Below are 576,716 nucleotides of genomic sequence, written 5' to 3' on the forward strand. Positions count from 1 at the left end.
AATATAAACCAATTACTTGACTGGGGAAAAAATGTGATCTGTATTGTACTTCAGAGGCAGTTTTAGTAATCTTTTTATTATATTTTAAAAGATATCTATATCTTTTATTTTTTAAAAATTAAAAAAGACTTTATTTATTTGAGACAGAAAGCATATGCACATATGGGGCAGGGGAGACAGAGGGAGAGGGAGCGGACTCCTCGGTAAGCACAGGGCCCGATGCAGGGCTCTATCCCAAGACCCAGAGAGCATGACCTGAAACAAGCTGAAGGAAGATAATTCACCAACTAAGCCACTCAGGTGCCCCTCAGTAATCTTTTTAATATGTGATGTTAGTCTCATACACTAACCTTAGAACTTAAAATCGTTTCCACCCCAATAAGATTCAGTCAACTCCACTGTCTCCACAGTTCATTATGATGCCTTTTCATTGTTTTGTCTAGAGTGTTATATTTAAGTATTCTCTTTGGTCTGTGTTAAGTAATTATAAACAAAAATATTCCTAATAATATCCAATCATAAAACCTAACACTGATATAATGTTCAATTCACCTGGAATTTATTAGGCATCTATATGTGCAGCTTTGCAGAATTCACATGGTTGAAAAAGAAGAGGCAGTGCAGTAGGTGACAGGATTCAGGTTCTAATACCAACTTTCTCAATGTTTGGCCACTTTGTGATTTGAGGACAAGTCCCTTTGCTCTAGGCCTTTGACTTCCTAGACATCTGAATTTTAATGATTCTTGGTATATGACAAGGTCTTTGCTCTCAAGTTTAAAAAGCATTCCAGATGAGGGGTGGCTGAGTGGCTCAGTCAGTTAAGCGTCAGATTCTTGGTTTTGGCTTAGGTCATGATCTTAGGGTCATGAGTTGGAACTCCAAGTGGGTCTCTGCATCCAGTGGGGAGTCTGCTTGGGATCCTTTCCCTCTGCCTTTGCTCCTCCCCTTCTCTCTTTCTCTCTCAAAAAAAAACCACACACACACACACACACCTCTAAAAAAAAGGCATTCATGACAATATAATTGCTAGAGTAAAAATAAGACCCAAAACAAGGTACATATTAGGAAGAAGGAAGAAATTGGCTATATAAGGTCCTGATATCTGATGAACAAGCTCTGTATTTAATATACAATAATGTATATACAATTCCAATGACATTTTAAGTGCAGATAAAATGTGGTTTTATAAAATACATTGCTTTCTTACCTTCTTTTCATACTTAATAGTTTCCTTAATGTCCTTAAACTCGGCCATAATGTCTCCAATTTTCTTCTGTAACACAATGAACTTCCATTGTGGGTATGGTGGTTGGCACTACACTATGGTGGCTCAAAACTGCTGAGCTTTCTTATTACTAAATCTAGTTTTTGTGCTTTCGGGGGCCTCATTTCATGCCAACAGATTGTCCCGTCTTGGTAAGTGGGCTTGGAAACCTGATACTGTTCCTGTAAAGTTTCATGTTAAACACCAATACACAGAAGTGAAACAACCAGTTGTTCCCAAGGGAATTATATTGCATGAAAAAAAATCTCAATGGTTACATTGTATAGTTCACATATACTATGTCCTTGAAATGACAAAATTACAATGATATGGAGAACAGGTTAGTAGTTGCTAGGGGTTGGGGAGTGAAGTGGCTGTGACTGTAGAAGGATAGCAGGAGGGATCCTTAAGATTGTTCTGTATAGTGCCAGGTGGCGGTCACATGAATCTAAACATGGTAAGATTGCCGAGAACTAAATACACAAGGGAGTGCATGTAAAACTGGTGAATCTGAGGAGTAAATCATATCAATGTCAATTTCCTTGGATTTGATATTGAACAGTACGCATCAATGTTACTACTGGGAGAAACTAGGGGAAGAGTATTACGGGATCACGGTATTTAGGCCACTCTGCAATTATCTCAAAAACTTAAAAAAAATCAATACATAGGATTTGAAGAACATTCTTAGTGCTGTAAACACACGGCCTTTGTGATATATTTTGGGTGCTCGAAGAATTTATACTTTGTTCTAAAAAGAAGAAATCTCAAATAGCTGGATTCTAGATACATGAGACAGTGCTTGTGTTCTAGCTTCCTAACAGAAGTGTACCTGTTTAAGGGCAAGTCTTTTATTCACGGTATTTTGCTCAAGGCTTAAAAATTTTTTTTTAAATTTTATTATTTTTTTATTTTTTAAAGATTTTATTTATTTTTTCATGAAATACACAGAGAGGGAGAGAGAGGCAGACACAGGCAGAGGGAGAAGCAGGCTGCACGCAGGGAGCCCGATGTGGGACTCGATCCCGGGTCTCCAGTATCATGCCCTGGGCGGAAGGCAGACACTAAACCGCTGAGCCACCCAGAGAGCCCCCCAATTTTTTTTTTAATATTTGAAAAACGATTTTAAAATGATAATTGGCCAGAAAACCCTTTGTGGGGAAGGTGCTGCTTGGGGGGCATGATGGAACCTTATATGTGCAAACCCGAAGATGCTATGGCTGATAGCAGCTGGAACTATTAGGGTTTTTTTGGAGATACGTAAAATCCTTTAAAACAGTGACTGTCGAACTTCCATTCTGCATAAAAAACACTAATCTCTTGGGATCTTGAAAAGGACCATTAGGGGCAGCCCGGGTGGCTCAGCGGTCTCGCGCCGCCTTCAGTCCAGGGCGTGATCCTGGAGACCCGGGATCGAGTCCCGCGTCGGGCTCCCTGCATGGAGCCTGCTTCTGCATTTCTCTTTCTCCCTCTCTCTCTGTCTCTCATGAATAAATAAATAAAATCTTAAAAAAAAAAAAAAAGGACCATTAGGAAACAATCAGTTCGACTTTGACATCAGCCCAAGTGCGGAGGCAGAGATTGAGACCACGGGGTGACTCCCTCAAACAGCAGTCGCTCTCCCCATCTCTTAGGGGGTGAGCTAGAAAAGCGCTGGACAACACAGGCCTTAGAAACTGGGCTTGCCCTCTCTCCAAGCGCTCCCCCCACCCCCGCCCCCCCGGGGGTTGTAGTTGCTGGAAGAGGAAACCTTTTTTCTAAGCAGCATTCAAAAGACCGCAGCGCTTAGCTCAGAGCCTGGCTTGCAGGACTAGCCCGGGGAAGCTTGCGCAAGCGCGGGGCGGAGGAGGCTTGTCCTCTCCGCGCTGCCGTAGCGGCGAGGTGGCGCGTCCCCTCACCCCCACCCCCGCCCCCACCCCCTTCCACGTCAGCCGAGGACTGTGCGGAGCCGCGGCTGCTGCCGCCGCGGGCCGGAGCCGGTGTGGACGGTCCCAGCGTCGCCGTAGCTGCGGCTCCTTGGAGCCAGGTGATGAGCCGAAGGCCCCCAGGCCCGGGGGGCGTGCTGGGCCGGGCCGCGTCGGAGGAGCGGGCTGTCCTCCGGGAAGATGCGGAAGGGGAGTGACTAGGCCGCTGGCGCCCGGGCCCGGCGGGGTGGAGCGGGGGGCTGGGAAGCCCGGGCCGGGGGCCCCTCCCGGGCCTCTGATGCCCCCGGGCCGGCACCCGGGGCGTCCACCCATCCACGTAAGGGCAGGTAGGAAGGTGCACGGCGTCTCCGCGGGGGCACCTCTGAGGAAAGATCTTTGTTCTGTCAGATGGTTGGCTGGGAGGCTGGCCAGCGCGTCTTTTTTTATTTTATTTTACTTTATTTTATTTTATTTTATTTTTGTTTTATTTTTATTTTATTTAAATTTATTTATTTATTTATTTATTTATAGCCTGTCTTTTATTATATTCGGCATTACTTTTATGGGACACAATAGAAATTGGCCCTGCCCTTCGGATACTTTAAAACTCCTTAGCCAGACTGAGTGAACTTTAGACCGTCAAGATCACGGTAGTTAACCGGTCGTGTGTGTGTGTTTTAAATGTATTTATTCATGAGAGACACAGAGACAGGCAGAGGGAGAAGCAGGCTCCACGCAGGGCGCCCGACGTGGGACTCGATCCCGGGTCACCAGGGTCACGCCCCAGGCCGGAGGCAGGCGCCAAGCCGCTGGGCCACCCAGGGATCCCCGTGTTTTTGTTTTTTTTACTTGTAATGATAATCCTCGTATTTTCCTTTTCCTAGATTTACCTGCATCTGTCATCCTTCAGTCTCTCGCATCGAGGTTCGCTTACATCCGGAAACCATGACGGCCGCCGAGAACGTGTGCTATACGTTAATTAACGTGCCCATGGATTCAGAACCACCGTCTGAAATTAGCTTAAAAAATGACCTAGGTAAAGTCTGATAATATTTTGAAAATTAAGTGGAGGGAAAAAAAATGAGAATAAGGAGCTCATTTCCATTCCAAGTTTTCTTTGTATTTAGAAATACTTAATTTTTTTTTAAAGGTTTTATTTATTTATTCATAGAGATGCAGAGAGAGAGAGAGAGGCAGAGACACAAGCAGAGGGAGAAGCAAGCTCCATGCAGGGAGCCTGACGTGGGACTCGATCCAGGGTCTCCAGATCACGGCCTGGGCTGTGCCACCGGGGCTGCCCAGAAATACTTATTTTTTGTGTAACTACTTTGTTTTCTAGGATCTTTTCCTCAGAACTTTGATCTTATGACAAATGAAGACTTGTTACATTTAGACTTGCAGTGTTGATTTTTTTTTTTTTTTTTTTTTTTTTTTGGAAACAAAACGTCTCAGTTTAGTTTACTAAAGCTAAATAAATAGTTGTTAGACATTCCTCAAAGTAACACAATGGCTTGTGTAGTTTAATATATGTTTAAGTGTAGCTGACAGTTTTCTGTAGGTAACAGGTTGAGAATGGGTGTTTGAACGTCTCAGTTCCTTTGTGCATTTAACTTCATGTTACTTAGCTCATAAAACCAAAAAAACTATGTTCTTTGGGTTTGCCACCTAATTGAACTAATGAAGTCAACCTCGGAATATACATGTGTTTTCCAGAACAGTTTAAACCTTTCAAGCATTGAGGTTTCAAAAGCTTCAAGCTTTTTAAAAGCATTGATACAAAAAGAAAACAGATATATTTCTGGACTTTTTTTATTTGGTTATTTGACAGAGAGCATAAGTAGACAGAGTGGCAGGGAGAGGGAGAAGTACACTCCTCGCTGAGCAGAGAGCCCAATGCGGGCCTTGATCCCAGGACTCTGGGATCAGCACCCAAGCCAAAAGCAGACACTTTTAAGTAAGTGACTAAGCCACTCATGCACCCCACTATTTTTGGATTTCATTTTATTTATTTATTTATTTTAAGAATTTATTTATTCATTCATGAGAAACAGAGAGAGAGGCAGAGACACAGGCAGAGGGAGAAGCAGGCTCCATGCAGGGAGCCCGACGCGGGATTTGATCCCAGGACTCCAGTACCACGTCCTGGGCCAAAGGCAGGGGCTAAACTGCTGAGCCACCCAGGGATTCCCTATTTCTGGATTTTAAAAGTGTATACTCTGTCTTTTTTAAAGTGATTCTGTCAAAAGCATTTTTCAAAGTAATGCACGTTCCAAAAAAAATGATTCTTGTTTCATTGGAGTACTAAAAATAAGTTAAACTGGTTGGTAACTACTGTTTAAAACAGAATAAAATGAAAATTATGCTTCCCATCTTGAAAATATTTTTTAGAAGATAGTTTGCAATTTGAAAGACCCTATTTTACTTGCCTATTCCCACCCCTTAATCAGCAGTAACGGAATACCTCCTGATTACAGGCTACTTAATATTATGTTTCTGTTGAGATCCATTTTTATTATTTATTTATTTTTTTTTTTTTTTATAAGATTTTATTTATTTATTCATGAGAGACACACACACACACACACACAGAGAGAGAGAGAGAGAGAGAGGCAGAGACACAGGCAGAGGAAGAAGCAGGCTCCATGCAGGGAGCCTGATGTGGGACTCGATCCTGGGCCTCTAGGATCACGCCTTGGCCTGAAGGCGGGCACTAAACCTCTAAGCCACCCAGGGATTCCCCGAGATCCATTTTTAAAGAAGAAAAAAAATCCTCCTTTATGGCATTTAAACCCATACCCCCTTATATACAAAAGCCATATATAGTACTTTTTTTCCCCATATTTATGTAAGATAGTAGAATGAAATGTACACTAATGAATAAACTTTCATTATTATTTTTTTCTTATGATTTGAAAGTTTTTGGTGTGCCTGGCTGGCTCAGTGGATAGAGCATCTCAGGATCTTGAGTTTAAGCCCCATGTTGGGTATAAAGCTTACTTAAAAAAAGTTTTCACTTTTAGATCCCAAAATACTTAAGGTAACCCCTGTGACAATAAAGAACAAAACCTGTCCATTGTAATAATACCTTTTCTTTAAATTGTGGCTGCCTTAGCTATCCTCCCCCTCTAAGAAATAAATAAGTAGTCTCAATTTTTTTTTTAAGATTTTATTTATTTATTCATGAGAGACACACACAACAGAGAGAGAGGCAGAGACACAGGCAGAGGGAGAAAAGCAGGCTCCACTCAGGGAGCCCGACGCGGGACCCAATCCCAGGTCTCCGGGGTCACGCCCTGGGCTGAAGGTGATGCTAAACCACTGAGCCACCTGGGCTGCCCACAAATCTCAAATTTCATGTGTATTTTTTTACTGTATCTCAAAAGAGTTGAGATGAGAAAAAAATTAGAAGTAGTGTCCAATTTAAGTAACATTTTTTAGTTTGGTGAAATACTGAGTTATTTTACTTAAACTTTTAGCCACTGGACATGAGTTCTGATAAATATACATTAACCAGAGTAGGAAGTACTTGATATATTTTGGTGAACTGAATTAATATTTGACATTTTCCATATTTTTGTAATGTTCATGGAGGAAAAGAAGTTTTGAAAATTTTGAAGATGTAGGAAAAAGCATTTTTCACCTTATTTTGAATTGTTGGAATAAATGGAAATTGAAGTTAAGAGGGCTTGGATTATAAATGATTCAGATTTTTTACAAGTTTTCTATGAATTTTTAACATTTAGTTACAAGTGGAGCTATATCCTGCTAAACTCTTAGAATTTGCTAATTTTTTTTTAAAGATTTTATTTGTTCATAATAGTCACACAGAGAGAGAGAGAGGCAGAGACACAGGCAGAGGGAGAAGCAGGCTCCATGCAGGGACCCCGACGTGGGATTTGATCCTGGGTCTCCAGGATGGTGCCCTGGGCCAAAGGCAGGCGCCAAACCGCTGCGCCACCCAGGGATCTCAGAATTTGCTAATTTGGAAAAAGTAGTCAAATGCTGGAATAAAAAAAGATATCAGCATTATAGTGATACAGTTTTATGCTTTTTGGACTTTGTGTCCCTTATGCTATCGAACAGATTAGGAAAAAAAAACACAATTTTTTTATATTCAGAAAGGAAGCTCAGGACAAAGATAAAATCTCTTTAGGCTCAGCAAATAACAACTTTAGCCACTAAAACTTTCCCCAATTTGTCTTATAGTTATTGCTATTAGCTACTGTCACCTTTCCTGAGGCTTTGTTTTTATATCTTCTTAGAGTTAAAAACTGAAGGTTTGCACAGATTGATAACTTCATCATTTTATGGTTGTTTGTTTCTTGATTTGATATGGCAATACCAATTTTTTTTTCATATGTGGCAGGAGATACATAATCCTTGAAACAGGGAGAGATGCATGAGAAGGTGTTACGTTTTAAACAAATATGTTGACCCTTGTGGCATAAATTGGGCAAGAACCCTTACTGTATTCTCTGTTGAACACAAATTGAGAACCTGAGGATATTCTCTATTCTGCAACATGTAAAAATATCATGTCAAGCTACTAATAGATAAATAGCCTTCGGGGGCTAGAAAGAAATTCTGATTTAGCTATTATAATTCTTCCAAAGCTTAAATCCTTTCTGTAACTCTACCAGCTGGTTGTTCACAGTCTCTTATCTCTGGCAACAACAAGGAACTCTGATTTGATGGCCACTTAGCCCTAATGGTTGGAAATGTATTCCTAGTTCTGTTCTTTTGTTCATGATAACCCTAAGATTTTTTTTTAAAGATTTTATTTATTTATTCATGAGAGACACACAGAGAAAGGCAGAGACACAGGCAGAGGGAGAAGCAGGCTCCCTGTGGAGAACCTGACGTGGGACTTGATCCCAGACCGCAGGATCACACCCTTTCCCAAGGCAGACACTCAAACACTGAGCCACCCGGGTGTCCCTAACCCTAAGATTATTAAAAACTTCGTCATTCCTCTTTGTCCTCCCCTCTCCTAGATACTTGTTTATTTCTGTGATGTAAGCCATTGTAGTGGTGTGCTTGCCTTTGAATGTTCCTGCCTTTAAATTTTGGATACAAAATGTTTTTTACCATAAATTCTTCAGTATGCAGTGATAGAGATGAGATTAGAGATTGTTTTGCATAAAATAGTTTATGGTGTAAATTGCTTTAAGCTTAGTAACAAAAAGCTAGTATCATGAGTGTGTCATCCTTAATTCTAAATAATGGTTACTCATCTAGTACATTTTATTTTCTTCCATTTTTTAGGCGATTTCTTAAAAAAGAATCTGAAGTTTTGTAGTCTGTAGAAACATCATGAGATTTTGGAATTAATGTATTAGTCCCTAGCCTTTTTGAGTTCGAAGATCTAATGTTTAAAAAAAAAAAAAATCCCTGATCCTTCTCTTGCCCTCATAATAGTGGTTATCACTTTGATTAATGAAATGCACAACTAAATAAAAGCTACATTGAATTCAGAAGCATTCACTCTAACAGCATCTATTTACACTTTGAAAAACAGTTACAGGGGCACTGGGTGGCTTAGTGGTTGAGCATCTGCCTTTGGCTCAGGTCATGATCCTGGGGTCCTGGGACCGAGTCCTGCATCAGGCTCCCTGCAGGGAGCTTGCTTCTCCTTCTGCCTATGTCTCCTTCTCTCTCTCTGTGTTTCACATGAATAAACAAAATCTTTAAAAAAGGGCAGCCTGGGTGGCTCAGCGGTTTAGTGCCACCTTTAGCCCAGGGCATGATCCTGGAGACCCAGGATTGAGTCCCATGTCAGGCTCCCTGCATGGAGCCTGATTCTCCCTCTGCCTGTGTCTCTGCCTCTCTTCCTCTGTGTGTCTCTCATGAATAAATAAATAAAATCTTAAAAAAAAAAACTTAAAAAAAGTTATATATTTGTTTGAGACATGCGTTATTTGCTATATCTATAGATGTGGTGGCTTCTGCATTGATTCCTTGGGTTAGGGACCAGAGATCTCATCCAGTTTCTTTATATTCTGTATTAAGTATCATGAGGTTCAGAGAGATAAATGCCTTCTGTAAAGTCATTCAGCTTGTTTGTGGCAGCTAGGTCGAAAACTATTATGACTTTGTTTAGTGCCTTTATTAACATTACTGCGGATACAGTGAGAAAATGTTTTATTCTGTTAATTGTAAAATTTTCTGATGAATTTTCCTTTGAAAAAAAAATTTTTTTTTAAATCAGAAAAAGGAGATGTGAAGTCAAAGACTGAAGCTTTGAAGAAAGTGATCATTATGATTCTGAATGGTGAAAAGCTTCCTGGACTTCTGATGACCATCATTCGTTTTGTGCTACCTCTTCAGGATCATACCATCAAAAAATTACTTCTGGTATTTTGGGAAATTGTTCCTAAAACAACTCCAGATGGGAGACTTTTACATGAAATGATCCTTGTATGTGATGCATACAGAAAGGTAAACTAAACCATGGTTATTTCTGAATATTGCCTTGATTTTAATTGTAAAATTGGTGGAATGGGAGTTCTCTTGATTTTTAAAATTAAATCTTGGGTAAGGTCTAAGTTATCAATAATTGGAACTGCAGTTGTAAAGAGTTATTGTAAAAAGTTTCATTGTTACTTTTTTGGATATTTTCAATACATTTTTATGTTACTAATAAAAAAACACATAGAATATGAGACATTGATGTGATAGGTGAAAATTGATTTGACAGGAATATGAAGGAAATTGTCAGATAATCTAGATTTTTTTCCTTGAACCTACTTATTTTATCCATAGGAAATTTTGCTCTTAAAAATTGTGTGTTGTTTCATAAAAGGCTATAACTCAACATTTCATATTTAACTTTTATCAGGATCTTCAGCATCCTAATGAATTTATTCGAGGATCTACTCTTCGTTTTCTTTGCAAATTGAAAGAAGCAGAATTGCTAGAACCTTTAATGCCAGCTATCCGTGCTTGTTTGGAGCACCGACATAGCTACGTTAGAAGAAATGCTGTTTTGGCCATCTATACAATCTATAGGTAAATGAAGGTACTCTTGTGGCTTACTTTTGTGAGGATTGTTTAGTCTAGAGGTTCCATAGCATTTCCTTACAGATTAAAAGTAGATAACTTTTTCTTTGGCCTTAACAATATTTTTTTTCTTATTATCATTATGTTGTCAACATTGAAAAGATCTGGCAATACTGAGTCCTAGTTTCTGCATAACAACAATATGCTGAAATTGACAGTAGCTCCCTTAAAAGTTGTACACTTTCCAGTTTACAGTGTCTATCATTGTAGTACTTTAGCCCACTTAATTCATTTGTTGACTTGCTTAGCCTCTGTAGGTTTTGAGTTTTTGACCCTGCTTTTGAATTCTCTTTATGTGGAATGTGGGTCTTAACCTTTTTACTCTTAGAAGCCTTAAGTAGGGAGCTTTTTATTTTTTTATTTATTTTTTTATTTTTTTAAAGATTTTATTTATTTATTCATGAGAGACACAGAGAGAGAGGCAGAGACACAGGCAGAGAGAGAGGCGGGCTCCATGCAGGGAGCCCGACGTGGGACTCAATCCCGGGTCTCCAGAACCACATCCTGGGCTGAAGGCAGCGCTAAACCACTGAGCCACCTGGGCTGCCCAGGAGGGAGCTTTTTAATGAGAAAGGTTATAGTTCTCAACTGATTCCTGTTCTTGGAAAGCTGAAGTTTCTGGACTTTAAAAATGATTCAAAGAATCAGATAAGGCTATAATGCTTGGTTTTTATAATCACTAGTGTTAATCCATTTAAAGATTTTATATATTTGTTCATGAGAGACACAGAAAAAGAGTGAGGCAGAGACAAAGGCAGAGGGAGAAGCAGGCTCCGTGCAGGGAACCTGATGCGGGACTCGATCCCGAGTCTCCAGGATCATACCCTGGGCCGAAGGCAGGCACTAAACCACTGAGCCACCCAGGGGTCCCGGTGTTAATCCATTTAAATGTAGGATGTAATTTTTATAAATGTCTTCGTACTTTAAGAGTTGATTGTTACATAATTTCACGGTTCTCTTCACAGTTCTCTTATTGCTATATTAGATTTTGTTAACTGTTAGGGCAGTGATATTCTGGTTAATAATGTTGAGTTCCTTAAAAGTTACCATATAGACTACACAAATTTCAGAACTTAAGCTAGACTGCATACACAGGAATTACAACATTTATTAGACAATGGGAAATTTGAACACTGTAGATGATATTAAGGAATGTTAAGTTTTTAAAGGTTTGATAATGGCATTACGATTTGTTTTAAAAAGAAAGAATCTGGGATGCCTGCAGGGGCTCCGCGGTTGGGTGCCTCCCAGGTCGTGATCCCGGGATCCGGGATCGAGTTCCGCATAGGCTCCTTGCGAGGAGTCTGCTTCTCCCTCTGCCTGTGTTTTTGCCTTTCTCTCTTTGTCTGTATCCCTCATGAATAAGTAAATAAATCTTTAAAAAAATAAAAAATAAAAAAGAATCCTTAATTATAGTATGTCAGTATATTTACAGAAGAAGTAGTAAGTGGTCTGGTATTTGTTTCAAAATAATATTGAAGGAGAAGAAGTGTGCAGGGGTATAGGTGAAACAAAAATGGCCATGAATTAACAATTGTTGAAGCTAGATGATGGTTTTTAAGCTGGTTTTCATTATTTTGTGTACAGCAGGTACTTTAAAATTTCCTGAATAGGAAGTAAGTTAACAAGTAAGTGAATAAGTAAATATAATGCATAATTAATAAAATTCAAGGGACTCCTTTTTTTCCTGATAATTCTTTTTTTTTTTTTTTTAAGATTTTATTTATTCATGAGAGACAGAGAAAGAGAGAGAGAGAGAAAGGCAGAGACACAGGCAGAGGGAGAAGCAGGCTCCACGCAGGGAGCCCGATGTGGGGCTTGATCCAGGGTCCCCAGGATCACGCCCCAGGCCGAAGGCAGGCGCCCAACCGCTGAGCCACCCAGGGATTCCCCTTTTTCCTGATAATTATTAATGAACAATCTTTCAGTACCTTGAGATTGTCATTATGTGCATTTTATTCCTAAAGTATATGAAAGACAATTATTAGAGATATTCAGTTGAAAGCATGTGGAAAAAGTCAGCTTTTTCTTTATTAAACTAGAAAACATATAATTGATAATAGATAAAGATGTAAGTCTAATTTCTATCCACAGTTCTAATTGACTTAAGGTTACAAAATGCAAAACAATTAACAATGTTATAAAGCTTGTTAAAGATAAATTTTAGTAGTGTTCAAGGAGTTACTAAAATAACAAAGCAAGTTTTATTAAATACGAATATTACCTGTTTTATTTCAAGGAATTTTGAACATCTTATACCTGATGCTCCTGAACTCATACATGATTTTCTGGTGAATGAGAAGGATGCAAGTTGCAAAAGGAATGCATTTATGATGCTAATTCATGCAGATCAGGTAAAGTAGTTTTTTATATGACTGTATTCAAATGAGAATTAAAAGTACATAGGCCTAATCAAGTTTTATTTAGTCCATGATTTTGCTTATACTTACAAGTGTTTGTATATTTTTTTTTTTAGATTTTTGAACTTAATTTGTATAAAATAGTTTTTTCTTAACCCTTCTTCAGACAATTGCTTATGTATATACTTTATTTTTAGTAAACATCTGAGAAATAGTTAATAATGGCCACTTGACAGTTTTTCCAGATTGAAATTATTATGGCTATATTTTGTGGCACTCTATTTTGGGGTTTGAGCCTGATTATCCTTCTGTTGGTATAGGTCTAAAATTGTTTAGTAGAGAAAAATAGTAGCATTATATAGGGTTCACCCTGAGCTGTGTCTGTGAAAGAAGCATAGTCTTCAGTGTAGGTGTGTATCCTTACTAGACTCTTCAGATTTCATAAGTCAGTGTCAACTCTACATCCAGCTCTTGTTGGTGCTTAAAATGTATGGATCAACTGGTGGGTTAGCAGTGAATCTGCATACTTTGGTGGCATATTATCCTGAAATTTTTGCTATCCAATATTCTCAAAATGTGGGAAATAATATGCATGAAGACTGAAAGATATGGAATCTATCCATTTTTCTGAAATTTAGATGCTGTCATTTTGTGTGTGTGAACAAGATGATAAGAAAGCTGCTTATTTGGGCCAGAATGTTTTGTTCTCTTGCACAATTGGTATTATTGACCTATATATTTAATACTATGCTGTTTACCCACATGGGGGGCATAATCAGAAAAAGGTCAATAAAATTTCCTGATACTTTTTCTGTAGAGATATTGTTGAGATCATAGTTTTTTTATATCATAGCATTCAGTATGTGAGAATCGTTGAGATTTTTCTTTTAGGTCTTAGAAGTAGGAGTAACCATGCTCCTAAATAGCTGGTTTATTTTGGTTGTATGGGTTCCCTGAATCATGTAACACAGTGTTTTTCCCTTCAGTTTAGCTGCTAGAAAATTCATACCCCAGATTTGTGGCCCATTTGTAGAATATGTAATTGACTTTCTTTCTTACATGTATATGTTAACCTTCTTTTTTTCCTTCATTTGATTTTTCTTTGCCCTCATTTCCACATTCATTTTATATTCAATTGTGTATGTTTTTTTAAGGTTGCACTGATTAAGTCCTTTTGTTGAATGAGGTGGAATTTGATAAATATATTTTTATTTTCTTAGGATCGAGCTTTGGATTACCTAAGTACTTGCATTGATCAGGTTCACACATTTGGAGACATTCTTCAGTTGGTTATTGTTGAACTAATTTATAAGGTAAGACTAATCTATAATGGATAAAATATACCTTAAGAGTTGTCTCTTTCGGGAATGCTGCTTAATTGTTGGGGTAATATGTTTTAGTAATAGAAATATGTGTGTATATTTTTAAAGATTTAATTAATTAATTAATTAATTAATTTATGAGAGAGAACACAAGCAGGGAGGGGCAGAGGGAGAGGAAGAAGCAGATTCCCTGCTGAGGAAGGAGCCTGACATGGGGCTTAGTCCCTGGACTCCAGGATCATGACCTGAGCTGAAGACAGATGCTTAACCAGCTGAGCCACCCAGGCGCCCCAGTAGAAGAAATATTTTGTAGCATAGTCTATGAATGTCTTTTAAAAATTTTTTCATTTGATTTATTGTTTTCCAAACACTTCCTATTTTTCTAAACCTCTATAAAGAAGTCTATTAAAAACTCATGCTTTGACCTAATACAGCAGTAGAGAAATAATCCTGCACTATTTAGTAACTGAATTGATTATGAATCAGGCTTTGGAATAAAATTTAAGATTTGAGTACGTACCAGACTACTTTGGAAATCTATAAAGAAATCAGAAAACTTTTAAATACTTTCTTTGTTCCTTGTTTGTAAAAGAGAATAGACTTAAAAATGTCAAAATGACATTGTTGGCCATTGACCAATAGGAAATCTAAAACTAGATAAGAGATTTGGATTTTAAAATGGAGTGTTTTATTGGCAACATTTAAATTTGTTACATCCTTTGAAAGGATTGATTGCATCTTAATTTTCTGATAAAAGATAAAATAACATCCAATTTTGCTATTGATAACCATGGGAGACCAACAAAAATATACATCAGGACTGACTTTACTAAATAGAAGAATATTGACAAAAAAAAAAAAAAAAAAAAAGACGAAGAATATTGACAAAGTACCACAGCAGACACTGCTGATTACAGCTGTCTTTGATTTTGAGAGATAAGGGCCCTTTTCAACATAGGGTACCAGTCATTTGGATTTGGCATTCAAGATGAAACTAGAACTGTAAATATATAGTTCCTTTTAATTCATTGTATGGTTTAGAGATGCTGCTGAGGCTCTCAAAAATAGGGATTCTCTGCTATTCAGAGACTTCTGTGTCTAGCAGAGTCCAGTTATTCGCAAGAGCGAATAGCTTTTGAGTCATGCCTGAATAAGAGAGATTTGACTATATATATTAGAGGAAAATCTGACATAAAAACCAATTTCAGGAAAAAAATAAGGAATGTTTGCTTCATAGGTAAAGATATTAAAATATTTTTTGGATAGCATAGAATATTTTAGTTGTTTCCAAAGTACTGAATATGGTTCCAGATAAATAAGTAGTAGTACTTGAAAAAGGGGTTATCTTTCTTGCTTTTAGAATGGGTATTTTCCTTTTTTGGGGGGGGAAGGCGATATTTTCCTTTTATTAGCCATTGAGATTGATAGCTATCATGTTTCCTTTTTTGACATGATATCCAGAATAAAAATTTAGGACCAATTTTTTTTTTTAAGATTTTATGTATTTATTCATGAGAGACACAGAAAGAGAGGCAAAGACCCAGGCAGTGGGAGGAGAAGCAGGCCATTCAAGGAGCCTGTTGTGGGACTCGATCCTGGAAATCCAGGATCATGCCCTGAGCCAAAGGCAGACACTCAACCGTTGAGCCACCCAGGCGTCCCTAGGACCAAATTTAATATCCTATCACAATATCCATATTAATGCACTTGGTTAATGAGTTATCCTTGATTTTGTTTCTTTACATTTTCTTATTCTATTTCATTTGTATATAGTCTGCATTCTTTTATTATAAGCCATTAGAAAATCTTTTGTCAAATAATATTAATTATGATTGAATGAATAAATGAGTGAGTAGCTGTAACAGCTGTCTGAAGTAAAACCTGTTTCTTCTTGAAATTACCAGTCACAGTGTCTAATGTCATGTTGGCTGACATCTTCAGATGCCTTATAACATTATTCTTCACTTTCAAATTAAGAAAACTAGTATCCCAAAAGCTGACATCTATAAAAAAATCTGTTTGAAAGCAAGTGTCCCTGAAATCCATTGAAACCTAGATGTTTTCTTCTCCAGGTCTGTCATGCTAATCCATCAGAAAGGGCTCGTTTCATTCGCTGCATCTATAACTTATTACAGTCGTCTAGCCCTGCCGTAAAATATGAAGCTGCCGGAACATTAGTGACACTCTCTAGTGCGCCTACTGCAATCAAGGTACTGCTTATTTCATTTAGTTCATTCAGTTAGATGATAAATATGCTATCTTAGCACTTGTGACTTATTTTTTTATTTTATATTTTGTTCTCTTTTTAAAAAAAATTCATTTATTTGCTTGAGACAGATAGAATGTGGTGGACAGGAGAGGCAGAAGGAGAGAGAGTGAGAATCTCAAACAGGCTCTTCCAGAAGTGTGGAGCCCAATGTAGGGCTCAGTCCCAGGGCCCCGAGATCATAACCTGAGCCAAAACCAAGAGTCAGACACTTAGCTGTCTGAACTACCTGGGTGCCCCAGCACTTATGATTTAGTGACATTGCAGTTTACTATGTGATTACATGGCATTACGTGGCACAGAAATAACAATTTATAAATTTTGTGATATTGGATTCTTTACATAGTCCAATCTTTTTTCTTCCTTCCTGCTTTCATACATATACATGGGAAGAGAGACCGAGAGACAATACTAACATTTCTAGTTTCTAGAGAATGATACTGATATATTTTTTTAAGATTTTATTTATTTATTCATGAGAGACACAGAGAGAAAGAGAGGCAGAGACATAGGCAGAGGGAGAAGCAGGCTCCACGCAAGAAGCCCGACGCAGGACTCGATTCTGTGTCTCCAGGATCACGCCCCAGGCCAAAGGCAGGTGCCAAACCGCTGAGCCACCAAGGGATCCCCCTGATACTGATATTTTAAGATCTCTCCCCATACTTTAATTATATTAGAACCCAGATCTGGGAAAATGAACTTTGGATCCTACATGATGGATCCTAAAAAAGATTATAGTGCATATTTTCAATACTGGGATACTGCTTTCTTTTCTATAATTTACTGTATCAACTGCATGAGGAACCCCTAATATATTCAGAGAATGAATAGTTTTATAAAGCCAACTTGTAGGAGACTTGATTGCTTTACCTGCCAATACTTAGAAAAAATTGTTTTACCTTTTTTATTTTGAAATAATTTTAGGCTTACAGAACAGCAAAACAGTAAAAGTTGTAAAAATAGGACAACGTTCTCATCACCCTTCCCCAGCTTCCTGTCATGTTTGTGTCTTACATAGCAATTGTATAATTGTCAAAATTAAGAAATTACCACTGGAACAATATGAATATTGTTAAGTAAACTATAGACTTTATTTGAATTCCACCAATTTCGTCACTGATCTCCTTTTTTTGTACCAGAATTCCATCCAGGATCCCACGTTACATTTAGTTGTCATGTGTTAGTGTCCTCTAATCTGTGACACTTCCCCAGGCCTTTGCTTGTTTTTAATGACCTTATACTTTTGAGGAATTCTAGGTCAGTTTGCTTGTAAAATTTGAATTTGAATTTGTCTGATGTTTTCTCACAATTAGATTGAGGTTATACATTTTGGGGAAGAATATTGTGGAAGTGCTGAACCTTTCTCAATGTGTTATATCAAGGAGTACATGATGTTGGGATACTTTAGTGATGTTAACCTTGATCAGTTGGTTAAGGTGGTACTTGCTGGGTTTCTCCACTGTTGAGTTATTATTTATTTATTGTTGAGTTATTACTTTTGTAATTAGTAAATAACATGGGAAGATTTTTTTTTTTTAAGATTTTATTTATTTATCCATGAGAGACACAGGCAGAGAGAGAAACAGGCTCCCTGCAGGGAGCCTGTTGTGGGACTCCATCCCGGGACCCCAGGATCACACCCTGGGCCAAAGGCAGGCGCTAAACCACTGAGCCACCCAGGGATCCCAGGAAGATACTTTGAAACTGCAAATATCCTATTTTTCCTCAAACTTAAACCAACTAAATGTAACATTTCTGTACAGCAATTATTAATGTGATATTCTAATGGTGACTTTCTGTTTCCCTCATTCTACATTTATTAACTGGAGTACTGCAAGGAAGAGTTGTCCCCTTTTCTGCCCACTCTCCCTCCTTTTCTTTCTTCGTATGAGTATGGCTACTTTCTTCTATGTGTTATAATCATTATCATTACTTCTTTTATCGATCATATTATTCCAGTTTTGGTCATTGGGAGCTCTTTCATGTTTGCTGCTTTGTATTCTGCTTTTAATGAGTCAGGGTCATCTTTATAGTCTTGATTTTTTCTCTGCTGTAATTCAGGTGTGTTAGACTATGCACCAAACCAAACTAAAAAAGATCCTCAATAGCTATATTTTTGGGGATACTCTGCTTTTTTCTGCCTTGTTTCTTAGTTTCAGTCCTTATTTTTTGACTGTTAGTATTTCTGCCTACAGCAGCCCCTTTTCTTCCTTCTAATATGTGATGCTTCTTAACTTTTTTAATCTTGAAAATAATGAGATTTGTTAGAATTTAGGGAATAGAGGGACACATTCCTTTGGGAAACTTTTAGAGCAGGAGTAGTGTATGTATTTTGCTTCTTTGGGGGCTTTCTTTTTTTTTCTTATATGCAGATTCTGTGTTTAAGATGGATGATGTTCTTAAAGTGTGTTTTTTTCATATAGGCTGCTGCTCAGTGTTACATTGATTTAATTATTAAGGAGAGTGACAACAACGTCAAGCTCATAGTTCTGGATCGATTGATAGAATTAAAAGAGCATCCTGCTCATGAACGAGTACTACAGGTAAATACTAGCTGAAAGAAAGAAATCCTGAGTAAAATCCTTTTCAAATTGAGGTAATGCTCAAGCCTTGCTATCTTGGTTAACCTAAATTCTTGGGGATTGGGCAGTTTAAATTTTGGTCAACTAAGGTGTACCATTAAATGATATTAAATGTGTAATACTATTTTGGGGTATTGTCTTTGCCATAAAAAAATTTCTGATGTGAATTAATATTTTATCTTACATCTTTTCTATTTGCACTACATTTGATAGTCTCAGCAATAGAGATATATTAATTGGAATTTGAATATAATTTATAGTTTTTGAAAAATAATTTTTCAAATTATTGAAAGGATAAAAGGATAGAGGATAAAAGATATTGAATTCTATAGAATTATCAGCATACCTATGTAATCCATGAGAATAATGATTGTTATAAAGCCCCATGACAGCTAAATTCAATGCTGTTCTGGACTAGAGCAACACCAAAAAATATGCTCTACAGGACATTATTAGGACACTTGGAGAAATGTGATTTATAGACTGTATATTAGTTAATATTGTTACCACTGTTCTCTCAATTTGATAATTTTATTGTTATATAAGAGTCTATCCTTATTCTTGGGAGATGTACACTAAAATATTCAGGTGTAGAGGGAGTTTGATAAAGTATATGGTGTATGCAGCAAAATATTAACTAGTGAGCATAAGTGAAAGTTATACAGGAATTAATTTTTCAAACTGTTTTATCAGCTAAATTTTTTAATTTTTTAATTTATATATATCTTTTTAAAGATTTATTTATTTATTCATGAGAGACAGGCAGAGACATAGGCAGAGGGAGAAGTAGGTTCCCTGCAGGGAGTCCGATGTGGGACTCGATCCCAGACCCCAGGATCGCGCTCTAAGTGAAAAGCAGATGCTCAAATGCTGAGCCACCCAGGCGCCCCGCTAAATTTTTTTTACTATTAATTAAAAACAAAGTTTTTAAAAAGATTTTATTTATTTATTCATGAGAGACTCAGAGAGAGATATAGAGGCAGGGACACAGGCAGAGGGAGAAGTAGGTTCCCTGCAGGGAGTCCGATGTGGGACTCGATCCCAGACCCCAGGATCGCGCTCTAAGTGAAAAGCAGATGCTCAAATGCTGAGCCACCCAGGCGCCCCGCTAAATTTTTTTTACTATTAATTAAAAACAAAGTTTTTAAAAAGATTTTATTTATTTATTCATGAGAGACTCAGAGAGAGAGATAGAGGCAGAGACACAGGCAGGGAGAGCAGGCTCCATGCAGGGAGCCTGACATGGGACTCGATCCGGGGTCTCCAGGATCAGGCTCTGGGCTGAAGGCAGTGCTAAACCGCTGAGCCACCCAGACTGCCCTAAATTTTTTTCAAATAAAGTTTTAAAGAAGTAAGATCATTTGTAAATGAGTTTTGTTATATTTTAAAATCTTTATCTGCCAGAGTGGTTCTTTTTTAAAGTATGTGCCATTAAAACATTACATTTCCTTGCAGAGTAATAATAACATTAGCGCACTTAATGAAATTAATAGTTTCTTTTCTTTTCCTTTTTTTTAATATTTTATTTATTCATGAGAGACAGAGAGAGAGAGGCAGACACACAGGCAGAGGGAGAAGCAAGCTCCATGCAGGGAGCCTGATGTGGGACTTGATCCTGAGACTTCAGGATTATGCCCTGAGCCAAAGGCAGGCACTAAACCGCTGAGCCACCTAGGGATCCCCAAATTAATAGTTTCTTAATGTTATCCAATACCAACACCAAAGTCAGATTTTCCCAGATGTCCCTGACATGTCCTCTTTGTTTGGCTTGTCCATTTCATGACATGGTCTTATTGACGAGACCAGACCAATTGTCCTATAAGATGCCCTTCCTTACAGATTACTTTCTGGTAGTGTTGTTTAGTTTCTTTCACTGATTTCTGAATTTTCTATAAACTGTAAGTTTGATCTAAAGCTTGATAGAGTCACAGTAACAGTTGTAATTTGAATGCATCATATGTGATATTACATACTTCATTGCATTACACCAAGATACCCAAAATACCTGGTTCTTCCAGCACTGGTGATTTTATTATTGATGAAAGAATTAAGGTGATGATGATGGTCAGAACCCTCCATCCTGTGGTTAAGACATTTTCCTCTTAATATTGTTGTTAATTCTGGATTTTTCATTCTTTCTTAGGATCTTGTTATGGACATCTTGAGAGTATTGAGCACACCAGACTTAGAAGTACGCAAGAAAACTTTGCAGTTAGCACTGGATCTCGTCTCTTCTAGGAATGTTGAAGAGGTAAAACAAAACTCTGACAGCACTGTTGTAAGCTACCAGGACAAACATGGTATAATTCCAATTTATTTTTACTTTGTTCTCTAGCTGGTTATTGTTCTGAAGAAGGAAGTGATTAAAACAAATAATGTGTCTGAGCATGAAGATACTGACAAATATAGACAGCTCCTTGTGAGAACATTGCATTCCTGTTCTGTCCGATTTCCAGATATGGCTGCAAATGTTATTCCTGTGGTATGTAATTCTGATGACTTTAATTTTGAAATTCTCTAAAAGAATAGAAAGTTTTAGTTATTTAGCAGTTAAACTGTCTAGTAGAATCACTAAATCTTGTGGTCGAAAGGGATCTTTATTTCACTCTTAAGCTCAGAAAGATAAGGACTCTGACTTCTTTCTACATCTTCAAAGAAGCAAACACACAAACACATAATAACAAAAATACCTCCACGTATTATTATAACTGATGTTTGTTACAATTACCTATGGTAGAATTATGCGATGTTGCAACTGTATTTCTTTCAATAGTTTTACCTCTTTATTTTTATTATTATTTTTTTTTAGTTTTACCTCTTTAAAGTTGAAGGATTTAGTTACAGGAAAAATATATGTACCTAGAATCATTGACTTCTGTCACTGTCAAATAAATGAAATATGTTACTATTATTAGAAATTTTGTTGTTGAACTTAATATTTTCTCTGAAATGATTTTTAGTTATAATTTCGGAGTATCCAGTTAACTTATTTTGAGTCATGTATTTTTTTTTTTTTAAAGATTTTATTTATTTATTCATGAGAGACAGAGAGAGAGAGAGAGAGGGAGGGAGAGGGAGAGGCAGAGACACAGGCAGGGGGAGAAGCAGGCTCCATGCAGGGAGTCCCGGGTCTCCAGGATCAGGCCCTGGGCCAAAGGTGGCGCTAAACCGCTGAGCCACCCAGGCTGCCCCTTGAGTTGTGTATTTCCAGCTTTGGGTTTTTTTGTTTTGTTTTGTTTTGTTTCAAAGATTTTATTTATTCATGAGAGACACATAGAAGCAGACACAGCAGAGGAGAAGCAGGCTCCCTGTGGGGACCCTGATGAGGGACTTGATCTCAGCCAAAGACAGACACTCAACCAGTGAGCCACCCAGGTGCCCCTCCAGCTTTTGTTTTATTAGTGACTTTTTTTGTAGTAAAGTTGGCTATCCAAAACCCAGAAAAGACATTGTGACTTTGTTTATATAACAGAGCTTGTGTCTTATATTTTGTTATATGCTTTAAAATTATTACATTCTGGGGGCAGCCCCAGTGGCCCAGTGGTTTAGCACCACCTTTGGCTTAGGGCGTGATCCTGGAGGCCCGAGATTGAGACCCATGTCGGGGGCTCCCTGCATGGAGCCTGCTTCTCCCTCTCCCTGTGTCTCTGCCTCTCTCTCTCTCTCTTTGTGTGTGTCTCTCATGAATAAATAAATAAAATCTTAAAAAAAAAATTACTTTCTTTGTGAATTTGTTTACTTAAAACTTAGTTTTCTTTCTGAAAATAATAGTTATGGATGCTTGGGTGGTTCAGTCAGTTAAGCGTTCAACTCTTCATTTTGTCTCAGGTTGTGAGATTGAGTGGACTCAGGGCTCAGTGTGGAGTCTGCTTGAGATTCTCTTTCTCCCTCTTCATCTCCCCCCCTCCCACATTCACATGCCTGTGCACTCTTGCTCTCTCTCAAATAAATAAATCTTTTTAAAAAACTTATATAACTTACCCTATTTTCCTCTTTTCCCCCCTTTCAGTTAATGGAATTTCTCAGTGACAATAATGAAGCAGCAGCTGCTGATGTCCTGGAGTTTGTTCGTGAAGCCATTCAGCGCTTTGATAACCTGAGAATGCTTATTGTTGAGAAGATGCTTGAAGTCTTTCATGCTATTAAATCTGTCAAGTAGGTCTAAAATCTGTTTAAATGTAGGGTCAAGCATTGTACTACAGTCTATTTTTAAAGGATCAGTTGATAGAAAATGTAAAGGAGAAGAAATGAATCAAGACACTAAAGCCAAAATAAGGATTACAATAAACATCACCTCACCCTCACCCTTGGTAAATCCATAATCTATGGGTGAAAATTTATTTTTTTATATGTGATTTAGCTAAGTTTCTTTATCCTTATTTCTTCTAAAACAGGGTGAATCCTAAAATGACTGATGAACATATTTTTAAAGTATATCACTTTTTGGATATCATTATTTTTGTCCCCCGTTAGCATTTACTAAAATGAGGGATTGAAAATGCAGCCTAAATCTGACATTGTGCATTCCCTTAAATAGCCTTTGCTAATGAGAAAGGACTATTGCATCCAAATTTTGCTTCATTTAAAGCATCTGATGGATACAGTATAATAGACTTGCATCATATCTGCCTGGATAGAAAAGAAAGGACCACTGTAAATTGTTTTTATGATATAAAGTATTGATATTTATAGAAGTGAAAAAGATTTGCTTCCTTCGTGAGAAAAAAAATCATACCAAAGTTTTGTCTTTAATGGCCATCATTTTAGAGCTTTAGTTTCTAAAATATTTTCTAAATCAATTTAATAAAAATCTTAAGGCAAAATAACTGAAGACTATTCAGTTTAACATTTTTAACTAGAGAGTTGTTGCTTTCTTAATGTTTTTTGGAGTTTTTAAATTACTGATCCTTTGCATTCCCTCCTTGTCCATTTTTCTGTTCAGCATCTTGTCTTTTCTTTCCAGTGACTACAAATAAAAGTGAATTACTTTTTTACACCAAAGTAACACATTTTTTATAGTAATAAGTGATAAAATATACCTTAACTTTGTCCTAAATGGAGGGTAACACCTTTCTGGGAGATGTTTTGGTATTTTTTTAAAATTTTATTTATTTATTCATGAGAGACACAGAGAGAGAGAGAGAGGCCCAGAGAGACAGGCAGAGGGAGAAGCAGGCTCCATGCAGGGAGCCCGACATGGGACTCAATCCCTGGGCTGATGGCGGTGCTAAACCGCTGAGCCACTCGGGGTGCCTGTATTTTATTTTTACTGATGAGTTTACCAATTTTAAAGTGTTCCTGATAATAATAATAATGGGTGAGAATACTTATTTTCCTTTGAATCCTTGTGATTTCTGGAGAGTTATATTCTTTCTTAAGATTTCATCCATAGTCCCTGGTTACTGCAGAATCTTATTTTCTTGTTTGAACCTAAATTCACAGAGAAAGATCTCTGCCTGCAGATTTGTTGGCAGTGTTTCAGAACTTGTATTCTTCCCTTAGGATTTACCGAGGAGCATTATGGATCCTGGGAGAATATTGTAGTACCAAGGAAGACATTCAGAGTGTGATGACTGAGGTCCGCAGGTCTCTTGGGGAGGTATGTTTTATTTTAATAAATGTTACTGTATGTGGTGGTTTTTACTTTAGTAAATCAGACTTTTAGGTGGTAGTTTGTTTTCATGTTTTTATTTAGTAGTGTTGGAGTTAAAAACACTGAAAAATGTGTTTTAATTACCCAGATAATTAAAGCTTAGAAACTGTGGGAAGTTAGGGGCATCCCTTTCCCCCTGCATTCAGCCATAACACCCATTCTTTCAGGTAAGATTTTATTGGAACAAAAGGTTATATATCTAAAAAAGTGAAAAAGACTTGTAAAACTCTGTGTTAGCCTATATATTCTGAAAGGAGAATGTTACAGGAACCGTGTTAACATTAGACTATTTTTGTACTAAAACTGGCAGTGTGTCCTCGTCCAGACAACCATATGGTTGAATAGGAAGAACAGTGCTTGTCAGGAGACCTGGGCTGCAGGCTTCCTCTGCCAGTAATTAACTCTGGGACCTTGGATATCAATTTCTTAACCTGATGAGACTTCATGTTTTTCACTTAGGAAATAAAGGAATTGACAGATAATGATTGAAGACTCTTAGAGCTCTTATGTTAGATGATTGGAATTGAGAAATAAATACAAAGTAGCCATGTGGTTGATGAGGTTATTCTGTACACATAAGTCGGATTTTAGAAAACATTCAGTACACATTTCGAGTAGGTTGCTGTTTTGGTTAGTATTTCAGAGGAAGGGCTAGAGAAGGAGGAGTAAGGCTTAGTGAGGATCTACTTTGTCTTGGTCACTGTCCCAAGCATTTTCCTTTTTTAAAAAAATTTTCCTATTAAGTAACTTGTATGGATAGATTTAAGATTCCCATTTAAGAGATAAAGAAACTGAGTAGCTTAATTGACTTGCCCAGAACTATTCAATAAGTAACTGGCATCCAACTTGCCCCTATTCTTTTCACTACATCGTCCTGGGAAGGAAAGAAAATTGAATGCAGAGTTGCAAAAGTCCTATTGGGGGATTGCTTTTTCCATAGAAATGATTGAATATTTAAATATGATTTTGCTTGCTGTTGATATTATTACCAAATTGATATTCCCAATTGATTTTTAGATCCCAATCGTAGAGTCAGAAATAAAGAAAGAAGCTGGCGAATTAAAACCTGAGGAGGAAATAACTGTGGGGCCAGTCCAGAAGTTGGTAACTGAGATGGGCACCTACGCAACTCAGAGTGCCCTTAGTAGTTCTAGACCCACGAAGAAAGAGGAAGAAAGGTAATCTGCAGTACCTGGGACCTACCATCTATACTTTTTAAATTACTACTTCTGAGTATAGATTAGTCAAATGATTTTTTTTTTCTCTTAATAGTTTACTTTCTTGGGCCAAAATGGATCTTTGCCATTTAAGATACTTGAAAGGAAGATGTTAATTTCTTTTTCCCAGGAATTGTGTTGATGGTTTTTATCATCTGCTTCTTAAAACTGTTTTCATTGAGATAACTGTTCCGTTTAAAATTATTTTACTCACATAGAAAATGCTAAGTGAAGTGTGAGTAAAATTATTTTACTCACATAGAAAATGCCCTGGGTGGTTCAGTCGGGATCGAGAGGCATGTTGGTCTCTCCAGTCAGTGGGGAGACTCCCCTTCCCCCTGTTTATTGCATGCTCACTCTGTCAAATAAAATCTTTAATAAAAAGACTTAAAGAGGATGCAAAGTGAAGGTAACTGTAAATTTTATTGTCTGTATTAGTGCTTGGGAAACATATTTTGAGGATTTTCCACTTCTGATTGATGGAATAAAATTTTGATATTTTCTGTCTAATTTTCTCTGATTGTATAATGAATGTGATAATAATGCCTAAAATTTTAATGGTTGCTTACTATATGCTAGGCATTATACAAAGTAGTTTGTTTCCTGTAGTCTTAACAACTTGTTGAGATACACAGTGTATTATTATCCCCATTTAACAGAAGAGGAATTTGAAGCTTAGGAAAGGTTTGTAATTTACCCATAGGGACACAATAAATAGATAAGCTGGAATTTGAATGTAGCTCATTGGATCCAGTACATACACTTGTAATTCATTTTCTCTTTCCATATGCACTTGGCTCTAGCTCTTTTGAACTTAAGTGAATTAAGTAAAACCACATATATTTTTCTTCTTCCATTCTAAAAGCTAAAGAGGAAACTAATGGAGATCCTCTTCACTGAAGGGTGGTGCTAAGAGTGCTAAATAGGCATACTTGAATCATTTATGCAAAAGTTGTGTGATGCTTTAGAAATGATTGGGTTTCATTTTCCTTGATTGTTTTGCAGACCTCCCCTGAGAGGCTTCCTTCTGGATGGAGATTTCTTTGTTGCTGCTTCCCTTGCCACAACTCTAACCAAGATTGCCTTGCGCTACGTCGCTTTGGTTCAGGAGAAGAAAAAACAAAATGTAAGTTCATTTATCCTTCATTTACCCAGCAAATACAGAGTGCCTACCATATGCATTTGACAGTGAAGGACCTGAAGTTCCTGTCATTAATGAGCTTATGATAATCAAGAAAATGGCCATGGTAATACAAAGTTCTTATAAAATTGACAAAGTAATACAAAAAATGGTACCTTGTGATTAGTCCAGTGGAAGAGATGTAAGGGTTTATGAAGTCAGTCGGTTTTTTGGCTAGGATCAGTCAAGGCCCAGTCAAGGCCCATTTCACTTGAGCATAATGTCTTCAAAGTTCATCCATTTCTTTCTTTTTTTCAAGCTGTATAATATGCTGGTTTTGTTTATACATTCATCTGCTGTAAATAGTTAATAATCTTTTAAAGAATTTTTTAATGAGAAAAAAAAGTCTTAATATTTACCCACATATTTTCATTCCTTTGTGTAAATTCAAATTTCCGTGCAATATTTTCTTTCTGCTTAAAGAACTTGATCATTCTTATCATTTGTGTCTGTTGGTGATGAATTCTCTCAGCTTTCATTTGCCTGGAAAAAAAAATCTTTGCCGTCATTTAAAACAAATCTCTCGGGATGCCAGGGTGGCTCAGTGGTTGAGTGTCTGCCTGCCTTTGGCTCAGGTCGGGATCCCAGGGTCCTGGGATCGAATCCTGCATCAGGCTCCCCATGGGGAGTCTGCTTCTCCCCCTGCCTATGTCTCTTGCCTCTCTGTGTCTCTCATGAATAAATAAATAAAATCTTTTAAAAATAAATAAATAAAACAAATCTCTCAGTGGTAGAATTGTGAATGTGTTTGTTTTATTTTTCATTTCTTTTTAATATTTTTTAAATGAGTGATATAAAAACTAATGAGGAAAAAGTCACTCATGGTTAGAGGGCTGAAGTACAGATCTTATTAGTATTGTAGTGGAGATAGAAACATCAAAAGATAGAATTACATTACCAAATAATGATAACAAAAGTTCTTCCTTCTTCCGGAAAGATTTTAATACAGCTTTTCTCCGTGAATTACTTTTCTCCCCAGTATTGATCATTCTGTGTTTTATGACACTTTCGCTCCACATTGTAACAAACATTTTTCCATGTTCCTCTAAGCTTTTCCTAATCCTAATATTTAATACCTGTGTAATAGTCCATTAGATTTTATTTATGCTCCCATATAGTTAGACATTTTAATTTTAGATTTGGAATTTCCAAAGGATCTTTTTTATTACATGCATGAAAAGAGCCATAGATGAGATATAGAAGGCCAAGTAAAATACAAGGTGTATTATTTCTTTTTTACCTCTGTTTTGATTTATGGGCAATAATTTACTTTGTAACTCTTCTGTGGGGTGTTTATTTAGGTTTTTGTTACAGAATAATTGTCTATTCTTCAAATTTTGCCTTTTAAAAATCTCCGGAAGTTTGTCTCTGAGTCTACTTTGATGTCCTTTCATGGAATGAATGATCAGTTCTGCAAATTGAGAGACCATTTGAGCATTTGCTATTAAGAGAGCCAGATTTCTAGTAACTGGTTCACAAAGTTTGCCATAGGTAGTACAAGGCAGGAAGAAGTTTGGTTGTTTATTACCTCCCCGACTCTCCTTCACTTAACGCCTTTCCTAGCATTCTCATTTCTCTGAATAGATTTTAGTTTCTCTCTGATTTTATGTACCTCTTGGCTAAAGATTTTGCTTTAACTGTCCTTACAGTGCAGGTCTGTTGGCAAATCATTTTCTTGGTTTTTGTTGTCTGAAATAGCCTTTATTTTTTCCTTCATTTTTGAAAGATACCTTTGTGAATATAGAATTTTATTGACAGGTGTGGTTTTTTGTTTTTGCTGTTTTTAGTTCTATAAAGATATTACTCCATTGTCTTCTGGCTTGCAGTTTAGTATAAAGTTGTGTAGCTCCAGTATCTTCTGACTTTCTGATGAGAGGCCTGCTGTCATCCCTCTGCCTCTCTGTGGAATGTGTCCTGTTTCCTCTGGCTGGTTTTAGATTTTTCTCCCTATCATAGATTTTAGTAATTTGATTAGGGTTTGCTTTGCTGTGGTTCTCTTCATCTTTCCTTTGTTTGTGGTTCATTGAGCTTCTTGGATATGTAGGCTTAGTTTTCTTTGAATTTGGGAACTTTTTGGCCACCATTTTTGTCGCTTTTTTTTTTTTTTTCCCTGTCCCTTCCCCTTTCTTCTTTTGGAGACCATAACCAGACTCAGGGTTATTACATTCATTCTTCTGTTGGTTTGTTTCCAGGCCTCTAGGAGTCTTTTATGCATGTGTGCAGATCAGTACTTAGCCAAAGAACAAGTTGGCAAGATCATAGAGCCATGTGTCAGGATAATTGTACTTGGCACTAAAAAAGAAAATTGGAGTCACTTGAAATTGAAAACCTTGAATAGCAGGCTAGGTAGTATGGACTTCAACATGAAGGCTGTAGGAAGTCACTGAAAATACTCGCAGGTACAGTAAAGTGATTAGTGCACAATAAGGAGTAAAAGAACAGCAGCAGGAGATCACACTTTACACCTCTAATAATGGAGCCACCTGACATTAGGTGCCTCCTAATGCAATACAATAAGAAATGGAAAATGTTACCTATCTAGTATTCTCACCAAAAGTGGGTGACATTCTACAAAGCAACGGGCTTATTAGCCTTTTTTAAAAAAAGTCATTGTGATGGAAAACAATACAAAAAGCCAGGGGGGCTGGTTTAGGTTAACAGGGACTTAAAGACTCTAATGGCCAAATAAAATGCACGAAGCTGATCCTGGATTAAAAAAACAGTAAAAACACTTGGTGACCTTAGGAAAATTTATTTTAAGTGTAATGTAGATATATTTTGGGATTCTATTTCTCAGGTGCAAGAATGATATTGTGGTTCTGTAGCAAACTGTCCTGATTCTTAAGAGACATAATGCTAAAGTACTTAAGGAGTGAAGAACCTTACTTTCATATGGTTAGCCCCAAAAGTAGGTGGACTTGTACAGGTAGAATAAGAAAGCAGATGTGGCTAATGTGAGCAACTGGTAAAGTGTATCATTCTTTTCACTTTTCCATAGTTGGAATTTTAAAGAAGATAGCATTGGCATGTGAAGGGATTAGAGCTGGGGAAACTGTTAACAAGCCATTGCTGTCTTTCAGTTGGAAGTTAATGAAGGCAGTAGAGGGTGGCAGCTCTAAAGATAGGGAGGGAAAGGGTGCATCAGATCTATGGAGATAAAATCTAAAGCGTAAATTTATTTTGGTGAAATGAAAATTAGGTTTATTTCTTGGATATTGAGTTATGTAATAAAGTGACATTACTGAATTGGAGAACCATGACAGTAAATAATCCATTTCTCTACTTTTCTAGTCTTTTGTTGCTGAGGCTATGTTGCTTATGGCCACTATCCTTCATTTGGGAAAATCCTCTCTTCCAAAGAAGCCAATTACGGATGACGATGTAGATCGAATTTCTCTGTGCCTCAAGGTCTTGTCTGAATGTTCACCTTTAATGAATGACATTTTCAATAAGGAATGCAGGCAGTCCCTTTCTCACATGTTGTCTGCTAAACTCGAAGAAGAGAAATTATCCCAGAAGGTAAGATATATGTGGGCAAGTCATAAAAGTGCTTCATGGGTTATTATTTCTTTTAATTTTGTTGATTTTTTAGTCCTGTGTGAGGGCTGTCCCCATTGTAGGCCTACAGAAAGCTGTCGTTCTTTCCATAATAAAGAGAGACGTGTGTATTGTTTTCTCAACACAGAAAGAATCTGAAAAGAGGAATGTGACAGTACAACCTGATGACCCCATTTCCTTTATGCAACTAACTGCGAAGAATGAAATGAACTGCAAGGAAGATCAGTTTCAGCTGAGCCTGCTAGCAGCAATGGGCAACACGCAGAGGAAAGAGGCAGCAGATCCCCTAGCATCTAAACTTAATAAGGTAACAAAATGTCAAATACACTGGTAAATTATTTAAATGGACCACTTATAGTAATAATCAGGAAGTGGCTAGTCCCACTGTTTTTTTTAAAAGAAAAAATAACTTGTTATATAGCTTCAGTTTTTGTCAAGTCACTAATTGGTAGGTTCATGAAGCATGAACTAAAACTCAGATACTGGGGGAACTGGGTGGCTTAGTCAGGTAAATGTCTGACTTCAGCTCAGGTCATGATCTCGGGGTCCTAGGATCGGGTTCCATGTTGGGCTCCCCACTCAGCAGGGAGCCTGCTTCTCCCTCTGCCCCTTCCTCTGCTTGTGCTCTGTCTCTCCAGTGAATAAAGAAAATTAAAAAAAAAAAAAAAAGTGATGAGATGCCTGGGTGGCTCAGTGGTTGAGTGTCTGCCTTCAGCTCAGGGTGTGATCCTGGGTCTGGGGATCGAGTCCCGCATTAGGTTCCCTGCAAGGAGTCTGCTTCTCTATGTCTTTGCCTCTTGCTGTCTCTCATGAATAAATAGAAATTTTTTAAAAAACAAAATTAGGAAAAATAAAAATGAAAAAATAGCTCAGATGCTGATAAAGTATTTTACTATATACATGAGTACTATAAGTCTAGTAAATGGTTTTGTAACTTGTTCCAGTTGTGTGTGTTGAATCTTTTTTAAAAATATTTTATTTATTTATTTGACAGAGAGAGCACAAGCAGGGCGGGGGGGGGGGGGGGGGCAATGCAGGCAGAGGGATAGGGAGAAGCAGGCTCCTGGCTGAGGAGGGAGCCTGATGTGGCTGGCGCTCGATCCCAGGACCCTGGAATCATGACCTGAGCCAAAGGCTGATGCTTAACTGACTGAATCACTCAAGCACCCTGTGTATGTTGAATCGTAGACTAACACATAAACTGGGAGATCCTTAAAGATTAACTAAAGCTTTAAAATTTTATTTATTTTTTAAGCTGGCTCCATGCCCAACGTGAAGCTCAGTGCAGGGCTTGACCTCATGACCCTGAGATTAAGGCCCAAGCTGACATTAAGCGTTGGATACTTAAAAGCCACCCAAACACCTGAAGATTAACTAAAACTTTCCAAGGGCAGGGGTCTGGCCTGGTCGCTATGAATGTGATTGCTACAGGTACCTTATATTAGCAGAATCATACAGTATTTGCCCGTTTGTGACTGGCTTATTTCACTTAAAATAATGTCTTCAAGGTTTATCCATGTTGTAGTGTGTGTCAGAATTTCTTTTTTAAGGCTGAGCAATATGCCATTTTGAATATATACCACATATTGCTTATCCATTTATCTGTCGATAAACACTTGGGTTGATTTGGCTATTGTGAATAATGCTTTTATGACCATGGGTGCACAAATATCTCTTTTAGGCACTACTTTCATTTCTTTTGGGTTATACTTAGAGATGTAACTGCTGGATCACAAATCTCTTATCAGATGTATGATTGGCAAATATTTTCTCCCAAGGTTGACTTTTCACTCTGTTTAATAACATTCTTTATGCACAAAAGTTTTCCCTTTTGATATAATCCAGCTTTACCTATTTTTTTCTTTTGTTGTCTGTGTTTTTGATGACATTATTATGTAAAAAGTGCTCTACTTGGGCTGTTTTGTTTTTAAATTTGGGGAGCATATAAAATTTATCTTTGTGGAATTACAAGCATTTCTTGCTATATAATCTATTTAGTTCCTTTGTTTAGGTAGCAGGGATTACCATGTGATTTGGATTTTATATAGTTCCCAAGTTCTGGAGAACAGCTATCGAGTTTAGATACTGAGGGATTTAACTGAAAGTATATCCAAATTACACAGTTCCTAAATTGAGATAATGTCTAACATGTTTGCTCAACATATTTAACATTTTTTTTTCCCATTGAGCTATAAACTCTAGTACCTGTTCTTTTTTTTAAATTTAATTTTATTTAAATTCAATTAACATAAAGCGTATTACTGGTTTCAGAGGTAGAATTCAGCGATTCATCAGTTGCATTTAACACCTAATGCTCATTACATCAAGTGTCCTCCTTAATGCTCATCACCCAGTTAACCCATCCTCTCACTCACCTCCCCCTCTTCCAGCAACCCTCAGTTGGTTTCCTATAGTTAAGAATCTCTTATGGCTTGTCTCCCTCTCTGATTTTGTCTTTATTATCCCTCTCTTCTTCTATGATCCTCTGTTTTGTTTCTTAAATTCCACATATGAGTGAAATCTTTCTCTGACTTACTTTGCTTAGCATAATGCCGTGTAGTTCCATCCACATCATTGCAAATGGTAAGATTTATTTATTTTTTGATGGTTGAGTAATATTCCATTGTGTATATATACCACATTTTCTTTATTCATCCATCTGTCGGTGGAGTACTTGTTATTTCTGATGTCTCATTTTCAATTATCACATCTATATTCCAAAACAATTTTATTATATCAGTTTCAAAATTACTTGTCTAATATAAGCACATCTGTTAATTACCTAACAGACTTAGTCATTTGACTAGGATATGTTTGGTTAAATTGTCTTGGTCCCTTGATTTTCTCTTTATTTTTGTTTGACAGGTCACTCAGTTGACAGGTTTCTCAGATCCTGTATATGCAGAAGCTTATGTTCATGTCAACCAGTATGATATTGTCCTGGATGTACTTGTTGTAAACCAAACCAGTGATACTTTGCAGAACTGCACATTAGAGTTAGCTACTCTGGGTAAGGAAATTACCATAAAGGAAAACTATTGTTACATAGTAAGTCTTTATGACAGATTATTAAGGGAAATGTACAAGTTTTAGTGTAAGAAATCTTAGTATAGAATTTTTTTAAAAATATTTATTTATTCATGAGAGATATACACAGAGAGAGAGAGAGAGAGAGAGAGAGAGAGGCAGAGACACAGGCAGAGGGAGAAGCAGACTCCATGCAGAGAGCCCGACATGGGACTTGATCCCTGGTCTCCAGGATCACACCCTGGGCTGAAGGTGGCGCTAAACCGCTGAGCCATTGGGGCTGCCCAGTTTAAGAATTTTTAATCAAGGCTTAGTTTTACATTTAGTCTCCTTCAGCTCCAATCTTCTGAACCTCTGTGACACTGACTCTCTTAGGTTTATGCTCTTGGTACATCCAGATGGATTTATTCAGTAAGCTCAACCTAACAAATATCAATTCTTCTAGATATAAATAAGAACTGTTTAAGTTATAGATTTACCTCATGGCTCACTTAAATTTTTAATTGTCTTAAAACAGAACTAGGTATTTTCTGAGTCTATAACTGATACCTACCATTTGTGGCCAAAGTAATATATTATTATAGTTAGCAACTTGAGATGTGCTTTTCTTCTTAATAAAAACACGTGAATCATACTGTCTTTGACCACTTCTACATAAGGCTTTGAAGTTGGAAAAAATAAATTGTATACAGAAACAGTGCAGGGCCTCTTGGAAATTCTGTGTGGCTTAAGCAAGAGTTAAAGGACTTTAAGATATCAAGGGAAAAGATACTTCTGCCCTTTCTTCCTCACCATAACGTGATGCCTATATAAAGAACTATGTTTCTAAGAATTTATGAGCCTTCGTGTGGACTGTTTTATCTCTCTTGGTAATGGAGTCTATAGTTTGACTCAAGATTTTTGAGACGTTTATACTCAATCATTGAAATAAAATGATAAGCCCAAAGTATATACACACATTAAATATAGAATTATTTTGAGGAACTTGTTACTTTTTCAAAGAAAATATGTACATTGATGTGAATAATAAGGTGTTAAATGATTTATTTTGTCCTCAAAATATTTGAATCATAACCCTTTTCTTGTTCCTTATTTCACTGCATACATTTTAAGCTCTTATTTTTTGGGAGATAAGATTTATGATTTGAGATGAATATATGTGATTTAATATGTATATTTAACCATATCTAAATGTTTTTTCAGGGGATCTGAAACTTGTGGAAAAGCCATCTCCTTTGACTCTTGCTCCTCATGATTTTGCAAATATTAAAGCTAATGTTAAAGTAGCATCAACAGAAAATGGAATAATTTTTGGTAATATAGGTAAGGAATTGTTTTATAGCATATGATGTTTGAATATTTTTATTAAAGAATTTCTGTAATGAGTAGTTGTATGACATTTCTTGAGGACAGGACCTGAATCCATTTATTCATTTACTCATTCATCCCTTATGGGGCACCTGCTGTTATACTACGTGTTGTACTTTGTTCATGGATGTACAGAAATGAACCATGGAAAGACTGTCCTCAAGAAACTGCCAAACAAAAGAAGGAGATAGAGTAAATATATAAGTACAATGCAATGTGATAGATGCTAGTTTATATGTTATGTGCTTTGGGAACATAGAAGAAAAATGCTAAGCCCACTTAGAAGGCTTTATAGAGGAGTAGGATATGTTATCAAAGGATAACTTTTGAACTGAGTCTAAAATTGCAGAGGCAGTGGTTGCCAGGGCACATAGGACTGTGTATCCAGGGGCATTCAGTCAGTCAGTAAGCATTTTTTTAAGCAAGGTCTGTGGCACTGTTAGGGCTGCCATGGTGAGGGCAAAAGACCTCCCCTCAGGTAATTTGTGGTCAAGTAAGGGAAAACAGATAAGTAGGATAGATATGTATAACACATAATGGTAAGTTCTAGGAAAGAAGCTTGTGCTAGGTAAAGTGGGAGTCTGTGTAGAAATTTGGTCATTTTTCTCAAAGTGGTGGGGGAGTGGGAGGTGGGAAGGTTAGGAAAGGCTTTGTGGAGCAGCTAATGCTCACATGGCATTTTGAACAATTAGGAAGTGTTCTACATATAGGCAAGGATTCCACTGGAACAAATTAAGAGAGAGAAAGAGAGAGTGCATGCAAGCCAGGTAAGGGTGAGGGGAGGCAAAGGGAGAGAGAGAAAATCTTAAGCAGGCTCCATGCTCAGCATAGAGCCCTATGTGGGACTTAGTCTCAAGACCCTAAGATCATAACCTGAGCTGAAATCGAGAGACGCTTAACCAACTGAACCACTCAGGCACCCCCGTGATTAAGCATTTCTGTGACAGCACAGATTGGAAGAGGCAGGAAGGGTAAACTAGTAGACTATTGTAGTAGCACAGGTGAGAGATGATAGAGCTCAAACCAGTGCAGTAGTGGTTGGGTTGGAGAGAAGGGCTGAATATTATCAATATTAAGGAAATAGGATACCCAGGACATGGACTGAAGAGGAAGTGGCTAGAGTAATGGTCAGATTTTTTTATTGGGTTTATTGGATTGATATTTATGGCAATCACCAAAAAAGGAAATATATGAGAGAAGAACAAATTTGAGAGAGGTACTAAGGTAAATCTTGAGCAGATCGAGTATTAAAGTATTGAAAGATGTCTAAGGGCAATTTGATGTGGGTGTGGAACTTGAACAGAAAGTCTAAACTAGAGATAAATACTTATTTGAAAGCCATAGAAATGGAAGAAATCACTCAGGGTATAAAGAGTGAGAAGAGGGGAGATCTTAAAACTGAATCTAAGAGAACAGCAAAACTTAAAACTTAAAACTGAATCTAAGAGAAAGCTTGGTTGGCCAAGAAGAATCCTATAAAGGTACCTGAAATTTGGTACAGAAGAAGTAAGGAAAAATCTTCCAAAGAATTTGGAGCTGTGAAAGGTCAAGAAACATGAAGTCTAATAGAAAAGTCCTTTGAATTTGGTAATCAGTGATATTAAATATTGCTTGTGGTATATCTTGGGCATTGATGGTGAGTTGAAGACTTGGAGGTGGAGAAATAAAAACAGTGTAGACTGCTCTGAGTATAGAATTTTGGTTTTGATAAGAATGAGAAAGGGCAATAAATGAAGTCAGAGGAGGAGGGAGAGTTTTTTTTTTTTTTTTTTTTTTTAAGGTGAGAGAGTCATTAAAGGGAATGTTTATAGACTAAGGGAAGAGCCAGTAGAGAAAACAAAGCTAAAGACATAGAGTGAGGGAGGTAATGAGATTGGTGGAGTGATGTCCTGAACCAGAACAGGAATCACAGATGGCAGGAATCTGCGAGAGAAGAGACAGCACTTCCCTGATACACAGGGTAAGGAAATGCGTGTGAATTCAGAGAGAGAGAAATTTGTTTTTAGATGTGGGACTAAAAATTAAAGGAACTTATTCTCGGTGACCTCTGTTTTCTCTGAAAGTAGATGCAGTGGAGGAATGTAAAGAGAAGAGGCTAGGAGGAAGAAAGGTAGGCTCCAATCAGATGACAACTTTCTGCTGTGAATGAGGCAGTCATAGAAGTAAATAATCTTGTAATCATTAAGTACTGTGGCTCCTCAATATTCAGTATTCATATTTGTTAAGTACCTTCTAGGGAGCACTACGACTTACATATCCCCATGGAGGGCCTCACACTGCAACTGCTATGTATGTACTGACTGAGTTTGAATCCTGGCCCTACCACTTAATCAGTTCTGTGGCCTTAAGCAACTTACTTCTTTTTGTTTTGTTTCCTCATCCATAAGATGGAAAATGATAATACTATAACATAGAATTGAAGGAGTATTAAATAGGTAATATTTGTAAAGCATTTAAAATAAGAGCCCAGGATATAAGCATTATATAAATAGTTGCTAATCTTATAATTATTATCTATAAATATTAAAACTTTTTTAAAGATTTTATTTATTTATTCATGAGAGACACAGTGAGAGATGCATAGATATAGGCAGAGGGAGAAGCAGGCTCCCTGCAAGGAGCCTGATACGGGACTCAATCCTGGATCCCAGGATCACACCCTGAGACAAAGGCAGATGCTCAACCACTGAGCCACCCAGGTGTCCCATATTAAAACTTCTTTTTAAAGATTTTATTTATTTGTTTGTTTATTCATCCATCCATCCATCCATCCATCCATCCATCCATCCATCCATCCATCCATTCATTCATTCATGAGAGATACAGAGAGAGCAAGAGAGAGGCAGAGACACAGGCAGAGGGAGAAGCAGGCTCCATGCAGGGAGCCTGACATGGAACTCGATCCCGGGTCCCCAGGATCACGCCCCGGGCTGAAGGCAGCACTAAACCGCTGAGCCACCTGAGCTGTCCTCAAAACTTTATAAAATAAAATTGCCTCTGATGTTTTAGGACCTTTTTTTTTTAAAAAAAAAAAAAAAAGATTGTATTTATTCATGAGAGACGAGAGAGGCAGAGACATAGGCAGAAGGAGAAACAGGCTCCCTGTGGGGAGCCTGATGAGAGACTTGATCCCAGTACCCCAGGATCATACCCTGAGCCAAAGGCAGACATTCAACCACTGGGCCACTCAGGTGTCCCCTCAGGACCTTTTTTGTGTGTATTTTGCAGTTTATGATGTCTCTGGAGCAGCAAGTGACAGAAATTGTGTAGTCCTCAGTGATATTCACATCGACATCATGGACTATATCCAGCCTGCCACTTGCACTGATGCTGAATTCCGTCAGATGTGGGCTGAATTCGAATGGGAAAACAAAGTGAGTCCTTGGGAGATTTCCTTCAGCTTCTTATCTTACTTTTTTGGCTAGTGTTGAGGGATTATCTGATAAAATTAGTCCCACTAAAAAGTCTCAGATGTGAGAAGCAGCTTCTCGGTATCTATTCTTGCAAGTTAGCCTTAACCATGCAAGTTAATTATGTGAGTAGTATGGTAAGTTGTTTTAAACTGATTAGAGTAACAGTTGTATAATTTTTTTTTTTAAGATTTTATTTATTTATTCATGAGAGACCCAGAGACAGGGAGGCAGAGACATAGGCAGAGGGAGAAGCAGGATCCCTGTAGGGAAGCCTGATGTGGGATTCAATCCCGGATCCCAGGATCATGTCCTGAGCCAAAGGCAGGGGCTAAACCGCTGAGCTACCCAGGTGTCCTTGTATGATTAATCTGATAGATCCAGACATTAAAGACAATATACCATCCCTTGTATGTATGAATAATAACTTACCATTGAATCCAGTGTCCAGAGAGGTTTTGCAAAATCAGTGTCCTTGATTTTTGTTAGAAATATTTTCTATGCAGCATGGTGATCTTTTATGAAGTGATCTATGTATGAAAGTTCTGATACCAACTTGCAGCTTGCTGGATTTTGCAGAAGATGTCATTTGCTTCTTTGTTGCCCACCCTCCCCACTAAATACTTGGAAGGAGGTTCCATATGACATATAAGTCTGTTTTCTCAACTCTAAGATCAGAAAACCAGAACTTTCTCCTTGTAAGGATTATGATCTCTTTGACTTTTTTCTCCCTCTATACAGGTGACGGTTAACACAAATATAATCGATTTAAATGACTACTTACAACATATATTAAAGTCAACCAACATGAAATGCCTCACTCCAGAGAAGGTAAGATTTGATTGAGAACTTCTTAAATCTGATAGAGAGTAGTATGGCAGGTTCCTGGCTTTCTTATATTCCCTTTGTGTGTTTTTGTTACTGTTCTGTGTGAGAAAAGCAGTGTCATTCTAGACTCGCTATTATGAGACGTTATCCCATACCTACCTCTTTCACATACCAGCCTGCTTGCTCCTAGTGCAGGGAACCAATTGAATAGTCATTCGTTTTTCTTTTCAGTCTTCCTTTCAGCTAAAGAAAGGCTCATTCCAAAATAGATTTTGATACTGGATTAAAAAATGTCCATGACCTCTTCTCTTGGCTCTGATTATGGGTCAGAATATATCTGTTCAGATACAGGATTTTCTACTAAGTTCTGTATATATGAAAAAAAAAAAAAAGACTAGAAAAAAGAAAAATGAAGCTGAGACTCTAAAGAATTTTTTTCTTTGTAGAATTCCTGCTAATGCTAATTTTATCAGTGAAATTCTGCCAGACAAATGGGTTTTAATTCATATATTAGTTTATTCAACAGATAGTCTAACAAACACACAAACATCATATGCCCAGTACTCTCTGAGCTACTGGATATACAGTAATGAACAAAATAAAAATTGTCTCTCCTTTATGGAGCTTAAGGTCTGGTGCAAACAACTCTGTAAATAAACAGGGAATGTATAAATACAAACTGAAATAAGTGCTATTTCTTTAAAGTCATTTTTATTGGGGTATAATATAGACACAGTAATATTCACACCTTTTGTACATACGATTCTCTGAGTTTTGACATGTATGTAGTCATATAACCACCATCATATGGTAAGTCTTTATTTTAAAGGATAATTTACCTATGCTGGTGGGTCTTGCTTATGTGTGGTTCTCTAGAGAAGTACTGAATATATCATAAATTTCTTCTAGGCTCTTTCTGGTTACTGTGGCTTTATGGCAGCCAACCTGTATGCTCGTTCCATATTTGGAGAAGATGCACTTGCAAATGTCAGCATTGAGAAGCCAATTCAACAGGGACCAGAGGCCCCTGTTACTGGCCACATAAGAATTCGTGCAAAGAGTCAGGTAATGGTTGGGTTTTGTTTGTTTGTTTGTTTTTGAGATCATCTCTGAACTGAACAAAAATTTGAATTCTTCATTATTTCTATGTGTAGTATTCTCTGTCATACTAGTGTTGTATGTGTTAGATGCATATATATAATAATAATAATCTCTGAACAGAAATAGAACTTTTGCTTAATTAAAATGGCCCACTTTTTGGGCCTGTCATTCTGGATTATTTGCTTAAAACAATATTGATTCCCATAGGCTGTGAAATGATTCTCTAAAGTTTTTTGAATGAAATCCAAGCTCAAATCTATTGACTATTTGTAAATCTAGCACTAAAAGTATTTAACAAAGTAAAGTTTTAGTGAGTCTGTTTTGTACATCCTTGGTTTCTTTATTGATGTGGTGCCATTGAATGGGGGCTTGGTTAAGATAGAATAACCTACTGGTTTTATGTAGTTTTAACAATGATAAACATTTGCATTTTTCCTTACAGGGAATGGCCTTAAGTCTTGGAGATAAAATCAACTTGTCTCAGAAGAAAACTAGTATATAAGAATAAATAAAAAGTCCTTGCAGCTTTACAGTAAAATTTAGGTATGGGCTTAATGGACTCCAACATCTTTTGTACTCTTTCATGCTTTATGTTCTATAGAATCTGAATTCATGCTGAATGCATTCCAGCCAATAATTTATAGCCTTTCCCTTAAATCAAGATTGACTTTAAAATTATAGTTTGTCTTTTGTCTTAACAGTTCTGAATGCTGTCCTCAAAGTATATAATGTTTCTCACATGTACCAAGACCATTTTCACAGTACAATAAACAGATCTATTCCTAAATCTTTTGTTATTTTATAAATAAATATAATTACCTAATTTTAGTTATGTAGCAATGGATTTCTTACAGTTTGGTTATAGGTTTCTACTATAAATTTAAATCACTCTGAGTTGTACATATACAAACTTTGTTAAAGAATTTACAAATTCAGTGATACAAATTGAGACAGACCTTGACTTACTTGATTGATTTTTACTTGTTTACTATTTCGACATCAGTATCTCTAAAAATGACTTACTGTGTTCCTAGGGCTTTTCTCTGGAATTGAGCTCTAGGAGGAAGTATCAAATAACTTGAGACAACAGATCCATCTTCAGTTTAAAAGAGTATTATGAGCCCTGACTTAAATAAACATACTCTTCTTAATGATCCTGAATCATAATGAAGAGTAATAAACCAAAGTAGATCTTTCAGTCATTCACATTTAGCTCGGAGTCTTATTTTGTTTGTGGAATTATATTTGCTGCACCCAGTTACTGAGACTGCCCTGGGAGGATTCAGCTCGAGGGAATTCAGAAAGCTGTGTTGTGCCTATGTCTCCTCTGAACCTTCCTCATCCCTCCCTTTTTCTTCCTTTACACCAGGGCTTGGGCACATTTGCCTCTTGATAGGATTCCACGTGGCTTTCTGTACTGAGTTCCCTAGAGCCTAATTGTGCTGTCCTTTTGGTCCTTGCCTTCCTTAGGGATGATGGAGGTAGTCTGATCTTTTAGCTAAATCTGAACATTGAACTATTACGCTTTGTATTTGAGCTAGGCTTCAGGCTACAGTCAGGATGTGTCCACAGATTAGGTCTGTGAAACAGTGAAAGCAGCATCTCTTATTTCGGCACTTGAGAGTGAAATGATTTGTTTGGAGCATAAAGGAGATTGATACCTTGTATGATGTCATAAACTTTGAAGCCACTTGCTTTTTTAATCAGAAAGAGCCAGAGGATTACAAGACATTTGAGATTCCCTGGTGCTGAGGTCTCAAAGCCAAGTCATTGGCTACCGATGGGGAAGATACTAGGAATGCAAGAAAGGGGGCAGTTTGATAAACATTAAGTCAAATGCTGCAGATTTATGATGAGAGCAGAGGAACTGATGAAACTTTAGATCATTTCCCAAACTGTTCCATTGAACATTAGCTTCTTTGATGTCATTAGATATTCTGGGAAAAAAAGGATTCCATAGTCAAGTAAGTAAGCTCTATACTGTTCTGTACTGGAGATTCACCATGTACATTAGCATACTAGAATTTCTGAGAGGTCCTTCAGGAATAAAGAAGCAGATTAGTTTGGTTTAACCCAGTATCTTAACCTTACTTGACCAGGGTATCCATTTTCATAGAATACCTTTACATGATACCATGAGACAGAAAAAGTGACTTAGCATGTGAAAGATTTGGCTTTATATTCATAAGCAACCAGTATTGTATTTAAAATCTCAAGGAAGTATACATCTACATTTAGAATATCTCTCTGGGGATCCCTGGGTGGCGCAGCGGTTTGGCGCCTGCCTTTGGCCCAGGGCGCGATCCTGGAGACCCGGGATCGAATCCCACGTCAGGCTCCCGGCTCATGGAGCCTGCTTCTCCCTCTGCCTGTGTCTCTGCCTCTCTCTCTCTCTCTCTCTGTGACTATCATAAATAAATAAAAATTAAAAAAAAAAAATAGAATATCTCTCTGGACACTCTCAGAAAATTGCCTGCCTAACATACTCCAGCTCTTGTTGGTAGGATTAGCTCACATTGCCATTTTCTGAAATTCATAAGTAAGGAGAACAGAGAGAAAGAAGTTAACACAGATGTCAGATACCTATATTACATTAAGCTATTTACTTCATTAGCATTTTTTAGCTTTGTGCAATTAATGAAAACTGAATTGGATAACTTACTGCTCTTTTATTTAGGATATAATATGTACATTTAAAGGTTGTGGTTGCTCATATTAGAAGATACCATAATTAGGACCATGGTGTGTGGTAAGGCATAAACATAATATCTGAGACCAAATGAGGCCTTAAAACTATAAAGGTACTGAATGAAACCTGTAAATCCTAAAAGAGAATTAAACAGCCCTTATATTTTGCTGTCATGACACTAGAGGGAGCCCTCAGCGCTCCCTTAGAACTCAGAGCTCAGGAATTCCTGTCACTTTCATTTTGGAATTAGAAGTGATTGGAGTTCAAAGTTGTTTTTATAGAAGGAAAAACAAGGTAATTTTCTGTCAGCAAGGAGACTGATATTAGTGCTATTCCACTAGGTATGAGAAACTTTTCTACATGATGTAAATAACATAGGTGACAAAATTCATAGTATCTAAAGAGATAACCACAAATTTTTAGAAACTAGTATCAGAAGTGAAATAACTTTGCTCTGTATTCAGTAAAGTAAATAGTTTCACTGGTGACTTTTTTCCTTCCACATTGGTAAATGTTCTTAGCTAATAATTTATAGCCTTTCCCTTAAGTCAAGATTTAGTTTAAAATTACACTTTGGTTTTTTTAGCAATTCTAAATTCTGTCCTCAAAGTAGGGTCAGGCCTGTCAACTGTGTGCCTTAACTACCCTCACCTATACTCTCAGCACACCATTCATGTTACCTGTCCTCACCGCTGAGCTCTGCTCTCCACCTCCAAACTCTCAGGAGCCTAAAGATGTAACCAGGTAAGTATAGTATAGTTGAGTTTAGTTTAGTTCAGTTTAGAATCAGAAAAATGTGGAATCCTGTATTCTATTTCCTTGCTGGGTAGCCTTAGTGATAAATAGCTAATGGTTTATTGGGTGCTTATATGTGCTGGGCATAATAGTGATTTTCATGATATCCATAATCCTCCCAGCAACTCTGAGGAAATACTGTTAATATCATCATTTACAGATTACAGTCTTAGGAGAGAGTAAGTTACTACTAGTAAAGGCCTAATAGGAAGAGTTGGCCCTGTATATACTGTATAGAGGCAGGATGTCAGTAAGTCCCTGCAGCTAGGCACACATGGCCACCACCGCCTACTCTCTGTGTGCCTCAGTTTCCACACTTGTAAGGTGCTTATACTGTCTATGTCACAGATTGATGGAGGATGAAGTTATATAATATACTGATTGTGAATATCTGGCACATAGCAGACGCTCATCAGTAAGTGTTGATTCCATTTCTTTCCCCAGTCCCCTTCCTTCCTTACACGCAGAGATGGAAACCTGCTCTCACTCTCTTCATACGCCCTTCTCCAAATTTAGGTCCTCATTCTATACTGTGCCTGAATGGTTTTGTTTTTTAACACCCTAACTTAAAAAGAATCCTCATTTCTCAAGAATTCTTTCATTGAGATATCATTGGCCCTCAACTTTTTAACGTTTGTCGTGTCAATTTTTTAATTAGCCCTTGGCACTAGAGCTAATCAGCTGTTGTTATCACACCTCATGTGACTGTCACATCCATGTACCTCGTATGATAAATGGGCTGTGATGAACAAGCTGGTTTTATTTGCTTTCAGAATGACAATCAAATAACTAGTTCTTTAGAAATTGAGCACAGAGATATGTGCAGCCAGGTTATAGTAACAACATGACATTTAGAGTCACTCACTGATCAATTCACTTCTGGCAATCTGACAATTTCTCTTTATTTTCTCCACATCACTGTGGCGGAACCTCTGATTAAAAAGTCAGTTCTGCAGTGACAAAAGAATTCAAGTGGGATCTGTGCCTTTTATCTGGGGTTCTGTGTATGATTGTGGGATTCTGAGAAATCAACTCTGTATGTCTCTGAATAATTGTAAAACCAACAAGGTTTACCAGTGGAATGCAGCATGATGGGCTGAGATAGTCCTGAATGAGTGTTCTTAAACCTAATCTTGATTCTCTGTAATTTTCTGAAAGTAGATAAATCTGCGTGGGCATATCTCCTTATCAGTAAAAATGAAATAATTCAGTTAGCTGACCCAGGGTTCCCACTGAAAAAATTCATACTAAAAAGCTACCTCTTCAACAAATTTTATAATCAGCTGGGATATCTCCTGGATATTACCCACAGGCAACTTAAAATTAGCATTGTAAAATGAACTTATCTTGCCCCTCAAATTTGTTCCTCTGCTGTATTCTTTAGTCACTTATGCTCGAAACCCAGTGGTCATTTTACCTCATCCCTCACCCTCTATATCTCATCAGGTACCAAGTCCCATGTTCTTCCTTCCTTAGTATTTTTCTCATCTTTTTTCTCACTCATTGCCACTACCATTGCCCCGTTTTAGACTCTTGTCCTCTTTAGCTTAACCTGTTGCTGTGACCTAACCATAAATTTTACACATAATTCTAAAATTAAAGCCTACCTTTTCATCTTGACCACATACAATAGTAGCCATATAGTTCCTTGGCCTACTCGGACTCTTCCCTGGTAATACTGTTTTGAGAGTTCTACTTGAAAAAAAAAAAAAAGTCCAAAGATTTTAATAGTAGTATTTTTAATAATGAAAATGGAAAACAATTGGGACACCCCAAAATGAGCATTAATGAGCAAATGGTGTAAATTTATATACAGTGTATATCAGAATACCCACTAGATAGTAGATGCTTAATAAATTCTTACTGAGTGAGCAAATGAATGAGGCATGTAGCTATAAAGATAACAGGGTGTGGATTAAATCACACCATTGACATGTGTCTATGAAATAATATTAGGTGGGGAAAAAAAAGAGACTGCTCTGTAAGAATGTTTCCTGCCTTCTGATGAATCAGGATATATTTTAGATGTACTGCTTGTCTCTCAAGCGAGTAGAAAATCAAAATGACATCTTTCCTATCACTATTACATCTTGAAAATACAGTCTGTCTACCCCCTCAGGACGCTGGGTGTGGCTGAGCTATTTCATTGGCCGGAGTCCCTGAGTCCAGCTCTTGCAGATTTTTAGATCTATGATCTCGATCTCTTGGGCTTCTGAGTGGCTGAAAGCTCAGCTTCTCCTGGGCCCACCCAGAGAGCTGGCATCTCCCTAAGTAAGCGCTGCATTCTCTTCTAAGAGGGTGGGGACCCAATCACCGGACAGGACTTCACCAGCCAGGACAGGGGAAGACGCCTCTCCGGCTCAAGGGGTCTGGGAAAGTTACTGAACTCTGCCAAGCTATGTAAACCATTCCTGAAAGCCCAACAATATTAAAAAGGGAATTTAATTAATCATCATCAAAATTCTCTCTCTGAAGTTATTTAAGGTCAGGCTTTTTTTTTTTTCAATGACCCCGTGCTTTGAGTAAAGGTATGACGGTTACTCATGCTTTGAGTGAAGGTATGACTGTTAAGAATATGGTTTTCAAACTGCCTCTATGAGTACACTAGGATTCCACAAGCTAGGCCAGTGTGTCCCCACAGCTAAAATCAAATAATGGTGGTCTTTTTCTTAGGTCCAAGGAAAGTCGGTAGAAAGAATTTTGTCAATGGTACTTTTTTTTTCTCCATAAATGTTTTTAACACATTAATACCTGCTACCAAATTTAAAACGTAATAAAGAAGCATTATGGGATTATTTGGCTAGCTGAATGTTCTTGGTCTAATAGCTTGTCTTTGTGGCATGTGTTCCCCTGGTGGCTTTATATCGCATACATATATTTTCTGCTAGTAAGCTGCTCCTTGCTCATCAAACTGAATTAAATGCGTCACTAAGATGGGGTCAGTGAAGGGTAACTTGATTTCTAGGTGCCCCACCACTGGCATAGGTGTCTGTGTAAAACATAAAATCCAGATGTTCTTATGTAATTCATATAGATCATATGCTCATAGGAACCATTTACCTTAATGAAAATAAGATAATGAAGTACAGATCCGTGTCAGGTAGTCCCTGGCTTATGCCTTCAGTGTAATGACCTCTGGAAAAGCCCTAGAAGAGTGTGCCCTGGTTTTTAGCACCCAGCCTATAAGAATTTTTTCCTTATACCTTAACCTAAGGCACAAGATGGGGACTTTCTAGGACCCTTGCATTCCAACTGGTAGTACCTGCTGTTTGTTTAGTGCCATGGTATGTCCTTACGTTACTACAGTTAAGATACACTTTGGCGAGTATTTTAGTGACAACACATGAATCCTAACCAGAACACTGGTTTTAGTAAATCTTACATTAGGAAAATATACCAGCTGCTGAGTACTAGAAGAAACTCAGGCATAGTTTCACAAAGAGGTGACACTGGAACTCAGCCTCGAGAAGCAGAAATTTACCTGCTGACTGTCAGACGAGGGTAGGAGAGAAGGGATGGCCTTCCAGCCACAGAGCAGTTTGGGTGAAGTCACAGGGGGTGTGGCACAGGAGCTGGGCTTACTTAGCAAAGAATATGTTGGAGGCGATGGTGGACGGTGGACGAGGGTCAGGTCATGAAGGACAGGCCAAGGCCTTTGAATGTCATCTTAAAGGGGTGAAGAATCGCTAAGGATTTTAAGCAGATGAGCGAAACAATCCGATTTGCATTTAGTGAAACCTCTGGCCGCAGTGGGGAGAATAGATTGCTGTGGGGGAACAGTTAGGAACGCGTCGTAGGAGTCAGTTATTTTCACAGAAGGTGATGTGGAGGCGGGACCTGGCCAGGGCAGGGAGTGGAGACCAGGGAGAAGCCTTTGAAACACACCCTTAACAGGCGCCCCTCAGGGCAGAGGGTCCTCCGGTAAGTGGGCAGGGTTGCCAAGTCTGCTTTTCCTCATGTATAAAATGGGAACAGTTACCCTTCCCCTTGCCGTCTTAAGAGGTGACTAAAATGGCATGAAACATAATCTATACTTAATAATATTGTTATAATGATTTCATCCACAGAACAAATACCATGAGGCTGAATGATACGAAATTGCCTCTTTTACAGCCAAAACAAAACAAAAGTCAAATATCAGAAATTTCTTATGATTCAACCTAATAGTTTGTGACCTTTTTCCTGTTACTTCCTGCCTCCTTTTTGGCTGCATCATTGCCGCCCCCCTTTTTAAGATGAGCAATACATCTCATCAAGGGAATTTCCAGGAATTTTGGGGAGGCAAGAGTATAAGTACAGGCTTCGGAGTCAAACCTGGAATCAGATTTTTCTCTGTAATTGACTAACAGTGATCTTGGACTAGCCCAACTTTTTTAGCCTTATTTTATTTTTCCCAGTGGGAAAATAGAAATAATGCCTACCTTGCAGTGCAGTGTTATTAAGTGAGAGAAGAAGTCATGCCTTGTGAGTGTGTGGCGTGAAAAAAGTGTTGAATAAAAGTTAGTCTCACCCGCCCACCCCCCAGCCCCTTCTAAGTTTTCCTACTTGTTCAAAGAAAGCTTGGCATAGAACCCTAGTTATCTGCTTTCTTGTGTCCCAGAAAAGCTGAGTTAATAGCTACATACCAGGGATTTTGGTGCGTCAGAAATGTTCAGCTGTCATAATAACTTCAAGCCAAAACCTTTTCAACTAGTGACCATTGAAAGTATCAACCATGATTCCGTGGAATTTCATTAGTGCACAATTCGTGTCAAGTTTTTCCGGAATGCCACAAGCCTCATCACTTTCCACATCATTCAGGAAGTTACTCATTTAGCCCTTCCAATAAAATCATATGTACAGACTGTGTCATGTTCCCCTGGCAGTGTCATAGTGTCATCACCTTTATTTTTTTTAATGTAATAACTACTTTCTCAAAAAAAAAAAAAAAAAAGCTTCAGTAGTATTCATTTCCAGTTGAGTGTCTGCCTTCAGCCCAGGGTATGATCCTGGAGTCCCGGAATCGAGTCCCATGTCAGGCTCCCTGCATGGAGCCTGCTTCTCCCTCTGCCTGTGTCTCTGCCTCTCTCTCTCTCTGTCACTCATGAATAAATAAATTTAAAAAATGTTTTGACCTTCAGCTTCCCTGAGGGTTGGATTTTATAGATAGCCACTGCCTTGGACCTTCCTTTAAACCGATGTGTGCCCTCCAGAAGTATTCTGTGCCTGTTCTTCTAACCTCATCGCTATTGCATGGAACCTGGCCACCTCACCCTACTCCTTGCATTTGCCCCTGACTGAAATCAAGTCGGAGGCCTTGGTTCTCTGGTAAATACAGCCTTGTTTCACTTAAAATTTAATCACGACTAAATAGTGTCTGCTCATGCAGATAGAAAATGCCAAATTTTAAAGTTATCCACAAACCACCCAAAGATAAATATCAGTAAATATTGGTTGTCATTTTGGTACAGATCATTTCAGATATGGATTCATTTATATATACATATTTTAAAATCAGAATATCACATGACCTTCTAATGATATAAATGATGTAAAATTGATGACATAAATTTCTACATCAAGTCTGCTTCCGTGTTACTTTATCACGCTGATGATATGCCACAACTGATTCTACCCATTAGTTTTGAAGACTAATAAAAATAACAATTATGACAACCACAGCAGTTAATGCACGTTAAGAACACTATTTTACATCCTTTCTGAAGTAAAGAATAGTTAAGTGATTTGCTGAACGCCACACGGATAATGAGTAACGGCGCTGAAGCAGAAATGACATTTGCTACACGTATACTCTGGGCTAGGCCTAGTGCTGATCTCAACGTGGAGGTGACTTCTGGTATTTCCTTCAACCTCACAGGTCAGAGCCCCATAGCCCTTCGGTGACCATAATGGGAGAAAGGCATCTGGATGTCCACACCCACCAAGACTGTACATAATATGTACAGAAATCAGGATGCTGTTAGGAAGGGAGATGCGGGTGCTGCACAGCCTGAGGTGACAGTCTTTATTCTCTTGCCTCAGGTTACGGTCCAGCCTCATGTTTTGCTGCCCCTCCGGGATGGCTCCCCTCACCCCTCATCTCTTACCTTCTCTGAGGTTCATCTGTAAAATGGGTATACCATGGTTTTTATTATAGTTGGCTATTAACTAGGAATAAGGCCCAGCCCTGGGCGGCCCAGTTTCCATGGGGTGGGTCCCCACCAATGCCCTTTAAAAAAGTGAGAAGGGAACCGTCAGTGCTTGAAAACTAGGGGGTTGAGGGAGAAAAGAACCATATGGAATCAGGTTTTCCCTTACTATTACTGAAGGCAATAGTGAGGGGGAAAGGAGATGGGGTGGGTGTGGGGGATCCTCCAACAACCTCATTCAGATGTGACACAATTATGGGGCATGTGACAAGTAATGATTCCTTTAAAGCCCTGCTGGTTTCCTGGGAAAGCTGCTCACAGGTTGACCCACTGAGCTCCCATATAAAGCAGGGCAGTCAGCCACTAACAGGCATCATCAGACGGTTGGGGAAAGACTAGGAGGCCGAGACTGAAGCATGATGCCCTCTATCTAGGGTATCTGAGCTGTGCATTTGCACCCTGACAGTAAGTTGTTGACAGCAAGCAAAGAGACTAAGCAAGTGTTGTTCCCATGGCAGCCTGGCCCTTTCATAGAAGCAAAGAGAATAAGCTACTGTGTGGGACCAAAGAGGCTTGTTTTCCTTTTGTCCAAAGAGCACTGGGGAGGTGGCACACAATTGCATGTCCATGGCCCTGGGTTCTATCTGGTTGGGTCTCCACCACTCACTTCCTGGGAGGGGACTATCTCCCCTCTTCTTGGGCTTCATCTTCAAGGCCCAGCTCACTTGCACTTCCATTACAAAGCTTGCTCAGGCTCTCCCTAATTGTTCTTTTTTGTGTTCTCACACAACACTCTCTATTCCACTGTGATACCACAGAGCACAGCTTAGCAATGTTGCCATGTCAGTCTCCTCCGTTACACTATGACCTTCAAAGTTAGGGACTGTGACTGATTCATCTTACTGTCCCTTCGCCCAGCTCAGTACTGATGTAGGGTTAGGACTGAGTAAGATTTCGTGAATAAATGGGACCTGTAAAACGGAGATAGCATTTGCCTGCCTTTGTCCCAGAACTGTTCTAAATCGGGAGTCAAGAGTTAACAACTTTTGTCCAAATGCTACCATTCACTCACTGTGCAGTAGTGACAATAACAATTCACGTGTGGACAATACTTTCGAGCTAATGATGCAGTTCTGCATCTATTATCTATTTGGTCCTCACACTGAGCCAGTTATGACTTTATCATTTCACAGATGGGGGAAACCAAGCTCAGAGAGGTGAAGTAACTGGTAAAGGTTGCTCAGCAAATAAGGGAAGGGGCCAGAAATGGAACTCTGACCTCTGACCCAGAGCATAGCTTCTCTGTATTACATGTTGTTACTTCCACTGCTAGACCACCTTTGATCCATTATAAAACAAGCAAACAGAAACCTCTCCGTTATAAACTTTGAGTTCATGGCAGATTACTCCCTTCACCTCTTGCTTAATGGAAACGTGGCTGTCCCTTAAGGCCACGTCTCCCCTACATTCTCTTCCAGTCCCTTGACTAGAAGCTGCCCACTCTCATATTCCATGAGGGCCTCCCTTGGCAGTCCTGTCATTCCCTGTCCATGCTGACCTACTACTACTCGTCTGCCACGTGCAAATTTACTTCCCCCTTTGAGGCTTGTGCCATCCAACTCAACCCATCAGACCCTTGTCCCAGGGCCTTGACTCTTGAATGAGTGACCCAAGAATAGAAGGAATGATGGGCGGGCCCGTCCTGGAGGCACATGCCACCTTCCACACTATCTCTGCAGTGCTTGTTGTTTGATCACCTCGGTCCCTAAAGTCTTCTCCCTTCCAAGTCCTGCCCTCACTCAGGTGACCTCACTATGTGAAGCTGTTTACCATTCTGTTCTCTTTGTTTCTTAATGTTGGCAGCAACAATAACCACTTCCTCACAGCCACGGTTATGCCTTGGACCTTCTCAGGACCTGAAACCACTCCACTTGAGAGATCTTGAGGTCTGGCGCACTGCATCTTTGACATCATCCCTTGGCTCTCAGCCTTCTCACGCTTTCACTCCACCATGTCCAACCTGGACACCCTGGTTAGCACCAGGCCTTTGGCCTCACTGTTTTCTTCTAAGTCCATCACTCCCCTTACTCTTTCTCTTCCTTCTCTGTTCGCCTAGACCTTTAGGGCAGCATGAAAACCAACATTATCTTCTTTCTGCCACACCCATTCTGAAAAGTTTAAACTTTGAATCAGATCAGTCTCTGCCTTCTCCACCCCTACACTTGGGCGGCTGAACACAACTGTGCAGACTGGCTCTAAAGCGATTCTGTGGTCATCCTTGACTAGGCTCTCCTAGTAGTGCAGTCTGCGTCATCTCTTCCCAGTAAGTTCAAAATAATTGACTAGTGAAACTGATTAATCCCTTCATTCATTTGATAAATATTTACCAGCCGTTATATGCCAGGCGATGTGCCACATGTCTACCTTATGATAGACAAAAACAGTCCATGAACACAGTGCCTGCCTTCGTAGAATTACAGTCGAGCAGAGGAAAGAAACCTTGTCCACTGTGTACAGTGTACAAACATGTAATCACAGTTGGGAAGAGTGCTGCAAAGGGATTAATCCCAAGTATTGTAACAGCACACGATAGGAAGAACTACTACCCTAGTTGGATGGGTCAGAGAGAGCCTCCCTGAGAAACTGACTCTTAATTTCAGGCCTGAAGGAAGGGTTCAGATAAGCTAAGTGAGAGGAGTTCAAGTGGTGGAAGGAGGGCTTTTGAGATGAAGGGAAGAGTATATGTAAATGTCCTGGCTCAGGAGAGAGAAAGGAAATGAAAGGGGGCCCTATGACGGTGTATGGAGGGCACTGGGGGCAAAGTTGGAGAAGTCAACATGAGCCAGATCTTTGGGACATTTTAAGGATTTTGAGCCAGTTTTATGCAGAGGATGGCATCATCTGATTTGTTCCATATTTTAGAAAGGGTCAACCCATTCCATTTGTAGTACACTGGAAAGGTTGAATAAGTAACCAGATAGGAAGCTGTTGTCATTGTCCATTCAGTGACTGATGGGTTTGTGGAGGTAGACTTGAGAACCTTCTTCAAACTCCAAAAGGCCTATAACTTCTGGTCCCTCCCACCACCACCACCACTACTACTACCATGTTTGGCAATTGACTTGCTTCCTACTTCTTAGGAAACTAAAAATATCAGGTGTGAACGTCCTCAATTTCCTGCCTCTACACCCACACATTTACCTAAGTTCACTTCCTTCCCACCCACCTCAGAGAAGGAGGGTCCTATCTCCTTTCTGAGGCCCATCCTTCCCTCTTCCACCTTCTCTAGGACCAATACCATGCTCCATTGCTTATGCACTCCTTGTCCTATAAACAAACTCAATTCTCTTCCACTTAGATAAACAAAAATTAAAATCCACTCACTTCCTATCACCCCAGATACTACTTCATCTCTCTCTTTCCCTTTATAACAATTTGTACATAGCCTACTCTCTCACTGTCAGAGACAGTAGTGCTCACCAGAGAGGCCATGGATTCCACACGCTTCCCAGCTCCTTTGAAGTTGGACAGGCCTGGTAAATAGCATCTCACTTTGGACCAAAGCTCAGAATAGCTGGCTCTTCCCATGAGCTCTTCAATGGCCGAGGTAATTGTGAAGGGGGTTTTGTCTTCCAAAATTACAACTTCAAGATTGATGCAGCCCCAATCACTCTAAGCTACTTGGTGACTGTATACAGCAGTCCCCCCAACACATAGAGTATAAGAAAGAAACAACTTTTTGCTTTGTTAAGTCACCGAAGTTTGGGGGATGGTTCATTACTACAGCCTAGGCTAGCCTAACTAACACATGTACTAGCTGTACTTCCTCACCTCTGTGAACTTTTTAAAAAAGAATTACATTATTTTTGACATACATTTTAGTCTTCAGATTCCTCTCTGTTGACATTTTACTCAGGCAAATGCCACTACAATTCTTTTATTGCTAAATCACCTAATTTGATTTCCTTGTGTCTTACGACCTAGATGATACTTTTTTTTTCTCACTCTATCAAAGTGCAATCGAATGGCTTTTATCAAGTCAAACCTGATTTAAAAGACTTTTGTGACTTCCAGAATCAAAACTTATTAAACCGACATTTGAGATCCTCAATGATTTAGCCACAGTTTAGCTTCTCCTGTTCTCCTTTACGCAGCTTACACATTACTCAGTGCAGCCTTTGATGAGCTCCTCCTCCTTTTTGACCTTCACCATGCTGTTCCCTGCACCTGTCATATGCTTCAATCCTGGTTTCTCCTGTCAAGTAATTTAGACACGTGTGTAAAAATGCTTGCACAAGGATTGCTTATTAATAGCAAAATATTGGAAATGACCTAAATGTCCATTTCTAGGTGATGACTTAAACAGATTTTGGTAAGTTCATGCAATATATACCATGAAAACAATAATGATGATGTGCAGTCCTTGAAATGGTTCCCAATATGTTAAGTATAGAGAGCAGTGAGGTATACATTACCTCATATTTGTTAAAATACATAGAAAATGTCTGGAGGAATATACATCAAAATGTTAATGGTCACAAATAAAAAAAAAAGATAAACTGATTTCATCAAAACTTAAAACTTTTGTACTTCAAAGGTCACCATCAGGAAATTGAGAAGACAGCCCACAGAATGTTAGGAAACTTACAGATCATACATCTGATAAGGTACTTCTATCCGGAATATATACAGAACTCTTACAACCCAATAACTAAAAAGACAAATTACCCAGTTAAGAAACGGGCAAAGGATCTAAATAGACATTTCTCCAAAAAAGGCCAATCAGCACATGAAAAGATGTCCAACATCATTAGACATCAAGGAAATGCAAAACAAAACCACAATGAGATACCACTTCACACCCTAGGATATCTATGATCAAAAAGACAGATTAAATAACAAGTGTTAAGGATGTGGAGAAACTGGAGTCATCATACGCTGCTGGTGAGGATGTAAAATGGTGCTGCTGGTTTGGAAAATAGTCTGGAAGGTCCTCAAAAAGTATCACCAGATGACCTAGTGATTCCCCTCCAAGGTATAGAAGTTCAAGAGAAATGAAAACACATCCACACAAAAAACTTGTACACGAGTATTCACAGCAACATTATTCATAATAGCTAGAGTGGAAACAAGCTAAATGTGCATCGACACGGACAAGCAAAATATGGCATACGCACGCAGTGGAATATTATTCTGCGATGAAAAGAAATAAAGTCCTGATAAATGATATGACTTGGATGAACCTTGACAGCATTATGCTAACTGAAAGAAATCAGTCACCAAACACCAGATTGCATGATTCCATTTCCATGAAAGGTCCCGAGTAGGTAAATCTATCGAATCAGAAAGTAGATTCATGCTTGCCTCAGGCTGAGGGCGGAGGGGATTGAGAGGAAACAGAAATTGACTGCTAATGGGTACAAGGTTTCTTTTAGAGTGATGAAAATGTTCTAAAATTGATTGTGATGATGATTGTCCAGCACTGAGCATACTGAAAAACCATGAAGTTATATACTTGAAATGGGTGACTTATATGGCATGTGAATTATATCTTAATAAACTTGTTCTAATTTAAAATCATTAATGATATTGTTTTTATAAGGCTTGGAAAGGGGTAGCAGCATCAGTAGGGACAGGAGGGAGATGGTTTATAAGCAATTGATGCACAACTCTGGCTTAAGCAAAAGAAAATGTTTGTGTGTGAGGAAGTTTTTGGAAGGATACTGGGGTAGTTCATAAACTCCAATGAATTATGGAATAACCAAAACTTGGTAGCAAAGTAAGATGGCAGCCCTGGGAAGTTTGGTAGGAGGAACTCATAGTGCTTCTCTCTAGAATGCTGCTGTTAGTATGACTCAGCTCTGGTGACTCCTAGCCTCAGGAGTCTCTATTCCAAGTTCCAAACTCCTGAGAGAGTATTTATTGTCTCAGTGCGGGTTAGGTGTCCTACCCTTGCATCAGCTCGCTCTGGGTGAGGGAAGCAGGATCAAATAGCAAGGACCTGATTGCAGGAGGCCTCTGCTTGTGTATCCAACTCACTGGTACAGTAAAAGGAACAGCTGTGAGTGGAGCAGATAAACAAACACAAGAAGTGATTTCTGCAATTACGTTTTTAAAAAGCAAGGTCCAGAACAGTGTGTATGATATGACTCATTTTCATCTTAAAAATTTATGTCACGTACAAATGAAAACAGCGGCCAAGTAGGTGACCCATGAATGATGCAAGCATGTGTAAGACCATAGAGCATGCTGGGGACTGTGGTAAACTAGAGAGAGGGTCCCGCATTTAAAGCAAGCACATGCAACTCCATTCCAGTTGGTTTGTCCTTCAGGAATGCAAGTCCACTGTTGCTAGATCTTTGGATTTCCCAGGCAAAGCCAAACATTTCATTTTTATGTTAAATTTTCTGAGTTCAACAACCCTCTGGGAGCCAAACAAAAATCTCTATGGCTGGCTCTGTGTGTTTGCAGGCTTCCGGTTTACAACTTCTGATGTACATATTTTTATATAAATAGTGCTTAGACAGACCTGAATTTCAACTGGCTGTGTGATCTTGGATACGTTATTTTCCCTCAATTATGTAAACTGGGGGCAATAGTCCAAACCCTCAGAGTTGCATCCATGAATTAACATAAATAAAGTGTTCAAGTGCTTTCAGTTAAAGATGGTGGGCAGAAAGCACACATTTAAGCCTGCCCCCCCCCCTAAAAAAAAAACCCCTGTTAAAACCACAGTAAAAGGATTTAAAGAAGCAGGAATTCACCAGGCTAAGGGAGAAAGGAGAGGAGACAGGAGAAATAACATCTTGGAACCTGGAAGGCAGATAGACACATGACTGGAATCTGACTTGGCAAATCTAAGAAACTAAATCTTACACTTGAAGAGGGAAAAGCAGAGAACCAACCTGATCTATACTGTGGAACCATCAAAGGGAGGTGGAACCTACTTTTAGGAAAATCTAGTGAACACTGTTTAAGAAACAGATTCTTACAGTCTCCTCCATATTTTATTCCCCTGAGTGACTGACTACTCCGTCTCTACTCCAGCAGAAGACTGAAAGGTTATTCTCTAGAAAGAATAAAAAAGAGACGGGTGCCTGGGTGGCTCAGGCAGTTACTGAGTCAGTGTCTGACCCTTGATATTAGCTCTGATCCGCATCTCAGAGTAGTGAGTTCAAGCCCTGCTTTGGGCTCCACACTGGACGTGGATCCTACTTAAAGAAATTAAAATTAAAAATTAAAAAAAAATAGAAAAAGAGAGAGTCCCTTTATTAAGGGATGCATGGGTCATCTGTGGATTAATAAAGATATGCCTAGTGAAGGCTGACCACCGAGACCTCCCAGCTCCGTTCCCCTTCCTGGATCCTAGCAGCCGAGGCATCTATCCTCCAGACATTATTAAAACATTTTCTGGACGATCTAATCAGCCAAATGGGAAATATATAAAACACATGGATGTTGGGGGGGGTTCTCTGACAAATGGCCAGAGATCTTCCCACAGTGAAGTTCCAAATCAACAGACTTCGCCTGCATGCTCAATGCTTCCAATCAATGTTTAGTGTCCCTTCTTCAACAGAGCAAACAAAGATTAACAAACTGAGTAAAATTTCTGTCAAGAAAGATAAGACCAAACAAACAAGCAGATAAAAGTAATTTGGAGGAAAGAAAGATAATGCAGGAAAAGGGAGATTTCTAAATCACTATCATTAGTATGCTTAGAGACAAGATGTTTCCTCCCGCACTGAGGGGGGCACTTGATGGGACGAGCACTGGGTGTTATTCTATGTGTTGGCAAATTGAACACCAATAAAAAATAAATTTATTTAAAAAAAGATCTTTTCTCGCTATCATTATTTTTTATTTTATTTATTTGAGAGAGAGAGAGAGAGAGAACAGGAGTGGGGAGAGGGGCAGAGGGACAAACAGACTGGGGCTGAGCAAGGAGCCCGACTCGGGGCTAGATCCCAGGACCATGTGATCATGACCTGAGCCCAAGGTGGATGCTTAACCAACTGAGCCACCTAGGTGCTCCTTTCCTTGCTATTTTTAAATAAAAAACACATGCAGAGTCAAAACAGAGCTTGTAGAAGCTTGTAGATCCTGGAGACCCGGGATCGAATCCCACATCGGGCTCCTGGTGCATGGAGCCTGCTTCTCCCTCTGCCTGTGTCTCTGCCTCTCTCTCTCTCTGTGACTATCATAAATAAAAAAATAAAAAATAAAGAAATTAAAAAAAAAACATATTTATAGTCTCTGTTTTGTTTCCTTGTCTTCTAATTCTAGCGTCTGTGCTATTAGGAGTCTGTTTCTATGGATTGATTTATCTTCCCATTATGGGTCTTCTGCTTCTTTGCATGTCTGGTAAGTTTGATTTGATGCCAAACATTGTGAACTTTACATGGTTGAGCACTGGACATTTTCATTCCTTAATTATTTGGAGCTTTGTTCTAAGATTCAGTCAACTTACTTGGAAAGAGCTTGACCCTTTTGAGGTTTCTGTGGGAGCCGAGTCTAGCTTAGGGGTAATTTGGCTCCATTATGGGGCAATATCCTTTTGGATATGGTACTCTCCCCATGCCCAACGCGTTATGAGGTTCCTTCACTCTGGTTGTTGGGAGTATAAACCATTTCCAACCTTGTGTGTGCCCCAAGAATGGTTCTTGCTTCTTTCAAGTGCTCCTTCCCCAGCCTCAAGCAGTTTCTTCAAAAGCATACAAGTATCAGTACTCCGTTGAAGCCTTCAGGAGAACTTTCTGCGGATCTCCAGAGCTCTCTCGGTGCAACTCTGTCCTGTCTGGTACTCTGCCCTGTGAATTCTAGCCATCTTGACGTCCCTGAACAACCAGCTCTGCTTAGGTTGCCTCTCCACGCACTGCAGCCTGGAAAGTCTCTCCAGGCAGTAATGGGGTACAGTATTTGGACCCACCTTATTTTTTCTCCCACTTTTAGGGATCAATGTCCTGCACTGCCCATTGTCCAAGGTCTGAAAACAGTTATTTCATGTATTTTGCCTGGTTTTATAAATTGTTTTAGACAAGAGGTTAAAACCAGTGTCTGCTATTCCAGTTTGGCTGGAAGTGGAATGCCCCTATCCCAATAACTCCCACCTTTTCCCCAGATATTCTCTCTCATTGTTCAAGTTTAGGTTGGTCTGGGACTATTTAGATGATGACTATAAAAAAGAGTGTAAAAGACACCCGTAATTCCCCTCGAGTAATAACTCTGGTTAGTGTTTCGTGTATTTCCTCTCTCCTTCTAGTCTTCTATCTTTTAGTTTTGCATGGTTTTTACATCTGTCTTCAACTTCACCTTTTCTAGACTTTGACATAATAACCACTCCCTCATTTGAGAAATTTTGTTTGCTGTTAGCTTCCAGGAGATCCCTCTTTCCTGGTATCGTTTCTTTTATTATTTTTTAAATTAAGCTCTTAATTTTAATTCCATTATAGTTAACATACAGTGTAACATTAGTTTCAGGTATGTGATATAGTGATTCAACGCCTCCATACGACACCCAGTCACAGCAAGTGCCCTCCTTAATCCCTATCACCTGTTTCACCCATCCCCCTCACCCACCTTCCTCCAGGCAACCATCAGTTTGTTCTCTATAGTTAAGAATCTGTTTCTTGGTTTGTCTCTGTCTCTGTCTGTCTGTCTGTCAGACATTTGCTCATTTGTTTTGCTTCTTAAATTCCATGAATGAGTGAGATTATATGGTATTTGTCTTTCTCTGATGTATTTTGCTTAGCATTATTGTTCCTAGCTCCGTCCATTTGTTGCTGCAAATGGCAAAATTTCATTCTTTAAAAAAAAAAAAAGCGCAGCCCGGGTGGCTCAGCGGTTTAGTGCCACCATTCAGCCCAGGGCCTGATCCTGGAGACCGAGGATCGAGTCCCACGTCGGGCTCCCTGCATGGAGCCTGCTTCTCCCTCTGCCTGTGTCTCTGCCTCTCTCTCTGTGTCTCTCATGAATAATAAGGAACTGAATAATATTACACCATATATTTACATAGATCTAATATACATATCATGTACATATGCATACCATCCTGGTGTCACTTTCGTCCTTCCAAACCCTACGAATCCTCCCTCAGTCTCCCTCACTTCTTCCTCTTCCTTCCTGTATCCTTAAATGTTTACTGCTTTCTTGCTTCTCTTCTCACTCATATCTACATTCTCCCTGCATGATCTTATCTATTACCCATGATTTGAGTTATCATTCACCTGCTTAGAACTCACAAATTCATATTTCTAAATCTCTTTTCCCAGTACTCTGGACCTAAATAGCCAATTGCCTAATGCACATCTCTAGTTAGAGGCCTCACAATGTGTCCCAAACAGAACAGAACTCATTATCTTCCCCAACAACCTAAAGTGTACGTTGGTTCCATCACAGTGAATGACACTAACATCCACCTTTCTTCCCAAGCTAGAAAGATGGAAGCCATGCTCAACTACTCCTTCTTTTTCCTACTTAACCCCTGTACATTTAATGCACCTAATTCTTATCTACTTTATCTCCTAAATATCACTTTTCTTCAAACCAATGCTCTGGTTTTCCCACATTCCTGTCGTTCACACCTTCATTATCTGTCACCCAAAGGATTGCAACAGTTTCTTTATCTGGTCTCTGGGTAAGTGCTGGATGCACTGTGGTCTTTAAGACACCAATGAGGTCGTGCCACTCTCTTGTTTAAAAAGTTTTAATTGTTCTCCATCACTTACAAGATAAAATCCAAAACCTTTGGCTTAGTATGTACAAGGCTTTCAGACACCCTCTGCCCCCAGATACCCTCTTCATCCCTACCTCCTGCTTCTCCCAAATGTATTCCTCCCCAAATGCAGCATCCTTCTGCCTTTTTACATTCTCTCCTTTCTGCCTAGAAAGCCCTTCTTCATTTCCCCTGTTTGACAAGTAGCTTCTCATATTTCAAGATATGGCTTAAGTGTCTACTTCTTCAGGGACTCTTTCCCTGGAAGCCCTCAAGAACTGCGTCCCCTCATTCCTCCCATGCCCTAGATGCTCCTTCACTCGATCATGACTGCGCTTGTCATGGTGGCCTGTGATTACATATTTTCCTTTATTTCTCCTACTGGACTGTCCACTCTTCACAAACAGTGGCCACCTTATTCCGCTATGTACTTATTATCTCTCTAACAAAGCCTCAGTACAGTAGAACTCTGTAAGTGCTCAATAAGTGTTTGTATCATATTTGATTTCCTAACTGAGGTCTCTAATGGACTTTGGAGAGCTCCTTGAGTTCTGTGATATTTTGTGGAAAATTGTGTGTTTTGAGGGCATTTTCCTGGAAAGAGGGTTCATTCTAGTCACCAGATTTTCAGAGGGGGCCTGGATTCACAAAAGTTAAGTACTGCTACTTAGGGAGAATGTATAGCTAGGAAGTTGTTTTTTAGAAATGTGAAACTCAGTCAGAACTTACACTTTGCCCTGGAAATGGGGTACTTGCAGCTGCTGCTGCTGTCATTTGGTCCTGGGATGAGGACAGAGATGGAAAGAAGGATGTGTAGCATCTCTGGACCACAGGTGGGACCAGTCAGATGACTGGATTCTCAAAGCTCAGGACCCCCTTCTCCCCACACTTCCCTATCTTTCTCTCTTTTTTAAAAAGGATTTATTTATTCATTTTACAGAGAGAGCATGAGTGAGAGGGGCAGAGGGAGGTGGAAAGAGAAACTTAAGCAGACTCCACCCTGAGCAGGGAGCGGGATGCCAGACTTCATTTCACCACCCTGAGATCACAACCTGAGTTGAGACCAAGAGTCAGATGCTCAACCAACTGCACCCACCAGGTGCCCCCCGGTCTTTCTCTTTTATGCTCCTGATTTTGCAGCCCAGAATGAATGCAAACTTGAAATTCAAACACGCCCACACATATACACACACAGCCGTCTGCATGCACAGAAATGCACACGCACACACACAGCTGGACAGGCACAAAGACACGCATCTGCAGGCGCACAGGTAAAGAGGTGCGCACAAAGCGTCCTCCTGCGGGGAGCGAGCGGACCCACTGCAGGGCGGGCACGCAGCCCAGCTCCTCTCTGCGGCTGAATCCTGCTGAGCGCGCCAGGCCGTCAGCGCTGATCAAATCGGAACAGAATTTTGGCAAAGCAGATGACTTGTGAGCTTGGCATTTGTGGGCCGGAGAGGTGGAGACCTGCAGGGGGAGGAAGGAGGAGTGGAAGGAGGGGAGGAGGGGAAAATCGCTTCCTGCCGCACCGAGTCAGTGGACAATCTCCGAGAGGCGGCCTGGGGCCCGGGATGCGGACGCCAAGTAAGAGAACCTGATCCAAAGTCCAGCTCTGGCGTTTCCTAGCCGTGACTTTGAACACGTTGGTTGGCCTCTTTGAGTCTTGGCTTCTCCTATAAAATTGACCTAATGTAATCATCGAACACATGGGGCTGATAACAGCATCCTCTAAGACACGGATTAGATTAGCCCGGTGTCCTGGCCCTCGGTGAGGGGTGGCTGTGACAGTCGCAGGACGTGGGAGCTTAAAGAGAACACTAGATCAGCAAGCCCAGCCCCATCAGTCCTCTTATTTATGTATTAGATTTATTTATTTATTCGTGAGAGAGAGAGGTGGCGGGGCAGAGACACAGGCAGAGGGACAAACAGGCTCCATGCAGGGAGCCCGACGTGGGAGTTGATCCCAGGACCCCAGGATCACGCCCTGGACCGAAGGCAGAGGCTCAACCGCAGAGCCACCCAGGGATCCCTTACGAAGCAAATCTAATTTAACCCTCACAACAACCCTATAAAGTGAATATTATTACTATCCCTATTCTACAGCCGAAGAAACTGAGGCACCGAAAGATTAGGTAAGTTCCCCCTGTAAGACGTTGACTGGGGCAGCCCGGGTGGCTCAGCGGTTTAGCAGTGATCCTGGAGACCCGGAATCGAGTCCCATGTCGGGCTCCTTGCATGGAGCCTGTGTCTCTGACCGCCCCCCCCCCCCCCCCCAATCTGTGTCTCTCATGAATAAATAAAATCTTAAAAAAAAAAAAAAGACGTTGTCTGTAAGTCACACTGTTATCTCATGTACCGCTAAGAGACCCAGGAAATTAAACCATGTTACAATGCTGAGATGCTCTGATGCAGGGATGCTTAAAATAAGGGGGTGAGTGTAGGGAAAATACATCGCAGAACCAGTGAAATACAGTAGTGGTGCCTTAGCTGGAACGTGACCTCTGAAGGTCTGTCTGCCTCCGGGGCCTGCAGTTCACATTCACTGAGCACTCCATGGAACAGACGTCGGGCTAAATTCTTTTTAAAAACTTATCACTGGGGCAGCCCTGGTGGCGCAGCGGTTTGGCACCGCCTGCAGTCAGTCTGGGGTGTGATCCTGGAGACCAGGGATCGAGTCCCACGTCGGGCTCCCTGCATGGGGGCTTGCTTCTCCCTCTGCCTGTGTCTCTGCCTCTCTCTGTGTGTCTGTGAATAAATAATATCTTTTAAAAAATAAAAATAAAAAATAAAAAACTTATCACTGAAGTCTAGTTGACATACAATGTTATATTAGTTCAGATGTACAGCACAGTGAGCTGACAACTTACAGTATTACTCAGTGTTCATTCACCCCGATAAGTGTAGTCACTGTCCGTCCCCGTACAACGTTAGGACAGTATTATTGACCGTGATCTCTATGCTGCACATTTCATCTCCATGCCGTGCAGTGTATTGCCCCATTCAGACCTCAGCTCAGTCACTGTCCTATGAAGGAGGCACTGTTCTCCACTTTAATTTCTAGGTCAGGAAACTCTCATTCTGAGAAGTTATGTAATTTGTTCAAGGTAGCATCGTAATTCATGAATCTGAGATTCAAAACCGGGCCTGACTCCAGAGACCTTGCTTTTAACTATTTAAAAAAATAGATTTTATTTATTTATCCATGAGACACACACACACAGAGAGAGAGAGAGAGAGAGAGAGGCAGAGACACAGGCAGAGGGAGGAGGAGAAGCGGGCTCCATGCAGGAGCCCGATGTGGGACTTGATCATGACCTGAGCCAAAAAGTAGAGGCTCAACCACTGAGCCACCCAGGCGTTCCTTGCTCTTAACCATTATGCAAGTCAGATACCTTCTCTCTGATAGAAGTATCTAGATACCCTCGATGGCTACTTCCAGGGTTTCCTCCAAAGGTCTCCTCAGGCTGGTTCTGGGGCTGAGCCACAGCTCTTGTTCTGGTGATTCCCAACCCTAGAACTGATCTTGCTGTGGATGGCTGGTCAGTGGCTGGGGGCAAGGCACTGTCCTGGACTAGAGGTCTCCCTGTGACATCTGTCTCTGGGTGAGATGACCTCCCAGCAGGCACTTGCATTGGGCCTCAGCTACCCTATTGGTAACACGGAGAGAATGATCCTACTCCTGGTACCTGCTAAAGTTAGTATATTCTTCTTTGAGATTATGAATGGAAGAAATCTGCATAGAGAGTTAGTGTGCTAGTAGATTGTCTATGGATCTAGCCCCCAACCAAAGTTCCAGCCTTGGTTCTCAAATGTTTCCACCAAACTAGGAAAATCTCCAAAGGATCGTCATCTCCCTGCCTTTGCTCACGACTTTCCATGGACCTGAAAGGTCTTCTCATCTTCACCTATCATAGTCCTACCTATCCATCAAGGCCCAATTCATAGGCTTCCTTCTAGGAGATATCCCTGGACACCTATCCTTGATGTGACCCATTTCTCCTACCTAATCTTTGACTATAACTTCTTAAGACATGCATCATTCATAGCCTTGCCATATAATTACTAACATAGAGGACATTTCCTCTATGGAGGACTTGTGTTGGTTTTTGCCTGCCCAACATCCTACCCTTCTTTTGGTAAAAGCAACTTGATTTTCTTCTGGTGAACCACCTTCCCTCCCTTGTAGTCCATATGATGTGGGTGGTGTTGACCTCACTTCCCAAATCCAGAGGTAGGAATGTGCCTTAGGTCTTTTCAATCAGAGTCACTGTGAATCGATTCCGAGAGGGACTGGTGATTCAATACAACCATTGAGAATTATCCCTAAGCTTCTCCTGGAACCATTGGAGTAAGAAACTCTATTTTTGCTATGATCAGATGTAAATTTGGAGTTGTGAAGGAAGAAGAATTCCTGAGGATGAAGCCAACCAAGACTGGATTATGGAGAGAGATCTAATCTTTGTTGGGAGCCCTGGGGTCTAGACTTAGTTATTCCTAAAGGGAGAAGTAATCTGACTAGGACAAATAAATTCTGCCCCATGCACATTTTTTTTTCCTCTTAAACTAGTTTGAGTTGGGTTTCACATCCCTGACTTATTTATGGACTCAAGAGAACAAGGCCCAATCTTTTTTAGCTTAACATCTCTTTGAGATCCAGGATACTCCCTACTAAGATACAGGGTCCTCAGGAAAGGGGGTGTTGATGATTTATGCTTGGGTGTTCAATTCATTAAATCATCTTGAGCATCTACAATGAGCTAAGCACCAAGATCACATAAATTAATTAGACATTGTTCTTTTCAAAGAGTTCGGAGCTTACTAAAAGAAGAGCTATGGGGGAACCTGGGTGGTTCAGTGGTTGAGCCTCTGCCTTTGGCTTAGGTCATGATCCCGGGGTCCTAGATCGAGCCCTGCATCGGGCTCCCTGCATGGAGCCTGCTTCTCCCTCTGCCTATGTCTCTGTCTCTCTCTGTGTCTGTCATGAATGAATAAATAAAATCTTTAAAATTTTTCTTTTGGAAAAAAAAAAAGAAGAGCTATGAAAACAAACACATTATAATATAACCCAGGCTACAATATAAATCTGAACAAGTTTTTGTGGGATCTAGGACGTGGGAGGTCTGGGGAGATATGATCTGAGAAGGCTTCTCAGAGGAGGTGACATCAGAGTCAAAGTCTTAAAGAACAAACAGAAGTTCCTAAGCAGAGAAGTGGGGGTGGGTAGAAGGTATTGTTGGCATAGAGTATTGCAGGAAGAGAAAAAGATTATATATATTTACAAAATTCATAAAAGTAACCCCATCTCCTCTTCCTCGGGCTTCTTCCCACACTCTTCCCTCTATTTCTCTGCCTCACGTATTGACAGAAAAATCATAGAGATTAGAAGCACAGCCTGTGAGCTCTGAAGGATTTGGATTCTCTCACGTACTACCCATTTGACCTTGAGCAAAGTCACTCACATCTTAGAAAATAAGGACAGTAGTTTTATTTGCCTCATAAGGTTGTTGAAGACATTAAATGAAATTATGGATTTAAGGGGTGGGCCTGGGCCAAGGTAGTGCTGAAGAAGTGTTAGCTGCAGGGCGCCTGGGCAGCTCAGTTGCTTGAGCATCTGCCTTCGGCTCAGGTCATGATCTCAGGGTTCTGGGATTGAGCCCCACGTCGGGCTCCCTGCTGAGTAGGGAGCCCGCTTCTCCCTCTTCCTCTGCGTGTGCCCTGTGTGTGTCAAATAAATAAATGTTAAAAAAAAAGAAATGTTAGCTGCTATTATTTTTATTGTCCCAGTTAAGAACCTTTAAGCCCCAAGGAACAGAAAACCTATCTCACCCTGGCACGAACAGTGAGGAGATTCTTCATGGCCTATAATGGGGGTCCTGAAGTAGAGTAGGCTCCGGGCATGGAATAATCGGGGCTCTGACTCCATTTCTCTGCAGTTCCCTCAGCTCAGCCCTCCTCTTTGTATTGGCTCTGTCTGCAGGCTGGCTCTCCTCATTGTCTAGAGATGGCTGTGCCACAAGGCCCAAGCAACTGTGACAACATGCTTCCTTGTTCGTGTCCATCATGACAGGGTTTGAGAAAAAAAAAAAAAAAAAAAAAAAAACAACCCTGGCCCGGACAGAACTGTGAATCCCTTCTGTTTAGGCCACCTTAGGCCATGTGTCTGCTCCTGGGCCGATGACAGGGACCGGGCATTTCCTGCATTCACTGCCTTAGGCCTCGCTTCCTGAAGTGGCGGGTCCCTGGGAAGTGAGGTTGGCCTGCCAGGAACGCTCCGACTGCTTGGGATCTATCTCTGGAGTCAGACAGCGGTGGAGTCCAGCCTTGTCCTGGTCACATGGCTGTGTCACAGCAAGAGGGCAAGGGTCCTGGCAGACACGGGGAGGCCTACGTGGGTGTTGGCTGGTCAGCCAGAGCAGCCTCCATGATGGTAGCTGTGAAGTTTTTTTGTAGGCCGGTTCGCGTGGGTCTTGCTGGTTCAGGCCTTGGCTCAAATGGCTCCTCACCAGTGAGGCTGTCCTTGGCCGTGAGACTAGTTACATAAAACCGTGCACACACTCCTCCCCTCTCCTCCACTCCTCTCCCCTGCACTTCCTACCTCCCTTACCCTGCGTTAGTTTTACCTAAATCACTTATCACCACCCGGTATGTCATGTACTTTGGGTTTGATGCGTTCATTGCGTCTCTTCCTCTAGAAAAAAATTCTTTTTTAAAAAAAGATGTTTATTTACTTATGAGAGAGAGAGCATGAGCGAGAGAGTGAGAGAGAGCACGAACAGGGCGGAGGGGCAGAAGGAGAAGCAGACTCCCTGCTGAGCCCGGAGCCTGACCCGGGGCTCGATCCCAGGACCCCGGGATCATGACCTCAGCTGAAGGCAGACATGGTGCCCCTAGGAAACAAATCCTATGAGGGTTTGGCTTGTTCAATACTGTAGTCCTAGTACAGCAGGAGTCTGGCTCATAGTGGGCACACCGTGACTGTTTGTTGAATGAATAAGTGATTCTGGCCAGACCAGACTCCTCTTAACTTTCTCAGAGGTTGCCACCTGTTAGGACGCCCAGGAATGGTCACAGCTTCCACAGAGCCCCCCACCTTCTCCCCTGCTCTCTCTCCATCTATACTCCGCCCCGCACCCCCACCCCCCATCTGTCCTCCTGGCCCTCTAACATCCAACTGCAGAGCGGGCTGGTGCTTGTCATTTTGCTTTCTTTCTACATAGGATTGATTATACATCTTTCCCATTTCCCTCTTCATGCTAACAGTTCCCTCTTCCCTACGTGCACAATATTAAATCTATTGTGCCCAAATAAAACTAGAAAACTTGAGTGGCTCTTCCGTCTTGCAAAGATATAAGACATGGCATTTCTTTTTTTTTTTTTTTTTTTTAAAGATTTATTTATTTATTTTTATTTATGATAGACACAGAGAGAGAGAGAAAGAGGCAGAGACACAGGAGGAGGGAGAAGCAGGCTCCATGTCGGGAGCCCGACGTGGGACTCGATCCCGGGACTCCAGGATCGCACCCTGGGCCAAAGGCAGGCGCCAAACCGCTGAGCCACCCAGGGATCCCAAGACATGGCATTTCTTTCTTTCTTTCTTTTTTTTTTTTTTGAGAACTACATTTATGTTTTTAGACGTGTTTGAGAAATGCATACGGAGCTTCTGTAGGTTGTTCAGAGTCTACCATTCCACGGCATCCTAAATTTTTACCCTTTGAAGTCTCCTTTGATATGAATATTTTAAATATTTTAAGGGAAAAGAAATCTTTGTTTCCCCCCATACCTTCCCCACCTTAACAAACATCTGCCTCTAATGAGGGACATGTAATAGGGCATTCTTGGCTCCCCCAAGAAAAGAAAATTTTCTTTTTTTTTTTTTTTGAAAAGAAAATTTTTTGATTCTAGGGCTGGACAAAAGAGTAATAGTAAAGGTAACGATAAATATGTATTTGCTCAGAAGTTTTGTGAACCATGCCAATTGTTCTTGACTATAAAATGAATATGTGAGGGGCACCTGGGGGGCTCAGTCAGTTAGGCATCTGCCTTCAGCTCAGGTCATGATCTCAGGGTCCTGGGATTGAGCCCCACATCAGGCTCCTTGCTCAGCAGGGAGCCAGCTTCTCCCTCTGCCCCTCCCCCTGCTCGTGCTCTTTCTCGCTCGCTCGCTCACTTTCTCTCTCACATAAATAAAGAAAATCTTTTAAAAAATTAATATGTGCTCATAAAAATAGGACTTGCTTAAAGTACAAAGTGAAAGTCTCTCCGCCTTCTCTCATCTTACTCCTGGAGGTAGCGTCTGCTCATGAATTAGGGTCTATTCTCCAGACTTCTTTCTTCTCATGCACAATTTCAGAATTTCAGGTCCCCCTCTGCCACAAGCTGTGGTCGGGAAGCTGTCCGGGCAGGGATTCCATCTTCTAGCCATCCCTGTGTCCAGGTGTGGCCCTAGATGTAGTTTCTGCAGTGGAATGTGAGCAGACACGTGGACTCACTCCGGGGCCATGGCTTCCAGGGCGAGTGTGAGTCTTCCACACCCTGTTCTCTGGCTGCCTCTTGGAGCCCCAGGGACGGCAGAGCCACCAAGTGAAGGGACCCTGGGTCTTAGAATCACTGAGGAGGGAAAGGGCCACCTGCCAAACAACCTTCAATTGCTATGAGTGGGGAATCAACCAACTTCTGTCATGTGTGAGTCTTGACACATTCGGGGGATCATTTGTTGCAGCAGCTGGCAGGACCCTAACTAACCTTGCGTATACAAACGTGAGCTATTTTGTGTTACATTATATTCACCTACAGAAGTTTTAAAAAAAAAATCATGGGATCACATGGTACACCATGATGGTCTTTGACTTTCACAGCTCAAAGAGGTTATCTAAGAGACAGGGCCAAGAAGTGGAAAAGCCAGAACTAGAATCTGGGGCTGATGGCCTCAAAGCCTGTGTTCTTCTCAGGACCCTCATGCCAGATATTAACTGGTCTGAACCTACCTTTTTGATGATGCTAACATGGGAGAAGGTGTTATTCGAGAAGTTTCTTTGATGACTCACAACAGCTGCATTCCCCTCTGAGGTGGTGGGTGGGTAACCCAGGTAAGCTCTGCCCACCCAAGAGCCTGTGGCTTCCTGCTGGCCTCAGTTCAAGGGTTTCTCAGAGAAGGAGCCTTCAAAATGGTCCTAGTTCTCAGAAGACATGGTTTGATTTGACAAGCACAGGCGACAAAGACTGGCCCAAGGGACTGGGGTATGAGGGCGTGGTGAACAGCAGCGGAGATGAGAAGAGCTAGAGCCGAAAGCCTTCAGCCTAACGTGTTCACCCCCCCCCCCAGGCACCCAGAGCTTACAATTAGTAAGCGTATGTCCCCAGAGGGGGCTCCTTCCTCCAGGTCACAGACACCCCCAGACAGGGACTGCAGAGGACCAGATGGCCTCAGCGCTCATACTCTTCCAGGAAACTCAACAGTTCTAAGAAGCCCCTATTTCCTGCTGCACATCCAGAGCCTGGGTGGGGAAAGTCACCCCTCGCTCACCGCGCCCTCCACCCCAGTCCTTACCCTGGGGAATGCCTCGGCGTGCACAGCTGCTCACAGAAGCCCCATGAGCGGCAGATGGGGTGGGGAGGGAGGCGCTGCTGCTTCTCTGACTCTGGGATCCCCCACTTCTCTGGGGCACCATCCACACCCCTTTCTCCAGGCTGAGCAGACATCTATCACCTCCTGAGCTAAAGACAAGTCCCAAGGTGAACCAAAGCAACTGATAAATCAAAGATATTATCATTGTGGCTGTGAAATTTAATAAACCAACGTCTCCCCGTGTGGGAGCCACATAGCCTTGGTGGGACACAAAATGATTTTAAGGTTTCCACATAAACACCACCACTAAATGATATTCAATTATTCCTGTTTTCACTCCTCTTGATAACATCAAAAATGTCTTTGTCAGTGCAATCAATCTTTAACACCTCCGTCATGCCAGTAAAACCCAGCAGGAAAAAAGAGAGAGAGGAGAAGAGAGAGAGAGAGAGGAAGCACAATTAATGTTAGAACGAAAAATGGGTTCATGACAACTGGTACCAGCAGATACTAAAAAGACCAGCAACAAATATTTTCTAACTAATGTAATTGTTTTCAAAAAGATATCCTTTACAAAAGCAACCACAATTGTACGCATCTAGAAACAAATCTAACCAAAGGTGTGTGTCTGGTCTTTATCAAGAAGACTGTAAAACTTTAGTGAAAAGCATAAAACAAGACCTCAACAATGAAGAGATAGAGCATAGACGGGAAGACGGCTCCGTATTATAAAGGTGTCAGTTCTCCCAAATTATTCTAGAAATGTATGTAATCCCAATAAATATGCTAACAGCGTGTATGTGTGTGTGTGTGTGCACATGTGAAATTTTTCTAGCTGGTTCTACTGTGTAGTGGGAGGAGCAGAAGGGGCTGCCATTGTACATAAGGTGCTCAGGAAAGGTCTTTCTGAGAGATCACTGGGAGGAGTGAAGGTTCTGGGCAGGTGGGGCCGAGGCTCTGGGGCAGCAGGTGGCTTGGGATATTGGAAGAACATGAGGGGCCCAGTGTGGCTGGAGCGGACTAGCTGAGTGGCTGAAATGAGGCCAGAGAAGTATCCAGGGGCTAGATTATGTGGGCCTTGTAGGCTGTGGTAAGAGCTTTGGGATTGACTGTGAGATGGGACGCCGGGAGGTTTTGGAGCAACGAGTGACCCAATCTGAGTAAACACTTTTAAAGCTTTAAAAGGGCTGGAAATATTGAGTAAACACGTTTTCAGATGGTATGGAAGTGCGGTAAGAACCCTGAAGGGGGCGCATGAATGGGAGTTTGGAAAGTCCGCCTTAGTTGTGCCTCAGGTCACAAACTTGGCCTGATTCTGCTCCGTGTAAACAGAATGGGGGGAAAAAAATCTAAGTTCTTGGAGCCGACACTGACAAACATGCCAAAGGGCCATAGGGCCGGGCCAGGCCCACGTCTTTCCTGCTCTTATGGCTCGGGGCTAATGCCTTTGGGGCTGTCCCCCGTGGCTGGGCCCAATTACAGCCTCCCAGGGAGCAGATCTGAAAAACAGTAACTGTGCAGCTCTGGAAAAACATCACTGACTTCCAGACTAATGAGGCTTCAAGAAGCCTAAAGGTGAAAGGGACTCCAGAGAGGGAAGTAAAAATAATAAATTATAATACAAGTAGCATGTCCCTAAGGGAACTTCTTATCTTCTCCAAGCAATGGTTCCTTCTCGGGCCTTCCCTAGTCCTGTAAATGGCCACACCATTATTCAGTCAGTCAGTCGACACTTGTTAAATAAGCACGTGTGGTCAGGGCCGGATTCCCCGTGAGGAGCAAAAGAGGCATAGCCTCCCCCCTCCTGGAGTTTATAGTCTAAAGTGGGAGGAAAGATCATAGAAAATAAAGCTGTTACAAACTGTTCAGTGCTGCGAAGGATACAAAGAGGGTGATGTGGGAGAGCAAGGGTGCTAGAGGCAGCAGGTGGGTCAAATCTGGCCTCCTGCCTTTCCTTGGTAAATAAAGTTTTCTTGACTCACCCCGCCATGGTCATTTGTGCACACACTGGCTGCAAGGGCAGGCTTGAGGAGCTACAACACAGACCACATGGCTTTCAAATATTTACTGTCTGGCCCTTTACAGAAAAAGTTTACCTGCCCCTGTGATGAGGATAATGGAGGAGCCCCTCTCCTACTCATGTCCAGTAGAACATTCCACAAGGTAGAATGTTCTAGGTCTACGCTCTCCAATATAGCAGCCACTAACCCACTAACCACGTGTGGTGACTGAGCACTTGAAACGTGGCTAGTAACTGAGGAACTTAAATCTCACCATGCTCGATTCCTCTACCTATTTATTAAATAGGCTCCGCCCTCAACGTGGGGCTTAGACCCACAACCCTGAGATCAAGAGTCCCATGCTGTATCCACCGAGTCAGTCAGGTGCCCACCCCCTTTTTATTCCTCATTCAATTTTAATAATTGGAAATTTAAATTTGAACAGCCACATGTGGCTAGTGGCTACTCTGTTGGACAGCATAGTTCTGTACAATGGCTCAGGTCAGAGACGTAAAGCTCTTCCTTGCATCCTCATTTCTTCCTTTTTTGTTGTTGTTGTTTTTTTTTTTAAGATTTTATTTATTTATTTGTTCATGAGACACACACACACACACACACACACACACACACACAGAGAGGCAGAGACACAGGCAGAGGGAGAAGCAGGCTCCATGCAGGGAGCCCGACGCGGGACTCGATCCCAGGACCCCAGGATCACACCCTGGGCGGAAGGCAGCACTAACCCGCTGAGCCACCCAAACTACCCTCCTCATTTCTTCCTCACGCTTCTCCCGAATATCTCTTGAAGTCCCAATAAGGCAACAAAACCCCCAAATCAAAACGCACGTTCACCGTAATTGCAGTTTGTACACGAGTGTATACAAGGATACGCAGAAGTATATTTTCAATACTTGAAAGCTGCTGCTATAATTTTTATTAAATGGGGGTGCATGGTGGATGATTTTATTTTGCTCTTTTTTTTATTTTATTTTGCTCTTTCAACATTGTCACTAGCACTGTTGAATCTTGATAGTTATTAAATCTGAGATTAGTCTGTGCTTGGTTCCTTTGGTTGTCAGGGACAAAGAATCATCACTGTATCTCGAGTAGTGTGTCTAATGTGTGTGCGAGAGAGAAATGAAAAAGGAGACAAGCTTCTCATTGAATCTAAGGAGAGGACCCCCATTGTAGCGTGGCTGGCCCCTAAAGTCTGGGAGGGTGCTCTGGATCTAGACAGGTTCCAGGGACCTTAACTACAGGGTTTCCCTAGCCCTTCGCTGCCCTGGTCCTGACCGTGACTCAGTTGCTCGACACGTCTGCCTGTCTGCTCCGCTTTCTCAATATTGTCCTCACTCCTGGTTTCTGATTCCTCATAATTCCTGTTTCTTACAACTGTTTTCCTGCTCATCACGCTTGCCCTCGAATGTCTGTTCCTGCTTCTAAATGTCTCATTCTCTCAGCATTTCTCTGTTTAAATTTCCAAGTGAAGAAACATGCCTTATCCCAGCTCCTCTTTCCGCGCCACTCAGTGTCATAGGTCACGGGCTGGCCTGTGCATTGGTCTCCCCTCTGGTTCCAGCCTTCTGCCTCCACCTGTCCAGTCCACTGTAGCCATAAGGGAGGTAGTAGGGTCATTCGGTGTGAGCAGGACAACCCCGGGTTGCAGGGACTGTGGGCTCCCTGACACGACTGTGGGCTCCTCCCCCCGCATTGCCTGCACTGGCTGCGACCACCTCCAGTTACCCGAATCTGTGACCCTGTGATCGTTCCACGAGGCTTTGACTCCCAAAGGGCTGGTGCTGTGACCTGAGCTGACTCTGGGCACAGCCAGAAGTTGCCAGATGGTGGCTTGCTTGGGGCAAACCCACAACCCTCCCCCGCAACTCAGACTTCCCCTATCCCTTCCCCAAGTTAGAAACGCTTCAGCAGGGGAGGGTAAGGCCAACGCTTCCCACACGTGGGGCTTAGAGCCCTGGAGAAGCCTCCTGTCCCTTGGGAGGAACCCTGCTGCGGAGGCCGCTGGAGAATTTCTGATTTTCTGCTTTGGGCCTTTAGTAGTTCAGGGATGATGCGGTCAGAGCCCGGAGGGATCCGTGAGCAGTTCCCCCCTACCAGCATTGGCTTGGGCTCCGAAGCCTGGGCCACCTCTGACTCAGAGCTGAGTTAAGGAATTAAATCTGCGGCCTCCCAAATTTGGCAGGGACCGAGATGGGCGGTGGTGGCGCACGCCCTAGGCAGGCAGAGTGGGCTTCCTTGGGCCAGATGGGGGGGCGGGGGGCCTGGAAGATTTCCATTCCTAGCACGCCTTCCCCAGCTGCTCTGAGCACCAAAAATAAGCCAGCAGACGCTTCCCCTTACCTTTGGAAGCCTTGGTCCCAAATTAAGATGCAGCTCTCTACACCTCTCAAGACTGTCTTCAAACTTGACCTCCATCCCACAGGCTTTTTTTTTTTTTTTAAAGATTTTATTTATTTATTCATTCATGAGAGACACAGAGTGAGTGAGAGGCCGAGACACACGCAGAGGGAGAAGGAGGCTCCATGCAGGGAGCTGATGTGGGATTCGATCCCAGGTCTCCAGGATCACACCCTGGGCCGAAGGCAGGCACTAAACCGCTGAGCCACCCAGAGATCCCCAACCCACAGGTTTTTAATCATAGACGGAGCTTCACTTCTTGTCCTCTTAATCTGGTTTGGAGAGGGAGACAGCAGGAGCCTGAGGGGGTCTGTGTGTGTGTGTGCGTGTGTGTGTGTGTGTGTATTGGAAGTAGATGTGGGGGGTGGAATTAAAAGAAGAACCGTGTTCACCATTGGGGTGGGGGTTCCCCCAAGATGCAGACTATCCCAAGGCTGGACCCCTGGTAAGGACCTGGGTCTAATCTGCCCATGCCACCCACTCTCTCCAACAAGTTGCTGGATCTCTCTGGGCCTCAGTTTCCTCATCTGTAAAATGAAGAGGTTGAGTAAGTCTGTCAGGGCCTTTCCAGTTCTGCATCGCTGGACCTCAACCGAATGCCTTCTGGAGGAGAGCCCATGAGAGGAGGAAATGCCCACTGGACTCTCTCCTGTTAGGCTATGAAATAGTAAGAGCCACAGCAGCAGCCCATGCTCAGGAAGTTGGGGGTAGGGAAGGTCTTATGGTTGAGTTCAGACTGCTCCAGCCTCCCACTGGCACTTTCGTGAACTCCAGTCCAACTGGAAAAATGTATCCCTTCTTCCAGAAAATTGCCAGTGGCTGTACAAACCTACAACGTCTACACTGTGAAGGGCACTCCAAGGTTGTGCAAAGCACATCCTGCACATTTCTTGAGCAGTGCCTCCCCATGCCACCACACACTCTGGGAGGGGAGGAGTGTGGGCTCGGGAGGCACTGGGTGCCATAAAGACTGTTTGATAGAGCAGGGGTGCGCCAACTGCTAGGCCCCATCCTGGTGGGGCGATCCTGATTCAGTGGGTCAGGACGCATTTTTATAAGTTCCCAGGTGATGCTGATGCTGCTCGCCTGGGTGCCACACATTGAGGACCCCTGCTATAGAGTATTAGAGAAGAAAGGAGTCTCAGAGGGATGCCCCACCCCACCCCCATCACCATCTTCCTTTCTTACAGATTAGGAAACTGAAGGAAAGTGAGTTGTCAACATGGTAGACCTGTGACTGGATTTCTTATCCAGTCCTCTTTCTGCTCCATCACCTTGCTGTTCCCTGGATGGTGATATTGATGGAAACCCAGCACCCTCCTCAGTCTTCCTAGAGATCTCTGAGGAGAAGTGAGGCCAAGTCAGGGCTCCCTGGAAGCAGGGGAAAGGATGGACAGGCCCCTGACAGGACCTGGGAAATTCTTTCTCACATGGAGGCTGCACCAGCAGGGGCAGAGCCCGGGCTCAGGGAGGGGCCTAGTAGGGCCATGGCAGCAGCTCCTCCACATCCGGCCAGGGGAAGGCCTCAGTAATGACAGCCAGTTCAGAAGCAACTGTGTGAGATTGTAGCTTCCTGCTCCAGCTCTACCAACCCTTGCTGAGCTGACCTCAGGGACGTTGGCATCAAGGTCCTACACCTTGTGTTCTGTCCCTGAATTCCAAGTCTAGTTTTTCTATGAGGTACTGATCCTGCTTCTGCTTAACACCTTGAGGGAGTAGAAAGTCATCCCTTCCCAGGCATCACTCTAACTTTAGAGAATCGGAGAATTTCTCTTTTTGAAGGAATACCTCCACTGATGCCCAAGGTCTTCCTGAGGACCAAGCACTTTGTCTTCCCAAGACCAGAGAGGCTCCCTCATGCCTATCAGCTCATTAGGTGATCAATCGATACCTGTTAAACCAGTGCAGTGGGGTAGGGATGGGGGCGAGGACAGAAGCAAAGCGACTAGAACACTGGCTTCACCAGCAGCGACTTATCAATGTACACCGTTCGGCCTCAACGTGGCCTCGCATGATCTGGCCACTCGCTACCTCTCCAGTCGCATCTAACACTTTTCCCAAACTCATAACTTTTGAACTTTGTATTTGTTTGTGTGACGGTCTGAATAGTGTCTGCCTCTTCCATCAGACTGGAAGACCTGTGAAGGCAGGGACAGCCTCTGATTGCTCACCGAAGTATCCCTAGCACTTAGCAATGTGCCTACTACATGATTTATGCTCAGTAAATATTGTGAAAGGAAGGGGGCGGGGGGGAGACTGCCTACTCTGTGGCAGCCCCTTGGCTCAGACATCGAGGGAAATACGCCAAGACAGTACCTAATTCCAGAAAAATATTGGGTGGATATTAGGGTAAAGGCCAAGGTGCTATCAAAAGGGCCCAAAATACAATGATTCAAAGAAAACAGAAGTTTATCTCTCAGGGCTCCTGGATGGCTCAGTTGGTTAAATGTCTGACTTTTGGTTTCAGCTCAGGTCATGATCTCAGGGTCCTGAGATCGAGCCCCATGTCAGGCTCAGCTTGGAATCTGATTGAGATTCCTTCTCCCTCCTTTTCCGTCCCCCACTGCTCCTCCCACCATTTGTGCACACACACACACACACACACACACACACACACTCTCTCTCTCTCTCTCTCTCTTTCAAATAAACAAACAAACCACCCACCCCAAAGTAAGCAAGGCAGGGAGGTAGAGACCTTCTGATCTACACAGTCATTAAGGGTCCTGGTTCCTTCCATCTTACTGGTTTGCCACCCTCAATGACATTGTTTTCTTTCTTTCTTTTTTTTTTTAAAGATTTTTATTTATCTATTCATGAGAGACACACAGAGAGAGAGAGAGGTGGAGACACAGGCAGAGGGAGAAGCAGGCTCCATGCAGAGAGCCTGATGTGGGACTCCATCCCGGGACTCCAGGATCACGCCCTGAGCTGAAGGCAGACGCTCAACTGCTGAGCCACCCGGGCGTCCCATTGACACTGTTTTCACTTGCATGGTCAAAGATGAGCCATGAGTGCCCCATGTGTGTTTCAGTTTGTGAGAAGGGAATAGAGTACAAGTCCAGAGCAAGTGATTTTTTTTTTTTTAGTGGGGCAAAGCTCCTTCCTTCACTTCCACTCACAATCCATCAGTGATAATTTAGTCACGAGGCCATATCTAGCTGCAGACTCGATGGCCATTTGCCCACCTTACCTTCTGTTACTGTAAAAGAAGGAGAAAATGGATTTGGGAGGAGACCTAGTAATCTTTGTCACAAGGGGGCTCATAATCATAAGTAACCATTCCTTGGGGGATATAGTTATAACCCAAATTGTTTAGCCCAAACCACTAAGTCTCATCAATTAACTGCCAGGAAAAAAAAAATGTGCCTTATCGATGCTCAGACTTATTCTTGAGAATGTTTCAGGGTGCTATTCCGTGTGTGTTCCAAGAATAGGCCTCTCCTCAATCGGGCAATGTATATCAAAATTACAAATGCTCATACCCTTTGACCCAGCAAGTGTATTTCTAGGAGTTTCTCCAATAGATCTATTTGCCCACATGGGGAATGAAATATGCTCTGATAATGGAGAAAAAAGATTAAATACAATATGATGTCCCCATACAATGGAACGCCATGTAGCTATTTTTAAAAAATGAGGAAACTCTTTACAAACTGCTATGCAACAAATTCCAAGGTATGTTGTTAGGGGAATAAAAAAGGTACAGAATAGTAAGTAGAGTGTGCCACCTCTCATATAGACTAGAATAAAAGGTATACAGGTATTATGTATGTTTATATTTGCTTCTGTATTCATAGGATATCCCTGGACGAATTCAAAAGAAACTAGTAAAAAAGGTGAGGAGGGGATTGGTTGACTGGATACCTGTGATATATGCTTTTTCATTTAGGACCATGCAAATACATTGCCCTATTAAAAGAGAAGGAAGGGGCATGTGGGTGGCTCAGTCCACTGAGTGTCCAACTCTTGATTTTGGCTCAGGTCATGATCTCAGACTCATGAAATTGAGCCCTGTGCTTCGCTCTGTGTGGTAGAGTCCGCTTGAGGTTCTCTCTCCCTTTTCCTCTGCCCCTCCTCCTGCTCATGTGCTCTCCCTCTCTCTATCTCTCAATAAATAAATAAAGTCTCACTAATAAATAATGGGAGCACCTGAGTGGCTCAGTTGGTTGAATATCCGATTCTTGATTTCTGCTCGGGTTATGGTCTCTGGGTGGTGGGATGGAGCCTCCCATCCGGCTCCCTGCTTGGTGCAGAGTCTGCTTGGGATTCTCTTTCTGCCCCTCCCCTAATTCACTCTCTCTCTAAATAAGTAAATAAATTTTTAAAAATCTTTTCTAAAAAAAAAAGGAAGGAAGGAGAAGAGGATAAGAAAGGAGAGAACAGAAGAGAGGGAGAAAAAAGGCAGGAAGACAGGGAAGAGGCAAGAAGAGAAAGGGAAGGAAGAGGAGTGGGCGAATTCTTGCCGTTGTGCGCTGGCCTTGTCTCTGCGCAGCCACTGTGGCCTCTGCTGTCTTGGCCTTGAGGCTGCTGCTCCCCAGGACCCAGCTGTCCTCTGCCAGCAATGACTGTTGATGGTCTTTGGGTTTGACACAAGGCACTGCTCCCCTCTTGGCTTCTCTGGCCCAAGAGAGAGACAAGACCACCCCTTCAGCACCTTGTACGCCAACAGACACCAGCTTATAAGGTTTAAAGAGAAGACACTGATGATTCCAGAATAACGAAAGGGAAGAAAACAAAGGATGGTAACTTCCTACAACGGCACAGACTCAGGTCCTTCCTCAGCATCCCCTGTGGTCCATCCTCATCCCTCCGTGTTCCAGGCCTGGCCTCACTGCCCAGGAGTCACTGTTCATCATCACCCGACGCTCTCCAGGAATGTCCCCACTGGGCCCCAGAGGGAGAGAAGGAAGACTTTCCCTTACCCCGACCTGTGGATTGGCTCACCGGAAATTATTTCCAGCCAAAAGACTGAACTCTTGTCAGGATGATTAACAATGGTAATATCCATCCCCTTCTGGAAGTATCCGCTGCATGCCCACAAGGGGGTATTTTGGCTTTATGGGTCCTCAAAAGACAATCACAAGAATTTGACTTGAATACATTTCCAATGTCTTGTCAGTGGGCTTTAGAAATCAAATTAGGGTTTGTAAGCTGGGAGAGCAATTGCCGACCCAGGGGTAATACGCCAAGCTAAGTCCAGTTTCAGCTGGTCTCTCTTCATGGGCTCAGAAATCCTGGGGTCTAGTCTTTCCCAGAATCAACTTATTACATAAAGAACAACAACAACCAGCACCAGATCTTAGATACAATATGAGAAATAGAAGAAACATAAGGGGGTGAGATCGTTACGGCTACTGCGCACTAATATAGCTCTGAGCTTCGCTGCTGCAAGAAAGAATGATGACGGATTGTGTGATCGTCCTTGTTTGGTGAGGGGACACTTGTCCATAGATAGACTTGTAATTCTGAGAAAATGCATCACAGATTCTTATAGAAAAGATAGTGAGCGAGAACACAAATAGCGTCTTCCGTGGCAGTGAAGCAAAAACATCCAGGGAAACACAAGCTGTGCCCAAGGGGCTGATTCCAGAACTCAGGGGAGGTGGGTAACAAGAAAGAGAGGAGAATCGTTTTGGGGGAGGAGTCCACATCAGAAGTGGGTAGTGGGGAGAGCCTGACCTCAGGGGTGCTGTCTGGCCCAGGCCAGCATATTTGAATCGCAGTGCGCCACGCAGAGAGTTCCAAGCTGTGTGAATCCACAGCACAGACTTTGTGGCCTCCAGCTTCCATTTCAGCAGAACCAGGATTTTGTTCTTCCATCCTCTTCTTCACCATGTACATTAGGGACAGTGGACTTTGCTCCCAGCTCCAAGGAGTAGGCCTGACCGGCTGCTTTAAAGGCTGTCTCTTCCCCTTGACCGTGTTCAGTCTAAGGGTGTGCATATGACCCAGTTCTGGCTGATGAGAGCTCAGAAGCGTGTTGGAGGAATCTGGCAAAACTCTCTTTGTTTCAAAGAAAGACTCACAGACATGTTTTCTCTTCTTCCTCTAGATTTTGTGCTATGCCTGGACCCTTCATCTTGCAGCTTGAGGGATGAGGTCGACATCAAAGAGAGCTGGAAAGAACCAGGATTCTTACGACATTGTTGAGTTGCTAAACAAACCTGAGAACATATCTTACCTCTAAACTTATTTTATTTTATTTTTTTAAAAAGATTTATTTATTTATTTTAGAGAGAGAGAGCATGTGGGGTCGGGGAGGGAGAGGCAGAGGGAGAAGGAAAGACTCGCAAGCAGACTCCCAGCCAAGCATGGAGCCTGACGTGGGGCACCTTCCCATGACCCTGACATGATGCCCTGAGCTGAAACTGAGAGTTGGCTGCTGAATTGACTGAGCCACCCAGGCGCAGCTCTAAACTAATTTTTAAAAAGATTTCTTTATTTATTTGAGAGAGAGAGAGCGAGAGAGAGCAAGAGAGAGCGAGCAGGGGTGAGGGGCAAAAGGGAGAGGGAGAAAGAGTCTTAAGCAGAGTCCATGCGGAGCCCTGTGCAGGACTAGATCTCATAGCCCTGAGATCTTGACGTGAGCTGAAACCAAGAGTGGGAGGCTCAACCAACTGTGCCACCCCAGCGGCCCCCTCCGAACTTATTTTAAAGCAAATTTCAGTTGGGAGTTCGGCCACTTGCAATCAAAAGCATATACTCCACAAATATATATCGGAATCCAACTATTTATCAGGTGAAGGGCAAACAGTTCTAAATGATAATACGTCTCTCTCATCTCTCCTTCCACAGACCTTATCTTAGAGTGGAGGAGGGCTGGACATCAGACAACTGATTTAAATGAATATTTACTCCTAATAGTGTAAATTGGTGCAAAGGAGAACGCGCACAGAGCAGATCTGATCCTCTCTGCACATACGCTGTCTCAGTCTCTCTCTTCACTGAGCTTTTCTTTCTTTCTTTCTTTCTTTCTTTCTTTCTTTCTTTCTTTCTTTCTTTCTTTCTTCTTTCTTTCTTTCTTTCTTTCTTTCTTTCTTTCTTTCTTTCTTTCTTCTTTTTTTTCTTTTACTTCAATTGTGCTTCCTGTAAGAAGGTAGTTTGCACTAGGTTCTAAGTTTGGCTTCTTGGTAAGGGCTTGTGGCATTCGTTTGATGACTAAAGGGATTTCCATAGACTTTCAATGTAAGACCAAAGCTGACGTGCTTCTGTAAACTTGTAAAGGCTAAACTGCATTCCTTCTTGGATGGAAGGAGTCCAATCTGTGGTTTGCCTCAGATGAGCAAATCCCATTCCACTAAACAGCAGCCCTGAAAGATTGCCAAAGAAATTCTGAAAAATGAGATAACTTAGGAGGGCTTGGGACAGTGCTCAGGGAATCATTCACAGTGGTGCAAGTATTGGATAAATTACAAGTAAGTGTTATATTAGTCATCAGTCAGCAGACTTTTGGTTATAAGATAGCAAAATCGAGGTCTTTTTCTTCTTTACTCAGAAATCAACCCACACAAAAATAAGACTAATAAATACAGAAAGTCCAAAAAAAAAAAAAAAAAAACTCCACCCCAAAACAAAAAAACAAACAAAAAAAGAGGCCCCTGAGGGACTCAGTCAGGTAAATGTCCGAATCTGGGTTTTGGCTCAGGTCATGATCTCAGGGTTGTGAGATTTAGCCCAGTGTCGGGCTCCACTGGGTGTGGAGCCTGCTTAAGATTCTCAGTGTCTCCCTCTCTGTGTGTCCCTCCCCACCACTCCCCTCTCCAAACAAAACAAAACAAAAAACAAACAAAACAGAAAGTCCATTTCTGTTGACACCATCTAAACTAGAGAGAGCCGCTGGGGAAATTGTCTTAAGGAAGTGGAGGAAGGTAACGCTGCTACCCTAGGTCCCTGGGGTGCCTTACTCACATTTCCTCAGCCCACCTCTGATTTCAACCATAGCTCAACCTTGCCTGTCCTGATAGCATCAAACTTCAAGGGTGTGACTTGCATCTTTTCTCTTTTTTGCCCTGGAGCCTCTCTCATATTGTGAAAGCTGCTTGGCTCATGTACAAGTGAAAGAATTATTTGGGGGGGGGGGGCAGTACTCAACCCAAAGGGAAGCAAACAGTAGACAGATAAGTGCTCCAGCGTCCAGTGCTTCAGACAGACCATTCGAGGAGGCAGGCTGGACACTTCTCCAGTTCCCATTGTCCACAGTGACAGTCTCAATAACGCACCCTTATAGGGCTTTTCCTTCTTCTCTTGACTTGTTTTTCTTTGCTTCCTTACTCCTGCTTCCTGGGATTGTTTCCTAGATAAACTACCCGCACCCCAGTTCTTCTCTCAGGCTTTACTTTCAGGAAAAACTAAACTAAGGCAAAAGATGTTTGTAGAGGGGGGGACTGAAAAGAGGCAAATCAGTTTTCCCTGCAGTTATCTGGCGCTAGATGTTCTGGAAGGCAGGGACAAGATCCACCAATGAACAAGTCAACTCTCTGCGTGTGGAGAAGCTACAGGGAAGCCTTCTATCAACAATTCCTGCCCATAGATAGATCCAAATCAGCATTTAAAGACTCCATTCTTCTCTGCTGCCAGAAGAATATTAATTTTTTAAAGTTGTGTTTATTTATTTATTTATTCATTCATTCATTTATTCATTTTTATTTATTTTAGAGAGAGAATATGTGTGCGAGCAGTGGGAGGGGCAGAAGGGGAAGGAAAAGGAGGGGGAAAAAAATCTCAATCAGACCCCACCCTGAGCCTGCCATGGGGCTCAATCTCAGGACGCTGAGATCATGACCTGAGCTGAAACCAAGAGTCGGACGCTTAAGCGACTGAGCCACCCAGGCACCACAGAATATTAATTTTTAAAAACAGTGTCAAACCTACAGAAAAGTTGCAAGCTTAACACCTATAGAGGTAATTCGAAACGGATGAGTTTTAATATACGTAATCTCTTACCCCTGAACTCTTTGAGGGTAAGACATCGACAACAGGGTCCATCACTTCAATGCGTATTTCCTTAGAACAAATATAGTCTCCTACTTAACCACGGTAGAGCCGTCAAAATCAGGAACTCAACATGGACACATGACAATCAACCAGTCTTCAGGCCCCTTCTAAGTTTCACCTGTTATCCCAACGAGATCTTTTACGGGAAAGCATGCCAGTTCAGAGCCACGCGTTGCATTTAGTTGTCCGGTCTCTTTGTCCTCCTTTAATCTGACACAGTTCTTCAGTCTTTCCTTGACATTCATGACCTTGACACATTTGAAGATTATAGTCTAGTTATTTTGTGGTTGGTCCTTCAATTTAGGTTTGTCTGAGATTCACGTTTTGCATCTTTGGCAGATACATCACAGGACTGATGTTGTGTTCTCACTGCATTCCATCAGGTATGTGGTTTTCATTTATCCTGCCACTAATGATGTTCACTTTGATCACTTGGTTAAGGTGGTTTCTTCCAGGCTTCTTCACTGAAAAATTACTCTTTCCTTTTGTAACTAGTATTTTTTTTACTATTGTGGTAAAAAAAAAAATGCTTTACATAAAATTTACTGTCTTAACCATTTTTTAAGGTTTTGCTTATTTATTTGAGAGAGAGAGAGCACAAGAGCAAGATTATAGGGGGAGAAGAGGGGCAGAGGGAAAAGAAGAAGCAGGTTCCCCGCTGAGCAGGGAGCCCAACGTGGGGCTCGATCCCAGGACCCTGGGATCATGACTTGAACTGAAGGCAGATACTTAACCAACGGAGCCACCCAGGTACTCCTGTCTTAACCATTTTTAAGTGTACAATACAGTAATGTTAACTTTTTGCATATTGTCATGCTGTTGATTGCTAGAGCTCTTTCATCTTGCAAAACTGAAACTATATCCATTGAGCAACAGCTTGTCTTTTTGTAGCTAATGGGTATTTTGTGGAAATGTGTTTTGAAACCACACAAATATACTGCTCTTCATCAAGCTTTCGATTTACTCTTTTATTTATGTCAGTATGCAATCATTGTTTCCTGCCTTATGTAGTGGATTGTACTCCATCATTATCATTATTTATTTTGAAGTATTCTAGATTTGCCCAGTGGGGGTCCTCTCAAGCTTGTTTCTATGTCTTTGTGATATGTCCCCATTGTTTTTTGACCATTTCCTAACATTCTGATAGAAAAAGATGTTTCAGGTTCATCTTGAACTTTCCCTGACTGAGCCCTGGAAGCAACCATTTCTCCATGAAGCTCTGGTTCCTTCGGTGGAGAATGGTTTTGAGAAACTCAGAACTGAGTATTAGGTATGCTCAGTGTGTTTGGGATATCACTGCTTCCAGACCCTAAGCATGGGCAGCTAGGGAATATATCTGTGCATATCCAGGTGTGAGTGTGTGTGAGTGTGGGTGTGCATGGTATATGTGTGATGCTCACATACAGACATTTGTGTGTATGTTATTTCTATATCTTCCATATATATTGAAATTTATGTTTTTATCAATACCTCAAGTTCTAATTGAACACTACATTCTGTTTTTCTCCCTTTCACTATATTTAACTATATTCCAACAGTGAGAAAACATATGAATATGTAGGGAATACACTCAATCAATATATTAAAATAAGGAAGTTACAAAAGAGTATGCACACTATGAGTTCCCCCTCCTTTTTTTTTTTTTTAAGATTTATTTATTTAATCATTAGAACAGAGAGAGAGAGAGAGGCAGAGACACACACAGGCAGAGAGAGAAGCAGGCTCCATGAAGGGAGCCCGACGTGGGACTTGATCCTGGGTCTCCAGGATCACACCCTGAGCTGACGGTGGCGCTAAACCGCTGGGCCACCCAAGCTGCCCGAGATCCCCCTTTTTAAAGTTAATAAAGTTAATCTGCATTGCAAAAAAGTCTGGAAGATTGCTAGCACTGGCTTTTTGTTTTGTTTTTCAGAGAAGTGGGCTTATAGGAGCTTTATACTTTCTATATTACATCTATATTTATTGTATTAAAATTAGCTTTGCCAAGAGCAGGAATTATTTTTTTAACAGGATGTCAGTGGCTCTTTTCCTACTGCTGTCCAGTCACACTAAAGCCTAGGGACAAAGAAAAAAAGACAAAACTAAATAACTCACTTTCTAAAGAGAATAAGCTATATTTGAGGGTGTACTCCCTTCCCTCAATCTTCTCCTGGGCTTAAAAGATTAACTCTTTTCAATTCAAATTGATGATAGACCCAAATGTGGGAGCTAACAGTATAAAACTCCGAGGAGTAAATCATGACCTTGGATAAGGTAATGCCTTCTTAGATACAACACCAAAGGCACAAGAAACCAAAGAAAAAATAGATCAATTGGACTTCATCAAAATTTAAAACTTCTGTGCTTCAAAGGACACCATCAAGAGAGTGAAAAGGCAACCCACAAAAAAAAAAAAAAAAAAAAAAAAGCATCTCATTGAATGGGAGAAAATATGTGCAAGTCATAAGAACTCTTACAAGTTCAATAATTAAAAGACAAATAACCCAATTTAAAAAGTGGGTGATACCATTTGCTTCGATGTGGGTGGAACTGGAGGGTATTATGCTGAGTGAAATAAGTCAATAGGAGAAGGACAAACATTATATGGTCTCATTCATTTGGAGAATACAAAAAATAGTGAAAGGGAATAAAGGGGATAGGAGAAAAATGAGTGAGAAATATCAGAGAGGGAGACAGAACATGAGAGACTCCTAACTCTGGGAAACGAACTAAGGGTGGTGGAAGGGGAAGTGGGCGGGGGGTGGGGGTGACTGGGTGACAGGCACTGAGGGGGGCACTTGAGGGGATGAGCACTGGGTGTTATTCTATATGTTGGCAAATTGAACACCAATAAAAAATAAATTTATAAATAAAAAATGGGTGATAGACTTGAATAAACATTTCACTAAAGAAGATACACAAATATCCCTTAAGCACATGAAAAAAAATGCTTCATATCACTAATCTTTAGGGAAAAATAGTTGATCTTTTTTTTTATAAGGGCCTACAAGTTGGCCCTACATGGGGGATTGGCCCTCTAGCACTTGTGTTGTTCAAGGGTTCACTATACGAACCAAAACCACAGCAAGATACCATTTCATGTCCACTAGGATGGCTATAATGGAAAAAATAATAACAGATGTTATCGAGAATATGGAGAAACTGGAAACTGGAACCCTCATATGCTGCTAGTAGGGATATAACATGTTATCACTGTTTGGGAAAGCAATCTAGCAGTTTCTCAAAAGGTTATACATACAGTTACCATATGACCCAGAAGTTCCAAGAGAAATGCAAAAGAATATCCACACAAAACCTTGCACTTGACTCTTCATGGCAGCATTATTCATAATAGCCAAAAAGTGGAAACAAAACTAAATGTCTTTCAAGTGACAAATAGATAAATAAAATGTGGTATATTATTTGGCAATAAAAAAGAATGAAGTACTGATACATTCTACAAAATAGATAAATCTCAAATGCGTTAGGATATCAATCAATCAATCAATCAATTAATCATCTCTCTATAGAAGAAGTCAACATAAACAGATGAACAAGAAAATATTTGTAACACAGAGTGCAAAGTTCTACCTCAGATATAAGCTCTGAAAATTCCAGAGCAGTCTGGAGCTGGAGAATCACTCAAGGTTCCATGGACTTGAAGATGTTTTGGGTGGGCTTGGGAGGATGAATAGGCATTAGCTAATTGATGAGGTTGGAGAAAGTCTTCCTGGTAAAGCAAACAGCATATGGTGTGCAAACATAAAAGTCGAATTCAAGGGGCGCCTGAGTGGCTCAGTTGGTTAAGTGACCCTTGATTTCAGTTCAAGTCATGATCTCAGGGTTGTGAGACTGAGTCCCGCATCAGGCTCCACATTGGGCTCTGCATTCAGCAGGGAGCCTCTGCCTCTCCCTCTGCCCTTCCCCTCACTCTAAAAAAAAAGAAGTCAAGAAATATTTACTAAGTGTCTCCTCTGTGTCTGATAGAGTGGTGGGCACCGGGATCCTGCTGTGAAAAAAAATATGCGTAAAGCTCTTGGGCCTGATGTCCACTGTGGACTAATTAGCCAATTATAAGGATGAGAAATAGGGTGATGGAGCAGTCACATGGCTTTTGCGAAGTAAACTCCTGAGACAAGGCAAATAGTTTCTACAGAGAAGTCAATACATCAGTATATGTCCCAGTGTGGCTGCAAAGGTAAGAGTTTTGTCTCAGGTTCTGATGGGATCTGTGCAGTCTTGACAGCTTTTCCTGGGCCTCCTCCAGGTTACACACCCCTCACCCTCCCAAGCAGTGTCCCATCCCCTTTGTTGCTAGTTAAAGTTGTGCCACTAGGGGCTGGACAGTGAGTGACTGGCCAGGGCAGATGCACTCTGAGTCTGAAGGCAGCAGGGAGGTCGGGGTGCAGCCCCCTGACGGTCTGGCCTGAGGACAATTGGGCTGGCCCCAAAAGAGGCAGAGAGGATATGGCAGATGGATGCCTAGTGCAAAAGGCTCCCTGCTAGGCAGCTCGACTCTGCCTCTGAGTTCTTTCCACGTAATTACCACCCCGAGGCAGGCACTAATAAGGTGATCTGAGAGGCAGGCAGTATTTTGCATAATTCCCAGGAGGCCAGTACTGAGGACCAGGACCGATTATTCCCTTGTGTCTTCCAAGAACAATAAGGCCTGTGGATGAGTGTCACTGAAGGAGCAGACACGGGGGGGACACGTGACCAACCGAGGGACCCTCTGGCGTGGTGCTGGGGGCGGAGAGAACTGAAGCTGTTGGAGCTGGGCTGCAAAATTGTCCTCTGTCTGGGTCAAACAGGCTAACTGTGGCATCTCTCTGGCTCTACGCTCCTCCCTTCAGCCTTCAAACTGCTCAAGCCTCATTCCACGTTTACAAAACCCTCCCTTACACACCTCAGTTGGCAGGTGAGCTCTCTACCCCCTCCCAAGTCAGACTTCTGGAAAGAGTTCGCATCTGCTGCATTCACGTCTCATCTCAATAGTTCTCACCAAAGTCGTTAAAGCAGAAACCAATCCCTTATCTTCCTCGCCCCTCTGGAGGACTTCATAGGCTTGGGATCCTCTTCCCTTGGCTTCAGTAGCACCAGCCTCTCTGGTTCTCTTTGGACCTCTCTGTTTTTTCAGAATCCAGCTTGGGTCACTGAATTCTCCTCTGTGGCCTATTCCTTAAACGCTGCTCACACCCAGGACCTGCGCTTGACACCCCTTCCCTTTGGCTCTGAGTGATGGCACCCATGCATCTGGTCTCACGGGTCCCTCACACACTGATGATGCCCAGCTCTCTATCACTTTTCTGAGCTTCCAGCCTCTTTATCATCTTGCTCCCCGGATTGACCAGGTCCCCCAACTCAATAGTTGTACAGTTGAGCTAACCACCCGTTCCCTCAGATTTGCTCCTGTGATGCTCTTGAGCTCAGCCAGTGGCAAGACTCTTTCATTCAGATGCAAAAATAAGACATCTAAGTAGTAGTCTATCCAATCCATCTTCGTGTCTAATGTCATTGGCAATTTGATGCCTCCATTGCCCTCCATCTGCCTCCCCAGCTCCCTAGCATCACTAACTTAGATCAGGCCTCAGCATCTCTTCTATGGCTTTGCAACAGTTTGCTAATGTGCTTCCCTGCCTCTCATCTTTCTCTCCCTGTATTCCATCCTCTGTAATTCTCTCCAAGTGATTCACTGAAACCGAAATCTATGACTCCATCACCCGGTTGAGAATCCTTTAATGTTTCCCATTTCCCTCAGGATAAAATCCAAATCCTTGACCCCAAATCCATGCTGAAGGGGCACCCGATAGGAAGTCTGCAGGAGGAGGGTTGGGAGAGCGGCTCCTCACAACTAAAAGGGATGCACAGGAACAAATGCTCCTCTTCTCTTTTGGAGATGAAATGTCTGCTTGTGACATCTGGAAATTCTTTGCTCATCTCTTAACCACAAGGACAGATATTGCAGACATGCTAAGGAAAGACTAGAAGACAGACAGCACTTGGATCCTGCTGAGCTCCCTAAGCCAGTGAATTAACCAGCCCTAGAATGGCATACTTTTAGATTTCCTGGAGCATGGGGTAACAAATGCCCTAATTATTTAAGCTACTTTACTTAGGTTTTCTGCTACTTGCAGTTGAAAGCATCCTAACTAACACATTTATAATATGTTCCCCTTTTTTTAAGATAGAGAAAATATCAAAGACTGTGTTAAAATGAAGTCTTCTAAAGAAGAAGGGGAAAAAGAGGAGGAGAAGGAGGAGGAGGAGGAGGAGAAAGAAGAAGTAGCCTATTACCCTCTTTGGAGGTATTAGGTCTGTATCTTTGTTTTGTTCACACAGTAATAGGTACCTTCCCCTGTTGTGGCACGTAGAACAGAAATTTTTAGGCTTCTTTGAACACATTACAGCCCAAGCATTAATGCGGCTGCGGACAGCCAAATGCATTCCCAAATTCAGTGTCTTACTTATGCAAACAAAAACTTCCCCACCCCTCAGAGCCATATCTAGCCTGCTTTAGCCCTGAGGTCAGTGTAAGGAATATAATAATAGCTAGTCAGCCACCCTGTGCAGAGCTGGGTGTCTCAGCTCATCGCTGCTGAAACATCTAGTTATGCTGGGCTTGTCGTCATGGAAACACAGCTGATGATGTGAGCATATGGCCTAGAGCCTCTGTCTCTTACATTCCCAGCGAGGGAGGGGGCTGGTACTTGAGAACGACGCAACAATGTCCTATATTATCTGCTGTGCCTGTTGAACGAAAGGGGAAGAATAGATTGCTGTGGAGAGAGCTGAATTGGGGGTGCTGTGAAGGATTCGAATTTAGAGAGCTCTGGTCCCTCTGAGAACTGACACCGAGTAAGGCTTGTGTACATAAATTGTGTGCAGATGGACCTGTGGAGGGTGGAGGAGTGGAGGGCAGGATGCAGGAGAACACATGTCATCGATACTTACTGTGTGGCAGACTCTGAATTACAGCTGGTCACAATAATAGGCATTTTTGGAACACATAGGAAGCGCACATCATAATCTCACGCAATCCATGTGATAGCCCCATGAAACGGATTCCGTTATTATCCCAATTCTTCAGATAAAGGAAACTCAGTGAATAGTTGCCCAAAGTCACCCAGTGAGGAAGTGGCTGAGCCCAGGCTCGAACCCAGGGTTGTCAATCTCCAAAATATCTGCATAAACCTATGCGACACAGTCTCTCTATTATGATTAGTACTTGGGATATCTTATTTTGTTCAAAAAGATGTATTGGTATTAGACTGCATCCCAAGCTTCTAAGATAGAGTACGGGGTGCTTGTCTGAAATATCATTACATAAAACGAGACTCTTTCGGCCTGTTAACTGCATTATTGCAGACCTCTCATGATGATTTGGTGAGGATGCTAAAATCATGAGGAGTCCTATGCTCAGGTAGGTGAAGCAATTTGCCCAAGGTCGCATGGCTGGTGGCAAAGAGGAAAGAGAAACTAATGGGTGGCATTCAGAGCCTGGGCTCTGCCCATTGCCTCCTCTGCTGTAGGGCCAGGTAGGCTGCCTCTCGCTGCCCACTGTGGCTGCTGCCACCATATGGGGTTCACTCCAAAGCCCACTCCTCTCTGACCGAGAGGCTCAGGCATTTCACTGCTTTCACAATTTCATAGTCAAACTTAGTCTATCCAGACCAAAACCACCAAGACAACCAGCATCACGACTAGAAAACCCGACGTGGCCAAAGTTGACCTAAAGGTCTTCTTCTGTAAAAGTTGCTCTTCCTCTCGTACCCCAGTCTTAGTAGACGGCATCATCATTTACTCTGTTGCTCATCCCAGTAACACAAGGGTCTTCCTAGACATTGCTCTCTCTTTCCCCTTTTCCTACTGAATCCATCAAGGAATCCTGATGGCTCTACTGGATTGGTCTAGTCTCCCCACTCCCCTAACCCACGCCATATCCATCTTTTATCTGATGACTGCAAGAGCTTCTTAGCACGCCTCCCTGACTCTACTCTGGCATCCTTTCAATCCAGTCTCCACTGCAGTGGACTCTTCCCCTTACTCTCGGGGTTAAGTGAGTTCCTATGACTCTTTGAAGAATGTCCAAAATCTTTCACATGACTTCTGTCACATTATCCTCTGTTTTGCTTCCTCATAGTATCCTCTACTTTTCCTTCACAGCACCTGTCACATTTATGAATTAATCGTTGCATTATTTATTTGTTTGATGTGTCGCTGCATCAGAGACCAGACCCTGCATTCCAGTCCTTTCTCCGCCCCTCACTGTCTGTGCTGCCTTGACAAATAAGCAAGATTATTGCTTTTGCGCCAGTCTCTTTGGTCTCTCTTTGTGTGTCTGTGTCCTCCGCTGCACTCTGAGTTCCTTTGGGAGGAAGGTGACTAGAAACCAAGTTAGCCTGACCTCGGAACCTAAATTTCTAATTCCTGTAGCAGGACAAGAATGAGGAGAATAATTGTGCGGATAAGAAAACTGAAGCCCAGAATGGTAAAGTGATTTGCCCAGTGTCACGCAGAGACAGGACAGGAACACTAGCCCCCTGGCTACTAATCCAGAGCTTCTTCCTGCAGCCACTGTCTGCCACGCAGCAACACCTGGCAGAGGCTAAGGCGACTTCCCACGTCTATCCTGAGTGGTGGCATTATGACTACTAGACGTCGCGGGGTCTCCACACCCCTCTTCTCATCCTGAATCTGCATTAGAGCTTAGCTCCAGATGAGCTCTGCGGGTTGTTCTCACTGATGGGAGGCAGCAGCGCTCATCTGCTTTGCAGGGGCCCTGGGAGGCCTCTGGGAGATGGGGACATATCCCTCTCTGGCCCTAGAAGACCTGTGTGGCTTTTGGGTTACCACCTTTCAGTCCTTGATACGACTTTCCTTGGGGCCCACGTGGGGCTCTGCTAGCTCAAGAGCACCCTAGGGCATATTATAAGCAGGCATCATGTCTGGTGGGTCCAACTGGGAAAGAGAGCTGCTCCAGGAGCCCACATGAAACCGCTTCCCTTCCTGGGACTGGCTCCGTGTCACTTGGAGGCCCTGGGCCACCCCCTCTGCAGGGCGCCTTTCTTCAGGGCGCAAACCAGAGGCCGCAGCCTATCAGAAGTTTGGAGCCCTGGAAATTCTTCCCCTCCACTGGCTATTTCTCTTGATCCTGTGCAATTTGTCCATAGCTTATTCACCACCTACTTGTTAAGATGAGGTCTAGAGGACTCCACATCCACACCTACTGCTCTGTACCAACCTCCGAGAGCATGGCTCTTCCTCTCCTGGGGCTCATGATCTAGGGAAAGAGACCAGGAAAGAATGCAAGGTTGTTCTGAGGAGTCACTCAAATTGCAACCATTTATCTCCTCTCAGAATCACACTTAGGCACATGAGTGGGACCTCGTGAGGAGGGCCTGACAGAGGGGTCAGCCAGGATGGCGGAGGGAGGGACAAATGGAGAGGCAGTGGGTAATGTGGAACCAAGGGCACTGGGCCAGAGGTCAGGAAGCCTCAGCCCATCTCTCTCCTGATGTGTGACCTTGGGAAGGTGGGCCTGTTGCTGGGCCTCACTCTCCTCAGCGTGGTCCCAGGTGCCGGCCGTGCTTATAACTGGGGTCTCAGTCATACCATGACCATGACGGGCTCTGTAAAGGCTCACCAAATAGTCAGAGCAGGGGCTCTCCCAGCAAGGTGTACCCAGCTGTCACATATTATGACGGCTACATACTCAGACACATCATGTTAGATGATCTTAGGCGGTCAGAGGATGAGCGTTTTCTATTTTCATGGTTATGTATTTTTTAATAAAGTACAGTATATTAGGGAAAATATATAGCAAGCACTTAAAGAAGGGGTATATTTCTTCCTTGGGGAATGATTTTGGTTAGACTCTTTTAAAGTATTAACTTAAAATATACGTGACACACAGAATCAGCAAAAGAGCTGAGGATGGCTTACAGAGGACCCATACCCAGCAATGTGGATTTAGAGAACATTCCATTTTCCCTGAAGACATGTAATCTTTTCCTCTGACTAATCTTCTTCTCCAATAATGAGAACAGTATATCTGATCATGGTTGGGTTTTTTTTTTTTTCCGCCTTCTCCATTGTGAAACTCAGATCTCAATTCAAAACCCAATCCCCAATCTCAGAAATTTAATCGATTTTCCATTGGCAAGCATGCGTCTGCTTTAGACGTGCTTTCCTTCCTACCCCCGTGCTATCATTTCTCCGTGGAGGCTTCCCCTGGAAACTGCTGCAAAGCGGTGAAGTGCATTTAATTTTAAGTAAGATTCCAAATTAAAGAACGAAACAGTGTCCATCTGATGAGTGGGGACTGCCATCAGCCTAGCCTTTCATAATCTACGAGGTAGTTTTCACGTGTCCTTTCTTGTGTCATTCTGATCTTCAGTAATAAGACTTCTAGCTACCTATTGGGGTAAATAAATATTAGTGTGATCCCCATGTCACAGTCGGGAAATTGGGCTGTAAGGCAGCACGAGGACCTGCTCGCCCTCTCGAGTTGGGAGCCAGAGCTCAGGCCTCTGACTCCTGTTTCCACTTTTCTGTGTTTTGTCTTTTTTTTTTTTTTTTAAAGATTTTATTTATTTATTCATGAGAGACAGAGAGAGAGAGAGGCAGAGACACAGGCAGAGGGAGAAGCAGGCTCCACGCAGGGAGCCCGATGTGGGACTTGATCCAGGACTCCAGGATTACGCCCTGGGCCGAAGGCAGGCGCCAAACTGCTGAGCCACCCGGGCTGCCCTGTAGGGCTTTTTTCATTTGTTCATTTGTTTTTTTCTTCCTAGTAGCAAATCACAGACCTTTTCTGTACCAACCAATGTTCTTCTATAATGTGATTTTTAATGGTTGTATGGGATCCCATTACATGAATATATCATAATTTATTTAATCAATACTCTGTTTAGCATTTAAGTGGTTTCCATTTTTTTCTCACTGCAACAATGCTTGTGTTGAGTACTCAAGAACATACATTTTCATGCATTATTTCTGATTATAGTCTTAAATTCTTGGAAACAGTACTGCAGGGTCAAACAGTATGCATGTGAGTAAGGCTTTACTCCAGCAGTCCTACAGTGGCTTTAAAACACTACTTTATTTAATGTAAAAACAACATTAGAGCAACAATAATGAATTCCTCAAAAGAACAGCCACAAACTTCTTTCTCTGACAAATCAATTGTTTTTATTTGCTTCTGTTCCTGGCCATATGCAAAGAGTATTTTTATGATTGTTTTTCTACCCATCCCAGGCCATTATCATCCCCAGGAATGCATACTCAACACAAGCTACAGGGTTTCATTGAAACCATTTAGCCAAAAGGGAAGAGGAAAGAGTTCCACTGAAATTCAGCAAAAGGGGGATCCCTGGGTGGTGCAGCGGTTTGGCGCCTGCCTTCGGCCCGGGGCGCGATCCTGGAGACCTGGGATCGAATCCCACGTCCACGTCGGGCTCCTGGTGCATGGAGCCTGCTTCTCCCTCTGCCTGTGTCTCTGCCTCTCTCTGTGTGTGACTATCATAAATAAAAAAAATTTTAAATTAAATTAAAAAAAAGAAATTCAGCAAAAGGCACTGGAGTCCAGCTAGGCCTGTCGGACTGGAGCCGGAGAGGTATTCTGGATGTAAGGCAGCTTTCCAGAACTCAGCAGGACTTCTTGATCTTTGCTCTAGCTCTGCTACTTGAGTTAGCTACTCTTTGTGGCTTTGCTTCTTTCTCTGTCTACCTCTTTCTCTCCATTCACCTGACCCACTTCCTCACACAGCTTACTATTTTCTGGTTCTTTATGACACACATGTTCACAATCTCTCATTCCCATCCTTGATGTCATGATCTATGTGTCCTTTAAGCTTCAGCTCCTGATGTGATTTACCTGATTCTCTTGGTATTCCCCAATTCAGATTCCAAAGGATGAGAAACCTGTTGGCCCAGTTCACTCCTGTTTAACTGCTTAGTTTTGCAGCAGAGCATCTCAGAGGATGTCGGCTACTCTGGATCTGTTGCCCATTCCTGACCCAGTCAGCTGTGGGGTGGGGAGGGGGTCATAGAGCCACATGGCAAAGAACGTGATTGTTTAAAACGTGATCATGGGCTCCATCCCACGATCCTGAGATCATGACCTGGTAAGCAGGCACTGTGGGTGATTCAGTTCCTTAAAAGGTGATAGTGGCTATTGTAGGTAGCTGGGCTTTTATGAACACTGTGATAAGATAGATAAAATTAAGTAGGGTGTTTTAATTATTATTTTAACATAAACATATAAAAACATCATACTTATCCAGGCTAAATAGGCATAATAGTTTAAACAGTGGATTGATTGTAATTTATTTATTTAATTTATTTAAGCAATCTCCTACAATTAGATATTGAAATTCATTTCTTAAAGTGTTAACCAATTTGGAAAATCCTATAATGAATAACTTATCAGTATATATTTTTACTTTTTAAAAATTTTTTTTCTCTTAGGGATGTATCAATTAGCAATGTTTTCCTTTTTTTTTTTTTCCCCAAAGATTTTATTTATTTATTCATGAGAGACACAGAGAGGCAGACTCCCTGCTGGGAGCCTGATGTGGGGACTCAATCCCAGGCCCCTGGGATCATGACCTGAGCCAAAGGCAGCCACTCAACCAAGGACCCAGAAAGCCAAAATACCCCCTTGTGGGCATGCAGGGGATACTTCCAGAAGGGGATGGATATTACCATGGTTATTACCACCACCTGTTTTCCTGTTTTTAAAAGATTTATTTATTCTTTTTCAGAGAGCAAGAGTGGTGGGGGGGGGGATGGGAGGAGCAGTGGGAGAGGGAGAGAGAATCTTGACCAGACTCTGTACTGAGCCCAATGCGGGGCTTGATCCCACGATCCTGAGATCATGACCTGAACCGAAACCAAGAGTCAGGTGCTTAACCAACTTTGCCATCCAGGTGCCCCTAGCAATGCTTTTTAACTGCAAAGAAAAGAAAGCTTCTCTGAAGTTCTTTAAAAGGGTTTTGTTTTGTTTTGTTTTGTTTTTAATGCAATGAGTCATTCAAAGGTGGATTTGGTTCTCTGGGCCTTTTTCTCATATTCATGTTCTCAAAATCAGTCCTGAAGCTCTGGTTATAATGTCAGCATTCAAGGTAGAAAAGAGAAAGAGATAATGTCATTCAGGTCCTCCTTTTTACTGTTATCATCCAGAGTCACCCCGAGTAGACACAGACTTACGTCTCTTTGGCCAGAATTGTGTTCGTGGTCACCCCTACCAGTCTGGGAGGCTACAAAAGCAAGCATCTTTCCAACCTCCTTATTTGGAAGCAGCATGGAAGAAAAGAGGTGGTAATGTGTACGGAACCAGGCTTTCTGGTGTTGTCACAGGGGCTTCTCAAAAGTGTAAAAGCTGTGAAAATCTTCCTTTGAATAAAATCTTGCCTGGAAGCACATTTGGAAAAGCTGATGCAAGTGCAGTTGCTTTGGCTAAAGTGACAATGAGGGTTTAGAGCTTTGCGTGGGCAGCACCTCCCCACTCAGTGGGAGGTGTTTCCTTCTTTCTCGCTGTCCAGCACCCATAGCATCTTGCAATTAGTACTCCAGGCTTCCATCTGGGGGACACCCCACATGTGTGTAAACTCGGGAGAGAGTTCCCATCTCCCCTTAGGAATCTGAAGACCCAGATTCTGCAACCCCACCTCCTGCTTCCTTGCAAACCCTGAAGCATGGGATTTAGGTTCAGTCAATCAGATATTCTTTTCTGTCTTTGAAGGACAAGCATGTGTCACTGTGGGGGGTGACCGGAGGTCATTTTCCTCTCAGCATCAGTGCCACATGCACCTGACTGTTCTTGCTCTGTGACCTGTGGTTCCAGCCGCCTAGCCCTCTGGAATTCTCATTTCCTGCTTGTTTTCAGAACCTGGTTGTAGAGCTTCCCGGAGACTCTGAGAGCCTCTGAGTTTGTTTCAGCCCATTGACTCTTGGCTTAAGGTGGGCAGGGTTGCGGCACCTGGGTAGCTCAGTGGTTGAGCGTCTGCCTTTGGCTCAGGTCGTGGTCCTGGGGTCCCGGGGTCCTGGGATCAAGTCCCTGCATTGGGCTCCCAGGAGGGACCCTGCTTCTCTGCCTGTGTCTCTACCTCTCTCTGTGTGTCTCTCAGGAATAAATAAATAAAATTAAAAGAAAAAAAAAAGATAGGCAGGATTAACCTCTCTTGCTTGTAGCCCCCAATCCTAGCCAATACATAGGCTCCCTAGCAGTCCCATGGATAGTTCTGTAGAACTTCTAAGGTTGCCAGGGGCATAGTTTAAAATCTGCTGCCTTAGGATAAATCCCTTGGACTGGAATTAAGGGACAAAGGTACAAAGAGTTTAAAGTTTCTTGATAATTATTGCCAAAGAGTGTTCTAAAAGTATTGTGAAAATTTACTGAACAACAAACCGGGTATTATCGTCGTCTTAACTTTTGCCAGTATGATGGCAGGGAAATGGTGTCCTATTAGTGTTTTAATTTGCATTTATTTGAGAATATGAAGCTCAACACTTTTTCCTTATGTTGATTTATGGTTATATTTCTATTTATGGAAGATGTCTGTTTATTCAAGCTTTAATTTTTCTGTTTACGATGTGAATTTCATATAATTTAGATATTCATTCTTTGAATCCTTACTGCAAACATTTTTCTTGGTCTATTTTTATCTTCCCCTTCTTACTTTTCTTTGTGCAAAAGCTTCACATTTTTATGTAGTAAAATCTGTTCATCTTTTCCTTTGTCATTTCTTCTTTTGCTTCAGTGCTTTAAAAGTTTTACTATTCCTCCAAAAATCTGATAGGGAATTCAATTTCCTGCCAGTTTTTCTGTGTTTTGGCTTTTATATATTTTATTCTTTCATCTGAGGGTTTTTTTTTTTTTTTTTTGAGTATTGTATGTACCTAAATTATTACATTGGCTTTTAGATTGATAGGCTTTTGTGAACAAGCCAAGCCTCTGGGTTTTTGTTTTGCTTTGTTTGGGGGTTTTAGTAATGCAAACAAAATTGTCCAGGGAGCAGGGGCTTGTTATTGAGAGAAGTGTGAGTAAAATGGAGAGAGAACTTCAGACAATTGAGATAGAAACAAAGAGACAGGGAAGCAATGAATCAGAGACAGAAAAGCTGGAACAGAGAGTGAAACAGAAACAAAGAGAAGTGAGGAATCAAAGGTCAAGAAGCCAAAGGAAGGAAACCAAGATTCAGTGTAGGAGAGGCCTTTGGATGTCTCGTGCCTGGAGATTGGATTGGTGACCACAGAGGCTGTGGGAGTGACCAGCAGAGGCTAAGATGACACCAAGGGGCGGCCGTAGAGATGCTCCCTCTGCCAAACAGCCCCATCCAGCGTTGGCCTGTCCATGGGCCTGGGGAGGCCTCTCATTTCATTTGGGGCACCCAATTTTCTCCTCATTCTCTAGTTGGCTCTGGGTCTGGGGATCTCAGGCATAGAGAAAAATATCTTTTCTCTCTGCAGTCTTCCTTTCTCTGGTCTCCTTTCTGGTCTGCCTTCATGGAAGCACTCAAGGAAGAGCCTGAAAACCATTCATCTACAATTTCCACCTGGGGGGGCTATATAATCCAAATATCTCAGCCTGGCTCTGAAGCCCCCTTATCCTATCTGAGGGGTTAAGTAACTGTGCCCAGTAATAAAGGGTAGGTCTGGATTCAAACCCTGGTCTCGTTGTTTTCCAAGTCCTGTAGTTCTTTACCATGCATCAAGACACTGGGCTTATCCTACCTCTCCACTAGAAATTACCTTCCCTAACATGCTTCTCTCTTTATCTCTGCTTATCCAGATGCCACCTTCCCATCACTGCCACCTTTTATGTCCTATAGCTCAGGCTTCATTTGGCATTGAGGCCTTACTTATAGTCCAACCTTCTGCTCTTACCTAAATATCATGGTATGTTTTTCTTGTCTCCCCATTATAACCTGAGATGGTGTGTTTTACCTTTGGACTTCCTGCATTACTCTACACTGAACTGCCCAATTGTTGGATCATTCACTCTATCACTCCAGGGAAGAAAAGGCAACCATTAAAGGGATGTGTTATGAAGCCAGATATTCCAGTGGGTGACTGGAGTTTATTCCCACCAAGAAATTATGAGATACGATCTGGATTTTCCTAAACAAAGGTGAGAGAACTGCATCTCCCCAGAGTCATTGGCTGAAGGCTGCTCTGGGAGCATGGGAGTGTGAGATAGGAGTAGGGGGTAGGTGCTAATTCCCTCAGCAGGACTGTTGGTGGCAAGAATGGACTTGCACAGTTTAGAAAAGTCCTTCAGGCAAAGAGATGAAATTCTTGAGGCGTTGGGTCCCTGAGTACCTTGAAAAGTCCTAGGGTACAGGTTGGACTCAATCAGCAATGAATGAAAATATCTGTTTCTGGGATGCCTGGGTGGCTCAGTGGTTGAACATCTGCCTTCGGTTCAGGTCGTGATCCCAGGGTCCTGGGATTGAGTCCCACATCAGGCTCCCCACAGGGAGCCTGCTTCTCCCTCTGCCTGTGTCTCTGCCTCTCTCTGTGTCTCTTATGAATAAATAAATAAAATATTTTAAAAAAGAAAATATCTGTTTCCCCTTTCACACCATAGTGTTATTAAATATTTGACCTTTCCAGTTGTGTAGGTGAAAAATCATACTAATAAAACAAAATAGTAACTGTGTCATTTTAACATTTATGTATATTATATAATTCACATTAACTTTTAAAATAATTTAAAACTCACCACCCATCTAATACTTCTTTAACTACAAAGAACTCTGACATGTTCCAGTAAATGATCACACCCTCATCTCACCCTCTAAGTAGGTATGACTGTTATTTTCATTTAAATAACACCAAAAGCATCAAGTAGAGGAGTGCCTGTGTGGCTCAGTGGGTTGGGTGTCTGCCTTCAGCTTGCCTCACGATCTCTCAGGATCCTGGGATCCCACCCTGCATCATGCTCCCTACTTAAAGTGGAGTCTGCTTCTCTCCCTCCCTCTGGCCCTCCCCCCAGCTCTTTGTGCTTGCATGTGCTCTCTCTCTCTCTCTCTCTCTCAGTAAAGAAGTAAAATCTTAAAAAAAAAAAAAAAAAAAAAAAAAAAAAAAAGCACCAAATAGAGAGCAAAGAGATTCAGTGACCTGCCCTAAACCTTTCAGGTTGTCAGTGGTGCGGAAGGGAGTTGACATCAGGTTTTCTTACTTCAAAACCCATGCTTTATTTATTGTACCTGTGTGTCCTTTGGACAAACTTTTATCTTTTGAATGGGAGAAAACAGACCAGCCACTTAACCTCTCAGTTTTTTGATCTATAAAACAAAGAGTAGTGAACATCTGTTGTTTGTGTCTCTCCAGCATCTTCTCTCTCGTCTTCTGAGAGCATCAAAACGATCAACTGGGAATTTGTTAGAAATGCCAATTCTTGGGCTTTCCCCATGTCTACTGAATCAGAAACTCCTGGGCTGGGCCGCAGCATCTGTGTTTTCACAAGTCCTCCAGGTGATTCTGATTCATGCTGAAGGTTGAGAAACAGTGGCTTGGGGAAAGAAATGGAGCCACCCTGCTAACCTCAGGGGAAACCTTGCTTAAGACAAGAGCCATGTAGAACAAGCCCAGCTGAGAGATACAGAGAGTGAAAAAGTACTAAAGAGACCATTGGAGTCTCTGAGTCTGGTCCAGCTTGAAGTTAGATCAACAGCTGTACCATTTAGTTACATGAACCAATAAGTTCTTCTTCTTCTTCTTCTTCTTTTTTTTAGATTTTATTTGAGAGACAAGAGGGAGAGAGAGAGATAGTGCATAAGCATGAGTGAGCATGCACACAGGAGAAGGGGGAGGGGCAGAGGGGGATGAGGACTCCCCTCAGAGCAGGGAGCCTAACACAAGACCAAGACCTGTAGACCATGACCCGAGCCCAAGGCAGACACTTCACTGACTGAGCCACCCAGGTGCCCAATAACTGCTTTTTAAAAACAAAAAGATTTTATTTATTTATTCATGAGAGACAGAGAGAGAGAGAGAGAGAGAGATAGCGAGGCAAAGACACAGGCAGAGGGAGAAGAAGCAGGCTCTATGCAGGGAGCCCGACGTGGGACTCGATCCCCAGTCTCCAGGATCATGCCTTGGGCTGAAGGCAGGCGCTCAACCACTGAGCCACCCAGGCCTCCCCCAATAAATGCTTTTTATTTCAGTTTGAGTTGGGTTTCTGTCACTGGCAACCAAACAAATCCTGTTAAGGGGAACATTTATTCCTCCTTAAGTTCCAAGTGGAGAGATTCTCTGCAAGCATTGGTTCTCAAAGTGTGGTACCAGGATAGGCAGCATCAGGTCACCATGGAGCTTTTTAAAAAACACAGTTTATCAGACTCTACGCTGGTACCTACCCAATAAGGGTCCTGGGGGTGGAGCCTGGCAATCTGTGTTGGAATAAGTCTTCTTGGTGATTTGGATGCCCACTAAAATTTGAAAATCATTAGAGTGAGACTCCTTAACGGACTCCTTCCCCACCTCTTATTCATCCTTCTCCATGAAGATGGTATGCACTATCAGAGGTCAGCGGGATAATCTGGGCATGCTCAATTTAACTCTTCCCTTTGTTCTCTTTGGCAGCCTGTCTGATTGAAGGGGGCCGTTATTCTGTGTTCCTGTATGTGCCACAAGTTGTACAGAGGCAGATCCCCAAAAGAGGAGCCCTGCAGTTTGTCCAGCCTTGTCTGTAACTCAGCAGTAAGTTTATTCTGGAAACAGTGTAGGCAAGCCCATTTGGCCTCGCATCTAAGCCATGTTCTCTGGTGTAGCTCTTATCAGTAATAAACCTGACATTTTTTATCTCCATCTGTTGGTTTTCTGTGTCCTATTTCTCACTTGGTTCAAAACCTGGGTGAGGAAGGGGGCTATTATTTATTGGGCCCTCTAATGCCCAACACTGAATGATATGGTGGGGGGGGGGGTGACTAGAGGATCTCTCAGGTGCCTTCCCTTCTTACATTTAGGGCATTGTATCTCAGGCTGTCTCTCCAGTGCTCCTGAGTGCCTGGTGAAGAAAACCTTGTTTGTTCTCACTAGACCACTGGTGTTGCACCTGCAGGAGACAGAAGTATCCTGTGGCTCATGGGGCACAGGAGGGAAGATTGCAATCACAAAGCATTTCCTTTCAGTTGTCTCCTCAAACAGTGCAAATTCTGTGGGGCAGGAATGGGGCCTAGAAACGACTGCATTTTGAAAAGCCTCCTAGGAGTTGTCTATCTTGCCTAATTGTCAGGTTCTACCAGCGGTCTAACCTCAATCCATCTGGCTGTGTTTGAATTTGTGTCCTGTTCTGGAGGCTAGGGTGGTCTTAGCTTATCATTCCAAAGGGAGGACTTCCATTTTCTCTCTTCCACACTCTTGGTTTTTCGTGAGTTCCTCACAAAGCTTTAAGACAGTCGTGGTCATGGTCCTGATAAGGGATGTGGATTACAGAGGGGCAGGCAGTATGAAGCTCTATAATCCAGGCCTGGGTGCTACAGAAAGCTTGATTTTTCAGGGCTCAGTCCCCCTATAGCTGCAGGCACGACTCTCTTCAGAAAGCTGCTGTATGAAAGGAAGGGACAAAGGGGACATCATAGTTCAACCTGAGTGATACAGGATGACATAAATATTTTCTATATGTTGAACCGGATTATTGTTCCTCCTGGAATAGTTAATTCTCCTAGATTATCTAACTAACACTAAATTTTCCATAGTTAGATTATATCTGTACAACCTTGGCTCCTGCTTTGCTCATATCATTAAAAATTGTTCATAAACAGGGTTGCTTGGGTGGCTCATTTGGTTGAGCATCTGACTCTTGGTTTTGGCTGAGGTCTGGATCTTGGGGTAGTGAGATCAAGTTTGGGATTCTCTCTCTTTCCCTCTGCTCCTCCTCCACGTTACACACTCTTTCTCATAAATAAATAAATAAATAAATAAATAAATAAATAAATAAAATCCTTAAAAATTTGTTAATAAGCATGACTTCATATTTTTTCTGACTTAAAAAAAGATTGGACTTCATTAAAATAAAAAAAAAATTGTGCATCAAAAGACACTATCAAGGAGTGAAAAGCCACAAAACACAAGACTACATTTGCAAATCACCTATCTAATAAGAGTTTGCTATTCAGAATATAAAAAAGAACTCCTACGATTCAACAATAAAAAGTCAAACAACTCACTTAAAAAATAGGCAAAGGACTTGAATAGACATTTATCCAAAGAAGATGTACAAATGGCAAATAAGCATATGAAAATATGCTCAACATCATTAGTCATTAGGAAAATGCAAATCAAAACTACAATGAATCGCAACTTCAACCCAGTGGGATGACCTGATTCAAAAATGGAAAATAAAAAGTGTTGATGAAGACATGGAAAAATTAGAAACCTCCCACATTGCTGATGGGAATTAAAATGGTGTAGCTGTTGTGTAAAGCAGTTTGGCAGTTCCTCAAAAGATTAAACATACAATTACCATTTGATCCAGCGATTTTAATCCTAGGCATATACCCAAAAGATTTGAAAACAAGAACTCAGATATTTGTGTATGAATGTTCATAGCAGTATCATTCACAATAGCCAAAAGATGGAAATAATCCAAATTTTCCTCAACAGATGAATGGATATACAAATTGTGGTATGTCTATACAATGGGATACTATTTAGCCAATAAAAGGAAGGAATCATGACTACATGCTGCAACATATAGGAACCTTGAAACATTATGCTAAACAAAATAAACCAGACACCAAAGGACAACTGTTATATGATTCCACTTACAGGAAATGTTTAGAATAGGAAAAATCATAGAGACAGGAAGTAGATTAGAGGTTACCAGGGGCTGGGGGTAGGAGAGAATGGGAATTGCCAAAAAGAAGAGAGAGAGAGAGAGAGAGGGAGAGAGAGAATGAAATGCAGGAAAATGAAAATTAGGAAATAAAACTCTCCTGTGATCTCACTACCTAGGATAACTGAATATCCTACTGACCTTTCTTTCTTTTCATCTATTCATAATGATTAAGTACAAAAGCTTTGGGCTACTTGTAGGTTCAAATATGCGTGCTGCCATTTACCAGCTATATGACATCTCTGTGCTTCAATATTTTTATAAAATACAAATAATAATAGAACCCACTTCAGATGGTTGAATTGTGGATTACATTGGATAATAGGTTTTAAGTGATTAGCACAAAGCCAGGCTCCTTTTAAGTGCTCAGTAAATGGTAGCTGATATGTCTATATTTTATATTTTCATATATACTGATTTGTATCCTATTCTTTCTCATTGTCCCATACAGCTACAAATTATTTTTAATGCCAAATAATATTCTTTTCTTCCCCCCAAAGATTTGTATTTATTTATTCATGAGAGACACAGAGAGAGAGGCAGAGACACAGGCAGAGGGAGAAACAGCCCGATGTGGGACTCGATCCCGGGACCCTGGGATCACGCCCTGAGCCACAGGCAGACAGACGCTCAACCTCTGAGCCACCCAGGCGCCCCCAAATAGTATTCTATTCATATTGTAGCATCATTTATTTAACTGAGTCTCTGCTGTTGAATATTTAAGTGGTTTTGATTTTTCAGTATGTAAAAGGGATGCAGTGGTAGACACTCTTGCTTGGTTCTTCCTGGCAGCTGTGGCTGAGAGGGGCATGACTTTGACCCTGCTCCATCTCCTAGGCTCTGGGGTTCCCAAGACAGGACGCTATGCTGAGTCAGGCCCTAAGCCGGGAGACAGAATCTGAGTTCCAGTCATGCTCGGCTCTATCTCTAGGCAGTGCTGGGGACTGCTCTTTTCCACCTGGGCCATTGCTTCCCCTACCTTTCAGATGAGAGCTTTCATAGGAGTGATCTCAGGGTGCTTTTCTGCTCTCTGATTCTCAGACGATCCTCCACTAAGCTACGGACTCCTCCGGCTCTGTTGTGGCCTTCCTCAGGGCTGCGTGTGCCCACGCTTCAGCGTGTTTCAGTTTCTATTCTTAGCAGTGTGATCTTTAAACAAGGAATAGATTTGTGCATCTGTCTCATCTCAGATGCATGCAGCTCCTGCTGGGCTGTTTCATTCTCTACCAGCCATTCATTCACATTAGAAGCAGTGGCCCATTAAGGAAATAAGTGGATGGTGCTCTTCCATCAACCATGGTAAGAACTGAACGCTCTCTGATCCGGGGTTTGGCCCTCTTTGGGTATCAGGCCTGGGCTGTGTCTGACTCAGCTATAGATGAGGTCATGGGGATCTTCGTTTCAGCAGTACCTCCTTCCCCACTCCACCCCTAGATCCTTTCTCTGGGTTGGGCCAGGGATGGTATTTGGGCAATGGTGGTTTTTAGAGATGGTGAGTCACCAGCATTCCAGATGAGAAGGTCATTGTTTGTTCTGAAATAGAGTGGACATGGATGACTCTCCTCTCCTCTAAGCATTTTCAGTTGTGGAGGTATCTCATGGTTACTTTGGATATTTAAATATACGACTTCCAAATCTTGGTCTGCAATCTTACTTATCAAGATGGGTTGGGGGTGGGTAAGCCCAGGTTCTTCATTTTAAGACAATACAGGTGATTCAGATGTGCAACCTAGTTGGAGGGCATTGGCAGATAGTAGTAGGATTTGCAAACACTTGAAGCTCACAGAGGCCAGGCAGGTAACATCAATTGGATGGGGTGCAATATGACTGCTGGTGAGTCTGAAGAATAGGAGCTTCCATACCCTTTCTCAAGGGTAGCCTGTACTTACCTGTACCCAGTTGTCATGTGATAACATTGACCTGGTGTTGCTAGATGTTTCATTTAACTTTTTTTAAAGATCTTATTTATTTATTCATGAGACACAAAGAGAGAGACAGAGTGAGAGAGAGAGAGAGAAAGAGAGAGAGAGAGAGAGAGAGGCAGAGACACAGGAAGAGGGAGAAGCAGGCTTCATGAAGGGAGCTTGATGTGGGACTTGATCCCCGGACTCCAGGATCATGCCCTGGGCTGAAGGCAGGCACCAAACCGCTGGGCCACCCAGGGATCCCCCATTTCATTTAATTTTATTGGGGAGAGTTAGAAATCCAGAATTGTTTGTGAAATACTCTATTTTACAATACTGATAACTCAATTAAATATTGGTAATTCAATTAAAAAATTGAATTATGTACCAGAACACATCTGCTGGCCAAATCAGGCCTTGAATCTGCCTGTTGAAGTTTCTTGACAACCCTTTAGCCAGACAGTCACTCAACTGAGGCCAAAATGATGCATTTAACAGTTCTCTTGACTGGTAGCATTACACCACCTCTGTGCTGTGAGGCTCTGCGGGGTTTGAGATAATACCCAGCTTGGCATGAGGTAAAGTGCTCTAAGCAGGGGAGTCAGAAGACTCCTGCTAACAACATGCTGGGTGACGCTGGGAAAGAAATTCTTTCCCTAGTCACAGGATTTCTTTCGGTAAGGTAAGGGGGATGATCTCTACCATTCCTTCCAAGTTTGTAGGTCATTCTTCTTGTAAAGATTTACATACCTATTTTATTCCAGCTACTTGAGGAGCAAATTTATCACATTAAGGTGAAAATTCATCTTTATTTGGCTCGAATGACAACTAGTTCTTTCTTTCCCATATTCTCCTATGCCATCAGTGATTTGTTTTTGTAGAGGTTTCTTTTTGTGTAGGCTTTTGGGGTATTTTCTAAGGGCAAGAAAACATTTTGGAATAGAAGTCTGGGTGGAGTTGAACCTATAAGCTTCTTGCTGAACACGTGACTTTGAGTCCAATAATATTCATAATAAAAAGGAAGAGAGTTGATACAGGGGACATCTTGAAGCAAAAAGATGTTTCCTTGATAGTTCAGATAAAATCCTGCAATTGAATCTTTTCTCCTCATAGTTTTATTAGGATTTAATTCATATACCATAACAGCCACTTTAAAAAGTGTATAATTCAATGGTTTTTAGTCTATTTACATAATTGTGCGACCATCATCACTGTCTAATCTCAGAATACTTTCTTATCTCCAGGATGAAACCCCATACCCATTATGGGTCACTCAGCATTTTCCCCTCAGTCCTGACAACCATTATTCCACTTTCTGCCTTTATTGATTTTCTTCCTTTGAACCTTTCATATAAATGGAATTATATAATATGTGACCTTTTGTAACTGGCTTCTTTCAGTTAGCATGATGTTTTTATGGTTCATCCATGTTGTAGTGTGTATCAGTTACCTCATCCATTTTTATTGCCAAATAAAATTCTGTTGTATGAATATATTACATTTTGTTTACCCACTCATCAGTTGATTGGATAATTGGCTATTTCTACTTTTTGGCTATAATGAACATGCTGCAATGAACTTGCATGGGTCTGTTTCTGAGCAGGGACCCTGATGCGGGACTCGACCCCAGGACCCTGAGATCATGACCTGAGCCGAAGGCAGATGCTTAACTAACTGAACCACTCAGGCACTGCCTCATTGTAGTTTTTATCCCACAATTGAATCTGTTCCTGATTGCCCTGACCTAGACCATATACCCACCCTCCAGCTAATTACTGTGGCCAGTGGAGGTTGATAATCCTAATAAGAGTGAACCCCTGGAGCTGGTGGTAGGTGCCATTCATAAACTAAAGGGGAAATCCGGAGATACTATTTGAAAGGTAGGAGAAATAGATGGGTGGGAGGCAATCGGCCCATGTTGTCTATAGGATGAGTTTGCTTGCTTGGTTTCAGGAATTGTCCTACACACAGGGATCGTAGTGGTACAGAATAGGAAGGAAAGAAAATCTTGGTCAGGATTCAGGCATAGAAGCAGCTCACAATAGGTGATTGAAATAGATTCTACTGAAAATGGGCTGGTACTTCAGAAGGCTAGGAGCATAAGGAGGACATTTTCGTCATCTTCTTGGTCCTGAAGGTTTATGGGAAATTTTAGGGCTAGGCAGACATTGAGAGACATTTGTGGGAAGACTAACTGGCTCTTTCTCAGCACTTCTTTGAGATGGGCTCCTCTTTCCTTTCTTTCTCCTTTTTCCCCCTTCTTTTCACATCGATGCTAATACCTGTCACTGAGGCCTTTCTGGATATTATTGCTGTGTAACAAATATTTTGCTCCCCCTCTCAAAAAATGGGGACTTAACACAACCATTTTGTTCCACACTAAAAAAGATCGAAAGCGTTTGGCGGCTAAATGCAATGCTTGACCCTGGGCTGGATTCTGTGCTAGGGGAGAAAAACATTATTGGATCAACTGACAAAATTGGAATATCAATGTAGATTAGATGAAAATATTCCTATCAATATTAAATTTACTAAAGTTGATAACTGTGCTACGGTTATATGAGATAATACCCCTATTCTTAGGGAACAAACACTGAACTACTTAGGGGCAAATGGCCATAATGTCTGTAACTTACCCTTAAATGGTTTAAAAAATTCATTTTTAGGGGATCCCTGGGTGGCACAGCGGTTTGGTGCCTGCCTTTGGCCCAGGGCGCGATCCTGGAGACCCGGGATTGAATCCCACGTTGGGCTCCCTGCATGGAGCCTGCTTCTCGCTCTGCCTCTCTCTCTCTCTCTCTCTCTCTCTCTCTCTCTCTCTGTGACTATCATGAATAAATAAATAAAATCTTTAAAAAAAAGTCATTTTTATATTTGGGTTACATATATATATAATCATAAACTTATACATGTATTATATATATGTATTTCATATATATATATATATATATATGAAAGAGAGAGAAATAGGGGAGAATGATAAAGGAAATGGGGTAAAATGCTCACAATAGTGGAATTTGGATAAAGGCGGTATATGGGTATACTTTATACTTTACAAATATTTCCAAATGAAGGATTGGGAGAAGCACAGCCAGTTTACTACTTTATTTTGCTCATGATTTTGTGGGTCAGGAAGGGCTGGCCTGGGCAGCTCTCGCTTGGGGTCTCTCAGGCAGCTGCAGTCAGATGCCAGCAGGGACTGCCATCATCTGAAGGCTCAACAGAGTTGGGTATCCAAGCCGTGTCCCATGGCTGGCAGTTGATGCTGGGGGTCTGCTGGGAGCTCAGTTGTACCTTTGCACTGCATGCTTACGTGTGGCCTCACTAGCATGGGGGCCTTGGGGGAGCCAAATTTCTTACTTTGTTCCTCCCAGAGTGAGAATCCCAGAGTGAGAATCTCCCAGCCGTGAGAGGCCGCACGGCTCTCTGACCTAGCCGTGGAAGTTACACCGCACCTCTCTGCATTCTATTGGTCCTAAGCGAGTCACTAGGTAGTGCCCAAGAACTTGCAGTCTTGTTCCAAAGCTGCCATAAATGCTTACTGCATGCCAGGCACTGCTCTCTGTGCTTTGTACGTATTCACTCATTTGATTCTTACTGAAAAATCAAAAACAAAACCAAAAACCACAACTCCTTAGGATAGGTAGTCCTACTGTCTTTAGAGAAAACTTGAGGCACAGAGGTTTGGTTCTCAACATCACACCATTAGTGGAAGAGCTAGGATTTGAATCCAGACAGTCTGGCCGCAGGGCCCATGGCTTTATCTATCACCCTCTACATAGAGCTGTGATTCCTGCTACATTTGGTTAAAATGCCATACACAGAAAATCACTTAAAAAAAAAAAAAGATTTATGTCTTTGAGAGAGAGAGAACTAGAGGGAGGGTTAGAGGGACAGGAAGAGAGAATGGCAAGCAGACTCCCTGCTGAGCATGCAGCCAAAGGCGGGGCTCCATCCCGGGACCCTGAGATCAGGGCCTGAGCAGAAACCAAGAGTTGGAGGCTTAACTGGCTTAAGCCAGGTGCCCCCATAATCCCTTTTCACTCACAATCACTGGCGTGCAAACTTCCCCAATACACTCAAAAGCACATGACATAATTCTTATCTTCTCAGCTTTGACTTTTGCACATGCAGTTTCCTTTCCCTGGAATACTTATAATTATTCACCTATCATTGACTTTATTATATTATGATTTATTCTATTATTAATTCTTCAGAACTTTTAGGAAGCCTTTCTTGACCACCCGACTCTGGGGTGAATGCTTCCGGGCTGCATGGCGCTTACTAGTTACAGCGTTTGTCATTCTGCCTTATCATTTTGTTGTCTGGCTGTCTCCCCGTTGGACGCTAAGCCCCCTGAGGGCAGGGACACCCTGTTGCTTAGGGAAGCGTCTCCAGCACGGAGTACACCCAGTGCCCTGTATGGAGTGGGGACATACTGACAAACCGACCTCACGACCACATATTTCTCGCACGTAAACACAGCCACTAGCACACTCTCTGGACACCTACAAAACACCTGTCCCATTCACTCTTGTCCATGCACTGTCCATCACTGTGACTTATTCCCCAGGCTCAGGCTCTGTCACGTTCCTCACACACCGTCAACACACACAACACTGTGACACAGCTCCGATCCTCAGTCACTGTCACACGCTGTTTTTCACACAATCACGGTCACCATCTGGAGTCTTCAAACAGGGTATTGACTCTCCTACAGAAGAGGAGTTAAGATGCCAACAGTTGTGTTTTTCACATACGCCTTCAGATACTGTATTTTTTCATCCACATAATCCTTGACAGTCCCTGACGTTACACAGTTACGGTTACACACTGTGTCCTACCCACTCCCACTGGACGCCGACTCGCCCCGCACATGCGCACACGCGCGCATCTGCACACATACGCACACACGTGCAGACACACACACGCGCACGCTCACACACACGCACACGCACCCACACACATGCACACGGGAGCACACGTGTGCGTGCACACACATGCACACCCTCCACACGCACACGGACACAGGAGCACACACACGCGCACCCTTCACACGCACACCGGCACACAGGAGCACACACACGCATGCGCACACACACGCATCCTCTATGCGCACAGACGTGCACACACACGGGTGCAGACGCGCTCATACACACATGCGGACACACACGCGCGTACTCACAGACACGCACACACGCGCATACACACGCACACAGGAGCACACACGCGCGCGCACACACATGCACATCCTCCACACGCACACGGACACACACGCACAGGAGCACACGCGCGCATGCGCACACACGCATCCTCTATGCACACACACACGCACACGCGTGCACACACACGCACACAGGAGCACACACACGTGCGCGCACACACACGTGCACACACACGCGCTCGCACACAAGCACACAGGAGCACACACACGCGCACCCTCCACACACACACACACACACGCGCGCGCGCGCACACACAGTCCAGGGATCCCAGGGGTCCGGGCGCGGGGGTCTGCGGCGCCCGAACCTCACTGCGGCGCTCACACCCGCTCCCCGCTCGCCCCGGCTCGGGGCCAGGGGCCAGGGGCGCGGGGGGCGGGCCCCGCCCGGGGGTCAGCGCCCCGCCCGCCCCTGCCGCTGCCCCGCCCCGCCCCGCCCGCCCCTGCGGCCCCGCCCCGCCCCCGCCGCCCCTGCGGCCCCGCCCCGCCCCGCCCCTCATGCATATGCAGCGGCGCCCCCGGCAGCCCGGCCCCCAGACGGCCATTTGTCGCGGCGCTGGAGGCCGCGTTCGGCAGGCGCTGCGGAGACGTGCGCACGAGCGCGCCCCGGCCGCCGCCGCCGCCGGCCCCCGGTCCTCCCGCCTCGCCGCGCCTCGGGCGGGACCCGGCCAGCCGGGGCGCCGCGCTGCCGCCCGGAGCGCCCCCCGCCCCCGGAGCCCGCCCGCCGCCGCCGCCGCCGCCGCCGCCCGCAGCCCGCAGCCCGCAGCCCCGGCCGCACGCGTCCCCGAGCCGGGCCTAGGGCGGGCGGCGCTCGGCGGGTGCCCATGGCCGCGGCCGGCTGGCGGGACGGCTCCGGCCAGGAGAAGTACCGGCTCGTGGTGGTCGGCGGAGGCGGCGTGGGCAAGTCGGCGCTCACCATCCAGTTCATCCAGGTGCCTGGCGCGGGCCTACCTGTGGCGGGGCGGGGCGGGGCGCGGGCGCGGGCGCGGGCGCGGCGGGGGGCGGCCCGGCTCTGCCCTCCTGCGCCCTGCTGCGCCCTCCTGCGCCCTCCTGCCCTCCTGTGCCCTCCTCTGCCCCCTGCCCCTGCCCGCGGCCGCCGGCGCGGCGCCCTGCTCGGCGTCCCGGGAGCCCCGGGCTTCTCAGGAATGTGTCCGGGAGGGCGGGGCCGGCAGGCTGCGGAGCGCGGACCCACCTTATCGCTCCGGGGAGGCCGTGCGGCCGCGTCGGGCTTGGTGCCCGGGCGGGGGTCGGGGCTCGGGGCTCGGGGCTCGGGGCTGGGGGGGGGGGTGGGGCGGGGGGCGCGGCCCCTCGGCCCCTCGGCCCCTCGGCCGGGCCCGCCGCCTGCAGGGTCGCGGCGGCCCCTCGGCTCGGTCCGGGTCCGCGCACGCGGGGCCGGGGCTGCCCGCTCGGAGCCGTGCGTGGGCTCCTCTTTGTGTGCGCGCGTGTCTGCAGCGCGAGCTCGTAGGTGTCGCGCCCGGGGGACGTGGGGGCTTGGAGGAAGTTGGGGACGTTCCCCGGGAGCGGGGAGACCCCCTTTCCCAGGAATTCCTGGTGCCTCCCTGCTTCTGGCTCGGCCCAGGTGAAGTTCGGGCTGCGCCGGGCCACGAGCGCCCGGGCCGTGCCCTCCGCCGGCCTCCAGCTCCCCACTCCCCCGCGCGCAGCTCGGCCGGTGGCTGCAGGCGAAAGTCAGGGTGCAGGGGTGGGGGTGGGGGTGGGGTGGGGTGGGGGTGGGGGGCGGCGGCAAAGAAAGGGGAGCTGGAGTTCTCTATTCTTAGGATTTGCTCTTGTTAAAGAGGTGTCAGTGGTCTTCTTCGGGGGGGGGTTTTAAGAAAATGAGAAACCCAGATGGTTCTCTCTGCTTTTGTCGACCTAAAAGGTGTGGCATATGCTGGAAGAGAACCAAGGGTATGAAGGACCCCCCCCCCCCCCCCCCAACCACCACCCGGTACAACAGGCAACAAAGATATTCTTAAGATGTCAAGAGGACCGTGAAGATGCTCTGGTGGAGAATTAATTCCCGGTTTCCGTCTCATCCATTTGTCCTCAGCGGCTTATTTCATTTCGCTCAAGGTTTGCAGTGACAGTCAGAGGCGAAACACTGTTCACAGAAGCGCGGCTGCCGGTTGTTACCTTTCGTGTTGACTGAATGAGCAGTAATCGCTGTGATGCTACTTCAAGGCGTTTAAGAACTGCTGTGGCCTTTGTGTCCAGGAAGAGATGATGCTTATGTCATGAGCACTTACAGCACGGTCGTTAAGTGGGTTAAAAAGAATCACACTGAGGAAGAGGGGGGATTGGTGTAAGTTTAGCAGGCCGCGGAATCAGGGATGTTGTCATGTTGCTATTTCCCCAGGGCCCAGAGAGACTTTAACTGATGGCAAAGCAAAAACAATTTATAGTTTAACCTTTATTAGGAGGCTGTAGTTGAGGGGCTGGCAGTGGCCGTGAGGAGTGAGAGGAGAATCCTGGGTTCTGCTGTTAGGACAGTTGTCACCTGAAAAGGTAAACTACACAGACGTAGGTCCTTTGTGGGGAGGGACCGTCTGAATGTATTTGAATCTGTTAAGGTATTAAGGTATCGGAAACTTTTTTTTTTTTTTTTTTTTTTTGCAAAATAGTTTTAGAGGCTGTTAAGATAATAACAGCAATTGCTGTTTTTAAAAATGATTCTCCAGAATTCATTTGTTAAAGAAACACCTCCTCTATGGAGAGTACCGTACTAGACGATATAAAAGAAGTAAAGGAAGCGTGAGTGGATGAGAAACACATGTATATGTATACACAGGAAAAGTGAGCTTTGAGTCTGTCTTGCTCTATCATTTATTGGTTGTGAGAACACTGCCAGGATATTCAGCTTCCTTGAAGCCTCAGTTTAATCATCAGTAAAATGGATAGGATCACACACACTGTAATCCTTTAAAGTATGGGAATGTTCTTGGCACTCTGTCACATAGTATGTACCCGGTTAATGATGGCTATGAGTAGAAGGGTCTATGTGTATAATTCTGTGACACATTTAAATACAGAGGGAGTTCGGAATTGGGGAAAAGTCAGTTTGGGAAGAATTGATAAAGTACTGCGTAGGCTTGGCCAGTGGGGAGAGAGAATGCATCTTATGTGAGTATGGGGGAGTTCTATGCTAGTTTGGAGAAAGAAGGCTGGCAAGGAGGGGAGCGAGAGAGGCAGAGGAGTTGGAGCCAGTAAAAGGGAGGAATAAGGGCTCTGATGCCTTTCTGGAGAGATTGGAGCCAGTCCACCTGGATGGAGTCTCAACTTTGCCACTTGCTGCACGTATAATCTTGGACAAATTACTTAACCTCTCGGTACCTCAATATTCCTCATCTGTAATCTGGGGAACTACAAAGTACCACATACCCTTGTGGTGAGAAGTAAATGAGTTAACCTGCGTCGAGGCGTAAAACAATGCCTAGTGCATAATAAGTCTACAGACAGTATTGTTGTTATATTAATCTTATATTATGGAGCTAAAGTGACTATCATCTACACTTAATCGAGCCACTATTTATTGTCTGACTCTTGGGAAATTAAAATTCATTCTGTGATTGTCTAGCATTAGTAACTGGAGGGAAAGGAGATGGCAGGAGGATGATAATCTTAAGTGGAAGTCAGTTCTCTTTGTAGATCAGGATGACACAAATTGGTTTTATTTACTTTTTAAGTCTTCTGAAATATGACACTTTTTAGTCTTCAGTATGTATTTTTCTATTCTATAATCTTGAGCAGAAAAAAATGTAAGTTGGGGGATGGAAAATTTAAAAACAACTTTGTCTTTTAGCCTTGCCTTTCTTTGACCTTAGGTACACTTGTGACCTATGCATATGAAGAACTGCAAGATAGGAAATTAAGGCAATAATTACTTGACACGCCTTCTCCTCTTTAAAAATGAATTTGGCAGATCATAAAATATATAAAAATGTAAAATATGTGGAATTAATGTTTCTGCTCATAGTTTTTTGAGAATGTTTTAAGTTTTGTTGGTAAATAGAATACCTAAATGATGAGTAAACCCTAGGTAGGAAATGATCTTAACATTGTACAAAATGGAGAGAGTATTGCATATCTGGATTCTAGGTCTCTCTACTCAGGTGATGCTGGGGAATCTCTTAATCTCCCTTAATCTTTTCAAAGCTTTAGTTTTTTTGTTTTTGTTTTTGTTTTTGTTTTTGTTTTTGTTTTTTTTTTGTCCATAAAATGTTGCGTTTGGGTGAACAAATCTGCACCTTTGAAATTCTAGGTTCTTTCTTATATAGTTAACTAGCTGTGTGTCTTCAGGCAAGTTTCTTGGGTTCTCCAAGCTTGAGTTTCCCTGTATGAAAAGGAAGACTAATAATAATAGCTAGCACCTTTAGGGTTTTTGGAATAAATACAGGAATGCATGCAAACCATTCAGCACAGTGCCTTCTGCAGAATAATTAATAATAATTGTTACCTGGTTTTATTTGCTGCTCTTATGTTACTTCTGTATCTTGTTCTTCCAAAACAAAACTTGTAATTTCTTCATTTTTCTTTGACATATAATCTGGTCTATTAAGTCTTTAATTTCTGGCACCGCGGTGCCCCCCCCCCCCCCCCCCCCAACTCAGATTCCCTTCTTCACATGGTGTGGTATTTAGGTGATGAATGTTGATCCTGTTTTGAGTTGGGGAAACTTCGTTTTATCAGTTGCAAGTTGATTTTATAAAATGATGAAGTAATTATTGGGGTTTTGGGTTAATGCTTTACCTGCTAACTCTCAAAAGAGAGCATACACATGTTTTACAGAATCAGAGGGAGGAATTTCCCATCTTCTAGTCTTTGTTTAGCATCCTGACTTTTTACCTGAGCAGTTTGTCAGATTTTGAGCTGTGTAGGGGTAGTTGATTGCTCACCTGTTGTTTTAGTCAATCTTACAACCTGTTAGTCTGGACCTGACTCAGACATTGCTTTTTACCCAGAAGTTTGTTTTTGTTTTTGTTTTTTTTTTTGCTGCTGAATGCTTTTTCATTGCCTTTTCCTGAGGCAGAGATCCTAGAAGAGATTCCAAGACTCCACATATTTATGATATAGTTAATTGATCCATGTGTGAAGGGCGGGAGTTTAGGTCCTGGAATTGCTGCTCTACTGCAAGGTCTTGAAGACCATCTCTGCCATGAGAAGTCACTTAAAATAACTCGTGTCTGAATTTCAAACTATAGACTTATCTTTTGTGTGCAAACTTACTGTTTTACATTTTCAGAGTAATTTACAAATGAGTTCTTAGTAGTGAAAAATAAGGCACCTCTCCCTATGGGGGTACTTATTAGAGATTGCCTCGTTTTGGTAAACACCTGAAATGGGTCTGCTAGCCAATTCCTGCATAGAAATGGTAGGCATGCAAGGAGGAAGATGGCCACTTTCTTCAGAGGAGAAGCAGAAGGAAATTCTAACCTAGGGTCTCTTAAACCTCATTCTAATGTGTGTGTGTCTCCTTTTTGAGATGGGGAAAGTTGCAGGAGTGTAGTGGGGACATTTCTGTTGAGTAGGTCAAGAATCCTGTTTTTCCCCTTGTTATAATATCATTAAAAGGCAAAGTAATGATGACAGGCAGCCACCTACTGGAATGAGATTCTTAATTTACCTGTGAGGCTGAAATGTGGGTCTCTCCCAAACTTTGACGTCGGCAATTTGGTTAGGAAATAAATTGGCAACTTTAAAAGGGTGAGGGGATGGGGTGGGAAAGGAGACTATTTATTTATTTTTATTTTTATTTTTTAATTAATTTTTATTGGTGTACAATTTACCAACATACAGAAAAACACCCAGTGCTCATCCCGTCAAGTGTCCACCTCAGTGCCTGTCACCCATTCCCCTCCAACACCTGCCCTCCTCCCCTTCCACCACCCCTAGTTCGTTTCCCCGAGTTAGGAGTCTTTATGTTCTGTAAAGGAGACTTTTTAAAAGCAGTATAGTTTTTAAATTTTTAATGATTCCTTTTTTTCTTTTTCTTTTTTTGAGGGGGCAGGGACAGAGTGAGAGGGAGAGAGAGAATCTCAAGTAGACTCCCCACTGAGCTCAGAGCCAGTCTCAGGGATTGATCTCACGACCCTGAGATTATGACCTAAGCCAAAATCAAGAACTGGATGCTAAACTGACTGAGCCACCCAGGCACCCCTAAAGATTCCTTTTTCAAAGTAAAATTGACCTCGTAAAATTGAAATAGATTTTGTGATGCCACATGAACCAACCTTCCTTTGTTCCTTCCAGGAAAAATAGAAGTGTCTTTAGAGTATTAGCTCTATTGTGCTTGCCTTACTGGAAAAGTAAGAATGAGTAAATGATTTTCACTCTGTTGGCAAACATTGTGGAGTTAATAGTGAATCTTCTTGCAAGGCCTTGATCTTGAATTACTTTGGGTGAAGCTGCTGAGTCTGTGTTTGGGTTTGAAACTTAGTTTAAAGTAATGTCCTTGGTAGGCCTTTGATTTATTTCTACTTTGCAAAAAGGAATGACACTCGGGCTTTTATAAAAAAGACCAAGATTTATATACTCACTTATTTTCTGTGTGGTTCTGAAAAAAAACCCAAATATAAGGTGTCTAAAATTATGTTTTTGGAGACAGAACAAGTTCCTGTTGCCTTATAAATTATATTTTCTTTTTAGTATTTTATAAAAGCAATGTGATTGTTTATTGGTTACATAGCATTATTAAATCATAGTTTAATTAAAACTGTTAGAGTCACAGAATTTTTTGTTTGGATATATTTAATATTGCCCACCAACTTGTCACCTCATATGTTGATGTTTTTTCTAGGAATAAGAGCATTGTTTACAAGTAAGTACATGTTCAGTACTGAAAGTATAGCTATAAATGTCAAAGTAACATCCAGTGTGCTTTTTAAAAAAACTTTACTCACATTTTCCAAATGCTAACATTTTACCATGTTTGTTTTATCCCTTCCCTTATCTATGCTGTTTTTTTTTTTAAATCATTTGAGTGTAAGTTGAAGACAATGACCCCTTATTTTTAAGTCCCTCTGTGTATATTTCCTAAACACAAGAGCATTTTCTTACATAAACATAGTCTATAACCAGAGACAGAAATTAACATTGATATATTACTAATATATACAGAGTTTTTTTTCAGATTTTGCTGGTGTCCCAATAATGTGCTTTATAGGAAGAGAAAAATCTCAGATTATGCCCTGCATTCCATTTCCACGTCTTCTTTATTTTGGAATAAAGTCTTTATGTTTAGTCTTTATGTTTTAGGACATTGACATTTTTTGAAGAGTGTAAGTTATTTGTAGATTTCCCTCAATTTGAGTTTGTTTCCTTATGGTTAAATTCAGGTTATGCATTTTGGGGGCGGGGATAACAGAAATAATGAGTTGTTCTTAGTGTACTATATCAGGAGACATAAAATAGACATAGATTTGAGTGGTGTGTTTATCTTCTGACTCAGTAATCCCAAATCTAAGAATTTATCCTGCAAATATACTTCCAACAGTATGAAAATCACAGGCTCAAGGCCATAGCAATGTTTGTAATTAAAAAAATTAGAAACAATTTACAGAAGAGGAGAGGGATTGAATAAAATATGATACATTTACCCAGTGGAGCATTATGTACCTTTTAAAAAATAAAGATCTCTATGAACTGATGTGAAGTGCTTTTTAGGATAAATTGTTAATGAAAAAGAGTACAAAAGTATCTATAATGTGCACTATACTACCTTTTGTGTAAGAAGGAAGGGGAAATAAGAAAATATGCATGTATTTTCAGCTCTGACTGGATAAATTGGAGATTAATGCGATTATTGGTTAGCCATAGTGAGTGGGTAGGAATGAGGGGGAAGGAGTAGAGGGAATGGGGTTGGTGACCTTTCTGAGGATACTTTCTGACTTTTGAACCATGTTTAATGTTTCACATATTCAGTCCATAAACAGCAGACACCAGTACCAATCAAGTGATGAAGAAAAAAACACCCTAAGGTGGAACACAAATAAATGAACTAAACCTTATTTCAAATGAGGAACATAACCACACTGAAGGGGGGAAAGAAAAAACTAACTTTTGAACTGAATGTTTGGACTATGTCCTCAGGATAGAGACAAAAAGAACTTGAAACAAACGTTGAACTCCAGTGAATAGGCTTTGTGTGTGTGTGTGTGTGTATTTGTGTGTGTCACAGAGGCATGGATTTTCAATTCTGAAATGATTTTCTATACTAGGATTAAGCAGATAAGTAAATACATTGTGGAAAATGGGAGCCAACTTTCTCACTGTTTGTTCTCACCATGGAAAGGGGGAAAATTAGCATCAGCTCTGATGCTTGATTGGAGTTGAGGATATTGGCATAAATTCGTGGTTTAAAAATTATAGATGCAGAAATTGATGCATGCGAATACATATATACACATCTGTGCATCTTTTTTCCAGCTCTGTCTGCTAAGAGTGCATAGTAACATTGACTCCCCCATAAGCAATGAAAAAAACTAGTGCCAGATCTTGATTTCTTTTTCTTTCTTTCTTTTTTTTTTTTTTTAAGATTTTATTTATTCATGAGAGACACACAGAGAGAGGCAGAGACAAAGGCAGAGGGAGAAGCAGGTTCCCTGCGGGGAGTCTTATGTGGGACTCGATCCCAGGACCTGGGAATCAGGACTTGAACCATGAATCACGACCTGAACCGGAAGCTCAACCACTGAGCCACGCTGGCATCCCTTGGATCTTGGTTTCTAAATACCATTCTTTATTAACAGGAACCTCAGAGAAATGACTGATCCCAGGGCTAGGGCAGGGAAATCTAGAAGATGAGCTTGGAGCATCGTGTAGTGCGTGAAAGTAAGGAAGTGCTCAAAAGACTAAATGATGGTGACGTGTCAGAGAGACACAACCAACGCAGAAGGACTCCCGTTGGCTAACTGGGACAGTATGACCAAATAATTATAGTATTTGGTTACTATTCATAAAGTAGGAATCCATGAATCCATAAGGATAAATAAATAAATGAAGAAGGGAGGGAAGTTCTTCCTTAAGGTAAAATTCTAACTAATAAACTTAGAGGAAGTGGTGGAATTAGGAAATCACTATTTGACAGTCATAACAATTGATTTGAGTCAGAATCATAAATAGATGTTAAAGCTAGTGGATTTGAGGGTAGCTGGATATTAACATAGTCTTGAAGTATCTGCCCATGAGATACTATTATCGAGGGGAAAATAGTAACCACTGCGGGGAAACCTGGCTGATAGCACCTTGACCAAGTGATCAAAACTAATGCTTCTGATACTGCTTTTGATAATGATAATAAGCAGTTTGTTTTACTCAGTTATGTCAACAAAATCTGGTTTTCTTAATCAATCTAGCTAGGCACTGAGTGAAATTAAGCTTAAAGAAACCAAGTTGAGGCAAAAAGGGGACCAACTCTGTTTCTGTTTGAGAAAATTTCTGCCACGTATTTTCTAGCCACGTATCTTTCAAGGGAAAAGTTGAAAAATTTAAGTCACTACTGATTTTGGCCATGAGATCATAGTGTAATGACCTCCTTTTGCACTAATCTTGTATTTTGAGATATATGAAATATATATATATATTTTTCTGTGTTCAGTGGTAGATTTGAGTGGTAGATTTTCTCTCTCTCCCTCTCTTTTTACAACTTAGATGTACCTTAAAATTATTCATGATCTTAGGGCACCTGGCTGGCTCACTTAGTTGGTTAAGCGTGGGGCTCCCTGCTCAGTGGAGAGTGTGCTTTTCCCTTTCCGTCTGTCCTTGTTCATGCTCTTTCTCTCTCTCTCTCTCTCTTACATAAATAAAATCTTTAAAATATTATTCATAGGGGCGCCTAGGTGGCTCAGTCGGTTAAGTGTCTGTCTTCGGCTGCAGTCATGATCGCAGGGTCCTGGGAATGAGCCCCATGTCGGGCTCCGCTTAGCGGGGAGTCGGCTGCCTCCTCTTCTGCCTCCTTCCTGGCTTGTGTGCACCCTCGCTCGCTCTCTTTTAAATAAATCTTTAAAAAAATTATTCATAATCTTAAACATATTTTAATTAGAACATCAGAATAATAGTGTTTTATTCCCAGTTATGGGAAATGGGGAATTTAGCAGTTTCGTTTGCTGTTTCTCCCCATCTCTTTCATAAATTTAGTGTCCATAAGGCAACCAAAAATGTGTATTGCAGTGTTTTTAAAAGATTGTTTTTTTGTCTTTTGCATTTTATTTGCTATTATAATAGTAAATAATGTATTAATCCCTTTCTTATGAAGGGTTATTGCTTTTATTCACCATTTGTATCATTCTAACTGGTTTCAGTGCTTACAAGTAGTCTTTATCAAGTTAGTTTTTATTTTGAATTATGACTTAGAGAGTTCTTTCAAGTGCTTTTTACTGAAAAGATACCTAAGATAATATTTACTTTTTCATGATAAATTTGGCTGGATGTAAAATTATTGGGCTCCAACATTTTTGTATTAAAACAATGGAGGTATATCTTTTATTTGGCTAGCTAGCCTCAAGTTTCCATTCTGCAGGAATAACTTATTTTTTACTTGCGTGCTTGTAGCCTTCTCTTGTCATTGGAAATGGAAACATTTATCAGGGTATGTGTAGAACTTTTTCCCTGGGAAAATGAAACCCTCTCCCGTCTGGGAAGGTTTTCTTCTCCATTTTTGTATTAATTTTCTCTGTCATTTATGAAATACTTATTATTTATGCATTGATTCTCTGAAATCATACCATATTGTGTTAATAGCAAAAGGATAAACAAAAAGATAGTCTCCATCTAGAAAATTTGTCAAATTTCCCTTCTGTATCACTGATGAAGTTTTCTGGATATGAAATCTAATTAATTACTGTCTCAAACAGATTTAATGCCCTTGATATCTTAGTCTGATATTAACCAGTGATAATGTTCTCTTGTTTTTCCTTAATGCCACAAGGCTATTTTCCAAAGTTTGCTACTGTTTAAGGAAACAACTCTTTCCAGGGGAGGAGTTTCTTCTTATGTGGTAGGATAGTTTTTTTTTTTTTTTTTTTTTTTAAGATTTAAAAATTTTATTTATTCATGAGAGACACAGAGAAGCAGAGACATTAGGCAGAGGGAGAAGCAGGCTCCCTATGGGGAGCCTGATCAGGACTGGATCCCAGGGCCCTGGGATCACGACCTGAGCCAAAGGCAGACACCCAACCACTGAGCCACCCAGGCACCCTGGTGTTGAATGTTTTTAAAAATGTTGATTTTAGCTGTTCCTAGTATTGGAGGTAAAGAACTGACCATCTTTTAGAATAACCATGGGGCAATTTGGATTTAAAAATTTTTTTTATTTGACAGAATAAGAGAGCACTAGCAGGGACATGGAGAGAGGGAGAAGCAGGCTCCCTATAGAGAGCAGGAGACGGGGATCATGACCTGAGCTGGAGGCAGGTGCTTAACTGACTGAGGCGCCCAGGTGCCCATCTTGGGGGCACTTTGAGTCCCAATCTTTTTTGATGTTGAAGGGCAGTTTGATACCAGGGAACTATAATTTTTGGAGTGTCAGCAAGATTTCAACAAATGTGAAATTCTATTAAACACACTAAGGCATTCAGCCAATTTTGAAGTTTTGGCTGAGGAGTATAATCTTGGAGAATTAGAAATGATTAAAAGGGATAGTTTTCAAATTTATTTACCCTTCAAGAGCCATGACAAAGCTGGGAAGGCAGTGAGTGTGTGTGTGTGTGTGTGTGTGTGTGTGTGTGTTTTGCTTAGGTGCCCCATGTGTGCACACACACACACATGCTGTAAAATGAAGATCAAGACAAAGGTTTTGGGATCCCTGGGTGGCGCAGCGGTTTGGCGCCTGCCTTTGGCCCAGGGCGCGATCCTGGAGACCCGGGATTGAATCCCACATCGGGCTCCCGGTGCATGGAGCCTGCTTCTCCCTCTGCCTGTGTCTCTGCCTCTCTCTCTCTCTGTCTGTGACTATCATAAAAAAAAAAAAAAAAAAAAGACAAAGGTTTTCTTGCTGTAAGTATAGAAATTGAAATGGCTTAGAAGCAAAATAAGTCCTTTCTTCAGTATATGTATGTGTGTGTGTGTATAATCTGAAATATGCTTATTTTATATTGTGTATAGATGTCTATGATTTCACACATAAACTTTTTTGTTGTGCTTCTTAAATTTTAAAATTCAAATTCAATTAACATATAATGTATGATTAGTTTCAGAGATAGTGATCAGTGATTCATCAGTCTTACATAATACAGTGCACATTATATCACGTGCCCTCCTTAATCTCCATCACCCAGTTATCCCATCCCTCCATCTCCCTCCCCTCTAGCAACTCTCAGTATTGTGCTTTTTTAAAAAATGAGATTAAGGGATCCCTGGGTGGCGCAGCGGTTTGGCGCCTGTCTTTGGCCCAGGGCGCGATCCTGGAGACCCGGGATCGAATCCCACATCAGGCTCCCGGCGCATGGAGCCTGCTTCTCCCTCTGCCTGTGTCTCTGCCTCTCTTTCTTTCTCTCTGTATGACTATCATAAATAAATAAAATAAAAAAAAAAAATGAGATTAATTGAAAAAAAAATAAAGAAAAAAAATGAGATTAATTGTCATCTATTTTTCACAATAGTACTTAGGTAATTTATATGTTATAATGTATATTTTTAATGGTATTTTAAAGAATTTTTGTGTGTGGTTTTCCAGAGTATTTACAGTATCCTTAATGATTTGTAGAAAGGCATTATAGCACTGATTTTTGCATTATTTCCTTTGATATGAAATCTTGTACTTTTTATTCTTAGATAATTTTTTTTTAAAGATTTTATTTATTCATGAGAGACACACACACACAGAGAGGCAGAGACACAGGCAGAGGGAGAGGGAGAAAGAAGGGTTCCATGCAGTGAGCCCAACGTGGGACTCGATCCCAGGTCTCCAGGATCAGGCCCTGGGCTGAAGGCGGCGCTAAACTGCTGAGCCATCCGGGCTGCCCAATTCTTAGGTAAATTTAATTGCATTTTGGATATCTCCTTTATTTTTAAGATACGTATTTGGGAAAGGATCAAGTGGATCCTTTTGTGGATTTCTAGCTTTGGGCTGTCATCAAAGAACATGATCTATAAATTCTCTGATTTGGAATATTCAGGATTTTTAATGGCCAAATGTATCATTAATTTTTGTAAATATTCCAAGAACACGAGAGAAGAGGGAGTATTCACTTGTAGCTTATAAGGTGCAAAGTTTTATTTAAATCTACTAAAATGGAATTTGTTCATTATATTATTCAAATCTTCTATATCCTCTCTTTTATCTATTAAATCTGTGAAACTGAAATACATTTATTAAATATCCCATGAAGACTGCGTTTTATTTTTTTCCTTGTATTTCTTAGTTTGATTATTTTGATGCTATGTCCTTTGGTTTATTGAATGTTAGGACTGATTCTTTGTATTTATTAGAATTCAATAGTATTGGGGTGCCAGGGTGACTCAGTTAACCCTCTGCCTTGGGTCAGGACCATGACCCCAGGGTCCGGCATCTGGCTCCCTGCTGAGTGGGGAGCCTGCTTCTCTTTCTCCCTCTGCCTGCTGCTCCCCCTGCTTGTAGTTTCTCTCTCTCTCTCTCTCTCTCTGGCAGATGAATGGATAAAATCTTTAAAAAAAATTCAGTAGTATCCTGTGTGGAGTTTAACCTTGATTTTGATTCCATGATATTATATTGCCATTTCTGTATGCATTTACTTCATTTATATTTCACATTTCTTCTTTGGTCATTTTCTGGTTAGCTTTTGTGAGGAGTACTTAATGTGATCAAATCTGAGAATCTTTGTCTTTTTAGGGAATTCAGGCCATTTACATTTATTGTGTAATTTGGTATGATTATGTATTTGGTTATGTATTTGTGAAGTAATCTAGATAAATTTGTTTTTATCCTTTTTATATTTTGTTTTAAATTTTTATTTACGTAGGCTTAAATTTGTTTTTATTGCTTTATTTCTCTTGCATTGAGAATATAAATGTAGATATTATTTTAAAAGTAGAGGTGGTTTCTGTGAAACTTACTCCTTGTGGTTGCTTTTGTCATAGTCCTATGTAATCTATGAAATCAAACACCACAGCTGCCATGTTTTTGTTTTTTAAAAAGATTTTCTAGACCTGGAACAATTCGTGCTGCTTATCTGAGAAAAGACAGCTTGAGGTAGTGCAGAGAATCCTTGTGAGTCAAGACATTTATTTAGATCTTGGTTTAGTCACTATATGACTGGCTTTGGACAAGATAACCATTCTGTGTCTGATTCACTTTGGCATCATTATTTGCAACCCTGTAAACACTAGAATGTTTAAACTAAAAGTGTTTTAGTAGAGGATTTTATAGATTTGGCATATTTTGCCTGAATGTCTGCCCCTTAGTTGTATTTGTTTATACATTTTATATTTTTACATTTTTTAATTTAAATTCAATTTGCCAACATATAGTATAATACCCAGTGCTCATCTCATCAAGTACCCTCTACATTTTATGTTTTATATTTTAAGAGTCATAGACCAGGGATTCGTTTGTTACATAGAAGTAATTATATAGCAAAATAATTAATATTTATTAATTGTTAGTATTAGATCTTGAACAGGATATAGTAAATAGTTGGGGGAAAAATGGGGGTCTTAAGAAAGATGAGTTGTATCTTTTATGTTCCATAGCCTCTAGTCACTGAAGAGGACAAAGAACTGAACTGTTTTTCATTTTGGATTTCAGAATTTCTCTGTAATTAAAATATTATCTATATGTAGCGTGTGCATATTTGAATTGAATCTTGAATTTTAGAAGTTAATAATAGCATTTAGTGTTAATGAAAATAGTCTTTGGAGAAGATAGTCCTATTTTAATTTCTTTGTGGAAATTCTGACTCAGGAAATGTAAAACAGCCTGACAGTGAAGTCTTAAAGATTTATTACTTTTGTCTTATTTCCTGGTGGGTTTTCTTTTAATACCTTGTTTTTGGTTAAATGATGACATGTGGTTGAGATTACAACAGTCAGCAATTTGTTGGCTGAAAGGAAAAGAATAGTAAGCAAGTAGTTGAGTCAAAATGCAAAGGAAGTTTTGTGATAGATACAACATTTTAGAAATCTTGTGGAGAAGATACATGACTATGAAATTTGTGATTTTTTTTTGTCCCTTTAGTCTCTGAAATTAAAGTGTGTCAATAATGTAGAGAAATTCTCCTGACATTTGTGTGCATGTGAGCAAGCATACACAGGTGTGTATCTTACTCAGACTGAGAAAAAGTGAATTTAAATTTGGAGAAGGGTTCATAGGTTTTTGGAATTTAAAAAATGGAGATAAAATATAAAACATTGGACTAGGTCTGTGATAATTTAATGACTTGCAGATGTTTAAATGAATGGTTTTAGTAGCTTGAGTACTACATGAATTTATTATTTTCATATATTGGCATGGAATTTCCTTGCCAAAACTTGGTTTGAATTAGCTACTTTTTAATTATCAAGTTACTTAATAATTTCTTATAATCACTGCAGTGCTATATGATCAAACACTTTTCATTTAGTTGAAAGTTAAGAATGGAGTAGGAATTGGTGAGATTGCATAGCAGTAATTCAAACTTCATCAAATGTTGAGTCTTGGGATTATTTTCTTACCATTATAAAGTTGATAGGTTCTGTAATTAGCAAGTGTCAAAATAGTATGGAAAATTTTGTTATAATGTTAGGTTGTGATTCTCAGTTTTTAACTTTACATTTAAAGACATTGATATTTTGTTTATTTTTTTTCCTTCCTTAATTGCAAATTCTGTATTTACTTAGATTTCTCTAGCAGTTTCAGGAAGGAGCCATTGGCTGAGCTGATTAGTCAAATGAAGTTGTCTGACATGGGTTACTTTAGTTTGTGGTTTTAGATGAACAGTACATGGTGCACAGCTGTTGCTCCAACAGCTTTGTTCCAGCTGTCTTACTGGCCTGTCACAAAATACCCCACATTCCTTTTTTTTTTTTAAATGGAACCCCTTGTAATATTCTATACTTTATTGCTTAAAATGGATCCTACTAATTACTTTAATGACTTCTTCACTTTTATGCCTATCCATAGCTATTTATTCAGGATGGTGCTAAAATGGATTATGAATAATAGATTTAATCTTTGTCATATTTATAATTTTTTGTTGTTAAAGTTGCAGTTGTGAAATATTTGTACAAGTTAAAGAGATAACATTGAAAAAAGGCACCAAATTTAAATAATCTCAGCAATTTGGATAATAATCATTGGTATTGGATAGTGAAACTGGCATCTTCTAATTCCTTATTTTAACCTTGAGTTTGTATTAATAAGTTTCAACAGAATTGTAAGATGAAGAGCACAATATAGTTTATAAAGCTTAGATAGTACTTATAAAGGTAGACTTTAGTTTGTGGTTTTTTGTTTTTTTAAAAGCTTATAGTTTTACATAATCTCTACATTAATGTGGGGCTCAAATTTACAACCCTGAGATCAAGAGTTGCATGCTCTTCCGACTGAGGCAGCCAGGTGCCCCTGGTTTGTGTTTTTGATAAAGTGGTTGGACTTCAGTTCATTTTACTATTTTAAATGGTAACTGAATTATAATAGTAATGGTTTCAAGTTTTGTTTCTTTCTTTTTTTTTTAAATAAGGAACAGGGACCTATGCAGAACATTTTGAATCAATAATGTCAAATGCATGTTGAACATATTCTTTGTGTTAGATGTCATGCTAAAAGCTTTACCAGCATTGCCTCATTTAATCTTTACAGCTTATCATTTCTTTTTTATAGCTATGGAAACTGAGGTTCAGAGGTTAAATATGTTGCTCAGTATCCCACAGTAATGGCTGAGATGACTTGAATCTCTTTTCTGATAAAGCACCCATAGGTGCTAAGGGCTACATTATACTACCTTGCCTGAGTAAAATACCTTTCATGTAATGAGCTAAATTGCCTTAATAATGAAATCTTTGAGTGTTTTTTTTTTTTTCCTCAGTGTTAAAAAAAAAAGGTTTGTGAAGCATTTTCCATTTAGTTGAAATTAGAGCTAGGATTGAATAACGAGTGAAGTTTTGTTTAAAGTATTGTCTTGCCTCCCTTTTTGCTCCCCTGCCTCCTTGTGACCGATGTCCCATTACTCCTGCACATGCCTCAGCTACTGCTCTCTCCAGACCTGGCAACTCCCAGACACCTGTGCATACCTATTTGAAATTCCTGCTCTTACACAGTATTATGTCTGAAGAATCACAGTCTGATCACACTTAGTCATAATCTGTGTGAAGTACACATCCATGACTCTTCTGAACCTCTATCCTTTACCAAGTATGCCCTTGTATCTGACTAATTCTTAGTCATATTTCTAGATGTGACTCAAGGTTCATCTCTAGGCCTTTCCCTAGGGAATATCCAGATTGGAATAGGTGCCCCCTCCCATAGTATCCTATGCATTTTTTTTGGTGAATGTTCTGAAAGTTATGGAAGTAATGAATGACCCATTAGTGTTTTTCCTGAAGAACAAAGAAGATCGTGAGGCATTAATATAACCTTAGTACAGTTACCAAAACCAGGAAATTGTAATACTGTTATCTAACATACATTATTTAAACTTAGTTGATCCAATAATGTCCATATAACAAAAGGAACATTTTTTTGGTCTAGGATCCAATCCAGGATTGCACATTGCACTTACTTTTCATGTCTTTTTAGTCTTAAAGTTATTTGTAAAATATTCCACAGTTTGTGTTGTCTGATGTTTTCTTTTAAGAATCATATTGTGTAGTTTTGACAGAAATATCACAAAGGAGAAGTCTTCCTCCAGTACCTCATATTAGGGAGGCACATGTCTGTTTTTCCCAATGCTGGTGTGGAATCTGACCACTTAATTAGCCACTGTTAGACTGTTCCCTTTGTGATTAATAAATATCTTGTGGATAGAGATACCAAGGCCAGGTTAATAACTTGTTACTTTTGAACCTTTGAGGTTATATCTCTAAGTGTCCCACTCTTGTCTTTTCTTCATTTCCTAGCTTGCTTCTTTGTCTTCCGTCTTGTACTTGCTGTCTCCAGTTTGCATTTTGTGACAGGGATTTTTTTTTTTAATACCCTCAAAGAATGCTTGATTTATAGTCACATTTTATTTAGGGGCAGAAGCCCCCAGTTATACTATATTTTCCTTATTCAGTGAAAGGATCTATATCTTGTTGGCCTTGGTTTCCTCATCTGTGAAATGGAGGTTCCGAAATAGATTTTATCGGGCAGCCCGGGTAGCTCAGCGGTTTAGCGCCGTCTTCAGCCCAGGGTGTGATCCTGGAGACCCGGGATCGAGTCCATGTCGGGCTCCCTTCATGGAGCCTGCTTTTCCCTCTCCCTGTGTCTCTGCCTCTCTCTCTCTCTCTCTCTCTCTCTCTTTTTCTCTGTGTCTCTCATGAATAAATAAATAAAATCTTAAAAAAAAAAAAGATTATATCTAGGGTCCTTTGAGATTCTCCAGTCCTTTGACAAATGACTTTATGAATTTTAAAAAAATTAGATTGTTTTATCTTGTTTGCCCTTTTTTCCCTAAGGTTTTTAAGAAGTTGTCTTCATACTTCTTTCTATACAATATACAATATCTAAATGTCTCATTGCTTTGGCTTACTTTGGTTTACTTTGATGGGGGCCATGGTATTCTTTGCACCTGCATTGATAATGCCTCTTCCCAAGGTGGAAGACCGAGTGTGGTATTCTATTTTGGTGAGTAGTGAACTCATTCCCACAGCATTCAATAAATAAATCCTGTCATTCCATGGAGTTTTCTAAATTGCTTAAAAAATAAGAGAAGAAGAAAAAAAAATAGAAGAAAAAAAAACCCGTTTGGTCCAATAGTGTTTATTATTTTAAACACATGATTTATGTGTAACTTCTTTTGGAGGGTTTATAGAGTTTCTAATTATTATAATTTCTAAGGAAGTGAGAATCTTGATTCATTGTGGAATTTGGAACAAATTAGTTGTAGAAGTTAATTTCATTTTAAATAGTCAAAGAGTTGTGTTATTTCAGCATTGTTAATACTTTTAAAGTTCTGTAGTAAAAGCATTACGTTACTTAATGAATTGTAAAAAATTGCTTAGCCACATTTTATCTTTTTAGAATAATTCCTAAGAGTTTTTATAATACTAAGAACTCACTCTTATGATGTTTTGCATTTGTATAATACTTTAGTTTTCAGAGAACTTTTATATACGTGGTTTCCTTTTAATACCAGCAACAACCCTTTATGACGACAAGGTGGTGATCATGGTCATTGTTATTTCCATCCTAGAGAAGAGGAGATAGAGATTGGGAAGAAGTGATTTGCCCAAGGTCCTTTAACAAGTAAGCAGCGAAGCTGGGAATGGTTTTCCCACCGCCTACAATACATCAGTCTTCTTACTATAGACTGAATATTGAATTGGAACAAGAATGCCAACACCTACTAGAGGGGAACTGAAAGGAGTGATAATTCTCATTTAATGGATGAAATTCTCTTACTTGTTACAAGTATGATTTTAGGGGGAACACTGAATTGGGGAGAGTGGGAGAGAGAAAGAGTAAATGAGGTTTCATCAGAAGCACACTTGAGTTTCTACTAAAACTGTCGATGAAGGCATTGTTGAAAGCTACTGTGGGGACAAAGATTTGTAATGCATCCTCTCTGTAAGTGCAGTTTAGAAAGGCTGAGGTATTTATTCACTCTGTGGGTATATCACTGCTATGTTAAATGCACGAGACTGACAAACAGCAGATTTAGGTTCTGTATTGATTACCCCTTGGGGTAGGGACGGGGAAGAGGGGGGCGGGCATATGATTGTCGAGGAACATATAAAGGTCTCGAGTTGTTGCTAATATTTTATTTTCTAAGTTGGGAGGTAGGTATACATATCCTTAATATTTTTTCTTCATAAAAAACATTTTCTGAGTTATAGTTAATGAAGAACAGTAATGTGCTCTGAATTGACTTAAATTATGTAGTCAAATGGAAACTTAGCTTCTCATTTGATGTTCAAGGTATCATGACTTGGTTGACAAGACACAAGTGTGTTCTTCAGGGGTTTTCCTTCAAGATGGGAAACTATTTTTTTTTCCCTGACTATTCAAACAGCAAATAAAAGTTGAGTATAATTCTTATTAGAATAAAATGTTCACATTTGAATTTGTGAACAAAACTGTTTCCTGTAGATTTGTGTGTATAAGTGTGTTGTGATTTGCTTCTAAAATTACCATACACTGTTTTTGAACATTTCTCCAAAGCACTGTCTCTGATTTCATGTTGGTGGTTACAGGAACTGATGATTAATTTTGCCTTAAATTTCCTGTATGAAGAAGTGATACTTTAACTTTTCCCATCACAAAATTCTTAATACTATTTGTAGATCTACAAAATAAATGCTCACATAATGTGGTTTTAGGTAGGTGTGACTAAGGATAAAAGAAAATCTGGAGTATCATATACTAGACCTGTGTTCTGTGCTGTACTTTTGACAGTTTTGGCTCATATATAAAATGGATAACTTTTAGACTGAGAACATGTTTCATGAAGAGTTGATAATTTTGGGAGGGGGGAAGAATTATTTTAAAAATGTGTTACCCTTTTGGTGGCCTTGTTGAATGAGAGGAACTTTATTTCCAAGTTTGGTAGATGATCATGGGGTGAGAAAAAAATGCTCTTCGTGGTTATGGCTAAAAAGTTTTGCCTTTATTTGGATACTTGTGCTTTTTGGAGAGGTGAGATGAGAGTGAGAGAAGGAATTCTGTTTTCCAGTGTGAAAGTATATCTTTCAGTATGTATACTTCAGTATGTATACATCTTTCAGTATGTATACTGAGATGTTGCTAATTCTCATAAAGAAATTGATTGAAAATGTCATTTAAGGGTACCTTTAGATTTATAGATTATAACGTGTGCTTAAGAGGAAGTGGGTGGGATGGGGTGGGTAAGAGGTGGAAGGCTGGGGAAGGTGGAATTAATGTTCTTGTTTCTGAGTTCAGAGGTTTGAATTATCTCCTTTTTTGGGAGATTACCTACAAATGAATTCATGGTGTGTGTTGGGGGTTTCTTGGTGGTTTTTGTTAAATTCCGAAAGCCATCTAAGGACTAGACTCCTATGGTATTGATTTTTGAGAACAAGAAAAAGTGTTTTGCTTGTGACATAATTTAATTTTACAAGTTTTCTTTCTCTGGTGCCTCCTCAAAAACAGAGCTGTTCTTCCCATTCCAGTGGCATGTGGAAGCTGTGGTCCGTTAAGACTTTTGAGATAGAATTTGGAAAATTTTCTACATGCAAGGCTTCCTTAATCCTTTTTTTTTTTTTTTTTTTTTTTTTTTTTGTACAAATGACTCTTTTGGCAACCTGTTGAAACCTATGGACTTATCAGAATACAGTTTTTTAAATATATAAAGTATGTAGGTTTTAATTACATTTAAATCCAGTTATTAAAATACTAAAAACAGAAGTCTTCTTTTTTGACTTGTGTTCAGTGTAAATGCTATTGTGCTGTATCTGCAGTAACTGTTAAATGAGACAGGTCTGTGATTTCTGTCGCTGACCGCCATAGGTACTGCTACAGTAGTTGATTGAAGGAAATACTGAATTTCAGTTAGAGGTTAGTGAAAAGAAAATTTTTTTCCCCCTCTATCCACAGTTTTGAATGATGATTTAATCCCAGGAACCCTTTTTACAATGTAATGAAAAAGTGTCAGGATTTGGAGCCAGATAACTATGAGATTGAGTCTCTTACTCACTACTTAGCTACTGTCAATGTAATTTCTCAACTCTGAACTTTAATTTCGCCATCACTATAATGGAAATGATAGTACTACCCGTGGGGTGTTAGCTTATTGTACCCAGAACACCCACAAAACCCCTAAAATCCCACAAGTATTATTACCATGTCCATCCTACTATCCTAGTCAACCGGCATTGTCATCTTACCAGTTTGAGTGAAGTATTAAAACCTTACTTTGGGCAGCCCCAGTGGCCCAGCGGTTTAGCACCGCCTTTGGCCCGGGGTCTGATCCTGGAGCCCCGGGATCGAGTCCTGCGTTGGGCTCCCTGCAGGGAGCCTGCTTCTCACTCTGCCTGTGTCTCTGCCTCTCTCTGTCATGAATAAATAAAATCTTAGGAAAAAAAAAACTTTACTTCCCTTTATGTTTCTCTGCTCTCTCCTGCTTAGAATAATTTTCAGTGTTTCCTCTACATACATATAGAACCATATTATAATTTTGCTTCAAATGTCAAGTGTACTCTAGAAAATTAAAGAGCAGGAAAATCTGTCATACTCGTCCATATTTTTGCTGTGTCCATCCTTCCTTCCTTCCTGAAGCTTCTTTTATTATTTCCTTCCTATTTAGAGAACCTCTTTGCCATTCTTTTAGAGGAAGCCTGCTCGTGACAGAGTCTCTATATTTGCTTTATCTTCCTTTCAGAAACAATTTTTTTTCTGGATATAGGATTCTGGGTTGATAATTCTTTTTCTTCGTCACCTGAAAGATTGTGTCACTTCTGGTCTCTATGGTTTCTTATGAGAAATCTGTAGTATTTCCCCCTATAGGTATGATGTTTTTCTCTTACTGCCTTTTTAAGACTTTTTCTTAAGGTTTTAGAAGTTTAGTTATGATGTATCTAGGTGTGGATTTCTTTGGGTTTTTTCCTTTTTTTGGGTTTGCTCAGCTGCTTGACTGTAGGTTTTTGTCTTGCCAAATTTGGGAAGTTTTCAGCTATTATTTCTTCAAGTATTTTCTCAGTCCCTCTCTGTCCTCTTCTGGTATTCTGATAATGTGAATTTTAGATCTTTTATTATAGGCCCTCAGAGTCTTGAGGCCTGTTAATTTTTTTTTTCCATTCTATTTTTCTCAGTTTTTCAGACTGGGCAGTTTCTATTCTTTAAGTCCATTGAATATCTCTTTTTTCCTTCCATTTTGCTATTTAGACCAACTTCTGAATTTTTTATTTTATTCTATTTTCTAGCATAATTTCCCATTTGTTTTTTTTTTAAGATTTTATTTATTTATTCATGAGACACACACACACACACACACACACACACACACACACACACACAGAGGCAGAGACACAGGCAGAGGGAGAAGCAGGCTCCATGCAAGGAGCCTGATGTGGGACTCGATCCCAGGTCTCCAGGATCACACCCTGAGCTGCAGGTGGCACTAAACCACTGCGCCACCGGGGCTGCCCCCCATTTGGTTTTTAAAAACATATTCACTGAGATTTGACCTCTTTTCTGAGACTTTTTTCATTTCTTTCAAACATGCTTAAATATTTTATCAAGACTGCTTTAATGTCTTCTTCAGATGATTGTAACATCTCTGTCATTTTGATGTTGGTATCTTTTGATTATTTTTATCCTTCTTTTTGAGATCTTTCTGGTTTTTGGATTTTCTAATTGAAACCATGTACATTTTCATGCTTTGTTCTGAGGCTTTGGATCTTACTCGGGCCATTTATTTTAGTTGACTTTTTTCATACTACTCTGGCAGGAGAAGGAAGGTGGAGGTGCTGCCTCATTGCTGCCAGGTGGAGATAGATGTCCACATTTCCCATGGAGCTGCCACTGAAGCCTGAGGTGGGGGGACACTCCATATTACTCTTGGATAGGGTGGAAGTCCAGGCTTCCCCTCAAAATCTTCTTCGACACTGTTAGGGGAGAGTTTATAACTGGCCATTAGGGATGAAAGCCTGGCTCCGTAGTTGGCCTTTTCTGACACTATCCCAATGGGATGTTTATAGCCTTGAGAGTGGAACTCTAGGCTCCCCACTGGGCCTTTGCTGGTAGGGTATGAGTGTGACCATAGTGGCTTTTTCTTTTTCTTTTTCTTTTTTCTTTTTGGAGGGTGAGAGAGAATGTGCACACACGTGAAGGGCAGAGAGGGCAGGGGGAGAGGGAAAGACTCTTAAGCAGGCTCTATGCCCAGTATGGAGCTCATTGTGGGGCTCAGTGTGGTGCTTGATCTCATGACCCTTTGATCATGATCTAAGCTGAAAGCAAGAGCTTAATGCTCAACCAACTGAGCCATCCAGACACCCCACATGGTGTGTGTTTTTTGTTTTTTAATTTATTTTTGTGGTGTTTTGAGTGGAGTAGGGTGGTTATTGTCGAAAAGCTTTCCATCTTTCTGGATTGCCCTTTTTATAGTCCCTTGGTCAGAAAGAGCATGCTTTTGTTGGAATTCTTTTTGTTTGCTCCTATTGGTATTTCTAGGTTGGAGGCTTTTTCAGATCCATTTCTGGCATTTTCAAGGTTAAAAAAAAACAAAACACAAGGGACTCACCACAGTTTTTTCCCTTGGTTTCCAAAGCATTAGCACTGTCTCCTCTTTGAGTCTTCTTATAATTGTTTTGTGTGTAATATTAAGTTTTACTTTTGCATAGCAGGAGGAATGGAGAAAGTATGTGTACTCTATCTTTCCAGAAGGAAAAGTCTTTTAAGGTTTTTTTTTTTTGATTATATTAAATAATGCTGTAATTAATATTTTCCTTCAATGTTTTTATTATGTTTTTTAAAATTTGTTTTTTTATGTTTTTTATGTTTTTTAAAATTTTAAAATTTGACCCTTGACTTTGGGTTATTAACAATGGATTAATGTTTTTGTACCTCTTGATGCCCATTGTGAATTATTATGCTGTTCAACTTGATATTTTTTAAAAAGATTTTATTTATTCATGAGAGACGAGAGAGAGAGGCAGAGACACAGGTTCCTCGCAGTGAGCCCGATGCGGGACTTGATCCCTGGACCCTGGGGATCATGCCCTGAGCCAAAGGCACACGTCTAACTGCTAAGCCACCCAGGCGTCCCCAACTTGATATCATAATGAGTTCAGCTCTATACCTATTGTGTTTGAGGTGAGGTACTTCAGGGGCAGCTATGTGAAGGCATGTATTATCCTTATTTATGACCAGAGGAGTAGTGTAGTAAAGAGATCTGGGCAGAGAAAGATTTGGGAATATAAAGTAATAAATAATTGAGGTAGCTTGTGTAGATGAGGCTTACCAATATGGAGGAGGTCATGGCTCAAGATAGAGCTCTGGAAGGCTGCCATTGAAAAGAGGACAGGAGGAAGAAAAGGAAGAGAATGATTGTGAATGCCTTGGAGAACTAGAGACAAAAACTGTGTTAGGTATTGCAGAAACCAAGAGGAGAGCTTCAAGAAATGTTGTGAGTGTTGAGCAGGGTCATGTCTTACATTGGTTAAGTAATCTAAGGGTGAAAATTCTAAGATTGCAATGAATAGGTCAGAAAGGGCAGTATTAATGGAATGATAGGAATAGAAGCCAGACTACATTGAATGGGAGGTCAAAAAAATTACTGATGGAGGAGAAAGAAGGAAGGTAAAAACTGGGGTGCATGTGTTTTAAAATTAAAATAATAATTCTTGTTTATAATGCCAAAGAAGAGCCAGTATGATAGGAAACACCAGAGAATGGTGATGGCAAGGACCTTTGAGAAAGTAGAAGATTGAATCTGGAGTACAAACTGAAGCATCAAAAGCTGAGCAGGATAGCGATATTTTTTTTTTCCTCCCTGGAGGGTGGAAAGGAAATACATACATACGCACACACACATATACACACATGCATGTATACATACACACACACACACACAAATATATATAAAATCCAGTCACATCCATATGTGATTATGGATGAAGGAGAGATTTTAGAAACAAGCAAAGTCTGATGGGAGTCTCAGCCAGAAATAGGCAAGAATAATCTAGATGTACATAAATGCTTTTAAAAAATTTTTTACCTGGGGATCCCTGGGTGGCTCAATAGTTCAGTGCCTGCCTTTGGCCCAGGGCGTGATCCTGGAGTCCCGGGATCAAATCCCGCATTGGGCTTCGGGCATGGAGCCTGCTTCTTCCTCTGCCTGTGTCTGCCTCTCTCTCTCTTTTCTCTCTCTCTCTCTCTCTCTGTCTATCATGAATAAGTAAAAATCTTAAAAAAATTTTTTTTTTACCTAAATGAGTAATTTCATAGGTTACATTACAGGTATATCAGAATTGAATATATTTTAAAAATGTGCTGACAATACAGTTCTTATATCTTAAAAGAAAAATGTCAGTAGGATGAACAATTAAACAAAATACTGTGTTTTATCTCTCATTGAGTAGCAAAAAAGATAGAAATAAAAGAAGAATATTTAAGTAAAATAAAATTCTTAAAAGAATTTTAAGTTATCAATTGACAAAAGTCAATAGAAGTGACCTATTATAGGTAAAGGTATGGGGATACGGATACTCTTTTACACTGCTCTTGAAATTATAAATCTAAAAGCTAAATTAAGCCTTCAGTTTCACAAACTTTGACCCAGTAGTTATTTTTCAAGGATTTTTCTCTGATCTGGGAATTTACTATATGGTACAAAGATTTATATACAAAATTTTATGACCATGTGACTTATGCTAAAATTTCAGAAATGGCTTATGTGATCAGTAATAAAAGATGGATTAAATAATGGCCCACGTTACTAAAATTAATTTTTAGGCACTTTGGTAAGGAAGAAATGTATCAGTAAGTAGGGGAGGAAAATAGATTATAAAAGCATATACAATACAACACAAGTTTAATTATGTATGCATAGAGAAAAAAGGACCCAAGAGTAAACATTCCTGGATGATTTTAATTAGTTTTGTTGTTTTTCTTTCCTGTGTCTGGATTTTCTTCACTGCACTTATATCCTAAAATAGGGAAAAAGAACTTCAAACTTCAGTGCTGCTGAATGTACTCTTAAGGGAATACAATTGATACAGCTTTCTTGAGTATAGTTTGTAGTTTATCAATAGCCTGTCCTTATCCTTTGACTTGATAAGCATACCTCCAGGGATTTTTACTAAGGAAATGAGTAAGAACCATAAAAATCATTTTACAAAGATTTATTATGACACGATTTATAATAGTGACATGCTGTAATTGTCCTAAATAGGCCAATGGTTAAAATACTGTTCATTCTTCTAGTGGATGTAAAGCAGATCAATGCAGCCTATGAAAAATGATTTTAAAAATCCATATGTTGAAACAGGAAGTTGCTGATACTATAATTTACACAAAGAAAAAATATTACATGGTATCTTGTCCTGATTTTCATCCTTAAAATAATAGAAAAAAACAATGGGAAGAAAGAGACCCAAATACTGAGTTATTTTCTTCTGTATACTGCTATAAGTGTTTTACAGTGGTCATTTTATATTTAAAAAATTGTAAATAAATAAATTGCTAATTGATAGGAAAAGCCTCTGTATGCCTTTTACTTCAGTTAGTTTTCCTGTTATGTGGTAAACACAGAATAGAGTAAAATCAAGATTTCTTTTATCACTTAAAGCTTAGAAAAACATTTCTCTCAAAATCTGGTACATATGTCTTTTTCTCTGATCAGATTTTCTTTGTTATATCTTTTATAAGGGATCTATGTCTTGATTTCTGCTTTGCTCCAGTGATAATATATGTGTGATTGTTTTGAGTTGAAATATTAGTGCAAATTTCATTAAAAATAAGATTTTTTTAACCTTATCATATACAGAGCAATACAAAAGTCTGTAAAAAAAAAAAAAAGGTCAGAGCTTCCTGTTATGCCCATCCATTGCATTCCTGCGTGCCTTCTCATTCTTTAGTTGTAACCATGTACAATAAAATGTAACTATATTCAGTGGATTAGGTGAGTGTTGACCAATTTGTATGTCAAAATTATGTGACCATTAGCACAAGCAAGATAGAGAATATTTCATCACCCCAAAAAGTCCCTTGTGTCCCTTCCCAATTAATAATCTCCAGAGGTACCCACTGTATTGATCACTATAGTTTAATTTTGCCTGTTTTGGATTTTATGTTGTGGAATTATACAGTATGTACTCCTTTGTGCCTGGGATGTTTTGGGATTCATCCATGATATTGCTTGTTTTGGTAGTTAATTCCTATTTGTTGCTTGGTCGAGTTCCATACTATGATACACTGCAATTTATTTGTCTGTTTACTTGTTGATGGAACATTTGGATTGTTACCAGTTTTTAGGAACTATGAATAAAGGCGAACTGAAGGGATGCCTGGGTGGCTCAGCGGTTGAGCACCTGCCTTTTGCTCAGGCCTGATCCTGGGTTCCTGGGATCCAGCCCCACATTGGACTCCTTGCATGGAGCCTGCTTCTCCTCCCTCTGCCTGTCTTTCTGTGTCTCTCATGAGCAAATAAATAAAATCTTTATTAAAAAAAATAAAGCCACACTGAATATCCATATATATGCTACCATGTTGATTTATGTTTTCATTTCTCTTGGATTATAAACCAACTTGTGGATTATTAGGTCATATTGTAAATGTGACCTGAGCTGAAGGCAGATGCTCAACTATTGAGCCACCCAGGCATCCCAGTTGTACCATTTTATAACCAAAGGTGTATGGAAGTTTCAGTTCTTTTGGGTCCTTACCAGCACTTGGTATTTTAGCTAGTTTAATGGATGTGAAGTAGTATCTCACTGTGGTTTTAATTTGCTTTATTCTGACATATGACAGTGAACATCTTTTTAGGTGCATATTGGCCATCTGTTTGTTCAAATCCTTTGTCTTCTTAAAAAATTGGGTTGCTTATGTTACTGAATTGCAGAGCTTCTTACATTTGGAACACGAGTCCTTTGCCAGCTATGTGTATTGTAAATGTTTTCTTCTTGCCTTTTTGTTTGTGTCTTCCTATTTATTATTTAACTTTTGTTGAGGTATAATTGAGATATTATTTTTTTAAAGATATTATTTATTCATTCATGAGAAACAGAGAGTTAGGTAGAGGCAGAGTGAGAGGCAGGCTCCCCATGGAGCAGGGAGAGCCTGATACAGGACTTGATCCTGGGACCCCAGGATCATGACCTGAGCTGAAAGCAGACACTTAGCTGACTGAGCCACCCAGGCATCCATAACTTTATATTAGTTTCAGGTGTACAGCATAATGATTCAGTTTTTGCATATACTGGGAAATGATCACCACAATAAGTCCAGCTAATACCTGTCTCCATACATACTTTTTCCCTTTCAATATTTACCTCTTGTTTCTATAGTTGTACTGCTTGGGCTAGAACTTTTAAACTTTTAAAATATCAAGATAGTTAAAATCAAAATGAATGCAGTATATGTCCTTGGTTTGCTACTGATTTTTTTTTCTCCTTATATCCTATAAAATACTTTACAAATTTTTTGAATAATTTATATTTAGTGTCCTATTAGTGTTTTTACTTAATGTTATTATTAGCAGTGTAATTTTATCACATTTGACTACATGCTATAGATATTTTTTCAACTTCTAGTGTTTCTGATAGTTTTTGCATTGACTGATACATTCTGTTGCCTAAGTAATACTGTTTCCATTATTGCATAATGGCATTTAAAAGTCTCCTATAGCTGTTGCCGAATAAATTTGACCATGTTTGATACGATGTTTTCATGTTTGCTTTCCTCTGTTGACTAAATTTGATGCTTTTTTTTTTTGCTCACCCTTTTGTTGTTACCCTTATAAGCACCACATTGTTAGATTTTATTTAAAAAGAAATCCTGTTGGGACGCCTGGGTGGCTCAGCGGTTGAGCGTCTGCCTTTGGCTCAGGATGTGATCCAGGATTGAGTCCCGCATGGGTCTCCTTGCAGGGAGCCTGCTTCTCCCTTGGCCTGTGTCTCTGCCTACCTCTCTCTCTCTCTCTCTCTCTCTTTCTCTGTCATGAATAAATAAGTAAAAATCTTAAAAATCCTGTTGAGCTGCTTTTTTTCTAATGAAACCACTTAATGTGATCATGATTAATAGTTGGCCTCTGTATTTTTCCCTCCTTGCTTTCTCATGTGTGACCTGTGTTTTAATCCTTTCATTTTACGGTGACTTACGGAGCAGCATTTCTTTTCATTACCTGTAGTGTGGGTGGGGAGTAAGTCAAGCTTTCATCTGTATTTTTTTCATCTCATGAGTTGTGGTTGTGGGCAAGAAGTACGTATGAATCTATGAAGAGCTGGTTGGAAAGACATTGAAAGTATGTATTTATATGTTTTCTTTTTCCTTAAAGCATTTAGAGATTTGTTAAGTAGGGGGAGAATTTCTGTTGTTTGGACTTTATTGCATGAATTCATATTGTCACAATTCTAGTAGCACTTTTACTGATGTCTTTAGAATGAAATCAAATGAAAATTGGTAAGATAATCAGTTATTCTCCGGGAGTAAAATTTTAATCTTCACAGCCTTCTGGGGTTTTTAGGGTGTGTGTGTGTGTGTAGGCAAACTACTGCAGACTTAGTTTGCTTAGTTTATGAGTGCAAATTAAAAGCCAACTATGCTAGTACTGATAAAAATGCTTTTGATGCTAATGTAATACTGCTTGCCTCTTTTAATGTTAGTAATGGCAAATTGTATTTGTTCTTTGAACACATAGGAAGGGCGTGAAACTGATTTTTCCTCTGTGGGACTACTTTCCCTGGTGGAATAAAAGTTAGATAGAATGAGCATTTTTTCCCTCTTAAACTCTGAAGAAGACAACTTCCTCTATTTTGCATTTTTGGGTGGTGGTTATAGCACTTGTTTTGAGGTTTGACCACCCTTTGTTCAGCTGTTTTTATTTTTACATATCATTTTGAGTACATTTAGTGGTATTTTAACTATAATAGCTTGTGTAATGAAATTCATGCATATTATATCTTAAAACTCTGCTGTTGTTTTGACTTAATTTGTATTAATTGGTTTAGGCTATTTCTGCTTCATCTGAGTTTTTTTTTTTTTTTTAAAAGATTTATTTATTTGAGAGAGAGCATGCATGAGAGAAAGCATGAACAGAGGGAAGAGGCAGAGGGAGAGGGAGAAGCAGGCTCTCTGTTGAGCAGGGAGCCCAGTGATGTGGGGCTCCATCCCAGGACCCTCGATCATGACTTGAGCAGAAGGCAGACACTTAACTGTCTGAGCTACCCAGGCACACCCTGAGTTGTTTTTTTCTTTAGCCAAGTAAATGCCTAGTTTCCACTGCTGAACTAAAAAGCCAAATCATTGATTTGCAATGTTTGCTTCTCTGCTGAACAGGTAAATTATTTAAGATATGACATAAATTTCAACTTATTGGTTGTTCATGACCACCCTCCCACCCCCAAACACCCCAGTAGAGGATGGACTTTTTTTAAAAATGAATTTTATGGGGATCCCTGGGTGGCGCAGCGGTTTGGCGCCTGCCTTTGGCCCAGGGCGCGATCCTGGAGACCCGGGATCGAATCCCACATCGGGCTCCCGGTGCATGGAGCCTGCTTCTCCCTCTGCCTGTGTCTCTGCCTCTCTCTCTCTCTCTGTGACTATCATAAATAAATAAAAATTAAAAAAAAATTAAAAAAAAATTAAAAAAAATAAAAATGAATTTTATATTTGCAATTTGCTTTCATTACTCTACTGCTAGACACTAAACAATATCTGGGTCACACACATTACAATGTTACAATGTTTTTTCAAATGCCAAGGATCCCATAGTAGTAGTTTGGTTTCTATAGGTGAATAGGACTGGTGGTCAGCCAAGAGTGTCCATTGAGCACTTTTGTGCCAAGGACTGAAGAGAAGGAACAGAAAAGACTGATGGAAAGAGCCCCACCTACCAGAGCAATAACGACTGCATGCTTTTTATGGAGCAATATGACAACTTACATTCGAAGTAATATACTAACAGGGAGGACTTGAGTGCTCAGAGGGTCACAAATTGAAATTTGGAGCTCAGTTGGAATCCGAAGTTCAGGTGAGGGCAGCTGTGAAAAACCACAAAGGAGAGGTACAAAAGGGGCAGTTTTCAGGGTCAGCCAGTGTGGTCTAAACACAGGAGAGGACAGACATTTTGCTCTTAATGGAAACTATGTCCTAAATTGAATTGGAACTCTTGATTTTGTTATGTGAACTGGAGTAAATGCTTCAGAGAACTTTTACATTCATTCATTCATTCATTTACCATTGTTTAGCTTTCAAAGGTCTTACTAAACAAATTTCAGAATCAATGAAACTGGATAATTAAAAATAAACAGACGTCATGTAAAATAGTTAACAATTGTGTATTTCCTGGCACAGAAACTCAGTATACAAAATGCTATAAATTATGTAATAGTGACGTTTTAGATGCCATATAACCTAATAGTTACTTGTAGATTTAAGCTGCCACTATGTCCTTTTGTGAATAAAGCATCAGGCATATGCCCTGGGATTTTCAGATTTGTACATATTCTGTCGAAGCCTTCACTGCTGTTTTTGGGTTCCATGCCATGGGGTAATAAGGTCACTTTTCAGTGTTATTCAAGGAGAGAAAACCAAATTACGCTGCAAAGGTTCTAGTATCTTAATGTTTTGCTGGATGCTTTTCTGTAATATTCCCAGACATAAAGTTTTAAATTTGAGTAAGTAGATTGAGAGAAGCCTAATGAATTCCATCCTCCCTCAAAATGGGATCAATTGCTGTTCTTTCTCCAATCCCTGCCCCACTCCATATTGCACAGTAGTATTTGATGAAAAAAATTATCCTTTTATAAACCAAATAAAAGATACAGTAGGGAAGAGACTCATACGACAGCAAACAAAAAATACTTTTATGCACTAAAATGAAGTCTAACATTTCTGTCAGAAAACTTAAAAATGCTACCATGGTTCACATAGAAGACTTGAAAGAATAGAAAAGCACACTGTATTCTTAGATTTGAAGATATAAGCTCTTAACTATGTCAATTCTAAATGCTAATCTACAAACTCAATGGCATTCTAAAAAAACTAAAAATTAAAAACTCCACCAGTTACTCTGTTGTTAAGTATTAGTATAAGTTCATTTTGTAGAAGAGTAAATTGAAGCTCAGAGAAATCAAGTAACCTCTCCAAGGTCACGAAGCTACGAAGTGGTTGAAGCAAGGCTTCACAACAAGGTGAGTTTGAGAGCTCAGACCTAAGAATAATATTTAGTAAGCACTTAAATCATTCAGCAATACTGTTCCAAGTAAAGCACTATATATATATTTTTCAATTAGAATAGCATTTAAATATATTTGGAAAATAAGAATCTATGAGACTTTGCTAGAGAGGTTCTAGAGATAATGCATGTGGTGTTTGAAGATTTATAGGTCCCTCCACCCAGTTTCACTTTCCTCATATCTACAAGCAGCTATTCAAAGCATCTTTTTTTTGGACTAGTTCATCTTTCCCCTTTATATGTCAGGTTTCATATATGTGGATTTTTTTGGGCCATCTATTCTATTCCATTAGTTTTTCTGCCTATTCCGTGTCAGTTCCATTCTATCTTAATTTTACAAATGGTTAGGATAAGCCTCGCTGCTGTGTTCATTCAATAAAAATGTCACTGAATGAATATTTGTGGCCAGTACTATATGTACTAGGAACTGGATATGTGCTGGCAAAACAGCATTGAACAAACCAAACAGTTCTCTCTTGTAAAGAATTTCTTGGGTGTTTTCCTGTTCATAAATTTTACAACCATCTTCTGGTCCTTCTGGTTCTGTCACCTTCAGTGCCAGATCCAAAAACCTTTTGGATTTAAAATTTAAAATTAAAAAAATTTTTTTAAAGATTTTATTTATTTACTTTAGAGATAGGGTGGGGGAAGGAACAGAGGAAGAGGGAAAAGCAGACTCCGTACTGAGCGCAGAGCCCGATAATGGGGCTCGATCCCACAACCCTGAGATCACGATCTGAGCCAAAACTAAGAATCAGATGCTTAGCCAGCCAAGGCACTCACATGCCGTATCTTTAAGTTGTGTCATAATAAGGAAAAGAGGAATTTTGATAATGCTTTTCAAATCATATGTATCTCCCGCTGTCTTTGGCCTTTATTTAAAGCTTTATAGTTTCCTTCCATAAAGGTCTAGAATATGTTTTATTATATTTATTCCTAGTTACCATTTATTTGCTCTTGGCTACTGTAAATGGTATCATCTATTTGACTAAAGTTTTGTAATAACTTGTATTCAGAAATGGCCTTTCTTGGGAGGGAGGCCTGAGGATTGTTATATAGATTTTTGTATCCAAATACCTTGTACAACTCTTGCCAATGATTATTCTGTATATTCTGTAGGATTTTTTGTATTGATGAACATATCAGCTAACAATTTGTTTTCAGTTCTTACTGTATTGTTTGGACCTCCAAATATAATGTTGAATAAACATGGTGATGGTGGACATTCTCTCTTATTCTTGATTTTAGAGTTTCACGGTTAAAATTGTTTCTGCAGGTTTTTAGTTCCCTTCTAGTTGCACTTGCTATGAGTTTTTAAGATGTGACATTTTCTCATGCTTTCCTGTATCTCTTGTGATCATGTTATTTTTCCACAATCTGCTCATATGGTGAATTATATTTGTAACTTTTTAAAAAAGCTTGTATATCCTTGTGTTCATGGATTCCTGGAATACTTTGGTCATAATGTATATTCTTGTTTTTGTATTTTTGGATTCTGTTTGCTGATATTTTATTTATGGGCTTTCGGGTTTTTTGCATCTATATTTTAGTGAAGTTGGCCTATGACTTTGATTTTCCTTAATGTCCTTGTCTGATTTTGATATCTGGATTATACTGGCCTCATGAGTTAGGGAGTGTTTCCTCCTTTCCTGTTCTCTGAAAGAATCTGTGTAATTCTGGAATTCCCTGCTCCCCGAAAGCCCAGTAGTACTGGCTCTTGTGACTTCTGGATCTGATTGTTTAGCAAGGCTTTTCTGTTTTTTAATTTTTTCTCTTATGTTGGTCCTAGGACTATTCAGGCATTCTAATTATGCTGTCGCCAGACAAGGCTGAGCTTAAATAAGAGGAGGGAGGACTTATTGATAAGAAAACACAGGAAAGGGAGAACTTCAGGAAGGAATCAGAATTTCAATTAGAGACTAAACTTTGGGCCAGATAAAAGTTGGGGGTGGCTTGGTGGGAAAGGAGCTAAATCTGAGACTTTGATGGTTAAGAAGGAGCCCTCCAACCAGGCTGACGTGGGTAGAGGTGGGCTAAAGTGGTCTTAGTGAATTGACGGCCCCCCATTCTCCCTGCTGTTTTTACGCTGGAGTGATCAAGCAGATGTGCACCAGCAGAAAACAAGACCTGCCAGAAATAACAAACAGATTTAGGTTCCACCCCTAGCCCTGCAAGGGGGTTATTTCGGCACTTTCTGATCATTCAGTTGTTTTGGCACTTTTTGATCATTCTTTAGAATGTAGGTGTAAAGAATAAAGGATGTCAGTGCCATCCTTGTACAGTTCCCTACCCCATCCCACCACCTTTCCACGAAGGGAAATGTGTTGAGAAAGTACATTTGCTCCTGGGAGTCCTATTAGTAGAAGAGGAGAGCCAGTATGGACACTCTCCAGAGGTTTAGAAATATTGACCTGCCTTTATTTCTTTACTACAATCAGTTTTCTCTTTTATTGTTAAGTTACTATGGAAATTAACTGGTATTTTCAGAGTTTTCCCATTTAAAAAAAAAAGATTTTATTTATTTATTTATTCATGAGAGAGGGGCAGAGACACAGGCAGTGGGAGAAGCAGACTCCATGCAGGGAGCCTGGTGTGGGACTCGATCCCCCGTCTCTAGGATCACACCCTGGGCTGAAGGCGGCGCTAAACTGCTGGGCCACCGGGGCTGCCCAGTTTTGCCATTTTTTATATGCTGTTTCTTTTCATAACTGCATATAGGGTCTTCAAAAATAAATTATATTACTTAGTATTTTTACTTTTGCCCATCCATGCTGTTTTATATAAACACAGTTTATGTAGTGCCTTTCAGAAAAATTCCATTTTTTCAGCTTTTGTCTTCTATTCTTAGCTAATGTTTTTACGTAAGTTTTTCTGAATGCAACAAAAAATGGATTAAGGCAAATCTCTGGGCCAACCTGAAGTTTAACTTTGGAGACTAAGTATTAATGAGTTTCTACAGAAAAAAATTTCAGTTGCTTTTGTTTATAGATTGAAATTAGTGAAATGAGCAAGTCAGTCAGTGAGAGTTGGTTAATGCAGTCCATTTACAATTTTTGACTTAATATCCAGTTTTAGTGTCCATTGACCTGACTTTAGGTAGAGAGCGTATGACTCTAGACAAGCATGCAGTCATTCTAGGTATATCGCTGCTTAAGAAAATGACTTTAAAAAATGTGTTAGAACATGGGAAAAAAAGATGTTGCTCTCTTGTGGTTTTACAGGGTGCCAGAGGTTTGGTTGCTTGTATGTTTCACTCAATTGCTTTCTGTTCAATGAGTAGGATCCCCACCATGCCTCACAACTTTGCAGACTCACTGCAGAGGAAATAGCAGGAGGTAAAATGACCTCAAATGAATGTGGCTTTTTTGTGGGATGAAGTGAGTAGACAGGGCTACAACTAAATAAACGAATTATGCAGGAAGACCTTTACTTAACTCATCTTTATATTCTTTTATTCTGTGACTCTCTCGCCCCTATTATTCCTTGTTCTTTAAACATTTGTACAATGATTAGTTTGTTGTAAATATGTAACGTGATTACAGTTGAGTTGTTTAGTATTTTTATAATCTTATTTCTGGTGAACTCTTTCTTTTCCTTTTTGGGCTGACAGCTTCCTTATTGTGAATGCCTCAAGGTAAGAGGTCTTAGACTCAATGTTGGTTGGATGGAACTAACTCGCTTTATCTTGTCATGTTGGATTCTCTTTATCCTGCAAGTTCCTGTTGTTTTGATTACATAATCATTTTGTACTTGGGAAAATAAAACTGATTATTTGTATTTCTCTACCATAAGTGTTGGGTAGCATGATGACCTTTTATCAGTTTAGTATTGGGTATGAGATGTTTTGATATAACAATTTAAAGGGGAAAGAGAGGGCAGCCAGGATGGCTCAGCGGTTTAGTGCGCCACCTTCAGCCCAGGGTGTGATCCTGGGGACCCGGGATCAAGTCCCACATCGGGCTCCCTGCATGGAGCCTGCTTCTCCCTCTGCCTATGTCTCTGCCTCTTTCTCTCTGTGTCTCTCATGAATAAATAAATCTTTAAAAAAAATAAAGGGGAAAGAGAAATCATAATGTACAGTAAATCTGTGAAGGTAGAAGGGAGTCTGGATAGTTTTAGATCTATGTTTATTGCAATGTCCGTCATACATACCTAGGAAACATTTCTTTGACCACTGGCTGGCTTATTACCAGTGTCAGGATTGACCGAGATGTGTGGGGACGGTTTGAGGTCTGGACATTTTACTCCATAAATATAGAGAAAATAGAGACGATACATTTATTTTGTTTTCCAAAGGTAGCTCTCAGTGTAATGTAGTGGTTTTGGGCACAGAATCGAGCCAGACTGCTTGGAATCAGTCTCCACCACTTATTGCCTGTGGCTTTGGGCAAGTTACTTAACCTCTTCTGTCTCCTCCTCCTCACCTGTAAGATAGAGGCGAATAATGATAGTGCTTACCTACTTCATGGACTTCTTGTGAGGTTTCAGTAAGCTAATGTATCTAAAGCACTTAGTGCCTGGCACATGTAAATATAAATTCTGTTCAGGCATTGCTGCCAATTCAATACATGTAATTCTGTGTGTACCTGACTTATGTGTCCCTGAAGGAGTTTGGAGTGTAAAACTTAATTTTTCTGTTAGTCAGATTTACAGTTATTTTTGAATAGCCTCAAAAGTGGGGATTGAAAGAATCAATAAGATATCTGTGTTTGGGTTGTCTTTACTGTACACCGTCTGTCTTCCTCAGGAAATATTTTTGTCTTAGCTGTTCCGTGACCTGGCCGAGTTAGGTTCTTTTGCAGTGACCACAGCAGGGAAGCATGTCCTGGGAGACTGGGATAGGTGGTTCCCCTGCCCTGGGTTAGATTTCCTGCTGTAAAGCAAAGGTTTTGCTTCTCTTAGAAGGGGCACCTAACTGAACAGATGTCGTCTCATCCCTGGGCACTCTAGTGTTAAAAAGAAGTGAATGTCCAAATAGGATTTATTAGGATAGTGATTCATTCATTCAACAAATATTTCTCTAGGGTTTATGTGCATGGCCTTAAGGAGTTTGCAAAGACAAGGTTTTCCTGTCCTAAAGTAGAGTGTTGGTCCTAACTGAAGGGAAAAACATGAAAATGATTGTTTTGTTCTTCCTGCTATCTCTGACAATGGCCTGCTTCTCTTTTAGAAATGTAGTTTATGATTGCTCTCTCTGTACACTTAAAAGTGTTGGTATATCAGATTTGTTTTGTAGAGGAAGCTTAAGAGGGAAAACTGATTAAGTTCTCTCATCTGGTTAAGATGGTTAGGATCTGGTTAAGTTTCTTTCTGATAAAACAACCATTTCTTTTTTTTTTTTTTAAATAATAAACTTATTTTTTATTGGTGTTCAATTTGCCCACATACAGAATAACACCCAGTGCTCATCCCGTCAAGTGCCCCCCTCAGTGCCCGTGACCCATTCACCCCCACCCCCCACCCCCCACCCTCCTCCCCTTCCACCACCCCTAGTTCGTTTCCCAGAGTTAGGAGTCTTTATGTAAAACGACCATTTCTTAGGAGTAAAAAATTACCTGTGAATTTTGTTTCCCAAATAATTTAGTGAAGTGTCAATATGAATTTATTCATGTTGGCTTTAAAACTTTTTGTTGATAAAGATATTCTGCATCTCTAACAGGTCTGTTTTACATTTGGTAAATAAATTTGTTCTTGGCAAGATGTATAAATTTTGAATTGTATTTTCCCATTTATTTAGAGGATTATGGGCCACAGCACTGCTCATGCTGACGCCCGGACCTTTGGAGATAGTAATATCAGATGGCAGTACATCTACACCTGTGCTTCTCCAGTATTTGAGGTTAAACTCACTGTAGCGTTTGTTATCCAGAAACTATGGTATCTTATCCATTCTGAGACATTAAAAAATTCTTTGTTTAATATCTTTGTAATTAGGATGCATCTTCCAATTGATGGCATCCTAGAGTCAACAGAAGATGGTATTTTTTCCTTGTCTTGCCTTCTATTTGACAACTAGTAGATGCCTTGAGGGCAAGGACTTACTCATTTGTGTTATCCTCCAATGTGTGATTTGCGTTTAGAACCCTACTTTTGCTGAATTGCAGTGTAACAGTTTTTAGGATCATCTCAGTAAGTGTTAATTGAAATGAGAGTTTCTTTAGGACACTTTTGCAGGAGGATGCATTTAAGAGGAGGGCCTGGTAAATGCTGATAAGTTAAATGTGACTTCAATTTCCCCTCCTTTATACCCATTTGGTCTTCCTCTTGTGGTTCTCTTGTTCATATTGATGCAAACCAGAGACAAAGTATTACATAGACTTTACCAGAATTATTTGCTTTTAGCAGATGCTAGTGAAGTGTTTAAGAATGTTACGTTCTTATTTATGATATGCTATTATTTTGTGAGCATCCTTTGGATATTGCACTATGCTGTAGTCACTTTTCATTATGTAAATGAGGAAATGGGGAATCAGTGTGTTTAGGGACATGTTTATTTTAGTCCATAGTGATGGAAGAAAGGCCAAAACTTCCTGCACAAAGCTGCTTTAGAAGCATCTTCTGAATTACTTTTTTTTTTTTTTTGGTTATTTTTATTGGTTTCAAATTAACTTATTTATAATAGCTCTGTGATTATGAGACCTTGGCTTTTCACATCCTTATCATGATAAATCAGATGTTTGTTTGAAAGGTAAAGTAGGTCTAGACACCCTTTATCTTGCCCCCAAGTACTTTAATTATCAGTCTTGCAAAATCTAGATGGAATCTTAGTGCTAAAAGAAACTGAGTACTGAGTGGCTCTAGTTGTTTTCTATAAGTTAAGCTTTACATGGATAAGGTCCTTATCTGGGACCTTAATCAGTATTTTACTGGAAATGACTGCCATGTAAATTTTTAAAATAGATTTTATTTAAGAAAATTTTTAGATTTATAGAAAAATTGAGAGGATAGAACAGTTTCCATATACCCAGCATCGAGTTTCCCTGTTAATAACCTTGGACATCGTGCGGAATATTTGTTATAATTAATGAAGCAATATTGATGATACTTTGTTATTAACTGAAGTTCATACTTTAGTCAGGAGTCCATAGTTTTTACCTGTATCTGTTTTCTGTTCTGAGATTCAGTCAGGATACCACATTACATTTAGTTGTCATGTTTCCTTGGGCTCCTCTTTGCTGACTTCCTTTGTTTTTGATGACCTTGACCATCTTGAGGAGAACTTACGAAGTATTTGTAACTGCCCCTCTATTGGAATTTGTCTGATGCTTTTCTCATGACTAAACTGGGGTTACGGGTTTTTAGAAGGAAGACAGAAGTGAAAAGTGCCATGTTCATCACATCACATCACATCACATCACATCACATCACATCACATCATATCAAGGGTATACACTATCAACATAATTCTTACTGTTGATGTTGATCATGGTCACCTGGCTGAGATATTGTGTGTGATTTCTCTACTATAAAGCCATGTTCCATACTGTATTCTTTGGAAGGAAGTCGTTGTGGGCAGTCCACAGTGACGGAATGGAGATGCTGTGTAATTTTGTGTAAACATATCTAAATGGCAGAACAGTTTAAAATTGTACCTGGAGTTAGTGAAGTTTTTGTTTTCAACAAAAACACCACTTGTTAGCATGCATTCAGAGATTTGATTTGGCAAAAATTTTCACCCTCAGTGTTGCAATCTTTGCTATTGTGTGGCAGCTTAGATGTTCCTCTTTACTACTTTTTGTGCCATCTATTTGATTCTTATTTTTGAGAAAATAAAATGAAAGCGAAATGTGGGAGATCAGTATCCAAAAACTCTTAAATAAAATTTGTTAGTATTTTGATCATCATCTATTGCTTTTTCTCTCTTAAAAATATTATTTCTAAAATTGAGGACTTGGTTGATATGTAAATTATGATTAGAGACCAGAACAGTTTAGGACCCAAAATGATGAAGGGAAAGCACCTTGTCGGAAACCCCCATGACAATAGCCTCTCCTTGTAGTTCCCATTTGTGTGTTTCAATTATAAGGCTTATGTTAAAATTAGATCAGAATTTCCATTGTACACTCTCAATTTCATAGTTGTGTAACTGCCATATAAACTTGATTGTAAACAAAGGCCTGTAATGCTGGGCCTTATTTGAGCAATAAAGGTGAGAAATTGTGGTGAGGACCAGATTTGATTTTAAAGGTGAGTATTAAATTTTTTTTCTTATGATTTCCCAAATTTTTTACAGCTGGGATATATTATTTTATAATAAAAAACTAAAGTAAAATAATATTTTGTTATGCTCTTGAGACTTTATTATTACATGTAATTATATATAGTTCTTTTTGATAATTTTGATAATTATACTTCTTTTAGACTATTTTCCCCAAACTATTAAGAACTTAGAACTATTTAAATCCATATACCTTCCTTCACTTTTTATTTTGTTGACTGAATCTTTCTAGTTCAGAGAATGAAAACTGTTCCTGAAAGGAACAGTGTGTCTATGTATATCTCTTTGTAATAAATTGTGGTGTTGGTACTGTGAATGCAGCTCAGTTTTAATAGTTTCGTAAATAGAAAAAATATTTTGTTTTGTCCTCCACTCTTCTTGGGCTTACGAACTACATACAAAAAATTATTAGTAAGAAGGGGGAATTCAAATTTTATAGGTGAATGTGTTAGATTCCTGGGTCTGCTATAACAAATTACCATAAATGTTGTAGCTTTAAACAACAGAAATGTATTCTCTTGCAGTTCTGGGGCCAGAACCTTGAAGTCAGGTTGTGGACAGAGTTGGTTTCCTCTGGAGGTTCTGAGGGAGGATCCCCTTCCATGCCTTTCTCCCAGCTTCTGATGATTGTTGGCAGTCCTTGGTGTTCCTTGGCTTGTGGACACATCACTCCAGTCTGTCTTCATCTTCATGTGGCCTTCTGCTCTGGGTCTTGTCTGTGTTTGTGTGTCTCAAATCTTCCCCTCTTTTCTTTTAGGAACACACAGCCATTTGATTTAAGTCCAGGATGATCTCATCTGGAGATCTATAACTTAATTGTATCTTCAAAGACCCTAATTCCAAGTAAGACCAAATTCACAAGTATGAGCGTATTAGGAGTTAGGCATCTTTCTGGGTGCCACAAGTCAGTCAGCCTACTACAGTGAGTAAAACCTTTTCTCGAATTTGCTAATGAGCATTGTAAAAGTACTTTTACTAAAGGGAAGAATAGTATCTGACCTATGTACATACAAATGTGATTCAAAATTTAGTTGCATGTTTATTTTCTCTTCGTGTGGTTTGCAATTGATGTGGCATTCTTGTACTATAAAATTAGGCTGTGTGCGTATAGGCAAGCTATAATTTGGGACTTTAAATGGTGTGAGCAAAGTCTTAAATTCTACGAACACATGACATTTAGCTCTTGACTTTTAAAATATACATATTTGAGTATTTTTGTAAGACGAATGTTTATATGCTTCCTTTTGATATGAATCATGTTTTCTCCACTTAAAAGAGTTTAAATTTGTCCAGTGATCTAGTCTAATTTAAATTTGTGTGCCACAAGGAGGGATTTCATAGAAACCAGGAATTGCTGGGTGGATAAATGGGGCTGAATAGTTAGAAGTAAGAAGGGTAGGTAGTCTTTGGTGTGAATAGACAGAGCCACTTTCTGAGAAGTGCTGGCCCAACCTTCTGGCATGTGGTTAGGAGAGAACCTCTGGTAAGAACATTCTCTCCTCTCCCACTTTGAGATGAAGGTCATGAGAAATTTAGTTCTGATTTTTAGGATAAGAGGTTTAATAAGGCTCTTTTTCTTTTAAGTTCAGTTGTGCTATAGACCCATGGCTACAATATTTGGTACTCTAATTTTTTAAAAAGAAGCCCCTTCTTCCATCCATTCTCTAGCCACTGGAGTCTGTTCTGTTTTGTAGTACTTATCTCAAAAATTTTCATATTGGGGCTCCTGGGTGGCTCAGTCGGTTAAGCCTCTGACTATTGGCTTGGGATTCTCTCCCTCCCTCTCCCTTCTTCTCCATCCTTTTCTCTCTCTCTCCCCTTCCCCCACTGTCCTTACCTCTCTCTCTCTTTCTCTCTAAAAAAAAAAAAGTTATCTTTATTCTGCTTGTTTATGTATTGTCTCTGCTACTAGGATGCAAGCTCCACAGGAGGAAGGAGCCACATGAGTTTTATTCTCACTCAGGACTATATCCCAGTTCCTAAGCAGTAAATACTCCAACAAATATTTGTCAAGTGAATGAACTTACTATACCATGGGTACTCTTGAAATCTGTATTACAGGGACAGCCTGGGTGGCTCAGCGGTTTGGCGCCTGCCTTCATCCCAGGGCATGACCCTGGGGACCCCGGATCGAGTCCTACGTTGGGCTCCCTGCATGGAGCCTGCTTCTCCCTCCGCCTGTGCCTCTGCCTCTCTCTCTGTCTCCTCTCTATGTATTCTCATGAATAAATAATAAAATCTTTAAAAAAAAGAAATCCATATTACAGTGTTAATATTCTTCACTTGTACCTATATTTCTATAAAATGATTAAGCATATTTAAAAATGTATTACTGAAATAACTTTCAAATATAATTGACCTACATTTTCCTAAATATGTATAAAATGCTTTTCCTTTTTGCCTCCTTGAATCAATAGAAATCTTTTGCCACAACATTTTAAGGGGTATTGTAAGTGAAGTGTACATACACACTGCTTCGATTGCCTTCGTGGGATGGTTGTTGGCTAATCCCTGTGAAAGGAAGTATCAGAAAGACTTCTGTCCATTACATACCAAGACTGGGAAAGGAAGGCTTATTCTACAACCAGTGTAGAATAAGATCCGAGCATCAAACTCTGTAGTGCTTTTCATTTTATTTAGAATAAGATCCAAAGTCCTTAATCATGGCCTTCAAGGCTTTGACTGCCTCTTTTAACTTTCTGAACTCATGTACACTTTGCCCATTCATTCTTTCTGTGTAGCCACACTGGCCTCCTTGCTATTCCTCACACATGATACTTGCACTCTCACCTCACTACTTTTAATGTCTCTCTGCCTGCAGCGATCTCCCCCACATAGCAGCATGGCTGACTCCCCCTGGAGTCTAGGATTTTATTGATCTAGGATTGATCTAGGATTTTATCCTGAAAAGTCACATTGCCAGCAAAGCCCTCTCTGGCTCTCTTAAGCAATATCACATTCTCCTTGCTAGTTCCTGCTGCTGTCAGCCCCCTTTATTTTCCTTTAGAGTTCACATGATCTTTCCTATATATATTTCGCTTATTTATATGTTGATGGTCAACCCTCTACAAAACTGCCAGTCCCTACAAAAGCTGGGACTCCATCCTTTGCTCCTAATGCATCATAGTTGCTCAGTTAGCATTTATAAATTGGATGGGTTAGTGAATGAGCCTAGGGAAGGTTCGTGTGGAAGTTTTAAAAGTTTAATAGAACATGGACCGTGAAAATCACCAGCCCCCTTTACTTCGAGTTTTGCTCCTACAGACCATTCATTCTCAGGAATAAATGAGAAATGAAGACGGGGTTTAGGATATTCTAGGTGGCAGTGGATAGAAGGGAAAGGAAATGAGAAGGGAAGCAACCAGGCCCTGGGCAGCAAAAGTTACAGCCAGAAGAGAGATGTCAGCTACCTGCTTTATGAGGCAGCCTTTTCTAAGTTTGGAAATAAAGAGAACCATTTATTTATTTATTTGTTTGTTTATTTTTAAAAGATTTTATTTAAGAGAGAGAGAGAAAGAGAGAGGGAGAGAGCACAGGAGTAGGGGGGAGGGGCAGAGGGAGAAGGAGAAGCAGGCTCCAGCTGAGCAGAGCTCCATCCCAGGACTCTGGGATTATGACCTGAGCTAAAGGCAGACACTTAACCTACTGAGCCACCCAGGTACCCCAAGAGAACCAAATTTTATTTTATTTTATTTTTAATGATTTCATTCATTCATTCATTCATTCATTCATTCATTCATTCATGAGAGATACACACACACACACACACAGAGAGAGAGAGAGAGAGAGAGAGAGAGGCAGGGACACAGAGGGAGAAGCAGGCTCCATGCAGGGAGCCCGACGTGGGACTCGATCCCGGGTCTCCGGAATCAGGCCCTGGGCTGAAGGTGGCGCTAAACCGCTGAGCCACCCCGGCTGCCTGAGAACCAAATTTTAAATGCTTCCTTTGAGCTGAGCAGTCCACAGTAGCCCTTTCAAATGAGAATCACTGTGGCCATCTGATAGGTCAGGAAATTGAGATTTGAAATCCCAAGATCACACATCAGGTAATTGGGATATCCAGGCCTGACAGATTCCAAAGTCCATGCTCTTTCTTGTACTTAGTTTATAATACCTGGAGGGGGGATTCTGTATATATTAATAATTTACGTTTCACACAGTGGTTTAGAAATCTGAGAAATTTTTTTGTGTGTGTCTTATTTTACTCCTCTAACAAACTTGTGAAAGTAGCTATAATCTCAGCCTCCCAGGTAATAGTACTTGTTAGTGATGTGATCTGCTGCAAATTCTACAGCTACAAAGTAGTGGGAGCTCGGGGTATAAGCAAACCTTCCTAACTTAAACTCTGATATTTTTTCTGCTATATCACATGCATAAAAAAAAAGGAATTCTTGATAGAATCTACAAATTTTGTTTGACACAGTATGGGGACTAAATATGTCCTAATAAAATTAGAGAGCCAGAGTTTTTTAAAAGATCAGATGGGGCAGATTTCTCATTTACCTTAGAAAGAGGTTGATTCCTCTAGGAACACTCATCTGGTTGTGGTAGAGCTGAGTCTAGAATCCAGGCTTCCTCACATTCCTGTGCCCTGCTTTTATTACTAAAGAGTTTGTGTTTAATTCATCTAGACCTTTCCCCTTGATTCCCTCTTTCATTCACATATTTTGGATTTCAAAACCTACAAAATTTTTTCTCTCCTGCTCGTTTGGGTCTCCCAGCAAACCAGGTTGAGTTCTTCCCACAGGTAATGATATCTTGTGTCTCTTGTGTATCTTTCCAGAGATACTTTAAGCACAGTAATGCAAATAAGTAAACTCTGTTTATTTAACAACATATCTTGTAAATTCCTCCACGTTTATTAGTACATGAAGTCATTCTTTTTTTAATGGCTGCATTCATATTGAATGAATGTTTCATAATTTAAGCAGTCCATTTATTGAAGGGTATTTGTTTCCAGTCTTTTAGGTTAAAAATTCAATAATGAATGACCTTGCACATTTCATTTCTTGTCTGTATAGATGGATCAGTAGGAAATCATTTCTATAAGTGAAATTGCTAGATCAAAGAGTATTTTTTATATTCCATCCTCAGATCTTTATTCTTAATGTAGAAATGGAATGTTTTCATTTCGAATGAAACAGCTTTTAATTGTTTTTTTTCTATTTGGTAATAGCAGTTTGTAACTTTAAAAATAATTATTTGAGAGTGTTGGGATTTATTTTTAAACTGGTTCATGCTGTATGCTTTGATGTTAATTTGACAGATTAAAGAAAGTGTAATGGAAGCAGGACATTGCTTTGGAGTCAAACCTGAATTTGGATCCCAGTCCTACAAGTTTACTGACTTTGTGGCTTTTGGCAGGTCATTTAACTGTCGAGCCTCAGTGATCTCATCTGGAACAACAATACCAGACTTACAGAGTTGTTGTCTAGAACTACTGTATTGTGTTAACTCTAAGACACATTTTTCCTTTACATTCTAGCATCTCTGACGCTGAGAGGCTTCATAGTCAAAGACATGCTAGAGTTGTTTTGGTGGCTCTCCCCCTTTCTTGGCGCATAAAATAATGTTGGCCTTAAAATTAATGGCATCTTAGATTTGATGAAGTAGGGTGATTCCACAAACTGGCACAAGTGAACTGTGCTAGGGCATGGTATAGGCAGAGGAAGTAGGAAGTTCAGTGTGATGAAGTAGAAAGGTCAGGGTTGGGGTAGGCTGGATGGGTGTTAGGGGAGTGGGTATAGCAATGGAAGTTTTGTTCTGGGCAGCAGTTAGCATAGCAGATCTACCACATAGTAAAAGAATAGTGCAGTTTCTTGATGGAGCACAAGGATAGACATGACTCACAATTCTGGGTATATGGAAGTTGGAATTATGGCAGATTGTTGATGGGTAACAGGACTTTGGCCTAGGGTTGGGATTTAGGAACTGTGTGCCAATTTATAGCAGGAAGACTTTGAAATAATGGGGCTATGGGAAAAAAATTTGCAAATGATACATATGATAAAGGATTTGTATCCAGAATATATAAAGAACTCTTACACTAAACAATAAAAAGGCAACCCACTTTGAAAGTGGTCAAAGATTTGAACAGACAATGTGAAAAGACATGTGAAAAGACACTCAATATCCCATCTTGGGATGGGACTGCAGGGAGGGGCACCTGGCTGGCTCAGTTGGTAGAGCATGCAACTCTTGATCTTGGGGTTGTATATTTGCCCACGTTGAATACAGAGATTAGTTTAAAAAGATTCTATAACAAAAAAACTATAAGGAGATATTACTGTATACTCACTAGAATGGCTACAATCAAAAAGACACACATTCAGTTAAAATATTGGTGAGGATACTGAGAAATTAGAACCCTCAAACACTGTTGATGGGAATGTAAAATGGCACAGCTACTTTGGGAAAGAGTTTGGCAGTTCTTCAAGTTAATGGTATGATCCAGTAATTCCGCTACTAAAAAATGTACCCAAGAAAAGTGAAAACATATGTTCACCTAAAAGATTGTACATGAATGTTTATGGCAGCATCATTCATAATAGCCAAAATATAAAAACAACTCCAATGTCCATCACCAATGGATGAGTAAATATAGTATGATATAGCCATATGATGGCATGTGATGGCAAAGGAATGGGAAATGAAGTACTAATGCATGCTATGACATGGACAGATGTTGAAAACATATACTAATAAGTAAAAGAAGCCAGACACAAAGACCACATATTATGTGTTTGGATTTATATGAAATGTCCTGCTCATGCAAGTCAGTAGAGACAGAAAGTAGATTGGTGGTTTAGTTGGCCCCAGGGGTAGGAGAGGATTGGGAGGAAGGGGAAATGCCTGCTGAGGGGTGTGGGATTCCTTTTGAGGGTTGTGAAAATGTTCTGGAATTAGGTTGTGATGACTGCTGCACAACCTTGTGAGTTACTAAAAACTGTTGAGCAGTATACTTTAAATGGATGAATTTTACGGTGTGTGAATTATATTACAGTAATGCTCTTAAAAACAAAAAGAGGCCCTATTTCTAGGAATGACCTGGATTATTTACCTAGCAGATTATCTGTATAAGAAAAGAGTTAAGGGTAGAAGCAGCCAGTTTATAAGAGCTGAAACACATGTTAATTGGGAAAGTCTGAGAAGAGGGAGGAGTGATGGTGATGTCTGCGCCTGCCCCGAATGAAACAGAGGCAGTTATCAGCATTGTTACTGTCCTGCCAAGGTCAGATGAGTTAGAGCTAACAGTGCTGAGACTGAATGTGGATCTTGTATTGGTTGAAAGTGCTTCCTGCCTGAAGTCAGAATTGGCCCTGAGGTCTGCATGGTGGGGACCCCCAGCATGGGCAAGACCCTGATATGGAGAGGAAGGATACAGAGATAAGACCCAGGTGAGGCCTGGCCAGTTGCATGCCCTAGAGGTCAGGGACTGTCTTCATCTGAAATGTCCGACAGAGGCCACTGTTACGTTGCTTAGGCAGCTTTGGTACGCATGAGGGTGGAAGTAAGGAAGGCTAACTTAAGTAAGTTAATAGCAGAATGGAAAGGATGGGCTGGATCTGGAAATTCCCCAGGAGACAAGATTCAGTCAAGACAAGAACCGAAAGACACAGTAAAGACTTGGTGTGTTAAAGGGAATGTCATGGGATTTACTCAGTTTTCCAATGGGGATAGTATGAGCTGTTTATTAATGTTCACGTATCATTCACAGGCTTATGTTGGCCCTCTGTTTTTTACTTCTGTCTGTGCCAATTGTCCTTGTGCTTTAAACAAATTAAGTCTTACCCTTAAAACTTCATTTAGGCTTTGTACGTTATCTTTTGAAATAAGATTGCAATTATTGGAGGATGACAGCAAATGAATAACTATTAAGTTCAAACAAGGAGCATAAACTTAATTATGCTGCATGATGGAGGCACTGGCTTACCATTGCTCACTGGGTTTTAAATATTATGGAACTCTGAGGGATGAATATGTAGTTGTATAAGCTTATTGTACCTGCTAGTGGTCTGTATATACGAATAATGGCTGTAGCCATGGCAGGGCCCTCCTTCCTTTTTATCAAAATCACTCCACCGGTACTGTGAACTAAAAGTTTTTGTCCACCCAATAGATTAGTTTTACAAGTTGTGATAAAGTTGGTGGAGGGAAGGGGTAGGAAGAAAGAGGAAAACCTTTCTCTTCCCTTCTTTTCTTTTGAAGCTGTGGGTTTGGAAGGATAAAAGCTTTGAAGAGTAAGCTGACACTCCCTTTGGAGAGCTGACATCATGAAATGGTGGTTTACTCTTCTGAATAATTTTCCTTTCAAAGAGTCTGAAGCTTTTTCTTTTTGACCTGTGCCGAAAATGTTACTAACAATTCATTTTGCTTTAGAATTTTGCTCTTTAAAAGAGCAAGTATCACTTGAAGGGTTGGGGTGAGCTCCACTGCAGCATGCTCTAATTTGGACTGATAATTTTTCACCTTGTGCCTCTGGGTGAGCTCTAGCTCTCCGGAGGGGATTGTTAGTTTTAATTTGAGAGTGGAAAGTGGAAGGAGCAGTGTGGAGAGAGGTGAGTGGTTATACTGAGAATGTTATCAGAGGGAGGTAAGTGCTAGGGATAACAGTGAGGTAGTAGAGAGCTGGAACAGGATGATGTGCCGGAGTGTCTAGGGGTGCCCTAAAGACAACCTTTTCCTCCTTGGTGTAGCTTTGGCCTGGCTCTCTACACTGGGAAAAGAAAGGAAATTCTCTTCCCATCTCTTCTTGAGCCAAATGCCTCTGCTGCAGAGTTTAGATTAGAACTCAGAGCTAATATGACTCAGGACCATATTTCAGTGGTAGCTTTTGTGATCTGGCCTTATGGACCTAAACACAGATGAGAACACTTTTCCCTTGGGAAATGAGTACCGAGTAACTTACTTAGAAATAAACTTTTGAAATAGGGCCAGTTTTTAAGTTGACTTTGTACTGTACTTTTTCTTGTTGCGTACCAGGCCCATTGATTTGCACCTAGGTACTTCACATAAGATGTGAATATCATCCTTAGAGATTACACAGAAGTCACATGAAAGGCATATGGGGGGTTTTGGACAATCTGAGATAATTAGCAACATTGCCTGAAGGCCTAAGTTTTGTTAAAAAGAAACTAAAAGAATTACTGGACTTTTTCTTTACCTTAGAATTGTGGAGGATCCATTATGGAGATCTTCATAAATTATACTTGTTAGATTAAATGAAATACTAATTCCAGTCAGGAAAAACTATGTCCTTGCCTGAAGAAGTATCAAGCATATTGGAAACATTTGACATAACAATAAGGGAGGGTGTTGCAGGGAACAAAGGTTCTCTGTGACTTGACAGCTGCTGTTAAAAAGTGACACCAGGAAGAGCCTGACTCTGGCTCCAGCTGCCTGAAGTTACTGCAGCCTTCTCTAGTGTTACCAGAGGAATTTGCACTGCTCTTGTGTTAGTAGATAGAGGCTGCTGATGGATAGCTAACTAGGTCCTTATTGTGCCCTGTGAAATCACTTTCTGACTTCTCAGGACAATCTTCTGGACTACTGGGTTTTCTAATGGCCAGTATTTTGGGGTTCTGTGTACTAGGTACCTTGCTTAACTCCAAGGAGTTTCTAAGAAGCATGAGTTAGGTGGTGGATACATCAAATCTAGTTGGGAGTATGTAACAGGGCTTTAACTGGAATTCTAACCTATTTTAGTTTCTCTTGAAGCCCAGAGGCTGAGAATAAAACAGTAGTTACCAAGTTACCTTCATATTTCAACGACTTGCATAGAAGGTAGCCTTAAATTGGTTTTGCATATTTTGCTTGTACCTTATCTCCAGGGAATAAAAGTGTGGAGAGTTAAGGGTTCTAAGACAAGTATGTTTTGGGAGAGAACTGCTAGAATGTGGTGTGTTCTGTGTCTTTTCCCACCTCTACACACAGCTTTTGGAGGGGAGGATGCTTCTCTTAAGCCCCTTTCATTGAAACCAAGTGATAGAGGAAGCTCTAATAGAAACATTCTGAGAACTTGACATGTATCCCCTGATGTTTGGCAGAGCATAAGGAATAGTATGTAAATCTGTGGATCTGTAGCACAGCAGAAAGGAACGGGCTGTATAGTTAGTAATCTGCATTTCAGAAGACAGTGTTTCCTTGAGCTTCTGGATGGAACCAGGTTAAAACCTTCTAAAGAGGGATATTGTGCATGACCACCTAGAAGATGATATGAGCCAGAAGGAAATGCCTGTGAAAACCCCAAAGATTGAAGTTTAGAGGCATAAATGGCCAGTACTTATCAGGTTCTGGGAATTACACATGGAGGACCCCCTGTAGGGACTCTTTTAGGAAATCCACAATGGACATAAGATTTCATTGTTGTCGCCTCTTTGCCGCTCCTTACTTCTTCCCACTCCTTCAGCTACAACCCTAAAGGAGCCAGAGACAGCCTTGTTAGAATAAAATGGGGAAAGAGATGATGACTGGTGTCCCCCTCACCTTGCCCCACCCCCACCCCCACCCCAGCCCAATTGCAGACTTTTTAGCTCTAGCTCAGAAAGGGAGAAAAGCTTTTGAATTTAGATGAGTATTGACTGATACACTGTACAAGACATCTTATTTATTGAAATCATAATGTCTTAGGGCTGGCAGTGATTGAACAACTATTTGTATCAAAGAATGATTGGAAAAAATTGGGAGACTTGAGTTAGATTTTGTTCATGAGCAAGGAAAAATTTGCCCACAGAAGGGCTTTGAAGGAAAGTTTTATGCTTATACCCTGTTGAATTTAGCTCATTGCATCATTTATACTTTCACATATACACATATATGAAAAAGATAAACAATTGTAAACGTAAATTGTAAGTACCAATTACTAATAGAAGGTATACGTAAAGTTTGGTGTACAGATTTTCCAAATCGCAACATAGGTCTAGATTTTCCCAATTTCAAAAATTCTATCACCTTGAGGGGTAAGAGTAATCCAGGCATATTGAGATGGTTTTCTAGTTGGAGTGTTTGTAGGTCTTGCAAAGGAAGTAAGATATGGATTGGGCTTCATTAGGTATGACCTGTAAGAACCTACTGTGTGTCATAGGCTGTACTTTGTACTCCACATACAGTATTTTACTTTTCACCATAATAATCCTGCGAGCTTAGTATTATTTCCGTCCCCTCCCCCTTTTTTTTGAGGGAGGTTGGGGCTGAGGGAAGAGAGAATCATTAAAATATATTTTGTTATTTATTTATTTTTAGACAGAGCTGGGAGGGAGGGGCAGAAGGAGAGTGAGTCTCAAGCAGACTCTGCCCAGAGTCCAATGCTGGGCTCAATTGGAAGAGAGAATCTTAAGCAGGCTCTGTGCTCAGTGCAGAGCCCAGTGTGGGGCTCCATCTCATGACCCTGAGATCACGCACGACCTGAGCTGAAATCAAGAGTTGGAGGCTTAACCGTTTGAGCCACCTAGGCACCCCAGTATTATTTCCATCTTATCAGACAATGAAATAAAGTTCAGACAGGTTAGGTGAGGTGCTTTAACTTCCTACAGGTAGTAAAAAGAGAGAGCTGTATTCTGGTTTATTTGACTTACATTTCAGGCTCTTTCCACTCCACCCTGCTGCCTCCCTGCAGCCCCACACACCAGGGTACAGTGGTAGGATGAAGCTGCATAACCTCAGCAGACACTCCTAGCCTGGAAGAGAAGGGGGGGCATACATAGCACTCACTGGTGACTGCAGCTCTTCAGTCCCTCTGGTCATCTTCCCCATTCCTCCCCTAAACACCCCCCACCCCACCTCCGCCCCTTCCCTTTCTGGAAGGTTTCTTTTTTTTCCCATGGTCCTCCAGTGCCACATCTATATTGGGTGCTAAGATGTGCCCTCCTTAAATTATCCCTGTTCTTAACCCTTTTCTGTTGAGGAAATGAGCTTTAGAGATGTTAATCATTTTACCGAAGGACTCAAATAGCTGGGAAGTGGAAATGGCACCTGGGTTTGAATTTCAGGTTTCTCAGACTGTGGAGCCCATATATTTTCTTCTCATTGTGCTGCCTCCAGCAAAGACCTCATATACATATATTAATAGAAAATGAGCCCTTATAAAACCTCATGTTTTGGTTTATCATAAATTAGAAAACATAATACAGGTTTTGTGGATAGGATTAAGAATGGGAAAATACTGACTTGAAATGGAGGGGAGCGGGGAACCACAGAATTCTGTATCTACAGTGTTTCAAGATGTGGATTCTTTTAAAAAAATTTTTTTTAAAAGATTGTATTTATCCATTCATGAGAGGCACACAGAGAGAGGCAGAAACACAGGCAGAGGGAGAAGCAGGCTCCATGCAGGGAGCCCGATATGGGACTTGATCCCGGACTCCAGAGTCACGCTCTGAGCCGAAGGGGTCGCTAAACCGTTGAGCCACCCAGGAATCCCCTCAAGATGTGGATTCTGTGTGTAGTTTGGGAGAAAAGAGGTGAGCTGAACAGGATATCAAGAAAAGAAAGTCTCCCTTTCCTTTCTTTCTGTACCCCGTGTTTTTAGAGGACCCTGAGACTCTTCTGAGAATGGCACTATGCTCAGAAATACCCGTTCCTTTGCCTACAACTCCCCAGTGACAGTTTAGATCTAGCCTCCTGTCCTTTTTATATGCAAGGGTAGTAAACTTAACCGTTGTGCTGGATTTGCGGAGTTGCGGGAATCTAATTACCCATCCCGTTGTGTAGACCAGGCACCGCTCTGTGGCAGTGCTTGGGAACTGCACTTTCACCGGTAGCTGGGGGTCAGGAGAAAGTGTGCTCTCCCTCCTTCCCACTGAATGCAGAAGTGGCCTCAGCTCGTTTTCTTTCCTCCCCTTCCCCCTTCTTTTCATCTTTAAGGCGGTGGCTTTAAAAAAAAAAAAAAGCACCACGTCTAAAGCTCATTAACATCTCTAAAGCTTTTTAAGGTGGTGCTTTTTTTTTTTTTTTTTTTTTTTTTAAGACACCTTTGAGTGGGAAGATAGTGAGCTGGGAGTTCTCTTAGGCCAGGCAGAATTCCTGTTGTGCAGTCTCGTGGCGTATAGTCAGGAATACTGTTCCTGCCATGTCACAGCATGATGCTCTTGCATTATTAAGGCTTCTGATGACTTTACCCAGACCAGATTTTATCAGAGGGAAATAGACTCTGTCTGAATGGGATAACTTCCCTAAATTCTAAACTTTCTCCATAAATCTTAACCTTAAAGAGATTTATGTCCATTTGCCCTTCATACTACCTGCAAGGCATCCTGCCCTTTGAAAGTAGGATGCTTTCCCTTACTCTCCAGTGAGGGTCCTTCTCCATGCATCCTTTCCTGTGATACCAAGAAAGTACATTACTTTCTCCGTGGCCCCCTTTCCTTTCCATGTGTTCTCTCCTGTCTTCTGCTATGCAATACTGTCCTTATTTTTTTTTCTTGCTTTCTGCTATAGAATGTCTTTCCTGGACTGTGATTGGCAACTTCTTTCAGCCTCAGGAGAGAGAGAGAGACTGTTTTCTTTTCTGGCAAATTGCTGTGAACTATGTTTATAAGTGAATGCACACATAGTTCTATACATGACTGCAGTATTAACCACTTAAATTTTGTTGCCTTCTGAACTAGCATGGTATTGGCATTTCATGCTGTTTCAGTTCTTTGGCCAGTATATTTCACACTCCCCATTCCCCTCACCCTCAACCACAGACCTGGATGTTGTGTAAAAAGCAGTGGGGCTCTGTGAAAGTTGGGCCTTGTTCCTGTGATGCTCCATAAATAACTGTCAAACAAATGAATGAAGCCAGGAGAACAAGAGCAATTGGTTGAAGATTTCAAGTAGTAAAAAATAAAGCTAGAAGGTTTTGCATTCTGTGTAAAGAAAGTACTGAATCCTGTAAACAGCAGGGAACCATTACATTTATGTATTTTATAGAGTTCTAATTTGTATACATATAAAAAAGCGCACACATTTTATGTAGAGCTTGATGAGAGTTTTTACTTGTGTGTATATCTGTATAATTACTGCTCATATCCCAGAAAATACCTCTAAAACCCAAGATGAGGAGATTTTATCTTGACTCACAAGATATTTCAGATGCCAGGTCCCATGGTTGATCTGTGGTATAACCAGGATTAGGATTATTACAGTTGTTCTCAGGATTAACACGTCTTTATACTTGAATACTAACTCATACCCTCTCATTGTGTGACAAAAATAATACAGCGTGGTTAACATTTATCAATTGCCAGCAAGTCTTGGCACTTTATAGGCACAACTTCCATTATCTGTTCCAAGAGGATTTGTTACTATTGTATTTTACAGATGCTAAAGGTTAGAGCGGCATAGTAATTTGCCTCAGGTCCCAAAGCTAGAACATAGCAGAGTTCGTGTCAAAAATCTAGGACTGTCCATCACCAGACTGCTTTGATGGACAAATCGGTGATCTGCTAATTGGTGGTGATCTGCTGCCCCAAATACTTGGTATCTAGGTTATGTAATAGACATGGTATATCTCTGTGGTGGGAGGTGGATGATTATATTTGTTTAACTGCATGTGAGAAATGTTCTTTTTAGGCTCATCCTGACCCGTGACTTACGAGACTTGAGAGAGAGGAGGGGGGCTTGGGTTCTGTGTGTCAGGTCCTGGAGCGGTGTTATTTGGATGGGTTTTTATGAGGGAAGAAGATGCTTTCAAAGAGGATGGCTCCTTAAAATCGATATATGGCAACAGAATGATGGTCCCTACAGACATGATTTGAAAACAGGACACAATGAAGATGAAACATGGACCTAAATATCTAGAAATCCCAGCAATTAGTTTGTCTTAAAAACGTCAGTGGAATAAGTATGTGCCAATGTTAGCAAAATGGAGAATTCTTAGGACATTAAGGTTATGTTGGGTCACCTGGGTGCCCAGTTGTTTGAGTGTGACTCCTGATTTTGGCTCAGGTAATGATCTTAGGGTTGTGAGCTTGAGCCCCACGTCCTGCTCTGCCCTGGGCATGGAGCCTGCTTGAGATTCTCTATCTCCCTTTCTCCTTCTCACCAAAAAAAAAAAAAAAAAAAAAAAAAAAGAAAAAGAAAGAATAAAAGAAAGACAGCCAATGTTTCAAGAGCTAAGGGTCAAAGAAAATGTGAAACTTGAAAATTTCCTCAGCCACTAAAAGGAAAAATAATTTATTTTAATGGCTCTCAAAGTTGCTTAAACCCAGTAATCTTCTATATACATTAATGTTTTACTTCTGTTTCACGGTGCAGGAAAAAACCAGTCACAGTGAAAGAATTCATTATTGTGCATGACTAAAATATATTTAATATTTGTCCATTATTTTTTTCAGATTAAGTGGGAGGGAATGTGTGGCACATTTTAGCACATTTAGGTATAAACTGGGAGTAGTCAATGAAATTCAGGTTTCACAAGATGAAAGCATGGCAGGAAGTATCTGATTGCTACCGAGAAACATGTTTCAGGAAGCTAATCTTAAAAAGATATAAACAGCATGCTTATCCAACTTGCTTGGGGGAAAGAATGCAGTTTTAAGTTGTTTAGATTAGTGTGTACAAAGATACTGTTGCCAGTTGTATCACTTTTTGAAGAGGTGTGGGTGCCAAAAAGTAAGTTTGGGATTGTTTTAGTATCTGTTTATTTTTAAATGGGGACTGGGTGGCGATGGAGATGGTTTTCTACTCAAAGCTGCTCCTGTTGGTAAATGTTTCTTTTACAGACTTTGTTTAAAAAAAATCATGTGTTAAGTGAAACCATCCAAAGGGAAATAGGATTACGGATACTGAATTCTGTGATTAAAGTTAATCCTAAAATATAAATAAAATATAGAAAGTGGCCTTCAAAAATAAAATACATAAAATCATAGTAGCAAGCAGACCAGTGTCCTTCTTCCAACTCCCCAACCAGGGGTTTCTCTTACCGTCTTGCTCAGATGCCTGCCTCTGAGTAGCCGTATGGTGTTTGTGTATGTCAGAGGTTGGGGGTTGTCACTTAAGAATGCTGTGTCCCTGGAGTCAGTAGGTGCAGCTGCCAGTAACCTGCCTGAAGGATGGCTGAACCCCTGTGGCTCTGGTTCGCAGCATTAAGTGGTCTTCCTCTAGGTCATTCCCTCAGATTTGGTCCTGAGCCAGTGGGAAAGTAGGCTCCGAGGAAGTCAATCAAGAGGGGAGAGCAAAGGAGATGCTCAGAACAAAAGAAGGATGATGTCAGTGTCCTAGTTAGTGCCCTTCTGTAAGAAGGGGGGGGGGGCGGTTAGGAATAAGTGCTCTCTCAGATTCTTGTTGTTGCCATTGTTTGCTTTTTAAAACCTTAAAAAAAATTGTGAAGTGTAATACACATTTTTAACTGGCCCACTGAGATTCTTCCCTTCTTACTCTGCTACCCTAACTGTTCTTTCTTCTGGTGATGATTGCAGAAGATAACAGTTGGAGGATTTGCTAACAGAAGAAGACAGGAATAAATGTTGAGATGAAAAAACAACAACAAAAAAAATATCAGCGAAAGAATAAGTTTGAGACCCCTGCAAATAAAAACAAACAAACAAACAAACAAACAAAAACAATTCTGAAATCCCATGGGAAAAAGACAAGGTGTGAGGAGAGAAGGGGAGAAATGAAGACAAGGCCTGGGATCTTCCAGGTCTCTGCTGTCTCCCTTTGCTTCGACTGCTTTGTTCTCTGCCCTGATGCTCACCACTGAGTTGAAAATGGACCTGGATTATAACTGGTTGTCTTTCTAGTTTATAAAGAATGTGAGCTCTAGGTATATATTATCTTAGGTATACATAATTATGAGAAAGTTATTGTATATAATTATGTAAAAACCGAGTAGGTCTTTTGGACTCTTATTGCATATACCAGAAAGGAAAATTGTGGTATTTAGTACCTTTTCTCCACTTGAAAGCGGCTCTGAATAGACTTCAGTTAATGGGGAATCAACATAGCAGGATAAACCTCAATACCATGAATGTATTGTCAGTAAAAATTCTGGATAAGTGGGATTTGATAAAGTTGATACTTGGAGAGGCAAGTAAACATAGATTTAAAAATAATATTATTTTTCTTACAGTCCTATTTTGTAACGGATTATGATCCAACCATCGAGGATTCCTACACAAAGCAGTGTGTGATAGATGACAGAGCAGCCCGGCTAGATAGTAAGTAATCTTCTTTTATTTGATAGTTCACATATCATATTTTTAAAAAGTAAGCTTGGGTGTTTTGCTAGTTGCATACTATGATTGAAGTATTAGGTGGTCTTGAATATAAGCCTATCTCTTTCATTAGTTTTGATTGGTGAATCAGCATTTTAGGATAAATATTCCTCACTAAATGTAGTGTAAAACAATAATTGTGTTCATCTTGTGCTAGTGAAACCAGTTTCCACTGTAACTTGTCGAAGTTGTATTTTTGGGGACATTTGGAAAAAACATGAGGTTTTGGCTCTTCCTGCGATCTTGCAAAGGTTCAAATGAGTGAAGTAAATATAGACATGATTGAGTATTTGTTAACTTGCATAGAATTTTTAGCACAGAGGTTTTAGCAAATAGGCTTTTGTGCTTGGACATATACTCTGTGTCTCCACAAAAGATAGCCCTGATCTTTTAAGTTACACAATTCTTTCATTCACAGAGATTAAGACGTACATTAGCACCTGCACTTTAAGTGTGGTGTTTGGGGGTTGGGGAGAGTAGACCAAGATTCCTTTCCTATCTTTTTTCAGTTTTTTCCCTGGAGGAGATCAAACATGCAAGTGACTTCAGAGGTTATCTGACTCCATCTGCCTAGATGTATTTGATATTTTTAACCTTGTAATTGGTATGCTAATATATTCTAGCTACAAAATCAACCCGTACTGATGAAGATGACTCTGAAACTGTCTCAGTGAGATATGTTTGTCTTTAGTGTTGAGAATAAAGCACTACGAGGAAAATGCCATGTCTTTATTATACTAAGTCTGATGTGCTCTAAGGACCACATTAATTGGGCCTGCCCTTGTGGAGAAGCCATTTATGAGATGAAAACATGAACATAGTTACATGTGTTGTTTTCTCTTTAGTTCTGGATACAGCAGGACAAGAAGAGTTTGGAGCTATGAGAGAGCAGTATATGAGAACTGGCGAGGGTTTCCTGTTGGTCTTTTCAGTCACAGATCGAGGCAGGTTTGTACCAGTATTAAGATGTAGATCTTATGTTCATATCTAGATCACTATTGTATTGAATTTGAACTTTCTTGTTTTTATAGAAAAAGGTAAAGTAATAAGGTACTAAGTGGGACGTGGGACTTGCCAAGTTCTGATATTTGAGCAAATTGATTTGTCTGTTTCTGTTTTAGTTTTGAAGAAATCTATAAGTTTCAAAGACAGATTCTCAGAGTGAAGGATCGTGATGAGTTTCCAATGATTTTAATTGGTAATAAAGCAGATCTGGATCATCAAAGACAGGTGAGAAGGAATGTTGCTGCTGGGAAGCCCATTGTTGATAATCATGTAGGTGAATAGATGTGTTTCATGAAACCAATGAAATTGCCATGATCAGAAAAACTGCCCAGTCTGGCACACTGGATCTGGGGAAATCAAATTCTCACATATATTTACACAGAACTTCAGTTAGATCCTGTACACCTGTAATTATTTGCACCAGCTCCATTTACATGTTATAATTTCTTGGATAATCTCCAAAACTCTAATTCAATTAGCTCATCTTAAAGTTACCTTTATTACAGGCCACGTTCATTCAGTGCTAATGCTAAATACCTTCATTTAGAGAATGACTTTGACCTGAATGAGAGTATTTGGGTTTTCCCTGCATCCCATCAGTGATGGAGTTTGTTTGTTTGTTTGTTTGTTTGTTTATTTATTTATTTATGTTTATTTAAAATTCCTTTGAACCTTTAGACCCCCCCCTTTTTTTTAAAGATTTTATTTATGGGGGGGCGGGCAGAGACACAGGGAGGAGTAGCAGGTTCCATGCAGGGAGCCCAATGCAGGACTCGATCCCAGTACTCCAGGATCACGCCCTGAGCTGAAGGCAGACGCTTCACCCAGGCTTGAGTCATCCAGGCGTCCCAAAGAAGAAGATTTTTAGTATTTAGTTTTGTGCTCAATTATATTCACTTGTTTCTTTACCCACTTATTGCACATTTAATTTTTAAAATTTGAGGTATATATATCGTCCACTCATCTTTTGTAGGGGAGCAGAACAAAGTCAGATGTAAATTAGTGCAGGGTTTCTTTATTTGGGATTTCTTTTTGTGTCTTTTTATTTCTTTTCAGGGTTTAGCCTCTACTCCACATCTGGAATATAATGGTTTAAGTTGTTTTTTAATTTTTGCTGGTATTTAAGTTGTCTTTTGTTTTTATATAGCTTTGTGTTAACATTAAGGTTTTGTTGGAGAAGTACAAAAATCAGGAAAAATGGGTTCATAACAGATTGAGGACAGCCTTCTATTTTGTAGTTAACTATTTAAAACAAGTCTTTGATTTGTGTGTTCTACTTGTAAAATTTTGTTGAAGGTATACCAAGTTTAAAATATGGGCTTAAGAGTATTAATGTTTTAATATTAAGATTTAGAAATGTTTACTGGTGATACTTGATATAGAATAAATTTTATTGCTAGGACTTTTTAAAATCGGAAGTATTATAAAGTTAAGGTGAAAAAATTTGATCTTCACTTCGAACCAGTATAAGCTTTTGGAAATAATTTAGAATAGGACATTGCTCACATCTTGAGTCTAGGCAGTCTTATCTGTTTTTTAATTTATTTTTGGGATCATTTCCTTCAGGGTTTCTGAACATAACTGTATTTATTAAATGTTGCCAGTAGAACCTGTCTACTGATGTTCTCAGTTCTTTCTAGTACTAAAAACACTTTTATTTGTCACTGGATCTGGGGAATGAATAATTGCAAAGTAGCTCTGCAGTGAACAAGCTCTCTTCCCTGTCTCACGCGGACTTCTACCCCAGCAAGCTGAGTGCTTTCTGCCCTGATTATGGAAAAGATTTTTCTCAAACCTTTTCATGCTTGTACACAGCTCCAGTAACAGAATAGGTGGGAGGACTAGGGTGAGTTGGAGTGGTGGCAGGTCAGGGAGAGTGGGGAAGCCTACATTCACCAGAACAAACAGGGCCTGCCGTGATGGGCCTGGGGCAGAGGGTCTGTAGGAGTTATTTGTAAGTCATCTCTCTACTGGAGGCTGCCAGTATTTGTGGTATGGTTTCCATCTGTCTGCAGATAGTCAACAACATATTGTGGCACTTCAACTTGGTTTCACACCATGGGCTTATAAAATTTTTCATCTAAGTTCTTTTCCTTTTTAAGAGTAAAGATTCTCAGAGTAAAATAAAAAACAAAGTGATGAGAGGAACAGTGTAGGGAATGATAAGTTTCATATTTCTGTCACCCTGAAGATATGCAGTTAGCCTGGAGTAAGTTCTTCTGTATTCGTTTCTCTGCTTTAAACCATATACAAGATAAAATGTATATGCTGAAAGCTCAGATGTGTGTATATTCAAGAGAGAAGAGCAGGTGGCTGAGATCTGACTGCTTAGTTTTCACTTGTTCCTGTGGATTCTGCTCTCTGAAGGATAGGCACCGAGAAAAACTGGATTCCTGCTCATGCTTCATTGCCTCTGTTCTAGGTTCCTTCGTACACACACTCAGGCATGACTGCTGCACTTGTGGGAGCCTTGAGTGCTGACTGGCTGCAAATCCTACCACCTTTCCCTTGTCCAATCATTTTCTGCTTGTTTGCATGATTATTACTCACTTTCTCGTTCTTAAATTTACAACACTTTCTTCCCCTTCCTCATTTTCAGCTAATGATGAGTAATATTTTCCTACTTCACTGAGACATTTCTGCATGTTCCACCTCCACATGTACTAACCCAAGTACACATGTACCCCATCAATTGTGCCTTCCCCCACTTTGGCAGATAAACTGTTCACCTCTCTATGCCCATCCTCTCTGGTGGGCGCTGGGTCCCATTCCTTCTCACCAGCTCACAGGCCTCACCCCAGCAACCGTCCCGTCGCCAGTTGTTGCATTTCTCTGCTGCGTGATCATTCCCACCAGCATGTGCCATGCTGCAGTGGCTCTCATCTTTAAAATAAAACATAACTATGGCAAAAGCTTGTTCTTAATCTCACATTTTTCTCCTGTACCTTTCTGCTTCTTCTGTCAAGCAGAACTCCTTAAAAGTGTTATCTACATTTGTTCTCTCCTCTCTTTCCTGCCATTCTTGCTTGGCCTGACCTCAGGCATGCAGCACCCGAGTCAAGGTCACCATTTACGCAGATGTCAGTAACATTTGACACAGTTGTTTGTACTCCCATTTTTTGAAACACTTTGTTTACTTAGCTCTGGGACACTGTAACCTCTGCCTTCTCCCTCCTCCTTTTGCTGATATTTCCTTCTCTCTCTCAGGTGTCTTAGGGCTCAGGTAAATTCTCTTCTAAGGTGCTGGGTGTACAGAGACCACCTTTCTTTTACCTCCCAGCCTTGAGGGCTATGCACAGTGAAATTGAGGTGTAGTAAAGGGGTTTCACCTTTGAAACCTCTCTTCAAAATTACAGGTGTTGTCTAGAATGTCTTGGCACCTTGCCTTGCTTTGCTGACAGCCTGGACAGGCTACAGGGATCCCGTAAATATTTCTTCCTCATGTTTAGAAATGCTTACTTTTTTGGTCAGCATCCTGAAAGGGTTCTTATTCAGTAACCAGTTGGGCTTGCTCTTAATTATTGACCCAGTTCATTCTTTTCTGCCTTTGTTATAGACATGATCCTTGGGACTTTTTCTATTTTCTAGCCAGTTTTTTCTTATATAGCAAATGCCAGTTCTCCATGTTCTTTGAATTTGTGGGTCAGTCCTGGGCATTCCGCCTACTAGTTCCTGAGATTTCTTTCTTTCTTCCTTTCTTTTTTTCTTTTTTTTTTTTTTTAAGATTTTATTTATTCATGAAGGACAGAGACAGACAGACAGACAGACACAGAGACATAGGCAGAGGGAGAAGCAGGCTCCATGCAGGAAGTCTGATGTAGGCCTTAGTCCCGGGTCTCCAGGATGCCAACCTGGGCAAAAAACGGCACTAAACCACTGAGCCACCCAGGCTGCCCAGTTGCTGAGATTCCTAAACTCTTCTGGGAAGGGAGATTGGCCGGAAGAGATTTTGCTTACTTTCTTTTGGCTTCTGTATCTCTGGATTTGCTGCTTCTACCCATCCACCCATGCAATATTTATTGAACCCTTTTTCTAGACACTAATGGTAGAGCAGTAGAAAAAACAGGGTCACTGAAGTTTACATTAAAAAGAATTTGAATGGCTAGAGTTACCACGCTCCTAGTCCCTTAGAGACACATTGATCATTTTGTTCATCATGTCAAAGATGAAGGAAGAAAATATAGCCAAATGACTTGTTTGTGCTTGCTAAAATGTTAAAGGTAAATATGATAGCACACTGATTCTGAAATTTAATATAGCAGTATTTGGGCTTGGATTGTGGACTTCATGATATCTCTGATTTCAAGTTCCTTATCCTTGACTCAGCTCTCTCTAGAAACAGACTGTTCTTGTTTTGTTTTGTTTTTATCCTCTCTTTCCTCCTCCGGCTTACCTTAGCCTCTCCTTCTCCTTTCTCCCTTATTAGGTGCTAGTGCCTCCTGTCAATTTGAGTTAGGAACCCATTACACTTAGAGTAATACCCAAATGCTAACCCCGACTCCGTCTCTTAGCACCATGACCACAGTGTGTCCCTGTAGCCTCTTAGGAAAAAGACATCACCTCTACCCCCGGTAGTAGATTAAAGGTCCTCTTCTTGCCTTACCTGTTTGTGCCTTGTCTGCATCAAAAAGATTTGTGAACCACTGAGTGTAAGTAGCATGAGGCTTCTCAGTTTTGACCAGGTAGTTTTGTTCATGCTTTGTCCTTAGCACATAGAACAAAGATATGCACTCAATAAATATTTGCTGAATGAATGATTCAAGGCATTCATCAATGAATCAAGGCATCAATGAATCAAGATGTGGTATTTGATGATTCTTTCTACACAGTAGATATTTTTGGAAAAAAAAAACAAAAATAACTTTTGCTTCTGTAAACTTAGGTTATTCATAACTAGACACATCCCTAAGTGAATATTGTAAATATTCTAGTTTATTCCTCTTAAACCCAGTTTGTTTAATAAAATTACTCTTATATTTATTTTGCTCTTCTCTATTGGGAAATGCAAATACAGATAAGTTCATTATTGTGTATATCTGCTAATATTCATTTATGTCTTGGAAGTGAGACTTGCTGGTGGTTCCTAAATATAGATCTGTGAATTTGTTCTATTGAATTTATCTTTGTTGTTTCAAATGAAACATTTTGGGTAGTGTTGACCTATCAAGTTAAAATATCCAGGAGATAAGGTGTTTAGCATTATTTGGGATCTTTATGAAATTCTCTGGGTTGGGGAACCTCTAAGATATCCTTGTTTGTGTAGCTTTCAATCTTCTTTGATTTCTGGCTTCACAAAACTTTGGCTTTGTCCTATGTGATATTATTTTTGTGTATTTTTGTTTGGTTTGGTGGTAGCAATGCTATTTCTATTTCTTAGTTAAAATAATATTACATCATTGAGCCCAGAAGCAGCTTTATATGTGAATAGAGATTTCTTGAACAGAAATCTGTGTACAAACTGTGCTGACCTTGATTCTTGGGAGATAGTGATGTGAGACCATGCTTTAAAAATAAATAAATGAAGCACATAAATAGTCTTAACAGTGGGGATTGTTTTATCATCTAGGCCATTAATTAATTTTACTTACTATGCATAAAGATAGGTCATTTGCCATTTCTCTCCAGTTGAATTACATTATGCAGAGGGATTGGGGAAGGTACCTTTTTGAAGAATAGTTGAGCAGAAAGACAAATAGAATTCTTAAGGGCATATATTTTCCTTTCCCAATAAAAGTTATATTAGCAAAAAAAAAGTTATATTAGCATAGTAATTCTTGATTGGCTTGTCTCAAATATTAATTTTTATTTTTTTCCTGTATGTTTTCATTTACTTGTTTGATTGGTCCTACTCAACATATGTCTTTAGTTAATGAATATGCATTCTTCTGAGCTCTGGGCGTACGAGACAAATATCCCTTACCCCCTAGCTACGAGGGATATGATGTTGGGAGAATAGGAAAGCAAACCCAAGAATTGGAATGTATTGTGTTCAGGGTTTTGTTACTGGCCACTCTAGGGCATGATGTGAGCTCTGGGGCACTGTTCCAAAACCACATTGACACTAAGGGGCAAGTTGTTGATTGCTTGAGTCTTGAAGTATTACCAAGGAACAAATAAAGAGTATAGAGTTGGGAGAGAAGGGGTGGCATCCCAGGAAGAAGGAACAGAGTTTGTTATAACATGGGGATATTTTTGTGGGAAGGAATTTCCCATGTCAATTTAAAATAGGAATTTTCTTTTTAAAATTCACTTTTGTGAAGCTTTCTTTTCTTTCTTGGCTTTCTTACTTGTTAATTGCTTGCTTGATTTGATTGATATTATATTTCAAAACCATAGGCCTTATGGTACATAAACTATTTTGAAGAGAGGCAGGAAAGTTTTAAAATTTATAGAAACTTGGATATACCAGTGCTGTGGAGAACCTGCCTACTGCCCTTTTGGAGCACAATGAGGTTATCAACTATTATGAAGTAATTATATTAGATATATGTGTTAATAATCTAATGATACTGCCTTGAGGATGCTGAATTTTGGAAATGGATTGTTAAATTGAGAGAGCAAACTACCTTAAAAGACTAAAGGGAACAATACCTTGAGCTCAAATAGGGCCAGGAATAATTCCTATTCTAGTTAGCTAGAGTGAAAAACCTCATAGTCCTTGGGGTATTGGGTAATGTACTCATACAGGTTTTGTTCCAGTGATAGAGCAAAATGAGTCCTAGATGAATCCTGTTCTGGTACTACATAACAAAAAGGATCACACTTTCCAAAAAGCTACATCTGAGGGGCAAGCTCAAGAAAGTTTATAGGCATATAAACTATCTAGAACCCAATAGGTAAAAGTCCAGTACCCAACATCCACTCAATAAATACCAAGCGAGAAGCAGGAAAATATGACTCATAACAAGGAGAAAAAGCAAGGAATAGAAACAGACCCAGAAACAACACAGATGATAGAATTAGTGAACAGATACTTCAAAAAGTTCTTATGACTATATTCCATATGTTCAAGAAGCTAGAGAAAATTGAATGTGATAGGTAGAGACAATGAAGATGGAGAAAGATCAAAATCAAACTTAGAGAAATTAAAACTGCAATGTCTGAGATGAAAAATACCCTGGCTGGGATTAACAGCCAGAAGTAACAGCTGAAAAGCTTCTAAACTGGAGGAAAAACTGTAAAATGCACACATCTAAGAAACTCAACAAACCTTGAGCATAAGAAATACAAAGAAAATTACAAGACACGTTTTAATGAAATTGTTTAAAACCAGTGATAAAGAGAAAATCTGAAAGAAAACTGTATTATGCACAGAGGAACAGAGTTAAAGATGTCAGCAGTCATGATGGTTTCTCATGGGCAATGATACAAGGGAGAAGACGGTGGTAGGACATCTTTCAAGTTTTGAAAGAAGAATCTTGTCTAGAATTAAATGCCCACTAAAGGCAGCCTGGTGGCTCAGTTGTTTAGTGCCACCTTTAGGCCAGGGCCTGATCCTGAGGTCCTGGGATCGAGTCCCACATCGGGCTCCCTGCATGGAGCCTGCTTCTCCCTCTGCCTGTGTCTCTGCCTCTCTCTCTGTGTGTGTCTCTCATGAATAAATAAAATCTTTACAAAAAATGCCCACTAAAAATTTATTTCAAAAATGAAGGTGAAATACTTTCCCTGGATGTGCAAAAGATGAGAGGAGTTGTTACCAGCCGACCTACGTTACAAGAAATGTCAAAAGAAGGAAAATTATACCAAATGGCAATCTGGATTTATACCAAAAAATGAAGGGCACCAGAAATGATAATTGTGTGGGCAAATATAAATTACTTTTATTGTTATTTCAATCTCTTTAAAATATAATTGGATGTTTAAAGCAAAAATAATAGTCTATTATGAAGTCAAAAGGTACTAACAATAAAACGTGGAAGGGAGAAACGTACTATTGTAACAAGGTTCTTACATGATACGTGCATTGGTGTAGTAGCATTAAATGAGACTGTGGTTAGCGAAATATGTGTATTATAAACTCTAAAGCAGTCACTAGGGCACCTGGCTGGCTCAGTGGTTGAGCTTCTGCCTTTGGCCCAGGGTGTGGTCCTGGAGACCCGGGATCAAGTCCCATGTTGGGCTCCCTGCATGGAGCCTGCTTCTCCCTCTGCCTGTGTCTCTGCCTCTCTCTCTCTCTGTGTGTCTCTCATGAATAAATAAAGAAAATCTTAAAAAAAAAAAAAGCAGTCATTAAAACAACATAATACATAGTTCATTAGCCAACAAAGGAGAGAAAATGGAATGATAAGAGCAATACAGTTAACCCAAAAGAAGGCAGAAAAAGGATAAGTAGATCAAAGAACAAATGGGAGGGACAGGAAACAAAGTTCGGGATGACTCCATGACATCAGTAATCACAGTAGCGGAAAATAGTGTGAGGACCTCAAATAAGGCAGACATCGTCAAATTGGATAAAATAGTGAGACCCTACAAGAAATCTACTTTCATTGTAGAGACACAAATAGATCGACAGTGAAAGGATGGGGTAAGATATACCATGCTGATCTTGATGGAAAGCAGATTGAAGTGGCAACATAAATATCAGACTAAGTTCATTTCAGAGCAAAGAAGATGACCAGAAATAAAGAGGATAGTTTCATAATGAAAAAGAAATTCATTTAGAGAACAGAACAGTCTTAAAATATTCGTATACTAGATAACATCTTCAAAATTCTTAAGGCAGAAATTGAAAGAACTGCAACAAGTAATTGACATATTCATACTTAGAGTCAGAGTTTTTTTAAAATTTAATTATTTATTCATGAGCGATAGAGAGGGAGAGACACAGGCAGAGGGAGAAGCAGGCTCCATGCAGGGAGCCCAACGTGGGACTCCATCCTGGGTTTCCAGGATCACGCCCTGGGCCAAAGGCAGATAGTTAACTGCTAAGCCACCCAGGCGTCCCTAGAGTCAGAATTTTTAACACCGCTCTCAATAGTTAAGTAGAAAGAAAATCAGGAATATAGGTGGCTTGAGTAACATTGAACAGCTTATTCTGACATTTAGTGAATGCTCCACCCAACAACAGCAGAAAACATATTATTTTGAAATGAAAACAAGTCCCAGTAAATTTAAAGGGACTCTTGTCAGGCCAAGTGTGTTCCTTGACCATGGTGAAATTAATGTGGAAATCAGTAACAGAAACCTATCTAGGAAACCTCTAAATATGGGGAAACCAACAGACTTCTAACTAGCCTTTGGCACAAAGAAATGATCAAAAAGGAAATTAAAAAGTATTATGAACTGAATTATAATTAAAGTAAACATATCAAATTTTGGGATGCTACTAAGGAAGAAAATACAGAGAAATTTATTGTACTAATGGTTATATTAGGAAAAAAACCTAAATTTTTAAAGACTGGCTTCTACCTTAAGAAACTAGAAGAAAAAAGGCAAATTAAAGCCATAGTAATTGGAAGGAGGGAAATAATAATGGAAATCAACAAAATTGAAAATATAAAATCCATAGAAAAATCTGGTTTTCATGGGATCCCTGGGTGGCGCAGCGGTTTAGCGCCTGTCTTTGGCTCAGGGCGTGATCCTGGAGAAGACCCGGGATCGAATCCCACGTCGGGTTCCCGGTGCATGGAGCCTGCTTCTCCCTCTGCCTATGTCTCTGCCTTTCTCTCTCTCTCTCTCTCTCTGTGACTATCATAAATAAAAAAAAAAAAAAAAAAAAAAAATCTGGTTTTCAGAAGATCAAAGTGACAAATCTAGCCAGAATGACCCGGTAAGAAAGAGCAAAGACACAAATCGACAGCATTAGTAATGGAAGAGATACCATCACTCCATATCTTACAGATATTGAAAAGATAATAAATACCGTATAACAAAATACTATACTATAAAGAAACTTTATACCAATAAATTGAGCAAGTTAGATGAAATAGACATATGTCGGGATCCCTGGGTGGCACAGCGGTTTGGCACCTGCCTTTGGCCCGGGCCCGATCCTGGAGACCCGGGATCGACTCCCATGTCAGGCTCCCTGCATGGAGCCTGCTTCTCCCTCTGCCTGTGTCTCTGCCTCTCTGTCTCTCTGTGTGACTATCATGAATAAATAAAATCTTAAAAAAAAAAAAAAAGAAATAGACATATGTCTTAAAAGACGCACAAACTACCAAAACTCAAGAAAAAAATAGACAACCCGAATAGTGCTGTATCTGTAAAATTCAACTGGTTGTAAAAATCTTCCCTCAAAGAAAATCCCAGGTCCAGGTGGATTTGTTGGCGAATTATACCAAACTGATTGTGCTGAAGTATTCCAGAAAATTGAAGACGAGAGGACTCTTTCCAACTCCTTATATGAACCCAACATTACTCAGATACCAAGCCAGACAAAGATATAAGAATACTATAGTTGAGTAGTTCTTGTGAACACAGATGTAAAAATTCTTAAAACTTGAACAAATAGAATTTAACAGTACACCGAAGAGAAGGACAGTGCATTGTTACTCAAGTGGGGTTTATTCCAGAAATGCAATGTTGATTTAACAGGCAAAAATGAATCAACACAGTTCACCGTATTAACAGACTAATGGGGGACAATCACAATCTCAGTAGATGAAGAAAAAAAGGATTTGAGAAAATTTAACATACTGTTGAAAACTCTTTACAGATGGACTAGCAGGAACTTTGTTAACATGATAAAGGGCATCTGCAGTGAAACCCTGCAACTAACAGTGTGCTTCATGGTGAAGGACTATATGCTGCTGGCACGGCGCTGAATGTGCTAGGCTGTGAGGTCCGGCCTGAAAAAGAAATGAGAGGCATCCACATCAGAAAGGAAGCAACAAAACAGTCTTTAGTAGCAAATGACATGATAGTGTAGGAAGGCCTATGGAATTTACAAAAGAACACCCAGATCAGTGAGTTTAACATATTCCCAGGGTATAACATAAATACAGAAAAATCATGATCCTATTTTTGTAGAGGAAAAGGTTACATCACTGAGAAAAAGACCAGAAGAATGTGGTTCTCTACGGGAGACCACATTTAAATGTACACCCCTCTTCCAATCTGCAGTTTCTGACTTCTCTGCAAGTGTTTACTTTTGTGGTAATGACAGCAATAAAAGTCTTTTTTTTTTTTTTTTTTTAGAAAAATAGTTTTCAGCCACGCTATATAAATGTGATGTAGTTTAGCAGTTTTAGGTAAATGTCATGACTTCAGCCTTTTATACTGAAAACGTATGGGACATTATATTCATCTTACGTTTCTTACCCTGTCCTACTATCATAGGTTGTTACCTCGGCTGCGCTTTACCTCCTAGTATAAGGAAGGCATTGGGATCGTAATCATTACTCATTTTTCTCATGTATTTATTGTGAGTGTCCTCTGTACCAGGGATTGGGGAATGCAGAGATGAGGAAGACCCATGGCCTCTGGAGGCTTCTGCCCTCTCTGTCTTCACCTCTTTGTTGTTTTCTCTCTAGGCTGGTTGTATTTAAGCGTGGCTCTCACACATGCCATTTCTTTTGTCACACATACTTTCTTACCCTACCCCCACATAACTCCATACTCTTTATTTAGTTCTTACTTTAAGTGTCATTCCTCAGGGGAGCTTTCCCTGATCTGTCCAACAGGGTTATAGAGTCTACTAACACCTTGTACTTTTCCTTCCCAGAATTTATCACTGTTGTGTACTTTTCCTTCCCAGAATTTATCACTGTTGTATTTGCTACTTTTTGAGTACTCACCAGACTGAAATTGTGTTGCATGGTAATATTTTTGTCACAAATATATTCTGAGTTGTTCTGCGGAGCTGGGCTTCGGTATGGATTGAGCTTGTAAGTCTCAGTTCATTTTATGACAAAGCAGCTTGGCCCGTGGCTGGATTAGCAGCACAGTCTGTGGCCAAGGATTAGATGGAGCAGACCTGATTTTTAATTCTGTACCTCAAATACAACTCTTGGAATTTCAGGTAACGCAGGAAGAAGGACAGCAGTTAGCACGACAACTTAAGGTAACATACATGGAGGCGTCAGCCAAGATTAGGATGAATGTAGATCAAGCTTTCCATGAACTTGTCCGGGTTATAAGGTAAGTGAAACAGATCTTAGCAATTTGTTTTGGGGTGCTTGGGTGGCTCAGTTGGTTAAATGTCTGCCTTCAGCTCAGGTCATGACCTCAGGGTCCTGGGATTGAGCCCTGGGTCTGGCTCCCTGCCCAGCAGGGTGTCTGCTTCTCCCTCTCTGCATGCGCACTCTCTCTCTCTCTCTCTCTCTCTCAAATAAATAAAGTCTTTCACAAAATGAAAAGAAGTTTGTTCTAATTTATTGAATTTGACAGGTAGTCACACTATGCTTTTTAAAACTGTTAGCTGAGAAAGAAATTACCATTGGATATTTTTAATAAGAGAGGAGACTATATGTAGAAGTGCTTCTGTGCTAGGAGTTAATGCCCATGATGTGTATTAAAATTTTTAATTAAGGACATACTGTATACTATGTACTTCCTACGTATAAAGCTGAATTTAATTGAAGTAAAAAGTACACATAGGGATTTTGAGAAGAAACTATCCTGCTTTCAAAGATGTCAAGTGGCATGAAGATAGGGATGGCAGTAGCTAACATATGAATGGAAATTTCTGTCAGATACTGTACCTAATACTTCACATGCCATATTACATTGAATTCTCACCACAGTCCAAAAGCTAAATACTTTGATTTATCTCCACTTTTGATTAAGAAAGAAGGTACGCAAAGGTGAGTTAACTTGCTCAGAGTTTTGGCTTTAAATGGCCCAAAGGTGTGGGACTCAAATCATATCTCTGATTCCACGGCCTGTGCTCTTCAGCTTTGCTTCTTACCTATCTCCTCCCAGGCTGAGGTAGTAGAGAGTTGGACCTCCCATTCAAGGGGTGAAGTATGATAGCTCAGATAACAAAGGGTTTTTCTGCTTGTTGGTCTAGAAGGCCCTGGCGGTTCAGAAAGTGTTAATGGTTCCAGGAAGCTTGAGGTGATGGGTGAGGTTACCTGGAGTTAGTTTCTGTGTGAGAAAGATTGAGTTGCTTTATATAGTGGGAGGGGTTTGATTTGATTATTTTTAGTCTTGGTGGCTTGGCCTCTACTTGACCCTGGGCTTTTCTAGATCTGCTAGTCTCTCTGTCTGACAGGTATGTGGAGTGGGCTGGTGTTAATTATGTATCTAAGACGAATCAACATCTGAGCTATGGGCTTCCTGTGCTTTTTTAGCCCCTTGCCTGGGCATTCTCTTGTGGGGAAAGAAAAGTAAGGATTATAGTTTTTTATTTCTTAGTAGTTTGTTAAAAGTACCGAGTTCCATTTTTAAATGAATACAGAGTTTCAGTTTTGCAAGATGAAAAGAGTTCTGGAGGTGGATGGTTGTACCACATTGTGAATATATTTAATACTACTGAACTGTATGCTTAAAATGGTTAAGATGTTAAATTTTGTTATATGTTAACATGCGTGCGTGTGCACACAAATCAGTACCTTCTTAAAATAACTTTTACTGCCTTTTGAAAAATTTTGTCCTTGGTTTGGATCCTCAGAATCTATATCCATATACATCAATCAATCTGGAGTGAGAAGTGGGTAGATGAAGCTTTTAAAAAAAGTGTTTAATTCTAATTTTATGTTTATTTTAAGTAGGCTCCACGCCCAACGTGGGGCTTGTAGTAAGACTGAGATCAAGAGTCGCATGCTCTACCCACTGAGTCAGCCAGGTGCCTCGAGAGGAGGCTTTTTTATTCCAGCCAGATAGGCTTTAAACACAACAAGATCTTAAGTCCTCAGAGCAACTATGAAAAGTAGAGTTTTATTATTCCCTTCTAAAAAACTGAAGTTCCAGAGAGCCAGCTGACTTGTCTAATGCTGTAGGTAGTAAACTTGTAGGTAGTAAATGGCAGAACAGGCATAGGAACTGTGTACCTCATATTTTTATATTGTCCTCTAGCAATGATGCTTATTCTTAGTGTATACCTTGCAGTCGTGGAATTTTAAATTGGGAAGGCAACTTAGAGGTCCTTGAGTTCAGGATCTCAGTCTGATTCAAGACTTGGGTATCAGTGAAACTCGGCTCTGCTTATGCTGGTTGTTGAACCATTTGTGCCTTTTTTTCCCCTGGGAAGATTTGCTTTGATTCCCTCGTTGAAATTCAACATTGAGAAGCCAATGCCCGTAAACTGGGCTGTCCAAAAATAATATATTTGTAATATTACCCCGCAAGACAATTATATGTAGATTTTTCTGTCTTACAGGAAATTTCAAGAGCAGGAATGTCCTCCTTCACCAGAACCAACACGGAAAGAAAAAGACAAGAAAGGCTGCCATTGTGTCATTTTCTAAGAATCCCTTGAATTTTAGCTACCAACTGCCAGGAAAAGCCCTCATCTTCTCCTTTTCTCCTTATGGTTTACATCACATCACGTTGGTACCTTTTCTAGCCTTAGACAAATGATCACCGTGGTAGCCTTAGACCAAGAAGCTGGCTAATCCTTTCTGTGAAGCTAATCCTATGGTCATTTCAAGACAGATTTAAAGGAAACACTAAGGCTGCTTCAAAGATTATCTGATTCCTTAAAAATAATTGATCTACATACACAGACACATTCTTTTTTAAGGGCTTACATTTTAATAGGGATGAATCCATTTTGGAACGTAAGCTGTTTGCCAAGCCGAAGTCATAGGTTGTGAAATAACTTTTAACTTCTGGAATCCTATTGCCTATTGTTACTCTAAATAGAAATGTGAGGAGTTTTTTTAAAATGTGAATTTTTGCCTATCTCTAAAAATTTTGATGTCAGCTTCAGTTAACCTTAAATACACTGAATTGAATCTGCAAAAGTGAGACATCTCGACCTTTACTGATGTACAGCCTTTGTTTTCCAGTGGCCAAAATACCAAAATGCCTATTGTATTTGTGGAATAAAACTGCATATGAAGCCTTTATTAAGTGCTCCAATCCTAAAGATGATAATGTTCTGTGTGGCCAAATATTTGGACTTATTCTGGACTTAGGCATTTCAGTGTTCTTGGTTTTTTTAAGTTAACTCTTTTCACAGCCATGTTGAGAGTAAAAAATAATTTCTGTCTTCCTTTTCAAGTATTTCTGGATAAGGGATTCAAAGAAACTAAAACTGTTTTTGTTTGTAATATAAAATATGGAATTGATCTTTCCAGGTCAGAGATGATTAATGTTTTTGCTATATACTTTTATACATTATTTTCTTATCAAACTAGTTAACAAGTATTTTTATATGTTTGTAAGCAAATATGCTTTCACAGCATACCTTGTGTATATGTAAAGATAAGTATTTAATTCTCACTGTTCACTTTTAACTGACAAAGAGAAAAAAACAGTGAAAACTACAGAAACTGTGGTAGAACTTTACTTGCCGTACTGGTCCTGGTCCTGGTGGCGCCACCTCTGGCCAGTCACACACCTGCTTGAGAAACCTTCTCCGTAGATTACAACCGGATGAGAATCTGAAGTCACTTTTGGTATCCTGTACTAGGTATTGACTGTTATATCAAGTAGTAAGTTGTAAACCTTTTAATTGACAATTAGTATAACTGTGGATGGCTTCTGATTTTGTTTTTAATTCTGTGGATTGTGTTTAAACAATTCAAAAGTATGTTCCTGATTGTGAGATACTAAGTGGTATTGCACAGTTGTCACTTTATTGAATGTGTACAACAGTCCCATGAAATTGATAAAGCGTACCCTTGTATAGCTTCAGGTGCTAGAATTAAAATTGATCTGTTATCACAAGATAAGGTTTGATGACTTGTTATTTTGGTGGTTTCTTGAAGGAACGAGTGTTGGAAGAAACTTATTTTAGTAGCTAGTTCTGTGCCTTTTCTCAACAGTGCCGTAGGGTTTGAATATAAAAATCAATATTGGTTATTTGGCAAGTGAACTTGAAGTGAAATGGCTTGATATTCTTAGGGATTTCCTGAATATTTTCTTAAGTTGGTGTTTCTTAAACTTTTTCAATGAGGTGCCCCTGACAGAAACCCCATCTCTAAAGGAGAGAGGAGGGTGAATTCATACACATATACCCCTCTGAAGATGAAGCCTAAAATAGCTAAAACAAAGCACACACGTGTATTTGAATGCTAATTAAAATTACTGCCCAGGAAAGTACCATGTTTATCCTGTGGGTTTTGATGCTTATAGTGCTATCACATATCCTTGTTAGGACTTTCAGCTGGGAACATTTTTTATTTATCCTAGGTAGCTTCAGATAACGAGAGACTGTCCACATAAATAGGCAGATTTAATGGGAAACCTTTAATTTTATTCTGAAGAGATGATTTATAGCAAAGCAATTTGAAGGTTAAATTTCGTTAAGTCAGTTTACTTTTCTTTCCTCTCTGTGCTTCACTTTGGATACTTTTATTGCTACATCTTCAAGTCTGCTAACTTTTTCTTCTCTGGTTGTTTCATTTGCTGTTCATCACATTTAATGATTTTTTCATTTCAGACCCTGTATTTTCTTTTTTCTTCTGAAGTGGTTCTCTTTGGTTGTTCTTTTACATCTTGCATCTCTCTCACCGTGCTCATGTATTTCTCTTATCAGCTCCTCTCAACTGCATTCCTAGGGAATGATTTCTCTTCAGTGCATCTAGAGTGGTTCTAGCTCTGTACTCTCCTTGGGAGAATTGAGAAAGGCTGCTTTGAATATTTGAACATGGTCATAAGGGCTGTTTTAAAGTCCTTGTCTGCTGAACCCATTATCTCTATAATTTTTGAATCTGTTTCTGTTGACTGATTTTTCTCTAGTTATGGGTCACAATCTGTACCATCCCCTTTTTTTGCATGTCTAGTAAGTTTTGATTGGATGCTGGACATTGTGTATTTTATGTTTTTGAGTGCCTAGGTCTTATCTTCATTTAAAGGTTTTTGGTTTTTTTTCTGGTAATTAATTTACTTGTAGTTCAGTTTAACCCTTTCAAGGCTTGCTTTTAAACTTTACACAGTCTCCTATATCTCCCCCACCCCAGGGTGGTTTAGCTCTACTACTAAGTTGTGGCCCTTTAGTGTCTCTATTGAATGCCACGTAATCAGGGAGGACTCTCCAATTTGGCTAATGGGAACCAAACAGTTCCTAGCTCATGTGAGCTCTGGGGAACTGTTCTATCCATAGCTTCTGGGTGGTTCTTTGCCTGGCCTCTGAGTTTCATCCTATATGTGCGTATCTTAATATCTGTCAAAGACTTGGTGACCCTATGCATGTATGCATATTTTTGGAGTTCTTTTTTTCTGTCTAGCTCTCTCTCCTCCAGAACTTTGTCCTGCAGCTTTTAGGTGCCAACTTCCAGTGTCTGGGGTGGATCTCCATTGTCTTTCTTTTCAGTTTAGGGGAAGAAACATTTATGCCCTGCTTGGAATCCCCCATCCACTCTGTCATCTGGAACGTGCCTCCAGGCAGAAAGAGCACTCTTCAGGCTTACATTTCTGTTTCTCTTCCATCAGGGATGGTAATCCTGTGCTTTCTGGTGTATAATGGCTAAAAATAGGTGTTTCACATATTAACTCCAGTTTTATGATTGTCTAGGATAGGAGGGTAAATCTGATTCCTGCTACTCTTTTATTGGAAGCCTCAGTCTCTCCCATTTAATATCTATCATAAAATCAGAGGTACCTTGTAGCCTTCTTAATCTTTATGACTTAAAATCTTTTTTTTTTTTTTTTTAACAAAGAACGGCCAGTCTTGTGGCAGGAATAGCCCTTGTTTTAGTGACCCCTTTTTTCCTCCATAGCTGAGGGATTGTAAACTTTTTATTGTAAAGGACCATCTGGCAAATAGAACATCATCTTGGGTTTTGTGGGTTATATGGTTTCTGTCCCAGCTACTCAGCTCTGCCATGTAGTGCCAAAGCAGTCATAACCAAGGTATAAATGAATGAATATGGCTGTGTTCCAATAAAACTTTATGTGGGGACACTGAAATTTGATTTCATATCATTTTCATGTCATGAAATATTAATATTTTGAATTTTTTAAAAATTCATTTAAAATTATAAAAACTATTCTGTACAAAAACAGATGGCAGATTGGATTTGATCTGTGGGCCATGGTTTGCCAATCTTGCTCTATAGCACATTTAGCATTTGAGGTTACATTCCCAACTTTAGAATCTCTTCTCTTTATATATGTGAAAATTCTTTCAAACAGTATTTCCTGAATTGATAGTCATGAATTTTTCTCCTAGGAATTTTCTCTCTATATTGTTTGTTTAGGGATTTACAGTTTTTCAGAGTTGTGTGTTATGCTCTGTTGATATATATCTTACATTGATGATTCCTCTAAATTTGGGGCTTCAGAGTTTTATCATATAAATTGGTCCCTTTAGCATTTGACTTTAAAAATTTGCTATAACAAGGTTGTATATATGCCGGATCTACTTGTTCCTTTCTGACTTTTCATCATCACTAATTTTAATTTCTTTCTTTTCCATTCCTGTACATAAATGACCCCATTAAACAGATAACTGGCAGATAAGTAGGAGAAGATGATGATAGAGTCATTACTTTCAGTATCACTTGACCACTTAGATTGTTTAACCAGTAACTGCATATAAAGTGTCAAGGAGCTTTTTAGAAAAAAGATACTTTAATTTGAACAGATGTCTTTCTGCAAGACTTCATTAGGTGTTCTGAAAAGTGGATAATTGTGGGGTGTTTCCTCCCCACAAACTATTTGGTATCTAGTGGAGGAAAATGATGAGCGAGAACACAAATGCCAGGGCTGTATAGTTAAGGCAGAGTGAGAAGCACACACAAAGCTGTCTGTCCTACAGGTGGTGTATATGTTCCTTCTGGAAAATCTGGGGGAGCTTCTTAATTAGAAGTGGTGCTATAGCCAGAACTGAATGGATTGGTGGGATCTCAGATGGGAAGGAGACAAGAAGAGAGGTGGTGGGAAGGAAGGCTGAGGAGAAGCCTGGGCAAAGACACAGAGTTGGCAGAGTGCAGGGAGTATTCTGGGATTGGAACCTTAATCTAAAAGGATTTTAAGTGCAATGGGAAAAAATAATGATAAAGTAGACTGGGCTCGGGTTGTGGAGAGCTTTAAATAGGATGGCCCTTCTGTATGTGACGGGCACTGCCAAGGATTCTAAACAAGGAGTGCCTGGATCTAGTCTGGTGGTAGTATGGATGACAGCGGTGCAGGTGTGAGGAGGGCTGGTCACTTAAGAGCTTATGGGAGTCATGGAATCTGTCCCTTTCCAATTTGTCTGCCACCACGTTATTGCAATGACCCATGAGGTAGTCTTATTTGCATTTTGCCCCCACAAAGCTGTTCTGTAAATACAGCCAAAGGGATCTTTTTTAGGTCATAAATTAAATGTTACACTACTGCTTAAAATCTGTCATCACCTCAGTGCACTTGGACTAATATCCAGATTCCTTACCATAGTGCACAAAGAAAGCCCCCTGCAGGATCTGTCCTCTCCTTGCTTCTCACATTCAGGCTGCTGTACTTTCTTACATACCAGTGTTTCCCAGATCCTTGATTCACTTGACTCTTCCCAACTAGGCATTTCATCCTTTTGCTTTTAATTCAGATGCCACCTGCTCAGAGAGCCCTCTTAGACCAGCCCACTGTCACACCACATAGCTCTGTGTTTACTTGCTGACACATAGGCATCTGTGGCGATTTTGTCTGTCTAGTTTGATCTGTACTTGAGTGTCATAGGCTCTGTGAGGGCAGAATCATGTCTGCTGTGTTTACTGCTTTACCCACATTGCCTGGCATGTGCAGAAAAACCATTTGATGAATGAGAAAGGCACACAGACAGCTCTCTAGCGATAGAAAGATCTATGGTGATTGTGATATGCAGGGTGAATCCAGGAGGCATTTGGGAATGGGGATGGGAGCTCAAAAGAAGAGACTAGGGGACTACAAGTGCAGGTTTGGAATTTATTTATTTTGAGCTGGTGATTGAAGAGGTGGGAGTAGATTGAAGTAGAAAGAGTTAATCTGAGAGAAGATCCAAGGGTAAAACTTTTGGGGGAGATGAACATTTGGGGGTAAAACATTAAAAGGCAGCAGAAAGCCCAGAGAAGCAGCTGGAAACTGGAGATACTGTTATCAAAGAATCCAAGGGGATGATGGTCAGAAGCTATGAGTGCTGTACAAAGATTGGGGTGGTGGGGGAGTAAGAGGCATCAGTGATTGCATAGACATTGCTGATGATTTTGAAAGTGTTATGTCAGCCATTTGGTTGTGGGAACCAGATTACAGTGGGTGATGGTGTGATTGGAGGGCAAGGAAGTGGAGGAAGTGTGAACTACCATTCTGAGAAATTCTGTGGAAAAATCAGAGGATGATTGGGCGATTATCATGCTTGAATAGGGTTGGATATTAGAGGACTAAGGAGAGCCAGGGCATGGTGCTTAATCATACATAAGCAGGTGTACAGGTCTGGAAGTAGGTATTGCCCCGTAGACACTGATTCTCTGGGGAGGTTCAGAGGCTGCCGGTTTGCAGGCTGGCGTCCCTTTCTGACTGGGGAGTGAGGGTGGCATGTAGAGTTGAGCTTCTCAGACTGAGGCGAACAGCCAGTTGGGAAAATTGTTCATCTCCACTGCCGTGGAATGATACTTTTCCTAAATGTAATTTAAAAACTACTATTAGAAAAATAATCATACTCTTGGCTATTGTGGCATTGTCAAATTACCGTAAAAGTTTCTGAACCCTTGCTTTCAATTTTTGTATCTCGTTGTAGGATGGTGACAGTAGGTGGATGTTCTCAGGCTGCATGTCTCCGCGTAGCACTAATGTAGTGAGTAAGGGAGCAGCAGATTCAGGTATTTTTCACAAGTGCTGCTTCTGACTTCCCAGATAGGCTCATGAATTCCAGGTGAAGATCACAGTAGGTAGCTGCTTGCCTCCTAAAAATACAGATGCTACCTTTTTTTTTTTTTTTTAAAAGAACAAGTACAGATTCTACTTCTATAAACCTCAAGTGTTAAAAAGGAGTCAGTAGTCTTGAATAAGATGTTTGCCCGTTTGCCTTCTGCTAATACTTAAAATTATTTGAAGTAAAGGAAAACTGCTCAAACGCATAGCAGTTAAAATATGAGAACTGTTAACTTAAATATGAGGAATCCTAAAATACGAAAACTATTACCAGTCACTTCTAAAGCCAGGAAGTGGTTAAGAACATATTCTGAATTTCATGAGAATTTAGAGCAATGTGAGAAAATGTTAATGAATGCTATCTTATGTTCAACATTATAAATGTTAAGTGAAAAATCTGAAATTGCATTTTGGCGTGATGAGAGCTGGGTTAGAAGTATTGCGTGTGTATTTTATTTGTCGGGACATTTTCAGTTCGAAGTGACAGAAATGCAAGTCAGGCCAGCTTCAACACAAAGGTGGGCGTTTACTGGTTTGTGAAGACGGGCGGGCCAGTGGGGTGAATCAACTGGCATTCGGTGACTCCTCCATCAGCATGCCATCACCACTCGCTCTTAAGATAAGAGAATTGGCTAAACTGGGTGGGGCTGGGAAGTCCTTTAGTGTAAGACCACTTGGGTCAGAGCCTGAGCTGGAGAAGGGGAAACACCTGGGCCCCGCTCTCATGGCCCCTCAGGACCACTGCAGTGGTTTGAACGCAGGTTCCCTGTGCTCAACCGTTGTAGGATTCGTGCTTCTCCACCCCACTGAGTGCACAAAACCTTCCAAACCAATGGGGATCTAAAGTGGGGATGCCATTATTTAAATCTGACATTTTAGTACAGATCTTTTGCTCACAGATTTCAAAGGATTCAAAATGAATTCTCTTCATGCTCATTAGCATTCAGTTGCTATTTATAGTTGTGCAGCATCTCCCTCACTTTCAGAAGGGACTAATTAATTTCACTCATATTCCCCACTTTGGGGCAATATGTAGAATAAGATCAATCATTGTATTATTAGAATTAACAGCACCAAATAACCAAAGAGTGGAATGAATGTGCCTTCCTTGATTCTGCGTTGTAATTAGGAATTAGACATGTTTACTCTTATTTGGAGAGTAGTGTCCATTTCTTTAAGGTATATTTAACTCTGGGGGGAAAGGGGACTAACCATGCAGTCCTGGTACCCTATGATATTTAGCTCCTTTAATCTGCTGCCAGAAACCTGTGGACTGTTAGGTCACAGAGATTGTTTGATGTGGAGAATTATTGTGTATTAACATTTTATCCATCGATATGACCTGGACTGAGTTTCTGGAGAATTGTAGTCCTATCAGAATGTGTAATGTGCTTTCCCTTCCCAGCAGCAGTATATAGACTTTGAGTATGCCTAAGATATGTTTAATACACAAAGTTTAAATTATAAACAGCACAGAGTCTTTAATTTTTTCAGTTCTGGGTCTGAAGAAGCCCAGGCTTTATTCTCTTTTGCTACAACAGATTTCCTTCAATTAATGGAGTGGCAAGGAAGGTGCCAGGTGAGTGACCCCTTGTCTGCTTGGGGAATAGATCTCTGAACTTACTGTCATCTTCAAATGTGGATGTAAATCGCGTTACAGCTGGTTTGGCATTGGTAAAAATCTGTACAATTATAGCTCCTCTTTATGGGTGGTTTTTACTGGGTGTCTTATGATCTATTTAATATCTCATTTGGAAGTTGAAACAAATTTCATTTTCATAGTAAAAAGTCTTTATTTCCAAAGGTTTGGTTGCCAGGAGGACTATAAACTACCTAACCCAAGAATTTAGTAAGAAAGAGATTTGATGCTTCTTATTAATTCCCCCTTGCAAAAGAACTGTAACGCTTAAGTAATAAGAAACAGGTTACACATTCTTGGCCATTAACCAGTGATCCTGGTTTTAAGTCTCCAAAATTAAGATTTATAAATATGTACCATAGAGACCTGATAAGAACACGAGACACTAGGGTGGCTTGTCCTTAGCCACTGATTTAAGGAATTTTGATTCTTCTTGGGTTGAAAATAAGTATGCCTCTAGATGGCCAAGAGTTATGTTGGCTAAGGGGGCAGATTCTGTATCAAGACTTTTTGTCCAAATTAAACTTATTTCTTTATATTCTCCTTTGTGGGGCAGGATAGCAATTCATGTAAGGATTACAAAAATAATATTGGAAACAGCTCAAAGTTCCAGAAGACTCAGGGATGTGGTAATCATGGCCCTTCTCCAGTGAGGAAACAAAAACAGTATCTTTTGCTGAAGATGGTTCAGGTAGAGAATAACCGAAAAAGGCTCAACCTTCTGAACACTTAATTTAAAAACACAGCAGACCGACCCAAACAAGTTTTTTATTGAACAGTCTCTGATGTTAAAGAAAATACAGATTCAGGGCTATATCATATATATGTTGTGTTTGGAAATATCTTGACGTGTTTAATGCAAATTCTTAAAGTAGTGTATTCAAAACATTGTATGCATCTCATCCATGATACATATTTGGATTAAGCATAATGAAAACCTGCAACAGAAACGAAACAGTTTTAACAATAAATCAATGAGTAAAAACTGATGTGCTCAGCTCAGTAAAATGTCCTTTTACACGAATTCTTGGTAGTCAGAATCCCTGAATTTGAGGCTTTATGAGTGCTCAGAAGGGGATGGAGAACCACGGCCTTGGCTACGTGTGTATGGGAGGACCAGAGCCCTGGTGTGGAAAGCTGAGGTAAAGTTTGGCTTCCCCCCAGATTTTCCTACCCAGCCTGATTCTGGAATATTCCTTTCTCCCTCGATTTCTGTCTGTCTTGGTCTCTGAAACCCTTTTTCTCTCTACATATAAAACTGATTTTTTTTTTTAAACAAACAAAAAAACCCCTTTGAAGTATACATAGTAATTTTGTTGAAGCAATGGCCTGGTGGGATGTGGGCAGACGTTATGTAACTAAAAGATGTTTTCTTGGTAGAACTGGTTTGAAAACTTCAAAGTCTAGATGTGTGTCAGAACATTTTAAAAGCGCAGGTTTGGGACTGCTAGAGAGGCCAGTTTTGCTGCTTTGGCCCTGGTTCTGGTAAGGGTGTATGTCAGAAGGTTTATAAGGCTGGCTTCCCAGGAGAATTGTGCCCCCCCCCCCCCCAAAAAAAAAAAGCTAGGGAAAAATACTTTCTAGACTTAGTACCTTTTACCTCAGGTAGAAGAATTGGCAACCTTACATTCCATTAAAGCAGCCATCATTTCCTTTCTCTGGGATAGCAGGAACCAATATTAGGGGAGATGAATTTCTGAAAGAAAAGCCGCCCTACATCAGTGCTCTTCACATCTACCAGCTGTGTTTTCCCCACGAGGAGACTTAACAAGGGACCTAAAGTTCCACTAAATGGAAGGACATGGGCGAACAAGAGGTTCCTACAAGAGCAAGCAGGCCAAAGGCAAGAACGAGAAGAAGCTGCGCTCTCCGTCTGGGCAGGGCTGTCTCCTCCCTGCTGTACCCCGAGACTGAGGCATGGAGTCCCTCCCACACCCAGCTGCCTCTCCGCGTGGAGGGCCAGGCTTTTGTCGGCGGCCCAGGTGGATGCTCCAGAGGGACACATTTCTGTCTAGCACAGGGTGGCAGACGCTTCTGTGCTGCAGGAGGGCCAGCAGGGGACGAGGGAGCCCCGCGCAACCTGGGCCTACCAAGCATGGACAGAAAGGATGGCCCCGGCATCCACAAGACTACTGGGCGACCAGACCGCAGAAATGAAAACTAGGGTATACGGTTTAAATTGCCTTAAACAACAAGCAAACAGACACTCCAGCCATTGGCGACTGTGCAAATCTAGGGTGCAGCCGTGGAAAACTTACACCCTTGTTAACAAGGGTGAACATTGCACGCTCTGATCTCCTTCTTGTCCTTGCAGCTGGTAAACTGGGAGCTTTTGAACCTCTTCTTGACAGTCATGTAGCGTTCCTGGATCCCGCCGCCACACAGTTTGGTGCATTCCGACCAGGCTGTCCACGGGCGCATCCTACAGCCTGGAAGCATGAGAAGGCCTGGTTAGGCTAGTAGAAATTGGGAGATCAAACTGAATGCTGAACTCCAGTATACAGCTGTCAGATTGCCTGGTCTTGGCTTCTTTGCTCTTGTATGAAATGATGGATTGAGTTACACAATGGTTAGAGTCCTTCTTAGGGACCATCAGCCCCTCTGTGACCGAATGCCAGAAATGCCCAGAAGTGCTTTGCAGCATTTCCCATCAAGGGGCAAGAGTCTGTATCTCCACCTCTAGAATCTGGGCTGGGCTCTGTGACTTGCTTTGGCCAGTGGGACATGAGCAAACAGGGCTTGAAAAACGCTGCTGGGAACACTCCCACCACCAGGTAAGCGAGCCTGGCTAGACTGCTGGAGAGACCATACGGAGAGAGGCTCCAGCCAGCCCTTTGGAGGCCCCAGAAGTACAGGTGAGGCTGGTCTAGACCTTCCAGCTGAGCCAGCCCAAGTCACTGACCCACATAATCATCATCATGATTTTGATGGCTTGTGGATGCAGTTAACTACTTTCTCCTAATGCTTTGTTCCCCCTGTACTTGGCCTCCTAAATGCTAAGTAAATTCAAGTATAATTTGTTATTTTCCCTATACAGATAAACATGCCTCCCTCAAAGAAAGCTTCCCAGGGGTGCCTGGGAGGCTCAGTCAGTTAGGCATCTGACTCTTGATTTCAGCTCAGGGTCATGAGACTGAGCCCTGCACTCAGTGGGGATCTGCCTGAGGTTCTCTCCCTCTGCGCTGTGCTGCCCCCCCCCCCCCCCCCGCCGCCATCCCGCTCACTCTTATGGGCTCTTTCTCTCACTAAACAACAAAAACGCAATACAACTTTCCTGACTCCTAGAGGTAGCTCTCCTAAAGAAGTGTTTCCATGGCCCTCTGTATTACTCTCGTACAACTAAGCATGTTTCACCCTCCATCCAATACTATGCTAATTTTCACGGAGAAGACCATGGCACAGCACCTGCCTGGCACATAGTTGAGCTTAATGAACGTTTGTTGAATGGCTGACCGAGTAGTGTCCAAAGTGCGCCACTCCTTAACAGAGGGGTAAGTGAACTAGCAGGTAGCTCTTCCTATCTGTGTTTTTCTCATTGTCCTTGGTGGAGGTGAAATGTCTTAAGGAAAAGAAAAGGGTAATTTGAGCTGTATCATTTAAAATAGAAACTCAGCATGCCCCTTAACCTTCAGTTTTATATGGCGTCTTCCTCACCCGCTCCAGGGAATCCAAACACCATCGATCAGCCTATATACCCAGGACTGAAACCTGAAATAACTCATTATTTCATCCATTTGCCAATGATACTGCAGTCTTATTCAACAGTGAAGTCCCAGGCTCTTTTTTTTTTTTTAATGCTAGTGTAGGGGTCACGACCCCTGTGTTTTTCCTGGGCTACAAACACAACTGGCCTGTTTTTGCCATCCCCAAGCCATTCAACACAGGTCTATTATTAAAGCCCCTCTTGCTTAGAACCTCCTGCAGAATCAAGGCTCAAATCCTCAGCAGCCCACTGGACTTTTTATGGTTTGGGCCCCACCTCTCCAGCCTGGTTCCCTTGCGCTCTGCTCCATCTGCCTCATGCTCTTTGGCACTTCTGTGCCTTTGTAAGTACTATTCTTGGCGCCTGAGATGCCTTCTTCAACTCGCAAACTCCTGTCAGTTCAAGAGCTGCTCTCCTCTCCCCTGCTTTAATGCTGCCCTGAACGCCAGGCTTGAGAGTGATACCTGGGAACTGCTCGCCATCAGACTCTTCCCGCAACAGCTCGCCCCTCCGGCTCTCTCGGGCCTCCCTCCAGCGCAACTTCTGGATGGATGGGTTTTTCAGGCATTTCCGGATGCGGCACTTTTTTCGCTGCACAGTCTCTGGGCAGGGTGCACCTCCAAACTGAGGCTCCATTTGGATCATCCGGGTTCGAATCATGTGGCCTTTCCCGCAGGACTTGTTACATTCCGACCACTGGGACCACTCGGTGAGCTCACAGTCAATGGCTGGCAAGACACAGATGGGCATGAGTGTATCTCATTCATGTCTGAAACAACATATGGCCATTTACACCTTACTGTGAACATCTCAACACAAGCCTGTGAGAAATGCAGAGAAGGTGCTGTTAGCCCATTTACAGAAGAAACTGAGGCTCCTAGAGCATGCCGACTTCATCCAGCCCACATGGTTGGATAGTGGGGATAATGGTATTTTCCCCATTAGGTTGTGATGAGAAGAGGAAATAATGCTCCCAGCCCTATTCCGGGTGCACAGTAAGTGTTCAATCTTTCTTCTCCCTTCAGTGCACCCTGTAAATCTATGTTTACATGGGTAGTTGTCTCGGTCAGAACTTCTGGAGCCCCAACTCTGGTGAACTGGGATGAACACAGGGTCAGTCTTAGTTATTAAGAGCCTCAGGCTCATTTAGTTTGGTGGTCTGGGCCTCCTCCAACACCTGATGGAGTCTGGTTAAAACAGCTCAGGAACTATAGTATGGAACATCCAGGGCGGCCTAGGCTTGTCCAGTCTAGTGCTTGACACTTGGTACCAGTTACATGGTTCAATCCTCGGAGCAACCTAGGAAGTGTTTCCTGTGATTTTACAGGTAAGGGACAGGGGTGCTAAGTCACCTGCTGAAGGTTGTGCAGCCTGTAAGGGGCAAACCTGGGACTTGCACCCAGGCAGGCAGCCTGAGTAAGAACAAGAAAGAGGGAGCATGAAAGACCAAGTGCGTTTCAGAAGAAGCCAGAAAACCTCCTAGCAAATGTGTCTTTCTACCTCCTAAAAGAGAAGCTCACTTCGAAGACCAGCCAGAAAATGAGCTCTCTCTCCTTGGAGGTTAGTGCCCACGAAATACAGCTCATCACAGGGATTGGGGACAAGTTGGGGTTGGGCATCGAGCTTTCCATGGCTCATCTTAGCAAGGCGGCAAACCACAGGAGTCACTGATGTAATGTCCACCTTGGGTCACAGGTAAATGGTCCCAGGGAGAAGGAATAGAAGAAGCATGGAAAAGCCATGGATCAGGCAATTGTGGAGGTGGGGAGGGCAAGTCCTACGTGATTAGGCATCTGGAGCCCCTGCTAAGTGGTTTCCATCCCACTCTCCGTTTTGGACTTCATAGCAGCTTATAGTTGAGGTGGGGTCCCCTCTTGCTATGAAGGACATTGAGAGGTCAATAGCTTTGTTAACACAGAGACCCAAAGCCCATGTTCTTTCTCCCCAGCAGGCAGCTGGGCTATAGGATCTGGCGGTAGGATCTCCACCCAGTGCTGGGTAACTGGAGAACTGGGTCGAGGGTGCTGGGAGGGGGGCACCGGGAGCTCCAGGACTTACGGCATTCAGGCAGCATGCACTTTTCCACTTGCTCTAGCTCCTCGTTACAGTCCCCAAGTTCAGCCAGAGACTTGAGCATCCGCTGGCGGGTCCTCATGCCCTTTCCACAGGTCACACTGCAGTCACTCCACTCCGACCATGGGGACAGCAAGCAGGGGATGGTATCTAGGCCAAGAGCCACGGGTTGCCTCTGAGAACAGGCTCTTTTGACTTTCTTTGATCTCCTGTCTCCCCTACCCTGTCTCCCACTCTTGGGAGACAGACTCCCACTTGGAGTCAAGTGAAATGGTCTGATGGTTTCAGGTAACCCGAATGAGCAAGAAATGGTTCAGCTTCTTGTCACTCTCCTGCCTCTCCCCTGGGGGTCAGGACGTCAGCTGTAATTCAGTAATATGAATACACAAGTCCCCCCGCCCCGAAACACGGCCCAACCCCCAAGAGCCATGCAATACATTTTTGTACACTTGCTGAAATCCCTAGAATGTCCATGTACTTGTGTGCATGTGTATGCTTGTGTGATGTGTGGGCCTGTGTACATTTGTGCATAGAGCAGGGGCTGTGAGGCTAGGCAAGTCCAATACAGAACAAGAGTGGGGGCTAGGCCCTGAGGACTGGCTGTCCTCCCTGAATATTACTATACCCCCACCCTCCGCACCCAAGACACTCTGGGGTTCTATAAAACACAGCCGCAGAGGCCGGCAGCTTGCCATCTCAGCATTGCTCAGGATGTCCCTCAAGGGAGGCTCCTCCGGGTCTCCATGGCCCTTATCTTGCAAGGACAGTGGGCCACATTTTCTCCCAGCACCCTCCTAGCCTCTGGCCTTGTTGCTGGGGTTAGTAGGGGTGCTCTGATCCTCCACACCGCCCCCAGCCCCTGCCCCACACCCACTCACGACACTCGGGCATCATGCACTTCTCTGCCTGGGATGTCTCGGCCTTGCACATGGAGCCGTCGGCCGGGCTCATCTTGACCATGCGGTGCCTCTTCTTCATGCCCATCCCGCAGGTGGCGCTGCACTCATCCCACTCGCCCCACTCGGTCATCAGGCAGCTGCTGGGAGCTGAGAGGCCAGCCCAGTTGGAACCGCATCCCGCCTCGCCTCGGGAGCACCGCCCCACCCCCACTCGCTGGGCGCCCCCTACTCACAGCACTCCTCGTTGACCGTGCACTTCTCAGTCTCCTCAGTGGGCAGCGTGCACACAGAGCCGTCCTCGGGGAACTGCTTCACGTACCTCTCCCGGGACCGCATGCCCATGCCACAGGAGATGCTGCAGGGTGACCAGGTGATCCACTCGGACATGGTGCAGGTGGAGCCGTCTGCAACACACGAGCAGACGCTGCAGCCTGTGCGCCCAGCTCCCCGGGGCAGCAATCGAGAAGGAACTGGTGACTTTTTCCCACTGCATATTCTTGCCTCTTTTGCCTAAGTTTAATTCACCATATAGTTGTGGGTTTGTTTCTGGGTTTTCTGTGCTGTTCCGCTAATCTATAGGTCTATTTTTGTGCTAATACATGGTTTTGGAGGGGAAAAAGGCAGTCTCTTCAACAAATGGTATTGGGAAAACTGGAGAGCTGCCAGCAAAAGAATGGAGCTGGATCCTTTTCTTACACCATACACAAAAATAAACTCAAAATAGGGATCTAAATGTGAGACCGGAAAGAGAGCACAGGCAGTAATTTCTGATATCGGCCATAGCAACATTTTTCTAGATAGGTCTCCTGAGGCAAGAGTTAAGAGCAAAAATAAACTATTGGGACTACATTAAAATAGAAGCTTCCGCACAGCAAAGGAAACAACAAAACAAACAGGCAGCTTACAGATTGGGAGAAGATATTTGCAAATGACCTCAAATAAAAGTATCCAAAATATATAAAGAACTTGTAAAACTCAACACCCGTCCTCCCCCCCCCCCCCCAGTAATCCAATTAAAAAATGGCCAGAAGACAGAAACAGACATTTCTCCAAGATGACATACAGATGGCCAACAGACACAAGGAAAGACTTACCATGGGAATGTAAATCAAAACTATAATGAGCTATTAGCTCACACCTATCAGAATGGCTAAAATCAAAAACACAAGAAACAAGTGTTGGCAAGGATGTGGAGAGAAAGGAACCCTTGTATAACGTTGATGGGAAATGCAAGCTGGTGCAACCACTATGCAAGACAGTATAGAGGCTCGTGACATAGAATTATTGTAGGATCCAGTAATCACACGACTGAGTATCCAAATACAAAAACACTAATTTGAAAGGATATACGCACTCCTATATGAATTATTTACATATAGCCAGATTTATTATCTGGCTATATTTACAATAGCCAGATTACGGGAGCAGTGTAAGTGTCCATCACTTGCTGAATGGATAAAGAAGATGGGGTGTATGTATATAATGGAATATTATTTATCCCTATGACAGACTGAAATCTTGCCAGTTGCAACAACATGGACGGTGCCAGGGAATATAATGCTAAGTGAAATAAGACGGATCCCATGGGATTTCATCACTCAGTGCGGAATTTCAGAAACAAACACAAAAGGAGTCTTTTTTGGTTTGCCTCAACTACAGAGAAACCAATAGTCATAGAGGGGAGGGGGATTAAGAGTACTTATGACGAGCACTGAGGAATGTACAGAATCATTGAATCACTGTATTGTACACCCGAAACTAATGTAACGCTCTATGTTAAATATCCTGGAAGTAAACCTGAATAAAGAATTGGGTGGCATTGAAGGAGAGTTAGCAGTTGAGGATGGAAGGGAACTTAAAAGGTAGATATATCTTGAAACCAGGAATTATTCTCTAAGAGATGACATCCCCACTTCCCAGACGCATGGGCCACTCAAGATTACTCCTTATTCCATGACAATGCACTTGAAAGCTGCTTGAATGGATACAAGATGTTTTATTATATGTCAAGTAAAACTTAAGATAAATCATAATCTCAAATCCTACCTGTAGATAGTCTAGGATGTATCCTATACCTAAGACCATTAAATAAAATGAAAAATTCCCTTCTTCAGTCACTAACTGCATTTTAAGTACACAGTAGCCATGTGTGATTAGTGGCTACCATTTTGGACAATATAGAACTCCTTCATCACAGAAACTTCTTGTGGACAGTGCTAGAAAGATATTATATATATTCTGAGATACCGTGTAAGCTCCTTTGCTCTGAGGAACCAGAGATTTTATAGTTCTTGTCTAAAGCTGCCAGTTCCTGGTCTAGAAGAATGGATGAGAACTTGGTTCCTGAGGGTAAAGATTGTGACTGGCTTTTGGACATAGAGACCTGAGGACAGACACTAGATGGATCTGTACCCAACCAGCAGATTATGCTCCGTGACCACAGACCTCTCATGGCCTCTACTGAGGCTGGTTACAATGGGGAGCAAATGGTGGGACGGAGCGGGAATGTCTGTGTGTGCTAGAGGAAGAACGAGGAAGGCAGTGTAACCAGCCTTCTCTGTTGATATCTTGGGCTGTATGTGCATTGGCTCCTATCCTGGTGTTAGCAAAGGCCATCGTCATGGAGGAGATACTCTGGAGGTTGGTGGAAAAGATAATCAGAGCTCTCGGCATGGCCTGGTAGGCCTGCTTCCAAGTGGTGGTGGGGTGCTGCTCCTGGTGGGAACACAGGTGTGTGTGTCGGCCCGCTTGTTCTTAAAAAGCACTTATTCATATGGATAAAGGTGTACGTACTAAATGCTTTGAAAGCTTAATGGTATGTTCTGAAGTTAAAAGGATGTGTAAGACCTGGATCTTGTTCTCCTTTAGAAAGAGATGGGCGCAATAATTCCAGGTATGGAAAGTATGATAAAGGTAAGCCCGCCCAGGGAATTCAACATAAAAGGAGGGAAAAAAAACTCTTCTTGGAATTGAGGGGTGTGTGTGTGTGTGTGTGTGAAGATTTCACCCAAAGGGCACATCTGGGTATACTTTCGTTGGGTAAAGGATATCTGCATTTAAGGTGAAGGGAAAGCTGATGCAAACACCCCTGTATAGAGTGTTCACATACATGGTACTGGGAGACGGAGCTAAAAAGAAGGATTGAGTGTGAGTCCAGCCTGCATATGTCTGCAGCTGTCATTAGCACATGTGTGATGTCTAACACGTGGTTGTTTAACCTATGAGCAGTGCTGGTGGTATGCGTAGTAAGATGTCCCTGCTGGAACCCACATGTTAGACCCAAAGGCAAGGCTACTTAAAGGCAGCATGTATGTACCACCGAACAAGGACATTATGTTCCAGAGTCAGAGTGGTTAGGGGTACAGGTCTTGACAAGCCCTAGGTCAGGCTTTCCAGGACCTGGCAAGAGATTACCCCAGGAAGGGGAAATCAGTCACCCCCCACCTGAGTATCTACTAACAGAAAGAGCTCCCTCCACTCTTCTGGTGTCCACCCCCCCCCCCAGCCACCCCAAATGGCTGTCCACAGGTGCCTTTATTGACACTGTAACTAACATTCACTGTGTGGCTGTGTGGCCGCCTGCTCCTTTTCCCCAGTCTCTACCCTGGCTCTCTGCAGGACTGTTTTCCTAGTAAATGAAGCAGAGGATTTTGCATGTGGGCAAGAGGGAGCCACAAATTTTTCAGCTGGGGAGTGACGTGATCGGATCTTTGTAAAAGATCCCTCTGGTGGTGGCCTGGAAGGTGGGCAGCAGCGTGGGATGGAGGTGGGGTCTGATGATGAGGCCTGGCCTAGAGGGCTGGCTCAGAGAAGTAGGAAGAAACCAGGATGTAGTTGCTACAGTAAGATGTACATTTGTGTAGTTGTAGAGTTCCTTCCCAACGTCCAGAGGGGTCTCCGCTTCCTTCCTATTCTAACCACTCCCCAAAGAATCAAGTGAAGAAAGTAACTGGGTGTGGGCACGAGAGAACGCTATCTGGCTTTGAGTGGGATAGCTTCTGGAGAGCATGTACACCAGGCACAAAAAGCAGGCGCAATCACAGAAATGGGAAAAAAAATCTATCCTAAAATTCATAGGGAGTCTTAAGGGCCCCTGAATAATTGAAATAACCTTGAAAAAGAACAAAGGTGTAAGATTCATACTTCCTACAAAAATTTACTACAAAGCTATAGTAATCAAAAACGAGTGGTAGCGGCCTAGGGACAGACGTAGAGACCAATGGACAGAGAGCAAGACTAGAAACAAAGTCTCACATAAATGGGCAAATAATATGACAAGGGTGCCAAGACCATTCAATAGAGGAAGGACAGTCTTTCCAGTAGACGGTGCTAGGAAATCTGGGTATCCACCTATGAAAGAATGAGGGTAGACTTTTACCTAAGATCATATTCCAAAATTACCTTGAAATGGATCAGAGACCTAAACCCAGAAAAAAAAAAAAAAAACATGCTTAAATGATCCATTAATCTAAGATAAAGTAGGCAAATATACAATGGGGAAAAGATATCTCCTCAATAAATGGTATTTGGAAAACTGGACAGCTATGTGCAAAAAAATGAAACTAGACCACTTATCAATCTCTTAGGAGAAAACACAGGGCAAAACCCTCATGATGTTGAATTTAGCAGTGATTTCTTGGACAGGACACCAAAGGCATAGCAACCAAAGAGCCAAACCAGATTTCATGAAAATTTGGAACTTGTTCAATAGGACGGGGTCAAGAGTAAACGGGTAACTTAAGGGAGGAGAGAAAATATCTGCAAATCTGATAAGGGATTAATATCTAGAACACATGGGGATGGAAGGGTTCACTCCCCTCCGAAGTGCCTCTCAAGGCATGAATGGCAATAAACCAGCGCGGGAGTACAGGCCGGAGGGGTATTTAGGACCACCCCCAGGAGGAGCCGGAGGGTGAATGACCTGCACTGGATGAGCTTCCTTCAGTTACCCTCGGCTTGGAAGTGGTTTTCTTCCTTCCATAAACCAGCCTTTGGGCTCCCTATTGCCCCACATGGCACCTCTGAGATAGTTAAGATCAAAGTACAGAGAGAGTCTAGATCTCTCTAGTCCAGTCCAGGTGGAGACAGCGAGCGGGCCCTGCAAAGAAGGTGGCTGACCTCTGCACAGCTGGCAGCTCAGTGCCATTCCGGAGCTTGAGCCATCATGACGGAGGTGGCACAAGCTCATAGCTCGAGCCTGATCACTGAGCAGATGCAGAGAGAGTTCTTGCCATCAGCCCAGAGGCCCTGACACAGGAAGAAGGTGCTCGAACTCAGGGGGAAGTGAGACATGAGGGTCCACAAATGACACAGAATTAGGGCACCGGCTCTAGATCCAATGTTGGCCTGTTTCTTACAAAGAGACTGGAGTTAAGGCCCAGAAGCAGGCTGCTTGTTCCGTTTGTGATTTGTCATAAGATGTTTGCTAGCTCTTTAATGACTGATGTATAACTGATCCCGTGGCTGGGGAGGGAGTTGGGGAGACAATCAAGAGTTCTTCTGGGGGCACCTGGATGGCTCAGTGGATGAGCATCTGCCGTTGGCTCAGGTCGTGATCCTGGGGTCTGGCGATCGAGTCCCCGCAGGGAGCCTGCTTCTCCCTCTGCCTGTGTCTCTGTCTCTCATGAATAAATAAAATATTAAAAAAAAATTCTTTTGCTGTCCTAAGACCTATAAGTTCTTAGAGCCCTCAAGACATTGTTGGAAATGGGGTCTTCTCTAGTGGTCGCCACCAGACACTAGAGTCCAGGGCCTGGTGCCCTCCTAGGGACACTGTGTGGGGCTGGCAAGGCAGTAGCACGTCCCTTCCTCTGGCTCGGACAGCTGCTCGCGCCCTTGGGCCGTGTCCTCACCTTCATCGCTGCAGCCCGGGCCCATGCAGGGCTGGAAGTCTTGAGTGTCTGGGCAGGGGACACTGAGGTCCAGCTGTGCCTTCAGCATGCGTTGCCGCATCCTCTTGCCTTTGTCACAGGTGGAGGAACTGCAGGCGGACCACGGGGACCAGTTGGAGTAGATGCAGGTTTCGGGAGTGTCATCTGGAAAGAGTATGTGACAGGTTTTCCCTGGGAGCCTGTGGACCCTGGGGCTGGCCCTGTCGCCGCACAAGCTCACTTGGGGATAAGAATCTCGCCACTGGCTGACCTGCCTCAGCAAACCTGGGTATTCTCGGGGTGGAAGCAGCTATTCACATGCCTGTAAAAATTCTAGTTTAATTGTTCCCGTAATATCTAAACAACAGAGAAGATCCTTTAACTACCCCTTCCCCTCAACCCATGAGGGACTTTTCATGTCAATCCCTCTCCTTGGCAGGCATAGCACGGGCCATGTTGTTGTTTCATCGTCTCAGTGACCCTATACACAGGTGTCCTGTAAGGGAGCGGTGTTCACAGAGCACGTACTACACACTGATATCATTCCAAGAACTTCACATGTTTTATCCCGCTGGATTCTTTTTTTTTTTTTATCCCGCTGGATTCTTAAAACAACTCTCAATGAGGCAGGTGCTGTCATTATCCCCATTATACAGGTAGGACACCATGGTGGGATGTGAGCTGCTTGCCTAAGGTCACAGGAAGAGGCTCGGTTGTGTGGCTCCAGATCCCATGAGAAAACAAGCTCAAGCCCTGGCTTTGCCACAGCCTCTTGACTGTAGGATCTGGGCCTCCCTTCCTCGCTGGGCAAGTGGACATGTCTACGCCTGCCTCACAGGCCAGTGCCCCAAAGCAGAGAGCGCTGGGGACACTCTGACCCCACGCAAAGGCCCGATACCTAGGAACACATACTCTGATATCCTACTTACACCAATTCCCTTATATGTGGTGCTGAGTCTTGGCCTTATTTCGGATTATCTTCCATGTACAAGTCCTCAAGGATGAGCTTACCAAGTCAAAGGACACTATAGTTCCGTAGCTCTCAAAACCTCTTAGAAAATGGCTCTCCCAAAAGGCATTGCCAGTTCACTTTGGTACCTGCAGCAAGGGACAACTACATACCTTCATCTTTCTCTTCTGGAGCCAGATCCGCTACGATATCATCGACATTATCAGGCACAATATTGCATTGTTCCCCCTGCAAAAGGAATTTGACTTGGAGGGCTCACATTAAAGAATGGCATGTGTGGGGGGCCAGAGGAAGGAGGACATAAAATCGGATGCCCGCCCTGTGAACAGATCCCAGGCCGTGATAGAATTCTGAGCCGACATTCACAATCAGACCGAAAGAAATGGCAAGAAAGCCACAGCCTCCCAGTCCCTGGCCCGTGGCAGACATTAGTAATCAACTATGGAACTCACAACGAAACCTGTTTGTCTGGATCGAATCATTCAACTGATGAATGATTCGATCATTCATCTTACTCTTATGTTTATTTTGCTCATTTAGATCTTATGAATAATTTGCAATGCTTATATGCCTCGGGTGGTCCAGAAGTTCTGGAATATGCAAGGGACCCCATAATTCTAGAGCAGAAGAGGGTACAGTCTGCTTATAGTCCCTGTGGGAAGAGTCTGTCCCAGGGTGAGCTCTATCTACTTCACTACCTTCCGGGCGATTCTCTCGATGACAACTCTGGCCACTTGAGTGATGGACCCTCCCTCTGGATCGTAAAAAGGACTCTGAGGATGGTCCAGGCTGGTCAGGGGCCGGATTTTCTCCTGGGGAATTGTGGGCTTGTTGGGTGACTGTGGAGGGTGGAAAACAACACAGTTAAGGAGTGTGGGGAGCAAAAAAAAAAAAAAACAAACAAAAACAAAAACCAAAAACCAAAAACCACACAAGCAATCTGACTGTAATATGATCAGAACAAAAGCCCTGATAGGGATTCACAACAGCTGTAACTACTACTGATGTTCATGCAATTCTATGCGCGCCGAACGTCGTCCAAGGAAGTTGGTGGCCTGTACTTTCAGATTCTCCCGGGCACGCAGGATTACATCCTGATGAAGAAAAAGTTTCAGAGAGGCCATCCCAGCTGGGAAACAGCTGAAGCAGGCTGGCCTGAATCCAGAGCTCTTCCTGCTACACCAGGTGTTGGCAAACTCGTCTGGAGAGGGTCGGATGGGAATTATTTTAAGGCTTTGTGGACCCTCCGGAGTCTGCTACCGTGACTCAGTTCAGCTGCTGCAGTGACAAAACAGCCCCAGACAACATGTCATTGAATGGGGGCAGCTGGGGCTGAAAACCGTACTTACGAATCAGGTTGGTTGCCCCGACTTGGCCCACGAACCACAGTTTACCCAGGTCTATTCTAGATGGTCCCTGGCCCTGGTTTTCTGATGGCTTCAGACTGCAGTGCAGTTGGTGTGCTATGGCTGAGAAATTTTAACATTGAGGACGGAATCCAAACTCTTTAACCTGGCTGGCTGGAAACCTCCAGAATCTGGCCCAGGCTAAGGTATGTACGTCAACTTCTGTTGTTCCCCACTCTCGCCCCTTCTTTTGCTTTTTTTTTTTTTTTTTTTTTTTTTTTGCTTCTGTGCCTGTTTCCTGCTGTTCCCTTGCTCACCTAGGAACTACTCTTTAGCAGATTCCTTCTCCGTGGCCTCGTGGGCAGCTGTGTGGGTCCTACTGCACGTGGTGTGTGAGGGTGAGACGCCCGCCTGCCCGGGCACACTGTGAGCTCAGCTACATCATGAGCGTCCAGGCCTCCCCCAGTGCACTGGGCACAGAGGAAGCACCCAGGAAGGGCTGTTGTCAACACTGCAGGTGCACACCCACCTCGTAGGTCACCCCGCTGTCAGTGCCAGCGTCCCAGGGGATCAGGTCTTGTACCACCTTCTGGACCCAGCCACACTCCTTGGTGCACAGATCCTCCGCAGACAGACCCACGTTCCAGTCGGGGCTGGGGCCCATCATGGTCAGGAAGGACATCAAGTGGCGCGTCCTGTCCACGGAAAATTCAGCCGAGGGTGCTGCTCTCCTGGAAACCAAATACATGACATTAGGGGCTCCGGGGGTACACACTCTGAGGGACAACTGGCCAGACCACGGCTAAAGGAGGAGAGGACAGAAGGAAGGTCTTCCTTGGTCTTCCACCGATCTCTGCCTTTGGGCCGTTTTACACCCTTTACTGTCCAGAGCCCATCATCCCCTGGCCACGTAAGGGGAGAACCACTGCTGCCACCCTACCAGTTTCAAGGCACTCCGAGCACTGGCTGGTTCCTCTGTGCTTACGGTTTGGCTCTCCCTGGAGGGGGCGCGCTGGGCAAGCAGGGCTTTTGTCTGCCTGATTCATGGCTGCATTTCCAGCGCCTACAACAGCGCCTGGCACAGAGTGGATGCTCAGGAAAAGTGTCTGAATAAGTGGGTGAGCAAATATCCCGTGCTATTGTACCTGAACTCAACGCCCACCGGCCTGATGCCCAGCCCGGGTCCTGATGCGGATCACGGGGACGCGGGGAGGCGGCAGGGAGAGGGTTTGCGAGGCAGCCAGGGGAGGAGATGGGAGGGCAGGTCCACCTCCCCTACGAGGAGAGCCAGGGGACTAGGAAGCCGAATGGAAAAGGTCCCGGTGAGGAGTCGCGGCTGAGCTTCCTGGTCTGCAGCTGGGTTCAGCCTCCTTGTGCCCCTTGGTTACTGGTTCCAGTCCCCACCGTCCTTTGATCGGTCCTCATGCTTGGGGGACTGAGGACGCTGACTGCTGAGTGACTTCCTGCTGATATGGGGCGAGAGCCCGAGTTAGAGGAGTGCGAGCATCCGCAGGCAGTTAGAGCCCTTCGTCAGCTCCAGGGGGGAGCCCAGCGTCCTGCCTTATTACCAAGCCGTGTGCACCTTGGTTATTAGTGCTTGGCCCTACTTTCCCGAGGGCCTTCGGGGAGGTCTGTCGCAGCCGAGCCATCAGAGTTCTTGAGGGCAGCGCCCCCGACTCGCAGCTGCAGGTCTGCCAGGGGCTCGCCATGCCCAGCGCCCTCCCTGCAAGGTTCTCCCTGCTGACAGGGGGTGGGGGCCTGCGGATTCTCAGAGCTCGGGTGGGAGGAACCCCCGGCTCCATTCCCTTGGGTTTCATTGAAGAATGGGTGGTGTGCAGCAGCTCACAGCCCCCAGCCTGGACGGGGAGGCCGGGGGCTCACCCTGCACATCTCTGGGGACACCAAGTCTCCAGGATTGAGGGGCATGAGGCCACATCCATGGGGCACACCAGCCTGCTGGGAGTGAGCTTACCCTACTGGGTGTACCCAGTAATATCCAACTCCCTCACATGAGCCCCATCAAGAACTCCTAAGTCTTGAAAAGGGTATAGAAAGAGTCTTCCGTGGAACATTTCATAGAGGCATAAATCAAGCCCACCTGTAGGGTCCCTCCTACCCAGAGCGGAGCAGCCAGCAAGGCTTTTTTTTTTCCCCAAGTTAGTTTCTTCTCATATCTTTGCCAAAGTTCCAGGTGGCTGGGGTCTCCAGGAAATATGTATCTCCATTGAACACCCAAGGCATTGGGCACCGCTTGGGTGACTTTGGCCACAAATGCAGCCCCACTGTCGTCTGAATTGTTAGCGGCGACCCAGACCTAGGAATGATGTCGCTTAGAAGTGTTCTGACAACTTCTGAGGCCTTCTCTGAACGGCGTGGGAAAGCATCAGCCCAACTTGCCTCTAGAAATACCGGCAAATACTGAAAACTACCTGTTGTTTTTGGCATCACGGTAAAGTCCACCTGCCAATCTTCTCCAGGTTCAGTGCCTAGAACTTCATAAGGGATTAGACAAAGTTCTAAGGTGTTTTTTTTTTTTTTTTCTTTTCCAACTCTTTTGGGGCAAGTTTTGCAATGGAGATAATATGAACTTATCTTTCAATTACAGGCAGAACAAAAGTTTTGTATTGAATGTGTTTAATTCTAAGCAGATGTCCATTTTAATTAAACCAGCAACCTTAAATTAGCTTTAATACTGAATATTTTCAGTATATTTTATGGATGAGGAAACCCAGGCTCAGGGGTTATGTTTCGGCAACGCGTCCAAAGTCACAGTTAAGTGGCAGACGGAGACCATGACCCAAGGCAACGTTAGCTCAAGATCAGTTTTCTTTTCGTCATCAGTTTCAAGTTCCTGCTCTCTGTCCCGTTTTCCACTCTACTGAGATCTACATCGTGCCACAGGAGGGCTGCACTGTCCTCATGGGGTTGCCTCCAGCAAGGCCCTGGGATCAGGGCTCCCATGAACTCACAGCTGGTTCCCTGGCCACGTCCTCCAGTTGGTGAGCAAGGACTCAGCTGCAGCACCACAGGCCTTTGCTTGACAACCCCCAAGCCACAGGGGTGATTCTTCAACCTCCGTCTCAAGCTGCTAAGAAGAGGTCTTACTCGCGGCCAGGGCTGGGTGAGGTCAGGGGTGGTGACCCACCAGGGGGCTGGGGAAGGAAGAGTTCCACTCACTCAGCACACACCTGGTGGCCGACTGGAGTGATTTTATCTCCCACCCCCATGACAATCGTGTGGGGTTAGAATTATTATCCCGTTTTGTAGAGAAGCAAGCAAGTGTGTAAAGGTTAATGGACCTAGAGACACAGCTGGTAGGGGCTGAGGCTTAAAGGCAGCTCTGGCTGACTCTGTATCCCCAGCCTGCTAATGGTGGGGAATCCTTGGCTGGGGACCAACCCGTCTGCTCAGTCCAGCTGGCAGCTGGTGCACCTCGGCTGTGAGGGAGTCCCTGTGTGCCTCTGTGGAGACCAGCTGCTTCTGGCTGCCCTCACCTGTCCCCAGAAGCAATGACCCCAGACCTAGTTAGGCCTTGTGGAACTGGACCCTTTGGGCTCTGGAAGGCCAGACGGGGTCACGCAATGAGCAGAGAGGAACGGAAGCCTGGGTGTGCATCCTGGCACGCTCCCTCTTTTGGCTGCGTATCCTCGGGCAAATTACCAAAGCATTCTGTGCCTCAGTGTCCCAGTCTATAAAATGATGGCCTCCATATGTCTACTCCAAAGTTTTAGTGTGTTTAATGTGTTTAATTTAACTTGCATGCAGTACTTAGTCCAGTGCCTGGCTCTGGAGCTCTTAGTACTATATTGAGAGAAGCCGTGTAGGGCATACAGAGCTCAGACAAGAGAGGCGAGGAGGAGGGAGGCCTTCTCGAGTAGACTTTACCTTGTAGCCTGCTGCCAGTCTAGGTTCCAGCACATGAGAGGGCGGAAGGGCCTGGCCTGAGCCCTGGCTTTGGCATCAGCAGCTCAGCGAGGCCTGGTGTCGCCTTCCTGTCCAGGCACTTGCCTCCCACCCCACCCGCTGCCCTGTGCCCTGGCCAGGCCAGCCTGGCTGCAGGTGCCCCGTGCACTTGCATCTGCTGCCAAACTCATCTTCCGTGGTTTGCACAGTGTGGTCCCCTGGCAACTTGTTAGAAACGCAAAATTATTGAGCCCCACTCCAGATTTACTCAACGAGAGACTCTGGGGTAGGACCCGGCTTTCTAGTTTACCAACCCCTCCAGGTGATGCTAATGCACCTTCAGGTTGAGAATCGTAGGTTTACTCATCCTTCAAACCTCAGGTCAGGAGCCACCTCGTCCTGGAGCCTTTCTGATCTGAGGCCAGTGGCCGTGGCCTGTGTTTCCACACTCTCCAAAGCTCTCTCGAGCTGTGCCCAAGGGCTGATTGACATCACTGTCACATGAGGTCTTCCACTTGTAGGCTGGGAGCTCCCTGAAGGCAGGCACCCTAAGCTTCACCCCAGGACCCAGGTGCCCCGCGGGAGTGTGGGAGGACGTGAGCTCCACGGAAGTCCATCACCTGTCTCAGGTTCTTCGTCTGACACCCCCTACCTGCGGGGTTGCTGCGAGGCTGCAATGAGATGCTTTTTGAGGAAGCCTTTACAAACTGCTAACGCCCCGCACCTCTGTAGTGGGCTCTGCAGTTAGGCACAAATTGGGGGATTTCATCTTCTTTTCCCAGGTGTACGGTTACTGGCATGTCAGTGAGTGGTTTTAGCAGCTTCTTTTTGTTTTTGATTTTTTTTTAAAGATATTTATTTCACAGAGAGAGCGTGCATGAGCAGGGGGAGCAGCAGGCCGAGGGAGAGGGAGATGCAGGCTCCCCACTGAGCAGGGAGCCCGATGCAGGGCTCGATCCCACGACCCCAGGATCATGACCCGAGCTGAAGGCAGGTGCTTAACTGACTGAGCCACCCAGGTGCCCCAGCAGCTTCTTTAAAGACCTGGCTTCTCTAAGAACTGCTGTCTGGGGAGGAGCTGTGGCATTGCTCACCTGGGGGCTAACAGGACATGGTCCAGGGCCTGCCTTCCCGTCAGTGCCAGGCAAACAGCACGGACTCTCACTGGGCTGTCTTCCGCCCCAGTGCTCTTTGGCCTGGCCCCTGGGGACCCAGCAGTGCCTTGGCCACAGACTTCCTCTTCCATTCCCACAGAGACCAGCCCCTCCACCTATTACCTTCCCCTCTCCCTGGACATGTGGCTTTGAGTCAGGTTAGCCATTTGTACCCTGTAAACCACGGGTGACACTATTCACCATGACAACATAAGAGGCGAAAGCCTCTCTACTCAGGAGTCCAGTCTGGGGAAACCAAACCAAGCCAGACCCGACGCGCCATCCTGATAACTGCTCAGCTGATGGATGTGACCCTCTGAGAGCCTCCCGTGTCTTACAATTTACATAAGTAAATTGTTCTCCGCAGCTGCACTTTGGCCAAGTCTGTAACCTGAGTGGGGCTTTAAGGAATAGGAAATTTGGGGCAACCAATCCCTGCACAAAATGCCTGACCTTAGTGGGGTAATATGGCAAATTTGAATCTGTAAGGACCTGGGAGCATTTGTAGCAATTTTCTAGCATCTTCACTTATGCTCTGCTCTTTCCTCTTACCCTTGGCGGGGACATTATGCCCTGACTCCCAGCTCATATAATATGTCCTGGAGGAAGCATTTCCTGACCTCTCCTCAAATTGTTTAGGCCTCCTGGTGCACTTTTCCAGAGTGCGCAGAGCTCACTCTTTCCTTGGGGTTTCTTGTTTAATTTCCATCTTGTCCATTAGGTTCCAGTAGAGTGGAGACCATTTTTGTCTTGCTTACAGCTATATCCCAGAACCTGGTTTAGGAGTTGGCATGCAGTGGATTCTCCTCAAATATTTGTTTTAAATAAATTACTTCATTTAGGAAATGAATATGGAGCTCTTGTACTTCCTTTGACCTTCAAATTTAATTTAAAAATCACCTCAAAGTATTTATGACTTCTATAATAAAAAATGCTATTTAAAATAATGAAATGGGTAAGAATATATATGAGTTTTCTTTGGGAAACCCAAGGTTTGACTGGAGCTCTTTAATTTGTCCAAACCATCATAAAAATTCACATTCAAGCTTTCTTATATGCCATGTCTTCCCGTATGCGATATTCTGTGAATTTGGTTTTATTTTTCTATTCGGGATTTACATTTTTATCTGTTTTCTAGCAGAGAGTTGATCTGGCCATATCGTATAACAGAGTATATTATAAATCATGATAATTAAAACGGTGTCATATTCAGGATAAGAAAGAAATATAAATGAATGGCAAAGACTGGAGATCCCAGAAACTTTAGATAAGGTATCATACAAAAGAGACTTCACAAATCAGGAGGGGGAAATGGGAAGGTTGTGCAACAGTGGGGCTGGGCTAACTGCAATAAAAAAATAAAAAAGGGGGATTTACATCTAATCTAGTACGCCAAGATAAATAAATTTTAAAAAAATCCAGAGCTACATAGAAAGCAACCAGATTATAGGAAAAAAGTTGTTTACAGATCTGCAAGAGAAATGTTAATTTTCTCAGCCTTGGAACAATAAAGCTTTATTGTTTATTGCTTTATTGTTTAATTGAATTATCCACCAGCTAAAGACATCTGTGTAATGAAACAACAGTGTCGAATTAGAGAAAAAAATGGCAGGTTGACAAAAACGTCTCCATGCAGTGTGGCTGACAAATGTGACTATCTGTAGTATGTCCAGAGCTGGTCCGGATCTGCCAGAGAGACACCACCACCGTCCCAACAGATACAGGACGGCTCTGAACAGACCATGCACACCGGAGAAATGAAAAAGGAAAACCAAGTGAAGACACGGAGAAGTGTTTCGCCTCTTTTACATTCAGAGAGGCAGTGTGGCGTGTCAAGAAGAACACAGGCTATTAGAAGAGGCGGCTGGATTTGAATCCGGGTTCAGCCACTTGCTAAGCTCTGTGCCAGGCTCTTACCCCAGTGCTCTTTGCAAAATGGGAGCATCCTCATACCGGCCCAAGGGCTTCGTGCAAGGCTTATGGTCATGACCGGCACATCACAGGACTTGGTAAATGTTGGTTTTCTACTCCTTGAAGCTTTTCCAAACAGAACTTTGAAAAGCACCATAAAAGAAAAGAGGCAGTACGGGACTTTCATGCTCCTTCTAAGGACTTGTTATTCCTTCTGAATCTGAGCCTCACTGGTGAGACTCCAGTTGCCGGCTGTTCAGATTCCTCATGCACTGGGTTGGGGCTTTCCTGTATTTCAAATAATCCCCAATAAAGAGCTTTCAAAGTTGCAGAAACTCAACCAAAGCACTAGAGGGCACCCGAGCCACGCGCTAGGCTGGAGCCCCGTGTCGGGGGAGGCAGGTTTGAGAGCGGTTTCCTCGGGGAAAGCTGCTGGTAAGCCGGAGGCATCTAGGACTCCGGTCCCTCGGGCAGGTTAGACCTGCCGCCTGCCCCTCGGGTCCAAGGCCAGTCTCTGCAAGACCAAGGACACCGTCAGAGCTGGGCAAGTGCCACAGGAGGCCGGGAGGGCCGGGAGACCTTCAGCCCTGATCCAAGAGGCAGAGACAGACAGACAGACAGACAGAGATGCCTCTGTCCTCGTGGGGAGAGCCACAGCTTGGGCCATTTGCCTGGCGCTGGCCCTGCAGGGGCAGGATTTCTGGAGAGGGCGACCAGGGTCTCTAATCCACCCTCCCATCTGTCTGGGACACGGAGATGCTTGTCTTATTAAATATGAATTAAACAGAGTGGCTGGGAATAACGAAGGGGACTGTAGTCCCTGCCAAGATTCGTTAGGACAATAAAAACTATTTTGAAAAGTTCCAGGGATTCCTAGCATTCGGATTAAACCGGAGGAGTGGTGGAGATCCAGAGTCGATTTGCAGGAAACCTGGTCACTTTCTACCCTGGCGCCCGCGGAACTAGTGAAGGATGTGGGGTGTGCTCACAATCTGCCCTTTCTGTCTCCACCTGCGCTCCGGGCCCGGAGCGACGGCGGGGTTTCCTGAGCTAAGCAAGGCAGCAGCGCACTTGTTGGGTCAGGGCTGTCCTTGGGGAGGTCGGTCCTGGGGAAGAAGGGGAAGAGCATTGAAAAGCAAGTCAGTTTCACCGGCAGGACCTCACAAAGTAGGTCACCCCGGCTTTCCACTGGCCAAGGGAGGCTGGCATCCCATTAACCTCAATCGGGCAGGCTCAGTGACGAGGGGCAGGGCTCTTTCTGCAAAACAAAACTTGGCTGCGTGGAGGCTTCCTCATTTGACTTCCTAATGAGATCTGGAAGAGGAATGGGGATGCTGGGGTCCGGGAAAATCAAAGGAGAACTCCTCTCCCTTACCAAGCTGGTAGCACTAAGTGGCGAGGGATGCGGTGTTCGGGCCGTCCGAGTGTTTGCCAGCGATTAATTCTGTTCCACTGGGGTCTCAGCAAGTCTGAGGGATGGGCGAAGGGTAAGAAGGTGTCCCCAAGTTTTTTGGTGGGTCCCCCCCAATTTTTCAGAAAGTCTCTCCCATCTTAAAAAAGGCAAAACAAACAAACAAACAAAAAACCATCACAAACTTCATGGACTCTTTCATCTCCTTCTTAGAGCCACTGCTTGGTCTCCCTTCGTGCACAGCAAACCGCACAGAAGCCCTGTCTATACGCGCTCCCTCCATGAACTCACTTTCTGTTCACATTTCACCTGCTCGAGGCCTCCGGCCGTTGGCAGCGGGAAGGGTTCTCAGTAACGTCACTGGTGTTCGTCATGTTGATCCATCCAAGCAGCACTGGGCAGCCCTCGGCTTACTTGACCTCTCAGGCACCAGGGGCAGCTGCCCGCTCTCTCCTCGAACACTTTCTTCCCTTGGTTCCCCTCCGATACCAAGCTTTCTTCCCCAATCCTCTTGCCCCTCCTTTTCTGTTTCCTTCCTTTGCCCGCAAGTCCTCTTCTGCATTAAATGTCGGAGCTCCTTGGAACTTAGCCTTAAACCTTGGACTTAGGCTCTCTGTCATCCGTGCCCTTGGCATTGATCGTCTACTGCTCCTCGATGGCTCGTGGTTTTATGCGTCAGTGCAGAATTCTCCCGGTTAACGGGTAACGCCTCCAGCTGGACACCTGAAGCCTCCGCCAACGTATCACATCCAGAACTGAGCTCCTGGCCTTTCCCACTGAACTTCATTTACTATTCGAAACCTTTTAAGTGGTCACGCCAACTTATTAATTTAGGTCTCCCTGCCTCTCTCACCCTCCCTACCCAGTCTATCATGGCAGCCTATGGGGTTCTCCTACACATCTCTGAGATCTCTGCACCTGTCCCATCTCCACCACCACCACCCTTGTCAAGGTCACTGTGACTTCTCTCCTCACTGGTCTTGCTTCTTGTTCTTAACCTTTTCATATTGGAGCCAGAGTGTTGTTATTATTATTATTATTTTTTAAAGAGATTCTATTTATTCATGAGAGACAGAGAGAGAGAGAGAGAGAGAGAGAGAGAGAAGCAGGCTCCATGCAGGGAGCCCAACATGGGACTCAATCCTGGGTCTCCAGGATCATGCCCTGGACTGAAGGTGGCGTCAAACCACTGAGCCACCCAGGCTTCCCTTATTATTATTTTTTAATGCAGATGTGATCGTGTTGGCGGCCTGCTTAAAACCTTTCAATGATTTCCCATTACTCTTAATGTAAAAATCAAAATCCCTAATGTTGCATGACTTGGCTCCACACCAAGCTCACCTGTGATCTCTGGACCTACTTCTACCACAACTGCTTAGTACCCTAAGTATGCTGATCCCTCCTCAGGGTCTTTATACATGACGGTCTCTCTGGACTTTCTAGAATATTCTCCCCTTGCTTTGCTTTTTTACCTAGTCCACTCCTATTGATTCCTTAACTCTTAGCTCAACTGCCATCCCTGAAGGATGCTTTCTCTGACTTTCAGGCTGGGTCAGGGTTCCCTTCACACACTCTCATGGCACCTTCTATCGTTACTTCACAGACACATCACATTTGTCATCATCTGGTTAATGTCCCTCACTAAACCGTGAGTTCATGAGAAACTCCGCACTGCTCACCGCTGTATTCCCAAGTACCTTTGACAGTACTGCCCTTTAGAGACCCACCATAAATGTTTGTTGAGGCAATGAAATGCTTCAGTCATCCTTGACAGAAGGACACAAGTGAAAGTCAAGGTTCTGTTTTGTTTTGGGGCAGGAGTCAGACAGTTTGTCGTGGTCACGCTATTTATGTCATGCTGGCCCAAAGTCTGACTAGCAGATACGTGGGTCTTGATTGATCTAAAAACTGGACACAGAATGAATTGTTACTTAATTGGAGGGACGATGTCAGAAGTGAAGGGCAGAGGTAGCGGAAACAGCTGGATATGGCTGGAATTCTAGTTCCTCCGCGGGTGGAGCTGGATGCTGAGGTTGGCCCCGCCATGGAACCCCTGAGCCTCAGTCTTATCTGCGAAGTGAGGCTCAAAATCCCTACCCTGTGGGTTAGTATGAAGATGAAGTGGGATGAGGGACATAAGTGCCTAGCAGGGTACCTGGCACACAGTAGGTGCTCAAGACAAAAGTTCAGCTCTCTGCTTTCTTCTTTCCTCTCTTCCCTCTTTCCTCTCTCCTTCTGGAAGCACCTTGCTTTGTCATTTGCATCTTCCTAAACCCAGGCTCCTTAAGGGAAAACTGGGCTCAGGGCTCCTTAGTGGTGTCTACGTGGGCATCTACAAACCTGGCTCAGATGCCCCCAACCCCTCCCAGGCCTGAGCCTCTTCCTGCTTAGAAAGCCAAGGTGAGGACCCCTTTACCTACAAGTTTTGGGAGTTGGGAGCAGCTGAGGAGCAAACAGGTTTCACAGTGGGGCTTTTTTCTGATTGATGTTGATCAGGTGAAGGGGGCTCAGGGCCTCTATGAATTCACATCAGTGGGCTTTGGTGGAACAGGCCTGAGACAGGCAAATGCCCACCTAGCAGGGGAGAGCCCAGGGCAGCTGGCCTTGCCGCTGTTGCTTTTCTCTGGAGGGAAAGGCACTCCCAGGGCTGGGCACGTTTTCAGTGGAGATCTCCCTCAGAGGAGATCACAGTAAGCTAGAAAAGGCCTCCGTGCAGCCGGCTGGGCTGGCTGGGTCAGCTGTCCAGGTGTGGGCCTCTCTCCTCAGGTGTCCACGTAGGGCCTTAGTTCTGCCCAGATCTGGGCCTCTCCAGGGCAAGGAGCATCCTTATAGACTCATCCCTGTGACACCTCCTGAACGAGGCCTTCATGACCTCTCCCTAGCCCTCAGCTGGGTTGTGCCCCTTCTCTGGTCTTCTGGAACCACTTATATCCTCATCGTAACATTTATCCCCTTGCAGTGTACGGGGCTACCATGATGATGTTATATATATATATTCTGTATATATGGTGCCACCTGAACGTGTGCAAAGGGCAGCTCTGGAGTGGAAGGACTCTGGTTTTGGTCTGTAACCCCCTCACCCCCACCCCCGGCCAGGCATTCCAAAGGGTGGGGATTGGCACATAGTGGGGGGATGGACCATTAATTTCATTAATTTGCTGAATGTTAAACAGGTGGGCACCAGGGGCCCGGCACGGCAACAGCTTCCCTGCTCCCAGCTAGCTGGTCATGGGCGAGAGCTCCTCCTCCCTCCGCTCCTGCTGCCTCATCCTGTGCTTCCCTTCCTATCATTTTGAATTTGCCTTTTCTCCCATTGAGCAGACTCAACATTGCCCGTGTTGTCACTGTCTTCAATCCCATCATTAGTGGGTGTAGACTATTCCAGAGAAGGGACGGCCAAGCCATTCTTCCTAAACCATGTCCACGTGGCTGGTGAGAACTTTGCTCCAGATCTTGCATCCTTAAAGGATGAGTGAAACTAGAGCTCACTCAAGGAAGTGCGCAGGATTCAGGGCAGCCGGAGTGCCGTGTGGAGTCGGGAGAGGCAAGACATGAGCCCTAAGCAAAAGGGGGCAGGGGCTGGGGTAGGTTGGGCTCACGGTGGCCTCATAAAATGATCCTGGAGACTAAGGGAGGTCACGAGGGGATTCTCTGGAGAGGAGGACACAATCGGATTTGGATTCTTAAAAGATCACTCCAATGACGGTGTCATGGGGGATCAGATGGGAGAAAGCACCGAAGAGGGCAGAGTTGAAGCGGTGCAAGTGAGAGCACGCTGGTTGGCACTAACAGTGGGAGAATGGCCAGACTGACTTGTGAGATATCAAGAGGGCAGGGTCCACAGGGCTTAGTGATGGGTTCCATTTTGGATAAGAGAGTTCAAGGTAGGTCCATGTGCGCCATCTACAGAGAGGTGTCCAAGAAGCCGGTGGGTGGAAGGGCATGGCTGGGGTCTGTTTGCTACTTACACATTGAGAGGCTGCCAGGCTGGCCACTGAGCTTTGGCTTTGATGACGGTGAGGACCTCATCACTCTGCAAAAAAGAAGGGACCACAGATATTTAGTGAGGGGAGCCAGGCTCCCGGGAACAAGAGAGGTTTGACATGGTGACACCGTCCATCCCCACTCCCTTACCTGCTGCTGAGGCTTTACCTGCCCAGGTGTGGAGCCATCCCTCCCCAGGGTAGGGAAGCCCTAGGACCTCGCCAATCCCAGGGGAAGGGCTGCAGGGCCACCGTGACTGGTGTGTGCTGCACTCTGTTGGGCCCACTGAGCCACGCTTTGGTTTCTAGCTCGGTCCTCCGCTTCCCTACCATAGCCAGGGCTCTGACCCGGACTCTGCTTTGGATGGCCAGGCTTCTAGATTGTGCCCAGCCTGGAGGGCAGGTCATGCGTTACGTGTTCAGGCATTGGCTATGTGAGGAGCTGCAGGGTAGCCAACCCCTGCTCCAGAGGATTGTCATTCCCGATGCCTCACAGGCTGTTGAGACCCACGCACCTGGTCAGACTCCCCTGGACCAGGAGGTCAGAACAAAGTCTGTGGCCAACACCCCTTGTGCCACTCATATTATTCTGTTCTATTCTGCTTTGGGCAGTGTGTAGCATGGGCACTTAAAATAGTTATTTGAGGAAGAATGTGATAACATTTTGAAGGAAAGCACTAAGTTAGTCATCATCGGGGGGCAAAAATCAGAACTTAGTTGATTTTGCTTAACTTGGCAGTTTGGTTTTTATTTTCAATTACACATTGGGTCAGAGAAGGAGCATAATCTTTTCAAGGCCTAAGACTTCCACAGGCCCAAATTTGGCTTCCCTGGAGTGGATTCAGCTCGTCCTGGATCTCCCTTATACCTGGCTGGGCCCAGTGGTGCTCAGACACCACTATCCACAGTGCCCAGAAAAGCCTAGAATATCACTAGCGGAGGAAGGGAGAACTTTGGTGCCGAGGAACAGGCCCCTGAGTTCCAGGGGGGCAGAGACTTGCTTGGCTGGCTTACTTACAGCTCCACCCTCATCTTTACAGCCAGGGCTGGCCTAAGTGCCTAGAACATACTGAGGGGGAACTGGTGAACTTCTTAATTGGTGGGTACCATGCCCAGAAGACCTCACAGCCCTGAGGAAACTGGAAGGAGGTCATCGGTGTCCCCGGGCTCAGGCCCAAGGATTATAAAAAGCCTTCTGGAGCACCTCGCCTGCATCCCATTGTGTGGTGGGCCTTCAGGAAGACAGGAGCTCAGCTCAGCTGGATCCAGCTCAGCCTGGGCACCCACAGATGGTCTTGGGGACAAGCTGGCAGAGACAACGGCCTCTTGAGCTCAGGCTTCCCTGATTATTCCCTCTTCCGGTCAGAAGGAAGAATCTTTGGATACAAGGACAGCCCCACATTCACATGGCTGCAAGGAGCGCATTCCCAAGTCCCAACTGGGTGCTTTCCATGTCTCATGGGAGACTTGCTTAGTTGTTGGGAATGTATCCCTCACTCATTTCTCATAAGTATCTGGTGAGTGGCTGCGAGAGGTTGTCTAGCGTGAAGTCACACATGAGACCCAACGCATCTCCGAATGCCAGCGCTGGACCTCCCGTGACCTGGTTCCCTGCATCATCTCCGAGGTCGGTGTCCCTGGCTGAGCGCCGCCCCTGGCCCTGGAGGTTGAAAGCACATCCACCTCATGCCTCCATTGCATCTCCCGCCCCTCCCAGGTCGGGCTCCAAGATGCACCGCGCTCACCGTCTGCAAGTCCTGAGCCCTTCCACGGCCTGCACGCCTTCTTGCTCCCCGCAATGCACCCTCCACGTTGGCTGCAAGTCCGAGCACCCCCATCCCCTACCTTAGCCCACAACTTCCACGATACTTTCTTAACGCCCGAGTCTTCCTACATGGCCTTCGTGATCTAGCCCTGCTGTACTTCTTCCCCTTTGCTTTTACATATACAGAATATTGCATAAGCCGAACTGTACATGCTTACTGTAGACAAATTTAGCATCCCAGAAGCACACAATGTGAATGCTGAGCGCATTCCACCCTAGCATCTTCCCTGCCTTCCGCCTCCTTCTCCAGAATGTTACAGTTTAGTGTGTACTGTTCCAGACCTTTTACTATGCGTATGCAACTACGTGTGTGTGTGTGTGTGTGTGTGTGTGTAGTGTGTGTACATTAGACAGAGCTCAAAAACTGCATCATACCGAATATCTTATTCTGCACCATGATTTAAAATTTTTCCCTTACTATATCATCAGGAACTTTCCACGTCAGTGGACACTACATCATTGCAATCCTTTTGTTGAATTTTAGTGTTGGAGATCTTCAAATTATGGTAAACCAAGTCAAGACGTATGAAAGAGAAACCCGAGATACGAGATCCAAGTAACGAGATAGTGTCTGATGACAATCCCTTTGCCGTTGAAGAACAACTTACTAAGAAGTGAAATCAATGTGGGTGGAGTTAAGATGGCCACCAAGCTAGCTGGCCCTACAGATTTACCTTGCATGATAATTAAAACTTGGCTTTCAGGTCCCAGCTAATGACATATTGATTTCACTTTTGCAGTATATAACTCAACAAAAAATTGTTTGGGCCTTCCATTACTGTTTACTTACGGTGATGAAATTCCACCTGTAATTTTTATTTTTTTACTTTTAATTTTTTTTCCACCTGTAATTTTTAGAGCTACGGAGGCTCCAAGGATGGTGGATCCTCGTGTGCGGGCATTAGAACAGCTTCTTGCTGTAAAGTGTTTCATCTCATGGTTGCATGCCGTCTGCATCTACTTGTTTATGATCATTTGTGTTATTCAATCAAATAAGAATGTAGGAGCATGATGGAAAAATTACTTAAAAAGCTAATAATTTCTGAAGCATTGAAATTCTTTGGTAGAACCTAAATTCTGCAGGATTGGAGAATGTCTGGCTTGCTTGTTCATGGCCACCTCCAGTGCTATGGATACTCAGAAAATTGTTGGAAAAGCAAAGCCTTTGATGTATATGTCAGATTCCATAGCACGGATAGTCTGTAATTCACTTAACCAGCATTTTTGGTGGATATTTGTTTCCATACATGATGCTATGATGAACACTTGCATATACATTTGTTTACAAACCCAAGGCTTCCTGTGTTACAGATTGCCAGGAATGCTGAAAAGATGAAGCAAATTTGTAATTTTGGTAGGACCTACCAAACTGTGCTCCAAAAATCTGTGCCCATTTTCACCCCCCACAAGAATGTGCCCATGTTGCCACAACTTCGGGCACACTGAATACTATCAAACTTTTTAGTATTTACTGAACCAGCCGGCAGGAGAGTAGCGTGTTTGAGAGCACAGGCTCTAGAATCACACCTGAGTTCCAATCTGGACTGTACCATTAGCTAGCGCTGTGTCCTCTGGGAAGTCTCTTGACCTCTCCTAGTTTTCTCATCTGTGAAGTGGGATTTAAAAAGAATCTCTACGGGGGCACCTGGGTGGCATATGCATCCGACTCTTGGTTCTGGCTCAGGTTGTGATCTCGGGGTTGTGAGATCGAGCCCTGTGTTGGGCTCTGCGTTCAGTGGGGAGTCTGCTGAGATTCTTTCTCTCCCTCTGCTCCTGCCCCCCTCTCTAAAATAAATAAATCTTAAAAAAAAAAAAAAGTAAAAAAGAGTCTCTACCACGTGGGGTTGTTGGGGGATAAAATGACATAGTTCACATACTGTGCTAATACAGTGCCCGAATAAGCACATATTAGCTACTCGTCTTACTCTCATTTACATTCAGGCCAAGATGGTATTAGAATCAATTTGCACTGCTTGAGCACAGATTGTGAAGCACACAGTTGCATCTACAAACCCACAAAGCCTCGGGAGAACACTCCCTGACTTAACGCCAAGCGCTGAGGCTCAGGGAGCATATGATGGGAGGTTTATGGAGCTGGCTTGAGTCTTGGATGGGGCCGCTGGGGGGGCAGGGCATCTTCCATTCTGGAGAATGAAGGACTTAAAGTCAGAGTAAGCAATCCAAACTTTAGACCTAAATGAAAAGCTGTTTTAACAAGTCTCTAAGGCACAGAAAGGATCTTTCAAGAATCCTTAGAGCCCTTATACATCTCCCATAGGACTCTTTCAAACCAAGTATTTCAGGGTATTCACAGTTCATGCCTCTTCTCGATGACATTAGCACTTTTCCAAAATATGCCAATTAAAATAAAAAGCCCCAAAGAAGCCACAGGTCACTCATGTCCATCTTCATGGAGATGAGTTTTTCATTTTGCTTTTGGTAAATATACTGTGACGATGCAGCTGTACGCAGACTTCATAGCTACTGACACCAACTGGGAAGCACACAGCCCCCAAGAGGCCACAGGCTGGAGGAAGGAGGGCCGCGTGGGGTGAATACAGGCCTGGGATGGGTTGGAGGTGGAAATCACATCGGTATTAGGAGATGCCAAGGCTGAGCAGAGCAGAGAGTAAGAATGTGGGTCCGCGGGGATTGGGCGGGGACTGGTGTTAGAATCAACCTCATCCAACACTGACCCTCCCAGGCCCTCCAGAGCCACCACTCAACACAGGGGGGCTCTGGGCATCTCAGCCCTGCCCACGGTGAAGGGCCAGAGTGTGTCACTGCCTCCCGGCCTTGTTCCTCACCTCCTCTCTGGTCTCGGTGCCTGGGTCTACCCGAACCTTCACCTCCCAGGCCTGAACCACAACCTCTTTCCTCATCCTAAGGCCCCCTTTGTCTGCCGGCAGCACGGAGCATGTCTACCCTAGACCTACAATCTGGGGGTCAGCCTGGACAACCTGCCTCCTCCCTGCAGGAAGAGAAGTGGGGTGCAATCCACGGTCAGAGGGGGAAAGCGATCAAAGCAAGTAGAAACAACAATAATAACAACAATGCTCGTTTTTCAGCATGAGCATGGCTGCCCCTGGTCCACAGTTTTCTCCAAAGACCCTTGCCTTGAGGCACAGGGTCACCCAGACCCCTCCGTGAGGGCTGTGCCTGGCATCTCATGTAAAGACTCTGGCGAACGGTGCTTGGCTCCATTATTTGCTTCTCTCCTTTCCCAGAATTCCCACTTATCACCCATAAAAAATATCAACCGTGATGACTTCCATGTCTGAAGGGAACTTTTTCATCCCTTGGTGGGTGTCCTGGTGATGAGCAGTAGGAAATGAGCCATTTTATGAGGTGATAATGGAGCTATAAGCATCTTTAAAATCAATTGTGCCCAACGTCATAGTTTCCCATGGTTTCGACAGGCTCTGGGTTTATTGGGTCATAAATAAAAACAGATGGTTCATATTGATGGTGCGCTATGGCTTGCCCGTGGTCTCATGTGGTCTACGCTGCAGAACTCTGAGGTAGGCAGGCAAATGGTTCCCATTTTTCAGATAAAGTCACTGAGATGCCTCCCTCCTCGATGCTGCCCTGGTCAAGATCACCAGTGACCTCACCGCTGCCAAGGGGTATGGTGCCCAGCTCCTAGCTTCCGTGACTCCTCAGCAGCGTTCGACACAGTTGGTCATTCCCTCTGCCTTGAAGCACTTTCTACCTGGCTCTGGCACCTGCTGCCTCTCCATCTCTTCTCACCCCACTGACCACTAGCCTTGGGGATGCTTCTCCATCCAGCCAGGTTCAGGCCCTTGATCCTCTTCCACATTGCCGTCATTTCAGCTTGTCTCAGGCCTATATACCGCTATATATACAGTGATGGCGACTGAAGTTCAATCTTCTGCCTTCTATATCAACTGTTTAACCTCTTCATCTGGACACGAGTTGGTGTCTCAAACTCAACATGTCTGAAATCAAACTCTCTCCTAGCCTGGCCGCCCCCCTTCTCAGCCCACTCAGTAGCAGGGCTATCCTTCTACTTTCCACCATCCCATCAACTCCACTTCTAAAATGTATTTGTGAGCTCACCACTGTCCATCACCCCTAGCTTGAGAGCATGCTCTCTCTTCTCTCCCCCGCCCCCAAAAAAGCAAACCCCTGCTGGCTCCTCAACCCAGCATGCCCCCATCACTATCTGATTATGTTTTCCTCATCACATTGGGTCACTGTCCAATATACTGGGGATTTTGCTTGCTTATTGATTGATTGATTGAGAGAGAGAGAGAGAGAGAAAAAGAGTGTGAGCAGTGGGAGGGGGAGAGGGAGATGGAGAGAGAGAATCCTAAGCAAGCTCCATGTTCAGTGTGGAGTCCCATGCGGGGCTCAATCTCATGACCCAGAGATCATGACCTGAGCCAAAAGGAAGGGTCAGACAGTTGACCAACGGAGCCACCCTGGTGCCCCTGCTTATTTACTTTTACGGTCTGTCTCTCCCCGCTAGACAGGGCCCCCCCTATGGACAAGGGCTTTTGTCTGTTTTGCTCCGTGCGGAACTATCAGTATTTAGGACGTGCTTGGAGCCTGCCCAAGCAATATCTGTAGAATGACCAAGAGGCTGGAACAGGAAGGGCTGGTGTCCCCCGAGCCTCGGTCAGCCCGGGTCAAGCGAGCCTCAGAGATCTCAGCCCTGAGCTGGCGGGCGCTGGCAGGCGGTGTGGGGTGCCAGGCACCCAGCTCTGCTGGAACTGCCTGAGCTGGAGGGAGAGGGAAGGGCCAGGACGCAGGGGCCGCTCCAGGAACCCTGGCCTGCACTCGGGAGTTCTGGGTCGGCCTCGGGGGGACACCCAGGGACACGGGCCGGCGGCCGTAAGGGCCACAGGACGCCTCATCCCCGGGAAGGATCGCAGGCCCCCGTCTGATCAGCTATTTCAAAGCCAGAGAAGGTCTCTGAAGCCCATTAACAGACCTGCCAGAAGATGCTGTGGTTGCACAGAAGCATTTCAAATTCCATTTCTTTTTAGTTCTTTTCAAACATAGCCTGTAATTCCGATGGGAAAATTGCATCATGCCCGGAGATGACAATTTTCCCGCGAGACGGTTCTGTGCGAGCGGCGTGGCACTCCCGGAGCGGGAGACCAGAGCCCGGCAGAGCCCGGGCCGCGCCACCGCTCCTCGCCCGCGTGTGACCAGGCGGGTGGGCGCCCGGGGGACCCGAGAGCCCGGCCTCCCTTCCGTGCGCTTCCATCGGCCGCAGGCGTCGACTTAGCTTGTCCTTTGGTGACCGGAGTGTCAATCCTGGCTTTCACCTCATTTTCCGGACTTTTTCATTTTGTCCTTTGTGATGCTCCTGCGAGTCGGCCCCGGGAGGGAGGCAGCTCGGGGGCCAGGGGGGCGGCCTGTCTCTCCAGCCCACCCGGCCCTCTCGACCTGCTGCCCAGGCCCCCTTGCCCCCCTGCCCCCCCTGCCCCCCTGTCTCCAGCGATCCGGAAAACTAAGTAGCAAGGGGGCCGGGCCGGGCGAGCTCCCGACGACACGCGGGGCAGGACCTGCCAGGGAGGCCCGGTGTCGGGCTGGAGACCGAGACCCGAAGGGCAGCGCCCCGCCCGTCCTGGGGGAGCCCTGCAGAGCTCTTCAAGGCACAGCACTGGGCGCCCCTCGGGCCCTGCCTGTCTCCCCCACCCCCCTTCCTCTGAGGACAGCTCCTGGCTGGGTCTGGTCCCAGGAGCGGGCGGTAGAGCGGGGGTGGGGACGGTGTCTTCCCTGCGCCTGGCACTGGCTTGGGTTGCAGGCTTGTGCAGGGGACACCCAAGGGAGGGCCAGTGGGTGAGTTCATCAGGTGACTGATCAGTGACAAGTTAGAGGAAGCCTGTGGCCCGCGTGGCCCTCCCTGGGGTCTGAGGGCCCTTGTGAGTGCCGTGGGACCAGGATGCCACCGCAGGGTCTGCAAACAGGACAGTGTGACCTGACGCACGTGCTCAGAGGGCCCTGCTGCCTGCTGCCGCGGGAGGGTAACCGCTAGTGGGGCGGGGGGGCGTGCTCTGGAGCAGGAGAGAGCGATGGGATCCCGGGAGACAGTGGGTGCAGGGCATTATTTTAGAGGGAGATGCAAAAGGACCTGCTGACGGATGGGGGTGTAAAACAGAGGGGTCAAGGCTGACTCCAAGGGGGGGTGTCTTGGCGGTGGCTGGATAGATGAGGCTGGAGTTCAAGGGACACGTCCAAGCTGGAGATAGAAATTTGAAAGCCCTCAGCGTATAGGTAGTAAAGTCACAGGACAGAGAACCTGGGGACTGGGCGGACAGAGAAGGCGGGGACAGCAGAGAGCCTAACAGGACAACTAGAGAGGCAGGAGGCACTAGGATGTGCCCCAGGGCACATCTGCGAAGCCCTTGTGCTGCCCCCTCCATGCCCCTACTACATTCCTGGCCCCCTGCTGCCCCTGCCATCCCCGCTGTCCCCCGCTGTCCCCGCTGTCCCCTGCTGACCCCCGTCCCCCTGCCATCCCCACTGTCCCCCTGCTGTCCCCTCCCCTGCCCCCCTGCTGCCTCACTGCTGCTGTCCCCTACTTGCTCGCTGCTGCCACCGCTGCCCCGCCGGTCATTTGCTGAAAATGCAAAACCAAGGCAGGGTTGGGAAAGCTGGGCGGTGAGGCGGGTGGAGGCCCGGAGCGGGCAGGAGCAGCAGGGTCACGTGGTCACTCTTTAAAAGGTGAGTGACACTCAGGCACGTGTGATGTGGAAGGTATAACCTCCTCCAGAAAGAGAGGCTGCTGCTGCAGGGCGAGGGGGTGCACTTCCCGGAGTGGGGTCCTGATCCCGACGGGGTAGAGGCACGGCCCCGCCCGAGCCGCAGGAGGGAAGAGCAAGGGCTGGTGTGGTGGCAGCCTCCAGTGAGCCGAGGCTACGGGCGTTGGGGGCAGAGGATGGGGGGCAGCAGCTTGTGGGGACAGTGGCTGGGGGGGACAGTGGCTGGGGGGAGCAGCGGCTGGGGGGGACAGAGGATGGGGACAGCAGCTCACGGGTGACAGCGGCTGGGGGAAGTAGCGACTGGGGGGACAGAGGACGGGGGGGACAGTGGATGAGCAAGCAGTGTCTGGGGGGGACAGTGGCTGGGGAGAGCAGCGGCTGGGGGGCAGCGGATCCGGGGTGGGCCAGCAGCTCAGGGCGGGGGGCAATGGCTGGGGATGGCAGTGGATGGGGAGGCAGAGGCTCAGGGAGGGCAGATGATGGGGGAGCAGCAGGTCCGGGAGGGGGGCCAAGGCTGAGGGTGGCAGCAGATGGGGGGACCCGCACCTTGGTGGCTGCAGACAGAGCCCCAAACAAGCTGGAAGCCAAGCCTGCCTTCCCCAGCGGGAGGCCCACCTGCACGACCGCAGCTACCCCGTGCCACGCTCCCATGGGCGCTCTGGGACTGCAAAGGTGCGGGCTTGCAGAGGAGGTGGGGAGGTGAGGGCGCTGGGCGGGGGGCCCCCCCCCAAACCGCTCGGGTGTTCTGACATTCGTGCCGGTGCGCATGAGCAGGGACAGGTAGACACTCTGTCCAAGGAGAATGACCTCACCTATTAAAATAAGGTCTTTAAAAAAAAAAAAAACCAACATAACCATATTATAGGATGTTAGAAAAAGAGAAGGTATGTGTGAGAGATGCAAAAAAGAAATATCCATTATTCCACCATCCCTACCAGCAGCTACTATCAATTCATCGTTACATTTGTATGTTTTCGTCACATAGTTGAAATCTGAGCTGATTGCCACACACACACACACACACACACACACACACAATTTTCTTTACCCTTACCATTTCTTTGCACAATAGTAGCTAGATTATTATACAAATAGATGATTACACAAATTGTCTGTATCCTGCTTTCTAATTTACTATATTTCAGAGATGATCTTATTTGTGATATAGCTGCTTTAATGATGACTTCAAAGACCACAGAGCAGGGGCGTCTAGGTGGCATTGTCAGTTAAGGGACTGACTCTTGGTTTCTTTTTTTAAAAAATATTTAATTTATTTATTCATGAGAGACACACACACACAGAGAGGCAGAGACACAGGCAGAGGGAGAAGCAGGCTCCATGCAGGGAGCCCGACGTGGGACTCGATCCCAGGTCTCCAGGATCACGCCCTGGGCCGAAGGCAGGCGCTAAACTGCTGAGCCACCCAGAGATCCCCTGATTCTTGGTTTCAATTCAGGTTGAGATCTCAGGGCCATGAGATCAAGCCTGGCATTGGCCCCAAGCTCAGCGCAGAGTCTGCTTAAGACGCTCTTCCTCTCCCTCTCCCCACTGCCCACACGTGTTTCTCTCTCCCGAAAATAAACAAAACAAAATAAAATAAAATACTATAGAGCAAAGTAAAAGAAAAGACACAAAAGCATGTATGTGTGTGTTTTTACACTGCTCCATGGTCTTTGGGTTCATCATTAAAAGAGCTATGTCACTAATGAGATGATCTCTAAAATTTAGAGGGCTTCTAAAGTAGAGAGCAAGGTAGAAGCTTCGGGTACCATCCTGTCAGCTTGTTTTGTTGGGTCCTTAAATATCATAACATTTCACTTCGTCTCCCTTCATCCACTGATTTCCAGAAAAAGCTTTCAGATTATTAAGTAATGAAGCTGCAAATGACCTGGTCGGTGGAGAAATAGGTGTGCCTTAAGGTGCGTGCTCAGCCCCGTTAGCATCAAATAAGGTTCCAGAAAGGCTGCTTTCTTAAATAGTGCTATTTAAATGCAAAGGAACAGCTTCAATAAGCTGTAAAACCTTAACCCTTCTCATTCCTGAGAACCTCCCGGCCAGTCCCACCTCAACACAGAGGTTCAGGGACATTGGGGAGGTAACAGGCGAGGCTGTGCCTTGCGGCTGACACTAGAGGGGTGTCCCTACCTCGGGGATGTGAGAGCTGGCCTCTGCCAGGCTTCCCATGGTAAGGGCGGTTTCCCTGCCTGTGAAGACGAGCTCCTGGCCCCACGGACAGGAGTTAAAGAGCAGCGTGGTTCACGTCTTGGCTCAGCCACTTACATGCTGTGCACGTTTGGGGAAATCGCTTGTCCTCTCTGAGCAGATTCCACATGCATAAAACACGGATTTAGTGAGCTCCTTTTATGGGTCAGAGACTATGTTGGGCACAGGGCATAGGGCAGTGGACAGGTGACACAGCCCCAGCTCTTGTGGGCAGAGTAGATTAATAATAATACCCGAGGATTGAGGGAGATGGGGTAAGGGAAGGGCCAGGAGGATGGCCATGGACGATAGCCGTGATTACCTAGTTACACCCCCACGTCTCCACCTCCCTTCCTTCTGTGTAACTGTCCACTTGTAGCCACTTATCTCTGTCCCCTCAAGCAACTCTTCCTCTGAAAGGCCTAATTCTTTTTGAGTAGAAGCTTATATATTTAAGGTGTACGACACCATGCTTTGACATATATATACAGGCCGACCCTGGAGATGCCGTGGGTTCAGTCCCAGACCACTACAATAAAGCCTATTGGGGGGGTCAGATGAAGTTTTTGCTTTCCCAGTGCATATAAAAGTTATGTTTACACCACACTGAAGTGTGGTGAGGGTGCAATGGCATTATGTCCAAATAACCTAACAATGTGCATAATCAAAACATACTTTATTGCCAAAAAATGCTAACCATCCTCTGAGCTTCCCGAGAGTCACAATCACTGATCACCCTAACAGACATAATTGTAGTGAAAACGTTTGGAGAGAATGACCAAAAAGTTACCAAAAAGAGACTGACCCAAAAGTGACACAGAGACACAAGCTGAGCAATTGCCACCGGAAAAGTGATGCTGAAAGAGTTGCTCAATGCAGGGCTGCCCCAAAACTTCAATTTGTAAAAAAAAAAAAAAAAAAAAAAAAAATTCAGTTTCTGGGAAGCACAGTAAAGTGAAGTGCAATAAAACGAGGCATGCCTGCACACAGTAACATGGCTACTGCTCTCAAGCTCATTAACTTATTCATCTCTTCACATAGTTGCCTTTTTGTGTGTGTGGTAAAGGCACTAGAAATCTACTCTCTTAGCAAATTTCTGGTATAAAATACAGTATTTTATCTTATTTATTGTTATTTTTAAGGATTTATTTATTTATTTGAGAGTGAGGGAGAGGGAGCACCAGTGTGTGTGTGGAGGGGCAGAGAGAGAGAGGGGGATAATCTCAAGCAGACTCCCCTCGGAGCATGAGGTTGGATGTGGGGCTCCATCTCCCGACCCTGAGATCACGACCTGAGCCAAAATCCAGGGTCAGATGCTTACCTGACTGAGCTACCCAGGTGCCCCCCAATACAGTATTTTAAACATAGTCATGGTGCTGGACATTAGATCTCTAGACCTCGTCATCCTACATCACTGTAACTTTGGACCCTTTGTCCAACATCTTCCATTCCATCTCTGATGCCCCCAGATTGTCTTTTTCCATCACCTCAACCTTGTGGCATTATTATTATTTGCATGATTATTTGTTCACTTGCGTGTCTTTCCCACCAGAGGTATCCAGCAAAGCACCCATCTCATAGTAGGTGCTTAGTCAAATATACTGAATGTCCAGTAAATGAAAGCTTTTATTCTCCCCAATTTTTCTCTTTATTTGAAGATCACATCACCTAGCAGGGCCAGGCAATTTCAGCAGCCAAGATGTGTTCGTGTTTGTCCCACTGCTGCTCTGTACAACTTTATTGTGGACCGTGATGCTCTGCCTAGATCCCTCTTCAGTTGCTGGGAAAGCTGCAGAAATGCGGCCCTCAGTTGTCAGTTCTTTTGGGGGGAGTGCACTGGCTGGATAAAACCGCCTCGTGTGATCTTGGCAGAGGCCTTCTTTGGGTTTGCAACATAGCTCAGCCTCTCCCTCTGCTCATCCCTGCCTGCAGCAGCCCTCCCTACCCCCCGACCCCCTTGCCACCCCAGGTGTGGTTCCCAGGAGCTTTCCCTAATTTCATGCGTGCCAATCTGGACTCTGCCCACTGCCCAGAGAATCCAGCTGCTACAGTTAGTGCAAAAAAAAAAAAAAAAAAAGCAGAGTTGGCACATCAATGACATTCTCGCCGGGTTAAGATCAAATGATGCGTGAGCTGTCAGTGGTCGGAGAGGTTAGTTAGGCCAAGGGACAGGCACAGCCAACTCTGAAGGACCCTGTCAGGGCAGCCAGCATCAAATCTGGATTGTGAGCCGTCAATTTCAACAAAACAGCATCACCCACCATGTTCGAGCAATGTTCCTAATTAGCATTTTAAAAGGTTTGTAGTTTGTGTTCGTATTATTATCCTTATTTTGCTTTTATGGTCATATGAGAGCTATAAGCATAAAGAGTTAATATCCCGTTATCTTTGCATACATTTAAATAATATGATAATGAAAATAATTACAACTCAACCCTGGGGGTTTGTGAGCTTACACATGCCCTTTAAAAAAGGTCCATACATTACTTGGGTTTGGGAATGATCTAATTTTGCAAGAGCTTGGTACGAAGAGCTTGGGTTTTAGAGGCTCTGTGGCTTAACCATGCAACCTTAGACACGTTATTTAATTCTTTGAGCCTTGATTTTCTCGTTCTGTAGAGCGGTCTAATGATAATGACCTTCCAGGCTTGCTGCAAGATATAAATGAGCTACAAAGGAATGCAGAATGCTTGCACAGTTCCTGACACACAGTAAGTGCTCAGTAAATGGCAGCAGGCAGAAGAGGCTTAACCAGGAGAGAATGTACCTTTCTCCCGGCCTGGAGAAGCCCTGCTGTCTGCAACCATCCTTGAAAGATAGCAGGAGGATGGAGTTTTATTTTTATTTTTAATATTTTTATTTTTAAAAGATGTTATTTATTTATTCATGAGAGACACACACAGAGAGAGAGAGGCAGAGACACAGGCAGAGGGAGAAGCAGGCTCCCTGCAGGGGAACCCGATGTGGGACTTGATCCCAGGACCCCAGGATCACGACCTAAGCTAGAGGCAGATGCTCGACCACTGAGCCACCCCGGCGTCCATGGAGGATGGCGTTTTAGGTAAGTTACTTCTGACAGGGGGTCAGAGTTCAATTTGCTTCAGAGTACAAGCAAGCAAGCAAGCAAGCAAGCAAGCAACCAGACATGAAAGTCCCAAGGCACTCAAAAGTGAAAGGTTAAAAATAGAAAACTCAAAAGAGCGATGGCCTAAATTTAAATTCAGAGAATTTTACGCTCAAGGATCATTCAGTAAATATCCCCAAGGTAGGCTGACCAGTGCCCCCACCCCAGATGTCCATGTTCTAATCCCTGGAACCTGCGAATGTTACCTTATGACCAGAAGGACTTGGCAGATGTTATTTTAAGGATCCCGAGATAGGGAGACTGTCCTGGGTTACTCAGGAGGCTTGCAATATAAGTGTCCTTGTAAGAAGGAGGCGCAGGTTTGACTATAGAAGATGAAGGCAGCGTGAGGATGGAAGCAGAGGTTGGAGTGATGAGGCCACAAGCTACGGAATGCCGGCAGCCGCTGACATTCTGGAAGAGGCAAAAAGCCTTCTGGAGCCTCCTGAAGGAACCAGCCTGGCTCCCATCTTGATGTTAGCCCTGTAAGACCCATTTTGGAGTTCTGATCTCTACAAGTAAAGGAAATATATTTATCCTGTCTTAAAAATACTTAATCTGTGCTAATTTGTTGGAACAGTAATAGGAACTCATACTCTTCCTATAGACCGTACTTGCCCCCCCCTTTTTTAAAAAATATTTTATTTATTCATGAGACACAGAGACAGCAGCAGAGACACAGGGAGAGAGAGAAGCAGGCTTCCTGCAGGGAGCCTGATGCGGGACTCGATCCTGGGACTCCAGGATCATGACCTGAACTGAAAGGCAGACGCTCAGTGGGTCTAGTGAAGATGTGGTAATTAAGACCAGTTATTAGAAGGGAGGAAAGGAAGGAATAGCACCGAGTCCCAAGCGCTGATCTGAGTCCTGTCCCTCCAGCTGTGTGGCCTTAGGCCAATCGGTCAGCTTCTTGGAGCCTCCTTGTCTCCATCTCTACAATGACACTCAAGTTAAGCCATAGGCCCCTTGTGAGGATTACATGCTAGTACACTTTTTGTACCATAAAACTATGTGAACTCTTTTCATTATCATTATAATTACCTTTTTTTTTTTTTTTTTTTTAAGATTTTATTTATTTATTCTTGAGAGATAGAAGGAGAGACAGAGCCAGAGACACAGGCAGAGGGAGAAGCAGGCTCCATGCACCGGGAGCCCGACGTGGGATTCGATCCCGGGTCTGCAGAATCGCGCCCTGGGCCAAAGGCAGGCGCCAAACCGCTGCGCCACCCAGGGATCCCTATAATTACCTTTTTTAAAAAAATTTCAAGTTGAAGATTGTAATCAAGATGCTACCTCTGAGAAGACGCCTGATGGTACATAAAATGTCTGTCTGAGGCGACTCCATGGACATGTGACCCAGGCATGACTATTCCATGTTTTGGAGCATAAAGCTGAAAAGTTTCAATTCTTGGACCTGTGTGTAGTTCCCACTGAATTGCGTTAAATTTCACTCAAGGCCTCCCAGCAATTCCTTATTTTTCCAACCCAGGCAGAGAGCCTATCGTCACTTGGACTTCTCTTTGATGAGATGTTGGTTTTCTAAAAAAGAGAATATCAATAATCCAATCACCTCTAACTACTGGGTAATTTTCCTGGACTTGAAGCTTCCTGAAATAAAAATCATGGGGAGAATCTGTGCTTGAAGAGATCACAATAAAAATGACTGTGATTTTTCAAACTCAAGACTGTTCACATGTCTCTGGTCTGTCTTCGTTGGTACAATCTTTCAAAGCAAAAGGAAGAAAATAAACACCTTCAAAGTTTGAGGTTGGATCCTATCAACAATATTTTCCCCCAATTTGTAATTCAATTGAGCATTTCCCTACTCAGGTAGTAAGGAAAGAATTGCTGTTTTGATTGAAACTATGTGTAGTTTGAGTTTTTTTTTTTTTTTAGAAAACATTTTTATGATGGATGGATTTTTTTCTTATTACAAAAATATGCTCATTGTGGAACATTCAGAAAATTGAGATAGGCAAAAAGAATAATATGGAGTCAACTTGTAATCCCACCACCCACAGCTCGCCACTGTTACTGTTTCCATTTTATTTTATTTATTTTTTAAAACTGTTTCCATTTTAAACTGAAAAAGCATACTTCCATGCCTGAGTGTGACACACGTGGAATCACCAAAGCAGCTAATTCCAAGGATAATAGGAGCCTGGATTCTCTATTCCTCTACATGGTCAGGCCTCGCAGTGAGGGAGGGGAGTTGGCCCAGGAAGTCTGAGAAATCACAGGCAACACCTTCCGCCCTCACGTGAGTGCCTGGGCCTTCTAACTGCCTCCTGCCTCCAGGGCTCCTCTCCTGCTCCCACTCCAGTCCCTCGTGGGGACCTTTCTAGAGCATACATTGGACCGGCCCACTCCGCTTCTTGAACTCCTTCCTTTGGCTTTAGGGATAATGTCCGAATTTTTTAGCATGGAACCCAAAGCTCAAGCTTCGGGCCTGCCTGCCCCTCCAGCTTCGTATCTCCTTCCCCTCACTCCCCTCCTCCCATAATCCCTGTCACCACCACCTTCACCTTCATCACCAACCCGGCCACCAAGTATTGGCTGTGGTCTCCGTGTGAGGTTCCACCTCAGCTCATCTGCACGCCAGCAGTCCTCTAAGGTGGGGTTTATGGATGAAGCTTGAAGAAACCCAAAGATTCAGTCCCCTGCATGTGGCTAATAGACAAAGGGGCCAGAACCCGAGCTCGGTGTTCTCCGATGGCAAAGCATCAGCATTAGGATACCCACGTCCCTACTGAACTACCTGAAGTTTCTTGAACCAGAAATGCTTTTTACAAGCTACTATTCCTTTGCATAAGCCACGATCTCCCTAGGGTGCCTCTTCGCTCTTTCTCACCCACCTATTGCCTCCTTATCTTTCAGGATGCTGCTCAAGTCTTTGGTTTGGCGTAGCTGCCCCTCCTCTGTGCAGACAAGGTACCTCAAATTTTTTTTTAAAGATTTTATTTATTTATTCATGACAGACACAGAGAGAGGCAGAGACACAGGTAGAGGGAGAAGCAGGCTCCCTGTGGGGAGCCCGACGTGGGACTCGATCCCAGGACCCTAGCATGACGGCTTGAGTTGGAGGCGGACGCTCAACCACTGAGCCACCCAGGTGCCCCCAAGGTACCCCAATGTTGACCTTGGTCATGGGATCCACCTTACTGAACTGTAGTTACCCTTTTACAGGCATGTATCCCCGCCCCCCCAGGTGTGAGTGCCTCAGTGTGGGGGGTTGTGTCTCATTCACCTCTCTCTCCCTCTTTCCCACTGGCTGGCACAGGATTTGGGAGATAATAAAGACATGTTTGTTTAATAAATGAATGAATGTGCAGCAGCTCTTATAGACTTCAAATAGGTTTCAACTGATCAAAACTTGATTTGCTTATAACGTTCGTGCCAGAAGTAGCTCAGAGAAATAAGGAAAATGAAACCCAGAATTCTTCGCCACCACGTCCCTTGCCAGGCTGGAGCCAGATGAAAGAGCCCATCATTTGTAACTAACTGCTGATCCTCCGCGGGGTGGAAGGAGCTGGACTCCCTGACCTTTCCTTGCTGTGTTTAACTCTCGACACTTGGTCATTTTGTCATCAGGATAAGGTCCAGTGGCAGGTGAAGGGTAAGAGAATTTGCCACCCCCAAATATGCCTCTTTGGCACGAAGATTATTTTGAGAAACTGCAGACACAGAAGAAGCACTGAAAATAGAATAAAAGTTACCCTTTTGCAAGGGAAAATTACATTTAGAGAGGGGACCTGTGCCAGCAAGAGAGCTATTACTAGAGATCGTATTTTCATCTAAGAGACATATCTGCATTGCAGGGCAAATTTTGTTTATCATATATTTCCTCTTCTCACCTTCTTGTGCTTGCCTTCCTCCCCTTTGAAGCCCCAGGCCCTTATTCCTTTCCTTAGCTTCAAGATGGTCTATAAGCCTCAATGACCCGGCTGCCTTTTGACATAATATATATGTAATTAATTTTTTTTTTTTTTACTCTTGTGAATCTTCCTTTTATTACTGGGGTGGGTGGGAATGTCTTAGTCAAGAACCTAAATGGGTAGAGGAAAATCATTTTTCCTTCCTGACACAGGGCACCTGGCTTTGGAAATTCTTGAGAGGCAAGGAGCAGAGGCAGGAGGGAGAAAACTATGTCCAGTGAACTACATTTCAGGAGTAGTTCAGGCAGTCCCTGCCTCAGGGAGGCAGGGAGGTAGGGAATGCGGGTTGAGGTGCAAGGGTGGACACAGGATTGGGGGGCCTTCTGCTCAGTTTCATGTTCACAAAAGCCTCAGATTAAAATCTGGTATGATTCCAATGGTCACAGAGATACACCAAACAGGGCTGAATGAAGAAGTGCATCTTACTTACATCCTTTAACATGTCCTGCTCCTGGCCAACCCCACCTCTGGTGAAGTATAAATCTTGTAAATGATCTTGAGATGGGCACAATTTTATTGTCTTATATATATTTTTGTTATAGCATTACCTCAACATACTAGTCAATCCTTAGTATAGCATTTCCTTCCACTTTTTAATATGCTGCAAACTTAAAATAAATGGGGGTAGCTTGACTTCTGAGAAGCCCAGGTTGTGTTGTAGGATCTGAGTGAGACCCCTACTCCTTGGGCAGAAGCTGGTTTGCTTTTTGGAGACAAGTAAAGGGGTGGGTGGTACTGTGGTGTTGGGAGCTCACTTATCTGGCTCACCTGAGCTGACTGGAGCCACCTCTTCTCAACTCTGTTCAGTGACATCATGTTAGTAGCTTGCAATTGGCCATGGTGGGAGTATTTACGTGATAGAAATTGGCAAACACTACAAACCAAGGCCTTTCTTCCTTTCTTTCCTTTCTTTCTTTCTTTCTTTCTATCTGATGGTTACACACTTACTAGCCTGTCACTGGTGGTGGGAAAGGGGATGACAATCGTAAGCTGGAGGCTGATGGTATTTTTCTGGCTTCATGACGGCAAACATGAGGGAGGAAGGACTCACTACATTCACCTGGTGTCAAGATGTAGGGAGCATCCAGATTCCATAGGCAGGGGCTAAATGCCAGTGCTCCCCAACCTGGCTGTGCTTCAGAATCAGCTGAATACTTTTTTATGTCTACTTATGTTCAAATCCCACCTTGGAGCTACTGAATGAGAATCTGTGGGTGGGGCACAGGAATTTGTAGTCTTAAAAATGTTCTGAAAAATGGTTTAGGTCAATGGAACCTTTGTTATGTGTCTCAAGGTATTAAGATGCCTCAAAAAGAATATGATTGGGATGCCTGGGTAGCTCAGCAGTTGAGTGTCTGCCTTCAGCTCAGGGTGTGATCCCAGGATCCGAGATCGAGTCCTGCGTCGGGCTCCCTGCATGGAGCCTGCTTCTCCCTCTGTCTGTGTCTCTACCTCTCTCTCTGTGTCTCTCATGAATAAATAATTAGAATCTTAAAAAAAAAAAAAAAGATTTCCCAAACAGATCTCCTGCCCCTTCACATAAGGCCTCTGTCAACCTGTCACAGCTTGATGAGATCTGGGTTACGATGGAGGTAGTGGTACAAGGCCTAAACAAGAAATAGGCTGTAGAATGTTCCACTGGGAAAACGAATGGTGTGAAAGCATTTTTTTTTGGACTTCCATAAAGCTTTATCAGGCTTACTTCTTTGATTTGGACTTAGCCCACTGTATCACCCGCCTCTGAATTCCTGACTTACTTCACGGGGCAACAAAAAACCTCCTGGGGCCCACAGGATTCCATCACCTATAACAGCTGGACGTGGTCCCAGTCCCAGTGAAAACTGCTGACTTGGTTTGGAGAAGACAGTGATCTCAGGGCTAAAATCTTCAGTGAAGGTTGTGAGTGACCAGAAGGCCGGGAGATGGAGACCAGGAGGACAGAGGCGGGGTGGGTGGGTGTGATGAGCCTCAAAAGAGCATGGTTCTATCTAGGAGGTGAGGTGAGAGGAGGTGATGGAGATGAAGCAGAGCCTCACCCCTCCTCTTGCTGTGAGTTCTATGGGGTGTGGGAGAATGAATGCCCTTTGTTTGGGACGATGGTGGGGGGCCGGGCATGGAAACCAGGAGTTTGAGAAGTAGAAAGAGAGCTGTGTCATGGGGTAGGGATGTACGGGAGCTTTACATGACACGTTAGGCCACCTAGACATCTCCCACTGCCCAGAAGGGCAATGAGTCCGCCCAGAGTGGGGATCTGGCTATCACCACCACGGTTGTCCTACTCCGCGTTACTGTGTGCCATTTGCATAACTTATCACCCTGCATCATAATATTTTAAAAATGTCTTTATATCCTAAATCCAAACTCTGAGTGTAGTGAAAACAGCTGAAACCTTGAAATAAGTCAGGCCTAGGTTTGAATTCGGATTCTTTTCCTTTCTAGCCATAAGGCCTCGGGCAGGTCATTTCACCAACCTGACCCTCAGTTTCTTTAGGTATAAAATGGGTATAGTAACTTTATCTACCTCATGGGCTGTAGCGAAGAAAAAATTGGATATTATTTGGAAGCTCCCACTGTGTTGTCGGAGATATAGAATGTTCTCTGTAAGCCTTGACCCTCCCTCCTTGACCTTGATCTTTGTTTCTTAATGGTCTGAACCATTTGTGGTTTCGTGAAGGTACACAAACTATGTAGGTTGAATGAATGAGTTGGTTGAGGGAATGAATGGGTAAGTGAATTAATGAATTAATGAATGATGGTTAATTTTCAGAAAGATATGGTTGAGGAAACTCATGGCGCTCTGCCATGGCTGAAAGGACTTCTCTTGCAATTCTTTCAAACATTTAGGCCAGGCCAGGTCCTTTGTCCTATTTCAAGGTCAGGGCTATTCCTTTGTTCTGACCCTGGCATAATGAGCCATGAAAAGCTTGCAGCTTTTTTTCTATTTTAATCCTTCCGTCCATTTAATGGGCTATATTTTCTCTGGAAACAGTGGGGTGAACATCACCAAGATAATGGGTAATAACATTAACATTATCACCACTGGCATGATCCAGATATTATTCAATTAAAGTAATAACTCCTAATGCAGGATGAATTGTTTTTATCCTGAGAATCCAATTCGGCCATCAGCTCACCATCATATTCAAATGACAGAAATTACCTTTAAGTCATAGATCTATAATGTGATGTTGAAATGATTTCTAGTTATATTTTATGATGCTATATTACAGACATTTTTAAGGTCAGAGTGTATAGAGCTTGTCGTGTTTTCATTTTCTATCACCAGGTAATTTGAAATCCTTTTCAAATACATAATGAACAAAAATTAGAAATTTGGGGAGTGAAATCACTTCAAAGGCATGCTGAAAACAACTTAAAAATTCACCTTACTGAGAATAAAAAAGAAGAGACTCTGGTTCTTATTTAATTTTAACACTGGCCCTCTGAAGACAGAGATGGGGGAGAAAAATCCTCTTCCTACAGTTGAGTTCAAGAGCTGTGTCACCTAGGATGTTGGCTGGACTGTGCGCAGAGGGGGTCAGTCAGAGGGCTGACTCGTGCTACCCAAACTCTCAAGATGTAGAAGATGTACCCAACGGTGAGAAATACAGAAAGGACGCAAGGTTCATGTAAACCCATGAGTGCTGGGTGGCACAGCCTCCTGGTGTAGCAAAGCCTTTCTGAGAAGCTATAATCTTAAGTGTTGCTGCCTGGGGAGCACAGAGTGGAACCGATGGCTTTAATGGACAGAGTCATGGAGCTCTCTTAGTCAAATGCGCTTACCTCCGTTATGGGGGAGCCCTGTTGTAGATCAAAGCATCATGCCTGTGGGTCATGGCGCCTACTCCCTTGGCCTGCACAGGAGACCTCGACCAACTCCTTCTCTCTGACCACCTTCTTTCTAAGAGGCTATGAAGACCACTCCCTTCTCTCTGCATCTTCCCTCTGCCAGGCCACAGGACGATACAAACAGGTGGCAGCTTTATAACAAACATTTGACTTTAGAGGACCCACCCTAGTTGCAGTGGCTGGAGTCTGGCCATCCCCCACTCATGACCAGATCTCAGGACCATTCCTTCTGCACCCATTCTTCCTCCTTCAACTCTGAGAGGGTTGCTCTCCTCGGGATGGGGGCCCCTCACCATAGCCCAATACTACTGTCTACACTCTCACTTAGAGAGAGAGGCTCGCGGGGATGGCTTGCCCCTCACAGCCTGAACTTGACTGTCAGCGTTTTCTAGCGAGGAGGAATTCCCTGCTGCTTTTCAATAACGTTGAATGTGACCGCAGCAGGTAGGAGCCTGGCAGCGAGAAAGAAACAGGAAGGTCCCATAAGTAAACGTGTGGAAGAAGAAATCTATATTTATTCTGGTTCTTCTAAGGGAGCTAGATGAATGGCTGCCAGCTTAGGTGGCAGTGGGTGTGGGACAGGCTGGGGAGCAGCGTGGCTTTCTGCACCCACCCAGCATGAAAAGAGCCGGAAGGCAGCAACAGCTCATGGAAAGTTCCAGAATAGGGCCCAGTTCTTCCTTTGCTAAGGCCGTGCTCAGCTCCCACCTAACCCACTGACTGCTTTGTTCCTTTTCCACAGCCCAGAGCAGAATCTAGTCCTTCGCCATCCAGGATTCACAAAACAAAATATTCTACCCAAATGGTCAACAGACAGAGTCCATTTCAACTTCACCTGTAACTGGGACAATTATGACAGGGCAAAAAAAAAAAAAAAAAAAAAGAAAAAGAAAAAAAACCCAACCAACACCCCCCCCCCCCCCCACCCCGCAAGACTGGCTTTTCTAGGCTGTTCCTAGTGTGGTTCTGACCTGCCCTGAGAGTCTCTCACACAGCCCTCCTTGTGGCCGTGGACTGAGCCGATGGGTGGAGGAGGCACGGCTCAGGGAACATTTCACAGGTCCATGGGCGATCCGTTTGCCTGCCTGTCACCAGGGCCAGAGATAGATATATTGGCTGCGAGGATGCACCTACCACCTGAATGCCTCTAGAACAAATGCCCCTCTGATATTTGGGGCTGACACCTCATTCGTTCGCCACCCATTGATTAGGTGATCACCCTGTGTACCAGGCGCTGGGAACACAGAGATGATTAAGACATGGTTCTTGCCCTCCAAGAGCTCATATTTCATCAAGGCGACAGACGGAACACACAGTGACAAGTCAGGGAGATATGGGCCGGCCCCAGGAGCCAGGGCTGCTCTAAGGAGGAGCTACTCACTCTGTCTGGAGCAGCTGGCTCTCTGCACTTATTTCACAAACACCGACTGATGCACTCAGGATGCAGACCCTCGGGGGTAGGGGGCTAGGACCTGGGAGGTATTTGGCTTTCCTGAGTCTCTGACCTTCCATCTTTTTGTAAGGAATGGTTCTGAGAGCCACTCGTGGCACAGATGTGACTAAGTCAGTAAGACTCTGGGGGCCGTCCCTAAACAATATAGAAGAGGACAGGTGTGCATTGGTTTCTGCACACACTATGAGCTGCAGTGTGGATGTGAACCTTATATTCTCTGTTTCTCCAACACCGAGGCTGGTGGTCTGCAAACTTGAATGCATGTCAGGATCACCAGGTGGGCTTGTGAAAGCAGAGTAGTGGGACCCCCCTCCCCCCCGACCCCGTTCTGATTCAATGGGGCGGGGGGTGGGGCCTGAGGAGAATCTGTAGTCCTCATAAGATCCCAGGGGATAGCTACGGACCTGGGTAGTGCCTGGCACGGAGTAAGGGTTCAATCAATGATGGGGTTAATAGTATTAGGCACTGTGCTTCGTGCTTTACATGAAGTAGCTAACTTAACCCTCAGAACAGCAGGATATGGTGGGGATTGTTACTATTTCCCTTCTCTTAGACACGAGCAGGTGTAAAGAGAGAGAGCCCAGTACATTCCCCAGGGTCACGGAGCTAATAAGTGGCAGAGATAATAGTTAGACCAAGTCTTTTGAGTAGAAAAAAAAAAATCCATGTTTTTTCTCTCACTCCGTTCTCCCTCTTCCGAGAAAGAAGTATTTCTTTTCTTTCTTCTTTTTAAATACAGAAGCTAAAGAGATCCAACTATAAATAAGTGAAGTCTAGAATCATAATACTCTCATTCCATTTCAAATATGTCTTCAGATATATTATTAAAATTATCCCGCAAGAGCCAATGAAAAGACCATTTATTTCTTGAAAACAATTGTGAAAATATACGAGAGCATAAGCTGCCTGTGCCCTGTGCCCAAGGAGCCTCCTAAGCCAATAGCCCATCAATCCTTTTATTTCCCCCAAATAATGGAACACATTTTGTTAAGCGAAAGTATACTCAGAACCCCAATATATAAAGCAGACAGGAATCGGGCTGCTTTTAGACTTGCAAAACAAACGTTGGTGCTGAAATGATGGATTGTGAGCGTTTCCAGGCAGAGACGGAGAGTTATGCCCACAGAAGCCCCAGCTCTGATCCAAGGGAGAGCCAGCCAACCTGCTTTGGTGTAGGGTGCAAAAGTGGCACAGTGAGTTTCTCAGAACCTGGAAGAAGGCTGAGAAACCCTAGAGGACACCCAGGACAGATGCCACCTTCTCCTAAGAAGGGCTGCACCATCATCCTACTCAGGTGAGGCTGCTTGCTTGTTATGCCTTCTTTATGGGACCGGGTTTAACACTAGTTCGATCTGCTGCTGGATTCTGATGGTTGGTAAACCACTTGGCAAACTAGCGCTGGTGGGTTCCTTTTCAACGAATTCTCCTGCGGTCTCTGTGAAGTTTGGAGTAAGATGCTGCGTGGGATATTTCTAAGGAGCAGGACCTGACCAAGTGAACCCAACTGACAATTATCATTCACATCCAATGAGGGGCTCAAGCGAGGTACGGCTTCTAATAAGGGTCCACCTGTACATTGTTTGCTTCTGGGGGGAGGAGTGGCCCCCACACTTAGGGGTGCATTCAGAGTACCTGTGATTGACTACCCAGCCTTGGGAAGATGCTCTGCACTTACAGGGATGATTCAGAAACCACCCCCAGATACCGACTTTACTATTTAGAGCTGAAACTCATCTACCACTGTTGATCCTCTGGGCATCAGGAGAGCCCCAGAAGTAACTGTTTCTCAGTCCCATTCTCCCCATCTTCCATTTGGTAACAATGTGCAGTCAGGTGTGACCATGGGCCCAGTATTTAGCCAATGTGATGCAAACAGAAGGGATGGCTGTAACTTTTGGATCACCTTATGTTAGACAGCTGTTTACCTTCTGTTTTCATTAGCCTTTCCAGCTGCTTGGAAAGGAGTCGGAACCACAGCAGCTGACTTGGACTCAGATATGGGAGCCATGTGCAGAGCCTGGCAGAAACGGACCACCAGCCTCGTGCTGCTCCCCTCTGCACTGTTACGTGTGAGGGAAATAAATGTCAATCTGACTTAAAAACCATATTTCTGGTTTCTTTATCACAACAGCTTAGTTTACAGCCTATGTATGGGTCAAAGGTGACCATAATCCTATCGCTACTCTCATGAAGAGGTGGGGGGCCATGTCCCCTCCTCTTGAAAGTGGGAAGCTTTGTGACTGCTTTAACCGATTTCTGGGCCCCAGCTTTGAGCAACTGGCAGCCTCCACTTTCTGTTTTTTTGGAACACCATCTTTGAGGACTCTGAGTCGTCATGTAAGAAATCTAATGACTCCCTGAGACCACCGTGCTGAGGAAGCCACGTGTGGGCATTCCATATAGTCCCAGCTTTCCAGACCACCCTCCAAGGTTCCAGACATATGAATGATGCCATGATCCCTCAGACCAGTCCGTTTGTCAGCTGATTACTGTGAGTACCCTGGTCAACAGCACTCTGAACAGAAGAAATCACCCAGGCTATCACATGAGAAGTGATGTGGGGAACTGCTGCACGGATCTCAAGGCCACGAAGGGAGCCATGGTTGATACTCTCAATACGGCAGAGCGGAAAGATGTTGGTTCCCTAGTCTCTGATGACATCTGCAAGCCACTGTCCTAACCTTGGAACCATCAATCTCCAAATTTCCCATTCAGTGAGACAGTAAACATCCACATTGTTTCAGCCACTCTTGGCTAAGGTTTCTGTTACTTGTGGCCGACAGCATTCCAGATATATCTTCCTCGCTCCCCCCCGTCTTGTCTCTCAGGAGGAGTTTGTTACATGGGCAAGAGCATTCAGCTGGGCTTGTGACCAGACTCTACTCCTTCAATACATTTACTGGTGGGGAATGGCTGATTTCTCCTGAGGTTTTTTTGGAACTTGACATACAACGTCCAGTTATTTCTAGCCTCCTGGCTAATGTTGCAGGGGGAATCCCACTGCACATCATCCCATCTCCCTTCCCTTCACCTCGCCTCAGCTACCCTAGGGCAGGGGAGTGAAGGAGAGCCTGGAAAGCCCCCATGACTCCTAGAAGGATAATGAAGGGAATTCTTCCAACAGTTACCTTGGCTACAGCATTTTTCTGGCTAGGGCTGCGGGCTTTATGGGCAGAGGACTGAATCTGAGGGTTTCTTCCCCAAGATGACACAGAGGAAGGGCCTAAAACTCAAGGAAAGAAGCAGAACCAAAAACCATATGGAAAAGACCAGATCTAGGAAGCCATACTTTGGAGGTCACCAAGCTGGTCAGGGCCAGAGGCCATCTGGGAATGAGGATTTGGAGCTGGGCAAATGCAGTGAGGGGAGAGGAAAGCAAACACATGTGAACTGGGGATGTGTCTGTGTGCTCGCCTGCACACATGGGGCTGGTGGAGTGGCCCAGAAGAGCTGCTTGTGTTTGCTGACATCTGGGGCATCATGCACGGGTACATTGGTCAGCTCATTCACAAGAATCTGAAGGAACACATGCCTATAGGAAGCCTATTTATGTCCTACGATGCAACATAATTGCAAGTTGCTCATGAAAGTCCTTTTGATCCATCCCATTGATCTGTGCCCCTACAGGTGTGCCTTACAACCCGATTATAGCATTTATTTCAATTTCCTTGTATTGCAGCCAGTCTATTATTTAGGCATTTCCCCAACTGGATTGAAGGACTTTTGAGGGTAGGGACTATTTCTTAATTCTTCCCTCATAGTGAATAACACAGTGGTTTGTACATAGAAAGTGCTCAGTGAATACCTTTTGATTAATTACCATTGTCAACCTTTTGGCTTATTTTTCTATTGACATTTACAAACAGATCAAGAATGTTTCTAACAGTGAATTTTTTTCTAAATGACAGAATAAACACGGAAATCCATCACCAAGGAGGCAAAATAAATCTCAACCAGAAGAGTTAAACATATTTCAGGGAAAAAGAGGGGGGATAGGGAAACAAGGGAAGGAACTGGAGGCTGAAAATTTCTGTCTTAGACCAGCTCCAGGCAAATGAATGCCCTCTGAAAACTTCATCAGCCTTTTTCTACACAAAGTGCTTTCTGACCATTTCTCTACAGTGTCTCTCCTATTTGGACACAGGGTTTCATTTATTAATCAAACATAATTGGGCCCCATTTCAAAAGGATGAACAAAGCCTGTTTTGTTGTCCCATTCAAAAGCTGGGTTTAGTCTGGGTCATGGTGTTTGTCAGCGTCTGTTCCTAGGCCCCAAAGGGTTGGATGCTGGAGCAGGACAATTGGGGGCCAGTTGGTCAATTTCCCATTCCCTGGAGCCCTTGAAAAGGCCTCTCCTGAGCCCTGGAGCCTCTGTTCACTGCCTATGAATGTAAAGCCTACACCTCCACATCCCACTTGGCAAGCAAGGTCTAGCTGGCCTCTTGTCAACTGTGTCATTTCTCACAGCCTAGGCCCATCTTCTGATGATCGGTCCACAAACCCAGCTCAACCCAGACAATTGCCAGAGCTGGTGTTCTTTCTTCAAAATCCTTCAGTGGCTCCCCATTGCCTACATGTTGCCGCTGAAAATATTGAAAAGACTATGAAAACTAGAAACCTCATGCAAATACAATTCAGAGCCAAAGAGAAAGGAGATCAACAGTATTAAAAAAGAGAATCTTGTAATATTTTCTATTCATTGAGGACAGGCATGGTGCTAAGAACTTTGCATATATTATCTGTAATACAGCAACCCTGGGATACAGTAACTAACATGATCCTACTTATAAGGAAAATGTTGTCAGAAGTCAACTTAATTGGTCAAAGTTGCATTGATAAATTAGTGGTAGAAGCTGGTTGACAATTCAGGTCTCATTCAATGTATGAAATATAAAAAGGGGATAAACTTATATGTAAAAACTATACCTAATTACATGCTACTTGACTAAAAGCCTCAATACATGGATAACATTTTGAAATAACAACATAATATATTAGATATAAATATATAATAAAATACCCAAACGTGACAATAAGGTAGGAAACCTTATTAAACCAGGAACAGAGAAAGAAATTTTAAAAATTTTCAGGAAACTCAACAAAGCAAGGCACACAGACTTAATGGGTTTCTTCAAACTCCCAAGGAACAGATAATTTCCAAGCTATGCTGACTGTATCAAAACACAGGCTAGGATGGACTCCATCTAATATATTCTATGTGACAAGTTTGATCTTAATGAAGGTTACTCCAGGAATGTGGAAAACAAATCAATAAAAGAAAATCTATTAACATTAGACGATGCAACCCATTTCAACATATTTCAAAGAGGAATTAATAAAACCTTTCTTTTGAGTAAAATAATTAGTACCTTAACTCGATAAACATACTATTTAAAATCATGAAGCAATAATGGAATAACACTAAAAGCTTTTCTTTCAAATATAGGCCCAAAAGCAGAATGTTACTACCATCCATTATAATTTAAGATTGCTTTAGGCAAATTGCAAAAGATACAAAGAACAACTGTTGGAAAAGAAGTGAAAAATATTTACAAAGACTTTGCTAAACACTCGGAACTAAATCAACAAGCTTAAAAAGAAGGCAGATTTAACAACAACAAAAAAAAGAAGGCAGATTTGGTATTCAAATTAAAACATTAGTAGCATTACTATCCATATTACTGTATACTATATATACTACTGTATGTAAGCAGTAAAGACCTAGAATCATATAAATATGATAAGAATAAGATACCTAGAATACATACAATGATTTAAGAAGTTAAGTATAATGACTTGATGTGCTCTAAAGCAAAATCACCACTTTTTCTTAGGATTTAACGATTCTAACATTTATTAGGCAAACAGTGTCAAGAACGTGAAAGGATATTTTGAAAAAGAAGTCTTCTGATTTTGTAAGGCTAGAACTATACATTCTATACATACAAAAAGCAAGGATAATTAAAATAGTGCAGTACTGGTATGAAACCAGACATACAGAATAGTAGAGGAGAATCAGATGCCAAATTAAACCTATTTGTATGTAATAACTTGATATACGATGAAGTATGATAAACAATGAGTCAAGGACAAGTCACTTAATAGCTGATACCAATTTGGTTTTTTAAAAGATTTATTTATTTTAGAGAAAGAGAGCATGCAAGTGTGCAAGTAGGGGAGAGGCAGAGGGAGAGAGAGTCTTAAGCAGACTCTGCCTTGGGCCTGAGCCCGATGTGGGGCTCGACCCACCACCCTGGGACCACAACCTGAGTAGAAACCAAATTTCGATTGCTTAACCGACTGCATTGCCCAGACACCAATTTAACTATCAGTTATATTTAAACATGTACTGAATATGCTCAAATACATTAAAGCGTTAAATATATATATATTTAAAACCAGAAGAATAGAGAACCAAGATTGCATCAGATCTTGGGAACTATGAGTAATGAACCAGGATGAACTTTCCCAGGCTTGAAGCAATAGAAGAAATAACAATGGAAGAGATCCAAAGATTCCACTGGATAATACTTAACCTATTTTGATCTTAAAAAATATAAGAAGTGGAAAGAAAAAGAACATTCTGAGAAGATACTTATATCAAGATAGTAAAATCCATAACATAAAAGGAATCTGTTAAAATCAATAGGAACACTTTTCTAGAAAAATTGTCATCTGTATGAGGCTATTCAACACAGTATTACTTCTAAGAGCATAAAATAAATAAAAAGTTGTTTTAGCTGCAATGGAAGACCTGAATAAATTAGAGCCAACCAACCTAAACATCTGTCATTTAAAAAGGTAACTACAAAAGATGTGTCTTACGTAATGGAACAATATTTACGGTATGGTGCTAAGTGAAGAAAGAAAATACAAAATGTTGTGCGCAACATGACAGCCACTCTATAGAAACAGGATGCACGCACTCTGGGCCCGGAAAGGAGGTCAGAGAAATGACAAGTGCTCTTAGAGGAATGGGTTTGTTGCAAACTCAAATGATAGCTGGCATCAGGCAGGTGAGGATGGATAGAAAAAACATAACAAGTCGCAGGGTTGGGGGGTGCAATGGTGGGGCTGGAGAATCAGGTTCTACCAAAGGTAATAAAAAACAAAACTGAAAACATAGAACACTTAAATACTTAGATTTTGCAGAATATTTTTTTTAAGATTTATTTATTTATTTGAGAGAGAGAGAGAGAGCACATGTGCATGAGTGGGACTGAGTGGGAAAGGGACAGAGGGAGAGAAAATCCCAAGCAGACTCCCCCGCTGAGTGGGGAGCCCGACATGGGGCTCCATCCCAGGACCTTGAGATCATGACCTGAGCTGAAACCAAGAGACAGAGCTTCACTGACTGAGCCACCCAGGCGCCCTGGAACCTCTTTGATGGTAATAAAGGGTGTGGGGCCCAGAGCCACATTCCTCCCCATCAGATCTCCTCGGAGACCTTACCCATAGAGGTCCCCAAGGAATCCCTGAAGCCCCACGGAGGAATTTGAAAGCCATCGGCACCAGGGAGCTGCACAGATTTTAAGTGAAGTGACTTCGGATTAGCAGGGTCAAATCATGCCAGCTTCAGAGGCTGTTATGGTCCATGGGTTTTCAACGTGTGACCTCTGTACAGTTTTTCTTTTAATGTTCTAATAGTGATTTCTACAAAAATGAAATTCAGATCTAAACAGAAGTAGTTAAAAGAAGTTATGTTCTTTGTTAACACAGAGCTGCCTGAGTTGGTTATGAGAGTGGCTCTGTGTCTTTGAACTGCTTCTGAATAAAGCTGTTTGGGAAAATGCCAGCTTGCTATCTAGTGGTGAATTAAACAGCTCCACATCCATCCATCAAATATTTATTGAGCGCCCACCGCATGCCAAGCCCCGGAGGAAGACGGAGAAGGAAAAGAAATAAGACATGGCCTCTATCTTCTGTGCGTGTGCAGATGGGTCCGAGGGCCAGACACATGGGATAACTCCACGTGCAACCACACGTACACGGATGCTAGGGGACCACGGCTCATTACTGCGAGTGCGGGAAGGGTAGCGCTCAAAAGGCAAAAATTTGAACCCAGTCTTCAAGCAAGGATACAGATCCCCCTGGCAGAGAAGAAGGACTTTCCAGGAAGAGGGAGCAGAAGGGAGGGAGGACACAGGAAGAGGGAGGAAGGTCGGTGGGCATGCCTGGACTGTGGGGGTGGGGGTGGGAGGGCTGTCTGAGAAATAGCCAGGCTGGAGAGAGGGCAGGATTGGGCCAGATTTCATCCTGTAGGCCAGTCCTTTGGGAACTTTGTCTCCAACTTCTTTGGGACTTCCAGCTTTGTTAATTAATTAATTAATTAATTAGGGAGAGAGCATGGGTGGGAGGGAGGGGCAAAGGGAGACACCGACTCCCAACTGAGCAGGGAGCCCCACGCAGGACTCTATCCCAGGACCCCTGGATCATGACCCGAGCCAAACTGAGCCACCCAGGCGCCCCCACACAAGGATTATACACAGTGAGTGTCTCGGTCAGATTTGCTGGGGTCACGCTATGGGAAATTTAGGAGATTGCTGTTATATCCAAGATGTAGGCCCTTGGTGGTAATAGCAAAACACCCCGGGTTTCTGATTTCATTTTCTTTGTGCCTGAGCTGCTAAGCCTCATGGATTTTGGACTTCTCTGCTCCCACTGCTGGAACGATGGTTCCAGGTTTTGAATAGTGGGGAGGAAAAGTCCTTTACGGTAACGTCTCCCCTGATGCCGGGGACCAGCACTCACGTGCGGATCAGTGCTTGCTTAATCCTTTCTTTCAGTCGGTGCACAAAAATCTCTGGGGGAGGAGGTAGCGTAACCCATGTGTGCTCATTTGTAGACTTGGGGCAACGGGGACCTGAATGCTGTCTTCTCCCCAGGCCCTCTCTGAGGTGTGAAGCTCCTTTTTAGCCAGTGGGTACTGCTCAGGTTACCTGGCTATGTGCTGGCCAGGAGTCGGCAGGCACTTAGGGTTGACCAATTTGTATTCTCTAAAAGCTCAAATTCTCCATCTGCCACCTCCATTCTTGGTGACTGTGTGTGATTGAGCGTCCGGGATGCTGCTTTTTGGAATGGACATCTTGATGCACGATAATCATCTCTTAAGGACATTTACATCGCACGTTTCTCTTTCTGAGGGAAACATATGAAGATGTCTTTCAATAAGGCAGGTGCTGCTGCTTCTTGCCAAATCCTGCCTTGGGTATTAAAAGCAGCCCACCTAACGACAAGGCCTGGTAAGTGCCAGCAGCAATGTCTGTGTGTGGGGCTGATAGAGCCAAAGAAAATATCTTGCCAGAGAGGTGATTGGGTGATATTAAATGTCAAGATCTCAATGAATTACTCTCAGAGGTTCCATAAAAGAGAAACATGGTCTAGTTTCCATTGCTGCTGTGTCAAACAAAAAACATTTTTTGTCTGCTCCTTTGCAGAGAAATGTTAACTATTGGCTTTTGATTTGGGAATACATCCTAAGGAGGAATCAGAGGAGAGATCGGCCTCTTAAATCAGGAGTTCTAGGGCCCTGGCAGGGCAGGTAAGGAGATTTTCTGGGCCTCAAGGGCCATTTTCAGTGTGTTCCTGCAGTCTGGCATTTACCTTTTGGCGTGGTGAAGGGTAGATTGAGGTTGATTATAGACAGACACGATTAGCACCAACACATCAGAGATTAACGGCCACCGCAGCTTCCAGATGAATCTGTAAAGAACAGCGCCAACACCTCTGCTTGACTCTGCTCTGTGTGATCGGTGATATATAGAAGCCCACAGTGAGATGGCCTTGAAACTTGACTTAAGGAGAAGATTACCCTCTGAGAGTTGGATGAGTCAAATAATCGATGATATTAGCCACCTGCAGAAATCGTGGTAAAAGATGGGATGTTTCCCTAAGGGTTAAGCAGGATTTGGCACGCCTGAAAATGAAAGACACTGAAAGCTCCTCTGTAAGTTGGTCTCAAGAGGAAGAAGAGGTTAGCCGAGGTGGGTGACGGTGGGCATGGGGCTGAATAAACTTGGAAAACAGAGTCCCAGAGACCAACCTCAGTGGAGTGGGACCCAATCTGGATAAGCAGGCACTGACTCCGGGGGCATGAGGATTCTGGCCATGCGGGGTGGGCATCCCCCTCCCTGCCTCACCCTCCTTCATCGTTTTCATTCAACACATATTCTATCAAGCACTGCTGTGGGCCACACACTGTCCTAGGCATGGAGTGGGGGTGGGTGCCAGGAACAAGACAGAAGGGGGTGCGTGGAAGATACATGGAAGAAGCTGCATGACCCCAAAACATAAACGAAGGTATAAAACCGTTTCAGAAAGTGATAGGTACTGTGAAGGAAATACAGGAGATGGCTGAGGGAGGGAGAGAAGGGCTTTGTGCAGAGAGGACATGAGGCCAATAGCTTTCCAAGTCTCCCCCTTGTCTGGATGACTGGGCCTGGAGAGCTCCTCCCTCCCTTTGCTGGGATCCGTGATGATGACAGGCTGCTGTGCAGGTGCTTGGAGTCTAAGGGAAAGGATGCTCCGGGCGGGGGAGCAGATGGGAGTGTTCTGCTTACCACCCGGCGCCTTCCCTCGTCATAAGTGGAGAGTTGGCCTCTGGTGTAGGCATGGGGCTTCGGTGAGGTTGGGCAGCCTGACGTGGGCTGCCTGACACCCAGCAAGCATCCCATCAATGCCAGTTATGATTACTCTTGTGCTTGATGCCATGAGATCCCTCCCACACACTGATGGATGTCTCCTCAGAGACTGATATTTATAAAGGGACCATGTCTTTGACTCATGTTTCGCTCCTACAGTGGTCCATTAGAGCTCTCGATTTAGGATATTAATCCATATTAGGATCTAATCTTGCTAGAAAATCATATTAGAGGGAAATTCATTCCACTTAAACTAGGATATCTTTTCAAACAAGTTAATACAATGAAGAATTTATCCATTTTGTAGGTGAAAGAATAATCTTGTAGCTTAATTATAAGAAAATGAGCTAAACATATTAGAATAAAAATGGTTTCTCCATCACCTCATTATCTCTCTGTTCCCAGTGAATGTGCGGTTTCTCCTTTATTAGAACCTGCTACTTTATAGTCACCTACTAATGAAGCCATAACTTAAGATTGGATATATTAGATTTTGTCCATAATCATTTTTTGAACAGCTATGTATATTTATTTAGTTGCATTTTCTCGTTTGACGTTCAAGTGAACGGTATGAGGTTGTTAGGTTTATCATCCCCATCTTATAGATGATGAAATTGAGGCTTAGGGAGGACAGGCAACTTGCCAGAGCCACACAGATGGCAAATGGCCAGGAGTGATTCAGACAGGGGCTTTACTTCAGAGCCCACCCTCTAGGCCACCATCCTATGGAAGACCCTCTTCTGGAATCTGGGAGCACGACGGGTTCCTGTGAAGCCTTTGTATAACTTTAACACAAGTCACCAAAAGTGAAAATAATGAAATAAGCCAAAAGGTCTCTTACGTAAAGACGAGAAATGCACGATGTCAACAGTAAAACCCTATTGAAGTTAATAAATGGATGTTAAAAGTATTTTCTAGGCTTTGATGGAAAGGAACTGATGACAGCTCTGCTTTTCCACCTTCTCGTCCTTCTTCCCTTCCTTCCACAAATATCCAACATTAGCAAATAGCTACGATGCAAAGCACTATGCAGGGCACTGGCATCCTAAAAACTAGTAATTCAAACTCGCTAGTCTCAAGTGGCTTACACTCTAGTGCACAAGACAGGTTACTCATTAGAGAGAAGTGTGGAGCCATAAATGAGCTTAGGGGCAGGCCAGAGGGATGTGGATAGAGCAGGGAAGGTTTTCTGGAGGTGGCAGTTCTTCCGCTGGGTCTTAAAGGATTGGCAGGCGCTAACTTGGTGGATGAGGGGCGGAAGAAAGTGTCCAAGGAGAGCGAACTCAAGGTCGTACCATCAAGTTTCATACTCTGCACTTCACAGGCGATTGAAACTTTAAGGACGGTTGTGATGAGGTGTGATTTTCACGTTATGCACCGAGTTTCAGAGCCTGGCCTTCCCTCCAGATGGGAGCTCCTGTCATCATTCTAGTTATCTGCATGGTGGCAATGAGAGTTAATTAAGCAATTACTTACACTCTATTTTTAAGAAGAACTGGAAGGCGAGGAGGCTAAGAATGGTAAACTGCCTCTAACAACAGACATTTAGACACAAAACCAAAATAAAATGCAATTAGAAGGAGCAGGGAAATGAACATGGCCAGAGGCAGATTTACCAGGAGGCTAAGGAAGCTTAACTTCCAGAGAGGGAGTCCTCCTTGTGTGAGCTTCAGAGGCTCTGCCTTTAATTTGCATCCACAGTTCTGCATTCCTTTTTTTTTTTTTTTTTTTCTGAGAAAGGACCCTCTCCCACACTGAATAAGCTTTAAGCCCCGTGGATTCTGGATTGGCCCTGTAGCCAGCACTCACTACTCTCGGGCCCTCAATTTAGCTCTGCGCTTTCAGACACCCAGGGCGAAATGGGCCCCGTGACCTACTCTCTTGCAGCCCCCGAAACGTGAGGAGGGAAATCGGACGGGCCAAAATGCCAAACTCTGTAACTGCCGACCTAAATTTACAGAGACTGAGCTGACAGCTGCAAGAAAATTAGGCATCAATGCTAGGAAATCATACTATGTCACTGCCTTATTAGCCAATATTAAATTTACTTACAGTTCACCAGTAATTCAGCGCACGGACACTGATCAAGTTTTTCCTTCGTGGCCAGCCCTGAGCTAGATTTCTCCAGGAAATCGAAAAGGATAAAGATCAGATCCCTTTTTTCACTTTTTCACTCATAAATTCTGAGAAGAGGCAGATCGGTGTGTCCTGAAAACAGCGAAACACCTAACAGAGGGAACACAAAACCGTTGCTGGGATCAACTGCAGACACGCGCACGTCTGTAAAAACAGAGAAGAGTGGAACAGCCACTGGGTGGAAATCGAGGAGCAAGAAGTCTGATTTCCTTCCTTCCTTTCTTCCTTCATTCCACAGATGTCTACTGAGAACCTGTTTGTTTGTTTGTTTTTAAATAGCAGCTTTATTGACGTATATTTTACATACTCTACAACTTAGCTATTTGAAGTGGTCCTCTCAAACGTTTCTGGTATATTCTTTTTTAAAGATTTTATTTATTTATTTATTTATTTATTTATTTATTTATTTATTCATTCATTCATTCATTCATTCATTCATTCATTGTTTCATTCATGAGACACACACAGAGAGAGGCAGGGAAACAGGCAGAGGGGGAGCTCTCAGTGGGGAGCCCAATGCAGGACTCAATCCCAGGACCCCAGAATCACGCCCTGAGTCAAAGGTAGATGCTCAACCACTGAGCCATCCAGGCGCCCCTATCCTGGACATTTCTGAGCACCTGTCCTGCATCAGGCCTCAGGCCAGGAACAGGTGGCTACAGACACCAGTATCTCTCCCTTCTACCCCCAAGCTCTCTTATCAGCTCAGAGGACACACACCTATGCTCCCTGGGCTTCCCTTCTTTTCCTTCTAAAACTGAAAGGGCTGGAGTTCCTGGTACTTTAAAACCATCTATAATTCAGTTCTAGAGAAAACAGCACGAGGGGAGTGGTGACGAGGTGGGGAAAATGGGAACTTTGAAATGCTCTCATTATGGACCAACTGTATAATCTTCCTAGAGGCCCACTTGCTAATCTGTATTAAAAGCACCAAAAATGTACATATGCTTGGCCCCAGAGATTCCACGCCGAGGATCATCCTTAGGTGTTCATCAAGGATGGCTGCAAATGTTGTTGACGGGTCTACTGAAGGTGGTGAAAAAGTATCTGACAAAAGAGAAAGGTGTGACCTCTCAATCCTGGCCAGGAAGCCCCAGTGAAGAATCCTCATTCTAGATCCCATTTTCTAATGTCCACACTCACACCAGCCTTTCTGCAGCCTCTGTACCCCGCTGACCCTGGCCCCACCGCGCACTAAGACCTGCACGTCCTTTTTCTGCCCAGTGCTGTTCTCCGATCTTGTAACTGTGCTGTTGTTTCGGGGCCCAAGTGTGGGGCCTGGCATTTCACCCTCCACCACAAGGCAGTATGCTCATGGGGTTTGACCTGACCTGCCGTGGGAAGAAATCCACAGTATTCTAGGCTTTTTGATTATGGGATTTTGCTGTCTTCTCTTTAATGATGCCAGCTTTTGCCCTCCGACTCCAGGCTTCTCCCAGTCATTTATGTCTTCCCCATGAATATCCACACTTTTTTGGTTCATAAATAACTTTCATCATTGTGTGGGAGAGCGGAAAGCCGGACACTTTTATCACAAGGCGTCTCCACCTCTCTGTGAGTGAATGGAAACGACTTCATTAAGGGCTTGCAAAGTGATTCATCAGGGACCGCCGCTGTTTGAACTTCGCATGGCATCCAGGGGAAGTGGAATTTAGAACTTGAGTGTGAATCTCTATATTATCATAATTTTAAAGAGGGCAGAGTACATATTAAAATTTTTTTTTAAAATTTATTTATGTATTTATTTAGGGTGGGGAGGGGCCCGGGGGAGGGAGAGGAAGAGGGAAAAGAATTCTAAGCAGATGCTGTGCTGCGTGCAGAGCCTGACCCCACCACCCAGAGATCACGACCTGAGCTGAAGCCAAGAGCTGGATGCTTAATCGACTGAGCACAGCCCCCCGCCCTGGGTGCCCCTGAGCACAGACTTCTGAAAAAGGTACTACTTCTAGCTACTTCGTTGGCACCACGTGGTGAGGCGGCTGTACCAAATGATGACCTGTACGGCAAGCACCAACTAATTTCCACCCCTGAAGTCATTTCAGCATCTCAGTGACCTTGGCTGGTGAGGACCGTTCTGTAAACATCCTACACAGACTGCCCCCCTCTAGCATTTCTAATGATTCAAACATGCTTTCCCTTTTTTGGCCATTTATTAAGGAGAGAATAAGTATTTCTTTTAGGAGTACCTTTAAATGTAGGGTTTCTTCTTGAAAAACTCAATACCTTAGTAAAAGACATCAACAAAATATTTCTCAGTCTAGAAAAATCATTCAAGTCAGCGCTTTATCCTAGATAATTTTCAGAAGAATGCCCTGACTTTCACTTTGATACCAACTAATTTATTCTGTAGCTAATTTAATGACTTTGTAATTAGCTCAGCAGAGCAGGAGAGGAGACAAAGCAAATATCTTTGCGACTGGTCCTTTGTGATGAGCTGAGTGAGGAAGCACGTGTGCATGTACTTCCTAAGTGTGTGCGGTGGGCCTGGGTCCCCTTTAGCTGGGGCCCATCGCATTCTCCCTCTTGAGCTTTCGCTGTGGGCATTTTCCCATTGAAATCTACCCTTAGGCTTTAGGCTGACCCTATAGCTGACTTCTGCCATTCAAGTCAGAGTCACTAAGGAAGTTTAATTTGCATTTATTGCCAAAGGAGCTGAAGGGTCCTTAGGACTGTCGGGTGACTCAGTGACAGGCCCACAGGTACATGCTTCAGTACGACCCACGTCAAGAAGAATCCAGAGCATACCTTGGAGACTAAATCTTACACACGATGCGAAGGTTTCATAGGTATGTTCTGATTCACCAGTGGGAAGAAGGGGGGACCGGAAGACCAAACCCTGGAGGAGGGCAGGTGAAGCTCATCCTTAACCCAAAGGGCTGGAACCCTGGGCCTGAGCTGGCAAGTGCCAGTGCAGACTCGTTTCCTATAATCAGCCTCAATGAGCCTGAAGACGTTTCTAGAGAAAGATGTTCCTTGGGCAAGCTGTGCAGCAGCTGGGCTCGCCGGGGCTCAATGGGGTCCTTTGGTTAATTGCCAACTTTTATTTATTTAGTTCTTTATTTTTAGAAAGAGAACAGGGTGGGGGGAGAGAAACCCAAACAGACTCCCCGCTGAGCCCAGAGCCTGATGTGGGGGTGGGGCTCCATCCTAGGTCCCTGAGGTCATGACCTGAGCCAAATCCAAGAGGTGACCACTCATCCAAGTGAGCCAGGGGTTCAGGAAACTGCAGCCTTCTAGAAGCACTGCTGGGGTCCTGCAGTAGCCAAAGAGCTCTGCAGGCCAGCAGGAAAGCCTGAGAGCCACTGATGGCCACTCTTGCGAGTCTTCCGCAAGCATCCTGGGATGGGTGAGGCCTCGCGGTGGGGCTGCCCTGCGGCGGGCATCCCTGGATATTGGAGGGGAGAGTCTAGACCGATGGTGTATTTCAGGATGTCCTCACAGAGAGAATAACAGTTTTCCACCAGGATATACATGCACTCGGAGACCCAGGTGGAGCCCGGGGTCAGGACAGGCCTTGAACTGCGGCCCAGCTGAGACATTCCCACTTGCAGGCCTTGCCCGAGGGGCAGGACGATCCTGAACACCATCCCTCCTACTCACCTCCTTCCCACAGACACCAACCAAGTCCCCACCCGCCACTTACTGCTTCCCTTTTCTAAAGTTTGAGGTAGCACATGGCTTATCTTATGAGAAAATTTGTGCTCTGAGGGCAGGGTGGTGTTAGGTGGTGGGATCCCTAGCCAGCACTCCCTTGGGGCTTGTAGGCAACAGTGTGCCGGCCCCACCTGTCTGGGGAAGAAAGGGGAGAGGAAGGCGGAGAATGAAGACCCTCCTCCCCCAGCATCCCACAGAGCAGCCACACTGAATGCAAGTTCACTTAAAATAAACTTGAAGGTCACTTCAAGTGAAATGAATTACGACCCCCTTTATTTTTGGGTCAAGCAAGCCTCAACACCCTCAGAAGCCTTGGAGCAGGATGCTATGTAGGCATGTATGTATTTTTCCCGCAATGCCTTCTGGGTCTTGCCCATGTCCACAGGCTATCACTGATGAAGTTCAGGGTATGATGCCTTTGAGATTGGGGTCGTGTGGCAATGGAGGTGAGGCCCCATCTTCCCTCCCAAGGAGGCCCTGTCCTTGCAGAGTCATCCTGACCCACCCGTCGGCCTTCCTGCCAACCCTTCTAGGCTCTTGGAATCTCAGGCTGACCCTGCTCTGCCCTTGTTCTTGGGCTCACCTGTTGTGGACACTGTTTTTCTACCTCTGGGCTTGTGGCACTGGTACCACAAAAATATTTCTCCAGCGGCTGACCTCAATTATATCCAATTTGTGGCTTCATTATTTACTTTTGGAGCTAAGACTCCATAGACTTGCTCTGCTGGGGCACCAGCTTAACTTTCTCTTTCATATTGTCGTTTATCCATCTTTTGTACAGTAGCCACATGCATTCTGCTCCAGTTTCTTCAAATGCGCACAGCCAGTTGGTGGGAAACACCAGTTTGGACGTCTTCACTTTACTTTGAGAATTCCTCCAGACTTGTCTCTCTGAATATTCTTCACTCACTAGCATCTCTGGTTTGAATCTCTACCTTGGCTCTGGATTTGCATTTTATTCCTTGGCTTGGATTATTGGCCTTAATCTCTCTCTCTTTCTCTCTCTCTCTTTTTTTATTGAGGTGTAAGTGACATATAACATTAGTTTCAGGTATACAACTTAATGTCTCAGTATCTATATACATTGGGAAATGATCATCTCAATAAGTCTACTTAATAGTCTAGTCTCTATACATAGATACGAAAAGGTGTTTTTCTTCTGCTAAGAATTTTTAAGATCTACTCTCTTAGCAACTTTCAGATATGCAACACAATATTACTAACTATAGTCGTCATACTGTGCATTACATCCCCATGACTTATTTTATAACTGTAAGTTTCTAACTTTTTACCCTCTTCATCCATTCCCTTTTGAACCCCCTTTCTCCAACCTCTGGCAAAGACCAGTCTGTTCTCTGTGTCTATGAGCTTGTTTTTTGTTGTTGTTGTTGTTGTTTTGTTTTTAGATTTAGATTGCACATATAAATGATATCGTATGGTATTCTCTCTAACTCACTCCACTTAGCATAACGCCCTCATTATGCCTTCATAGTGACCTTGATCTCGATGCTGGGTCCCTTCTGGGCACAACTTCTAGTTCTATTTGCTCCCCAAACACTGCATCCTCTGAGGAGAGGTATCTTACTCTTTGTCCTTGGAGCACATGGCCTGGCTGGGCCTGTGGTTTGCTTGACCCCATTCAAGTTTGTGTGTGTGACTTGGAGGAGGGGTGTAGTGTGGAGAGTATCTGCACGACAGTGTACAAAAGGCCTTCACTGTCACCTCTCTGCTCAAGTCCACTCTCTGCCCCTCTAAGATGCTGGCCTATCCTATCATAAAGCACAAGAACAAAGCAGGCCGGAATCCATTCTTTCCTGCTTCCCTTTCTATATTTAGAGATGAGAGAATGTACCTCTATCTTCATGCACAATGAAATCCCTAAAACGTTGAACCAGCAACTGACTTACGGTATTCATTTATTCAATAAATATTATAGTCCATCTATTACGTGCAAAGAAGGTGTTGGGGCATAATGGATAAGAGAAAGGGCTAGCAGGGTCCCAGATAAGAGAAGTTTCCATTTTCAGCAAACAAAACCCCCAAAATCCAACTCCTTAGTGATACCTTCCCTTTTACCTTCCATTTGCTACCAACATTTTCTCCACATTGCTACCTACCAGGGTCCCAAGTAAGAGACGGCTTCAGTTTCAGTACACTAAAAGAAACGTATAGCTCCCTAATGACATCTTGTCTTTCACCCACAATTTGCTACCAACATTTTCAACACATGTTGTTGTTTTCCTTCAGAACGAAACACATGGTTGACTGGCTTAAGTCCAATGACTATCTGAGGCTAATGCTCTTCTGTTTTCAACAACTTCATAATTTCTTTTGTTTTCTCAAGCATATTATGAGCTTTTGAGACCTATGCTTCTTATGACTTGTTCTATTGCTTTACTACTCTTTTTACTAAGCCAATCAGGGCAACAGACAATAAAATCCTCAAATAGTTATACAAACACTGCTGTACAAACTGTGGAGCTGGCTGGCATTTGGTGTTCAAAGACAGTTTAGGGGTCAGTGTTTAACGTATGACAGCGAAGGTTATTTGAAACTTGAATATACAAAACCTACAGGACCACTTGGCTCCTGAATGCCTCTTGTCTGACCATGATGACTTTCGTAATCGGCATCATTTTGGCAAAAAGTCTATTTCCAGCTGTTTCAAGTCACAGATGTACTGTTTTCTAAATTGTTCTAAAAATATGTACAGGCTGTTTTCTTAAGTTTTAAATCAGAGTTCTCTTGATAGATTTTTGCTTTGATTTGGAATCTTTTGGCTCAGGACTGTTTGTGAGAGTGAACGGGATGCTAACTTACCCTGAAAGAAAATTTCTGGAGCCGGGAAGTCACGCAGCCCATGCTGTTCCTCCCCTTCCTTTTATTATTTCACAATGTGTGCCCAGTCCCGAAAGTTCGTGAAAAACAAGATGTCCCTGAGTGTTTTAGTGTATGAGGAGGGAAGAGAGAAATGACTCTACATAAAAGGAGTCCTATTTGAGGAGGGGGGAGTGGGAAGATGTGCGGGAAAGGAGGGAAGCTCAGGTGTAAGGTTATAAATTAGGGAGGAAATCGACACGGTCAATGCACTGTTGATAAACTTCATCTACGAGCTCTTCCTAGCAGAGACTGGTTCTTAGTTGTCCAAGTTCTGTGTCTTTAGGGGCCACTTGGTACAGGAATTGGATTTGCAGCCCAAGGCTACTGTGGACCATTCGAGGCAGATTGGGGAGAAATAGGATCATCTCTAGAAGAAAGCTAAGCCTCGGAAGCCTGGTAGGGCACGCAGGAGGATTGATTTGTGAGAGGTGGCCTGGAATAGTGGGCGGAATAAGAGCTTTGGAGCCAGTGGGCCTGTGTTCAAATCCCAGCTGTACTGCTTGGACTCTGACTTTGGACAAGTGAGTTGCTCATTTACTCTGAGCCTCAAGGGTGTGTGTCAGCTGTCAAATGGAGATGATAACAGTACCGAGCTCATCTTGGGGTTATCGGAGTCAACACAACAATGCATGCCAGAAATCCAGCACAGCATCGGCTGCCTTAGCTAATGTTCAAAATTGTGGGACTAATGAGTATGGCGTCATCCTCTTTCTCCAAGAAATGTCTGGTGATACAGAGAGATAGACAGCTTTGTTTAGATACATTTAAGGGAAAGCTGGGAAGGACCTACACCAGGCTGGTAAGGATAGTTAGCACCTCCGGGTGTTAGAAGGTGGGATAGGAAAGGGAAGATGTTCAGTGTTTTCTTTATACACTAAGTAGTGGGATTGTCAGTGCTTTTTTCTTTTTTGTTTTCTGGTATTATGTAAATAAGAAATGGGAAAAAGGAAGGATAAGGGAGGAAGGAAAAAGAAAGGAAGGAGGGAGGGAGGAAGGATGAAAATAAGGAGCAAGGAAGGAAATTAGAAGGAAGGGGGGGAGATGGTCCGGCATGAGCTGCCTGCGTATTTGCAGTGCTCACTACAGGGCTCCTGGCATGCAGCAGGTACTGAGTAAATGTTGAGTTGAAATACTGATTGATTATTGTTCATCCCGTAAAACAACATTAAAGAAAAGATGACTATTCTGTTTATTTTTACAAACATGCCCGTAAACCGTGCAGCAATTGTACGAGGCCGGTGCCCTAGGCTTCTGGGAGCAAGAGAAGAATGGGGACCTGGGCAGCTTGTTCTGTGCTCTGCTGAGGAGGCTCACAGAAGGTTCCACCACACGGTGAACCTGGGCCACTCAAGGTCCAGATGCTGGAGCTGCCAGGAAAAGCCCAGTTGTGAATTGTCCTTAGGGTTGACAGCGTCGAAGCTAAATGCTACCCAGTGCCTGCCAAAGCTGAGAAATTGCAAAAAGCACACAATTACACAAACTCAAGAGAAACCACATGCTCTTCCTCCTAGATGTTATCAAAAGAAGTTCCAGCTTCCATGATAAAGGCGGATCAAGTGGTTCTACTGAGCTCTCCTTTTGACCAATGAAGTGCCTGTCTGTTTTTTTTAACTTCATGGATGCCAGCTTTGAAATGATGTGATCGAATGACATTTCAGCCCTGTCTTGAGGGATTTCACAAAGCATTCAAGGCTTTAAGACTCAGAGTCTAAGTGTAAATGGGCTTTAACATCCAAGTTAATCTTCTCTCCCTTTTATTAAGTGTATTTGGATGAATAATTTTTGGACACTTGAAAAATATGCTAACTTAGAAGGACACATGAGCGGTGTTGGAAATTATGGAAAAAGAGGTGGCAAGTGGGCAAACAGCAGGGATGTGAGGTGGAGAAGGGGCAGGGCCGAGGAACATGCATTTGCAAGGCAGCCCTGGGAGACAGAGAGAGCAGAGCCAGGGGGCCCCGGTCGTGGAGAGCAGCTCTGTGTCTGTAGGAAAAGGAGCTAAGGTGTGAAGCCACCGAAGGGCTGGGACAGCTGGGTGAGAAGCCTAAGCTGTGCGTGGTGGCTCTGGCATGAAGCCCCCATGGCGGTGCCCAGATGGCAGGACACTGGCAGACAGGGGGCTAGAACTGCTGGTCTGTGGGCCTTGCAGGGAAGCCCTGCAGAGAAGAAGGGTTGGTTAATAAACTGAGGAAAAGATTATGCTTGATCCTTGACCGATTGACCTTACCCAATCTAAAACATGGCTATGAGCTCTGTATTTAGGAAGGAAGGGAGGGAGGGAGATGGTCCGATTTAAAAGCATTTTCAGAGCATCAGCATAATGCAGAAGCATCTGTTCCTGGACGCTCAGGTTGCTTCTAATTTTTCACTGTAGCAAGCCGTTCGTGCAGAGAAACTCTTTGTGCATTATGCTCTTCCTGTATTGAGGACAATTTCCTAAGAATAGATTCCGAGAAGTGGAACAAGTGGGTCAAAGGATATGAACATTTTTATGTGTCTTAATACACAGTGGAAAGCATTTGGAAAGCCAAATTGCTTTCCAAAGGGTTGGTTGAACCCAATCACTTTTATTTCAAACAAGATTTTATGGGTGATTATGCAGGGCTTTTAATGAGATGTTTGGCTAAGAAATGATAGTATAAAAACTGACGTTTATTCTGTGCTAATCACAGCCCCTTTCTATCCACTGTCTTATTTAATCCTCGCAACAACCCTGTGAGGCAGATAGCATTATCCCCATTTGACAGATGAGGACACAAGCTCAGAGAGATTAAATATTTTCCCAAGGCCATGTGGTTAGGTAAGCGGCTGAGCCACCCTGAACTCAGGCCTGTCTGGCCACTGCCCAGAAGCTTAGTGCCTGAAGCTTCTCTCCCAATTGTGCTGTCTCTAGGGGTTTCAAAAACACAGTCCAAGACACACGGATACACCGGAGATTCATTCGGGGGAGTCCAAAGGGCTATGAAGCTAGAAGCTGATTCTCTACAGATACCCCAACACTGGTGTGAAGACATTTATTTCAGGAGAAATGCATTTTATTTCAAAGGGGTTGATGGGTTGATTCTTTATTATTGTATTCTATCTCCACCACCATTATCTTAATTCAGGCCCTTTTCACTTTTCCTTGGACCACAAAATAGGCTGTAAATTGTTGCCTCTTCCTGCAGCCTCCCCACAGCCCAGGATGGAACATACAGGATAATCCTGAACTGGGTCCCAGTTTTCTTTTTCTGAGAACATGGGTTTTGACTATATTATTTCCTATGATTATCATGATCCTAAAACCTTCAATGGCTGGGAATTATCATTAGGATCAAATACAAATGTTGGTGTTGAGAGTCCTTTAGGACCCCAAACCAACCATTCATTCCATTTTGAATTCCTATCTGTGCCAAGTCCTTGGTACTCAGGGGCATGGAGCAGGTTGGCAGCACGAGGTGGGGCCTAGGTTTCCAAAGACTGACTATAGTAAGACATCCTATCAAGGGTGACCAAAGAGGAAAGAACCAATGGGGCACATTTAGACAATAGGGTGCTCCCCGTGACTGGGAATCATGCTATGGGGTCAACAGCTTGGGGATTAAATCCCAAATCTATCACTTATAGGTGATATCACCTTGGGCCCCGACATCTCAAACATCAATTTCCTCAACTGCAAAATGGAGGTAGGAACAGCACTATCTCACAGGGTTTTTTGAGAATTAAAGATGGTAGGATATAAGCATTTAGCACACAAAGGCCTAGGTAAGTGTTACTTTTAATGCTACAGGTTTGAGTCGGAATTAAGTAAATCTCTGAGGTCAGACATTAGAATTGGGTTTTCAGGGCCTAAGCAGGGGTATAAACGGAAAGTGTAGGCAAGGTTACAGGTCTAGCTGAGCTGGAACAGCAAAGGGTGCTGGTAGGGAACAAGAAAGACAGGGTGTTGGGTAAAAGACATGCCAGGCTTGAAGAGTGTGGAGCTTATTTTTCACTTGGTTAGAGCATGCGGCGTAGGTGTGTTGGGCTTGTTTGAAGGTGTAAAGTCAGAGCAAACATTGTTCACAACTTCCCTCTCTATCCATGCTCCCTAGACTCTGCCTACTGTCAAGCCCACACCCCTCTGCCCCTTTCCCCCAAGTATCCCATTGCCTCTCTGTCCACCCACCTCCATTTAACTTATCTTACATATACCTAGAATGCCTCCCCCACCCCCCACCATCGACCCAAATCCCATTTGTCCTACAAGACCCAGAACAAATCTCTACTATTCTATCCAGCCTCTCTGGAGCCTCATTCCATCCCTCCCCCACCAGCTAGAGCTGAGCCTTCTCTTGTTCATATTCTTCTGGCAATTATTCTTCTCACAATTCACTTGGCAATTAATCACATACTGTCTTGTGATGCATTTACTGTTGTTGGCTTAAACAGATAAAAATATCTTCTATGCCTGTTTAACTTGTCACATGTGTCTGGCTTGCCTTTCTCTAGGGGAGTCCAAAGGACAAGCCAGCAATCACTAACAGGGGAGAGCTCCTTTCAGAAAAAAAAAAAAAAAAAACAACAAGGCCCATATGCTTTTCAAACTCATTTTGCATGTATTATTTCATTTGACACTCATGCAACCTGGGAGGGGGTGTGTGTACTATTATTCGGACTTACTCCCTAGCTCAATAATCTTTATCGATTATGAGATCAGATGCAAAATCTGGCATCAAAAGGCCCTCTAGTCAGGTCAGATCAGTTAGACTGACGCAAAGAATCAGAACTCTTTGCAACGTGAACGTCCATTCTGATGTAAGGAAACGGTCTGATGAGGAAGCGGGTTGATCAGCCTGGAGCCAGCTGCAGATGGTCAGAAAGCACAGAACCCCACACAGACACAGGGGGACTGGGGAGGTCCAGTGTGGGACTACTCAGCCGGCCTAGGCCAAGCGCCCTTGGGAGGGACATAGTCCTCATCCACCCTCACTCTGGAGTGCCCTCTGTTGGCTCTTGGTGGTGGCTGTGTACACATTTATAGCTCTTGGGTAAATTGCTGTAACTCCTTCTGCAGGGGTGGTTCAGGTTTTGCCTGCTGCTGCTACCCCTTTCTGTTGCAAGGAGTCTCTCCAGCTGTGGATAAGGAGTGTCAACCCCTTTGCTGGTTGGTCAGCATCCTGCTGTCTGTGATACGCAAGCAACAAAACACATTTTACCAGGGAATCCATACAGTGTCCTGCGTATGCGGCCCACCCCTGAAGCACAACATGCCTTCCACCGACACCCGTTCTAGGGACGCAGTACCCACCGGCCTGACTGCCGTGGTACCACCATCTCCAATGACAATGCAAGCAAAGAAGAATGAGTGGAATTCCTAAACACCCAAAGCTCTAAATGCCACAGAGAGTTCAATTAAAAGCGGTGAAATGCGCGATTCACTCTGAAGCAAGCCCCTGGTCTGTTCCCATGATTCTTTCAGGAAAAGGGATACAAGAGTCCAGAGAAGAGTTATGAGTCCAGCCAAGTCTGACTGAGGGAAGTCTCTTCTCTTTAGGGAAAAGGCACAGACATTGAACAAGTCAGGGCTGGTGCTCAAGGGAGGGAAAACAGTCCAGAGAGATCCCGGAGGAGAGAAGACGGAGGATATGCCATGGGCACAAGTGCCAACTGAACTCTGCAGCCAACAGCAAGGAACGATGGCTTTACTGCTTGGGAGAAAGTGGCTTTGCGGAGGGGCCTTCCAGACAGGCCCTGTGATGAGGAGGATGTGCGAGGCCTTGTTTGCTTGATGGGAGTCCCTCAGCCACAGCGTGTGCTTTGCGCTGGCACTACCCTTGAATCCAAGTGGAAATGCCTCCGGGCTGAGAGGGCTGCCCGAGAGATCTGTGTGAGTCTCCAGGGGTTCCCTTCGTCATCTGGGGGAGCTGCTTGCGAAGGGGGGCGAGGCAGAGTGGGCTGGTGGGAGGGTCGGTGTCCTGCTGCTGACCCCAGCCTATGGAGCGCTTGTCCTCCACGGGCTGCGTGCTGGGGGACGAGGGTCCTCTCAGGGCTGGGGTGACGGGCCTGCAGCTACGCGCTGCATTGACCAGAGCTGGCCTGACAAACAGGCCCACTGTCCTCTTCCATCGTCCGACCGGCTCTCAGGAACTCCTGGGGGGGGGAGGGTCTTGGGGGGCAGGGAAGGGCTGGCAGTGCTGGGCTGCAGGTGTGTGGCAGTGAGGGAATCACCGGAGTTGTGGGGAGCACCCGGTCAGAGTCAGGGAGCACGAGCAATGGGTCAGCCGTGGTTTGGGCCGTGACAGCCTTTGCACGCGTGTACAGTGTCCCCCTCGTCCGCCACTTCAGTTACCAGCAGTCCACCGGGGGCCAGAAGCAGATGACCCTCCTTCTGCTGTATCCCTGGAAGGGCAGTGGTAGCCTAACATTACGTCACGATGCCTACGTCATTCACCTCCCTGCATCTCATGACGCGGGCATTTGGTCATCTCGCATCACGCCACGAAGAAGAGGAAGGGTGCGTACAGGACAATAAGGCATTTTGAGACAGAGACCACATCCCCGTAACATTGATCACAGTGTTTTGTTATAATTGTTCTACTTTTTTGAGTTACTGTGAATCTCCTACTGTGCCTATTTTATAAATTAAACTCTATCACAGGTACATATGGAGAGGGAAAATCAGAGTATATACAGAGGTTGGGATTATCTGCGTTCACGCATTCTTTGGGTGGGGGTCTTGGAATGTTTCCCCTGTAGATAAGGGGGGCCAGCTGCACTCCCAAGGTGACGTTCACTTTCCCTACCTGGCAGGTGATGGCTCTCAACTTTTGCATGAGAGCAAGAAGCATTCTTTTAGCTTTTCTCTCAACTACCGTGACCATTTGATGCTTCAAAGGTAATAGCAATTAATGATGATTGTAACAGTTATGAGCCATTAATCCATCAATTAATAAATTAATCTCTTGCCTCATTCCACAAGAGATCTGAGGCGGGAGTTATTAGTGACATTTATCATGGTAACCAGGAGGAAATGATGATGGCCTCGCAAGGAGCCCAGACCAACGGTAATTGCAATCATGGCTGTAATAGCTGTAAGTTAGTAGATCGATGCCAAGTACAATGACTATTTGGAGAAAGAATTTATGTTAATAGATCAACGAGGAAAGAGACTTGGAAGAGAGAATCTGTAAGCGAGCAGGGCTCACAGAGGTGGAAGATAGCCAGGGACTAAGACGGGCTGAAATAATTGTGAAGTGAAATGATTTTGTTGAGTGTTTCAATTCTGGGCAATGTGCTGGATGCTTTATATGACCCCATCCCATTCAATCCACAGATGAGCCTACACACCCCCTGTTTACAGATGGGAAAACTGAGTCACCAAGGGACCTGCAGATCCATTAAATCACCTCTGGAACCATGAACAACTTAACTCCTTCTCATGGTGTCATCTTCTTTTCCCTTTGGGTCTCATTTACCTTACGTCCCAAGGACGAGGTTTCACTTATGCTCTCTCTGACCTTCTTGTGGCATCAGCTGTGCAGTTTCAACCTCGCAGAAGGAAGGGAGATGCCACCCAAGACCTCAGGAGACATTACCTATCACTTCTGTATAGTACCTCATCTGCAAGGGCCATCTACATTTATTACTACCTTTGATCCGTACAACGAACTGTGAGGGGATGAGTATTATTATCATCCCTGTTTTATAGATGAGGACTCTGACGATCAGAGTGTAAAAGTGACTTCCCAAATTCCCAGGACTAGTAAGTGGCAAAGAGAGGCTGACGATTTAAATCTCGGCTCCACAATTTGCCAGCTGTGTGACCTTTACTTTACTTACCCTCTCTGAGCCAAAGTTTTCCCATCTATAAGTGGAGATAATAAGGCAAGCTCACAGAGCTGTTATAGGCATTAGGCATCCTCCCCAGAACCTAGCAGATGGTGCCTAATAAATGTTCATTCCTTCCCTCTACCCTTCTTTCAATTCTAATGTTAGAGGCTGAGACAGAACAAACACTAACTATGATATTTAGAATAATAGGAGAGAAAACTTACAGGCTCTAATTAGATCTTAAAAACATTTCAACAATGGTGTCATATTAACCAGACGTTGTGTCTGCTAGCAATACTTAATGGTTCAAGTGGGATTTTGTGCAGTAAAGGGTCTATACCTCTAATTGCACAGAAAGTTGTGTTCTATGAACATTGCTAAGCAAAAGAGGGGGAAAAATAGCTCTTCTTCAGTTTCTTTTGCAAGGAACGCTGAGACAATCTAATTAGCATGCCTGGTGTCTCCAAAATTGAATTCAACCTAAGAGTATGCTATTAAAGGTTCCCACATTAGACAGGAAAGTAATTTGAAATGACTGAGCTATCTGCACAAACACCTTAATGTTACTCTAATGGGCCCAGAAAAAGGATGACATCAAATACAGTTAAAAGGAATTTAAGTTTAATTGCTGCCTAATAAAATTATTAGTACATTTTCCTAACCATAAAGCCATTTCACAGTCATGGGCAAGATTTTGCAGTTTGATAAACGATCAGACATAGCTCCTTGTTGATTTGGTGTATTCCCCCTTTGCAGACACATTGGCTTGGATGCTACCTGCTGGTCTCGCCACATCTAGACCCACCTGGGGGTTCAGCTCTTGCCAAGAGGAGCCAAAGGATGCAAAATTTGGCTGCCCTTTTGGCATCCGGAATGCCACCTTCCTGATGGAAACTGGAGTCCCTTCTACTCTTCGGGGAGCAGCATCCCTTCTAAGGGCTCTGGAGTGTGTTGACATGGAAGGGTCCCCACTAATCTATATGGTGCCTTTGTGAAAGGTAGAAAAGAGCCCCCTGAAGATGGCCAGATTAGAAAAAGGATTCCTCCAAGCTGGGGGCACTCAGCTCGACAAGCAGAAACGAGACTGGATTCCAGCTCTTATTTGTGTCCTTTAGCTGGAGGCCAAAGTGTGTAACCACATATGATAGTTCAGAACAGTGAGGTCCCTGTTGTTGGGGGCATGGTAGGGTGACTACCTGTAGGAATGTGATGGAGCGGTTTCTGGCATTGCATGAGAACTCGGTCTGGGTGATGGGCATTCAGAGGTTTTACCTAATGGCTGATAAGCGTGAGTGTTGATCTGGTGTAAAGATGAAGAGGCCAGGAATAGAACTTGGGCTTCTGATTCTCAGAGCGTGTCTCATTAGTCTTGCTGGGTTGTCTTCTACAGCTCCCTGTGGAAAGATTTTCACTTGAAAGTGAGTAAGCTTCCCTCACACATGCCTATTCAAGTGTGATTTTTAAAAGATGAGTGAACTTGGGAGTGAATGAATAACTATCAGAAACAATAGCGCATGGAGATAAGGGGCCTAAGGGACAAACAGCAAGAGGTGTATAAGAGACTTTAAGGTGTCAGAGATTCCTCCGCATTTCTAAGACTTAAGAGTGGAAGTATGGGAGTCAAAGCAGAACACAGGTGTTTCTATACCTTCCCACAGAGACTCATAGACGCTTAAAAAAAAAAAAACACACCATTTTTTGGCTTTCACGGTCTGCTCCTGGATAGAAACATCACATTTCCCAGACACCTCTGAATAGTTCTAATTTTATCCTGTTCAACATACTATTGTCTTTCTATTCAAAAGCAAGTAAGCCTTAAAAAATGCATAAATCTAAATTTGGTGTCATTTAAAATAATTTTATGGGAGTTACCATTATAAAGAAATCTACAAATGAGGGGAAAAATCCTTCATCAGACAAGAAGTATCATTTTAGCAAATACAACAAAAGCCAGGAGAAGGGAGAAAGCTAACATGTACCGGACATACGCTGTGCCAAGTAGGTTTCATAAATCTTCTCGGTGTAGAGATTAGAAAACTGAGGTCCGGTTAAGTGGGGTCACACAGCTTCAACATGGAAGAGCTAGGTTTTGTTCCCAGATCTGTGTGACCACAAAGAAGCCCTTGGACCTTTTTCCATTCCACACTTATTTCCAGAAACAATCACTCATGTTCCAATCTGCTCTCATTTTCTCCATCCTGCCAAACCCCTTGAGGTCTTAATCCCTGCTAGGTTTTCTACTCAACTTGCCGTAAAACTTTTATAGGGGAGAAAGTTCCAGCTTACTGCCTGGGAAGGTGGTTGGAGGAAATGGACAGACCCTGCCTGCTGCCTGACTTCCTGCCATCAGGCGGTGGAATCTGCATTGTCACAAAGGGCTCCCAGCTGTTTAATGCTGAGCTCCAAAAAGACTCAACCACTATGGAAGTGGAAATGACCCATATTTCATCTCTTTGTAGTGGGAAAGCCATCTGGTATGGCTTTCTTCTCCATGTGCTAGTGGCCTTTATACTTAACTGTGTAGGAAATCTAGTTGAGAATTTTCTTCTATCTGAAATCAGCCTTTGGACAGAAACCATTTTTCCTCTGGAGTTTGTGTCTATGGGACGGGGGCATAACCTTAGTAATTTTTAGCTATAGGTACTTAGGGACAGCATGGGGCCATGTTTGGTTCCAACAACTGGTGCCTTGTCCGGGGCCCATGGCTAGGTCAGGGGACAAACTGAAGGGAAGTTTATTTTACTATGAAAATTCATCATCTGGCTCCTATCTAAAGAAAGATGTATTTATTCATTCATTCAAAGAATTAATTGGGCCCTGCTGTGTACCAGCTACTAGAGGAGAACATCAAGAAATCAAAGAAAATCAAGATAGGTGGCTTTTCGGCTTTTGAGAAGTTCAAGTGTTGTGGGAGTGGGGAGCAAACGTGTATCCCTCATGTGTTCATTCTTTCAACAGTAAGCACTTACTTGTGTCAGCTTCTGGAGTTACAAAAATAGAGAAGACATAGTCCTTGTGCCCAGGGACCTCGCCATTGATTCGAGGAGACAGATCATAATCACAGAAGAGTGCAGTAGATGTCAGGTCAGAGGCAAGACCAGGGCACTATGGGAGCATACTAGAGAAGCATCGATTGTTGGGGCTAAGGGAAGACTTCTTAGAAGAGTGGAGGCCTTAGGATCTCAAGGAGCCAGCCAGGTGAAATCAGTAGGGGAGTGGGCATTGCGAGTAGAAGGAACTACAAGGGATGCCTGGGTGGCTCAGTGGTTTGGCTCCTGCCTTCGGCTCAGGGCATGATCCCAAGTCTTGGGATCGAGTCTCACAGTGGGCCCCCTGCACAGAGACTGCTTCTCCCTCTGCCTCTCTCTCTCTCTCTCTGTGTCTCTCATGAATAAATAAATAAAATTGTTTAAAAAAAAAAGAAGGAACTGCAAAGGCAAGGACAAAAATGGGGCTGGGAAAGAGCTCAACACATCTGTGGAAGTCCAATATCACCGAAGCATAGATGTGAGTGTTTGTGTAGCAAATACGGAGGGTGTAGTGCAGATGAAGGTCGAAGGCAGGCAGAGCCAGATCACAAAGGATTTTGTTTTGTGTGTTACATTGACTAACGTAAATTCATCTTGGAATTTCTTGAGGAACCTGTGAGAGATTTTAAGTAAGGATATAGGGTGACCAACTCATGCTGCTTTGCCCAGCAGTGCCCTGATTTTAAAACTCCAAGTGCCACATCCTGGGAACCCCTTCAATCCTAGGCAAACTGGGATGGTTTATTACCCTAGAGGTAGGAGGGATCACTGTGAGAGCCTCATGGATATGCAAAGGAGGGGGTAAGACGAGAGGAGAGGCAGATCTAAAGAGACCGTTGCATTAATGAAGAAACCATGCATGAATCAAGGCATTTAGCCCTGAGGTGTAAGAAGAGGGAATGGACTGGAGACAAGGGACAAATGAATTTTATCACCTTTTACTTGGGCAGGGGTGGGAGGAAAGGACAGAGTCAAATCTGAATCCCTGTTTTCTGAAATCCGTTAGTATCATCAAGGAGATTTTAAGGTGCTACTGTTGGAGGTGTGAAACAGGAAAGTAATATCATGCCCCTTCTATGACCAGACACTATCCTGAGTGCATCCTATAAAGTATCTCATTTAGTTTGCATAATAACTGTGAACTAGGAGAATGTTAATTCTTCTCCAGTGTACAGATGGGGAAATCAGGGCTCAGAGAGCCTAAGTAACTTGCCCAAGATCACACAGCACTCGCATTCCCAGTCAGATGTGCCTCATCTAAGGCCTTCTGCCCCTTCCTATTAGCTGCCCCTGCCCACCCCCTGCCCCCCAACAACCACCCCCAGGGACCAGCAGAGGAAGCAGCAATTGAGCTGAGCTCTGCTGGAAGATGCTATTTGTCCAAATGCAAAAGACAAGAAAAGGGAACAACATGTGCCAGGACTAAAGGGTATGAATGAGTATGAAGTGTTCTGGAAAACCCCAAGAATGTCTCTGGTTCTCTGGTTTAAACAATAAATAAATACGTATGCATGTCAGGGTTAATTATTCTTGACCCTTTTATGCAGAACATCTGCAACGATGGCGAGATGCTGTCTCCTATCTTGACCCACTCGATGCATTTCAATTGCCCAAGTAAAATAAACAAAAATAAACCGAATGCTGCTTTCTTCACGGCTTCCAATCTGCTTGCAAATCCCAATGGCTTGCCAATATTTCCCAACACAGAGCCGGCTGAGCTGTGGCGCAATGAGAAAGGAGATCTGTGTCAGTAGAGACCACCGTACCCTGGATTTTATTTTCCTTTCAGGAAGTCTTTTGTTTCAGGACACTGAGCAGAGGTGAAAGTGCTACACTCTTGTAGATGTAATTAAAATGGAAGCGCTTCCCTCTTCCTCCGTTGACTCAAGTCATTGAAATTAATCATCACTGGGCCAGTCTACAGGCTGCCACGGTCTCTATAGGAAATGCATCTCGAGGTGTCTGCTGCAGCAGCTGCAATTAAAACCTATTGAGCGATGGGATAAAATGAACCAGACGCTTGTCACCATAGCAAAGACACTGGGGAATTGAAGGACATGTAATTAACAGATAACTTGAAATGGGGCCGGGGGCTTCATGTAGATTGACACTTTAGTGCTTTCTTACAGGAACCATCTGATGGTAAGAAATTACTTTATTAACTCTAGCCATGATTTATTTAGGCATTTATTGTATTTACCACCAACTTCACGTGTACGGATGGTTCGGTCTCGGAAATAAATACCCCTTCTCATTTCCTTGCAGGGTATGTTAACAATTGAGCAAAGAAACAAATGAGTGGGGGTGGGAATTGGTCATAAGATGAGACCAAGTTTGTGTAGCATTCTGGGTTCTTCTGGACTTCTAAACACTCATTTAATTGAAGAATTTTGTGTAGATTACATTACCAATGAAAACACATGCCTCTTCGCTAGTCACCTGAGACCAAAGTATATATGCGTGTTTAGGACAGTGTAGTGAAGAAAAAGAAAGTTAGAGAATCCTCGATCTAAATATACTTCGCAGGACAATTACCTTGAAAGGGAATAAGAAACAAATATCTTAGTCTTGAAAATACTTCTGGAATTCTTACCTATATTGGTTAGGCATCGATTTGACTGCATATAACTTAGAAACTCAAATATGATAACTTAAGAATAAAAGTGTGTCTCTTACATAAAAGTTCTGTAGGTGGACAGTCCAGGGGACAGAGACGGGCACGCGTACTCCTTTGACATACTCTTCCAGGAAATAGCACGCATTACTTTTCTTACATCTCATTCATTTTCATACATCTCAGAAACTTAGTGTCCCAGGCTAACTCAAGGGAAGCTGGGAAATGCAGTCTTCATTCTGGGTGGCCATGCATCCAGTTAACTATTGGTATCCTGAGACTAAAAGGCATAGGGGAATAGACACCGAGCTACACATTAGGTTACTTGACAGTGGCAGCTCAGACTTAAGTGTGGGCTTTCTCTGAGTTTTTGCCATTTTGATGCAGCCAGTAAGTCTTTCCTGAGTGACAGTTATTCAGAGGAACAAAGCTGTTTCCAGAGCTAATAGTTAAGGGTGGCTGAAGGTGGGGTTCTCCTGCCCTGCCCACTCAATCCCATGAATGCCAGGTAAAATATGGGCATTGTATAAGAGCTTTTCTAGACATCACGATACTTAGTGACTAAACAGTGACCACTAGGTAATGCTTAGAGAAGTCATTACTGCTATTGTGCATGTCAGGCAGATTCCTAGAAAATCGGTACCTTCCAGTCTGAAGTGCTTTAGAGCACAAGCCTCCCTGTAAACAAGGGGGCACCTGTGCTGGGATAAAGAGCCTTTACGGGTGTGGAGGTAACAAGGGCTGTTGTCAAAGGGAGCTAGGGAATTGGGGAGCCCCTTTTTCAGAACTAAATACGGAGGACAACAAACCAAGGGTGCATTTGGTTCCCACTACAGCCTGGGCAATGAAGAATGGTAGCTCAGGAGCCAGAATTCAAATATGCTGTAGGTTTCGGGAAACTATTGTTTTTCTGCATGTGTTCTTCTCTTACTCTGTGTCTCCATAGTGATGGTAAGAAAGTCCTTAAAACACAAAGAGCTCACAAAGATGTCTTCAGAATCAATGAAGAAAAAGGGAGATTTGGATGCCGGAAAACTGGGCTTTGCCAGGTTGGGGAGGGGGAGAATTTGGAGCATGAGAGTGCGGGAGGTTATCAACTCCTGAAGTGAAGGAGAACAGGCTGCGTTACAGTTACAGTTACAGATGCTGACTAGAGCCAAAAAAGGGGGGAAATGGCAGCATGTTGCTGTCCCCAGCCTGAGAAGCAGGCACTGGGCCACCACAGAAAGGACCCATCACCAACTCCTCAGTTCTGCTACAAGGGATGCGGGTTAGTGTGGGGCCAGGAGATGGGTCCTGGATTCTGATGGCCTGGCTTTGAATTCTGCATTTACCCTCACCAGCTAAGCCTTGAGCAAATCATCTCACTCCCCTGAGTCTCAATGTCCTCAGGTAGAAAATGAGGATAATAATAGTACTGCTTAAAAGGGGGATGAAGATTCAGTGAGATGGTCCATGCTTTGTGCGTTACCGAGTACAGGCTGGCACTTGATAACACACAAAACATTCACGGTCATAATTATTAAACTGAGGCAATATTACAGATTGGTGAAGGAGCTAACTTCAGTCATTTTGAGATCATGCTAGTGAATGGATGTGAGGGACAGGACAGGTGGCAAGGAAGGTGACTTCAAGTCAACACGATTCAACCCTAGCCTGAGCAAAATGAACTGTCCCCATTACAAACACTGTAAGAAGCTTTCTTGAGTAACTGCCACTTCACCTCCTCACAGGACCAACCAATGCTTGTCATCCTCTCTGCAGGAAATCCTGACAGAGTTCCCTGCACACTGGATGCTTCCACTGTGTGCCATCCTTTGTGACAGCAGCATGCTTATGCTCCTGCCGTAGACCTACGTGTTTACCAAGTTGTGTATGTCCCCAGATCTCCTTCTGCCAGTTATTCTTATACTGTATTTACATAGTTTAGTTAATTTTTGAAATTGATGAGAAATGAGAAAAATAAGGTGTCATTTTATGACCGCTTTGGAAGGACTCAATAAAGCCAAGTTACTAAAAATATTGTATGATTAGGTGAGAACAAGAGAACTGTCAAAGGCTGGGAGAAGTAAACAGCAAGGGTTGTGCACTCAGATTGCTTTACAAGTATCTTTAAATACTAGGTCCACTTTCAAGAAGCCTAAACTGGAAATCAGGAATGATGATTTTTTTGAATGATTTATATTTGTGACTAAAAGTATACTTCTATAAGTTAAAATATTTGACATAATCACGTATTAATTTTTATAATTCCCCGATTTAGCACATTCTTTTTGAGATTACAGTAATCAACTGCTGTTTGCAACTGAGCTGGTTTGGAGGGCATCTACCAAACTAGACATTCCTACGTATGCATTGATTGGTCCTCAATATAGCCAACACAATTTATTTTATATCTTCAGCAAAATCTGCATTATTTTAGTATCATTCCTTTCAAAGATACCAAGAAAGTCTTTGATAATGTCAAATTCATATTTAATGACTCAACCATTGAGGAAAAAATGGCATTAATTTTATAACATCTTAGAAGAATCAAGTCCTACTAGTTGACTACTGTAAAATTATTTATTTTAAATCCATAGATATTTTAAAAAGTTTTGTTTAATGATATGAACATTTGGAAAAGTCAAAATTCAATTTTCCTAGCACTTATGATGACCTATGTAGCAAGTCAGTCACTTGTATGCAATGGAAACCAATATGGCAGAAAGCAAAGCTCTAAGATAGGTAATTTGAGTTCAAATTCAGGGGCAGGTAGTTCCTTCGCACTGGGATTGTGCAAGTGGAAGCTGGACACAGAAAAATAATGTTTTATTCAGTAGTAGAGAGACTTCAATGCAGAGGAAAGCCCACAGATCAATGCAGAGGAAAGCCCCCTCTCCATCGCAGAATTTTGCTAAGTCACTCACATTGAAAGAAGTCATACATGGTGTGTGATACTGTATTTTCCAATATCAATTAGGTATGAAGACACATAGCAAATATAACTTATATAACAAATATAACTGAAGGAGGAGCTTTGAACAATTATAGTCCAAAACCCCTAGAGTTCTCTACACTTAGCACAGTAGTACTGAAACACCAGAAAGTGGGATTGGGTGGAAGACAAAGGATCAGAATGATGTCAGAGACACAGCTACATGTTGGAGAGACAAACTTAAAGAAGAGATTCTTTTTGAATTCGCATTTTTGTTTTCTTCAGGTAAATACCCAGAAGTAGAGTTATTAGGTCATATTGTAATTCCATTTTTAATTTTTTCAGGAACTTCCATACTGCAGTGGTTGCAGCAATTACCTGAAGAAAACAAAAATGCTAACTCAAAAAGATAAATGTGCTCTTCTTCACTGCAGCATTATTTGCAATAGCCAAGATATGGAAACAACCTAAATGTCCATCAAATATGAATAGATAAAGAAATTGCGGTATAGATCACAATGGAATACTATTCAACCATAAAAAATGAGAAAAATTCTACTGTTTGTGACAACATGGATGGACTTAGAGGGTATATGCTAAGTGAAGCAAGTCAGACAGAGAAAGACAAATATCATACCATCTCTTCTATATAAAAACATCTGAAAATACACAAACAAAAAAAACAAGCTCATAGATATAGAAAACAGGCTGGTGGTTGCCAGAAGTGGAGGTAAGGAGTGGGGAAAATGGATGAACTGTTTTTTGTTTTTAGTTTAAATAAACTGAATAGTAATAATACACCAGAAAGGGGCACCTGGGTGGTTCAGTTAGTTGAATGCCAACTCTTGATTTTTGGCTCAGGTCATGATCTCAGGGTCCTGGGATGGAGCCCTGCATCAGCCTCCGTGCTCATTGGGGAGTCTGCTTGAGGATTCTCTTTCTTTCCCTCTGCCCCCCTCCTTGCTCACTCTCTCTCTCAAATAAATAAATAAATATTAAAAAAAAAAACAACAGAAAAAAATAGAGATTCTAGTTTCACCTCCAACAATGGTGAACTAGCTTATACCAGACCAACAACCTGCCAAGAGTAACTAGAAAATACAAATAAAACAAAATAAAACAACTTAGTTTAGAGCACTGGAGTGCTCTCAATGTAGCCAGGACTTGAAGGCCAAGATCTTGGAGAGAAGGGAGATGCATAGAAGTGAGTCAGATATTCTGAGATGCTTTTCCCCTTTAGGCACTGGCTTTTCCATCAGCCATATGAGGCTAAGAGGCTGAGAAGCTGAGCATAGCTTTTGGCAGGACTGGGGAGAGAAAATGACTTGAGCCAAGATCTTGAAGAGAAAAGAAGGACAGAGAAGCGAGCCCAGCATTTGGCACTGCTTTTCCTTCTGAGGCAGTTGCTGATTTGTAAGAGTCATAGGGAGAGAAAGTTTGCAAATCTGGGTAGAAATTAGTAGCTAAGAGACTGAACAGAGCTTTCAGCAGCCTCATGTTTCAAGAAGATTAAAACTGTAAGTCAGAAACCGTAAGGAATAGAGACACTGGTAAGTATCCCAGACTTTCCATTAGGGCCCTAGAAAAGCTGCATCCTTGGAGTAAGGGTGAACCATAAATAAAACAGCTTTCACAAAGCTTGAAATTCAGCTTCAAAACAGCCCAAACTAAGATTTGATTAAAGTGATCTACCCTACACTAACTGCCTGCTAAAAGTGGAAGTAAATCTTCTGTGAAGGAAGATAATGTCATCCAGAGCCTCTACAGTTTTTCATATACAATGTCTGGCATTCAGTAAAAAATCATCAGACATACAAGGATACTGGACCAAGGAAAAAAGACAATGGAAAGAGACACATAGATAATCTAGATATTGCAGTTACCAAACCTAGATTTCAACAAAAACTGTGATTAACATGTTCAAAGAAACAGAAATCAGAATGGAAGATTTTTAGCAACAAATTGGAATTTGTGAAAAAGAATCAAATGGAAATTCTAGAACTGATAAATATGATAACTAGAACTAAGAAGTTTTAACAGTAGTTTAGACAAGTAAAAGATACTGGGTTAGGAAATACCCAGACTAAAGAATGGAGGGGAGAAATGATGGAGAATGTTAAAAAAACCCATATTAAACATATGGGAAATGATAGCAAAATTTAACATTTATGTCATTGGAATCCCAGAAGAGAAAGGAAATTGGAGTGGATCCAATCTTTGGAGAACAAATAGCCAGCATTTTCCCAAACTGACAAAAGATAGGAAGCCATGGATTCGAGAAGTGCTACAATCCCCCCACCTACACAAAGGATAAACAAATCCAAACAAAATCACCCCTAATCATAGAGTAAAACTTCTGAAAATGACAAAGACAAAAGTGTAAAAAAAAAAAAAATGAAGACATGTTATCTTCAAAGGAGCAACAGTCAGATATGTAACTTCACAACAAAATAATGGAAGCCAAAGGCAGAGGAATCATGTCTTTAAAATACTGAAAGAGGGATCCCTGGGTGGCGCAGCGGTTTGGCGCCTGCCTTTGGCCCAGGGCGCGATCCTGGAGACCCGGGATCGAATCCCATGTCAGGCTCCCGGTGCATGGAGCCTGCTTCTCCCTCTGCCTATGTCTCTGCCTCTCTCTCTCTCTATATATATGACTATCATAAATAAAAAAAAATAAAAATAAAAAAATAAAAACTTAAAAAAAATAAAATACTGAAAGAAAATATTTGCCAACTTACTTATTAAAAGATAACCTTCAAAAATGAAGGCAGAATAAAAATATTTTCAGACAGACAGAAACGGAGGTTTTGCCTTCAGATTTTCACAGAAGACCATGCTACAGGTGTCCTTCACCTGTAGAGGGAAATAATCCCAGAAAGCAAATGGAAGGAAGAAGCAAACAGAAAGGGTAAATATAGGGGTAATGCCAAATGAATACTGACAGTAAGAAATAATATGAATAATGCCTCATAGGGCTAAATATATATATATATATTTATATATATTTATTTTTTTAACGTTGAAAGCATTTCCTTTATTTTCTTTTTTTAAATAATAAATTTATTTTTTATTGGTGTTCAATTTGCCAACATATAGAATAACACCCAGTGCTCATCCCGTCAAGTGCCCCCCTCAGTGCCCATCACCCATTCACCCCCACCCCCCGCCCTCCTCCCCTTCCACCATCCCTAGTTCGTTCCCAGAGTTAGGAGTCTTCATGTTCTGTCTCCCTTTCTGAAGAAATGGGTAGGAAATATCAGAAAGGGAGACAGAATATTTATATATATTTATATATTTATTTATTTCATTATTTGGCATTATTAAGGCAACAGTGGGGTGCAGGGAATTAAAATATCCTAAGGTCCTTGTATTGTCCCAGAAGAAGCAAAAGCACATTCCATGTTAATATGTTAGACTCCAATGAGTCAACAGTGCATTTTGTAAAAGAATGCAAAACCTCTGTGAAGGTTGGAATCATAAAATAAAACCCTGACTCAGGCCGGATACCTACCATGCAGCGAACACTGTCTTAGGCTCCAATCTGGAAGGCTTTGGGCTTCCATCTCAGGCCCACTTTTTTGTGGTTCGGTTTGTACGTAATATGTATTTGATATAGGTGTTTGCTTAAGTTTGGGGTCACTACTTTGCATGTAAGTCTTCAAAGGGGTGAGTCTTGAATAATTAGCAAGTCTGTTTGAAAGAGATAACCCTTTAGGCATTGGTATGGAGGAAATCCTCATCTCAGAAGACCCAACCATATTTGCAGTCATGATCCCAAATCATTAGCCAGGTGAGCATACCCTTTATGTTTGCATTGATTGATATTTTTGAATGAATTCCCTGCAGAAATTCATTATACTTTAAAGAATAAATTAATTTTGCTCTGGGAAACACATATATATCTGTCAGTTGGTTAAATATATGCATCTATGAAATCTTATCACATACTTAGTCTCTATACCATATCATTGACAAGCCAATAGTCTCCCCTTTCCTTTTTTTTTTTTCTCTCTCTTTTTTTAAATTATTTATTTATGTAGTCATACAGAGAGAGAGAGAGAGAGAGGGGCAGAGACATAGGCAGAGGGAGAAGCAGGCTCCATGCACCGGGAGCCCGACGTGGGATTCGATCCCGGGTCTCCAGGATCACGCCCTGGGCCAAAGGCAGGCGCCAAACCGCTGCGCCACCCAGGGATCCCAGTCTCCCCTTTCCTACCTCCTCCCCCCGAATCCCAGTAAGAATCTGGTATGTGCCTATGCAGTAAAGGCTAAAAACACTCCAGTCCCCCCAACACTGCCCCAGAGAGCCGCTTTCTGGAGCTGCAGCTTCCAATGAGCAGGCCGCCTATAACATACAAGGATCAATGCCCTCTGGAACAGCATTGGCTTGCCAGTTAATAGACTTTTGATTTTCTATACCATTGATTAATGAAGCAGTAATTTTGCTTCTGAATAGGAAGATAAATTAAGAATGACTGTAACTGGAGCCTACTGGGAAATAGGGTATCATTTGGAGAACTGATGTAGCTATGGAGACAAAGTTGGTCGAAAGGCTGCCTTTTGCTAAAGCAGTCTTCCTGTCAGTGATCTGAGGGCTAAAGGGTTTCACTTAATTCAACAGACACTTACAAATGGGTTATGAGCCAGTCACATGTAATGCCTCACTGGGGAGAGAGAGGAAGGGGTGGGTCCAGGGCATATCCCCAATGAGACAGACCCCGATGTGATGTTTCTTTCTTCCAGAGGCAGACACAGATGCCCACAGCATAAGGCAGGAAGTGACCAAACTGGGATTCAGGACGCTCTGGAAGACCCGAGAAAGTGGAAGCAACCTGAGCGGACCAGGAAAGGCATCACGACAGGGTGGCATATGGGAGGCAGGGTGGAATTCTGATACAGATGGAGAATGAAAGCTTTTCTAGGGATGGAGAGGCAGCATGCGGAAAAGTAAAGAGCCAGCCAGAAGGAAGGAGCTCAGACTCAGGTGCTACGGATTATTAGCTGTGTGATCTTGGGTTAGAAAAGTTACTCAACTTCCCTGGGCTTTGATTTTTCTCATTTGGAAAATGAAATAAATAATAAGCACCTTCCAGGGTTGCCGTGAAGATTCATTCAAATAGGGAAGTCTGTAAGGAGTCTGTCATAGTGCCTGGTATGGTGCAGACCCCAGTAAATGGAATGCTGTAAGCCCCTGCCTTGACTGGGAGGACCTGGAGGGAATCCTTGGCCTTCCTTTCTTTTGCCTTCCTGAAGCAAAGGCAGTGTACGCTTTTTGGGTTTTCTGCCTATCTGAACTCGAGTGCTTGAGCTCTTTCAGGGTCAGATCTGTGTCTGTGCACTTGGGATCACCTTCTTGCTTACCTGAGGGCAGGGCCCCAGGAGGTGAATCTGTGTGGGAAAGAATAAGTGAACGCATGTGTCCTGCCTATTTCATCTCCTACTGCTCTCCCATCACTTAGGGTTTAGTGAAGGTATCTCACACCTCCACGCGGCCTGGCATGCCCTCCCCTTCCATCTACCAGAAAACTCTCTTCATCCTTCAAAATGCAGGTCATGGTTTCATGAGGTACTTAATTCAAGGCAGAATTGGACAGGACCAACACCTAATTTTGTAACCTTACACAAAACTCTACCAACAACACACAGCTCATCAGCTTGTGATTGCCCACTTTTCCCTTTGCTCCCTCAGCCCTCCACGCCAGGTCTTACCAACGTCATTGGCCACACGGTGTCAATGAGACGTTCTTATGTGAGGACAGAACCTGAGGAGGCTACAGAACATCTCTCCGTGAGACGGGGCTCCTGCTTCCTCTTTCGTTTGTTTGCTTATATATTTCTATCCTAAGGAAAAATTGCTATGTTTACATAGTTACAGAACATTTGGAAGTCTGACTTATGGCTTTATAATTTCTGTAGCTAATTTCATATAGTGGGAAGTTTCTCAGACAATTTAATTTCTTTCCTTCCGTGAGACAAGGATTCTAAATTGTTGCATGGGGTAAAGAGTGCATTATAACCCAGGGGGATGATGTGATGTGTCTCCCACACTAGGTCTTACTCATCTCTGTACTTTTAGGACTTGCACGGGGTCTCACCCAGTGCCTTGCACACAATAGATGTCAATAATTATGTTGAATGAATGAATGCCCTGGTCTCTGTTACTTCCCTTCCCAGAAACCCTCAATGGCTGCCCTATTCCTACTGGCCTACATCCAGTCTCCACAGCCTGGTATTCAAATTCGTTCATGAGATGATTCCAACCTCTAACGTCAGATAAAGCCATTTAGAGGCAAGCTGGACTACTGAGTGGAAGGCTCTTGGTTCTACAGGCTGGAGAAACTTGTGTGCCCTTGGAACTCCAGGCTTAGCTTTAGGAGAGCTTCAGGATGAGAGAGCCAAAGAACTGCATGGCCAGGAGGGACCTTTACAGCCACTCTGATCAGAGGTGGGAAATGAACTCTGCATTCTCAAGCAGACCTGAAGACCAGATGCGTCTGTATCCCTCACCAGGGATACAGCCCTTGGGACAGGTACCCCATTCAGCCAAAAGGAATGTCCTGGCTGCATTCCTAACACATTTAACTCATAAGCTCATCCTCACATGGAAAAGGTGACAACAAAAATGGCTATCCCGACAAACAAGGAAAAGCAAGACAAGAACAGAGCTAGTATTTTTTTGAGCAGCTAACTATTGAGCTCCTCATGATATTGCCATTTTCTGAAGCAGGGAACATCCTGCTCTGTGCTCCCAGTATGCCCTGTACTGACTTCCCCTGCCCAAGTCACACTATGTTGCCATCACCTATTTCCATGTCAACGTTTCTCAAGAGATCATGAGCCTCTTAAGGACATGTGATTTCCCAAATATGGTGCTTGACACATGAATGAATGAATGAATGAATGAATGAAGTCTATGAGAAGTGCATACACCTTTTTTACCACCAGATGGCAAATGTTCTTTGGAAAGTCTATCTGTAAACTGTCTCAGAAAGAGTCCAGTGAAAACTAAGTTTTCTGGATGAGTACATACAATAGCATGAGATTTTCAGGGCTGCCTATGTTTCCTGTCTGTTAGCAGAGATTGGAGAAAGCATCAGAATGGAAGTCTGGAGTCCTGCGGTAGGGATCTGTGCTGCCATTACCATCTGGGCAAGTCACATATATTTTCCAGGCCATGGTCTTCTCATTTCACAAAAATTTGTGGACTGTGGTCAATATTTGGGAACATCTATGCTATCCTAGATCATGACTCAGACCCTGGGGGTAAGGAGATGACTCCTTGCCTCGAAAACAATGCTTCTCAATTCTGTAGTGAAAGATCGGCTTGTTGTTACTGTTTTTAAATTACATAATCTGTTGCAGACTGTATTTTGGTAAAATTAAAATGTAATAGCAAAAAAAGTAAAAATGTATCAAGTCCAAGTTCTGATTTTTTCTATTATTAGTTTCTTTCTTTTTTCTTAAAGATTTTATTTATTTATTCATGAGAAACACAGAGAGGCAGAGACATAGGCAGAGGGAGAAGTAGGCTCCATGCAGGGAGCCCAAAGAGGGTCTCCATCCCAGGACTCTGGGATCACGCCCTGAGCTGAAGGCAGATGCTCAACCACTGAGCCACCCAGGGGTCCCGATTATTAGTTACATTAGACATTGTTAAAGTGCTATTTGCCAATGCTTCTTCTTAACTTCTGGACTTAGCGCATCATGGACTGGTAGCAAATGGGCTGCAGGCAGGCACCACCTCGTAGACCACACTCTGAGTAATGCTGACTTAGCTCACACTCTTGTGAGAGAAGCTTGCAGAGGCCCCAGCAGGGCCCGTGAATGTGGGACGCTCCACTGACTAGGTTCTCTCTTCTGCAGAGTGTTCAACACTTTCAGCACATAGACCTACTGCTTGGTGGTTGTAAAGGTAAAGAAGCCGTAGTTGTGATCCCTTCTGGAGCCTTGACAAAGTTCTGGCTGGTCCCCTCTGACCCTTTCAGACATCAGGCTGTCCTAAGCCATGTGGCTGCCAACACACCACAATAGGCTTTGGGCACATCACAGCCCTTTCCCCAATCCTTCCCTGGATTTCCTGTTGGTGGCCCCACTCCTCAGACCTAAGGCCGGGCACCGACTTTGACCTTTCTTCCTTGGTTTAGGATTTATATTTTCTGAATAAACTGCTTCTGGTACAGATTATCAATCTGTACCTCTGACCCCAGGAAACTAGTGGGGCTTTTCAGGGCACATTGGTACTACATTGGCAAGTCTAGACAAGCTCTGTGGATTACCAGGATAGAACGATCTACTAAGACCACATGGTATGCTTCCTTATATGGTGTCTTTTAAAGATTCCTCGGCTGGGGGTGTTTGGCTTATTTCTTTCTTATTTCAATGATAAGAATAATCACTTTCTGGGGTGCCTGGGTGGCTCAGTTGGTTAAAGCGTCTGCCTTCAGCTCAGATCCTGGGATCTCAAGGTCCTGGGATCCTAGGATCGAGCCCTGAGTTCCTGCTCAGCAAGGAGTCTGCTTCTCCTCCTTCCTCTGCCCTTCCCCCTGCTTATGCCTGCACAGGCTCTCTCTTAAATAAATTAATAAAATCTTAAAATAAAAAAAGAATAGTCACTTTTTTGAGTAGATATTGCAAAAATATGGTACAATATTCAAAAGGCACCTTGGGAATATTATGGAAAGTTCCCTTCCTATTCCCGTCCCATAATCTCTCAGTTCCCCACCCTCAAGGCAACCACTATTCATGTTCTTATACACATCTTCTTCAGGAGATGTAGGCATATATCTTAAAAAAACGCAAATGGAGCACGCTATAAATACTCTGCTTCGCTTTCTTTTTTAACGAAACGGTTTGTCTTGGCAATGTTTAATTTCAGATTCTCATTTTTATTTTACTGGTCCCCTATTAATGGATATTTAAATTTTTTCACTTTTTCTGTTACAGTGTTCAGTAAATAGCACATTCCTGTGTGTGAGCCTTTATGCATGTATAAATTCCTGGATATTAACTGAGTCAGAGAAATGTACCCTCTGCAAAGTTGTACCAATTGGTACTGTTACAATCAGCTAGGAAAGGGTTTCCTTTCCCATACTTCTGTCAACATGTGGTTATCAAAAGCCTAGTAGATCAAAAATTGCAGCTCTGTTGAATCAATTTGATTTTTATAATTGTGAGTGAGGTTGAGCATCTTCTAAAGTACCTAAAAGCCATCTAATTTCCAAGTGTTTTGATAATTTTTTCTATTACTTTATTGATTTTTTAAATCAACCCATAAGAACTCTCTTTATATATTAAAGAAATTAGCCCTTTGTTTATTGTATAGGCTACAAATATTTCCCTCCACTTTGTCCTTTACCTTTAACATTTTCAAGGATTTCCTAGAATTAAAAAGTTGTTTTTAGCTTAATCAGTCTTTTGTTTTATGACCTCTGTGTTTTGCGACATGCTTACAAAGGACTTTGCTTTAGATTCTAAAAATGATTCTCTCATGTTTTTTTATATCTTCATTTACAATTTTTATTTTATGATTTATTTTTAAATATTTTATTTTTTAAAAGATTATTTATTTATGAGAGAGAGAGAGAGAACAAGCAGGGGTGGGGCGGGCCAGAGGGAGAAGAAGAAGCAGACTATTGGCCAAGCAGAGAGCCTGACACAGGGATGGATCCTAGGACCCTAGGATCATGACTTGAGCTGAAGGTACATGCTTAACTGACTGAGCCATCCAAGTGCCCCTTAAAGCTTTTAAGCAACCTCTGTACCCAACGTGGGGCTCAAACTCACAATCCCGACATCAAGAGTGACATGCTCTCCTGACTGGAGCCAGCCAGGTGCCCCATGTCTTCATTTTAATATTTACATCTTTGCTATATCTGGAGTTTAAGGCTTGAATTATAGAGCAAATTATTTTTCCCCATGGCTTCTACTTGTACCATTATCATTTATTAACTAATCCATCTTTCCTTAACTGATATGAGATTATAAGTTTCTTAGATACTTTCAAGTGAATTTGGTTTTATTTCTGTGGTTTCTGTTAGATTCTACTTATCTCTTTATTCATGCTCTAGTTTCCCACAGTTTTAGTTTATGTGGTTTTATAATCTAGTTTTATTTTTATCTATTTATTTATTTTTATTTGAGTAGAGTTGACACACAATGTTACATTAGTTTCAGGTGTACAACATAGTGACTCAACAACTCTATATATTCTGCTGTGCTCACCACAAGTGTAGCTACCATCTGTCAGCATATGACACTATTACAGTACTACTGACTATATTCCCTGTGCTGTGCCTTTTATTCCTGTGACTTATTCATTCCAGAACTGGAAGCCTGTAACTCCCACTCCCTTTCACTCAGTATACCCATTGCTCCTACCCCTTGCCCTCTGGAAACCAATAGTTTGTTTTCTATATTCATAGGTCTGAGTTTGCTTTTTGTTTATTCATTTGTTTTGTTTTTTAGGTTCTATATATAAGTGAAATCGTATGATACTTGTCTTTATCTGACTTATTTCACTTAGCATAATATCCCCTAGTAACATTCATGTTGCCACAAATGGCACAATTCATCCTTTTTTATGGCTGAGTAATATAGCATTGTATCTCTCTCTCTCTCTCTCTATATATATATATAGTCTTCTCCTTCAATCATATATATAAAATATCATATCATATATCATCTTTTTCTAAAGGATTTTATTTATTTATTCATGAGAGAGAGAGAGAGAGAGGCAGAGACACAGGCAGAGGGAGAAGCAGGCCCCATGAAGGGAGCCTGACGTGGGACTTGATCCCAGGTCTCCAGGATCACACCCTGGGCTGAAGGCAGCATTAAACCCTGAGTCACCTGGGCTGCCCTATATCATATCTTCTTTATCCATTCATCTATCAATGGACGCTTGGATTGCTTCCATATCTTGACTATTACAAATAATGTTGCAATAAACATAGAAGTGCTTATATCTTTTTGAATTAATATTTCGTTTTCTTTGGGTAAATACTCAATAGTAGAATTACTGGATCATATGGTATTTCTAGTTTTGATTTTTTGAGGAACTTCCACATTGTTTCCCACAGTGACTGTATCAATTTACATTCCCACCCATACTATATAAAGGTTGTTTGTCCCCCACATCCTCACCAGCATTTGTTATTTCTTATATTTTTGATACCAGTCATTCTGACTCGTGCTTGTATCTCATTGTGCTTTTGATTTGCATTTCCCTGATGATTAGTGATGTTGAGCATCTTTCCATGTGTCTGTAGCCCTCTACACGTCTTCTTTGGAAAAATGTCTATTTTTAAAGCCAGATTATTTCTTTTGTTGATGTTCAATTGTAGAAGTTCTTCATATATTTTGGATATTAACCTTTTATCGGATATATCATTTGCAAATATTTGATTTGGCTAGTTGTCCCTCCGTCTTCCCCTCCAATCATTACTATATTTCTGACATTTTCTGGCTCTTCTTGGCTAGTTCGTTTTTCATTTCCATAGAATCAGACTGTATAATTTAAAAAATTATTTGATTTTTTTGGGGGAGCATATTAAATTTACAGGTTAAATTTAGAGCATTGGTCTTTTTGCAATATTCAGTTTTGAATCAAAGTTTTCTTTATTTAAGTAACATTCATTTAAAAAGGTAACATGTATACATATAAATAGTACAAAGGGGTATATGATAAAATGTGAACACACCTTTCAGTTCTGGCTCATACATTTCTAGTTTGCTTTAGAGACAATGAGTTTCTGGTGTATGTTCATAGAGATATTCTATGCACATAAAATGTTGTATGTGCATATCATCATTTGGCTCTGACCCAGCTGCCTTTTTTCCCCAGATGGCAGCAAGCTAGAGACACTGTCCTGCTTTTCTCCACCCAACAATATATACTGGGGGAACATTCTAAGTCAGTACATACCCATCTACCTTACTCTTTTTAATTGCCGCATGGTATTGAACTATATAAAAACAGCCAGAGTTTTCACTATGCTCCCTATTGATAAAAGATTGCTTCTTTGCATCTCTTATTTCTATAAACAATGTTGCAATGAATGTCCTTCCTCATATACCTTTGTGTGAGAAAATTTCTCGAAGACTAGTTCCTAGATAATTACTATGTTGACTTATAAGGAAAATATACACACTATGATGTGAATATACTCAACACTACTGAACACTTAAAAATAGTTAAGGTGGTAAATATCATGTTATGCTTTTTTTTTTTTTGCCACAGGAAGAAAAAAGAAAATATACAATGTTGACAGATATTGACAAACTGCTCTTTAAATATTAAAGACCAATTTTAATTATACCCCCTTTAAATATGCCTTCTGTTTGCCATATTTGGGCTCAGTTGTAAAAATAGATTTTTTTTTTAGCAAGTTAAATAACCTATAAGTTTTGAATAAAATAGTCCCCCATTTCTCTTATAGACTTTTGGAAAAATTCCAGGGATCAGTGACGCTCTGCTGGAAAACTGCGGAGGTTGGGAATTGCTGCTAAGAGGCAGGCTCTGCTTCCTTCCAGCAAAGGCAGCCCGCGCCAGTTTTATTAAAGAACAGGCTCTGCTGAATCACTTTGGCTGCCTGTCCTACTGTGATTTGGATTTGTTTGAAGACTCAACTGAAAGCAAACAAGAGCTTTCATATAACTGAAATCACACCTTTCAGAGGATGTTCTAATTTCCGTATCAAGTGTCTGTGACTGGGAATCTTTAACTCCTCTCTCCATCCCCACCCTTAGAATCACCTGATTTCTATTGATCACGTGCCTGCTTGGACACACTCCATGGAGTGAAGCCTTGAGATGTGAAGGACAAAGGAGGTATGGGTAGTGATATTCATGTGGAAGCAAATAAAACTCGGCACCCCTGGGGGGCCTTGGGCAGATGGGTGACATCCCTACAAGGATCTACCCAATCTGACTCTAAGAAGCTTGAAAGGCACTGCAGGTCTTTACTGAATGTTTCTTGAGGAGGCAGCAGAGGGTCAATGACCTCACACAGTGTTTTGCAAAGTGGACTGTTAAATATTATCTTTCGATGGCTCTTCTTGTAGAAATTCAATTAACAAAAAGTCTTCTCTGGCCCTTTCCTTCTCTGTCTGATTTCTACTCCAAATGGCAGCTGCTCGAATATGTCTATTCTCACTCCTTAAAATTGTCATGTTGCCTCAGCTTCCCAGACTCCCTTCCCTCACTTCTCTTCCCTAGTCTTCACTCTCTAGCAGCTTCTGTGTACCACAGTTTACCTCTTCCAGTTGCATTCTCACCCAGGAAACCAGAGCATCTTAGAAGGTGAGAGGAAAAGAGGATGATAAATCCTTCAAATTTAATTTCTTGTCCCAACAATAAGAGTAACAATGGGCTTATACTTTGACAGGCACTATATGTATATGATTACACCTATCACTTCATAACCAACATAGGCAGTTCATATTCTCATCATCACCATTTTGCAAATGAAGACTCTAAGGCTCAGTGAAGGTTAGGTGACCTACTCAAGGTCAAAGACTTAGGAAGCCACATTAAAGCTTACCTATTTGCCTCGTACTGTGTTCATGGTTTTTAAGTAACAAGGTAAGGCAGCAGGTGGCACAGGCACCATGTAGTCTTGACAGTGTTCTCCATGCCCATATCCTTTCTCTGTTCTCTCTTGTCCCAAATCCTCATGCTTGGTTCTAACAATTCCTCCTAGTCCCACTTCAATGGCTGAACCAATCTCTAGATCTAGCATTTTTTTGTCCAGTTGGTTTAGCTCTGCATCCCAACGTTCTGTCAACCTCTCCTCTCCTTCACGCTGTCTCTGTTCTCTTTAGTGCTTTCCTTCTCTCTTGCAGGACTGACATGCTGCCCTGAATTCTGGTCCTTTGGCTAGGGTTCAGTGACTTGCTCTAATTCTGGCCAAGCCACTGCTACCTTGAAATGTCAATTTACCTTCTACTTTCCATTCCTTTTCTAGTATAATCTGCCCTGCCCACAGCTCCTCTATGGAGTAACAGACTGAGTGGTTCTTTACATGGGGGTAGCCACTAACTGGACTGGGGTAGATACCTGATACGGGGGTGCCTGTGCACTGACTGTCCAATGATCAATTGTCTTTCTAACGCTTCAGCGAAGAGTCTCCAAAACAGCTCAGATGGCTATGAGAAGGCAAGGAACAAAGTTCTACAGCCAACATTTGGGGCCATGTACAACATAAGCAAGCAGGGACAGCAGGTCTATTGAGAAAGGATGGGGGGAAAGATTCACATGGATAGAAAACACTATATGACTCTGGGGGGTAGTGGGGTTATGATAGGGGGAAGAGTGATAATTTGTCTCAGCCTGATGTCTTCCAGTTCCAGCTCTCATGAGGCATTTTGCACTCAGTATTAACCTGTGTTCTCTTAAATTCTACATCCTCCCTACAATAAAGTATCCTTTTTTTCTTGAGTTAGTTTGAGTAGGTTCCTGTTACTTATAATCAAGAAGCTTCATTAGACCGCCTCCTTCCTTAGGTTGGGAGCCTTGCCTGCATTTCCATCCATGGGTGTGGCCTATTGCATATGAGGAGATCTGATTTTAGTTGCCTCGACCTCGTTCTGGAAATAGCACTGAACTAGCTCCGGCAGACACCCAGATAAGGCTATTCCAAGGAAGAAGAAGAGTCTCAGGAGAAGAAAAGCGTTGGAATGGGTATGCAGCTTTGCCGTGGCTCCTTTTTGATATGACAATGTGGTTTTTGTCCTTAAATTGCTTAGGGCCAACTTTGGGACAGACGGGTAGGGCATATATTGGGAGGGAGACGGCATTACTAAGCAGGGTAAGAGGGGCAGGCAGAGGCAGAGCTTGGAGGATGGCAAAGCAGTTATGTCCTCATCCTGTGGGTATTCTCAGGCTGAGGAGTGACAAAATGAACAATTAGAGTCACTAGCTTTTTTTTTTTTTAATTTTTTTTTTTTATCACTAGCTTTTCTAACACCTGCAGAAGCTTTTCCATTCGAGGACAAAACTCTGATTTCACTGATGAGGAAATGGAGACCCAACAATGAAAACATGGCAATGATAGATAGCATTCAGTGAGCACTTTCTACAAGGAAGGCTCTGCCCCAACCACTGTACATACATCAGAGCACTCTGTCCCCACAGTAACCCTCTGAAGAGGTACTATAACCACCCTCATCTCATGGAATAGGAAACGGAGTCACAGAGGGGTTAAGTAACTCGTCAAAGTCACACAGTAAGTAACAGAGCCAGCATTGAACACAGGAAATATTGGTTCACAGCCAATGCTTTTAGTTATTACACAGTCTACTTCTCACAAGTACTGAAGATCATTGGAGCTTTATTATTATAAACAAAAACTGGTAATGAGTGTGCGTGTGTGTATGTGTGTGGGTTTGAGTGACTTTCTCAACCAAATGAGGCAGCATGTCACGATCCATGGAAAACATGAGAAATAAGGCAAGGGTTTTAATTAGAAGAAAGAGATCAAATTTTAGAAACAAAAAATCAGGAAAAACAAATGTTCGGTAGACATAGGATTTAAATGTTTTAAAGGATTAGATGAGAAAGGAAAATTCTCAAGCCCTTCCTGTCCGTTCCCAGAGCCCTATACACTATTTTAACTTTAAAGAAAAAGAACACCTGCTAATTTATTGATTCCTATGCCACAGGTGGTGTGACAATCCTGCCGGCTGGCTTAAGTAATCTGCCAAAGCAAGGCCTCCTGAAATGAAATAATCAATGCCCTCTTTAGGGCTCACCATTATCTGACCTCTTACAGTCACAGAAGTCTTGAATCCAGGGATATATAAAAGCTGGAGTGTTTTTTTTTTAGGTGTGGGGGGGGGCATTTTCTATGAGTAAGTGGCCATTTAACCCTCAAGGTTTTATGCAAGAAACATTCATGGCTTGCTTGTCGATTAACCAATTCAGATATTTGTTGAGCACCTGCTAGGCATGAGACACCGTGTTAGGTGCTGGAGATGTTAGGTGGATATCTGGAAACACGAGACACTGAGCTGATACAAAAGCCCAGCTTTCTCCCTCCTGCTTCAAACACATAAAAATGTAAGACAAAATACAATAGGCAGATTTTAAAAAATATACAACTAAAAACTTAGACAAATTTAGAAAAATTTCCTGGATGCCAGCAACGGGGAAGGAAGTTTGAACAGGTACTCGCACATGGTGGCCTGCTGGGGCCATGGCCTGGGATGTGGGCCCCAGGGGCAGGGGTTTTAAAGCCACATGAGGAGAGAAGGGCAAGTCCTGAGGTGGTATGAGATGAGATGTGGGAAGACCACCGCCCCCCAAGGTTCCCCCCCCGCCCCCACTGCATCAGGCTGGACATTCTAAAGGGCTGCCTGGCTCCTGAACAGGGAGTGGGGCCACTTCCCACCAACCACCTTAGGAAAGTGGCAAGGATGCTTGTCCTGTGTCCTGACCCCCCGAATGAAAATTCTCCTGCTGGGAATGGAAGCCCCAGCCTGCCTGTCTCTCTCTCTCTCTCTCTCTTTCTTAAATGTAGAGTCCATATTTATGCTGGGCCTTCAGGGGGGATCTCCACACTGAGAAATGACATAAAAATGTGGGTGGACAAGATGGAAATATGATGTCACCCCCAAGGAACCATCACCACTTGAGCACATAGGAGGCCCACCAGAAAATAAAGAAAAGCATCTGCTGGATCCATGGAATGCAGGTGTGGGAACAGCCCATAAGCAAACGAGGAAACTAGAGATGGGGAGAGATATCAAGTTCAGTTTAAAGGAAGATTAATCCCTAACTAAGACCCTGAGATAATAGAGTAATCTGAAAGAAACAATTAGACATGTTTAAAATTGAAGTGATAAAAAGAAACCATACTAAAGCAGCAGAGTAGGTATGACAGAAGCAGGGGTGGGCTTGAAAAAGAGACTCCAGCAGTGAGGAAAACCAGGTGGCACTTGATTCAGGGGACACACCGCCTACCTGGGGAGACAGAGAAGGAAATGGTGGAGATGATCCAGTTGAGGAGCAGGGCTGGAGAGGGAGCTAAGAAGCCCAGGGAGGGGCTCTGGACCCAGCCTCCACATCTGACATGGAAGCTAACATGCGTCTCTGGCCATGGGGGGACAGGGGCTGTTAAAGCCTGGGGAGGTTCAGGAAATGGCACATTAGGGATTGTCACAGTCCAATGCCTGCATTTCCCCGGCTGATGCACAGAGTCCCCTGAAGTCTAAGTACCTTATTAGACTGGATATTCAGGGACCTGTCTCTTCCACCCTACCTGCAAATTTTTCTTCAACTTGGCCTCATGTTGGGCCACACTTGCCCTCCCTCCCTCCCTTTCCTCTTGCCACACCAGTCTTCTCTTGGGTCTTTTTGTTTTTTCTTTAAGATTTTATTTATTTATTCATGAGAGACATAGGCAGAAGGAGAGGCAGGGTTCCTGTGGGGAGCCCAATGCAGACTCGATCCCAGGACCCTGGGATCCTACCCTGAGCTAAAGGCAGACGCTCAACCACTGGGCCACCCAGGTGTCCCTTCTCTTCGGTCTGAAAGCGCTTTTCCATTTCAAGGCCTTTCCATATGCTGTTGTCACCATCTAGAATGACCTTTTCCTTATGTTTTTCTTTTGGGTCTCGGCTTAAGGGCTACTCTTTGGGGAGATCTTTCCCGGACACCTTAATTCCCAGTCCCTCCCTAACACTGCTTTCTGTGTCATCTCATCTTGGTTTCTTTTTACTTACCCTAATTTCTAAGTATTTAATTTTGTCCTTGTCTCCCCTGCTAGAACAGAGACTCCACGAAGGCAGGGAATCATCTGCTCACTGCCGCATCTGTGAGGCCTAGCATTTAGGTGGCATTCAGTAAAGTTGAGTGAATAAATGAATACGCTCAAGAAACATTCATGAAGCAGCTAACAGTCTGCCCAGCTCAGAAGACACGCCGATGGGAAGCGTGGAACTTTGCAGATTGGAACTTTGCTGTTTAGTGATGGAGAGACATCTGACAAGGGCCTACAGTAAATGTGATGGTGGTGATGACAGGGGAGTATCAGGCCCTGTGTGAGCGCCCTGCAAGAGCGCCCGTTTGGTCCTGAATTAGAGAAGGCTTCTGGGAAGAAGCAACATGTAAGCTGAGCATGGAGGAATACTTAGGAGTCCACCAGGTGAAGGCAAGCTGGAAGATGTTCTAGGCTGGGGGGAACACCCAGACACCTCATTGGGGAGAATAAAAGAGGTTCTGGCTGGGCAAAGCTTAGAGCTGCAGCAAGAAATATGACGGGAGAGGTGAGACAAGGCTGGATCATGGAGGGTTTTCAAGCTATGATAAGGAGTTTGGACTTTTTCTTTGGGTCAATGAGGACATCTGTGTCAGAGCGAATGGCATAATCTTATTTGTGTTTTACTGAAACGGTCCTGGAGCAGTGTGGATAAGAGAAGGAGGACCGGAGACTGGGAGACCAGGAAACTAGTATGATAATTCAGGCAGGAGATGAGGATGGCTTAGATGGAGCCTTGATGTTAAGGAAGTGAACTGGATGAATTTAGGACAGAAGGCAGAAAGTTGGGGCAGGGGATAGAATCAAGGGTGATGCCTAGGTTTCTAGCATGACCAACATGGTGAATGAGGGACCATCTTTGAGCCGCATCTGGCAGAGGACCAGACACCTAGTACACATGACCTAGGGGTGTGCTGGATAACGTGGAAATGGACTCAGTGCAACGTTTTCATAACAGTGAGTATACATCAGCTCACTTCGAGTTCCTGGGTCTGCCTACAAGTGTGATCTACCATTTCCTACTGCCTCCACCTGCCTTGGGTTACTGATTTGCGACTTGTCAGTCTAGCCTGAGGTCAGGATTTCTTTTTCTTTTCTTTTCTTTTTATTTTATTTACATTTAATTTGCCAACATATAGTATAACACCCAGTGCTCATCTCATCGTGCATCCTCCTTAATGCTCGTCAACCAGTAACCCCAACCCCTCACCTACCTCCCCTCCTGCAGCCCTGTGCTTGTTTCCCAGAGTTAGGAGTCTCTCATGGTTTGTCTTCCTCTCTAATTTTTCCCCATTCATTTTCCTCCCCTTCTCTTATAGTCCCTTTCACTACTTCTTATATTCCACATATGAACAAAGCCATATGACAATTGTCTTTCTCCAATGGACTTATGTCACCCAGCATAATACCCTCAGTTCCACCCATATTGATGTAAATGGTAGGTAGCTCAGTATTTCTAATCCACAGTCCCCACTCCCCACCAGGACACTGTCTCTCTGCTAAGGAGTGTGATTGTGCCTTTCCCCCACTCTTTGTGGCCACCGGTGTTATAGCCAGTAACGCTACTGTGATTTTTCATTAATTTTCTTGGTTGTTTTGCAGTTACAGTAACACTAAAATTTATACTCAATAATATTATTACAATTTTCCACTACTAATGGGATTATTATTTTGGTTCATTTGTGTTTGAAAGCCATTAGCATAAGATTTACCTCCAACAATATGTACTGTGATTTTTAATGCCCTTGAAACTTGCAAGCAAGCGATAAGTCTATAATAAGAGAATGCTAGTAAGCATATAAATGTCTTTCTTGGGAAAAGAGGGCTTTTTTTTCATCCCGGTTGGACTCAGGTTCTTTGATAGAGCGATTGGTAGGATATAAGGCATTAAAAGCTAAGAACACTGTGTTAGTTTGTAGATCTGTTCAAACAAGCTCCCAGTTATTCAGAGGACACTTTTATATTCTAGGAGGATTCATATTCTTGCTCCTTTTTATGTTGTTCCTTACCTGACTTACAGAAAACTATAATAAATTATGTGTTTGCAGGGAACAATATTGAGAACTATGAATTGTTTGGAAGTGGAAATCACTCTATCTGACTGACTTTCCAAGGGGCTGGGGGGCTTGATGCACTGCTAGTGGAGCTCTGGAAATGGATTATTTCAGGGGCTGGTGAGAGGAGTTTGGGGGGGCAGAGAAGTAGATGGGCAGGGCCAGCTTCAAGGGTATGTGACCAGCAGACTCCCAGGACCCCATCCTGTGAAATTCACAGTATCACCACCTTAGAGTTCTTAAGTCTTGAACAAGGGACTCCACTTTGCACTAGGCCCCGCAAATTATATATGCGCTACTGTGTACAAGTGTTGGAACCAGGCAGATTTGGGGTCAAGTTCTGGTATTCTCTAGCTATTGGCTGTGTCTCAGTTTCCTTATCTGTAAAACTGAGATAATACTACTGTCTTCCCAGGCTAGACATGAGAGTAGATATCCAGCACCAGAGGGCCTGAAAGACAGTGACACACCCCAAGATATGCTCAGTGGAATTTTAATTCCCAAGTACAGTACTCATAATTAAACTTATCATTACGATTTAATGTCAGGAATACTACCAGCTGGGATAGGCAGGCTGCATGGCACAGAAGCTAATCCCATGTGTGCTGGTTAGGAACACACCAAAGAATGTTTTCCTGAGGGGGACACACTAAGGCTGGGAGCCCCATCCATCAGCTTCCAACCTTTGTGCTGCTATGACACATGATAAATAATGTTTGCTGGCACAACGGGTCCCAGTTTCTCATGATTCATACCTATTTCTCTTCCCTCCAGAAATCTCTCAAAAAAGACAACGAAGGAGACTGGCATTATTATGAAGATGTCCTTGACCTTGACCTAATTTATTTGCAAACTTTAGTATTTGTAATTTTTTCTTTTCTTTTCTTTTCTTTTTTTTCTTTTCTTCTTTTCTTTTCTTTTCTTTTTTCTCTTTTCTTTTCTTTTCTCTTTTTTCTTTTCTTTCTTTCTTTCTTTCTTTCTTTCTTTCTTTCTTTCTTCTTCTTTTTTTTTTTTTTTTTAACACCATAGCACACAATGGAACTTGATAAGCCAGTGTACCATAATCCTACGCTTGAGACCCAGGAACACGGTCCCTCAGGATCCCAAACAAAGGATCCTCCCCTCTGACAGGCTGGGCTGATGAGGACGAAGCTGGAGCCCTCTATGGCTTCACCGATGTCTGTGCTGTGCTTTAGCCTGAATGAATGATGCCCATCGTGAGGCATGGCGGCCGGAGTCAGAGAAACACCACTAACTAGTTCGTTGGATGCACTTGTGATGAATAGCATGCAGTCTTAAAACATCTGGTTAAACATTTTTTTCCCAAGAATGTAGAAAAGGCTTTAAATCAAATTAATAAGAAACATAAGCTAATTCCTGGGCATTTCTGGACTCTGGTCCAAAAAGATTCCTCAGGGGATTATAGGAGGAGTTAGGGTGACCTTTGCTGCATTCAGTTTAAAGTTTGTGGGCAGCTTGGAGTCCCGATGGGAGACTTCAAAGGGAAGCACCAGGGCCCTCAGCTGTGCTTGCCCTCCGGTGCCGCTCAGGCCTCTGGGCACATACACACCATGAGACGCGGGCCCAGTGTCTCCAGGGCCTCCTGCGGTCTCAGATGTGGGTCAGCCTCACAGTGACGTGTGTTGTGAAATGACCACATCCCAAGCATGGCTTGCTCTTTCCTTACTCCCCTCTGAGCGCTTGTGGGCAGTGAGCCACGGTTGCCCACTGCGCTCTCTCAGGCCTGAAGGGCTTCTGTGGGTGGGGGTTGTCAAGCTGCCCCACCACCTCTCCATAGTACAGCCGTGAATGGCCATAGAAAAACTATGGCAGCTCTTCTTTCCAGATTCCTCCTCGGCTTCTTTCTAGTGCTTTGGATGAGGGACGATGGCACTGTTAGTGAATCAAATCCAAAAGAACAACGGCCGATTTCTCCCTCGTCTCTCAATGGGATGAGGAGAGACCTAGAACGTAGCCTAGCTCCTGGGTCCATGTAACATGGTACATAGTGTCTAAAAGATGCTTCGATCCATAACTATTACGACTAATGACCCACTACTTTGTCAAACACCTCGAGGTATTGTTACAGGAAGCATGTGCTGATAAACAGCTTATTTTCATGGTGATTTTGAAATGGTGATTTTGGTTTGGGTGACTTCGGGGTCACTCCCTTGACCCTCTCAAGGATCAAAAACAACCAAGTCACTGCACTGACTCTTGGGAGGCCAGAGACATGGCATCCCACCAACGTGGCCACAGCAGCAGCTTTTAGCCCAAACTAGAGAAAATGCAAATCCTGACAGGGAAAATCTGAGACAACAAGATGGACATGGGTGACTCTGTCCTCAATTTGACAGAAACCCCCAAATTCAGCAAATAGATTTTGCTTCCAATGGCACCGATCATCCAGCACATTGAACTATAAACATCAAGCCCCTGGGAAAGAAATCGAAGGGATGCTTTGGCTGCATTCCTGGTTTTTGGTCATTCTGTGATTGATTTTCTTACCTGTTGCCGAATTTCTTCCTCCATTTTCACGGGTGAGCCCAATTCCGCAACTTGCTTGACACCTTCACTCGCATATCCTCCGTACTCCCACAGCACGTAGTTCTTGGAGTGGGATCCACCAATGATTGCAGACCAGTGATTGGCCCGACCTGGGAAAGCCAATCAGGATGCAGGTAATCAGCGTGGCTGTGGCTAAAACATGAGCCCCTTATATGTTGGGAACAAAGTGTCATTTGACAATCATTCAACCAGTGCTGGCTAAGCACCTGTGTTAGGCCCTGTGCTGTCCAGAGAGGAATAAGACCATCCCGGGAAGCAAGAAGGTCTTGGGAATGTGCAGACAGGAGAGCAACAGATGCTTGAGAGAGACACAGAGGCAGCCCAGAATGATGACTTCTGTTGGGGAGCGTTTCAGAGAAGGGGGACGACTGTGAGACTTTGAAAGGCTGATCAGATTTGTAAGACAGACTAGAGAGGAGAAGCTATTTCTGGCAGACTCAGAAGCATTAAATAACACTGTGTGTTTGGGGAGCCATAAGTAATTTAGCATCGCTGTGTCACCAACTGTCAGGGGAGAGGCAGGAAGCGATGCCAGGGAGGTAGGAAGGAGGCCGCTCATGGATGGCTCTGCTCTAAATGCTCCAGGAGTTTGGATATCATTTGAAAGGGTCTGAAACCACTGAAGGGTCCTGAGCAGGGGAATGGCATGATCGCATTTGAATTTTAGATAAGTCATCCAGGCAGCAGTGTGAAGAATGCATTAGATGGAGCAAAATGAGATTGTAGAGCTGTGGCGGGAGAGCGGGGAGCCAAGGGTAGAGGGAGTGAGTGGGGAGCAGGCTTGGGCAATTCTCGGCAAGGAGCTTGGTTGACTTTGAGCTGGCTTTTCTGTGCCTTCCAGGATGCGGGGCAGGTGAGCCAGCCGGGTGAGAGGATGGGCAGGCAGTCTGGATGTGTGGAAGGGACTGATCCCACTGCTGAGGATCACGGGTAGGGGGCGGGGGCTGGTGGCCATAGGGAGTGCAGGAGGGAACCTGAGGGTGACACAGGGGGGAACAGAACAGCATCTGGACAGGACCAAGACAAAACTGACTGAGGGCTTTTCAAAGTGCCAGAGGGAGGATGGAGAGTCAACATCAGCACTGCGCTGGGTGTTGTTTCTGCCAGTGATGGGTGCGAGCACACACACACACACACACACACACACACAGTAATCAATTACTGGCTAAATAACATACAATTCATCATAGGCCAGTTCAGTTCTCAGCCATTCTTTGGTTGGCTACTGAAGCCCCGAGGTAAAGAACATTTGGGGGCACAGCACAGAGGAAAACCCGAACTGGCTGGACCCCGGTGCCACATGCAGTACCTGCAGCTTACCACCTGTGGCCATCGTGACTGGACTCTGCTCCACCCCAGCACGTACGCAGACTACTCCGGACAAGGCCCGATCCTGCTGACATCAGCCTTGGGCCTGGGGAACACGGGGAAGCCCCCCTCCCGGCCTGCCCAGGGCAGCCCACATCACTATGCCAGCCCGCCGATGGCTTGCTCATTGTTTCCTACACATCGGGGAGATGCAAACACTGTTCATCCATCAATTCCCTAGAGAAGACAGACGGATGTGCTGCCCGCTTTTTCTGTAAGTCACTTCCTGAGCGGGGGGACTGTCCTAGCTGTCATCCAAGCCACGAGCACTACTTCTGTGCAGGGGCAAGGGCTGGGAGCCACTCGTGACCTTTGTTCATGCTGTGAACATACGGAGACCAGCTTCAGCATCTCTTGCTCCCTCTGCCTTGTTCCACCAAAATGCCCCCTTTTCCCAGACCCATTCTGCCTACAGTTCTGTACCTCAGGGGCTTAGCACATGCTGTTGCCCGTGGCTCTCTTCTCGCTTGGCTTGGCCAGCCGTCATCCCTCCTTCATGATTTACCCAGAAGTCCCCAAGATCCCCCACCCCCACCCCAGACTGACCTAAGTCTTGTCTCCTGTCTCCCCACAGCACAGATCACATGTACGATCACTGCTTCAGGTCTGTTTGCCCGCCAGCCCATAATGTCCTCGAGGAGACCTGTCATCAGCGCTATGTCCCCAGTGCCCAGTGCTATGTCCCCAGTGCCCGGCACTGTGTCTGACGCACCGTGAGTGTTTAGTGCATGTTTTCCAAAGGATTTCATCCGAGGGTATTATGCTGAGTGAAATAAGTCAATTGGAAAAGGACAAACATTATATGGTCTCATTCATTTGGGGAATATAAAAAATAGTGAAAGGGAATAAAGGAGAAAGGAGAAAAAATGAGTGGGAAATACCAGAAAAGGAGACAGAACATGAGAGACTCCTAACTCTGGGAAACGAACTAGGGGTGGTGGAAGGGGAGGTGGGCGGGGGGCGGGGGATGACTGGGTGATGGGCACTGAGGGGGGCGCTTGATGGGATGAGCACTGGGTGTTATGCTATATGTTGGCAAATTGAACACCAATAAAAAATAAATTTATTAAAACAAAACAAAACAAAACAAAAAAACCAAAGGATTTCATCCAAACAATCAAAGGGGAGAAACATTTCGGAGCAGGCTTACACAGATTTGATTCAGTGTGATTAAATTCAAGTCTCAACTCAGCAGAGTTCCTGACACCTATTGGGCTAACACACTCAGCTAACCTGCATGCTGTTAAAAAACAAACACTACCACCAACAAAAAAAGAAAGGCATTAGCCTTAACACCAGCAGACAGGGATTCAAATGCCAGCATTGCTACTTTCTAGCTATGTCAATGTGGTCAAATTCCAGTTATTTTATTTCCGAGTCTCAGCTCCCTCCTCTGTAATTCAAGGATGAGAATGCCTATCTTACTGACATATATAAGAATTAAATTCAATTTTTAAAAGATGAGATAATATATGTGAAATCACCACTGGCACACAATAGACACTCAATAATTAGAGTTTCCTCCTTTCCCGGTTGTTAGGGAGGCTACAAAAATGAGTAAAACATGAAACCTGCCTTTTATTCAGCAGAGGAAATAAGAAATCTATGTATTGTGAAATAAGAGAAGAGACTAGAACGGAGCATAATCATAGGGAGAGGAGGGGATGGGCCCAGATGGGTCTTTCTGATTTATTCATTCAACTTCCATTTACTGTGTGCCAAGCACAGTGGCAGGTTCTGGACACCAACAGAAATTGGACAAGGGCTTGTCCTGGAGGGACTCACAGTCTGGGGGTGGGGAAACAGATGGTTAAGCAGATTACTTAGGATCCAGCATGGTCAGGGATATTATAGAAACAAGAACGCAGAGCAGAGGGGGATGGAGCTGCTAACTCCAAAGTCCCCAAATCCAAAGAATCAAAGTCCAAAAGCATGAGTACAGAGAAGCAGGTGCCTCAAGAATGGGATCTTTGTGGTTTCTTACCCTTGAATAAAATGTCATTGTATCAGTTTAACTTTCTGATCAATTTAGTTGTTAATTTCCTACAATGATCTTGCAAATTACCACATTAATTCAAATTTCAACCCACTGAATGATATCAACCACATAAATAGATACCTCCCAGGCGCTAGCTATGGGGAGGGAGCAGACTCTATTGCCCCTGGGGGGAGAAGGCAGGAATCCATGGAAAACAATCTGCAACATCAGAAAAGGTAATGACTTCAGGTGAGTGGCAGTGACTCGGGTGCAGAATGGTACAGGGAGACAGGCACTGGTGACCAAGAGCCAGAGGAACTGTGCTCCAGGCCTCCATGCATGCCCATGAATCAGAGCCTCAGTTTGCCTATTAAAACTATTACTAGCCAGACTATTTCTCAAGAGTTGTGCAAACTAATTGGGCTGGTTTTGGAAAGAACTATGAAAATTTAAAAAAACTGTACAATGCAAAGTTCTCGATAGTGTTATGGATGGAAAGCGTAATGGGAATCCAATCCACAAGAGGAATCCAAAAGATGACAGAGGAGCAAGGAAACTTTCCCAGAAGAAACTTTCCTAGGAAGGCTGGCAGGACAGGAGAAGTGGGAATTCCAATGATGACACAGATAAGAGGATTAAATACTTACTAGGTGTCAGGTATGATGCTGTCCTAGGTGTGACCCTCACTACACCTTCATTCTCATTTTATAGTAAGAAAACTGAGACCCAGAGACGTTAAGGAAGCTGCCGAAGCTCAGAGTCAGGAGGGTCAAAACCGGGGGTTCAACTCCAGGTCTCCCTGGCCCTGGAGCAAACACTCTTTTCCCTACGTGGCACTGAGAGGTCGAGGAAGAGAGAAGACTGTTTGGTGGACTGGAGGGATGGAAGGCAAAGAGGGAAGATGAAAAAGAAAGTCAGGACTGGGTTGAGGAGAGTGCTGAGTACCCACCACGAGAGGGAGAAACATAATGGAAGTTTCCTTCTGGGAAGAATCATATGACAATAGTCAACATGCAGTGAGCCTTTACTAAGTGCCAGGCACTGTGCCAAGGCCTGACCTACATTATTGCATTAAACACTCAAAAAAAAAAAAAAAAAAAAAAAGGAGAGAGAGCCTGCTCTGACACAGAAGCTGTAAGAATTCCCATTTTTCACATGAGCAAACCCAGACTCAGAGAGGTTAAGTGAGTTTAACCCAGGTTCGCACAGTGGATGAGAGAGGACACTGGGATTCAAGGGCCCGAGCTGCGCTCCCCACCACAAGGCACCGCACCTGTATCCAGGCCACATCCAGTGGTGCCAAGGGAGAGGGCCCAGGGTGAGGAGACCCATCAACACTCTCTTGCGTGAGTTGTGTCGGGTGGGACTTAGGGGCAGTGGAAAGGGAATGCAGACACGGGATCAGAGGTACGAGCCAACAAGAGGGAAGATTGGACAGACTTCAGAAGGCAGGGTGGGCATGTAGTTAAAGCTCTGGGTTCTGAGTTTGACCATCGTGTATTCCAGGCTCAGTTCTGAAGCTCAGTTCTAGACTGGACAAGTAATCAGTAATCCCTCTTCCACTCAGTTTCTTCATCTGGAGATTGACATGACCAGTCTCCAGGGGTTGTTCTGAAGTCAAGACTAGTGGCTGGAACACAAAGTAGGCTCAATAAATATTAGCCAGTCAAATTAAATACTAATAGGATGGCCAGGAGCAGATCCAGACAAGCTTCTGGAAGGCATGGGAAGCAAAAAAGACCTGAGCAGGTGATTGGAGGACGGTCTGGTTTAGAATGGGTGGGTAGAGATGTCAGAACGTCAGATGCAAGGACCTGAAGCTGAAAGAAAATCCAGGAGGGAATCATCCAAGTGGGACTCAGTGGTCTGGGGCCTGAGACTGAGGTGGCTCAGCGGACCCAGTTAGCTGGGACACAGAGAAGTGAGGCCCGGGGCTCCAGCATCCTCCAGGAAATAAGGGAGGAGGGAGAGGGAGAAGCCACAGGTAACAGAAGGCCCAGGGAGGAGGAGACAGGGTACATGCTTGTGGCTTTCTTAAAGGGATGCTCGGGGGCGGGAGTGTGGGGGGCTACGGCTGAGGTCCTTGGGGAAACACTAGGGCTTCAGTTTTGGGGTCAGGGACCGAGACTATCGCCAACCCTTTTGGCTCTCAGGTAAGGCCAAAGCTCTTTGGTTTAGCAGGCCTCTGTCTGGTTCCAGTAGTGTTCTAGCGGCCTACACATACCTGAGTCTAGACGTTTATTCCCAGTAATTTAGATGAAGCATAGATGGGACGGAGGCAGGTGGGAAGCTGAGAGGAAGAAATGATTAGATGTGTGAGTCTGAGATACTGATACCAGGTATACCCCGGTTGAAAAGCCCCTCCAAGGTGACATCCTGAATATACGTGTTGTACCCTCACTTCTGACACCTTTTCTGTTGTCATGGCTGGTGCTAAGTTGCCAGTGATGCCCAAATTCACAACAAAGCTGAAAAGGCCATTGCTGATAAAAGAAGAGCCGTGCCTGGCTTTCTGTCTCATGTGGAAGGATGCGTGTTGCACATAGATGGATTCTCTGAAGGGTCCTACCTGTGGCAGGTATTCAGCAAGGCCCAGCTTTGCCGGCCTGCTTTGTCAGAGGCTGCATTCCGCTGACAATCTCAGTCCTGCAAAAAGTCCCCCATGCATTTCCTTGACATGACATTCACAGCGCTTCACTGGAGACGTCCTACAGCCTTGGTGTCTACATTGCTACAACTCACCCACTGTATCTCAGCAAATCTTCGATTTTAGGTGCTGGTTGGGTCCTTATGGATCTGCTAGCTGCCTCTCCAATCCCCATGTCCTCCTTTTATGTCTGAGTGGATAACCTTGTTACTTAACTCTTCCGAGAAGACCCAGGTCAACCCATCCACAGACTTATCCAGGCACCATGTGGCTGGTGACAAGCAGAAAAATGTGGTCGGCCTGCCAGCCCTATTCATAAAAGTTGTCTTGGATCTCATTTTCCTCTGGCCCTTGCTGTTCTCACCCTAGGCTCAGTTCCAGAATCTGCCTGGGTTTTGATGTTTTGGATTTGGCTACAGAACTTGGCTCCTTGGTTTGCCCCTGGGTGCTGCCCAGGACACAGCTTGTACTTGCCCTCTGGCTCTTCCTGCCTTTGGTGGCTTCAGGAACTCACTCTGACCAAGCTATTCAGGTTTTCAGGATCCCCTCCCGGCATGGCCTCTTGGAAAAAAAAAAAAAAAAAAACCCTGCATGGGGAGATCTGTCAGTTTGGCCAGAAATTCCTCAACTTTCTATCTTTCTGCCCTCTTCACCTTCACCTTCAGCTAGCCTTTTTTCTTTCCTTAAGGTCTTAAGAAAAATGTCATTTTTCCATTCCAGGGAAAACACTTGCACTTACACAATGGATCATATTCTTTTGCATTTCCTCTGAGGCTTCTAATAATAATATTCTATTCCATTAATTCATTCACTAAATAAATGTTTACTAGGCATACTACGTGCTAGGTTAGAAATCAACAAGCCACAGCCCGTGGCCTGTTTTTTTTCCCCCCAATAAAGTTTTATATTTTACATGTTACTTATGTATTATTTATGACTGCTTTCCTGCTACAATGGCAGAGATGAGTAGTTACGACAGAAACTGCCTGGCCTGCAAACCCTAAAGTATTTACTATCTGGTCCTTTATAGAAAAAGTTTGACAGGGATCCCTGGGTGGTGCAGCGGTTTAGCGCCTGCCTTTGGCCCAGGGCGCGATCCTGGAGACCCGGGATTGAATCCCACGTCGGGCTCCCGGTGCATGGAGCCTGCTTCTCCCTCTGCCTATGTCTCTGCCCCTCTCTCTCTCTCTCTGTGTGACTATCATAAAATAAATTAAAAAAAAAAAGTTTGACAAAATCTGTGCTAGGTCATGGAGACTCTGAGCGGAATCCAGCCTTGGTCCTGGCCCTTGAGACGTTCAGTTTGGAAGAGGAGGTGGACTGCATGGAGGACAGGTCATGACAGGTAATTTCAATAAAGTATACGTAGTACAACTTTCATAAAGGCAATGCAGAGTGATATAAAAACACGAATGGGGGATATGCAAACCAGACTGTACCAGAGAGAGCTTTCTGGAAGAAATGACAGCTAAGCTACCTTCTGAAGGGTAAGTAGGAGCTAGGAAGGCAATTACGGGGAAGGAGGAAGGTATTCTTGTAGAAGGACAAGAATTGTGCAAAAGCAGGACATAAGAGAAAGTCAGAGGTACATGGGAAACCATAAGGTAGGTCAAGGTAGAGAAAGAAAGAGAGACAGTGTGTATTTATAAAGAAGGGATGATCAATGACAAAGCCAGTCAACCAGACAAATCAGAAGAGACATGAGTGTCTTAATAAAAAAGTTTTTATTTTATCTTGAAGGCAACATGAAATAGAGAAGAATATAATGATGGTTTTGTCTGCAGACGCCCTCCAAATTTATTTATGCTCACACAACTTGTGCTCCTCACTCTGATGGAATAAATGGCACCGGACTAGCCCTCACAACATAAGTGACTAAATAGTGGGTAAGATGTATATAAAGCGCCAATGTTCAGATGTTAGAAAATAGATGGCAAACACTATGACCCCTGAGAGAAGGGTAACAGAAGAGGTGAGCCCCATGTTTGTCCCAGACATTTTCTGGTTTGTGGTACAACAGAGCATGACAATCTTCTGAGCTGAGGAGATAAAGATAGGAATTTGAGGCTTCTGGGGTAGATAGGATTTACTGTTAAGAATGCCAGAGAGGAGGATGCTGCACAGAGAAGGAACTTCAGAAACATGCACAGGAGTCCCTTTAAGTCTTTGAGCAACCACTAAGCCATGCATGTGCGGGACAAAACTCCAAAGGCTTGGGAAATAAAGCTACTGGGTAGCTAAGGGCTGACTGGAGATTGCAGAAGTCACATAATACTGAAGGGACCGGATTCCAACCATCCATATTCAAGACAACTTGATGACCATTCTGAGCATTCACCTGAGACCCAGGAAAAGGCATAATTTGGGAGAAAAATACTTCAGCACTAGAGTAAGGGCTAGTCTGGACTTACCCTGACAAAGCTTAGAAAACAAGCCTTGAAAGTAAAACAAGCAGATATACCAGTAAATTAACCAACTGCCAGATTGAAACTCCATACTCTTTAAAAGAAGATAAATCTAGTTACTCATCAATGTCCATCATATAGTCAAAAATTACTAAAAAGTGCAGAAGCAGGAAAATATGATCTATAACCATGAGGAAAAAATAACAGTCAAAAGAAAGAGTTCCTAAAATGATGGGTTTGCTGGGATTACTATACAAGGACCTTAAAACACCTACTATCAAATTCAAGGATTTAAGGAAGAGATGAACATAATGGGTGAACAGAGGAGGATTCTCAGCAGACAAAGAAATTATTATTATTTTCTTAGAGAGAGAGAGAGAGAGAGAGACAGTGCAAGTACATGGATTGAAGGAGAGGGCAGAGGGAGAGAATCTCAAGCAGGCCCACACCCAGTGTGGAGATGCGGGACTCTATCTTACAACACTGAGATCAAGACCTGACTTGAAATCAAGAGTTGGATGCTTAACCCACAGAGCCACCCAAGTGTTCCAAGAAAGAAACTTTTTAAAAACCCAATGGAAAATCAAGAACTGGAAAATATAATATCTGTTTTAGGATATGGCAAAGAGAAAGGTCTATAAATGGGAAGACAGGGTGATAGAAATTCAAAGCAAAAAGCAGAGAAAAATGTTAGAAAAAAATGAACAGGGGTCTCAGTGACTTTTGGAACAACAGTAAGTTGCTTAACATAAGGGTTATTGGAATCTTGGAAGGAGAGGATAGAGATATTGAGTTATGAATATATTTAAAGAAATAATGCCTGAAATTACCCAAAATTTGATGAAAAATATCAACTTATGTATCCAAGAAGCCCAATAAACTGCAAACAGGATAAAAACCAAGACAATTATACTTATGCACATCAAAAACAATTAATGATGACTAGAGAAAAAGAAAAAGTCTTAGAAGCAGCCAGAGCCTATAGGACGCATTACAATTAGAAAAACAAAAATAAGAATGACTGCTGGTTTTAAAAACAAGAGACAATGAAATGATATCACTAAGGTTCTGAAAGAAATAAACTGTCAACTGTGAATTCTTTTTTTTTTTTTAAAGATTTTATTTATCTATTCATGAAAGACAGAGAGAGAGAGAGAGAGGCAGAGACACAAGCAGAGGGAGAAGCAGGCTCTATGCAGGGAGCCCAACAGGGGACTCGATCCCAGGTCTCCAGGATCAGGCCCTGGGCTGAACGCAGCGCTAAACTGCTGAGCCACCCGGGCTGCCCAACTGTGAATTCTATATCCTGCAAAAATATCCTTCAAAAATGAGGGTAACTAAAACACCTTTGTGATAAAGGCAAGCTGAGTGACTTCATTACTAGCATACCTGCTATATACCTGTATATGAAATATTAAAGGACTTCTGGCTGAAGGGAAATGAAAACAGATGTAAACTCAGATCCCATAAAGGAAAAAAACAGTGCTAGAGATGGTAAATACATGGATGAGCTCCACCTTTCATATCTTTTTCACTAAGGAGTTTCTCCCTTGAAGTAGGAGGTTCAAATTTCCTTATTCCAAGTAAAAAAAAATTTTCTCGTCAATGCTCTTTCCACAAGGCCTATCTTTTGTCTTTCCTACACCTCCAGGCTTTTTGAGAAAGTCAAGCTCACGGTTTCCACTTTTTGAATTCTTTTCAGGTCCTTGCAACCTGATACTGAGCTGCCACCACGTAAGCTCATTTATGCCATCCAGTCTTTGAAATTTCAACTTTTGCTCCCTTCTATCCCCATAGTTGGACAACTGCTGGGGCAATCAGGAGAATATTACTATCTGCTTTATTTCCTTTTAATCTTTAAAATTTTAAAAAAATATATTTCATTTATTTATTCATGAGAGACACAGAGAGAGGGAGAGAGGCAGAGGCATAGACAGAGGGAGAAGCAGACTCCATGCAGGGAGTCTGATGTGGGACTCAATCCCAGGACTCCAGGATCATGCCCTAAGCCAAAGGCAGATGCTTAACTGCTGAGCTACCCAGGCATCCCAAGCTTTATTTCCTTTTTAAAAAATAAAAGCATATTTTAAATTCAAGAGAAGTCATCCTTTCAAATGTATCATTTAATGCATTTTGACAAAGGCATGCAATCATGTAACCAATCACAACGAAGATATAAAATAGCTCTACTACCAGGAGACCTGGGTGGCTCAGCAGTTAAGCATCTGCCTTTCGCTCAGGTCATGATCTCCTGGGATTAAGTCCCACATCGGGCTCCCTGCGTGGAGCCTGCTTCTCCCTCTGCCTGTGTCTCTGCCTTCCTCTCTCTATCTCTCATGAATAAACAGAATAAAATCTTAAAAAAAAAAAATAGTTCTACTACCGGGACACCTGGGTGGCTCAGCGGTTGAGCATCTACCTTCGGCTCAGGGCATGATCCCATGGTCTCCGGATCGAGTCCCACATCAGGCTCCCTGCATGGAACTTGCTTCTCCCTCTGCCTATGTCTCTGCCTGCCTCTCTCTCTCTCTCTGTCTCTTATGAATAAATAAATAAAATCTTTAAAAAAAATAGTTCTACTACCTAAAAAAATTGCCATGTGCCTCTTTGTAGTCAACTCCATTCCTCCATCCCCAGCCCTTAGCAACCTCTGATCTGTTTCTGGTTCCTATAATTTTGTCTTTCCTAGAATATAGTATAAATAACTCATACAGTAGGTAGCCCTTGGAGTCTGGCATTTTCAACTTGACATAATACATTAGAGATTCATCCATGCCCTATATGTATCAGTTTATCCTTACATCAGATGCCTTGAAAGAAACAGGCTATCTCCTACTGGTTTAAGGTCATCATTACACTCCTGTTTCTACCATTTCCTAGTTGTGTTACCTTGAACAAGCTACCTAAAGTTTTGAAGACTCAGTTTTCTTTTCTTTGAAATGGAAATAATGATAGCACCCACCTTCTAGGGTTGTTATGCATGACGCAGAGGGAAATCCATATAAACATAGTACAATTCCTGGTACATAATAAACATTCAATAAATGGTTGCTTTTAAGATTGATATTCCATTTCTCCAGGGAAGTAGAGATTGGGAGCAACCTGGAACATGCACAGAGTCTGTCCATTAGAGTAAGGCAAGGTCTCAGAGGAGAGTTGGATTTTCTAAGGTGTATGGTCAGCGTAGTGGTGGTTCTAGTGGCAGTCAGCATTGTGTTGGGGGGGGGTGAGTGGTAGAAGTCCATTGGATGGGGGGTTGTAGGTGGTGAGAAAATAGCAGCAGATTGAATCAGGTGAAGAGACTAGTTCCCAGGAGCAAGCAGCAGAGCCTCAGAGCTCAGGTTCCATTGTCTGGAGTCAGTTCTATCTTCTGGTGGCTGATGGTGAAGCGGTAGCAAGTGTGAGACACCCATGCTGCGAGTGAGTGTCCACTTCAAGTATACTGTGCTTCTTTCCATTTACTGCCACAAGGCTTTCCCTGGAGCTTTGAAAGCCCAGCTGGCCAGCAAGCAAGCACCTGATGTGCAGGGAAGTTAGTGTTCCTGGAGACAATTCTCCGCCTATGGAGGGGTGCATGCTCGTGGACAATTCTGTACACTTTTCTGAGGTATACTGATGCCAGTGACCTCAAAATATATTCTTAGGTTGATTCTTCCTCTTCCCTTGTCATTCTACCCCAGGCCCTTCACTCCTGCTTCCTGGATCACCTTCTACAAAAACTACTTGCACCAAAGTCCTTTTGTCAGGCTCTACTTTTGGGGAAACTAGACATGGCTCATTTAACCAAGACCATGTGTATGGCCCCAGCCATCCATAAAATAATAGTCGGGAGATTAGGCAAGAGTCAGGTGGGGCTACTTTTCCTGTTTTGGGAAGCAGAGTAGTCCTATAGAATACAAGTGATCCTTCAGCACCCCTCCACCCAAAGCTATGGGTGCTGACTTTGTTATTGTCATCATAATTGTTGCCACTGTTATCACTATAGATACCATCATTCTTACAACCACAACCATTTATTGAGCACATTCCCTGCAATAGGCACTTCACAGATATTAGCTTAACATCCTTTCGTTCTCACAATGGTCTTGCTAGGTGAGTCAGTTACCAACCCCATATTATGGATGAGGCAATTGAGCTGCAAGTAAGAGGCAGAGCTGGAATTATCATCAGATGTGTCGAACTTAAGGCCGTGTTCCTTCTACTCCGATGGGGTACAAAGCCTAAGCCAAGTCCAGATTTAGGTAGGAGATCATTCTGATGTCATGCATGGCTGTCACCAGAATCAAATCTTAGGGTGGGGATGCCAGGGGATAAGAAGGGTGGTACCTGTCTAATGCCCCAGACAACAATGAAAGTATTGGCTCTCGATGTTCATAAATTTCTGCCTTCTTTGAACTCAGTCTTCCTGGCCCAATTTTGTGAACTTGCGACTTCTGATTTATTTGGATATCTCTAAAACCTAGCCAGTTATCTGATTCTCATCGCAGAGGCAAAAACCATAATCTCAGAGCACCAACAAACTCCCATCCCTTTTGCTCTCTAGAGGCTGGTTATAAGTTTATTGTGCACTGACAAATGGCACTGCAGTTATATTTTTAGAAATAGGAACTTTATTTAAAAGTGTCCTTCCAAGCTGACTTTTCTACATAAATATTGTTATATATGGGAGAGAGGCTATCCTTCTGGACAACTTCCAAATGTTTAATACACCATTAACACCTGAGTTTGAAGCCTCAGGGAAGGAACTGTAGCATTTTAGATGATAAATTCTAGCAATGTTTATCTAATTTTAAAAATCCAGGAGCTTGTATTTAAAAACGTAGCAGGAGCAGTAAATAACTGCTTTGTGTCTTAAGAGTTCAACAAAAAGAATAGATTTCTCCCATCCCCATTATTTCATTTGCAGGTTTGAATCTCAACTGTTGGCTAAGCTCAATAGGTAATCCAATGCTCTCCTATGTTTAAAAGTTTGTAGGCACTAGATAGAAAAGGTAGCAAGAAATAGGAATTACTGAGCATATACTTGCCCTAGGTGCTTTGGTATGTTATTATCCAATATTTTAAATCTCATTTCATTGATGAGGAAATAGGCTCCAAGAAGATCTATAACTTGTCACTGGACACATTGTCAGTGAATGGTTGAAATGGGATTTGGCTTATGATTGCTTTGTCTTTGAGGAGGTTTTTTGCACTGCCAGTGATCGAGAAGATAGGCGTCCTAGGGACAAGTTTGTTAAGCTAATAACAGAAGCAAGGCCTATTGAATCAAGTCTATATATAGGATGAAAGGGGAGTCAGGCTGGGGTAGAAAACTTCTACCCCAAAATTGAAGGGAAAAGTGAAGACAGAACCTCAGTCTCTTTTGTGACCACAGATGGAGAAACCTCAAAGAAAATATTAACAAACCTTATATCCAGCTATACCATATCACAGCCACATAGAGTTTATTCCAAGAATATAAGGGCAGTTTAACAATCAAAATTCAATCAATACAATTCATCACATTAATGGAAAAAAAGAAAAATATATATGTATACCTTCATAGATACAGAACAAGTATTTGATTGCATTTAGTATCCATTCATGATTTTAAAAAAAAAAAACACTCAGCAAACTAAGGATAGAACGAACTTTCTTTACCTAATTTTAAAAAATCTACAAAAAAGCCATAGCAAAAACCACACTTAAAAAGGGGACATTAAAAACTTTCCCAATAAGACTGGGAACAAGGCAAGAATGCCCACTATCACCAGCTTTTAGCCACCAGTGAAATAAGGCAATAGAGAGAAACAGAAGGCACAATGGTTGGAAGGGAATTGTTGGTAGAAGATACAATAGTGTATATAAAAATTTAAAAATAATTTATATATAAACTAACAGAATTAATAAGGACATTTAGCAAGGTCTCTGAATACTAATATGCAAGAATCAATGTCATTTCTATATACCAGTGACCAAAAAAAAAAAAAAAGAAATTTAAGAAAGCTATTACTTGCTATAGTATAAAATATATATCTAAGGAAAAAACCAATGAAAAATGAGTAAGACCTCTTCTCCATAGACATCTATAAAACATTATTGAGTGAACTGGGGGTAAATAAATACATGGAGTGATAGAGTCAATAACGTAAAGTTGTCAAACCTTCCCTAATTTGTTCATAAATTCAACATAATCTCAATAAAAATACTAGTGTTTTTTTAAATGAAAATTGAGATCATGATTTAAAAATTTATGCAGAAATGTAAAGGCTTGAAAGTAGTCAAATAATCTTGAAGAAGAATAAAGTTAGAGAACTAATGCTTCCATATATGAAGGCTAGACAAATAGATTAATGAGACAGAATGACAGATTCCAGAATCCAGAAATAGACCAACAGATACATAGTGGCTCAATACATGACAAAGGTGACACTAACGTAGAAGGGAAATGATGGGCATCTTGATGAATGATTCTAGCAAGAAAAGAAAAAAGTACCTTGACCCTTACCTCACACCATACACAATTTCAATCACAGATCAATTCAGCATCTAGGCATGGAAGGCAGAAGTTTGTGAGAATCATCCATGTGATGGTGCATAATTTTGGTTTTCTTTTTCATAACTGTGTGTTTCACAGCATCAATATACCACGTTGAATTTTTCCATCCTATTCATGGGATTATTATGAATAGTGCTGTATAGACACTCATGTGCATGTCCTGGTAAATATATGTACACATTTCTGTTCTTTATATACTAGGAGTAGAATCCTAGTATAGATCTTTGGTCATAGGATATGTAGCCCAGCTTTAGTTGAGATTGTTAAACAGTTTTCCACAGTGAGAGAAATCTGGTAATCTACATCCTTGCCAACACTTGGCATTGTTGGTCTTTTATTTTCCTCACAAAAGAGGATATGCTATAAAAATTCCACTTATAAAAAGTTTAAAAATAGGCAAACTTGACCTATGATAGAAGTCAAGATGGTGGCTACCCTTTGTGGGGAAGCACAGACTGGAAGGGACAAAAAGAGGCTTCTGGAGTGCTAGTAATTTTCTGATTTCTGTGTTGCTAAGATGAACGTGTTCCAGTGAATGGGAAACTGTGAGCTGTACACTTACAATGCATCACTTTTTGTGCGTCTATTTGTAAGTGTGCTTCTATTAAGTTTGCTTTTAAAAGGGAAAATGTGAAGGTAGAAGCAGTGTTAGCTTTCTTTTCTTGTCTCTCAAGGCTCACCCTAGGCTGGAACTGCATTGTATTGGGATGAAAAATTTAATTCTCATGTAATGGGCATGGTGATAGGGAAATGACAGGGACGAGCTGCGAGCTTGTAAGAAGTAGAGGTGGGAGCTCAAAGCTTACCTCAGAGCACTTTAAGGATCAGAGGTCAGGGGCTCTGGGCAGGAGCCCAGCCTACACAGAGCCATTAGCCAGAATTGCAACGCTGGTATCTTTATTTTGGGATTTGACCTGTCAGGGAGGCAGCCTGGTAGAGAGAGAGCTTGGTTCCTCTTAATTCAATAAATACTCACTGGTCATGTGGTATGCTCTAAATCCTGGGTCCTGGGGATTCTGAGCCAAACCAGACAAGGGGCCTGCCCTGTCTTAGGATATTAGGGGTATGAGACATGTGAATATGCGATTGCAATGCAGCATGGAAGCTGTCATGATAGGATAACCACAAGGCTGGAGCAGAAAAGAGAAGGGCAGCTAATCTAGATTGGGGAGTTGGAAAAATCTTTCCAAGGCAGTGGGATTTAACCTGAGAACAAGAGAAGGGGGTGAGGGCTGGACAGGACAGTTGCAAACATACAAAATGGCCAGTGCAAAGGCCCAGAGGTCACATGAGCATTGTGTTGTCTGAGAAGATATGATGGGTGTGGAGCCAAAAAAAAACAAGTTACAGAGGGGCAAGAGATTAGGCTGGTCAGGTCTCAGTAAATTCATCTCTGTTGAAGAATTAGTCTTTTAACCCAGGTTCATGTAATTAAATCCTACATCTCCCCCTCCTGGGGCACGTGACCTTGGTCAAGTCTCTCCTGCATGGGTAGTATCAGAACTTATCTTAGTTTTGCCATGAATATTAGCTTTCCTTCCGATGCTTTTAAAAATACATAAGGAGGTGACTTATTTTTTAAAGGGCTGCACGTAGTAGGTACATGTAGGAAACTTGGTTGATGGACGGCTGTCCAGAGTTGGCTGTTTGCTGGGGGTCCAGGGTTCTGCAGCAAAGGAGGACAGCATCTCAGCCTTATTATTTAGGAACACAGAAGTTGGCTCATACTCACGCCCACCACCATGTGCTGGCAGCTGAGAGCACTGCAAAGGCAATAATCAGGATGGAGAATTCCCTTTCCAAGTTCCTGAAACCTGCAGCCCAAGGTGGCAGCTGGTGGCCTATTATTCCCTGGAGCTCTGGTGAAATGGAAGAGCTCTGCTTGTGCAATTCTAAGCAGGAAAGGTCTGTTTTCTCTTGATGAAGAGGGATCGTTTATGATCAGAGGGATATTTCCTTAGGTGTTTTTTTTTTTTTTTAACTTTTTAGAGATTAAATTATTGCAGTAAAGGGGCAGCAGGAATTCCTTTGACTTGATAAGGTCTGGCTTCCTAGTTCTTCCTTGGAGGGAAATAAAGAGGTGAATAATTTATTCATTGCTTGAACAAATTTCAAGGGTGCTGCCAGAATCAAAACCAGACAAGGCAGTGAGCTTAGAGATGAGACAGAGAGACTGGTGATGGAGATGAGCAGGCTGGGTGGAGAGCTCCCAGTGTAGAAAAGACCAAGGACACTGGGCATTACGCAGATCTGGCCACTCTGAGACGCAGAATTCCAGGAGCGAGGGACGGAAGGACCTCATCTCTGCCGGGGCACAGAGGGCAAAGCTCAGGCAGATGGTAGGCAGTTCCTAAATATCTATGGAAGCAATGAATGCCTAAAGATCGAGATAAAATTTTAAGAACTGGGTTTCAAGGCAAGAAGTGGATCACACAAAATGAATCATAACAGTAGCTAACAATTATATAACACTTAATATATGCCAGGCTGTTCTAAGCTCTTTACATACATTTATCCATTTCATCCTCACAAGAGTCCCGGGAAGTTAGTATTGTTATCATTCCCACTTTATGGGTAAGAAAACTGAGGCACAGAGAGGTTAATGAAGAGATGTGCCTAACATCTCATGGACAGAAGCAGTGGAGGCAGGAATTAGTCTGGTTCCAGAGCCCACACTCTTTACCATTAGATGCAATGGCCTTGTTAGAATCCGGACAATGACGGGTTGCTTTAACTCCTGCAAAATTCTTCCAATCAAGGAAAATCACTGGTCCCAGAATTCTCGGGGAGGGGGGAGGGAGGCTGAACTGAATCTGAAAACAGGGTTGAGGGTCTCCAGCAGGCTCACTCTTGAGGAGCGCTTTTGCCTGTAAGTGCTCTTTGCAGTGAGTTATTCTTCAAGCGTATACCCCCTAGTAGCCGTGATTAGCAAACCTAAGACTCTGGTCTGCCAGTTTTTTGCTTTTTTCCTCCTCCGCCCCCAAGTTTTGGCCCATGAGCTACCAGGATGGGAAGCTGATTTTTGCTTTGGCTGATGGAAGTCTCGACTGACAACCCCTCAGTTGGTGCCTCTGGCATGGGAGTAGCATGAGCCACTTTTCAAGTGTTGTGTGTTCACAACCCAAACTGACATCAGAATTCTGATAACTTGTTCCCATGCTCTTTGGTTGAAAATCCATGTCACTTTGTAGACCTAAATAAGCATTTTCAAAGAGTTGAGATTTGCCCTATTCAGGGTAGCCTAAGCAAGTCCTCATGAAGAATAAGACCCATGTAAGTTGGGGTGAAGAGGCATTTTACTGCTTTATTTCCAATGTGAAACCCAAGAATCCTTGCAAATTGGGAGGATGTTTGGCAGGAATGCAGTGGCTGGCAGAAAACATGCAGCAATTTCAGTCATGACCATGAATACTCAGCCTTATTTGGCATAAACAATTCTTCAGGGTATATTTTCAACTCATTGTTTGGAAAACTTTAAGCACATAAATGCTGTTAGCTTCATGAGAGTTCTGTGTATATGATTCTTAGTAACCTTATTAAGATTTTTAGCACATATACATTGCCTCTTCCTGTGATTGTGTTAGATAGGTAAATATGTATATATATGTATATGTGTAAATATACATATAAATATATATGTATACATATGTATATTTACACATATACATATATACATATTTACGTACATACATTTCTTTTTAATGGAGAAGATTTTTGCACCAAGCCCATTGAATAGCATGCACTGAGCACTAATGCTAGATTGGACACTGTGTTGGAGCTTGGAATATGGTGATGGTCCCAACCAACTCCAACGTTTTTCTCCAGGGGTCTGGCATAAAACCACTCTAGAAGGTGGGGAAAAAGCAAAGAAGACACAGGAGATGGAAGGTAAGGAAAAGGACCATATAGGAAATTTGTCCAGGGTTATTTCTAATATACACAGTACCATGAGGATGCTAATTATAATTGCATGACCCAAGGTTGAGGAGAATACAGGAGATTTTTCCAGATCTTATGGATTAAAGGAAGTGGGATGAACTTAACTAAGGTAGACTTTAGAGAGGGTCTAGATTCTGTCCTATGTGACATTTCCTTGATGTCATTACAGGGGATGGTGCAGACCCCAGGAGCCTTTGAGCTCAATAGCTAAGTGGTTTCTTTATCTTATCCCAGCTTTGCTTCCTCTTTAGTTGGGTGCTGCTCAGGTCCCTGTATACTTGGAGGCAAATCCCACCTAAGAATTTTTTGTGCGTGCTTGTAGGGGGAGGTGGGGAGAGGGGAAGGAAACCAAGTAAAACCAATCTTGGTCAACAGAAATCACAGAACACATAAATCTCAAACTGTTTACTTCCCTTAGCTTATTTACAAAAATACAATTCAGTAAACACTAACTTCTAATCAAGATTAGCTGACTAGTTCCATGTGTTTGCCTGGCTGATTGTGAAACGTATGTTGTATTTGTGACTAAATTCCTTTCTGAGTGGGGAGAAAGTGTCACAAATGCAAATTCTATTTCCTCACTGCTGGATGGGCTATCCGCAGTATGAGATCTTTTGTAAAGTATCTTTGCATTTTAAATTTGAGGCTATTCATCTTCATTGGTATTTGTAAGGTTGGGGATGATAAAATATACCTGGAACTCAGCCCTGTCTCCTCTGGGACATGGAGAAAATTTAGGAGCCAGGTGGAAACTTCAGGAAATTCTCACCAGGTGATGGAAACCAATCAGATGAGAAGGTTTGTCCAAGATTTCAACATGAGATCACAGCTAAATCCTTATTTAAAGGTTGAGAATGTGGGTGGGAATAATGATAAGGTTAGAAAAAAGCACATTATAGCCACAGTTAACACAGAACTTGCTGTATTATCTGGTACTAAGCAAAAACAAAATCAAACAAAACCAATCCCTCCCCCCTCAAAAAACCCCACAAAACAAACAAAACCATTTACAAGTCACCTCATTTAAAACTGATAACGACCACACTTTGTGAGCTTCTACTTCACACAAGCTCACACTTTGTGAGCTTCTACTATATGCCAAGCCTGTTTTAAGGGTTGCAAGAATATTAACTCATCTATCCCTGCATTATTCCAGTGATGTTGATTTTGGTTCTACTACATACAATCAGAGCTCCAAGGTCAGCTGGTGTCTTTTCCAAGGTCCTATAGCTAGTGAAGAGAGGAGCTTAGAGTTGAGCCCTGGCCCATTATCAAAATAGTTTCATAAGGTAGGTGCTTTGATTATCCTGCTTTACAAACAAGCAAAGGAAGGCACAGAGAGGTTAAGCAATTTTCATAAGGCTCTAGAAGTAAGAGTCAGATGCAAGACTCCAGGTGGGATCTGACTTCCAAGCCCACGATGGTTCTGACTATGCAGTACACATCGCTTTTTAGCAGAGCACTGACCACTGGACAATCTTTGGGGCAAGAGAAACCTGCCTTATAGTTTCTCTCACCCGAGAAATGCTCTTCAGCTCTCACACTGTTCCGCTATTTGGTGCTGAGCCTCACTATTCCAGCAAGAAACTGCCCTTTCCCACCTCCTGCTTTAGCTTATTCTCCTGGCGTTTAGCCTTCACATTAAAAGCTAGCCCACTTTCCCTTTTTTTCTGATGAGCTCGCCTTCAGAATACAGATCAAAGTTTAAGAGGGAGCAGAATTAGCCCAGGAGCTGGGTAACCACTCAGGTTGGCAGGCAAGAAATGTTTACCTAAAAATTCAGTCAATGGACCAGAGATGGAACCAGAGACTTGAAAAGCAAAGCCAAATGAATCCATGTCTGCTGTAGTAGGGACGGCCGGACAGATGTACAGCGCTCTTCAAAGGTTGCTTAGGGACCCAATAAACCTGAAAAGACTGTGCCCTGAATCTCAATGTGGGTGGGCGGATAAAGGAACATTATTCCACTTCTTCCTCTTGGTTTTCCCAGGGTGTGCGCAACAAAGCAAATGCAATTTGCATTCAATAACTGAAAGCCACTCACATCTGTAAACACTAACTGTCCCAGTCAGCAAAAGCCTCCAGAAAGCCTCTTAGCCCCATTTCGAGGAGCCAGATGTGAAGAGAAAGCCTTCTGCTTTTCATTGTTCTTTCCACTCGAGCTGCAGGACCCTGGGACGCTCCATGTGCAGGGAAAACATGGCACACGGTGCTCTTAAATTGAACCAAGCTTATTATGTTAGAGAGAGTTTAATTAAACTCTTGCTGGCGGTTGTGAAAAGGTTTAGCTTGCTCCCAAGCCTTTCTTCATGTGTTCCCTACAGGTAGCGCACACTTGTCCCTTCCAAGGGAAGGTCGTTAGGATCACATGGATATGCAGAGATTGAAAGGTTCCAAGATGTTCTGGGGGGGATTTGACTCATAACTTTTAATTTAATCAATCAACTCAGCGGTATAGTAAAGAGATTACAACCATCCTCCTCCCTGATCACAGGCAATCGGCTTTACTGCAGGGCAGCCCTTACTAATCCTTTTTACTAAAAATAAGGCAGGGCTGCTTGTGCTGTGATTTGCTATATCCTTTGTCCTGTTATGTGTTTGTTCTTTCGCTCTGAATTTAACTGAGGCTAGGAAAAAGCTGCAAGTATTTCTTTGTACTCATGCTTCACTTCCAGCCCCGAACAGTAGAGTTCTTGCAAATTGGGAGGGAAGGTTGCCAGGACTATAGTGCCTGGCGCAGACCTTTGCAGAAACTCCACTTGTGATTATAAATAGTTGCCCTTTCTCGGCATAAACAATTCTTAAGGGTATATTTTTCAACTCGTTGTTTGGAAAACTTAAGTACATGAATGCCATTAGCTATAGCAGAGTTGTATGTGCAAATTCCTGGGTAACCATACATAATGCTGTGGTTGAATGGACTTTGTATATTCCCTCTCCTTCAGTTTCATCAAGCTTTTCAGAGTTTAGAATATTTTCATGCAAAGGGAAAATCAAATCTTTATTATTAACGTATGCGTTGGAATCACAGCATAGGTACTGGCAAACAGGTCTGAAGGAAATACTGCATGAAAAATGCATGGGTTGGTATCATACTTAAATGTTAATTACATCCATTTTGTCAGGGGAACTGGTGGCATTAGAACTTACATAATTACTGATCCATGACTTGCCAATGAATCCTCCTTCTCAAATTGGTGGCCATTTAAGCTACATGAATGAGATGCAGGAACCATGTGCTCTTTGAATTGCCAACCCGTAGGAGTAAGTGGCAAATAAGTTATCAATAAATTATCCCTATCGTTGGTAATAAGACTTAACAGATACAAGGACAGTAATACTTTACATAATATACCATATTTAATGGTCAATCCAGTGCAGGCTTATCTTACTTAAGAAAGAGTATGCTTGAGAAATAGTTCGAGGACTTCCAGGAGGGAGGTAGCACAAGAGGCTGGAACCTTCCAATTTTGAGTCCCATTTAAATGCCAATAGAAGAGTCTGAGGCAAAGGTTTTAGAAACAGCAGTCATAATTATCACCCAAGGGAAAATGGGTAAAAGGGGGAGAAATTATTTTGAACTTTTAAAAATGTTTGGCAGTATAAGAACTCTGAATTAAGAAGTTGGATGCAGCGTGAGGTGGGGTGGGGACGTGGAAGCAGTAAACCGTGGAATGAAATGAGAATAAAAACAGAAGTTGGAGAAGAGTTGCAATCCATTTTTTATATATACCTATTTCGGGAGAGCTCATTATGGGAGGAAGGAGTGGGCAGGCACAAACAATGATAACACGGGTCCAGTATGGGACTGGATGCTATAGAAAACTAACCAGAGAAAGAAAAATGAACTAGGGGAAAATATGCAGAGCACGAAGAGAGATATGAAAAGATGGGAAAGAAGATGGCTCTGGAGGATGGAGCATCCTGGCCAAGCACTGAGCTCCTGCAGAAACAGAAGGAATAAACAGGAATAAGCTGACATGTTGTCTGCACACAGTAGATGCTCTGAATAGGTCTGTAGGATGACTGGACAGACAATAAACAACAACAACCAATCAAAGATTGGGGGAAAAAAACCAGAGGACTGTGAAGAATAATGTCACCAATAATAAAATAGCTGAAGGTATAAATAACACTCTATTTAAAGTCTCATTTAGAATAACAGGCATCATCAACTATTTTAACTGCAGGAGAAAAAGAAAGCACTCTGTATGGAGCTAGGTTATAGATTCCGTGTAAAGGAATATAAATCATAAGTGAATAAGGATGAAGTTTTTTGTTCACTATAATGGAAAACCACGGACAAACCATAGTCAGAGGAAAAAACTGTATAATTTGGGCTTTTACCCCAAGTACAAAGACTTGCACAGAATTTCAGTCTTAAGAAATTCAATCACCCACCAGTGGACAAGTGTTGGATCCCAACTTTATTTCAAAAAGAAACTTGATCTTAAAAGACCTGAAAAAAAATAATGCTGTTAAAAATAGTAAGAAATTCTGAATCAGTACATCTTTATTGAAGAGGTAGTAAGTAATAAGAACAATAACAGAGAAGAATTGATGGGAGTTGGGAATGAGGAGAATTGTTCAAATAAAAGTAGATAAAAAGAAATGAACTGAGTAGTAAGTAAAGTCAATGGAGAATGGAAGTAAGAAAAGAGTTGAGAAAAGCAAAAACCAGTGAATTTTTCTCATAAGAGTGAATCAGAAGATGCTATCTTAAGAAGATAGGAGTGTGTTGATAAAATACAAGTAATATCCTGGTTGTATGTTTTAAATTGATAACTAATTGAATTAAAAGAATACTTGCCAAATGAAATAAAAAAATAGCAAAACCAAAACCAAATAAATGCTTGTTGCCTATGTAACACCAAAGAAAATCCAGAAAAAAGAAAACAAATGAACTATAACAATAGAGAGGTAAAAAGTAGAATGGCAGGTTCTACTGCATAGAACTGAGGTTAAAATAAGTGTAAATTTAAATAACTATGTTGAGAAATAAAACAGAACAAACAAATAAAAAAACTGAAACAAACAACAAAAAAAGAAAAACACAAAAGCACTTCCAATTGGATTAATGCAATACTTTACTGGAAAATCTTTAAAAGGTGTAGAAAGCCTAAAAATAAGAAAAAAAGAAACACTAAAAGGAGAAATTAATTAAAGCGAAGAAAAAGCAGGTAGGGTTTCTTTCAGACATGATTGAATTTAAGGCAAAAGTTAGTAAAACCAGCTAATTATGTTACTTATGTGATGTTGAAAGTCAGAGTTCATCATGAGGATATAATGCTATTATGCTATAAGTTCCAAAGACATCGTGACAAATGGAGAACAATCTGTTAAACATCAAGGAGAAATGATAAGTTCACAGTTTTAGCGCAAGGTGTTAATACCCTTGAAGGTGTTCTCAGAATATGAAAAGTCAGGAAGAAATGATAAATAGAGCCTTAAAGAAATTGAAAAACTCACTGTAATATAACAGTAAGTATAGATATTGCAAAGAATTAAATGGATTGAACGCAGTAAACAAAAAACCCTGCGAGTTTATTGCTGGTTCCTGATGAGATGGTGAATTAGCGCCCACGCCTCACTCCTCTGAGTTCAGCCCTGGGAAAGTTCAGAAACACAAACCATGGAACTACCAGACATTGAAATAAACATGAGATCAAAGGCTGTCCTAGGAAAGAACCAATGTGAATGTGTATCGGGGAGAGGGAGGGATGGTGGACAACAAAGGAATCTGAGAGCACGCTAACAGTCTTGTTTTGTTCAGGGGAAGACAAATATTGAAATGTTTATGAAATCAATACAGATAAATCAACATTAAGTATGTGTTCTAAATTAGGGCAACCACCACAAGCACAACAGCAACATGAATCCAATAGTGTCTAACCCAGCAGAGGAAAATGTAATGCAGGCGACGGAGAGAAGAAGTGGTTAAAAGAAGAAGAAAAAAAGAAGAAACAAACAGAAGTATAATCAGCAAATACAAAACAAGATGGCGGAAAGATTCGAAATGGCGGTAGTCATATGTGGGGTAAATGAAACGTGACACAAAGCAAGTAAAGCCAGAGGGGCTCTCAATGTCGGGCCAAGGATGCTCCTGTGCCACAAAGTAAATCACATCTCTCTCAGCACCTGAGGTGGAATAAGAGAAAAGGCTTTCTTGAGTAAACATTTATGAGGCCATGATAAAAACCGACAAAACAAGTTCCGTACATACAAAAAAGCAGAAATGTCCCATTACGAGCTCTCTTACCAAAACACGAGAAAGAAACTTCAGTGAAAAAGTGATGAGAAGGAAACCTGACCAGGACATGGAGACGACAAGAGCGGAGCTGCTCTGTCTTAGCCCCATCTCCAGGCTGAGCAAGAAGGGTCCCTCCTCAGAATTTATAACTGCGAGCTCGAAACTTAACATTGCCCCATTGTGTTGCAGCTTTTGTGTTGTTCTAAAGAGGTCTGATGCTTTGTTTGTCCGTTTGCCTGTTTTTCTGGATGCTTTTTGGGTTGTCGGTAGCCCCATTATTCTAATTTTTTTTTTAAATTTTTATTTACTTATGATAGTCACAGAGAGAGAGAGAGAGACACAGAGACAGAGACACAGGCAGAGGGAGAAGCAGGCTCCATGCACCGGGAGCCCGATGTGGGATTCGATCCCGGGTCTCCAGGATCGCACCCTGGGCCAAAGGCAGGTGCCAAACCGCTGCGCCACCCAGGGATCCCCCCATTATTCTAAAATCTCACGATGGCATGCTTTTTCTCATTCATTGTCCTGAACACCCGGTTCCTGAGGCCGTTCCTGCGCTTCTGTGCAATCAGTTGGCTTGGTTCTTATGCACCACCCTCTCTGCAAGTACGTGGGATTCTTCTTTCTTGACTCTGCTGAGAGTGGCCACCAGTCCAGCTCCCCAGATTTGGGCAATATCCCTTGTATGCTGTGGCCTTCTTTCCTTTTTTTGTCTTTGTGGGTTTTTCTTCATCTAGTGTTATCTTCATGGGATGTGAGGAAAGATCAGAGATGAATGTTTGCATTCAACCTGCCATGTTTAACTGGAAGACCATCAACTGACTTTCCTTCCCCATTCCCAGCACATAAAACAGGGAGTTGTTGTTGCCGCAAGACTTCCCAGAGAGATGGAGGGAAGAGAGGAGCAAAAGGGGAAAGAAGCTATTGGATCCTTTCTCTTTTTGCACCGTCTTTCACTGAAACTGTATCATGACACGTGTTCTTGGTACCAAACTCTAATCCTCGGTGACACTACTCTATTCATACTCAGCCTGGCGGTGGCACCACTGGGGAGGCGATGAGGGACACAATGACTCAGCGTGGAGAGGGATTTATTTCCCTGTCATGGCAGGAAGGAGTGGGATTATTGTTTGTTGAATGTTTCCTTTTGTTTCCGAAGTTAGGTTGAGAGAAGAGGCCCAGGGTCTACCTGTGACTCATCCCCGGTCTAGGCATGGGGCTGCAGAAACCCACAGACTGTCTTTATCAGAAACAGAGAGAAACTGAGCAAGCTAAATATTACAAAGCTAACAATTCTTCCAAAAGTAATTTGGGGATGTAATGCAATCCTGCTTAAAATTCTGACAGAATTTGATAAAATGGTTTCACGATCACTTGCAAAAATAGAGAGACAATAATATTGAGGAGTATTTTAAGAAGCAGGAGTACTTGTCAGCTTTGATGCATCTCTCGTCACTCCTCCGCATCCAACCCATGACAGACTCTACCTCTGGAAGATACCTCAAGTCCATCCATTCACACCGTCACCACTACCTCAGGCCGAGCTGGCACCATCACTGTGGGATCCTCCTCACCGACCTTCCCAGGGACCGCCGGCACCATCCAACCTGTTCCCCACTTAGCAGCCACACGAGGCCCTCTCTCCTGCCTCACCCTCTTCAGGGGCTTCTCATTGTTTATCTCCCTCTACCCTCTTCCTTGCTCATTCTGGAACTGCTTCCCGTTCACTCAGTCCACATTACTTATTTAGAGGCTTTCCGGGTACCAGACGATGAGCTAGGCCCTGAGGAGATAATGAGCAAAGTCAGACGTGACTCCTGTCAGTGCCCTCATGGCTTCAGAGGCACGCACAATAAGCACCCGAAAAAGATTCGAGTATGCTAGTAATTAAACCGATGCCAATTTAAAATAGCGAGATTAATTTTTTTATGACCATTAATTGGTAAAACCCGAATTGAAAACACTAAGTTAAATGCTGAGGAGGCCGGGAGAAGGAGACCTATTTATTCACCATTGGTAACATGGTGAATTGATACAAACATTTTGGAGAAGAATCTGGCAAAATGCCCTCAAGAGCCAATAAAAAGTGCATATCCTTTGATGGGGCCGTCTTACTCTTGGGAAATTATTTCAAGGAAATGATTCAAAGGGAGGAGGAAGGGTGGAAGAAGACCTTACTACAAAGCTTTTTTTTTTTTTTTTTTATTGTGGGGCGCCTGGGTGGCTCAGTTGGTGAAGCGGCCAACTCTTGATTTTGGCTCAGGGTCCTGAGATGGAGTCCTGCATTGGGCTCCCTGCTCAGTGGGGAGTCTGGTTGTCCCCCTCCCTCTGTCCCTACCCCCGGGCTCATGCTCTCTCTCTCTCTCATATGAATAAATAAAATCTTTTAAAAAGCCCAAAACAACTAAGGCGCCTGGGTGGCCCAGTGGTTGAGTGTCTGCCTTCGGCTCCAGTCATGATCCCTGGGTCCTGGGATTAGGTCCCACACCAGGCTCCCTGCTAAGGGGGGACGTCTGCTTCTCCTTCTCTCTCTCTCCCCCTCCCCACCACTCATGCTCTCTCTCTGAAATAAATAAATATGCAAACAAACAAAATCTTAAAAACAATAACCACCACCTAGTTGCTGTGTTCAGAGTAAGTGAGCAAAGAGACTCAGCATCTGATAGGCAACTCCCAATCCCCTGGCAGAGATGGAACATGTCTCCAAGTCCTGGGACATCGCTCTGTGGTGAACCTGCCTGGTCACCATGTTCCTATAAAAGACACATGCTCCTGGACCGCTGCTAGGCACTGAAGACTGCCTTAAGACACTGGGGAAACTTGCCTGCACTTCTAACACTCCGGGGTTCCGGATCTCTGTTCAGGCCCAGTGAGCCCAGACCTTCTCTTTCTGGACTTCTAAGTCAGGCTCTCTACAGAGGAAATCTTTGTACCACGGGGCAAAGCTGTTTGGAATTTAGTATTAGCCGAGTCCACATTGGTACTGCAGATGCTTACAAGATGCTTTGTGTATAAGACATTTAATTTCACTGCAGAGGAGAGAAGACTGCCTTGTGGTAGCCCCCAGCAGAAGGCAGAAGGGAGTCCAGAGATCTGAGCTTTGATTTTTGTTTCTGAAACTCTCTGGCTATGTGATCTGAGCCCTTAACTTTATGCCTCCAGGTTTTTTCACTTATAAAATTAGGAGGTAAAACTTGCACGATTTCTAGAAATCACCCAGTTGAGGAGGTTTTAAAAGGACTTCACTATTTCCTGACGGCCAGCGGAGATTTGTGGCATTACAAAGGAGAGGGGACTGAGTCAGTTGGGATGTCCCCTCGCCTTCCTGATTTCACCACACCTAGCCTCTCCCAGGAAGGGGGGGGTGTCATGGATGCAGAGTACTCTGTTCTTTAAGATAGAGAACCCCAGAAACCGCATTTGGAACAAACAATCTTGTATAGTGGTTGAGAAGAGCCCCCTGTAGATGTGGGCCCCACAAGAAAAGACAGAAGGCACAAGGGTGTAGCCTGATCCGGTTGTAGAACTCAATGAAAATTCTCCAGGGCAAGTCACTCAAAGAGAACCGAAGGACAGACCCCTTCAAGGGCTATCCTGTCCTTTGGCTGAAGTACTCAAAGTGTGGTCTACAGACCTCAGGGGACCCTGAGGCTCTTGCAGGGGATCTGTGAGGTGAAAACTATTTTCATAATAATACTAAGATGTTTGCCTTTTGCAACATGTTGACATTCACCCTGATGGTGCAAAAGCAGTCCTGAGTGAACCTGCTGTCACTTAGTGCCCATCAAAGCGATGGCCTTGAACTGTGTCAGCAGTCAGCGTGATCCTCACTGCCAGGAACCTCAGTAAACAATTCAAAGGGTCAGTTTCACTTAAGAATGTTTCTGATGAAATAATCAAAATTATTAATGTCATGTATTAATCTCTGTACCTCTAAGTACACATATTTCTTCTATTATGTGTGACTAACAGGGAAACACGCATAAAGCACTTCTGTATATACTTGGGTGGGATGATTGTCTTGAGTAAATGCTCTTGTGCCTCCAGGTTGTTGGAGGGGCAAGCTGGATGGATACTTTTATTTTCATAAACATTATTTTTACTTGAAAGAACCAATGACAGACAAATTATGGTTATTCAGACTAGAAAATGTGGCAGACGTTTTCTCAAAAATGAAGTGAGCCTGTCATTTCAAAGAAAACAATGGACAGTATTTGTTGCCAATGATACAGTTCAAGCTTTCAAGCGAAAATAATTTGGGGGAAGTTTGTTACAATGATTTTGATAGTTTTCCAATGCTTAAACGCTTTTCTGATGAGAGTGGAAGCAATATTAATGAATGCGATTTTTGATATTATATGATGAAATGTCTCAACATCTGGACCATCTGTAGAACTTGGTAAACCAATGTTTTCCAAATAACCAATGTCTGATGTTACAAAATCATTCATTTGTAAAAGATCCACTCAAAGTGCAATGCATTTTAATGTAACAGAGGGATCCCTGTTACAGGTTTAGCACCTGCCTTTGGCCCAGGGCGCGATCCTGGAGACCCGGGATCGTATCCCACGTCGGGCTCCCGGTGCATGGAGCCTGCTTCTCCCTCTGCCTATGTCTCTGCCTCTCTCTCTCTCTCTGTGTGACTATCATAAATAAATTTAAAAAAATTAATGTAACAGAGTACAAGTTCACTGATATGGTTTCATGTTCTAGACTGTAATTGTCCTTAGAGAGACTACCCTTTGTAGAGTTTTGGTATATAGTATCCAAGACGATTATCTGTAATTAATGAAAAAGTTATTAAAATATTCTTCCCTTTTCCAGTTACACACTTCAACCAAAAGAACATACCGCAACAGGTTGAATGCAGAGGCAAATATGAGAATCTAGGTGTCTTCTAATTAGGCCAGATATTGAAGAGATTTGAAAAAAAATGTAAAACAATCATGCTCTTCCACTAAATTTCTTTTTTTAGACAATAGTTATTTTCATAAAATATGTCAACATGTAATGAGTTTCTTATTGCTAATTCATTATGTTACCTTTAAAATTAATAGGAAGTATTTTTAAATTTGTTTTAATTTTTGATATGTTGAATTTTGATAGACACAATCCCTATAAGCAAAAGGGTCCTGGAGTTCTCAATAATTTTTAAGCATGTAAAAAGCATCTTGAAATGAACAAGCTTGAGAATTCCTGTTCTGAGATCCTATGGACGAAGTGGTGTTTGGGATGAGCAACAAATAAAGGGAAGTGGGGACTTGACATTTATCAGTTTGCACTATGGTCGGGAAGCATCATGGCTTAATTGGGCTTCAAGGCAAGAGTTGGTTATCAAGACAAAATCATCCCTGGAGCAGCAAAAGGAAAGTCATCTATTACTGAAGCTTAGTAGAAATCACTTTTGTCAGCATCGAATTTTCAAAGTCCTAATTAGAGCCTCTCCACGCTCTTCCGATTGGCTCCAATCCTCTGGGTGTACAAGTCTACCCTTTTCCTCTCTAAGGAAGGTCTGGCCTACAATCCTGCATCAGTATTGGCCACAGTGACTAGATGGGAGCTAGAAATCTGCCTCCCAGGCCTCAGGGAATGCTACTTTGAGTTCACCAATCAGAACACAGTACTTGGGAAGGCACCAGGTACTTCCAAGGCACAAAGAATGAAGATGAGCATGTCATGGCTTTTGTCCTGGGGGACTGGTCTGTCTGATGGAGAAGAAAGACTCCTTAAGAAATAATTACAGTCTGATGTGATAAACACTCCTCTGGACATAGTGACCAAACTTTTCCAACCCCAAATCAAGACACACTGACCTCTGACAATGGAACAATCCTAGGGGATCTAGAACACATATCTGCTTTAGTTCTTAAGAAATTCCCAACCATTCCACAGAAATTCTGTATAGATTTGTACTTGATTTGGCCTAAAGACCTAGAAACAATGGTCTGTACGCTTTTTTTTTTCTACAAATTCTAGGGAATAACAGCATCAGAAAAGAAAAGAGCAAGAAGCTCCTTAGGATTACGAAAGATGAGTAATGGGCCCCTAACATTTTATTTCCTCTGGGTTAGTGGACCGGAGGCAGTAGAGGAAATTTTTTTCCATCGTGTTAGTTCCAAGTGGTTTCTCACCCCTCCCCCTGCCCCCTGCAGGCAGAGAGTCCAGCTTTGCTCACACAGGTCTCCCACACCAGCTGAAGCAGATCAAGTTGAATCCCAGAGTGAGAAGAATGAACTAGTAAGAAGTTTCTAAGATCCCAAGTCTTGATTACATGTGGGTAATATTAAACAATAGGGCTCTTGATCTGCCAAGTCCCAACTGGGTGGGCTGCTTGGGGACTGTGGAGGCTCTGGTCTGGACCAGGTCTTCTTCAGCCCCAACCACATATATTTGCTCCCTCTTTTTGGGGGACCGAATCAAATCCCACTTTTTAATCTCTTTCTCCCAGTTCCGTTCGTCTTTCCCAGCTGTGGCAACTCCAAAGTGAAATGAACAAGAATAAAACAGGCAATGAACAGAAAAATCATGCTTAGTGCCACACACCAACATCCTGCCACCCACAGTTAGAGAGAATGAGTGTCACTGGATCCTAAAGGCAGTCCAGTTGAAAGGCAGGACAAGGAGCCTAACAAACCCCTTTTCAAATCTTGGATCTACTACTAACTTATATCTGACGAGGGGGCAAATCATGACGCCTCTCTGATATTCAGTGAGCTCATCCACATACACTGGTTATTCTGAGCATCAAATGACATAACATATGCAAAAACGCGTGGCATGCAGTAGGTCCGCTATTCATTGTTAGAATTTTCACATTTTTGAGTGTGATTATTTGATTAGTGTCTGTCTCTCCACAAATCTCTGAGTTGTATGAGGATATAGGTTGTGCCTTTTTTTGTTCACTATTATATTGCTAGAGCTTAGCACGGAGCCTGGCACATGCTCGGCATTTGTTGAGACAATGGTATATGATAAGAGGGAGTTGGTAGGGTCCTGATTAAGGATCTACTCCAAAATAGCAATTGGGAAGTCTCCTAACAACTCCCATGGATTGGTATTGGCTATCTGGAGCATGGGGTCATGAAGGATTCTAAGGTGGTATCTGGAATCAGTAGGGAAAGGGCATGCAGACAGATACCAACGTTATGGTTGAGGATGTTGAATCTTTGTTGACCTTGAACTGTGGATTGAAGAGTAGATCCCCTTTACCAGCTATTTCCAGCACAGACAGATCTAATGTATAATTCAGGGATAGAGCCGCTTTAAGGGGACTGAGGTTACCAAATGCTTGACCCAAAGATAAGTAGCATGACCTTAGGAATATTTTTTAAAATCACAGATTAGAACAACACTATGCAATGAAGCTGAAAGTAGACCTGTCTTATATCTGCTAGTCTTGATGAATTCACTTCCTGGGAATGTGCATTTCATGAGTCAGCTGGTAAAAGCAAATAGACCTGACACACTTCGGCTGGTGTATCCCACAACCAGACAGAAGTTCACCACCCGCCCTTCCCCAATCCATGAAGTAGCTCCTCTACTCACGAGGATAATCCTTTGGGTGCGTCTTCTCGGACCAATTCCCGTAGAATGTGAGTCTGTACTTGGCAGTTCCACAAGCACAGCAGTCTAAGATTGGTTTGTCAGTCACCCCGTCAAACATGGAATCTGGAACAGTCAGGGAAATCACTAAGTTAGGAAACAGATGTGGCTCAAGTGCCATCTTGGTCTTGTCTTGTCCTTGCTTGGGAAAAGAAGATGAGGTACAGTTTTCACTGACTAAAACCACCCAGAACCAGGTCAGTACTGGGGCTCTAAAGGATTTTTATATACCTCTAAGTATGGTAATTATATTCCGCAAATAAAAAAGACTCAGAACTCTTGCTCTAACAATGTGAGGAGACCAGAGGGACCAATAAGGCTGAATATTTGGGAACCCAGGAATAAAATTTACTCCATTATCCTTTTTTTTTTTCCCACAAAAGGATTTTTCCACTAAATTTTAGAGGAATATGCATGTGTGTGTTTTCTCTAAGAAATGTTCTCTAGGGCCAAATTGCTAGGACCGGGAGGAGCAGCTTTGCAGAGGAGCAGTGAGAACAGTAGACATAAAGGACTGCTGAAAATTATTTTTAAAAATGCATATATAAAAAACGCATATATAGTCACATCCCTCCTTATCAAGCTTTCAGAGACTTGGGAGGAGTGGGGGTTTAGGACAATGTTGGTAAGTTCAGGTTTACTTCTGAGCACAGGAGCAGCCAGGAAAAACTTAACAAGATTCCCTCTCTGCCCCCATTTTTATCTGCAAATAGCTGATAAGTGGGGGAAAGAGAGATTACATGAATAAATTCAGTATTTCCGATTGTCAAGCCCACATCCCTAACTGTGCCTTGTTGCATTCAGTCTGTTCTGCTTCCTGCAAGACGAAAACAATGCCTCCAGATGCAACTTGCTTCAGTTGCTTTTTCTTTGGTCTCTCTAGTGGTATTAACATAAAAGGTGTTTTTTTTTTTTTTTTGGCAAGCTGGACATTTATTCTTAAATATGATATAAAGAGCAATGACAGTGTAAAAATCTTTTGGGGTGTCAGGAAGGGCATTTTACAAGTCTTCCTTGTGGAAATCACCGGGTTCCTCTGGTTTGAACAAGCAAAATCAGTGAGGGGTAGAAATGAATTCTGCATTCCAGGATGGAGACAAACGTATGAAGTACGGTAATAATCACTACATTGTAGAGAGTCCTTGTATGTGCTAATCTCTTTCCACACATTGTCTCATTTAACCCCAGCAACCGCAGGAGGTAAATACTTCAGTTAACACCATTTTGCAGATCAGTAAATGGAGGTAATTAGGTTACCAGTCCAAGGCCACAGGGTTAGTGGGTATTGAAAGTAGAACTGGAGCTCAGGTTTTTTTGAATCCAGAGCCCATATTCTTAATCTTTGTGCTATATTACTCCAGGAAAGACCTTAGGCTGGATAGGTCTGCATAGACACCAGTGAGAGTAATTTATGTGTGTACGTGTGTGTTTCCCTTTATGCTTTTCCAAGTGAAGGATGGTGCATTTAAGAAATGACCTCCCTGTATAGCTCCAGGATTTCTAAACAGCACCAAAGAAGAGGCTCTGAAACCACCCAAAATAGAAATCATTGTTTGGCTATTTTTTTGTACACTTGGAAGAGGCCAGCACATTGCCTGGGCTTAGGAGCAGGCTCTCTGTGGCTTAATGCACATGAAACCCAGGTATGATTCCTGCATGAGCCACTGTGATAGTTAAGGGACAAGCCCTCCTGAATATATTTCAGAAAAGGTAGTGTAAATTAGTAACTCCTAAAGGTAATTTTTTCGTCTTGATATTTCCGTTATTATCGTTATGGCTGACTAGGTTGTAAAAGAACTAAATCAGTTTTGAAAACGAGATTCCAAGCTAAGAGATACACGTTGGGGTTTCAGTTGTAGCTCCCAGGTGCTGTTCAATGAAGGAGCAGTCTCTCAAAAAACCAAAATAAGGCAAATTGGTTGGGGCACCTGGGTGGCTCAGCAGTTGAGTCTGCCTTCGGCCCAGGGCGTGATCCTGGGGTTCTGGGGTGGAGTCTCACATGGGACTCCCCACATGGAGCCTGCATCTCCCCCTGCCTATGTCTCTGCCTCTCTCATGAATAAATAAATGCAATCTTTTTTTTTTTTTTTTAAAAAGGCAAATTGGTAGCTTTGTCTTCTCAAAAGGGCTTTCAGATATAGGTAGTAAACGTAAAGGTGTATCCAGGAGTTCGGGGGAATACATTCCATAGGAAAGTTAGCTTCCGTTTAAAGAATAAGTTTGAAACTAAAAACAGACATGCTGTTTCCTCTGAGGAAAAGCCCATTGAAAATGAACCAGGTTTTCAAAGGGTGGTGATGAAAGAGAGGGAATGCACCCCTCTTCTGCTAACCTCGGCAGGAAACTGCCTAATATGGGGTGACTTCTGTGCTGATCTCTTGAGCTGCTCCCTCTCTCATTTCTACTCTCCATCCATCAGCTTCTTTCTTTTGAGCTCTCCCCTTAATCTTCCTTTTCTCCTTACCCCTTCTCTTCCACATTTTCCTCCCTTCTCTGCGTTTCCTATCTCCCTTCATCTGTAACATGGTATTAAAGTGAGCATGTGCATGCCTTGTGTTTATTAGGGGTCACCTTTTTGAATATTTTATGTTTCTCTGTTCCTAATTGTAAGTAACTTAATGTTTTATGTTTCTTTTAAAAAATGATGGCCATTGCCTTTTATCTTTGCAGTTGTGAATTTTTCCCTATGGATGAACAGCTTCAACGGAGAAAAAAAATCCTAGATCCCAGTTTCTTTCTCCCCTTCCCTGATAGATTTGATTTGACTCACCAAGGAACTAAAGAATGTAAAGACCTAGAGATAATTAAGCAGGCATACACATTTAAGAGAACTCCCTTTGCTCTCTGCTTACAAATTAAAGGCTTTCTTAATGTGATCTGCTTTGTTAATTGTGGGATGTCCTCATGGGTCTGCTTTCTCTGGGGATTGTCTCCAATAGCAGGTAATGATCCTTCGGCTCAGGTCCTGCAGGTCCTTTCTTTTGTCCACAAAGTTGCTGTTGGAAAATAGGCTTTTTGTACATATGCATGTTTAGTCATTTTGATAGGATCTGTGCTTCAGAAGCGATACCCAATAGAGACTTACATGCCATTTGGTTGAACCTTCAACTGCAGAATTTCACATATTTCTGTGGCTTCACACAACATTAGGGCTGAGGCTTTGGCAAGTGCACTTTAGTTAAATGATTGCTGTCCATATATGGGGTGACAGCAAAGTATTTCCTAAGAACCCTCAAATCTGGGAAATAAAATTGTCTTCTGAATGTCAAACTAACAAAACATACCACAGTGGCTGTGATTAGCCACTCGTGGGTGTAGACCAAGAGGGGGCTTATGAATGTGTGATCCAGAGCACTTCAACTCTGACTGGTAGGACCGTGGTGTCATCTCAGGAAGAAAAGGCAGGAATGGGACTGTACGTTAGAAACAAAGGGTCTCAATAGTTAAGATGTTCTCTGCTTGGAAAAAGGTTGAGTAAAATTGTTGACAATTAAATATGAAAAGGAAAACCCCCAAAGCCATGTGTGGTAATGTCTTCCTGGAAGCTGACCAGGGACCTGGTCCATAGGTTCCAAATCTCTGGCCCCTATGATGGGTATGACCCTAATGCAGGGCATCCAATTCTCTCCCTCTGCTCTTCTCATGCTTTCCAAGCCATCTTCCACATACGACCCAGTTTCTGCTCTTGCTCATCCAGAGGGAGCTATGCTTTGGTACACTTTGATCTACCAAAGGTAACAATGAGTTGAAACGAAGTCCCTTCAACAGAAAGGCCATAGTAAAGAGCACTGGCTCCTGGGTCCAAACCCTGCTCTTGACCACTACCTGCATGAGGCTAAGTGAGCTTTTAAAACTTCCCGTGTCTCTGACTTCTCATCTACTAAATAGGGATGATCGAATAGTCTTCACCATATAGGGTTGTTGAGCAAAGCAATGCCTAGCATATAGCAAGCCCTCGAAAAATATTACCTATTATTATTATTTTCCCAGAAGACCTTTATGAACCTTTCTTTTTCATAGTAGCTTATGATTTGCTAGGATTGGTGATTATTTCTTTCAAAATGGTAATTGCTCTAAATGTGAATAAAAATTCCGCAAAAATGAATAGAAATTAGACAGGATGTATAATTGTTGAACATTTTCTATTTTTACTTAGTTCTCTAATGACTTGTAAACACATTCAGATGTTTAAGGTCTTAATTTTTTATAATAGGTTGATAAACAAGCGTTTGGATACAGAGAACAATAGCTAACACTTATATATATATATATATATATAGCATTTACAATGTGCTGAGGAGGCGCTGTACTATTTTATACATATATTAAGTCACGTAGCTGGGAAAAGCAGAGGGGGAATTCAAACCCAGGCTACCAGTCTACTTGATCTCCATGAGCTTCATTAGAATGCCTTCAACCCAAGGAGAGGGCATCAATAAGCTTGCAAATCCAAGGATCGTGTCCTTGAAATGTGGTAAAATCATAAGGTCAATGCTCCCTTGGCAATCCCACCTCCCACTTGCCTTTCTTGGAGAACCCCCCCACCCCCCCATGTTGCATAGGTGCCACACAAGTTCTACAGGCGATTATTCCAGAGAACCATCACAGACATCTTAAAGGTACAAAATTGTGCATTTCTTAATTAAGTCCTGTGAATTATTCCAAGGAACCTCTTTAGAATAATCACTGTTTCGCAAAAATAAGAAGACAACACCACTATAAGGTACATTATCTCCTACCCAGGGAATCAAGCTGAGTAATTAGAGCTTAAGGCGGATCCAATTATCCACCGCACACAGCCAGATTAAAAATCAGTGCTACGTGAGGAAGCAGAACCAGGAGAAGCTCAGAAAGCCTGTCACCTAATTCCTGCCCCTGGCTGGTTGGACTAACTGAGCCACCTTCATTTATCTGGCCCTCCTCCACCGGCAGTTCTTACCTTGTTCACAAAGTTTCTTGGTCAGAGAGCCCTCATCTTGAAAATAAATGATGCGTTTCTGTACGATGCTGGCCCTGTGGGGAAAGAAGACACGAGCACAGTGGTGAGGAGAGCCAATCTGAGAGTTGTCAGATCGTGACCTGGCCACCGATGGCTGTGCAGCTTTGGGTGAATCACTCCAACTCTCTGTGTCTCAGTTAGTTCATTGAAAAACTGGCATTAATCAGAATGTATACCTCATGGGATGGCTCTGAGAACTAAATAAAAAAAAAATGTATGTCAAGAGCACAGCATGTACTTAGAAACCACTCAATAAATATTAGTTATTGTGCTGTCAGTGGCGGTGCTAATATAATAATAGAAAGTGAAGGTAAGAAAGTGAACTAACGGCATTTTCAGTAACTTTTCTCAATGGCTCATTTTATTCCAGTTTTGTATCAAATGATTGAAGCCATTTATAGATCAACCAAATTCAAATCAGAAAAGCATGTCAAGTCCTCTTCCTGAAGGAGAAAAAAAAGAATTTAAAAATATATTTTGATTTGTTCTGAAAATGTCATTCTCTATCTTTCCTGAAAGTCTAGACGAAACTGTCTCCTACATTCTGAACAAAGACAATTTCAGCTGTTATATCTCTCTCTTAAACATGTCAAATATGGGATCTTAGAATCTGGAAGGAATATTTGGATGTTGAAAAATTGCTTCTGGCCAGCACACATTTTCCCTTTAATTGAGGACTGCAGACATACTCTTTTAACCCACTCTGCTGTGTATTTTCAGCTGGCCTCGCAGATGTTGAACCCTGAAACTTGGCGTTCCTGTAATGTGAAGTCTACAACACTTAACAATGAAACGGTACCAGTGGATTTCGAGCCCTTTCTATTGATTTTCTTCAGCAACACTACTCAATCAAAAGGTAATTTTTACTTTGATTTGCCCTACTTCACAGAGAAAGGGATCCCTTGGCTCCATTACAGCTAAACACACTAAAGGAGTGTTAGACTCACATGACCTGCCCTGGGTCATGTGACTGCAGATTCAGCCCTGGGCCCATGTGTGCCTGGCTCTGCAGACTCCGGAAGCGATTTTCTCGACAGCGTGGGTCTAGGCCAAGATTACTTTCCAAAGAAACATCTACTCTACCCCCAGTCTTGCACAAAAGAATAAAATTCAGACCAGCCTGCAGATGTCTTTTATAGTCTTTCCTTACCCAAGAGAGACGAGATGTTGAAATAAATGAATGAAATATGCTTTTCGTGTCTGCAAAGCTACTTTGATCATTGATCCATTCTGTTGACCATCAAGCAGAAAGTTTCCTCGGGCCAAGAAAACCCTCTTGAGAACGCTCATCCCAAAGCCAAATAACAAAGCCTTTTGTTAGTTGGAGCATCCCATTATCTACCACTTCAGAGTGTTCCCCACCAAGCAGTGCTTCAGAGACCACTGCAGAGGGTGAGAAGTGCTTGTGGGAAGAAGCCCAAGCTTGGCATTCATTTTTCCAACCAAAGCAGCTTCCTCCCTCACTTGTCTTCCTGTTGTATTTATTGGTATATTTTTTCTTTTTTTTTTTTAAAGATTTTATTTATTTATTCATGAGAGACACACAGAGAGAGAGGCAGAGACACAGGTAGAGAGAGAGAAGCAGGCTCCATGCAGAGAGCCCGATGTGGGACTCGATCCCGGGACTCCAGGATCATGCCCTGAGCTGAAGGCAGACACTTAACTGCTGAGCCACCCAGGCATCCCTATTGGTATATTTTCAACCAACAGTTGTGGTGGCCTCCTTAGTGGCCAGATGCTGGCCAGGGACACCATCAAGAACAAGTCAGATGGACACCATCAGGAACAAGTCACCATCAGGAACTCCTTTCCATTCTCAAAGTAGACAGCTTAGGGGGGAGAAAGCACCAAACAGCTAAATCTGCAGCTAATCATTTAACAAGGCGGTGATTAAGTGCTGAATAGAGAAGTCCCCAGGATGTGGGAGACTATAACACAGGGGGTCCCAACCCAGCCATGAAAGACTCTCCCCCAGAAAAGAAGGCTTAGACTGGAAAGAGTAGGAGCTTACTAGGGGAGGTGGGAGGGAGAAACAAGGGAGAGGACATCCTTTCAAGATCCTTGAGGTGGGAAGGTCATGGCTCACTGCAGCACTGACCAGTGGGTAAGTCAGGGAGGTGGTGTGAGATGAGATGGGGCGGTGCACAAGGCTACATCACCCTGAGTCTGCAGAGAGATGGCATTTTAAATCAAGCTTGATGAGATATCTTTGATAAGTGCATCTTGAGGAATGAGATAATCAGATTTGCTCTTTTGAAAAGAGCACTTCGAAGGGCGGGGGGTGCCTGGGTGGCTTAGTTGGTTAAGTGTCTGACTCTCAATTTTGGCTCAGGTCATGATCTCAGGATTGTGAGACTAAGCCCCATGTTGGGCTCTGTGCTGGGCATGGAGCTTGCTTAAGATTCTCTTTTTCTCTCTCCCTCTGCCCCTCTCCTCCTTCTAAAAAAAGGTAAATTAAAAAAAATAAAAATAAAAAGAGCCCTTGGGCCACACAGTAAAAATAAGTTGGTGTGTAGTTGCAGTGAGGAGTTCCAGGAAAATTAAGTTTTACTTCAATAAAATTCTCTTGGAGTGCCTGGGTAGCTCAGTTGGTTGGGCATCTGACTCCTGATCTCAGGTCAGGTCTTGATCTCAAGGTTATGAGTCCAAGCCCCACATCAGACTCTATGATGGGCACGGAGCCTACTTAAAGCAAAACAAAAAACAAAACAAACAAAACAAAACTCTCTTGCTAAAGTGGTTTGAAACCTCCTGATCTTTAAGATAAAATACAAAATGACCATTATATTCAAGGCTTTTCATAAATTTTTTCCAAATGCCCCTCTGGCTTCATTTGCTCCCATTTTAAGCCATGTCCCTTGGTTCCAAAGTTTGAGAAGTTTATTCCCCCATCTGAACACCTCTTCTACTCTACTAGGGCCTTGTTGGTGCTGTTTCCTCTCCCAGAATCTCCCCAAACTTGCCTTTGCTAGCGTCTGTAACAATACTCTGAATTTTTTTCCTCCTGTTGTGAAAGAGAACAATGGAAAAGCCCATGATCAGGCTTAGAAAAATTAAATCACCCCAAATTTTCACAAGTATAATTGTAAAATATTGAGGGGGCAGAGATAGAAAACATGTATCTCCTATAAAATGTTTTCCTTTCCTTCATGCCTTGTTTTATGAAGTCTTTGATGGCTTACTCTCTCTTTTTGATAATAGTTGTAAGTTCTGAGCCCTTCCTATGTGTTGGTCACTGTGCTAGGGAGGCCCTTTAAGTACATTACCTTATATATCTTATGTTTTACATATATTACAGCTCCTCAAATTCCTTCCTCATCCAAAACCCTTGGGTTCGATGCATTGTTGAATTCAGAGTTTTCAGATATTAGAAAGTTAAGACGATAATATACCATTAACATCCCCGTAATCAAACCTATCAATATTCTGCAGCAAAATGTAAGAATATTCATAGTAAGATAGTAAATAACAACTTTAAATAGCTTCCTGTCAGTTTAGATCAACTTTAGCAAACTTGTCAGAATGCTCTTATTTTTAGAAGGATTAAGATGAGGGTTTGCAGCTGCTTTCCTCTTTACAGGTGATGATGGCCTAGAATGGGGGGGCGGAGAGAGTGCTGGTAACCAACACACCCAAGGTTTTGAGATTTCCCCTGTCTACCTACAAAGCTCATGGCCTGTCCTGTGCCCAGCGTGGTTATAAGGGATTAAAGATGATCACATATAAAAAGTATAACTGGCCTGTGAGGTAAGTGTTATGAAATGTAACTTCAAGTTGATTTTCCTTGGATCCATTTTAGCATCTCATGGAACCTACAATGAAGAACTGAGACTTTGGTGGGTCTCCCTGGAGCCTGGGTCATGATCATCTGAAACTTTCCATGAAGACTGAGCATACATCTCCATGCTCATGCTTGGCCAAACCTCTGGATCACGCCCTTTGGATTTCAAACTCTATGCAGATTAAGTGTGAGATACAAGGCTTGTTCTGATCTGACTTCATCTTAACGTAATCCCACCTGAGCACTCTGTCCAAACCATCCCCTATATTTCCCATCCCAATCTCTGCCTCTGGGCTTCTGTCCATGGGACTCCTTCTGTCCTTTTCTGTGACTCCTCAACACACTTATGAGCATACCACACACACACACACACACACACACACACTTTTCAGTTACCCAGAATTCATACCCACTAAGATTGGTTTCTTGACTGGCTGCTGAGTTGGGTGCTCTTCATATGAGAGCCGCAGCCTCTTGGGTTTCTCCCACCATAGCACTTTATTAACCTGTACTGTAACTGCCTATTTACTTTTCTGTCTCCTGTGCTAGTTTATAAGCTTCTTGAGAACAGAAGCTATATCTTACTTCTATTGATGTTGATGTTAGTATTGATGTAATACCAGGATTCAAGGAGAAGGAACAGAGTTTGGGGAAAAGAAGAGAATTTAAGATTGAGTGGTCTGTAGGACATGATGGTGGTCTATCTAGTGGGTAATTAGATATAGGGACCTGTAATTCAGGAGGGATGTGAGGGGTGGGGATCAGGGCCATGTGAGTCACTGGAGCAGAAGTAAGAGGTGAAGCTTCTGAAGCAGCTGATGTCACCCAGGGAAAGTGAACAGAGTAAGAAGAGAGTCAGGTTGAACCCAGAACTCTGGAGGAGATCAACATTCACCTACAGATATGCCACCAGAGGCCGAAGTTTGGTATGCTTGGTTGCAGAAGATGTTTCTTTTTATTCCTCATTTGGTCAACTCCTGAGAAAATTTATATTCCGAGAAAATGCATTTCATTTTGAGTCTGTTCCCATCAAAAGTATAAAACTCAGCTGAGATTTATAAATCATCTTATAGTTCAGAAAAATAATAGCTTTACAAGATGAGAAAGCTGTTAGTAAGAATTCCCTTAGCATTTCAAAATGACAAATTTCTCCCATTCTGTGTTGCAGTTTGGCAGTCCCGTTGCATAGCATTTATACACTGATACACTGAATGCTCTCTTATCATGAGAGAGCGTGTTACGGAAATCTAAATTAAATTTCTCAGTATGTTAGCTTCTCAAACTTTGGAATATTGAGGTTCTAAACAACTTACTAATCATTTTGAAAGTTTTCTTTTAAACTGAAAGTGGTGGAAACATTTCTAGAAATGCTATCCTGGATCTCTGAGGTGCTTGACCCCTTTCTGTCTGAAGGGTTTATTTATTCATTTGCTATCATTTTTCCTTGGGGAATTTTCCTGTTGGGATAAAGTTAGAGTTTGCGAAATTGTGGGTATGCTGTCTAGGGCTAGGCGGGGACCCCTGCTCTCACCAAAAATGGACAGGGAGACATCAGCAACTAAAGGCCTTGGGAGAAATCAAGCCAGGAAAGGACTTAAAAATTCAAATTGGATCCTCAGCAGCAGGGTCACTGCTGTGTAGAGATAATTCATGTAAGGTCCTTACTACATGTGTGTTGCATGAAGTCAATATTCACTATCTGGTAGCCATTCTCCTTACTGTTGTTAAATCACCATCTCCTACAAAGTGCCTGGCACATAAAAATACTTAATAAACAGTAGCTATTATTATGATTAACACTGGGTCTGTTCTGTCTCCTTGGCTTGTGGAGAGAGGAGTGAGGGTCTACCTTGGTCAGCTGCTTCAGGCAGAGATAATGGCCAAAATGAAGCCCAGGTTTGTGGTCTCTAGACTGATTTTTGTCAACCCTTGTCCCAAGTCCAGTAAAGTCCCTGTTACTCAACATTTCTTGGGGTGCTTTAAAAACTTTGTCTCTGATCTCAGGGACGATTTTTCCTGGAAGTCGTCCAGTTTATAACCAGTAACATCACTTCCTCCTACCAATGAAAGAACAACTCTGGGAGCACCCAGAAATAAAACATTAGAGTCACAGTGATGGTAATATCATCAGGAGCTGAGGCTACCTGCCTTATTTTACTTCACAAGGATGTCAAGTACTAATGTGACCATGGTCTTATGTCAAACAACAAATATTTACTGAGACTGGGTGCATTCCATGATTCAAATTCTTTCCAATTTTTTAAAATGTGGCTTTAGGTGGATGTCGGAACACAACACTGGGTCCAGGAGTTAACAGGCACCCTGAAAGCGCATCAAAATGACCCATGGGAGAAGAAAAAGTGAAAGCTTATCTGCAGGGCTCTGTCTACAACACGCATGAGAACTCCCTGGCTGCCCAACAGTAAATTCATAACCTGTGTTTGAGGTCACAAAGCTAGAGACTCAGAGACTGGTATAGTCATCTGCCATTACTGCAAAGAAGCAATGCTAGTAATGCTGTGAGATTATTCCTGCTTAATTATCAATCATTCATAAAACATTTACCGAGGGCTTGTTTTATATCAGACACTTTGCTAGGAGCTGAAAATTCAAAGATGAATAAGAGACAGTGCCTTCCAGTAAGGAGATCCTAGTCCAGTGGTAGAAAGAGAGACAGAAAAAGGAAACAGAAAATCAATGTTGAGCGAGATGATGGAGGAGCCATGGGACGCAGAAGAGCAGTGACTAACTTGGCCTTGGCAAAGCTCCAACAGGAGGCAATGGTGGCAGCACTGAAGGTTTGAATTAAGATAGGTCAGTGGAAGTAGAGAGCCTGAGACACACGTTGTAGGAAAATTTATCAGGATTGGGTAACTTATAGGACCTAGGGCAGAAAGAGGACGTTGAGTATAAGACATTTCATTTGTTTTTTATTTATTTAACAATGAAACACCCAAGTCCTTCATAAATGTTAACTCATTTTATCATCCCAACAACCACATGAAGTAGGCACTACCATTATCCCTGTTTTACAGATGAGACAACTGTCAGAGGGTGGTAGGTGAAAGGACAGCCCATACAGAAACCCTGGAGACTAGAGGGAGGGATGGTGGTGCCAAGCACTGAAACAAAAGGCAGAAGGGACATGGAGAAATTTTTTTTTAATTTTTGGAATTTGTATTGCGATCATTGCAAATCCACATCTAGTTTTAAGAAAAAATACAGAGAAGTTGTACACTTTGTCTAATTTTCCTCAGTGGTAACATTATGTAAAAGTTCAGTCTGTATAATGTTACAGTGAGGATACCGACATCGGTACCATCCATCAGGCTTCAGTCTGGTAACAAAATGGTACATAATAGGGTTAGATGAGGCCTAGATGATGCCATCCTAAAGAAGGTGTGCCTATGACAAGCTGCCACACTCCCAGAAAGAACTTTCTCAAATGACTCTCAGAACACATGGTATGTTAGAAACCCAACTGGAGAGTCATCTACAGGAGATATGGTGATTCAGGAGTAGCAGGCCATTTCTGGTTGGGATGAGGTAGGGATAGAGCTGGAGTTGGAGGCATTATTGGTAGGAATGAGGTCCATCAGAATAACTTCTTGGGAAGATGCTACAGAAGCCAAGTCTGTAACCAGGGACAGGCACTTTGCAGCACCTAGAGCTGCAGACCAGAAAGAGCCCCTTGGCAGGTCCACTAAACATGGTCCTTCTATACCTAAACCGGGTTACCAGCTCTGCACAGTGCTGCATGTACACACAGCTTATGTCATGACCAGAATCGGCTGAGAGGCCGGTTCAGTTCTTAAAAAGACTACAATCCATTCCCAACCGTGTATGACGATCATTGGATTTCTCAAGCTCTTGGTTCACTTCATTGAACATAACTATGTCTATAATTTTCACAAAAACTAGAGAAAAAGTATTTTTAAACACTCAGTTTGTTTCTTCTCAGAACGACCCCATGACCTTGCAGATAACGAGTTTATCATGGTTCCATTTTTCTCTTATTATTGTCCAATTTCAGACCTAATCTTTACCATACAGCTTGTTAACACTATTACGCCAGCACTTTACATTTTACCTTCCCAAAATCCAATGGGAAATTAAGACTGAGGAATTGATTTTCATAAGAGAGATGTGAGAAGAAAAGAATAAAACTGGATTATGCTTTAAAAGAGCTAATTTAGATATGAGAGGCATTCAAACCAGACAGGCATTCATTTACCTGTGTTTTGTTTATCAGAGTCGGTGCCACAGAGCTGTGTGAGGAAGTAGAGGTGCAAAGATGAATAAGGCCTACGTGATATCAAATAGTCAACAGCCTGATGAGAGAGAGACATACTTAGTCTGCGGAATCAGAATCCCGCATAACAAGTCCTGGAGTCCACCTAGCACCCATGCCTTCCGTCTTCCATGATTTCATAACCCTGATTTTTGGGGGGTGGTACCAGACCAGCCAGTCATGATCGTCCTGTTCTCACTGTCCCAATCTTCCTTGCATCTGGGGAATGGGCACACATGCCCCCACGTGGCCTCAGTATCAGAAGGGGAGATTTGCAGGATGGAGGGGAGACGGTCTGCGAAAGTTTTGCTCTCCAGGTGAAAAAAAATTAATGACCTACTTGCCTGTCCCGGTTCTGTTTTGTTTTATTTTTTTCTAGCCATGACTATAAACACAACATGTGAAACAAAGCAGCCATTCTGTGACCATGAGGAAAAAAAAACAAGAAAAAAAGCAGAGACACTGGCCCTGACATGGTTTCATTACTGAAACAATATGAGCAGTTACCTACCTCTGGCCTTTCTGTTACATAAAAAACAAACAAACAAGCAAACAAACAAAAAAAAAAACAAAAAAGAAACCCAAATACCAATCCTCTATTTATTGAAGTTATCATTAGTCAAGTTTCCTATGAGTGCTGCTTTCCAAAGCATGCCTAATTGATAGAAAGAGGTTAGGTTTGCATGAACAAACCATTGTGGGGGCACAGGAGAGGGTAGTTCAAAAGGTGAGGGGGAGCCCATTCTGGTGACCCTCTATACAGGGCCAGGAGATGGCACTGGGGAGCCACTGGGGGACTCTGGGATGGAGGCAGGGATGCCTTGATCAGAAGAGTCTTGGAGTAAGATGCTCTGGATTTGGTGGTTGGGGGACCACTCTGCCTTTGCTGGGACTTCCGATGGGATGCCAGGACAGCACCTGTTCACGTTGGCTAGGAAGACAGCAGGCAGGCGGTACTATCCAGTGTGAAGAGCCACTTGGCTGTAAGGGAAGCAGGGTGGGTGGGAGTTTGACAGAACACACAGGAGAATGAAATATCCTTTTTCCCCACCTCTGGAGGAGGCTTTCACATGCCTGTAAGCTGTGGCTGAGGAAACAGTGGGAGCCCTTAGGGGAATCTGTTAGATCACTGGCTGGAAATTTGTCATCTGTTGGAAAAATCTTAAATAAACTCACATGGACAAAATAAATAGACTGCAGGATGTATTCCCAGTTGTAGGAGCTCTGACAGGCGATTCTGGGTAGCGAACAGGACCATTTCTTATTCCCTAGAATTGTCTTAAACTAAACTATCAATTGTTTTTTCAATGTCTTTTGACCCTTCACAGATTCCTCTCTCTGGCTTAATGGATTCATGGCATTTCTTAACCTTGCAAAGAGAAATATATCTAATTGTTGAGCCTGGGGTGAAGGTACTATCTCACGATACACCTTTAGGCCAAAAATCTTTTTCTTGTAAAATTACAATAGCCTGGGGTTTGATGTTCCTGAAAATTTCTTTCTTTATTCCCCCCCCCATCAGCCTTGGCATGCTATTCAGCATTTCACATGATTACCGGGACTCGGGGTGTCACCAGTCAAGGGACAACTGACAGTTGGGTTCGATGTTTCTCTAATACTGCTGACTCTAAGATTCTGCTGGAAAACGTCTCATATAGTCAAGCTGCTGTTCAGAGCCTGCCTCATGTTTCCCTCCAACTTCTTCACGTCCATAAATCTGCAGCAGACTATGAGCCCCTCTAGCACTGGGGCCGTGTGTCCTCTTCATCACTACGTGCCTGGGAAGTAGCAGAGGATCGGACCGAGGCTTTTTGAACGTTGGGTTCTCAGTCTGGGCATCTGCAGACAGGTTTCAGGATGATGAGATTTTGTGTGATGTGCACGAGTGCATATGTCTGGTGAAGACCTCACTGTTTCCCTCTGCTTCTCAAAGCGGTCCCTGACCTTGCAAAGCTTCAGAACCACTAGGTCTGAAATGAAGGATAGCAGATATGTGAAATCGCGTGACTGTCATTCCATTTAATAAAATCTCCAACTAAGATATATGCCCTTTTTCTTTCTTTTTTTTTTTTTTTTCCTAAGGATGAGGGTTAAATTTTTATTCCAAGCACCTAAAGCTTCAACTGCTCTTTCTCCAGACTATGCTCTGATCTGGAATAGAACCTGTCTTGGCTGGAAAACAAGAAACAGAAGAGCAGCATTGCTCCTGAGGCTCCTTCCCGGTGTTCCTTGTGGTCCCTGCTGCTCTGCACAGGGCACAACCTTCCCAGCCTCTCCGCTCCCTCGAGGAACTGCTGCCAACATCGCAAACACTCTCCCACCTGGCTCATCCAAGTCATTACCTTTCTAGCCGGTCCTGCTCCACCGTGGCCTCCCCTTCCTGTGGGTACCTGCAAGCCACCGCTGGCAGCACGGTTCTCCCAAATGTAAAGAAACAGTTCAGGAGACAGAGCAAGGTCTTCACGCATAGGCCACCTGCCATCCTTTCTGTTCCTCCGAGAGCCTCCCTGTCACACCGGGTTTTCTGCTGTGGAGATGGGAGCTTCTTGTATAGCAGCAGATCTCTATGTTACAGGATTCTCCTTCCTCCTCTAGGCTGGGCTAGGGACTGTGGGGGTGGGGGTGAGGGTGGTGGGGGTGGTGGTGGTTATGGTTCTTAGCTAGGGATTCATGGCCCACGAGTGGGTTTCAGAAGATTCCCGAGTCCGTGAAAAGACTCTTTGCCAACTTGTAAGTACGTGCTTTGTTTGGGGGAGAGATTCTATAAGAAGCACTGCTCTAAATTTCAGAGTCATGGTTTTCATGCCTGTCAATCCCCACCCAAGTCCCACCTCCCTCCCTGCCCGAGGAAGGACACACAGGGAGGAGTAACTGAAGGGCTCCCCGTATAATTACTGCAGTAACCTCCGGATGTGTCTCCTCTCCTTGTCAACCCATCCAATTCACCTGCATTCGGCCAGGGGATTAACTGTCACCCCCACATACTATCACTTCCTCTCGCAGACTATTAGGCAAAGGGGCACCATGGTCCTAATTATGTCATCCCCCACCTCCGCCCTGTCCCGCTCCACCCCAGCACAGAGGCTGACACATAGCAGGTCCTCTGTAGACAGAGGTGCCTCTCTCACTTAGAGATCAGAGTCCAAACTCTGTGGCTAAATATCCACAATCCTGAACACCAGGATGCAAGCTGCCTTCAAGGTCTGAGTCACACCACCTCCCCCCACCCTGTCCCCCTGACGCTTTCAAACTACCCGAACTCAGCCCTGCCTTTTCACTGGCTGCAGAACGTGTGGCACCCAACCCCTCCTGGCTTTTGCCCATGCTACTTGATAAACCAAGAATGCACTCCCACCCCCACTCATCTGTCACCATCTCACCGCTGCCTCAGAGTCTCATTGACCAGGACTGTCAGAAGCAACCTCCTCCGGGTTTCTAGAACACCATTGATCTTTCTCGTTCATTTGGCATTTGGACACTGGACACTCGATGTTTGCTTAAACTTTAATGTCTTGTATTACAATTTAGTTTATTGTGTGTTTGTGTTTTGTACTTCTGGCCGAAATCTGAGTTTTTTCAGGGATGGGACCTTTTTTGTACACTCTGGCCCCTCAACACTGAGCGTAGCGCCTTTTGCGCAAAAAGCACTGAAGGTGTGTGGATGTGTAATGTTTTCATATACTGACTTTCCCCGTTAAGTCAACTCTTTTATATTCAACACATAGTGTCGAGTGTCTACCATATGTCCACGATCTGGCAAGAAGCATAAAGTCCTTTGTATCAGCAGTGCCACCCGGAGTGCTGGGTGAACAGCAAACAGTGACTGGTCTGAGTCACGAAACATTTCCCACTGCATAAAGGCTAGTTAAGTCTGCTTTGCTTTGTTCAAGCCAGGCAGTTTGGCTGGTGGCAGCCATTGTTCTCAAAAGGGACCATTCGGGTTGAATTCAAAATCCCTTCACAATGTTGGGAATCAGCAGGATGATGGTCCGTCTGCCAGGAAGAAGTTAAACCAGGGACAGAGCTTTCTTTATGGAAAAAACCATTGCACTATGCATTCCACTTTGCTCATCCTTTGAGCTGACTTTTCAAAACAAAAAGCACCCATAGGCCTTACGTTTTTGACTCACTCCAGATTTGTCCCATGTTTCTTCTTTTCAACATCTGCAGCCCTCTCGTAACATCTGACCTCATTCTTATGTCATATGAGCTCATTAGCGGTATGCCATGGTCACACTGGACTCCCACAGAGCTCTACAGCAACAACATGAGAACACATGTAAGCCACACAATCTGAGCATGATCTGTCCTGTTTTCTACCTTTTTTCATGGAGAATACTTTCAGGGAGAAGTTAAAAACAGAAGTGAGAGAGGGAGGGAGGGAGAGAGGGAGGGAGGGAGGGGAGAGGAAAGAGAGAAAGCTAGACAAAGCAAGCAAGCCAAGAGCTCTATTTTCCTGAAAAATAATGTGAAAGAGAATAATGGGATCTCATTTTAATGCAGAGAAGAATGCAAGTGAAAACTCTTTTTAAAAAATATACGGTCAGTTAAAAAAACTTGCATTAACTCTTGACATGAGGGACTTAAGAGTGAGCTTCTTATTCATGTTAAACAAGATACTGCAAATCTTTTCCTTCCTCAAGTAGGCAAGGAATAAATTAAAACGCAACAAATCAATAAAAATATCTATCATAAAAGTGAAAGTGTAACCACATTTACATGTTGTGTATCTTGGAGAGAGGAGGAAGTTAAGCTCCAGAGCATGTGTCCCTGGGAAATGCTAGAACCCTCACAGAGCAAGGAAAGAAGTCATAGAGGAGATGGAGAGGAAAAGAGTGAGGGAGGGAAGGCTTCAATTTTCCCATCTCCATAAGGGAACAAGAGTAAACCCAGATGGTCGCCACCTTCAGAGGGCAGCACAACAGACATCCTCGAAGCTGGACCCTCACAGTGTGGTGAACCCACAGGTCAAACTTCTTCCAGGGTCTGTGCCCTGGTCGTGACTTCATTTTGTGTTTGCAAGTGGATGAGTTTGTGCCATCAGATTGGGATGCACATTTCCCTATTTTTCTTGATGGCTTCCTGCCAATGATGTTTCTGATACAAAGATACAGTTCAAGAAAATGAACTCGCAGAATCCTTATCCTAGAAGGGTATTTGGTAATGATCTTCCAGCTAATGACACTTTGCACTGTATTTAATCCCACTGCACCCAAATGCGTCCATGTGCATAGTGTTTCTTTGGATTGATGCTGCTGGTCCTGAAAAATCTGGAATTCAACTTCCTGCTGACCTGGATTCTTGTCTGTTCAAGCGGTCTCAGAGATGACCAGCCATCCCTCACAGCCAGAGGTTTAATGCCACTGACTGGCCCAGTTTTGGAAGACATTGTACCAGACTGTTAGTAGAAAAAGCTACTAAATCCTGGCTTTCCATGTGTCTAGTACCTGCCAAGGAAGGCCAACGCAGTTCTTTGATTAATAAATTGTTATGATTTGTGTAATGTATTTTGGGAAACCCAATGAACTTCAATTGACTGGGAATCAATACACAAATGAAAGGCAACCAGAGATGGGTTGGACATGAGGGAAGCTGGCAACTTCTGAGCTGCTTTCCTGCTAACTCTGCCGGGTAGGAGTTCTGCATACTGAATGGTGCAAACTGGCCTCCTCCAATTGTCTTTTTTGGGGAAAAAAAAAAGACAAATTAAGAGAAGATGGGTCACTTACACAGGCAATGGACAATTGTTCAGAGCGCTTTTCTGCTCCTTTCTGGAGCCTGTGGCATCATCCCACTGTGACTCAGTGCAATAGTAGCTGATGTGATGTGACTTGCCATGCTGTCCCATGCACCTATGTGTGGGTGTGATAAGTTTCCAGCACTGAAGACCAGCTGTGCATGAGAAATACTACACATAAGCCAGTAGTTAGCAGCATTTCCATTTGAATCCCGTTGGGCTCTTTTGGTTGTTGTTGTCAGGGCTTATCAGCATAAAAATGAAGTTGTTTTGACTTACCACTGTCTCTCTGCTATCAGAAAACTGTTATTAGGAAAATTGCATTAATTAGCAACAGCTGAGGGGAGGACCAGCTATTTCGGAGCCGCAGCTGCAAGTCTCTTACAATCTGACTGTTGCCTAAATTTTAACAATTAACAGAATAAATAGTCTCTGAATGTATTTAATCACGTTAATTTTGTTTTCCTCTATTTATATGACTGTTTAGGAAGGGTAGTTAATCTGCATTAAATACTCTGATACCATTATCATCTTTAAATCATATCCTCAGCTATACAATTCCTCTATGATTTACTGGAAGTGAGGTTTAATGATAATTTTTTTTAACTTTGGGTGGGAAAATGAATAATTAAAATATACCCTAACGTTTGGCATATTAGCCAAAATATTTGATTAAACTAAAAATATTGTTATTATTACTTTTTAAGTAGGCTCCATACCAAGCATGGAGCCCAATGTGGGGCATGAACTTAAGACCCTGCGATCAAGACCTGAGCTGAGATAGTCAGACGTTTAACAGACTGAACCATCCAGGCACAGCTAAAAATCTTATTTTATGGCCATGTTGGGTAACAGAATTGGAAGGATGGATGGATGGACAGAAGGAAGGAAAGATAAATGGAAAGAATGACAGATAAATAGGAAAACAGACAGATATATAAATACATACAGAAGGACTGGGATTTAAACCTTTAATCTCAACTAGTTCATTACTTTTCTTTATAATTACCATGAAATCAGAATGGTATAGACATGATAGAAAGACCTTTCTAGTCAGATTTGATACTGGATCTACCTCTTCAGTGTGTAGTAGATGATTTACAGCTTATATCTCAGTTTGCTGCTCTATAAACTTGGGTTAATATTCACTCTATGGGTGGCAGCTGGGTGGCTCAGTCAGTTAAGTGTCTGCCTTCAGCTCAGGTCATGATCCTGGGGTCCTGGGATCCAGCTGCATGGGGCTCCTAGCATAGCTTCCCCCTCTCCTGCCCCCCTACCTTCACTTGTGCTCTCTCTCTCAAATAAATAAGTAAATAAATAAGATCTTTTAAAAAATATATCCACTCCATGGGGGCCCTTGTGAGCATTAATGAACTAAACTAGTATGAAAAGCCCCTAGGCCGAATCTTCCTTTCTTCTTTCAACTTTAAACCTCATGTTATTTCACTTATGTATTTATGCCTTTTCTACCCAACTAAAGAGTTAATTTAAAAGTTAAACTGAATAAATTGTAAAGATCTAAATGGCTTTATTAATCGATTCACAAAACAGGCATAATCCCATCTACCAAGTAAAGGAGAGCTCCAAAGGGTTACAGAAAGACAAAGATTTTTAAGGGCAGGATGAGGAAGTAAAACAAAACAAAACAAAACAAAACAAAAAAACAGGAAAAAAAAAAAAGGACTGTTTCAGGTGAGTTTACCTTCATTTGGGGATAACAGGGTTTTAGTAGGTGAATTACCTTTCTTCCTTGAGGATAAAAAGGGCCCATGGAACTGATTATCTTATTGGTGCTGACCAGAAAACTCCTGAGTGACTAGTTAGAAGTTACACTCCTTAGGAGCACCTGGGTGGCACTCAGAGGGTTGAGCATCCGACTCTCGATTTCAGCTCAGGTCATGGGATTGAGCCCCATGTCAGGCTCTGTATTGGGTGTGGAGATTCTCTATTTCCCTATCCCTCTGCACCCTCCTCCCAAAATAGTAAAATAAAATTAAAAGTTATAGTCCCTGGGGGTTGAAACTGTAGTTAGGCTAGGTATTAAGTCTGGGTTTACTGACTTGAAGCCTTAATCTAAGTGACACCTTTTGGGGCCTATGGTTTTCTTTTTAACATCAGCCTTGGCTCCTCATTAAAATCACTTGGAGGAGTTTCTAAAAAGTGTTGACACCCTGATTCCATCCCAGACCACGGGGATCAGAATTTCCAGAGCTGGGGCCAGAACACTGGTGAGTTTAAAAAGCTGCTCAGGTGATTCTAATGTACAGCCAGGATTGAAAATCAGTGGCATGGATGGCCTTGTTTCATTTTCCCAGCAAAGAAGGAGGTACTAGTATTATAACAGATGAAAAGAGCCGAGGCACTTAGGGACCAAGTATCCTTTTTTTTTTTTTTTTTTTGAAGACTCTCATGTTTATTCTTAAAAACAAACAAACATGTGCATCAAACCTTTGATTTCTTCAACATAACTGGTTTTCCACCAACATCTTTCAGAAAAAATTACAATCCAGCAATATTTGCCTTCTTTCCTTAAACTTCGTATCCTTGGTCCATATCCTCTCTTTGCTGTCCCAGTTTGAGAACTAGCTGAGATGGGGGTCCAGAAGGGAGTTAAGCAGGAAATTGGTGCAGTGCAAGAAAATGGATGATTTCAAAGTCTAAGATCAGCCCCATGGGAGACAGAGGGCACACAGTGGGGCAGGGCAGGAGGGACCAAGTATCTTGATCAAGTTTATGTAACTCAGTGAGCCAGGATTAGGAACCCAATGAGGTTGACTCCACAAACCAGAACTTTCTTCTCCCAACTCCCCTGCAGTAAGGAAACCCTGAGCTAAAACTACCGGCAAAGAGAGAGTCTAGATAGGTGTCCCCCGTACTATTCAGTGACTTTGATCATCATAAAAGAGAAGATGCAAAGCACAGCAAATCGTTTCTGTTTTAAAAGTGGAGACCAGGTTTCTGTCTTGACTGGTACATCAGGGTCTGGATGATCCAGTTCAAATCACAGTACCTCTCTGAGCCTTAATTTCCTGTGATGGCTATGATGTCGAGTTTTAAGAGTAGTGGGAAGGTGGTCTATACACTGTAGACTACTTAAAAAATGCAAAGGGGGCACTTCCCACGCCTTAGCTCCTTATCTCCGTTTTATAAGGAGGAGAACAGGCTCAGACCTGATAGAGCCAGGACTCAAACCTTGACCTGACTGACCCCAGAGCCCACCTGCAAGGGGCAAACTCTCTAAGGCCACTTTGCAATCAGTCAAGAACCACCTAGAAAAATGTGATTAGCAATTGAATCTTGTGGTGATGGCCTGAAAGCTGTGGAAATTAGGCTTTCTGTAAAAAGCTGTTTTAGAAATAGCCAGGACAGCGGCTGCTGGGGAAGCTGGCTCTTCCCTCCCACACTCCCCCTGCCCCCAGGCGGTGACTCTGTCACTTCCTGGCTTTGTTCCAGGGGCTAAAGTGAAAATGGAAATACCAGCAGACTTGTTCCAAATGCCAGGTTCTCAGATAAAGATTCATGTGCCAGGCCTTCAGCCTTGTTCTCTCTTCTTCCCTCCCCATACCTAGCACAAGCCTGGCACATAGTAAATGCTCACTAAATGTCTACCAAGATGAGTAACTGAGTCCAGGGTGGAAAAAGACCCACTAACCTCCCCCACTTCCTGCTGAGGCCAAGTGCCACCTGCAGCACCACACACCAAGGGGCCTTATTTAGAGTTTCCATTCTGAACTGCTCACCTTGATCCAGCTTTGGTGCACTGTTCCTCCCCTCATGACTGCCTTTCCCACTGAGAGCCTTTTGGACCTGATCCTCAGTCTTCTTCTGAGATTTGAACCTTTGTTTCTTCCCTCTGCTATGAGTTGCCCTGGGTCTGCGACCACCCTGGAGATAGCCATCACCCCGTCCGGCCCAGGCTCCAGGCTTCCCAGGCCCATCGCAGGTCTCCTACAACTGCTGACAGTACAGGCTGGAAGGGCAGTGCTTGGGGTGAGAGGGGAGTGACCCAAGTGGGTAAGATGATTGCAGTTCCCAAGCATCTGCTCCTTTTGCCCCTACAGTTAGAGAACTAGATATAAAAGGCAATCCTTGGGACCCTGGGTGGCTCAGTGGTTGGGTGTCTGCCTTTGGCTCAGGTTGTGATCCGGGGTCCTGGGATCGAGTCCCACACTGGGCTTCCCACAGGGAGTCTGCTTCTCTCTCTACCTATGTGTCTGCCTCTATGTGTGTCTCTCACAAATGAATAAATAAAATCTTTAAAAACAAAAAAAAGGTAATCCTTTTTATAAAAGACCAGTAATCCTAGTGAGAACTCAGCCTCATGAACAATCTATTCAGACACTGTGGCAGAGCGAAAGCTCGGGCCGTGGAATTGGGTTGTGTGGGGTTCAAATCTCAGCTCTCCTGCTTACCATGTTGGACTTGTGCCTCAGTTTCCTCTCTGTAAAATGGAGCAATACTGCCTTCATCATTAGAAGATATGTTAGCACATATTTCATTTATTATTTTTTCTGTCATTAAAAAATTAGAGCAACACTCAACTAAATGCTCCAAGGAGGGATGTTTCAGTGAAAGAAAGCATAGAGAAGAGAAGTAAAGGGAAAAAAAAAGTCACAATTATGGGGCACCACCTCCGCCTCAACTGCATTCTTTCTTGCTCCACCATCTGGATCCACATGCAAGGTCTTAAATGTTCTTTGCTTTCTCCGAGCTAAGGACTGTCCCACACTGTCTCTTCTCTTTCATTCCTCTTTTGTTCATCAGTTCCCGAGCTGTGTTCTCTGGGCCTTCTGCCCCACCCCAGACCAGGCTGGGTGCCCACCCACCCCAGGCCTGCACTCTTCCAGTGTGGCCCCTTCTGTACCATGCAGTTGCTGCCCATGGACTGGCCTGTTCCTGCCACTGTGTTCCCGAGAGGCTGTGCCCTGCTCATCCCTGCATCCTTGGTGTTGGGCATGGTGCCTGGTACAGACCTATAGCACCGCGGGATGGCATCAAGGAACAGGTGAACTTAGCCCAGCGATCAAGCCTGATGACTCCTTGCCTATATTCTTTCTTTTTAAGATTTTATTTATTTATTTAAGGGAGAGAAGGAGGAGGAGAGAGGAGCAGAGAGCCTGATGTGGGGCTCCATCCCAGGATCCTGATCTAAACTAAAGGCAGATGCTTAGCCGCCTGAGCCACCCAAGCACCCCCTTGCCTATATTCTTGATTGAGCGCAGCATGCTCTCATCCACACCTTAGCCCAACTTTCTGAGAGGAGGAACCAGGAAGAAAAGGGGAAAATCTAGAAGGGAAGATACAAATGCAGCTCTTGTCTTTTCCCTTCTACCCCACCACCCCTTGCCTTTGCACTGGGCCTGTTTAATTCAAACCTACTTTGACCTTAAAGAAAACTTATAAGAACAGCACAAAGAACATGTTCCCCCCCTCCTTCCCACCCTCACCCCGGCCAAGCATCTGTGACTGGATAATGTCCAATCTCCTTAAGTACTTTCTTGTGTATTTTCTGCAAACAAGAATCTTCTCCTGTGTAACCACACACCGCCACCAGACACAGGAAATTAACATTAATACATCCAATCCTCAAACCCTATTCAAGTTTTGACTTAAATTGTCCCTTCATTGCCAAAAGATCTAGTTTACAATCGCAGCATGCACCTAGATTTTATGTCTAGAACAGTTCCTCAGTCTTTCCTTGACTTTTATGACTTTGAAACTTTTGAAGATTACATGTCAGGTAATTCTATAAAATGATTGAGCTTGTCTGATGCTTCCTCAGGATTAGGTTCAGGTTACGAGTCTTTAGTGGGAATATCATAGAAGTGACGCCGCGTTCTCTCAATTGCATTCTATCAGGTGGCTCACGATTTAAATTTAGATTTGTCCCATCACTGGTGTCTGCTGGACTTCTCTCCTTTAATGTTCCTGTTTTGCTCTTTGCAGTTATTAAGCATTTTGAGGGCAGAGACCTTGAGATGATAGAAACACCCTGTTCCTTATCAAAGTTTCCAAATTAATTTTATTCATTCATTCATTTAAGTGGCAGATGTATTGACTTATATCAGCCCCCAGCTCTCCATTTTATTTCGTGGGTCGGAATCCGCTCCTCTTACAACTTGGGGGGAACTTACGGCCCACGTCGATTTGTACTTGGTCGTCTTCTTGTCTTGAAGTTAGATTTTAGTTTTTATTTTCCCTGGTCTTGAGGTTTTGAAATTTAACATGACTGTTTTGTTTTGTGTTGTTCTTAACACCACTTCATGTTCTGTGTCGGAATTGGCAAGGAGCAAACAAGCAAAAGACATGGCAAGACTGAAATGTAATAGTGCTTAAAGCTTTCAACCAGGTGGCAGAACGTTCAGCTTTTGTCCTAAATGCTAGAAACCAGAATTCACCTCCAGGGATGAACTACTACCTTTGTTTTAGAAACATGTATGTGAGTTCTTCATTTTATGGCAAACGTAAAGCAATAATTACAAAAACAACACCAAGAGCCGTGTAGCCATTTATAGAGCTTATTCTATACCGATGCTGTCCTAAACACTTTCATCCTCACATCAATCCTACAGGGCAGGTACTATTATTATCTGCATTTTACAGGGGAGCTCTCTGAGGCACTGGGAGTTTAAAATGACTTGCCTAATGTCATTAGCTAAGTGGTGGAGCCAGAATTCAATTTCAGGTCACCCGACCTGTGGCTCCACCTTTGTATCTGTAATGCTGAACAAACTAGTCCAGAGAGGAGATGGGTCTGGAATTTGGGGCATCTGGGATTTGTGCAAGGGCATTCTTTTTGGGGGAGGAGGGGAGTAAACTGGCAACTGAGGGTAGGAGGAGAGTCTGGTGCTCCCCAAGCATGAGGAGCAGGGAAGCCACCTCCCCCGCCCCTGCCAAGGATGAGCTTGTGCTTCTGGGCCCTAGGAACAGCCAAAATCTAGAAGCCAGTTATAGTTTCTCTGTGCTACACTTCCCTCCTGGCATTCCCAAGCTTTCAGCGACAGTCTTATTCATCACTGTTGCTTGGCCTTAGGTGTGATATGGAGTATTAAGTGATGGGGCTTCAAGTATGAAGCAAAGCTGGGGAGAAATTGCCTGAGGAATGGACCCAAAGTCTAGCCCTAGGTAGATGGCTGGGGTGGTAAGCAGCAGCCAGGGGTTTCTGATATATGTACTAATTCCCTAAAGATCCCCATAAATCTTGGGTGTTCACCCTGGAAGAAGCCTGGTGTCTCTGTAGTTAAGAAAGAGTTAGTTCCTGATTAATACTCTTCAAATAATACTTTCTATTTAAAAAAAAATGTGCCTCCCCCCTTCCACTTGGAGGAGTGAGACTGGCCCTGGGAGCCCACACCTTGATTCTGTTTAGAGTGTCCTGTTATTTCTAGCACTAGATAGATGAGGCTGTGGATCATTCTTCTTTCCAACCACAACTTGAGAGCTGGGATCCAGGACATCTGCCAAATTTTAACTTGGGGTGGGTTCTTCTTTAGCATAGCACATGTCACAGTTGTTGACTGAGGAAGGAGGCAAGGTGTCTTCCATCTCAGCATACAAAGAAACGAGTACGGAGATATGCAGTAAGTTATTGTGTATAGGGTCCCCACTATGGGGGCATCGTCAAAGAGGTACTGAGTGAGGGCCATGGTGTGAATACACGTTGGGTACAAGGTAAGAGCCACTGAAAGCCAAACACGCAAAAGCAAAGGTAGAGAAATGAGATCCGGGAAGTAGGTTTACCTAGCAACACAGCTGGTGTGAAGGAAGATTCCTCCAAGCAACGTGGACTGGAACAGCGGGGCCTGTTCAAGTACGTTCTGACTCATCAGATTCCTACGTGGAGCCACAGATGTGTTTAATTTTATACATTGAGACCGACTTGCACACTGTGAGCATGCACGAGCCCAGCTGCCTGAGCCACATAAGCATGGTAGATAGAAGAGAGTGAGTGGGAGACCCTGGCTGCCATTCCCAGGGCTGTTTGCTCTTGCTGGTTTCCTGATTCCATGGCCACAAGACAAGACTCGGGCCTGCGGTCTTCATCTGCGGTTGGGGCCCAGTCACCCATCGCTCACCACTCCCCAATATTTTCTGCACTCTTGAAGGCTTTTCTGGGTAGCTGGGACTTTGTTCAGAGTCTGAGTGTAATTATCACAAAACAGCCTCTGACCTCAGGGGAAAGAAAGAAAAGAAAGGACCTTGGACCACGTAGGAGATGATAGCTAACCACTCCTGCACCGAAAACTGCAATTAGAGCGAGTCTGAGGTCATCGTTCATCATGCCGATTTAGGTTTTGAAAGGAAACCAAACGACGAATATAATGATTATTTCTGTTTCTGCTTCCCTCTCTTTTTCTCCTAAAAAATTGGCAATAGCACTAAAGTCAAATTAAACATCTGTTTGAAAAATAAGCTGGAATGCTGATGACAGCTGCCCTGGACTTACAAATGCACCACAGCTGTCAAACTCTAAATTAACAAGATTTTCATTTATGAATAGCATACAACTAAGATATAATGGAGCTTTTTCTCCTATTTCCCTCACTTCCAGGGGCTGTTCAATGTGAAATCTTAGGGAGATGCCCAAAGAAAAATGGAGCTGAAATGGGCCTGTAATAATCAGTCACGGAAGGAGTGGGGGACAGTCTTTCTTCTTATGTAATCTCATTTCTTCACTGTCTTTATGTTGAGGGTTGTCTGTGGCAAGTAGGCTTGCAGGGAGGCTAACACACTGGGGACAAGTCTCTGATTAGTAGTTGAAAGTGAATGCGGATGGAGCTGTGGGCCTCTGTGGAGGAACGTCTCCTATGGCATTGAAGGGCGCCTGGGTGGCTCAGTGGTTGAGCATCTGCCTTTGGCTCAGGGCGTGATCCCGGAGTCCCGGGATCGAGTCCCATATCAGGATCCTTGTATGGAGTCCTGTTTCTCCCTCTGCCTATGTCTCTGCCTCTCTGTGTGTCTCTCATGAATAAATAAATAAAATCTTAAAAAAAAAAAAAGACTCTTGCTTTATCATTCAGCATCACCTGCATCTCTGGAGGGCTTCAGCCCCCCTTCCAGCCGCAGTCACGAATGCCCAGGTACATATGGCTTTGTTATGCTGCATTCCCATGCTGGGTGCAAATGATCTAATCATTTTGGTGACGGTAAAAGACGCTAACCTGTTTCACACTTACTTCATGACCCCGAAAGACCAAGTAGACGTGGAACCAATTCTTGGTCCTTCTCTTTGTCCTTGAGTCATCACTGTCCTTCTCTGGGATGGGGCAACACATCGATTGTGTGTACTTCTTGGTTTAAAAAAATTTAGAGATTCAATATATGCAGGTGTGATACCATCAGGTACTTTTGGAGTATTGCCCAAACATTCCTAGTTTTACCCTTTATTTCATATCAAAAATGCCACAGGGATAAACAATAAATAAATAAATAAATAAATAAATAAATAAATAAATAAATGGAATATTACTCAGATGTATAAAGGAATGAGTACCAATACTTGCTGCAGTGTGGATCAACCTGAGGAACACTATGCTTAATGAAAAAAGCCAGATGCGAAAGGCCACTTAGCATAGGATCCCATTTATCTGAAAGATCAGTAGGCAAATCCACAGAGACAGAATGCAGATTGGTGGTCGCCAGGGCTGTGGGCAGGAGAGAGGGGAGAAACTGTTTAATGGGTGAGGGGTTTTACTCCGGAGCAATGGAAATGTTTCGGGACTAGACAGAGGTGGTCCTGGTGCAACACTGAATGTACTAAACGCGACTGGACTGATGCCTTTAAAATGGGCCATTTCACGTTACGTGAATTTTACCTTAACTTTTAAAAAATGTCCACGAGGTCAAAACATCATGTGTTGATCCCACCATGACCAGCGCAGGGAACGTATTGGCAGCTCCTGCTCCACCAGCGGGGAGGACTGGAAGTGGTCTCGCTGCACGGCCCGGGCCCTGGTGCCCAATGGGCGGGCTGTGTGCTGTCGCCCCAGCCCTTGCCATGCTGGCGTGGGCTAAGAGCAGGGCTTCCGTGTTCCATCTGAGCTTTGGGCTACTGCCGTGCGGGAGCTCCCTTGCAGCCTGCACTTCCTATTTAATGCTTGCCAGTGTCTCCTCCTGGGGGCTGGATCCTGCACCTGGGACTCCAGCTGCCGAATGAAACTGCTGCCATTGGCCTGCTCTCCTGGAACTGTGCCACTGCTGGCCCTGCAGGAGCTCCTGGCATCTGGATTCGACCAATTAGATGGTAGGTCTCGGGGCATCTAAATCTTCCTAAACCAAGCACATGTTGCCCTTTAAGCCATGGGCAGCTGAGCGCTGTCCCAGAACCAGCCACTTCAACAAGCTCAGGGTTTCCCAGCTCCTTTTTTTTGTCCTCTCCTTGCTTCCTCCCTTGGTTGGCAGTGCTGACATCCTGGCCGGCCACGTGGGAGAGCCACCTGGTCTTAGAACCAAGATGCTGTGGTTTTTCTCAATACCTAATGACAGAAAAATCGTGGGGGAAGCTGCATCCCAGATCCTCCTAACACTCCCAGCTTCCTCTAAATCATACACAGGCATCTCATTGGGCTTCCCCTGTTTCTTCCTTCTAAGATAAAAAGGTTTGGTGAGGTCTATAAAGTTGCAAAGTATTATGAAGGTTCGCGAATTCCTCCTCATACCCATCGTCTCTTCCCACCAATAAGCCTTTCTCTTGCCAGGTGCAGGGATTGTTTCCATTTTACCAATGGCAATTAGTTTCCTCCCTTGGGAAATAACATCATTCCACCCCCTACCACACACACCCCCAACAGAGAGTCCCCAACCAACTGAGGCAGAAGGCGAAGGGGAGGTGGAGGTCGGTCAAGCTCAGTCATGGTACTTCAGTGGTGTTTAGTTAGTAACAAAGGCTTTGGTGTCAGGTGGATATGGGTTTAAGACCCAGCTTCATCACCTTGCTGCTTTATTACCCTGAATAGAAACTCTCTAAACCTTGGTTTTCTCATCAACTATCATCTCTATTTTCTCTGTAGGGAATACCCTCCCTACAGAGAAAATAGAGATGACTCTAGAGGCTTTTATGGGAATTAAGTGAGATAAGGCATGTGGTATAACTAGCACAGTGTTTGTTGAGGCACATGAGCCACTGACATGGTCAGGCACATTACTGATGCATCAGGCACCTCTATACCCCTGGCTCTACATATCCTCCCAAGCCAACTCTGACCTCAACCACTAGGACAGCAGTGACCAGCTCTACCCTACTGTGATTGCATGACGCACACTTCATCTGCATGGTGCTCTCTTGCTTCCTATCCCCAGACTTCGCTGATCCACAGCATGGGTTCAGAATCTGATGAATGCTCAAATGTGTGTAACTCGGAAGTACACAGGGAGTTAATGCTTGTGAGGCCAACCCCGATCAATGGAGGAGGAGCCAATGGATAATGGCTTCCCCTCTATACTTAGGTACACTGTTCTGAGACCTGTGTCATAAGGTCTTTCAAAAGGTCCCGGTGGGGATCAAACACCAGTTGCCTACAGTGATAGCCAAGTTAACACTTTGAACCATGCCTTCCTTACCGCCACCCCCCCCCCCCCCCCCCCCCGCCTTGAGGTCACTTTCCAAATAAACCACTTGAACACAACCCTTTGTCTCAGCTGGGCTTTTCTGTGGACCTGGAATAGGAGTCAGCAGTTACTAAGTTTGTAGCACTGGGGTATGTGTGAGAACAGGGGTCAGTACACACTTTCTGTAAAGTGCCAGAGAAAAAATATTTTACTGTTGCAGCCTCTCAATTCTGTTACTATAGCATGAAAGCAGCCCTCAACAATATATACATGAGTGAAGGTGGCTGTATTCCAAAAATTTTTATTCACAAAATCAGGCAGTGGGCTGGATTTGGCCTCCCAGCTGTGATTTGCCAAGTCCTGCACTAGGGCCAGGAAGAGGGATAAAATTGATCCTCTCCATGGGGCTCAGTCTCAGACCTAGACATGGGACTGGAAAGAACAAGTCGTGAAGGGCCTTGGACACCATGCTAACTTTACTTTTTGGCAATGGGTGACACTGAATAAGTTCTCAGATCTTGTAGCAGCTGCAGCTAGGAATAGGTTATGAAGTTTGGCAAGAAATGTGTTGCTTCTTTTTAACATTTATGTATAACCCAGTCCTGCCACAGGGCCACCTCTTTTGTCCTCTGGGAGTGATACTTTTCATTACCAAACTTCCCACTGTGGATTGTAATCAACAGGGCAAAGCTCCCTTATCTGATACCCCCCAGGCCAAGTATATTTCAGAATTCAGAATATTTTTGGACTTCCGAAAGTCAATATTTAGTCAATATAGTGTAAATCCCATATATTTTGTAGTATTCCTATTAGGGTCTGGGGCAGCATCCAGCACGCTAATATTTACACTAAAAGACTATAAACAACTTCAAGTCAGTTCAGAGCAGGTTCAGGCCCTAAATGAGTTAAAAAAAAAATCTTTTGGATTTTAGAGCTTTCTGGATTTTCAAATTGCAGATGAAAGATCACGAACCTGATTGGTTTCATGCGTGTTTCACTCCTAGACTGTGACATCCTCAAAGACAGCCTCTGAGTCCTCAGTGCCTACACACAGGAGGCGCTCAATAAATGTCACCAAGATAATGAGCAGACAGGAATGGCTGAAGGACAGGGTTTGTGGAGGCATTCAGGGCAAGAAGAGGTGGATCAGAGACTCTGGGAAAGGACATGGGGAGACTTAAATGCTCTGATTAAAATTCCTGACTTTATCTTGAAGGAGATGGAAAGCCCTGTTCAGCTTTGTTGGGTAAGTGGTGTGACTCAGCTGTGTAAGAGGATAGCAAGTCTTATCCCAGACGAAGGAGCAGAGGGTAAGGAACCAGGGTGAGCAAGTAGCTGGTTCTTGTAATACTGTGGCAAGCAGTGTCTGTGAATGAGGCAATGAATACAAAGCAAGTGGTAGCCAGAAGAGACTAGATCTGGCAACTAATGGTGTCAGGGGAGAGAGAGAGGTCCGAGTTGAATCTGACCTAGTGGCACCCATCTGCGATGGTAGAGTACAGATCACAGACCCTGGAGCCGAGCTCTTCTGTTTAAATCTCAGCTCTGTCACATAGCCCACGACCCTGGGCAAGTTACTTACTCTATCCTGTGCCTCAGTGTCCCCTGTAGTATCTCTGTCAGGGAATGGCTATGACGATGACATCAATATTTCTAATATGCCTAGAATAGGGCTTGGCTCATGGCTGTTAATGCTTTGCCTGTATCCTTTTTTTTTTTTTTTTTAAGATTTTATTTATTTATTCATGAGAAAGAGAGAGAGAGAAAGGCGGAAACACAGGCAGAGGGAGAAGCAGGCTCCATGCAGGGAGCCTGATGTGGGACTCGATCCCAGGTCTCCAGGATCAGGCCCTGGGCTGAAGGCGGCGCTAAACCGCTGAGCCACCCGGGCTGCCCTGCTTTACCTGTATCCTGTACCCAACCACAGTTTCATATGGTTGAACTCCCAAAGGGTTCACCGAATGACTATCTCCTCAGAAGCAGGAGGACCCATATCTCAGACGCTTCCAGAAGGTTATAAATGCATGCCAGAAATCCAGTAATAAATGTATATGCTAAAGGTAATAAATGTATGAAAAGAGAAGATCACTTCAGGGGACAACATTTTTGTCAGGTTTAAGGAGACGAGATTTCCCTCTGGTGGGATCTGTACACATTCATTCTATTCACAGGGGCTTTTTCTTTCAATCAGTTGCTACTTTGCTATGATGTTTGCAGCATTTTTCAGCATGCCAGGGCAACTTTAAGTGCTGGGTCATTCAACTGTAGGGAGAAGGCTATAAGGAGGTCTGCCTGGAAAGCCTGTAATTTAGAACTGTTCAAATCTTTGCATCCAAATGGAAAATGGAAATGGTGTCAGGTTTGTGCCAAAAGGAAAGTCGTAATTGCTATGTGCTTCCCTTCCTGCCCTCCTGGGCAAAGGAACACGACTAACCAAGCAGGCTTCAGAGCTGTCATCTACAGACATTTAGCAGACTCTGCAGCTTAGTCTACTAGGAATATTAACCAAACACCGCGACACAAATGCTCCCTTTTGCAAGCGAGGGTTCTGCAAAAAAGTCGGCATCTCCCCTTTCATCTGCCCTGAGCTTTGCTGCCAGATTTAAGTGTCCTTACTAACTTTTTAATGAACTTTCTTCCCAGCATGTCAGTCCACTGTTTAACAACCACTAATGGCTCCCTCGGTCCTCCTGAATCAAATTCAATCTCTTCATCTTGACACTGGAAGGCCTCCATGACTTAGCAATGGATTTTGGCCCCCAAAGGCCTTCTAATTCATGGAGTCTGTCTCCTGGGGCTGCCATGATTTTTCTTAACCTCCAAACCTCACTTCAGTTTCACTAAGTCCTCCCCTTCACCCAGAATAACCTCGTTCTTCTGTCCATTTATCCAAACCCTACTATAGCCTTCAAGATGTAAACCAACTTTCCGAGAAACTTTGGTGATTCCATTATTCCATTCCTCACTCTTCTCCTTTCTGACTAGCCACGTTTAATTTGTCCCCAGTTCATACTTGTCTTGGGCTTTCTAACCTTTGCATATATATTTTTATTTCTACCACAACCACACTGAAAATATCTTGGGAATCAGGATCATTGTTTAATACCCTAAGTCTTTCCCATGCTGGTAAACTCTGGGCACATGTCAGGTACACGTGGAATCCTGGTTGTCCAGTTTCCCAAATGCTGCCTTCTACACGAGAAAAAGGAAACTTTCTTAGCTAGATAAAGAGTCCTTCTTGGGGTGCATGGGTGGCTCAAATTCTTGATTTTGGCTCAGGTCATGATCTCAGGGCTGTGGGATAGGGTCCTGTGTCTGGCCCCATACTGGTCATGGAGCCTGCTTAAGATTCTCTCCTTCTGCCCCACACCACTCGCTTACCCTCACTCTTTAGGAAAAAAAAAAAAAGTCCTTCTCAACTTGATTAAAGCACCAATTTGAAACCTGTACTTCATATTACACTTAAAAAGTAAAATATCAAAAAAAAATTTTTTTAAAGTAAAATATCATAGAATCCCCATTAAAATCAGAAACAAGCATGAACCCCATTTAATAGTCATCTCGAGGTGACAGTAAACTAAATATGAAAAGGAAACACAAGGTATACTTATACATAATTTCCCAAAAGAATGAAAGAACAAGCCATTAGTACTATCAAGAGAGTTCAACAGTGTCCAGATTCAAACTCAGAGTACAAGAATCAGTGGCTTTCCTAAGCAAAAGCAATCAATGATTGGAAAGTATAATAGGGGAAAAAAGGGAGCCCATTCACAAAAGCACTAAAACTATAAAATATCTATGAGGAAAAAGCCACATAAGAATGTGCAATCTCAATGAAGAAATATCACAGTATTTCACTGAAGGATATAAAGATCTGAATAAATAGGGCATATTCCATATTTCTTACTGGGGAAGCATATTGTAGGGATGCTGACATTTCCCACACTAAACTATTAATTCGATGCAAGTCTATTCAAAATCCCAATATAAGTTTTATTGAACTACGACAAACTTATTCTATGATTCGTGTGGAACTATGAATCTGCCTGAATGGCTGTGAACATTTTGAACTAGAAGATTAATGAGCGAGGACTTGCTATCAAAACATAAAATAAAATTATGCTATAAAATGGTGTGGGTTTTGTGCAGGAATAGATAAAAAGACAGCAGAGCAGAACGGACCTGTGTAAAGATTTTATATTTGATGAAGTAGCATTTCAAACAATTGGGGAAAAGACAAACTATTCAATAAATGGATGTGGGACAACTAACTAGCCATTTTGAGAAATAGACATAGGTTTCGATTTCCTATGTGTGCTGGATATCTTTGGTTTGCTCCTCCAGATACCTTCTCAAAAAAAAAAAAAAAAGCAAAAAAAAAAAAAAAGAAAGGAAGAACATGGGGCTTTGGAGTTAAATGGACATGTGACTCAAGAAACTTGCCTAATTTCCCTAGGACCTCATCTGCAAAATGGGGGTAGTTTCTTATGAAGATTAAATCTGATAAAACCTGCTAGATGTGCTGCTGAGTTACTGGTTACTGAGATAGTATTGGTTGACTTTTCTCTCTCCGTTTGGCCCATGAGAATCTTGAGGGCCAAGAACATATGTCAGTTGTCTATATATCCTGGATGCCTGTGCAAATAGAAGCTCAGTTACATTTGTTGAAAGAACCAGTGAGTGAACAAGCCACACTTGTTCACTGTTAATGGATAAACATATGTTCACATATGTTCATTGTTAACGGGTAAACAAGAGATGCCTTTCTGGCTTCTGCCAGGAAGATCAAACATTTCTGGTTTGTGAGAACAATAAGCCAAAGAAAACCAGAGATCCGAGCCAGAAGGATAAGGATTTTCAGAGCAGGGAGACTCATCACATAAATCTAAGGTTTTCCAACTTTCTTCTTCAGAGCTCCAGGCTCTGCGGAGTGACCGGGCAGCCAGGGTCAAGAGTGTGGGTACCAGAAAGCTACCTGGGAACCTAGTTCCTAGGCCGAGACACAGAAAACACCAATGGACAACAGGCAGGCCACATATGGCCACAATGATAGAGCTCTGAACCCCAAACTCTGCAGCAACTGGCCTGGGAACCCAAACCACAACCCCTGTAATGTCAGTCTGGAGCATTTAGGATTTGTCAATAACCACTAGCTCCTCTAATTTTTGCTCCCACTGCCTCCTCTATTTCCAACTCAGGACCAATAAGAGAAAGCCAAACGAATTATATAAGATGTTCCACTTTTAGTTAGCCTCCTTCCAGCTTCCCCACACTAATACTACCTTCTAATCAGAACATACCTATAGTCTGCCCTTTCTTCCCGAAAAAGCTTTCCCGCTTCTCTGCTAGTCTTGGAGTCCCTGCCAAATGCTAGCGATGGCAGCTGACTCCCTTGCTATATAGTGAGCACTCGATTAATAGCCCTGGTTTGTTCTTGTTTCAGCGGCCTTTATTTCCACAGGCCTTCTCCCATATTTCAGCTAGATTCATGTTATATGCTGGGGTTTATATGTAAGGTTTCAAATTTTTAAAGTTCTACTGCTAATCCTTTTTTTAAAAATTAGATTTATTTTTTATTGGTGTTCAATTTGCCAACATACAGAATAACACCCAGTGCTCATCCCATCAAGTGCCCACCTCAGTGTCAGTCACCCAGTCACCCCCACCCCCCGCCCACCTCCCCTTCCACCACCTCTAGTTTGTTTCCCAGACTTAGGAGTCTTTCATGTTCTGTCTCCCTTTCTGATATTTCCCACTTAATTTTTTCTCCTTTCCCCTTTATTCCCTTTCACTATTTTTTATATTCTCCAAATGAATGAGACCATATAATGTTTGTCCTTCTCCGATTGACTTACTTCACTCAGCATAATACCCTCCAGTTCCATCCACTCGAAGCAAATGGTGGGTATTTGTCGTTTCTAATGGCTGAGGAATATCCCATTGTATACATAAACCACATCTTCTTTATCCATTTTTTAAACAAAATTCACTAGTACAGATTGATGTCAGGAGACAAACTACTCAAGGAATCAAGTAAGCAGGCTCAGCTTGCATCAAACTAAGAAACAAGTGATGTATAGACAGTAGCAGGAAAGGGAGGCCAGACAAAGACAGGGCTGGGCCTGAATAATGGACAGAGGCTTCCAGAGACTTCTGTGGGCTATTTTTCTATAAGCCAGGCACAGCTGAATCCAGGGACTGGACTGCCTGGTTGGAATGCCGCCTTACTAGCCCCTCCTCAGAGGTGGGCTGGAGTTAACCACAGTTCTAAGATTGTCGAAATGTCCACCTGCTGGAGATGCAAACAAATGAACCAAATATATATATTTATATATAAATTATTTTATATATATTTATATATAAATAAATATATATATATATTATATATAAATCAGGCCCTAGGGGACTCACATAAGAGGAAGATGCTTCGGAAGGTCCCAGCCCCTTACCTCCATGGGAAAATGGCTTCTTGGATTCTGGGATTGGAGCCTTGTCCATCTACCTATGACAGTTTGCCTGTCTGAAATCCTAAAATTCCCAGTATCGCTCAATACGGTCTTTAAATCTTTTAAAAATAGGTTATGGCTTGTACTTCCCAAACTGGTGAATGTTAATAATATATGTCACAGGAAAAAAGAAGTCAAATAAGGTTGGGGAATGCTGGTAAAACCAAGTTAAACAGCTTTCATTTTAGTAGGACTTTGCAAAACTAAATCTGCTAATATATGTGGGGAATCTGCAAGAAGGGGATACAGTCTACAGCATTTTCCAAACTTAGAAATTGGTTTCCTGCCCACCTATTTACATCTCCCTGAACATCATCCTATGGCAAACCACTTGGAGACGTGGGATTGAGATAATGCTACCTTCCATAGAAAAAATATTACTTGGTTAACACCTCTTTAAAAAAAAAGATTTTATTATTTATTTGAGAGGGAAAGAGTGTGCAAGTGAGCACAAGTAGGGGGAGGGGCAGATGGAAAGGGAGAGGCAGAGAATCTCAAGTAGACTCTGTGCTGAGAGCAGAGCCCAACACAAGGCTTGATCTCATGACCCCAAGATCATGACCTAAGCTGAAACCAAGAGTCAGACACTTAAACAGCTGAGCCACCCAGGTGCCCCAAGTTAACACCTCTTATGATTGCATTGTAACTTAACAAAGGAAGGATCAGGAGACCAGCTAGGAAGGTTGTAAGAGGGCAGTTTTGATGACAGGGAGGAAGAAAATAAGATCATAATGCAGGGCCAGAGCCTAAGAAGGTTACAGTTGGGTCTCAGGTCAGCCTAGCGCAATTTAAGGATAGTGATATTAATTTCCAGATGGAGGAAGTCAAAGATGATCCTTACCTGATTTGTAATCTTTCTCAACCAGCCCTAGAATCAATATCTCTAGAATATACAGCATGGCCAGGAGAATCACTGAATTCAATAAAAATGGAGATTTGGGTAAATGGTTCTTTTTATAGCATTTCATCAGTGATGACCGTTGACTCCATTTCAGAATTAAGATAACTAAGGGTGGGGATCTCTGGGTGGCGCAGCGGTTTAGCGCCTGCCTTTGGCCCAGGGCGCGATCCTGGAGACCTGGGATCGAGTCCCACCTCGGGCTCCCGGTGCATGGAGCCTGCTTCTCCCTCTGCCTATGTCTCTGCCTCTCTCTCTCTCTCTCTGTGTGACTATCATAAATAAATAAAAATTAAAAAAAAAAAAGATAACTAAGGGTGGAGAGATGATGCAACTCATCTGATGCCCCAATAAAGCCACTTTTCTTCTTGCAACCACACCATGCGGTCTTTGCTAGACCACCAGGAAGGAGAGTGAAGTGTTACAAGGATCCCTTGTTTACTTACTTGAGAATCACACAGCCTGTTCCTGCGGGTGGCGCTATCCAGAACACCTGGATCCGTGTCCTCCTCCGTGGGGTGCTTTCAGTGACCGCGACGGGACAGTTACTCATAAACTGTGTTTCTTCTTCATCTATGATCTGGGGAAAATAAATAAATTAAAATGCAATGTCACTTTGGGAAAGGCTCTTCAGTTTCCGAGTTGACACTTCCTTAATTTTATTTTTAAACCTGTCATTTTGTGTTAGCAGCTCTATATCCCCAGACACCAGAATAGTGCCTGGCATAGAGTCCCAGTCAATGCTTGTTGAATTAACATGAGGGCAAGGATTTGGCACGTGTTCTCTGCTCTTTGGGACCAGGATCTTGTGTCAGCACTTTGAGGAATAGGCCACTAGGTGATGATCTTGCTTATTTCCCTACCATAACTGTGTCCCACTTCAGGGAAAGAGAAAGAGGAGAAGGAGGAAGAGGAGGGGGAGGGGAATAATCCAAAGCCAGCACTTTCTACATAGCTAAAATTTGTAATTCAACTATGGTTTTATAACTTCAAATCAAAATGCTAAAAGAAAAAAAAAACCCCTTTGGAGGAAGTACACCGAAGTACATAAATTCTATCCCAGCGTCATGGCACTATTTACTTGGCAGTCTCTACTTCGCTAGTTTGTGCATTGTGTCAGTGTTCTCCCAAGTTGGCCATCAAGGTTTCCTTGGACACTGCAAAAAAAAAAAAAAAAAAAAAAAAAAAAAAAAACAACTCGTGGCCATTCCCATTCCCATTCCCCAGGACTGTTTCAGCACTTCTCTGCTTGCTTCCGGGTATGCTGTCAGAACTTGCCTATCCCTCTTGTACTATTACAGACTGTTAGACCTGGAAGGATCTCTTGGGGGGAAATCATCTAAATCCAGTCTGTCTTAAGTGCCAACTCCAACTGATCGGTCGTAGCTATGTCATGAGTAGTGCTAATAACAATAATAAATAATACTTACTGAGTGCGTAGCATGTACTAGGCACTAAGCTAAGTGCTTTATCTGTGTTACTCATTTAATCCTCAAATACAATTTAATAAGATGACAATATCCATATTGTATTTATTTTACTTTTAAAAATTCATATTCCTTTTAGGACAGCAGGTAGAAAAATGAAGTCACTCAGAAATGCTTTGGGCTCATCATACATTTTTATCGCCGGACAAAGCAAAAGCAATCTCGTATTATATTTTTTTTATCTCTACATTCTTTACCCTTCTCCCACATATATATGCCCTTCTGAGTGTGTGTATAAACATAAGTTTATAAAGTTTATAATGTATATATGTATATATAACATATGTGTATATATTATATACATTATGCACGTGTATGTGTATATATGATATACATTATGTGTGTCTATATACACACGCACATATATATGTAACTTAAAGTTACATAGAATTGTTTTTTCTTTTAATGTTTCTTTCGCTTAATCTTATGCTTTTAAGACACAGGTTTTCCCCACTATCTGAATGTAGAGCATACCTATGAAATCTTTTATAAGCTAAAATGGCAAAAGCTGAAGAAGCAATTACTGTTAATTTATATGGAAAATTTTTGAGTGTTCCCAGACCCCAAAAATAACCTCCTCAGGCTTTTCTGATACCTTAAGACACATCCTGCTAACAGATGCACAAAGTAAATCAAGATAAAACACAGATGCTCACAGACACAGTTCAAAGCGATATGGGGCTTGATGCGGAGATGCTGAGTGTAGTTTCTGGGGAAGGAGCTTGGTCACGCCGCTCTGGCTGCTCAGGCGTGCACTGCCTCTAGACAGCTCACTGCGACACAAATGCTGAGTGCTATTTTCACTTACTGCCTTTTTCATAAAAGTGAAAATCCTCTTTGGATTTCTTTTCGTTGGTGAAAACAGGCACTAGTGTAGGTCTTCCATAAACGCAGAGCGGCATAACGTGAGCTTTCAAAAAGTGAGGATACCTGTATCCAAGTTATTACATGTGAATGTAATTCATTGCTTCTGCCTGCTGCCTAGTATTCCACAGCAAGCATAGACCACATTTTACTTATCCATTCTCCCAGTGAGGCAGTCAGCTGACTTCCAGATCTTTACCTCCACAAACATTGCTGCAATGAAGCTCTTCATGCTGTGCTACTTGCAAACCCGCATGAGAGTTTTTCAGCAATATAAACCATTTAGTGGAACTGTTGAGTTGTTTGCTTGTGAATATAATCGTATTAATTTCACTAAGTACTGGGACACCTGGGTGGCTCAGCACGTGATCCCAGAGTCCTGGGATCAAGTCCCACGTTGGGCTTCCTGCGTGGAGCCTGCTTTTCCCTCTGCCTACGTCTCTGCCTCTCTTTCTTGGTGTCTCTCATGAATAAATAAATAAAATCTTTAAAAAATTTTCAATAAGTACTGCCAGATTGTTGAGCAGAATGGCTATACCATTCACTCTATTTTCCATGCAGAAGTGTTCTCATTTCCCCATATCCTTGCCAGCACTTATGAGAATTGGACTTTCTAATTGTTTCCAATCTGATGGATGTAAAGTGGTATCTTAATTTAATACAAATTTGGGCAACTCTTCATAAATTTATCAGGTTTTTCCTTCTGTGAATTGCCTACTCAGAATCTTTGCCAATGGATCTTTTGTTATAATTGCTTATTAGTTTCAGGAAGTTTTCTGTTGATTCTTTCAGATTCTCTCATGTAGAAAATCATGTCATCTGAGAAAAGAGTTTTATTTTTTTCCTTCCCAATCAGTATTTCCTTTTCCTACCTTTTATTTCCTTTCCTATCTTTTTCTTGCTGATTTATAGTACTTTTTAGATATGAATCCCTAATCACTTACAAATATCTTTCTATCACCCAGAGGTTCATCTTATTTTTAGCATTCTTTGTTTAACAGAAATAATTTTCATCTAGTCAAATTCACCAATTTCTCTCCTATGGCTTGCACTTTTGTGGTCTTGCCTTAAAAAACAGATGACAAAAGATATTTTCTAGTGTTTTTTTTTCCCATTAGCTTTATAACTTTACCTTTCACATTTAGGTCTTCAATCCATTTAGTTTATTTTTTAATATAAGAGAGCAGGACTCCAACTCCATTTTTTCCACATTGTGAGCTATTTAAAAATAATTAATGAACTTACTTTCTTAAGAGTAGTTCAGGTTTATGGCAAAATTGAGCAGAAAGTACCGAGTTCCCACAGACTCCCTGTCTCTACACATGAACAACCTTCTCTATTATCAACATCCAGCACCAGAGTGGTACATTTGTTACAACTGATGAACCTACACTGACACATCATCATCACACAAAGTCCAGAGTTTACATGAGGGTTCACTCCTGGTGCTGTTAATTCTATCAGTTTTGACAAATGTATAATTGAATGCATTCATCACAGAAGTTTTATAGTATTGTACTGAATAGTTTCACTGCCTTAAAAATCCTTGGTGCTCTGCCTATTCATCCTTCCCTCCCTCCAACCCCTAGTAACCAGTAATCTTTTGTTATAATTGCTTATTAGTTTCAGGAAGTTTTCTGTTGATTCTTTCAGATTCTCTTATGTCATGTCATCTGAGATGAGAGTTTTATTTTTTCCTTCCCAATCTATATACCTTTTATTTCCTTTTCTTGTCTTATTGCATTATTAGGTATAGGTTTTGTTTGCAGATGTTCTTTATCAAGTTGAGACATTCCTCTCTACTCCTAGTTTGCTGAGGGTTTTTATCATGTGGGTGCTGGGTTTTGTCAAATGCTCTTTCCACATCTATAGATAATGATCACATTTTTCTTATTTAATCTGTTGATGGATTATGTTAACTGATTTTCAAATGTTGAACCAGCCCTGCATTAGCTGGGATAAATTCCACCACTTGGGTTATAGTTTTTATTTTTTTTATACGTTGTTGGATTTGGTTACTGACATTTTGTTGAATAATTTTAAGTCTATATTCATGAGAAATAGGAGTCTGCAGTTTTCTTTCTTTCTTTCTTTCTTTCTTTCTTTCTTTCTTCTTTTTTTTTTTTTTTTTTTTTTTTGCAAAGTCTTGGCCAGGTTTTGGTGTTAGGGTAACACAGGCATCATAAAATGAGTTAGAACGTAGCGTGTTGGTATAATTTCTTCATTAAATGTTTGGTATAATTCACCAGTGAACCCATCTGGGTCTGATGCTTTCTGTTTTGGGAAATTATTAATTATTGATTCAATTCTTTATAACAGATATAGGCCTATTCAGACTGTCTATTTCTTCTTGTGTAAGTATTGACAGATTTTATCTTTCAAGGAATTGGTTTGTTTCATGTAGGTTATCAAGTCTATGGGCATATAGTTGTTCATAATAGCCCTTTATTATTCCTTTTTTTTTTAAGAGTTTATTTATTTACTCATGAGAGACACACAGAGAGAGAGAGAGAGAGGCAGAGACACAGGCAGAGGGAGAAGCAAGCTCCATGCAGAGAGGCCCTCATGGGACTCGATCCAGAGTCTCCAGGATCACACCCTGGGCCAAAGGCAGGCACTAAATCGCTAAGCCACCAGGGATGCTCCCCTTTATTATTCCTCTAGAGTCCATGGATCTGCAGTAATGTTCCTTCTTTCATTTCTGATATCAGTGATTTTCGTCTTTTCTCTTTCTTTTTTTTAGTGTGTCTAGGCCTTACCAATTTCTTTGATCTTTTCGAAGAGCCAATCATTTGAGTCTGTTAGCTTTCTCTATTGATTTTTAATTTCACTCATTTCTGATCCCATTTTCATTACTTCTTTTCCTCTACTTACTTTGGATATAATTTTTTCTTTTTCTAAGGAGTAATCTAGATCTTTTTCTTTTCTAAGATACATATTTGACGCTATATTTTCCCTTAAGCATTGCTTTTGTTGCATTCCGCAAACTTTGATAAGTTATATTTTAATTTTCATTTAGTTTAAAATATTTTAAAAATTCTTTTGAAATTTCTTCCTTGACCCATGTGTTAGTTAAAAATGTGTGGTTTATGGGGATTTTCCACCTATCTTCTGTTACTGATTTCTAGTTTAATTTCATTGTAGTCTAAGAGCAAACACTGTATGATTTCTGTTCTTTTAAATTGGCTAAGGCATGTTTTATAGCCCAGAATGTGGTATATCTTGGTAAATGTTTCATGTGAGCATGAGAAGAATGTGTAACCTGCTATTGTTAGATGAAGTAATGTATAGATGTCAGTTATATTCATTTTATAGATAGTGCTATTGAGTTCAGTTATGTCCTTATTGATTCTGACTGGTGGATCTGTCCATTTCTAATAGTGGGGTGTTGAATTTTCCAACTAGGATAGTGGATTCATCTATTTCTCCTTATAGTTCTATCAGTTTTCACTTCACATACTTTGATGCTCTGTTGTAAGGTGCAAATACATTGAGGATTACTATGTCTTCTTAGAGTACTGACCCCCTTATCACTATGTAATACTCCTCTTATTTTTGGTAACATTCCTTGCTCTGAAGTCTGCTTTGTAGATATTAATATAGCTGCTCTTGCTTTCTTATGATCAGTGTTAGCGCTGTGTATCTCGCTCTATCATTCTGCTTTTAATTATATGTGTCTTTATATTTAAAGTGTGTTTCTTGTGGACAACATACCAGGGTCTTGTTTTTGATTCACTCTGACAATCTTTTAGTTGGTATATTTAGACTATTGATATTTAAGGTGATTATTAATGTAGTTGGATTAATACTTGTTCTTGTTTTCTATTTGTTTACCTTTTTGTTTTTATTTTTGTCTTTCTCGTTTCTATCATTTTTGTCTTTGATTGAACATTTTTATGATTCTATTTTTTCTCTTTTCTTAGCAAATAAATTATACTTCTTTTCTTATTTGCTTTTTTTTAGTGGTTGTCTTAGAATTCATAGTATACATTTACAACCAGCTCAAGCCTATTTTCAAATAATACTATACTGATTTACAGACATGCAGTTACCTTATAATAACCAAATATTCCTAGTTCCTTCCTCCTCTCCTCTGCATGGTTGTTGTCACTTATTTTACTTATACATAAGCATGTATATATAGACATAAACATACATAATTGAATGAATTGTTACTGTTATTATTTTGAACATACTATTACCTTTAGATCAATTAAGTATAAGAAAAATAAATTTTTTTATTATTCTTTCACTTATTTTTTCTTTGATGCTCTTCTTTATGAAGATCCAAGTTTCTGACTTATATTATTTTTCTTCTCTATAAAGAACTTTAAAAACATTTCTTGCAAGACAGATCTACTGGCAACAAATTCCTTCAGTTTTGACTTGTCTGATAAATTCTTTATTTTTCCTTCACACTTGAAGAAAATTTTATAGGATACATAATTCTCAGTGTTTTGTTTCTCTCAATACATTAAATATTTCAGTTTACTCTCTTCTTGTTTGCATGGTTTCTGAGGATAAATTGAATATAATTCTTATCTTTGTTCCTATATAGGTAAGGTCTTTTTCTCTACCTCTAGCTTCTTTCGAGATTTTTTCTTTACCTTTGATTTTCTTTCTTTTTACCCCCAAGATATTTATTTATTTTGTATATATTTTTAATTGGAGTTTGATTTGCCAACATATAGTATAACCCCCAGTACTCATCCCATCAAGTGCCTCCCTCAGTGCCTGTCACCCAGTCATCCCAACCCCCTGCCCACCTCCCCTTCCACCACCCCTTGTTCGTTTCCCAGCATTAGGAGTCTCTCATGGTCTGTCACCCTTTCTGATATTTCCCACTCATTTTCTCTCCTTTCCCCCTTTAATCCCTTTTACTATTTTTTATATTCCCCGAATGAATGAAACCATATGTTTGTCCTCCTCTGATTGACTTACTTCACTCAGCATAATACCCTCCAGTTCCATCCACATTGAAGCAAATGGTGGGTATTTGTCGTTTCTAATGGCTGAGGAATATTCCATTGTATACATAGACCACATCTTCTTTATCCATTCATTTTTCAATGGACACGAGGCTCCTTCCACAGTTTGGCTATTGTGGACATTGCTGCTATAAACATCGGGGTGCAGGTGTCCTGCCGTTTGACTGCATCTGTATCTTTGGGGTAAATCCCCACTAGCGCAATTGCTGGCTTGTAGGGCAGATCTATTTTTAACTCTTTGAGGAACCTCTACAGTTTTCCAGAGTGGCTGTTCTGGTTTGCATTCTCACCAACAGTGCAAGGGGGTTCCCCTTTCTCCACATCATCTCCAACATTTGTTGTTTCCTGCCTTGTTAATTTTCACCATTCTCACTGGTGTGAGGTGGGATCTCATTGTGGTTTTGATTTGTATTTCCCTGACAACAAGTGATGCGGAGCATTTTCTCGTGCGCTTCTTGGCCATGTGTATGTCTTCTTTGGTGAAATTTCTGTTCATGTCTTTTGCCCATTTCATGATTGGATTTTTTGTTTCTTTGCTGTTGAGTTTAGTAAGTTCTTTATAGATCTCAGATACTAGTCCTTTATCTGATATGTCATTTACAAATATCTTCTCCCATTCTGTAGGTTGTCTTTTAGTTTTGTTGACGGTTTCTTTGCTGTGCAGGAGCTTTTTATCTTGATTAAGTCCCAATAATTCATTTTTGCTTTTGTTTCCCTTGCCTTCATAGATGTATCTTGCAAGAAGTTGCTGTGGCCAAGTTCAAAAAGGGTGTTGCCTGTGTTCTCCTGTAGGATATTTATTTATTTATTTATTTATTTATTCATGAGAGACACACAGAGAGAGACTGGCAGAGATACAGGCAGAGGGAGAAGCAGGCTCCGTGCAGGGAGCCTGATGCGGGACTCGATCCGATCTCCAGGATCACACCCTGGGCCAAAGGCGGCGCTAAACCACTGAGCCACCCAGGCTGCCCTCTCCGATAGGATTTTGATATTTTCTTGTCTCACATTTACCTTTGATTTTCGTTAGCTTAAAGATGATATGGTTAGGTACAGTCTTTTGGATATTTATCCTTGGCATTCCTGAGCTTCCTGTATCTATGGTTTGGTGTTTGATATCAATTTGGGGGAAATTCTCAGTCACTATTGTTTCAAATATTTCTTCTGTTCCTTTCTCTTTTTCTTCTCCTGGTATTCACACTATGCATATATTACATCTTTTATAGTCTCACAGTCCTTGGATTCTCTCTTCTGTATTTTTTTCTAGTCTTTTCCCTCTTTGCTTTTTCAGTTTTAGAGGTTTCTGCTGATATTTCCTCAAGCTTACAGATTCCTTAGCTGTGTCCAGTCTACTAATAAGTTCATCAAAGACATTCTTCATTTCTAGCATTTCTTTTTGTTTTCTTCCTCCTTAGGATTTCCATCTCTCTTCTTACATTGCCCAACTGTTCTTGCATGCTGTCTACTTTATCCATTAGATCCTTTAGCATATTGATCATTGTTGATTTAAATTCCCAGTCTGATAATTTCGACATCTCTGCCATATCTTCTTCTTATGCTTTCACTGTTTTTCCAAATTGTGTTTTTTTGCCTTTTTGCATGCCTTTTAACTTTTTGTTGAAAGGTATCCCTGATGTTCTGGGTAGAAGGAATTAAAATAAATAGGCCTTTAGCAATGTGGTGGTAATGTGTTGGGGAGAGGAAATATTCTTTAGTCCTATGATTATGTCTCAGTCTTTTGGTTAGTGACTTGTACTCCTGGACTGTGAAGCTCACTTAGGCTTCTCAGCCACCCCTCCAACCACTCCCCTTTTGCCTTAGATGGGACTGGATGGCTGAAGTGTCTGGAGTTGTGCATTTTCCTTCTACCACTTGGAAGGCTAGAGGGACCTGGCATTGAGTTTCTCTTCCCCCAAATAGGTTAGGCTCTAATAAAATCTCAGCAGGTTAGGCTCTGGTAAAATGGTTTCTCCTGAGGGCAGGCCCTGTTAAGAATAGAACACTTTGGTGTATTCAAAGATGGTTTCTCCTTTCCTCCCCTTGCCAGAAGCACAAAGAAGGTTTTCTCTGATATTCACTTTGAGAATCTGATAGAGTTCCTGGAAGTAAAATTCACAGAAGTTTTGTACCCCATCCTTACCCCAGTGATTGGGTGCCTCTGGAGTTTTTAATTCTCGGAATTGTCCACACTGAGCCTCTAGCAATCTAACAATTATGCTGTTTTCCCATGCAGCATGTGGAGATTTCTGCTCTGGTAGATTGTGATCCTCTGTATCCTCCTGTCACCCCGGTATGGGGGCAGTGGTTTGCCCTGTGAACTCAGTCCTCTGATGAACCTAAGAGCTGTTGATGTTTCAGTTTGCTTAGCTTTTGACTTGCTATCAGAATGCAGTATTGACTTCCAAGCTTCTTACATGTGGGATGGGACACCAGAAGTCCACACTGTGAGTTATTTTTATGCTACTTAATCCATCTTTCCCTCACTTTTTTGGTGATGCTACCTCTGTCATATATAGAACAACAACACAATTTATTGTCCAAACAAGGATGAAAAAGCTGTTATTAATCATTGTTCTGGGATAACAGGTAAACCTGAGGCTTTTCCAGGCAAATGAGGCATACATTCAATCTAATCATATATCAGGTTCCCAAACGCTCATGTTGTTTCTGGGCTTTCTATTCCAGTCTCCTGCCCACCCCTTGCCTATGGCACTATAATATAGTTTAACATCTAGAAGGGCAAGTCCCCTTTCCTTGCTCTTCTTTACCAACATTATGTTATCTATTTGTAGGTCTTTATTTTTAAATATGTAGTAGACAAACTCTAAAAACTCCCTTACCTCTCTGTCATTTCACCTTCCTGATGTGATGAAATCCCAACCTTACATAAACTGCTCACCCCAGGATAAGGTCAGTTGTCTTCTATATTAACTGACTCCTAGCCTTGCGCCTGCCCTGCTACACTGCTGTGTAGATCTGATAAAACCTCACAGGTTAGACTCTGGTAAAATACTTCCTATTTATTTTACTTTCCCATTCTTGACAATGATGTTTTCAAATCTTCTCCACTCTTCTCAAACCTCCAACTTTTATGTCTCCTCTTATTGTTCTACCTTGTGTCTTACTTTACTGAAAAAACCCAGAAGTCATGAGATGTAGAGTCCCTCATTTTCTCATTTGCATCCGCCCTGTCCTCCTTCTTGCTGTTAAATAGAGGAGGCTTACTTTTCTTACATTTCTGCTTGGTTCTCATCACTTCTTTCTGACTCTAAGAATTACTTTTCTCCCTTCCACATTCAGTTTTGGCTCTAGTGGAATCATTCCCATTAGCCTGTTAACCATATTTGAGTCCCTCCCATTTAAAAATTAAGCAATCCTCAGTTATGCCTTCATCCGTCCCCAGTTACAGTGTTCTCTCACTCCTCTCCATCACGATCAAATTACTTGAAGGACTTGGCTATGCTTATTGTCTTCACTCTACCTCCTACTCATTCTCAGCTCAATCCCAGGAGTTTGGGGAACACTGTGGTACTCCGACAGCTCTAGCTGAGCCCACCAGTGCCTTCTGCAATGCTTAATCCAGTAAATCCTCTGTAGTCTTTCTTCTTAAAGCACTGTCTCCCTGCGTGGCTTTTGTGCCATAGCTCTTTGTCCTCCTCCACGGCTCTACTTACTTATCTACTCTTTCTCCACTTTCATTGGCTGCTCATCCTCCTCTACTGGCCTTTGAATCTGAGATTGCTAGAAGCTAGTCCTAAACCCTCTCCAGTTCTGACTTTATTCTGTCTCTGCAGGTGATCTCATTCAACTCACCAGTTGAATTACTACCTATGTGTGGATGATTCACAAGTTTATATTTCCAGGGTTGGTCACTCCTCTGATCTCCAGACATGTATCTCTGACCTTCTATCTTCTATCTGCATTTCTTCTTGGATCAAAACCACCTCAAATCTACCTCGTCAGCAACTGACTTAACTATTTTGCCTCTAGCCTGGCCCTACCTCCATTGTTCAAGTCAGAAACACTGGATGTCCTCTATGGCTCCTCCTTCCCTCACCCTTTCATATCCAAGTGTGGTCCATTTCACCCTCCAAATATCTCTTGAATTCCTACTACCATCCCTGCTACTACCCAGACTAAGCTACATCAGCTACATCTGAACTAATATAAAGTTATTCTAACCAGCCTTTGTACATTCTTTTTTGAATAATGGATTTCCAAATAATGTCCTCTATATGGCAAACCAAGGTGACCTTTTAAAAATAACAAATTTAATTCTAATATCTCCCTCTTTAGAACAATTTACAGCTTCTCACTGCGTCTAGAATCAAGACTAATCCTTAACAGAGTTGAATCTCTTACTTCCTACCTCTTTAGCCTCATACTGCGCCATCTCCCTCCTAGTTTTCTGCACTTGACTTCAACGGACTTGTGTTTTCTGCCGAAGACTGACCAATTCCTATTTCCTTTATCCCCTTCCCATCTTTTCCCTTCCTCCATTTTTCACCCCTACTTCCTTCTTCTCTCTCCCCTCTCCTCCTTCCCCTCTTTCCTTAACTTCATCTCAGCTCACTCATCTTTTTCATTGAAAAGCCTTCCCTGTTAGGACGCCTGGGTGGTTCAGTGGTTGAGCATCTGCCTTTGGCTCAGGTCTCGATCCCAAGATCCTGAGTTCAAGTCCCATATCAGGTTCCCCACAGGAAGCCTGCTTCTCCCTCTGCCTATGTCTTTGCCTCTCTCTGTGTATCTCTCATGAACAAATAAATAAAAATCTTAAAAGAAAAGAAAAGTCTTCCCTGTTTTCTTTAACTAGAGAGTAATTCCCTCCCTTTCTCATAGGAACCATCTCTCTCAGACACTTTGTTTTTAAATCTTACATGCATTTATTTGATTCCTTGATTAATGTCTACTTCTCTAATAATCTGTAAGCTACATGAGGGCAGGCACCATGTCTCTTAGGTTTTTTTTTTTTTTTTTTCTCATTGTTTCCCCAGGACTTAGCACAGAGCCTGATACATAATAGTTTCGTGCTGGAGACCTCTGTGTACTTGCCTCCCCCCTTTGGTTGTGAGATTCTCAGCTCTATGTCTGGGCTGTAATATCTCCCTTCACTCTCTTAAACAACTCCCTGGACTTCCTTCTGACTTTGGACTTTGTTTTTCTAGATGGTAATTAACAGCCTTAATTATAATCACAATAGCTACCATTTTGGAGTACTATATTGGCCAAGGACTTTACATATACTGTTTCCATTTCCCATCAAAATGGATAAGTATTATTAAACCTATCCTTGAAGAAACGACTGTGACATAGATGGGTTAAATAACCTGTCCAAGTCCCACAGTGGCAGAGCCAGGGTTGGAGCTCTACCTGACTCTAATGTCTGTGCTCTTTCCCTATGCCACAGTCCCTCCAAATAGTGTCATTCCCTTATGTTAGGTAAGAAGTTTCTCTCTGGTGAGGCTTAGTCCCATGGAACCACATACACTGGGCCAGCCCACAACTAAATACACCATTCCAACACACACATAAGTACTAGTACTTTCCTTCAGATTTTCCTTAGATTTTCCTTCAGATTTTTCTTAGCTTCCCTTATGCAGCTTTGTTGGCATGAGGGTGGATTTCCAAACAATGTGATTCTCTTAGACCTGTGCACTTGATTTCCAGTGAGAAGCCCCTTTTGTGACAGTCATAGAGAACTTTTGGAACTTTTAGCCCTAAATATTTACAATCATTGGGAGGGTTCTAGGTGACTATTTCAAAAAAGCCAAAAGTCATTAAGACTTAATTAACATTTTCCATGTGTCAGCTACTTAGCATGGCCACATCATTGAATCCTTCATGGGAATAATTATTTCCATCTTACAGAAGAGGAAATGAAGCTCAGAGTGATCCATTCTGACCTAGCACTGTCTGAACCCAAAGTGTGAGCTCTTTCCAGTTACCTCTGGCAAAAGTCTCAGTCTGGGATAAGAGTAAGACCCTTGACCCAGTACTGAAACAAATAAGTTGTTTTCCAAGATATAGAAGCCACCTCAGGTAAACACCATTGTTTACTCACAACCTCACTTGCCAGATGGTAAGTAGGCATTGAACAGAAGGAGTTGTTTCCTCTGATTCAGAGAATGCTCCCAAAGTTGTTTGCTTTTCAGAAAATATTAGCTTCTTCCAATAAGCCTTGGGTCTATCAAAATGTGCTCTTGTACCCTTCTGCATCTTCCCAAACCTCCACACTTCTTGTGGTCTGAGTAGAGCCACTATATTAGCCATCCACTAATATGACTAAATAAAGCTTCACCACTCCTTTCAATCTATGATTTCTTTTCTGAGTACCTCAGACCCGAAAATCAAGACATATTTCAAACAGTGGTTGTGTCTGGTCATAGTATTATGGGTGATTTTTATTTCCTTCCTATGTTTTTTGTATTTCCTAAGTTTTCTACAATGATGATGTATTAGTTTAAATGAAGAAGTTTCTAATATTTTTAAGGACCTTGTTACAACATTCTATGGCTAACATTTCTGTTCCTTGTTGTTGTTCTTTTTGTTAATTTTTAAATTATTTTACACATTTATTTGAGAGAGAGGGAGAGAGAACGTGTATGCACACACACAAGCAGGGGGAGGGGCAGAGGAAGAGGAGACAGAGAATCCCAAGAAGACTCCATGCTGAGCACAGAGCTGGATGTGGGGCTCCATCTCACAACCCTGAGATCATGACCTGGAGCAAGTCAAGAGTCAGATGCTTAACCAACTTAGCCACTCAGGCACCCCTGTTGTTGTTCTTTAAAAAAAATACATAGGCTAATATAAACTTTTTGAGGCTGTTTAAGTTAAAAGTCACTTGGGAGAGATTTGTTGGTAAAGTGGGCTGCTTAACTCCCTTCAAAAGAGAGCTTAAAGGACCTGTGGCTGGTCCCTACCCAGCCAAGTGAGATAGCCAGGTAAGGCAAATCCAGGTTCAAACAGGGGAACAAGGTTTAATTTCCAGAATGCTTGACAACCTATAGTTAAGCCAACTGGCTGGGCATCTGGTCACGAATAGACCTTTTCAATACTAGGGGCTTTCTAAGCTACCTCATCAGCATGACTGCAAAAGTTCCCAAAACTTTACATTGATCACACTCTTAGTCCTGAATCACATGCCATACCCATTTTGAAAGCTGCATCAGGACCTGCCTTTTCCCTTAAGGTATCTACTCTTGCCTCATCCTATTTGTGGTCTCACTTTCTTTTCAGACTCAAATACACAATACTTCTTTGTTAAATCTAATCTTGATCCTCCTCCTCAACTCTGATATGGATGCTCTCCTGATATTTTGTCTTACCCTTTCTAATCTGACAGACATAAGCCTCAAGAGATTAACCTAAATAGTATCAAGGTCCCAGATGGAGTCTCAAGCATTCTAACAAGTGGGTGGACCATGGCAGTGGACACCCGGTAATACTGTTCAGAAGCCCATGTAGGTGGCATGTTGGACATATGCCTTCAGGAAGCAGAGCCTCAGATATAGAGGTGAGGGGTGGTGGTCAGGGTCAGGACTCCAGTTTCCACAGGAGAAGCAAGGATAAGTCAGATAATTGGAATGAGAACTTGGAATGCCATCCCCAATGAGAAACTGGTCTCATGAGCATGGTCTTGGAGCAGAGCTGGCAGGAGAGGGTAGGTTTGGAAACATGGCCCTTAGTGTAAGAAGGGACTTCTGCTGGGGAGATGTGAGGTGGGAGTAGGATAACAACTTAGGAGCCCAGTTGTGGTGCAACCAAAGATGCCTCTCAGGGACAGTGATGTGATGACCCTCAATTGGGAAGAGTGATTGCTTAAGCATGCTGTCCTCAAGTCCTTACTGATCTTGGTAGTGGGTGAGCTGAGTCTGAGGGAGAGGGCAGTAATATATCTAAATACAGATTATTGCATCAGAGTGCAGGCAACAGTAACACATAGGGTAGTTTAGGGTGAATGAGGGAAAACATGTCCTTTGGCATCATCTCATAAATATTTTTTCTCTGGACATTTGTGTGAAGTAGTATGGTAGATGGAAAGTGCATGAATGTTTGAGCCGGGGAGATTTGGATTAAATCTTGGCTCTGCCACTTTCCAGTTGGATGACTTTGGCCAAGTCACTTGACCTCTATGAGTCTGTTTTCCCATCTGAAAAATGAGGATAATAAAGCCCATCTTGCTTGGTTAATATAAAGAATAAATGAGGTGGTATTTGCAAAGCATTCAATACCCATAACAACCCTCAGTATATTGGAGCTGGAGGGAACTGATTGCCCAACACCTTATGCTAGCTAATCATATTAACAGAGGAGGAGGACATCCTGAAAAGGAGAAGCAAGTAAAAATTTTTACTATTACTACATAAGCGATATTTATATTTGTTCAATGTAGGAAAATCAAATGTTATGAATCAAGTATTGCTTATAATTCTACAACCCCCAGGAGAGTTATTATTAATGTTTTGATGTGTATCTTTTCAGATTATACTTAAATATGAACACATATATGTGATTCTGGAAAATACATTAGTTACTGTCTTGCAACCTACTTTTTTTACTCAACAGCATATCATGAAGAGCTTTCTTTTCTATGACTGCATAGATTTTCTATGCAATAAAATTTTCTATGACTGCATAGTAGGCCGTAGTATGGATACTCCACGTTTTACCTAAAAAAACCTTAGAGTGTTGAACATTTTGTTGTTTAAAATTTTTAGGCTATTATGATCATCCCTTATGGCTAACTATCACATTTTTAATTTTTCTGGGAGTGAAATTAATGTAGGTTATTATTGCTGGATCTTTCCAGGAGGGGATTGTGAACCACTTAAGTAAAATCTGAGTGAGAATCCAAAGAAAATAATCCCAGTCATTAAGTCACCTCTTTCTAGTTTCCCATGTGTATTTTTCTTAGTGTGAAAGTCATGGAAGGAAAGACAGCTGCTTTGTCTTTTATGAAAGAGCTTCCAATACAGATTTTTAAAAATTAAATAAGGATTTTGCCTTTATTGCTCTAAGGCATAAATTCATTTTAGAAAAGTTTACACAGACAGAAAAGTAAAGGGGAGAAAAGTCCCCCACTGTTTCAGTCATTTTGGTCTACTTGGTTCCTTCTAGACTTTTCTCTCTTTATATTTTGAAATGTGTAGATAGCTGTTCATATTGCATGTATAATGTGTCTTGTTTTTTTCCATTTATCCTAGGAGGCTCCATATTTTTGCAGGTTTTTCTAAGCCCATCAGAAATATTTGAATGTCTGCATTGGCTGCATGAGGCAGTATAGCTTTGGATGGTCCCTCTTCTAGGCTGTGAAGACTTAAGTCCAGATCTTGCTCCCTTTCCCTAAAAAAGACCCTCACCTCCCAGGGTCTATCTCTATACTCTCATCAGTTATTAGCATCCTTTTCTGCACTAGCATCTCTATCAGCAGATTCTTATTTTCATTTTATTCATCTCATTTACCCTTTTTGCTCTAGATTCTCTGTGCTGGTAGTTGCACTCCACCTCCCAGACCTGAGAAGCATGTGAGGACCTGGGGGAGGAGCAGTGCAGAGGTGACCATGAGCATTGTAGATGGCCCCCGTGTCACCTTGTCCTGGGCACATGGCCTCCAATCCATGGAGGTTGAGTGCTGAGAGCTAATGGATCGTGTTCCCCACTGAAAAGCAGATTAATCCTCCATGCTTTATGGGCTCACATATCCAGAGCAAACACAGCAGTCCAGGCCTGGGAGCAGGGCTGGACCAGGACATGTGAGTGCCTTGAGCAGACTAATAATCTGGCCTTCTTTCAAAATGATATTCTCTAAATATTTGCCCAACGTTCATTTGGAGGAGAGGCTGAGTGCTGTGTAGGAGGAGGCAGAGAAGACTGCTGGCTCAGCACTCACTCCCTCTTTATTGCCCTGAGCAGTTCAAGTCCTCACCCTGAACTTGCACACCTCACCCAGCAACTAAGAAGCCTGGAAAGCAGCCTAGACACCATCTCTGATCACTTAAGCACTCTCGGGGGGTTTGCCTCCTACTAGGAGGCAACGGTGAAGGGCCTGGAGAGCCCAACAGCCTATTTACTAGCAATGTGACTCTGGCAAATTCCTTAACCTTTCTGGAAGGAGCCCTTTTACCTGTAAAATGGGAGATAATAACAATACTGACCTCAATGGACTGGAAGGGCTTAAATGTATTGATATATATAAAATAGTTAAAGAAGTTCCTGGCATGAAGCTATCACTGTATATATTATAATCATGGTGCATTGTATATAATAATAAATATCATTACGGTCATTATTTTCATGTCATGATTACTCTCAAAATTCTGGTAAAGACCATTTTCTCCCATCTCATTACATTTCCAGTGAGGTTTTAGTAATTCTTACAGACTATTATCCTGGCACCAACCCAGCTGGCCTGTACCTAAATCCTGCTTGGCTTGGGAGCTTCAAGTACAGTGGACAGGCTCTAATAGAGCTGGTGTATGTGTGCGTGTTTTGTGTGTGTGTGTGTGCATGCATGTTGTGTGTGTGTGTGTGTGTGTGTGTGTGTGTGTTGGGGTCATTGTCTGATCACTCTATAGCCCCTGGTAAAAAAAAAAAAAAAAAAAAGAACCTCATCTTCTACTTGGTAGATGCTAAGACAGGCAGAAATGGACTTGAGGAGACCTGGTAATTTACTAGGATTAGGTAATTCTCAGCAAAAGAAGAGGCATCTCCTTTAGAAGGACCAGGAAGAGAAAGAAGACTTCTTCAAACCAACTGAAATATGCCCCCTGGGGTCCTGAGGGACAGTATGGGGTGGTGAGAGGGTTTGATGTTTGGGCTTTTGAACCAGGCCAACCTGGGTCTGATTTATGTCTTAGTAACTGAATGACCTTGAAAAAAGTAACTAACCTCTCTGTGCCTCAGTGTCCTTATCTGTAAATGGCTGTGTTGTGCCAATAAAGGAAGAACTCCCAGGTGCCTGGAAGGGTTAGGTGGCCAATAACTGTCCCTTCGAGACAATCAGAATGGGCGCTGCCAGCACCCTTGTGCCCAGAGCCTAGCAGGTGATTGATACACGTGTGTGAATAGCCAGGAAATCCCAGGCATCCCAGGATGTACAGTCATAGGAATAATATCTACATGTGTTGAGTCCATACTCGATGTTGTTGCTAACACTTCATATCTGCCACTTTACATAATATTCCAGTAATTCTGTGAATTCAGAAGCTGGGACTAGGAAGTGGGGATCCTGGGCTCACATCCCCCAGGACACCAAAGCCAGTGCTTGTGTATCCAGTGGACACCCTGGATCTAACTGGTTGTCCCCTCATCTTCCACTTGGGGGGCTTGTGTCAATTTTGACTCAGTGCTAGAAAATCACTCTGATAAATAGGTTTAAACAAATAGAACCATCTAATTGGGGAACATTATACTAGGTAGTCTAGTGCCTAGGAAATAAATCAGCCTTTTAAGTTTTATATTGCAATACAGTTGAAATGTTTAATAATTATTGCCAGAGAATGGTATAATGCAGTACTAAAAATGAGTAATTGAAAAGCCCATCAAGGCAGATGAGGCATCTTCTCACTGAATTGCTCTTGAATACTTTACATAATTATTTCATTCAGATTTATGATCAGCTCAGCAAAATGTACATTTCTCTATCCTGCTCTGCCTGTAGCTGTTCAGGAAGCCTTTTTACATTGTGCTAGAAACGTCTGGGGTGGACAAATGAATGTCTCTTGGACACCAAGAGGACTTTCAATGGTTTGACTTCATTTAGCAAAGGACAAGGTTAGAAGTGAAATTTCAGTTTGCTGAGGACCCTCTGTGTCCCAGTCACTGTGCTAGAGTTTATATGTATTAGCCATGTTGGCTCCTTTAAGGTCCACAACAGTCTTGGGAAGGGACTATGTTTTCCATCTCACAGAAGAAACTGAAGCTCAGAGAAATGGTGTCACTGAATCAGATTCACCAGGCTTCTAGTCAAATCATACCCAGAAGTCTGGCTCTGAACCAGTGGTCCTTCCACTACATCACCAGCCTCCAGAAATACCCTGTGTGCCCAGAGAAGGCTTAGATTTCTGGAAAAGGGATTCTGGTAAGGTCAGATGCAGAGAAAAAACTAATCCCAGCCAGATCTTATTTGCAGTTCTGGCTCTTTAAACACTGGAGTTGATCCCCCATGCCATCTCTATTTCCATCATTCTTACAGTGTCAGCACCTTTAGGCAGAGGGGGGACCCAGCTCTGTCTCCATGAGGCTGCAGTTCCCCACAGATTCAGCCTCCCCATCCTGCCCAGATCATCTGAAGCTGTGGGCTTTATCGGAGACACAAGCTTATCAGCCTGCCTCTCCCAAGAGCCTGTGGAGTGGGAGTTCTTGGCAAATTTAGTTCACTGGCAAGTGTGGACAGATGGCTGCTAGGCTGAGCCAGCAACCTTTGTTTCTGGTCTCACCCATATGTCAACATAACCCAAAATGAGGAAAAGTCAGGCCAGAGTGGGGGGGGGGGGGGTAGGAGGAAAAGGATGGGGCTACCTTATAGGCAGGAAAAATAATAGAAATTTTTTTATACTGCATTTAGAAGATCATAAATAGAAAAGTGAGACTTTCTGACTCTCCTTTACCATAGCACTGGACAATGTCATTTCCAGCTTGATATTTTTCTCCCCAATGCCCTGGTCTCCTCCTTGACTTATGATGCTTGGTTATACTCTGCTGAAATCAGCAAATATCAGCATAAGGTCAGAACTGTGCTCCCTTTGCCCCAACCCCCTCACCTTGAGGATGAGGTAAGGTATTGCTGAGGGCTATTTCACAAGAGGCTTAATAGGCCATCCAATGCCTTCATTCTCTAGGATGCAAATGCTTGTCAGGTTTCCCTCTAGGCTTTTTGCTTTTATTTGTTTTGTTTTTGTTTTTGTTTGTTTGGGGGTTTTTTTGGGTGAAAACAGCAGACATAGCGCAGGGACTTATCATATGTCACTGAATATGGTACACATCTGTGACCTCCACACCCTGGGGGAACGCCAAACTTCAATCTAGCCAGATTTTAACACTTAGAAAGGATCTCTCTTAAGAAAGTGGATTTATGGTAAATCTCAGTGGTTATAGGTCAAACACGTCCAATGTGGTTACCTGCCAGTGAGTACTGAGCACCTGCAAAACAAATATCTGGGGAGATAGTCTTTGTGTGCTAGACGGTTGGGGGGTGAAAACACTGATCCAGTCGTGCAGACAAGAGTGTGAAGCCTTCCCCTCTGCTACAGTGAGGCACCCTGGGCTGGAGGCAGTGGGGTGGGGGAGAGCCAAGATGTGAGCAGTTCACCAGCTGATGGATTACAAGAATCAGTTCTCCAAGATCATCATTAGAAGCCAGAGAATCAGCCATTGTCTTGTCAACAACAGTGTATTGTGGGAGAAGGAACATTAATGGGAAGGGTGTGAGGCCGGGAAGAATAAAGGGAGAGAGAGAGAAACAGGTAACAGAACAATAGACTGAGTGCTCTTCACTGGCCACGAGTGTGTTCAGTGGGTCTGTTACCCCTCCAGCCCCCACAACAATTCCCTGAGGGCCACCAGCCGCCCAGATGCTGTTTCTCCTTCTTGTTGCTAGACTGGCTACTATTACTCTCACTCTACATGCCACTTCCTCTGGGAAGCCTTCCAGGCCTGCACCAGCTATGCTGCACTCTGTACCTGCTACCACCCTCACCACCTGGACCCTCATGTTTTCTGTGCTCCTTCACAGCCTGAATCCAAACCTGAGCCACCTGGGGGCTCTGTGAAAAGAGTGAAACCTGAGCCCCACCCCAGACCCATTGAATCAGAAGTTCTGGGAGTGGGACCAGGGTAGCAGTGCTTTTTTCAAAGGCCCTGGGTGATTTTGATGGACCCTGGGGATGAAAACCGTCTTCAGTCGAGTCCATCATATCCAAAAGCAGGGGCTGGCTGACTTACCTGCCTCTGTGTCAATGACACCTAGCACTGTGCCGGGCACCTCCTATATACTTAATTCATCTTTGCAGAATGAATAAATGAATTAATTAAAATTAAAGAAGTATTACTACTCCTTTTTCAAAGAAGAGGGAACTGAATCATGGAGGCAAGAATCACGGGCACCTGCTGGCAGAGTTGCTATAAGAGGAGGGCCTAGGGGGTGAGCTCCACAGGGCCCCGTCTGTTCTTTTGCACTTTTTGTTTCCAGGGCTAGAGCTGGGTCTCAGATAGAGCAGGTGCTCAGTGCGTGTTTATTGAATAAATGATGCCCGTGGCCTCTCTTATTTTATATATCAGTCTCTTCCCACTATATCTTGCTATCAGCCCTGTCTCTGCCGTTGTCCAGCTGGCTTTGCACAAATCTGGGGCTCAGTTTCCTAAAATGAGGACATCGGGCGAGATGGCCTGGAGGATTCCTTCTAGTTCCAATCACACCCGACTGCCCTGTCATACCTATACTGTCACTTTGAAGGATGGAAATCCAGCTCTGATGCCAGCACCTGTTGCACACAGCATCTTCCTATTTGTCAGGAGGCCCCTAGATGCCTCCTTCCAGGCTTTTCCCCATACTTCTATCTCCCCTCCTTTCCTTCCTGCCTCTCTTTACTTTCTCCCTCCCTTAGCAACTTTTCCCAGGAGGAAAACTGTGGTCAGCAGGAGCTCACCTTCATCCCCTGGTCAGCCCTCACTCCAAAAAAGCAAATCCATAGCTCAGAAGGTGTAGTTATTAGTGTATCATCCCCCCTGAAATCCAATTAAAGAGAAAAGCATCGCTCTGTTGATGTAGTTGTAGCACCAGGGAAGAAGGGAACTCACGTTTGTGAAATGTGTACTACACGCTCGCATCTTCACTACGTTGTCTTATTTAAGCTTCGCCTTGACTGCCTGCCAGTTATGCCCCCATAGTAACTCTCTCCAGCACCCACAGAGCACCCACGCTCCACAAACACAGTGGCAACCTCCTCGGTTCTCTCTCGGCTTCCATACAGAACCCTCACAATCCAGTCTTCCTGCAGAAGCCAGAGGGCACATTGAAAATCACGAATCAAATCATGTCACTTCCCTGTTTAACGACCTCCAATGGCTCTCCGCTGTATTGGAAACCCAAACGCAGGGATGCCAGCCTGCCATTCCTCACCTGAGCTGGCCCCTGCCAACTTCCCGCACATCATCTCCTGCCCCCCTCGAGTCTGCCCACCATGCTCGCCTCTTAAACACACTCTGTGCTCCAGAGCTGCTGGGGGTTCCCCTGGCTTGTCTCCGTCCTACAGGATCCTACCCAGAAATCTTAAACAATTAGGAACAAAAAGAGCGAGGGACAAATTTAGATACACTGCAGACTTCCGTGGCAGCTGGTCTTCCAGGTGAACCAACATGAACCTCTGCTCCTCCCTTCTGCTTCTCTGTGTTCTGCCGCAGGAAGGGAGAGGACACAACTCAGGGTATCCTCCAGATTAAGTCCAATGTGGATGCGAGATGTGGTAAAGGGCCAAATACGCTTCCTGCTCTGCCCCTGCTGAAAGATTCCAAGAATTTATAACTTGATATTTTTAGATGGCAAGGGAACAGAAGTTTAGGGGAAAGAAGCTAGAATTTACTGAGCTATACGCCAGGCCTTTAGAGCATGATTTTGTTGAATCAGCAGACCAACCTCCAAAACAGGTGGTTTGTTCCTTTGTTACTGAGGAGGAAAGTGAGGTTTGGGGGGAGTTAGTGATTTCCTGGGGAACACACAGTTTTCCTAATGGACAGAGCCCCTATTCTATCCAGCTGTACCTGACTGCAAATCTCCTATCTCTCCTCTGCCCATCTTCCTTTACTGAGCACATCTTTTTTTTTCCCAGGAAAGGAAACAAACATCTCAAAGTAAACAACAATGCATGGGGAAGTAACAATTAAGATGTAAAAGTGAGAAAAGGCTGTTTTCCAAGAGCACATCTGAAGCCTCCAGCTACCTATGCTAATTGGTAATATCTTAAGTATAAGTTGTTCTTAAATATTCATTAAATTGCGTCCTCTAAGGGCCTGTACTTGAGTGCTCAGTTGGCTGATATTCTGAATTCCTAACTGTACTTGAAAAAAACCAAATGTCTCTTCTCCCAAAGCATTCTATAGTTTAGCTGGGGAACCCATTCAAAATGACCCTCTGTTCAATTAGTGCTTTTCTGCCTTTTTCTTTTATTCCTGAACCTTAAGGTCAAACTTCAACGGTGTCACCTGCTGAGCCTCTCGCTGAGCTCTCTTTCTGGATGCTTGTTGCCAAGAGAACAATCCAGCTCTCAACAATAGAAACAACAATCAATGCTTGCACAGAAGACTTAAGGACAATGGGAGATGTGGGTGAGTTAATTATGCTCCCACTCCCTTTGTTCCTTACAAATAAAGGGCACAGGGGGATCAGTGCACTTGAGCAATGCAAGTCACACTGCATATGAGAAATGGGTTCTCAGGGATCCAGTAAATATCCTCTCACAACAACTTCATTTCTATCAGAAATAGTCGCATGGGTGGGCCCTTGGAGGAAGAAGCCAGCACCAGAGCAGGGTCTGGGAGACACACATTCTGGGGGAAGTCCGGGAACTCACCTAACTTTTCTGGGCCTTGCTGTATTCCTGTGAAAAATGACTCCATGGGACCAAAATCCCCTACAGTTGTACAATATATGGTTCTGCTGTCAAATTCAGCCTGTTTAGGAAGTGCTAAAGAGAGTCAGATTGGATCCCGGTGCTCTGGGGCCTGCTTTTTCTCATGCAGTATGCCCCCCCCCCTTATCCTGGGGATGACCGATGGCCCTCAGCCTGAAGCTCTGGTCCACTTACCACCTCCTCCCTGAAGGGCATCCTGGGCCTCATCAGTACAGAACAGCTACATCTTTGTAATCTCGGTCTACGCAGCCTACCTCCAAAACACAACCTCTTATTTTTCATTCATTCATTTATTCATTCATTCAGCAAATGTTCACCACCTATTTGCAATGTGTCAGATACTGTGATACACAGTCATGAACAAAATGAAAGATGGTGCCTGCCCTCCTGCGGGTTAGAGTCAGCCAGGTGAGGCAGACATTAGACACCTGTGTTTTGAAGGAAAGAAACACAGAAATGTATAAAGTAGAAAGTGAATTGTGCCCATGTTTCCACTTACCAGAAAAAAAGCATGTTTAACTGCTGGATCCTATTATCTTGCTGTTCCATGACTTCTTTTTTTTTTTTTCCTCTTAATATTGCACCCACAGCTATTTCCATACATATACTGTCTCCCATAGATTTCTAAATGCTTGCGTACTCAGATGTGCCAGGCATATTCTATGTATTTCATTTGTGTCAACTTCCTTAATTCTCAGCATAGCTTGGTGAGTTAGTATTATGATTATTCCGATTTACAGCTAAGGAAACTGAGGGTCCCAGAGAGTTTCCCCCAAGACCTGAGGTCATTTGGCTGGCAAATGACAGAGCCAGGATTCAAACCCTGGCAGCTGGATTCCAGAAGGCCAGATCTTAGCCACCGTGCCTCGCATTCTGTTGCCAAGCTATACCATCATTTGTTTTAATTAATCCTGTGTGATGGGCTTTTAGATCAATTACCCCTCTTTTATTTTTTATTATAAAAAGGCTGCAATCAACATTCTTGTACTTCTATCAGCCTGTACTTGACTCAGTCTGCTTGTTCAGTTCATTCCTAGAAGTGGAATTTTAGAGTTAAAGGGTATGAGCATTCTACATTTGATACACATTGCCAAACCAACAGAAACGTTGAATTAATTTGCACTCCCACCAACTGCATGCGATGGAGATTGCCATTCTCTTCCCAACCCTTGGCGCCACTGAATCCGCTCTGGCAGTGACCACTACAACCTCCTCGCTGCCAAATCTGACAGCTCTTTACAACCTCATCCTGCTCAAAGCTCTACCACATGGACCCCTGCAGCCACACCCTCCTGGAAACTTCCTGGGCTTCTCTAGGGGCTCTTCTTTGGCTCTCCTCTCCTCCCACGAGCATCCCCTATAACTCTTAAAGGGAAATACTGAAATGCTATTAGTATCCTTGTTTTACTAATGAGGACACTGAGGTATAGAGGGATTAAGGAACTTGCCCATGGTCATAAATTTCCAAAGCAGCTGAGCTAGGATTTAAACCAGGTCAGTCCAGTTTCGGAGTCCATATGCCTGAATATGATGTCAGACTGCCTCTCCACTACCTGGATGATTAAAGGGCCTCAGATTTAACATGCCCCCAGTGGAGCTCAACATCCTCCTCCCTCTTAAGTGGACTCCTCCAAACTCTCCTATCCGATCCAGGCAGAAACTTGGGAGTCTCCTTAGACTTTTGCCTCTCTCCTTGCCCACGTCCAATCAGTTACCTCCTAAACATATTCTGAGCTATTCCGCTGTGCCTGGCTTACAGTAAGTGCTTAATAAATGCTGGCTACTATTACCAGACGCTTCATGGGTTGAACTGCCCCTGATGCCTTGTCTTTCACCATCCAAAACCCTCCCAACCCATTGAACTCACCTGATCTACTGGCCATTCTTTGACTTTGGGTCTCTGAATACTATATTGTCTCCTTCCCTGTGAGCGCTCTGTACTACAACTCTCCCTAATTAATTCTTCTACAACTTAGCCCAAATGTCACATCCACTAGGAGGCTTCTGATTCTGGCCCTGCTCCCGAACTGACCTCCCAGCATGCTCTGCAGACCTCCATGCACACTGCAGTTTAATCACTGGTTTGCTAATCTGCCCTCCCACCCCACCCCCAGTCAACCCTGCATTCCCAGACCAGGTTATAAACTCCTCAGCAGTAGAAAAGAGTTTCTCAAACTCAGTCCCTTCCCCCCCCCCCTTTCCTCTGTTCTCTATCTCAATTATGGGCATCATTAAACTAGGAATTTCCATGTCCTCTTTTAGACCTTACAGCACAATATGTTTGAATCGACTCTTTCTTTTTCATTCCCAAATGACTACCTGGGTGCTTTAAGATCTTAGCATTGTGGGGCACCTGGGTGACTCAATTGGTTTGACTCTGGATTTTAACTTAGGTCATTTTTGACTCAGGTCCTGTCTTGGCCTCTGCACTAGGCAGGGAACCTGCATAAGATTTTCTCTCTTTTTCTCCTTCCCCGCACTCCCCTGCTCATCCTTGCTCTCTTTCTCTTAAAAAAAAAAAATTAAAAATAAAATCTTAAAAAAAAAAAAAAAGATCTCAGCCTTGATAACTTTGGCAAAGCAGATCTCTTCTATTTGGGACCTAGTTAGGGCTTTCTGCAGAGCTGAGAGGTAGAGCTGGTTGTTTGAAAGGTGCTTCAAATACCAACAGAGGCCCTCTGCCTCTTTGGAGGTTGAATATATCCCTGAATTGTAACACATTTTCACCTCTTTCAAATTAGCAACAAGATCCAAATACTCTGAACAGTACCTTGCCCCAGGGTTATTTCATAGGAAAAGGGGGTAAAGAATTGTTCAGTAGCTCTGGCAAAGACTTCTTAAAACCAAGTAAAGTACAAGTTAATCAATCAGGCAGGTGATCAATAAAATATAACACCAAACACAGCATTCAATAATAGCGAGCTCTCATTCTAAATAGTCCGTGATTCATGTGTTTGGTCGATACATTACAAAGACATAACAAGTATGAAAACAAAAGGAGCCTCAAAATAGTGGATGTAATACATCCATTATCAGAATGTACATATTTTTCAAGATATTTAGCTAGTCTTAGGGAGCCCAACAATTAACTTCTGCAATGTGCTGAATACCGGTAGAGTTTGGGTGAAGATCTTCCATTTGACGGTCTAATTTTGTAAATATTTAGGAAGGCAGCATGGCCCCATGAACTATGGTTGGCCCTGTCACTTTCTAGCTTGGTAACCTCAGGCAAGTCACTCAACTTCTGATTCTTCATCTGTAAAATGTGAATAAGAACCCAGTTCTTTCTCTATCACAGTGCTATTATGGGGCTCAAATGAGAGGATGATTGGGAACATGATGTAAGCACTGCTGAGTTCTCTACAAATGTAAGACACATTCTGCAAAAGGGCTAGTCCATATTCAAGCCAGCTAAAAAAGGAGAAACTTCATTTACAGATTATTGAACAAAAATGATAAACTAATTTTAAGATCCTTCTGTTAATGCTTGGTCTAGAAACAAAGATCTTAATTTAAAAAGAAAACACATTGACACTGACTTCTAAAAATCAGTTTGTTTCATTTATTTTCTTATTTGGCTTTCCCTGTTAACTAAAGGGGTGAGAAACTTTTGAGAAATAAGTGTCACTGTTGTTATTTATAACGTCATTGGCTTTCATCTCAATGAAAATGCTTTAAAGAAACAATGTCATTATTTCAGCGCCCTGAATTCAGTTATACTTGGCCATTTGTTCAGTCTCAACTTGGAAAGTGGTTTGTAATATTTTCCTTAATAATGAGTACTTCTGGAGAGTAAAATTAAATTTCTCATCTGAACATAGGAAAGTGCAACTCTATGCCAGGAGCGCCACTGCCAGCTCAAACGGGCCTGCCAGCAGCAGTGGACCATATTGAAATCCCCCCATGACCAGGAGTCCACAGGCACCTGCAAGGGGGACCTAAAGTCTGCCTTGCAGATTTGCAATGCCCCACGTCAGTTCTGGAAGCTGTCACAGCACAGTGATGCACACAGGTTTTACCCGCCAAAGGCGATACCTGGCACTTACTTAGTAAATGATCCCCATGTGGTGCCTGGACTGAAATGAAACAATGGCACATTCCCTTCTGTGGAGATAGAAGTAATTGCATGAGTCAACACCAAGCTTCCTGACTTTCCCAACCCAAGTCCCTAAAGCACTACTAAAATGATCGTTTTAAAATTCTACTTTAAAAGTGTTAATTTTAGATTAAACCAGATATGAGCTATCTTAAATTCTTTTTGAATAAGGTTGGGTTTATATTTCTTTTTTAATGTGAGTATAAAAATATAACAGGAAAAAAAAAAAACCTTGCTCTGCGAATTTGTTTTAAAGCACCCATTAGCAATAAATGAACAAACAGTATGTTCAGTTGACTACTAATTAAATTGAGGAAAAAAAAAACATAGCCAGTGCTATGGTTATGTGGACCCTTTTCCAAATAAATACATGAATAAGTTAGCTGTTATTTTGGTATGAATGTCCACCTGGATGCATATGCTTTTGCTTTCTTGCTGAACACAGAGACAGCACAATGGGCTGGTCTAGCAGATCTGTTTGCTTTACCAGTTAAACCCTTTCACAGGTTAGTACACGTGGAAAGTCACAGATGGTAAAACGTTCACTTGACTCGTTTCCTGAGCCACCCAGCTTCTTGGTGTTCAGTCAAAAGAATCATATTTAAAAAAAAAAGAATCATATTAAATGAGATAGGATGTGAAAAGTTGCTTTAAACATAGCATGTGATCCCATGAAGTGTAGACACTCATTGTACCCACACAGGAAAGAAAATTCCTGAGGGTAGGGTATCCAGAAGCAATAGTGTCTGAACCTGCTGTGAGATTCCCTCCCCTTTTTGGCCTTCCTCTTCCCTGTCAAGGAATAGAAAAGTAATTAGTCTTAAGATTAGGTGACCCCAGGCATCAATCATCAACTTCCTAGGCCTCTGTGGCCACCTGCACTTGACCCATCACTAGGAAAGGCAGTGGTCTGGCACTTCAGAGATTCCTCCCATAGTCCCAGTGGTGTGGCCATTGCCCAGCCTGCTATGAGCAATTCAGCTAAGGTAGGGAAAGCCAGAGGTGGCCCAGAGCCCACATATTCTCTGGAGGCGTTCCTAAGACCCCGAGCCCCTGACACACTCCACAGAGGCAGAATGACCTGCTGTACTCCTAGGAAGAGCTATTGCCAAACAGCCAACATGATGAGCACTGAGATATTTCTAATATCCTCTTGTGCTTTGGCAGTAGGAACACGAAGTCTTTATTACCGAGCTTATATTTATCCATAGTTACAAATGCCAATCAACCAAGTCTTTGGAACATCAATTCACATATTATCAAAAACTTAATCATGTTCATAGCTCTTAATAGACTAATTTCATTTCTGGGAAACCATTTTAATGAATCAATCTAAAACATAAGAAAAGCTTTATAGGTCAAAGTCCCCCCCCCCCCCAAGTATTTATATAAGTGAAAAACAGGAAATAATCCTCAAACTATAACTCAATGAAGAAGTGTTAAGTGCACTATTTGGAGCCTATTAAAAATGAGGTTTGCCCAGAATTCTGCTTCTAAAACTTATATACAAGTGAGTATGTGAGTGTGCACATAAACACATATGAACATGCATACGGGTTTGTAATAGAAAAAGAGGTAAGAACAATCTATGCAATGAAACATCCATTAATAGTTACACAGTCGAGGGGCACCAGGGTGGCTCAGTGGTTGCATATCTGCCTTCGGCTCAGGTCGTGACCCCAGGGTCCTGGGATAGAGTCCCATATCCAGCTTCCTGCAGGGAGTCTGCTTCTCCCTCTGCCTCTGTCTCTGCCTCTCTCTCTAGGTCTCTCATGAATAGATAAATAAAATCTTAAAAAAAAATAGTCAAATAGTCTATACAATGAAAATTTTAAATGTCATACTTCTATATCTTTGTTCTGCAACAAGAATATACTATTTTTTATAATTAAACTAATGCTTCAAAAGTATGAAAGGTATTTAAAAAGACCAAAGTCACAAATCTGTGTTAAGAAGAGGCAGGCTTTTGACCTGGTCCCTGGGAAATGTCTCCTGTGTATTATGTCCGTCAGTTTACAGTGAAAGACATAGCAGGAATCCCTCCATTTACTTCCAAAGACACGGCACAAAGGTGCAAACGCCTGGCATCCGGGGTTCCCACCATCTCTCACATACACAAACGCCCCAGGCTATCATTCTTCCCCAGAGCACAGCACCAGACTCTTCTCTTCCCAAACTCGCCACCAATTGATCAGAACCAATTGATCAGAACCAACACATAAGACAAAACCTACCTTGGTTCCTCAAATCGAAGGTGCCACTGAGTGCAGGAGGCATCAGTGATCCCATAACAGTTTATCTGGGGAGAAAGAATCCTCTATTTCATGTGCATATTGATTATAAGATGTAGCCTGATTTCCTCTTTTTTTTTTTTAAGATTTTATTTATTTATTCATGAGAGACACAGAGAGAGAGAGACAAAGACAGAGACAGAGACACAGGCAGAGGGAGAGGTAGGCTCCATGCAGGGAGCCTGTCGTGGGACTCGATCCCGGGTCTACAGGATCATGCCCTGGGCCGAAGGCAGGTGCTAAACCACTGAGCCACCCAGGGATCCCCCTGTATCCTGATTTCCAACTACAGTGTTAAAGAAGGCTTTTCAGAATCGATGGAATGTGGCCATTGCCAGCCCTGGTCTGTGACAGCCCTGCCTTTCTGGCCCTACCCAGGGAATTTTGTGCTTGCTACCATACCACCCACCGTTCAGAATCCACAGCACCGACATAAGGCAGTGGGCAGGGCTGGAAGGAGAAGAGCCAGGATCTGGAAGTGGCTGGCAGATTCAAGTAGGCCACGGGCAGCCGGGCTGGCAGAGAGGCAGGACAGGGTCTCTCGCACGCAGCCTCTCCCCCAGCATACACTCCTAATTTAATTACAGACAAAAGCTTCAAAAGAGCCAGCCTCTTCAGTTTACTCTACTTCATCCTCCTCTTTCTCTTAAGACCACAACAACTGCAAACAGGCTTCAACTTTTTTTCCTGTTTACAAAAATCCCAAGGGAAAGAACACCCCAAAGTTTGGGATGTTGTGGGCTTGAGAAAGTAAATAATCCCTCGGAGTCTGTTTCCTTATTTCTAAAATATTTCTAACACTTCCTTATAGACGGCCTGTAAAGATTAGAGCTAAAGGAGATAGGGCACCCAGTGTATAGCCAGGTATCCACTAGGTACTCAATAAATGCTGGCCATTACTAAGAGTAATATGGGGATAAATGCAGTGAAACTATTACATCCTCTAGGGGGTGTGCTTGACCTGAATGGAGCCTAAATCTATAAACATGAATATTTTTTTTAAATTGCTGACATGTCCAGAGATGTTGGAACTGTTTATTATAGTCTAGCTTCCTTGAGAATAAGTACACTGGGATGCACTTAGAAATTTAATAAGGTGAGCTAGATTTCCCCCAGCTGGGCAAACTGGTTGCTTAAGAGGCAGTGTATTCAGTAGTGGCAACAGAGTGAAGAGAATTCAAGCAGCTTCCAATAGTGCATTTGAGCTGCATAGACCCCAGGAAGATCCTACTCAATATCCAGGCAACACGGTGAATGGGACTTAGGGCAAGTGCAGCCACTGGTGGGTCAGAGAATTTGGGGGAAACAATTGTCACAAAGCCCCCTTAATTCCTTCTTCTTCTTCTTTTTTAAAACAGAATGGCCAAATTGGATTAATTTGCAAGTCTTACTCAGAGAGGAGCTCTAAAATGACTAATTATCACTCCTTTACTAATAGAGTCAGATTTGTTTTTTACTCCAAAATCCCAAACTAGGATAAAAGCTGCCCAAATGGAAGTGGAGTGGGCTTGGTTTTCTCAGTCTCTGAGCACCACCCCCATGCCCGTACCAACGAAGCAGACAAGGCTACACGGACTGTGTTCAAAGAACAAGCAGCAAAAGGACTATCTATTCAATAACCTGCATAATCAGCCTAAGAATTAGCAGAAGTTGTTAGCATGGGCCTCTGGGACTTGCCTGGATCCATATTCCCAGCCTGCAAGTTCTTCTGAAGGAGAAGCAAGAGCCTAGGTTCAGGCTGGAACAAACTGATTTAGTAACATGTGTGAAATTACATTTGGAGGATGGGGTTGCTGTTAGAAACAGACCCACAGGGAAAGATGTAAGAAATATCATAGTCATCCAGGACCATTTTGTGCAGGGACAGGCCACACCTCCCCCATGAAGCGGGATACGTAAATGGACACATATAATGTTTAATAACTATGAAACAACACCTAAAATAGAGCCACCCTTTTGTTCAATAAACCTTTGTTAATTAATTAACTACCAAGAACTAATTTTTGTGGTGCTGGACTCTGGAGATTCCAAGACGATTAAAACATGATTTACCTTCAAGGGACTCTCAGTTTAGAAGATTGAGAGCATGAGGTACAATGCAAGGAAAATTCACCCGAACCAAGGATGGTGGCAGCCTAAGGTGGATGTGGCTTCCACTGAGGGTTGGGGTAGCAAAGGAGGAACAGGAGTAGCTTCACAGAGGAAGTGTGGTTTAGTGGAAAAAATGTAGGTATAAGCTGTGAATCCAACCTAATATAGCAAAGAGAAAACAAAGACCATTGCACCTGGCTTACCTGCCTCGGTGAGTTTGGGTAGCAGTGAACAGATGCATGGTAATCTACTGAGAAACAGGTCCGCATTGAGAATAGCGTGATCACGTTTCCCCATGTACGTGGTCATGTGCGCACATGGAAGCGTGTGTGCACACACTCTCATCGCATAGGTCACCTGCTTGGCCTATGTCAGCAGGAGCTCTCCTCCTCTCAGCAAATGTGAAGCTTCCACATTCTCCACAAGCCCCCGTCCTCCCCTGAGCTCCTCCACCTTCACTGGGCTCACCTTCTGCCTCATGTCTCCCTCCAACTCTGTCTTTCCCTTCCACCTCCACACTTCTCTCTGCCACAACCATTTTTCACATCTGTGGCTCTTCCTTTCCAGAATGAGCTCCCAGTCTGCTCCTAATTCCATCGTGCTCTCATCTCCAGATGCTAATCCTCTTGTATCTCTAATCTTTCCTGTCTACCATGGCTTCACCAACAGCCTAAGTCCAAAGAACCAGCCTGAACCCCGTCTTGAGCTCCCAATTTAAATTTCCACCTAACAGTGAACCTCTCCAACTGAATTATCTGCTTGGCCTTTAAACAGGTGCAAGATGGAGTTATGATTTGTCCACCAACCTTTCTCCTCTTCCTGTATCTGATCTCCATCCTGCCATTATTCCATTATCCATTCATTTCTTTGGGCAATACGCATTTTTGAGGCATTTAAGTGTGTCAGAGAACATGATAAGCACTAGGAATATAATGGCTGCAGTCATCAACTGATGGGAAAGATGGACATTAAACACACAGTCCTCCATTACAAACATAATTAATATCTGTGGAACTTTCTACAAAGGAAGACTATACATGTAACTAGAGCATATAAGAGCATATATGGGTGCTAAAGAAAACTCTTACAAGGAAGCAACTTGAAAAATACATAGGCTGCAATCTAAAGACTGGGTAGATATTAGGTAGGAAAAGATAGGTTGAGTGTCCCAAAGAACAACAACAAAAGCATTTATTTACAAAGGTCCTGGGGCAGGAGGGAACTTGGAGTGTTCATAGATCAGTGTATCTATAGCCCAGGAAGCAAGGGGGAGATGATGTGACAAGAGAGATAAGTAGGGGCCAAACCTTTCTAGGCTGGTATGAAATTTTGTCTCCTTTCTGAAATTTTAGTAATAAATGCACCACCTTCAACAAACAATTATTGAGCACCTACTTTGTACTTGGTACTTTTCTAGATGCTGGGGACACAGGGAATATAGCAAAAGATGAAACAGAGACCTGACTCCATGGAGCCAACATACTGGTCCTACAGGCACTGAAGGGTGCTCAGCAGAAGCACTTTGAGGTGGCAAAAGTGGGAGCAGGGAGGTCACTGTGGTCATCCAGAGGTACATGACGACAGAGTCAACTAAGACTGAGCTGGGCAGAACGGAAGCTGGTGAAGGGTACTTGGGAGGTACTATCAATAGGACATACGAGTAGATTCATCAGGAAATGGGTCAGTTTTTCTTTACTGTGAGATTTTGGGTTGTTATTTTAAGAAGAGTCATGGAAGATGAGATGGCAACCCTAAGCTGAAGGAAAAGCTCTAATGGGAAAGAAAATACTGTTTCTACAAAAGGGAGAAGCGGGCATTAGCCATTGAAGGCTCTCAAGAAGGTTAGAGAGGGAGGTTCTGAGAGCCCAAGCAGAGAACATGGCCTTGGGAGGAGGGAGAGAGTGCTCCCTTACCTTAGTGGGAGGATGGTGAGGAAAGACGCAGGTAGGTTGATTAACTTGATACCAACAAGTTAAAGAGTTTTGGCACAGGAATATCCTTGCGTGTCTGTGTGTGTCGTTGTTGTTGAATGTTTTCCTATAGAAAAGGAGATCAGGCCATTCGATGAGACTAATGAAGAAAGAGGTAGAAAGAAGCTGAGAAATTACAGGAAATCAGCAGTAGGGAAATGGGAAAGAGAACTTTCCAGAAGAATTTAGTCAGACTGCCAGGCAGGTTGAGGGCCCTCCAAGGTCAGTGATGGTAAACAGATGCGTGTGGCGGGCAGAAACACCTCCAAAATATATTCATCTCCTAATTCCTGGAAACTGTGCATATAACCTTACGTGGCACAAGAGGTGGTTAATTTAAGGATCTTGAGAGGAGCTTATCCTGGATTACCTGGGTGGGCCTTAGACACAATCACATGCATCCTTAAAAGATAAAGGCAGGAGGATTGAGACAGACACGGGGGAGAAGGCCATGTGAAGACAGGCAGAGACTGCAGTGATGTGGCCACAAGCTAAGACTGCCAGCAGCCTCCAGAGACTGGAGGAGATGAGGAGGGGATTCCCTTCTAGATCCCTCGGAGGGAGTGCAGTCCGGTTGACACCTTGATTTTGGCTCAAGGAAACTGATTTTGGATTTCCAGATGCCAGAACTATGAGAGAATAAATTTCTGCTGTTGAAGCCACCAAAGCTGTGGGACTCTGTGAGAGCAGACTCCTACCATTTCATACCCAGGAGACGCACCATTTCAGTCTACCCAGCTGCACTGCAGTGAGACTTTCCGCACGGCTCAGATGCAAGCACACAAAGAAGCCAAAGACATGTTCCTTCAGGGTTGGAATCTGGTGAGGTGGATGTGAAGACAGGGGTAAGGAGGTTCTGGGCTCCAGCCCACAGGTTAGTGGGATACTGAGTTTAGATGAACGGGGGCAAGAAGAGACGAGGGGACAGTCAGATGGAAAGACAGCAGAGGGCTCGATGGACCGGCCTCCCAGCACCCATGGCCAAGCAAGAAGCCTCAGAGTCCTATTCAGCCCTTCAATTGTTCCCACTATTTAACTGGCCAGGAATCTGGACCACGTGAGCTCTTTAATGTAGGTGGCAAATATTCATCTCTTGATGGATGGGCCCTGTCATCTCTCCTGGGGCTCCTGCCACAACCCCCTAACCAGCCTTCCCACCTTTGGTCTTACATTTTCCAAATTCTTCAAGATTGATAAGAGTTATCTTCCTCAGATTTAATTATAATTAATTACAACGTTCCCTAGTCTAAAACTCTCCTCCCCTTGCCAACAAACATATTTCCCTCTGCAGTTGGTAAAAGGATAAAAAGTCCATAGCCCTAAACTGGCGTGGGAGGGCATTTAGATTCCAGCTTTCATCATAGCAACTTGGAATTCCTTGCCATTCCCAGACCATAGCACTGTTTTCCATGCCTCCAATCCTTTGGCCTTGCTCTTCCTTCTGCCTTCTCTTCAAGCTTTGTTTTTGTTTTTTTTTTTAAGATTTATTTATTCATGAGAGATACAGAGAGAGAGAGAGGCAGAGACACAGGCAGAGGGAGAAGCAGGCTCCCTGCAGGAGCTCGATGTGGGACTCGATCCCAGATCCCAGGATCACGACCTGAGCCAAAGGCAGACAGACCCCAACTGCTGAACCACCCAGGCGTCCCTCTCCTCAGGCTTTGGAATTCAGCTAAAGATTAGCTTCTCCCATGCTCCCCTCATAAGCACTAATGCTTATTAAGCATCAATGTATTAGACATCATGTTAAATCCTTTCCTTACAATTACCTCATTTGATTCGCCCAGTGAAGTAGGTATTGTTACTACTATTCCCATTTCATAGGGAGGAAAAAAATGGGCTTAGAGAGGCCATGGAATGGAGTTGCAAAATCAACAGTAGTTTTCTTACACTTTCACCCTTCCATTCCCTTCTTAACCCCATCAGCCTGGATTTAGTGCTATTACTCCACTGAACTGGTTCTTCCAGTTTCTTCAATGGTCTCCATGTTGCCAGGAGACACTTTTCCATCATCTCCTTACATATCCTTCAGTGTCAGAGAGGACTAACCACTTTCTGTTTCCTAAAATACTCTCCTCTCATGTGTTCCCAGTTTTAAAATTTTTCTCCCTGGCTCTGGCTGTGGCTCTTTTTGCTTCTCCTCTCTACCTGACCTCTAAATCCGTGTCTGAGACTTGACACTAGTGATGTTTGGGGTCAGATAATTCTTTGTTGTGGGCAGCTGTCCTGTGCATTGATGGGTGTTTTTTTTTATTATTTTTTATTTTTTTAAAGATTTAATTTATTTATTCATGAGAGAGAGAGAGACAGACAGACAGACAGAGAGAGAGAGGGAGGCAGAGACACAGGCAGAGGAAGAAGCAGGCTCCATGCAAGGAGCCTGATGTGGGACTCGATCCCGGGTCTCCAGGATCACACCCCAGGCCGAAGGCGGCGTTAAACCACTGAGCCACCTGGGCTGCCCTTGATGGGTGTTTAGCAGCATCCCCGGCCTCTACCCACTGAAGACCAGTAGCACCCTCCCACACACCAGCAGTGATAACCCAGAGAGTTTCCAGACGCTGTCAAATGTCCCCATGGAACCTTGTAATGTTCCATGTCCTATGGAATGGAAGAACCAGTTTAGTGGAGTAATAGCAGTAAATCCAGGCTAATGGGGTTAAGAAGGGAATGGAAGGGTGAAGATGTAAGAAAAACAATCTGTAGGCGTAACTCTCTTGAGATACTTGGTTCTGAAGGGGATGCAGAGAAACGAGGTGGTGGGACATGTAGTCCTAGGACTTTCTGGATTTTTTAATGATAGGAGATCCTGGTGGTACTGCCTCCTCCCCAGCCTGGACCCTTGACCAGCCTTCTCAATGGTGTTCTTATTTGCTCTCCTTTGGCTGGATGCCTGTACCTTCTCATCTTCCATTGTACCCCTGGCTTTGTCAGCCGTGTGAAAATCCCATCACCTGTTCACTCGGCTCCTGCAACCAGGCTCTTGAGGGTTGATGGAGAAAATTTCAAATCTAGTCTGAAGGTTCCTCCTAGGGATGTGTTTTTTAAACTGGGTCTCTCTGTTGTTAGGCAGTCTTTCCATTCACTTTACGGACTTCATACTTACTCCTGTCCTTGTCCCCAGACTCTTTTATATCCTCAATCCTTAGCCCTGTCCTTGCTCCTCTACAGATGAGCTTGCCTCTACCTACTTGAAAAATACTTGTTGAGCATGTTTCTGGCCAAGCTGTAATCAATGTTTATGGATTTCTTGAAATGTGGTCTGTAGGGAATCTGTAACAGATTTATTTGGGGCATTCCTTTAAAAATGCAGGGCCCTCTGTCCCAAGTCCTCCCCCTCTTACATGCATAGAATCCAATTCTCTGAGTTGGGGGCCCAAAGGGGTGCATTAAAAATAAAAACCCAGGAGATGCTGATGTTCATTTCAATTTGAAAAAAAATGGTATTATATATTATTTGATCTTCTCAAGAATCTTGTGAGGGAGATATTAATATTAAAGACTGAATTCTATGGAGAGCATCCCCCTTGAAGTCTATCACCTTCATTTCTTGTTCATCAAATTGTTATATGTTTTCACCAGTTTCCTTTGCCTTCCCCTAGCCTTCAAATAAAGAAGCATTCCCTCCCACCCTGATCAAGAGTAAGTCCTCTTTAAAAGGCTGGCTTTAATCCAAGCCTTCCTTTCTTCCTTTGGTTCTTGATCTACCAGTTGATGATGACAATGATGATAGTGGTAGTTATAATAGCTGTTATCTATTGATCATATCGTATGTGCCAGCTCCTTACTTTGAAATGTCTTTTTTAATTTCATAGTTCATCTAATCTTCAAATATTTCTTCTACTCCTTTCTCTTTTTCCTTGTCTGGTATTCCCATTATACCTATGTTATACCTTTTGTAATTGTCCCACAGTTTTTGGATATTATGATCTCCCCCCACCCCACTCTTTTTTTCCTCTCTGCATTTCAGTTTGGAAAACCTCTACTGACATATCCTCAAGCTCACTAATCCTTTCCTTGGCCATGTCTGACCTGCTGATAAGTCCATCAAAGGTATTCTTCATATCTATTACAGTGTTTTTGGCTTCCAGCATTTTCTTTTGATTCCTTCATGGAATTTCAAATTCTTTGCTTACATCACCATCTGTTCTTGCATGTTGTCCACTTTTTCTGTTACAGTTCTTAGCATATCAGTCACAATTCTTTTAACTTCCCAGTCTGATAATTACAAAATCTCTGCTCTAAGTCTGGTTCTGATGCTTGCTTTGTCTCTTCAGACTGTGTTTTTTTTTGCCTCTTAGCATGCTTTCTAATTCTGTGTTAAAAGCCAGACACGATCTGTAGGATAACAGGAACTGAGATAAATAAAACTTTAGTGTGAGGTTTTCTGTTTATCTTGTTGGAAGTTGGACTGTGTTTAATGTTTGCTGTGGCTCTAGGTGTCAGAGGCTTCAATCCTCCCCCTACCCAGTATCCTTATTTCTGTCTTCTCTATGATTCTTGGTTTTCTCTAGAAACTCTTTCTTAAACAGAGTTTGTGCCCTGAATCTCTCTTAGTTATAATCCACTGTCATTATCCTGGAGGCCTATTGTTGGGACAATAAGGTATTGGGAAGGGGAAGCAGTCTATAACCTGATGATTAAATCTGGTTTTTACTGGGCCAGTCTCTGGGTGGTGACTTTCAAAAGCGTTTCTCAGCCCTCTTCTCTCTCTCTCTCCTTTTTTTTATAAATTTATTTTTTATTGGTGTTCAATTTGCCAACATATAGAATAACACCCAGTGCTCATCCCGTCAAGTGCCCCCCTCAGTACCCATCACCCAGTCACCCCCACCCCCTGCCCACCTCCCCTTCCACCACCCCTAGTTCGTTTCCCAGAGTTAGGAGTCTTTCATGTTCTATCTCCCTTTCTGATATTTCCCACTCATTCATTTGGGGAATATAAAAAATAGTAAAAGGGAATAAAGGGGAAAGGAGAAAAAATGAGTGGGAAATATCTTTTTTTTTAACCCTCCCCCCCACCCTTATGTGGGATAGGAAGGCTAGAGGGGGCTAGAGTTGGCTAATTGCCCTTCCCAAAGCCCAGATGTGGCTCTGGTAGTTTCACTTGAGGGGAAATCTTATTATGGAGACTGTTCTAGATATATATCAAAATGGTTATTTTTTTCCACTTCCCTCTACCAGGAGAGAATTTTTCTCTGATCTTCACCAGGTGTGGCTTCTGGAGGTAAAATTCACAAAAAGTGTGGAGATCCCCTAATTCTGAGCTCTGAGGATTTTAATTCTCAAGCTAGTCTCTACTCAGCATCTGGCTGAGTCAGTGACAAGAGAAATGTCCCTTTCAGTTACAGCCTCCAGCACTTCTGTTCTGGAGAAGCTGTGATTCTCAGTAGCCCCTGTCTCTCCAGTTTTGGGGCAAGGAGGAGCAGTTTGTCTTGTGTCCTTGATTCATGGATGGATATAATTAGAGTTATTGATTTTCAGTTTTTCAGCTTTTTTCTTGTGAGGACAGGAGTGGACTTCCAAGCTCTTTGTATGTGAAAGCAGAAACTGGAAATGCTTATCTAATCTTTACAACTCTCTGAGTTTATATTTTTCCAAACTGACAGGCAAGGAAACTGAAGCTTAGCAAGGTTAAATTAAGTGGCCCAAGCCCAAGTCAGTGAGGGGTAGAATGGCTCTATTGCCACTAAAATGGTAAAATTAAATTGAGATCCAAGCAAAGTCCGGTACCACGATCTAGAAAGGCAGCTGCACAAGCACAAGCTGCTTTAAGAAGAGGCCCGGAGGTATGCATAAGCATGTGTGTCCTCGCATAGATATATATAAAGAAGCCCTAGGATGGTAGCGGACTTTAAGAAGGAAAAGAGTTGAAAGTAGATACCAGAATCCTTGTTTCTACCAAAGAGTCAGTTTCATTCTATTGTCAAAAAAACAATTTGCTTTATGGCTGACTTTTAAAAGGCACACTGGTGGCACCTGGGTGAACTGAGTTGGTTGAGTGTCTAACTCTTGATTTCCACTCGTCATGTTCTCAGGGTCATGAGATCAAGCCCTGCATCAGACTCCAGGCTGAGCATGGAGCCTGCTTAAGATTCTCATTCTCTCTCTCTCTCTCTCTTCCTTTGCCCCTCCCCCTCTCGATAAATAAATAAATAAATAAATAGGCACACCTAAGAAACTGACAGGTATTGGGATGCCTGGGTGGCTCAGCAGTTGAGTGTCTGCCTTCGACTCAGGGTGTGATCCCAGGGTCCCGGAATCGAGTCCCACATTGGGCTCCCTGCATGGAGCCTGCTTCTCCTGTCTCTGCCTCTCTCTCTCTCTCTCTCTCTCTCTCTCTCTTTCTCTGCCTCTCTCTGTGTCTCTCATGAATAAGTAAATAAAATCTTAAAAAAAAAAAAAAGAAACTGACAGGTATTTATTAAATGCCTACTATATGCCAGGCACTGTGATAGTGCTGAACAGATATGTGCCAAACAAAGCAGTGCCCCTACCTTCATGGAGGAGACACGGTAGTGAGGAGAAATAGCTAATAAACCCTCTAACTATAACATGTCAGGTGGTGACAAGTAAAAGAAGAGAGTTAAAGCAAGGTAAATGGGATTGAGTGATGGGGGTGTTGTTTTCTAAGAGACGGTCAGAAATGGACTCTTTGACAAACACAACCTATGAGCAGAAACCTGAAAGAAGTGAGGGAGAGAGATCTAGGGAAAGAGCACCATGGGCAGAAGGAAGGGGAAATAAAGAGTCCTTGAAGCATGCATCAGTGGTTTAGCTGAAAACAAAAGCTCATTCAATCTGCAGCTGACATAAAGCTGTGAGGACAGTGATTAATTATGTTGGATAAAAGATGCCAAATCTAGAAGAATCTTGAAATGCTGGAGAGATGAGCTATGTTGAATAATCAATGTATCAGGGCAAAAATCTAAGGTCTTGAATTTTATTTCAAGAAGGTAATTGCACAAGAATGGGATTTGCAGTTGTGGTTTAGTCAATATGTGGTAAATGGATGGGAGCTCCTTCCAGCCAATACTCTGGCCTCCCCCAAAGAACTATGGAACATCAGGTACCGGGAGGGGGGGCAGCTGGAGGGACACTTCTGTGTCCAAGGGGGCACACTAAGACAGAGTAATTTGGCAAAGGTTATACATTCTCCCTACAAGTAAGATCTGAATCGGGCTCCTACTCAAATTCCTACTTGATCAGATGTGACAGAAACTGATAAAATAATATACATCAAGAACCTAAAAACTATCTGATACAGAAACTTGGGGTTCTATCCCATGGAAATTATCCAAAATATAGAAAAGAAAAGTCTGCAGGGCAGGGATTTTTGTCTGTTTGATCATAGCTATATTCTCACAGCCTAGAACATACCTTGTATATACTAATCTTAATAAGCATTTGTTGAACGAATAAATAAATTAAACAGATTTTCTTTATAAAAATGATTTCTAATATTTTTTAAATCTTCCAAAATTTCCTACAATAGGCTACTGTTTAAGTAAACTATGATCCACTCACTCTTTAGATTTACCTCTGTTTTAAAAAGCAAACAGTTTAAATGTTTGTAACACCAGAATTAAGATCTGTCCCATAAAGTAATTAGTTCTGGAATGGAGGTTATTATTCTCATTTTATTTATTTTATTTATTTTATTTTATTTTATTTTACTTATTCATGAGAGACACAGAGGGAGAGGCAGAGACATAGGCAGTGGGAGAAGCAGGCTCCCCGCAGGAAGCCGGATGTGGGACTTGATCCCCGGACTAGAAATCACACCCTGAGCCGATGGCAGATGTGCAACCCCTGAGCCACCCAGGCGTCCTTCATTATTCTCATTTTAAAGATGAGGGGATTACAAGAACACATAGTGACTTATTGGCATTTTTAAACTACTTACTTCATATGTGATAAAAAAAAATCCTTTGATGAGGACACAAACAAACAAATGGGAAGATATTCTATGCTCCTGGATTGGAAGAATTCACATTGTGAAAATGTCCATACTATCCAAAGCAATCCCCAGATTCGATGTAATCCCTATCAAAATACCAATAGCATTTTTCACAGAACTAGAATAAATAATACTAAAATTTGTTTGGAACCACTAAAGAATAGCCAAAGCAATCGCAGGTAAGAATCACAAAACTGGAAGTATGATAATACCTGACTTCAAAATATACTACAAAGCTGTAGTAATCAAAACAGTATGTTATTGGCACAAAAATAGATCATTGCAACATAATAGGGAGCCCAGAAATAAACCTACACTTACACAGTCAATTAATTTATGATAAAGATGGCAGGAATATACAATGGGGAAGGACAGTCTTTTCAATAAAGGGTGTTGGGAAAACTGGACAGATACATATAAAAGAATGAAAAGAATGACCATTTTCTTATACCATACACAAAACTAAAATCAAAATGTATTAAAGACCTAAATGTGAGACGTGAAACCATAAAATTCCTAGAAGAAAACACAGGCAATAATTTCTTTAACATTGGCCTTAGCAACATTTTTCTAGATATGTCTCCTGAGGCAAGGGGAACAGAAGCAAAAGTAAACTATTGAGACTACATCAAAATAAAAAGCTTTGCACAGCAAAGGAAGCCATCAACAAAATGAAAAGACAACCTACTGAATGATAGAAGATATTTGCAAATGATGTATCTGGTAAAAGGTTAATATCTGAAATATAAAAAGAACTTATACAACTCTACATCAAAAAACAAATTATCTGATTAAAAATGGGCAGAGGACCTTCATTTTTCCTGAGAAGACATCCAGATGGAAAGATGTTCAACATCATTCATCATCAGAAAAATGCAAATCAAAATGACAATGGGATGTTACCTTACACTTGTCAGAATGGTTAGAATAAAAAAGATAAGAAATAACAAATATTGGTGAGGATGTGGAGAAAGGGAACCCCTGGTGCACTGCTGGTGGGAATGCAAATTGGTACAGCCACTGTGGAAAACAGCATGGAGGTTCCTCAAAAAATTAAACATAGAAATACCATATGACCCGGTAATTTCACCACTGAGTGTTTACCCAAAGAAAAAAATTCCATTAATTTGAAAAGCTATATGCACATTTATATTTATTGCAGCATTATTTCCAATAGCCAAGAAATGGAAGCAACCCAAGTGTCCATCAACAGATGAATGGATGAGGATGTGGCATTTCTATAAATGGAATATTAAATGGAATATTGCTCAGCCACAAAAAAAGATAAGATCTTGCCATGCACAGACCTAGAGAGTATTATGTTAAATCAGACAGTGAAAAATACCACATGATTGCACTTATATGTGGACTCTAAAAAACAGAACAAATGAATAAACAAACAAAAAGCAGAAATGGACACATAAATACAGAGAACAAACAGATGGTTGCCAGAGGGGAGGCGTGAGGGGGGATGAACAGAATGAGTGAAGGACAGTGGGAGATGCAAGCTTCCAGTTATGCAACGACTATGTCACGGGGACGAAAGGTGCAACCCAAGGAACACAGTCAATGGTAGTGTAATAGCGCTGTATGGGGACCGATGTGGTGAACACAGCATAATGTATACAGTTGTCAAATCATTATGTCGTACACCTGAAACAGGTGTGTCAACTATACTTCAATTAAAAAAATAAAAAATTTTAAAGTAGGGCAGCCCCGGTGGCTCAGCAGTTTAGTGCCACCTTCAGCCTGGGGTGTGATCCTGGAGACCCGGGATCGAGTCCCATGTGGGGGCTCCCGGCATGGAGCCTGCTTCTCCCTCTGCCTGTGTCTGTCTGTCTTTCTGTCTGTCTGTCTCTCTCTTTCTCTTTCTGTCTCTCATGAATAAATAAAATCTTTAAAAAAAAATTTTTTTTAAGTAAAAATAGAGGCCCCTGGCTGGTTCATTCAGAAGAGCATGTGACTCTTAATCTCAGGGTTGCAAGTTCGAACACCATGTTGGGTATAGAGATTACTTAAAAATCTTTAAGAAAATAATAATAAAAGTGAACAATAAAGATGAGAGGATGGCAAGGCTACACGGTGCTTACCGGCATTTTTAAGCTACTTAATACATACCTGATAGAATTTTGTTGGGGGCAGTAACAATTTTATATTATCGGCTACACAATTCTACAACATATTTAAAAATTATTTCCAGACCTTTAGAAAGATGGATGGAAACAATACTAGCTCCCATGCAAGAAAGCGTGAGACCTACTAATGCCCACAAACAAGGGGGAAAGGCCAGAAATTCTAGCGGCAAGTCATCCATCCATTTGGAAAACATTTATCAACTGGCCAGTATGCCAAGCCCTTGGGAGGCCGTGGGAACACAGAGGCGGCCACGGCCCAGACGTCTGCTGCCCTGCAGAATGCTGTGGGGGAACGGGGATTTAACAGATTGGGGCCACAGCGTGTGGAGAACTAGGATAAAGGGATGTGCCAAGTGTGCAGGAGCTCAGAGATGCGGGAGGGGCCCATGCTCCAGATGGGATGGAAATGGGACATGGGTGGCAGGTGAGGAACCCGTGAAGTGATAGACCCAGTGTGCTCTCTGGAACGAGCCTGAAGGGATGTTAGGGGACCAGCAGGCACCTTCTGTGTGTCTGTCCCACACTTTTGCTCCCAGAGCTACACGAACTGCTGAAGGGACGAGACAGCAGAGTCTGTCCTCACGGTTTCCACCCTTGCACACTGCCACTTACAGTCCTGTGCCCCTTGTCATGTTTCTGTCTCACTCAGTGTCACCTGGCCTGTGTGATGTGGATGAGAATAGCACCAACCTCCCGGGAGGGTCAGAAACAGACTGGAAACCAGTACACTTACTTATTTATGGGACAAGTATGTGCTAAGGGCCTGTTGTGTGGCAAGCACTGAACCGAGCACGGGGTGTGCTTTTGTGAAAGAATCAAGCGGTCCTGTTCTCATGGAACTTGGAGCTAAGAGGGAGAAAATTAAACAACTAAATGGGTTCATACCTGGAGGTGATAGTTGTCATTCCCCTACACACACACACCCCATTCGCAGCCTTTGTCAGAGTAGAATTTGAAGCTGGGTTCAGTGAAGCTGCGGTGCGGGCGGAGGTCACAGAGCCAGGGATGGAGCCCAGCCAACCACCTAGCACCCTCACTGACCGCAGTTCTGCTTTTATTTACTGGGTATTCTGGATCCAGCAACACTGAAGTTTTTTTATTTTACTTTATAGCCTTCTCAATCATATTGCAGTGAAGTTAGAAAGAGTCAGACGAGGCTGCCTCTGCTCTCACTGGTGGAGCTGGACATACAGGAGGCTGGTTATACCCCAGATGGGATGTCTGCCCTGTACAGGTTGGGGTTTGTGATTCACCTGCCCCAGGGATGTGGGAAGAGTCCCTGAAACTGCAGGCTCAGGAGGAAGAGACCTAGACTGACGGTTCATTATATCCCAGCAGTGTGTTGGGAGTTCTACACAAATTATCTCATCCGATCCTCAAAATAACCTTTATCATCCTTGTTTTATAGATGAAGGAACTAGGATTCAAGGACATTAAGCGACTTCTTCAGCCAGCAGGTAGGAGCAGAATTTGAGCCCAGGTGCACTGACTCCAGAACCATGTTCTTTTCACACACCCAGTATACATTCTAAATAAAAAAGTTAAGCTAGAATTGGAAGAAGAATGAGATACATGGTCTTTTTTGAGGATGAAAAATCAGCTTGGAAATGGGAATGCTTTCTCCTTTCATAATATCTCATATACCCACCAGTGACACTATCAAATTCCAAATGACCACCTCTAGAAATAGAGGAGCACGTGTGTGTGTGTGTGCGCACGCGCGTGCACGCAGAAAGAGAGAACAGCTTTGGTTTAACCCTGTAATTTAATTCTTGAAATTAATAATAAAGAAATGTTCACAGATGCTGACAAAGATTTATGTGTTGTGTTCACTGTGGTGGCTTTTTCAGAAGCAAAGAGAAAAAAATAAAAAGGAAAACTGGAACTACCTATCTTGCCCAACAATAGAGGAATGGTTGAATAAATTATAATTCAATGGAATAGTGGAGTATCATAAAGCCATTAAAATTCATGCTCTGGAATGATGTTTAATTGCATTGAAATATACTCATAATACAATATTCATGAAAAATAAAAGAGGATCTAAGACCCTATATATAGTTTGGTTCCGATATTTGTTGAACACCTACATATATGCATATATTTTTAAAATCCCGGGAGGAAATGTACCCAAATGTCAGTGATGATTATCTGTAAGATGACATTTTTAATTTCTTCTTTATCCTTCCCTGTATTTATCCTTTTCTGTATTTTCCAACACAAAGCAAAAATGAGCTCTGTTGCTCCAGTCCCATAGAGCATCTGGTTCTCAGACTCAGGACTTGCTTGCTTGGAAGAAAACTACTTGTCCTCAGGAGCAGACGTCAGAGATTGGGGCTGTGGAAGCCTGAGGACCCAATGTCCACCTCAGGTACTCACAAGGCAAGCTACTTCTCACTCCTCTTACAAATGATTTCAGACAGTAATTTAAAAAAAAGAAAGCTGGGTGTCGAACAAGAGGTATTGTCATTGCTTTTAAAATGTGTTCTTTTGATGGTTCTTTTAGAATCACATCTCTACAGAGGCATTTTACACTGAGTGAGTTCCTGAAGGGAAGGGGTTGGCACAGCATGTCTTTCATACCCTGGTTCATCTGTTCATTCATTCATTCATTCATTCATGTTAGAAAACTTACTATGTCCTCACTGGGCTCTATGCACTAATCAAAAATGATACAGTGAAACTTTAAGTAGGGAAAGTTTTAAGATGGAAGTTTGAGGAAAGAGTAGAGCGGTCCTCACACATACCCTTCATGTTCACCCCTTGTCCACCTGTAAACTTCAACCACCCAAAGAGACAAGTCAGAGTAATCCCCTCCTTAAATGTCCTTTCTCTCCTCCCAAATCAGCACTCATGCCTCATTTCCTAAAGATGACTGTTTTCTTATCTGCACACACGCAGCAATTCTAGTGCCCAGCATGTTGCAATATAGTTCTTTCCATATAGTTCTTATCGGCTTGCTTAATGTACTTCCACAAATCCAAGTCTCTCTTCTTGTACATGGGCAATTGGCTTACTCTATGTCACAGGTGGGAAATGATAGAATTCCCTTAGGGTAAACAAATGAAACCATCCCAAGATGTAAAGAAGTAAATATCTAGGTGCTCCTGTAACCCACTTGGGATCCGCTAGTGTACACAGCATAACAGGGTTGGAAATCTGGCTGTAGATTTTGACCTCTTGATACCAGGGGCCAGGCCTTAATTATTCATCTCAGTATGCTTAGAGCCTACTATGCTGCCTTTCACATAGCTAGTAATTAGTGCTTTCACTAATTCATCTGACCTAGCATTTGCTGAGTGTCCACCATCTGCCAGCCATGGTGCTGATTGTTAGAAATATACTAGTGAGCAAAACAGATACGGTTTTTCCCTACAATTTGGTAGGGGCAGAGCAATGTTAAACAAATAATCCTACAAACAAATACATAAGTGTAAATTGTAAAAACCACTCTGAAGGGTAAGTACAGAGTGCTATGAATGCTAAGGAACTATCTGAATAAATGAATGAATGAATGAAAACACTGCATTTTACACTGTAATATTTATTCACTAGGAGGGTGTACGCTATATATATAAAGAGAAAATATTGTGAGCTCCCTCAGGATGGCTTAAGAATCCCATAAGACAATCTAACTCCTGTGTTCATGCTCCTATGATACGTCCTAAGACCTCATCAGTTTTTCGTGGTGCTATCTCATAGATGACTCATTCTGAATTTACAGGCAACTAAAAATCCCAAAGTATTTTGTTGTTGTTTGCTCAATGTGCTGCCACAAATTCAACTATCTCGTCTTGCACATGTGCAATTGGTTATTTGGATCTAAGCAGGTGATCTTCTGTGTTCCTCCATTAGCTTTCATCTTGCTAGATTTGGTCTATCAACTTGACGTCCCCAAACCTATGATTGGGGATTGCCCCAATCCTAGTCCTGACATGGGAATATATAGTTCCCTTCACATCAGTGAGTGTGGTTACCATGATGAAACGCCCATTATCAGGCTGTTGAAAGGAGTGCTGAGTAGAATTTTATAATCACTTTTGCAATACCTATCAAAAACATTAAAATGTCCATACCCTTTGCATTTGAAATGCAAATGCAATGAAATAGATTGCAAAGGATACGGCAGGTTGAAAAATCCTAGTATCTTTTTAAGGGCATGATTAAACTGAGGGGACTGTAATAGAAGATTTTCCCGTAAACTAAGAAAATTCCTAACAACAGGCTTGCAATAGCACATTTTGTTTTTAGAAAAGTGTGTCCAAACCTCTTTGAGCTTCTCACGTAGCTCAGGCCCCATTAGATGCAAATACAGATTATTAATGAAGAGAAAATGAAAAGAGGTTAGAAACAGGTGATTAAGAATACAGAATAATCAGTCATTATAAAGATACTTGTTGCTATGGTATTGATAAGGGATCGTCTCAGGCAAACAACGCTTTATAAATGAGGCTTTCTTCCTTTGATTGGCAGACTATTACCCAAGCTGGTTGATGCCTACAGGCCTTAAGAGCAAAATAAAGGGATGGTATTATAAATTGCCAGCTTAAAATTTTGCCAATAAATATTTGAGTGCCTACTCCTTGTGGAGCATGCTTAGAGGTACTGTCTGGTGGAGCTTATAATTTAATGGAAGGGGACAGAACATTCAAGTCAACAAGGACACTGACACATCATGTGGAATAAAGGCAACAGGACAAAAATTAAGTGGGGAAGAAGGACAGGAAGTCCAGTCTAGAAATGGAAGGTGGGGGGAGAGGGAGAATTTCAAATAGGGTGATTCGGATGGCCTCCCCGAGAAAGGGACATCTGAGCAGAGACCTGAAGGAAGTAGGAGAATGAGCTGGACTGTTGGCTGGGCCATGGGCATTCCAGGGAGCAATTCGGTTTTAGCAATGCAATTTTACAGGATTAGTGGGTTACTTTTATGCAGGCAGTTCATCCCCTGCATTCCTTGTCACTTTCAATTAACCATAAGCACACCCAGCTCGCTCATCAAAGACAGAGTCCCATGTCTCTCCCTTCTGGCAGCCAGAGACAGATACCCTCGTCTGTGCCAAGGCTGCCATGCTGGACCCGCCACTGGAAGCAGAGAAGTAGCCCTACCCCCTTCTCCTTGGGCCTTCTGCCACATGGTGAGAGCGTAACCCTGTACCCAGTGGCCCCATTCCCTCCCCTGCTGAGTCTAAAGGGGCATTAAAATTCACATTTGTTTGTACCTGGTGAGTCTGCATTCTCTGTGTAAGGGCTCACTCATGTAGAAGCAAAATCACCCAACTCCCAGAGTTACTTTCAGAACTAAGTGTGTAATCTTTAACCAGATTTAAAGAGCAGTAGAATTTTGTTATTGTGGCAAAGTCCTCAAAATCGTTGTATCTGGAGTGAGGATGTTAACAAAGAAGGAGATCTAAATAGCAGTTAATCACTATGTATATGTTTTTAAAATCACCATGGCCTTTGCAGTTTCTGGTCACCTGCTCAAGTTCCAGCCACACCTGCCGGCAGCAGAGCTAATGTAAGGTACAGTTACAAGGAGGACACTGTGAGGTATAGGAGGGCAGGACTGTGTCTGGTTTTTTTACCCATCGTTACCCCCCAGTGCCTACCTTGGTGCCTGGCACGTAGGAGACACTCCATAAATGCTCACGAGTAAATGAATGACACCAAAGATGATAGCTTTGGTAGAGAGAGAGGAGACCTGCGTGCTCAAGTGGGAGGGGGCAGGTATAGAGACTACGATGTTTGAAGCAGGAGAGGTAAGGTGGAGGCATGGCCTGGGATTCCTCCCCCTATGGCCTCTGGGACAAGGGGAACTGAAATGGAGCATGCATTTCATGCACAAGGGCAGGGCAGGGGCAGGGGGAGGAAGGGTGAGAACATCACTGGCGCACTGTTTGGCCCCTCTCCCCCACGTAGATGTTGGATTATTTTGGTCACTTTACTTAGCAGCTTGGAGACTCAGTTCCATCCCCTGGAAAATGTGGGTAACAGCACTGACCTCACAGGGTTGCTGTGAGAACTAAGTAGGATAATGCATATAAAACCCTTGGCACAGAGACTTCTACCATAAAAACGTCCTAGTAGACTCTCATGTTTTCACTTAACGTGGACACGTTGGGAGGCAGAGTACACCGTGTTGGGGAGCAGCGATCCAGAGCCAGACTGGCTGAGTCTGAATCCCAGCTTTATCACTCCGAGCTGAGTGGTCTTAAGAAAGTTACTTAATTGCCCTGAGCCACAATTCCCTCATCTGTGAAAAACAGGACAACAACGCCTATCTCCTAGGGTTGCTCTGCGGATTAAATCAGTTAATAAATGTAAACCACTTAGAACAGTATCTGGCACACAAGCATTATTACTGTCTGCTAGGTGGTTTTTTTTTTAAAGATTTATTTATTTATGATAGACATAGAGAGAGAGAGAGGCAGAGACACAGGAGGAGAGAGAAGCAGGCTCCATGCCGGGAGCCCAACGTGGGACTCAATCCTGGGACTCCAGCATCGCACCCTAGGCCAAAGGCAGGCGCTAAAGCGCTGAGCCACCAAGGGATCCCCTAGGTGCTTTTTTTTTTTTTTATATTTGTTTCCCACTTTGATTCCTCTGGGACTAGTGGAAGCAGCGAGGATATGTGGGAGCAGATGGATGTGTTGATGTGATGGTGGACAAGTTCATATTGGATGGACTGGATCCAGGTCTCATTTCAACACTGGTTCTCAAACTCGAGCAGACACACCGGATTCACCCTTTGTTAAAGCATGGGTCGTGCTCAGAGTTTCTCATTCAGTAGGTCTGGGTGGGGCTTGAGATTTTGTATTTCTAACAAGTTCCCAGATGGTGCTGATGCCGCTAGTCCAGGGACCACACTCTGAGAACCCTCGTGACGTTATAAAAAAGGATGTCCGAAGCTCCAAAAGATGGAGGAAGGAAGGATGCGTAAAAAGATAGGGGTTCTGGAATCTTCCAAATAGGACTGTGCAATGGACACTAGCGGAAAGAATGACGTGTTCATTTATTCACTCAACAAACAATTATTCACTGCCCACCGTGAGCTGTGCCCTGTATTCACCCATCAGTTTAAAGGAACAAGATTTAGTGGAGTAGAAATGATAATGAGTGGGAAAGGACTATCAATTTATTGAATTGAAACAGAAGCCTTTAAAGAAAGAAGCCACATCCTCCTCAGGCCCACTTCTACATCGTGTCTCCATTAGGTCTAACTCAGGCATCATTTGTGTGTGTGTGTGTGTGTGTGTGCGCGCGCGTGTGTCTTATAGGATATACATAAAATTGGCCAATCTAACCATTTTAAGTGTACAGTTCAGTGGCATCCAGTACACCCACATTTTCATACCGTCATCACCCCTGTTCCCCTCCAGAATGTTTTTTTCATCTTCCAAACTGAAACTCTATTCCTGTCCGTCAATAGTTCCCCATTCCCTCTTGCCCTGTGCTCCCTGGCAACTACCGCTAAACTTTCTCTTTCTCTGGATTTGACTGCCCTAGCTCCTTCACGTAAGTGGAATCATATAGTACGTGTCCTTTTGTGACTAGCTTACTTCACCTTCACACAGTGTCATCAAGGTTCACTCATGTTGTAGCATGTGTAAGAATTTCCTTCCTTGTTAACAGTTAATATTGCGCTGTATGTGTACACATTTGTTTATTCATTCTCGCATCAATGGATGTTTGGGTTGTTTATACCTCTTGGCTACTGTCAATAGTGCTACTATGAACAGGGGTGTACAAATATTTGGTTGAACCCTGCTTTCAGCTCTTTTGAGTATATATATATCTCTCTAAATATCATCTTAAAGCAGATAAATTTTGTTTAGGTGAAAATTAAGGTCACACATTCCCCATCCAACCTTCCAACCCTCTACCCTTTTCCCTTCATAGAACTTTACCCCTCCTGACACTCAGGTACCCAGATGTCTCAGCCGCCTGAATCTGATAAATCATCCACACCTCCAGGTAAATTAGCACAACAAGGACCAGGGGAATATATCTCAATGCTTTATGGGCTGAAGGCATGCATGAATCTCCCTTTTGCTATGATGACAAGCTTACCAAGACACTGTCCAAACACACTTGTGCCAGGAGCCTATTCAGTACTATTCAGAGATTAAACAATTTAGTCTCTGGGATCAGACACCTGGTGGAGGGACCTGGTGTCTTACTATTTACTAACTGTTGAAGCAAATGAGTTAATCTTGCCAGTTTCAATTTCCTGATCCATAAAATACGGATACTAGCTCCTGTTCACTTGGTTGTTTGGAGAATTAAAGTGAGATGTAGGCACACTAATTAAATTAAGATAAACCAAGATAAGGTGAAGAACTTAACATAGCACCTGGCATATAGTCAGAACCCAACAGATATTGGGCATTGTTAGTATTATAATTGAGTAACTCCTTCAGATATATGCCCCAAAAGTTCCTCCTACCTAGATACACAGAAGGACATTATAATGAGCATGGAATCAATAGTCCCACTAGGCCAGAGGCCCAGAGGCCTAAACAATGGACATTTTTTTAAGACATGGGATTCAAAATTACCACCTGGCTACAAAGATTAAAAGATGTCTTTGGATGGGGAAGATATTTTGGGGAAGGGTCCTCTGTGGCACCCACAATTACACGAGTCCCCAGCAGTCAACTATGGGTGTATCTTTGAGGTTGTTTTTTTTTTTTTCTTCTGAGTTTGCAAATGCCAGATACAAAACAGATTCTAGAACAATGGAAATTTGAGATGAGAAATGGATATAGCCAATTTGGCCAGGCCTCCTCCTAGGATGGCCCCAATCCTTCTGGGACATGTTCTGATGACTGGACAGCCTTTTTCTAAATCTCTGAAAGGGGATGATGTTCCCGCCATTTCCCTTGGAAGAATATTCCACGGTGAAATATGACTCACTGTCAGGGCCCTTGCCTTTAAGATTCTCTTTCTTCTCTTGACCCACTTTCGTCTTGCTGTGCCCTTTTGTGCAAAGTCAAACACAGCCTCCCCTGGAGGAGGCTGCTCTATGAGGACTGACATTTAAAGACCATTACCACCTCTAACACTCAGCCCTGTTCATTTAGCCAAGCAAAGCATGTTTAATTCTTTTAATCTCCTCTCATAAATCAATCTCTTCGTTCCCTTAATAGTCCTTCTCCTATGCTTTGAATTCCTTCCAGTCTGGCCATCCTAAGCTCTTGTTCCGTTTACACTTGAGAATTGCCTGTCAATCTCGAAATGGCTCTCAGGAAAACCAGCTGGGCCCTGCCAGGGCTCCAAGTGCTCCCACGGTGCTGGGCTGTCTGCTGCCCACAGACACTGGGAGGCCTGAGAAGAGCCCTGCCTGTTGGCCAGATCTGAAGGCCTTCAGGCATTTGCTGCCTACACTACTATGTCTTTCACGTGGACCTGACCCACCTGGCCCATGGTCACGGGAAGTGCCCGAGAAGCCACCTCAGACATTTTGATCTCTGCTGTCACTCCAGCTCGTCTACATGTCCACCCTTCACCTGGCGTTCACCCGCAAGGGCACAAGGGCAACTGAGGAGCCCAGAGGGGTCTTACCTGGAAGGTCCCAGCATGGTCTTCTTCCTTATCACCCTCTCTGTTCTCTTTGAGGGCAATTAATGTGAATCCTCTGAAGTATGAGGGAGGGGCAGCTGAAAGTGTTACTGTGGAGAGAGAAGAAAGCAGATTAGAAGCACAGGAACTAGCTGGCTTCCATCTGACAAATGGATGTTCGTGACTTCTCCATCAACACGTCAGACCTGTGGGTGGGAAGGGCAGTGGACAGTAGAGAAGCCTCATGCCTCTGAGTCATGAGCTATTGCCCTCCACCCTGCTCCCCCTTACATTTCAGAACCTGCAAAATTCCTGAACTATGATCTTAGTTGGGCCTCCCTGAAGCAACAAAGGCTTTGGTGAGCTCCCTCCCAGTATTCACAATTTGATAAAGATGGTCCCCAGTCAGCAACCCCCATCTTGACAGCTATCTAGTATTACACTTCCATCAGACTGGTCCAAGAGAAATCTAGCAGCTCACAGCACAAACTCCCTCACGAGGTCCTGTAGGGGCAGAGGCTGCTGTGCGTTTTTCAAAACATACTTCCCTTTTCTTGTGGGCTCTCAGCTAAACCAAATTCTCAGCTTCCCTTGAAGTTAGGTCTGTTTGCACCCTCATCCTGCCAAGGGAAAGCATGAACAGACATGATGCCTACCGCTTCCTGCCTGGCCCATACAAACTCTCCATAGGATCCTCCACTCTTCCTCTCCTATCTATGCCTGCTGAATGCAGGGGATCCAGTAGAAGACTCTGGTATCCAGGGGAAGATGGTGGGGCCACAGGATGGAAGGAACCTGGGTTTCTGAAAAGCTACACAGAGAATCATCCACTGAGCAGAAACATCCATATTCTACTTTGCATGAACTGGAAATAAACTTATATTGGGGAGGATTTTTTGTTATAGCAGTTGGAGTTATGACTCTACATTCCTTCTCTTACTTCTCACACCTACCCAGATAACTATGTGTTCATGGAAATCTAGCTTAAGGGCCTTCTCAGTAATCATGGTCACCCCTTCCTTTGTATCTCCAATCTCTCGAGATGGAAATCCTTTATTGCAATTTTTGCACCACATTGCAATTCCCTTTTTACCTTCCTTCTCCACTGGACTGTGAGTTAATGCTGGAGAGGAACTCGTTTTAATTCTCTTTGCAACCCTAGCGTAGAGCCTGACATCTAATAAATGCTCAATTCAAGTTGCTTGAAATTCATATAAGTTGAGATTTAAATTACTCTTTGGACTAAAGTGCTAAGATTCTAGCCTTAAGAAACATGGAATTATAGATTATCGGAGCCTCAAGCCTACCCCAAGAATCCTTCGTTCCAGACTCCCAATTTCACAGATAGGAAACAAAGACACAGAGAAGTCACCAGACACCCCAAGGTAGTAGGACCACTCAGAGGCAGACGTAGGGACAGACTCCTTCCCCAGCTTAACATTCTACCCATGGTGGTACATATTGAGTGTATAGTATGGGTATTCCACAACTGTTAAGTTTTGAAATTTTAAAAATCCACTCACTTGACATATAACATTTACATGATTCTGATAAGAAACCCCTGTTGGGGAAGGACATTCTAGTCTTCTTGTTTCAGCTCTAAAAATAAAGGACCCCAAACCAAAACTTAAACAATCATCTTGGATAAGGCAACAGTGGTCACGATGATATCTCAGGGAGGGACTCTGAGACACGAAGATTGCAAATCTCATGCTATAATTGGTCAGTTCATCCCACAGAAGTAATAGAGCATCCTGACTGGCCACTGATGTCTATAAAATGTCAGAAAGACCTTCCCAGTAAGGCAAAAAGGGCATGAGAAAAAGCACAGTAAAAGAGAGTCAGGAAAGTAGGGTGCCCAACAGTGGCCAGCAGAAAATGATGACTGTGATGTCAGAAGAAAGAGGTGAGATCTCTGAGGGACAAAATGACAGCCTTAAAGCAGTCTGAGGCTATCTAGAGTGGGGTGGCAAATGACCAAGCAAAACAGAAACAGACTCATGGTTACAGAGAACAATCTGGTGGTCCTCAGAGGGCAGTGGAGTGGGGGGGATGGGTGAAATCAGGGAAGAAGATTAAAAGGTACAAACTTCCAGTTAGAAAATAAGTAAGACACGGTGATGCAACATACAGCATAGGGAATATAGTTAATAATATTGTAAAAACTTTGTATGGTGACAGAGAGTAGCTAGATTTATCAGGGTGATTGCTTTGTGATGCATAGAAATGTTGACTCACTATGCTGTGCACCTGAAACTAATATAATATTGTCTGTCAACCGCACTGCAATTAAAAAAAACCCTACTGGTGGGCATGATAACAGCACTTACCTCAAAGTAGGAGTGTGAAGTGTGAATGGAAAGTTCTTAAAATCCTGCCTGGAATATAATAGGCACTTAATAAATATTAGCTCTTATTATCAGTGATGAGATTATCACACTGCATTTTGTGGATAAGTGTTTTTTACCTATTCATTTAAGTCCTTCAAAAGCAATAACCATATCTAAGCTTAGCACAGTGATTAGCAAGAGGTGATGTGCAGTTAAGTTCACTGAATCGTGTTCATGGACTAGTAAACTTAGTATTATAAAGACGTCAGTTCTTCTGAAATTGATTTATAGATTTAGCGCAATCGAAATTAAATTGCCATCATGGTTTTTCTGTGAAATGATAGGTTGATTCTAAAATGTCTATTAAAAATACAAAGGGACATTAAAAAAAAAGAAAATGCAAAGGGTAGAGGATATCCAAGGTAATCCAGAGAAAGTAAAAAGTTGGAGGGCTTGTACTACCACATATCAAGACTTACGCAGCTACAGAAGTTCAGCTAGTGTATTGTAGCAAGAGGAAGAGAAGAGGCCAAATGTAGAATCTGGGGTCTAGAAAAAGTTTCACAAGTACATGGAAACTTGATGTGTGATTAAGGATGTACTGCAGAGCAGTTGGGGGGAAAGACGATTATCTTAAAAAAAGGTGCTAGGGCAACTGGACAACTTGTAGAAACAGGTGAATCTTGGTCTCTACACATCACACACAAAATAAACTTCACAGAGATGGTGGAGCTAAACGTGAAGAGCAAAACAACAAAGCTTTGAGAAGTTGGCCAAGGATGAAATATGAATGACCTTGGAGTCAGAAAGATTTTTTTATTATTTTTTTCAGAAAGATTTTTTAAAACAGGACATTAAAAAAAAACACTGACAATAGAGGAGAAGACATATAAATGGGATGATATAAAAATTTTGCTCAACAAAAGACACCATTCGGAACAAGTACGGCAGAATGCAGAAGGCATTTGCAATGCACATAATCATAATCAACTTTAATCCAGAACATATAAAAACTATTTCAGATCAATAAGAAAAAGATAGACAACCCAATAGAGAAAAAATAGGCAAGACACATGAACTAGGGCAGCCCAGGTGGCTCAGCGGTTTAGGGCCGCCTTCAGCCCAGGGTGTGATCCTGGAGACCTGGGATCGAGTCCCATGTTGGGCTCCCTGCGTGGAGCCTGCTTCTCCCTCTGCTTGTGTGTGTACCTCTCTCTCTCTCTCTCTGTGTCTCTCATGAATAAATAAGTCAAATCTTAAAAAAAAAAGAAAAAACATGAACTAATACTTCACAAAAGAAGGTGCTCAAATGGCCAAAAAGTGTCTGAAAAGACACTCGACCTCGTTAGTGAACAGGGAGATAGAAATTACTGCATTTCTACCAGATTGGCTAAATGTAAAAGGATTAACAATATCAAATGTTAACTGGAACTTTCACACCCTACTGAGCCGAAAATAAGCAGTTTTCACTGGAAAAGTCTTTGGCAGGATTTACTGAAGCTGAACATACACATACCCCATGATCCAGTAATGCCAGTCCTGAATCAACACGAATGCATACAGATGTGGGTCACACAACATCTATCAGAAGATTCATGTTATCAAAATAACACTATATTAGCACCCAAACGGAAACACTCCATGTTCATCATCAGTAGGATGGACATGGAAGTGTGGCACATTCGTGTAATTGAATGCACTGTAGCAATGAAAATGAGGGAATTCCTGCTACATACAAGAGGGATGGATCTTTTAAATACAACTGAGTGAAAGAAGACACACACACACAAAAAAAAAAAAAGAAGAAGAAGAAGAAGAAGAAGAAGAAGAAGAAGAAGAAGAAGAAGAAGAAGACACACAAAAGGGCACCTGGGTGGCTCAGTGGTTGAGTGTCTGCCTTTGGTTCAGGTCGTGATCCTGGGGTTCCTGGTGTTCCTAGGTAGAGTCCCACATCCGACTCCCCACCAAGGAACCTGTTTCTCCCTCTGCCTATGTCTCTGCCTCTCTCTCTGTCTCTCATGAATAAATAAAAAAAAACTTAAAAAAAAAAAGAGACACAAAAAATAATACAAAAGTTGTGTGTCTCCTTTCACTCAAGATTTATATCAAGGTCAAAAACAGACAAAGTCATCTATGATGCCAGAGGCCAGGACAGCAGTTACACATGCAGCAAAGTGGAACAAGTGACTTGGAGGGGCTCAAGCGATGTCTCTGGAGTGCTGGCCATGTTCGGTTGTTCAGTCCAGAGGTCGGCTGCATGAGTGTATTGGACATGTGATCATTCACTAACCTGTGTGATTTGTGACCTTTCCCATAGGTAAGTTATACCTTGATAAAAATATTATTAAATAATGTTTCTAAATGATAAGTGTTCACCTTTTTGTACATCTGGGTAGTGTCCTTAAAGGGTCAGACATAAACTCCACTTCCCAGAAGGCTGCATCCCCATGGGTTCAAAAACACTAAGGGCATACTCTACCTCACAGAACACAATACACAAGATGGAAGTTCTGGAGGCTGAAGTCAGTGTGGGGCTTCAATCCATAATTATCACTGGTGATGATGGCAGTACACAGGATAATCTGAAGGCAGACAGGGGATCCTATGCCTCCAAAGAACCCTATTATGTGACTCTTTTCTGAAAGAAACAAACGTGCAGTATGTTCTGAGTCCCAGTAATGACTGAACATGATAACTTGGCAATAAATAATAGAATCTTCTCTCTAATGACTCCTCCCAAGTGCCTCCCAAGAGAGGCCATTAAGAGACCCCAGAAATTCAAGGAAAATGCTTATGAAGGATTTTTAAAAAAAAAAAAACAAAAAAGGTCCATTTAGAGCCATCCTGTGAGCACTTACAGGGAACTGGTTAAGGGCAAAGATTTCAGATGAGAATCCTAGAGCTATCATTTATTAATTATGTGACCTCTGGCAAGTTATTTCACCTCCCTGTTCCCTCATCTTTAAAAAGAAGTTAATGATATTGCCTTCCTTGTAGGAAAGTAGAGAGGATTAAATAAACATTTATCACAGAGCTTGGCATAAAAGGATTCAGGAAGTATAACAGATGCTGGCAGTGGTGCTGGTACTGGTGCTGGTGACGTTGGAGCTGAAGAAGATGATGATGATGATGAAGGTGATGATTAGGATGATAAAGATCATGATGCTCAGCAGGCTGACTGACAATGGGTTTCAAAAAGCTGGTCCTCAAGGACAAGCATGGAACCACAAAAAGAAACTCTAGGAGGTGCCAATGAAGGACCACTGGGAGGACTACAGTGGGGATAATCCTCACAGGACTTGGGGATGACCTTCACAGGGCCAGGTTATGGGGATATCTGGGTAAGCACTTCTAATGAACAGTCTCCCTGCAGCTCATCACACCCAATATAGGGTGTCCTGTGAGGTCCCCTCAGCCCCATACACTATATACCCTTTCAACACTCCTTCCTTTTTTCAGAATACCTCTCACCCAATTTTAATTATACTTATTTGTGAATTATATGTTAAGTGCTAGTCTCCTCTAATAAAGTGTAAGCTCTATGAGAGCTTACAAGTCCCAAGTCTGTCTTAAGCTGCACTGTATTTTTAGCATTCAGTGTGCTTTTTAACACACAGTAAATGCTCAATACTCACTGAATGAATGAGTGAGTGAGTGAGTGAGTGAGTGAGTGAATGAATAGGTGTTTGTCTTCAATGCAGTTTGCTTGCTCCTGCTCTGGCCCCTCCTCAAAAGTTCCCATGAGTTACCATGTGTAGTATGTCCCTCATCCTTTTGTTGCTGAGGTTTTGTCTGTGCAGCCCAGTGCTATGCCCCTGGGGACACAGAGAAAAGACATGACCTTTCCCTCTAGGAGCATACAGGCTAAGAGCTGGGAAGAAAAGACGTATCAGCAGATTTTTTTTATAACATATGATGGGTGGGGATCCCTGGGTGGCGCAGCGGTTTGGCGCCTGCCTTTGGCCCAGGGCGCGATCCTGGAGACCCGGGATCGAGTCCCACGTCAGGCTCCCGGTACATGGAGCCTGCTTCTCCCTCTGCCTGTGTCTCTGCCTCTCTCTCTCTCTCTCTCTCTCTCTCTCTCTCTGTGACTATCATTAAAAAAAAAAAAAACATATGATGGTATGAACAATGTGCTCTGGGACCCCAGAGCATCTGGGTCTAATGTGGGAGTCAGAGGAGGATTTGAGGAGGAGGTGGCATTTGAGCTCCAAGTTGAAGAATAGGAGTTTGTCCAGTGGACAAGAGGACTAACAGCACTCTAGGTAGAGGGAAAGGCATGATGGGCCAGTCTTGGCCTTGGAAACTAGAAGTAATTCTGTATTTCATAAAATGCAAGCTGAGAGTATGCTAAGAGGTCAGGGAAAGAAGGTGAACAGGGGATAGAAATTTAAAAGCCTTCAAAGCCTTGAGATACCAGTCTGGAGGTGATGAAGGAGTCCTGGTGGGTTGAGTTAGGGAATGTCATATTCAGATTTAAGAAGATTGGGCTGGAAGTTGTATGATTACTGAATAATAGCCCTTCCCTAAAAACCAGTGGCAAGGGCCTCTCTGGCCTGCCTTGCTTGTATGAGGACTGATGTTTCACACTGGAGTCTCGGCTTAAATCTCTATCCGAGGTTGAGTTCTCCCCGTCATTGGGTACACTGGCCATATGCAGATCCCAAATTCACAAATAGCTTCCCGTGTCCTTCAAATGTTGGTGTGTCTACCCTCTAACACAAACTCTGATGAGCTGTTACCCAATGCATCTGTTGTGCTTATCACCCTTGCTGGAGCTCATCTAGTACCATCATGCTCCTCACTCTGCCTTCAGGGAGCTTTCCCCGGCTCCAGCCTCAGTGAAGAGATCCTGAACCAGACCCCAGCTCTACCACAAGCCCAGTGCCTGCCATCCACCTGCAAAATGTTACTGAGATGTCCCAGTCTTCACATTTCACACATCAACTATGGGGAACTTAAACTTCTGCCTCAACTTGCAACAGGGGGTTACAAGAACTGCTGGAGTAGTACACAAGCTACAGTGTCCCTCCCTGCCCTGCATGATGTTCAGAGCACCAGGAAGCTGCAACCCACATGCTTCACTCAGAAACAATAGAGCCCACCCGCCAGCATCACGCAGGAGATGCTGGTGATGGGTTGATAGGAAGACAGGGCTTAAAGTCTAAAGATGAGCAAGTGTGTATGTTGGGGTTGGCTTACTCTGTTCTGCTGGACGGTCTTCCTTAGCCAGTGCTCCAGCATTCCCAGGCAGAGATGAAACATCTCCTGTTCCAAATTAAATATCCTACAGTTATCTAAAAATTGAAAACTGGGGAAACCTGGGGGGCTCAGCAGTTGAGCGTCTGCCTTTGGCTCAGGGTATGATCCTGGTCCAGGGATCGAGTCCCACATTGGGCTCCCTCCGAGGAGCCTGCTTCTCCCTCTGGCTGTGTCTCTGCCTCTCTTTCTATGTCTCTCATGAATAAATAAATAAAATCAGATAGATAGATAGATAGATAGATAGATAGATAGATAGAAGAAAGAAAGAGAAGAAAGAAAGAAAGAAAGAAAGAAAGAAAGAAAGAAAGAAAGAAAGAAAGAAAGAAAGAAAGAAAGAAAGAAAGAAAGAAAGAAAACTTTTTCTATAATGGACGTAGCTAACAAATCTGGATTCAAATCCCCTTTGTGTATTATGTGTAACCTTTGGCAAGTTGCTTAACCTCTCATGGTCTTAGTTTCTAAATCTCCTGTAAAAATGGCAGTAATAGTGTTTATCTCATGTTGTTATGACAAGGAATTAATATCTGTAATAGTAAGTATATATAAATGTTAATAACTTATGTTAAAAATAAATCATTCTCTTCTATAAAATAGGGATCATCACTGTCATCTCATGGGTTTGCTATAAGGATTAAAGGAGAGAATGTATATGAAGCACATGTCTACAGCTCAATAGAAGCTCTATCTATAATTCTTCCCCCTAAGTGCTACCTCTTCATGGGATAGCTGGGAGCCAAATGAATGAGTCCTGAGCTGACCGTTATGTGGACGGGAAGAGGGATGGTTGGGAAGGAAGTTCCTGGGGAATTGGAGATGTGTTAGCCAAGAGAATTTAACTGAGAATATGGGTGAGGACAGGGAGTACCAAGGGGCACACACTGTCCAGGAGCCCCGCTTCTTCCCCTCCTCAGATGATGGGATCTTTGGGGCTGGCAATAACAGTACCCCTTCTCCCTCCTGAAACATAATGCCATAGAAGTGACTGTGACCCAAACTTAGTCTCTCTCCAGACCCCAGTCCTCCGGGTCTCTGACCCAAGACAGACCAATCGGAATCCTTCCCTGAGATTTTCCAACTTGGAGTTAAAGGTACAGGGCTTGTCTTTCCTGAAAGGATTTTCATTCAAGGTTCTTGGCAGCTGTCCTCCTTGTTAATTTGGAGAAAGTTTATCTATAGTAAGAAAAATGAGGACAACACATAGAAACACAGCCAAGAGATAAAGGATGGGAGGAGTGAGACAAACAAGGTGGAAGAAACAGGTGGAAAGGATGGAGGGAGGAGAAAACTCTTCGGGGTCCCTAGATCCATTTATACCTGAAGCCAGACCCACCCTTAGACTTTCTAAATATGGAACTCAATAATTCTCTTTTTTGCTTTAGTTAGGTTGACTTTGCTCCTGTCATGTTGCATAGAAAGAGCCTTCACTAATAATGAAACAAAGAAAAAATTCTGCCCAGACTATATGATTCATTAGCAGGCTAGGGAAACAGTATTTGTGGCTAAACTGAGGTCGCTGACCAGGAAGGTGGCAGTTGGCACTTAAATGTCACTGAGATGACAGCAAATCTGTTGACTTCAAAACCATTAACTAGATGTCAAATTTAGGGAAAGAGTCAAGGGATGTCAAAGGAGCCCTGCTCTGCCCAACTATTCTTATCAGCTTTGATAAAGATTTCTAAGACTGCTTATAAGCTGTAGATCACCCAAAATTAGATTATGTGGCTATGCCACTCAGTGACAATCCAGATCCATGAGTGGTTGACAGCTATAGGGATGGACCCAAACATGCTGGAACCATTCTGAGGAAGACTAAGTCATGAGGAATCATGTCAAATCTTACATTCACAGACCAGTCGCACCAGTACAGGGAGACAAGGGAAGCGAGCCTTCCCAGCAGTTCACAGGAATTTTTGCTGGCTACAAGCTCAGCATGATCCCAGAGTACAGCACGGCTGCCAAAATAGCAAACACAAGACCTGGCAAGCTTAACACAAACACAGTGTTCAGGACAAGGAGATAATCATTCCCCATGTTCCATCCCTATCAGAGCACATCTGGAGTACAAAGTGTAAGGGGACAAGAAACAGGATCCCAGGAAGAATAGCTGAAGAAAGGGGGCGTGTTAGTCAGAAGAGATGTCATGGTTGGTATTTCTCCACAAACACCTCAAGGGCTGACATATGGCCAAGGGGAGACCTTATTTTCTCGACTCCAAAGAACAGAACCTGGACCAATGACTGGAAACTACATGGAAGGGAAATGTTGGTAAGATTTAGTGCCTGTTACATCCACAACCCCCACAACCAGGTCAGCTGTGGCTCAGGCTCTGCCATCTTGAGAATACTGTCCCCTAAAGGAAGCTCATGATTCTTCTCTCTCCACCACTCCACTGCCAAGGCAGGGGAAGGCAGCTGTCATGCCAGCTTTGAGGACGTTCTACTGGCTACTGGACTTAACAGGATAGGGCAGTGATATGACCAGTGCTAACGTATGTGGAACATGGGAGGTGGGGGTGTGGAGCTGGGAGAGGCTGCGATGGGGAAGCATGCTCATAGAAACATGACCACCTTTTGGCCATCCTCTCTTTGTGCCTCCCATTCTTGTTTTAAAAGGGATAAAAAGTGAGGCATGCCGGGTGGCTCAGTCGGGTAATCATCCGACTCTTGATTTCGGCTCAGGTTATGATCCTGGGGTCATGAGATCGAGCTCCTCATCGGGCACCATATCAGGCTCCCTGCTTAGGATTCTCTCTCTCCCTCTGACTACTCTTCTCTCTCCCTCTCAAAGGAAAGAAAAAGAAAAGACAGATTATAGACTTCTAGAATCCAGTCCTTTTTGGGGGGTGGGTCCGGTGAAACGATGGTTGGTTTAACTTTCTTTTTTTTTTTTAATTACTTTTTATTGGTGTTCAATTTACCAACATACAGAAAAACCCCCAGTGCTCATCCCGTCAAGTGTCCCCCTCAGTTCCCGTCACCCATTCCCCTCCAACACCCGCCCTCCTCCCCTTCTACCACCCCTAGTTCGTTTCCCCGAGTTAGGAGTCTTTATGTTCTGTCTCCCTTCCTGATATTTCCCAACATTTCTTCTCCCTTCCTTTATATTCCCTTTCACTATTATTTATATTCCCCAAATGAATGAGAACATACACTGTTTGTCCTTCTCCGATTGACTTATTTCACTCAGCATAATACCCTCCAGTGGTTTAACTTTCCATGTGATTCTATGCATAGCTAGGTTTGGAAACCATACAAATGACCCCAGTAACTGTTGATTTTAGGGAAAGTCACTTAATCATTGTTGTCCAGGTTTGATGGATCAACAATCCTCTCTGCTGTCTTCTTCATTCAATCAGAACCAGTGTCTGAAGCTGGGAGCCCTTTCCCTTTGCTCTTTGGCCTGCTGTCCTGCTCCTCACCCCTGAACCATCAATGACCCAGCTTTCCAGTATGCCCATCTTCTTCCTCCCAAAAGTCTTCACCAGGGACCCAGCCATCTACCTGCCCTCAAGGCTGCCCCATGTCAATGCCCCAGGGCACAGGGCATCCTTCCTCTCTGCTGCCACCACATGGATCTCCTTACTGTTGGTCCCTATCTCTAGTCTCACTTCTCTGGCTAAGAGAGAAATGCTTTCTTTCTCCATCTAGCTCTCTGAGAGGAAGATCTCACACCAGGATTCTTCTTCTTTTTTTTTTTTTTTTCCAAAGAATAATGATTTAATGCCTGTTATGTCCACAAACTGTTCTGGGTGCTAGAACTAAATGGCAGATAAGAAAGACGCAGTCCGTGCTCTCATACGGCTCATATTCTAGCTTGAGGAGGCAGATGATACACAAGATAATTTCAGAGAGTGATTAAGGCCTATCATGACAATAAAATAAGGCAAAAGTAATGGGAAACATAAATTGGTGGTCAAAGAAGCCTCTTTAAAGGGATAAAATCTGAGCTTAAACTTAAAAGACAAGAGGTGAGGCACACAATGATGTGAAGCAAGCATTCTAGTCAAGGAGGTGAGCGTGTACAAAGGGGGGATTCCCCTGGGAGGGGGGAAGGGGCAATGAGCTTGGTGTGGAAAATTCAAAGGTTAGTGTTGCAGCTGTGAGGAAAAAGAAAAGGAAAAAAAGGAAAATGAAGAAGGATGAAGGGAAAAAGAAAGAAAATGAAGAGGGGAAGACAAGGAGGAGGATCATAAGAGCTTCCTACAGCACCAAGAATCACTATCTACAATTTTTATGACCTGCTTGCTCTGAGTCTGCCCATCTTCCAACACTCCTACCCCTCCCAACACAGTGGCTTGTGCTTGGCCCTTCTCTGGCTTTCTGATGTCTCACGAAGTCCATGAGGCACACTTACAAATATCTGAGCCACGACATTAGATAGGGTTCAAGTTCTTTCCCACGGGTCTTCTGGGCCTCAGCTAATCTGTAGATGTGTTTCAGTTTCCTGGAACTTTTCATGGAAGTTTTGAATATTCTGGGAAAGTTAGAAGCCTTGTCTATGTAGAGCTCACAAAGATGTCTGGTGATGTCACCTAACTCCTCACCCTTAACTCCAGCCCAGCCAAGACACCCTGTAAAAGCAGGAAATGTATACCAGCGAGAGCTGGCCAGCCACGCGGAAAGCTTTACGTAATGTGGTGAGCTCCCTGATACTGTAGGTGCCTTGACATCATCACATACAACTGTACATGGCCAGAAGAAAAAGGTAGGAAATAACGCTATTGATAATTTGGGTCACTTGCCACCCCCCCACCCCATTCAATGCATGCATGTGCTTGGGTGTGTGTGAGAGGAGACTCTCATTCCCTCACTCCATCATAGTGTGTATTTTGTACCTGTCATGTCAGTGGTCAAGGACAAGCAAACTTACAAGCTTGTTTTACCTGTTACTCAGTTGAGGAAACATGGGTCCCTTCCAGTGCTGGAGGGACAACTAGAAGTGCCGGACTTCTTGAGAATGGTCAGGTCGCTTCTATTCCTAACAGAATGGTCCAGAAGGCGACACAAATAAGGCTACGTTGAATCTAGTACCCATGTTGTTTATGTACAATTTGAAAGGATTTTTAAGGCATAATTCTGACTTATGGGATCTTTGCTTTCCCTAGTGCCCCTTGAACCTAACCCTCAAGTAAGATGGGACTCCAGTCTCCACAAATTATCTTTCATTTTCATTCTGAATATGCATCCCAGTGAGCTTTTGTTTTTTCTATTTTCCCTTCTCCTCCTCCTCTTCCTGCCCCTCCCTTTCTTCTTCTTCCTTCATTACTTCCTCCTCTTCTCTCCCATTTTCTTGTGTGACCTACCTCCACCTTCATTCCTTTCTTTCCTTATAGCTTCCTCCTCTATTGATGAGGGAGGGGGCAAGACAGAACAGGCCACTATGACATATTGGCCCCTTTTTTCTCCTCAGTATGAAACCTATCAACACCACACACACACACCGTGACACTCCTTCCCCTAAGTATATCAACTTCACATGCTGTTGAGAAGATCCTCAAGATACCTTGAAATACTGTGTTTTTATACAAATGTGCATTAAAACATGTGGCAGAGATAGTTAAATGTTCCCTTAAATCTATTTTCACCTTCATCCTTTTGGGGAAAAAAAAACCCAATAACCAAATCCTTTCCCCAAGTGTAGAGGGGCATGTGGCTGCCTAGCTAAATGTCATATTTCCCAGGCTCCCTTGGAACTAGGTGTGGTCAAGTCACTAAATTCTTACCGGTGGAGTGTGTTTAGAAGTGCTGGGCACAATTCTGGGTTACATCATGAAAAAGAAAGCTGCCTGCCCTCTCCTTCCTTTTCTCCTCTGCAAGCTGAGTGGAACCTAGATGTGCTGGTAGCAACATGGCTGTGACCATTTTGAGGGAAACACCCTACAACAGTGCTGTCCAGCAGAAATAAGTTCAAGGCAGGTGAAATCCATTGTATTTGTTAACAAGCATCCGGTAGGGCTAAGTGTAAAGCAAGTAAGATTAATTTTAACAACGTATTTTATTTAACCTGATATACACAATTATCACTTGAAGGTGTAATCAGTATAAAAAATTACTGAGAAGTTTTTCTTTCATCCTAATTTCTCAACAACTGGTGTGTATTTTACACTCATAGCACATCCCGATTTGGACTAGCTACATTCCAGGTGCTGTAACTCGTGGCTATGCGATTGGCGGAGCAACACAACCAGAAGGAACCTGGGCTCCTGATTGACCCTGTGGTCAATGACAGCAAAGCTGTCATTATCTGGGACCTCTCATCTACCTCTCATTTAAAACACTGTATTCTGGGGTCTCTTTAAAACATGAGCTTAACCCGTATCTTGACTAATTTAACATAGTAAGAGGTTTTACTCCCCCACAGAAATTAATACTGACCTGCATCTGACATTCTGTATAACTAGCAAATGGAGAGTAATAGTAAAAAGTTCTTGCTATATCAGCCCATGTTTCTGAAATATCAGCAATTATATCCTATTGTTCCAGTTGAGTCAGTCAGCAGCAATGGAATGACAACTTAACGGTGTATGGTGGAGTACCCAAGTTCTAAGCTTGAAAAATGCCTATTTGATATGCTTTCATTTTTTGTATGTTTTGTGTTTTTTGTGTGTTTCAGGAAATTCAAAGCAATAATCAATCTCTTTTAATCTTTATTATCGACTTGAACTAAATACCTATTAAAAGGGGGCAAAGTTTAAAAATAAAGTTACAGGAATCCCTGGGTGGCTCAGTGGTTTAGCGCCTGCCTTCGGCCCAGGGTGTGATCCTGGAGTCCCGGGATCGAGTCCTGCATCAGGCTCCCGGCATGGAGCCTGCTTCTCCCTCTGCCTGTGTCTCTGCCTCTTTCTCTCTCTCTGTATCTCTCATGAATAAATAAATAAAATCTTTAAAAAATAAATAAAGTTACATAAGAAAAAGAGGGGGGCACCTGGGTGGCTCAGTTGAACATCTGCCTTTGGCTCAGGATGAGCTCCTAGGACCCTGGGATTGAGTCTCTCATCGGGTTCCCCACAGGGAGCCTGCTTCTCCTTCTGCCTGTGTCTCTGCCTCTCTCTCTCTCTCTCTCTCTGTGTGTGTCTCATGAATAAATAGATAAAATGTCAAAAAAAAAAAAAAGAAAGAAAGAAAGAAAAAAGGGGAATGGTACAAGAGGGGAGGTATAACGGGTGACTTACAGTTAATTACAATATCATCAACAGTGTAAGAGGTTCCTCAAAGAGTTAAAAATAGACCTGCCCTACGACCCAGCAATTGCACTGTTGGGGATTTACCCCAAAGATTCAGATGCAATGAAACGTCGGGACACCTGCACCCCGATGTTTCTATCAGCAATGGCCACAATAGCCAAACTGTGGAAGGAGCCTCGGTGTCCATCGAAAGATGAATGGGTAAAGAAGATGTGGTCTATGTATACAATGGAATATTACTCAGCAATTAGAAACGACAAATACCCACCATTTGCTTCAACGTGGATGGAACTGGAGGGTATTATGCTGAGTGAAATAAGTCAATCGGAGAAGGACAAACAGTGTATGTTCTCATTCATTTGGGGAATATGAATAATAGTGAAAGGGAATATAAAGGAAGGGGAAAGAAATGTTGGGAAATATCAGGAAGGGAGACAGAACATAAAGACTCCTAACTCGGGGAAATGAACTAGGGGTGGTGGAAGGGGAGGAGGGCGGGTGTTGGAGGGGAATGGGTGACGGGCACTGAGGTGGACACTTGAAGGATGAGCACTGGGTGTTTTTCTGAATGTTGGTAAATTGAACACCAATAAAAGTTAATTTAAAAAAAATTTAAAAAAAAAAATAAATAAATAAATAGAACTTCACAGGAAAGCTAAAAAAAAAAATAATTACAATATCATCAACAATTTTAATTTTTTAAAACCCCACTGGATAAGAAATAGTTTATTTAAAAGACCTTATCCAGGGGATCCCTGGGTGGCTCAGCGGCTTAGGCCCTGCCTTTGGTCCAGGGTGCGATCCTGGAGTCCCTGAGTTCCAAGTCGGGCTCCCGGCATGGAGCCTGCTTCTCCCTCCTCCTGTGTCTCTGCCTCTCTCTCTCTCTATGTCTATCATAAATAAATAAATCTTTAAAAAATAAAAATAAAATAAAAGACCTTATCCAGCTTAAATTCCTCAATCCCCCATATGCACTTCACAAAAACATAATTTTGTAGGCATGGTAGTATAAATCTGCATGTAAAAATAAAACAATCAAATTAGGGCTTTTTTTTTTTTTTTTTCCCTAACCAATTTGTTTCTGTTTCCCCACAAACAAAAGAGATTGGCTAAAGATTGACAAGGTTGTTCATGTTTCTAAATTAATTTTCTGGTTTATGAGGAAATATGATCCTGAAGGCTATAAAAAGAAAAAAAAAAGCAAATGTAAATAAGGAGCCATAGCTTTATACTTTGTGTCCCAAGATATGTCAGTTATTATCTTGAAATGCTGTTGCTCTTTTCCTTCATTGAAGACTCACCATCCAGAAGGCCCAGGGTAGCTAGAGTGAATTCATTTTATTCCCCTTTCATTTTCGTGCATCAATATAGAAGACTGGTTAACAATAGAGATTTAGGAGTCTAAGACACATCCCATCGTTTATATACTGACATCACTGATTATTAGCTGTGTGATCATGGGGAAGTTCCTGAACCTCTCTGAGAATTGGTCTTCTCATCTGTAAAATAAGAGTAACAATAAATTGCCTCAAAGAACTGTAAAGAATAAGTGAGATGAGTAGGAAGTACTTAACACAATGTCTCATCCAGTGTCGCTGCCAAGTATTTTTATTTCCAAAATAATCATCTTATTATATATATATTTTTGAGCACTTACTCTATGACAGCTTTTTTTTTTTTTTTTTTTTTTTTTAAGCAAGGATTATTTCTGACTCTCACAGCAACACTGTAATGGGTGGGGGAGTGCTCTTATTTTACAGCCAGAGAAATTGTGGCTCAGAGAGGGGAAGTGGCCGGCCTGAGGTCACACAGTGAATATATGACTGAACAGAAGTTGAAACAGACCCAGTCAATATCAAAGCCTCTGCTCTTTCTCCCAGACTGAGGTGGGGCTCTCAAGGATACCCACTCCTCTGGCATGGTGTGCCCCATGGTGGGACAAAGAAAGAGAAAGCCAAGCAGCTTTGGAGGTCTCCAAACCTCCCGGTTTAGAATAAATCCCCCAATTATGCTCAAAGTTGGACAAGCTTTTGAAATCTCAACTGGACATTCTTTTCCCATCAAGTTCCTTGAAATTTCCCCTTTAAAGAGCATCTAGGAAAAGCCACTCTCATTAGCCAGGGTCTGGCTTTATTTTCCTAATAAACAGACCTTTAGTCAGACAAAAAAGCCTCTTTTATTTTCAATCAATTCTTGAACATTTCAGCTGATTTTCTTCTATTTGGCTTGAAATTGTGATCTGGGAATGGCTGGTCCGGCAAATTGTCCTCCTATAAGGGAAGCCCCTTGAGGATCCTCAACTTGTTATTTTTAATCACTGTAATCTCCTTGTCAAAGGAGGCCACGGTAGGAAACAGAGCAGGCCTTTCAGAGCTTTCTAAAGCACAATTATTGCCAAGGGAGGGGGGATAGGGGGAAGAGGGAGGGAGAGTGGAGAGAAGTGGTGGGAGAGAAGGAAGTCAATGTAGTACTAACGACTTAGAAAAGCCTGAATAATAATCTCCATTGGATCTTGGCTGTTGAGAAGAAACCCCATGTCTGTCTGTCTGTCTGTCTGTCTGTCTCTCTCTATATATACACACACATATATATATATACTTATATTTATATATATATATTTTTTTAACTGTGACCATTTGATCCAGTGTACAAGACCTACAGGAGATACTGGGGGGGGGGGGGGCGTGAAGAACAGAAGCTATTCAGGGATGAACTGGAATTCTGGGGACAAAGATTCTAGGCAGGAAAACAAGCCATGGTTTCGAAGGCTTGTGAGGAGCTCTAACCCACGGAAGAATAAAAAAGAGCCTAGAACATCAGGGGAATGTTAACTTCCAGAGCCCTAAGTCAATAACCTGAACAAAATGCATTAGACTTACTTTGAACATAATTATCCTAAGAAAGTATAAGCCAACAGAAAATGTCACCAACTAGGCCAGCGCCCATTTCCTCTGAACTTTGAGTGGCGGAATCAGGTTTGCTAATCTCAGAGTATTTACTCAGAAATGGTTCCTGCAACATCTTCCTTTCGGGATCTCTTAGCCACCAGAAGAGAGAAAAGGTGGCTGCTTGGCCAACAGCAGGAGTGGGAGCATCACAGTCCAAAAGGCTAATGTTTAGGCTGGAACAAAAGTGTAGGGGAATGTCTAGTGATCCCCTCTCCCCCTCTCCCTGAGTCTGGTTCTGGCCTACCTGTCATGAACACTGGCAGTGGTGGGACCCCTCCATTCGTGTGAATACCTGGTGCCCCTCCTCCCCTGGGCTGGGGTACCTGCCGCCAATGCTCAGCCCCACAGGGAGGATTTGAGTGGGAAGAAATGGCTGGTAGGACACTGGCAGGGGCCCCAGACTTGCCTAAATCAACTAAAAATATCCTCTTGGGCTTAAATTAAGAACAATCGAAGGCTAGGCTCCTAGTATGGAGAAATCATTTATTCATTCACTCCATTAATTCAGGAGGGCCCAGATGGCCACCGTTGGCTGGGAGACTGGCCTAAGGAGCGCCGAGGACACCTACTTTTAATCACATACACACACACATCAGACACAGATCTGACCAGACACGTTCCCTCCGTTCTTGAACCAGCGAGGGCCTCCCGTGCGTCCTGGGGACCTCGGGCACTCTCACCTCCGTCAACTCCTTCACTGCCTACAACCGCCAGAGCGGCTGGATAATAGCTACTCTCACTGCTGGGGAGTAAGTTCGGAGGAATTAAAGGACTTGCACAAGGTCACGCGGCCACCGAGTCCCTCTGACCGCGAAGCGGCCTCTGCCTGCCACGTGGAGCTTGGGCAGGTTCCCCGGGGAACCCAGGTCCTCGGTTTTGCGGAGGCCCCGAGGGGCGGAGGAGGGCACGGCCGCCTCCCCCCAGCCGCGGGGAGCACCAGCTGTTTCCCCGCGGGGGCGCCGGGGTCGGAGGGGCTCGCCAGGTGCCGGGCGCCGCCAGGTGCGGGGGCGCCCGGGGGCCGCTCTGCGAAGGTCCAAGGGGACGGGGTCTGGGGCACGGGGCACGATCCCGGGAAACCGGGAGAAGCGTTCTGAGAAGGGTGGCGCCTGCCTCCGGTGGCCTCGGCGCCCGCTGCCCGGGGCCCTAACTTTCTGGGAACCCGGAAGGCGGGGATGCAGGGGCGGCGGCTGCGCCCCCCCCCCCCCCCCAAGACCCGCTCCTCCCCGCGAGGCGCCAGGGCGGACTCCGGACCAGGCGGTGGGGGGACGCGCAGCCCCAGGTGAGACCCGCAGGCTTCCCTCCGTGCCCCGGGTCCTGCCTCCCGCCTGGAGACCGCGGCTGCTGCGCCCGGGGCGGGGGGCTGTCCGGGGAGATGTCGGGCTGCGGAGAGGCGGGCGATGGGGCGGCGTGGGGGTCTCCAGGTCTGCGCGGGGCGAGCGGCTGCCCTGCCCCGGAGGCGCTCCCCCGCCCGGGCACCCGGTCCCCGCGCTCCCCGAAGCCCGCGCTCCGCCGAGGAGCCGAGGCGCGACATCCCCCCGGGGCGCGGAGCCTGGGGTGGGGGGCGCTGGAGCCGGGGTCCCCCGGCCTCCGGGGAGCAGGCCGCGGCAATCCGGGCTTCTCTTTCCGTTCTCACCGGGTCTCCCCTTCCCTTTCCTGACCCACGCAGAGCTCCCCGCAGGCCCGCTCCGCTGGGGAGCCCGTCCCGGAGATCCAGACTCTCTTGCCTCGCCTGGGACCCTCGGAGAATAACTCGGAGTTCTTTCCGGGGAGCCCCCCGAAAGCTTCAGGCTCTTCCTCCCCGCGCCCCGGGGCCAGTCAAGGGAGAAGCCCAAGCCCCTGTTCCCGAAGGCGTCTGTCCGGGGAGGCTGGGGTGCCACCCCGCGGGGGGGGGCGGAGAGAAGCCGGCGGGGATGCATCCTCCCTGCAGGGATGGGAGCGGGGAGGGCGCGACTGGGGGAAACGGGGGTTCCCTCCACTCCAGACCGGATCTGCAGGAGGCTCTCCCGGAGCGGCCGGGGGGTGTGGGGCGGGAGAAGCCAGGGTCCCTCCCCGCCGGGCCGGCGTGGCGCGGCGCTCGGCTGCAGCCCACGCCCGGGAACCGCGCGTCCGGGATGGGGCTGCCCCGCCCGCCGCGGCCCCCGCGACGGCCCCGGACGCTGGCCCGGGAGGCGCGCGGGGCTGGCGGCCAGAGCGGCCGGGGCGGCCGGGCCGTGCGGGCACCGTGCGCCCGGGGCCGTGCGCCCTCCTCCGGCCCCTTCCGGGGGCCGCGGTCCGCGCGCCCCGGCGCCACTCACCACGGTAGCTGGTTCCCGGCTTGTAGAAGTCGGGGTCGCCCTCCACGCGGAGGCTGAACTCGGTGTAGCCCTCGCGCCGCGTGCCCTGGGCGCGCAGGATGCGGCTGCAGTAGCCCTCCGACTTGGGCACCTTGTCCAGGGTCTCGTCGGAGAAGGCCAGCGCCGCGGCCAGGGGCAGCGCCAGGGCCAGCAGCGCCGGACTCGGGCTCAGCCCCGGGGGCGCCGGGGACAGCCTCATCGTCGCGGGCGCTCAACTTCGTGCCGCCGCCGCGCGACGCCGGCCCGAGGGGGTCCCCGGAGGAGCGAGACCTCGCGGAGCCCGCGCGGGGAGCGGGCGCTGGCGACCCGGGGGCCGTGCGGGGCTCGGCGTGGCGGCCGGCGGGCTGCGCGGAGCGAGGCTGAGCGAGCTGAGCTCGCGGAGCCGCGCGCGGAGGGGAGGGGGGAGGAGGGAGGGGAGGGAGGGCGGCGGCGTAGCGGGAGGAGGGCGGGCTGACTGCGCCCAGATCCCCGAGCCGCGATCGGCGGCGCGGCCGCGTTTATTTTGCGACGCGGGATTCCCGGGGTCTGGCGAGGAAACCCCAGGGCGCGGGGACCTGCCGCCCCAACCCCGGCCGCGCCTTGGCGCCCCGCGGGGCAGAGCCCTCCGCGGAGGGAAAGCCTGAAAACTAACTTCGGGCGCGCATCTCCTTTGCGCCCCGCCACGAGCCTGGCGGAGGGTAGCTCCCCTCTCCCTGCGCTCCACAAGCGTGACCTTCCTTTCACTCATTTCACAGATGAGCAAACTGAGGCCCGTAGGCGCACGGGCCGGGCGGGGGCAGGGTGCCGTGGCTGCTTGACTCCACTGCTCTTTTGGAGCAGGTCAGACTGGAGGATGAGAAGGGAGCAGAATGACTCATCCAACTGCGCCCAGTAGGCACAGCGCCTACAGCCTGTAATATTTTTGGAGGCTCCTGAAAATATTTCCTTTAAAATCAGAAGGGAGAAAGCATTTAGGTCTAATACGAAGTTATACTATATGATATTAACGTGTTTCTGCTTATACCTACACGGTCCTAAAATAGGATGTTTGCTCTTCTTTCATGAGGGAAGGAGACCCCAAAGACAAAAGCGCCTAAGGCCCAGGGAAGTCCTCATCTAGCCCTAGGAAGGAGTTTCCAAAGGTTCAAAGAAAAGTCTGTGTTTTCTTGGCTTAGATTTTAGCCCCGGTTCTCAGTCTCCAGTAACCGATGTTTGGAGAGGAACCGAGCCTGAGGCACCAACCCCAAGGCCAGACAGGAAAAGGCCCAGGTGGAGGAATTACTCCCAGGGTTACCCTGGGGACAGACTAGAAGCAAACCTAGTCCTGCCGCTGGCCCACTGCGCGATTTGGGCTCTCCAGTCCTCCGTCTCAGTCTCCGGCGCTGGAGGGAGCCTGAGTGTGCCTGCAGGCTAATACACCCTTCCTCTAGGGGGTGCCAGAGTCCAGCGAAATGCCCCAGATGAACCACCTGGCCCAGCCGTCAGGCCTCCCCACCCCTCTGAACCCCTCCTCTGGATGGGTCTGGGCTAGACCTGGGACTCACCAAGCCCACCTGGGAGATGCCTTAAGGCCCCTGCTTCCCCTCAGTGGGCGCAAGCATCCCTCCCCGGGTGTTTTCAGAAGTTTCGGTTACCCCCACTTTCATCATCTTAAGTGCCTACCTGTAAAAAACAGTCTCCTGTGCTTTCCAGGTTTTTCTATTGAGGCCACTCACACACAGCCCAGAAGAGCTTCTGCATTGGGGAGCTCCATTCCTCCACACCTGCCCACTTTTCATCCTGGTCCTGGGACTCCCGCTAACACCATTACCTGGGCCCCTTCTCTCAGAAGTCACCCACGCTCGAGTGCCCACTAACTGAAGCCAATTGTCATTTCTCGGTCCTGACCTTCCTTGACCCTCCTGGCCCACCTGGTCTAGCTGACCAGTGCTCCTTTCAAGAGGTGACACTCGGGTTCACGTCTGTGTCCTGAGTGAATTATCTCCCGTGTCCCTGGCTCGGAGCTCATGCTAGATTCCGTGGTGCATAGGCCCAATCATCCAGCATGCTTTTGTTGAGTGTGGATTTGGGGCCAAGTCTGTGCTGAGCAGTGGGCACCACAGGGAACAAAAATTCATTCATTTCATTCATTCATTCATTCATTCATTCATTCATTATGTTGAAGGCCCTCCATGCACTCAGCGCTGGGACACAAGACAGACTTATTACTTGGCTTTGTGGATCTTACCATCCAGTGGCAAAAGCAAACATTTAATACATAGTTACAGGATCTTTTCAAATTATACTTGTGATATATGCTACAGACTAAAGTGTTTTGTGAGATTTTTTTTTTTTTTTAAGAATTTTATTTTATTTATGATAGTCACAGAGAGAGAGAGAGGCAGAGACACAGGCAGAGGGAGGAGAAGCAGGCTCCATGCACCGGAAGCCCGACGTGGGATTCGATCCCGGGTCTCCAGGATCGCGCCCTGGGCCAAAGGAAGGCGCCAAACTGCTGCGCCACCCAGGGATCCCCGTTTTGTGAGATTTTATCTCAGAGGACGGGAATAAATATACAGAGATGAATAAAGTGTGGCTCCTGTCTTTACAGATCTTATGCTGTGTCCAATAACCCAAATATGTGCTCTTGAGTATCTTTTCATCTAAATCAACATATTCAAATCAAACATGGATATGGGCGGGTGTGGAATGGGTAGGGATGTAAGAGTTAATTTTTTTTTTATTAAACATTGACAAGAATACCATGTCAAGTATGAGGCCCATTTCTCCTTCTGCCTCACTTCCCAAATTAGGAACCTATAAAATCTCCTGTGTAGGTGCCACAGCTAATAAGGGAAAAAGATGCAAGATTCAAAACAGGCCTCACCCACACCAAAGTGGGGTTCTTCCCACCACCCAGTGTTAACCTCATCGTCTGGGCTATGGCAGCAGGCTCTCAGGAGCCCATCTAGCTCCAACACCACTACCCACACTAGATTTCCCCAACCCAGCTCTGCTGTCACATCAGCCCTCTGTTCTCTCTCCACACATCCAATCCATCACCGGGTTTCACCTTCTAACTACCTCTTGAACCTGTCCACTTCTCTCTATCTCCTCTGCCACCACACCAGTCAGGTGTCACCATCTCTCAGCCTCCTAAATGGGCTGCCCGCGTCCACTCGTGTTCCCCTCCAATCTGCCTTCTGCCCCGAAGCCCAAATGATCCTTTTCAAAATGGAGGTTTGAATGTCAATCCCAAGGTTAAAATCTGCATCAGTGGCTTTTGGGGACTCTCAGAGTAAAGAAATCAATCTTCAACGGGGCCTCCGGGCCCTCCCAAATCCTCCCAGGCCATGCACCCCTTCTGTCATGGGCTCCAGCCACCAGGGCTTTTCAGTGATGTGAGCCTGTGCCTGGGCTCTGTGCCTGGGCCGTTCTCTCGGGGTGGCTTCCAACGCTTTAGAGGCACTTCCACCTGCCACCCCAACCCCCTACCCCCCCCCCACCCTGCCAACTCCTAAACCTCTCTTAGATCTCAGTGCAAAACTGCTTCCTCGGAGGAGTCTTTCCTGATTGCCTATTTGCACGCTCGTCTTTATATGCTCTTCTGGAACCTGGTATATTTTCTCTTAATATTGTCAAGATTTATAACTCCATATTCACTTTTTATGTTTGATTTTTACATTTCGCATTTATTCCATGTCGTCTGTCTCCATCACTAGACTGCAAGCTCCGTAAGGGCAGGGGCTGCCCCTGTGGCTCAGTACCCTCTTCTCCATGCACATCACGTTCTATGAATAAAACGTCTTTAACAGCCCAAGCTCTTCCCTTGACATTCAAGGCCCTCTGTGATCCGGTTATAGATCCCCGGCTGAGCTCTCAGTGCTGTCCAGCTGGGCTCCCCGGGTCCCCCACTTCAGTCCTGCCTTGACACCTTCGCCAGCAGCTCTCCCATCACCCAGAGTGCCTTCCCCTCCCGCGAGTTCTCCCTCCCTCTGCAGAATGAGAGCCCCCATTCTCTCCTCTGGCCTTCAGTAGAACTTACAAGGAGAAAGTTTCGTCTTTCGACCATTGCATTCTGGTGGATTGTCATCAACTGTTTCGTGTGTCTGGGTCTCATCTCTGAGCAGTGAATCCAGTTTACTTTCTATTTAATTTCCTGTTCAGATGTTTTGTTCTGTTGTAAAATACACTGGACTTCAAGAAATCTCTTTCCAGTTTTGTAGCCTAAGGCAGAGCTGATGTTAGTTGCTACGGTGTTGCTAGGGAAAGTCATTTAGCCAGGGCAGATAATTAACTTTATCAGTATGTGTGGCTAAGTCGCAGAAAAGAAGAGCTGGGGGCTCTACTTATCCAAGAGGAAAAAAAAAAAATTCCTTTGATTGGTAAGAGGTGAGATCAGCTTCCACCCCCCGCCCCCCCAAGAGAGGAGGGAAAAAGGAGTTTCTAGAGTCGTGTCTTTCAGAGTATGGCCATTGAAACACAAGCATTAGATGTTTGCCTCAAAAGCAGATTCCCAAATCCCACCCCAGACCTATTGAATCTGCACGTTGAACAAATTCAAGCCAAAGTTTAAGAAACCACTGCCTGAGGCTTGAAATGCAAGGGTTCTAGTCTGGTTTTCCCACGTTTTGGCTGTGTGAAGCTGAGTGGTCTTGGCATCACAGGACCAGTTTAAACTATTTTCAATTATAAAATAGTGATACTCATTTTCTCTTCATCCTGGGCTTTTGAGAAATAAATGGGTCATTGTGGTAATCATTCGTAAATCTCAGAATGATTTATACAAAAATTAGAATCGTTACTCTTATTAATTTAGAACAAGAATCAAAATATATCTTTGATTCTCTAACTCCTAGTTATACTCAGAGGCTTTGATGGAAAGGGGTTTCTAGAAAAAGAAAATAGATAATAATGGAAGCTGAATCACTCTGAAAAATCTATTCATAATCTTTCCTGAGGAAAAGCTGTTTACCGGGGAGCCAGTAGGTTTTGAGACTAAATCATGGAAGAGGAATACAAGAAGTAAAAATTTTAGGGGTGCCTGGGTGGCTCAGTCAGCTAGGCAGCTGACTCTTGATTTCAGCTCAGGTCATGATCTTGGGGTCCTGAGATAGAAACCTGAATTGGGCTCTCTGCTCAGTGGGGAGTCTGCTGTCTCTCTCTCTCTACCTCCACCCCCACCCCCCTCTGCTCCTTCCTCTACATGTGTGCTTTCTTGCTCTCATTCTTTCTCTACAATAAATAAATCTTTCAAAAGAGAAAAAAGTAGAATTTTGAAAAATTCTAAAAGCAGAAAATTCAAATGGGGCACCTGGTCACTCAATCATGGGACTCATGATCTCAGGGTTGTCAGTTCAAGCCCCACATTGGGTATAGAGCTTACTTTAAAAAAAAAAAAAATCAGTTAGGGACGCTCAGTGGTTGAGCATCTGCCTTTGGCCCAGGGCGTGATCCTAGAGTCCCAGGATCGAGTCCCACATTCGATCCCTGGACTCTAGGATCACGCCCCACATTCGGCTTCCTGCATGGAGCCTGCTTCTCCCTCTGCCTGTGTCTCTGTATCTTTCATGAATAAATAAAATCTTTTTAAAAAATCAATTAATCGAAGAGCTATTTATCCAGCACCTGCTGTGTTCCAGGCATCGGTCATATCCTGTGTAACTACCCTACCTTTGGAATTCTGAAGCTCAGTGGGTCCATCCCACAACTCTACCTTGGTATGAGCTCTGTTCACCTGGTCTCTCTCCTCCTTTGTCCTCCATTCAGTTGTGCCCTTCCTTCTGCTCCCTGGAGCATTTCTCTACCTATTTCCCACTGCCATGTCCAGATCAGGGCTTTAAAAGGTCCTTTAAAAGTCTCTCTTTCTTGAAAGCATCCAGTTTATGCTTCTTCATCCTCCCTGATCCTCCCTCCATCAGCTATAGCCTCCAGGTCATTCCCCTGCAGCTGCAGAAAATCCTGCCACTGGCTACTGGCTACCTGCCCAGCCTACAGCCTGTGATAGTCATGGGAGACCAGAAAGTCTGAGTGTTATTCAGCCATCTTCTAATGTCTTCTACTCCGATGAGCTTGGCTCCCTTCATGTCAGCAGCCAGCACTGATAGAAACCTCGCTTTGGAGATCTTGATTCCCACCAGCCCTCCATCATTCCACTTTTAGCTTCCCCATGTCCTCACCCCCTTGACCCCTCTGTGTCATTGAGACCGGCTATTGCCTACTCACTTCTGACTTTGCCAGCCCATTTGTTGTCAACTCCTTTCCCACCCTGTCTGGATACCACCCTTAACCATTTTAACCACATCCTCACCAAGGCTCTTCATGATGTCATCTCTTCTGCTTCTCCACCTAACTTCCCCAACTAACCCCCACCCTAGATGAACTAAGCAGAACGATGGAGCTATCTCAGACTTCTGAGTTCTGCTGCTTTAAACCTGGTACCCTCACCAACTGTCCTATGAATTCTTTTTGTTTGTTTTTAAAGATTGTATTTCTTCATTCATGAAAGACACACACACACAGAGAGAGAGAGAGGCACAGACATAGGCAGAGAGAGAAGCAGGTTCCATGTAGGGAGCCGGATGTGGGACTCGATCCTGGGTCTCCAGGATCATGCCTTGAACCAAAGGCAGATGCTCAACCACTGAGCCACCTAGATGTCCCCCTGCCCTATGAATTCTTAACCACGGTTTTAAAACTCATTCCTAATCAGTTTCCTCTCCCAATTTTCACAGTACCTTATCTCTTTCTTCTACTCCTTACCACCTTCTCAAGTCTGCTCAATCACTCTTGATATTCTCACTCTTTAAGGGGTGTGTGTGGGATAACCTCATCTCTTATTTCACCCCCCAAATAGAAAACATAACCTCCTCAGCTCTTTGTCCTCTATCATCACACCAAATCAGCAAGACCCAAGTTCATTTCTTGTCTTGAGGCCAGCAGAAGGATTTGACTCTGATTCTTCCCAGGCTGATTCCCTACCTGTGTTTTTGCCTTCAATTCTCTCCTGCCTTCTGCTGACCACTAATCTGGCTGTGAACCTCTTTGCCTCTTGGACCTCAGTTTCCTTTCCTGTTCACATCCACAGCCTGCAGGCACGGGTGAGTGGGTGAGCCTGCGCCCCCATCCTGGGATGGGATCAGGAGTGAGGAGGGAGGTGGTACTAAGCCTCATTGGACATCTCACCCATCTTCTCTCTCTCCACAGCTGTTCTTTTATTGTGCACTTCAGAACCAGTTTCGTTGAAAGAATTGCCCCCACCCCCACTCCCACCTTGCTATACTGCTGCTCCCTCAGTTTTTATTCATTTTCACATGCGAGGCAGTTTGAGATCAGCTCACATCTCTTTATTGACTGCTCCAACAGAGGTCACCTAAGACCTCCTACCTGCCATAGCTCTTGTCTGAGTTAAACTAGACAGAAGTCATCAGTGAGAGCCCTGTCATTGCATAGCTGGACGGGAACTCACCACTAAAAGAAGTGAAAGGGAATTACACCCATGTATAGGTCGAAGGCATAGGCCTACGGGTAGACCTGGTCCCACCTGGAGATGCCTCAGTCTTCCCACTTTGGATTTACGGATAAGAGAGAGCATCATGTCTGAATGCAAGGTGCAGCTGTGGGTAGCACCCAAGAACAAGCCCTTGGAAGTCCAGCTGTGCACGGAACCCAGACTCAGCCCGCGTACCCCCTCTGGTTTTCTTGCTATTAATCCAGCAACCGAGACCAAGCAAAGCCACCTCTTTGAAGCTTTGAAACTTCATCGCTTAGGCCACATGACTATGGCACACTATTGCCACCTGGTGATAGGGAACAGAACATGCAGCAATATTAAGTAAGGAACTCTCGAGGCACTCATAAGGTCACCTCCATGGGCTTATTTTAGAATAGATTGTTTGTTCTTTGATAATAGAGCCATTGGATTTTCCACTGTGTTTAGAATAATGTGTCTGCATGAAGTAGATATTCGGAGAATTTTTGTGAAATTTAATCCTTTCACTCAACAAACATTTATTGATTAACCGGGAGGAAGGTAGTACAAACATAGAACCTAATTCCTGCCTTCAAGAAGCTACGGAGACAGACAAAGCAGATATTTGTAAAACAAAGCATCATCTATACTAACTGTTAAAGAGAGTACAAAGAAGGGAGGGACTGATTCTGATTGGGGTGACAGCCCAGGAAAAGGGGACATTTGAAAATGCACTCAATATCTTCTTGCAAGACTGGTGAAAAGTTGCTGATTGGAAAAAAGACCAGGTATTCGAGGCAGATGGAACAGCTAGGGCAAAGACAGAGATGTGCGAAAAGGCAGGATGTGTCCTTGGGATAATAGAGCGACCTTTTCAGTGGCACTGTATGGAGATGGGTTGTCAGTGAGAGTATGGGGCAAGGACATATGCTAAGAGGCTTCAACAGCAGTCTATAGGAGGGCCTTGGGCTAAGGCTAGAGAAAGAATGACACAAAGGGTTGTTTAGGGTAAAGAGGACATACATAGTACATGGTGATGTGTGGGAGGGGAGAAGGGAGCCCAGTAGCTCTGAGAGTTCTCACCTGAGCCACTGGGTGGGGAGTGTCATGGTGATATAATTACCTGAGATAATGAATTCAAGAAGAGAAGCCATAGCATGCGTGTGAATAGGGGGATAGTGTGAGATTATAAATATATTTACTTGCGGTTATGTCCACTTAGGGGGTCTTTCAAAGGTCTGTCTCTGACAGTGGACTGTCCAAGGCAATAGATCTCCAGTGAAGAAGCCAGGTGGGAGCTGGGGACAGAGACCTAGAGGTTGGTAAGATCTTGTGCCCCAACCCTCCCTGTAAGACACTCTCAAAGCTTAGCCGTCCTCTGTTGCTTCCTCTCTGCTTTGTACTCTGATTTCCAAGCCAAAGGACCAATTTGATAAATGTGGCACTGCTAGAAAGCTAATGGAAAAAAATAATCTTCTGTGTCCCCTACCTGGCTCACCAGGTGTCATATGTGGCTGTCACAGTGGTGTCACAGAGTGAGCCAAAGAAGTAGGATACTAGACTGTGTAACCTGGAAGGGATCTGTGGTCTTGATCTTGGGGAGCTTCCAGGGCTTCTTGGCTGATAGCTCCTCCACTCACACCCAAGACTAGAACAAGACCAGAAGGAAGCACAGAGAGAGGAAAAGAGAGAAGAAAATGGACCCACATCTTTTCAGCTTAATGCCATGAAGAAACAGGGGGGAAGGACTCACAGTAAAAAGAAGAGGAGGTCAAGGGAGAACATAGAAATGACCAGAAAATGTATTTAGTACGAAAAGAAATACATAGGAGAAACAAAGAAAGGGCAGAGGAAAAGATGCTTTTCTCTTCCTATTACCATAATGAAGTGTCCATGTGCTACAAACAACAATAAAAAAAGCTGTCTTTGCCTTCCAATTAACTGTGGTCCAAGTTTTGCACCTCTCCCAATCTGGAAAATATAATTGCTAAAGCGTCAGTTTTATTTATTGGATTGTGGCTTAAATAAGCTTCATCCAACTGTTACTTCAAATACATACGCAAAGAGCTTGGACCTGGAAAAAAAAAAAAAAGTCTTCAGAACACAGTTCAGCCCCAAACTCATTTCTCTTAGAAAACTGAAACCAAATTTATTGGCCTGAGTGTTAAGAGAGAGTAAGAATAAAACACTTTTTATTCATTCATTAAATAGCGATAACATTGACAATGCAGGGCCCTTTATGATGTTTCGAAAGGATGGGAAGGCATGCCTCCTGTGCACAGAGGGCCTGCTCTAATCAGAGCAGGTGGTCCTGAGCCTGCTACTCTGAGCCAGGCAGTAGTGGTCTAAGTGCCTCCCCGTAAATAGACTCATCTAATCCTCACATCAACCTGGCTATTTTTATTACCCCCATTTTGCAGATGAGCAAAGTGAGGCATAGGGAGTTAGGTGACTGGCTTACCCAAGGTCACAGTCTAATTTGAGAGCCCATGCAAATCTATAAGAGACATTTCAGTGCCAGTTAAAGTCCAAGACAGATGGTCTCTGTGCTTCTTGTGGAGTCTCCAAAGGGAGAAATCCCTATAGGATGGAGTGGTCCAAAGGTTTCATGGCAGCAGTGGGGCCTGATGGAGGAGTAGGATTTGGAGAGATGAAGGGGAAAGGTAGCCTGAGTGGCACTGTCTATAGGGGCATGGGCTAGTGGTGGGGGACCTCTTGGTCTGGAGCAGAAGGCTGGCGGCAGGGAGCCACAGGGGAAGCTGTCAAGACAGTGATAGAGTTGTGATGAGCCTGCGGTATTGGGAGTTCCTCTTGAGAAGACTTAAATGTGAAATGAACTTTAGTTCTCAGCCCAGTGCATTTTAATGCTGTGATACAGGAGCCAGAATCCAGAGACCATGCTTTCATCAGGCTTCATTAATTCATTAAACTTACATTTCACTTTTGTCTCTGTTCCTTCCTTCTCCTTAACAAGTCCTGGCATCTCGGATGCTGACCTTTTAGAAAACTTCTTATGCAAATTGTCAGCCCCCTTTCTTATCCTTGAAAACACAATTCAAATGGCACTCCCATGAAGCCTTCACTGATGCCTTGGGCAGAGTGGTCACTCTTGCGACCAGGCTCCTTGTGTATGACCCCTGTAGTATGTATCACCTGGGATCACCATCCATGTATACATCTTGTTATCTCTCATCAGACCCCAGGGTCCTTAACAGGTGGAATTGTTGCCTTGCTATCCCTAGTGCCTTGCACAGTGCCTCGCACATAGTAGATGCTCAATAAGTGTCTGCTGAATGAATCAATGAGTAGATGAAGGAATAAATGAGTCAGCATCATTATATGAGAAGGAATCTAGAAGATTATCTGACTCAAACCTTTATCTCTTTTATATATAAACTCTATAAAACCAAAGCAGCTCCCTAGACCTTACTTGCGCTTATAGCAGCCTGTTTTTTATTGCCTTCATACACTCATCATAACCTCTAATTATTTGATTTCCCTCTCTTAGGACAGTGCAAACTCCATATGAGTGCAGGTACCACACCTGTCTTGGTCACCGTAGCTTCTACATCTCCTTGCATAGCTCATGGCATATAGTAAATGCTCTACAGATAGTTGTTGAATAAAACAAAGACTATCACACCTCTAGTTAAATAGTTATTTAGATTCCTTTTGGGTTTCTCAAGTGAAGGGAGGTGGGTAGTATAAACATAAAGCACAATTCCTATCTTCAAGAAGCTGCAAAGACAGACAAAGCAGATATTTGTAAAACAAAGAATAATATATACTATTAATGAGAGCACAGAGAAGGGAGGGACAAATTCTGACTGGGGTGACTTTCCTTTAGATGACTGTAATTATTAGGCACACATTCTCTGTATTCAAATAAAAACTACATTGCTAGGATCCTTACAGAATATGCCTAACTCTCTGGCATGACGCAGAATGTGGTTTTTGAAAAATAGGTCCCCAAATTCTTTGAGACTCCTTCCTTCAAAACTAGACTTTGGTCTTCCTCCCCCTGAATGTGAACTGGACTCAGTGACTCATTTCTTATTTTTTCTTTTTATTATACATGAGAGACACACAGAGAGAGGCAGAGACATAGGCAGAGGGCAAAGCAGGCTCCCTGCAGGGAGCCCGATGTGGGACTCAATCCTAAACCCTGGGATCACGCCCTGAGCCGAAGGCAGATGCTCAACCACTGAGCCACCCAGGCGTCCCTCAGTGACTCACTTCTAATGACAAGAATAATACAGGAGTTACGGTGTATGATTTCAGAGACAAAGTCATGAAAGGCACTCTGACTTCTTCCTTGCTCTCTTAGATAGCTCACTCTGGGGGATATTATCTGCCTTGTTGTGAGGACATTCATACTACCCTATGGAGAGACCCATGTGACAGGAACTGAAGCCTCCTGCCCTGTGTATAAGCCATCCTAGAACTGGATCCTCCAGCCCCAGTCAAGCTTCTGGATGACTGTAGCCCCTATGGACATTCTGCTTGCAACCTTGTGAGGGACCCCAAGCTAGACCCACCAAAATAAGCCACTTCTGAATTTCTGACCACAGGAATGATAAAATAGTAAATATTATTTTAAGCAATTGGATTGTGGTGTAATTTGTTACACAGCAACAGATAACTAATACATAATTCCTTAAGTGTTTGCTGAAAATGAACATGCTGCACTATTTTCTTCTCTTTTCCAGATTAGATATGGTTTTCTGGGTTCCTCATCCTCCTCTTCTCTCTTCTGAGGGCATGTTGCACCTTGTCACTGACCCTGGCACCAATAACTAAATGTAGAATTTAAGGTATAGCTGTGTTTTTCCAGAAGAGAGAAGCTATATCTTCCCCATCTAAACATGGTCACACCATGCTATCAATTGACATTGACTTTGTGCTTCATTTTATGGTGAAAATTTTCCAACATATGTAAAAGTTGAAAAAAAAACATATAATTAACACCCATATATCCACTACCTAGATTCCATAACAAACATGCCTTATCACAAATCCATCTATCCAACCCTCTGTCATTTATTTTGTCCTTATTTGCTTGATCCTTTTCAAATAGGTTGAAGACATCCACATTGACCTTTCAGCCAACCCAAATCTCCAAATCCTTTACTTACTTGCTTCCTCCCTTACCTATTTATTCTCCATCCTCTGCTTGGTCCTGAAATACAGGACTTGTTTACATTTACTAGCAGAGAAAAGCAGGATGACACAAGGAAAATATAATAGATTTTGAAGGTGGATAGACTTAGGAAGGAATCAAGTTCTTTTATGTCCAACTATGAGATATTGAGCAAGCGACTCAAACTCTTGGAGTCTTGTCTTTTTTTCTTTTTTATCCATAAAATGAGGGTGATAGAAAAACCTACACTTCAGGATTATTTAGAGGACAAGAGATTACGCATAAAAAGCATTTAGCATCGTGTCTGGCATGTAGGAGGTGTTTAGTGAATGATAGCTAATATTATTTGGTCCACCATTCCTGCCCATCTTGTTAATTTTGGATTGTGAATCTGTCATTCCAGATTTACATCATCTTCAAGTCTATAAGTTCTGCTAGATATTCATGCTAGAAATTGACATAGAACGTGACTGGGACAAGTCCTGAATCTCTGTCAGTTATATATATTGTTATTGTTCTTAAGTCTGATATTAATTAAAATAATATAGTGTGGCACTAATAGTTATTGCTTACAGAGCTGACATTAACTATTCAGCAGCAGTCCTTTGAGTCTTTTAACCAGTTATAAATTTACCTTACTCTATTGTCACATCGTCTGTATTTCTCCATCCTATCTATAAGGACATTACAAGTGGCTTTGTTAAATGCCTTGCTGATGATGAATGTACTTACTACACGTGCCATATTTCCTTTCCTACCAGCCTAGGAACATTTGCATTGAAGAAAATTCAGTTAATTTGCTTTGCAATTCCTTTGCAAACTCATGGCAGTTCCTAGTGATCAACTCTTTCTTTCTCCTTTTTTCTTTCTTTCTTTCTTTCTTTCTTTCTTTCTTTCTTTCTTTCTTTCTTTCTTTCTTTTCTTTCTTTCTTCTTTCTTTCTTTCTTTCTTTCTTTCTTTCTTTCTCTTTTAATATACTTAAACCTGTTTCTCAGAAAATCTGTTGTTGGAAAGACTGCTAGGTATGTAACCAGCACCAACTGTCAACTTTTTTACTAACAAGTCCCTGGTGTTGCTGGGGAAGGGGAAAAATGTGCCTAGATAAAAACAACTATATTCTCCACTTCTTTCAGAAGTCATGGACCATCTGATACATTTTGACCAAGGAGATACAGGTAGAAATTGCTGGGTAGAGCTCTGGGCGAAAGCTCCTTAAAGAGCAGAGTGGAGAGAGGGCAGAGTCAACTTATTCTTGTCTTTCCCCTTTGCTCTGCCTAGCACACAGAAACTTATGCTGGTGATAGGGAAGTCTACTTGGTACCCTGGGGTAGCAGGGAGGGAAAGGCCAGGAGAATCTCAGAGAACTGAAACCTGATATGCTTGAATTGCTAAACCAATGCGTTCCTTAGGGCTGTTCACAAAATGAGAAAAGTAAGTCTCTAGATTGGTTAAGCTACTCTTTAGGGATTTCAACTACTAACATACACATGAGATTCTAAAGTGAAACATCTGTCCTAGAATCTTGAACAGGATCAACACCACTGGTCAATAGTTTGAAGACTCCATCTTCTTCTGTGATATAGAATAAAGATGATGTTTGACTAATTTCTGGTTTCCAGCATTTCTGAATTTCCCACAGTTCCTCTCTCTACATGCCAGTGGTCTTGTCAGCAACTTATCTTTATGATGAGGTGGGTAATTTGTTTAGACCAGGAGACTTGGCCTCATTTGAGGGCCAAATAATTTTTCTTGGACTTCAGGTCTCTCATGCCAGTATGGGTTTAACCCTCTCCAGCCCAACAAGTACTCTCATTGACAAAGATGGAAGCCAAGTAGAAGTGCTGCTCTGTTTTCTATCATATTCTACTTTTACAGCTCCTCCTTCAGCCACAGATGCTGGGCTCTGCACTTATTATTCTTCCTGACAGAAGAAAAAAGTCTATTTTGTTGATCTTGACATTTCTTGCATGTCTGCTCAGTTGGTCTCTAGCCTTCCTTACACAATTCCCAATATATGTTTGCAGATTGAAAGAATATATCCAAGATATGAAAAATCTAATGAATTCAATCAACTATGGGAAACACAACAGGGAATGCTCAGTTGCTCTGAGAGAACGGGCATGGCTTGAGTTTTTGTTTCTGCTGCACAGACAGTGTGGACCAATTGCACTACTTGACTATATTTGTGAAGCAACATTCACTATTCAAAAACACTGGGAGCCTTAGCAGAACATACTTGGAAAACAATTGACAAAAGAAGGAAGTGCCTGAATTTATTACTTTTGGGGACAGCCATCTCTCTACTAGGCTAAATCCATGTTCCTTCTCTGCTTTTGCCTTCTAACTAGATTGTTTAGAAGCAGAGGATGATTCCATCAAACCCAATCAGAAATGCTAAATGATCTAGTAAGCATTCTCTGTTTCAAAGATCCTCATAATCTCTAATTCCAGAAAGTACTTGTATTTAAGCAGGGTTCTTTGTTGTGTGAAACAGAAAGAATTGGCAAACTTTTTTAGATAATAAATATTTTAGGCTTTACAAGTCATATGATTTCTGTAGCAACTACTCAACTCTGTCATTGTAGTGTAAAAGCAGCCATAGACAGGACATTAACAAATGAGTGTGGTTGTGTTCCAATAAATAACTTTATTGATGGACACTGAAATGTGAATTTTATATAATTTTATGGTTTATGATGTATTATTCTTCTTCTGATTTTTTCAACCATTTAGAAATGCAAAAGCTATTCTTAATGTCTAAGACAGAGGCTGGATTTGATCCATAGATCATAATTTGTTGATCTCTGGAACAGAGATATCTTTAGGGCTGGTTCAAAAGAAGGATCCTCTTTATAAAGCTATAGTAAGAACTTATAGAAACTGGAAAAGGAAAATAGAAAGCTTTCTGGACCTCAGTCTATTCCATGCCAGACATAGTCTTCCACGTGACTTCTCTGTATTATTCAGCATTTCAACTCACTCTGTAAGTCCAGCCAGCTACGTGTTCCTACTTAGAACTTACAAAAATAAATCAATAGATAATTCAATATGATGGGATGAATGTGATGAAATTGGTATGCACAAGTTGCTACAGGGAACTATAAGAAGTTGGTAACTCAAAAACAAGGACCACATTGTAGAAGGGCATTGGTCATAGTCAAGGGTTTGAGGAAAGTGTAGAAGGTTTAGAATGGTCAATGTAGAGACATAGGAATCAGATAGAAGAACCAAAGGAATCTCCTATTTATTATTGAAGACCCAGGTGATGCTTAGAGTTTTAGCATTTGGTAGGTGATTAGTTTGGTTGCCTGTGACAACAAGTAATAGAAAATCTTTTCAAAGTAGTTTAAGCACTAAGTTCACTACAATACAGGTGCCATAAATGCAGGAATCTTCCCATCTTGTTCACTGATCCGGCTCCAATTTCTACAAAAGTAACCTGTGCGCAGTAGGCATCCAGTAAATGTGTGTTGAATGAAGAAATGCATGATCTTGCATAAGCGTGAATGAGTTCCAGGCTTGGTTAACTCTGGCTCATTGGCATATCAACGATTCAGTTTCAGTCTTTCTTTTGGGCTTTGACTTCAGGCTAGTTTTTCATAGTTGCAAGATGGCTGCTACAATTCTAATCATTATGACCAGACCCACAAAATGTCCAATGGAAGGAAAAGCAATTATCTACAGCCTGAGTCTCTTTTAAAAAGTGAGGAGACCTTTTTCAAAAGCATTAGCAAACTTCCTTTCAGTTCTGTTGGCCAGAAATTACATCACATACCGATGTTTATATTAATCAATGGCAGGGAGAGTGGGGCCACTATAATCAGCTTAAACTGCTGATTCCCCACTGATGTGATTTTGTCATTGGGTCTCTATGACATCCCTATCCCCCACCCATCAAGCAATGTCTTGAGACATATTTGATCATGATTGGGAAAGGGATTGCTAATGGCACTCCTGTTGGTAGAAGCCAACAATACTGCAAAACCATCTTAAGATGCATAGGACAGCCTCTACCACAAGAAAGAATTATCTTATTCAAAATATCGGTAGTGCTGAGATTGAGAAAACTTGACTTAGACCAATCCAAATCTTCCCTTGGAGCTGGGGCAGAGGCTACTTTCCTTGAAGCACATGGCTAGGGAGAAGCATGAATATCTGCATGAAATCAGGGTTCTAAAAGGCAGGAGAAAATAAAAAGGGGGTAGCAGTGGGAGAGAAATGGATGCTGGGGAGGCAATCAACTGAGTGGACACCAGAGTGGTTGATAGGATTTTCCAGTTTAGCAGAAGACCCAAGGAGCCTTTGGCAAAATATTTTTGTCTAAGAAATGTAGAACAAAGATTTCCTATCTTCTGTAAATGTAATAAAGAGTTCCTCCCTTTTTGACCAAAATAAAAATTATATCCTGCTGGTCATTCACCACTCTAATAAATAGACATGTGGAAATATTAGGGGCAATTGATATTCACTGATTGCTTACAGTGAGTTCCAGTGCCAGCAGAAGCTAAGATGAGATGTGCAGAACCCAAGCCAGGCACTTACACATACCACTCAATGTCATCCTCACCACTCCAGGCACAAGGTATGCATTATTATCTGTGTTTTACAGATAAAGAAGCTCAGGCCCAAAGTGATCTTCTGTGAGTCAGAAAGCTAGGATTCTCCACCACATTCTATATATGAAATCTCTCCTCCTAGTTTAGGACAAAGCAGAAGATGCAGCATTTCTAGAAGGAGCATAGCTTCAGAAGATACCATGTGCTGACTCATGGTGTTCAGGTGCCTTAGAGGCTACGGCATCTTCCAAGGGCAAACTGGCTGGGTCAGAGCTGCCTGGAGAAAGGGCCTCTAGACAGAAATCTGCTTCTTTTTTATGGCTTACAGGGCTCAGGAGAATCTCCCAATCTAAAATTCTGTGAATTCAATGATTTCTTCAGAGACTTTTCCTTCCCTATCCTCCCCAGCACATACTCAGCTTTTATAACACTCAGCTCTCTGAGTCTGATGGAGGAAAAGGTCAGAGGAGTGAGAGAAAGGAGAGCTGGAAGTTTTCTGAAGTATTCTTGTAAGACTCCATTGGGTCACTGGACAGTCTTCACCCATTTGCTGTCGAAAATCTTCCCTGAGAAGCCCCCTCTTGCTGTCAGGCATTAGGATTCAGCCTGGGTCTCCTGGCATGCATGCTGGGATGAGAAGGGGGCCCGTCTCAGCTGTCCAAATAAAGAATTGAATGCCTTTGTCTCATATGAGACCACCGAGCTCCATGGTGATTTTCAGTTCTCACCCAGGGCTCTCTCCCTCCCTCTTTCTTTCCTCTAACTCTTCTGTTTGTCTGGTGTAGGGGAGAAAAGGCCTGTGGTAGGTAGGTAGCAGGTTTGGGGACTGGGTCTTCAAAAGAAGAAGAAAGGGAAAAGGCCTTCCCTATTATGCATGCTGGGTCCCATCCAGGCGCATGGTTCTACGCTCATGGTACGTGCTACAGTGTTGTAAGATTCCAGGCACATTATTAGAACACAGATTGGACTCTGTGAAAAACCAAGGGCTTTAACACAACTCTTTTGGCCTGAAAGTTATCTCACCTATAATAAATCTCACTGAACTCAAGATAAACAAGCCCCTTCTTCAGAGACCCACAATATCTCTGCATTTATCCCTTCTCTGATGGCTTCCCCACCCCCAGGGACTCTTTCTAATTGAAGGTAAGTATTGCCTGGCTCTTACTCACTTGGTTGTTTCCTAATCTACTGTTCAAGCTCAGAGTTCTCCTGTTGCCCCCGAGGACTGGCTTTCTGAAAACTGAAAGCAGAAAAGGTTCTGATTCTCTCCCTTTCGGGGGCTCATTCCACTCCTGAGACAAGGAACGCAGAAAGCTTTAATTTGAGCAGGGGAATGTCCACTCTTGGGGATGGAGTGTTCATATTTCAAAATATTATCCTAGTACATTTGCTTCCTGTTTCCAATGTGAAAGGATTTCAATCTAAAATGGAAGTGGAAGATAAGAAACGGAGAATCGCAGGAGTGGCCCCTCAGAGGAATGGAACTTAGGAACTGAGAGACTTATTTTCATTAAATGCCCGATTTATAGAAGACAGATTTATCTCCTGACCAATGAGCACCTGCCAAGAATCCTTCTCCATCCTCAAGACAATGAACTTACTGCTTGAACTGAGTGGACTTCCTCTTTTTTGCACGCCTGGACCATAAATACACCCTACCCCAAACCCTCGATGGGCTTGCCTGCAGCTTACTACAGCATGCATTTCCCAAATTGCAATTCCTCTGCTGTTTCTGGATAAGCCCAGTCTCTGGTAATTTGAGCGTGCCTCATTTTGCCTCCTTATTTAGGTTGACATCAACTACAAGGGTCCAGAATCAAGCCTGCACTTCCTCCACCTAGTAGTACTCCTTTGAAATGCTCACTCCTAGGATGTACTTTGTTGGGTGGCGTGCAGGTATTTACTCAGAAGAAGGTATTGGAATTGGAGGAATGGAGTTTGATTTTGTTGGGGAGCAGTCATTTGCCAGAAAATCTAATATCTTGGTCTATATGGTCCTTCTCCTGGACCACGGTGACTGAGTCCCATCTGAATGATTCTGTCCTATTTTTTTCACTATTACTGGTAATTTTTTTAAATGTCTACTATTTTATATTAGTTTTTCTATTGCTGCATAACACATTGCCACAAATATTACTGTTCACAGTGTTGCTTATCTCCGTTTCCATGGGTTAGGAGCCTGAGCACAGGACAGCTTAGCTGGGTCCTCTGCCCAGGATCTCATAGGCTGTGATCAAGGGCTTTGGTCTTATCTGAGACGAAAGGTTCTTGTCCAAGTTCACGTGGTTGTCGGCAGAACTAATTTTCCAGCAGCTGTAGGACTCATAGTGTCTTGCTTCTTCAAAGCCAGCAGGAGAACAGGAGAAGCTTTCATTTACTTGAGGCAGACCCATCCAGGATAATGTCCCTTGTGATTAACTTTAAAATCTATGAATTTGGGACTTTAATTATGTCTGTAAAATGCCTTTACGTTTGCCATATAACTTACTAGAGTGAAATCCATCACATCCACAAGCCCCCACCCCCAACACTGCAGAGGAGGTAATTATATGGGACATGCATACCAGGGAATCTTGGGGGCTGTCCTAGAATCCTGCCTACCACACACTTATTGATGCTTGGGCCAGGCACCATGCTAAGCACTTTTATAAATACTGCATTTATAAAATACTGGTTGTGAGAAGGAGCAATTAAATGATATCACTTGTCTGAGATCATTGTTAACAATGTCAGTGTCCTGAGCAGCCCAGGTGGCTCAGCGGTTTAGCACCGCCTTCAGCCCAGGGCCTGATCCTGGAGACCTGGGATCGAGTCCCACATCGGGCTCCCTGCATGGAGCCTGCTCCTCCCTCTGCCTGTGTCTCTGCCTCTCTCTCTCTTTGTGTCTCTCATGAATAAATAAATACTTAGAAAAAAAAGTGTCAGTGTCCTGCTTTAATCAATGTGGTATTTGGCCTTTCACTCTGGTACAAGAATACTTTTTTTTAGCCATTAGAGGGGATTCTTAAACCAGGAAGACACCGAGTCCTAGAACAGAGCCATCACACCCTGTCAAAACATAAAGTCCCTGAAGAGACTGGGTTAAGGGTTCTAGGCAATGATTGAAAAAGAGTCAAAGAAAGTATTTATTGAGCATATATGTGCAAGACATTAGACTAGATTTTTTAAAGATCTATTTATTTGAGGAGGAACAAAAGGAGAGAGAGAGAGAGAGAGAGAGAATCCCCAAGCAGACTTCCCGCTGAGCTTGGAGCCTGACACCGGGCTCTATCCCATGACCCTGAGATCATGACCTGAGCAAAAACCAAGAGTCAGACGCTTAACCAACTGAGCCACCCAGGTGCCCCTAGACTAGATTTTTTTAAAAAATAAGATTCAACTTTCATGTTTCCAGTAGCCCTGCAAGTAGGTATCAGCATCTACATTTTGAAAGGTGAGGAAACTGAGGCTCAGACACTCAGGTACCTTGGCTGAGATCACAGAGCCCACAAATGGCAGAGGTGAACCTTGATCTGCCACCGTCAGAGCAAACAACCTGCAGCCGATGCAGGTGGACAAAGGCGTTTCTGATGATGCACAGATTCTGTAAGTTATAAATATCTCCAGTTTTCTGAGCCTTCTCTCCGTTCTGGACTGGGGATGCAATCCAAGGAAGGACAGAGACTTTGGGTTACATTGATTTATGGGACTCCCTGCAGTTTAAATGCTCAGCCTCATCTTGGGAAACTGAAGCATCACAGCAGCTCCCAGGCGAGCTGTGCTTCTTCCCCAGGGGAGAGGATTAGCCTGTGATGCTCCCCTCAAGTCTAGGAACATCAGCAGACACAGCCCTACCAGCGTAGCTCTCTCCCCAGACCCACCTCCACCCGCAGCCCATGGCAGTGCCAGAGGCTCCCGCTGAGCCACTCTGTCCCTCTTTCTTTAAGACACACTAACAACATTTCCACTTAGCACATCTTTCTTTCAGAAAATGTCCTGACAGCTTTACTACTTTGGCTCCTTTATGGGGCAGTAGAAGAGTGAGGGCGAGAAAAAATCAATAGCAAGCAATAGAGGATGCAGGAGAATGCTTAGCGCCTGGGTTCCCTGACACCTTGGAGCCCTCCACCCCCTTCAGGGGCCCCTGCCCTGGCCCCCGTCACAGCTAACACTACTCAGATTTCAAAGTATACTGCCCAGGACTTGAAGGGCATCAGAGTGGAGCTGAGCAGATCCAGGGAGGCTACAGGGGAAGGTCATGACCACACATTCATTTGCTCAGGACCTCCAGGTTGCTGGGAAGAGGTAGGATCCAGCTGGGGTGACAGGAGAATCTTTGGATCTAAATGGTTGGAGGGTGCGGTGGTCTCTCCCTCCAGTAGCAAGGCTCAGGATGCGGGAAGGTCGTTAAGGAGAAACCAGTACTCCCCAAGCAGGAGTGGCGGGGTGGCAGGTCTGCAGAAGCGATGGTGGGATGTGACTCATTGTGACCAAGTCAGCCTCCGCTACCTGGGACAGCTCTCAAGTCCTTTACCAAGCGAGCCAGTGACAATCATTTCGCAATATCTCAGTGTATCAAATCAGCGTATTGCACACCTCAAACTCACACAATGTTATATGTCAATTGTATCTCAATAGAGTTGAAAAAAATAATTTATTTTTACAATTATAGCTCAATTAAAAAAAAAATAAGGGAGCTGAAGTTGCCCTATGCTGTCTGCCCATATCAGGAAGGGACTACCTTTCACTTTAAGTAGCATCTGTAATAGAGAAACGAGCCCCTGGCTCCACCTGGGTCCCCTGTGTAGACACAGTATCCTGGGTGCTGGGGTAATGAACCTCACCCTGAAGCTGGTCCCAGAGGAGTCCCCCAAATGACAGATGTTTGGGGGGAAAGTAAATAGGAACATTCAACGCTTTCTTAAGTGGAATTCCCACGAGAAGAAAGTAATTTCCTTCATGGTGTTATAATAAATTCCCAAGCCGCTGTATTGCTCTATGTTAAATGAGTAAATGACTGTTAAATGAAATTGCCCTTTTGTGGCTTTTACTATCTAATGCAAGTTCCTACCAAAAGGGCTGCACCAACTAACATTGTCACAGGAAATGGGACCTGCTTCCCTGTGGATTTGGGTTTCCTCGTTTAAAATTTTTTGACTGCCTTAATGCCATTTTCATTTTTAATTTGCTCTTCTTTGCCTATTAGTAAGGCTAAGTGCTAGTTTTTCAGACTTGGGCTCCCTTTTGGAGGTTTCGGTGACTTCGTAACCTGATTATGGAAGCGGGGGAGAAATGCTCTCAAGGCACCAGTGAGAAGAAAGAAAAAGAAGGGTGAGAAATAGGAAAAAGGGAAAATCAGAGAAAGAGATAGAAAAATTTCTGCAGGGGATCCCTGGGTGGCGCAGCGGTTTGGCGCCTGCCTTTGGCCCAGGGCGCGATCCTGGAGACCCGGGATTGAATCCCACGTCGGGCTCCCGGTGCATGGAGCCTGCTTCTCCCTCTGTCTGTGTCTCTGCCTCTCTCTCTCTCTGTGACTATCATAAATAAATAAATAAAAATTTTTAAAAAAAGGATGATTTATAAAAAAAAAGAAAAGAAAAGAAAAATTTCTGCACTGATGTGAAGCAAGTCCTATGAGTATGAAATAAGCCCTATCTGGAGTCAAGCCCCATTCCCTGTGCCCGTGTCTCCCCTTCCCCATTCATAACACAACTCTACCACTTAATAGATAATCTTGGGCAAGCCGTTTTATGTCATCTAGAGATATTAACAGTTCCTGATTCATGGGATCATTATAAAGATTAAGTGAGCTAATGTACGAAAAGTACCTATTTTAGGGACTAACCATTACAATAATAATTATTATAAATACATAATTGCTATAAATATAATAATTAAAAATACATGATTGCTTTGTTTAGAATTATAAATATTTAACAATATATGAAATAATAGTGTATTTATAATTCTTATTATTGTAATTATTATTATCCAAGACCATCCTAGGCAGTTTCCATAGGTATGTATTAATAGATTTATCATAATAAAGCAGCAGGAGAGTGAACGGAGTGTCTAAAACTGGACATGCCAGTTTTGGGGATGAGTCCTACATCTACTTTGAGATTTGATCTTCTCATTTCTTAAGTCAGAATAAAAATGGTTGGCAGAAAGCATCTAAAAATTAAATAGCACGGGGGCGCCTGGGTGGTTTCCGTCGGTTGGGTGTCCGACTGTTGGTTTCAGCTCAGGTCATGATCTCAGGGTGATGAGATCCAGCCGGTCCTCGGGCTTCCTGCTCAGCGCAGGATCTGCTGGGGATCCTCTCTCGCCCCTCCCCCCATTGCACACACACTCTCCCTCTATCTCTCATCAATCAATCAATCTATCAATCAATCTTTTTAAAAAGTTAAAGAGATTTGACCAGAGTCCTTGGCACAGTTCTTGGCAAGTAGGAGTTGAAGCAGCACTAGCTGTAACAGGACCTAATACTCAGTGAGTGTTACTATGCCGGGGGGTGTGCTAAGCACTTTACGTGGATCCCATTTTAATCCCTACAACACTTTGTGAGGTAGGGGTTCTATCCATTTTACAGATGAGACAACATGCGGTGTTGTACCATTTTGCAGAAGCTTAGATAGGGCTCATGTGACTTAGCCCAGGTCATGAACCTTGTAAGTGACAGAGGTTGAATTTGAATCCGAATCTCTTCAACTATTGGCACACACTGGTTTTCTGTAACCTTCTTCATCTGCCCTTTTAAAAATTATTGTAATAGTACATTCCATCTTTATTTTTCCCACTTGTCACCTAAAATTACTACTGGCTTCCTCTCCATACTATGAAAGCCTGGAGCTTACTCTTGCCTCTATTCCCACAGTAACCTCCCACATTCCCTGGCTCGCCTCTCCCCCTCCCCAGGCCCACCTGCAAGCACATGGTCCACCTGGTAGGATGTGCATGCCTTCTAGCCCACCTCCCCACCTCTGCACCAGTCCTCCTCTGCGCAGCCTGGGACCCTGGATCCCATCCAGCATGCTCTGTTCCTGCTTTATGCCCACAACCAATCCTATGCGCAGAAGTGCTTGGCCCAGGGGCAACTCCACATTTGGGGGCTCGTCATCAACCTCCTTGGAGGATTCAAAGGTACCCCCCAGGCTCTAACAGCCTCCAAACCTATCTTCTGCTCACCTCTCTGGTGATTTCTCTGCACCCGTAGTCTGCTTCCAGGGTGGAGGGGAAGTCATGGTCTTAGTGCTGTGAGGAACTGCTCTTTCGCTCCTCTGCCTATGGTCAGAGCTGCAATGCTAACCTTGAAAACATTCCAGTTAAGATGACATTTTCATTGCTTTCATTTCGAGCCCAGAGAAGTAAATACCCTCAAGTCTGGCAGACAAGAAGACCTGATGCAGAAGTGGGGAGGCCAGCAAGGAGGGATGCATTCATTTCAAGTCTGATCCTACTAATGGACATTTTGTACTTCAGACCTAATGGTTATATAATCTTCATACTTAAAATGGAATCCATTTCGGGACACCTGGGTGGTTTCGTGATTGAGAGTCTACTTTTCATTTAGGTCGTGATCCCGGGGTCTTGGGATCAAGTCCCACATCAGGCTCCCCTCAGGAAGTCTGCTCCTCCCTCTGCCTATGTCTCTACCTCTCTCTCCATGTCACTCATGAATAAATAAATAAATAAAATCTTTAAAAATAATGGAATTCATCTCAGTAGCATTTAATGGGTACCAGCTTTGTGCCCAACTTGTGCAGGGCACTTGGGTGACAATGACTAAAGAACCAGTCGTTGTTGTCAGGAAGCCCTGGTCCATCTGGTGCATATTCAGATTGGTTCGAGTCATGGTGGTGCTCATCTTTCTCTTACACATAATTATATTCTATGTATAGGTTTTTATTTTTAAAAATTCACTGGAGAGAGCCATGCCACCTGTGTGGATTATCTCTTATAGCTCTCAGCTCAGTGCCATGGGTCTGAAGGCAATTAATGTAAGCTCTTTGATGATATTGAATTTCCTGGAAGCTTCGGGCATTTTCTTTCAGTCATCCTAGTTAGTGTCTTAATGTGATAATAGGTTGATTGATTTTTATGTGAGTCTTAATCACCCATCAGATGCTCAACTTGGAATTCAATTCCAGCTCCACCAACCATATGACCTTGGGCAGGTTGCTTAACCTTTCTCAACATCAGTTTCCTCGTCTGGTAAAATAGGAACAATAAAACCGCCCACACAGGCTTGATGTGATAATTTAATTAAATAGAATTCCAGCCAAAAGGTTATATATAATCCTAATCCTAGTTAGAATTTTTTCTTTCCTTTCTTTTCTATTTCTTTCCTTCTTTCTTTCTTTCTTTCTTTCTTTCTTTCTTTCTTTCTTTCTTTCACGGATTCATTCATTTTTTTCTTTTTACTTATTTTTTTCTTTTTACATACCATGGTCCAGATTCCTTGCTGGATCTTGGGAATATTAAGAGAAAAACACACAGTCTCTGTTCCTCACAAAACACACAATCTGATGGGCAGAGACAGAGGGAAGCAAGTAGTGATGATACATGTAGACCTCTAAGAGAGGTTCTTTAGAGACAGTGAAGAGAGGGAGTAAATATTTACTAAGCATCAACTATGTGAGTGTGGGGGAACCTCAGGAGAGTCAGTGGAGTGTGTATTTGGATGTGTGTATCCAGAAATTTATAAACATTTTGGACTTTGCCATCTCCATGGCCGGATTCCCTGGATGTCTGACTTTCCTGTAACGAGTACCAGGAAGCCAATCTTGATTCTTCTTTGCTCGGGAGCAACCTTGTCCTCAAGAACGGTGGGGAATGCTGATGACCACTTAACACATTCTGAAGCCATCAGCCAAATCTGGGGCCGGATAAATATGCAAAGAAGGGCTCCCTGTTGACCATTCCCCTGAATGCTTTTCCCAGCCCTCCCGTCTCCTGCTGCCCAGTAACCCGTTGCCGTGGGAGACAAGTGTACTTAGTGTGACAAGTCACACCACACCCCAAGCCTCCCCAACCCCATGTCAGCCGGATCCCAGTACAACAGCAACTCCCCCAAGTTACAGAATGTATTTCTGTTTAAATGCATCACACATTTCTATGAGATCTTCCTTTGCATAATACTATGGCTTTTCCCCTCTTGGCAGGAGCCTGCAGAGGAATGGATCTTGCCTGGCTGACACCTCTACGGATGCCCGGATTGATTCCTTTGCTGCTACCCCCATCTCCTGGGTGTCAGGTTCCAAACCCACCCGAAAACAAGACTGGATGGGCCTCTTTCTTGATGAGACAAGGGACACTTACAGAATACAAATAGCTACCCTGCATCAGGCTCCCCAGCAGCACCGAGATGGAAGGAGAAGAGATAAGTGGAAGCCCGCTTTTAAGACTTCACTTGTTATTATCAAGGGATGGAATTGGGGTAAAAGGAAGCAAACAGGCTTAGCTTCTCTGCAGCTTAGCCTGACTTTTTTCCTTTCTTACAGAGACAAATCGCAACATTTGGCAGCCCTTATATATCACATGCCCTTGTAATGTTTCGCTTATAGCGTTTATTATGAATAAGAACAGCTAATATTTATTGAACAATAATTACATGTCAAGCACCTGGTATATGTTTATTTCCTTTAACGCTTACAGCAACTCTATGAAGTAGGTCATTGGATTAGCTTCTCTTTACAGAGTAGGCAATTTGAGGTTTAAAAAGTGTGATTCTTTTGTCCAAAGTCATGTCTTAAATGGGGGAGGTGGCATTCAAACCCAGGACGTCTAACTTCAGATGACTCAGACTTAACTCTTGCATAATATTGTTGCTAGGGAGGCAGCCCGGGAGAGTGACAAGTTGAGGGAGACCACCTGGCCTTGCTACTTAGCACCTGCATGACCTTGGGCAGGTTACTTAAGTTCTCTATAAAATGAGGGTAATAGTACCTACTTCATATGGTGGCAGTGGTAGTCAAGGGTTATTACAGATAAAACATTTAGGATCATGCTTAGCACAAAGTAAGGAATCAACACACATTAGCTATTTTTATAAACAATAAATCCTTCTAAGTTAGGAGCCTCATCTTAGTCCCCTTTGAATCTTTATCGCCAATACATAGCACAGTGCAAAGAGCATACTTGAAACAGACTCAACAGCATTGGGATAAATTAGGGGATGAAATATTCTAGATGATATTTATAATTAAAATGTATATGTGCTTTATTATTTACAGAATGCTGTCATTTAGTTTAATCTGGTGTAAGGTTTGTGTTTGAGCTAAAATAGCAAGAAAATTTGACCTAGCCATTTGACTCCTAGGTACATACTCAAGAGAAATGAAAACTTATGTCCACACAAAAACTTGTGCATAATTATTTGTGGAAGCATTATTCATAATAGCTGAAAGGTGGAAACCACCTTGGGGAAACCACCCAAATGTCCATATCAATGGCAGGCACATGATGGAATATTATTCAGCCATGAAAAAGAATGAAGTGCTGACAAGTGAGTAAACCTTGAAAACATCATGCTAGTTGAAAGAACGAGTCATGAAAGAACATGCACTATAAAATTCCATTTAAATTAAATGTCTAGAAAAGGCAAATCTCTAGAGACAGAGAATAAGTATAGAAGGTTGAGGGTACTGGGGAGAGTGATAGCTATAAGGTTCTGCAGTTTCTTTTGGGATTAATAAAAAGGTTCTAAAATTCATTGTGGTGATGGCTGCACAACTCTGTGAATAGACAAAACCATTGAACTGTATACTTCAAATGAGTAAAATACAGAGTACGCGAATTCTCTCCATAAAAAAGCTGTTACAAAAAAAAGGGAGGGCAATAAAGTGACGTGTCTCCAAATCAGAAGCTCAACACCAGTGAGTTCTTGATCTTACCAGACTTCCTGTTCTCCCCCCACCCTGACTCAGGCAGCCTTGGCCACCTGCACAGCACACATCCTGGCCAAGGCTGACGGAGGAGGCATGAAAGACCAACAGCCTGCCATTATTCAAGATGAGGTGGGAAAAATTAATTAATGATTATTCTTCCATTCTAGTCCAGTTGCCCTTCAAATGCCCCTTTTTCATGTTGCCTCCTGTCTAGCTCTGCTGGGCAAGATGAAATGCTAACAGGCTGGTCAATCCAACACAGAAATGCAAGGTGTGAAACGAAGCTGTAGCAACAGGCTGGTCTTTCTCAAAATTAAATGTAAGCTCCAAGGCTGGAAATCAAGGCTGGAAAGTCTAAATACCAAGTCTATTAATCATTTGCAAGTCACTTCCCTCCTCACGATCTTGTCTCAGAAACAAATAAAAGCTCGATGTTCTGACATACTCACTGCATCCTTTGTTTTAATGATGTTTTTCAAAACTTAAGCAAATTGCTGATGGAGAGGAGCAGAGTTAGGATTCTAATTAAGCTGCCCCAGTTTGAAAAGTTGCAGAAGATTGCCAACAGGATTCCAAGACCTGCAGGTATTATTTAAGAGTAAAAACAGAGGAGAAATGAGGCTTGCAATTCACGAGAGTAGCTACGAAGGTGTGTAATTATGACTGAGACCGAAATATAATCTTATCACTTGGAAATTTTGTTCTTTGCTCTACTTTGCACCAATTGATGCTATATTTAGACATACTCACCAGGGAAATTCCTTAGGCAGAGGCAAGAAAGAAAAGAAATGAAAGAAAGAAAGAAAGAAAGGAAAGAAAGAAAGAAAGAAAGAAAGAAAGAAAAGAAAAGAAAGAAGAAAGATCACACTTTCCCTTTTCCTGATAACTGTTAGTATTATTAATTCAAACTCAAAAAAATATTTATTTAGGTGGTGATATTGAGGCTTTCAAAGGATGTGTTGGTTTCACTAAATGATGAGTGCTGATCTTTATTGCCTGTTCGCAAATCCTCTCATGTTTTATCTCATTTAATTCCTGTAGCTACCCTATGAGGTAGGTACCTTTTATTATCATCATCATCATCATCACCATCATCATCATCATCCTTACCCCATCTCACAGATGGAGGAAGCGAGGTACAGAGAAGTTAGGTAGCTTGCTCCAGGCTGCACAGCTACTATAAATAATAGAACCGAGGTTTAATCCCATCTGACTCCAGAGCCATGTTCTTAATCACTATCCTATTCTGTCTCTCCAGTAAACCGGCAATTCTTAATCTTCCTCTTGATGCTTCCACTTTGAAGAGTTGAGCATGGTAGAATGTTGGAAAGAATTACTGTACACAAGATCATCTCATGTACCTCATATTGCCATTTTCTTTACATACTTCATGTCTATGGAGTACCTTCTGTCTGCAAGTGCTGACTTTAGCCCACCGTGTGGTGACATATGCTTCAGAAACTTTGCATATGCTATTCCCTTCGCTGGCATTCTCTGCCCTCCCTCTCCTCTACATCACCTAGCTGACGTCTACCAATCTCCAGACGTCAACTTAAAATATCACTTCCATTGAATCAGTATTGTTGCTTCCTTTGGGTAAATATCCAGTAGTACAATTGCTAGGTGGTAGGGTCATCATATTTTTAACTTTTTGAGGAATCTCTATACTGTTTTCCAGAATTTATAGCAGTGTTATCAATAATAACCAAATTGTGGAAAAAGCCCAAATGTCCATCAACTGATGAATGGATAAAGGAGAGGTGGTATATATAAAGAAATATTACTCAGCCATCAAAAAATGAAATCTTGCCATTTGCACGATGTGGATGGAGCTAGAGTGTACTATGCTAAGTGAAATAAGTCAGTCAGAGAAAGACAAATACCATGTGATTTTTACTCATATGTGGAATTTACTCATATGTGGAATTTACTCATATGTGGAAACAGATGAACATAGGGGAAAAAGAGAGGGAGAGAGATTGGTAAACCATAGGAGAGATTCTTCACTATACAGAACAAACTTGAACGTTGTTGGAGGGGAGCTGCGTGGGAGGGGGGATGAGTTAAACAGGTGATGGGCATTAAGGAAGGCACTTGTTACAATGAGCCCTGGGTGTTATAGGTAAGTGATGAGCCACTAAATTCTACTCCTGAAACTACTAAATGTGTCACTTCCCAAACAAGCTTTCCTTAACCTTCCCTTTGCTCCTTCCTCTGTTCATCCACCCTCTTATGCTTTGCTTTTGTAGCACCTTCTAAGCTTGTAATCAAATATGGAACTAGTTGTTAAATGGCTGGCTGGCTCTCCCTCTAGAATGCAAGTTCCATGAGGACAGAGCTGGGCCTGTCTTGTTCACTACTGTCTCCTGTGCTTAGCAGAGAATCTGCTACATTTTGCTAATGTTTAAATAGGAAATGTATAAAAGGATGCACGAGACATCAGTTGTGCCCCGTGTTGCTTACATTTCAGTAGTATTATTATACAAACATGTATCTACAAGGGGGAAAATGAGTTTAGAAGGAGAAGGAGCTCTTCAGAAAAAGGGCTTATCAAAACTATAACATTTGAGCTGGTCCTGGGAGGATGAGCCAACATCCAGATGGAGAACACCCAAGAGCCAAGCATGAAGCTAGGCGAGCACAGCCTGCTGAGTAAATTGCTGTGGTGTATTAATACTTATTTAGAAAATAAGGTGAGAAAAGAGTAAAACAGCAAATGTTGTTTTTCTGTCACTTGAAAGCATTTAGGAATAGGCTGCCTTTTGGGGCCTCAAGACAAATGGAATTTCTTAGCCTGAAGACAGCTGTCTTCATGTACTGATGGAAATTATAAAAGCCAAGATACAAAATATAACTTGTGCTTCTAACCCATGTGCTGTCCCTCACTAAGAAAAGAGCCCTGAATTTCTGTGAATAAATGGGGAAGATGTCTTTTTTTTTTCTCCTCTGCCTCATACTGTTTCCTAGTCCCCGTGAGGAGGAGGATGCTGCAAAATTTCTCAGCTGAGTCAGGAAGAGTCTCTTAAAAATCAGTTTGCCACTTTTTAAGCTCAAAATCAATAGAAGAAATCACATGGAGATCAATAGATGGAACTCCATAAAAATTAAAAACTACTCTATGTCAAAACTCATACAACCTAAATGAAAGACAGACAATAAACGGAGAAAAATATTCCCCACTGCTTTGATGGCAAAGCCCAGCGGAGGCCAGTTCACTTCAGCACCCCTCAGCCGTGCATTCCCTAGGAACTAGAACTGGGTGCCTGGGACATCCAGAGTCCAGTAAGACAGTTTATGTTCTCACAGGGTTCTGCTGAGAGGGCAGGATATATAGACGGACCCTTCCAAGGTGATGCTGCAAGGGTTCAAGGGGCTTTGACCAATGGAAATGATGGGTACCTCGTGTGGCATGGGGTGCGGGGAAGGCTTCCCAAAGAGAGGCCTCAGACATGTAAAAGGTGAGGAGAATTTATCCAAGGCAACAGGGGCACAGGAGGACAGTGACTGAAGGCATGGAGATGTGAAACATCTTGGTTTGTATGTGTGCATTGGGGTTGGTGACAACTTCTTTGGGGTTCTGGAACAAAGGGCAGTGTTGGGAGTGATGGAGATGAGGCTGGACAGGTAAATCAGGATGCTGATGGGGAGCCATTGAAACCTAGACAGTGATTTAAGGCAAATCCTGCAAGACAAGGGAAGAGTTAGGCTTGGGTAGAGTTACAGCATGATAGCTTTAGACTGGTTAGTACCACGAGGTTGGGGGTTTGAAGTGAGTTTCGATGAGCACGCCCTTAGTTTGGATAACCATTTGGCTGATTCACAGCCTCACCTCTCAAGAGTTGGGGTTTCCTCAGGTGAGCAGCTAAGTTCTACTTGCTTGATCTGAGCCTGGCTTATCCCAGGCACAGAAAAGTGTAACTGGTCCCTGAGGTGTTTAACGAGGGGACAGGAAACTGTGTTGGTTTTAGCACAAGCATCTTACCTAAGACTGTCTTGCTTCGGCACCCCACGCCCGAGCCACCCCCATCCCTGCATGACATGTTAGGTGAACAAATCATATTGTTTAAAAATAGATGCATTTGGGAAATGGTATTATTAGTGACCCTGGGATTGCCTGACTGGGAGGAACCAATGGATTCTACAGTTAGATCAACAACTATGGGTGGAGACAGAGGTCTCCCACCATATAGGGGAGGGATGTACTTTGACAGGTAGGGAGCTGAGGTCCAGATGGAGGGACAGAGAGGAGTGCTGACCTCAGGACAAAAGGAATAAACTGGTACCTTTGGGAGATATCATGGCATCCTCTGGGAAGAGTTTACCATTTTAGTTGTTCTTTTCCCATAGACCATCTTAGTCACTTTGGGTGTACTAATCCACATTGTCTTCTCCTTTATTGAGATGACTTTTGGACATCCCAGCATGGAGCTTTGAAAGTGAGGTGTTGGGAATTAGAGATTTGAGCAGTAAAGGGAAACACCGTCTTTGCAACATGATCCATCCACTGCGGCCAGTCTGGGCTGGAGGCACCCTAAGAGAGGAGGGAGGGCACCCAGAGCTCCAGCGGAGACGAGAGAGGCAGGAGGTGTGTGCCAGACCCCAGTAGCTGCCACATGGATGCCAAGAACAAAATCTTCCCTGGTCCCCAAATATGTTAGAGAAAGGCTGCCCTTGAAGAGGACAAGCTGACACTTGGTTTGTCTTTGTATCACTGGAAAAAAAGAAACAAGTTGAACACCAGAAAGAGACCTGGAAAAAAAAAAAGGGTTACTTTCATTTTCCATATATTTTATGCAGGGAGGCGGAAAGAACTAGATTAAAATGAGCGAGAATAGCCTACAAGATCCTTAACTGATAAGGGACGAAGAACTCATTTAATTGGTGGCTGTCCTGAATAATGTGCATTGGAAAGTGTATAATCTAAAGTAGCACACAGAGTAAGAAAAATAACCATGGAAATAAGGAAGTAGTCAAGAAAAGTTCCATAAATTAAATCATAGTTTGAAAGGATAAAGTCATGTTAACACTCATTACCATATTTTAATTTCATGGTGATTAAAATTATAATGTAGCATGTATTACTACTTAATTGATCTGCCAACATCAAGTATTTGCAAGTTTCTTTTTGTTCTCCGAAGTCATAAACTATCTATTCTTTGCTGCATAATTTTGGAGGTAATTTCAAACCATAAATATTTCTCTTTATTAAAATTCTCAGGAAATTAGAACCTCGATAGCTACTTATTTATATCTGCTCTGGCAAGAGGCCAGGAAATTCATTTTCTTATATTTTGAATTCTACAAAATTAAAGTGCTAAAGAATATTATCTATTAATCTTCATGCTTCCTTTTATGACAGTTTTACAGTTTAATAGCAATGTTCACATATCTGAGGGTGACTAGCTAAGCTATGTCCCTTTAAAATTGGGTATTTTTCTTTGATAGAGAGCTGTTCCTTTTGGAAGATGCAGACCCAATTCACTGCCAAGCCTTGCACCTTTGTAGCACCCGGCCAGCTTGCCCCAGATAGAATTGTCCCCAGGTGGTGCCAATCTCCAAAGACCTGGCAATTTTCAGGGACTCCACCTTGCTCAGGTACCCCTACCTCACACACACACCTCCTTGGATGAGATGATGTCTTTGCACCAACCCCTTGCTGCAATCTGCCCTGACCCCTGAGAATGCAGCTGCCTCCGGCCTGATTTAGCTCATCCCTCATTGGTGCATCTGTGCTAGACCACCCTGGCTCTGATGGCGTAAATAGGACACATATGCCGCTCTGGAGCCTCATGAGTCTCTTTAGATAAAAATAAATTTAGAAAATTGCCAAACCTTTCAGAGACAATACTTTCCTAATGATTCCTGACTCCTTTGACACCCCATTGCACTGATTAATGGTCATTCAAATTGACCACCTGGCATAGCTCACTGTCAAAATCAAAAAGGACATATTTTCAAAAGTCAGGTACTACCTTTTGTGCTGTAAAATCCTATGAATGTGTGTATGTGGGGGAGGGGACAATTGTAAACAGATGGAGTATCTGAGTTCTAAAATTCGTTGGTGGCCCCTGCCCTACATGTATGTTCTCCAGTACCATTATTCTTAGCACTTATAAAATTAGTCATTACAATGACTTCTCATACTTGGCAATATGGTTAGACCGAGGCTGGTCAAATATTTTAAGACCACTAGAGATAGAGAAATGTTCTTTAGAGATCTTTGTTATGAACTATCTGAAAGTTTAAAACAAAAACAAAAATGCCAGGAGGCAACAGAAACAGCCTGTTTTACACTATTACAAGTTATGAACAAAGAAATGCACTTTCCGCACTGAGTCTCAGTCTGGATTTGATCACTCCCCCCTAACATTTATTTTTTATTTTTTTTATTTTTTATTTTATTTTTTTTAAATTTTTATTTATTTATAATAGTCACATAGAGAGAGAGAGAGGCAGAGACACAGGCAGAGGGAGAAGCAGGCTCCATGCACCGGGAGCCCGATGTGGGATTCGATCCCGGGTCTCCAGGATCGTGCCCTGGGCCAAAGGCAGGCGCCAAACCGCTGCGCCACCCAGGGATCCCCATTTTTTTTTTTAAATCTGACTCTGATGGGCTTTACAATTGAGCACATGTAAAATTCGTACCTGAGAACACTGTCCATGGTTGTACAGCTGAGTTGGGGAATATCTGATGGTAAGAAATAAAAACCCATTCGAAATGACACAAACCCAGAGGAGAGCGTACTGGAAGCAGACAAGGGCTATCTCTTGGGTCCCAAGGGCAGAGAGTGGCCCCCCAGAGGGCCAATATAAATGGAAAGCAGGATCTCGAGGTAAGGACTGCTTAGTCTCTCAGCTGCTCCCTGAGTGATCCAGCTCATTTCAGTTCAAACGAGAGAGAGGAGAATTGAGTTGGTCACTGGCCGGCCACTCAACTGGACCTTCCTAGGTCAAGTGGCTCAGAAGTTGGGGTGGGGCAGTTTTAGGAAGAGTGGCATCTTATCAACAGTGACCTGATGTCTCTATAACAAGCAAGATCTCTGGTCAAAAGGAGCTTTGTGGTGGGGACTTATTTGGTGGGGAGAGAGTACCAGGGGCTGTATAAAGAGGTTCAGATATTTCACAAAGTGCCAGTGGGAGGTGTAAGTCATGAAAAGGCCTGGGAGAGTGTGGGTTTAGTTCAGGATTAGAAAATCCAAAAGACCTTAGGGAGCAATTCTAGCCTTGAAGTGAGGGTAAGTACAGAACAGGAGGGCCAATGTGAGACTCTGAAAAACGGAAAGTGACCAGGTTAAGGTCACAGACCAGGAGGACAGATATTGGGAGAGGAGTAAGGAATCCAAGGGTTAACCTATCATCATCTCAGCCAGAGACATTTAATTTAATGCTCTCGTTTAATTCTGACAACAAGCTTCCCACACAGTTCGAGGTGGCATAGTGTGGTAATTACACACCCAACCTCTGGAGTCTGGGGGGGGCTGGCTCCAAATTCCAGTCGTGCCACTCCCTGGTGATAAAACCTTGAGCTATGATCTTTCTTGTCATGCCTAAATTCCTCATCTGCAAAACCCCAGCAAAGGGTTAACTCCAGCTCCTCTGCCCAACCTGGGGTTAAACAGGATGGGAAGGGGAAAGGAAAAGAGGTGAAAGAAAGCAGACTAACATTTGCTGAGGGATCTATTAGGAGCCAAAGCCTACACAGATGTCTTTACATCTTGGTAAATTCCCAAATCTTCAGATAAATTAGGAGATCTTAGCTGCGTCTCTCTACCTCCATCCCCCTCTCCCAGCCCTTCTAATCATGCCCAGTGATTACCCTGCAGCTCATGTGACTATTCTCCTGGCGGAGATCTGATCACGCCTCTGCTTTAGCAGGTTCTGTGGGTCCTCATCATCTACATCACACTTTAGTAAGGCACCTGGGGTCCTTCTCAGCCCCTCACTGCTTTCCCAGCCTTGTATCCTGCTCCCCATCTTCTCTACTCTGCTTCCCTTCCCACCATCCCAAACTGCCTTTCTCTGTGACTTCACCCTCATACCTCTGTGTGGTTTTGCCCATACACTTCTCTTTGCCTTAACTGTTCTCTTTCTCTCGCTCTTCCAGTAAAAGTTCATCTGTTATTCAAGATCTAGGTAAAATACCATGAATTTCTTGGGCTGTCAATGGTTCCTTCCTAATATTCCAACTGTGCCCTGTTACAGCACATGTGATATTATGTGTGCATTATACCCACACTTCTTCCCAGGTCTCTAGCTCACCAGTCTCTGATGATCCAGATGGTGGGTCTCGGGTCTGCTCTATCCCTATGTCTCCAGGGCCTCGCATGGTTCCTAGGGTAGCCTTGTAATCCCTGCTTCTTGCATGAATAGGACCACTGGACATTTCACACTCACAGGCGGTCTCAACTGGTTATTTTGCAAGGATTTTATCCCACTCCCTTGTAGTTGAAGCTTAATTGTGTTTAGATACAGAAGAAGACAATATGGAATATTGTTGCTGTGGAAACAAACTTGGAAAATGTAGGAGCCGTATCTCATGGCTAAGCTGAACGTGAAGACTTGCACAATGGCACCGAAGGCACAGAGCTCGCCCCCGAGGCAGCCAGCTGTGCAGACCACGGATCACGCTCCAGGTACCATTCCAGCCCATAGTCTTTCTCACTTTGATGAGCAATCACTGTGTTAAATATTATTTTCAGTGCATCCTACAAAGAAATTATTGCATATTAGTGGACTTCTGTTTGGGGATCTAAAATGTTTTAAAATCACACGATGTAACAATTTTTCGAGAGGGAAAAAAAACCCCACATTTACCCATTATTTTCAAAAGTTCTTTTCAAAAGCTTCTATTCTGTCTTCTGTATTTGGGATCGGCCCACATAAAAGGTTTTCTTGAGATTCTATAGAAATATTTTCCCTTCCCTGCCATGAACTCCTACAAGAAAAGAACTTAGAAATAATAACAAAATACTTTGTGTTTTGTGATATTTCCCCTTGTGGGATGGTTCTTTGTGTAACCACCTCCTGACTGATTACTGTTCCTAAAGGAACATGAGGAAATATTCTTACTCTTTTTTAGCCTTAATTAGCCAAAAGATCCTATTCGTGTATCAAAACCTCCATGTCCTATGTGATCTCTGGGGTTCTCTAACGTGACTTTTACCATATCGCTAACTTTCCTGGATCTCAATTTATTTATTTTTTATTTATTTATTTTTTTCTGGATCTCAATTTAAACTGTAGTAGCAGCTCCACTATCCTTGGCTCAAAAATTGAAAAAAAAAAAAAAGGGGGGGGGGGGAGAGTTTCTCATTTTGACCTGTCTAGGACATTACATAATTCTAGCCTTAAAGAAAGTCTTTACAATGGTACTCAAACTTTCTCTACATGCTTCCATGCAGTGGGTGCCCCTCATGTAATCGATGTAGAATTCACCTGTAAGTGGATTGAACAAAGAAAAAACTGAACTCATTGGGTTGTTATGAGGATAAATTACAAGCGCATCTGGATCATGCAGGGTTCAATAGGGTTCTGTCCTCTTCCCTCTCGCATGCTAGCCCTGGGTGACCCCCATCCATTCTGGGATGTGTGTGTCCCCCAAATGTGTGTACTTCAGATTTTGCCCATGAATTTCCAATCTACACACTCAACTGTTCACCTGGATTGTCCAGTCACCTCTGACACAGTATGTGTAACACTGAACTTACCTTTGGTCTTTCCAAATTGGCTTCCCTTCCTGAACCTCCGTATTGGTGAGTGCACTGCTACCCACCCTATTCTCACTCTTGGGCAAACTTCATTTCCGATCCATCACCAAACCTTGTCATTCTGTGGCCAAGCCTAAGTGGACATCTCACTCGTCTCCATCCTGCACCTGTGCCTTGGGGCTAAGGTTGCCAACCTCCCTCACCCAGCCTCCCGCTGCAGGTTCTGGGTGGCCCCTGCTTCCAGTCTTGCCCCTCACTCAGGCCTTACTGCAGCCAGCATCCTCACCTTCCCTTCTTTCTCTCTTTCACCATCATCTTCTCCTCGGAGCAAAGCCAAGCTCTTCATGATCCTTTGAATCCTTTCTCTGGTCACCTCTCCACCTCTTCCTATTTCCCTAATATTTCACTCTCCAGTGGTACCAGGTGCCTTTTGCTTCTTCTAAAGCTCAGTGTTTCTCTTGCCTCCAGGCCTTTGTGGACACTCAAACTTTGCTGACTGGGAGTTATTAAGCTACAAATAGAAAAAAAATCTTAGAATTTCTCCTCTGACTCTTTTTCACAGTGAAGTGTTTTCATTTACCTTTCCCTTGAACTCTGGACCATATTTCCAAATGTCTTCCGGTTCATCCTCCACTTGGCTGTTTAGCAGAAATCTCAGAATCAACCATGTCCTAACCAATCTTCTCTGTCCAGTGATGCCACAGTTCTCCTTAACACGCATCACCTCGCACACACTAGGCATTTTACTTGTTCATTCTGTTCACCATGTGTCTTCCTCATGAAAGGTAAACTCTAAAGGAGCAACTTTTTCTATTTTGTTCAATAATGAAACCCCAGGGCCTAGTATGGTTCCCAACTGTGATGGACTGAATGTCTGTGTCCCCCTCAAATTCCCACGCTGAAGCTCTACCTCCCTCACCCCCCACCACTGTGATGTTATTAGGAGGTGAGAATTAGATGAGGTCATGAGGGTAGAGTCCCCATGATGGGATCAGTGCCTGTGTAAGGGCCACAAGGGAGCTGGCTTCCTCTGCTCTGTTCTTTGTCAGGTGAGGCTACCTTGAGAAGGTGGCAGTCTGCAACCTGGAAGAATGGTCTCACCAGAACCCGATTGTGCCCACACCCAGATCTCGAACTTCTAGCCTCAATAGCTGTGAGAAACAAATTTCCGTTGTGTAGAAGCCATTAAGTGTGTGGTATTTTATTATAGCAGTGAGAACAGACGAATATATTGACATATAGGGGACACTTGATAGATGTTTGTTGAATGAATAAATGGCTCTATAGCAATAGGACGGAGGCAGATTGAGACTTACCCAGAATTCCTCAGATCTGGATAGCCATGGTGCAGCAGAAAGATCATAGATTCTGTTGGGCAGATCTGTCTAGTTGTGTGACCCAGGGGAACTCATTTAATCTGAGACATTTTTCTCAGTTGGTAAAATGAAGATAAGAGAGCTCACAAGATTGTTGCAGGCTAATTGATATAATTGACTTTAACCATACTGTGTTTGGTCCTAAATACATATATTCTATTCCCAAATCCTGACAAAGACTACTGGAAGCCTTAAAAACTTGGCAAGTTTAGCAAGCCTTATCCAAAGCAGACCTCAGATGAGGCAACTCAGGAATTAATCAAACTGTGTTCTAGAAGGAGCTCATTTTATTAAAAGTGCGATAGGTCTTCTTGGGTGGAACAGGGTTTAGTGCGAGGGTCAATTGAAAAGCATATTCTTGTAAACAGTTGCTCAAGGCATGGTCTCCTTGAGAAGAATTGGGGGCGTGAACTCCCCTTGCCAACTATTTCTCCCAACTCACTGGGAAGTGTTTATTTGAGCCATTGTTTATTGAGCTTGGAGGACTGTGCTTTGCCCTCCTGCTTAATGCCTAATAGCTGTGCAATTATTTATAAAGTTCCTTTTGCTGCAGTGTGGCCCCCCAGTCTTCTGAGGGGCTTAGATAGGAAGGGAGTTGGCACCAAAAAAACTGGGCTATGCTACAGAGAGGTCCAAAGCTTCTGGGGAAATGAAGTGAAAATGCTGTTTTGCCTGGTGCTTCCGATTGTCAGGCCAGAATAAGACACAGTCCTCTTCCGGTGTGAACTCATTAAGCCGCATTTGTCGGACGATGTTTGCAGCCACACTGATGTTTGCTGACATTGCAGTGACCCACAGGAACCAAGCCAATTGGACGTGGAAGGGACTGACACATCCTATAAGAATCACAGACTAACACAGCAAAAATGAAACCTGAGGAACCCTTTGAAGACCAGAAAAATGAAGCACAGAGAGATGGAGTGACTGGACGAGGCTGCTGGTAAGGGACAGAGAGACAACTCCCACCCAGGTCCGTGGAGTCTCCAGCCTGTGCTCTGAGCGATGGATGAGAGTTCCAAGAGACAAAGTGACTTGAGTCTTCAATGATACTTTTAAGGTTTTCTTCTCAGTTGGATTAAAATGACCTAAATAAGCTCAGCATTTAATAAACGAGATAATGCGTACAAAAGCACATCATGCATTATAGACTATTGCCTAATGGTTGGGTGCATTGCTGGTTAAACCTGTGAGATTAATAAATAAAATGGTCTGACCAGGTGGATATCCTCATACAGGAGGACATGTCATAGTTTAACGGCAACCAAACACAGCAAAGTGATTTTACCTGCTTTGTCAGCTGTTCCATTGACTCTCTCGGTTGCTGACTCCAGAGGAGGTAACATACCGATGACAAATTATACCAGGAAAATGTGCAGGAAAGTTCATTTGCACCTGGTGCTTTTTATTCAGATTTCTTTTCAATTATGAAACTGTTGTATTTAAAACTGGGGAAATATGGCAAAATAGAAAAGAAACTGAAAATTACCTGCGTTTGGAAAAACAGATACTATTAAAATGTTGGCGTTTTAAAAAAAAAGATATTTACAAAAGACTAGTATCCTCTAAGCACATCCTGTGTGTGCAGATCAAAACCCCTCTCTTCAAACAATGGTGTTCGGTGACTATTTTTTTCCCATTAATCTTTAAGAATGCTGTAATTGATTGTATATTATTTCCTTATATAGAACTATCATAATTTCTTTATCTACTTACCTGTTGCCCATTTATCATGCCACCACATTTTCAATATTATATTTCTGAGATGAAAACCATCCTTCTTTGGCATTTCCAAATATTTCAGATATTTATCCTTCCCAAAATAGATTCCTAGAAGTTGGATTATGAGCTCAAAGACTATGACAACTTTTAATGTTCCTCCTAAGGATACTCAAGTGCTTTTCAGAGAATGTGACCTATTTATCCTCACACCAGCACTGTGTATAAATATACATCTCACCACATCCTTGCCAGCATTGTCATAGAGAATAGTTGACAATGAGTGAAAGTTTAATGAGAAAAAGGATATTTATGTGGCCTCAAAATCAATTCCCACAAGGTGCTTAATAACTACAAAGGGAAAAATAATAACTTCACAGAAGAGAAACCTTGCAGACACCACGTTAACAGAGATCAAAGTTAGTATCATCAATAATGGGACAAGCTGACATCATGTTCCTCATAACAGGATGCACAGAGAAGGATGCAACATCATTTCTGAGATATTCCTGCCAAAAATGCATAACCTGAATCTAATTATGGGGAAACATCAGACAAGCCCAAATTAAGAGACATTCAACAAAATCAATGATGTGTATTTTTCAAAAATGCCGGTGTCATGGGGCATTTAATGTTTTCTAGTTTCTATTATGATTGAATTGTGTTCCTCATTATATTATCTGAGTGGTATTGCTGGCACGGAAGAAGGCTACTGGATTTTGCACATTTTTCTTGTATGTCACCATTTGACTTACTCTGAATTAATGTTAAGAGCTTCCTGCTGATCCTCTTGCAGTTTTTTTGACGATATATCATCATATTGTCTGCAAATAACAGTAATTTTGACTCTTCCTTTCCAATAATTTTACCTTTTATTTCTGTCTGATGTCTCATTGCATCAGAAGAATTTCTAGAACAGTGCTATATAACACTACGGACATGCAGCGTCTCTGCCTCTTCCTGGTTTTAACGGGAATGTTTCTGGTCAATGTTAGGAATGGGACAGGCTGTCAATATACGATGTTGTATGTTAAAGGGAGTTTCTTCTTTTTTCTAGATTTCTATGGGCATTATTTAAAATTGGGCATGACTGAGTATCTTTTTGTCACCTATTGAGATTTTTATATGGTTTTTCTCATTGAGACTGTTGAACTGCTGTTAATATATTATTAGATTTTTCTAACATGAAGCTACCCTTGCTTCCCTGGAGTACCCCTGATTTACCTGGGGTAGAGAGTGTTCTCTTAGTACTTCATTTTGCTGTTACTATCATTTTGCCCTTTTGCAAAGGTGGATTTGTATTGTATCAACTTAGTGTAGTTGGTACTATTTCCAGAATTGCCTTCCCTGCATCATTCTGGGTTAGCAGGGCCACAAGAGACAACAGTGTGAGATTGGGAAGGCAGAGGTGAAGCAGGAGCCATACTCTCATTACACTCACAGGTCAGTGCAGAGCACGAGGCATCGGTGGCACTCAGAGCGCTGTCACTGCTCTGCTGGCTCACCTGATTGGGATGGGACAGCAACCTGGCGCACAGCGACTCCAGCTCCTGATGGGCTAACACCCGTTTCACTGACCCCAGGACTGGATACATTTTGGCTCCAGGGGAAGGGGACCAGTTTCTCCCGTAGATCCCCCCCCCCCACCACCACCACCATGATCACTAAAATTGGAGACTTGAAGGCAGTGAGATGTAGGTTCCAGTCAATCTATGCAGGCTTCAGTTCTTGCCACACCCACTTAACATCCATCTCTCTTTCCCCACTGCCTGCTTTGCTGGACTTCAGGCTCTGGCCTGGGACACAAATGCAACAGCCACAGAGGAATTGTTTAACCAGCTCCCACAATGGTGTAAGGTCCAATCCATAGGATACATCCCTTATGTCCTATATTTCCTAGTGGTGGTCCTTCTCTGACCTGATCAAAATACTGTTCATAAGTAAGCTTGGTCTAAGCCTGTTCTGATCATTCTTTGTCGACACCATAAGATTCATCCTCTGACCAGCTCAGCCCTGCTCTGGGCCCTGTGGCTAATCTTTACAGATTGGAGCTCGCTTGCCCTCTGGCTCCTCTTGGGCTTGGTTAGTGTTTGTAGTGGCAGAAGTTTGAAGGACAGAAGGAGAGAGAACAGAGGGCTTGCCTCTGCCTCTCCGCTGAGCCTGGGCCCGGTGGCTGTGACAACGGCCATATCCTCTATGGCGACAGTTACTGCTCAGGAGCCCCTCTGCCACAATTCAAATCTTCTCTAGGGACATTATTTTTCTCCATTTATAATTCTGTATTGCCGTGTAGCAAAAGTTGCCCCCAAACTTCACAACAAACACTACTATCTTACACAGTGTCTGATGGTCGGGGGTCTAGGAGCAGCTCGGCTTGGTGGTTCTGGCTCAGAATCTCACTTGAGGCTGCAGCCAAGATGCTGGCTGGGCTGCACTCATCTGAAGGCTTAACTGGGGTGGACCATCTGATTCCAAGCTCTCACACATGGTTGTTGGCAGGAGGCCTCAGGGCCTCACTGTGTGGACTTCCCCAAAGGGTTGCTTGAATGTCTTATGAAATGGAGTGTTCCCCAGACTGAGCAATCCAGAGAGGGAACAAGGAGGAAGCCATACACTTTTTATTTTTTAATTTTATTTATTTAAAGATTTTATTTATTTATTCATGAGAGACACACAGAGAGAGAGAGGCAGAGACATAGGCAGAGGGAGAAGCAGGCTCCATGCTGGGAGCTTGACATGGGACTCGATCCCAGGCCTCCAGGATCATGCCTTGGCCAAAGGCAGGCGCTCAGTTGCTGAGCCACCCGGGCATCCCGCCACATGCCTTTTAATCTTAGAAATCATACACCTTCACTTCTGCCGCATTCTGTTCATTTGAAAGGAGTCACTAAGTCCAGCCCACACTCAAGTGGAGGGGAATTAAGTGCTATGTCTTCAAAGGAGAAGTAGCAAAAAAATGTGTGGATGTACTTAAAACCTCTTTACTCCCTTTGTCTCTTTCAGGACTGGGATGGTAATGGCTCCCCATTGCTCCTGTACGGAGTACCTCTCTACATCTGAACTTCCTAATCCTTGATCGTACTTCCATAAACAATCTCTTCGTTAAATTATCTGTAGATAAACCTATTTGAACATAATTCTGCTTCTAGGATTTTATCTTATTTTTAAAGATTTTATTTATTCATGAGAGACACAGAGAGAGAGAGAGGCAGAGACACAGGCAGAGGGAGAAGCAGGCTCCATACAGGGAGCCCCACTGGGACTCGACGCCGGGACTCCGGGATCATGCCCTGAGCCAAAGGCATGATCACAACCACTGAGTTACCCAGGCATCCCTGCTTCTAGGATTTTGATACAATATATTTTGGGGGAGAATGTGCACAGTTACATAATCTGGAAATTTCATATATATATATGAAATTATATAATTTATATAATTATATAATTATAGAGCATATGGAATAATTATTATATATAAAATATATTATGTATAATTATTCTATATGCTCTATAATTATATATATATAAAATAATTACTATACCTATACATATATAAATATTTAAAACATTTAATAACTACAGAGAGAATGAATATGAGCTTTTAAATGTTTTCTTAAATAACATATTTAATAATAAAACAAATAAATGTGCCAGGATGGCTGCTGATACTCCGTACCATCCTCTTCCTCTTCTTTCTGTGCTCTCTGCAATACAGGAGATAGAAACCTGAGAACTACATTTCCCCAAATCCTTAGCAGGCAGGGATCTGAGGCACAGTCTACTAATGAGAGGTGCTCACTCTGAGATTTAAAAGGCAGAAGGAAACATATGCTGTTATATCTCCTCCTGAGCAGAGTGGCCTCAGGCCTTTCCTCCCAGAGATACCCACTTGGTGGGGAAGGCAACTGTGACCACCAGGGGCTGATTTTCTGCAGAATGGGGAGACAGTTTTTCCAATAGTTTTTTGAGCATATGGTTTCTTGTCCTAAATCGCGTTCTCCTCAAAATACCAGAGTGCCTCCCTTTCCCCAACCAACTCTGGACTAATATAATAATCTGAAGGGGGGGAAAAAAAACTCCTGAATATATAAGGATTATTTTTCATTTACCTTTTCTGTAACCAAAGATCTATTTTGAGATTGCTGATTTCATTAGCCTGATGTTCTCTTAAAATTTTTAAATTCTCTAATTATGATACATTGGTATAAGTCTTAATTTTATTTATTTTCTTGTCACTCTTTTTAAAAATTAGATTTGCCAGAAGTTTGTTTTTATTTTCAGAATCAGCTCTTTGATTTGTATACCATATAAATTAGAAGTGTATTTGGCTGCTTGCATCACAAAATAAAACTAACAGTGGCTTCAAATAAGCTTTTACTTTTCTAACATAATCATGAATTCAGAGGTGGGTGTGGCTTGCTTTGCTCAGCTACTCACCAGTGACATCCAGGATTTCATCTCATTTTATTCTTCAGATTCACCATCCCCAACCCTTTAGCTTTTCTCCTCATGGTCATGAGATGGTTATTATGAACTCAGATATTATAAGTACTTTTAAGATAGCAAATGTGATTGGGGAAGGAGGAAAGCACTAAATCATCTCTGTCTGTACTCCTTTTGACTATTAAACCAAGAGGGGGTCCTAGTAGCCCATCAATCATCCTCCACTGGAATCTCAGTGACAAGACTTTTTCATATGGCCACTTCTAACTACAAGGGGCCTCAGGAAGTTAGTGATTTTATTTTCTGGCTTCTATAGAAGATGATGATGGAAAATGAGCCTAGGACTGGAACATGAAGAATATCAATCTACAGTCCCTACATCTATCAATTGCACAGTGTTGGTTCTGCCTCATGTCTATTTACCTTGCTGTTTATTTTCTAAGTTATTGAGTTGAAGGAGAAAGGGTCTGTTGTATTTTGTCATTAAATAAGGATATCACTTTATGCTATGAATTTTCCTATGAGGATAGCTTTGACAACATCCCATGAGTTTTGATACACTGTTTTCTTACTGTAATTTTCTAAATAATCTTCAGTTGTGCCACTGATTTCCTCTCTTAATGACAGGTTTTTTTGGAGAGCATCTTTTATTTCCATGGTACTGAGGGCCTTACCCTTGAACTTTTTCAATTTCTAGATTTACTTTAAGCAGAGAACATATTCTACTCTTTGATATGTATTGAACTTTCCTTTGTGGTCTAGTATAAGGTCTGTTTTAGTAAATACTTCACAAGCATTTTAATAAGAGGATAATTTAGCTTATAATATTACATAATATGAAAAAATATTACATAATATGGGAATATTGTTCAGATTCTCTATAAACCCAGTTTTGTGGTGTTTTATTTTTTGCTCCTAATTTGTCTACAGAAATCACCCAGATGATTGTAAAACTATCAGTTTCTTCTTGTGTTTTGTTTGTGAAAAAAAAATCATTTTTTTTCTTTATCTGGTTTGATGCTTTGCAATTTGGCACTTACATTTCACAATAATACTCTTTGTTATCACTGGACATTGTGGAGTTATGGCTGCCTGGACTTCTGATAGAAAGACCTTATCTTTCTGAACTGGACACACGATGAAAGAGGGACTAGATACAGCACATGGGTTTTAATCTTGGCTCAATTACTTTGTGGCTCCAAACAAGACACTTAGCCTTGTGGTGCCTTAGTTTCCTCATTTATAAAATGGGAGAATTCACAGTCCTTACTTCATAGGGTTTTTGAGAGGGTTGGATGATGTAACTCATGCAAAATGCTTAGAAGTACTTCACACATAGACACACTCAGTAAGTGCTGTTAAAGGAATCAAACAAGGAGGCCATTGGATTGAGGTGGCTCTAAGGTGGTGGGTAGCCTAGTAAGCAATCCAAAACCTAAGCTAGAGCCAATTGTTGTAAATGCCTCAAGGTAAGAAGAACAGCTGATCACAAACAGCCAATGAGGCTTTCCCAAATAATGCAACTGCTTAAGCTACAGCCAATCAAATAATTTGTTTCCCTGCTGCATCTTCTCTGCAGAAATCCTGCCCAGAGCTCCTGACCATGGAGTGCTCCTAACCAGTTCCAGTTTGGCACTTCCTGATTCAAACGGATTTCAGCTAAAATAAACTTATAAAAAATTTAACATGCCTGTTCACCTTTTAACAACATCGATACTATTATTACTATTATTGTTTTCTCATCTAGCCGACTCACTCTGTTTTTAACATCAGAGCAAGGGTAGGACAGAAGATACATTCTCCAGCCGATGCCACTGGCGTTCAAGTTGGTGCTAATTAGAACCAGATTCTAGCAGTTTGTTAGCACTACTCTGCAGGTTTTTAAATGCATTTTTGACATTTTCTCTTTCTTCATAGACTTTTATTGGGAGGTTGGGTCAAGGGTTACTAGCCAGCCACCTTTTAAACCAGAACACTTGTATCTAATTTTTAAAAGCACCTCCTTCAATGTGATTCAAGCGAGGTGGAGATTGATGCTATAATTCAATTGCCATAAAGAAATAACCATTAATGCACTTTTCAGCCCTGGCTGGGCACTTTCTTAATAGCCTCAAAAGACTGTGAAATATTTCAGAGAATCTTTTTGTTCTTATCAGGAGTTCATTTGAGAATTTAGGTCCCATTTTTTCACATGTCATGAATTTCAACACTATCTTTCTGAATCATATCTGATCTACTCTCTAAAGCCAATCACAGAATCATCTCTAAAATAGCATCCCTGCTCCAATGAGAGCTCTCTTTTAAAAATAATAAGTCTGACAGACATCACGCATTTTAAATTGAACATAGGCTGCAAAGCAGCCTTCATCCATTAGTCCAACTGACCTTTGAATAACCCAGACCGGAAAAGAATAGGCCATAAATCGAAGAAGACTCTAATCCTGGCCGGGCCTTGGTGATCCTATCAGCCCAGGAGGGGAAACAGCAATCGTGCATGACATGCGAATTGTTCTCACAGAAATGTCAGCCTCCTGTAATGGAAAGAGCACTTGAGTAGGAGTCAGAAGATAAAGGTTGTAGTGCTAAACTAAATTCAAACCACACAGGTCATGTTGCTTGACTTTCAGAGTCTTAACTCTTGTATTTATAAAATGAGCATAATGTCTGAGGCCACGCCTCCTCCCAACACTATCTTTTCCTGCCCTCAAGGGGCTCATGGTTAGTGGAGGGACGGTAGGGCAAAGTCGTAGAGTGGGTGAGCTTGGGAGATTTGGGATTTAAATACCAGCTCCACGCACTTATTAACTGTATGACTTGGAGCAAATCATTCACATTCTTGGTGCCTTGGTTTCCTCGTCTTTAAAATGGGACATGATAATAGTACCTACGTCATAGGATGTTTGGAGGATGAGACGAAATAACGGACGTCAAGCTCTTAACCCAGTTCCTGGTAAAGGTAGGCATTCAGTAAATGGTGTACGTACATGACTGGTTGTCCTTGGGCAGACTTAGTAGTTTGCCTCATTCTCCTGAAATCCTCCCTTCCCCCAAAACATCCAGCTCCAGAGGATTGACAAATGATCTTGATGGGAAGGAAGATTTCAGATGAAGAGGTTCAGAGGAAGGCGTGGAGTAACAATAGCAATAATAACAACTAAATTTTATTGATTCCTAGGATGTTTCAGTGTTGAATACTTTCCATAGATGATCTAATTTCATTCTATACCTCCAGCAACTTTAAGCCAACTTTCTCTTGGATATTTTATTTTTCTGTATAGCCTCCTCACTTTAGAGAAAGAACGTTTTAAAAAGATTTTATTTATTTATTTGAGAGAGCACACACACCAGCAGGGGAGAGAGAGAAGCAGACGACCCCCTGAGTAGGGAGCCCCAAACCGAGTTCAATCCCAGGGATTATGACCTGAGCCGGAGGCAGATGCTTAACAGACTGAGTCACTAAGGTGCCCAGAGAAAGAACTGCTTTCTGAGGATTTTCTTTCTTCTGCCCTCTTTTTGTCAAGGCACCAAATATTCCCTTTATTGTCCCAAGCAATTCGGTTTTCCCACCAAGTCTCACACCTCTTTCAGTAAAACCAAGGCAAGATAACCAGTCTGACCCCTATTATTCTTCCCTGAGTCACACTGCCCAGGAACACCTCAGCTCATCCCACAATGTCTGCTAATTAGGGTCTAGGAGCGATGGTCCTCATCATGCGACGCTGTTGGGAAGAATGTCTAGGTTTCAGTCTTGCTCTGTTTTATCTCCTGTGCCTAATGCAAAGCCTGATACATAGAAGGTCATTCGGAAGTATTTATGGAATGAGCAAACGTATGATCAAACGAACATAAAAGTGGTTGGAATGAACTATTATCTAATAAACAGTGGCGATGTGCTGTGGGATATCGACTGAGAGAATGTGGGAAATTCTCATGGAGAAGGTAGGATTTGACCTTGAAAGCTAACTCAGATTTTAACAGGCAGAGACTAGAGACAAGAGCATTTCCAATAAAGGGAGCTGAGTAATAGCACAAATACAAAAGAGCATATGGTTTGTTTGGTGTGGAGAAGTCATTTGAACAGTCGGGCTCATGGAGGTTCAGTGCCTGGGAAGCCAGAAAAGGCAGAGAAAGAGATCGGGCTGGCAAGCTTGCGGGAGCTGGCTCAAAGGAAGAGACTTAAACACCTTATTTAGGAGTTTGATTTGTAGGCAGTGGGGGAAATCTCCCAGTGACTGGCTTGCCCAGGTGTGTCCTTTAAATAGATGACTCTGCAGAGGATGGATTAGGGGTGGGCAGAGTGAAGATGAGGACAGCAGACAGGAGACAGGATGGCAGAAGGCACAGGTGAGGCCCCCCCCTTCCCCAAGTCTTTGAGGCAACGTCCTCATGGAGAACTTGTCCGGAGTGGCACTTCCAAAACCAACAGATCTGGGAATACTTGTCGTATGAAATAGAGTTGTGTCTTCCCTGCTTTTTGCAAGTACTTTCAACACAAGGTCATGGAGGGAAAGTTAATTAATATAGAAAATATATCCTAGATATTAAATCTTCTAATCCAGACTAACAAGTCTACCCTAATTGGGGCAGGGTAGGGTGAGTATATTCATAAATCCAATGCTTGAGAAAAGAAAAGGAAAGAGAAAAGCACTTTTCAGATCCTGGGAGCCTCTCCACTGCCCTCTGTAGAGTTGCCACTTGGTTCTTGCAGGTGCTGGTATCATTAATTCACTACATCCCTAGAACATTAGGAATTCCAAACAAGGAAGCACCTCTGTTACCTTATGGTGCTTTTTGAAGGGCATGTGTCTGCTCGTAGCCACCATTTTGTTTTCCTCCATAATTACTTTTTGTTTGCCATTGCTCTACACAAATTTAAATCTCTGGTTAATTCTGGTACCATATAATGACCATGGAGCTCCCTCCCTTCTCTGTTGCAATTTTAAAAATCATCCCATGCCCATTTGAATGTATGTTACAAGTAGGCATCAAGGGTGGAAGACAGGAGGGGATCGACATCAAGACACAAAATAGCAATAGTGCCTATAGCCATTTGAAATTGGTTAGGTATGGGGATAACAGCTCAGGAAACAGTTCCAGATGATTTGCACTTTCTAGCTTGGCTACTGGAAGGCTGGTGATGGTATTTGTCAGAAATAGTACTGGGAGGGGTGCCTGGGCGGCTCAGTCAGTTAAGCATCCAGCTCTTGATTTCACCTTAGGTCATGGTCTCAGGGTTGTGGGATTGAGCCCCAAGTTGGGCTCTGCATTCTGGAGAGTGCTTCTCCCTCTGTCTCTGTGACTGCCCCACCCCCACTCGTGCTGTCTCTCTAAAATAAATAAATACATCCTTAAAAAAAAAAAAGAAATAGTACTGGGATTGGAGGTGTTATTATTTAGTATTTAGTCAGAAAATCAGGGTCTGTCATAGTTCCTTCCCAAACCATAGACACCCACCATGTGACCATGAAACCCTGTGAGGTACCAGAGAGCTCTGATTGTCCCCAAAAAGGGCCCCTCCCTCTCTGATGCACATCATGAAGTTGGCCAAGGCAGCCCAGGGAAAATCAGGCCCAGAAACAAACTGATGCTGCCGAAACCCATCTTTACATCATGATTTTTTTGTTGGGAACCTATCATTTCATTCATAACTTTGGGAAGATAATTACACCAGGCTAGTGAGAGACAATTTGATGAATAACTGTTTATTTTCAGAGGAGGCATATTTGGTACACTGGCTGCATAATGGGGTCAAGAACACAGCAAGCTGTCAGCGTGTTCTCGATGTCATTTAACTGCCTGGCAGGGTTCTACACGGGGAATGGAAAATCTCCTTATGATAGATAATATCATATCCTTGGCCGTGCTCAGAAGACGTACTTTGGAAGCAAGGTTTGTAAGTACGTTATTATCACTTGTCAAATAGTACCTGTTAACCTGCCTGTTTCTGCCCCACCCCACAGTCCAGCATTGCCTGGTTGTGAGGCAGGTGGTAAGTCATCAACCCCCGTCTGATGAGCCTCAAAAGCGGTAGTTAGTAGGGTTACCTGGGCTGAGTACCTGAGCTCTAGGTCATTTTTACTGCAGACCAGATCTTGGACCTAGAATCAACCCCTTTACTGCTCAGAGGCCTAGAAGAAACTGAGAACATTTTTTCACAATTAAAGCATATAAGTAATGAATTTGAAGTTTGGGCCAAAAAATATAGGAATTAGCATAATGTGAACAGCTAACATGTACTGAGCACTTACTGTATGTCTGCTCCTAAACTCTTTCCATGGATTATTTGATGAGTCCTTGCAAGAACAAAACAAAAGAAACAAGAAACAAACTTATGAGGTAAATCATATTATTTTTTTAATAAATTTATTTTTTATTGCTATTCAATTTGCCAACATATAGAATAACACCCAGTGCTCATCCCATCAAGTGCCCCCCTCAGTGCCCATGACCCAGTCACCCCCCCCACCTCCCTTTCCACCACCCCTATTTCGTTTCCCAGAGTTAGGAGTCTCTCATGTTCTCTCTCCCTTTCTGATATTTCCCATTCATTTTTTCTCCTTTCCCCTTTATTCCCTTTCACCATTTTTTATATTCCCCAAATGAAATGAGACCATATAATGTTTGTCCTTCTCCGATTGACTTATCTATGTTGTAGATGAGGAAATTATGGAACCCATCAAAAAAATCATCCAAGCAAGAGATGGCTGGATCAGACTTCAGACTCAAGAAAGTCTGTATCCAGGGTGTAAGCGCTTTACCGGGAAGTATATTCCTCCCTGTGGTGATTCTATGATGTGCTGCCCAGATCTGGAACATCAGGGACTGAAACACTCATTTCCCCAGCTGAGGGGAGTGTCATGCCATCTAGTGACCTGTCCATGTGGGAGTCCAAACGCCCGGCGTCTTGCTCCAATTCAAGACAACTTGGAAGCGCCATCTAGAATGCAGAGCTTTCCAAGAATTGGCTAATATTTTTTGTTGTGATTGCATTATACTTCACCTTCTGGATCTGCCCAGCTCTGCTTCTTTCCTCCCCCATTAGTCTTACTGCCAAGAGTAAGCTCTGGTGTGCTTCCTGCACGTAGATCTCTCCCTCGCAGTCTGCTTCCCCAGACTTTTCTGCTTCTCCTCACTTCACTGGGGTCAGGGAAAACCACATAGACAGCATACACGACAGTACCACACACACACATAGATGTGGACACAAACACACATATACCCTAGGGCCTTGGAGGTGAGTGAGTCTTTGGGGGTTAAAATACAGATTCCCATACAACTGATCGGAACCATCATTGCCTTACAGAGCTAGTGGGACCCCAGGCCCAGATAAGCATTGAACCTGTACATGAGCCAAAGGACTGATCAGATGTGGAAGCGCAGAAAGAAGTGCTGTCCAAAGTGTGCCCAGGGGAGAGAGTGCCCCGCCAGGCCAGGGAAATGTCAAACCACCAGACAGGCCCGTCGTTACTGGGGAAATGGGAGCCTCAGGTTTTCAGGGCCAGTTGCCATTAAATTTTTCGATTCTATAACTCCCTTGTTGTGCTTCCACACTCACCGAGCACCTGTCTGATAATCTGGCTGGTCAGGCCCACATGATGATGGATTCGCTTGTCAGGTGTATTGCTTATTATAAATTAATGAGTTGGTGTTCTGATTTTATTTCCACTTCTTAGAGATTTTGTTCACATGGGTAAGCATTCTGAAGTGTGATCACCTCTGGAAAGCTGATAAGTATGGTCTCTTAATCCTGCAAGTCTGAGGGGCTGATCCCAGGCTGTGGTGAACCCACAGGGCCACGCCTAACAGAGGAAGCCCACAGACCCAGCCATGAAAAGTCTTTTTTCTTTTGTGAAACTGAAATTATAACATTTTCAAAAGGTGTAACCTCTATCAAGGGAAGAGGGAGGCATATTGAGTTGTGTGTAAACAGAAGTGGTTTTGATTTTTCGCTTTTCCTTTGACTTCTCTAGACCTGTGTTGTCTTTCAACCAGAATACACAGCAGTAGAGCAATTTGTGATGATTTGTTTCTAACCACGTATCAGGGGAGGCTGGAGTCATGGTGCCCCAAGGAGACAGCGTGGGGTGAGCGGAGCTGGGAACAGAGCAGGGTAACTGAGAGGGATGTTACCAAGGCCCCGGGGGCAGTGCAGTGCATATGGAGAACAAAGATCATTATTGCTACAAGTTCAAGGTCACAGTGTGTATCAGATCTTAGGGGCAAGGAGAAAAACCAGGAGGAATTAAAAACTCAGAGGCCAGGGAAGTTGCGAATGAGACAGGGTGAGGTCCAAGGAGTGACTTTTGGGCAGCTCACATGGCTAGCTCAGTGTTATGGACTCCCACTGCAGTTCTTTTTTTTTTTTTTTTTTTAATATAAAGGTAATGCAGTATGGTGCCCCAGATTGGGTCCTAGAACAGTAAAAGGACATTCATGAAAAACCTGCTGAAATTCGCATAAAGTCTGCAGTTTAGTTAATGGTCATTGTACCAAAGCTAATTTCTTAGTTTTGACAGATGTACCATGTTTACAGAAGGTGTTGACATTAGAAGAAGCTAGGTAAAGGGCACACAGGAATGCTGTGTTTGCAACTTTTCTATAAAGCTAAAATTATTCAAAATAAAAAGGCTATTTTAAAAATAGAAAGGTCTATTTATTTCAGATTGGGCCTTAGAACATACTAAAGAAGGTCTAATTAGGTGAGGTAAGGGCATTGTGGGTGCCATTTTAAAAATTCCTTATCTGTCAGAGATACTTAAGAAAATATTTCCGTGTAGAAGAAAAATCAGTTTAAAAGTATATTGGTCTATCTGTTCTTTAGCTCAGGAAAGTTTTTCTTCAATGTGCCTTTGATTATTGTTCCCAATCTAATTGCCTTTTTTTTTTTTTAAAGATTTATTTATTTACTTATGATAGACACACACACAGAGAGAGAGAGAGAGAGAGAGAGAGAGAGGCAGAAACACAGGCAGAGGGAGAGGCAGGCTCCATGCCGGGAGCACGATGCGGGACTCGATCCGGGGACTCCAGGATCGCGCCCTGGGCCAAAGGCAGGTGCCAAACTGCTGAGCCACCCAGGGATCCCCTCTAATTGCTTTTTATAAGAAATATCTGTAATTCTTAGATTTTCTTTCTCTAATTTTGTTTCTATTCTCTGTTCTTCTCTAAATTCTGGGAAACCTTCTGCTCTTCATCTTCCACCTCGCAGACTTGACTTTCTTCAATGCTGCTCCTGCCTGTATGTCCTCCACAGTAGATATTCCGCTACTGTACTTTTCATTTCTTTGTAATTCATTCTTATCTCAGTCCTTGTTTTTACATGGGCCCCAGCTATATATTTTTTTAAGATTTTAAAAATTTACTTATTTGAGAGAGAGAATATGAGCAGGGGGAGGGACAGAGGGAGAGGCAGAGGAAGAAGGAGAAGCAGGCTCCCCACTAAGCAGGGAACCCAATTAGGGGCTGGATTCCAAGACCCTGAGATCATGACTTGAGCTGAAGGCAGACGCTTAACCGACTGAGCCACCCAGGCACACCACCCTGGCTATATTTTAATCACAGACTATCTTCCACTGTCACTTGATGCTATTGTTTCACAGAAGCCATGGCTGCTTCTGTTCTCACAGACATTCATCTAAGGTGACTCTGTAAGATATAAGCATGTGTGCTTTCCCATTACTCTTGATGACTGGTCCTTTGTTCTGAGCTTATGGAGTACATGAGAATACACTCATAGTGTGAGCAAACATAGAATTCATACTGTCTCTGGAGCTCCCTGTGATAGTTGCTTGTAGAGATTGCATTCCTGAGAGTTAGGAATTCTTGATCAAAACCCCAGAAAACTTATATCTTCTGAGTAAGCTATAAATCACAAATAAAGGACAACCCCCCAGCTACCTAGCTCAATGTTGACACTCTGATGTTGTAATAAGGCCCACCGATGGGACCTTATTATTAGGAAGTACTTTATAGGAAATTAGAGTATGACATAGTCATACCACCAACTACTGAGTCAGGAAAAAAACTTTGCTATGCTCATGATGCTTCTATTTAGAAAATGGTTTATTTCTGTGACACCGTGTCTAATGAACGGATTGTTGTTTAGTGTTTGAGATATTATTCCATAGCAAGCTAAATGGGGTAAGCCTACCTTTGTGAGTAGGAAACAGGATTGTCATCTAAGGAATAAATTTCTTTCATGTGTTTGTGTGTATTAATCACCAGAGGCCTGCTCATCAGCTGGGGAGAGAGTGAAGCCATGCCCCTCCACTAAAGGGAGCACTGCAGGGGAGGAGGTCATCTTTCCTGAAGGGTCAAGGACACGCAGGGGACAGGTTTGGGTATGGTGGAGAGAGTCTGTCATGTGCAAAGGACAGGAGACATGCAGGACGTGGGAAATGAAATAACCCTTTGGAAACAAGCCAGTTGCAATAGAATTAAAGAAATAAATGTAAAACATCATTTTGACATTTGAACTTCATGCTACTTGTACTTTCTATGATTTTTCCTTTTTTTGTTCTCATTATTTAGTAAAGTTTCTTTAGGAAGTTAGACTGTCTTAAAAGATATTTCCATTTCTGCAAAAACAGTTTTCAAAGATGGTGAGTGGCATCGCTAGGAGCCTAGAGAGTGGTGACAGCTAGAGCCAAGAGGGAACCCCTCTAAAGGAGAGAGAATTTAGGAGTGATGAGAGAGGAACTCATTCAACAGAGACCCTCACTTGCCCTACTCTGGAGGAAGCTATGCTTCCCTTTAATGTAGGATCAGTCCTGAATTGGTTCTAAACATAGAGCTGTCATTCCCCACCATATTGCAGGCTTGCTTTCAACCACTGTTCCCTTCCTTTCCAGAACCCCAGACAAATCCACATGGCTGCCAGGAAGTGGTCCTCTTGCTCCCTGAGCCACCAGCAGTGGAAATCACTGAGATCACCTGAAACTCATGGACCTTCTGTCCTTCGATGGTAAAGGATTTTCTTAATTAAGGAAATAGTTCAAAAAGTTCTAGAAACTGCTCTGAATTTTTTAAAGCACTTAACCTACCACATGCACTCTGTTTTTGCAAAATTGAGTCTTAATCTTTTATTTTGTACAGATGGATAATAATGGGACACTACATTCTCAGAATAAGATTTCAACCATAGATTGAGAAATTCTCTTCACTCAGGAACAACTTCTAGGCTTCTATATTTTTCTCCAACAAAGCTGAATAACTGCAATTGAGGCTCAGAATGTGGTACCCACCCCCATCCTCACAGTAAAATCCCAGGGGGAACTGCTAATATTTATAGAGCCCTTATTTGCCAGACACGATTTCAGGTGCAACAATAAAGAGGGTGTTATAATGAAGATAAAGACAGGAGATAAACTTTGGATACATAAAACTGGCTCAGATCCCCACTCTGCCACTTATACTACCTATTTAATTTTGGTCAAATTTCCTAACCATTTTATGTCTCAGTTTCCTTATCTGTAAAAGGGAAATAATAGTAATACATATTCTCAAGGGTGTTTTGTGAAGATTAAGAGACCTAGCTTATGGAAAGAATGCCTGGCACATAACCATGGTCCTTCTCCTTTATTCCTTCCTGATGGAGGCATAAGTGCAGCAGAATGTGTACCATTTGACCCACAACACTACAAAATGCAATGTTAGTTTTCTACCTTCCAATAAATGATCTCATTAATTTTCTGGCAAAGAGAGGAGAGAAAAGCTGGCAACTTACCAGGGCTAATGGAGTCCTTTTTGTAGGACTCCGTGGCTTATTATTGATGAGTGAAACTCTTACCTGCCATTGCTCTGCAGGGCAGCACAATCCAAATTGGATGCAATTATGAGATTTCACCACCCAGGGGTGGTGTGGGAAGTGTTGCTCCCAGAGCAGTGGTTCTCAAACTAGGCTGAGTATTATAATCCCCTGGGGAATTTTGAAATGATCAGATGCCCAGGCTGCTCCCTGGACATTCTGATGGAGCTGGATTGGAGTGAGGTCCAGGCATCAGTATTTTTTACAGTGATGCTGACAATCACATATGAGCCCTCTGAGGTCAGAGGTCTGATTCTACACAGCCTCCAGTCTGTGTTCACTGAGGAACTCGTATTTAGGTATTCAGCGTGACTAAGGGAATAATTCTGGTCTACCTGAAGTTCATCAAATGCAGGTTCCCTGCTCTTATGCCTGCTAGGAGGATGTTACAATCTCCCTTTAAATTGTAGGCTCTGTTTATGCACTTGCTAAAAACTTAAAACTAAGTCTTTAGTACTGCTTTTGTACAGCAGGCTTATCTTTCCATAGGGTATTGCCATTTTATCATTTCATGCATCATGCAGTCTATTTTAGAAAATGATTTTCAAATGTTTTCACTATAAGATAAGTTCTAGAAAAAGTTCAAGCAAGACAAAGTAAATAGAGTGCTTCCCCTCCCCTTACAAATTCCACCCCCTAGTATTAACTAACTTTATTTGGTGTATGCATTTCTAGATTTTTTCCTAAAAGCTATATTTTAATGCTTATAATTAAGGAGTACACATCCTTTATTGCATAAAGTATTCCATAATAATTTTCCAGTCTCCCTGACCACTGTTTTAAACATTTGCATAATATTCTAATAAATGTAAGTGCTGTAATTAGCCATTACCAGTGTCAGTGAAGTGGTCATTTATAATTTTTCATGATTATAAATAGTGCTGTGATAAACATCTTCTTGCATATTTTTTCATTTAAGATAATTTACTTTGGTTTAATTCCCATAAATGAAATTACTTAGTGAAGGACTATGAACAAGCTGAAGAAGCAATTTATGATTTAATGATAGGAAAATAAGAAAGACATATAGCCAAACAATGTATTTGGTTAAATAAATGATAGTTTATCTGTATAATTGAATAATATGAAGCTATTAAAAATTATGTTGTAGAAGAATATTTAATATCATGGAACGATTTCCACTAGATATTAAGTAACTTATAAAACAAGTTACAAAACTTTCTATGTAATTTGTTTGAAAACATGTTTATAATCAAAATATATCTGAATAGAATTTACGTGGAAATACAAAGGCATGGGCAGCCCGGGTGGCTCAGTGGTTTAGCGCCGCCTTCGGCCCAGGGCATGATCCTGGAGACCTGAAATGGAGTTCCAGGTCGGGCTCCCTGCATGGAGCCTGCTTCTCCCTCTGCCTGTGTCTCTGCCTCTCTCTTTCTGTGTGTGTGTGTGTGTGTGTGTGTGTGTGTATCTCTCATGAATAAATAAATAAAATCTTAAAAAAAATACAAAGGCCCAAGAATAGTCAAGACAATCTCAGAGGAGAATAAAATTGGATGGTGTACCTTACCAAAAATCTGAAAAGAGCAAGATAGTAAATAGTTCAAGCTTTCTAAGTCACCTGGTCTGTCATGACAACTTAACTTTGAACACAGCCATAGATAATATGCAAATGAACGGGCATGGCTGTGCCAAGACAACTTCATTTGTAAAAGCAGGTGGCTGGCCTTAGTTTGCTTCTCCCTGGGATAGAGAATTAAGAAAGAGAGCTGTGTTGCGTGTGTGTGTGTGTGCATACATGTGCAAACATGTATGAGAGAGAGAGAGAGAGATACAGAGAAGAGGAGAGAGCTGTAGCAAAGGTGGTACTTAAACACAATGAGAAAGGATTTGTTTTAAAATAAAGGATGCAATCCAATTGGCTCTGATATTTTAAAAAATGAGATTTGATTCCTACCTCACATCCTACATAAAAATAAACTCCAGGGATGCCTGGGTGGCTCAGCAGTCGAGCATCTGCCTTTGGCTCAGGGTGTGATCCTGTGTGATCGAGTCCCACATCTACCTCCCTGTATGGAGCTTGCTTCTCCTTCTGCCTATGTCTCTGCCTTTCTCTCTGGGTCTCTCATGAATAAATAAAATCAATCAATCAATCAATTCCAGCTCAATTATAGACATAAATGTGAAAATTCAAACAATATAACTTCTAGAAAGTAATATAGGAGATACATATATTCATGACCTTACAGTAGAGAAAGATTTCTTAGGTAAGACACAAAATGTACTACTCACTGTGAAGGAAAAGATTGGTACATCGGGCTATATTAAAAATCTGAACTCCTTTATCAAATGATGTTGGCAACTTATAGTCCAAAAGAATGTACTAGCAAACATGTTAGTGAAAGGGGGTGCATATCCAAGAACATTAAAAATGACTACAAATCAGTTTTTTAAAAAAGAGAAAATTCAGTACTAAAATAAGTAAGAGTCTCAGACACCTAAGAAATAGAGAATATCCAAATAGTCAATAGATATCAGAAAGATGTTAAACTTCATTAGTTATCAGGGAAGTGCAAATCTAAAACATAAGGATATAATTCTTAGAATATCAAGAGCTAATGAGGATGTGGAGCAACCACTGATATTCCCAAACACTGTTGGGTATATGTACATTGGCACAACCCCTTTACAGAGATCTACTAATGTTGAGCACATCTACACCTGTGAGCCAGCAATTCCGCTCCTCAGTTTATACCCACCAGAAATGCACACATGCATATCAAAAGACACGTACAAAAAAGCTCCCAGCTACATTATTCAAAACAGCCTCAAACTGGGACAGCTCAAATGGCTCCAAATAGAACGGATCAACAAACTGTAGTATATTTATATGATACAGACTATACAGCAATACTGTTCCCATGAATGAATTCTCCTTCACATGATTTGGATGAGCCCCACATTCATAATTTGCATGAAAGAAGCCAGATACTATAAAGATTGCCAACAGGCAAAACCAACTCATGGCGATGTAAGTTGAGACACTGAGAGAGGGATTGGTAGTTGGAGGCAAGCAATAGAGGGAGTTTGAGCCCCTCATAGTATTCTGCTTATTGCTCTGCAGGGCCTTTATATGAATTATTCAGTTCATAAGTTAAGATTTGTAACAGATCGTTTGTAACAGATATGCTTTTCTTGTATGTCTATTTTAATTTTTCCCAGAGCTTATAAAAATGTATCTGAATAGAAACAGAATTAAGACAATTGATACTGTCTAAAATTGATAAATCAAGAGATAAATGTAAAAGCATATTTTTGTCTAGAGCAGCACTGGTTAATACAAGTTTCTGTCATGATAGAAATGTTCTATCTCTGTTCTATCCACTATGGTAGCTTCTAGATACATGTGGCTATTAAGCACTTGAATGTAGCCAGTGAGACTGAGAAGATGAATCTTCATTTGCACTTCATTTTAATTAGTTTTCATTTAAAGAGCTCCATGTGACCAGTGGCAAGTGTACGAAAGAACACTTGATCATGAGCTTTGAGGGCAACCACTATGGGAAGTGGAATCCACCAAAATATATTCTCTCTGGGAAGGGGGACAATATGAGGAGGTTGAGATAGAGCCTAGTTGCTATTTATCAGAAACTTTTCTGGATCATTTAATGTACACTTTCTGTGTGTGTTAATAGATACAAAACTTAATTTTAAAAAAGAAAAAGTTTGAGGCATATATTCAAAAGTGTTTATGGTGGTTTATCTTTGGATGTTGGGATGTATGATGATTTTTCTTTTTTTTTTTTCCTTTTTAAAAAATTATCCTTTTTTTTTTTACAGTGTTTACCATGAGCACACTTGGAAAAAGAACAAATTAATAAATCAAAAGCAAAAACCAAATATTGATGACAAATCTGAAAATTCTTTAGGGGTTTATCTTTACTCGCACTATTAAGGCAATAATGTGTTTAATGAGAATTTATGGCAGGTCATATTTTTCTTCTCAACATTTAATATCTAAACATGCTGGCTAAGCAGAGATTTCACATAAAACATGCCATGTTTCTGCTGCTCTCTACTTTCTCACAAAGCACACAGATGGGTGGATTTGGGCTGAATCAACCATGTAGAATTTGGTGTGATCCACCTTCAGGATTAATTTGAGCAAGTGTCTCTAGAGGAATGGCTTCATCTTCCTGCTGTATTGCCTTACACTTCAGTATCAAGGTCTTCCAAGGGCTAGATGTTGGGTAAGCTTTCTAATAAATTCATGGTGAAGACTGCTGTACGTTCTAAGCTGTGGATCCACCCATCACTGTACTTCCAATATGCCTTCACCCAGGTAGCCAAGCTAGCAACCTGGAAGCCTTTGTTCACCTGTACCACCCTGCCTTCCCATCTAGGACCTTGTCCTCTGGGCTCTCCAAATCTCTCACTATCCCCTGCTCATTCCTGTTTTGTACACCTTGGCATTTGCACATGTTAGCCTTTGCCTGGAATCTCTTCCTTCCCATTTTTTTCCCTCCTGGTGAATACTAACCTGCTCATTTAAGACCCATTCCCAATGTCAGCTCCTCTTAGAACCTTTTACTTTTAGACCTGTTAATCACAGTGCTGGAAGTCCACAGTCCTAAGTGAGACTTCTCAACCCTCAGCACCAGCTCTAGTCATAGTTCTCGGGTGATAGGTGGATACATGACACCAGAAGGAACACTCTACCAAGGGTGACTCGTTTATAAGCTAGCCTCTAAACGGTCGCAAAATTTTAATTAGAAAATGGGTGAATTTTATGGCATGTAAATTATATCTCAATAAAACTATTTTTAAAAAAACAAACCAAATACCTGAAACTAATGCAACATTAATGTGCCAACTATACTTTAAAAAAAAATTAAACCAAGAATTTTGAAATACTGAGGCTTCTGCTAATGAGAATGGATGTTAAAAGCCTGAGGTTGATCTGGACCCTGAGAAGCTGTGCTGACCATGCCAAAGCCACAGTTCTGATGAGCAGAATCCATGACTGAGCAGAAGGAGGCAGCCAGGAGTGAGGGGGAGAACGAATCAGACATGAGAGAAAAAGGGACATGCCAAGAGACTTAATCTCAGCCCATGGGTTCTCCTTATAGTAACCACCCCCTCCTTTTAAAAGGAATTTGAGGGATCCCTGGGTGGCGCAGCGGTTTGGCGCCTGCCTTTGGCCCAGGGCGCGATCCTGGAGACCCGGGATCGAATCCCACGTCGGGCTCCCGGTGCATGGAGCCTGCTTCTCCCTCTGCCTATGTCTCTGCCTCTCTCTCTCTCTGTATGACTATCATAAATAAATAATTAAAAAAAAATTAAAAAAAAAATAAATAAAAGGAATTTGATTTGTAACTACAAGAAGTTGATGATAGTTCCATGATTACTCAAAACAGAGTTCTCTCTTTTGTGCTATTGAAATTGCAATTTGTATACGTATTTACGAAAAATGTGTTTTCATTGGAAAGAGCTGACTCTGGACTCAGGCAGACCTGGATTTTAACCTTGACTCATCACTTATAACCTCTGCAACCTTGGGCACATGACTTCTTTCTGGGCCTTAATTCTCTTATCTACAAAATGGGAATAACCCCGATGGTGAGGATTTACTGAGATGGCGCATGAAACATTGGCGAATGGGTCCAGATCCTAATAGGCGCTCAGTAAATGTCAGCTTTATCCCTTTGTACACCTGTGCTGTGACTGGCTCTCAGAGCCTTCATATATGACCCCCTAATTCCTCCCTCCCTGGCCTATGAATTGGTGGCAGAAACTGCCTCTTGTTCACTTGAGATGCCACTCTTGACATCCAGCACTTATCCTGGCAGACAGAAAGTTTTCGCCAAATAGTTTTTTTCTTTAATTTAGTAATAAAATCATAGGATCGCATAGTCCATCTTGGTAGGAACGCCAGATGTAGCATAACAGGCAGCCCAGCTAAGTTTGAATTTCAAGAACAACAAATAATTTGCACAGCATGTCCACTGTATATGTACACTAAAAATTATTTGTTGCTTATCTAAAATTCACCCTTCATTGAACTTCCTGCATTTCATCTGGCAACTGCACATCCTGACCATTCCCTTCTCGTCCATCCACACCTTCTGTCTATAAGTATCAGGCATTTGGATCTAAAGAAACCCACCTGTTTTCAGAAGCAAAAACAAAAAATGCCTTTTCTAAATATGTGATTCCCATTAATGAATCCTAAGGATAGCAATGATGTATTTTAGAAATCACTGCATGTGGGGACCACACAAAACAGCCCGTCCTGGGGTAACCCAATAATATGTAAGAGCTCCCCTTTCCTGGGGGATCCCTGGGTGGCTCAGCAGTTTAGTGCCTCCCTTTGGCCCAGGGTATGGTCCTGGAGTCCCAGGATCAAGTCAGGCTCCCTGCATGGGGCCTGCTTCTCCCTCTGCCTGGGTCTCTGCCTCTCTCTCCCTCTCTCTGTGTCTCTCATGAATGAATAAATAAAATCTTTAAAAAAAAATAATGATTTTTTTAAAAAAGGAGCTCCCGTTTCCATTCTCAAGAGTGACCCAGGTTGGATGATGAATGATACGGCCTCCGGGACACATCAGCCTCTGTTATCCGGGGCGGATGGAGGTAGAGGGAGTTGCTAGCTCATAAGGCAACACACCAAGGCTTCCCTCTTTGCTCAACCCTTCCACATCTTTCTTAGCTCTCAGCACCACGATGCTCCCCTCTCCAATGCCCTTCCTGCTGGGCCAGTTCCCACCATTTATTGGGTGTTCACTCTTTGCTGAGATCCAAGAAAAACACTTTAGAGGAATCACGTTGCATAATTTTCACAAAAACTTTGAGGAGTCAACCATCCTCTCCCCATTGCCCAAGGTCAGGTTCAGACCCAAATCTGAGCCGCTACCTGAATTTCTAATGAACCCTGTACCCCTGATGCTGTGCTTCTGTTTTGTGCCAACACGAATTCGGTGAGACTGACCCTGTGGGTCATGGGCCCTTGGAAGGTGTGACAGGTGTGGGAGGGAGGGGGCAGAGGGAATATTGGTAATAATTGCCCGCTCTGTGCCACGGCTAGCTCGCAGAGCCTTCGCACGTGACTCTCTCACTCTCTCAGCCGCCCCCGAGGGATGAGCAGCACGGTGATGCCCATTTTATGAATGAAGAGACAAGGGCTCAGAGCTGGGATTGAGCCCAGGCTTTTTGCAATTAGAAGCGTAAGTATTTCCTAATGCACTGCATGTGACTCTCCAAATTATGTTGTTTTGGAACACGCCTCCTGAGCAAGGAGGAAATGCCAGGTGAAAATGGAAAGGCTCCTCATAAGGACACTTGAAGTAACCCCTTCAAGACATCTGTACATCTGGGAAGCCTCCTGCAAGGGGAGCATATTCAGACTCAAGCTTATCTCTACCAGGAGGGTTTCTTCCCCCAACCTAAGACCATCAGGGATTAGCCCCTGGTCCACAGGCCCACCGGCCGCTTGGTTTTTCCCCAGCTTTGTAAATATTCAGAACAGGTGGTCCTAATAAGGACAAATGCCATTTAATCTGCACCTGAACTCCTGCCTCACAGACCAATGCTTCAGTCGGTCCTGAGGAAAAACAATGATTACACTCCAGCTTCCACTGGCGCAGGCTTCTGAACAGTCTCCATAGCACAACAGTTTATTGGCAATGAGATGGGAGGGAAAAAAATCAATTTTGTTAAAAATAAACAAACTATAATTCTACCTTCCTGACAAAAGTACATTTCCAAGGCAAATGAATAACGGCATGGCATTTGAGTTCCCAGAAACAATTCCAGAATCATCTTTACAACACATTGCCTAAAAACAAATGTGTCTTGGCATGGCATTCAAGGCCCCCTGCCGTGGGCTCCTGCCAACCTTTCCTCTCTCACTACCTGCCTCTTTCCAGGCATGAACCTTGGCTCTGGCACTGTTGAGCCATTTCCAGTTCTCGGAACACATACGTTTTCTTGAGCATTCTTCAAGGCTTGGTGCAGCCCCCACCATACCCATGTGCTCCTCCAGACACTCGTTCAATGCTGCCGTGGAATCCAGTACATCATCCCCTCAACATTGCACGTACCACGTTCATGAAAGGATTTTGCTTTTCTACACTGTCTCAGTCCATTTAGGCTGCTGTAACAATATACCACAGAGCAGATGACTCACAGCAACAAACACTGATTTCTCACAGTTCTGGAGTCTGGGAAGTCCAAGGTGGTGGCACTGGCAGTTTCCATGTCTGATGAGGACCAGCTTCCTCAACGGATGTTTGTCTTTCTGTTATAACCTCACAGGGCAGAAGGAGCCAGGGAGTCTTGTTGAGCCTCTTTTACAAGGGCACTAATTCCATCCAAGGGCCGGCTCCTCCCTTGGGACCTAGTTACTTCCCCAAGGCCCCACCTCCCACCTTGGGCCTTAGGCTTTCAACACAGGAATTTTAAGGAGGCCCAAGTTCAGAGAGAGTATGTACTAAAATTTACGGAGCATTTGCGCTGTTCCAGGAATGATTCTAAGACCTTCTACGTGCATCCTAACAGTCTTGACAGCGCTCTCCTGAAGTAGACATCATTTTTAAATATTCCCATTTTACAAATTAGGAAGCCCAGGTACAAAGAAAGCAGGCAAGTTTTTCATAGTCAACAGCTTATAAGCGGTGGAACCAGGACTTGAACCCCAGCAGCCTGACTCCAGTCTACACCCCTGACGGTCACCCTGCTGTATTTTTTCTGTCTCTTCTGGAAAACTGGGGGACCCAGGGCCTGATGCATAGCAAGTGCTTAACGTTGACCGAGGGAACAAATGAATGAAGCCCAGTTCTCGGCTCCCTGCGGCCCGGGCTGCTGATGGGGAGCACCTGCTTATCTAACGCGGCCACCACCCAAGCCAGGCAGCAGTCAGCGGCTCCAGCGCCCCGACCCCCACCCCCACCCCCGCAGCCCCGGGGTGGGCGCAGGTGCCCCCCTGATCTTTAAAAGAACGTCCGCTTCCGCTGGAACAGGTAAATGGCTTCGGGGAATGACAGGTTACTCCTCTGACTCTGAAGATAGAAAGTGTGCCTTCTGCCCAGAGTGGGTTAGTTGGAAAAAACTGATTTCACGCTTTGCTGAGTCTGATTGCCCTTGAACGCCGGAGCGCGTTGTCTGGCCGCCCGCACCGGGAGCGGGGAGCGGGGGCTGCGGGGGCTGCGGGGCGGGGCTGGGGGCCCAGGGGGGGGGCACATCCCAGATCTGCAGCCTTCGCTGCGGGGCCTGTGGGACCGGGCCGGGCCCTGGGGGCAGAGGGGGCACATCCCACATCTGTAGGCTTCCCTGTGGGGCCTGTGGGACCGGCTTGGGCCCTGGGGGGAGAGGGGGGACATCCCAGATCTGCAGCCTTCACTGCGGGACCTGTGGGGCCGGGCCGGGACCTGGGGGGAGAGGGGGGACATCCCAGATCTGCAGGCTTCGCTGTAGGGTCTGCAGGGCAGGGGCGCCGGAGGCCCTCGGGTGGGGAGACACATCCCAGATCTACAGCCTTCCCCGGCCCGGGAGCTCCGTCACAGCACAGCCATCCGGTAGGCAGCTTTTCTGGCGATAGCACTACTTTCTTGCCCTCCCCTACCTCCCCCCCCCCCCCATTTGTTCCCGTTTTTTGTCTCCAGGGGCCGCAGCCCTGTTTTCCCAGCTGCCTACCTTAAGGACTTTCGCCCTTGCTTGTTCCATGGGCTTCTCAGCCTTAACGGTGCCTGAAAGGGAGCTTTCCGCCCAAAATCTGCTTTGCTTGTTTCCATCAAGGTCACCTCTGGGCAGCCAACACCCCCCTAAGCCTAAAGTCACCTAGACTCCACCCCCCCCCTTATGGATTTCCTGGTCCTCCAGCCTCCCCTTGACACTGACATTCTAATATTAGAGGATGATCCCAGGTTCCCTGCAGCCAGCCCAGCTGCACAGGTGGCATGGGACCCCTCACCCAACAAACGGCCTCGCTGCCTGGAACCTTCCAAAGAACCACTACCAGCCCCCTCTAGAGAGCAAATGTGACACAGGGCCCAGGCCTACTGTGGTTTCTGGCCTGGGCTCTGGGCTTGTGTGGTTAAGGGCAGGGAGGCAAGACAATGAAATCAAATCCAGACAGCCTAATGGTCAACCCAGGGGTTGAGCTATGTAGAGAAATCCTCCAGAAGGTAAGGAGGAGGAAGCTGGGAAAGCAGATGGAGGAGGAAAAACAAACGAACAAAACCTAGCACCCCTGAGGGGTGGGGAAAGAAGTCCCTCTGACAAAGGAATGAATTTTTGTGTGTTAAAGGGGAAGTGTTATTGCAGAGCTTCTTTGAGAGCCTTTGGATGAAATTGGTGAAAGATGGCAAAGCTCAGCAGAGCTTCTTCATGAGCTTTAGATATGCAAGGAGTCCAGGGTTTGTGAGCAGAGGGTGGAGGCTCAAGTGTCCCGGGCATGAAATTAGTGGGAATTTGGTGATTTGGGTGGGGACCTGGCAGCACAGGACGGGATGAGAAAGTTCTCCAGGCTGGGAGCAGAGATGAACTTGGCCAGCAAGACGCTTCCCAGGGCATGCAACTCCTCAGTTCTCCAGGTGTCAACAAGGAAGACCTCATCATACGTTATGATCTCCAGTGTGGGGTACTCAAATCTCCCTGCTACCCCCAAACCTCCAGAACATCTACTCTCTAAGAGGTCTTAGTAGCTCCTATAAGTATTCATAGTAACCCAGGGAGCCATTAAGGCTACCAGGTGATGCATGAAATGGAGCAAGGACAGGACCGAGGAGGTAAGTTACAGAGTGGGGATCAAGAATCCAGGGAAGGTGGAAAGTGGAGATGATAGTGGATGCTGTGCTCCTCCTCCCCACCGATGGGGCGGGATGGGACTCATTTGTACCCTTTGAAAGATGGAAGTGGCCCAGCAGATGCCCTGGGCCCTGGGGATGCCCAGGTGGCTGACATCTACATTAGATTACTGACCAGAATAGGAAGGTTTGAAGCAGGAAGAACTAACGGGAATGTAGGCTGGTGGATATATTTTTTTTTAATTAGGCATCTGTGGCTAGAGGAGGGACCAGGCCAGGAGCTGCCACTGGCACTCACTGGCCTGCAAAATAGGGAAGAAAGCAGGCTCAGTCAGTGAACTGAACCAACCCTGTGAGGTTATAGATTTGCACTGGAGGTTAAGTGAGGAAGACAGCTCTGTGTCTAGGCCAAAAAGGTGGGACCAAGAGGGTTCATCCAGGATGAACTGCGGTGCCCAAGGTGGGAGGGGTGGGGAGAGACATGGTGGGAACGTACAACCAGCTTCTCTGCATCTGGTCTTGGGGCTAAGCCAGCTTGCATTTCACTTTGCTCCCATCCAGCTGATGGAGTAAACACTTGGCTGTGCTCAGTAGCCCTGGGACCCTCGCCCCAGCCCCAGGCCCTTCAGCAGAGCCACGTTCCTGGAAATAGCTGCTGGTGGAAGCCCAGGTAACAATGCCCCTCACTCCCTCCCTTCAGTTAGCTCCAAAATTCTGTAAATTTTAATTCCTGAATAGTTCATGACCTCTTTTTTCCTCCGAATGCTCCTTCATTTGCTTACTCCTCCTCAGCCTGATGTCACAGGGCTTGATACAACATCCCTTCCTTGGGATGGATCCTAGATCTCCGTCTTCCCTTCCAGGCTTGGGCACAAGCCAACAGGTGCACCATCAATGCTTCTTAAGTGAATAGTTTCCCATCAAGAGCCAAACCCTTGTACTCCACACCCCTCACTGCACACGCACATACACACACACACACACACACACAAGTATTTCCTAATTCCTAAGGTAGTTCCTTCCAGAAGCATTTGCCCTCCAATTCCACACCTATGTTTGAGTGTACAAGTAAAATGTACCAACATGGGAGAACTGAAAGATCTACAATATGTTGGGGAGATCTCACAGGTGCTATTAGCTTACTCCAAAGCTTTGCACGGATTGAGGAACCAGAAAGCCATCCTACTCTACCATAGTGGGTGGCATAGCTACCTTTAAATCTGTAACTTGTCCCTTCCAGGAGCTGCTAAGGAGCCATGCCCCTTTTTGCCTTCTCTTCTCCATCATCTTCCTCTCTTCCTGCCCTTCTATCCCCTCCCCCACCATCAATTCATCCTTTGTTGGTATTTGTTATGATGTCAGGCACTGTAGTAGGTTCTGTGAGTAACTTACCTCGGTTGTCCTCACCACTACCCTCTGAGATGGGTACCAGTGCCCCCATTTTATGTAAGAGTTGTTCAAGGACCCGAGAGAGCAGTACTCCTCTTTGGCTGCAAAGCTCCTGCTCTTATTATTTAAATTTAAAATAATTTAAGCATCTGATGGTCCTTAACAAACTGCTCTTTGATTCTGTATCTGCCTCCACTGCTACAGTATTAGCTGGGAGAGCAGGGACCTAGTCTGATTCATCTGTGTAACCTTCGCAATGCCTTATTCAGAGCCTGGGACACTAGGGACATTCAGTTGGTGTTTCTGAGTCAATGTTGACAGCAGAGTATAGAGTATGGGATCCATGGTCACATGGTTCTAAGTCTGATTCTACTTCATCATGTCCAGCTCTGTGCCCTTGACAAAGAAACTCACCCTTCTGAGCTCTAGCTTTCAAAATGATGAGAATAATAGTACGCACTCAATATTACATGAGAAATGCACATAAAGGGATCAGCATACTGACATAGTAGAGTGAGTGCTAAATAGATGTTGGCCATTAGTAGTGGTGGTGGTGGTGTTGATAGTGGTAAGTGATCCTTCCTGTCTCTGACCCTTTAAAACCATGGGGGGGGGGGGGGGGCGGGTCTTAACACAGCTACCCAAACCTCCCAGGCCTGCTGGGCCCTTTGGGCCTTCTGATTATTCCCACCATGTTCTACCCTGACTGCATTCCCCAGTCATAATCTCTGATGCCTGCATCTAGTCTTCTGATTCCAATCTTGCCTCACCCACATGGATTTTGTGTTTTATTTCTGGTGTTTGACTTGTGGATGCCCCTGCATGGTCTTGGGCTTGGGTGGGTCCTTTCGGTTCTTCCCAGAGCCTGGGGTCTGACCCTGCCCTGGCTCCAACCAAAGGCCACAGAATGCCCTAACTCTTCCCATTTCCGATCTATATTTCTCCTACCAAGAAAGAGAAAGAAGGAAGGTATAAGAACAGGTGGGATGCAAGGAGGAAAAAGGGAGAAAAACAAGGAAGAAGAGCCTCAGTTAGCCTCTCCTAACTCCTCTCTGGGCTTTTTCACTCATGCTTGAACTGGTATTGCTGCTTCTGACCTTATTTTCATCCAATTCATCATCCATATAGTCACTGCAATAACAACAACAACAACAACAACCAGCAGGTATTAATCATGTGTTACAAACATGACAAATACAATTCAAAGCACTTCACATGCATTAATTCATTTAACCTCACTGCCAACCTATAAAGGAAGCACTAATAGCAGCCTCATTTTAAAGATGAAGAAGCTGACATGCCCACTTGTCCACTTGCATGAATACCTTGACCAAGGGTGCACCACCAGTAAAGTAGCAGAGCCAAGATTCCCATCAGAACAGTCACTCAAAACAAAACAAAACAAAACAAACAAAAAGCAGTCACTCAAAGGGTACCCAAGGGGGCTCCAGTCAGTTAAGTGTCTGACTCTTGATTTCAGCTCAGGTCATGATCTCAGGGTCATAAGATCAAGCCCAGCTTCAGGCTTTGCACTGAGCCTGAGGTGGAACCTACTTAAGGTTCTCTCTTCCTCTCCCTCTGCCACTCCCACTTCCCCCCCACCCCCTGCTCAGGCATTTGCTCACCCTCTCTCTCTCTCTCTCAAAAAAAAAAAAAATAAGTCACTCAAGATGCACTAAGTTGCTATCATTGTATGAGGCTGTGAACACATGCTTCAAGAGAGGCGTAGGCAGATTTTGAGGCAACCATAGTCGGGTTTGGTTACTCCCTGGGTCTGGGTTTTGGATAGGATCAATATTTGTGCAAATGTGTCCCCTACTCCCCTGCACAAATTTTTCCCTAAAGGGCAGCCAAACTTTGAGAGGCCTTTGAGCTAGGAGAGACTCTAAAGGCCCCACTATCTTCCCCAGCCTGATACACACATGGAACAGTAGGTTCCTGCAGGTCAGGGAGTCTTGTCCATCATTAGACATCCCTGACTCTCTTAGCTAGCACAGTGCCTGACCCAGGGCATGTTTTGCACCGTGGTGGTGTTCATATTGATCTCTCCAGGTTGTACTTGGGGGTTTCATGAAACAGTATTTCACAAATGTCTTATAAGATGTTAGGTGTTTTTCAAATAAAAGTCATTATTATTAGTAGTAGCAGTATTGTCTCTAAAAGAATTCCAACTATCTGAGAGGTTGCTAAAAATTTTTCATACCATTGGACAAGTGAAGGAGGCACAGCCATACAGAATTTCTTTCAAAGGAATTGAATTATTTCAATTCAAGGCTTGGAGACCTCTGTATAGGCTAATTTCTGCTCTTCTTGCAGATTTGTGGAGAAAGAGAAGCCTGGGCAACCCATCTTTGTCACACACCCCCAGTACCTGTTGGTGGCAGGGCCACCAAGAGCCCACCACCCTCTGGAGCGGGTGCTCATTCCTTGACTTTGGTTGATAAACAAACCTGGGAGACTGAGTAGCCAGTATGGGTGTTTGTATAGAGCCATTGAGGAAACATTCCCAGCCCAGAGCACACAGCTGGGGAGGCTCCCAGAACAATCAGGACCCCTGGGAAAAGGCAGGGCTTAGTCCAGCAAACATGGCCCCAGCCTGGGCTTGACCTTTGGATGCCACGTGTCACCTTCGGTGGGAAAATAAATAGTCCCCTTGTCTGGAATGTGCACCCCTCGTCTTGTGAAACATGGGAAACAGGCAGCAATTGTGTGAGAGGAAAAGCCTGTCTGCAAGCTGTCCTCGGAACATGAGGACAGGCCTGCCTCCCGCCAGCGGGTCAATACTGCTATTGTCTCCCTTCGTGGGCAGTGCTTGTCACTCAGGCTCCCAAGATTCAGGCTCTAGGTTTCAGGGGGCAGGGCTGCTGGCCACACAGTTTTGTAAGGAGTGGGAGAGGGTGGGCTAAGGGACACACACTTCGCTTTGGTTAGGGGAAGCTTGGTGCTGCTTGGTGACCGCGGACGGGGGAAAGCCCAGGTCAGGAGGTGCAGTGCTCACCTTTAGATCGGGGGTGCTGAGGCTTGTGGCCTGGAGCCCTCGGAGATGCAGAGAAAAGACGGAGTCTTGGAGTCTCGAGGTGGGAATGATTTTGCTAGGCTGGCACTCAGTGAGGACCATGGTGCTCTCACCAGTCAACTGTGCTCCTAAACCTCTAGGTCTGTAAGAGGAAGCAAACAGCTCTCCTCTTCAGAACTAAATTTAATTAACTGAAAATGACTTCCAGGGGCCATTATATTGCAAAGTATTCTGACGCTGGGTTCAAGCTCAGTGGGAAAGAGTGGCACATTGCTTAATAATACCTGCCATAAGTTCCAGTGGTGAAGGGTTGGAGCTGTCAGAAGGTGCGCCCCTCTTTGCCATCCCTGGCCCCAATTCCATGCATGGCTGTCAGGGTCTCTCTCTTCCCCAGACTGCACCCACCCCAACTGTCCACCTTTGTCCACCTCTGTCCCCACCAGTGAAAATATATTCTGTTCAAGTCAGAAACCTGGATCTGATCATGAGCTTCTCCTTTCCATTTCCCTCCTAATATGGGCAGTTCTACTTTCTTAAGTTCTTTTGAATCACCCCCTCCCCCACCACATGCATTTGTCTTAGCTCATCCCTCACCTCAGGGAGTGCAGAGCCCTTCCAACAGGTGTGTGGGACTTGGATAGCTTCCCATCCAGTACATCGTCCACCCATCACATCCACCATAGGAGTGATCCTGAGGAAAAGCTCATGTCAAGAATTACAGGTGACAAGACTTCAACCCAGAGAGGGGAAGCTCTTCAAATGGTGGAAGAGCTGTCTGAGATTGTTGCAGGCCAATTGTAATTCCTTGCACTCCCAGTGCCTAAAATCTGAGCTAGCTCCGAGTTCTCTTGCTCCCTGCACTGTTCTCTCTCTCTCTCTCTCTCTCTCTCTCTCTCTTTCTCTCTCTTTCCCCTCTCCCTCTCTCCCCACTCCCCAGTTGCCTTGTTCACTGACCACCTGAATGCCTTCCAAAGCATCGTTATTCAAGTATGTGCATTAACCAGTTCAAAGATCTTCATTCTTCAACCTCTGAAGTCTAGGAAAACTAAGAATTTTTTTTCCTGTTCTTTCAGTTGCTTCCTTGTCTATTCAGGGTGTTTTGCTCCTGTCTCCAGAGGAGTTAGGTGCCCAGAGGAAAGTTTGAGGCAAAATATGGATGACTACTGGCCAATGAGTGGGAAGCAAGTCACGGCAGCTCAAAGGGCTCAGGCAATTCTTAGAGAGCCAGCTCTCAGCAGAGGGTCTGCCCTGACTAGGGGGGAGCAGTTGTAATTGGTTTCAGCCAACTACAGGGAGATGATTTATTCCCTGGAGCGGTATGATGGGCTTCATAATCATGGAAGAGGAACACAGAATTATGTAATAAACCCAGCAGATGCCCTTGCCCTGGAGGAAGGAAAGCTTAGTGACTCAGATATTAAACCATCACAGTATGACTGGACAGGTCAAATGAAGATAACCCTTGCATAGGGCCAGGTTCCCAGATTCTGGGGAAGGCTTGAGCCACCTACTGGTGAAGGAGAAATAAGACAGCCTCCGGAGAGCCCTGAAGGGAGAGAGCCAGGAAGCCAAGGTACTGCTTTTAATCACAAAATCCAAGATGTTGGTTTTTATTTTAATTAGTAAGTATGAGACATTATGCCTGTGTGTTGCACATGGCAGGAAAGGTAACAACTATTCCAGGGTTTCTGACAGACATCTGTTTTTATCGTTTTGCTGGCATCTCCAGAAGCATCCTAAGGTCGTGGGAGAGGGAGAAAATACAGACAATAGGAAAGATGCTTACCAAGGGTGATATACCTGGAATGGTGTGGGGAAATACTGGAAGTATTGGTATTTATTGGAATGCAACTGTCAGTGCTTTTTCTAGATCAAAGTTGAGTGGATATTTTTTATAATTAAAAATTAACATTTAAACTGCAGAAATAACTTTCCCCCTTTTTAAAAGAGGAAATTCTTTTAGCATTTTTCAGAGAGGCCTTCCCTGTCCCTAGAGACTAGATTAGATGTTCTATTATGCAAACTCATTGCCTCCTGTACTTTCCCTTTCAAGCACTTCTCATAATTTTTAATCACACATCTGTATGTTTCCTCGTGTATTTAATATCTATTTCCCTACTAGACTATAAATCCTAGGAGTACAGAACCAGATTATGTTTTTTCTTTTGCTTTATCCTCAGCACCTAGCACTTGCCTGGGACATAATCTAAACTCACAGGGGCTGATAATGATGGGCTATATGGTGAATAGGGAAGAAGATGAGGACACGAGAGAGTTAATAAAGAGTGAAAAATGGTAGAGTCTATGGACTGGAGGTCTAAATGAGGATGGAGAATCTTACAGTGTAAGTTCTAGAAGGTTGACCAGTGGTTGTAGGAAGAATGGAATTGGGATTTTTAAGAGGAGGTGTAGCCACTGGTGATGACAAGACTTAGACTAGGGTTTCACACAGGAGTTGATACTTAAGGTGGGTTGGAGAAATTCATGACAAGTGAGGAGCTGTCCTCACCTCCTCAGTGTCTGAGGCCAGCTGTTGACTGTGTCTTCTCCATAGGTGCTGCCATTAACAAAATGACTGTTAATGTCAGGAATGATATGCAGAGCTGAAGCCCACAATGAATGCTGGGGAGACAGAGAAGTTGGTGGATGACAACAGGAAGGAGAGAGAGCAGTGGCATAGTCCAATGACATATGCTCTCTCCATCTGTTTTTGTTTTGTTTTATTTTAAAAGATTTTATTGATTATTTTATTCATGAGAGACGCACAGAAAGAGGCAGAGACACAGGCAGAGGGAGAAGCAGGCTCCCTACAGGGCGCCCGATGTGGGACTTGATCCCAGCACCCCGGGATCACGCCCTGAGCTGAAGGCAGATGCTCAACCACTGAGCCACCCAGGTGTCCCTCTCCCTCTGTTTTTTTGAACAAATATTTACTAAGTGCCTACTATATATGAAGCCTAATTCATGCTATGAGTGATACAAATAAGAGTGAAATATTGTCCCTCCTTCGAGGAGCTTGTAATTTACTGCCTATAAATATAAGTAACAGTGAAAGGCATGTATTGATTCAAGTGTTATTGATGATCTTAATGTGTGTCAAGCATAATGCTAGGCCTTTAAGGATATGAAGACTCATGAATCTTGCTTTCAAGGAGTTTAGTGTATGGGGGAGACACAAATAGCAACATAGAAAATTATAACCCAAATGGATAAATGCTAATACTGAGGTTTAACCATAATGTCAGGCGGGCTATGAGGAAGTTTCTTAATCTAGACTAAGGAAAGGGAATTAGAGAAAATTTCTAGCAAGACAATATGTCTGATTTCAATGTTGAAGGAAGAGTAAGAGGGAGTGGAGAGGCAGACTGGAGATTGTTCTAGAAAGGAAATCATGAGTGCAGTGTTTGATGATGAATGAAAGGATGGCACATTCTGAGACCTGCAAGAAGTTCCGTGTGATGGGAGCTTAAGGGGAGAGATGGGCAGTGACAGAAAATGAAACTGGAAGGCAAGCAGGTGCTGGATCATAAAGATTTTTATGACAGGTTAGAACTTTGTACTTCATCCTTAAGACTACTAGGAAACCATGGAGTAGAGTAATGAATGACATGGTTTCTCTGGATCATTAGCAAATGATGAGGTAAAGAAACCCTGATTCAAACAAGCTTAAGCAAAAACACGAATTTATTGATCACATAACTAAAAAGTGTAAGAGTAAATGTGGCTTCCATCAAAACCTGACATGGGCTTCCTACTTCATCTTTTGGTTCTGCTTTCTTAAGTGTTTCATTCTCTAGCTCTTTGAGGCAGCAGTTCTGAGCATATGTTTATCCACAGTTAAATCTAGTAGAACCAGAGCTTTCCTTCTGGGCAGTTCTCACTCAAGCAAGACCCATGAACTCTTTCTACTTAGACCGGTTTGGTCACATGCCCTCTCTGAACCAATCACCGTGGCAGGAGCTCAGTGCACTGACTGGCCAGGCTGCTCTCATGTTTCACCCCTTGAAGCCAAACCAGGGCCCCTAGAAGGGATGAGGGAAGGGGGTTCCCCCACATAAGTATATTGTCACCACAGTAAGGATGAATGGATGTTGAGCAGGTAAGAACAACAAATGTGTGCTCTAGTTTTAAGGAAGATCACTCTTGGTGACTGTGTAGAAAATTTGGCAGGAAGTCTAGAGGCAAGGGTGTCAGTACCATCAGAGAAGACTCAATGAGGAGCTGAACAAGGCAATGGAAATATGAGACGTACTTAGGCAAAAGCAATAGAATTTGAAGGATGGCTGCGAGTCAAGGGGAAGTGAGGAGTCAAGGTGAATCCCAGGTTTCTCGCTTAGACAACTAGGTAACGTCATTCAACAGAGATAGAAACTCTTGGAAGAGGAGCAGTTTGGATGGTAGTAGAGATTAGTAAGTTCAGCTTTGGCATCATGAGTTTAAAGTGCCTGTGATACACTCAAGTGGAGGGTTCCAGGACACACTTAAATATAAGGGTCCAGAACTCGGGAAAGAACTCTGAGCCAGAAACATGGATTGGAGAGTCAGGTTATAGATGAGGACTGACTCCACGGAGGGAAAGTTAGACAAGCCAGGAAAAGTGTGTAAAGAAGAGTCCCAAGCACCCCAAAACTTAAGGGGCAGGGAGAAGAAAATGAACTTAACAAAGATGACTTGGAAGAAATTACCAGAGAGCTATGTTGTAAACCAGAATAGAGCATCATCAAGGAGGACAAGAATGAGGCAGCAGTGGGTGGAAGCAGCTGTGTGGGGGAAAAGGAGGCCCACTTTCCACCTCACGCCTCAGGAGAACAGGCTAGTAATGCTCCGGAGGAGCACAGCAAAGCAGCACCTTCAAGGACTGTCCTGTCTTACAGTTAAGATAAAAAGGTGAAGGGACTAAATAATGAGGATGGAATGTTTATTCTGGGATGGGGCAAGGGGGCTTCTAGGAGACAGGGTAGATACATTTTGAGGGAACAGGATGGGGTATTGGAAGAAAAAGCCCCAGAGGAGGATTGGAGACTGCAGGGGTTTGAATTTAGGGGCTCAACCAAGGTTGATAGGGATGTAGATGTGGTCGGGATAGGTGATCTCAAGGCTCTAAATAAAATGCTGCAAAAAGTTGCTTCAAGTGCTGGTGTAGCCTGGTGGCATATAAATGAAATAATATCACTCCTCTGAAGCAGCCATCCAACGGCATCTCATTGTCCTTGGAATATAATGCAGGATCTCACCGGAGCCTCCAGGACCCCACCTGGTCCGACCACCTCTCTAACTTCCTACCTAGGTACTCCCCCACCCTGTTCCATCTACAAGCACGCAGGCTCTTTCTGTGCCTGGAAAGTCCCACGCTTGTTCCCATCTCAGGGTTTTTGCACCTGCTGTTCCTTCTGTCTACAACCCTCTCCCCTTCCTCAAATCTTGTTTGTTCAGTTCATTCAGGCTTCAGTTCTAGTATCACCTCCTCAGAGAGACCTCTCTTCTCCTGCCTCCACGAGTCACCCTCTTTCCGCTTACCGGCTTTGTTTCTTTCAGAGAATTTATGATTCTCTGAGATGCTTTCCTTTATTTAATTTCTCTTCCTTTCCACCAAAGTGTAAGATCCAAGAGGTCATAGGCCTTTTCTTATCTTTGTGCACCTGTTACCTGGAGCATCGTGAACAGAATCTGGCACAAAGTAGGTGCTCCATAAATATTTACTGACTAAATAACTGACTGAATAAATGAATATTTAAAGCTGCAACCTCCTCTGTAGGCTCTGCATAGAACTGGGGCCAGATTCCTTTGAGCTTTTAGGAAGAGACACATTGACATATTTTGAAATGAGAAGTTACTCAAGGTTCTTCAAACAAGACATATTTCTCTGATGTAAATTATTCTGAATATCATATAGCGTTTCCAGAAGAGCAAAGTTTGCTGATGAGAGAAAGAAACAAAATCTACTTAAGTAAAATATGGCCAACAGGCCCATGTTTGGCCCATGGCAAAATGGTCCACCCATAAATAGTTTTTCATAAGGAGCTATTGCACAAAACAAAAAGCCACCTACTCTTACCTGAAATATTTTTGGAATTTTAATTTTAAATGGAAATTTCAGAGTGCCACATTCTCCAGCACTGTTGAGGCTTAATGAGATGACTATGCTTGGCAGAGACTGTCAGAGTCCATATCCTGACTATATTTTTGTTGTAAAACTGTATTTCCTAAAATAAAACTTGTTTAGGGGAGGATAGTGCAGTGAGATCTCCTGAGTAAGACTTGCCAGAAAATTGAGAATGTGAGAAGGGCTAGGGCCATGAACCAGAAGGGGGCATTCACATTTTCTAAGTGCTTTCCCGGAAAGGCTAATTCCCTTAACTAGAACAGAACAACAAAAGCTAGGTGGGTACGGGGCAGGGTAGTATTGTGTCAAAATAAATCTGCTCACGTAGGTATTTAATTTAAACAGGCTTCTTCTTTACTGTTGACTTCCATGCATTCGGACATGTTCCTAGGCTTTGAGGTGACCTATCATATCCATTCTTTTGACCTGAACACTTCCCAAGAAATAGCTACTAACATGGGTCTTGGTATCGATGGTAGTTGTATGATTTTTTTTATGATAAACTTGGCTTTGACATATTGGAGCATCAGGACTGAATAGTGGTTTATGGAAGTGATAAAACATGGGTCACTATACACAGAAAAAGGATAGTAAACAGCAAAGACATAGCTTTGATGTTTTGTCACCTTGAAGGGCACAGGCTTAAATGCTTGAGTAGAAATGTGGGAAGGGCTGGGATTTTAAGAAGATTTCATGCTAGCTAAGCCAACCCACCTGACAGAAGCTTTCAAGCCGGCCTCTGCTCCCTTTAATTCATTTGGCTAGAAGCCATCTCTAACACAAGCATTTCCTTATCTAAGGTCTGGAGTCAGTTTTTGCTTTCTATTTTGGTTTGAGGCTTAATACTGCTTCTCTTTTGATTAGTGTAAATTTAGTTAGAAAAGATCATTTTCCTTCGCCTTCATGTAATTCTAGAACCAAGAAGTTCAGAGAGGCAGGGTAAAGCACCAGCTTGGTGTTACAAAATATAAATTACAAGTATAAGTTACACATATAAATTACAGTACATCCGTGGAAGCTATCTTGTAATGTTTTTTGTTACACAGGATTTCCTCAAAATTCTTTTGAATGGCCCGTAGTTCTTTTGGGTATTAACTGGTAGCGGTAGGCCGGAAGTACACCCACGAACAAGCCATCGAAGTTCTGGAAGGAGGAGTTATGAGCGGACTAGACATCCAGTCGCTCATGTGACTTGAATGTTGTGTCTAGGAAGAAAGACTTGACTTCCTTCCGCTGCTGATACTTCGGACAGACCCTCTCTGAAGGGTCTACAAAGCAATGTGCACGGCTCTCTCATGGCCACACTATGGGCAGAAAATAAGAGGCTTCTCTAATGCAAGCTAGAATATAAATGCCGTAAGAGTGGATCAAAAATGTATTTGGTTATAAAGAAGGAAAATGTAATGAATGATTGAGAGAGGGTGCAGTCAGGAAAGATTTCAAGGGCCTTCATGAATGGAAAATCCACCCCTGAGGCCAGAGACAAGTGGAGGAATGGAAAATCCACCCCTGAGGCCAGAGACAATGACCCAAGGCATTGGGTCAGATGGTTCCTGTGTCAGGGCACCAGGCAGGGTGAACCGACCAAGACACTTTAGGGTAAATCAGGCAGCAGGGTATGGAATGGTGGCCAATGGCATGGCAGGTACTTGGAGAGTTCCTAGGACTGATTCTTCATTTGATTCCCTCTTTGCAGAGGGAATAAACTGCAGCTGAAGACTTCTTTGTCCTCACGGACTTCAGAATCAGTGAAATCTCCGTGTTTAAACTCTTACCGTCTATGTGACTTCAAAGAAATTATATAACTGCTCAACGCTGCATTTCTCCAGCTGCAGAGAGAATATAAGGATACCTTTAAGCAGCAGTGCAAAGAAGAAATGAAGTTGGTGGTTAGAGCTGATCAGCCCAAGGCCTGGCACACAGTAGGTGCGAAACAGTTTCCTTCTGCTTTAGAAGGAAGAGCACAGTAGGGTGGCTTATGGAAGTCAGATGTCAAGATGTACTTTGTCCTGAATAACAAATAATGCGCATTTAAGCAACTTTTGGTGGGTATCCCATATGCACACCCAGGAGTTTTTCAGTTACTGCTTAGTCATGAGGGAGCTTATTTAAGCTGTACATCTTGGGTACCCGAAAAAGTCCTTTGGTGCACGTGGTTTAAGTCTCTCTACTCAACAATACCAGTTTAATTTTTGGTACTTCAGTAGGAAAAAAAGAAAAGACTACGGCAGCCAAAGAGGAAATGCAGATGGAGTTTTCTTTTTTTATATATGACTTAAAATCGTATCGCCAATCCTGAAGGTACAAAAGGTGCCGGAGAAGTCAAAAGCACAATTCGTGAAAAATTGATATATCACGTGATGGAAAGCATCGCTGCTATTGACCACCCCCCCAAAAAAAAATCAGAAAAAAATGTGAACTCGATGTTTGAAAATAGCTTATACTCAAGATCTGATTATGTTACGAGAAAAGGGAAGTAGTACATAATTATACAGATAAAGAGGAGTAGAAATGTAAACATTTGTGTTTCTTAATGTGGTGTCTGCTTTCCCTGAGCTGTTTGTAAATTGATGGTATTTTATAATTGAAGGGGTCATAGAATCTGAGAAACCTGATATTTTCTGGTGTGGGTCCAGAACCCCCTTCTTTGTCACTCCTGCCTCTGTCCTGTTCAGTGACCCCATGCTGATTCTACTCACTTTCAAGGACGCCAGCCGCACCCTGGTACCACACAGTCAATCCACTGCTTGCTGGATCAGTATTGGATTGAGGAGGAAAAATAATAATTTATGTGTTAATTATAACTAGAGCGAGTTATCCCCCATTACTTTGAAGCCCTTTTTTGCTTATATTTACTTTCTATGTCCTGCTTTCATATGTCTTCTGTAGAACCTGGGGTTAAAAATTCTTCACATGTACCCCATATTTACAAAAATATGGTTCGCCTCAGATATTTTCTCAGAAGTTCTGTGTATATATGAGTTTCCTGTTTTATTGAGAAAATAACGTAAAAGCTTGTTTTTAAGCTTTGTACATTCATCTACATCTGCATGATTTTCTTTGTATTTATAATGCAACTGTTTTGATTTTAGATATATGTACATATGTATATACTGTGTATATAGAAATATACATTATATGTGAATCTGTAGCTACTTGATTTATAAATGAAGGGCTTTATCTCATTCATTCTGTATATCTAGCACCTGGTAGGATGCATGCCTATATAATGAGAATCCCGGTAAATATTTGCTTATTATGGGTGAAAAACATGAATTCATTTCCAGATCTGTATTTAAGGTTTTGGGTTAAAAGGCTGTACTCAGCATAAGTCTGAATTGGTAACAGGAGGCTTTTTAAAGATGCCAACTTAGGAGTTCAAGTTGTTCCTGAGAAGTACTATTCTTACATTGGTTCAAGTCACATTTAGAACATTTGAAATACCTCTTGCAAGGGAGCATGCTTCACTCTGCTCCAGGAGCCAAGGGGATAATCACTTCCATTTATACAGGGAGTTTGAGAGATTGGACATCAGAGGGATCCTCCCACTTCCGGAAGCATCCCCACTCCACGTGATTGTCTAATTTTTCATTCCTGCCATATAGGAAAAACCACCCATGAAACCGTAGAAAGGCAAACTCACACATTCCATTGAAAAGGAATGAGAACACCTGCTGTAGAGTGAAGTCAACTTCAAGAAGAAGAAAAAAAAGGCCTTTAGGGTTTTGATGCAGTGAAGTCAGAATCCTTGATAACTGTGGTACAAGGAGAACATACTTAGTATGTATGTAAAAGTTCATTTTGTCTTTAAAAAGCTGTCACAGTATAAGTAACATAGAAGTAATGCTTTGTTCACATCAGTTGTTTCCCTGTTTCAACAAAACTTCTGTTTCTATAAAATAAATGGAAAATCAGGTTGGCAGTCAAAGTATGAGATAAAGCACATGCCTTGCAGTTCAAGACCAAGGATCCTATCACCAGCCAGGAGTCAGAGGTCTAACTGGCAGGCAAAGTTCTCGAGGCAGAGGAGAAGGAAGAGCAAAGAACAGTCTTTGAAATATTTAACTAATAAACTTTAATTGCAAAGTCATAGGAAGCACCAAAATATATGTAAACATATTTCCACAGAGGCATCAGCCAATGTCCTATAAGTAACTTCATTTTCAATATCCCATGCAATTAAGTTCACAGCATCCTTCCTATTGACTTGCTCTTACCCCTTCCCTGACTCCACCCCACTTGATGCCTTTGATTCCTCTTCTTCCACTAAACCCTGCGCATCTGTAATTGCCAGTGCAGGTGGCCCTCCTCTGTTTCTCCACAGCACCTTGGACATCCCCTGTAATAGTACTTACCAGGGGGGCACCTGGGTGGCTCAGTCCATTAAGCGTCTGCCTTCAGCTCAGGTCATGGGCCCGGGTCCTGGGGTGGAACCTCTCCTCTGGCTCCCTGCTCAGCGGTGAGTCTGCTTCTCCCTCTCCGTCTGCCCTTCCTCTCCCCACCCAGCTCTTGCGCTCTCTCTGTCTCTCTCTCATGCACTTTCTCTCAAATAAATAAAATCTTTTTAAAAAAATTCCTAACTGTGCATCTCCTCTTAGATGATAAGCTCCTCGAGGGTAGACACTGTTTCTTGTCCCGGTGCTCTTAGAACTCAGTCTGAGACTTGGTGCAGCATGGTTGCTCAACCAACATTTACTGACTTGAATTGAATTCTGGGGAAGACAGAGGAGGGATGAAATATGAAAGGGAAGAGAAGGTCCTCAAAATCACATCTCCAGAGCTACGTGACAGTAGGAAGAAATATGAACTCATACTTGCTTTCCGTAAATATTTATTGGGTGCCTCCTAATGTGAAAAACTATGTTCCAGCAATACATCAATGAACAAAACAAACAGAAATCTTCACCTTGGAGGAACTTACATTCTAGTTGCATGAGACACGCAATAAATAATAAGTAAATTGTGTGGTATTTGGAAGGTGGTAATTGATTTGGAAAAAGAAAATAAGAACTGAGAAGCCAACCGGGTGCAATTATGGGCTGAACTTTTGCACAGAGAGGTCAGAAGATGACATTGAGCAAAGACAGGAAGGAGGTGGGGAATCTGCCATGTGGAGATTGGGGGAAGAGTGTTCTAAGCAGAAGGAAGAGCCATGTAGAGGCCTTACAGGGAGGGATGTCCCTGGGGCATCCAAGGAACACAGAGGCCCTTGTGGCTGGAATAGGAGAAAGAAGGAGAGAGTGGGAGGAGATGGTGCCAGAGAGTCTAGGGGTCCAGATTCCATAAGGGATTTAAGGCTGTTGTAGCGGCCTAGCCTTCACACTGGTGCCAAGAGAGAGACGGGCAGCATGAAGCCCCCGCGGCAGTGCAGAAAGGCTGAGGCCATGTTCTATGTGCCTCTCATGAAGCTGGCCCTTTCTGGGGGCCTCACCTCTTCCCAGGTCCCTAGCTACTCCCATCTGTGCCCACTTTGTGCCTCCTTCTCTCATTTCTCCATCTAGATCTTGCCTTGACACTTGATTTTGTACAGGCCATAGACTTTGTCATATAACCCCAACCCCACCCCCCATAATTTGTTGACTTGTCCAATGTTTTAAACTGGGATGCTTCAAGTAAAAAGTAAAGACTTTACACTTTTCTTTAAAAATGAGAAGATCTGGTAATACTGGACCTGCCTCCTTTCATGGCCACAAGTCAATGGATCTGAGGATTCTTCAGACAGAGGCACTTAGCTTCCTGTTTGACACCACTCCCTACTGTCTTACACCCTACTCTCTGACCTCATTTCACTTACCAGTTAGACCCTTACAGGCATTAACTGCATAGTCTTATCCTATAGGCCTACTGATGCCTACCGCTTCCCCGGTTTCTGACAGCTCCTTGACTTCCATTTTTCTTTGGGTAGTTGATTTCTGCTGTTCGTCTTGGCAGGCCTGCCTTTCTCAACCTGGGCCAGCTCCTGGCTTCCAACCATCCTAGGCTTTGCCCTCAGACTTAATCTTGCTGGCTCAGTCCTGTTGAGAGTTTCTGTATCCGCATACCTGGGCTGGAAGGTCTCCGGGAAGTCTGCCAGCGGAGGGAACCCCAGATCTCCTGTTTGAGCACAAAAAAAAAAAAAAAGGAGAAAACAGGTGTTCAGCTTTCCTCTAATAAGTGCGCTTTTAATTCCCTTGTCTTTTAAATCTGCAAAAAGATGAAAGACTGCTGTGCTGTTCTCATTTAACTCCCAGAGTTCTACCTGGGGTTTCACTGGTTCCAGAAAGAAACGTTGCAGAAAAGACAGTTTTTCTATTTTCTTTCTTTATAATTAAAGTGTCCTTTTGCCAATAGTAAATCTATGGGAGCTGAATGACTAATCAAAGCGAGGTTGTTTCTGAAGTGCGGTGGGAAGCCATAACTTGTTCCCTGTTCCAATAAAACTTCTGTTTCTATAAAATCAACGGAAAGTTATGTTGGCAATCAAAGGATGAGATAAAGCATCTGCCTTGCGGTTCAAGTCCAAGGATCCCATCACCAGCCAGGGGTCAGAGGTCTAACTTGCCGGAAAAGTTCTCAAGGCAGAAGAGGAGGAGGAGGAAGAGCAACGGAACAGTCTTTGAAATATTTAATTTGCAAACTTTAATTGCAAAGTCAGGGAAAGCCTCGAAATTCATTTATTTTACTCTCACCTAATTAGACTTTTAAAAGTAAGTACAAAGAAGGAAAGCAAAAAGGAGGGGAGGATGGGAGGGAGGGAGAAAGTAGAGGGTCAACACTCCTCCCTCTGCCCCCCACCCCTGTGCCCTACTCAGCCTCTGTGACCTGCCCCCCCCAGAGGGGTGTCCTAGACAAAGGTCAGGTGCTGGAGTGAGATGGTAATGGTCTTCCCCATCCCACCCCATTCTTCACCCCTTATGATGTGTTCCCAGTGGCTAGACTGGAGTCTGAAGATGTCTGGTGCACAGGAGGTCCAGCAAGGCCCAAAGGAGGTGGGGCAGGAACTGGTTTCTTGGATTTAACGCTGCCTAAGACCTCAGTGGAGATGAAGGAGGCCATGCAGTAGGGAGCCCACTTTAAAAGGGCAGAAAAGCAGGGTAGCAATGTGGGGTGCATTTAGGGCTGACTTCATATCCAGAATAAAGAGGAAGAATTTGGTCCAGTGCCCCGATGCTGGGCTTCCAGGATGCCTGGGTGAGTAAAAAGGTGACTAGAGGGAGGATATGCTAACATTAGGATATCCTACTGACTTCCAGTTCTAGGTTGCATGTTGAGTGAAGAATGGACTAATTCTCTGGTGGCCCATGCAATGGCTAAAAGACACCCCAGGAAGCTTTATCTGCAATGTTCTTTTTAAGATTGTTTTAATCACAAGCCATTAGAAAGCCCATAATGTTCACTGGGTATCCCTGACTGGAGCAAATTGGCCTTCTTTAAAGAACCAAAGACAAAAAAAAAAAAACAACAAACCCACCTTTTCTCTTTTGATTTGTGAGCCCCTGGGTTCCTCGAATACTTCTCTTCAAAGATTATTTTTCCCATTTCATGCCTGTCGTTTTATTTTCTGATACCTGCTTAGAAATAACCTTGTCTTTCTGGTGCTTAGTTATACCCCATAAATCCTTCTGCCATTTCTAAGAAAACCACAGAACTCCGCTCTGACAGCCTTCCCAGCGCGGCCCGGCACTGCCACCTAGGCTGGCTTAGTGGGAAGAGGTTTAATGGGCTTCCTCCTGCTGAGGACTCGGATGGAATTTGTAAAATGGGATTTAATTGGGACTGAATAAACTCCGCTTTGAAATTCCTCGCACATCGGCCCCGGCTCATGGGTGACAACAGTCTGCATTTGCTCTGATTTGGGACAGAATCCTGGTCCCGCAGCCCCGGGGCCCCAAGAAAGAGGCAGCGATGGGGCCCCCGCACCGCCTTTCCCAGCTGCCAGTCACCTGCTGCTCAGCAAGAGGCTCCCAGCCCACGGCTCCTCTCTCTCTCTCTCTGCTAACAAAGGAAACAGGAACTACCAGGAGCCAGCTTTCTTTTTTTTCTTTTTTTTTTTAAAGGATTTTAGTTATGTATTCTTTAGAGAGAGAGAGAGAGAAGCAGGCTCCATGCAGGGATCCTGATGCGGGACTTGATCCCAGGTCTCCAGGATCATGCCCTGGGCCAAAGGCAGGCGCTCAACTGCTGAGCCACCCAGGGATCCCCCCAGCTTTCGTTTAATGAAGAGCTGTTCTCTGGTTCAGGGCTGGGTAGTGCCCACTGACTTCATGCTGCCTATGGACAACTTTGGAAATCCCATCCGATAGCGGTGGAGGAAGCAAAATTAGACCCCTGATTAGTGAAAGTCTGGGAGAGCTTAGCAGGAAAGCCTGTGTCCCACCCAGAGCCTTGCCACTCCCCCGGGCTGCTGACAAAGCCACAGACGCTGTTGTTTTTCGAATGGGTGTGGGCCTGTCCTTTGGGGTGAGACTGGGGGAGTGAGAGCCCGGTGGGATGCACGACCCTGGAGCAAGGAATGGAGGGGAGCAGGGAGGGTGGATTGGGCTTACCTGGATGATGGAAACTTTCTCCCCTTATGGAAATGGTGGGTGAGCCTAAAATCAAGGTAGCAAATAGATTTTGTCCGGTGCATTGGTGGTAACCGCCTAGAAGACTGTATTGAGGAGAATTTCAAGTCTGTGTCTGGGCTCCAGGGAGGAAAAGGTATTGTGATTTATGAGTAGTCATATAGCATGACCCAGTTTGGAGAAGAAACTTTACCTCCGTCCGATAAACGGTGAGTTAGAAAATTTGGGGCTGATATCCAGTGAGTTCATTGCCTTGGGAGACAGTAGAGAAACTTAACATGATACATAAAATTCTTCATGTTATGGGCCTAGGAGCTTCTCTAGCATAGTGTCCCACCCCACCCCCATCCCTCACTTTAGACACCCATCATGGGGCTCTGAGCACACTCTCAGGCAGCCAGAAAACCCATGCCAGAGACCGTGGGAGCTCCAGCCCTTCAGAGACCAGAGTAGAGGCCCCCAAGGCCACACAGTAGGGGCTGGGGCCCAGGTGCCTGGAGCTGTGGGTCCCACAGGGGGAAGCAGCAGCAGCTGGGTGAGACATGTTCAGCCTGGCACCAGCGAAGCCTTCAGACCAGAAGAACCTCAGGAGAGAAGCGCTACCAGTGGACAATGAGGAGGCACCGCTTCGACTGTCATTTGATAAAAGCCACCAGTTAGGGATGGGGCTAAATCGAGTCTCCTTGGTGAGGGAAAGTAAGCAAGCGGGTATTTCCCAGCAGTGCCCCTGCTGGAGGGGGATGGGGCTCACAGGCTTGTGCTGTAGAACCGGGCATGGAGGCTTGGCCCTCAGTCCCACCCATCATGGGATTCAGCCCAAAGACAAAAGTAGGGTGAGGCCCTGTAGTCCCCACCTTAGCTCTGCGAACCACAAGCACATCCTTTAACCTCTGAGTTTCCGTTTCCTCAGCTGTAAAATGGGAGCAGTAACCCAATGCCATGGGGCCACTGTCCACTTGCTCACTCACTTGCTGCGTGTTTACTATGTGTCCGCCAAGTACCAAGCACCGAGGTAGTTGCTGGATGAACAGGACATGGTCCCTGAGCTTGAGCCAGGAATCTAGACACAGAAACAGTCGTAAACCAAAGAGGAAAGGCTTGGCTGCTTTTCCCATCCATGCGTATATTCTCTAATACCCACTTACACATAGATAATGACTCTATGGGGGACTAATGCCCAGCCCGGGAGGTAGCCGGTATTCGAGAAATACTGGCGTTAGGAGAATCTCATTGAGAAGACGTGCCCCACGCCCAGAGGCTGCCCCAGGGACACAACCCTGAGATAGCTGACACCAGCTGGATGGTATACACATCTGAACCCACTTACAGCCTCCTTTCAACTAGTGGCAGGTGTGGAATCCACACGCCTTGCTGCCACTCAACACAAGTCCTGCATGTAGGTTCCCTGCCTGTTTAACCTGCTGCCCACCGGCCCAGAGTGGCCCGCCTGTTTCCTTGGTGTCACTGGGTCCTCTGCTTAAGCAGCTGGGAGGAGAGGGCCGGGGGCACCTCAGATGACACTTGGGAAGCTCCCAGGAACTTAGAAACACCGAGTGGATGACTGAATCTGACATAGGCAGCTTGAGGGAGGCATGGAAGTTAGTGCAGAAGGGGAGAAAGGGAAGGGAGACCTTGCCCGTGTGGCCTTTGGGGACAAGCCTGGGAGCCCCGTGCTTATCTGTGAGCCCTGGCCACACTGGCATTAGCCTGCGAGCAATCTCCCCTTCCCCTGGCTGTTTTCCCAGGACCCCAGCAGTGTCTGAGGCCATCCCCACGGCTTGCCCACAAAAGGAGCAGCTCGGGTCTTGCCTACAACCCCCAAATCTGCCTACCTGTATCCATTTTGCTCTCTTCTCTCCTTTGACAAAATTCTCCAGGTGGAGTCCTGCCACGTGTGTGCTCACGTATGATCACTCTGAGGCTGTGCAGGACTTTCAAAGGGTAAATCCCTCTTCTAACCACTGCTCTAACTATCAGTACCCACCCAAGAGGCAAAATAACCGAATGACCTGGATATAGCAGGCAAAGCATTCAAATAAACCACCCAGACAAGACTGATAATTTAACTTTTTCACTAGCAGAAAGAGCAATACTTAGGGTCTCTAAACACCTACTAAATGCATATGAAACAACTTTGACAATGGGCGGATAATCAAATTGCTCTGAATAATCCAATCTAGTGTTTTCCTGCTTCCTCTTCATGCTAATTTATTCTGACATGGCTTTTCAATAATGAAAATCTGTTCTTGTAGAATCCATTTCATCGAGATTTTCCATATTAAAATGGAGATGGAAATGTCGTGGAGAATTAGATTACTTGTCCTCCTTCCAGCGCCCGGCATTCCTGAGGAGGGGCTTTGTCTCGCAGTGGATAACCAGATGGCATTAATTGGAAAGGAGAGTGTACCTTCCATGGCAGGCCAGGCAATTATTTTTAAAGTGCTCTTTCGGTCTAGTCGAAGCCTCTTGCCTGCACAGACTTCATTGGTTCCTCTCCTCATGAAATGTGTTGGTTTTCAGAGCATTTTCAGCCCTGATCATTACCACCAGGGTGAAAAACTAGCTTAAATAAACGCTTCAGTGACTAGAACATGTGTTGGTGTCTCATTCTGGAGAAACACTCTCTGGGCAAACCAAATCCTTGACATCAAAAACAAAAAGGCAGATTGATAAATAGGGACAGATTTGGGAGCACAGGTCATGTATAGGGGCTGGGGGTGGAGATAAAGGTGTGAACAAGGTACAATTCCCACCCGCTAGGAGCCAAAGTCCTAGTGTGGGCTTCTCAGGCTTCAGGGTGCATGAGAATCACTTGGGCAATGTGTTGAAAATGTGGCCCTCTGGGATCTGCTCTCAGGGATTCTGAATCAGTTGGTGCTCAATAGTTGCTAGCTGCCAAAGGCAAAATATATGTGGTACATTTTTCCTAAATTTCCTCTGGTAGTTTACTGCATGCAATTGTCTTGGGGTGTCATCAACCCTCTTTCTTGAGCACTCCCCAGAAGATCTTAAATATGAGATAGGCACTTTTTCCAAAAGCTATGTGAATAATTTCATTCATGTCAGATACTATTAATTTGGTTATTGCTGTAAAGGTGAGGCACCCCCATGGCCCCAAAGTTCTCATCTTATTCATTTTATTTGTGTAGCTTATTCATTTTATTTGTGTAGCTTTAGTTTTCACTTCCTAAATTCTCCTGCAGGATTATGCTAATTTAGCTTTTCTCAAGTACATTGCTAAATAATAATATTAAGAATAACAACAATGACGATGATAAATATTTACTGGCAACTTACTATATAGCAGTAAGCACTCTGCATGTTCCATCTTGCTTCTCCCAGCCACCAGACGTGACATACGCTATTGTTATCTCTCATCTTACAGATGAGATGGGCATCACTGTAGGCTTCCCCAGCTACATGTGGGCATGGGCGATTAGCTGAGCCATCTGGGTTTTCTGGAGATTGCCCACGTAGGAGGACCAACTAGGACGGTCTGCCCAGGACTGAAGGGTTTTCTGGGAATCAAGACTTCTCATTTTAAAACTGAGAAAATAGGAATGAGTTGGTCATCCTCCTCCTATATATGAGGTTTTTTTTGGAGGGGGACACCAAAATCCAAAGAAAGAATAGTTTCAAGTTCTTAGTGGAAAGCTGAGTCTTACGACCCAGAGGGAGTCCAAATGGTTCATTTAAGAGACAAGAAGCAACCAAAAAGCTGTGGCACGGGGGTCAGGAAAATGAATGTGAGAACGTCAGGTTTGAACACTTCGTTGTGGTCTGGGACAATTAGAAAAAGTGGCCTTGACTTGACAGCTATAGCATGGTACATGGTGTGTCAGCACATTTAAAGGGCCACATATGAAGTACATGTATCTGCTCTTCTCCTGTCCTCTTCCCTGAGGCTTCTCCAGAAATGCTTGTAGTGCAATGTGTTCTAGAATAATCTGGTGCCATCCCAAGTCCTACCACTTAATGTCAACTCTCAAAAATCTCAACTCTCAATTCTTAGGAAAAGCAATGGCAAGTCCAGCAGCTTAATTCCTGTCGCCTGGGAGCATGTGTTGATCAACCTCATTCTCACCTTTCTAATGGAATGGAGAACGTTGTCAGGCCGCCCATGTCAGATTCAGAGTCCTCCACTCAGTGCTTCTAAGCTCTTGGGGAGCTTCCCAAGTATAAGCTGACGCCCTCCCCCTTGCACTGCCACCTTCCAGAGACAGAGGACCCAAAGAGACCAAAGAAAGAGATGGGCCACTCCAGACTGGTGATCAGCAGGTTAAACAGGCGGGAGAACTTACATACGAGGCTTGTCTTGAGTGGCAGCAAGAGTGTGGATTCCACACCTACCACCAAATTTTAAAAAGTTTAAAGGAGGCTTTAAGTGGGTTCAGATGTGTATACCGTCCAGATGGTCTTAGCGCCACATCACCCCACATCTCCAGGCTGTGTCTTGGGGCACCCTTATTGCTCTAGTACTTTTTCCTTTAAAGATTTCATTTATTTATTTAAGAGAGAGAGCAAGGCGGGGGCGGGGGGGGGTGTTGCGAGGGAGAGGGAGAAGCGGAGCCAAACATGAGGCTCCATCCCAGGACCCCGGGATCATGACCTGAGCTGAAGGCAGCCGCTTAACCCCCTCTGAGCCAGCCCGGTGCCCCGGCTCTAGTACTTTTAAAGGTGTACTTACATCACGTACACTAACGTCCCTTTGACCAACTCAAACCATGTGGCCAAACTCAGGGGAGGAGAAGTAGACTCCACCTTTTGATGAGCAGAGCTGCAAAGAATTTGTGCCCATGTTCTGCAACTTGGCACGCCTGCTATATACCAGGTACTGTTCTAGGCACTGAGATCACCATGTAGAAAAGAGACACAAGTCCTTGCCTTGTCTTTCCTTTACATAATTATAGCTCTATCTGCTAACTGTAGGTAGTCTTATTGATAACATAGTACCTATAGTGAGAGTAAATGTGGGGGAAGGTAATACTCAGGGGCCTTTCTGTTTATTCTATGTTGTAATATTACCCTTTTCTGGATTTTTTTATCCCTCAAAATCATTTTCTTGAAACCACAGTATTGAGACATAATTCACATACCCTACAATTTGCCCATTTGAAGCATACAATTCACTGCTCTTTAGTCGATCCACAGAGTTGTGCAATCATCACCACAATCTAATTTTAGAACATTTGCTTCTCCTCTAAAAACTGCTGCAACATTAGCAGTGCCTCTCCATCAGCCCATCCCTACCTAACCCCAGCCCCACTCTTGCCAACTCTTGATTGGAGGTTAAAGAAGAGCTCTGTCAAAAATCACTGGAGAACAAAAGCAAACAGTGCGAGAATTAAAAACTAAGTGGAAAGATACACAAAGAGAAACTTCCTCTCGGATCTGTCCTTACTGCCTCCCCTTACCCCCAGCAGTGAACTTGACCAGTCCGGACTTGAAGAGGACCAGCAGGTGGTATTCATTCATCTATTTAGTGATTGATCATTGGGCCCGGCCCTGGGAATATAGATGAAGGTATGGACTGTGATCTGAAGCAGCTCAGACACCAGAGGTTGGGGGATGGGGATGCAATGCAGTAAGAATCCGGAGGACAGTGTAGCCTAGAGCTGTAGACGTGGCCACCAGGTAGAGATAACTTGCCTGATGATAAAGCCAATATGGATGGGGAGGGGAGGAAAACCCAGACAGAGAAGGGCCACCTGCTAATGACATTGTCGGAGCTCCATATCCAAACATCCCACAAATGTGCCTCAGGTTCCCTAGGTACTTGACACGCAATTTCCTTTCTCTGTTTGAAGTTGGGCATCTGTCACTTGCAATCAAAATCAGATATGTCCAAACTAATACGCGGCTCAGCCCCCCTCCTGCCTTCTTTGCCAAGTGCCATCAGAGAGTGTGAAAGTCTGGGGCATCTCTTCATCTCGCCATCTGCAGAGACCAGCTCAAATGGTGCCTTCTCCCAAGGAGCTTCCATTGACGCCACTGGTTCCTAAGCTCCCCAGGTTGTTAGAGAATTTGAAAGAGATAAAGGTGCAAGGTAGAAGGGCAGATGGGAAGCCAGGGAGCCAATGCACAGAAAAGCACTCAAGCTGCAGAATCAGGCGAACCTGAACCACTTACTTTCCTGTACCTTGAAAAGTGGAAATCATGTTATTTACTTTGCAGACTTGGGCGAGCATTGCGTGAGAGAATACATGTGGCTGTGCTGATCATGGGGCTTCAAAAAATCAGTTAGTGTCCAATTTAACTTTGTGTCCCTCCCTTCTCCATGATGACGATTCTCAGGACAGAGGACTTGGTTTGTGGGGACCCAGGTTAAGTAGTTTTTTAAAGGATGGATTGAGGGATCCCTGGGTGGCGCAGCGGTTTGGCGCCTGCCTTTGGCCCAGGGCTCGATCCTGGAGACCCGGGATCGAATCCCACGTCGGGTTCCCGGTGCATGGAGCCTGCTTCTCCCTCTGCCTGTGTCTCTGCCTCTCTCTCTATCTCTCTGTGACTATCATAAATAAATAAAAATTAAAAAAAAAATTAAAAAAAAAAAAAGGATGGATTGATTGATTGATGTGGGGGAGAGAGAGAAAGAGCATGACTGGGAGGAGCAGAGGGAGAGAGAGAGTCCCAAGCAGACTTTGCTGAGTGTGGAGCCCAACACGGGGCTCGATCTGAGGACCTTGAGACTGTGACCTGAGCTGAAACCAAGAGTTAGCCACTTAACCGACTGTGCCAGGCTCCCCCAGGTTCAACAGTTTTATCCCGTTTGCTTATTTGTGTCATGTATTCAACATATTAGTCCCACAAATGTAAAAAAATCCTGGCCCCTACCTTCAGGACTTCCGAATCATTCATTCGGAAGCCTGCTGCAAGAACTGGAGTTAGGGAGGGAGGAGAGGAATGATCACTGACCCCAGGGCCAGTGGAAGAGCTGCAGGCCTGTCTGGGAGGGGTGGGACTGTGATGGGGAATGTAGCTCAAGATGCACCATCTCTGGCACCATGGGGTGTGATTGCGTGCTTTTTCTCCAGGAAGGCTGAGCTGCTGGTGGGCAGAGGCAGGGAGACTGATTGGCAAGGTGGGTGCCCTGGATGCACCCGGGGCTGAGGAGCTAGGGGACGTGAGGGAGTCTGGAGAGTGGGCACTGCGAGCCCAATGGGGATGCCGGCCGTGGACAGAGGACTGTCATTCCCAAGAGGACACTTCCTACAGGAGCTGTCCCAGAGCATCGCATGATGGGGGCCCCGCTGTCCTGTGGGGGGCAGTGGGTGACCAAGCATCCGAGGCTCCCCCTAATGGGCCAGGATCCCAGCTACCCTTTAGGTTGTTTACAAAGAGGGCCTCTTAAAAAAAAAGAGAGAGAGAGCCCCTTGATTGCTTGATTGCGGGAAGATTTGAGACTGTTCTCTGACACCATCTGCGGCTGCCGTGGAAACAGACTTGAACTCGGAACAGGGGACAGCCACCGAGGAGGGCTGCCTTCTGGTTTCTCCCCATGCGCACCAATCGGCACCTGCGGCCACGCAGACAGTCGCTAACTGGGGATACTGTGAGGTGACTCTGCAAATGGTGGAGAGGAGAGCGGGCTTCCGCTTCGAAGGCGTTTATTCTGACTTTGACAACCACCTAGAGGTTGGGGAGGGGGGACCGATGCCAGGCACCGGGGCGGAAACAATGCCACCCAGGCAGGCACGCACTGCTCCAGGTCAAGTTGAGATGAGCACTTCTGGGGATCCCTGGGGGGCTCAGTGAGTTGAGCGCCTACCTTTGGCCCAGGGCGTGACCTTGGGGTCCCAGGATCGAGTCCCGCCTCGGGCTCCCTGCAGGGGCCTGCTTCTCCCTCCTCCTGTGTCTCTGCCTCTCTCTCTCTCTCTATGTCTATCATAAATAAATAAATAAATAAATCTTTAAAAAAAGGCGGGGGATCCCTGGGTGGCTTAGCAGTTTAGTGCCTGCCTTTGGCCCAGGGCACGATCCTGGAGTCCCAGGATTGAGTCCCGCGTCGGGCTCCTGGCATGGAGCCTGCTTCTCCCTCCTCCTGTGTCTCTGCCTCTCTCTCTCTCTCTCTATCATAAATAAATAAATAAATAAATCTTTAAAAAAAAAAAAAAAAAAGGAGAGATGAGCACTTCCCCTGAGGGCAGAGCAGGGACCCAGGGCCCAAGGTACTCGGGGCCCCTCCGGCTCCCAGGCCAGGCGGTGACACGGGGCGTGAACACTTTGCTGGGACTTCCAGGCCCACTGGAAGTAAGTGGGGTGAGGGGGCATTTTAGCCCCTGGCAACAGGCAGGGCTCTCCATTCTCCGCTCTGGAGACACCTGGAAGGCTCCAGCTGCTCGAGGCATCAGCTCCTTGTGGCCTTTGATTGCTTTTTGAGGAGCACCTCGGAGGAATCCAGAAGTGTCCGGAGTCAGACTGGGCTGGATCCAGAGCCCCTGGCACCCACTAGCCGTGCTGTCGGCCTGCCAGAGTTTCAGGGGCTCTCTGAGCCCTGGTGCCCTCGGCCAGGCAGGGAGGCTAGGGAACCCTCTTGGAAGCCTTAGGATCCTGGGCCGGGCCGCAGTGGGCGGCTGGCCCTCAGGCCTGGGCTTCCCGGGTGCCTACCCCTTTAAGGGAGACAGCCAGCTGCTTCCCGAACCCCAGGCACCCAGAGAACAGTGCTAATCAACACAGTAAACAGAAGGAGGGGATTGATTTGTTCCCCTTCTCACACAAAGCTGAGCACGCGACAGGTTATGGTTTTGAATATTAATGCATTTGAAGTGAGAAGAACCACTTATAACAGAGACTGTCTTGCTTGCAAAGATTTATTCCCCATGTAGTTTTCCATGGCTCATAAAAGGTGATGGATGAACGTAATTTTTAGTTTAATTTCTTGCCGTGCCGTTCAGTAATTTTTGAGATAAACTCAAATTACTAAGGTTCTGGAACTGTTCAAAGCAATGAGGAGCCATGCACATCTGGTTGTACAGAGGACACGGCGTGTTTAATTTTTCAAGCCAGCCAAGGAAGAGGTGATTAGGAATCCCAGCACACATGTAAACCGTGTTATCTTTAAAGTTCGCTTCTGCTGTCTCCAAATGCAAACCAAACCACCCTTTGAGAAAATTTCTGTTGGCCCCTTTGGGGGAAGGAGGCAGGTTCATGAAGAGATAGGACAGGTATGCAGCTTTTTATTTTTCCTTAGATAGTTTCTATCTTTTATGGAAATATATATTTGAATGTTTACAAAATGGAAAAATAGCACTTAGGATTATGAAAAAAATCTGTTTGGATTTTTTTTATAAAGGAAATAAAAGGAAATTTGCTTTTATGTTTTTCCTATAGGTTTTAAGTGTTCATCAAGCAAGATGAGCAGGGATCCTTTAAAAAGTGAGCAGTGTGGTATAAGAAGGGGAAAATCTGAGTCTCCGAGGCCACCTGAGCTAAACATGCACAAGGACAAGTGACCTCGATGCAAAAAAACTGGCACATGCAGTGACAGCCCCCCTTTGTTAGAGGCTGCAATGGGCCAAAGGGAAAATCTTTACCAACTGGTTTGTCTTGGCAAGTCCTAAATAAATGAACAGAGAAATAAACAATGAAATAAATGAAAGAGTGTAACTAGTGACCGAAGGTAATTAATATCTTGACAAAGGTTGGTAATTTTTTAGGAAGGATTTATGTTTACATTAAAAAAAAAATCCCAAACCTTGTTCTATGTTATAACTTACCTTAAATGTGGTCCTATTTATTAAACAGAGTTAGGCTAAATAAAATATGCTATTCTCCTAATGAAGATCTTTCGTCCTTATAATCATCCTGTGAACAAAGGAGAAAAAGATAAATGTTCAAACAAGTGCATGTTTGGCCCTCTATCACTGACATAGCCTAAAAAGAATCCTTTTATATCAGCAATTTAATGGTGGGGACATCGTACATACCCAGAATGACACTTTCAGTCTGGATGACAAGATGATATTTGCAGCATGCCAGGCACAGCTAACATGTTGAAAATAGAAGGGAAAAAAAAACTACTCAATATTGTGATGATTCTGGTTCTATGGCTGCAATCATCTTCAGAGGTAAAAAAAAAAAAATCATGACCAGTGAAATTAAAAAGATAGAAGGTAATGATTTAATAAAAAGTGTCATGACAGTTTAAAGTATCTGTGGGGAAAAAAATAAATAATTATCTGTGGATCCTAAGTGCACTCCTCACTGGGCATGGTGGATGCTCTCTAAAACTTCTATGGATAGGAAAAAAAAAAAAAAAAAAGCTACAGCGTATAAACTTGCCACAGAGAAGTATAAACAAGAGGATGGGACCTAAAAGAAAATAAAACAAGCTACAGTCTTAGCAATCTCCATTTACTTATTTGTCACTCGCACACCACTGGTTCAGGAAAAGAACTCGAAGTGGTTTTTAATGAAAGATTCAAAAGTAATGTGATCCTAAAATAAAATAACACAGCCCAAAAGACCTGTAGCAAAGGAAACGATGTTTGATCCCTGGGTACTTTCATGTCTCAGATTTGCCTTCACACTGAGCATCAGGATCACCTAAAAATCATCTTCCACACCATCAGGTCCTCCTGGGGAATCCGTGCACATGACCAGTTGTCGGGCTTCCCGCCTCACTGTCGGGCCTGTGCACACCACGTTCACCTCACCTCACGTCAGGCCCTTCTGCTCGGTGGCTCTCCCTTGGTTTGACCTTCGGTTTGTCTCTCAGATTATCCCTCTGGTTTATTATGCAGGAAGAAATTGATCCAAGATCAAGGAGAGGGATTTAATACAAATTGCTAGTGACAGGGTGTACCAATTTAAGCATTTATTGACTAACAAACTCTGTTCAGCCATGCCAGTGCGCACTCATTGAAACCTCTTGTCTGCACACTTGGGAGGCCCCGGTTCACTCAATAGTCAGTGATCCCACCACTGACGTTAGCTTTAGAAGGAGCTCTCTTCTCAACAATGTCCAGTTCTCACCCATTTTTTGCTATTACCCACTTTGGGTTTTTCAGTGTCATGCTGCCCCTGTCCTCAGAGAATAAATGTAGGCTCTGTAGGTTCTAGACCAGAGGTTTCTAATTGTTTTGACCCAGAACCCACAGTAAGAAATACATTGTTGATCACAATCAGGGACACACACACACACACCCCAAAAGTTTCATTTAAAAACAAAAATAAAACCTTACCTTTACAACATGGGATGCATGCTGATTTTTCTATTCCATTTTATCTTACTTTTTTAAAAACTTGGGTCAGGATGCTCTAAATCAATTTCACAATCCCCTAAAATCATGTGACTTGCGGTTTCAAAAACTCTCATCTTGTGCAGTAGACAGCTCTGGTCTTATCCGCTGGGAACCAGGGTCTCATCAACATTGTTTTCTACTTTTGGAGGGTTTCACTACAGCTGAATGGTTCTCAGAATAATGCTGGATTTTACTAGTCAGGTGACCACTGGTGTAAGGGCCATCCTCAGTAAAATAGGTACACATGCATGCTCATGCACGTCCATGTGCACATACACACTCCCTTCCTCTATTCCATTGCTCCCATAGAATTTCTGATGGGTCTTTTCCAGTTATGAGTTGTCTTGGCCACAGTCAATAACAGAGCCTTCACTGCATTCACCACCCTGCGTGGTCTAGGTCCTCTGGATCTTCCAACATGACCCCATGCCTGATGCTCCTCTGCTCCACAAGTTAGCCCCCGAGAGCAAAGAGCAATATGCTTTACCATCCAGATAAAGCATAATCTTTCAACCCCTCGGAAGGAAAGACAAGAAGAGAGCAAGAACAAGGGCTTTGTAGGGATGTTGACATAATTCTCATTAACTAATAAAAGGAAATGTATTTCATCTGGAAAAACAAATATTTTTTCCTAGAAATAAACAGAGGAATTTATAGTGTGATATTCTTATATCTTCAGTAAGTTTTGAGATGCATAAAAGCTGCTGGAATCTTAATCTATATATAAAGAATTCTATAGTGTATGTCTTGGCTTTTGTCATTATTTATGCAGTTAATGTTTCTAGGTTTATTTTAAAAGTGTTCTAGAATTATTCATAGATTTCCCCAAAGAGCATTTATTTAACTAACCGGCAGAACTGGGTTCTGATAGCCCCTAAGCAACCTTGAGAGTAATCCAACACTTGCTACTTACACTTCCTTACTACACACCCAGACTTTAACCCCCTGAGCTACAATTTGATTACTCTTTACCCCCTTGAGACCAGACTTCAGTATTTCTCAAATGAACCTTTTATCCAGGTCTCAGTCAGGATAGGTTAAGTATGCTGTAGTAACAAACAACCCTAAAACCTTACTGGCTTAAAACAATCAGGTTTATATCTCACCTATGCCACATGTGTCTGTCTCACATTGGTTGGGAGGTAAGGGTGCTGTGTCATATGTTGTCCTCACTCAAGAACTCTGGTTTATAGAGTCTCCATATCCAGAATGGCACCAGTCACTGTGATGGGGAGAAAGAGAGGGAAAATTGAGCATCGACCCCGAAAGTCTTCTACTTCATAGTGTTACATGTTACTTCTGCTCTTATTTTACTCACTAGAACAAGTCACATGACCATGGCTAACATCAAAAGAATGAAAGAAGTACCATCTTACCTTGTGCCCAGGAAAGATACACATGAAGTTTCATGAACAGCCTTCTTCTCCATCAGTAAAAAAAGATGCTTCTCTGGGCACTTGGGTGGCTCAGATGATTGGGCATGTGCTTTGGCTCGGTCATGGTCTCAGCGTCCTGGGATTGAGCCCCATGTCTGGTTCCCTGTTCAGTGGGGAGTCTGTTTTTCCGCCTCCCTCTGCATCTCCCCTGTTCATGTTCTCTCTCTCAGTATCTCTCTGTCTCAAATGAACAAATAAAATCTTTTAAAAAAAATATGCTTCTCCTCTGTGTCTCAGCAGCATTTAGCTCTGTTGACCACTGTCTTTCTTTAAATTCTCTTCTCCTTTGGCCCTGATCACCTGTTTTCTGACTCCACCTATTACCCTTCTTTTCTCCCTCAAAATGCATGTGTCCCCATGTTCTGAACTAAGATTTCATCCAGGATGGGACCTTGAAGAAGGCAAAGTCAAACTTTTATCTCTAGTCCTACAAAGAATGATCACCTCAGAAAACTAGGGCAAAAGTAAATATGCATGAATTTACAAAAAAACACCTTTTTCTCCAAGTTCTTTCTTTTAAAATAGACAATAGAACCAACTGTCTAGAAATTCCACTTTGGAAAATCTACCTAACAAAAATAAAAGCCCCGATATATAAAGATACATCTACCAAGATATTTATCGTATCATGGTTTATAGAGGCGAATACCCAGGAAGAACCTAAATGCCCAGGAATAAGAAATGTTCTTGACTCCATTGTAACGTACTCAATAGCATAAATTGTTCTGCAGCTCTTTAAAAGATTGAAATCAATCTATCTCTAATTGCCCATGGTGTATTGTTAAGTACGAAAAGCAATTTACAGAGTTACATTTATAGTACAATTCCATGTCTATGAAAACAAACACCAACACCAACCAAAAAAGTACTAAATATGTGTTTCTGTTTGAGCATAAAGGAAATTGTGGAAAAATACATAATAACTTGTTGATGTTGATCATCTCAGGAGGATTAGAATGGAGGGCAGTGGGAAGAGATTCTTAATCTTCTAAAAATGTATCTTAGGATGGTCTCATAGATTACAGCCATTGATGCTATAATTTTTCATTTAATGTATGGAAAGTTAATACAAAAACTAAGATGAGTCTTCATTAAGAAAAATAATAATGAAAATAATCCTATAATTTCAACACTGCCCCCCTGCCACATGATCCTCCACCTGTCCAGATTTATTTCATAGTTGCACCCCCAATGCATTTATCAGCTTTTCACTTAACTTCACATCTTAAATGCTTTTTCTCATCACCCATTGATCTTACAAAGATCTTACAAAGATCATTCCCTTTATCTTCACCACCTTCTAAGGGACCAATAAACGAATTTATCAAACCACTATTTCAAAGCACGATACCAGGTCTATCATCCTAGTTTATGCTTTTAAACACTATTTTTCCTTGAGATGCCTTTTATATTATGAATTTTTACGTATAAGCAATATTAGTTTTTTTTATTCTAGTGTGATTTAGAAGGTAAACACTGATTTTGCATTATTTATCATTAACTTCAGACCCTCCATAAATATTCCATGTACTAACACCATCAATTTATATGTATCTATTCCAACATAACATAACTTGAGACTTTCTTTTATGGCAGATAAGGAATTAGATCATTTGTGAATTTTCTTACTTCCTCCATGCTTTCTCATTGATCATTAATTTAATCTGAGAGCTAATATACCTCCTTCTGTGTCTTCTGTAACCTGCTTTCATTCCAAGCAAATTAAAATCATTATCTTCACTCCATTTCTTTCTACCTGTTCAATAAGAATATATATATATATATTTATGTTTCCTTGTTGGTGTTATGTCTATGAGCTAGATAGTTTAATAGTCACTTCTTGTGGGAATGGGGATCGGTGGTTGGGACATAGGATTGTGAGGGACATAGTTATTTTACGATATCGATCTACATCTTCAAGAGGTGCCACCTATAGGAAAGATTCCAAGGGGCCCCAATTAGGAGAGTTTCATATGCCTCTACTACAACTTATAGCAGTGTCAAAAGACAATGGATTCAATTTTCAGAATTTCTAAAGAAAAAGGGAGTGATACCAGATGGCTATGTGCATTCAACCTATTATTTTCTTGTGGAAGATATTCTAAGACTTGAAAATGTTTAGTAACTATGTAACTCATATAGTTATTCCATTGAAGTCATTGGAGGGACTTAACTAGAAAAATGAGCCTTAAAAGGAGAAATTTTGGCTATAAAAATACATAAATAATGAGCAGCAAAACCAATTATTGCATATAAAATATAACTATTATCTCAACCACCTATTTTGAATATAGGTAGAAATAACACAAGTGGAAGTAGTTTCTAAGAGAACCAAGAGTAAGTAATAGAGGAGTGGGAGGGTGTGACTGAACACTATTGGTGTTTATCTTTTATTTATATAAAGTCCATCAGACGATGTTGGGGGAGGCAGGAAGCATTCTTGACATCTCGTTGGGCACTTTGTTTTCAAATACTATGTATGTTTGGATTGTATCCACCTTGTGATTCACCATTATAATCTTCTATAGTATCCATTTTACTTTTTATTCTTTTAGAGTTTTCTATGATTCTAATCATCGTAGAGCAGAATTTTAAGATGTTCTTCTTGTATTCATAACTGCCAATTCCTTGAGATTGACCTGCGTATTCTGTTTTGTTATAATTTCCATGCAGGTCATGAAATACAAAGAGAAGCAGGAAAATGGTCTCAGGAAAGAAAATCATCTCTGTCATCACTTAAGGATTCACAATATAGAAAAAGAGACAGGCAGAAAAACAAATAATTGTAGCAATATAAAAGGCAGCGCCAGCAAGAGATGTGTTAAATTATGGGAACAAAAAAAGGGGAATTTGAAAGATGACATTTGACCTTGGCCAAAGATGACCTTATCCCCATAAGTACATGGATGGAAGCATTCTAAGCAGAGGGAATAGTATCTGCAAAGATATGATGGCTTGACTAGTAAGCACCTGAAAGGAATTTGGCAGGAATAATATGTATGAGGAAAAAGACTGTGGGTTTTCCTGCAACTCAACTTTAAATGATCTCTAGTTGACTGTTCAGTCCTTCCAGAAATATGTCATTTTAAGTAAATCAACTCAAAGAATGCTTTATATTCTAAAAAGATTCTGAAAATCTTTAGTTCTCTGAGGGTATAGCTTCAGGATGTTCCCAGAACACACCAGCATAACATCAACATTTAGTGTGAGAAGAGGCAGAGGATGGGTTTTTAACTGACAGAATTATAATGCACCTGTCAAAGTACACGAAATCAGCTACATAAATATCACAGGCCTACCCACCCTGTGACAGCATAAACCTCAAACTTTTTATCAAGTTAAGAAATAAAAATAAAGGAAGACTCTCTACGTGTCTTCTCACAGAAAGTCCAGCTACTTCCACGTCCAGATTCTCTATACTTCCTTTCCCCAGACATTTTTTTTTTCCAAGCCAAATGTATGTCTTCTTTTATGAAACAATTTCTTTCCTCTGGGTCTGCACTTAGTGCTAGAGTTTTCCTTTTCAGAAATGGTAATAATGTGGAAAAAAAAGAATATATTTTGAGATGGAGTTGCATCGAAAGGCATTCCTGCTGGAGCTTCTGTGAGAGAGAACCACAAGAACTTTGGTTGGGTGATTGGCAATGCCGAGCCAAACTCGCTGGGGCCAGGACAGGCTGATGGGGAGAGAGATAGGTCTTCTGAAATGTAAATGTGTCCAGCCTCCTCCTCTGATGCAGGACCAAGAAACCAGAGCGCTTAAGGCAACTTTTGCATGAATAATGCATGATAGCCTGGGATGGTGGTGCTCTTAAGACTGATATTTGTCGGAATAACAATGGGATCAGGTGGTTTCAGACATTTCGATTAAATTCAATAAATGTTTATCAAATACTTTGAGCGTGGCTGCCAGTGACTGCACCAGTTTTGTAGCACTTCTGCAGAAGCTACTGAGAAAAGGGGTTTTAGGCTTTGTCCTTCAGAGTGTACATCTAAACACGGAGTTGGAACAAGTGCGCAGACAACCCTAATAAAGTGCAGAAAACGCAAATGTCATAGAGAGGTAACAATCGTGTCTGTGGGAGTTGAGGGGAAACAAGGCCACAGGTGATCAAGGGGCACTGGAAGAAGATGGCACTGAAACAGTTTGAAGGAGTGGGACGGCAACAGTTTTGAGTATCAATGATGTGCCTGGAACGAGCATGAGACATCACACTTCATCCTCCCAACAGCCCTACCAAACAGGTATTGCCATCTCCATTCCACTGTTGAGTAAAGTGGGGCTCTGGAGAGTTGGGCAGCATCTGCCAAAACCACAGCTATCAGAGGATAGAACCAAAGTTATAGCCCAAATGTGTCTTTTCCTGCAGGACCGAGCTGACTTTTCCAGGAGTAAAAATGGGGAAGGTCTTCTGGAGTAAGGAAACAGCCAAATCAAAGGCATGAAGGCAGCGAAGGACAACGTATATTATGGAAACAGAGTGATCTGGTTAAATTAGAAAGAGACTAGAGATTGACTGGGCTTAGAATGCCAGGGTAAGACGTTTCTACTCTTTCTGGCAATAGGGAGCCATGGGAAGTTTAGCAAAAATGTCATGATTCTATCAGTGCTTTAGCAAGTGGACCTAGATAAATCGTACAGGTGGGATGAGAGTGGGAAGAAGTTCAAATGGTTCTACTAGTCCAGAGTTGAGGAGGTATCAAAGTTCCATGTAGGATGAATCTACTTGGCTTTCTCCTTGGCATCACACACATCTATCTATTCCACAGGTGAAACCGCATGGGGCCTGTCTGCAACTTACAGACCCATCTTGTTCTTACAAGAGTCGATGCCTTAGGGAACCACTTCTTTTAACAAGGCTGCTGTTCTCTTTGTGTGGCCATCACCCTCTTTCCATCTGATTCTATTCTTTTTCCCCTTGGAGGTAAGTGTGAGCACACATATATTAGAACACACACAAAGACACACATGCTCTAGTTTTGGCCCCAAGCCTTAGGTCCTCCAGACACTTGCCACCCCTGCAATATCTCACTGGCCCCACACCTGCCTGCATACCCACCTGTTTCCTCCTGTACAGGTGTACAGCAGCACATGGCCACATTTCCTGCCTGGAGTGTGAGTTTCAGGCTCTAAACTCCGTCTTCCCACTTGGTGCCTCATGCTTTGTTTTGCTTGCAGTGGCGTTTTCTCCAGGAGTTGCTCACTCTGGTAGCCTGTCTACTCACCATGGTCTGGCCCATTTCATTATCTTCTGCAGCCCCTCAACACAGAAGCAGCGGGTATGGAAGGGAGGAGGTGAGTGTCAGAAATGAACAAAGGAAGAACCTACTGGGACTTAGAGATAGGATGAAAGGTGAAATGAAGGCGAATAGGCCAAAGTTTGCCCAGTCACTCATTCAACAAACACTATGGACTTTTCTGATTACCATGTTCAAGGGTAAGTCCTGGCTATGGAGTGATTTAAAAAAAAAAAATGGATACATGCCTTTGTTGGCTTCACAGATGAGTTGAAGAGATGGGTGTAAAAGTAAATAAACAAAATTAGGACTATCTTTGATCTTTAAGGAATGTAGAGAAGCTAGTGTCCAAATTTTAATGAGGGGAGAGAGTGCTCAAGGGTTGGAGAGGTGGCAGCAGTGAGATATGAAGTGAGTCACTCACAGACACTGGATAGGGGGTTTGGTACAAACTCTAACAGGAAGCAGTGCAGAGAACGTCTCTATCACTGGCAACCAAATGTAGCTGCCCCCTTGTCCCCGATCCTAGAACACAAGGTCCCTTGTGTTCTCTTGTCCTGAAATCCTGCCTTTACCGTGAATCATCCCTGGTGTAGAATCAGCATCTTTCCTTGTCTCCTCTCACCTCATGCTCTCCTGTGGGATCAGTGAGCTACGTGGACTTGAATGGAGATCCCCAAAAAGAAGGAGGTGGCTCTCACATCCATATGTTCATTGTCCATTCTGGCCAGCAGTTTTGTCTTGCGTTTCTTTTTCTACTTTAGTTGCTTGTTTTCTTTCCTTCTTGTTCCCTTTCCCACCACTACTTGATTCCTGGGTCCTCCATCTTCGGTTTCTCTTGGAGGGTCTCAGTTGTCTGCTCTTCTACTAAGCTGTTCCCTATTCCTACTCTCCAGTTTACTCCATTACCCTCTCCGGGAGGCAAAGGGTCCTCAGGTTCTTAGGCTCCACCCCCTTAGAACACACTATAGTGACTCTCTCTTTTGCTACTTTACATGTCCTACAAGTCTTGCTTCTCTACCCGACCCCCACCTGTCTCCATTGCTCCCCATACCGTCAGGCCTCCACCCTCCTTATTGCCTTATTTCTTCCAAACAAATATAACTCTCTTCCCATGAAGAATTCTAGCAACAAAAATGTCTCCATGTTACTGCAAGTTATTCATGTATGCACTGAGAACAAACCATTATTTTAAAGTTACCAAAAAATATTCCCTGTTTCTCAAGTAGTAAAGGAGAACTCAGCTGTGACCAGCAGAGTAATGCTCCACCATCCTCTGGCCCCAGCAAAGAGGGCCACGGGCTAATCCCCAGAACCTGTGCATATGTGACCTCACAGGCCAAGAGCAGCTCTGCAGACATGCTAAAAAAAATCTTGGTGGGGATCCCTGGGTGGCTCAGCAGTGTAGTGCCTGCCTTTGGCCCAGAGCATGATCCTGGAGTCCCAGGATCGAGTCTTGTGTCAGGCTTCTGCATGGAGCCTGCTTCTTCCTCTACCTGTATCTCTGCCTCTCTCTCTCTCTCTCTCTCTCTCTCTCAATCTCTCCCCCCCCCCCCGGGTCTCACATGAATAAATAAATAAAATCTTTAAAAAAAAAATAAATCTTGACAAATACCCACCATTTGCTTCTACGTGGATGGAACTGGAGGGTATTATGCTGAGTGAAATAAGTCAATCGGAGAAGGACAAACAGTGTATGTTCTCATTCATTTGGGGAATATGAATAATAGTGAAAGGGAATATAAAGGAAGGGAAAAGAAATGTTGGGAAATATCAGGAAGGGAGACAGAACATAAAGACTCCTAACTCGGGGAAACGAACTAGGGGTGGTGGAAGGGGAGGAGGGCGGGTGTTGGAGGGGAATGGGTGATGGGCACTGAGGTGGACACTTGACGGGATGAGCACTGGGTGTTTTTCTGTATGTTGGTAAATTGAACACCAATAAAAATTAATTAAAAATAAATAAATAAATAAATAAATAAATAAATAAAAAATAAATCTTGAGATGGGAGATCTTCCCAAGATAGTCTGGGTGGGCCTATGGAATCACAGAGATCTTGTAAGGAAAAAAGAGACGTGTCAGAAAAGGAGGTCAGTGTCACAGATGGGGAAGACTCAACTGGCCATTGCTGGCTTTGAAGATGGAAGGAGGTATCAAGCCAAGGAATGAATGCCTTTTCCAGCTTCTAGAAGCTGGAAAAGGCAAGAAATTGGGTTCTGCCCTAAAGCCTCCAAAAGGAATGCAGGCCTGCTGACACCTTCATTTTAGCCCAGTGAGACTCCTGTCAAACTTCTGTAAGTTCTCTAGAACTTTAAGATAATCAATGTATATTGTTTAGTAATAGCTGTCTGTATGGAGGGAGGAGCCATCAAAGAGGATGAGGAAGACAATGATGGTAGGGCAGGCACAGGCTTTCTCATTCAACTTCCTGGTGGGCCCCAAAGGATGTAGGAGGCCTGAATCTGAACACAGGGGATGACCGTGGGCATCTCTATTTACATGGGATGACCACCACTGAGGCTTGCAACAGGTGGCAGTAGGAAGCCAGGGAGAGGTCTGACCTCTGTTTGAGAGGGAGCCATGTCTTTTAGTGGATTGGGCGCTGAGACGCCCAGAACCCCATTTGAGATTTGTTTTCTGGATGTTGATGTTGTTTCCATCAAACTTTTAAGTTTTGTTGAAACATATGACTTGAGCTTAACTGTGTCCTAGAGAAGGAGGAGGGTGAATCTGGAGAAAGGTTGTGAGGTGGCAAAGGGTGACCCAGAGGGCAGAAGTGACAAGCAATGGTTAGGACACAGTTCTGGCTCACACACACATTCTGGGGAAAACTCAAAAATATTCCTGGGGGCAGGTGGGTGGTAGGCTTGTCTTGGGAAAAAACTCCAGAGAAGACCTGAATTCCTGCAATCACCAAGGAGGGAATCTTGACCAATTTTGGACTAATATTCAAAGGGTGATTCTGTGGGGCAGAGAATCTGGGGACACCTGGAGATGTATATCTACATAGTCTTGTATAGTTTTTAAAACAAGAATGGTGAGAAGAATTTTCATTTGGATAACTGCATATCCCAGTTAAAGGCACTAAGATAACTTTTAGGCCACACATACATTTACTTCTCATTCCTTCAGCACATTTGCTTAATATTATAGAAGAATGAACACAAGCCTGATTGGGGGGGCGGGGCGGGCAGGTTTCCTAGCTTCAGTGTTAACTCCTTTCCTCTTCTTTTTTTTTTTTTTCCTTCTTGCTACCTCCTCCTCACCTGAACCCTGACTAGCAGACAAGGTACAAAGTCTTAAAAAACTGCTTGGAAGACCTATCCCAGGGTTATACCAATGACCCTGAACTAGAGGCACAGTTCCAAGCATAGGCTTCTAAGCGCTTAGTGATGAAAGGGACTACCTGGGCCAAGCCACAAGGAAACACACTCCCCTCTTTTCTTCACCCCGTAAAACCTGCTATGACTTGGAAAGTCATCTGGTTGTCGCTACTCCCTGATGCATGTCAGCTGAATAAAACCTTTAGCCTCTACTGAGTCACTTAAACTATGTTTTTCTTGACCACGTCTTGTGTAAGTTAGGTACTTCATTAGGTACTTTATATATACCATTTCATTTAACCTTCACAAATAACCCTACAGTAAAAATATTGTTCCCATTTCACAGATGTCAATACCGAGGCTTGCATAGATGGTATAACCTGCCCAAAGTCAAACAGCCAGTACATGGTACAGTCGTGGTTTTAAACCCTTATCTACCTGACTCCATCCACAGATGGAGACAGAGATGTGGAAACCAGGAGATAGTGGATGAGTCGGGAAACTGAGAGAGGAGGGGAGGGAGAGACAATGGTGAAGGTCCTTCCTAGCAAGAAGATGGGAGAAGACTGATGACCTGGACTAATAACCAGGCAGAAACCAAACTCTTCCTTTCTCCTGCTTTTTGCTCTATTCCGACCCACCGTATATTGGGTGAGGCCCACCCTTGTTGGGAAGGGCAACATGCTTTGCCTTCTCTACCAATTCAAGTGCTTATCTTATCCAGAAACACCCTCACAGCCACATCCAGAATAAAATTAAACTGAATATCTGGGCACCCTGTGACCCAGTCAAGCTGACACATCAAAGTAACCATTACACAGAGATGCCCTTGTGGTCAAATCCTTCATCGCTTCTCAGCCTCCATCCTCCCTGAGCTTTATATAGATTTGACAGTGTTTATGTAAAGTTTACATATTGTAGCTGCTATTGTGGCAGGAGAGGGGGCCAGCCCAGCTTCTCAGCCTCCCCCCCTGCCCCCTCCTCCCTGCAGCACTCTCCAAAAAACCTCCTCACTGCAGCACTCTCCAAGAAACCTCAGGGACCCTTGGATTCTGAAGGGCAGAGACTGAGTGGCACTCTACAGAGAAAAGAGCTCAGGATTCGACAATGCCTGACAGGGTTAGATATTTGATGCCCCCAAATCCATTCCTGTAGCCCTGAGGAGTAATGGGGGCCTGTGGTTGGTTTGCTCCTTCCCTTCAATGGAAGGGGGCTGGTTCAAGGGAGTTGACTGATGGACAAAGGAAAAAGAGCCTTGAGGAGCCAACATCACCATGAATGAACTTGGTCCTAAGAACTTGGTAAAGAAAAACCTTTAGGCAGAATGAACAAAGAGCATTAGGATTTACTCTCAACCTTGAGCCCTTAAAAGAAAGCTCACATACCAGAGTACCTTGCATCCCTACAGACTATGAGCTCTTTGAGGGCAGGGACCAGAGGAAGCTCCAAAAACATGTGGTGGGTGGCTAAAACTGAAATCCACCCACATACTATGTGAATTTTTTTTGCCCTTAGGAATCACCCTCATCTCTGAGCCCACAGCTCTCCATGGGTTCAGGGAGCAACTGGTTCTGATATTTCTATATTTATATTAACCATTTCCAGCCAGTTGCCACGGATATCTAGAAGGTAAGCAAGGTACAAAAGTGAAATTCAACTTTGAAAAATCTTACACAACCATAGGAAAGTTTGCTTGTTTGTCAGAGAGATAGTCGTTAAAACATTAAAGTTTTTCACAGCAGATACTCTGGTTTGCTGTCAGAGGAAGGAATAAATGAAGGGAGCGTGTGCTCGGCCTGGGAATTCAGAAGAGACGGCTGTGTGGTTCTTGCTTTTTTTTCCTCTTCCAGATCAGCACCTGTCAACTTCACTCACACAAATTCAGAGCGAGGCACTTTCTCTCCATTTTACAAATTTTATGACACTGCTATCTATTTCCTGTCAAATTAGCGCAATTCTCACTTTTTACTAGTCTTTGTTATGTAGATCTATAGATAATTTTAATTCTATTGTCCTTGTCTTTATTAAACCGATACCCTCTACTGCATTAAATTGGGTCGTAAAAATTGTATCACGTTATTTTATGTAGCATAAATATAATGTCGTGTGTTCACTGTACTGTCAAGTGTTGGTGGTAATGAATAACTGACTTTCATTGCCCGCTGAGAATGCTGACGTTCCCTCCCACTCCACAGCTCTGGCTGATACTAGGCTATTTTCAAGCAACACCATCTCTGCTTTCCCCTAAGAATCACCTGGTGAGACAATCACCTATTCTATTCCAACCTAATTGTATCATCTCTCCACTAAAAAAAAAAAAAAAAAAAAAAGCAAGAAAAAGGAAACTAAATCCTCAGCAGTCCCTGTCTTTGTTCATGACTCAGGACTCCCTTATAAGATTTTTCTTAGGCAGTAAGAAATTGAATGCTTCAAATTTTGAGAAAATAGGTAGTTTCTTGGTGACCTGGCTGATGGGACCAACTTCTTCAACCTTTGGTGTCCTGTGCTGCCTTCTGACACAAGTGTCTTAATCTACCAGGGGCCACTGACCATTCACTCAGAGTTCTCATGGCCTCAAAGGCCCCAGGGGCCAACTCACCGAGACAGTGCCCCCAGAGGACAAGTTGGGAATGGCAGAGCCGGGAAATAGCTGGAAGATTCCAGAGAGGCAAACCACCCAGAAAATCTCTAGTGGCCGGCTGGGCTGGAGTCTTTTGGCTGGAGAGAAGCTTCCTAAGGGACAGAAGCATTTTTATTCCTAAGCTGGGGGACAGTGGGAAGAGAGGTGAGCTAGTGGGCTCCACTTTGTGAAGTACAAACAGGTGTTTGATGATCACCAGGGCTTTCCTGATCTATCTCACTAGAGGCTCATGTATTCTACCTGAGACGAGGATTGTAAAGAGTTTGCAGGGCTCTTATTTCTGTCACCCCCTCTCTGTGTCCCTGTAGAGACTTCCAGAGAAACCCTTAAAGCACAAAAGGAATAAGTGCTTATCTTAAGAGAGAGCAAGGAGGAAGCGGGGAATTGGGTAAACCATAGGCCACTGTGCATCTGAAATTGCGGGCAGAAAACCTGGGGAGAGAGAGTGATGGAAACCCTAGAGGGAAGAAAAGCAGACCAAGTCACTAAGGTTTGTGACAGGAAAAGAAAAAGGAGAGAACAGGTTGCTGGGCAGGTCTGAGGAAGCACCCTGAACAGAGCAGCAGGGAGGCCCTGACTAGAGCTCCTGCTGGCTCACCCATGGCTGGTGGGCTCCTAATCAGGGAGGGGAGGCCATCCCAGGCCAAAGAGTCCTGGATTCAAATCTCTGCCACTGCTGGCAGTGTAAACACAGACCAGTGTCTTCATCTGCCCGTGCCTTTATAAAATGTGCACGAGAGTAATTTTCACCTCTTACAGTTATCATGATTCTTTTTCCATTTTTCTCCTGGCCTCAATATCAAAATATCTCAGAATTGTTTAGTCCTCAAATGCATTTGGGAGAAAAACAAAAATAAATATCATTCGAACCCTGTAGATATGGAAAATTGGCTTGTTCCTGTCAGTGACATCCTGTCCAGCTTGGACCCCTGTCAGGGAGGCTCATTGTTCATGGTATTCATTTCCAAGGGAACCCCTTTTCATTAAGGACAACAAACCATGCCATCTCATTTGTCTTTAGCCTGGTTGCAGTGACATCTGGATTCTGAAGTTGCAGTGTATTCTGACACGGCCCAATCCAAGTCGGAGGGACTGTTTCAGATGGTGATGATGAAAGAAGGCAGCTCCCAAGCAAAGGATTACTCCTAGGAAGAGCTGTCAGTGCCCTGAAGAAGTGCAGGGATTGAGAAGAATGGGGAAACAAGCAATTGTGCAAACAAAGCAGAGACTCTGAGCTGCACTGGCCCAGAACCAGGGGGTCCAAGTGGGTGTGCCTGTGAAGTAAAGGGTAGACATGGAAAGAGATTCCTGACCATTCCTCACCAATGCAACGCCTTAGTTCAGACTCTCCATCTCCACTTGGATTTTAGTAACAGTCTCCTGTAAAAAAATGAAAGCAAAATGCAGAGCTTCCCAGTTTGAGAAGAAGAGGAGGCAACTTTGGCAAAGATTGGTGGCTAGAAGTGGCTAGCCTGAGAACCCTCACCAAACTCCCTCATCTCCTACTTGGGGCACTCCCCCTGCTTTTCTGCCACTACCACCATACAGACCCTGAAAGTCAGGTGGAGAAGGAATCACAGCTTCTGCTTTATGGTTCTGACCTAAGTGTGGGCTTAACTCTACATTTAGGTCCACTTAGCACAGCTGAGAAAGATGGAAATTCCAAAAAAATTCACTAAATCCAGAGAGAGAGAGAACAGTAAATAAATAATTCCCCAGAATGCACATTACATAGAAACAACATGATTTCCAGTGTTTTTGAGGCTCCAGAAGTGAGCTTCTAGTCCCATAAGAACAGAGGTAGCCAGGTTTCCAGAATCCATGTTTCCATGCTCCTGTCTGAGGGACATACCATTTCCTCAGGTTATTGATAACTTGGTATTGACTGGGGTATGTCACAAGGTATAAAAAGAAATGCCAGGAACGTGGACAGACAAATCAAGGGTCAGGGCAAACAAAAGAAGGTCCTAGTATGGACAGTAGACTGTCACATCTCAAATAACTACTCTCCCTGTATTATTTTTATGCCAGACATGAGCAATGCTAGGTTCTCTGAGAATGGGATAGGAAGTTGGTAAAAGTGATAAAAGTGAGATGGGGACAAGAAGTTCTTAATCACAGAAACCAAAAGAATAAGGAGTTTATGCTTAGACAGGTTTTCCTTGGCCAATTTAATCACTTTTTATGATGCTTTCCCTGACCTTTTTTCCTTAGTAATTTCCAGAGATGGCTACCACAAATATCTTCCCACCGTGTTCATGCGTGGGTTCCACTCTTCAGGAAGTGAAATCTATGTCTCTTCCCCTTGAATCTGGTCTGGACTTGTGACCTGTTTTGATAATACAATATAGTGAAAATGACATTCTGGGACTTCCAAACTCAGGCCTGAAGAAAACTATCAGCTTCTATGTCCCCCCTCTTAGAAACTATCTGCCAAAAGAAGGCCAACTACCCTGCTATGAGGAAGTCAAAACAAGCTAAGTGGAAATGCCACTTGGAAGGTGAGAGATGGCTGGCCAGTAGCCAGCTGTTCCAGTCCCCTAAGATGAATAAAAGACATGAAAGTAAAGGAGCCATCATGGACTTTCTGCACCAGCAGACAACACATAAAGCCAGTTTCCCAGCCAAGCCAAGCTTAGATTCTAGAATCATGAGAAATCATAAATTGTTCTAAGCCACAGAATTTTGGTGTGTCTTGTTACACAGTAATAAAAATCTTAAAAAGCCACCCTATGCCACAGTAGGTCATCATCACCTCTGTGCTATCTAGGTATTTTTGTGCACACTTCTATAATTGTTGGATTTCTAATTGGTTAGTCTTCTTTCAGAGTCTTTAAAGACAAGGACAATGTCTTAAGCATCTCTGATTCCCCAAAATAGTAGGTGCTCAATAATTAATTTTTGGGTGGATGACTGGCTAGACGGATGCCTGAGAGGTGATAAATACAGGGGCCCTTTTCCCTCTATGAGCCAAAGAAGAGTGATTTAGCTTAAGAGAAGGGTGCTTTCCACACAACCCTTTCCTCTGACATTTGAAGGAAAATGAGAGAATTTAACACAGAAATACAGAGAATTTAGAGCCTGAGGATAAATGAGGGAACTCCTTCATTATCAGTCAGCTCCTATGAGGTAATAGAAAATATATATTGGTCTCTGTCCCCAGTTCTTTTCACAGAGCTCCTGAAATCCTTGGGACTTCGTAGGTGATAAGAGCACTAGGAGCATCTTTTGTCCTAATATTTGTCTTTGACCCATTCCCTGACACAGGACTCCTAAAACCCTTCTAAATTCCTAAGTGATAAGAGCAGTAGGAGCACCTTTTATTCTATTGAGGCAGTTCTGGGCAGGCTTCTGGATAGGGGCTGGTCACCAGAAAGAGCAAGCCATGATTAGAAGCTTGGGATTTTCAGCTCCACCCCTCCCATTCTCTAGAGAGGGGAGAGGGACTAAAATGGAGTTAATGATTGATCATGACTATGTGAAGAAGCCTCCATAAAATTCCAATAGCATGAGGTTCAAGGAGCTTCCAGGCTGGCAAACACATCCTTACCAGGAGGGTGACACACCCCAACTCCACAAGGACAGAAGCTCCTATAACTCGGGGCCCTCCCAGACCCCACCCTATGTATTTCTTCATCTGGCTATCTGGCTATTCCTCTGTAGAATTTATCATATCCTTTAATAAACTGGTAAATGTAAGAAAACCTTTGAGTTTTGTGAGTCACTCTAGCAAATTAATTGAACCTGAGAAAGGGGTATGAGAACTTCCTATTTGTAGCCACGTCAGACAGAAGTTGTGAGTAACCAGGAGATCTATTAGTTGTGATGGGCATCTAAAGTGGAGTGGAAACAGTCTTGTGGGGCTGAGTTCTTAACCTTTGGGATCTGACACTATCTCCAGGCAGATAGTTTTAGAATTGAGTTAAACAGCAGAACACCCTGCTGGTGTCTGAAGAATTACTTGGTATGGGGATAAATCTCCACACGTTTGGTAATCGGAAGTGTCAAAAGTGAAGTATTCTCTGTGAAAGTAAAGGAGACACACGGGGAAGAAATACCTAGTAGGGAAGAACTGGGTTTTTCCCTACACAGAGAAAGGGAAAAACTGAGTTTTCCCTTTACAGCTTCCATCTCATCAATGATGAAGGGCATGTCATCATTTATTGAGGACAATGATGGGACAGATTTGAGATAGGGACTCAGAGAAAGAACTGGAAAAGATAAGGCAAAAAAAAAAGGCATTAGAATGACTATAAAGGAGAAAACATTACTGAGAATGTCAGTCTTAGACACAGGCTGTTGACAGAAGCTTCTTAGAAAGAGGATCACCTTTCTATCCAGGAAGAAATAAAAACATACAAAATTTTTAAATGAAAGACTTGCCCTACTAGAGATGGTTGAGATTTGAATTCTAGGGAAATTCCATAGGTCTCCAGAAAGGCCAAATTGAAATGGTCATGAAGTAAACTCATGATTAAATCTATGAAAATAATTGGACATTTTTTTCAAGTAATAAGACTCCACGTACTCGGCAACTTTTGTAGATGAGGTGGGCATGCGCCATCTGTGTAACAAAAATTGTTACCAAATGCTTTCACACATCCCAATGTTTAAATGTGTCGTGAGGTCAAAAGGAGGAGATGATAGGGGCTAGAGATTTTTAAAAATAAATCTTTATAAGTTACTTTGAAAATTAAAATCAACATATGAATAGTAATAGCTGCTTATGAGGATTATCACAGATCCTTCAAAAACCAAAACTTAAATATAACAGGTCTTTTTGTTTTTAAAGGTTTTGTTTATTTATTCGGGACAGCCACAGAGAGAGAGGCAGAGACACAGGCAGAGGGAGAAGCAGGCTCCATGCAGGGAGCTCGATGTGGGACTCGATCCCAGGACGCCGAGATCATGACCTGAGCCAAAGGCAGATGCTCAATCCCTTAGCCACACAAGTGCCCCAAATATAGCAGGTCTTAATTTGTAATCACCATGCTCAGGTTAAGAAGCATTATGTTATCTATTTTCTTAAAATTATATTAAATCTGACTCTACCCCAGCCTCTGACTGGCCAACCCCTCTTCCCCATTTTCCCCTAGAGTCTTACACAGTCCAGAATATTCAGGAAGAAACAGTATTGGTCATAGCTCATATACCCTTTGTTTATATCCATATAGTCTTTTGAAGGTAGAAAGTTTTATGTATCGTGTGCCTGATTTAAAAATATAGTGTATTCGTAGAAAATTTGAGGTTTAGTAAGGCCAACAGATCAAGCGATGATTGCCATTGACTAGATAGTTTGTAACTGACAGTTCCCAAAAGGGGAGGTCATGCCATGCCATGCAGGGGCCACACAGAGAAGCACCAGCGTTAGTTAGGAGGCACTAGGGATGGGGCAAGACCATGTGCAAGAGTATTGTGTTTTCTTCAGGAAGGAACAGATAAGGTGTGGTAAGCAGGTTTGGGCTTGGCTAGTTGGCGTTATTTTGGTGGGGTCTAGAGCATAGGGATTGTCCCTGGTTGTCTAGGACCTGGCCCTGGGGTGATGAGTGCAGGTGGATAGTGGTTTAGGGGGTGGGAGTCATATAAAGGAGGTAATTGGGGTGTGGGCTCTGAATGGGTAGGTTTGCATTTGAAAAATACTCTCAAAGGTAAGTTGTTTACTATCTCTAGGAATTAGCTAACTGGGGGAGGGGCAGGCCCTCCAGAGTGAGCAGGGCCCCAAATGTCAAAGCATCAGAATACAGAAAACAAAAAGACATGGCTAATGTAGTGCTAGGATGACTGTACATCCGGGACTTTTGTGCAGAATGGAAGCCCCAGGGTGGAAGATCTAGTCTCCCTGGGAGCTGCCATTTCCCTTACCTTTTAGAGAGCCTATTACGTCCCAAGAGACTCTCTCCTCTCAGCTTTGGGAACTGTTATCTTCTCTTAAATCAGCTACATCAACTGACACCCTCTGCGTTAATTATGGTACTTGTGGCTGCAAGTCATAAAGAAAAAAGAAAACCTCAATTCAACTTGGCTTTAATAAATAAAGGGACGTTTTGGCTCACTTACTGGTAGGAAAGCCTTCAGGTGTGGTTATAGGATCTCTAGGGCCACGTGTGTGGTTTGAAAGTAGGACCATGAATTTTTTGATGCTTCTCTTTTCAAAGAGTGAAGATGCCCCATTCCCCTTGCATTCAGTATGTGCTGGACTTGGCAGCTTGCATCTAAGGAATAGACTTTGCACAAGTCACGGTGTGTGACTTTTGAGGCTATGACATAAAAGGCGTTAAAGTTTCCTTACTGTGGAGGAAGTCAGTTATCATGTTGCAAGGACACCTAGGCCTATGGAGAGGGTCCTACCCACAGCAGTCACAAACCTGCCACCTCTGAGAAAGGGCCATCTTCGAACCAGCTCATCCAGCTCCAGACGAGCCTTCAGATGAGTGCAGCCCCATGCAACGTCTTGATTGCCATCTCATAAAAGACCCTGAGAACCAGAACCACCCAGCCAGGCCACCCCCAAACCCCTTGTCCAAAGAGACTGTATGAGAAAATAACTTTGTGATTTTTAAGGCATTTAATTTTAGGATAGTTGGTTACACAGCGATAGATAATGATGGTGGGGATCCCTGGGTGGCGCAGCGGTTTGGCGCCTGCCTTTGGCCCAGGGCGCGATCCTGGAGACCCGGGATCGAATCCCACATCAGGCTCCCGGTGCATGGAGCCTGCTTCTCCCTCCGCCTGTGTCTCTGCCTCTCTCTCTCTCTCTGTGACTATCATAAATAAATAAAAATTAAAAAAAAAAAAAAGATAATGATGGTGCCTATTGCTGCTATTTTCCCCTGTTATGCCTTTTTCCACATGGCAGCTTACTTCTTACTAAGCTCACCACCCTCATGAAGGTAAAATGGCTGTATTAGTTCCGGGTCTGACAAACAAACACCTCACTATCCAAAAGGAGAGTCTGTGTGGATATCTTAGAATCCTGAGCAATTGTCTTAAGCTTCTGACAGACTGGGCCACCCCTGGACCCATCCCTGAATTAGGGAAATAACATGGGCTGACCAAGAAAGCCTTGGGTTACCTGAACTATGACAAGTGGAAAGAACTTACCTAAACCTCCTGTCTGCTACACATGCCTCCCTGGGAGGCCCCTTCCAGAAACCCTAAGCTTTTGAAAACAAAAGCAACGACAAGGAGTTGCCTTCATGCAATGGACATTTCTATTGCCAATGTTCCCTGGAGATAAAAGGAAATCAAAACCTGGCTTCCTTTTTTGTCACAGGAGTGGGGATGTTGAGGCGAAAATATGATGACAGCAAAATACAAATTACAATCTCCATAAATTAACTTACCCCATATTTTAGTGGGTCTCTGATGGCTCCCTGTAAGATAACAGAAAATATATATATTGGTCTCTGCACCCAGTTCCTGGCATGAAAGTCCTAAAACTCTTGTAATTGCCTGAGTGACTAGAGTGCGAAGAACATCTTTTGTTCTAAAACTTGGTCTTTGATCCTAGTTCCTGACACAGAGTTCTTAAATCCTTTGGAATTTCCCAGGTGATAGCAGTGTCTTTTCTTATAATGAAACAACTCTGGGTTCCTGGATAGGCTCTGGTCACCAGAAAGACCAAGCCATGATTAAGAGCTTGAAAGGTTTAATCCCACAACTCACTCTCCAAAGCAGGGAAAGGGGCTGGAAATGGAGGCAATGATGCATCACACCTACATGGTGAAGCCTCCATACAAATCCCAAAAGTATGGAGTTTGGAGAGCTTCCAGGTGGGCAAACACATGGAGGTACAGGGAGAGAAGAATGACTGCAGAGGGCGTGGAAGCTCCTTGCCCCTTTCCATATACCTTGTCCTACTCATCTCTTCCCTCTGGATGTTTGTTTACCTGTATCCTTTATCATATCCTTTTATAATAAAAAATAAACTGTTTTCCTGATTTCTGTGAACCACTCTAGCATATTAATGGAACCTGAAGAGGAGGTCATGGGAACCTCCAGTTTAGAGCTGATCGATCAGACACAGAGGTGACAACCTGGGCTTGCGATTAGCACCTGAACTGCTTGGGGGTGGTCTTATAGGACTGAACATCTGATGCTATGTCCAGGTGCAAGGTAGCAGAATTGAGTTCAATTGTAGGAAACCCAGCTGGAGTTGCAGAGAATTGCTTGTTGTGAGAGAACCACCCACCTCTAGTGTTCTGAGTATAGCAGCTCTGTGAGAGTAAGGGAGAAACACAGAAGGACTGCCTTTCTGAACACTCCCAAATCTATATCCCTAGCCCAGAAGCCCTTCTCAAACTCCAGAATCATATCCAACTCCCTCTTGACATGTCTGTGTTGTTGCCTAATAGACACCTCAAATTAAACATATCCAAACTGAGATCCCGATTCACCTCCACAAACATGCTCATGATCCACATTCAATCCATTGGAAATCATGCTGGCCCTCCTCCAGAATTCATCTCCAATTCCATCACTTCTCACTACTTTCTATTACTCCTGGGTCATGATCGTCTCTCACCTCTATTACTGCCTCCTAGCCAACTTCCCTTGCTTCCTAGACATCTATTTTCAACACAGTAGCCGGGAGACCCTCGTATGCTCAAAACATATGTTCAAAATATTGTAGTGTTTTCCATTTTGTTCAGAGTAAAACTCTAAACCCTTAAAACAACCTTAACAAGGTGTTATATGATCCCATGACATCCTAGGCCCCCAGTTCTCCCCATTCGGTTTTTGTTTTTTTGTTTTTGTTTTTGTTTTTTTTTTACTCTGTTTTAGATACACTTGCCTCCTTCACCCTCAACCGTGCCAGGAAACTTCCTACCTTGGGGCCTTTGCACCAGCTGTTCCTTCTGCCTGTGAGGGTCTTCTCCTGGCCACCTACTCAGGTAATTCCTTTACCTTCTCCGGGTCTCAGCTTACACCTCACCTTCTCAGCAATGCCCACCTGCACCCCTCTATTTAACCATGGGACCTATGTATCCCCATCCTGCCCTCCCAAGCCTGCCTTGCCCTATCATACTTTCATTTTTTTTCTAGAACTTATCATCTATATAATTCATTTGTGAATTATACTCATTGTCTACCAGCATCCCTTGTGCTGCATATATCCCACAAGAACCAGGGCTCTTTATACATCTTTTTCATGGCTGTATCCCAGTTCTGAGGATTCAGAACCTCAGAGCAGGTGTTTAGTAAATATGTGTCAAGTGAGTGAATGGCTGGCTCACACCAATCCCATGACATGGGGACTCTTTTCATGTACATTTGTGGAGTGGTTCCGGAAGTTGCTGGAGCTCATAAGACAAGAACAACTGGTATTAAAGTCTGGCCCACATTCCTCCCCACCAGAAATCTCTGTAATTAGACCCATCTCCTCCCTTCTGCCATAATTTGGAGCATAATTATGGAGATCTTATTTTTTAATCAGAGCAGATTTCATTAAGTTGAAGAAAATGTAAAAAATATGAAGATAGCCTGAGGCTAGGAATGCTATCAGTGAAAAGAGGCTCTTAACTTACATGATTTGACATCTGGGAAATATATTTAGTGATCACTTTTGTCTTCAAATATGTAACAGTGTCCTAAAAAATGTCTTCCTCCCAACTGTTTCCATCTTCACCTAGGCATATTGATCTGTGCGTGTGCGCAGATGCACCCACACAATTACAAAACCGATGAATCTCTGTATGTGTATATATTTTTTTGAAATATTTAATGCTTCTGACCTCACTCCACTGAATAATCAAAGGACAAAATGTGCTCCTGTTGTATCATCAGAGGCCCAGGAACTTGTGTTATTCTGAGAAGTAAACTTGCCCACTAGGGAAAGACTGGTGAGTCTGGAATTTGAGAGCCACCAGGGTCAAGACCCACCTTCCTACTCTTCCACCCCTGCCAGCCACTTATGTCATCCATGGCTGTACTACCCTGGCTTTGCCCTGTCCCTTGGCTTCACCACTGGGGATGGTCTGCCTCTGAATGCTTGATGAAACATGGGGCATACACAAATTTATCCAAGGTGAATGGAGTTTACATTCAGGGCTAGCATATACTTTAGAAAACCAACCACTTGATTTCTGGCATTATAATTCAAATTAGATTAGGTGGCCCAGGGTGAACTCCAATATATTCTAATAACCCTCATAACATAGCACTTAACTCACTTTTGAATTAAAGCCTGTTTCCTTGGCTCTATATCCCTATAGGCAATAAAGTCTCGGAGAATGAAAGCTTATCTGACTCCCTTACCAATGTGGCTGTAACCTCTGCGCCTGACACACAGTAGGCATTCTGTAATTAATTTAATGCTTGTTAGATTGCATAAAAGAATTCATTAATAATGTAATCAGAGAATTACATTAGAAGAACATTTATAAATAATGCATACAGAAAAGGGAATTGATTAGTAAGACTGCACCAGGGTTGAATCAGCTGCTTCCATAAAAGAGACTGAATTCTGGTCACCAGAAAGACATCCTTTGGCATATAATCCTATGGCCACTGATCTTATTAAGCTGATTACGAAATCTTGGCAGGAATACTGCTAAAGAAGCTATGGGGATTTCAGTTCAATGAGCCTGAACATTCTATTTATTGAAAAGGACCAAAATGGAATGGGCTGCCTCTGGGGTGGTAAATGCTGTGTCATTCAGAAGTTGAATGCCATTTTCTGAAGGGCCTCTGCAATCAGGTAGGGAATTAGACTAAGAACATCTTAAGGTCCCTTTAATCTGTTACTTTATGAGTGGCCTTGAGGGGGTCTATAACTGGGAAGCCGAATGTGAATTATTCTAGAAGTGCTACAGAGAATGCACCTGGAGCAAGCCTAGAACCAAATGCCAAGAGGTACTCTGATGGCTTCCCCAGGGCAGTCACCCATGTACCAGGAAATGGATCCTGATTCTATTGCAAGGAGAGACCTTGGAAATGCTGGGTGGCTAATGAAGAAAAGCGAAATAACTAAAATTTAAAAACATTTTTAGTATTTGGGTGCCAGTAACCCTGACTTCACCCCAGGCTCATATGACTTAGAGGAAATAACTATTATACTTGCCCCTGCCTCCAGTGCTGGCTCTTCAGATTGTTGTTCAAAACTCATCATATCCTTTCTTTGACCACCCCCAACACCACCAATAAAGTTTACCTTCTCTTTTCTTTACCTGTATTCTGTAATCACCCATTCTTTGTCCTATGCCATCTGGATATTTAAATGATTAGATCTAGAAAACCATAATTTTAGAAGGTACAAGAATTTTCTTCATTCAGGGCTAGAATTTGCTCTTAGGACAGACAGACTCTACTCTTTGCTTTATTTTTCGTTTAATTGTGTAGAAATCTGTTAGGTATCTACCCAAGAAGTGATTCTAATGCAGATGCTTTAGGCTGTGGATATTAAATATTCCAGCTACTAAAGAAAATTCACTCATTCATTTATTCAACAAAGATTTCAGTGCCTGTGTATCCGACTCAGATTGAGGGCTTGGCAGGACTTTTGAGGCAACTAAGCAATCTTTACAGGCCCTTATTTATGCCAACATGAGAAAACCTTCCCACTTGTGAGACTCCCTCTCACACCCTCCACACCTCCATTCTTGGGGTCTAAACAGAGCTCCACATGCTCAGTGGCCAACTGATCTTTCACAGGCCTCCACATCCCCAGGAGGAGTCTGGAAGAAGCACCAGAGCTAAGATTCCTCCTTGACAAGACCCTACCCGTCCCTTCCCTCTCAACACTCACAACTTCACCATCCATCTGTATGTCCTTGGTCTCCATTTTGTTAGTCACTGCAGGAAGCCCACATCCCCCAGTTCATTCCTCATCCCCAAGATCTCCAAAATATGTTCTGCATGTTCTGACCCATCTCATAACCCTCTCCAACTTCTAAAATGGTCAACTATCTAGAATTCATGGTCATAATAAGCAAGGTTCCCCAAACACTCAAGCCTTCTCTATAGGTTGCCTTCATCTTTTTTTTTTTTAAGATTTTATTTATTTATTCATGAGAGACACAGAGAGAGAGAGACACAGACAGAGGGAGAAGCGGGCTCCATGCAGGGAGCCTGACATGGGACTTGATCCCAGGATCTGGGGATTACGCTTGAAGGCAGCACTTAACTGCTGAGCCACCCGGGATGGCCTTCATCTTCTGACTCTAACTGAAACCTGGCTCTTCCCTGAGGGCACTGCTCCCACTGCAGTGGCTCCAACACCCCTCCTTTCACTGGAGCTGATGGGGAGAAGTCCTTCCAATTCCTCATTGTCGCTTCCCTGCCATTATCTCCTCTTACTACTGTAAGAGTCATAGCTCTGACTCCCATGTCATCAGACTTCATCACCCACCATCTCTCACTCTTCCCATCATCTGTCCACCCTGTGTGAGTCCCACAGTTTCTTCAATATTTGGGGCCCTCTTCACATGACCCATGTCCATCAATATCTGTCCCTCCAACCCTCCTCCTATCATAATGCTGATGACTTTAACATATACATATTTGATCCTTCTACTATTCTGATCTCCAGTGTGTTGACCTCCTCCCCTCCAATGGTCTTGTTCTCATGGAAATGAACGCAAGCTGGAACTCACTAGAGAAAAGAAAATATCCCGCAGACAATTTACTGTTCTAACAGGCTTTTCTTCAGTCATTCGTGAATCAGGCAGCATTGATCCAGCAGATAGAAAGGATCTCCAAAAAGCTGTACAAGGCAAGAGATTTTTATAGACCAAAGTGAGCAGGAACAAGGAAGTTAAGATGGCATTTGCTTTCCTTATCTGGAGCCAAGTAAGACTTGTGCTGAGCAGGCGTCTGCTGATTGGTTGACCTGGGCCTCCCATTTCTGGGAGAACCAGCACAGAAATTTAGTAACGTTTTGGTTTGCGGATATGAGGTTTAACATGATGACTCCATCTTGGGCCTAATCTGGTTACTTTAACAATTATGCAATATTTTTTGGAGCCCATGAAAATATTTTAATTTATAATTAGAAGAAAAAGTAAATATATTTAGCCTAGATATTAGTCATCTAAATATATGCTACTACTATATATTTATATAGACAACATATAATCATAATGAAACCTCTTAAAAGCATGGAGCTGAACAAAAATCAAAATAGCTGCAATAGTGCTCCAGCGAAGTTCAATTTTAAACTAATCTTTTTACCTCTCTTCTGCAAACCTCCTCTCCTCCCTTCTTAGCTTTTTGCTTCAGGAACCCTGGACCACCCTAAAGACAGCACAAAGGAGGCTGGCAGCAAGTATACAATTCCTGTCAAACCAGCTAGATCCTGTATGTCCCTATAAATCCCCTTAGCCCCTTCCTCCAGGCTGGCTTGCAGTTTTTTGAAGGCCGCAACCCACTGCACCCTCCTTTGGCAAAACAGTAAAGCTATTTTGATATCGTGACTATATACTAAGAAATATGTACAGACCTACCTTAGAGATATTTCTGGTTGGGTTCCACACCAGTGCTATTGCTATATCACAATAAAGCTTTTTTTTTTTTAAGATTTTATTTATTTATTTATGAGAGACACAGAGATTGAGAGAGAGAGGCAGAAACAGAGGCAGAGGGAGAAGCAGGGAGCCTAATGTGGGACTCCATCCCAGGACTCCAAGATCACACCCTGGGCCTAAGGTAGGAGCTAAACCGCTGAGCCACCCAGGGATCCCCAGCTATTGTTCTTTTTATCCCAAACTCTGTCTTTGTGTTATAGTTTGGCTCCAAAGCACGGAAGTCAGTTTTCAACAACAATCATATATAAATATGCAATAATGTAATTATTTATCGTTTTGTTGTGTTAATTAGCATATTATATTATTAATTATTACATAATTTTATATGATTATATATATTTTTTTTTTTTTAATGGAGGAAGAGGCTTACAAATGCAAAATTGTCTAGAGCCCACAAAAGTCATAATGTGGCCCTGAGTCTTCAGGTTCTAAACACCAGTTAGGTATGTGTGATATCGTGACTATATACTAAGAAATATGTACAGATCTACCTTAGAGATATTTCTGGTTGGGTTCCACACCAGTGCTATTGCTATATCACAATAAAGCAAGTCAAATAAATTTTTTGGTTTCCACTGCGTATACAAGTTATGTTTACACTATGCTGTAGTCTATTAAATGTGTGATAGCATTACGCCTAAAAAATGTGCATAACTTAATTTAAAAATGCCAACCATCATCTGAGCTTTTATCGAGTTGCAATCACTGATCACAGATCACCACAACAAATACAGTAATAATGAAAAAGTTTGAAATTGTATGAGAATTACGCAAATGTGACACAGACATGAAGTGAGCAAATGCTGTTGGAAAAATGGTGCTAATTGATTTGCTTGAAGCAGGATTGCCTCAAGCCTTTAATTTGTAAAAAAAAAAAAAAAGCAACATCTGTGAATCACAATAAAGCCACATGCGATAAAATGAGGTATGCCTATGTTTAGCCTTTGTTCTCTTTCTGGCACAATCCTTGGAATTTCCTAAGTAAGGAGAGCCTTAGAGGTATCTCTGTTACATCAAAGAGGCTGGTTGCCAAAAGAACCAGCCAGGTTATTAGAGGGGTGGGACTCCAGGGCAGGGAGGTGACTAGAGGTGGGAATCAATGGCCATTGGCCAATGACTTGATCAATCATGTCTAAGTCAGGAAGCCTCCACAAAAACTGTGTTTAGAGAGCTTTCATGTTGGTGAACCAAAATCCATCCATATTCCAGGCTCCAAACTCCATTGACCAGAAGCTCCTGTGTTTGGGACCTCTCCCTATGGATCTCTTCATCTGGCTGTTCGTTTGTATCCTTCGATATCCTTTGTGATAAACCAGTAAACTAGTTTCCTGACTTCTGTGGGCCATTCTAGCAAATCAATGGAACCCAAGATGGTGGTTGTGGGACCCTCTGATTTATAGCAAGGTGTTCAGAAACACAAGAAACCACTTGGATCTGAGATTGGCATTTGAAGTGAGAAGGGAGCAGCCTTATGGGGCTGAGCCATTAACCTGTGGAGTCTGACACTAATTCCAGGTAGTGTCACAGTTGAGTTAAATTTGTGGGACATGCAGTGAGCATCTGCAGAGAATCAAGTTAATTATTTAGTGGTGTGGTAAGAGCCACAGACTGGAATATGGACAACATTCCACTCACAAATATACTTCTCCAACTTAAACCTCTACCCTGAATTCCAAATTTGTTTATCTGTCAGTCTTTGTGGATATCTAATTTTTCTTGCAATCTTAAAATACACAAATCAACCTACTGATCAGAATGAATCCAGATTTTGAGAGTCTAAAGCTTGTATCATCTGAGGGTCCCTCTTTTAAAAAATGTATTAAAAATTTTGGCATAAAGTAAATATTTACTTAAAATGTTAAAAGGTGGGGCACCTGATTGGCTCAGTGGTTGAGCATCTGCCTTTGGCTCAGGTCGCAATCCCAGGGCCCTGGAATCAAGTCCCACATCTGGCTCCCTGCAGGGAGCCTGCTTCTCCCTCTGCCTCTCTCTGTGTCTCTCATGAATAAATAAATAAATAAAATCTTTTTAAAAAATGTTAAAAGGTAACTGAGGCATATTAAAAAATTTAAGAGTTCATTTGAGCAAAAATCAACCAGATAGGGTAGTGCCAAACCAGAAGTGGTTAAAGGCACCCCATTGACAGAAGCTGGGAGAAAGACTAAGAAGAGGTGGCAGCAAAGAAAGGAAATTATTTGATTGGCTATAGCTTAAAGCTTAACTGGTCATTTTTGATTGATTGTCCTTAAGTTTCAATTTCATAACCTTGAGGCATTTTATACACACAGGCTTAGATTTTGGGTTGTTATGTAGGCTCCCACCTCACAAGAGCTTCTTCAGTCTAATGGCTTCCTTGTTTAATTAATTTAACAAGAGTAAGAGAAAAAAATCACAACTAGATCCAAATTTTGAAAAGTCAACAAATCCTGTGAATACCACAATACCCAGAAGCAATATTTTGATTAATTATCTACCTGACACACTTATCATACTTCTCCTACCATTGGGGGTGCATACTCTTTGCTCAACTCTTCATTTTCTACACCAAAAATAAAAAGACAGCTAGGTCTTTCCAATAACATGGTTGGTGAAAGTAGATCTTTAATACTAATATTTTAGAAAGTTTCCTTCAGCTTTACAAACTGTTATTTGTAATGTCATGTATGTTTTTAGGGTTGTTTTCATATTTGGGGAAATCTCCACCCAGTTTCCTTCACAGATGAGTTGTAAGATTTCAGAATATTTCAAGCTTTTCTTTCCAATACTTTTTTGAGTTGACAATACTCTTTAATCAGTTATTGTTGGTATCGTATTGTGTTGGCGGTCTTGACTTCTCTGTTATCTTCATTAATGTCATTGGTTTTTGTTTTTGTTTTTGCCAAATTAGCATTGTGCCTATTTAATCACTTCTTATAATTAGATTAGCAAATTTATGGGATGATCAAGTTTATAACATATTTTATTTTTTTGAAGATTTTATTTATTTTTTTGAAAGAGAGAGAGTGTGAGCAGAGGAGGAATAAAGAGGAAGGAAAGAATCCCAAAGAGACTCCCTGCTGATCACAAAGCCCCATGTGGGCTCAATCCCTGAGATCATGACCCTGAGATCATGACCTGAGCTGAATCCAAGAGCTGAATGCTCAACTCACTGAGCTCTTAACTTATTTTAAATTTATCTCTCTCTCAATGAATTGCTGCTTTCAGTATAATCTGAAAATTTTGTTACAATTCACTTCTCAGTATCAGAATAACTTCTATTGATTTCAGTGTTCATCCTTATTGTTTTAGCTTTGTATTCCATTAATTTTAATCTAAATCTCCTGTCAGTTCTTTTAAAAAACTGGCATTTAAAGATGTCAAATGGTACCCTTTAAAAACATTCAAAACAGTAGTCTACAATTTCTCACTCATTTAGCTTAAACATTCCGAAACCCCTTTCTAAACTGCAGTGTGAGTAACATATTCAGGGACGCCTGGGTGGCTCAGCAGTTGAGCATCTGCCTTTGGCTCAGATGATGATCCTGGGGTCCTAGGATCGAGTCCCACATGGGGCTCCCTCCCGCAGGGAGCCTGCTTCTCCCTCTGCCTATGTCCCTGCCTCTCTCTGTGTGTCTCTCATGAATAAATAAATAAATAAAAATCCTTAAAAAGATAAGAAAGAGTAGTATATTCATGCATTACTAAATACATATTTTCAACAAAAAAAGAAAACATCTATTTTGTAATGATAGTATCCACTCTATCATCCAATGTATTCCTGAAAGGAAAGAACTGTTTTGACTTGGTCTTGGTGAAAACCAAATCCAACACTTACAATTGTATCTATCCAAAGGTTAGAATTTTCCATAGACTAGCTCTGACTCCATGTTTCTGCTTTTGATCTTTATGTCTATTTTCAATAAAGCCAAAGTGATCCTGTTAAAAAGCAAGTCAGGCGACACCAATATCCTGCTCAAGATCATTCAATGGATGCTATCTCACTGTTAGTAAAAACCAATAGCTATACAACCCTACATAGTCTGGACCAGGAACCTCTCTGACCTCACTCCCATTGTTCTCCCTCTTTCACTTTGCTCAAGCTACACAGCTTCTTGCTTTCCCTTGAATTCTCCCAGGACTCTCTGCCTCAGGGCCATTGTACATGCTATTCTCTTTGCCTAAAATTCTGTTCTGTGAGATGTACCCATAGCTCTCACTTCCTTCCCTTCTCTCCTTTTGCTTCACCACTTCCTTCAGATCTTCTCAAACATCAACACAGTGAGACCTTTCTTGATCACTCTATTTAAAAACGGCCCCCAATACCTTTTACCACTTAAAAAAATTTCCCCTACCTCTTATCATCAAAAGTACTCTGCACCCCTAAGGTTTATATGAGCATTCAATAAAAATTAGTTGATTGAATGCATGAAAGGCCAAAAGTCAAGGCCTTTCTTGATGGGCTGGGGGTGGGGGTGGGGGGTTAAATACAACGTGAATAGAACCCTTCTGGAATATCATTGCTCATTTTAGGGGAACAAGTGTTTTGTCAAGTACTTGCTCGTTTGTTTTCTCAATCAGCAAGTCGATAAGTATTTGGTGTTTGCTGCATGCCTAATTCTGCACTAGGTATTGAGCACACACTGGTAAGGGAAGGAAACATGGTCCCTGCTCTCCTGAAGCTCAAAGCTTCTGGAAAGAGAGAAATGCTATGAAAACAAGCTGATTGGAGTCTTGGCACATCACTACTTGAACATGTTTTACTTATGACTGGGCAAGCCAGGCTCCTGGAAATTCACTTTTGGCATATTCTACAGGTCCATTAGTCTTAAACACACGATTAACCAAGACAGCAGCATCATATGCAATGAATTTCAAGCCAGCCATGGATGGAAGATACTAAAAGTTAAAGAAACAATAAATATCTTCTTGAATTTCTTTTTAGTCTCACATGCTGTGTTAATAGCTGTCATTATCGAGATTTGATGACATCTGTATTCCTAAAGGAGGAGCCAGTGGGGCTGGCACTTTGGGTTTGGATCGCCTTCAAGCAATGAGATTTAGACTTTTTATCTAACTTAAATATTCAGAGAACATGCACATCAACTCCCCAACTCAGGCTGCCACAGATTTGGAACAGACTTTCTCACCCTGATCTCAGATGGCCATGATATTTTTTGAATATGTGCATCCTGTCTGCTTTAATACATAGTATTTCACAAGTTTTAGTCATTGCAACTAGAGCGTAGGCAAGGTGGGGGTGGTGTGAGGGAAGAGATTCTCACTGTGAAGAAATGTGAGACTAGCAGCTATTCAAACCAAAATTGTCCATATTTCCTCTGAACTCGATGAAATTCAAGTCAGAGGAAAAGTGTATCAGTGTCCGGCACACGTTGTGTTCTCAAAAAAATATTGCATAAATTAACATTTCCAAAACTGTATTCAGGAGATATTGCAGGTGGGGCCACACCCATCCAGGTTAGCAAGCAGAATTGAGGACACTATGTTGTTTCTAATAAACTTAATCATACTTCTTTGGTTTGGCTCATTTGGTTGTCAATGTGACCCAGATGGCCTCAAATTCACTAAACTTCTGGATTCACTCTTTCCTTTCTTCCTTTCTTCCGTTCTTCCTCCCTTCCTTCCTTTCTTCCTTCCTCTTTGTAAATATTGTGTGTGTGTACACATGAGAAATAAAACACGCATACAGAAAAGTAGGTGAAATAAAAGTATATGACCAAATGATTTATCACAAAGTCAATGCCTTGTAACCAGCATCCTGGTCAAGAAATAGAACACTGCCAACATCCAGGAGCCCTCCTCATGCCCCTTTCCCATGGCAACCCCTTCCCTACCTCCAAAGGTGACCACTATCCTGACTTTTATGCTAATCATATTCTTGAATTCCCTTTTGGTTTGACCATCTCACATACATCCCCCAAATAACTTTCAGTGAATGGATTCCATACTGTGTGTATGCTCTACATCTAGCTTCTAACTTAATGTTATATTTGTGAGATACACATTATTGTATACAGCTATAACTTATCCACTTTAATTATCATATAGCATTAAAAGGCACCTGGGTGTCTCAGTCAGTTAAGCGATTGCCTTCAGCTCAGATCATGACCCCAGAGTCCTGCGATCAGCGCCTCAGTCAGGCTCCCTGCTCAGCAGGGAGTCTGCTTCTCCCTCAACCTCTCCCACTTGTGCGTTCTCTAATAAGTAAAATCTTTTTAAAAAGTTATCATATAGAAAAAAATAAAAAATAAAAAAA

General features: G+C 42.9%; 3 protein-coding genes and 1 long non-coding RNA gene across 8 annotated transcripts; 3 read left to right on the top strand and 1 right to left on the bottom strand.

Annotated features, from left to right (window-relative positions):
• The first annotated feature begins 2,824 nt into the window (after positions 1–2,824).
• COPB1 (COPI coat complex subunit beta 1) lies at positions 2,825–40,887 on the top strand. The gene is made up of 22 exons (XM_026008207.2): positions 2,825–3,291; positions 4,054–4,205; positions 9,378–9,607; positions 10,008–10,177; positions 12,468–12,582; positions 13,809–13,901; positions 15,983–16,120; positions 18,600–18,719; positions 20,902–21,009; positions 21,094–21,240; positions 22,768–22,913; positions 24,261–24,357; positions 25,429–25,589; positions 26,634–26,754; positions 30,100–30,327; positions 30,494–30,673; positions 33,232–33,376; positions 34,597–34,716; positions 37,990–38,135; positions 38,913–39,002; positions 39,909–40,064; positions 40,543–40,887. The coding sequence occupies exons 2-22, from the start codon at positions 4,115–4,117 to the stop codon at positions 40,600–40,602; spliced, it is 2,862 nt and encodes a 953-aa protein (XP_025863992.1). The 5' UTR covers positions 2,825–3,291; positions 4,054–4,114; the 3' UTR covers positions 40,603–40,887.
• A 71,033-nt stretch (positions 40,888–111,920) lies between these two features.
• RRAS2 (RAS related 2) lies at positions 111,921–186,477 on the top strand. 4 transcript variants are annotated; one of them, XM_072725591.1, is made up of 7 exons: positions 111,928–112,278; positions 168,898–169,121; positions 169,551–169,638; positions 170,541–170,643; positions 170,817–170,925; positions 182,663–182,781; positions 184,964–186,477. In XM_072725591.1, exons 2-7 carry the CDS (start codon positions 168,951–168,953, stop codon positions 185,049–185,051), a joined length of 678 nt encoding a protein of 225 aa, XP_072581692.1. In that variant the 5' UTR covers positions 111,928–112,278; positions 168,898–168,950; the 3' UTR covers positions 185,052–186,477. The 4 variants fall into 4 exon arrangements, with proteins under 4 accessions (XP_072581693.1, XP_072581692.1, XP_072581695.1 ...); XM_072725592.1 differs by lacking the exon at positions 168,898–169,121 and having other exon boundaries at positions 111,921–112,278; XM_072725594.1 differs by lacking the exons at positions 111,928–112,278; positions 168,898–169,121 and adding an exon at positions 124,238–130,673.
• Positions 186,478–193,966: 7,489 nt separating this feature from the next.
• On the bottom strand, positions 193,967–446,776 carry SPON1 (spondin 1). 2 transcript variants are annotated; one of them, XR_011995091.1, is made up of 18 exons: positions 446,174–446,600; positions 426,160–426,266; positions 372,535–372,668; positions 339,269–339,342; positions 334,273–334,395; positions 301,543–301,691; positions 220,425–220,489; positions 208,607–208,808; positions 207,430–207,570; positions 206,884–206,959; positions 205,744–205,926; positions 200,125–200,295; positions 199,871–200,038; positions 198,978–199,142; positions 197,384–197,647; positions 195,475–195,645; positions 194,810–194,912; positions 193,967–194,154 (listed from the first exon to the last, which is right to left on the bottom strand). XR_011995091.1 is itself a non-coding variant. In XM_072725596.1 (16 exons), the coding sequence occupies exons 1-16, from the start codon at positions 446,409–446,411 to the stop codon at positions 195,482–195,484; spliced, it is 2,424 nt and encodes an 807-aa protein (XP_072581697.1). In that variant the 5' UTR covers positions 446,412–446,776; the 3' UTR covers positions 193,967–195,481. The 2 variants fall into 2 exon arrangements, 1 of the variants encoding a protein (XP_072581697.1); XM_072725596.1 differs by having other exon boundaries at positions 193,967–195,645; positions 446,174–446,776.
• Positions 244,715–249,074, top strand: LOC140594401 (uncharacterized). Its single transcript, XR_011995092.1, has 2 exons — positions 244,715–244,858; positions 245,506–249,074. It is a non-coding gene; the product is annotated as an uncharacterized lncRNA (long non-coding RNA).
• Positions 446,777–576,716: the final 129,940 nt, after the last annotated feature.

The sequence above is a fragment of the Vulpes vulpes genome, chromosome 11, assembly GCF_048418805.1.
Source record: "Vulpes vulpes isolate BD-2025 chromosome 11, VulVul3, whole genome shotgun sequence".
NCBI classification, from domain to species: Eukaryota; Metazoa; Chordata; class Mammalia; order Carnivora; family Canidae; genus Vulpes; species Vulpes vulpes.

Coding starts and splice junctions, on each gene's coding strand:
- RRAS2 (XM_072725591.1), top strand. CDS start 168,951: ATGAAAAAACAACAACAAAAAAAATATCAGCGAAAGAATAAGTTTGAG. Junction 170,644..170,816: donor TCAGTCACAGATCGAGGCAG/GTTTGTACCAGT, acceptor TTTCTGTTTTAG/TTTTGAAGAAATCTATAAGT. Junction 170,926..182,662: donor ATCTGGATCATCAAAGACAG/GTGAGAAGGAAT, acceptor TTGGAATTTCAG/GTAACGCAGGAAGAAGGACA.
- SPON1 (XM_072725596.1), bottom strand. CDS start 446,411: ATGAGGCTGTCCCCGGCGCCCCCGGGGCTGAGCCCGAGTCCGGCGCTG. Junction 208,809..220,424: donor GCCTGGCAGCCTCTCAATGT/GTAAGTAGCAAA, acceptor TTTGGTTTCCAG/GAGAGCAGCACCCTCGGCTG. Junction 207,571..208,606: donor ACAGCGGGGTGACCTACGAG/GTGGGTGTGCAC, acceptor CACCCTCCACAG/TCACCCAACAAGCCCACAAT.
- COPB1 (XM_026008207.2), top strand. CDS start 4,115: ATGACGGCCGCCGAGAACGTGTGCTATACGTTAATTAACGTGCCCATG. Junction 18,720..20,901: donor CTCATGAACGAGTACTACAG/GTAAATACTAGC, acceptor ATTCTTTCTTAG/GATCTTGTTATGGACATCTT. Junction 40,065..40,542: donor GAATTCGTGCAAAGAGTCAG/GTAATGGTTGGG, acceptor TTTTCCTTACAG/GGAATGGCCTTAAGTCTTGG.